Genomic DNA, 576716 nt, shown 5'->3' with positions numbered 1-576716 from the left:
CTGTATACCTTCATGCTACTTAAGGCGCTCCTCTTTAAATTTCTGTTTCTCTATTTTATTCTTGTTTCAATGTTCTTTCCTGGTATGGCAGCATTTTTCTCATTTGCAAAACAAGTTTGGCTTTCATCTCCTTTCTTATAGTATCACCATATGGGGTTTGGGTGGCTTTGTTTGCTTCTAACATATTTTAATGATGTTATTTATTCTTACCATTTTAACTGGAAGGTGTATTCTGTGAAGTGGGAGATAAGAGCTGAACAGGGCCTTTCTGGTTTCTCCACTCAAGGCTTCCCTCTTCTATTACTGCCATGAACAGATGTTACCTAGTCATAAGAGCCAGTCTGTGCCCAGGTTCACACCAGTTCTCTTTTCATGTCTTCTTCTATAAAGGCTAACTTACTAACTTCTGGCTGTTGCTTTCAAAGAACAGCTCAAATGTCCAGGCTATCTCCCTGTCTGAACCCCAGAAGTATGTCCTCCTATGATTTGCTAATGTCCTGGACTCTGAAGTCTACTTCCATAGATGCCTCAACTGAGTTCTCCAAAAAGGGCCATCTCTCAACTCCCCCAGTGACCCATGGAGAATAGCAATGTCACCTTGTGGAAGAATGCTAATGTCAAATGTCCTCTTCAACTGCCCATCTATTTCATTGGCAATTTTCTGTGCATTTTTTCAGATGCTGTGTAGTACTAGGGGTCCTCTGTTATGCCCTCACTGCATTTGAACTTGAGTAGATACTACTCTGTGTCTATTGATGGTAATGTAGAATTCACTGTGTGAGGTTTTATTTGTTCTGCTTTTACTGTATGTGGATCTTAGAAGGAGAGCTTGGGTGATTCCACTCTGGGTTCTACTCATTCATTACCTTTTGCTAAAACTTCTATATTTTTTTAGCTTAACAAATTTAAACTTTTTCACTATTCAGGAAAAACTAATGGTGGCTGTGGGAATTCAGAGTATGAAAGATTTTCTTTACCAAGATCAAATGAAATTCATGTGGGGAGAGATTAATAAATTCAGACACATATTTTAGCATGTTTATATAACATTCAACACTATAATTAAACAAAAAAAGAGAAGTTGGAAGAAAAATGTCTGTGATGTATTACTGACAAATAATTAGTATTCAAAATAAACAAATAAGATCAGTGCACTAATAATAAAAAATTAAAGATGATAGAAAATAAACATGCATTTCAATCAAAAAACAAATTTCTTGATTAATGAATATGTGAAAGAGATCCTAAACTTAATTTATTTGAGGAAATTCAGTCAACATGCTACAAAAGCAAATGAGACATCATCTCAGAAAGAGTTGGAGGTATGAGAATAGTCAGATTCTGGGGGCTGAAGCATTGTACATCACGGAAATATTAAATTACACAAAGTAGGGATAACCTATGATATTTTATTGAGGGAGAAGTCACTTATATGAGAAGTCAAGAAAGCTGAGAACCAAATGATCGCATGATGCTCTCCAAGACCCAACCGGAACCCAAAATGGAGAGCATCTCCTTCCTCCCAGCTGTTTTAACCTCCATACATTCTACATACCTGTGACCACACCCAAACGGGCATGGTCAGCACTACAGGTGCCCAAGATCTCTCCCTACAGGTGTATAAGTAACTGTAATGGGTATGCAGAGGGTTTCTGTGGATAATATTCTACTTGCTGACCAACATTCTGATAATGCCACCATAGAAATAATCTACTTGGTAAAATTTTATTAAATAGTAAAAAAAATTATGTGTTTTTCAATATGTGTTATATAGTTTAAAATGTTAAAATGTTGTATTAATCATTAGGATGGAAATAAAATAGAGACTTAGAATCTTGGGGTTGCAATTTAACAGAAGTTTATAGATCCAACTAAAATTAATGGAGATGGAAGCTTTAAATGCCAGATGAGTATAAACATACAAAATAAGCATTAAGAACTTCAAGTGATCCACTAAGTACATAACGAAAGGAGGAAATTCATTTTATTCAAAGAAAAACAATCTGAAAGAAACAGTAATGAAAACACATACTGAAAGGTAAGTACAAGCTTTTAAATAATGTCACACACAAAAAAACTGAAGCATTAAAACCCACTTGTTAAGGCTGGAGTCTGACCACTGAGAGGATCCTTTCCCCTTCGTCTGCATTCTGAGCCAATTAGGAAATGCAAGGAAAAAGAGTAAGACAGATGGAAACTAAATTAGTAAAACTGGAATTAGAGTCTGGCTTTTGCTTTCCTTGGGATACTTGGGCTAAACCACAATGAATCCTGACAGTGGATAGCTTCCTTTCACACTGCAGGTCTACCCTGCACAGGGAAGTGCCTTACCAAAAGCTCAGCTTAAACCCATGAGCAGTAGCACACAGACAACCTCTTCGGAAAAGGCAGCTAATGCAAAGAGGCAGAATCATTAAAAACTAGCAACGTCTCCCTAAATCACCAATTACTGATTACTCTAAGAGAGAAAGGAGTGAAAAGGGCAAGAGGAGTTCAGTGATGATGAGCTAATGACCAAACTCCCATCTGGCAGACTCATAATTGCAACAAATATCCAACGCAATTTAAATATAGTTTTTTAAAATAGCAACTAAATGCAGCCTCTCCCCAGTCTTAGCTGACTAATTATGTCCAGTTGAACATTCTTAATTTTCCAAACCAGTGGTTCCCAACCTGTGGGTCCTGACCCCTCTGGGGGTCAAATGACCCTTACACAAGTGTCATCTAAGACCTTCCAAAAACATGTATATTTACATGACACTTCATGACAGTACCAAAATTACAGTAATGAAGTACGAAGTAGCAACCAAAAAGAAATTGTATGGTTGGGGGTCAGTACAACATGAGAAACTATATTAAAAGATTGCAGCACATCTTTAGGAAGGAAGAGTGAGGACCACTGGTCTAAGCCTTCTCTGCAAGCTGATGAAGTCAGAACAAACTGATATATCACACACAGGAAAAGCTTTTCAATGTTTATTTATCCCACTAGTTAAGAGAAGATAAAATACTTAAAATGGATATTGTGTGTTCCAGAGAAAACAACTCCCATGGAATTAGCTTAGCACCCTTATCTTTTCAGGTGTTTTCCATTATTGCTATGTAGTTGAAAGTAGGAATAACAGGTGACAGGAGGAGATGTCAGAATGCAAGATCATTAGTGATTAGTTGGTGTTAGTGGTGGTAAGAAAATTTCACAGAAGAAACTGGATTGTGCCACAATAATTTGTCACCTTCACAAAGTTGACAGTAGTCTCCGCACACGGAACACTGTGAGCATAGCCCAGGTTCTTGCTTTGTTGTGCTAGAAACTCATTTCTTCTTTCAACCAAAAAAAAATCCTACTCAGGCTAATTGAGACAGGTGTCACCAAGGGTTGGAATAACAACAGACATAATTGGAAAAAGGGTTGAGACCTTTCTTCTGGACCTCGAATTAAGAACTTTTCTGTCAATTAAGAGCTTTCTGTCAAACAACCAGAAGCAACTCAGTATCAAAATGTGTTCCTGTAAAAGTCCAATTGTCAGAAGAGATCAAAGTAGTTAAAGCAAATAAAGGGAGAAAATGATGGGTCAGGCAAAGAAAAAAATTGATGAGGAGAGAATAGAAAGCTGTAATGATTTTTCCAGAGAGTATCCTTCAACATGAAGACTGGGCCGTCACAGAGTTACAAAGAGAAACAATGTTAATAAATGTATTTATGACTTCTGAAGACAAATGACTATTTCACCCGCCAAAATTACTCCTTAGTGTCAAGCCAAATTTGCAGGAGTCAGGTGGCAAAAATGGTTCCGGTTCCCTGGACCATTTATTATATGGCTGTAAAAGACAATGTTGTCATGCTGTTACAAAGGAGTCAGATCCATGGGCCATAATGAAGATCCATCCAGCTAGGGAGTTTTACCCAAGGAGTGATGTAACTGAAAGGAGGAATTTTCTCCAAAATCAGAGCTGGCACTCAAGGCAATTCTTTTTCAATGAGATTTCATCATGACTCTGCCTTAATGATACTCTATGCTTCCATTTCTTTTCCTCTCTCTGAAATACAGGAAAACTTTTAAGTTTCACAAGTTCCAACTTCTCATTATATGCTGGTTTAGAGAGTGATGCACATAATACACCAATCAGATCATAAACCCCAGAGCAACAGTGAGCAATACTTGAATAGTTGGGATTCTCGGTTGCCCTCCTTGGGAGGATATGACCATCTTCTAGGTAGAAAGAGAAGAATGTGCCTAGATATGTGGGAAGAAGCAAGACAGACTTCATTCCTGATAACTTGTCCACTTCTACTCACCCCATCCTTCTTTAATGGGTCATAGCTGTCCATATACCTTAGACTAAAGATCAATCTCAGAGTTTCTTAAAAGTCAAAACCATAAAGAAGGTAGGTACGGTGGTTCATGTCTATGATCCCAGTACTCTTTTGAGATGCAGGCAAGAGAGTTAGAAGTTCAAGTCTCCAATATTGGACAGTTTGGGCAGGACTACATGACACCCTGCCTAATAACAAAAAGTAAAAACAAGACAAACAAAGATGGGGTTCTTCTAGTTAAAGTCCTAGATCTCATGTCATGAATTACCATTGAGCTCCCTCTTGCTCCCAGCCTACTTCCCACAGTGCTAAGCAAGACTGGAAGGATAAGGAGGGGAACTAAATTTGTGCAAATCCCAGAGACAATGGGACCAGGAAAGGAAATTAAACACAGTACTTTACAATTTGGAAAACACAGAATGGTGACTGATACAGCAACCTTGAGCCACCAAACTGTACATAAGCTGTGGGGAAGCATCATTGCTGACTCTAAAACATTCCCAAGAGGCTTAGGAATGGTAGCTTGAAGCAACTTTAGGAGTGAGTCTATAGATGGGGTTAAGAATAAAGGAATACTTAAAATCCAATTTTAGGAACAGCTGGAAGATGACTCAATCTTCTCTCATTTCCTGCAAACAGTCAAGCATTCTTACACTCAGTGACTATCCCTCCTCATGTGTCTGCTCTTTTGATGTCCACTGAAGATTAAAGAGTTATACATTAAAGAGGTAGACCAGAAGGCCTAGAGACCAGGACACACCACACAGAGCTGAATGCCTAGTGAATGCATTGTGATCTCTAAGGATAGCTAAGGGTTCTGTATATGCAATCCTTGACCTGAAGGCACTGCTATGTCCTCTGATATTTGGATTTATTTAGTAAATATGCATGTTTAGACATAAACATTTTTATAATGCAGAAATACTTTTTCTTTCATATACTGGTTTAGTATGTTTATTTTTCATTTGCCTGGCTTTCCTTGAGTCTGATAGATCATCACCGATGATTGAACTATTTCTCTGATACTATTCTTACCGTTAGTGTCCTTGTGTACAAGGTCCTCTACATTTTGTTCTGTGTTATTATTCTACATTGTGTTTTGTTTTATTACTTTCATTCTTACATATTAACCTTAAAGATTTTGAAAGACCATATTAAACTAGAAATTTAATTAAAGTTAGAACCAGGAGCGAAAGGTTATCGTTTGTGTGCTTTTTCTCCCTTTCCTTGAAATGTCTTAAACTGTACTCAGATGGACCCATGTGCCCAAACTGTTTCCATGCCAGCTTCCTTTTGGTCCATGTGTGACTAATCTGTGTTACTAATTCAAGAAATTGTTATTTTATATTTTCTTTATGTCACACCTATTTTATTTCACAAGTAGTTTTGTCAATTTTAATCCCTTTTAATCAGATAAATAATAATTTTATTCTTGTATATTTATATACATAGCCTGCTTATTAGTCAGGGACCAAGACCAGCCAAAGAAAGAGAGAGAAGGCAGAAACACAGAGAAAGAATTCTGCATTAATAGTGCAGTTATTAATGCAGGTTAAGGGTGAGATGAAAAATATATGCAAAAGACAAGGAGATAGTTCAGAAATAAAAAATTCAAGATTGCCTTTCTCCCTCAGACTGATAGGACAAGAGGAAGAATTCACATTAACCTAGATTACCCATTGCATATGATAGTGGACCATCCAGAGAAAGATCAGGAATCACCAGGGGCCTTCAGACACTGATGAATACACAACAAGGGAAACTGTTCCCTCATTTCTTTGACCTTACACAAGGGTCTATCACTGGCTAATCCCAAGCCAGAAATCAATGGAAAAGCAGATTGACTAAGGTTTGACCTCAGTGATCAAAGACAAAGCACAGAGCATATAAGTGATGAATTTGAGGATTTCCATTGTTCTATTGCTCAGCATCTACCTACGTGTTTATAGGTCATATGAGGCACTGTCCTGAGTCAATGGACCATAGACTAGAGTCATCTTAGAAGAAAATCTTAATTGAGAAATTGCCTATGTCAGATCAGCCTGTAGGCAGGCCTATGAGGGATTTTTCTTAGTGTTAATTGGTGTGGCCTATGAGCATGTTAATTGGCCTGGTAGTCAAGCTTGTGAGAGACTTCTTGATTGTTAATTGTTAATAACCTGCAGTGGGCAGGACAATCCCTAGGCAGTGTTCCTAAACTGTACAAGCATGCTACGGAATGTTAAGCAGATAGGGTGTTAGCTACTAAACAGAATTCTCAACAGTTCTTGCTGTAGTTCTTCACTGTGAGTGAAATGAGTTTCCTGGTTGGAGGCAATGCCATGCAGGTTTTCTCTGTATGCTTCACTCACTCATGAAAACTCTGAAAGTGCAAGCTAAAGTGAGTCTTTCCTGCTTACAAAGTGATCATCTTGGCTATTTGTTATACAGATCAATAATTGGCCAACAGACAATTGGGACTAAGAACTGTAGTGGCTTTTGCCATTACTGTACTTCATGTGGAAAAGCCTTTGGGATTGGTTTATAGGAGGAATGTGTAAAAATGTACAAGAGAATTCCAGAAAAAAACCACGAGAAATATGTAAATGTATTTAACTATCAGTCCTGGTGAGAGGTAAGGACAGTGCTGATGGAGATGCCAAGAGGAAAGTGTTGATCCAGATGGGTGTCCTGATACAACTGAAGGTTCTACTGGAAACTGGACTGTTATGAGAAGCTTTTTCCTTACTAGCAGCTTTGGTTTCTCCCCCGCCAGCCACCTAGGCTCTGCCTCATTGTAGTCCCCAAATAAACACACAAGACGCTGCATTAATTATGAAGCTGTTGGCCTTGCTTGTTTCTTACTGGCTAGCTCTGACTTAAGTAATTACCCCATACTTGTTAATCTAAGTATTTCTCTTACCGGAGAATAGTTCCGGGCTTCCTACCCCATGGCGGTTACATGTCGACTCTCTTGTGTTTCTCCTTCCCAGAGTTCTCCTGGACTCCTAGTCCCTCCCATCTAGATTCCCTATAGGCCAGACAGTGCTTTATTGACATAAGACTTCCCCAACACTGGACTAGAGGCCACCTTGTTTGCACCATCCAGTTTTCATATTTTATGAGATATTGAGATTGAAGTGATGACTACTTTCTCTTCCTCAGTAAATTTCAAGGTAGCATGTTGCGAAGTTTATGGCATAGCTATTTCTGCCTTCTCTTAGCCATATTTACAGTGAGAACTGGGAGCAGAGAGAGCATAGACATATATGCGCAACTTGAAGCTTAGTCAGAAAAGTAGAGCAAGTGACAGACACTTTTATGCTAAAGTAGAACAAGTTGTAGGAATGTATTCAATAGAATAGTGCCATCCTTGGACTCCTAGCAGAGTATCATCAGCATTTATATCAACAGTGAGGGATAGAATTTGTCTTCCATTGTTAACTTATAATTAATTCCTAGACCTCAGCTATGCATGTACTCATCCAGCAGGAATATAACAATCAGAAATGTGTGGCACATAGCTTTAGCTTTTGCATTTCTCTGATGTCTAAATTTTTGGAAGAATAGTATAGAAGATATTATTAGTTATTCTATAATCCTTTCTTGAATTTTAATGAAAATTCTGAAATTTTAACAAAACTTTATTGTCTAATTTCCAGCCATTATGCATCTTGCCCTCCCTCCAGGAAATGACTCCTGCACATGAGAATCAGCCTGTTCTAATATAGCTTTGTAAACATTTCTAAGATAGCCTTTGGTTTTTCATTCAAAGAAAATAATCCCTTTTGCATAAGAGCGCTAGGATGTGTGGTAGAATAAGAGTCTTCATAGGAAAAAATGATATTTACAAGACATAATTATAGTTCTCTACACTTTTCCTGACCATGACTTTACAGAATTATAGATAAGAATAGAAAAAATGTGAAAAATGTTAGAGAACCACAGATTGCATAAATCATACACATTGGCTTATTTCAGAAATTCACTGTAAATCTTGGCATACTCAAAGAATATTGATGTCAGATGAATGGCTGCCATTTTCCACTTTCTCATAAATTCACATTGTAGTTCTCAAATACTGTATGACTTCTAAAACCTATCATTTTTAACTTCTTAGAAGTTCCATACACTTGTATTTCAAACTCCTATAAAGACTTTAAAATCTATTATATAAATGGATAGAATAAAAGTAGATTTCATGAAAAATGACATCCAATGAGTCTTAAACACAATTATTTAGAACTCTGATGATGATAAAATGTATATATAAGTAACGTACCATGATGAGCCAGAAGTAGAGCATACACACGGGGCTTTTTATTCCAGAAAGCTGAAGAAATACACCAGAGCAGAGAGAAACTAGTTCAAACAGTGGAAGATGATTTGAAATTTTCATTTCTACAAAAACAATGCAGTGTTCAACCACTGTCACAGCTTAAGCTTCTCAGTAAGACTTTAATGTAAGTTCCCATAACAGAAATAGCAATGACTACCCACCTAGACAACCATCTGGGAAGGCTCACTCCAGATGAAACAAATAAAGAATATTCCTTGAGAGTAAAACCTATTAAATGAGTCTTTATTGAAAAAAAAAACCAAGTCTAGGAATTAAACAGTAAATGCTAAACTGTGATTTTAAAAATCTGCTTCTTTCTAACCTAAGAAATCACAGCATTAAACTAAGATAGAAATACATGGCATTAATCAATACAGCATGTCCACATAAAAAATAACAGGTGCTGGAGAAATGGCTCAGTAAGTAAAGGCAATTACTGCTCTTGCAAAAGACCTGGGTTCAGATTCGCAGACAAATGGATGGAACTAGAAGAAACTATCCTGAGTGAGATAACCCAGTCACAGAAAGACAAGCATGGTATGCGCTCACTCCTATATGGATATTAGACATAGAGCAAAGGACTACTAGTCTACAATGCGCACCACCAGAGAAGCTAGGAAACATGGAGGACCCTAAGAGAGACATACATGGTCCTCCAAAGAAGGGGAAAGGGACAAGAGCCCCTGAGAAAATTGGGAGCATGGGGGAGGGGAGAAGGAGTTAGGAGAAAGAGAAGAGGAGAAGAGGAGGGGTGAGGAGAACAAGAAGGATCAGGAAGACTGAGACAGGGGAGAATAAAGGAGAGCAATAACAGAGATAACATAATAGAGGGAGCCATTATAGGTTTAAAGAGAAATCTGGCACTAGGGAAATGCTCAGAGATCCACAAGGATGACCCCAACTAAGAATCTATGCAATAATGCAGAGTCTACCTTAAATGTCCTTCCCCTTTAGTGAGATTCATGACTACCTTATATGCCATCCTAGAGCCTTCATTCAGTAGCTGATGGAAACAGAAGCAGACACCCACAGCTAACCGCTGAGCTGAACTCCTGGAATCCAGTTGCAGAGAGATAAGTGATGAGCCAGGCTTGAGAAACCCACAGAAACAGCTGACCTGAACAAGGAGGAGCTCATGGGCCCCAAACTGATAGCTGGGAAACCAGCTTAGGACTGACCCAGACCCCCTGAACGTGAGTGTCAGTTAAGAGGCCTGGGAAATCTATGGGGCCTCTGGTAGTGGATCAGTATTTATCCCTAGTATATGAATGAACTTTGGGAGCCCATTCCACATAGAGGGATACTCTCTCAGCCTAGACACATGGGGGATGGCCTACATCCTGTTCCAAATGATAGAACAGACTTTGAATTTCCCCCATGGAAAGCCTCACCCTTCCTGGGGAGCAGAAAGAGGATAGGATAGAAGGTTGGTGGGGGTCAGGGGAGGAGGGGAGGGAGAGGGAACTGGGATTGACATGTGAAACAAGCTTGTTTCTAACTTAAATTTTAAAAAGGAAAAAATAATACCATTAAAAATAAAAGTGCAGGCCGAGCGTTGGTGGTGCACACCTTTAATCCCAGAAATTGGGAGGCAGAGGCAGGTGAATCTCTGTGAGTTCCAGGCCAGCCTGGTCTACAGAGCAAGTTCCAGGACAGCCTCCAAAACAATACAGAGAAACCTTTTCTCGAAAAACCAAAATAAATAAATAAATAAATAAATAAATAAATAAATAAATAGTGCTATTGATCCATGGGGGGGAAAAAGATTTTCAAAAAGGAAACCAAGGTATTATCTGCAAAGAAATTAGGATAAAGATAGGGTCTTCTAACCTTGTACCATAGCTGCTTTACTCCCACTGGGTAAAATGGAGGGACCCTGTAATTTTTTCAACTCTTTGCAAGTCCATAATTATTTAAAAATAAAAAGAAAGATTGCACCCAACAGGGCAACAACCTCAGTTAATGCTGTAGAGCAATAAAGTTATTCAACAAGTTCCTTGCATATCGGATGGAAAAGTAACTTCTCCCAAAGAATTCTAAACCCAGTTATTTTCTAAATTGTGCACATGGGATCTGTTTGGAAGGGATAATGGGAACTTGCCCATTTCTCCATATGAGCCCTGACTTGAAGCTGTAGTCATTGAGCAATATTAAACTGATCATGAAAAAATAAAGAACACAACAGCTCAGTGTGGTAAAGCTTGAGTTCCCATCCCTGAACCTATGTAACAGTGGAAGAGAATTAACTCACAAAGCTGTTTTCTGACTTCCTTTTGTACTCCACGGTACATACTCCATGCACACACATCATATACACACAATAAAAATAAATAAAACTTTCAAATAAAAATAAAAGAAGAAACATCTACATTCTCTTAATAAGTTTCCAAATCTTCATCCATTCCCACTACTCACTTTCTATGAATCTTTTTCTAATATTTGAATTTCCTTTTGTTTCAATTTCATACAATTATTCTTACATTTTTTATTTCTCTCACTTTTGGAGGATTTTGTAAAATGTATTTTGATCATATACACACTCTCCCCCAATTCCTTCAAGATCCATTGCTCTGATTTTCCCTACCCACCCAATTTTGCATCTTCTCTTTTTATATACAAAAAATAAATAAAAGACAAATTAACAAACATCAAAAACTCATCAAGGACAGTTTGTGCTATACATGTACTTGGATGTATGGCCTTCTGAGTGTGGTTGACCTCCCAGGGGCAAAAATTAATGAAAAGGGCCTCCCTACCCAACCCCCCAGTAACTATCAATTTGGAGAGGTAAGACTTAGCTAAGGTCACCTCTCTGTGTTGAGATTTTGTCTGTCTTGAGTTTTTGAAGGTTTTGTGCAGTCTGCAACAATGGCTGTGAGTTCATATGTACATGTGTCTTGCTATGCGTCTAGAAAACATCATGTACTCTTGGGAAGGTCACTGGTAACAGACTCCATCTTCAGGGAATCAGTGGGTGATGGTGTTCGTACTTCTCGTAGTCACCCTGTGGGTGAGCATGACAGGTGGCACAGCAGGGAGACAGTCCAGTGTAGGCATAGAGTCCTTCTGCCCAGCAGAGAGGCACCTCCTGCCCTGCCTGGAACAGTTCCCAGGAGAATCCTAGCTCTGTCAACGCTCCTCATCCTTCTGCCTGCCTCTTTAATGACTTTTTTGGCACTGATTGTGGAAATAATTTCCTAGTAAAGGGCGTCTGTGCTAAAGCCACTGGCTTGGAAGTGTGACTAAGCGAGAAGAGGCGTGAATGGAGTTCTTGGGAAGTGACAGTTGGCTCATTGCATTTGAGGAATTTTGTGGGTTTTTTTTTTTGATTATCCATTTTAATTTTAATGAGGATATTTAATAAGAAACGTCTAATAAGCAAAGTCATGGAACAGACTGATGATATAAAAAGTAAAACTTATTTCTTATCAATATAAATGCAAGATATGTAACCAAGAAGGCCTTCTTCTGACTAAAATCTCCATATTAAGGAACCACAAATTAGCAGCAATCTGGCCAGGGTCCCAAGGGCTGAAAGGAAAGAGGTTTCTTCCCATGAAGCCTGCCTTGTGACCACCTGGAAACTGTAACTACTTTTCCATCTGCATTCTCTGCTCCTCATCTATTCTTCCACCTGGACCAGTTGCTGTCATCTCAGGTATTAAGCGTTTTACACATGTTTCTTATTCTCTAGAAGTAGGAGGGAAGACACCCCCCCCCCAGAATGTACATATGTCTTTGGGCTCTCACTGGCGTAGTCCAGTGAAGGGGGACAGGCATGTAGCAGGCAGTAACTGTTTGTATGTGTATGGGTTTAAAGACGCACAATATGGATGACGAAGGTGGCCAACAATAAGTGACATCCTCAGTTCACAGAGCCCTTATAGACCTCCAATAAAACAAAAGGAAGCAAAGCCAGTAAAATAGTCTATGGTCTCAAGTGATCCTCCATGTGGGCCATTAGTTGTTACTGTATTAGGGATGACACGTGTAAACATTTCCAAATTAAAACTGCCGCTGTAAGACATATGGAAATCTGCCCCCACCTGTGTCTCCACCGGGGTTCTCTTCATGTCCTCCATGGGTCCCCATGGGTAGTGGCCCTCCCTCCTCCTGCACACCTGTGCTGCCTTCAGCCTTTCTTCATGCCTGGGTGAGCAAACAGGCACACAAATTCTTTTGCTTTATTGCCATATTTTTTTTTTAGTTTGTATTTTTAAATTCTGTTCCACTCCTTACTTCATGGATTCCAACATTAGGTATGTATTAAACCCCTGCCATCCCCTGCCTGTAGATAAAATGTATATCCCTAAGATATTTCATTCTTGTTCTTTGCCACATTATATATTCTCTTCACCATTAACATTTGTGACTTCCAGTTCTCAGTTTTTGTTTCACTTTTTGAGACAGGGACTTTCCGTTGTGCAGCTCTGGCTGTCCTGAAACTTGCTTTGTAGACCAGGCTGGCCTCAAATTCAAAGATCTACTTTCTCTGCCTCCAAGTGTTGTAATTAAAGGCCTGTTCCACCACTCTTGGCTTCGTCTTCTCCTTTTTAAGATCCCGGTTGTTTAGTCTTCATTCCCCGGATGATTTTCTCATTTTCTTTCCTAAACTTTGCTAGTTCTTGCCTTGCCATCTTCTGTGTTCTGGTATTTGCCTCCCATTTCTGGGCCGTGTTTCCCACTGGATTCTTGTGTCATTGTTCTTGGTTTTGACCCATAGCTGTAATTATTTCATTACATCTCTCTTTTTGAAGTTAGAATTAGGTTGTTGCTTTTTTTTCTGCCTACAGAAAGCACTTGAAGAGTTTTTTCATACATGAAGAAATGTGATCTACAACTTATGCTCTGCCTTCATCTTGGGCAGTTTATGTTTCAATGAGTCAATTTCTGTTAAACCAACTGTTAGCAGGGGGTTCCTCCAACAACAGAATTGGCTACAATGCTGTCTGCCTGAAGATTCTTTCTTTAGTTTTTTAAAGAAAACTACAGCTGCTCTGGGTCTACAGGGCCCAAGGGACAGGTAGCTGATATTCAGTGGGTATAGCTACAGTTTTGCTGGTTAAAAGGGTTCTGGAAGTTGGTTGAACAATTGTATACTGGAAAAAGTTAAGACAGGAAATTTCAGATTACATGTATTTTGCCACAGTTAGAATGGTTTTAATTGTATATGTAGTTTAATACAATGAGGATTTTCCTGGCATTCTCTCTATTGATGCTTGGGAGGTAGGAGTTTCCCTTTTCTCTTCTAGAAGTACTCAGAGAAATCTGATATTCTTATTCTGTTCTCTAAGTCCCCATCAATTCATTGCCTATTTATTTATTTTCTTTTTTTAAAGATTTATTTGGGGTATGTGTGAATGTGTGTACATGTGCATGCAGGGATACCCTTAGAGGCCAGGGAAGCACTTCAGGTCTTCTAGTGCTGAGTTACTGAAGGTTGTGGACCTCCAAACATGTGTGCTAGGCACAAGCTGAGCTCCTCTCAAAGAACATTTTATACTTCTAATCACTGAGCCATCTTTACAGAATCCTTAGTTTCAATTCTATTTAAAGCAATTCCAACTGCACAAAGAATACTTCCATTCTTGATTAGAACACTTGATCTCAGTTTCTGAGATCTGTTTACTGTTTCTTCCCACTCCATTCTGGGTGAAGTGGGTGCTAGATAACTTCAGTAGTTGTCATAGTGGGACACCAAGAGATAACCTCCAAAAATGTGAGAATAAAGATACTCTGGCATTGAATTATAAAGGTGTGGTGGTTTGAAAGAAAATGCCTCCTATGGGCTCATAGAGATTGGTGCTAGTAGGAGGTGTGTCCTTGCTGAAGTAGGTGTGGCATTGTTAGGGCAAGTGTGTCACTGGGCGTGGCCTTTGAGATCTCGGAAACTCTAGCCAGGCCTAGTGGCTAACTGCCTCTTCCTATTGCCTTCAGATCCAGATGTAGAACTTTCAGCTTCCTGTCTAGAACCATGTGTGACTGCATGGTACAACCATGTTTCTCACCACGATGATGATGGACTCAACCTCTGAACTGTAAGCTAGTCCCAATTAAATGTTTTCCTTTATAAGGGTTGCTGTGGTGATCACATTGTCTCTTCACAGCAATAGAAACCTAACTAGAACAAAAGAAAACTATAAATTCTATTTGAAGTTGAGAAAATTCCCTTTGCCTCATGACCCTATACTTAGGAATCAGACATAGAGGGAGCATGGGTTTTCAAAGACAGGATTTGGCATCAAGCTAACAGGTCTGATCTCAGCTTCGCTGCTTGCAAACTATGCAAGCCTCCTTAATGTTTCTCAGTCTCTGTTTCCTTGTGTGCAGGAAGCAAATACCAACAGCACTTACCTCATAGCATTGTTGAGGAGGGCAAATGATTTATTGTGCATTAAGCACTTAGTGGAATGTCTAAAGTACAGTTACTGGTTTAGTAATTATGTGATGGGAAGCTTGGTCTAGAAATTGGTGGTTTTCAAATTACTTGAATTGAGGGGACATTAGTTCAAGTAAAATGCCACACAGATATCTAATAACAAAGCTGATGAAATTAGATATGATTTCATCTGCAGCTCTGAAGCAACAGAATTGGAGGCTCATCCCTCCCATCCTTCCACGCCTCCCCAGGTGATCCCTTGGACACCACCGAGAAACCACAAAACTTTGGAGCACACTTGAAGTACTAATAAGCATTTCCCAAGCTCCCACAGCTATGTGCCTTTGGGGACTTGTGGCCGGTAATAGAAATCTGAAAACAGAGACTTAAACACATGAAGATTTATCTGCTCATCCAGAGGTCAGCAGGGGGCAGCGGCAGTTATGTGGCAGTTCTCCAGCATCACAAGGAAACCACATTCTCTATCCTCCAAGCTTCTGTCTTCCTCAGGCATCATACTACTGACAACTAGAGAGGAGAAAATGGGCTTGTGGAGGTGGGCTGGGGTGGGGTTTAACAAACTTTACCCAGTACCTTCTGTCAGCATTTCAGGATTCATCCCTCCATACAAAGCAGGCTACAAAATACAATTTTTGTCTAGATGATGTCTGTAATTAAGAATTCTATTTCTCTTGAAGAAGGAAGGTGTTATCCTTGTAGAGATTCATTCTCAAGCATCATTGTGCTTAAGGGTAAAAATCTATGCTAATGTTGCATTTTAAGACAAAGAGGTGAGCAACAAGCACATCAATGAAAATTCGACTTTCTGAGTTGGCTTTGAATAACCCTTAACAGTCACAAGGCTTCTATAAAAGTACATGAGCTCCTCTGGTGACAAAAATAATCATCAATGAAAGTCTAAATGCTCTGAAAGCAGTTTCTTTCTTGGCCAGGGGAGTGAAAGGTTAAGTAGATGCTAACTAAATGTGAGTTAATTAGTACATTTACAAAGTGAGGGTAGTATGCAATTATAAAATCAAATAGAAATTGAAGACTAGATAGGCTTGCATAGACTATAGAACAAGGAGCTGTTGGGGAAGTCCTGTGTATATGTTAATAAATTACTGCTGGCCAATAGGAATCTAGATAGGTGGGGCTAGGAGTCCAGGAGGATTCTGGGAAGGAGAACACAAGAGTCGACATGTGACGCCATAGGGGTAGGAAGCCGGGAACTATTCTCCGGTAAGAAACATACTTAGATTAACAATTATGGGGTAATTACTTAAGGCAGAGCTAGCCAGTAAGAGACAAGCAAGGCCAACGGCTTCATAATTAATATAGCCTCCTGTGTGTTTATTTGGGACTCATGCGTGTGGGAACACCAGACCTTGAGCAGAGACCCACTTCCCCTTCTGCCTGGGAGTAGGCAGCTGTAAGACAATGTTTACTAAAAACATGTTTACTAAAAACAATACAATGCCTGGGGGCATTAAGTTCCTGGAAAAGGCCTGCCCGCAGAAACCACCCTGAGCTCGACCTTGAAAAGACTGCCTCTTCTGCCACACCCAGATCAGTTTCTGGGGTCAGAGCAGAACCAGCAGGAGAGAGGAGAGAGCAGAAGCTTCTCTGGCCGCTCAGCAGACACGACAATTGGAGGTCCTACCGAGATCGTGAAAGCGAGGTAAGTGGACGGGGTCGTCCCTTTTGCCTGCCAAGGACAGATGGAGGAAAATAGGAAAAGAAACAATGGGAAATAGTCCCTGGAAGTTTAAATTACAGTATCACGTAAAAAAGTTGCTTGAAGAACAGGGGACTACAACCATGGCAGGCTTTTTAAAATGGATTGAACGAGGGAGCCCATGGTTCATTACTGGGGATGGCTTAAATGTCCCAGATTGGGAGGATGTTTGCTATGATATTCAGAGAGCAGGATGTTGGTGGCATACGCCTTTAATCCCAACACTCGGGAGGCAGAGATAGGAAGGAATGAGGCCATCCTGGTCTATAGAGCAAGTTCCAGGACAGCCTCCAAAAGGAGAGAAACCCAGTCTCAAAAAAAAAAAAAAAAAAAAAGAAATGAAAAAAAAAAGGGTAAAATAAGAAATAAAATAAAAAATCTCCAGTCTTTCGCCTGATCCACTGAGGTCAGGAAAGTAAAGGGGAACTGAGAGATCTAAAAGGCTAGCCAGTAAGGCTATGTGGATGTGTTAAAAAGGGGTACCAAGCTAGGGGTACCAGATGAAATCGCCAGGCCTTCGCCTGACAAAGGTCAGGAAAGTAAGGGGACCCTGAGAGATTGCCCTCAGTTGGAGGGGGTATTGGATTAAATCTCTAGGCCTTAGCCTGACACTAAGGTCGGGGGGGGGAGGGAAGGGGAACCCAGATATTGCCCTCAATTGGAGGGTGGATTGTGTAAATCTTAAGGCTTTTTGAATGAGGGAACATCCTGGGTTGAAAGTTGGATTGAAAATGGGTGAAAAAAAATTTTAACAGTAAAGAGGTACTGGTATTAAGTAAAGAAAAAGAAAAAGACAAAGGTATATAGAATGGAAATTTTTGTTTACATTTAAGTTCTATTTTGTGAGTCATCTCTAAAAACTTTTGGCCAAAAGCTTGGCCTCTCCACCTTGCATCTACAGTTACAAGGAGTAGGTACGGCTGTACCCCATGACTGTAGCTCAAATGGAGGAATGATAAAGAACATACAGGACTTTTTAACCCTTTTAGTTCAAGGATTGGCTGGAGTTGTTCTTTTACATAGATTTCAATTAAGGAAGCTTCATTGCAACAGACTAATCATGACCTAGTGAAAAAGGATGACTGAAAGATGCATGTATGTTCTGAATGTATGGTGTGGCCACACTGGTATGTATGAAATGTGATTGTGAATGCGTAAGTGTGAACTGTTTATATGATTAAAAGGATACTTAAATCCCTTCAAAAATAGTTCAGAAGCTACCAAGATTGCTTTAAATATAGACAAAAGGAACATCCAGCCAGTCTGTTAATGTTTTAACAGAAAAATTTAAGATGCAAATGAGGCCTTGTCAGCTAGTGAGAGCTCTACAGGTTAGATTGGGAAAGACTGCTCACAGACTTCAAATAATTTTAAAAAGTTACTTGGACACAGTATAGTTTACAATCTTTGAGTGATTTTCAGAAGTTTTTGGGAAATATTTAATGGATATGTCCTTTTTAATGGTCATCTACAAATAATCTAAATTTATCTAGATAGTTAACCAAGGAGGGTAGACAAATCCTTCTACTATTATGGTCCAGCTTCAACAGTTCAAAAAAAATTTTTTTTTAGAAAATAAAAAAGGGGGAATAATGTCCCCAGTCCCCACATGACTCATCAAATAATACACTCCTCATTTAAAATTTTTATAATGTGAATGCCAGTGAGCTTCAGACAGATTCTGGCATGATGGAACTTGAACAACCATTGCTCAGGTCAAATGGAGACATCCATGCACTAAACAGTGGAGAAGACCCTAATTTGGGGTCGAGGGCATGTTTGTGTTTTCTTGTAGGAAAAGAATAAAAGCTTCGGCATGGAGCAGAGAAAAACTGGACCTGAGACCATGGGAGTCTACCTAAGCCAGTTTGAGTGAGATCTCCTAAATCAGTGTTCCTGACCCTTGCTGTCATCGAATCTAGAGCCCAAGAAAGAAAGAAAACAGTCGGTTCCAGATTTCCAGTTTCTCAACAGACCTGCTGCATCAACCTTCCGGACCCATGAGTTTTCATAGTGAAGCCAATAGAGAAAAAAGGACCCATTTAAAACACTTGGACATTGGTATGGACTGTGACGAGGGGCAAAAGCCTCTTTTAAGTAATTGAACAGGACATGGTCACTTGAAATATCAGACTTGATGGTTCCTGTTTCTGGAATCACAACTAGGCCAGTGTATTTTTCTAGAGAGATACAACTTGTCCTAATGCGACAAAAAGGAGACTTTGACTCAAGTCGCATAATCAGCTGACGTTAAATCAACAAACTGCATCACCACAGGAACAAATTGGTGCTCTGTGGATAGTGCAACAAGCCTATTGTTCATATTTTTCATAATGCTACATGTGTAACATCAATGATTGTACCTAATGTATCTGTGCAAGTGCACTTTCTAAATGCTTTCCTGAGCAGATCTTGGAACAATTGTAAACTTTATCAAATTGTAAATGTAAATCACATGCGGGTTACCCTTGTAACAGAATGTAAATCACGTGTGGGTTACCCTTGTAACAGACGAAGGCTGGTAGAATGTTATGGCCCAGATCTGGTGATGGGTACGGTGATGGAGAGGCGCTATGTCAATGGGGGTCCTGGAAATGGTGGCAGTGGCGGTAGGCATTCTGGCTTTATGCTGGGCTCAAACGTGCCTTGTTCCAGAGGCAAGAGATCCGTAACCAAGTATTGCTTAGCCTAGCCCATGGCAATCCCGATAGCCATGAAGGTTGGTTACAGATGATTTAAAGTTGGGGTGCTCTGATGACGGGCCACCTGTGGGGAAGACCCCTCCCGCCTAAGACAGGGGTTCAAGGTCCCCCAAGGACGGGAAAGGGAGGGTGACCCTACTTGACCTAAGCCAGGAGTGCCTCATTTAAAAATAAAAAGGGGTGAATTGTGGGAACACCAGACCTTGAGCAGAGACCCACTTCCCCTTCTGCCTGGGAGTAGGCAGCTGTAAGACAATGTTTACTAAAAACAATACAATGCCTGGGGGCATTAAGTTCCTGGAAAAGGCCTGCCCGCAGAAACCACCCTGAGCTCGACCTTGAAAAGACTAACCGCCTCTTCTGCCAAGCCCAGATCAGTTTCTGGGGTCAGAGCAGAACCAGCAGCAGAGAGGAGAGAGTAGAAGCTTCTCTGGCCGCGCAGCAGACGCGACACATGCGGATCTAGAACCAGGCGGGCAGGAAGGCTCCTCTCAAACAAAAAGCTTCTCTTAACAAGGAGCAACTTGTTTTGTTTATATTGAATGATATATTCCTCTTTATTAATTTGGGCCTCAATTTGTTAATTGCTATTGTGAGAAATTTAATACTAATAATAAATAAAGTTTCATAAAACTCAGATATCTTCCCAGACAACAGAAAAATTCTAGAAATTCAAGTCACATTAAGAGAGAAAAGCTTAGGATAGCTTTAAAAATAGGAATTAAGGTAATGATTTGGGGGATCTAAGCTCTTATATAGCAGGTTCTACCATGAGGTCCTCCAAGGCATGCTGAAACTGACTACTGACCCAAAAAGATAAACATGGTATGTACTCACTTATATATGCATTTTAGACATGAATCAGGGGAGTGCCAGCATACAATCCCACTGCCAGAGAGTCTGGGAAACAGAACCTTCATCCATCAACTGATGGAAGCAGAGGCAGATACCCACAGAAAACACTGAACTGAACTCCTAGAATCCAGTGACAGAAAGGGAGAACTGAAGAGCAAAGGAGTTAAGACTGGGCTGGTTTAACCCACAGAAACAGTTGACCTGAACAAGGGGAAGTTCTTGGGCCCCAGATTGTCGCCTGTGTGAAAAGCATAGGACTGAATGTAAGTGTCAGTGAGGAGGCCTAGGTAATCTAGGGGTCTTGGGTAGTATTTATCCCTGGCATACAAATAGACTTTGAGTGCCCATCCCACAATGAGGCATGTTCTCTCAGCCTGGACTCTTGCGAGAGGGCCTAGCCCTGCCTTGGATGAAATGACAGACTCTGGAGATCCACCATGAAGGGCATCACTCTCCCTGGGGATTGGAGTGGAGATTGGGTGGGGGACTGAGGTGTGGGGGGGGAAGGGAGGGAAGGGGAGGAGGGGAGGGAGAGGGAGCTGGAATTGACATGTGAAACAAGCTTGTTTCTAACGTAAATGAAAAAATAAATAAATAAATGAAAAGAAAACAAAATTAAAAACTTAAACTTAAAATAAAACAATTCGATGATGCATGCTGGAATTAAGACACTGCATGAGGAAAGAGAGTTAAAAATGCTATTCAATTAAAACATATATGACTGAACAGGACTGAAATCAACTTTGAAGCACAGATGATAGACCGACTGACAAGAAGTCTTGAAAACTTCAGATATATCAACTGAGTGTCATAATTTTGAGAGTAAAATTTTGTGTTTGATTAAATCAGTCATATAGAACAAACCATATTATATGTAAATATATGTCTCAACATAAATCGTAAAGTTGGTTAGAAAGAAGGCTAAAGTTCATTACCCTGTGGTTTGCCTCCTTTTTCTGAGACAATTCAGAATAGGTTAAGTAAAAGCTAATACACAAAGTTTAGACTCAACTATGCAAAGGACAACTACTATAAAATGAAGTAATACTTTGATAGTTATTCTTTATATTGAGAATTACAGTTTAGCATCTTATGAATTCTGAAGTAGAGGCTCATGTTAAATGAGAAATACAGAAATGTCTAGAAACTAAGAAAACGTTGTTTATGGCAATGTCATAAGGATGCAGTGTCAACAGATCAGTCAGTCCATCAGAGTTCTGTAACGAGCTGCTGGTATGTTCACAGCTACAGTGCTACCATACTTCACAACGATCTGAGGATAAGGGCTAAGGATGATAATAAAGACAAAGACAGAGACTCATTCTTACAAGGAGAATTGCATTCATTATTACAAGGGTAGAGCCTTATATACAAAAGTGTGGTGGAAAAACACCAAGGTCAGAAGCCTATGGTGGAAAAACACCAAGACCAGAAGTCAACATTCCCAGGGCCCTGCAGCAAAGGGTGGGCCAAAAACAGGAATTAGCATTTAGACAATAAACAGGAACTTGCATGCAGGCCTTACTGGGAGGAGGGGATGAGAAGTGTTTTGCTAAAAGTCCCTAGTAACAATCAACAGACCCCCATAGGGGAAGGGTGCAACAGAGTTTCACATACACCAGACTGACTGGACACTGAGCACAAGATACTGCCATGCCGTGCTTCTCTAGACAGTGCCAAAAGGAAGGCATGACTGGCATGACTGCAGCCTGTAAGCTAAAGCACTCCACAGCTGCTCGTTACCAGTTCCTTCTACTATTGTATTTCACACCAATATAATAATCCCATTGTCTTTGGAATCCCATTAAGATCAAAAGCTTGCAGAAGTATAGCTTACAGGGACCTAAAATGCTTACATTTGTGTCTAGCATCTTGTAGACACAACTTAACTTGGAGATTATTTGAGAGAATGGTTACTTGTAGTCAATAGTCTTTTTTATATGTGTGTGTGGAGCCCATGCCATGAGCAAGTCTAATATATTGGGAGAAAGCCTGGAGATTGAACTGAAAGACAAGACATCTGGTCATTTGTCATAAGAGGTCTCTTCTTTATTGTAGAGAAGGAGCAGCCTTATATACAGGCTTACAATACAGTGGGAAAACCCCAGGTAGAAGAGATGGTGTTTTCCTCTTGCTAGATGTTGATGTCAGTGGGGCAAGGCTGGGGCAGTAAGACAGGACTAGAAAACAGGATGCACTTGGACTGGAAAACAGGATGCATTTGTTGTATGACCAGAAACTCACAGAGACCCGGTGGGGGCTGGGCCCAACATATGTGCAATAATAATATAACACTTTATGTTTAGAAATAGCTATCAAGTCACACAAAGAATTTAGAAAGCTATAAAATGATTGCAAGTCATCAAATTGCATTTTGGGGGGTTTCTAAAATTTTCTATTCCTAATTAGGGAAAAGAATGCAAATCCGACAAAATACCAAAATAAAAATTAGTATTAATAATAACTGAAGATAATAATGGTAATTGAGGTTTCATTTTCATATACACACACAGACAAACACACACAAAAGGACATCTTTTTCCTTCTTCTATGCCGAGCCCACTGCACAGCCTATATCCAAGAATGTGCGGAGGGTGTCGGGATTGATGACACAGAGACCAGAAGGCTCCTCAAGAAAGCTTTCTTTTATTCCTCCCCTGGCTGGTTATTATATACCCTGACACCAGAGAAGGCAGTGGGTGGCTAGAAAGAGGAGGTTAGTCTTTGGAAAAGGTAGAGGTCAGGGCATTCCTGTGGGCAAGCCCTTTACAGGAACTTATTGCCCCAGGGAATTGTATTGTTTTTAGTAAACATTGTCTTACAGCTGCCTGGTCCCAGGCTGATGGGGAAGTGAGTCTCTGGCCAAGGTCTACTGTCCCCACACTTCTATTTATTTTTGTTGTCTCTGTGTGTGTGTGTGTGTGTGTGTGTGTGTGTGTGTGTCCATGTATGTGCCCAATTATGTGTACTTGTGTAGGGATAGAGGTTGATGCTGGTTGTCTTCCTCTGTCTTGTTCCATGTTATTTTCTTGAAAGGAGTCTCTCATTGAGCCAGTTCGGCAAGACTAGCTGGCCAATGTGGTTCAGGATTTCTCTTATGTCTATTTCCAAGCTTGCAGGAAATAGACATCTATAGGTGCTGGGAGTCCAAACTAAATTTCTCATGCTTGCACAGCAAGAAATTTATAGTGAGCCATTGCTCCAACCCCAGGCATAATCTTTTCTGGTAAAATGTCTGTGAACTATAGGAACACATTAAAGGAGTAGAAAGTTTAAGAAAACTAATAGAAAAAGTAATCCAATAATAATACCCAGGAAATTTGGAATTCCATTAAGCTTAACTCTTTTTGGTAGTATCCTGTGAATTTTAAAATCATAAAAAACAACAGGAAACCTAGAGATTAAGAAAATGGGTTAGTCATGATCTGATAAGTTATAGTATACACACACACACACACACACACACACACACTGTTTTTGTCTCATAAGTAGGTATGTTGAGCAAAAATACTTTGTCCATTGTATTGATTATGATAAAATCCTAGCTTCTGCCATAGATAATGAAGCTGTTCATAGCACATATAAGGTATGCTGAAATAAAACTACTTATAAGTTATTAAAGGTCCTAAATACAAAATTGTAAAACTAAAATTGAAAAGGATTTATAATCAGACAGTGGTAAGAAGGCCCTGATATCTCAGGGGGAAAAGAAAGTAAAAGGGAGCTTTTCAATAGAGAAAAACACAAGGAATAGACATTAGATATACTCTCTGGGAGCATATCATTTCAACATCTTTGTTTTTTGACATACTAACAAAGCCAGGGAAAAATCATATTGAAGAAACAATGGACGTAGCAAGAGGCAACAGTGGAAACCTCACATGGCCCAGACATGGACAGAATTGGAAGACTGATAGCTCTTTCTCAATTCTGTTTGGGGTGGTGTGTGTCTATTCTTAATTAGTGGAGCGTTTTGTCTGGTTAATTCTGATAACAAACAAAACCCTGGCATGCTAACTAGTTATATGACTCCTGAGTGGTTGATTCCCCAACTTCTTAGAGGGACAAGTGGCATTCAGCCACCAGAGATTGAGCAATAACAGGTCTGTGATACCCTTAGATGTCTGGGGCTACATGTGCACAACACATAAGGTAACCCGTTGAACCCCACTCGTGATGGGGATCAGGGATTGCAATTAATCCCCATGAATGAGGAATTCCCAGTACGTGCTGATCATAAGCTTGTGTTGATTACGTATGCTACTACCGACTGGATGGTTTAGTGAGGTCCTAGGATGGTCTCTGCCATTTTCCAACCAATGTCTCTCTTACACTGAACCCAGCTGAACAGCACGGGGAGACAGTTGTCCCTTGTTCTGGTCCTTAAAAACCATCCTCCAGAGCACAGTACAGAGACAGAATAGGAAAACAAGTGGAGCTCCAGCATCAACTGAACATCACGCAGATCCTTTACACATCTGAGTCCTGATCAGCATTCCTTCGGTGCTTTGCTGGAATCAAGGGGACATTTGGCCAAACAAGTTTCATTTGCTCATAATTCCTTTTGTGTATCGTTCATAATCAACACATATAATAAAGATACTGAATTGTCAGTGCACACATATAAAACGGAGCCTGCATAAAAACTGAAAGATAGACTGCTCTAGGACAAGAAGAGATGATTAGAGAGAGTGAGGGTTTCACAGCCTAGATTGATTATTTTGCTTTGCACAACCATGAGAGCAATGCTATAAAACCCAAATCTAGATGGAAGAATGAATTACACTGATGTGAACAGGCACAGAGAGAACATTAGGAAGTGGCGGCCTTGGATCTGAGGTACTAGAGAATGTTAGAACAATCTCAGTACTAACTAGAAATCAAGCAATAAAAACCTGAAATGATACTTTATAGACAATTTAGGCATATCCAGTCTTTGCAAAGTAACAAAACACTAAAAACCAGTTTTTATAAAGCAAATGTGATGACACTGGCTGAATAACATAGCGCTGTCAAAAAATTATTGGAGGTTCAATCTGAACATTAAAAGAATTGGGACAGTTGGCAGAAATGCATCCACCTCTGTGTAATTCTCTTATCTGCAAATGAATATTCTGCTGTTCAAAATGTATCTAAAAGTAAATATCTCCAGGTATGAGGCATGGGAAATAGATGCTGATACAAAGAGCAGTGCAGATTGGTGAACTCTGGGTATGGTCATAGCTTAGAGGATACAACATAGCCAGGCTCCTAGTCATCTGATTCTGGAACCAATCAGTTGATCAAGGTCTCCAATGCTCTGCCTTAGAGGTGAGTTCAGCTCATTTTGGTGAGGGTTATGGCTATTTCTTTCAAGAAGCTAGAGGCAGAAGTGAGTACTCCATGACTGACTAGAACCCTCTACTAGGCTACAGGCTAGTAGGGAAATGAGCACACAGACTGCCATGTTTATCACTGTATAGTCTAGTCAGGAGAGGATGAGATGAGACAGGAAGACGTGGAAAGTGCTAGAGATGAAGATCATGAATGCCAAGTCCAATGCCACTATAGCCACCTTTGCCAGTTCCCCGAAGGACTCTTATATTTAAGAGAACATGCCCGATGAGGAAAACCCTTACTGGGGGCTTTGACCAACCAGCCCCAGTGAAGAATCTAGAAGGAGAGCAAAATTCAGGAGACTTCTTTGCCTGGCCTGGGAAAAATCAAGAGATTTTAATACAGAGCCTCTAGTGAGAGGAAGTAGGGAGACAGAGCAGATAGTTAGCTACTCTCAAGGGGAAGAGATATCAGGGCCTTATCTAACAGACACATGCAACCAAGAGAGACAAGCCCATTCACACGGGAAGGACTGTGCTGACAGAACCCATGCACCAACTCCCCTCCACATTATTTTGACACTGTCAGTTCCTTCTACCATACTATCTTAGTTTGCATTCTGTTGCTATGCTAAACACCACAACCAAAAGCCCCTTAGGGATAAAAGTGTTTGGCTTACAACCTGACTGTAGTTAGTCACAGGGTAAGTCGGGGCAGGAACTCAAGGCAGAAACTGGAGCAAAGGCTATGGAGGAACTCTGCTTACTGGCTTCCTACTCCAGCTAGCCACATTAATCTCTTTCTTATATGTCCCAGAATGACCTGCCCAGGCTGGCTCTGCCCACAATGTACCTATCCATGTCAAGCATTAAGAAAATTCCCCCATAGATTTGCCTATAGTCCAAATGCAGGCATTTGCATTTGATGCAGGCATTTTCTCAGCTAACGTTCCCTCTTCCCAGACAACCCTGGTTGGTGGATATGTGTCAATTTGACAAAAATATGTTCCGCGCATAAACTGAACATGTATTCCTCTTCATGTAATCTATTTTTAATAGTCAAGTACCATTAACTGCAATGGCCGGAAGCACCATCCCATTTTCTCTCATAAGTCTGTAGTTTAATGATGTTCTCTTCCCCTTCATGCTGGGCTAAGGTAGAACATCCTAGGTGGCTGGCACTGGGTGCTCACTGTTGGCAGGGGCTCACTGTAGCTTTTGTCCTCAACGCATGCATGGATCATACATCCACTTCCATGCTTCAGCCAGCTTCCTGGAGAATGCTCCCCAACAGCAAACATCAGGAAGGCAGCAAAGCTCCCAGTGAGGTTTCAACAGTGTTCCTCATTCATGTTCAGTTGTCAAAGGAGCCAAGGAGAGCTCAGAGTCAAGACAAAGGGACACAAGCACAAACAGAATTTCCATTATCTTAGGTCTCGCAAATGTTTGAAAATAAAATATTCATTATGAGCACTCCCAAGAACCAAGCAGGAACGCAATGGCAAGGAGTGCTGCAGACAGCAGCCTTGAGTTCTCTCCAGAGTCCAGCTTCTTTCCTGGAGGAAGCATGAATAACAGTACCCGTAATGTGCTACTATTGTCAACCAGGAAGAGGCTGGGAGCTAGTTGGTTAGTTGCTAAGCAACTAGATTACTAATCAGAATTTGCAAGTGGAAGAATACAGGAGAAAAAAGGAAAGAGTCAAGGTATGAATAAAAAATTAGTTTTCTCTAATGCTGTCTCACTGGAATTCAAACCACTCTTAAGTGCAGGCCCCATACCCAGAAATAGAAGACCAAAACAAAGGGAATTCAGTGGAGGCACTTTGTCTCTTAATGTTTTGTCAGGGAATTTTTTTTCACCTCACAAGTCCTTTGAGTAGACATTATGGCTTCCAGGTTGGTAGGCTTTCTGTTTGTTTGTTTTTAATTGGATTCCTCTATGTACAAATGTATGAGTTTCTGTGTCCATATGTGTTTCTTGTGCCTTTCTTTGGCTCTTTTTCTTCGGCTTGTTAGTTTTGTTCTATTCTGGTTTTTGTTGCTGTTTTATCTTATTTTATTATTATTCCTTAGATGCTTGTTTTCTAATGAGAGAAAGAAAAGGTAATTCCAATTTGGGGGAAGTAGGGAAGATCTCAGGAGTGGGGAAGAAGAAACCATATTCAGAACATGTTGTATCAATAAAATCGATTTTCAGTAAAAATTAAAATAAGATAAAGAAAGAGTCAAGGAATAAGAATATCCTAAATGTAATAAGTCTGGGGTACCCTCATTCTATATCTAACCTCCCTGAAGCAGGATCTGGTTGGCACTAAACAGGAACTCTGGGGAACTGACACAACATTCAGCCTTCTTGTAGATTATGAAATTGGCAGATGCAGTATGATCATTTAAATTTTGTTCTGGTTGTACTTTGGTTTTGTCTTCCTCTGTTCAGTCACATGAACATGATTAATATTTTTGCAATTTTAATGATGAAAAGATTTCTTAAACTCTCTAGAAGCATAATCAATATAGTCAAAGGTAACTACAGCCAATTGAATAATGGGAAGAAATGGAGCTCAAAGAAGTTTAGGGAACTTAGGGGCCAATGTGGCTTCTTCTATTTGAACTAATTTATTTTACCTTTCACATTTAAGCCTCCAACAGCACAAAATTAACTTACCATTTTGCACTTGTTTGAAGGCACTGTGTATATCATTAATATGTTTTTAATTTGATGCTTTTAAATACATTTTTGTTAGAGTTTTTTCTAGAGTAGCCTCTAACTTTACAATGGAAATCAACAAGAAAACCCTAGTGAATTGCCTACATAGGCCTGTCTGTGTCACCAAGAGAGCTTTGTCTGTATTCTTGCCAGTGAATTGCTTATATAGGCCTGTCTATTTCACCAAGAGAGATTTGTCCATATTCTCACCAGTGAATTACCTACATAGGCCTGTCTATGTCACCAAGAGAGCTTTGTATTCTCAAGCAGATGGCTCATCACTAGTAGGAGCTCATCTTAATTACTTTTCTGCACATAGCTTAACATTGTGTATTTGAGATTATTCTGTTGGGTATGGAGCAGGAGAAAGACTGCGAGGCAAATAATATGTAATGGCTGAAGCAGGAATCGCCCGGCAAAGTTCCAGAGGCTATAACTGCCTAGTTCCCAGTGACATCAGTCTAAGTAATAAAAGTACATCTCTGGGGATACTTTGAAATTCTAGCTGCCATGTTATTGGAAATGTTTCACAGTGAAATTGTGTCACTAACTCCACAGACAATAGAAATGCTAACCAAGTCCTCTTCTTTCCCAGCAAGCAGTAGCATCTAAGTCGGTTATGTGCAGGGATCACTTCTGTTTTGTGAACTGCACTAAGGGACAGGTAGTCAGGCAACACTCCTACTGGCTCATTTATAACAGAGCTCCTGTAACAGCTCTTTTTCTTACCCAATGACAAATGAATTGAGCTGTGTGACATCTTCAACCCGTGCATTGAGCTACTAAAGAAGAAAGTGCAAACTGGATTCACAACAGTTAGAGGCTGCTTCTTAGGACCCAACATACTAACCTCACTCCTCCTGGTGGACAGAGGATAGAATATAAAGGGAAATAGCAGGTGGTGCTCCCCCTCTGTCTCTCTGTCTTTCTGTCTCTCTATCTCTGTCTCTGTCTCTGTCTCTCTCTTTCTCTCTCTCTCTCTCTCTCTCTCTCTCTCTCACACACACACACACACACACACACACATACACACTCGCTCCTTCTGTTTTCTGTTAGTTTTAACCTCTCCCATCAGGACCTGAAGAACATCTACAACTATCATCAGATAACGTAAGTTATGTGCTTACTAAAATTCCAAGTGCCTTTCTGTGTCTCCTCTAATGAGAATGTATTCACGGTGTGCATTGTACAGAGTGACCATAAGGATGAATGGAGTAGATATTATTGAGCACCTCTTGTCCAAGAATTGTTCTATGTCATAGGTATATGGTGTGTGTGTGTGTGTGTGTGTGTGTGTATGTGTGTGTGAGACAGAAAGAGATTATATATATGTATATATATACACACACATATATATAATGACTAAATGTAGGTATGATGTATGTTATATAATGTCTAAACTATTAGCCTTTTGATGCATTCAGTGGTTTGAGTGTTACCCTAAAGATCTGTGATAATTAAGGGCTTGCTTATCATATGGCTCTGATGGGAACTGTTGGAATGAGAAAGAGTTATAGACAGGAAGCTGGGGATTAGAGACAATGGTCAACACCCTCATTACACTACCCCCTTTTATACTACATACAGTAAAACAAATACCAAAACCTTTCACCCAGTTAGAAAGAAAATTGGCTCCCTGAGCAGTTCTCTCAGATATTTAAAAATGACTATCAAATGCAAAGTCCCAAGACATGCACAGTAACCAACATACAACCTCACGTTAATGTTGCTACAAAAGGATGGGGCAATCTAAAAGAACACTGCATCTACAGAATCTATCCCACATTTCAAAGCTATTGTATACGCACTCCTAAAGCATGTTGATGTAACTCATTATATAACTTGATTGTCATAAAGGGTGGAAGTAGTCAGAGATCCCCACTAAACAGTCCCATCTGATATGGGATGTCTGTCTATATGCTGTGAATATGTGTTGCTTTTATTGGTTGATGTGTAAAGCTGTTTTGGCCAATAGTCATGTAGAATACAGCTAGATGGGAAATCCAGACAGAATTACAGAGAAAAAGAAGGCAGAGTCAAGGAGATGACAAATACCTTCGAAGGTGATACACAGATTAGTAAAGAAAAAAAATTGTTTGTTTTGTTGTTGTTATTTGATAAAGGGTTTCTCTGTATTGTTTTGGAGTTTCTCCTGGAACTTACTCTGTAGACCAGGCTGGCCTCGAACTAGCAGAGATCTGCCTACCTCTGCCTCCCGAGTGCTGGGGTTAAAGTAGAGTGCCACCACCACCTGGCTTAAAATTGGGTTAATTTAGTAAAAGGTGAAAGATTTATACAATCTGAAGAAAGGGATGCTCTCTCAGCCTGGACTCTTGAAGGAGGGCCTAGACCCTAGCCTGGATGACATGACAGACTCTAGAGATCCACCATGGAGGGCCTCACTCTACCTGGGGATCTGAGTGGAGACTGGGTGGGGGGCTGGGAGGCCTGGTGGGGAGGGATGGGGAGAAGGGAAGGGAAAGGGAGCTGGGATTGACATGTGAAACAAACTTGTTTCTAACTTAAATTTTAAAAAAGGAAAAAAAAGTACACATCGACTTCAGAACAGTCAAACAAAAAAATGTGTTAATTTACATGTAGAGCTAGTCAGTTATGTATTGGCCAAACAATTATAATATTAAGCCTTAGAGTGGTTATTTGGGAACTGGCAGCTGGGACAAGAAACCTCGAACTACACCCATCTCTTTGACATCTCAGGAACCATAAAAACAGCAGCTTATGTACCTCCAGGGAAGCTCTCACTCTGAGGCTGCCTGTACTGCTCCCTGATGTATATGCTTTTGCTTTCTCAAAAATATACCTCCTCTAAAATCTTTGCTTTCTGGCCTTCTGCAGTCATCTATAAATTTTTTTACTGACAAGAACAAAAGAGGTCAGAACTTAACAGGCCTCGCCTCAACAGAACCTTTGGGAGGTTCCCATTCCTCTTCATCCTTCAGTATAGTGGATTTCAAATGTCTATCGAAATCATGGGGGATAAGTATATTTTATGTGACAATTCTGTATTAAATACATATTTATATTATTTGTGAGATAGTCTTTCTTTCTGTGTGTAATGATTTCTGATTTCATATCACTAAAAGTAATTCTATGATTTGCAAGTTATGACATTGAGTTCATGGTTCACATACTCTTTCTGACTTTGTCTGAACATTATGTTGATTCTAGAATGTGGTTCAATGCAGGGTCACAGCTGTCCAAATATCCTTCACGTGCTACTGTGTGGTAGTAGCAAAGCCCAAGAGACTAAATTGTAGTTCTAGTTACGCTTAGAAGAGCTCTCCAGAGAATTGTAATCAAGACCACAGTAGGCTTTTTAAATGATACAATGAATGTCAAAGGTGCATGTTACTAAAAGTTTTCAATGAAATGAAACAATGTTGGGTGGGACTATGGTTCCAAGAATCAGGAAATAGGTATTTTTTTGAATCTCAATCAAAAGTATCTAATGCTGAAAGGGTTTTAAGATTGAAGAAAAATCTTATTAATAATAATATATAATGAAAAAACATAATACCAGTATTACTTACCAATTTTATTATCCCATTGCTTCATTTTACTCCTAGTAACAATGAACACACATTTGTCCATATAGTTTCATTATTTCAGGCAACTGTTGTTCATATTTTAATTTATTTACTCAGCAGTTTGCTACTTAGCATTTTCATACACATACTATTGTGCTTGAGCACAATGGAAACTAAGGTAAGTCAGGAATGAATGCATCTCAAAAGTGTTGCATGTTATTTATTTCTTTGACAATTTAAGTATTTTAACTAATAGTAGTTATTTTTTAATCATTTGCCTCCTAAATATTCATGAATGTATGTCATCAACTTTTGAATACAAGGTCAGTGTTTTCTATTCAGTCTCTATTGTCAGTATTAAAAAGGCAAATCCAACAAGCAATCTGTGAAGTGATTTTTCTGTTTTTTTCCTTTTTTTATATATATGAATTTCAAGAAATTCATTCTGAGAAAGACTTACCTGTTGATAATATTGAGATTCAAATACCTAAGTGACAATCATATAGCAAACAATAGCCGTGTGCCAAAACCTCAGTGCAGTTTCTTTTTTTCTACTGAAATGTGTTTTCATGACTTTAGCAAAAGTTATTATCTGGACAATAATCTATATAATTTGTTGATTTCTAATCTCAAACAAACTGGGGGAGTATGTTTTATCTCCCCAGAGCCTAATGCATAATGGTATTTCTAACCTGGTAGATTTCTTTTAGATGAGGATATGATGACAAAAAGTTAATCTTTAGGATGTTAACAGTGTCAAGTTCTGTGGGCACCTCTGGATGAGCATATTGAACAGTGGTAGCTAAGACCATGGTTCAAACTGCACCGGTGTCCAATGTGACTTATCAGGCATAATTCATCACAGATGGTTTCTCTCTCAGTTTGGACTATCAGTCATGCATGGGAGCCAAGTGGTAAGAAGAGAAACAATATTCCAACACTATATTGCGATCAGAAACTTTGAGCAGTTCTGTCTATGTCAACATACTATAGAAATTTGGGTCCCCTCTAAGAGATCTTAGTCCATTAATAAGAGCATTTAAGAACAGACTAAAGAGGAAAATCAAAGACAGTTTCATTAGGGTTTACAGGAAGAACAACTGGGCAAGCAAACGTCAATTCTTGACAGCTGCCCGAAGGGGAATAGTAGGAGGAAGACAATTATGCTGTTTGTTAGTGGCCACACAGCAGAAGTGGTACTAATTCAGGAAATAGCATCAGAAAGAAAGAGTAAGAAAGTCCATAGAATCTGGAAAAGCATGTCTAGGCTTTGACAAGAATTTGAAAGAAAGAAAATGAGATTTTTTTAATAGAAAAAGCTACACTTTTCTAAAAAAGTAAACAAAATTTGGCAAAGTCGCAGCCCCGTTTAGGAGATTACAGCAAGAGGGGAGTTTCTGAGAAAGCAAAGCACATTGTCTGACTAAGGGAATAATTATTCCTTCCATCTCTTCCCATGTTCAAAGAAGCTGTCCTCTTGAGACACTCTCTGTGACCAGGGGATTGAGAGAATAGCTGGATTAACTCTTATGTTTTAGATTAGATCTCTATTCAGGGCCTGAGAAAGATTCTATTATTTTGATGAAGAGAAAATAGCTTCTGCATAATGAGTCTCAACAGGGATAAACCCAACACCATTTAGGACAGTGGTTCTCAACCTGTGGGTCATGACCCCTTTGGCAAACCTCTATCCCCAAAAATATTTATAATGTTTCATAACAGTAGCAAAATTACATTTATGAAATAGAACAAAATTAACTCTATGGTTGGGGGTTATCATAACATGAGGAACTGCACGAAAGGGTGGTAGCATTAGGAATGTTGAGAACCACTGATTCAGGATATGAGCTGAAATTGGAGAAGAGATCCATTTCCACCATGAGCCAGAGGTATAGTCCTGGAGGTGTTCACCACAGTGTCTGGACTGGGCTTCAGTTATACCCGTAGGGATTGAATCCATGCAAGGATGCTTATTGAGGAGACGATAAGAAATCAAAGTGCATTTCAGGCCTTCCTGGACTAAGAACAAAGGACATTGCTGAAACAGCTGCTTTCAGAGTTCCTGCCCTAACGATCCAGTCAATTCCTACTTCCTGTATTATAAATACTAAGGAAGCTCTAAAGATGCATGTCCACAACACCAATGCTGCAACGATAAACGGCACATTTACTGAAAGTAAAACTAAGTATTTATTGTAGAAATTACTCACAAGAGACCAAACAAGTAATCCAGATGAGCCGAGGAGTTTTCTGCCGCCAAACTGGAAGCCAAAAGCCGGAAAAAAAGACCAAGCCTTCCGTTGTTCCGTCTTTTATACCTCCCCCCCCCCCCCGTAACGCCCCTAACCATGCCCAAAAGTGGGCCTGGCTAGTGACGTAGTTCACCGCCTACATCTGTATACGTCTTTACGTCCGTCCATATACGTCTTTAGTCATGCCTAAAGTGGGTGTGGTTAGTGGTGTGGTAAACCGCTCTTTTATTACCTCATCTGTATGCGCCTCTAATAAGTCACATGGCTAATGGCAGCACACGGCTTCCTCCTACACAACACAGAAACTTCACTTTAACTTTATATATTTTCGCATGTTTCTGAAGAAAATCTGCTGCCTGTGTAAGATTATTCCCACCTTCATTTGACACAATTAAAAGCTGGACTCTGAAGACAAACCACACACCCTCACACACACACAAACAGGATGATAAAATCTAGTGTGCTAATACTAGAAAATGAGTATCTGACATCCAAGTGCCTCATTAAGCAGAAATAAGACCATCAAGGGAAGCAATTATAATTCCAAGATAGACATATAGTAGCACATGAGCAAATTATAAAAATACAGTGAAATTGGGTAATTATAAAAATGTAGGATAATTACACAGTCATTATAAGAGATGGTTCTTCTGTGGAGATAAAAATAAGGAGGTGCAAAATTTTATTTATTTAATAGTCTCTTTTAATGATTTGATGTATGTATGGCTAAGTCTCCAAATTGATGAAATCTGAATAGTGAATAGTTTGTGAATGTGAATATATTCCCTTTGAAATTTCTTACAGTGCAAGTATTAGGCATTTTCAAAATAATTTTTCAATAACACACATCATGTAAACTTTGGTCAAATGCAAGCCAGGGTGCTTACCTAGTGTGAATACACTGAAATCTGGAATCAATGATCATCCTTATCCATCATGTTAGGATGATGGCACAATTAAATCACAGGAGGTTTATTCAGTCCAAGCACACCTTCGATCCTAGTGTAAGACTGGCAAGTGGCTTTTTTCATCTCCAAATTCACTTTTATACATGGAGAAGATGGCCTATAGTCTCTCCCCAGAGAACTGTCAGAAACTAATGGCTATGCAGACAAGGTTGATCCTACTTCAGATGTTTATGTAGCCCTTTTCATGACTTTAATGAAAACAGCAGGTAAACAAATATGAAAAGAGGTCTCAGCCCAAAAGAATACCGGTCATTCTTCACAAATTTAAATTAGCATTCCACTGGGAAAGTAGGATGAAAACTGAAATAGGTTTGATATTCTAGTCTAGTAAGAAAAGGTGACTTTTTTCCACAAATGGTGCTGGCATAACTGGGTAATGGTATGCAGAAGACTGCAGATAGATCCATGTTTATCGCCTTGTACAAAACTTAAGTCCAAATGGATCAAAGATCTCAACATACATCCAGCCACAATGAAACTTTTAGAAGAGAAAGTGGGAGATACTCTTCAACGAGTTGGTACAGGAGACCACTTCCTAAACATAACACCAGTGGCACAGGCACTGAGATCAACAATTAACAAATGGGACCTTCTGAAACTAAAAAGCTTTTGTAAGGCAAAGGACACAATCAAAAAGACAAAAAGGCAGGCCACAGAATGGGAAAAGATATTCACTAACCCTACATCTGACAGAGGGCTAATCTCCAAAATTTACAAAGAACTCAAGAAACAAGTCTCCAAAACACCAAAGGATCCACTTGAAAGGTGGGGTACAGAGCTAAATAGAGAATTCTCAGTAGAGGAGGCTAAAATGGCCAAGAGACACTTAAGAAAGTGCTCAACATCCTTAGCCATCAGGGAAATGCAAATCAAAACAACTCTGAGATACCATCTTACTCCTGTCAGAATGGCTAGAATCAAAAACACCGAAGACAATTTATGCTGGAGAGGATGTGGAGAGAGAGGATCACTCCTCCATTGCTGGTGGGAATGCCGACTCATACAGCCTCTTTGGAAATCAGTATGGAGATTCCTCAGGAAAATGGGAATTAATCTACCACTAGACCCAGCAATTCCACTCTTAGGCATTTATCCAAATGAGGCAGGTTCATACAACAAGGGCATCTGCTCCACTATGTTCATAGCAGCATTGTTTGTAATAGCCAGAACCTGGAAGCAACCTAGATGCCCCTCAACTGAAGAGTGGATAGAGAAAATGTGGTACATTTACACAATGGAGTATTACTCAGCAGAAAAAAACAATGGAATCTTGAAATTCGCAGGGAAATGGATAGCACTGGAAGAAACCATCCTGAGTGAGGTAACCCAGTCGCAAAAAGACAAACATGGTATGTACTCACTCATATATGGATTTTAAATATGGATCAGGATAGTGCCAGTCTGCACTTCCACAGATAGAGAGTCTGGGAAACAGGAAAGAACCTAAAAGATATGCATATATGCATAGTACCCAAGAGAAGAGGATGGAGACAAGATCCTCTGAATGGATGGGGAACAGGGCGAGGGGGGTAGTGGGACCTGGGAAGAGTAGAGGGGGTAAAGAGGAAGGGAGTTGGTCATGGGGGAACAGGAAGTTGAGGGGGTGGGGGTAAAATAGGGGAAGAGGGAATCATAGGATCGAAGACAGATCAGGCACCAGAGTGACCTCGAGTGATCTAAAGGTATAACATCAATTGGCAAGCTAAGCAATAGTGGAAGGACCACCTCGAATGCCCATTCCTGATAATGAACTTGATGTCTATAACTATCCGGGAGCCTTCATCCTGGGACTGATGGAAGCAGAGGCAAACACACAACTAAGCACTGAACTGAACCCAAGGAACCCAGTGACAGAGAGAGAGGAGTGATGAGCAAATTGGCAAGGAATGGGCTGGCAAAACCAGCAGAGACGGCTGATCTGAACAGGGGAGTGCTCTTGGACCCCAGACCGACAGTGGGGAGGCCAGAATGGGACTGATCTGGACCCCCAAATGTGAGTGTCAGTGAGAAGGCCTGGGCAACCTATGGGGCTCTGAGCTGTGGATCAGTGTCTATCCCTGGTATACAATCTGTCTTCATGTGCCTATGGCACAAAGAGAGATGCTCTCTCAGCCTGGACTCTTAGGGGAGTGCCTTGACCCTACCAAGAGTGAAATGATAGACTCTAGACATCCCCTATGTGGAGGGATTTGGCAATAGGGTGGGAGGGAGGGTGGAAGGGGAGTGCGGGAGGAGGGGAGGGAGAGGGAACTGGGATTGACATGTGAAACAAGCTATTTAAAATTAAAATAAAAAATGATTAAAAAAAAAAAAAAAAAAAAAAAAAAAAGAAAAGGTGACTTTGACACCACATTTTTTAAACTGATTTTTTTAAGTCCCCTTTAAAAGCTTGTATGTTGTGAGAGTCTCCTGGGCTTGTGCTCCAGATGCAAAATGCAATGTGGACCCAATGTTTGCATGATTGCTGATCACGTGGGTCAATGTGTGAATGATTGTGGGTCACGTGGACTGACATGTGAATGACTACAAGTCATGTGGACCAATGTCTGCATGACCTCAGGTCACGTGAGGACATAGTTACCTGAGCAATTTCAGAGATCAGGGTGGAAAGGAGATAAGTTATTTTAACCCAAGTCCTAAATTAAACAGGGAAATCATAAATGATTTATAGTAAATTTAGGGAAAAAATTAAATAGAAAACAGCCTTAATTACAAAATCTTGCCCTCATATTCATGATTGGGTGTATTTTTGTGCTCAGTATTTCAAAGTAAAATATATTTGTATGATGACATAATGAATGACAACTATACTCCATTTTGTATACCCTTAACTCTATGTCAGGGGAGAGCCAATAGATTCCTTAAAGGCAAACGAGATTAAAATCACTGGCCGGATTAAAGGAGATGAAGGTATTTTTAATTTGGGGGCTAGAGAGATGGCTCAGTGGTTAAGATCACTTGTTGCTTTTTATAGACTTTTTATGGAAAACCAAGGTATAGTTGGATTTTTTACTCTTTATTCTTTTAGTGGCCCACCACCCAGCTCCTGAATAAATCATACAGTGACTTATTCTTTCTTACCCATGAATGCCAGGACTTAACATGGCTTGTTTCTTGACAGCTTTTCCTAGCTTAAATTATCCTGTCTTTCCTTTGCCTCTGGATTTTCCCTTTCTCTAGTTATATACCTTTCTTTTTTTTTTTTCCTACTCCATGTCTTGCTGTGTGGCTAGGTGACTGGCCTAGAGTCTTTATTCTCCTCTTGCTCCTTGATCCCTCTACCCTGATGTCTCCTCCTATTTATTTTCACTGCATGCCAACCCCTCATATCCTTTCTCCTGCCTGGCTATTGGTCATTCAGTTCTTTATTAGAACAATCCGGTGTTTTAGACAAACAAAGTAACACAGCTTCACAGAGTTGAACAAATGCAACATGGAAGAATGCAACGCATGTTTACATAATTAAACAAATATTCCACAGCATAAATGAATGTAACACATCTTTAACTAATATTCTACAACATCCAGGTTTGATTCCCAGAATGCACATGGGCATTAGCAAACATCTCTTCCTCACATTTCAGAGAACTCCATGCTCTCTTCTTGGCCTCATCACACATCACTCATCTGATGCATGGACATACATGTAAACAAAACATACATATACATACGATATAAACAAATAAATAAGTATTTTCAAAAGCAAAGTTCTGGCAGCCTTTGGGTAGAATAGCAAAGAAGCCTATGTTCTTACATGAAATCATAGACTATTATCAGTCACAAAATAGCTCCTTAATAAAGGTTTTCAATGTTTGTCCTGACAGAGAACATTTGATAAAGTTGATATATAGAGATGTAATGAATGTTACCATTTCCTAAAGGCATATTGGGCAGGATTGCAAATTCATAAAACTATTTAATTTCTTTTAGATTTTTTTTGTACAAGCACTTTACCTGCACATAGGTATGTCATTGCACCAAGTGTTCCTAGTGCCCATGGAAGTCGGAAAGAGGAAGGCGTTAGACTTCCCGAAACAAGTGTTATACGTGGTTGTGGGCCATCATGTAGGTGCTTGGCACTAAACCCAGGTCTTCTGCAAGAGCAGACAACGCTCTTAACCACTGAACCATCTCTCCAATCCAACCTTAGTTATTTTTTAATGTACATGATTCTTGAACTTATTATGTTGCAGTAATAAAGTAAGGAATGGATTGAGAAAATGCCTTGGAGTGTGGGATGACTAAACTGGATTGTTTGGCTGGCTTGATAACTGCCTAGGAGATTGGTCAAGCATGGCTCTACATGTGTTTATAATGGTGTTGCTGGAGATGTTTGGATCATAATGGCTTAGAACTATCTGATGGGTTAATCCCTGGGTGGATTAGTACTCTAAGATAATAAAATTGCTGAAAAGTGGCAGAACCTATGAGGTGAATCCATAGAAAGTAGGTCTCAAGGGATATTTCACTGGTTCATTGGGAGATATATCTTGCGGTGGTTTCTTCCAGTAAGGTCTTCCCTGTGCCTTCTGGCCACCACGATATGAACTACTGTGTTCTACCATGCCTTTTTTCTATGATGTATTGAAACACCTAAATCCATGAGCCCAACTAATCGTCCCTCCCTTAACTTCCTCCTATTGTATCTTAGCGATGAAGAACTAAACAAAGTCACAAATGGACTAAAATACAAAAGACAGAAAATGGTACCGTTTGATGGCACTTCAAATAATAGATATTCACAGGGGAAGAACAGCCTCATAGCCAATAAAATTGTTCCACAATATAAATAATCAGCTTCAAATATCCACTGGAGTCAGACAGCATAGAGAGTCGCATGCACAAGCAAAACCTTTTATTATCCAGCCAAAATAAGCATTTTCTTCCCATTTTTACCACCCATTCCCATCCTGGATGTGATTAAATATTATGACCAAAAAGAACTTGGAGAGGAGAGAGTTTGTTTCATCTTACAGGTTATAGTTCATCAATGAGGGAAGCCCAGGCAGGAATCTGGAGGCAGGAATGAAAGGGAGACAATGAAGGAGACTTGTGTATTGGCTTGATGCCACAGACTTGCCTTTCTTACACAACTCAGATTCATCTGGCCAAGGATGGCACCACGCATAGTCTTCCTACATCAGCTAGCAATTTAAAAAGAAGAAGAAAAATCTCCTCCACAGATTTTTCCTGCAGGCCAAGCTGATGGAGGCAATGTCTCACTTGAGGTTCCTTTATCCTCGGTACACTTAGGTTTATGTCCAGTTGACAAAAAGTGACTGTGACGATCCCCTTCTTGCATACTCACCCCATCTTTAAATTGAATTGAGACCAAACAAGAAGTTACTGATTGAACCTGAAAATAAAGGAAAGGAGAAGCAAGGGGGCATTCTACCAGCCTAACAGGCATGGGAAAGGAATAACAATGGGGTTGTCACACTACTACAGGAGTGCAAAGCTGGTTCTCTCTGATCGTCCTTATGACAGATGACATGATGGCAGGCTTCCATAAAGAATTCTAAACACACAAATCTATTTTAACTCTGTGAGCTCACACATGTAAAGGTGTCTTTATATGTCTATTTTATATTTCTTCTTTGTTATCTTTCTACATAATCATCATTAGCTCTGTCAATTTTTATGATGCTCTATTTGTATAGAGTAACATGTTTATAAAAGTCACTAGAAAATGGGGAGTTTTGCCTATGTAAGAACTAAAGAGAAACAAGTATAAATCCGAAGTATAAAAGTATTGCTCAGGGGGCTGGAAAGACAGCTTGGTAGAGGCTTACTGTGCACGTGTGAAGATCAAAGTTTGCATCATCAGCACATGCATAAAAATCCAAGCAGGCTTGTAGGCCTTCTAGCAATCCCAATGCTTAAGAGGTAGAGATGGGCTCCCTGGGGCGAGCTGGTTAGCTAGACTCACCAAATCATAAAACTAACAAGCTCTACATTTAAGGGTGGTAGAATCTGCCCTGATAAAGTAGAAAACAATAAGGAAAACACTTTTGTTGACCCCCAGCCTCCACATTCATGTGCACACACATGCATATAGCCAGATGCATGTACCTCCCACATATGTGTTCCCACAGACATACAAACATTCATAAACATGCACAAGTATACCACACACACACACACACACACACACACACACACAAAACAGCATGGTCACTTGCCTTCACACAGTTCCATATTTTCACACATAATGTTCACAATTCAAAGAATACAAATGTGAAGCAAAAACTTAAATTTCTTCATTATATAATATACCCTGAGTACAAAGTGGTCAAGACACTGTGCATAATATCATTACAACTCAGATACAGGATCTCTGTAGAGTAAATTTGTGACCTGTCACTGCCAGTTGCCTAATGACATTGCAACTTCAATTTATAAATTAGTTGCCATTTAACTTTCAGTGTTCTCATTTTTAAAGGATTTGTTCATTGGATTAATAGTATTTTGTCTGAGCCAATCGACTTCCCATCTCAATTTAAATGATCTCTACCTCTAAACACAATATGCCGCACTAACAAAATCATTCCATTTTTATTAGAAAATGTTATTGTTCTACAAATGCCAGTAGATTCAATTATCAGAATCTGTCTCTGAAGGGAAGTTTTCTTCTGATGCTAGTACCATGGAGTTTACTTACTTGCCAGTAAGCATTTTTGCTGCTGCTGCTGGTGCTGGTGGTTTTGGTGACAGAATGTCATGCAGCACAGGCTGGCTACACACTCACTATCCAGCTGAAGATGACTTTTAACTACTGATTCTCTTGCCTCTGGAGTGCTGGGATTATAGATAGATGACTGCCACACCCAACAACAAATTTAAGTAGCTGTTTTTGTCAAAATTCATGGAAATTTTATCTATTCTGGCATTTTAATTTTCTAGACTATATGTGAAGCAGAAACTTCAACATTTAATCATTTTCTATGAACAGGACCTTTGTTCCACACTAGAGAAATGACACCAATATTTATCCCTTGACATCATCTAATTGACCTCAGGGAAGAACTAGGCATCCCACTGGGTCTACACTGACTTACGGTAGAAAGCTGCTGGGCCTCATCTATACTAGATTAGTTACTTCCCTCAATAAGGCTGAAAAAAAAAGGTTTTGCAGTTCATTTTGGTGCTATATAAATGCAAAGATGATAATTTGCAAATGATACAAATGTTTTTCCCACTGTTCTGAAAGATGAGAAATTCAAGTCAAGGTCTGTCTAGTGACAGCCAGTCTCCTCTGAGAGGTCCTTTGGGTACTACATGCTCAGGTGGAGACCATTTATTGGGACTCTGCCTTCACAACTTAAACTCTTGCTAACCGACCTATCTTACAATTCCACCATAATAAACTGATACACCAATACATTTTTAAAGCAATTAAGTTTCAATATGTATCTTCTTGGAAGTATTCAGATGTATAAAAGCATCTACTATTTGTGAAGTGAAGGACAGTAATCAGCTTGGGTGATGAACTGAATCAATACACTGGGGTTAAGAGTTGGCCAGGGGAGATTCTAAAGGGAATTCACTCTGGTTACATCTGCTATACAATTCAGCTGAAATCGTCACTGCAATTATTGATGTGATTGCAAATACTTCCCTAAACAAGACACAATTGGAAGCTTTATCATCTAGGTTCCAAGGAGAATTGTTATGCTTGCTAATTATTGCACATGGAAATGAAAGCATACATGAGCATTCACATGCTAACAATCTAACAATAGCCAAGATGCAAACCTGCCTAGTCATTGCCTGCCTAGAAGAGTTTGAGAGTGGCAAGCCAGAACCTGTAAGGAGAGACCCACTCAAAGACTGCATTTGTGAGTAGATAATGTCTTAAACAAAATCACTCTTTATGACATTGGAGACAGATACAAGTAAGAAATGAGAAGCACATGACCAAGTTTGCATCCAATTTTATAAGAAAAGGGGACTGTAAAAAGTTAACAATACCTGAGCAAATGCCTGTCATTGGATTGTAGCTCTGACCAGCTTGCAATGTTACAGGTGGAAAGGTGGAAAATGGACCCTTGTAGTCACAGATAAGCCAAGCAGCACAAGGAATGGTTTAGTGAGAGGCCCTAAGATAAGCAGTTCCTGTGTGCAAAGTTACAGCTATAATAAAGCAACAGAGGAAGGAAGAAGAGGGAGGAAGTGGGGGAGGGAAGAAATAAGTGAAAATTACTACCTACAGAGGGAAATGTGAAGCCACACCTGGGGGTTCGCCCAAGCTCTTAGGAGCTAGAGTACACGTCCACATGCAGAAATGGCAGACATGGACACTTAGACCCAATGTCTTCTGTCCTGGATTTTGGTCTTGCTTTGTTCCCATTCCATCCTTCTGTATCCTCATTCCTCTCTTTTGTAACAGGAATGTACATTTTGTGCCATCTTGTCTTAGAACCATATGGTTTGCAGTTTGATTTTCATAGGTATTTGTGAAAATTGCCACAAATTGGAGACTTTGAACTTGGGCTTTTGAACAGCACTGGAACACTAAAAAAATATAGGGGCTCTTGAAGTTGAACTACTTTTGAGATGGGCCTTAGTATTTGGAAGTCAGAGCCTAAGTGGTGGCTATCACATGACAAGGTTTACTTGTGACTATTAAGTTTAAGTTTTAATTTGACTAGATTAAGAGAAGCCACAGAGATGAGTAAGGCACATTTCTAGGGATGCCACCGACAGTATTTCCTGAGACAGATAATAAAGGGTCTAAGCTAAAGAATGTGTTAATCCCTTGGTAGATTCATTAGATGATGACATTGTTCAGAAGCGGTACAATTGCAAAAGATCAAATGATGGGCCTTTAAGCATACTTCTCTTCAAAGATATGTAATATCAAAAATGACATTATTATCTGGCATTAGACTACAGAGGAAAATAAAGACAGAAAGTTAAAATGTACTGAAATTTCTGTACTTAGGAAACACCACTCAAACACATAAATCTTTCTAACTATAAAAACTGTACACAAAAAGTACAAAGAAGAAATCATTCTGTATAATGTACTATTAATCAAGTCAAATTCTTAAGTCATTTATAAAATAATGCTAGAGAGACAAAGCATAGCACAAAGCATAAATGTTACATCTAAAGCAAGCAATTCATGTTTCTATCATAAAAACTACGTGTGAATTCTTATTTCATATGTAAAACTAACATGAGAAGGTCTATGGAATGATAAGAGGATGAACAGTTAATAATCACAGGCAAATGATACAGGAAAATATTCCAGGTAGCAAAATACAGGTAAAACAAAAGGAAGAAAATGACTTATAATTTGAGATCTATAGAGAACTTTGCCAATTGACACCTACCCACACATTGCTAAAAATTATACAAAATTGAATAATTGGAGAAGGGATCATTTTGCAACTGAACGCATATCCACTAGGCCTCCCTTAACTGCAGTTACATTTTCCTGTTTCAGTTACCTATTGCAAACTATGGTTAAAAGATATTCAATTGAAAATTGGATAAACCAGTAGCTCTTTTTTATGTTACTTTGTTGATCCTTTTTTTAAAAACTTTTTTATTAGTTTAATTTTAAATACCTTGCTTCACATGTCATTCCCAGTTTCCTCTCCCTCCCTCCTCCTGCACCCCACCCCCACCATCCCCCCCAGCCTCCCACCCTATCCCCACTTCCTTCCACATAGGGGATATCTAGAGTCTGTCATTTCACTCAGGGCAGGGTCCAGGCACTCCCCTAAGAGTCCAGGCTGAGAGAGCATCCCTCTTTGTGTTATGGACACATGATGTCTGTTAGTATTCGAGGGATAAACACTGATCCACTGCCTAGGGCCCCATAGGTTGCCCAGGCCTCCTCACTGACTCTCACACTCAGGGAGTCTGGATCAGTCCCATGCTGGCCTCCCAGCTGTCGGTTTGGGGTCCAAGAGCACCTCTTTGTTCAGATCAGTTGTCTCTGCTGGTTTCGTCAGCCCATTCTTTGCCAATTTGCTCATCACTCCTCTCTCTCTGTCACTGGGTTCCATGGGTTCAGTTCACTGTTTAACTGTGGGTGTTTGCCTCTGCTTCCATCAGTCACTGGATGAAGGTTCTAGGATAGCATATAGGGTAGACGTCAAGTTCATTTTCAGGAATGGGCATTTAAGGTGTCTCTCCACTATTGCTTAGCTTGCCAGCTGGTGTCATCCCTTTAGATCACTAAATGTTTCACTGGTGCCAGATCTCTCTTCTAACCTATGACTCCCTCTATTATGGTATTTCTCATCCTGTTCTCCCCGTATTCTACCCCCACTCAACCTTGCTGTTCCCCCATGACCTACTCTCTCTTCCTCTTCTCCCCCTCTTTTCTTCCCAGCTCCCACTCTCCCCCCCAAACCTCTCACCATGTTCCCAATCTATTCAGAAGATCTTGCCTCATTCCTCTTCTCTGGGTTACCATGCATATCTCTCTTAGGTTCTTTCCTGTTTCCCAGACTCTCTGTCAGTGGTAGTGCAGACTGGCACTATCCTGATCCATATCTAAAATCCATATATGAGTGAGTACATACCATGTTTGTCTTTTTGTGACTGGGTTACCTCACACAGGATGCTTTCTTCTAGTGCCATCCATTTACCTGCGAATTTCAAGATTTTTTTTTTCTGCTGTGGCAAGCTTTCACTATTTGCAGATGATATGATAGTTTACATAAGTTACCCGAAAAACTCCGCAAGGGAACTCCTAGAGCTGATAAACACCTACAGCAAAGTGGCAGGATACAAGGTTAACTCAAAAAAAAAAAACCAGTGGCCCTATTATATACAGATGATGAAGTAGCTGAGAAAGAAGTCAGAGAAACATCACCCTTTACAATAGCCATAAAGAGCATCAAATATCTGGGGATAACGTTAACCAAAGAAGTGAAAGACCTGTATATCAAGGACTTTGAGTCTCTAAAGAAAGAAAACAAAGAGGATACCAGAAAATGGAAAGATCTCCCATGCTCTTGGATTGGTAAATAAAAATGGCAATCTTGCCAAAAGCAGCCTACAGATTCAATACAAGTAGTTCTTAAATGTTATACTATGTACCATTCTGTACACTCATCTTATCTACAAAGGTCATGAACCTTCCATCTGTTCATACCCATACTATATATACACTAACTCACACACATGTGACACACCCATGGTAAGAACAAATCTTCCCATAAATTGTGGACACAGGCTAGTTCCCCTTTTGCAATTCAAACTTCACAATTACAGCCACAGCATGAGAATAAATGCTTATTTAAAATGTAAGTGCATTAGATTTGTGAGTGGAGGATATGAACTGAAAACATGGTCTGATTTACTGGTAGCAACATATTACTGCAGAAAGCACTGAAGCCCACATGAGTTCTGCAGCCAGACATCCCTCAAAACCAGTGAGCCTAGCCCACTTACCACAGGAAATGACCTTTACAAGGATTCAAACCCAACTTCAGGTTACAGTGCATAAAATTATCAATGATGCCTCCTGTGCCAATAAAGAAACTGTTGCCATATTTATATTGGATCCCAGAAACAGGTTGATAATGCATTGAAACAGGCATTATATTCTTCTACCTTTCGAGCAGTAATATTGATTATTGGTTCTGTTTGTTATTAACCCCTTACTATGAGTTTTCCAAATAACCTTTTTAATTAGAGAAGTACAAAAAGTTCAGTACTACCTACATATTAGGTGGTCACTGAGGATCTTGGAATATATTACCCTCAGAGGGTGGAGAGAGACACAGTAATCCCATTACTGGGTATTTGTTGAGCCTGCAGACAGCATCCTTTGTTAAGTGACATAAAATAGTTCCTCAATATAATAGACTTTTATAAGACCAGAAGCTTACAGGGAAAATCCTTCAATGGAGTCTGGTTTCATAACCCACAGGGCATTCTTCTATTGTCATTCAAAATGGAATCCATCTGCTCACATTAAATCTTCAAGATCTTTTAAATGAGAAAGAGTATATGCCAAATACTGTACATGGAATGTGTCTTAGTAGGGGTTTCTATTGTTGTGATGAAACACCATGACCAAAACAATTTGAGGAGGAAAGGGTTTTTTCAACTGACACTTAGACTTTTCGTTGCTAGAGGAAGTCAGGATAGGAACTCAAACAGGGCAGGAACCAGGAGGCAAGAGGTGTGCTGCTTACTGTCTTGCTCCTCATAGTTTGCTCATCCTGCTTTCTTACAATACCCAGGACCACCAGCCCAGGGATGGCACCACCCGCAATCTGATGGGCACTTCCCCATCAATCACTAATTAAGGAAATGCTTTACGGGTTTGGCCATCACATCCATTTTCTCAATTGAGGTTCCCACCTCTCAAATGACTCTAGCCCGTTTCAAGTTGACATAAATCCAGCATGTGTGTTGAGATAACCATCATAACTGACCTCTTGTCTGATTAACACAGAAGCGTATCACTTTTCAATTAGAAGCTTTCCTTTCTCATTTGTCCCCAAGATAGTGTCCTGTGTGTTATTTGGGGGTTCAGACAGCGCCGCAGGGCCTGGGCGAATGGCAATCATCTACATGGGATGATCACATAATACAGAGCAGGCATGCAGGAAGCTGATAATGAACTTCAGAGATGCAGACTCCATTCACAAGGCAGCAGCAGGGACATTGCCTCAGAGAAAGTGTGGAAGGGAGCTCATTCTTCTCCTTTGTCTCCTATGCTAAGACTATGAGAGAAGTTAAGGGACAATCAAAATCCCATCCATCGCTGTATTATCATGAGACGATGACAAGTGTGTCATACTCTCATCTCACAAATGGTTGGCTCTCCTAGGTTTTCTTAACATAAAATGGAGAACACAGGCTAATAAAAACATATGTAACATAAATATGTTTTCATCTCAACAACATGGGTTATTGAACATTATACTTCCATCATTCTACCCATTCCCATGTACAGTGTATGATGTGAAGTCCCTTACATCAATACATTATTTTTCTCAGTGGGGTTGATCTAATTTTTATTTGGGTGTGGTTAGGGCTACAGGTACCGCAATCTTCCCTTACAGAATCTGGTCTTGAGTTTTTACTGGTGTTGTGTCGGCATGTGCAGACTTGGAGTACAAAGGAAGGTAGTGAGGTACCCAGAGATGCCTCCTTCCAGATATAGTCCTTAGTTTAATTACACTAACCCCTAAACTCTTCCCAGCAGCTAGGACCAAATTCTTGCATGGCCATGTCTGTATAACTATTATCATAATGGGATAGGAAATTCAAATTATCTAGAAACTTCTGGTTCCTCAAAATCATTTCCTTAAGCACATGTTACACTAGAGGCATCATGTGTAGTTTTTTAGAAATAAATAGTTGTCTTCCTAAAGGCAGTACCTTAATGTCAACTCCTAACCACTTACACAATGTGACGGATTAAGACCACAGTGCAAACTGGCAATTATTTAATCACTATTAGGAGCCATAAAACACCCCCAGTTAGCTTCCCCATCTTTTTATTAGACCAATTGTTTTCTTGAGGATGTGGTAATACCACTAAGTGTCCTAGACATAAGCCCATTGTTGCAAGATGTGATTCATAATCTGTGTGCCTTATTCAGTGGAATGTTTGTACAGGACACAATGGCATTTTGCCATTCCACAAATTGAGGTGCTGAGAGAAGACTGAAATCATGGAAGGCCAATGTAAACCTCAAAAAGATACCAGTTTCCCTGAATAAACATGCTTCTCTCACTAATGAGCAGAGAGAGGCAAGTACTATAACAATGACTACCCAGTTGTCGCACCTTGGAACTGATAACTTATTGGGAATGCAACATTGGCCTCTGTTCCTGTCCATTTGAGTTTCCCACAAGATGGCAATAAAACCATTCTTGGTAAGAAGCTCACATGACTAAACTCATACGCAGCCTCTGTGTTTGCTATCACTGTTATTTTGCTCATGATCACTGTACAATATGAGGGTTGGGGGACTTGAGAGAGGAAGTGACCAATCATTTGTAGCTTTAATTATTAATAACCTTATTAATTGAAACAGAAGATGCACAGTATCTATGATCCCATTATCAAAGGTTGGAAACACACAAACACTGGGCATCAGGTTTACAGTTTTCTTTATGTCATATCACTAACTGCTTAGGCAAACAATATCTATTGCTCATAATCAACACAGGCATGTGCTTTGAGCCCTTTCTCCTCCTAAAGAAGGTAGAAATAGATGAATATTCTGTTTACTTGAAGAGTTTTACTTCATCCCATTCTTTCAGTGTATACCATCGTTTCATTCATTCTGACATTGAGCAGCTTAGGTGCACTAAATGTGTTTTGACTGGGGATATTTTCAGTTTACACTGGTTTTATTGAAATTTAACACCACTATAAGCAAACAACGGTCTGTATATATAAATTTAAGCCTCCACAATAATTATCAGATAAATTTTTGTATTACCAACATTTTTTCAACTTTGTAAGCAAACATCGTAACTCACAATTAAAACTGCATTATTACACCAGCAATAAGCAATTAGAAAGCAGAAGTTCAAGAATGCTATTTACTATTCTAATCAGAAATGCAGTGTTGATTTTGTGCCTGTAGTTTTGACTTTAACACCCTTCAAGAGCATGCCAAGGCCACAAGGGACCATGACTAATGCCTCTCAGGAGCACAGTACTCTGGAGATATGCAGGAATTCTGTCATTGTCCCGCCTGACCCACCCAGGCTCATCCTCGATTTCATGTTGCTCCCCTCTAGAATGGCATGAAGCAGCACACACAGAGGCCAGTTGTCTTTACTCTATTTTCTAAGATGGAAAAACTGTAACAAATCCTTTGATCCTAATATGCTTATTGTTGGAGTCTGATTGCTTCTCTAAATAATGTGTTTCATTGTGTGTTAATAAAGCTAAGACATGTATAATATACAATAACAATATGGAATAGGTAATAAGATAATTGCAAACCTGAGGGAAGCAGGGGAGGTGGTTCATCAATTAAGAACCTATGGTCAAATGAATTCAGTGGGTAATTTAATGATAAAAAGAGCAGGAGTTTGGGAGGGAGTGGAATGGTTGAGTGATCAGGGAGGAACAAGGGAGAAGAATGGGGAGGCAATATCACCAAAATACATTGTGTAAATTCTCAAAGAATTAATAGAAACATATCACATAAAAGTATAAAAGAAAAGGACAACCTGAATGAAGAAATTGTACTGAATATTTAAAACATAGCACAGCACTGAGTGATTCCTTGGAATGTGTGAGATCACCAATTTGATGCCGGTGCTACAAAACTAATAAACAAAACAAAAACATAGCAAGTACGGTTAGAAAGACTTCACAGGATAAAACTTCTAAATTCTTCGGGATTGATTTTCATGGTCAATGACATCCATAAATAACTCTCAAGACCTGCTGCCAAGTGTTTACCCTCACTCTGAGAAGTAACAAGCAGAGTCTGCAGTTTACATGGAAAGGGTAAGTGACAAGAAAGACCAAAAAGGTCACAATGGAAAACAAAATGAATGTTCAGGATGACCACTGCTAGAGAGGAAAGTGCAAAAGGAGTGTTTTTCAAGGGTATTCGGGCAATTTTATGCCCAACTACAAAGCACAGTTGGGGTTTAAAAGCAATCCAAGATTTCAAGGAGAATAGTGGGAACATGGCTTTAGCAATTCCTAGAGCAAACAGCATCCCATCTAAAACTAGGAGGTCTATTGAGCACAGCAGGATAGCTGGCTTTTTAAGGTGGCTTGAGCAGGAACAGAACGACAAAATACATTTTTTTAAAGTTTTTATTTCTTGGTTTTTGTTTTGTTTGAAAAGGAGGAAAAAGAACATAAAGTTGCATGGGTAGGAAGGTGGGCAGCATCTGGAAGGAGTTGGGAGAAGGGAAAAATATCATCAAAATATATCGCATGAAAATGTCTTTAATACGTAAAATAAAAGTTAAAAGGTAAAGTGCTTGCCTCAGGAGCTTGAGGACTTGAGTCTGATTAGCAGAGCCTGTGTTTCAGAAAAGCCAAGTATGGGATTCCCTGCAGGTTATATCCCAGGTCCCTAGACTCACTGACCAACCAAGGTAGCCTAGCTGGCAAATTCCAAAATATTATGAGACCCTATCTCAGAACACAAAGTGGATTGCTCTTAAGGAATGGTCTTAAGGAATTGCCCTCTGGCCTCCATATGCTTGCACACACAATTAGATTCACAACAACAACAATAATAATAAACAATTTGGTTACTTTACAGTTTGCTACTATAAATTATTTCCATTACCTGCTCAAGATGTCAAGGCCATTTCTTACTGACAGTTGTGAATCTCTTGTTTTTAGGGAAAAATAGTCTGGGAATTTACAAACTTCCTTTAAGCTTCAGTTTGACATCACTAAGCATGACTGGCTAGAGTTTGGTTTGGCCTCTCGGGGCTTCTCACAGAACTCAGTTCAAAACAATGCCTGCAATCATTTATTTTCCTTCCCACATACAAGTGACAATTCCAGAGGCATGAAATATTTAGGTACAAGGCACATAAATAAGTAAACAAATAAAATATTAATATGGGGAATAGCTTCGTGATTCCAGTGCAGAGAGGAATTTCATGTACAAAGAACAAGAAATGTAAGAAGAAAATTTGGCAATGCAGGTTAAAATAAAGAACATTTCCCAAAAGGCGTCAAAAAATGCAGAGACAAAGAAAGTGGAGAAACATACAGGCAATAACACTAATCTGGCTAGTTGCATCCAACTGTGTTTTAAAAAAGCATGAGACCTGCAGAGAAAATAGAGAAAGTCACAAAAGGAAATCAAATGCTATAAACATAGAAATAAAGTCATTTTGCTGACAATGGAAAAATTAAGATTAAAATAACATGACGGCATTTCAGAAGGCTAGATGCTAAATATAATATCACAATATTTGTCATATTTTGAGGATATGTGTGTATGTTTATGCATAGCTATGCTTACTAATATCAAACTGAAGATTAAAAAGTTCAGGATGGCAGCTTTAAGTTTTTGAACAGCGTATGGCTGGAGAGCCACTGTTTTTTCCTGTGGATAATTGTTGTTGTTATTGTTGTTTGCCTTTTGTTTTAAATTGGCCTTCTTTATTTATAATCAAGATTTGTTTTCCCACTTTAAATCTGTTTTTTTTTTCCTTGTTGAAAAACCTTGTTCTACCTGACATAAAAGACCAGAAACCAGAATAAACCAGTAGCAACAGAAGCTAATTCATGAGGTTGTAGGTATCCCTATTGGTGTATATACAAGTAGGCTCTTGTGTATACCACAGGAGATATTTTCATTTTTACCATCTGATGGGAGGTCTAAGATTGTACATCATCAAACCCAAGCAATATCCCAAACCATTCTATTATTTCGCAGGGAAAGCACACACACCCGTGAATAAAAGCCCTCCTGCCCACCTTCTACCTTTATCTTGACAGCTGCAACTATATGTTGTCAAAACAACAGATTTCTAGAGAAGAAGAGGTGAGGCCTGGTGCCCCACAATGAAGATACCCACCAGACTACAACGTGATCATAACTCACGTGTGCCCGGGAGCAGGTGCAGAACTGGATAGTTCCTGGAAGCACCAAGAGCCATGTGTGACTACTAGCCAACAGATTCCTGTGCCCAATGCAAGATGCAATGTGTTGTACACTTTCACACATGTGCTACATTTCAGACAGTACGAACAATATGAGATATATCAAAATGATAATATTTTATGTAATTGGACTAAATAATTTTTTGGTTTTTTAGGGGTTTTGTTTGTTTGTTTGTTTTGTTGTTGTTGTTTTCGAGACAGGGTTTTTCTGTGGCTTTGGAAGCTGTCCTGGAACAAGCTCTTGTAGACCAGGCTGACCTGGAACTCACAGAGGTCCCCTTGCCTCTGCCTCCCAAGTGCTGGGATTAAAGGCATGCATGAATTTGTATTAAAATATTAATTGCATGGTTTATTTTACCTGTTAATGTTGGTACTGGAAATTTTAAAATTCATGCAACTTCTGTTGTGTTTTTTTATGGAACAGCATCACTGTGGAACTAAGGTAAGGTCTCTGTTCTAGTCTGCCTTGTCACTGTAACAAAAGCTCCCTATCCAAAGCAATGAGGGGGAGGAAACTGATAACTTTGGCTTATATTCCAGGGTCATAGACCATCATTGAGAAAAGTCAGGGCAGGAATTGAAGCAGAATCACAGAGGAGTGCTGCAAACAGCTGACCCTCCAGCTCCTGTACAGTTCCCTTTCTCACCAAGCCCAGGACCAACTGCTTAGGGATGGTACGGCCACGGTAGGATGGATTTTCCTGCATCAATCAAGAGGCTCCCTCAAAGTCATGGCCACAGGACCACAGGCCTATCTAATATGAGGAACCCTCCATTGAGGTTCCCTCTTCCCACATCACTCTAGAGTATATCAACAATAAAAACTAACTTGCCCATACCCTCAACTGGCTACTCTGTGAAATAATCAGTGTTGATGATATTTTGTGTGTGCCTTACTACTCTTTTTAGGTTTTAGACTGAGGTGCCCACTTTGAGAAATCACAAGTGTTCCCTTAAACGGGGATTTCTAAAGTTAGTTTATTTGGCTCCCCTAAGAAGTGCAAGAGATGGAGACCCTCTAGGGCTGCTTGGTGACCTGTTTCTGTTTCATGGAGCAGAAGACATAAGGACTTCTTTTTTTGTTGTTTGATTGTTTTTTGGTTTTCGGTTTCATCAGCCACAAATAAAATGCACTTCGCTATAAAAACATTAAGGAATGTTATTGAAAAGGAAAGGCCATTTGGTAGAAGTAACTACAAAAATAATTAGTTTAAAACTTTGTAAAGCTTTAATACAAGAACATCAGTACACTGTCTTTCCATAAAACTTAAAACATGATCAATACGAGGCTGTAATTGTCTACCTTTCATGTACTAAAAACGAATTGCAACAAAGTATCTCTTTAAAAATGTAAGATAAATGATCATGCAGGTGTTAATCTGCAGGCATTTGGGGATGCTAATGTCTGTGCTGAGCTGTCTTTGGCTTCACTGGCATCAGGGATGGGCAAGGAGTTATTTGGAAATGCAGATGTGGGGCAAGCAATGCCAACATTTTCATCTTCACAGGTGTCTGAATCTGTTGTAACGTCACTGTTCTGAAGTTCCAGAATCTCACAAACTGCTTGTGGCAATTCCTTGCATTGGGCCATCTCTAAGGAAATTGCTTCCGCGTTACATAGTATGTCTTCCACATCAATTTTCATGGACAGCTCATTGATATGCTAAAAAAGAATCAACAGAAGAGAACCTGATAATCAAAACAGATAGCTCTATTATGCTCTAAAACATAGACAATTTATTACCTATTATACTGCACTGTAGATATTAGCCATAATGTAAAAATATTCACATATTACAAATCCTCAGAAAATCCAATACATCTCTCATTAGACTCTTTCAGGTTTTAAAGCCAAGGAATTAGCTAAGACGCTTATAGAACATTAAACCTGCAGCCATCTCAAATCTTCTATCTCAAAGTTTTAAAAGGCAATTCATTAAAAAAACTAAAGTACATTAAAAAATTGCTAAATTTACTTTCCTTGCTAAAGAGCTACCTGACAATAACTGAGCAATATGTATTTGCTAAAGTGTCATTCTCAGAAATCCAGTCCAACACTAGGTGTTAAGGACACAGTGTGAGTGACTCATGAGATTCAACAACACCCTGTTTTGTGCATGAGGACCACCAGAGAGAAGCACCATCATCTACTGAGAGAAGAACCACAAAGTATTTCATTGAAACCATAACTCTTTTCCATCATCTGCTGCTTTTCTGATTCCGGGATAGCACAACATAGAAGAAAATTAAAGTTCTTACAAGGTGGTTCCATTCACATGACCTCCCATAACCGAAGAATATCTAGAAAACTAAATTCCCTTTTAAATCAGATTAAAAGCCATCTGAAGCAAAAATACAGATATCCAGAGTCCTGGGATTCTAGATAGCTACAAAATCCACTGTCCAATAATCTCAGTAAGGTGCTCAGCTGGAGTAACTGGGTCTTCATGCCTTGCATTTGTTTTTCAAAGTTTTGATGCGTTTGGTCCATGTAAGAAGCAAAGCACCAAAAGGCATCCACTTCATTCTCCATCACATATAAAAGAGGGGAAAGTAAGTCACTCATTCCTTGTGTATATCCTAAATCAAAATCATAATACAGTAGGTCATCAAAATGTCATGAAGCAATATCCGTCATGGGTTATCTTGGCTTTCATAAAACTTATTTGTCAATCTGTTCTTTTAACATCTGTTTTGATCAGACTTCAATAATCTCTCAACCTGGAACTCCTCTTCTCCTGCTCTTCCCTGACAGACTTCCATTACAGTTTCATCCTGAAGTACTCATCTGTTTTTTGTTTTTGTAATTGAGTTCTTCCCTCTTTAGTACTATTCCAAGGAAAATAACCCAGAAGAAATTTCCATGCTTGCTTTCTTAATGAATGACTAAGACCCCCTCTGAAGATCCTCTGCTTCATGCTCTCCACATTCAAGAGTCTTCCTTCAGAGTTAATACTCTTGATCCATTCTTCCAGGGACACCGATTCTCTCCTTTGAATGACAGGTCACTCTCCCAAATCGATTCTAGTGATGACTTCAAATCCTGGCTCTTCTTGCTGATTTATCTTCAGACATGGAATGGCATCACTAAGGAAATCTGCCATTTCTGAAGGTAGTCGTTGATGTGTAGAGGGAACACTTCCTCTCAAACTATCAAAAATATAGTTTGTAACTTTGGAAAATCCTACCATAGTTGCTGTATGAGGATCCTTTTTAATTTTTTTGTATTAAGCCATATGCTGGTTCATCAAGAAGATTTTCTAAAGACTGTGAAAGACTCTTATTCTGACAATTGACAAGAAGTGTTCTATTATCTTGTGATGACTCACAAAATACCACATGTTTTTCAAGAGACTCAATCAGTAGTTTGCTATCTCCTTGATGAAAGTGCAGAGCAGGGAGGATGACATCATCCTTTAGACAGAACACCAAATACGACCAGCCCATACCTTCTTTGCTTTGCTTGATTGATTTCAGGTCTGCCAAACTAAACAGGAGTGACCATTTGCTTTTCCCATTTCTATGGCTTGGAGCATCTCCATTGGTATGTGGTTTCTTTTTAAATGACTCTGTTTCATAACTGGTCTGATGTTCTGATACACGATAAACTCTTTCTTTTGGGGCCTAGGTCCACTCTACAACTGAGCTGGAGTCCTTTCTAGCATACAGAACATTAGAAGAATCTAATGTGTCATCCAATGGTCTCCAGCCCACTATTACTTCAGCATCCTTTTCTAAAACACGTAATATTACTGAAATTAAGTTGTCTTGGTCATTGACCTTTCCGCAAGATGAGTGAATATATACCCCTTCTTGTTCATATATAATCTTCCCGCTCACAACGCCTGCCGCCATGTTCCCCTGCACATGCCTGGTGATCAAGGACTTTTTTTAAAGCAGGCTCACACTGTCACCAGTTGCCATGGTTCTCTTTTGCCAGTTCTCAAAGATCTGTTGTGTGGGCTTGCAGTACCTGTCTAAGCAAGGCCGGCTTATGTATCTGTCAGCCTCTTCTTCAGAGCAGTACCTTACCATTCAACTTGTTAGGAAGCAACCTGGGCCTTGTCTGGGTGATTGCATTACTAATACCGCATTCCATGGACCCTTTACTACTCAGGTTATGTGAAGGAGAAATCTATAGTTGCCATCAGAGAAATCACCTTAGAAAATAGTTGGTGTCAAATTAAATAGAGTGATGGAGGAGTTAGATGAGGATTCCCAAGTCATTGAAAGAGAGGATTGTATTCCAATGTGTGAGGATCGCACATGCCGGGGTCACTAGGGATGCACGTGTGTATTAGGGAAGAAGTCAACGCAAAGTGGTTTGTTGAGTCTTCTTAAGAAGGAAGCAGATGGCAGGCATCCAAGCCTTGGACTCGAGAGTCAGGGTAAGTTACAAATCAGGACAAACAAGGAAACCTTGCCTAAGTGGCCTGAAATCAGAGGAGCCTTCCCTCCTCTTTGATGATGAGTTTACAATACGACCACCAGGAAAGACCTAGTACTTCCAAACATCAGCTTTTGGGACACCTTGTAGTTGCTCATGCTGGCCTGAGCAGAGCCTTTTACTTATGCACTCGGTCCTGCCCCCAGCATCCCAACATCCTCTTTATGACCATTCGACCACTTACAAAGCTGACCATTCAGAAAGGGCACAATTGTACATTGTTTTCCAGCTCAGTGCTGCTCTTGACAGAATTATTGAGGAAGCATTATGCAAATCTATTGTTTATGAAGGCCATAAAACCATCTGGTCCACGAAGTTCACTTTCTGTAGCTGAATTCTGGACACCAGCACGGGTTTAACTTCCTGTGTCCTTCCTATTGTGACTGCCAAGCCACTGTTGACGAAACACGGGTGAATTGTTTCTCATTTGTGACCGGGCTTTCCATTCTGACCTTGGCTTATTTAGCTTTGCTCTGGTTTCTCTAAGATCACCTTATCTGTCTCATTTGCACAGGTTTCCACTCTCTCCCTGAGGTTTCTTTTAAAGATTTCCTGTGGATTTCCAGACATAGTCAAATATTTACAAGGGCATCTCAGAGTCACAAGGCACATTTGTAGAAAGTCACTAAAAAAAAAAAAAAAACAAAAAAAAACCTTGTTGATAATCCAGACTTTGGCCATAACATACAGATGGCGCTGTCTAAGCTTTCACAATTCATGAGCTGTCCTACTTTTAGCCACATACTTTGAATTGCAGACCATAGAATATAAGATTTTGTTGCTATAGAATAACCTGAATAAGTGGATTTCATTTCAAGTACCTTGTATAAAATTATAACTGATTTTCATTTACTATGATAATATAGGATTCTTAAGTTTCTGTATCACTGTTGTATAACGTCACCATTCCCCTAAACCGTAGGAATTCCTACACATGCTTAGACATTAGAATGCATTCCAGTAGTATCAGAGCATGAAAGCTGCATGTTACCCTTTCACAGGCACCAAATTTCCTAATGGAGGGCAGCTGTCAATGTGAAAGACCCCGAGACCCCCCTTTCATCTCCTTACTCTATATGTAAACATGGACAAGAAACAAAAACTTATTTTGATCCAGTGATGTTCACAAGAGACACCTGTTTCAGTGATTTTTTTCGATCACATACAAAGCCTGAGAGTTTTTAAGACCACTGTAAACAAGGCTAGATTCAGCAAATGGTTCTGTTAGAACAGGTTAGACCTTCTGCATGCCAAATCTTTGCAAATTATAGTCAAACAAGAAACTCTAAGGGTGTTTTTGAGATAACAAAGGACAGATCATTTCCAACAGAAAAAGCAACAGTTGCTTATTATTTTTATGACTTGCTCTTACTTATCCAATGTGGCTAAGTAAACTTAGTTATTTAAAATCCCTAACACCTACTGTTGTCATAAATAGGATAACCTGTATTCTCCACTAAGCTTATTCTGAGAATTTCTCATAACAAAAAAAATGAGGATATGAGAACAATACAAGAAAAAATGTGAATTTTGGTTAGTGCCAGAATCCTAGGCACTGCCATTAGCTATAAAAAGAAGTGGTGGGAGGAGGGTGTGGCTCCTGCCAGCCACATCCTGCCTGTGGCTGGGACAACCCAAGTACCACGTCTGATGGCTTTCTTGAGTGATCAACCTTCACCTACTCTTAAAAATGGAGATCAGAAAAAAAAGGCATCATATTGAAAGCCTACTAGATATCCACACTTGCAGCGAATTTGGGGAATAGAGTCTGGCAAACACCATACAGAAATAAGAGAATGCTTGAGAGTATCTTATGAAATATGGAAACAGGTTGTCACAGAAGAAAAAATGGGAAACTATACAGGAGTAAGAAGTTACTCAAATTTAGTTCCTGATACATGGCATCTAACATTTTTCCTGCTACTGAATATGCGTGAGTGTGTGTGTGTGTGTGTGTGTGTGTGTGTGTGTGTGTGTGTGTGTGTGTTTGTGTGTACCTGAAGATTCATGTTCTAATTACTTGTTCCACAAATAGTGGAACAAAGACCTAATTGGCTTTTTTTTAAGGCCTATGGGACCTTTTGGACATGGGTCCTGTATGGCAAAATGTCATTAGGGGCACCTGGTTGGAGGTCTTTAAGCTCCCTCTGGTTTGGGGCCTGTTCTCTAATTTCTGACCTATTGACATGTAAGCAGCCAACACTACATGTTGCCTCTGCTACAGACTGAACCCTCCACTTTGCTCTCCAGCTATGATAGACTGCACACCTCTGAAACCACAAGCCAAAGTAAACCTTCCTTCGAGTTCCCTCTGTCCAGTGTTTTGTCCTAATGCTGAATGCAGCTTAGGAATTATTTGAATTTTGCAAATAAATTTACTTGTATATTTACAAAATTGAAGTCCTGTAATACACAATTCACATAGGATCATGCTACTAGATACAAAAGGCATTAATCTCCTCTAGTCACTTAGTATTAGATTGCAACTATTTTGTTATGTTAAGTGTTATTTCAAAATACTGTGTTTACCTAATATCCCATGGCATCAATCTCTCTTAAACATTAACAGGAATTAAAATGACCTTTAAAGTTTTGTGAATGTTAGGTACCATTTCAAATTTCTAAATTAATACACATCAAATAGGGAAAGGATGTGATTAATTAATATTTCACTGGATTGTTGAAGGCAAAGCTGTTCATTACTTTACGCAAACATTATCTTTTGATTGTGTATTTATATTACCATATTACTATCATAAATAACACTAGAGTTAAAATCATATGTATGATATTATCCATGGCATGTTTTTACTGGATATAAATAAGAAAATTACGAACATTTTTGGAAACTCAATAGCATGAGCAAACATTTAAATTCTTTATACCAATTTACAATACGGGTTAATATTCCTTTTCTTAACCAAATTCTTTGTGTTACATAATATATTCTGTATTTCCTAAGTTTAAGTCTAAGTAACATGCAATTTCAATCTATATTTCCTTTATCGCAGGGAAAGTGGAACATTTCATCATATTTTCCATGTCTGTCAAAACTAGAATCAAATTCTACAGCTGCTTTCTTAAATCTGTTTTCTAGGAATCTTTTGTATTTTCAAGATATAAATCCCTAGTTACTGTATCTAACATGGATATTCTCTCACCTTGTGACTTGTTGTTTATCAGTGTGCTGGTGTTGATAAATCAGTTTTTTACTTTTTTATTTAAGATTTATATAGTTCAAGGCCGGGCAGTGGTGGCGCACGCCTTTAATCCCAGCACTCGGGAGGCAGAGGCAGGCGGATCTCTGTGAGTTCGAGGCCGGGCTGGACCGATAGCCTCTGAAACAATACAGAGAAACCCTGTCATGTAAAAACCAAAAAAAAAAAAAAAAAAAAAAAAAAAAAAAAGATTTATATAGTTCTTTATTTGGGTTTGGGGAAGTTTTGCTTTGCTGTTTTCTGAATACTATCATCAAACCTAGGGACTGCAGCCATGCTAAACAAGCGCTGTAATGAACCACTTCCCCACACCAAGCCATTTTTTTCTCTGTGAGTCTTACAAAGAATATTTTACTAGGTTTCCCATGATTCCATGATGGTTTCCCAATTTTTGAGTTGTTTGCTTTTCCTCCCCCTACCTTCCTTCCTTTCTTCCTCTTCTTCTCTTGACCTTTATGTCATTTCATCAATTTTTCTTTTGTTCTTTCATTTGTTTGCATGTTCTACACAATGCAAATGAGCCCTGAACATTTATTGCATCCCACATTTATTGAATAATCATTCCTTTTCTGTTGTAGTGTACATGATCACATTAAAATTTAATTTGCAAGCTGGCAAATTAGTTTGGATGACATTTTCAGGGAAAAAGGAACTGATATAAAGATGATGTTTTTAGGAAATTGCTTGAGGAAACACATGGACTGTGATGAATGAGAAAAACAGAAATCAAGGCATGGTAAAGCCAAGTGACCTCTAATTCCAATATGTGTCTTGGATTGGGTTTCTAAAAAGGGTTTCCTCACTTTGATCATTGCCTTTAGGATAAAAGTTCTCACAAAGACAACAACAACAACAAAAGACTCATTGCTTTTGGCAAATATTAATCATTCTTGTTCCTGTAGTTTGGAACAACAGGTAAATGAAATTCCACCCAGCCTGACAATCTGTGATTAACCCCTAGGATCCACATGCTGGAAGAGGAAAACCACCTCCCAAAACTTGCCCCCCAAGCTCCATATGAATACTATTTCATATGCATTCAAACAAACAAAGAAGTGTAAAAAAAATAATAAAACTTTATTGTCTCACTGAATCACTGTGCAAAGCAGATGCTGTTGCAATCTAGCCTGACTTTTTCTGTTACCTTGACTGTGCCAAATGGTAGATTTTTCTCAAACTGTTATATCAGAGTCTTCTCACCTACCTAGGAACATAACAGAATTTGCTCATGAAATGAAACTGTAGGTAAGATAACAGCATAACACCTGCTTTGATAAAGTCAGATTTTCTTGACAAATGGGAACGCCCTCTTGTAAGCAGTTGTTCAAGTTAGATTTTCTGTTGCTTTGAAGAGATACCATGACCACAGCAACTCTTACAAAAAAAACACTTAATTGTGGTGGCTCATTTATAGTTCAGAGATTCGATCCATTATCATCACAGCATGCAGACAGACATGGTGCTGGTGAAGTAGCTGCTACATGTTGATATGTGGGCAACAGGAAGTAGACTGAGACTCACACAGAGCAAAGCTTGAGCAAAGGAGACCTCACGGCCCACCCCCACAGTGACACACTTCCTCCAACAAGGCCACACCTACTTCAATAAGGCCATACTTTCTAATAGTTCTGGGAATGGGGTGTGGCATTTTCTTTCAAACTACCATGTTCTGCTCCCTGGCTCCCAATGACTTAAAGCCATATCGTAGGGTAAAAATGCATTCAACCCAAATTCAAAAGTTCCCATAGTCTGTTACAGTCTAAAAGTCCAAAGTTCAAAGTTTCTTCTACAATTCATGCCATCTCTTAACTGCAATCCCCTACAAATAGTTACTAAACATATGAGCGTTCCAGGAACCTTTGGCCATTGCTATGACTAAGCCGAATACACTACTTATGTACAAAGATGAATCCTGAATGTGATGTTCTTTCTGTCATATTGACATGAGAAATGAAGACCTAGAAGAAAGCCATTTTATTTTGGACAAAAGTTTATTTTCCCTATTCTTCCTCAGAATATACTAAATAATAACAGCCACTGTATCTGCTTGAGTATATTTTATGAAAGCCACCCTTGTAAACAATTTCTCCAAGTAGAACATATACATCCAAAATTAAAATTTAATAAAATGACACACAATATGGAATTATAAAACATCTTTACTTGTTTTGCGAAAGTTGTAAAGTAATAAAAACATATCTGAAATGTGTACGGCCATATTTTTTCTATCACAAGAAATAGATGGCAACAGGGAGAACATGTGCAGGTTATAACTGCTCTTCTTTGTGCGCAATGTTCCCAGAACAGTCACACAGGCGTGGGGCACCCTGGAGTCTGGCTTCCTATATAGTGGCCACCATTACTATTTCCCAAGAGCTACATTTGGGTTTAAGAGACACTTAAAAATTTGCATGTAGCTACATGAAATATTGATAATATTCTCAGGTAAGTTTTTAGTGAAAAGATAAGTGATATTCTATAATTTTCTCTCTTTTTTTTTTCCTTTTCTCCCACCTACTAACTGTCATGATCCACATCACAGCTGGTCAGTATTTAGCACTACGATTCTCTGCATCCATCTGGGTCCCTCACAGCCATCATTGATGGATTGCAGACTACTGCCCTATCATTCTCTCTCAATAGAGGATCCAAAGAACCCTTTGACAATGACCCACTGGAATAAATTTAAGAGATGAAACATAATTAGCTACATGACCTACACTGAGGTCAGGGAATTAAGTAGAGCCTCCAAATACAGCTGTAGATAGAATTATTGGGGTATAAAGAAATGGTTCTAGAACTCAGCCATATCTACAAAATCAGAAGTGTTCAGCTGTGGAGTGTAGGAGGAAGCCTGTATGCTGCCATTAACCATGTGACTTACTAGCCAGGCCTTTACGTCCATCCGTATACGTCTTTAGTCATGCCTAAACTGGGTGTGGTTAGCAGTGTGGTAAACCGCCCTTTTATTACCTCATCTGTATGTGCCTCTAGTAAGTCACATGGTTAATGGCGGCATACAGGCTTCCTCCTACATTGGAGGGTTAAAATTCAAAATTCATATAATTGCAAAAGGATGACCATCAGCCAACCACATCTGTATCTGTTCACAGATTGACTTTGGGACATACACAGTACATAATCAACATACTCAAGAACTTTGATTATCATTGTGCTAGTCTACAAAGATAGTATCACAACAATTTCCTCAGGAGAGGATGCCTTAGCAGATAGAATGAAATCATGCACACTGATACAGTGAAATCTTGTCTCAGGACTAGGCCCCACACATATCAAGTCCAGCTGTGGACCTGTGCTAAAAAGACCATGAAAACGTGACTAACTCACTAAGAATGTCAGCTGCCATTCACGAACACAGCTTCCCCTTATTTTCTTATAAATGGGTCACATATTTGAATAGCTACATAGACAGACAGACAGACACACAGACATCACCAATTTTCTCAGTTGTTCACAGAATATCATTTGTTCAACCATTCACATGCATGTAGCAACAAAATTCACAACAACAAAAAAAGCATAAGAAAAGTTTAGGTTCACAGTTGAAGGGTACAGTCCAACATGGTGGGGAAGTTAGTGCGGCAGGAGCTTGAGGCAGCCCGTCCCACCACATCTACGGACAGGGAGAATAAATAGGACTGCTGGGGCTCCTCTCGCCCCTTCTTTTTACTCAGTACAGAACTCAGGATCATGGAATGGTGCTGTCCACATTCAGAGTGGGTCATCCTACTGCATCCTACTTCAACTTAGCTCATCTGGAAACTCCCTCGTAGCCATGCCCAGGTTCATCACCTATGTGGTTCTAGATCCTACAAAATGGATGATTCCTATTAGCCATCACATAGTACAGATAACAAATATTAGAATTGGGGTTGTCTATATGGCAGGCTGACTAATGGAAATAAAGTCTTTCTAGCATAATATTCCAACAGTATTTCTCCATAAATATCTGTGACTCACATTTCACATGAATGGGGCATCCCATAATATCTCTATTTAAGAGAAATTAAGGCATCATTTAATGAGTGGGGGGAGTTTCATGAAGAATTATTCCTGATATTGCTAAAAATCATACCAAATTAACATTTTCTCTTTCATTCTTTTATATAATACCAAGATTTTCCCCTGAAATATCTTAAATAAGTTAGAAATAAAGCTGTGTACTCAAGTGGAGAAGAGAGGGTATGTGAAAAACGTGGAGAAGCATTGTGTAGAAGATACTACAATCAGCTGAGTCAACATGATATGTGAGGCTTGGTGAGGGAGACTATGGGTCTATGAACATTAGCTATGGCTAGAAATACCTTAGAAACCACACAAATCCATGGATGGGTGGTCTTTACGAGGAAGAGGAACTGGGTCTACCTGAGCAACAGTCTCATAGGCTTTTGACTTCTCTGTGAGATCTGACATTGACATGTGTCTGTCCAAAGCTAGTAGAAAATGTATATAAAACACAAGCTTTGACAGCTAGTCTCCATTCTTTGTTACGTGTTTCCTAAAGATGGGTTCATTCTAGAAACCTGACCACCATCAGGAAGGAAAGAGTCTCCAAGAGTAGCTGAAAGGGTGAGGGTGTGTAGCACATCTGCTTCATACGCAAAATGCTCTGGGTTCAATCCTCAGTGCTGTTAATAACCAACAAAAAGAAACAAACAGCAACAACAAAAAAGAAAAACAACAACAAAAACAGGTTTCCTAAATGAAAGCTATTTTACAAGTTAACATAGGATAATCTCATCATTGAAAGCCTGTACCTTTTTTATTCCAAAATGCTGAAATTAGTTCCATAAAATAGTAGGTAGTATGAAATATCATCTTCACCATGAGCAACGTTATGAAGCAAATACCAATCAGAACTATAACAGTATCGCTTCACCCATAGTGCTGGCTAACATTTGAAAAGGCAGGCAAAGCAGAATACCTTACTATATTCTAAATCTTATTCTTATACACACAGGTAAGTCTAGACTCACCCCTCATCAGGAGGTTTCTCTTTACGGCAATGGAAAAGATCACAGAAAACCGCAACTGTACATAATGCAGAGATAAGCCAATCATGGGCAGTCCAGGCACAGGGGCCATATCTATATCTTAGGCCCTGTATCTAGGGCTCAGGGAACATCAGGTGAGGGGGCAGGGGTGTAAGAGCCAGAGGAGCAGGGAGTCACCAGTGAAACAGCTTCTGATAGGCTGCATAAATAATACCAGAACAATGACAATACCAATCAATTCTACATTTTAATATGAAAGTGAAAAATCTTCTCAGGGTCCTATCTCTAGGTAAAGAAATTCAGGCAAACGAATGACTGCTGAGAGAAGAATTAATTTCTCCCAGAGAGGAAAATTCTTGTTCGTTGCCTAGTGCAGAGTGGTCACAAAAGTAGACTCAGTAGGTTGCTTTTATATATTTGCGCGCACACATATGTGTACAAGAGAGAATAATGATGAAAGCACAAGAGGCTGGATATTTTTATATATTTTCTAGACTACCTTTTAATAATATCTGCAATTGAAGTAGAATTATATCATTTTCCTCATTCTTTCTCTCCCTCAAGACTTTCCCAAGATGCCCCACTCTCAAGCTAATGCACTCTATTTATTTGATTAATAATGATACATGCACACATATATATGCCTTAGAAAATTCCCTTTCATTATATTGATTACTATACATTTGTTAATGTGCTTTATAGTAGTCCAGCAATAACTGTCTCTGAACAGAAAAGCCAAAAATCTGGTAGTTGTTCAGTCCATGAGACAGTAATCAAGAGAGACAAAATAGCAGAAAATCACTATGACAAGAAAGAGACTTCATCATGTAGTGTATAAATAGTTGCTTGATACATGACAAAAGGGCAAAGGCAATAAAATGAACAAAAAACAATCTTTAAAATTAAATGAAGTAAAACATGAGCCTTATATTCTTTTACAAAAACTAATTAAAAACCTATGAGATTTTTTATTGCTATAATTTACAAGATTACAAAAGCATTAAAATCTAATGGAAACTAAAACCCAGGTGATCCTGGGTCTAATGATAGCTTTTTGATACTAATGGGAAAGGTATGATCCACACAAATGCCCCTGATGGTAGGAAATGCTGTCAAAGGCATATCTGACAACTGTTTTCCAAACTATAAAAATTTACCAAAACTCAGCATAGAAAATAAACAACCTTCACCAATGTTATACTAAATGGGGAAAACTGCAAAACAGTTCCTCTAAAATTAGGGTGTTCGTGTTCCCCATTCATACTCCATGTAGTCCTTTAAGTCTCAGGTAGATCAATAGGACAAGAGATGAAGGGTGCAAAAATGAAGGGCTGGAAGGATGGCTCGGAAGTTAAATGCACTGGTACTCTTCCAGAGAGCCTGCGTTCAATTCCCAGCACCCACACAGTGGCTCACAACTGTACATAACTCAAATCCAGGGGATCTAACCCCTCTCTGCCCTCTGCAGGCAATGTACACATACACATGGTACACAGACATTTAAAAACTTTTAAAAATAGGATTACAAATAGGAAATTAAGAAGTCAAATTATTATCCTATTTGCAGATAACATAATCCTCTATATAAGAGACCCTAGGGTCTCCCCCAGAAAACTCTGAGAATAAATACCTTCAGCAAAATAGAGATAAAAATACTATCCAATCTTCATGGGGGAAGACCTTCTGAGTATATGTTGATAAATACAGCACTGTTGGCCAATAGGATTCTGGGAAATGTAATCAAGAGGAGGGGTCGCCATGTGGTGATCTCCCAAGAGGAGAGGACACTCAGGAGAGTATCCTCAGAAAGATAAGTCCTTCTAGAAATATATACTAGTAGTCATAGGTTAATACTTAAGACAGAACTAGTCAATGAGAAGCCATGGACGTTGGCTGACAGCATCGTAACTAGTAGAATCTCTGTGGTCTCTGTGTGTTATTTTGGGGGCTAAAGTGGCGACGGGACGCAGGGAGGAATCCTGCAACACAATCTCATCTTAGTCAGAATAGCTATTAAGAAAGCAAGGATCAACAATTACTAATGAGGATAAAGAGAAAGGGAACCTTTATATATTGCTAATGGAAATCCGTATGAAGAAATAGGACTAACATATATCCTGCTGTACCACTCTTGGATATATACTCAAAGCACTGGAAGGCAGCCACAGAGACACCAGCACATTCATCTTTATTGAAACACTATTTTCAGTAACATTGTGAGTTCAGTCTAGGTGTCCATCAAGAATTTAGACACAAGCACACAGATACACAGACTCAAATATCTTTGTATATGCACATTATATAAAAACACAGAACAGGAAAGGCCCACAACCATTTAACATGTAGAGAATAAAAGATTGTGGAATGGTCAGTCTTTTTTTTTTTTTTTTTTTTTTTTTTTGGTTTTTACGAGACAGGGTTTCTCTGTATTGTTTTGGAGGCTATCGGTCCAGCCCAGCCTCGAACTCACAGAGATCTGCTTGCCTCTGCCTCCCGAGTGCTGGGATTAAAGGCGTGTGCCACCAACGCCCGGCTGGAATAGTCAGTCTTAAACGGGCCATATACTCCCACTCCTTGTAAAGCTCAGGGATCATTATAAGAGAGAGGACATTGTGTGAGCCAGAGGCAGAGGATGATTGCAGTGTTTTCCAGTTACAGAAGGCAATTGCACGAATGAATTCATGAAGGTGGCTACAGCATGTACGAGATCAGATCAAGCTGAAGAAAAATCCCAATATGTAGTAGGGAAATGGTCACCAAGTCCCATCACTACCTGGGGAGCTATTGACAATTTGATGGTTGCTGAGAGAGAGAGAGAGAGAGAGAGAGAGAGAGAGAGAGAGAGAGAGAGAGAGTCTGTTTTCTTTGAGAATGTGACCCTTGGTAGACTGCCCATGATGTAGGAGATGGCCCTACCCCATGTACATACTAGCAGCCATAAGAGGACTCAGTGGGGGAAAAAAAAACACATGGAATTTGGAGGTGACAGAGCTGGGATGTCTGGGAACGTCAGAGGAACAACATTAGAACACACTGTTTGCATGTATGAAATTCTCAAACAATACAAAAGTAGACAATATGATAGATAAGTAGATAGAAGTGTATTTCTACTACCAACTATATCACAAGCAACAGTGAAAGGATGGATGAAGTGCCAGGGGCTAAAAGGAAAAGAGAATGAGCAAGAAGAACGCCGAGGGCATTTTGAGTCATGGGACTCTTATACACGACATTGCAGTGGTGGATACAGATTATTAGAGCTTCACCAAGCTTGTGGAATGTCCAACATGCAGCATGAAACCCAGTGGAAAGCAAAGATTTGGGGTGATAATGATGCCAGTGTAAGTTCATATAACTGTTGTGTCATGATCATATGGGCTCCCCACAGTGAGGAGGCTGTGCCTGTGTGTAGACAAATGTATCATGGTCACAGGGACTGCCCACAGTGAAGAGCCTATGCTTCTGTATGAACAAACGTGTCCTGGTCCCATGGGCTGTCCACAGTGCCTGTATATGAACATATGTGTCAGTTGTTACCTGGCTGCCCACAGTGAGGGGCTGTGATTTTACGAGGGTCTCTGTGTTTTCTTGTTGGCTTCAACGGACGCTGTAACGATACGCAACACACAGTTACTGAAAGTGAAGCTAAGTATTTAATGTAGAAGATTACTCACAAGATACCAAACCCCGAGAAGCCCAGCAGATCTCAGCTAGCAACTGGACCGGAAGCCGAACTCCAGGAAAAGAGAGCGAGACTTCCTGTGCGCTGTCTTTTATGCCTTCCCCCGTAACGCCCCTAGCCATGCCCAAAAGTGGGCTTGGCTAGTGACGTAGTTCCGCCTACGTACGTATACGTCTTTATGTCCAGCCGTATACGTCTTTAGTCCTGCCTAAAGTGGGTGTGGTTAGCGGTGTGGTAAACCGCCCTTTTATTACCTCATCTGTATGCGCCTCTAGTAAGTCACATGTTTAATGGCGGCATAGACTTAGTAAGTCACATGTTTAATGGCAGCATCAGACTTCCTCCTACAATTCCCCTTTTAGTCTAAAAAAGGACAAATAACTTGTGTCCATGAACAAAATGTATCAAACATCTATTCTATCTAAACCTAAACTTATCTTAAAGAAACACCCAAATATGAACACCTCTTTCCAATCCCAACTCTAAAATAATTGAAAACTAACACTAACAGGTGTAATCTTATAATATCAATAGTAGGGAGAGGGGGCGTGGAATTCTCAAAACTACTTCCTGCTGAGATGGGACGATGATAATCTCATGGGGACCTGTGAAAAGAAAATGTTAGTATAATAAAATCTAAGTAGATCAGACAGTCTCAGTATGGCAGGAGATGCTTGATTGAAGTTCCTGACTGAGGTTCTAGTGTTGATTGAAGCTCTTATCTTGAAGCTCTGGTCAGATTGTAGAAGATGTGCTATTTCCGTTCCTTGGTCTGGAGTTGTGTCAAGTGATGTAGTTTCAAGCCAGTTTCAGGATAGTGCTTGTCAGGTGGAGTCAATGATGTGGGGCAATTCAGATGCCTCCAGTCGAATCAGGTGAAGTCAAGGAAGTGGATCCTCATTCTCTTTTGGAAGCAGTTGAAGATTGCTGTCAGGAAATCCCTTGTTCTCTGGAAAACTCAAACATTAATGTTAACAAAGAAATATTTTAACTTTCATATGTATGCATACAAAAGAGGTGACAATAGGGAAGATGGAAAACCTGGAGGAAATTAGACTGTTCAGAAAAAGAAATCCATAGATAACAGTCCCTCATTTTATTTCTTCTGTCTTATATCAATGGCTCTTTGATATAATACAGAAATTCTGAATTGTATTTAAATAATATGCTTGGGTTTAGAGTAGGAGAGCCAATCCAACTCCAAAGCCAGCTTCAGTTAGATGAATGGGAACTGAGGTATGTGAAGAAATAAAGATAAAAGGGTACTATGAAAAAACAATATAGAGAGATTTAGACTTTGATACCACACAGTGAGATACTGTTTGTTTGATGGTCCTCAGGGTAGCTATTCATTCTTCTACAGGAATCCATAAGTCCAGTATTCTTTGCTGAGTTTACCTGTGAATACAAAAACAAAGCACTTCTCTTTCCTTTTAGGAGGTCACTTTACCCATTGTGGACTATGAATTTGTAGATGGGCTGTTATCTTCCTCCTCCTGAGATGTTTTCTGTTCTGATCGAATTTTAATTAATTTTGATGGAACCCAAATCTTTTCTTCTCCTGTGGAAACAAAAGCATAACCCCTTCCCCAACGTAACACATATCCTGGTTTCCAGACTGAGGTCATAACATCCTTAAAATACACCGGTTGGTTCAGTTCAGAAGTCTTCTCTGTAGTCCAGTGTCTTTCTGCTGCAGTTTGTCCTTTTTCATCAGCATTAAGAAAATTCAACGTTAGTAAAGCATTGTGTAACCTGTGTTTAGGTGTCTTTGTTTTCCCTGGCTGTTTATGAAGCATCTCTTTTAAGGTTCGGTTAGACCTTTCAATTATTGCTTGTCCTGTGGGATTGTAAGGTATACCAGTTACATGTTTTATATTATAATATTTGAAGAATTGTTCCAATTTACTGGAGACATATGCTGGACCATTGTCAGTTTTTATTGTTTTAGGTATATCCATAACAGCCATCACCTCTAAGAGGTGTGTAATAACAGAATCAGCTTTTTCAGAGCTGAGGGCAGTAGCCCATTGGAAGCCTGAGAACGTGTCTATAGTATGGTGTACATATTTCAAACTGCCAAATTCTGGGAAGTGAAATACATCCATTTGCAAAAGTTCATTTCTGTGAACACCTTTAGGATTACAACCTGCTGGTAATGGAGTTTGATTGTACAATGAGCAACTGGGACAATTTCTTACTATTTCTTTGGCTTGTTGCCAGGTGATAGATGTTACGAGAAGCTTTTCCTTGTGAGAAACCATTCCGCCCGCCTGGTTCTAGATCCGCATCAGTCCCAAATAAACACACAGGAGGCTATATAAATTATGAAGCTGTTGGCCTTGCTTGTCTCTTACTGGCTAGCTCTGCTTTAAGTAATTACCCCATAATTGTTAATCTAAGTATGTCTCTTACCGGAGAATAGTTCTGGGCTCCTACCCCCATGGCGGTTACATGTTGACTCTCTTGTGTTTTCTCCTACCCAGAGTCCTCCTGGACTCCTAGTCCCTCCTATCTAGATTTCCTATTGGCCAGACAGTACTTTATTGACAAATGCACAGGACTTCCCCCAACATCTCCTCTTTTCTGTTTAAACAAAAAGAAAGGTCTTAACTTTAACATAGTCAAATCATATATAACAGAACAGTTATCAAGTAAGAATAGTTGCAATATTTTGTCTATCAACATTTAGCAAGATTTAAAGAAAATATCATCCATCCCATCCTTGTGAGTCCAAAGTCCTATATGTAGCTTATTTTTTATCATAACTAAGGAAAACTATAATTATAACTATCTGTCTTCAACTCCATCAAAGACCACAGAAGGATAATATATAAACACTAGGATTGACAGAGGTATCTTACTGCCTGGACAGTCACCCGAAGTTCCTTTGTAACGTTGGGGCATCCATCTTCAGCCCATAGGCCACAATGTATCCAGAAGATTTCTCAGCAAAGCAGGAAATTTCAAACTGTCCATCTGCGTTGGCAGTCTGTCAGTCATTTTTCTTTGTCCTGCAGAAAGTCTCGTAGACTCTTCATGAAGCAGGAACCCTGTAAGACTGAGTTCAGTAGTCACTTTCCTGTGGGTCCTGCATGTCCAGATTATACAACAACAGTCAAACAATCTAGGTAAGAGCAGTTTCTTGCCCAAATGGCTAATCTTGCCATGTTGAAAGCAAACTCCATAACGAGTTTCTTCGATGCCCATTTTCCTCTCAGATATAATTGGTGCTGCCAGGAGCAGACATTTCTCATTGTCAAGAAAAACCCTAAACCATTTTAAATGCCATTTTCTGAAGGTCTTTGAAAGGTTTGAAGACTATCTATCTGTCTCAAATATTATCTCTATATATCTAGAAAACCTAACTTACCTAACTATAAATTCTGTTATAAGTAACTATAGTCTGTATTCAATTATGCATTACGTTGTAAAAGATCAGTATAAGCACAATACTTAATCAAGAGGAGAAATATACACATCACAAAATTGACCTTGAATTTGTATCAATAAATGAAAAACAATACCCATACCATAATTCCCTTTTTTACCATTATCAAGAGATCGGCTGTGATCATTAGCAAATTATAAACAACCCCATTTAAATGAAAACAAAGATTTATAAACAAGATGGGAATTGGGACGTCGCTCATTCTAAACTGCTTCCTGCTGGAAGGGGGCGCCGTTCATACCATGGGGATCATGACAAAACTCAGAAACCTGTATAAGTCCGTATTTTCGGGGTCTGTAAAACTGCATCATCTTAGCTGTTTCGATTGTTGGAACATCTGGTCCACTGCTTCCGGGGGTCTTGGTTCGTCGAACCACAGAAGCCTGGAAGGAATTCTCAGCTTTTTATGTTCTGTGGAAACATAAATTAAAACTCCTTTTCCGAGTAACATATCCTTATACTTAAATTTTGAAGTCAAGGCATTTTTAAAAGATAGAAGTTGGATTAATTCAGCAGCATTTATAATCAAGTGTACTTCAGTAGCTGTTCCTTCCTTAGCAATGAAAAAACTGAAAAACATAACAGCGTACAGTATCCAGACTCTCTGTGTATTTTCCATCTTTACGTGGCTTATTTATTTATCTATTATTACTTTATTTCACTTTTATTTATTTTTCTCTGAGACAGGCTTTCTCTTTGGAAACCTGCCTGCCTCTGCCTCTGGAGCAATTCCTACCGGCGTGCGCCACCACGGCCGGCTTTTCTATTTATTTACCTCTTTGTCGTTTTATTTTCTCTCTCAGTCTCACGTATATTTTTAAACACACTGTAAACCTTTAGAGATTTTTCTTTATCCAAGTCTGACTTTACTATAAATCTTTATGTTTTTCTGGCCACGTGTCTTATCTGTAAAACTGCGGCTGTTTTAAACTGCCGTTTCAAGATGGCGGGCGTAAGCGTGACTACAGTTTACCGCCTCAGTCCATGCTGACATCCAGCAAATGTTGCCACTTCCAACTGTACGTACACACCTTTCAATCGTTAGCAGAGTCTCTTAAAACAACCTTGCTGTTTTTTTTTTGTTTTTTTTTTTTTTAAGCCGAGTCAGGAAGACTCCGGTAAGCGAGCCGCGTGAATCTCGGCTCGTCGCTAGCAAAACAGAGCACACCTGAGAAAAATGCTGCTACCAAAAATCTGTGCTTCTCTCTGTTCTTCTGTTTCTAAAATTCCTTTAAAGCTTTTGTTATTTTGCGTGGAAATTCATGATCCCACTTCCTGACACCATTCTGTTACGAGAAGCTTTTCCTTGTGAGAAACCATTCCGCCCGCCTGGTTCTAGATCCGCATCAGTCCCAAATAAACACACAGGAGGCTATATAAATTATGAAGCTGTTGGCCTTGCTTGTCTCTTACTGGCTAGCTCTGCTTTAAGTAATTACCCCATAATTGTTAATCTAAGTATGTCTCTTACCGGAGAATAGTTCTGGGCTCCTACCCCCATGGCGGTTACATGTTGACTCTCTTGTGTTTTCTCCTACCCAGAGTCCTCCTGGACTCCTAGTCCCTCCTATCTAGATTTCCTATTGGCCAGACAGTACTTTATTGACAAATGCACAGGACTTCCCCCAACAATAGAAAAATCCTTCTTTAAACCTTTGCTGTTAACATGGTGTTTCTTATGAAATTCTGAAGCTTCCAACACATTACCTACTAATAAACGATCAATTTCATCATTGCCTTGTGCCAGAGGACCTGGCAGACCTGTATGGGATCTGATGTGTGTTATATATATAGGATGAGTCCTGTTTCTGATGATTTCCTGCAATTGTAAAAACAATGAGGTTAATTCTGTATTATCAGGAACAAATTCTGCAGTCTCAATGTGCAGGACAACTCTTTCTGCATACTGAGAATCCGTGACTATATTGAGAGGCTCTGTAAAGTCTTTAAGTACCATCAGAATGGCATATAACTCTGCCTTTTGTACGGAGTTGTAAGGGCTTTGAACTACTTTACTTATTTTTCCTGATTTATACCCTGCTTTACCTGATTTGTTTGCATCCGTGTAGAAGGTAAGAACTCCAGAAATAGGTGTTTGCCTCACGATACGTGGAAGAATCCAAATTGTTTTCTTTATGAATTTGATTCTCTCTGTTTTGGGATAGTTATTACTAATACTTCCCAAAAAGTCACTGCAAGCTATTTGCCAATACTCATTATCCTTCCATAAGGAGGAAATTTCCTCATTCGTTAAAGGTACAATAATTTCAGCTGGGTCTTTCCCAGTCAGTTGACGAAGCCTTAATTTACCTTTTAATATCAAATCTGAGACCTTTTCTATATAGGTTTTCAATTTTTTATTTTGTTTATGTGGCAGAAATACCCATTCTAGAATGATGTCGTCCCTCTGCATTAATATTCCTGAGGGGTATTCTCTAGATGGTAAAATAACCAGAATACAGTCCAGATTTGGATCCACACGGTCCACATGTGCTTCTAATATTCTCTTTTCTACCCATTCTAATTCTTTTTCAGCCTCAGCTGATAGTACTCGTGGGCTGTTTAGGTCTTTATCTCCTTTTAAAGCCATTTTCAGGTGTTTTAAATCATGCCCTTCTACACCAATAATCGTCTGTAATTGAGAGATTTCTCCTAATAGTTTTTGAAGATCATTAAGAGTCCGGTAACGATCTCTTCTGATCTGTACTTTCTGTGGTCTAATTTTCTGAGCATCTATTTTATAACCTAAATAGTTAATAGAATCTCCTCTTTGTATTTTTTCTGGGGCAATTTGTAATCCCCAGCGAGGCAAAATTTCCTTTACTGCCTCAAACATCTTTTCCAAAGTATCCTTATTTGAATCAGACAATAATATGTCATCCATATAATGATATATTAACGAATGTGGAAATTTTTTACGAATTATTTCTAGAGGTTTATTCACAAAATATTGACACAAAGTTGGACTGTTTAACATACCTTGAGGTAGTACCTTCCACTGGAATCTCTGTACCGGACGGGAATTATTATAGGTAGGTACTGTGAAGGCGAACTTTTCTCTGTCGTTTTCTTGTAGCGGTATGGTGAAGAAACAATCTTTTAAGTCTATAACTATAATTGGCCAATCCTTAGGAATTAGAGAAGGTAACGGCATCCCAGGTTGTAGAGACCCCATAGGCTGAATTACCTTGTTGATGGCTCTAAGATCAGTAACCATTCTCCACTTACCAGACTTCTTCTTGACAACAAAAACAGGTGAATTCCATGCACTAGTTGATTCCTCAATATGTCCAGCATCTAGCTGTTCCTGAACTAACTTCTCCAAAGCCTCTAACTTCTCAGATGTCATAGGCCATTGACCCACCCAGACGGGTTCATCTGTCAGCCATTTTAATGGTAGAGCTTTTGGTTGCTCTGTAGGTTTGGCACTAGCATCTTGCTTCTGTACAGCCTGTACATTTGGCATCTGTTTTCTGTACTGTCTTACTATATTCTTACTACCACTAAGAGCTTGTCTATAATTCCTAGCTGATACAGGAGGAATTTTAATCTGCGTATTCCATTGCTGGAGTAGATCACGACCCCAGAGGTTTATAGCAATATCTGCAACATATGGCTTTAACCTTCCTCTCTGTCCTTCTGGCCCAATAAAGTCAATCCATCTAACGCTCTGTTTAACTTCAGATAGGGTTCCAATCCCTAAGAATTGAACATTAACCTCTTTTAAAGCCCAGTTTTGTGGCCAGGACTGCTGATTAAGGATAGTGACGTCACTTCCGGTGTCCAGTAATCCGTAAATCACCCTATTATTTACCTTAACCGGAAGTTTGGGTCTATGATATTGTATAGAAGTTTGCCAAAATATATGTTTTGTATCTCCTCCTGATGTAATTGATTCATCCTCTGGAGCTAATGTATTATCCAGTGCCGTATTATTTACAATGGGCAGTGGATCTTCTAATTGTCCTGGGAGAGGCTGTCCTCCACTGTCACTGGGAATGACCGGATAATCTTCCTTTTCTAATTGTCCTGGGAGAGGCTGTCCTCCATTGTCACTGGGAATGACCGGATAATCTTCCTTTTCGGGGCTCCATTGAGCCCCGGAAGCCCGTTTCCCTGCTGTAAAGATCTACCTTGTCTGTCTATTGTGGAATAGCATTCATCAGTCCAATGGCGCCCCTTCCCACACCTCCTGCATAGACCAGGAGGCTTAGGCCTTCTGTTTGATGCATTCCTGGTAAAAGCATTATTTCTAGGAATGCGTTGTCTACAGTTCCTACTAAGATGTCCTATTCTACCACAGTTAAAGCATGTTGGATCTTTACGCCTATTTAAATTCTTTGAGATTGCCTTCCCTACCCATGCCTCTATGTCATCACAGGTAGGGTATTTGGCATCCTGGTGCCTCCTCAAGCCTGTAGAAATAGCTTCACCTACCCAAGCTCCTGTATCCTGACTTTTACATTCCAGGTTCGCTGTATGCAGAACCCATTCCTCCAATGGCGCTGATCTTATTTTTAATGGCCAAATTACCTGCCTGCATTGAGGATTCGCGTTCTCATACGCCAAAGATTCTATAAGGAGACGCCTGGATTCTGGGTTCGCTACCTGTACCTCTACTGCTCTGGATAATCTCTCTAAAAATTCAGTGAACCTTTCCCTTGGGCCCTGTAATACCTTGGTGTAGGGTTGCATTATCTCTCCTGTTTCACAAACCTTATCCAAGGCATTTAAAGCAGCTGTACGGCACAAAGACAACATGTGCTCGTCATATGCAGATTGAACCTGCGTGTCAGCGTAAGGACCCTCCCCAAGAATCTTGTCTTGGGGTACTTCATGACCGTTCTGTAATTCCTGAATTTCTATTGCTTTTGCTTCTTGCCTCCATAAAGCTCTCCATTGAATTTGGCAAGAATTTTCGAGTACTGCAGAGGCTAATTGGGCCCAGTCTTTTGGGGTTACTTTATTTACAGTAGCCCATGAGGTTAGGAGCTCTCTGACAAAGGGAGAATGAAGACCATACATGACAATGGCCTCCTTAATATTTTTTAGATCCTTCATCTGTATAGGCTCCCAGTGATAAGCAATGGGACCATTTGATTGTTTTTTCGTTGCTGGTTTTTCTGATACAGATACTGGAAAAACCATAGGGGAACGCATAGCAACCTTAGGGAAATCATTCCGGCATTTGAGAAGCTTTGGGAAACTCCTGTCCTGACCTGTTGCCTGTATTTCTGATTCTGAAGTATCAGATTGAGCGTCTTCTAAATCCTGCAGTCTATTCATCATTGTTTCTCTGAGCTCTTGAAGTTCTTGGGACAAATGATTTTCTAAGGATGTCATGGAATCTTTCATTTTTTTACATTCATCATTTACATGTGATTCCAAATTTCTAATATTCTCATCCTTAGCAAGTACCTCAATAGCATGTAAACTGCCTTCTACAAATGATATTCTATCAGTTAGTTTACCATTGCTCTCAGACATGGAACAATTCTTTTCTGCTAGCATTTCAATTTTATGTTCCAGTCTTTGTAATTTGCTAGTGAAATCATCAAACATGGAACCGTGTTTGTCGTTAAATGTTTCCACATTATGTTCCAATTTTTCAATTCTATCTATGGAACACATTTTTCCTGAAAATAATTCAATTTTGTGTTCCGTCTCTTTAAACCTGTTCGTCAGACCTACATTATCATTTTTAATATCCTGAATATTTTCTACCAACCCTTTCTTACTCTCCTGCAATGAATTTTGCATTTCCTGAATCCTTTGTATTAAGATTTCAAAACTATCCTGCGATGACTGTATGACCTGTATAAGTTTATTCCTATTTTTGAGCCATTTCATTAACAAAATTATATTGATTATGAAGCTAATAATCACCATCATGGGTAGGAAGCACCTTTCAGGTAGGTCCTCAACCCTTTCTAAAATCCCATCCATACAAAAAACAAGAAAATTCTTAACATCCTGCATCATAGTGTTAGCTGTTGACATTGTATAAAGCAGTTACGTTTGTTACCAATGGAGTAATTCAGACCGAAATCAACAGGCTGCCAGCGAAAGAGCACGTGGCCGGAGTCAGCTGGCCGCCAGTAAAACAGCACGTGGCCGCGAGAGAAACCTTGGAATTCCGCCTAACCTTACCGGCTGGTAGAAGGTGCTGGTTCCTGGCGGCAGGAATCGTGCCTTGCCAAGCGAAGTGGTGAGGAACTTAGCGAAAGGAGAGTCCACGTGTGCCTGGTCAGGCCGAGAGAAGCGCCTGGGTCCCGATTCCAATCCCGCTCCGACACCAAATTGTTGGCTTCAACGGACGCTGTAACGATAGGCGACACACAGTTACTGAAAGTGAAGCTAAGTATTTAATGTAGAAGATTACTCACAAGATACCAAACCCCGAGAAGCCCAGCAGATCTCAGCTAGCGACTGGACCGGAAGCCGAACTCCAGGAAAAGAGAGCGAGACTTCCTGTGCGCTGTCTTTTATGCCTTCCCCCGTAACGCCCCTAGCCATGCCCAAAAGTGGGCTTGGCTAGTGACGTAGTTCCGCCTACGTACGTATACGTCTTTATGTCCAGCCGTATACGTCTTTAGTCCTGCCTAAAGTGGGTGTGGTTAGCGGTGTGGTAAACCGCCCTTTTATTACCTCATCTGTATGCGCCTCTAGTAAGTCACATGTTTAATGGCGGCATAGACTTAGTAAGTCACATGTTTAATGGCGGCATCAGACTTCCTCCTACATTTTCTGTTGCATATTTTGCTGTGAATTTACACTACTCTAAAATATAAAGCTTATTACAAATAAAGTTTCTGAGTGTGTGGGGAAAAAATGAAACTACCAATGATGCTAGTGGGAATTCAAGATGGGGCCATTTTCAAACAATTTGGCAGTCCTTCATGACAGAGAACACAGTGTTGGCATGCAATGTAGACAGAAAAGCCTTTCGGATTTACGATATCTTCTTTAATTATCATAGACACATGCACACAGTATACATGACCTACTGAGTCCATTTAGCTTTGCATATAAATATTATGCGTGTCCATGGCTGACCGTGTCTGTGGAAAAGTCACCTTACACAGCAAGTTAGACTGCAAGGGTACTCGGGTTAAGGGCCTGAGAAGATCACCCCTGGGCACTTGCTGGGTTAAGGCAGCAAGTGTTGGGCTGGGGATGAGGTGCAGTGGGTGAAGAGCTTCCTGCAAAAGCACGAGCTTCTGCATTCCCTTTTCCTGAGCTGAATGTATTTAATTCAAGCAGGAGAGGCCCGGCACAGACAGGCGGCTCCTGCAGGCTCACCAGCCAGCCGCTTTAGTCAGGATGATGAACTACAGGTCTAGTGAGAGACCCTGGGTGAAAAGAAAACCGGAGAAGTAAGAGCGAAGGAAGGAAGGCGAATCGATCAGTATCTTCAGTGGATGAGCCCTTAGGTTGCCTGGTCCCAAGTGGTGTGATGAGTCTACGGGAACACAGTTCTGGTCTCTAGAACCTTTGGTGCCTAGAAATGTAAATTTTTAAAATTTTAATAACTAAGTATGCAGTACTTTATGTGGTATATTTTTGTAAATTTTATGGGCCTGAAAGAACCATAAGTTCCAACAATCCACTCTTTGGGTACATGCATAAGATAGCTGAAAGCATGTGCACACCCAATAATAGAGGAAGCATGTTAGCAGTACGACCTTTCATTATACCCAAGGGCAAACAACTGTCCCAAATGTCTATTAATGCATGGTGGACACTCAAATGCGCTGAGTGCACATGATGGGAGGTAATATGGATGGATCCTGGAAGCCTAAGGAAAAGAATCCAAAACTAATATGCAACATATTTTATATCTCTCATGTATATGAACATTCCAGAAGAGTCAAATCCTAAAGACAGAAACTAGAGTAGTGGTTGTCAGGATAATAGGGGACAGTCAAGGGAACAAGGAATGGCAAATGATAGGTACAGGTTTTTCTGGTGTGTGTGGTCGCTGCTTGCACACCACTGTAAACTGAATTACATAATTTCTGGGGCTACATTTCGTGGAATATGAATTATGTGTCATCAAAACTATGCACACTTATGTACTTATGTATGTATGTATATACAGTTCATAAGTTCTTCATTATGTTAAACACAGGGTTACCACAAATCCGAATGCCTGCCTAATGCTGATGGAATTAATTTCTAGATATTTTGCCTAGATATTACATCTCAAACTAATTTCAAAGATGTATACTTTTACAAATTATATTACAAAAACTTCACATTGAATAATATTTTTGTAGGAGGAAGTCTGTATGCCGCCATTAAACATGTGACTTATTAGAGGCACATACAGATGAGGTAATAAAAGGGCGGTTTACCACACCGCTAACCACACCTACTTTAGGCAGGACTAAAGACGTATACGGCTGGACGTAAAGACGTATACATACGTAGGCGGAACTACGTCACTAGCCAGGCCCACTTTTGGGCATGGCTAGGGGGCATTACGGGGGAAGGTATAAAAGACAGCACACAGGAAGTCTCGGTCTCTTTTCCTGGAGTTTGGCAGCTGAAAACTGCTTGGCTCATCTGGGTTACTTGTTTGGTATCTTGTGAGTAATTTCTACAATAAATACTTAGTTTTACTTTCAGTAATTGTGTGTCGCTTATTGTTACAGCGTCTGTTGGAGCCTACATATTGTATCTGAATGAACTGTCAAAATCCATGCATTTAGATGCCCAGCAAGATATCTTGGTGGCTGAAAGTATTTGCTGTGCAAGCATGAAGCGTGCATTTGAATCCCCAGTACCCATGTGAAGCCAGGCATGGCTACTTCTGTAACCCCAGCACTACAAAGGATGGGGACAAGAGGCAGAGAGAGGCGAGCCACGGTGGCTTGCTAGCTGTCAGCCTAATTCCCTGGGAGACCCTGTCTCAAGGAAACAAGATGAAGTGTCATAGATCAAGACACTCAGCAATCTCCCTCAGGCCTCCACGTACCTGAGGGGCTTGGGGACAATCTCATATGTGCACAGATACTGCACACACAGTTAAAAAAATATGAGGTGGGGGTGGGAGGGCAGGATACAGGGAGGGAGGAGGAACTGGGGTTGGTATATAAAATTAAAACATATATGCAGCATGAATTTTAATTGTTCTTAATAATAAAAATTCAGAGGCAAGTATTGGGGTTAATGCTGAAGATCAGAGAATCAAAGCGGCCAGCGATTAGAATTCTCACCTCTACCATTGCTCAGACCAAAGGGTCGATTCTGTCCTCAGACTGCATCCTAGACTGCCTAGACTGCCTCGACTCAGACTGCTTTTAGCTCCTGACTTCTACTTGATATTCCTCTCTCTGCCCAGCCATATCCCTTCCTGTCTCCACCTCCTTAGTGCTGGGATTAAAGGCACATCATGCCAGGTACTGCAATCAAAGGTGTGAGCTCTGTTTCTCTTTTAGACTGGATCAGTTTTGTGTAGCCCAGTGTGGTCTTGAACTAACAGAGATCCATCTGCTTATGTATCCCAAGTGCTGGGATTAAAGGTGTGTGTTCCACTGCCTGGCCTCTATGGCTAACTAACTGATCTTCAGGCAAGGTTTATTTGTTAGATCATAAACAAAATATCACCACACCTACTTACCTTTTTCTCATATTTTCTGCAAAGTTTGCCTTTATGGCTTTATGATCTATATCATACTTGGGCTTTACTCATTTCATAATTATTTCATTTACCTCCCTTGTTTTCTTCCAGTGCCTCATATTTACTGACCTCATGACTACATACTGCAGTTAAAATACCCACCCTTGCAAGGACTTAAAAAACTCAAACAAATTTAGATGATAAGCCAGTTTACCCCATTATGTGGTAGACACTCGACAAGGTTCATCTTAATACTGTATTGTAGAGAAGTTTTTGAAATGGAATGTTCAGAAACAGAGGTACTACCTGAGGCACATGAAGAGGAAGACCACAGAGCCCCTTCTCTTCACTACATGTTCTCAATGCCTTCTCCCTCTTGCCAAGAAGCATTTGGGGGCGGGTGGGGGGAGATGAAGGCAAACCCTCCCATTCCTGTATTGGGTGCAGGGGAAAGTACTCTTACTAACAACATTAGGAACAGCAGTTTTAAAAAAATCACTCAGGTTAAAGCCATGAATCCTAAATCTTTGAAGGATCTGAGATTTTACCTTTCTTCTAACCTGACAGGCTAGCCCGAGCTAGGTGACTAGAAGCGAGTCCTCTGAGCACAGCAGTCCCCCAGGAACCAGGCCTGCATCACCTGCTCGGTGCCTCAGAACGAGGTCTATTGTTACTTGCTCTATCCCATGTGATGACAGAAAGCAGCCTGGAAAGGAGATTGCACGGGCAGGGGACTGAACCCCAACACAGGACCCTAGGTAGAAACATGAAGATATAAGCAAAGCGCTGCAGGCCTTGTTCTCATGGGCTCTCTCCCTCTCTAGTGGCTTCTGAAAAGTGTCACCATTCTCCCTTAGGGGAAGCCAACACCACCGTGTGCGTTCCCTGTGCTTTAGAATAACTACTGTTCTAACAAACACCTCATTTGTTTTTATGTCTCTAATCTCCCATGTCAGGACTGAGCGAAGCAGCGAATCTGTGTGCCCAGGAGAGACTACTCCTGCAGGCACGGTTTCCCCTGTATTTATTATTAAAGGAAGAGACAGGGGGCTTAACATTCTGCCTTCTCTCAAGGTGAGGAGGGATTTGAGGATGTTTATGTCTCCATGACTTGGGAGATGGTCAGGGCTATAAGCAGGGTACGGCCCCTTTTTATAGTCAGATGACACTGCTATGACATAACCTGCCCGTAGACTCTCCTGAGTCCTTTCCCTCTCATTCGACTCCTCTCAGCCCAGTTTTTTGACTTAGGATTTCACTGGCTCAGACTTCAGCTCAGACTGTAACACCAGCCTAGAAGGGAGAACCCAGCCAGCCCCTCCCAGGCAGTCACCCTAAGTTTCCCGATGCAGATTGCTGATCTCCAGGGTGAGCACCAATCTCCACATAGCTTTTGAAGGAGATAATTAATTCACAGGAAGAGCCATTACATTTGTTGCTGCTGCTGACTGTGTTAGATACCAAGGGACAATAAAATGCTTAGAGGACCTCAATTAAATATTTTGACATAAATTGTCGTCGTGGACTCCCTGTGTATAAGGAAGATCAATGAAAACGTCTGGACCTTGACAGAGAATGCTTTGTGGCTGGGGAGCTACACTGTGCTAATGAGGGATTTCTATATAATACAGGAAGAAGCTTTAGAGAGGGCTACTTGTTGCATTTGTTCATGAAGCACACATGTTAAGTATCACTGACTATTTGAGACACTGGGTGAGACAGTGTTTCTGTGCAGGAAGAAAAGATCTACAGCCATTGTCAACCTGCACTCAGAGCAGCAAGGAAGTTCCTGTGCATGGTGCATCCAACAGGCACACAGCTCAAAAACACGAAGTCCTGGAACTCATTTTAAATGTATTGTGAGAACTAAGTGAGCGCTGAAAAGACTGGATAATATATCCTCTCAAGAGCTTCGGTTTTGTTTCATTTTACTAAGATTTTAAATGTGCTGTATTTGAAAGTACCTGAAAATCTATAAAAATCAAAATTACTGTCAAAAGTTTTTAATAATACTGTATGCATACAAGTTATTTTCAACTAACTTGTCGTATCTAAATGTCAGGGTTTTGTTTTGTCATGTTTTCTGAACCGGAAAAAAAATTGAAGGGCTGGACAGATAGTTCAGCAGTTAAAACCACTTGCTTTTCCCGAGAACCTGAGTTCCCAGCACCCATGTGGTGACTCACGACTCTCTGTAATTCCAGTTCTAGATCTGGCACCCTCTTCTGCCATCCACATGGACTAGACATGTACACAATGCACTTCTATTCCCACGAAACATTCCTAATAAGGTAATTTAGAAAAGAAATTTAAATCGGTGCATAGAAGCAAGAAAAAAAACATTTATATTATGATAGCAAAACATTTTGTTCTCAGAAATGATTTCAAGTTATTCTAACATAATAAAGAGCAATAAAGACATAGTAAAGAATTAGTGAAAATTTCCAGGGGGGAGGAACAATCCTATTCTCTTTTCCTGCCTCTTAGCCCAAGACACCAAAGTCCACATTCTGGGGGTGACTTTCAAAATGATTTTACCAATCATCTGCAGAAGACTAAAAAACTGAGGAGTCTGCTTAGAAAAATGAAAAGGTGCTGGGCAAGTAGAAAGAGAGAAACCAGAGACATGCTCCTCATAGGAATGCAATAGTTTTCTTCAGTAGCCGTCCCTGTCAAATGATGGCTTGAGAGACCTCAACCAAGCTGAGAGCTCTGTGCTTAGACTGACCATGTCCCTTGTATGTCATTAACAGTTACAAACTCGACGTTTCTGAAAACAAGTCTGCTAAGAACAGTCTACGTTAAGTATTTATCCTCCAGGACTTGGCCATAATGTCAAAGAATTTCTGTTTCTTTCTACGAAAATATTCTACAGAATTACTTGCTATTACTTGTTATTCTTGGTAAAAGCTCTGCTCCTAAGGGTCCTCTCTTTATTCCATTAATTTATGCATTGCCATGTGACTTTTGGTTGTGTTGACAATGGCTTCTTCTTCCTCCTTTTTCCCACACACCATGAAAGAGGAAACCACAGATAACATAATAAGGTAACACGTGACAGAAGGCAGAGATGCCGACAAGAAGGATGTAGCAGTATTCTGAGTTTTGTTACATGCTGGGTTTCTTCTGGGTGCTTCCCAAAACTCTTCCCATCCAGGGATCACAGGAATTCTCTAAAACAAATTCTGCTGCTGTTCTCAGTTTAACTAAGAGAATAGCCTGTGAATAGGGGTATCTGATAACCTGGCCTAGAGTGTCCATAGCAGCTACCAGCAAGCACACCTTCTGAGCTGAGTACACTGGCATCACCTGGCCCTCCACCCCTTCTTCAAGGGGTTATTTTGTCTTTATCTGCTTGGTGTAGCTCCAGGAAAGCTGAGATGTTCATTACTTTCACATGTGTCTACAGAGAAATACAACACAATATTAACTGTCATGCGACCTCACACCACCCAACCTAACCTGGTGTAAGCACAAAGCTTTACACGCCCTTTTTATTTGCTGACCTTTTACAACAGATTGCCGGCCTAGAATCCTGGACTCAGGATAAGGCCTCTCTTTGTCTCAGGTATCAAAATTCTTAATAAAGCCAGGGTCGTTGATATTCCTCAGGGTTGGGCCAAATTGGGTAAGGCCAACTTTAAGTCTGTTTTTCCTGGTACCTCATAGATTCTAATCAGCTGGCTTATAATCAAATACAGTTCACAAAGCACTGACCATGCCGCAGTAGCAGCTGTGGCCAGGAGTATATTAGAAGTGTTCACTTTTCAGGTTCCCTCGAGACTGACGATTCCTATGCACAACACACATTTGGGAGCACTAATGTGGGATGTGGCTGTCCCTTAGCAAACAAAAGGATGTTACCAACCTGGTGGATTTCAAATTCTAGCAGGCACTGGAAACACGGGGGATGCGTTAAACAACTTTCTGGACCTGTAGAGTGTCTGATTTAGTTGGTCTGAGATGGTGAGCCCACAATTTGTGGATGTATCAATTTGTGCATGTATTTGCCAGATGATACCAAGGCAGCTAAAGGGAAGAAACAAGAAGGATCTCTGTTCTAGATCTTTCTGGGTTATTCTTTCTTTGTATACAGCTTGCACAGTCTTCCTTGGGGACTAAGATATGAATATGTTCTGTGAAGCTACAATCTGAAAATAGATATTGGGTTCATAACAATCTGCAAATATTGGGGTGGAGAGATAGAGATGACTAAGTCAGTCCCTGACCTGACACTGATATCTGCTAAGTATGTCCAACCTTTGATTGCGACACAACATTGTCATCTACAAAGTTCACTCTTGAAAAATACACATTAGAGATACTCAAAAAGTTACAAAGGAAAAAATCACATAATATTTTAAGAAATTTTATGGTTTTGCCATAGGTCATTTCCATGACTGCTCTTTGTTGTAGGAGGCACCTCTTGAGCCACAGGTTGAGCATGCTAGTTTCCTTTGATATGATAGTTCTGTAGGATAATTTACTTCCATACCTAACTGAAAATTACAAAATCACAGGCAAAGTGAGGCAAAATGAAGTTTGAATTGCCTATCACAAAAGCATCAAATGATGATAATAAACTAAGCACAAAAAAATCAGATAGGAAATCCATTCAATTGGTTTTTCCCCTTTTACTGAAAATAGATTCTTTTCCCATACATTGTATCCCAATTGAAGTTTCCCTTTCCTCTGCTCCTCCCAGCTCATTTCCACCTCCTCTGCCCTTCATGTCCACTCCCATTCTGTCTCTGATTAGAAAAGAACAGGCTTCTAAGAGATAACAATCAAACATACTAAAATAAAATATAAGATAAAACAAAAGGTATCATACTGAAGTTGGACATAGAATCCAAGAGAAGGAAAAGAGTCCCAAGAGCAGGCACAAGAATCAGAGACCCATTCATTCTCACACTGAGGGGTCCCATAAAAATTCTAACCTAAAAGCTATCATGTATTGACAGAGGGTCTGATCCTGACACATGTAGGCCTTGTGCTTGCTGCTTCAGTCTCTGTGAGTTCATATGCATCTTGCTTCGTTGGTTTAGAAAGCCTTGTTCTACTGGTGTCTTCCATACCTTTTAGTTCTTACATTCTTTCTGCCACCTCTTTGGTAGGATGTCCTGAGTGCTAAGGGGATGGATGATGGAGACCACTCATTTAGACTCTTCCTCCATGTAATGTCTGGCTGTGGGACTCTGCATCTGTTCCAACTGCTGCTGGAGAAAGATTCTCTGATTATGACTGAATAATGGGAGAATATCAGTAGAAGTCATTTTATTGGCACTTTATTTTTTTTATTTCATTTTAAGACCAGTAGTATTTGGTTTTACCCTAGCTCTCTGAGCTATCTAGTCTCTGGTTCTTGGTTACCCTAGCAGTGTCATGTATGGGATCCATCTCGTGGGGTGGGCCTTAAATCAAATCAGATATTTTTGGTTACTCAAACAAGTTCTGTACCACTACTGTCCTAATATATGTTGCAGGCAGGTTTTGTGGTTGGGTTGGTGTTTATGTTTTTCCTTTCTTCTTCTTCTTTTTTGTGGGGTAGTGTTTATACTTTTCTTTCAGTAGCCTTCTTGCATAAAATATGCAATAATAGGGGTGAAGGCTCCATGTAGAGACCGGTTCCACTTATTGGTGTTCAGTCAGTTGTTTGGGTGTTGTCCTTGGCAATGAGTAAATAATAACAGGGCTGTATTCCATAGATCCAGAGAGGTTAGGTATAGAGGAAGGGTCAAGCAGGACACAGGAATCTCCCAGGGAGACGGAAATAGAATGGATTTTACAAGCAGACTTGGGGCAGGTGAAAACAGAGAGAAGGATCAGGTGAAAAATGAGGGAGAAAATCTAATATAGAGACTGATAGTCTTCCTGCTGTTAAGTAACTCACTTTATTCCCTGAAAACATTTTGCTTATATTAAAATATAATCAATTTTTCATAGCTATATTATTGAATAAATTACCAAATAAAAACTTAAAACAATCATAATAATGACAGCTGTAACTCACAAAATGTTTTAAAATCCTAAAATCTTTGAACTGTGTGATCTATTCATAAATTATTCTCCATTATACTTTAATGCTATTCAGTAAAAAACAATACTTTGTTTAAAATAGCAGTTTAATTAACCTAATTTCTTAATTGAGCAATGGTTTTTATTCCTCAGCAGTGGAAAAATGTGGTTTATGGTTTTATACTGAAGAATTTTTTAAGAAAGTCAACTTTTCCTTTCAGTAATATTTTTGTGACTAACGATGAGGCATAAAAAAAACACCTGTTAAAATAAATCTGTCAAAATCCAGGATAAATGCCTTGCACATTAACGTTTGAATTTGAAACCTTCGTTATATCCAAGAGATGGAGAAACTGAAAAGCAGTGTTATAATCAGCATTGACAGGGAGCTTTGGCTAAGCTGGGTAATCAAGAGGGGTGGCCTTTAAAGGCCACCTGAAGCCTTGGGCAACTGTGAACTGAGGAGCTGGAATAAAGGTGACTCATACAACCATCAGTCTTGAAGGACATCACCCACCATGAGCACGGAGTTCATTAAAATCTGTGTCCTAAGAAATGGATATCACAAAAGAGCTTTGTGTGGGACTCATCACCAGGTGAAAACAAGCATGTTATTCTAAAACTGTATCCAAATTGAAGCCTAGAAGATGCAAACCCAAAACATTTCAATAGTGATAAGTCATGAAACCATCCTTTCCAGATTCTAACAGATAGAGACAACTGAATATGATTTTGCATTCTAAAGTTACATAATGTATAATGAGCCAGAGCCAACAGAAAAATGAGTGGCAGAAAAACAATTTTAAAACATTCTCATTAGAAATATCAGCTACAGTGTCTAACAATATAAAAATGATAGGTATGTAGAATATTCCTTTACTCTGTGTGAATATATGTCACTGTGATTGCGTTAATAAGGCAGCTGGCTGGCCAGTAGCTGAGCAGGATAAGGTTAGGTGGGAAAACCTAAAGACTAAGGACACTGGAATAAGGGCAGAGTCACAGGAGTCACCAGCAAAACACCGGGAGAAAACAGGAAGTACAAGATTAGAGGTAACACCATTTAGCACAATATAGATTAATATAAATGGTTAATTTAGGTTGTAAGAACTAGTTAGTAACAAGCCTGAGATATGGGCTGAGCATCTGTAATTATTATTAAGTCTCCGTGTCAGTTATTTCGGATCTGGCAGATGGGAAAGAAAAACTCATCTACATAAGACATTCCAACGTGGGGCCATAATTTGCACACAAGACCTGGAAAACCTTTATTTTTTTAAGCACACAAAAACTAAGCTAAGCACAGCTTCTTGGTAGCCGTGTTTTCTCGGGTAGGCTCTGTTTGTTTGCATGGCTAGTTGCTAAAGCAGAGGGATCAGGGGTTCCTTAAGAAGTAGTTTCCTTGGCTCTGTGCTAGTTGCTAGCAAGCACAGCTCTTTTAAGAGACCATGCTCTTGCCCAGCGAGTCCAGCTTCAGGTGAGAGTGGGTCTCCGGCGGGGACCGCCCGCCCTTCCCCCATCCCCCTTGATCTTCGGGGCCGCCCGGCATCCAGAAGACCCGCCCACACAGGAAAGACATCAGCCCCTCCAAGACCCCAACCCCAGCGAGTCCAGCTTCAGGAAAGACATCAGCCCCTCCAAGACCCCAACCCCAGCGAGTCCAGCTTCAGCATCCCCAGCTTCAGCTGCAGGAAGGAAGGAGACCAGTGGAGACGGAAAGACCCCACCAGCACCCACTGAAAGAAGAGATGGGAAGAAGACAGAATAAGAGATCACTCAGCAATAGAAACACCAACATGACCCCACCAGAATCCAGGGATCCAACTCCAGCAAGACCCGAAAATCACTACATAGACGAAGAAGAGGAGACAGACCTTAAAAATTATTTCATGAAGATGATGGAGACCCTCAAAGAAGAAATGAGGAAATCCCTTAAAGAAATAGAAGAAAAAACAAACAAAAAATCCATGAAATGGGGGAAAAATTCAAGAAATAAACAAATCTCTCAAAGAATCTAAAGAGCACCAAGAAAGAACAACCAAAAAAATGAAGGAAACAACTCAAACAGTAGAAGGATTGAAAGCTGAAATAGAAATGATAAAGAAAACACAGAATGAAGGGATGCTGGAAATAGAAAAGCTGGGTAAACGATCAGGAACTACAGATGCAAGTATCACCAACAGAATACAAGAGATAGAAGAGAGAATCTCAGGTGTTGAAGACTCATTAGAGGATATAGAGTCGTCAACCAAAGAAAATCTCAAAACCAATAAATCCTTAACACAAAATATCCAGGAAATATGGGACACCGTGAAGAAGCCAAACCTGAGAATAATAGGTATAGAAGAAGGTGAAGAAATTCAACTTAAAGGTACAGAAAACATATTCAACAAAATCATAGAAGAAAACTTCCCTAACCTAAAGAAAGATATGCCTATGAAAGTACAAGAATCTTACAGAACACCAAATAGGCTCGACCAGAAAAAGAAGTCACTTCGCCATATAATAATCAAAACATCAAACCTACAGAGTAAAGAGAAAATATTAAGAGCAGCTAAAGAAAAAGGCCAAGTAACATACAAAGGCAGACCTATCCGAATTACACCTGACTTCTCAATGGAAACGATGAAAGCCAGAAGATCCTGGACAGATGTCCTACAAACGCTAAGGGAACAAGGATGCCAGCCCAGACTACTATATCCAGCAAAGCTCTCAATTACCATAGATGGAGAAAACAAAATATTCCATGACAAAGCCAGATTTAAACAATATGTATCCATGAATCCAGCTCTACAGAAAATGCTACAAGGAAAACCTAGAGCCAAGGAAGATAACTACATTCACAAAGACACAGGCGATATATATTCACACTTTACAAAACACCAAAAGAAAAAGGGAGGAGAAACTACACAAAATAACTTCACTAACAATAAATCAAGCACAAGCAAGGATCACCAATCAATGGTCATTAATATCCCTCAATGTCAACGGCCTTAACTTGCCTATAAAAAGACACAGACTAGCAGAATGGATACGACGACAGAACCCTTCCTTCTGCTGCATACAAGAAACACATCTCAACATCAAAGACAGACGTTATCTCAGAGTAAAGGGTTGGGAAAAGATCTTCCAATCAAACGGTCCCAAGAAACAAGCGGGTGTAGCAATCCTAATATCTAACAAATTAGACTTCAAATTAAAAACAATCAAAAGAGATGAAGAAGGACACTTCATATTCATCAAAGGAAAAATACATCAAGACGAAGTCTCAATTTAAACATCTACGCCCCAAACACAAAGGCACCTACATTCGTGAAAGAAACATTACTAAAGCTCAAAATGCACATAAAATCTCACACACTAATAGTAGGAGACTTCAACACTCCGCTCTCACCACTAGACAGGACCTCCAGACAGAAACTTAACAAAGAAACAAAAGAACTAATAGAAGTTATGACCCAACTGGGTTTAACAGACATCTATAGAACATTCCACCCAAATACAAAGGGATATAGCTTCTTCTCGGCACCACATGGAACCTTCTCTAAAATTGACCACATAATAGGAAACATAGCAAATCTCCACAGATACAAAAAAAATTGGAATAACCCCCTGTATCTTATCAGACCACCATGCATTAACATTAGAATTCAACAGTAACACAAATCGCAGAAACCCTACAAACTCATGGAGATTGAACAATGCACAATTGCACCATCCCTGGGTAAAGGAACAAATAAACAAAGAAATTAAAGACTTCCTCGACTTCAATGAGAATGAAGACACAACATACACAAACTTATGGGACACTCTGAAAGCAGTGCTGAGAGGAAAGTTTATAGCACTAAGTGCCCACATGAAAAAACTGGAGAACAGTCATACTAGAGAATTAATAGCACAGCTGAATGTTCTAGATCAAAAGAAGCAAACTCTCCCAGGAGGAGCAGACGCCAGGAAATAATCAAATTGAGGGCTGAAATCAATCAAGTAGAAACCAGACAAACACTGAGAAGAATCAATGAAACAAAGAGTTGGTTCTTTGAGAAAATCAACAAAATAGATAAACCTCTGTCCAAACTAACCAAAAGATAGAGGGAGAGCATGCCAATTAAGAAAATCAGGGATGAAAAAGGGGACATAACAACAGACTCAGAGGAAATCCAGAGAATCATCAGGGCATACTTTGAAAATCTGTACTCCACAAAATTTGAAAATTTAAAGGAAATGGACAATTTCCTGGATAGATATCACTTGCCAAAACTAAATCAAGAACAGATAAACAATCTAAACAGACCTATAACCCCTAATGAAATAGAAGCAGTCATCAAAAGTCTCCCAAATAAAAAAAGCCCAGGCCCAGATGGCTTCAGTGCAGAATTCTACCAGAAATTCAAAGAAGAGCTAATTCCAATACTCCTCAAAGTATTCCACACAATAGAAGCAGGAGGCTCTTTCTACGAGGCTACAATTACCTTGATACCCAAGCCACACAAAGACACAACTAAGAAAGAGAACTATAGACCAATTTCCCTCATGAACATTGATGCAAAAATACTCAATAAAATACTAGCAAACCAGATTCAAGAACACATCAGAAAAATCATCCACCATGATCAAGTAGGCTTCATCCCAGGAATGCAGGGATGGTTCAACATTAGAAAATCTATCAATGTAATCCACCATATTAACAATCTGTGAAAGAAAAACCACATGATCATCTCACTAGATGCTGAAAAAGCCTTTGACAAAATCCAGCACCCCTTCATGATAAAGGTCCCAGAGAGATCAGGGATAACAGGAACGTACCTGAATATAATAAAAGCAATATACAGTAAACCAACAGCTAACATCAAACTAAATGGAGAGAAACTCAAAGCAATTCCTCTAAAATCAGGAACAAGACAAGGCTGTCCACTCTCTCCATATCTCTTCAATATTGTACTTGAAGTTCTAGCTACAGCAATAAGACAACAAAAGGAGATAAAGGGGATACAAATAGGAAAAGAAGAAGTCAAACTTTCACTATTTGCAGATGATATGATAGTTTACATAAGTGACCCAAAAAACTCCGCAAGGTTACTCCTAGAGCTGATAAACACCTTCAGCAATGTGGCAGGATACAAGGTAAACTCAAAAAAATCAGTGGCTCTATTATATACAGATGATGAAGTGACTGAGAAAGAAATCAGAGAAACATCACCCTTTACAATAGCCAAAAACAGCATCAAATATCTGGGGATAATGTTAACCAAGGAAATTAAAGACCTGTATATAAGCGATAATCGAGGCTATATAGGGAAAAACAATATATTTATTTATCAGGGAGAGAGAGAGTCGCACATACCAGGAGTTAGAAGCATGGCTGGCTTCCAGGAGAAAAAGAGAGAGGCCCCTTTTCCTTTCACTACCTTTTATCTCTACCTTGACCCCGCCCTGTTGGGCGGGTAGCTTTGTGGGGTTCACTCCTACAATTCCCCTTTTAGTCTAAATAGAAGATTTAAATTTGATACAAACTCAAACATATACAACATATATACATAGAGGGTGATAATTAAGTTATAATCTACTTATCCTAAACTAAACATATCCATTCCACCTAAATTCTAAACTTATCCGAAAGGGATGCCTAAGTCTGAACACCTCCTTCCGATTCCAACCCTAAATAATTGCAAATTACACTAACAGGGGTAAACTATCCTTTTATGTCAATAGTAGGGAGAGGGGACGTGGAATTCTCAAAGTTACTTCCTGCTGAAGTGGGACGATGACAATCATGGGGACCTGTGGGAAAAAATTGTTAGTATAACAAGAGTCTTAAATAGGTCGTTTTGCAGGAGAGGCTTGACTGAAGTTCCGGATTAGATTTCTGATTTTGATTGAAGCTCTTGTCTGAAGCTCTGATCAGATTGTAGAAGATGCACTGTATCAGTTTCTTGGCCTGACGATGTGTCGGGTGATGTAGCTCCAAGCTGGTTTCAGGATGGTGCCTGTCAGGTGGGGTCGATGATGTGGGGCAGTTTAGATGTATCCAGTCGAATCAGGCAGAGTTGGGAAAGTGAATCCACATTGTCTTTCTGAAGCAGTTGAAGATCACTGTCAAGAAATCCCTTTGTCTCTAGAAAACTGAAATATTAATGTTAGCACAGAAATTCTTAACTTCTATGTGTATGAATACTGGAAAAGGCAACCCTGAGGAAGATAATACACATGAAGGAGATTAGAGTTTTAGAAAATCAAATATACACAGATGACAGTCCCCATATATGTATGTCTTTTTTTGATGTTGTTTCTGTCTTATATCAATGGCTCTTTGATATAATACAGAAAGTCTGAATTACATTTTAACAATATGCTTGGGTTTAAAGTAGGAGAGCCAATCCAACTCCAAAGCCAGCAATAATTAAATGAATTGGGACTCAGGCATATTAAGAAGTGGAAGAAATAGAAATTATAATAACACAATACAGAGATGTAGACATTGATAACACATTACATTATTTCATGTTTGGTGGTCCTCTGAATAGCTATCCTTTCTTCTTTAGGTATCCATATACCTAGGGTTTCCTAATTGTCCTGTAAAGACACAAACAGAATACTTCTCTTTCCTTTTATGAGGTCTCCTTATGCTTAGCAGACCTTGTAGATGAGCTGTCATCCTTCCTCCTCCTGAGACGTTTTAACCAAGGAAATTAAAGACCTGTATATCAAGAACTTTGTGTCTTTAAAGAAAGAAATCAAAGAAGATACCAGAAAATGGAAAGATCTCCCATGCTCTTGGATTGGTAGGATCAACATAATAAAAATGCCAATCTTGCCAAAAGCAGTCTACAGATTCAATGCAATCCCTATCAAAATTCCATCACAATTCTTCAAGGACCTGGAAAGAACATTAATCAACTTTATATGGAAAAACAAAAGGCCCAGGATAGCTAAAACATCCCTATACAATAAAGGAACTTCAGGAGGCATCACCATACCTGACTTCAAGCTCTATTATAGAGCTATAGTCCTGAAAACAGCTTGGTATTGGCACAAAAATAGGCAGGTAGACCAATGGAACCGATAGAAAGCTCTAATTTTAACCCACACACCTATGAACACTTGATTTTTGACAAAGAAGCTAAAACTGTACAATGGAAAAAAGAAAGCATCTTCAACAAATGGTGCTGGCATAACTGGGTACTGGTATGCAGAAGACTGCAGATAGATCCATGTTTATCGCCTTGTACAAAACTTAAGTCCAAATGGATCAAAGATCTCAACATAAATCCAGCCACACTGAAACTTTTAGAAGAGAAAGTGGGAGATACTCTTCAACGAGCTGGTACAGGAGACCACTTCCTAAACATAACACCAGTGGCACAGGCACTGAGATCGACAATTAACAAATGGGACCTTCTGAAACTAAAAAGCTTCTGTAAGGCAAAGGACACAGTCAAAAAGACAAAAAGGCAGGCCACAGAATGGGAAAAGATATTCACTAACCCTACATCTGACAGAGGGCTAATCTCCAAAATTTACAAAGAACTCAAGAAACAAGTCTCCAAAACACCAAAGGATCCAATTAAAAGGTGGGGTACAGATCTAAATAGAGAATTCTCAGTAGAGGAGGCTAAAATGGCCAAGAGACACTTAAGAAAGTGCTCAACATCCTTAGCCATCAGGGAAATGCAAATCAAAACAACTCTGAGATACCATCTTACTCCTGTCAGAATGGCTAAAATCAAAAACAACTTAGACAATTTATGCTGGAGAGGATGTGGAGAGAGAGGGACACTCCTCTACTGCTGGTGGGAGTGCCGACTCACACAGCCTCTTTGGAAATCAGTATGGAGATTCCTCAGGAAAATGGGAATCAATCTACCACAAGACCCAGCAATTCCACTCTTAGGCATATATCCAAATGAGGCAAGTTCATACAACAAGGACATCTGCTCCACTATGTTCATAGCAGCATTATTTGTAATAGCCAGAACCTGGAAGCAACCTAGATGCCCCTCAACTGAAGAGTGGATAGAGAAAATGTGGTACATTTACACAATGGAGTATTACTCAGCAGAAAAAAATAATGGAATCTTGAAATTTGCAGGGAAATGGATAGCACTGGAAGAAACCATCCTGAGTGAGGTAACCCAGTCGCAAAAAGACAAACATGGTATGTACTCACTCATATATGGATTTTAGACACGGATCAGGATAGTGCCAGTTTGCACTTCCACTGATAGAGAGTCTGGGAAACAGGAAAGAACCTAAAAGATATGCATATATGCATAGTACCCAAGAGAAGAGGATGAAGACAAGATCCTCTGAATGGATGGGGAACATGGCGAGGAGTTGGGGGGAGTGGGACCTGGGAAGAAGAGAGGGGGTGAAAAGGAAGAGAGTTGGTCATGGGGGAAAAGGAAGTTGAGGGGGTGGGGGTAGAATAGGGGGAAGAGGGAATCATAGGATCGAATACAGATCAGGCACCAGAGCGACCTCGAGTGATCTAAAGGGATAACACCAATTGGCAAGCTAAGCAATAGTGGAGAGACCACCTCGAATGCCCATTCCTGATAATGAACTTGATGTCTATAACCATCCGGGAGCCTTCATCCTGTGACTGATGGAAGAAAAGGCAAACACACACAATTAAGCACAGAACTGAACCCAAGGAACCCAGTGACAGAGAGAGAGGAGTGATGAGCAAATCGGCAAAGAATGGGCTGGCAAAACCAGCAGAGACAGCTGATCTGAACAGGGGAGAGCTCTTGGATCCCAGACTGACAGTGAGGAGGCCAGTATGGGACTGATCTGGACCCCCCAAATGTGAGTGTCAGCGAGAAGGCCTGGGCAACCTATGGGGCCCTGAGCTGTGGATCAGTGTCTATCCCTGATATACAAACAGCCTTCGTGTGCCTATAGCACAAAGAGGGATGCTCTCTCAGCCTGGACTCTTAGGGGAGTGCCTGGACCCTACCCAGAGTAAAATGACAGACTCTGATATCCCCTATGTGGAAGGATTTGGCAATAGGGTGGGAGGGTGGGGGGAAAGGGGAGTGGGGGAGGAGGGGAGGGAGAGGGAACTGGGATTGACATGTAAAACAAGCTATTTAAAATAAAAAAATTAAAAAAAAGAGAGAGATCATGCTCTCATCACCACTTTGAAGCAGGACCAAGGCCCTCCTCATTGTGTCTAGGCTGAGAAAGATATCTCTCCATAGGAAATGGGCTTCAAAAAACCCAGCTTTTGAGGGAGGCCTTCCCCTCTCTGAGAAGCAGGAGAAGGGGTGGTGTGAGAAGACGGGATATCAGGAGGAGGGGAGATAGGGGCAATTGGGATTAGTATGTAAAAAATGAGAAATAAAAGCTGCAGTACAAAAACAGAAAACTCAGAGACAGATATTGGAGTTCAAACTGAAGATGAGAGAAACAAAGTAGCCAGACAGGAGCTCTTACCAAGGCTGAAATGGAGATCCTGTCTTCCCCTGACTGGAAACTGAATCTATCATGAGACCCTTTGCTTCTTCCTTACATACATCTCTAGTGCTGGGATTAAATGTGTGAGCTCTGTTACTCTTTAAGACTGATTCACTCGCATGCAGTCAAGGGTGGTCTTGGATTCACAGAAATTCATTTCCCTCTGTCTCCTGAGTCCTGGGATTAAAGGTGTGTTGCCTGGTGTCTATGACTAACTAGTTTGTCTTGCCTTGCATTCTGATCCCAGCCAAGGTTTATTAAATCATAAACAATGTATCACCACATAAAACAGTTCAAGATAGAAAAAAAAGAGTCCCTGCTACCAAACACTTTGGTTTATGAGCATCCGGTGGAGAACTAGACAGTGGCAGTGTGGACCCCAAAACTCCCCAGAGTTTGGGCAATAAACATGACTCTCTCCAGTGACTTTGCCGTGGAACTAGGCTCTCAGGAAACAATATGCAACAGAGCCAGTTGTCAAAGCAGAGGCAAAGGTCCTAGCCAGGCCGAATAAGAGTTTAAGGCTCATATGGCAAGAAAAGGATTAAAGATACGCAGTAAAAAGAGATTCAGATGGAAAAATATCTCTAAACAAATTACAGTGTGTTTAAAAATGTACAAAGGTTTGGGAGAGAAAAGAAAGGGGGTATACACACTCATAAAAAGAAATGCATAGCTTTAAAATAATAAAGTAAAGTCCTTAAAGAGGGAGTAAAGTAATATAAAAGATAAAGCCACATAAAGATGGGAAAATGCACAGAGAGTCTGGATCCTGCATGTTATTGCATTGTCTTTTAATTTTCTAGGTGCTAAGAGACACTGACTATAAATGCAATGAGATTAAAACAACCTGTATATTTTAAAAATATCTTGGCTTCGAAGTTTAAGTCAAAAGGTATGTTGCTTTATTTCCACAGGAAATGAGAAGTTGTGGATTCATTCTGGGTTAAGAAAATCAGGTTTGACCAGGGAAGACCCCCTGAAATCCCGGTTACAGACGTTGAAAAAAAAACTAGAAGAATTACAAGGCTTTTTTTTTTACCTGTTCAAACATAAAACAAAAATCACCCTTAAATAACTTCTGCACAACACATATTACATAATTCTAATGTATTTTACCTTTGAAAGTTTATGTATTTTCAGAACAAGGGGACCAAACCCAATGAAAATGGATGCAAACATGATCCAACATTACAAAATGCCTCTGCTAGAGTCCCCTCAAAATTCTGCACCAGAGTGGCTTCATGGTTACTGTCTGAGATGATTCACTATCAAAGAATGCTCCAGCCAAGACTTAACAATTATCCTGGTTTCTCTCAAGGGTCCTCCAAAGATGTGAGCACCCCCAGGCAACAGGAAGCAGTCTAGAATAAACAACACCCATATTCCCAAAAGATGGGTTATAAATGTTCGATATTATTTAAGGGGGTGTTTTGGTTACAAGTTGTTATTGGTAATGGTCAGAAAAAAATGCTCAACAAAGGAGATAAGACACAGGAATCTTGATCTGAAAAGAAAAATGGGGGTAATAGAATAGAAATAATAGGCTAAAAGTTTAGATTATTGAACTTTTAAACCAAAAATGTAACTACTAGTCTTAAATTTTTTTGTTGGTATGGATTTTTATATATTGCTACAAATTTAAGGTTATTTTTGTTAGAACATACTGTACATAATGTCTACTCTTGTTTAAGGTATTGTAGCTATACAGGTTATTTAACAATGTAATGTAAATTTCTAGTCCTTGGAACTTATTATTACAAATAATTTGGGATAATTAAGCAATGCAGGTTAGTAGTTAGTCACTTATTACATTCAGACTTATAGTCATATTATGTATGGTTTCTATGTCAAACAGAGATGTATTGTAAATAGACAGGTCATCTTCAATCACTTCAGAGATCTATAGAATAAGGCATTCAAGGCATTTTAATAATATAAGACAATGAGACATGTCTACTACTTCCAGAACCAAGCTACTTAAGAGAAGATGAAGGGTATCAAAAAAACTCCATATGGAGTTGGCTTTCTTTGTAGGAAAAGATAGCCACTCAACAAGAAACTGCCCTTGCCTCAACTGCTGATATTATGCTTTGTAAACTGGACAAGCAGGATACAAAAGAAAATGAATGCTAACCTTTGAAGTAAGACAGTCCTTCAAAATTCTGTCTGTCAAATATTCCAGGCCTATGTTACAGAAGAACCTAGAGAGACTGTCCAGGCAGGCAAATATTAGGTAATATTTCACTCTTGTGGGGTCTCTGATGGAGTTAAAGACTAAATAATTAGACTTAACATTTTTCTTAGTTATGATAAAAAGGTAAATTTTTTATTAACCTTTAGACTCCCAAAGATAAGATAGATAAGAGAATACTTTCTCTGATTTCGCCAAATACAAATATTTGGGTATTGCATTGTAATTCTTACTTGATAACTGTTTTGTTTTGTATAATTTTACTATGTTAAAGTCAAAATTTTCTGACCCACCCCAGCAGGATGGACCACACTGAGACTGGCCACACCTCAGTCTTGGTTCTGTATATCTTCCCCACTGCTCTCCACCCTCCACTTGAGTCTTGGCTCCTCTACATCCTCCACTTGAATGAGGAGAATACCAGGAGAGGTCATACCATCCAGAGTTGCCAACATTGAAGTCTTGGCCTACCTACGCCCACTGGGAGACCAGAGGAGAGGAGAGAGTGAGACCTTACCTGTACCCACATGAAGAAGGGATTGGAAGACAACAGTATACGAACACACTCAACAACAGAAAGACCAATATGACACATGCAGAATCTAGGGACTCTACACTAGCAAGACCTGAATATCCCAACACAAATGAAGCAGAAGAGAAGGACCTCAAAAACAACTTTATGAAGATGATAGACACCCTCAAAGAGGAAATAAGAAATTCTCTTAAAGAAATGTGGTGGGGAAAGTCCTTGTGTATATATGTTTGTTTTATTGGTTGATAAATAAAGCACTGTTGGCCAAGAGGGAAGCAAGATAGGTGGGATTAGGAGTCAAGGAGGATTCCGGGAAATGTAGTCAAGAGTAGGAATCGCCATGTGATCCTGGGAAGAGAAGACACATGAGGCTGGCATCCTCGGTAAGATAAGACCATATAGAAATACATACATATAAGTAGTTATAGGTTAATACTTAAGACAGAACTAGCCAATGAGAAACCCTGGACAGTATTGTAACTAATAGAGTCTCTATGTGCTATTGGGGGTTGACATGGCTCAGGGACCAGGCTGTAAGGAAGATTGCTCATTACATAATGGCATCCAGACTTGGCATACAAATTTCCACTTAACAAAAAGCTTAAAAATAGATTTTTTTTGTTTTTTTTTCAAGACAGGGTTTCTCTGTATTGTCTTGGAGGCTGTCCTGGACCTCACTTTGTAGACCAAGCTGGTCTCGAACTCACAGAGATCCACCTGCCTCTGCCTCCCGAGTGCTGGGATTAAAGGCATGAGCCACCAACACCCGGCCTTAAAAATAGATTTTTAAAAACAGAATAACAGAGAGAAGCATAGCTTCTTGGTAGAAACATTTTCTCAGGTGGTCTCTGTTTTTCCAGAGATAAGCAGAGACTCATGTGGCTCCTTTAAGGGAGTCTTCCTGACTCAATATAAGAGGCAAAAACCTGCAGGGCTCTTTTAAGAGGCCCCACTACCAAAAAAGAATGGTGTGTTTGAGCAGCTGGCAGTGGCAGTGACTACATCTCCAAGCCAGTAGCATCATAGACCACGGCAGTGAGCACAGCTCCCAGTGCTGGCAGTAACTTACGCCTGCCATGTTGGAATGTCAGTGGCTAAAACAATTGCAGCTTTAATTTTAGTAATGTTGTTTAGCCAATAAGAGACACATGGCCAGAAACCATAAAGATTTACAGTAAAGTCAGATTCACATGAAGTAAAACCTCTAAAAGACTTATAGTGTGTTTAAAAATATATGTAGACTTGGGAGAGAGAAAGAAACAGGATAGTGATTTAAAAAATAAAGAAGAAAGAAAGAGAGTACCTGGGTGTGGTGGAACACGCCTTTAATCCCAGTACTCAGGAGGCAGAGGCAAACAGATCTCTGTGATTTCAGGGCCAGCCTGGTGTACGGAGGGAGTTCAAAGGTAGCCAAAGTACACAGAGAAATCCTGTCTCAAAAAAGTAAAAAGTAAAATTAGAAGATATAGAGTAATAAAAAAAGTCATGTAAAGATGGAAAATACACAGAGAATCTGAATACTGTATGCTATTTTGTTGTCTTTCAGTTATTCAATTGCTAAGGAAGGAGCAACAACTGCTAAAATACACTTGAGTATAAATGCTGATAAATAAATCCAACTTATATATTTTAAAAATGCTTTGACTTCTAAATTTAAATATAAGGACAGGTTACTTGGGAAAAGAGATTTTTCTTTTGTTTCCACAGAAAATGAAAAGCTGTGGATTCCTTTCAGACTTCTATGGTTTGATGAAGCAAGACCCCATGAAGTAATGGACCAGGTGATCCAACATACCAAAACAGCTGAGATTATACAGCCAGGATTTCTGGGTCTTCTTAGGCTCTCCAAGACAGCACCCCCTAACAGCAGGAAGTAGTTTGGAGAGAACAACACCCACATCCCCAAATACGGTTTATAAATGTTTGTTTTCATTTATACAGGGTTGGTTATAAATGGTAATGATCACAGTCACTCTCTTTCTAAAGGAAAAAGGGGAATATGACATAGAAAAGAATACTTTGTATTGGTATGGATTTTCATTTATTGATACAAATTTAAGGTAAAATTTGTGACATGTATATTTCTCCTCTTGTTTAAGTATTATTTTTACACTGATATTTCTAAATGTAATGCATAATTAGATACAGATTGTATATAGTCACCCATAATAGTCAGAATTTATAGTTAGGTTTTATAGATAGACAGAGATGTACTTGAGATGTAGAGATAATCTTCAAACATTTCAAAGACCTACAGAATTTATGGCATTTAAATGGTTTAGGGTGTTTTGTGATAGTGAGACACAACTACTCCTGGTATACCAATTACTTCTGAGAGGAAGATGGGTATTGAAGAAACCCCTTATGGAGTTTGCTTTCAACAAGGCAAGATTAGCCATTTGGGCAGGAAACTGTTCTTGCCTTTACTGTTTGATAGACTGGACATGCAGGAACCACAGGAAAGTGACTGTTAAACTTGATGGGATAGTCCTAAAGGGTTCCTACTTCATGGAAGAATCTGTCAGACATTTTACAGCATGCAAAAAAAAACTGACAAACTGCCAATGCAGGCAGACAGTTTAAAATTTCCTGCTTTGTTGAGAAGTCTGCCAGACACACTGTGTTCTGTGGGCTGAAGATTAATGCCCCCCCATTACATAGGAACCTCGGGTGACTGTCCAGGTAGCGAGATGTCTCTGTCAAGTCTAGTGTTCATATATTATCCTCTTGTGGTCTTTAATGGAGCTGAAGACAGATAGTTATAATTATAATTTTCCTTAGTTCTGATAAAAGACAAGCTACATATAAGACTTTAGACTCACACAGATAGGATAGATGATAAAATACTTTCTGTAAATCTTACTTATGTTAATGGACTAAATGTTGTAACTATAGTTCTTACTTGATAACAGTTCTGTTACATATAATTTGTTAAAGTTAAAACCTTTCTTTTTATTTAGACAGAAAAGAGGAGATGATGGGGGAAGCCCTTCTATGTATATATTTGTCTTATTGGTTGATAAATAAAGCACTGTTAAACAATACATATCCACAAATCCATCCCTACAGAAAGTACTGGAAGGAAAACTGCAACCCAAGGAAGATAACTACACTCACAAAAACATAGGCAATAGAAAATCCCACATTACCAAACACCAAAAGAAAAAGGGGAAGAGGGAACCGAAACATAAAACCAACAACAACAACAAATACAAAATAAACAATAAAACTCATCCAGAAGGAGAAGTTGCAAAGAAATAATCAAATTGAGTCCTAAAATCAATAAAATAGAAACAAAGACAACAATACAAAGAATCAATGAAACAAAGAGTTGGTTCTTTGAGAAAATCAACATGATAGACAAACCTTTATCCAAACTACCCAAAAGGCAGAGAGAGAGCATGCTAATTAACAGAATCAGAAATGAAAAGGGGGACACAACAAAAGAAACTGAGGAAATACAGAGATTCATCAGGTCATATTTTGGAAACCTGTACTCCACAAAATTTGAAAATTTAAAGGAAATGGACAATTTTCTGAATAGATATCACTTACCAAAATTAAATAAAAAACAGATAAGCAATTTAAATAGACCTATAACCCCTAATGAAATACAAGCAGTCATCAAAAGTCTCCCAACAAATAAAAGTCCAGGGCCAGACAGTTTCAGTGCATAATTCTACCAGAAATTCGAAGAAGAGGTAATACCAGTACTCCTCAAACTTTTCCACACATTAGAAGCAGAAGGGACATTGCCAAACTCATTTTACAAGGCTACAAATACCTTGATACCCAAGCTACACAACGATGCAACTAAGAAAGAGAACTACATACCAAGATCCCTCATGAACACTGATGCAAAAATATAAAAAAAAAATACTGGCAAACTGAGCCAGGCGGTGGTGGCGCACGCCTTTAATCTCAGCACTTGGGAGGCAAAGGCAGGCGAATCTCTGTGAGTTCGAGGCCGGGCTGGACTGACAGCCTCCAAAACAATACAGAGAAATTCTGACTTGTAAAACCAAAAAAAAAAAAATACTGGCAAACTGAATCTAAGAACACATCAGAAAATCATCCACCATGATCAAGTAGGCTTCATTCCAGGGACGTAGGGATGGTTCAACATACAAAAATCCATCAAAGTAATCTACCATATAAACAAACTAAAAAGAAAAACCACATGATCACTAGATGCTAACAAAACCTTTTACAATATCCAACACCCCTTCATGATAAAGGTCCTGGAGAAATTAGGGATAACAGGAGCATACCTGACCATAATAAAAGCGATATACAGCAAACCAATAGCCAACATCAAACTAAATGGAGAGAAACTCAACACGATTCCTCTAAAATCAGTAACATTGAATATCTCTTCAATATTCTACTTGAAGTTTTAGCTAAAGCAATAAGACAACAAGAAGAGATCAAGAGAATACAAATTAGAAAAGAAGAAGTCAAACTTTCACTATTTGCAGGTGATATGATAGTTTAAATAAGTGACTCGAAAACTCTACCAGGGAACTCCTATGCCGGATAAACACCTTCAGCAAAGTGGCAGGATACAAGATTAACTCAAGAAAATCAGTAACTGTACTATATACAGAGGATAAATGTGCTGAGAAAGAAATCAGAGAAACATCACCCTTTACAGTAGCTGCAAACAACATAAAATATCTTGGGGTAACACTAACCAAACAAGTGAAAGACCTTTATCTAGCAAGAACTTTGAGTCTTTAAAGAAAGAAATTAAAGAAGGTATAGAAAATGCAAAGATCTCCCATGCTCTTGGATAGGTAGGATCAACGTAGTAAAAATGGCAATCTTACCAAAAGCAATCTACAGATTCAATGCAATCCCCATTAAAATACCAGCATAGAAATCCCAGAGTTCATTGTGAGTCAGGTTCTGACTCCAGCCCCTAACTGGTTCACAAAGGTCAGCATTTTACTGTGGGTTTGACTCTTTCTCTTAGCCCCACTGTTAGTTTGTGGCCCAGTTTGTGGTCCTGTTTTCACCTAGACTTTGGGGGTGACCTGCTGGGACACCCCTTGTGGGAGGGGTTGAGAAGATATAGCACCAATGACTCAGGCACTGGGAGTCAGTGAGTTTCAGAGCATGCTGCAGACTTCATTTATTAAGGAAATTAGACCTGGCTTCACACCCCCTCCCAAGGTTCTATTGGCTCAGGTGGCTGACTCTGCTGCATTGTCCTTTCCTCATTGGTGTCTCTGGGTCAGGTATCTCTGTCAGCAGTCTCTGGGCATAAAGAGCAGGCTTGGCTCAGGAAGGAAGCAATTGCAGTGCATGCTCATGCGGGCTGGCCTGGGCACCTGGCCAAGGCAACTGTGGCTTAGGTAGGCTGGCTGACAGTTTCTCCTACCCTAGACTAGGCTAGATCATCTCAGCTACCCAACATGAGAATCAACCCAAGCGTCACGAGTCTCCACAGCTGAACTTCCTGCAAATACACATCTGTGAAAACTCACATAGCACAAAACATCCCAAATAGAGTTGGAGGAAGTAAAGGGAGAAGAACCAAATATTACTGTTCTGATAAAGGAACACAGCAATGAAATGATTCCTCAGGACACACTGCTGTATCCAGCGATCAGTGCCTCATGCAGTCATCTTCAGAGAAGATTCCTCTTTTCAGTAGACAGGCATTAACACTGAGACTCACAGCCAGATAACATTCTAAGAGTAAGAGACTTTGGAACTCCCCGTCCTAAATGGAATGTCTTCATCAAACTCCTCCCCTGAATGCTCAGGGATCTTTGAGGAAGAGGGGTTGAAAAGATTGTTAAGAGCCAGAGGAAATGGATTACTCCAAGGAAACAGTTTTTTTCCAGATACCACAGGAATGACGTACAAATAAAGTCATAGTCTGTGTCAAAACACAAGACCTTCATAGATTCAAGGCAGAAGGGGTTCCAGCACTGGGAGGAGAAATAGACACAGGGTTTCACCCCTAACCAAGAATCTATCTGCAACTGGTAACCTCTAGGAAAGGGGAAATCAGCTTTCTCTAATGGAGAGTCTCTTGGTGTATCAACCACACTCCAGGGAAGTGCTCAGGAGAGTGGTCCGTAAGCCACACCTGGGCAACCCAGTGGAACTCCCATAGGGCCGGTGTGAGAGATCTGACCCTAGCGACATGAAAGCAGAACTGGCCCTGACCCTTTCTCATCTCTACAAGGGGCAAACTTGAGAGGACAATGCTGGAGAACAGACCCTGGTGGTGAGGACAAGGGAGAGCTAGCATGCTGACCAACCCTGCAACTACCCAGTCCCAGAACCAGGGTTATGCTTTGACTCACCCCAACATTCAGCCCATCTGTGATTTGCTGAAGCACAGGAAGGGTCTGGCCCTACAGATCCAAAGCTGCAGGATCTCCACAACAGAGAGCAACAGCAGGATAACCAAGAGGAGTTCTAGTGAGGGCCCAGCATTCAACCCTCAAACCAGTCCAGTGACTCATTGTAATGAACACTTGCCAAGGAGAGATGTATAGACAAAGGGGATTACTGTATGACTCATTGTGTCACACTGTAGCTTCCGTAACGAGATTGATTTTTTTCCTTCACTTTTCTTTTTTTCTCTTAAATTTTATTTTGATTTTATTTTTTCAGGGGAGGTTGCAAGAGAAGAGCATGGATATGAGAGGATGGGAAAATGAATGGGATGGAGATGCATGATGTAAAAGACACAAACAATAAATAAAAAGAAGGAGAAAAAGATTTACTCATGTTAATATGCTTAGCTCTAGCTCTCTCACTGAAATTTTATATAGTTTTATCTTATGAATAAGTAGATATTTATCTAGAATATCATTAATGGACTTTAATTTTCTTTTGCATTACTTATTTATATAGCTATTAACGCTCACCCTGTTTACAAACAATTCGTAAGCTCTTCTTTGGATAAATGTGTGCACAGGGCATTCTGAGAAGAGTCACTGAGTTGAAAGTAATACATATCTTCAACCTTATTTGCCATTCCAAATTACTTTTAAACCCAATTGAACCAATAGACTCTGCTAGGAATACCTGATTTTTAACGCTGCTCTTCATTTTTCCTCCATTCAGGATGTTGTTGGCTGTGGGTTTGTCATGCACAGCCTTGAGGTGTATGTTCCTCCAGGATGTTTATCATCAAGTCATGTTGAACTTTTTCAAAGGTCTTCTCTGCGTCTGTTGCGATGGGTGTGTGATTTTTGTCTCTAAGGCAATATCACCCTTGATATAATAAACCATCCCCTCAGCTCAAAGTTTAAACAACTTGGTTGAAGAGGATGGTATCTTTGAAATATGCCTGCACTAATTAGTTTTATTTCTTTGCAACTTGATGCAACCTAGGGTCACATGGGAGAGGAGAAACTCAACTAAGAAAATGCCTTCATAAGATTGGCCTATGGGAAAATTTGTGGAGCATTTTGTTGACTAATGATTGGTGGGAGGCCCTAGCCTAATGTGAGTGGTGCCACCCCTTACGCAAACTGGTCCTTGGGAATACAAGAAAGGTAGCTAAATCTGAGCCTGGGGAGCAATTTAGTAATCAGTGTTCCTCTGTTGCCTCTGCTTTAGCTTCTGCACTGCTTGAGTTCCTGACTTGGCTTCCCTCAAAGATTGACTGTAAGCAGAAGGTGTAAGCCAAACAAAGCCTTTCCTCTCCAAGTTGATTTTGATTACTATGTTCCTCACAGCAACAGAAAGCATACCAATACAGTACTTTTTGTTGAGAAGTTTTACACCTGCGTTCACCAGGGATATTGGCTAATAGTTCTCTCTTTGTTGGTGTGCCTTTAATTGACTTTGGTGTTAGAATAATATTGAGTTGTTATGACCTCAGGGCTGCAAGGCATTGATGGGTGGGGAGGGGAGAGCATCTCCCTACTGCCCGAGCCACTTTGTGATAGATGAGTATTGGAGACTACTCTCCCATGCTCACAACTATGGGACTGGCTCGCCCACACCTCCATCAAGAGGACTGGCTCTATTGTGCTGCCCAGGTGAGGTGCAGGGTCTGATTTCCTGCCCTTATGACTTCAGGGCCAAATCTCCACTGCTCATGCTGAGACATGACAGATGAGTAATAGCGACAGTTCTCCCATGCTCACAACTTCCGAGCTGCCTCACCCACACCTCTACCAACAGTATTGGTTCTGTTGTGCTGCCCATGAAAAACACAAATAAATCTTAAAGGCAATGTTCAAAATGTGAGTTACTAAAGAATATATACAATGTAATAGCGTTTGCATGATTTTTAAAACATGCAAAATATCACTGCATATATTTATATAATTCATACATATGCATTAGAAATAAAAAACATTCAGAAAAGTGATACCAAATTCAAAGGAATGCAATAGAGGAGAGTTCACAGGAAGACTCAGCAGCATCCATAATCATTTCTTTCCCATACTCAGAATAGAAGCATGGCTGCTTGTTTTATTTTTCTAATAGCTTGTTGCCTCCATGAATTCATCACTTCCAAAAAGAGTTCTTACTTTTCAAAGGGTATCTAATTAAATCTGCCTGTGAAGGCAGACACTCACTTTCTTCCATTAAACATAACACAGCATTATCTATACTTTACGTTTTTCCTCTTCATTCAAAGATTTTTTTGTTTCTTTTTGTGTGCAATTAGCTCTATTTGTTAGATACATGTAAGGTGTGATTGAGAACTGAATGCCATGCTTTCAAACTACAAAATACTTTTACTTTTCCTAAGTATTTGATATATATAAATACAATATATTTGCCTTACTTTGTTTATCCCAGTTTGAGTTTCTTTTAAATAAAACATAAATGATTTACTCCATATACAGTTATCTTTTGGAGGAAGGATATGAAAAGCTCAAGTTTCAAGATGAAATCAGAGAAGTAAAAGCAGCCAAGCCAGTGGATCTTACCTCTACCTAGGTGAAATGGCAATCCTGTCTCCATGAATCCTCATTGACAACAAGCTCTCATATCCTGTCTCCTCCACCTCCTCCTCCTCCTCCTCCTCCTCATCCACCTCCTCCCCTTCCCCCACCTCCTCCTCCACCACCTCCCCTTCCCCCACCTCCTCCTCCACCTCCTCCCCTTCCGCCACCTCCTCCTCCACCTCCTTCTCCTCCTCCTTATATTCCTTTCTCCATCCAGTCATTTCACTGTTGTCTTTACCTCACTAGTGCTAGGATTAAAGCTGTATGATCCCAGGTGCTGAGATCACCTTTGTGTGAGTTATTTCTTTTAAGACTGGATCAATTTCGTGTAGTCAGTGTGGCCTTCAACTAACAGAGATCCATCTACCTCTTGTTCCTAAGTTCTGGAATTAAGTGTATACCACCACTCCCTTTCTTCTACAGCTAACTAGTATGGTTGTTTTGCTATTTTGATTTCCAGTAGTTTTAATAAATCATAAACAATATATTACCACAGTCTGGAACTACACATAGGCCCACAATTAGAAGTCAGACTACATCTATCCAAATGTCCAAAGACAGGGAATGGTGGGAGATGTCATTCTATAAATATGTCTCTCTTATTGGTAGATGAATAAAGCACTGTTGGCCAATAGTGAAGCAGGATAGGTTGACTAGGACTCAATGAGGATTCTGGGAAATGTAATCAAGAGGAGAGAGTTGCCATGTGATCATAGGAAGAGAGGACACATGAGGCTGCATCCTGGGTAAGCTAAGATCTTACAAAAATATATACTAGTGATTATGGGTTAATCAAGTCAGAGCTAGTCATTTAGATACCATAGCAAATGACCAACAGCATTATAATTAATATAGTGTTTTGCCTGTTATTTGGGGGCTAAAGCGGCGATGGGACCCAGGCGGAAATCCCGCAACAAGGGAATATCACACTTGACATTACTATTACATTAAAATGTACTTGAAAGCAAAATGACCTTTTTGATTTCCTAGTAATACAATTTGTAATTGAAACTGAACAGTGTTTTGTGTCAAAAGAGTTTATTTAGGGCAATCAAGTACAAACAATATATTAAATTATGCATATATATTGCTTAGGCCTTTAGAGAAAGAATATGATGTTGTTTCCTCAGAGTAAAATATAGGTTAAAGGTAGATTCACAGGCAAATTTTATTTCTGCAGCAAGATATATATGGAGAGTCACCTGATGAGCAATGGCAACTAAATATGTATTTTTGTTTTTTCCTTGAGGAAAGTATACATCAGTTGTTAAGTGACTCTGAATAAGGGCTGTGATCTACAAATAAAATGTATAGTAACTGTTAGTATACAGCTGTCTGTACTGGCCTGCCCTTGGGGTTCTGATAGGATATGTCCTCAACTGTAGCCACTAAGAGCACCTCCTGTGCACATTCACTATGTTCACTGTTAAAAGTGCCCTGCCCACCTTCCCACTCTCTCTCTCTCTCTCTCTCTCTCTCTCTCTCTCTCTCTCTCTCTCTCTCTCTCTCTCTCTCTCTCTCTGTCTCTGATTCTCTGCTGGCCCCTCTGTCTCCACCCTCTGCCTTTCCTTTCTCTTCTCCTGATCCTGTCCTTAGAGACTAGCATTGCCCCTACCTTCCCCCCTTTTCCCATTCCCTTTCCCCTAACAAAAAAGTCCACCATGTGAGCTCTGTGGAATGACATCATTTTCTCTCCTGCTGCTTCTTTTTACAACAGTAGCTGTACTCTTTTTACTAAGCAGCTTTTATTCTTTATATTCATAGTTTTTCAGTACTAAGCATGTATGTCAACCATTTTCATGAGCAGCTTTCCTTCTTATAGTCCTGTGAATTAGGCAGTTAAATGATCCCCACTATAGTTACAATTTAAGTGTATTTGTCTTGGAACAATGAATACAATGGGACTACAGAATATATATATATATATATATATATGTATATAATATTGGTTTTAAGTGAAACTACACTGCACTGCAAGTATAGATGCTTGGTAGGGAGTGAGAAGGGATTAATGATGGGGAACTGGTTCAAGATGCAGAGGTAGCTGATTTACTGGCAGTATAGTTTCCATCTGTGTTTGAGCTGTGTTTTTTACTTTTTATTGTGACAAAATGCTATGAAAAAAAACCCAAGGGGGAAAGATTTAGTTAGGCTCACGGCTTCAGAGGATTCAGTCCACAATTGCCTTGTCCCATGAGCAAATCATTATGGAAAAAAAGGGGAAAATGTCTACCTTTTGGCAGACAGAATGTAGAATGTGTGACAGAATGACCAGGCCAATATAGCTTCTCAGGACATGTGCCAGCCAAGTGTCCTACTTCTTCTAAGTAGGTACCACCTTCCCAAGCTTTTAAAACCTCCCAAAATATTGTCTCCAACAGAGGGTCAAGCAAACAAGTGTACAAATAGAGGAACATTTGATATTCCTTCAAAGGCTTATGTAACAAATGCTTGATATGATTGGGAAGTGGTACAGAATTTAGGAGATGGGACCTACTAGAAAGTTTCTAGCCATTTGTGATAGAAATTACTGTAAAACCACACCCCTTTCTTTTTCTCTCTTCCACTCTCTCCAGTCACATGGCAAATGATTCTTTTCCTACCACATGCTCATGCCACAATGTGCCCTGCAGCCCCAAGCAATGGGGTCAATCAGACACAGACTTAAATCTTCCAACAGTGAGCGCAAGTAAACATTTCTCCTTTTGAAGTTATCTGGAATATTCTGTTATAGTATTAGAACGCTAATTAGCACATACTGCTTTCTTATAACCGAAATGTGACCCAACTTTAGCACAAAACAGTAAAGAATGACTAAAGTATAGTGAGGTCACATGGCCCTGAGACACACTCAGCAGGGTCTCGGGAATGTAGTGAAATCAGGAAGTGGCTTACCAGTAGTCACTCTTTTCTTGATGGTCTTTTCTGTAGGTGTGAATCACATTTCTTTCCCTCTGCGGAACCTTTTCTCCACTTTTCTAACCCATTAGATTAGTATGGTGGGTGAAGGCAGTGCACTGCAACCCTAACCTTCCAAAGGATGACTACATTCGTTCAGCTTCCCAAAGAAGATAGCTGGTGGGGGGAAAGGACATTGTAGGCTTGAACTTGAGCCATGGAACTTGAGATGGTGTCATGTAGAATCGTGTGGGTGAGTCATGTTTGAAATAATTCTTTGAACAAATAAAACACACCTAGTGCCTTCCCAGGCTGGAGAGAGGACTTAGCTTCAAACACCTGGAACAGAGTTGAGTTCCAATTTTAGTCAAAGATTTTCCTTTCTTCGTTATATTTTTCCCCTTTGGTCTAACCATAAAGAAATTAAAGGCTTCATTGTTGGACTCAAGAATCTCTAGAAAAGTAACAGTCAATTTTTGAGAGTTGAGAATGTGGGGATAGTGAGACCATTTGCCCATGGAATCACAAAATTTGACATTGTATGAGATGTGTTCCTTCGATGAGATCTGGTTATTTTCCTTGCCCCAGACCCCTTCTAAGCCCTTTTCAGTCTTGATTGGAAAATACATTCTGTGCTCTAATTTTCCATTCCTGTGGCTGCTCCCTGTGGGCCTTTACTTGTATCTATAGATGTCCCAGGATTTGTGTGTGTGTGGAGAGCACTGGAGTATGCAGGAACTTATAACCTTCTATGGCTACCTTCCCAAGCACCACTGGATATATTTCCCAGGCTAACTTGACCATATGGGGACTGGTATAAGATAATTTATAAATACTCAGGATCCCCCTAAAGATGCCCAGGCCCCCAGACAACATAAAGCAGTTTAAAGAACATGATTCCACATTCACAAGAGGTGGGGTTGCTATTGGTCAGGGTGAGTAAAAAAGATGAACACAGGAGATTGGATTCAGGGATCTCTTTCTGAAAGGGAAAAGGGAGATATAGTATTGAAATAATGGTATAAAATGTCTACTTTAAAACAAGCACTAGTCTCAAATATATTACATTGGTATTTATTTTGTATATTGACACAAATGTAAAGTTATTTTTGTTATACTGTATATATGTTTTTACTCTTATTTAAGGCATTGTAACTATAGAGTTCATTTAAAAATGTGATATATAGTATTAGTCTTTTGTGGGGACACCAGACCTTGGGCAGAGACCCACTTCCCCATCAGCCTGGGACCAGGCAGCTGTGTAAAGAGAAACCTTTCTGCCATCCTGGTTTCAGAGCCTCATCAGTCCCAAATAACACACAGGAAGCTATATTAATTATGAAGCTTTTGGCCTTGCTTGTTTCTTACTGGCTAGCTCTGACTTAAGTAATTACCCCATAATTGATAATCTAAGTATTTCTCTAACTGGAGAAATTTCCAGGCTTCCTACTCCATGGCAGTTACATCTCGACTTCCTGTGTTTCTCCTTCCCAGAGTTTTCCTGGACTCTTAGTCCCACCTATCTTGGTTCCCTATTGGCCAACAGTGCTTTATTGACAAATACACAGGACTTCCCCCATCATTTCCTCTTTTCTGTCTATACAAAAAGAAAGGTCTTAACTTTAACATAGTCAAATTATATATAACATAACAGTTATCAAGTAAGAACACAGTTACAATATTTTGTCTATCAACATTCAGCAAGATTTAAAGAAAATATCATCTATCCCATCCTTGTGAGTCCAAAGTCCTATATGTAGCCTATCTTTTATCATAACTAAGGAAAACTATAATTATAACTATCTGCCTTCAACTCTATCAAAGACCACAGAAGGATAATATATAAACACTAGGATTGACAGAGACATCTTGCTACCTCAACAGTCACCCAAGTTTCTCTGTAATGTTGGGGCATCCATCTTCAGCCCATAGGCCACAATGTGTCCAGAAGATTTCTCAGCAAAGCAGGAAATTTCAAAACTGAACATCTGCATTGGCAGTCTGTCAGCCATTTCTCTGTGTCCTGCAGAAAGTCTCGTAGACTGTTCCATGAATCAGGAACACTGTAAGACTGAGTTCAGCAGTCACTTTCCTGTGGGTCCTGCATGTTCAGTTTATACAGCAACAGTCAAGCAGTCCAGGCAAGAGCAGTTTCTTGCCCAAATGGCTAATCTTGCCATGTTGAAAGCAAAATCCATAACGAGTTTCTTCGATGCCCATCTTCTTCTCAGACATAATTGGTGATGCCAGGAGCAGACATTTCTCATTGTCAAGAAAAACCCTAAACCATTTTAAATGCCATTTTCTGAAGGTCTTTGAAAGGTTTGAAGACTATCTATCTCAAATATATTTCTGTATATCTAGAAAACCTAACTTGCCTAACTATAAGTTCTATTATAAGTAACTATCTATAGTCCGTATTTAATTATGCATTACATTTTAAAAGATCAGTATAAGCACAATACTTAATCAAGAGGAGAAATATACACATCACAAAATTGACATTGAATTTGTATCAATAAATGAAAAACCATACCCATACCATAATTCCCCTTTTTACCATTAAAAAGAGATTAGATGTGATCATTAGCCAATTATAAACAACCCCATTTAAATGAAAACAAAGATTTATAAACAAGATGGGAATTAGGACGTCACTCATTCCAAACTACTTCGTGCTGGAAAGGGGTGCTGTTCATACCATAGGGATCATGACAAAACTCAGAAACCTGTGTAAGTCCTTAGTTTCAGGGTCTGTAAGACTGCATCATCTTAGCTGTTTCAGTTGTTGGAACACCTGGCCCATTGTTTCCGGGGGTCTTGGTTCATCAAACCACAGAAGCCTGGAAGGAATCTTCAGCTTTTCATTTTCTGTAGAAACGTAAACAAATACTCTTTTCCAAAGTAACATATCCTTATACTTAAATATTGAAGTCAAGGTATTTTTAAAAGATATAAGTTGAATTAATTTAGCAGCATTTATAATCAAGTGTACTTTAGCAGTTGTTCCTTCCTGAGCAATTAAAAAACTGAAAAACACAATAGCATACATTATCCAGACTCTCTGTGTATTTTCCATCTTTACGTGGCTTATTTATTTGTCTATTATTACTCTATTTATTTTACTTTTATTTCCTTATTTCTCTGAGACAGGGTTTCTCTGGAAATCTGCCTGCCTCTGCCTCTTCAGCATATCCTGCTGGCTTGGGCCACCACAGCCGGCTTCTCTATTTATTTACCATTATGTCGTTTCTTTTTCTCTCTCAATACTATGTATATTTTAAAACACACTGTAAACCATTAGAGGTTTTTCTTCATCCAAGTCTGACTTTACTGTAAATCTTTATGTTTTTCTGGCCATGTGTCTTAAAACCGCGGCTGTTTAAACTGCAGTTTTTCCAAGATGGCGGGTGTAAGCGTGATTCCAGCTCATTGTCTCAGTCTATGCTGAGATCCAGCAAAAGATGCAGGCTTGGAGATGTGGTCACTGCCACTTCCAGCTGTATGTACACACCTTTCAATTGTTAGCAGAGCCTTTTAAAAGAATCTTGCAGTTCTTTTTTTTTTTTTTTTTTTTTTTTGCTTATGCTGAGTCAGGAAGACTCCCTTAAGCGAATCACATGAGTCTCTGCCTGTTGCTAGCAAAACAGAGCCCACCTGAGAAAATGCTGCTACCAAAAATCTGTGCTTCTCTCCGTTCTTCTGTTTCTAAAATTCCTTTAAAGCTTTTGTCATTCTACGTGGAAATTCATCATCCCACTCCTGATCACCATTATGTAAAGAGAAGCCTTCCCACAATCCTGGTTCCAGAGCCACATCAGTCCCAAATAACAAACAGGAGGCTATATTAATTATGAAGCTGTTGGCTTTGCTTGTTTCTTACTGGCTAGCTCTGACTTAAGTATTTACCCCATAATTGTTAATCTAAGTATTTCTCTTACCAGAGAATAGTTCTGGGCTTCCTACCCCATGGCGTTACATCTTGACTCTCTGTGTTTCTCCTTCCCAGAGTCCTCCTGGACTCCTAGTTCCACCTATCTTTGTTCCCTATTGGCCAACAGTACTTTACTGACAAATACACAGGACTTCCCCCATCACAACTGTAAGACAATATTTACTAAAAACATGCTTACTAACAACAATACAATGCCTGAGGCAATAAATTCCTGGAAAGGGCTTGCCCACGGGAACTGCCCTGTCCTCAACCTTTTCCAAAGACTAACCGCCTCTTTCTAGCAACCCACCTCCATGGTGTCAGGGTATATAATAACCAGCCAGAATAGGAATAAAAGAGAGCTTTCTTGAGTTCTTGAAGAGCCTTCTAGTCTCTGTGTTGTCAATCCCCAACATTCTCTGCACATTCTCGGACACAGGCTGCAAAGCAGACACGGCAATTGGAGGTCCCACCAAGATCGTGAAATCGAGGTAAGTGGACGGGGTTAAGAAACGATGGGGAATAGTTCTGGGAAGCTTGTATCATTACAGTATCAATTTAAAAAGTTACTTAAAGGACATGGGACTGCAGTCAAATCTAAAACCCTAGAAGGCTTTCTAAAATCGATCGAACGAGCGAGTCTATGGTTCATTACTGGGGGAAGCTTAAATATCCCAGATTGGGAGGAAGTTCACCGTGACCTTCATCGACTTTTACGAAAAGAGGGATCTGAATCCTTGTCCCCTACCACATTCTCCTTATGGAAATTAGGGAGGGGGCACTTTTGACAGATAAGGTTCGTCACCATCAGGTAGTTCAGGACACAAAAGAAGCTTTTTTAGAGTTACAAGAGACTGAGACTCAAGCCTCCTTGAGTTCCTGGGCAGAGAGTGAGGATGAATCATCTGAAGAGACCCTGCCCAAAACTAGAGGCTCCATTGTTAGTGAGGATGAGGAGGATTCTCTCAGCAACAATAAAAAAAATGAGTAGAGACCTCCGGGAGTGACCCAAAAAGAAGGACTCTGGTCAGAATCGGTTTTATCCTACTCTATCAGACCTAGAAAATGGAAGTAGTTCAGACTCAGACTCACCAGAGTCTGAGAAGGAATGGTTACTTGCTGAGATCGAGGCCCTTAAAAAAGAACTAAAAAAGACTCGAATTAAGGAAAGACAGGACAGGGAAAGAAACCCTTCTCCATACTCTGAAAAAAGGGACTTCTCCTATGATATAATCCAGTCCTTCTTGGACCTTGAGGGAAGACCCAAAGGAGGGGTCCAATGCTGCCCGGTGGTGGCCCTGGTAATAGAAGCTCCAGACCCGAACAATTCCAGGCAGGTCATTCGGCGTCATACCATTTAAGTTTTAAAGACATAAAACAACTTAAAGAGGCAACTCTAAATTATGGAGCACAGGCTCCATTTACACTTTCCTTAATGGAATCTTTTGCATCTCTTAACTTGACACCTAGTGATTGACAGCAGCTTTGCCAAGCGACTCTATCTTGAGGAGATTATTTGATTTGGAGGGGTGAGTTTCAGGAAAAATGCAGCCAGACAGCCCAAAATGCACAGGCTGGACAGCCCCAGAGAAATGTGGAGATGCTTACTGGGAGTGGTCAATACGCCACCATTCAGCAACAAGTGCAATATGACATCACAGTCTATGCCCAAGTGGCAGCAGTGGCCCAAGGTGCTTGGAAAGCATTGCCTTCCAAGGAAGGAGGGGATCACCTGTCCAAAGTCCTTCAAGGACCCTCCGAACCTTTTCAAGACTTCATAGACTGTCTCAGTCAGGTAGCAGAAAGAATATTTGGGGGCATTGGGCCTGTTATCAAGCAGATGGCTTTTGAAAATGCAAATAAGTACTGTAAGGAAGCCCTTCGCCCCTATCGCAATAAAAGTCTAAATGACTATATCCGGACAATCTAGGGACATTGATGGGAACTTCATCCAAGGCCAAGTGTTAGCTGCTGCTATTCGGCCCCAAGTAGGGAAAGAAAGACCTAATCAGGGAGGGAGAAAATCATGTTTTCAGCTGCAGTAGGGAGGTACACTTCCATAGAGAGTGCCCTCAAAAATAGTAGTACCGGTCTCAAAAGACCTGGTTTATGCCCCCGTTGTCAAAGGGGATATCATTTTCCACAGGAAATGAGGGGCTGTGGCTTCATTCTGGGTTAAAAAAATCAGGTTTGATCAAGGAAGAGCACCCCCCAAAAAAATCTCTGGTGGGAACCGACAGTCCAGATGATCTAGCATTTCAGAGTGCCACTGTTGTAGTTGCCTCTGAGTTCTACATCCAGAACAGCCTCAACAGAAAAATTGTTGGCTGAGATGATCCAGTCTCACAGAATACTACAGTTGAGATTTGACTCTAATTATAAATTAGAGTCAAAGGTCACCAGTGCCCATCAATAATCAGGAAGTAGTCTAGAGAACTAGGCCCAAATTCCCAAATAATTGTTTATGAATGTTTGTTTTCATTTAAGGGGGTGGTTGCAAATTGGCCATAATCAATCTCTTTCTAAAAGATGAAAGGGGGATATTAAATAGAAATTATGGGGGGGACGGTGGATTATTAAGTCTACTTTAGTCTAAAAAACACCTGTTATTCTCAAATTATTTAAATCGACGTGGATTTTAGTTTATTGATATAAAATTAAGGTCAATTTTGTTATACTTTATGTATGTTTCTACTCTTGTCCAAGGTATTGAGCATATACAGCTCAATTAAAAAATGTTATGTATAATTAAGAAATGCATATTTACAAAAATACAGTTAGTCATCTATAATAGTCAAACTCAGAGTCATGTTAGTTAAGTTTTCTAGATGTACAAAGATGTATTTCAGATAGACTGGTAGTCTTCAAACATTTAAAAGACCTATGGAATATGGTATTTGAATGGTTTTAATAACTTAGACTTTTCATAACAGTGAGACATGTACGCTCCTGGCAGCACCAGTATACTCCAAAAAAGAAAGAAAGAAAGAAAGAAAGAAAGAAAGAAAGAAAGAAAGAAAGAAAGGAAGGAAGGAAGGAAGAAAGAAAGGAAGGAAGAAAGAAAGAAAGAAAAGAAGATGGTCATCAAAAAACTCCATATGGAGTATGTTCTCTGTCTGGCAAAAGCTAGCCATATGAACAAAGAAACTTCCCTTACCTCAATTGCTGACAGTTACTGTCCAACTGTACCAACAGGACATAAGACTGACTAGGCAGGACAGTCCTCCAAAATTTTCAGCTTCTGAAAGAAGTCTGTCAGATATTCCCTGCCTGTAGGCCAAAGATGGATTTCCCAACATTACAGAGGAACCTTGGCTGAAAGTCCAGGCAGTCAGCTGTTTCTGTCATTTCACACAAATTTTGTAAGTTTACTGCTTGTACTTTCTGCTTACTCAGGTAATAATATTTACTTCTCATGTCTTTGATGAAGTTGAAGACTAGACAATTATAGTTGTAGTTTTACTTAGTTATGATGAAATGTAAATTAGATATAAAACTTCCGACTCACCAAAATAAGATAAATAATAAAATATTTTCTTTAATTTTTCCAAATAGAAATAGTCTAGATTTTGTAACTGTAATGCTTACTTGATAACTCTTTTTTTCCTATATAATTTTACTATGTTAAAATTAAAACCTTCCTGTTTAATTACATAAAAAGGGGGGAAATGCTGTGAGATAAATTTCTGTACACTGTGAAAATGTATTACTCTCATTGGTTAATAATAAAGCTGATTTGGTCTATTGCAAGGTAAAATAAGGCTAGGTGGGAAAGGCAAACTGAAAATACGGAAAGGGAGAAGGGAAAAGTCAGGAGATGCGAGCCAGCCCCCAGAGGACAAAGATGTACTAGAGGAAAGTTAAGTCACGAGCCACATGGCAAAACGTAGATGAATAAACATGGGTTCATTTAAGTTGTAAGAGCTAGTTACTAATAAGCCTGAGATATAGGCCGAACATTTTGTAGTTAATAAAGTCTTTTGGTGATTATTTGGGACAAGGCAGTTGGGAGAGAAAAGCTCTACCTCCATCTACAGAAAGTATAGGCAGGACTTGTGGGCAGAGAGAGGAAGTAGGAAGAGGGATCTAGGTGCGAGGAGATGCCAGTACGTGGAAATGACACAGGAGGTGCAAGATGGAAGAGTGGTAAAGCCACGAGACAGAATGTAAATTAACGTGAATGGGTTAATTTAAGCCGTAAGAGCTAATTGGGGACAAGCCTAAGCAATAGGCTAACCTTTCATAATCAATACGATGTCTGTGTGTTGTTGTTTGGGAGCTTGCTTGCTGGACAGAAGAAGACTCATTACATGGAGGCATATTTAGGAAAACAGAAATTCTTAGTTCAGTTGATAAACAAAGGGACAGAGTAAATGTTATTCCAAAGAGTTAAACCAGAAACTCTGCATTTTAATAAACATGTAATGTTTTATGTGTGTGTGCCCACCACTCTCTCTCTCTCTCTCCCTCTCTCTCTCTCTCTCTCTCTCTCTGTGTGTGTGTGTGTGTGTGTGTGTGTGTGTGTGTGTGTAAATGCAAGTAAAATTTTATGGCTCACATGACTATGGGGTTGTAAGGTTACCACATGTATGACAGACTACCAGACAGGGAAACAAAACATGATTTGATGCTGCAGTCTTAAATTACATCTGCTCCTAGAACCTTCAAATTTTGTTCATTAGATCTTCAGATGTTGAGATGAGGCTCATTCATGCTATCTATTTAAAGCAAATTGATGACAAGTTAATTAGTGCTTCTATAAACCACCTTCATAGCAATGTTTGGTCATTATTAATGAAATCAATCATTATTAATGAAATGCGTGGGTATTCATTCTAGTCAGGCTGACATAGAAGACTAGCCATAACAATATAAGAATAACAAAACTAGATAAGAACATATGTTTTGTTAACTAACAATACTACCCAAACAGGGCAATCAGAAAAACTGTTTGACATTAATTCAGCATAATGAAAAAATACATATAGTATTAAATTGACAATATGAACATTTTAGAAAAGACTATGACTCACAAAAGTAAATTAGTCACACATTATGTATATATGCATCCTATAAGTACACATTCATATTTATAAATAATGTTTAAAACTCTTAAGATGAGAAAAGAACTGTTTTTAATTGTATCTGTGACACATTAAGAGAACTGGGGTGTGATCCTTATTAGTTTTATCAATAGAAGTCTGGAATCAGATATCGAGGTAAATGCTGACAGATCAGAGAAGCAAAGAAGCAGCCACAGTCACTTCTTACCTCTCTGAATCCTCAGGTCAAAATGGCAAGAATCTGTCTATGCTTACCTTACCACTTCCTGTCTCTATGCTGTGTTGTCACTTCCTGTCTCCTCTCTGTCCAGACCTCCAGACCTCTAGTAGTTAGCGCCACCCTCTGTTCTCTAGGCAAACTTTATTTGTCAGAACACAAACAAAATATCTCAACAGAATTTTTTAAGTTCCTTTCTTATTAATTAGATTTTTTTCTTTGACAGTTTCATACAAATGCAATACACACCTATCACTTTTTACTCTTACTCCACAGCCTTTCTAATCTCCCTCCCATTCCCAGACAACCCTTTTCCTCTCTTCCATCCCTTTCATACATCTATATCTTTCTGTTCTGTACTATGACTCAATACTTTTAACTCTGTGACCATGGGTTTGGAACTATCAAGTGGAGGCTGGTAAGCTCATCAATGGGTACACAGCCAAAGACAATGAGTCCCCTGTCTCCATCTCCTGGAATCATTTAGTAGTTAATACATCAACAAGAAGGGATGGGGCCCCACAAGCCACTCCTTTATCCATGCCTGACTGCTGACAGCAATTCTTGTGCAGACTCAGTACAGGTATGTGGGTGTGGGTGTGTGGGTGTGTAGGTGTGTGTGTACCCCCAAATGTCTTGTCTAGGACTGAATGTTCAATTACTGCTTATTCTTAGCACTTGAAGCAGCCATGAGTTTCTGCATTCACAGTAGTTCACTAGGTACAAGAAAGATTTCTCATCAATGGGTACACAGCCAAAGACAATGAGTCCCCTGTCTCCATCTCCTGGAATCATTTAGTAGTTAATACATCAACAAGAAGGGATGGGGCCCCACAAGCCACTCCTTTATCCATGCCTGACTGCTGACAGCAATTCTTGTGCAGACTCAGTACAGGTATGTGGGTGTGGGTGTGTGGGTGTGTAGGTGTGTGTGTACCCCCAAATGTCTTGTCTAGGACTGAATGTTCAATTACTGCTTATTCTTAGCACTTGAAGCAGCCATGAGTTTCTGCATTCACAGTAGTTCACTAGGTACAAGAAAGATTTCTCTGATTGTAACTGAGAATAACATTTGTCTGTGGGGACAAGTATAAGTACAGTTTGAGACTATGTCAATTTATCTAAGCAGTAGTTAATTGACTTCTCCAGGCTTGGGTTTTTGACTAGATATACAATATCAAATGTGGATGCCTTTTTGTGAGTGAGACTCAAATCAATTAGAGAATGGTTGCTTAACCCAGTAACAGTCATGCCACTGTTGCTCCAACGGGCACGTATTTTTAGCAAGTTGATATTATAGTTTTGGGTTCGCATTTGTGTAAGACCATTGATTATGTTTTACTCCTGGCAGGTTACAAAGCACCTTTTGGTGCTGTGATAGGTAACCAGTGGGAATGAAGCTTTTAGTCAGTTCCAGCTTGAGTTCTTTGTATCTTGCAATGATGATGTGCTGTGTGCTGTTTCTCCAGATACAGGGACCTTTTATTTGTTTCTGGTCAACAGTCAATAGGAATGGCTCAAACCTGGATATTTGCATGGTGGGGTGTGAGGGCAACTCTAGTGTATTATTTGCCAACAGCTGAAAAGGAAGTAGTCCACACCCAGTATAGGAATTTGTGTAAATGTACTTTCTTATCACACAACTTAAAAATATGTAATTTCAAAAACAGATTTCGAAGGAAGAGCACTTGTTTTTTTAAATCTAATCCTATTGTACACTGTTAATTATTGTTAAGTGCTACTTTAACACTGCCTACCGACAGTGGCACTGGAATGCTGACACTAAAGTCCTAGTTTGCTAGGAGTCTGAGAAGATTATAGCGAATGATATTCACAAAAATAATCTGGCATATGGCCGTAAGGTCTCCAGGGAAGGTGAGCTAATACCAAAGCCAGTCCCAGTGATGTGGATCTAACATGCACGGTAGAGGCCACGCCTACACAAGAGAAGCAGAGCTGGAGCCTTAGTCATGCTAGGAGTATTCTGCTGTGTGAAATACAGTTGAGACACATTCCCAGTCACTAATGTCAAATAGCAGCCTGGAGGTCCCATGGGGTTGAGTGGATTATTTAGAAATTCAGATGAGCACTACTACCTTTTGTAAATATTTGGTTTCCCTCTTATTGTGGACATGTGAGAGGATTACATACCATTGCTCTCTTTGGGGTTAGGTGTGGTCCAGTGATGAGCTCATGCCAAGGAAATGTGAGTATGGTCATTTGTGAGTGCCACTTCTGGCAGATACTCTTGACGGCTGGGCCTGGACCCTGAGCCCTCTGCTATCCCGCTGGGTGGCTGTGGAAACACCTGCTGGTGTTTGTGCTCTTTGATTGTAGCCACTGGGATGACAAGCCAGCACACGGTGGATGGCTGTCTGCCCAGATCTGCAGAGGACTTCAAACTCTTGTTGTGCTATTAGAGTCTCCAAACTTTACTGTATAATGTTCTTAAATGTGGTCAAACCTTACTTGACTCTTTAGTCAAAGTCTGTCTCTGCCTTTTTGTGTTTCTACTTGTTTTACTCTTTTGATTTTTGTCACTGAGTGTGCTGCAGAGAAAACTGAAATAGGCAAGGATGGGAACAGAATAGAGTCATTTTTTGAATGGGGCAAAGGGGTTCCAGAAGCATGAAAACCAGAAAGTATAACCATATGAAACTCTATAGGGGGTATGGAGAAGACGATCTTGGTTATGAGAGGTCATACTAAATCACAAGGGTGGCCTTAGAAAGGTGCATAACACATTAAAAGTCTCCCCAAAAGTATACTGGGGGAGTCTTTGCTATCCTGAAGCAAGTTAACAGTCAGACTTAGGGAGAGGAAGTAGATTTTAGAGTTTTTCCTTTTCTGCGGTCCTCACCATCAACAGAACTCTTCCCTCCAGTATGACACCATCTGTTCACACACCTTCCAGAGAGACATGTGCCATTGGCCACCTTGGCTTCAGAGACTGAAAATACTTTTTCATTCAATCTTCCCTGTGAATTTGAGGTCAGCTCTTCACAGAGGGCATCTGATTGACCTAGGTGGCTTTCGCCAGGGAAGTGTCACCAGCCCTTCAATGTCCCTCATGCGATGTCCACCTTTCCAGGTGAACATTCTCATAGCAACAGTGGTTGAACAAGCAACTGATGATTGCCTGGCTGGCGAGGTGACTGAGTGTTTTACCCGAGACAAGGATGCTGGCACAACAGGTGGCCTTTACACAGCTGGTGACTTTCTGCTGGGCTGGACCTCAGACATTCACCTAAAGGGAGAAGGGAACTCTGTGTGGAGGTTCTAAAGACACTCTTGGGGCTAACTTCCTCCGTGCAAACTGCTGGTGTCTAGCCTAAGTTATCACCATGGAAGAGCTCAGATGCTGCAAACAATAGAACTCTCTGTGCATTTGGGGAAGAGGAAATATGAGTAATACCATGCCTTCCCTGGATCTGCACCAGTAATTATCCTGACAATGAGAGACACACCTCGTCAGAGCTGAACTTCTGAATTCCGTTTCCTAACCTGAGAGCCTGGTCAAATGGTTGTGACAAAAGTTAAGGTTTATAACTTTAAACCATCTAAGACCGAAATTTAACGGTTTCCTATACATTTGCCGAAGCGCTTGATTTTAAAAATGAAGGAAACTAGAAGAAATAGTGGCATTATAACAGATCCAAACTCTAGTTTGGATCATGGAAAAGTTTCTCTGCTGGCCCTACCCTTTTCACCTCTTCTCCCACTCAGGTCTTCAGTTAGGTCCCATCACTTTCAGTAAAGTTCTCAGTTTATCTATAAATGTTGTCCATTCCCACAATCTGTAGTGTTCCGTGTGGTCTGACCTAACATGTTCCCAACGAGTCTTTCTGATTCATTCTGTTCCCACTTTCCTGCTCTCTCTTGACAGCTGGAAAAAAAAAAAAAGATCGCATTCCTTAGGGCCTGTTCATCTGCAGTTCCTTTCACCTGGAAGTTTTGCCCATGAAGCTACATAGATTTCTCCATCGTGGCATGATTAATGTACTTGACATGTGTAATTGTTTTTAATTGTTCTCTTTCTGTCATGTATGTCTGCCCACTTGAATATAGGTGTCATGAGATCAGAGAAGATTTTACATTTTTCATGCTATATTCCAAGGGTCTAATAAATACAGGTAGTCAATAAACTCATACTAAATATGCTCTGTCCATTGTCCATTGCTGATAGGTGAGACTTTCAGGTGAGATGCCAGAATAGAGACTGGCTACATGTGAGTCCATGGAGATGAGTCAGTTTAAGAATATTGGATTCATTCCGAAGAAGGGAGGAGGAAGGGGCTGTGAATTAACAAAATGATAGGACATAGAGTAAGGAAAAAGGAGAAAACCAACCTGAACACAGCTCCAGTCACGTGGCCACCCAGAGTGGGGATGAGTAGCAGAAGCCTCATCCAAAAGCAGTGTGTTTTCTCCTTTCTGAGTGGTACTAGAGATTGATCCCTCAAGAGCAGGCTACTCAATAAAAAGATCCCTAAGTAAAACCAGAAGCAAGATCAAACCAACAAATGCTTGCACTGTAATAAGGAAACATAGTAATCCATGGCTTTATGGCAGCCAGAGTCTGGGTTGATATCCATGGCTCCTGATACCACAGAAGGCCATGCAAATACCTGGGTCTAGACCATCACCTGAGGCCAGGTGCTGATCTGAATGTCATGCTGCAGCAGGAGACATACAGATCTGTCTGGTCTGCACTGCCACAAGGTGGCATGGTAACCCCCCATCCCGGGTCATGGCCGAGGACCATGTCTGGGTCTGTGGTCACAGGGACTGTGATATCTGTGGCTTGTGGTACTATTAAAGGTCACACAGATGCCTGGGGAAAGAGCTGCAACTGTGACTCTGTTGGTGTCTGAGGGTCAGGCTAACATTAGGGCTGTGCTGATCTGGGTGACCTGCATTGCCACAAGAGACCATGGTGTCCTCTAGGCCTGGACTGTTGCTGTGGGCAATGTCTCGTTCCATAGCCCAGCAGAAGTTAGGGTCTATGTTGATGTCCACGGCTCCTGCTGCCACTGGGGGATGAGCAGACAGACATGGTGTAGACAGCTCCCTGAGGCCATGTTGCTGTTCGATCCACCTGCTGCCTCCAGGGCCATACTGATCTGGGTGGCCTGCTCTTCCACCAGATCCATGGTGAGTGACATCTGGGCCCGAGATGCTGCCAAAGGCATGTCTAGTCCAACATTTCTGCTGCAGCTGGGGCCTGTTTTGATGGCCATGGCCATGGCCTGTGTTGCCACAGGTGTAATAGAAACCATTCATGTTGAAATCTGAGGGACCTGCTGAGCCATCCCTGCCCCTCACCGGCACTGGGATAGCTGCCCCTGCCTCTTGCTGGACAATGCAGCAGGAACAGCAGGAGAGCTTCCCCCACCCCTGCCATGGGAGAGCTGCCTCTCCCCCACTTTGGGGGGATGACCCCCACCCCTCACCATGGTTGGGAGTGAAAGAGCTGGTCTCATACCATGGGACTAGGAGAGCTGGCTCTGGCCCTCACTTGAGGGGAAGTCCCAGTGGCCAGGACGAGACAGCTCAACTACCACCCACATCCACACCCACGCCCACACCCACATCCTGGGCCTTGGGTTGGCCCACCCTAACGTTTACCCCTCTATGACCTGCTGGAATGTATGAAGGGATTTGTCCTCTGGAACAATAACTGTAGTATCTCCAGGACTGTGGCAAGAGGAAGATATCTGACAGGCGTTTCAGTGAAGGTCCAGTGATGATGGTGTACCAGAGGCCTTGAGCCAGACGGATGACTCATTGCAATGAAAATTTTGTGGGTGGGGCTGATTGGACAAAAGGGTATATTTGGTAACATGCCATGGTTCCTGATGCCACTAGGATGAATGACGAGGTGTTGGAAATACAGAGGAGCCATGTGGGCCTTTTTTTGTTTGTTTGTTTTTAATTAACTGGGGGAGGCATGCTGCAGTGGTGAGGGGTAGATATGGACAGACTGAGAGATTATTGGGATTGGAGGACATGACGTAAAATTCCCAAAGAATCAATAAAGAATATGTTTAAAAACAACTGCAGGGTCTCCAGGACTAGGACAACAGCCAGATATCTGACAGCAGTTTCAGTGACTGTCCACAAACAAGAAACTATGGCCATGAAGCAGCAAGGCAACATGATTATTTTAAAAGGACCACAAATCTTCAACTACTGAATTCAAAGATACTGAATTAGGTAAAATTCCAGATGTACGTTTCAAAAGTTTATCAGGAAAAATGATCCATGACTAGAAAAAGATAAAAAAGAAGCCACTGAAACACCAGTAACATGGAAGAAAAAAAAATCTGCAGGAAATTGAACTTATGAAATAAAATGACTGTATTTTATTTTTATTTTATTAAAAATTTATAATATATACTGATCATAGTTTTTCCTCCTGCATCTCCTTCCAGATCTTTCCCACATCCCCATATATCTAACTCCAGACTTTCTCTCTCTCTCTCTTTAGAAAACAAAGCGGCATATATAAACAAACAAACAGAACAATTAAAACACAAGAAACACACAGTCACCAAAACGAAACCCATAAAAATAGAAATTTGGAAACCATAATATGAAAGCAAAAGACCAGTAAGATTAAAAAACAAGACACTATGATGTAAAAAAAAATCTACAAAAACACTATTGTGATTGGGGATATCCTTCTGTATGCTGTGAATACACGTTTCTCTTATTGATTGATGAATAAATGCTGATTGGCCAGTAGCCAGGCAGAAAGCATAGGCTACTAGACTAGGAGAATTCTGGTAAGAGGAAGGGAGAGAGGGGCAACTAGAGAGAGGCCATGTAGCCACAGGCAAGTTAGGACATTCTCTAGTAAGATAAGGCCATGAAAAGATACACAGATTAATAGTTATGGGATAATAACTAAGAAAGAGCTAGCCAATAAGAAGCTTGAGCCATCATTGATCATACTGTTTATAATTAATATAAGCCTCTGTGTGTTTATTTGGGGCTAAACAGCTATGGGACCAGACAGGACAGCAACTGCATTTACACTATTGAGTACTTTTTCTGTTGGCCATCTACTGCTTGGCATGGGGCCCATCCTTAAGTATGGCTTATATACCCTTTGAAATGCCATTGAAGAAAACTAATTTTTCTTTTACAAATGGTTGTCAATGGAAGACAGCTTCTTGGTTATGCATGAGAGCTCATGTCCATTTCTCCCTCTCAGACTGCGAACCCAACTGGTTGGAACCTGTGTAGGCTTTGTGCATTTTGCCATGGTCTCTGTGAGTTTTATCTATGTCAGTCCCATTATGTCCAGAAGACACTGTTCTCTTGGTGTGTAACTGGATTTTTTTAAAAACCCAATTACCTGTTGTTTCCAAGAAATATAACTCATTAACAAAGATACCCACAAGTGGAGAGTCAAAGAATGAAAGTCAACTGAATGAAATAATAAAAAAAATCTTCACAGCTTTGTTAGTATTCTATGAAGTAAATCTCAAGCAAAATTAAGAAGAGATAAAGAGGAGCACTGAATATTAATGAAGGGAACAATGTGCCAGGTGATAGTGGATCACATCTTTAATTTCAGCACTTGGGATGCAGAGGATCTTTGAGGCCAGAATCGTCTTCATGGTCTTCAAAGCAAGGACAGGGAGGGCTACACAGAGAAACACTGTCTCAAGAAAAAAAAAAGAAAGAAAGAAAAAAAGAGAACAATGTATCTAAATTTTAATGATTACACACACACACACACTCTCTCTCCTGTGTGTGTGTGTGTGTGTGTGAGTGTGTGTGCTTGCACTTATTGGAGTTCCCAATTTCATAAAACAAATACTAATGAAAATGAATATTCAATAGGTCATAATACCTGATACAATAATAGAATATTAGTGGATGACTTCATTAATCCATTACCATCTTTATATATCATACAAAAAAGCAACAAACAATTCAGAGTTTAATGATTAGATGGAATGACTGTAAGAGTTAAACAGAATCTTCCCATCAGCAGATGCAGTATATATATTCCTCTCAGCAGTTCAAGGAATCTTTTATAAAATAGATTGCATTCTACACCATAAACCAAGTCTTAACAACTACAAAAGAGCCAAAAATAATTTATTGATATCCTCAAATCATAGAGGAACACAGTTGGAAATCAATAGCAAGAGAAACCACAGAAACTATGTAAATACTTGGAGACTAAATAATACATTCTTAAACAACCAGTGAACCTTTGAAGAAATCAGAGAGGAAATTTAAATGTTTCTAGAGTCAAATGAAGATGAGAGCAGACCTTATTAGATGCTTTAGGACATAATCTAGGAAGTTCTAAAAGGCAAATTTAGAGCTTATATTTATAATGAGAGAAATCTTGAATAAATAACCTAATGATGCACTTTAAAGTCTTAGAAAAACAAAAACAATCCATACCCAAAAGCAACAAGTAGCGAGAGATAATAAAGATTAGGGTTGAAATTAATGAAATTAACAAACCTAATCAAATGAAAGATAGAAGAGCCGTGGTGGTACACGCCTTTAACCCCAGCACTCAGGAGGTAGAGACACGTGATTCTTTGTGAGTTTGAGGCCAGTCTGGTCTACGAGCAAGTTCCGGGACAGCCAAAGATGTTACACAGAGAAGCCCTATCTGGAAACCAAATAATAATAACAATAATAAACAAGATAAAAACCTAAAATGTTACAATAGCCTTTAATCATTAGGAAATATTTGATAATTTGTTTGTACTTCAAGTAACTGGAAAAGCTAGAAGTAATGGGTATAATCCTATGAGTCTATAACCCACTAAATTAGATCAATATGCTATTAAGAACTTAAACACATAATAAGCAATAATATTTAAAATAGGGATGGGGATGTAGCTCAGTTGATAGAATGCTTGCCTAGTATTCAGGAAGTTTGATTTCCCGTATTGCATAAAACTCAGTATGTTGATGCAATCTTGTAATCCCTGCACCCAGGATGGAAACAGGAGGATCAGAAGTTCGAGGCTATTCTCTGCTACATAGGAAGTTCCAGGCCACCCCAAGATACATTAGATACTGGAAGTTTGTGTTCATTACTTCTCTTCGTGTTATTTTGTTTTAGCTTTTAAGTATCCTATCAAAGAAAAGCCCAGAACCAGATAGATTCAGTGCCAAATTCTACCAACTGGTTAGGAAGAAGAAACATCAATATTCTTCAAACTATGCCATCAAATAGAACAGAAAAGTATACCATTAAACTCATTCTGTGAAGCCAACGTTACCCTGATACCCAAAGTAGACAATGTCACAACAATGTTCTAAGGAAACTATAATCCAATTTTCCCTTTGAATAAACAACAAAAATTTTCAACAAAATGCTAAGTAACTGGATTAGAAACACATTAAGGGCATATAAGTTGACTTCATTTCAGTGAATCAAGGAGACACCCAAAATCTGAAAAGTATGTTATTATCAAAAATAGGATACAGAATATAGTATATTTAATTCCTTTTTATCTCTCTTTTCTTTCCCTCGTCCCTCTCATATTTATCTACTATATACCTATCTACTTATTTCCTCTGAAACTAACATGACACTTTTCTTAGGATTTCTATTTCTGTGATAAAGTAACATGACCAAAAGCAACTTGCAGAGGAAAAGTTGTTTTTTTCTTCTTATACTTCCTGGTAATAGTTTATCAGGGAGGGACATTATGTCAGGGACCTGGAGGCAGGGCCTGAAAGAAAAGCCAAGGAGGAGTGCTTCTTATTGTGTCTGCTTTCCATCCCAGGACCTCCTGCAGGTGGTGTCACTACCCACAGTGGGTCCTCCTATTTCAATCACTAGTCAAGAAAATGCCATACAGATCAAATGGCAGACTAATCTTATGGAGGCAATTTCTTCTCGTATGACTCTAGTTTGTGTTAAATTGACAAAGTAACTGCACAGAATAGCACATATTAAAAATACAAATTATAGCACACAATAAAAAATATAAATTATTTTTCACTATCTGTGATTTTTTACCAGTGGGAGAAAATTGTATGGATCATATCAATATAGTGGATTTCAAACCCAAAAGTCTTCTGTAGTGATATATTTACCTGTAACAGTGGTCACACATTTTGGGCGGGCTACAGGTGCAGATATGACCAGATAAAGGGAGAGGATCAGAAATCAGAGAGCACTGGGGAGGCAGGGTTGGCATCTTTGGAGCAGGAATGCTGTGACAGTCACTCATTGTTTCTTGTGTAAGTTCTTTCCCCAATAAAACTCCACCTATCATTTATGCTGGGTCTGGTGAATCCTAATTTTCACGCCTGGTTTCAGAAGGGGGATAGACCGTGGTGGATGACCTATCATTTCTCCTCATCAAGATGTTTCTCCTGTTCAAATCAGATCTTGATCAACTTTGATGGCATCCGAAGTTTTCCCTCAAGCATGTTATTCAATATTCATTTGTGAAGAAAATAGTAAATTACTCTGTGTGGAAGCCGTACTTGCACATCAATGTCTGAAAAGATAACACGCATGTAAGATCCATACACCAAGACGAAAGAAAACAAAATGACTGAATCTCTATCTCTCACATTTACTGACCATTGAGCCGTGCTATGGAATGTTTAGCTGTGCAAAGTTGTGCTGCATGTGTTTAACTATGTAAAGATATATTGTATTTGTTCAATTATGTAAAAATGTGTTGCTATTTTATCTTGTCTGTCTAAGGCACCTGATTGGTCTACAAAAAACCCTGAATGACCAAGAGTGACGGAGGCGGAACAGGAAGGACTTCTGGGCAAGGAGAGTAAGTAGGAGGGGGAGTTTAGGTTTGGGGGAATAAAGAAAAAGCAATGCCAGGGAGACCCCAGGTGTCTGCTAGCCAGGCACTGAGAAAGCAGGAAAGCAGGTCATACAGAATGAAAGGGAGGTTAAAAAGCCCCAAGGCAACATGTAGATAAATAGAAATAGGTAAAATTAAGTTAAGAGAGCTCATGGGACAGGCTTAAGGTAAGGCAGAACATTCATAATTAATGATAAGTCCCTGTCTTTATTTGGGACCTGGTTGGTGGCCCAAAGAAAATTCTAACTACAGTTGTTTACAAAAATGAAGATTGGATGTTGATGTATTAAAACAGAGGAGAATGGTTTTAGTCTTGTGGTTGCTCTCTTATGTAACAGTGATGTAACACTTCTGTATTTTAGTAGATATCTTACTTTCAAATAAAATGAGTAACTACTATATATTAATTTCCTAATGAATGCATTTATAAACCCTAGCAGACTAACACAAAAACGGGTCTGTTTTAGTTAAAGCCTCCCGCAGTCTTTATTAGGAGGTGAGCAGCATTTCTTGGTGTGGTAATGACAGACTTGGCTCCATTCATCTGACCCACTGCCCACACCAGGGTCTTAGAAGGTTCCATATTCAGCTGAACAGAGGTTTACAGATGGAAGGATTTGGATCAGCTGCCCCATCACTCTGGCCAGTAAGCCAAAGACCACTTTAGCTCATATTATCAATGCCCCAAACTAATCACATGGACAGTCAGGCTGGGAAATGGAATTCCTGACTGGAAAGCTGCTTCCTAGAGAGAATTAAACTAAGGAAGGAAAATCATATATTTTTTTCTTAGTGGATGAAATATCTTTATTATTTATTTATTTTTTGAGACAGGGTCTCTCCATGTAAAAGCTCTGGCTGTCCTGGAACTCACGCTGTAGACCAGGCTGGTCATGAACTCCTGGAGATCTACCTGCCACTGCCTAAGGAGTGCTGGGATTAAAGTCTCATGCCACCATTGCTGTGTTGAAATGTCTTTTATCAGTGTTTTTAATCTCACTTTTTCTTTATGAGCAAAAGACTTTCCAAAATCAGCTCCTGGGAATTGAAGTCATCACCCTGAAAATGTGAATTCCAAAGGGAAGTTAATCTTTGCCAGTGGGAAGACAGTCATGAACTCTTTGGGGCGTCTGACAGGATTAAGAGGAAAGAGAAAAGGATGGTAATTGCAAGGAGCTGGTTGTCTGAAGGGACGTCGGACGAGCAGATGCTTTGGCTGTGTGGTTGAGCAGCCAGATGTCCGGTCCTAGCTAGTTCCTGGTTGATGTGCTCCTGCACAGTACTAGAGTCCAATTTCACCTAGATGTGTCTGCATTGCAAATTTTTATGGAACCGCACACAGGCGTTAAGCCTATCCGATGACAGGAAGGTGTGTGGCAATGTGATCACGACTCATTTCTTTTTCCCCACACATACCTTAGCTAGGCGCTCTTCTAGACTTGTGGAGCGCTGGAGGGCGTGTCTGAAAGGTGTGCCTTTACTTCCTATCTCTACCATAAAACTTTTCAATGTGGTTGACTTTTTCAGCCTCAGATCCTACCTAGTTCAAGGGTGCTTTTCCTGTGCCCCGGGGAAAGTCACTCTGAGTAACAGTTGCAAGGCATCTGTGTGCAGTGTGTGGGCGTCCCCAGATAAGGTTTCCTAGTCTTTCCTGAAGCAGGCCCTCTTCACCCACAGGTCTTGGCATCCCTCCCTCTCCGCCAGCCACCTGGCCAGGGACCAGCTTCCCGAATCTGCCTTGGCAACTAGCTTGGCTCTTGCCCAGGAGGCTGCTTGCAACAACCCCTAACTGAGCAGATTATACACCCCTCTTGGAGGTAATTTCATGTCACCTGAAAATTCCACTGGACTACACAGACTGACTGAAGGCAAAGACCATAATAAAGGTTGCAAACATGGTAGGACAATCTGGCCACCAGGGGCAGCCTCTCTTGCTGCTGGGATGCCCCCACCCACTTGGTCTAGCAGGCCTCCACAGGGTTGCTCTTTATAGTGTCTGCTCGAATTCCTTGAAGCCACACACTCCAGCGTCATGCTCCAGGGCTTCCAGTCCGCTATTAAAACTTACTTTTTTTTTTTTCGGATTTGAGTTTAATCTAATCCCTGTCGCCAAAACAGTTCTCCTGGCTCCATCTCCTAGCTTCCTAAAAAACGCTTATTAGGCTTTTTATTGGGCCCACAGTCCAATTCAGGAACTGGAAAACCATGGTGTTGAAGGAATTTGAAAGTAAAACAGGAAGGACGAGGGTTATAAATTTATTCAGCTTTCTTCATAATTTCCTTGCAGGTCCTTGGGTAGGCCAGGGAGAAGGCTGTGTCCAGAGGATCTGCTGCAGAGAGACACGTCCTTAAGCCAGAGCCCCTTGAAAGGAACTATCAGAGCCACCAGCACCTGGTTCTTTGTCCCCTACTTTCCTCCTTACTCGGGACTGGTGAGAATTCCCAGCAAGGCTCCAAGGCCCTGCACACACCTTGAGCTCCAAGTGACTAACTGACTTTTAGTGTCACCCATCCCCACCAGTGACTGCGTACACGTGTGAACAAGGAAAAGGCGACCTCTCTTGAGTTTTTCTGACTCCTCTTATCTCCCAGGAGACCCGAGGGCATCCTGGGTCACTGAGCATAGCCTGGGTCGCACAGTCTCCAGTCGGTCCCCCCATTAGCCACTGCGTCCCTCAGCGCCCGAAACACACTTTGGCCAGGAACCCCCTCTTCCCGTGAAGTTGTGCCCACCACACCAACAGTAACCGGCGTCCACCTAGCCCAGGCAGCGCCGCCTCCCCAAGGTAAGCTGTTTACTGGTCGCCTTCCTGGCGAGCCTCCCTGGACAGCTGCGGCGGCGGCGACAGCAGCTGCGCCGCGGCCCCGAGCTCTGGGCGCTCCTCCTTCCTCCCTCTCCGGGTCTCCGATCTCACTCCCGCGGGCCACTCACACACTGGCAGCCGTCACCACACACCCGGGAGTGTGCCCGGGGACCCAGGGGGCGGCGGGCAGGCGTGGTGGCACGCAGCAGCCCAGCTCCTCCGGAACCGTGCTTCCCGGCCCAGCCTGCCCCCCTCTGCCCACCTCATTGACACCTGAGCGGCCACTGGGGCGGTGGAGGTTGCAGGCCCCGGGGACCCAGTGGCACCCGGGAGAAAACAGAGCAGGGGGCGGGACGGCCGCGCAGACCACCGCCTTAGCGGTGAGGAACGCGCGCCGCAGCCTATGAGCGAGTGAAAGCACGGCGTGGGGGCGGGCCCGGGGGACGGGCCCGGAGGAGGAGGTGGCCCGGGCGCTGGAGGCGGGGGCGGCGAGGAGGAAGGGGAGGAGGCGGAGGCGGGCGCGGTGGTGGCGGCGGCGGCCGGCACGGCGGCGGAGGCGAGGTTGTGCCCCGGACTGTGTCCACCGAGCTCGGCGGCTGTTGCCCGTGCGCGGAGAAGCAGCGGCGCCGCGAGGCGGAGGAGGATCGCGGGCGATCGCGGCGGCGGGACGTCCACGGCGGCCGCGGCCCCGGCGGCGGCCGGCGACGATCGGCGTGGGGAAGCAGCGGCGGCCGCAGCGGCGAGCCGCCTCTTCGCCACCGGGACGCGGAGGCGCGGCTGGCGGCGCTGACATCCACGGCCCTGCCTCTCCTCCCTCGCCCCCGGCCCTCCCCATGTGATCGGTCTTAATCCCGACCGTGCGCGCGCGTGGGGGCTCCATTGCGCGGTGCCCGGTGTCGGTGCCGGGGTGGGTGCTCGCGTGCGCTTCTCCTCCCCATCCCCCGCCCCGTCCCCAAGAATAAAAGAAGAACCGGGAGGCGTGCTCAGAAAATAAATAAATAACCAGCACACACGCGCAGCCCGGAGCGAGGCGGCGGGGCTGGCGGCGGCGGAGGAGGAGTGAAGGCGGCGGCGGCGGAGGAGGGACGCGCGGAGCCGGCAGTAACTTTCGAGCCAGCCCAGAGCCCGGAGCTCCAGCCGAGCGGTTTGCAGCGCGGCGGCGGCGGCGGCGCTGAGTGTCTGGCCCGCCGGTGTGGTCGGGGTGTGCAGTCGGACGGGACGAGCAGCGCGTGGCTGTCCCCCCCTCCCGGCGGCTGGAGATGTCCGAGCCCAAGGCGATTGATCCCAAGTTGTCGACGACCGACAGGGTGGTGAAAGGTAAGCGCAGCGCCGCGGCGGCCCGGGGTGCACCGAGTGCCGCAGGCGCCGGGCCGCCCCTCCCCCGCCCCGGTTGTCCGTCTCAGGCTCGCGCCGGGGACCTTCTAGGATCTCCTGCAAGCGGCGATCCCCCTCCGCCGCCGCGCCCTGCCCCCACACCGCCCACCCGGCCCCAAGAGGGGCATTTTTTTTTTTTTTTGTGGACGGGGGGCAGCAGTTGGCAAATGGCTGAGCGCCTGGGAGGCGGTGGCGGGGGTGGCGGGGGTGGCGGTGGCGGGAGGGGGCGCCTGGGGGGGTGACTGCTGGCAGGGTGTAGCTGCTGTGACAGAAATAGGAAGTGGGTGGCTGCTCGCGGGCTTGCATGGGATCGGGTTTATGGTTTGCTCTTTGCAGAGGGAGGGGAGGTGATTTATGGCTTTTAAAAAATTAATAGGGCATTTTTATGTGGCCGTGGCTTGCCGCGGACTGGCTCGCCCGGGCACGGTGCTCCAGGCGCTCCATTGCAGCAGTTCCCCGGGCGCCCCCTCCCCCTCCGCGGGAAGGGCCTGCACAGGACTCGCGAGAGAGCGGGAGAGCGTGGGGGGAGCCCAGCTCCGGCTGCCGCGCGCCGCGGGGCCGGGGGGCCGCGGGGCGGCGTGGGGGCAGCGCCAGGCGGCGGACGACCCGAGCCCCCGCCGCCGCCCCGGGATTTCCCTGCAGGCCTGGAGCGAGGAGAGCGGTGGAGGTCCTCTGTCGACCTCCCTTGTCACCAATGGCTGGCTGCTGCCGACCTGTCATTGCTCTTAAAGGGTTCCCTGCTGGTGCATGCCTCTAGGTTGGGAAGCTTACCCTGCTCCCTTCCCCCAAGCTCCTGACACCCCCTTGGTAACGGGCTGTTTGATCCTCTGATTGCCAAGGATGACATGTATTTGTGCAACTGGCAGCGATGGCTCTGGGTTGCTGGCTAGGAGAAGCCCTAGGGATGCTTGGAGTGAGGAAGGGGGCAACGTGGTTGCCCTTTCTATACTCCTGCGGAGGAGGGATCCCACCATCCTCACTGTATTCCAACGTGGAGTGGGGGAGGAACCACAGATCCGCCAGGATTAAGTAGTGGCACTTATTCTTGGGATCAGGGTACTGAGCAAAGCCGAGATGGGCACCAGCCTGTGCAGAGACTGTGCCTCTGCACGCTAAGATGGGGGTGGAGTGTGTGTGTGTGTGTGTGTGTGTGTGATTTGAACAGAGATGGTTGGTGTCTTATGCAGCCAGAGCATTCAGCTGGAGTGCAAAGCTATCAAGTCATTTGCTCCAGGAACATTTAGGTGAAAGTAACCCGGCACCCAAAGACCATGATACATAGTCTCTGGAGTCTTCAGAAAGAATCCTTGCTCCTTTCACGTTTGCTCGGTTTTTCAAGTGTTATGTTCTCTTTTATGAGAGAATGAAAGAAACATCTTCTCTCTTTTTTGATTACATTGGGATCAATTCTACTTCAAAGTAGGAGTCATAGAGCCATCAAAAATAAAGAAGGGATAGCTCTGCAAAAAAAAAAAAAAAAAAAAAAAAAAGGTAATAGAGCTACCGAGGCACACAACTATCTTTCCTGCAGGCTTGGATCCTTATGTAAACACTCGATGCAAATCCATTCCAAAGAACTGTGCTGTACTAAAGGCTTCTGTTGGCTTAAAAATTAAGACCTTTTGTGTAAAATACCAGAGAACGACCAATATCTCTGAAATGTGTGAAATTTGGGTGTAACTCCAATAAAAATATAACTTGTTTACTAAACAGTTAAGGCAATAGTTACAATTTAGATGATACTATGTGTTGGTAGAGAAATAAAAGTAATGTGTGCATGTAATGTCACAGTCCCCATTTTAAACCTCAAAACACGGATTTTTAAGGTGTGAATTTAGATGGACATTGTCCTAAAGTAAACTGTGTAAAACTAATTGCTCGTCTATTCCCGGTGTGTCTACCAGTTAATATAGCAGAACCCGTGTTCAACCATTACAAAGCTCTTTTGCCTTTTGTTTCACTGTTATTATAAATGACTTCTCCCATTAGTACATAGGCACACCCAAAACTCCAAATTTTGATTTATGTATTTTTGCAGAAGTGCATTACAAATGTGGGCTGTAGATTCAAAATGGGAAACATTAATCTCCCACCTGTTTTGATGGGGATCCTAGTGGAAGATTTTGCTTATAGAAAAAAATTGTTGATGACTCTTGAGTTCAGTGTGGGCACTGCTTTGGTTCTCTTACGCTTTCCTGCACATTTTATGTCATTGGCTTACCAATTTTGACACCAGGTTCTGGTCAACATTTTGTTATTCGTAAGACTTTTCAGGGTTAGTATTTTGAGATGATAATCTGTTTGATCCCCCTTGAATACTATAAGCACGTTTAACAAGTAGAAAGCAACACCTTTACTGACTAGCAAAAGTCATAGAATTATTTTTTATATTAAAAATGTACATAATATGTAGTAGATAAAACATGATTTTACTCTAAATTTTCTGAGAACCTCATGCTATTTGCTCTTCTTGAAATCATTCCTCAACACAGGGAATGGTTTATCTTTGAGGAGATATCTACGCTGTTGAGGCCTTGTGTCTTTCCTTTTATAAAGTGCATCTGCAGCTGTATTTGATACGGATAGGAATGGCCAGATCAATCCTTGGGCATGCCATGGCTTTTTGACAGTCATCTTTATTGCTATGATCTGGCTTTTGCTGGATGACAAATTGCTGTTTACAAATGACTCTGTGCTTGTGGTTTTGTTTATAGTAATATGACTACGGCTTCTACAGCTCTCTTGGTTTGTGCTTACAGAATGCAACTTTAGAAAGGTAGGTTGAGTTTTAGGGTCAACTATAGCAGTATTGAGACTTGTTGAATCTGCTAAGACATGTATGTGCAGAGCCTTTAAACTTCAAGAATGAAAGAGGGATGGTGACCCGTGAGTTGAACAGCATTCACTTAAATTACTTCCAGAAAAAAAAAATTACCCCAACTATCTAATCTGCTGCTGGTTTATTTGACAGGTGTTAAATTTAAAAACAAATATAAAGTTGTTAGAATGCAGAGAAAACTGTTTGGCATGCTGTTTGTTGGGGATCAGTATAATTTGATCCATTTATTTATATTTTTAGAGCATACCCGATGTTTGTTTTGAGAAAACTGTATATAGGTTGAGGGCTCACTGGAAACTCAAGATCCTCTTGCCTCAGTCTTCAGAGTAGGGTTCCAGAAGTGTTTCACCATGCCTGGCTCACATTATGTCTTAAAGATACACAAAGAGCCGGGCGTTGGTGGCGCACGCCTTTAATCCCAGCACTCGGGAGGCAGAGACAGGCGGATCACTGTGAGTTCGAGACCAGCCTGGTCTACCGAGTGAGTTCCAGGACAGGCTCCAAAACAATACAGAGAAACCCTGTCTCGAAAAACCAAAAAAAAAAAAAAAAAAAAAAAAAAAAAGATACAAAAGAATACCGTAATCAGTAGAAGACTGAAGTAGATAGCGTAACTAGCTCTCCTAGCCACCCACCCTCCTAGTACCCTATGTCCTGGTTTCCTCTGCAGTGTACTCAAAAAGTCTCTGGCAGCCTTGGTTCATGGACACTTTCCCTGTCCCCTCTGTGATGTCCCCTTTTGGCTGTGAAGTGTTGCTCTGTGACAGAAGTACGTGGAGCAGAGTAGAATGTGACGTTGAGTTTGCGGCAGCTTTGGCTCTGCACGGTTCTTCTCTCATCTGCAGATATTTTATAATGGGCATTTTACCTTATCCCAAGCTGATTATAATAATAGACATTTCAGCGTCTGGCAGGCTGTCAAAGAGGAGATTCCTGGGAAGAGTCCTGTAGGTTGCACTCTGTTCTCCTCCGCAGATGTTTGCTTTTGGTTTTGGGGACATAGCTGCTCCTCTGCCTTCTGTCACCTTTGAACTCTTTGTCAGGTGCAAGTCGAGAAATTCTGGGAAGATGTGTAAGATCATACAAGCAAGAATGTGCAGGCGTCAAGTAGACTGTTATTCAGTAATGGGCGATGCAAGCCATTGGTATTTGTAGCTGAGAAATATTCGTGTGACCAAACAGAAAACAGGAAATGGGATAGGTCACTGATGACCATTGCATTTGCATATGGAAACAAAGTAGCAAATAACGCCATGGGGGGTTTTTTCACATTTATTTTACTTGTATTTTAACTAATTAACTAATTAACTAGTTGATTTGTTTCATTTGTCTGGTGTATATTATAATTAATTTAAATTAATTATCATTAAACATCAGTATTTGGTGGGTAGAGTTTATTTCAGCACTGGCTCTTAAGAAAGGCATTTGCTAGTATAACTATTTCCCACAAATGACATAGTTCTGACATGGATGACATACGTGAGTGACCAGCATACAAATTCATGCTGCTAATTATAAATTAGGTTGATGTATTCAGTAATATTTACTTTCAGAATTTCTTAAATGTAAATGTAGCACAAATTCACTGTGCTCACAAGTTTGTTGGAGACTGAGATTTAGGGAAATTCCACTGGCTATAAGTGTTATCACCTTTTAGTAGAGCGAAAGACAATGTTGTTTGTTGTTATTATCATTTAAATGTACAGAAATTAACCCTTGTTTAATAGACACTATAATTTAAAGATAGTCAGGGAAAGGAAACAACCTAACTGCCTTAGAAGCTAGCTAATGAGATTTATGTTGACATTGTTGTTAGGTAAAAATACGCCATTTTGAATCAGTTTCTTCTTCATGGCCTGTTTAAAATGGTAATTATAGAGATGCGAGTGTATGAGTTTGATTCTCTGCAGTCAACTTTGACAGTTGTGATCTTATGATTTTGCTTATCTTTCTGTGCCACTGTGTGAAGCAGGAACTAACTGTAAAGTCAAGTACAGAATCCATTTGGAGTGGTGTTGTGGGGAATAGCACTGTTCCCTTTCCAGCCTTCGGTGGGTCGAGGTCACCACTATGAAGGCTTTGTGGGGATGTGCTGGAACTTTAGGGATTGGGAAGTTAGGCAAAGAGTGACTCCGCAGCACATTTTATGATCATTAAAAAATAATCGCGACCGTTTTTCAGCATTTTACTGGTACAGCAATCACTTGATATTTAAGAGGGAGATGATGAGATCTTGAACTCTTCTGTAATTGTAGGTTATATGCTCTAACTTAATAGACTGCTTTCTTCCATCATGAGGGATAAAGAAGGCGGATGTTTCCTTGGCAGTGGTAATTTACTCACTGTTGACATCGAATGACAAATGACAGCATGTTATGTGTTTTCAAATCACTCTGGAATGGCCACATTGGTAATATCCAAAGCCATGTTGCTCCTGGCCTGCAGCAGCAGCTTGTAATGGCATTTCTATATAATTAAAGAAGTAGGAGCACAGCGGATGTAACAGCGCTGGTGAGGCAGGAATGCAGGCAAGCGAATGGGTTCCGGAAACATGGAGTTTCACGAGTGCTTGCGAGTAGATACCTTTGCTGTTTGATCTAGGATCGAATCACGTTTTCTTTCCCGTTTGCTCTGCGAAGTCACGAGCTATGTAGAACCATATTTGCTCTGTTTCACGATTAGCAGAAATGTACTATTCGGCTGATGTGTTTAGGAAAACGTTATACTCTTGTTTGATGGTGGCATGATGCTTACTAAGGAAATGCTAGGGAACACGGCTTTCTTTTCAAGTGGGGGACCAGAGATAGAAATGGGGCTCTCTGCTGAAAAGTACTTGGTCTCAAAGTTGCTGCTGAAAGCCTCTGCCTGGGTTTCTGATAATGACATTAGCCAACGCTGCTGTTCTTGATGAGTATGTTAATTTCCGGAGGAATTTCGGGTGAAAATATCACCAGTGCTATTACTTCTTTTAGGATGCAGTCATCCAATGAGAGGAATGGGATTTTGGCCTTGTAAGTGAAGTCTTTAGTCTGTATGGTTTCAGTACCTCAGCCTTTTGTTTTGTCTTATTTTGCAGCGCTTCCTCCACATGCATGAAATTATCAGTTGCACTTTGCGTCTATAGGAAAACACATAATCCCTCCCTGATTCTGAATGTACCACCAACTTGGGGACACGTTCCCATCGCTAGGGTCTCAAATTCACTTTCAGTGTGTAGTAAGGTAACTGAAACCACAGTCCCACTTAAGCAAGTAGCAATGGGCTATGGAAATGCTTCATTTTCGAAATTGAAGTGCATGTTTTGAAACCATCATAGAAAGGAATGGGATGCCCAATTGCATCATCATCCTCAGATGTGCTGGGTCATGTTCGCTGATAGCTAGCTACCCTGGAATGCAAGGGCCCCCGGGCTGCAGATTGAACACCACAGGAATGGGACTTTGTGTTTTCCCTTTTAGCCCCTAATCCGTGCTTTGGCCTCATAGAAAAACACACTGTAGCTTGGTTTTTAGACTTCAGGTATGGTTTTCTGTGAACTTCAGTGTCTTGCAACTGAAAATGTTGAATGTGCTTGCAGAAGATTAAGGCGGGCGAGTAGCTATCAGAAATTTGTAGACGCTGCTGTGATTCGTGACACACCGCCTCACTGTGGTTGTCAATTTCAGACGCTGGTCCACCGTTATGAAACTAGAAGAATTATTGCTGGCCTTTGGAGAGAGAGTCCTCTGCGTGTGTGTGTGTGTGTGTGTGTGTGTGTGTGTGTGTGTGTGTGTGTGCACGCGCGCGCGCGTGTCTAATTGCTGGGAGCCATGAAGTCTGAAGACACAACAGGAGTCTCTTTCCACAGCAACTGTGTTCTCTCAGCTTCTCCTCCTTTGGAAGGAATTACTAGTTCTGTTTCAAAATGTGCATTTATTTCTAAGGAATACCAAAATGGTTTGGAAATTGCAGCACATTGAGTCCTAACCTGTTTCTTGGATGGTTGTTGCATATATTTAGAAATGCATAAACGTCGTCAGTGTTTGTATTCAGAGTTTTGCAAGTTTGGTTCATCAATTGACCACAGAGCTTTGCCTGTTATATTCCCAGTAAATACTTGTTGAATGATTGAACAGGTTTCAATGTGTCATCTTAAGCTCAGATTCTTTGTGTTTTGAGTGTTTTTTTTTTTTTTTCCAAGTTCTAACTCCTTGTAAATGGTTTTACATGGTGACTGGAAAATTCCTTCTTCAGCCCACTCAGGAATTAGAGGACGAGAAGGCCATAAGAAGGTGACATAGCTGTTTTGAGGGTGGTTTTCTTGTTTGGCCATTTGAATTGTCCATGTCTGATGAATTTAAAGGCCTTTTTTAAAAAAAATCTGAACTTGAACTTTAGCTTGAACTTGAACACCTCATTTTATAATATTTGCTCTTAAAACAATCATCTTTTGATATTTGAGGAGAAAATTCATCCTCTACTGGATTTAATCAGGTGATTCAATGTTTCAATCGTTGCCCAGATTATGATTTCAAGAGAAAATGACCTGCTAAATTTTGAAAGAAAGAACAAAAAACGAAAACAAAGCCTCCGTGTACACCTCAAATTGTTACTTTCTGTAGCTTCTTGTAACTCAGAAGAGACTTTCTTGCCATTGTAGCCTCTTGCCACCATCTGGCCTTGAATGCCACTGGACACCGTCCAGCTGGACGATGTATGGGCCTTGAGAAGTTAAGAAACCATGGCACCGACTCTGCTGAGTCCTCATTTCTGCTGAGTGGGCTTTGAGCCATCTGTTGACATTTGTTTTTAAGTATCGTGCAAGCAATGCCATTTTATCAGATTAAATTAAAAGTGTAGTATACGTTCTCTTAAAACGATAGAGTCTGAGCCAGTGTTATTGCTGCTCTTTACAAAGAAATTTAAACTTTTTAAAATTTTTATAAATGATTAAGTCTAGCCTTATTGGTTTGTTTTGTGCATCAATGTTGGCTTTCGTGGGTGGGCCTGATTCTTGGGCTTGCAACAGTTCTTTTAGTTACCCATTTGCGGACATTCGGTCTTCTGTTCAGACTTCTCTCTCTCTCTTGCGCCTCTCCTGACACCTTCAGCTGTAGGCAAGGGACTCACCCTGCTCCTGCTCTGACCACCTTGCTGGGAGCAGGTTGCTGCCCTCATTTGTTGCCTGCCTCCCCTTCACCTGGAAGTAGGAAGCCCCACAGCATCGGTTCTCAAGCTGTGGGTCTCTACTCCTTTGGGCGTGAATGACCCTTTTGCAAAGGTCGCTATGAGAAAAACAGATGTTTACATTACCGTTCATACCAGTAGCAAATTAGGTTATGAAGTAGTAACTAAAATAATTTTATGGTTAGGGGGATTACCACAGCGTGAGAAACGGTATTAAAGGGTCGCAGCATTAGGAAGGTTGAGAACGAGTGATTTAGAGAAGACCCTGCTGTATTTCTCTTTGTGTCTTCAGCTCTAGCAGAGACCCTGTTACACTATAGGAATGTTATGTGTGCGCATTAGTAGACAAATTATGAGATGGATTTCCGTTTTTAAGTTGTGGCGTTCCACTTTGAATTTTTCTTCAGCGTAAGTCAGGATTGACTTTACAGACATCTGATACTTCCTCTATTTGTGAGCTTCAATTCCGTGGATCCCTGTCAGTTGAAAGGACCACAGAAGGCCTTTCACGTTGTTGAGTGACAGAGCACTAGCCTAGCCTGGACTGTGTCCCTGGCACTGGGAGTGGAGAATGTGTATACATTAATTTTCCTCAATGGTTGACGGTTGGTGGCGATTTCTTTTCAGATTAATGATGCGAGTAAGTTGCAGGAAGGCCAAGTGACAAGCAATTGTGAGGCTTCAGTCATAAGATCATACATGGATTGGTGTACAAATGCAAATTTGTAACCCTAAATTTACAAATTAAAACAGTTGTAAGACATCACACAATTGGATAAGAAGTGTCTCAGTACAAACTTGCCAATCATAAACTTTTGGGACTAGTATATGAAGAATAGAGGTTGCACACAATTCTCCTGTACCTAAATAGTGTGAGAGGAACTCAGCTATTGAATTCACACCACCCAGGAGGCCTTGTAAGTGAAGTGTCTGCCCTAAACCCTTTTCACAGATGAGCTTGGAGCCTGAGCCAGCCCACTCTGGGCAGTAGACCTTCTTCAAGCAGGTCAGCTGGTGTTCTCCATGCTCTACTTTATTTTTGTGCTAAAACATGAGCTCAACCCTGTCTCCCTCACATAGAAATATTTTCATTTCAAGACATTTAAGATGAAGGGGGGGACTACAGTATCCTGTGTCAAATACTAATAGTGTGATTTTCTGTATTCACCAATAGCAAGGGAATCTTTCTGTTGCTCTCACTTCCGGTCACATTTTTTTGTTGTTGTTTGGCTTTGTATAAAACTTAGGAGTATGTTGAAAAAGCGAGTTTCTTGATGATGAAAATATTTTCAGTTGTGCCAGGATCTGAGAGATTTTTGGATTCTGATTGAGAGAAAGCTGGGTTGTGCTTTAACCAAGGACTGGAGTCTTAGGTTTCCTCTTAGTGTGTGAGATCATACTCAGATGAGCCAGTGTTTGGAAGCATCAGGAATTTAGGTCACAAATAGAAAAAAAAAATTAAACAGGTTAGGGACATTTAGCATCAGAATAGATTATTTTGGTGTTTTAGAATAAGTAGTGATGACCTGTTTTGAGTGTAAATGTGAACACATATATTAAAGAACACTTGGAATTTAGAATGTTTTTTAAATGCTGGAGTTAATCTTAGGAATCCAGCTCACCATACGCCACAGAGCCCCACCCTTCTTTATTTTTTATCTCCTAGTCTTATTCAGGTCTGGGTGTGGCAAATTAGAGTCTTATGGTTGGACCATGCAGCTAAATTTTAGCTAAATCCATTACTAACGTGAAACCCCGGTCTGACCTTCCTGATGGATGGGCACACTGTCATCTCAGACAAGGATCAAATGAGAGGGATCTCCCGGCTTCATCAGGCCTCTTACTCACCTGCTATCCCGGACATCTCTGATGGAGTAATGCTTTCTCTTCTCTGCTGCCTCATTTCTCTGAAACTGAATTTCTGTGTTGCAAAGAATTCGCGTGCCTCTTTTCTCTGAGAGAGCTCATTCCACAGTATATCAGCACCCTTGTTCTTAGTCCCCTAGCTGGTTAGCCATGCAGGGTAGTTTCTAGGTTATCCTGTATACTACCAGGGCTTTAAATCCAAGTTAGGTTTTTGGAGTCCTTGGAAATGGAGGCATGAACGAAGGTTGATCATGGCCAACCTACCTTCGTGGCACTTTGAGTTGTGTTCTTTCTGTTCGGTTTGTGGCTCTCCTGTGCCTGTATGCTGACCTTTAAGCTGCCTAAGGCTCACTTTCACAGATAGGCTGTGTCCACCATGCCCTGTTCTCTGACTGAATAAGGATTGCCACTGTCGCGATGCTGTAAGCTTTGAAATGCCTTTTATCTTCTCCCAGTCCCTTGCAGCTTTAGGGTGTCTAACACTTAATCCCTGTGAGTAGGAACATGCCCTAACCTAGAGAGCATTTGTGTCTCACTAGTGGCTTTCTATAGCCCTTCATTCATAATGCAGGCAAGTGACAAAGATGGTCTGATAGCATAGCAGCTTGGTGGGATGAGTGGGCATGTCCCTTGATTAATTTCATAGCACTCCGCAGTGGTAGATTAGCATCCCACTTGATCAGAGCCTCTGTGCCCAACTTAAGGGCTGTGGATAAACAGCTTCAAAGACCATTCAATTTCATACCCAAATGGATTAAGTGTGATTAGATAATGTGTTTCACCGAGATTTGAAGCCGGCCATGAGCTAGCAGCTGTGGTATCAGAATGTTGCTGTGTTACTTCTGCTCCGAAGTATTAATTACTGATAAACAATGTACAAACATCTGTAGGTGTTTCACAAGTGGATTCAAGTTCCCCCATGAGAGGGTGCTCTGGCCTTTGTCCTGACCAGAAGGGATGGAGCCACAGCTGTACAGTGTGAATGGTGGCAGACGAGGTACATAGCCTGCAGCCGGCTTAATCTTGTTTTAATTTGTGATGCATTCTAGCAGAGTTGCTGGAAAATATACTTGCATTTCCCTGAAAGTGCTGGATGCTAACTCATTGGACTCCCATATTCCATCATGCTATTGCTCTGGGCAAGTGATAGTCAAGTCTGGTCATCAGAAAGGAAGTCTTGGGCCTGCAATGGGACTATAGACCTTTGAAAACCAGGCCTATATAGAGTAGAGCTTGGGACATGAGGTGGGAGCATCTGGGGACATTTCAAAGTTCCTTTCAGAGTCATGTCTTCACTCCATCTCCCAGCATCTACTTCTATGATCAGTTATGTGTTTAATAGAAAACTGATGTTTTGAAATAAAACTTTCAGTCATGGCACTGAAACATAATTTAGAGAACTGACTAAATTTTCTGTACTTTGGTAGTTACTTATGCCCAGAGAAATATCCCAAGCCTCAGGAACCCATCTTTTATAGATTTCATGTGACTCTCTAGACTGCCCTTTCCGCATTCCAGTAGGATACATTTCCTGTGGTAGATAAGGAGGCTTAACCTAGTGAGTATAAAGTGGGTATTGGTCACTTATCAAAATGTGCTTGAACTCATCCATTTTGTCTTTGTAGGCATCAGACTTTTAGTGCCCACCAAAAGTGGCTTTATACTGTTTTCTGGGGCCCAGTTTAAACTAGGCCATTTGTGATGGTTAATGTCCAGTGTAGAAGACAACAGTCAATTTTACATGACAAAGCAATTGTAATTACTCTCCTATCAGAAGGTGCCTCACTCTGTGGGAGCACAGAAAGGCTGCAATTCTATTTTTAGCAAAAAGAAAAGTAACCAGTCTCAGTTTTTCTTTGCTGTTTCAAGTGACACCAAGCTTGTTTTATTTTAAATTATATGTGCCTCTGTGTGTGTGTGTGTGTGTGTGTGTGTGTGTGTGTGCGCACGCGCGCGTGTGCACATGCGCTCGTGTATATAGGTGCCAGGAGGGCCAGAGGCTGTCTGATGTGGGTCCTGGGAACTGAATCTGGGTCTTCTGCAAGAGTAGTACTCTTAACCACTTACCATCCCTGTAGCCCTGTTATTTTAGAGTAGAGGGGATTTCAGAGGAACCGCGAGTGGTGGGAGTGTGTACCTGGACTTCTGCAGCTATTCTAAGTCGTGAGTCATGTGTGATAAAACACAATTTCGGGCTGTTGAAGACAGGGCTGATTTTAAAAGTAAACTAGTTCAGCTACGAGAGAGAGAGAGAGAGAGAGAGAGAGAGAGAGAGAGAGACAGAGACAGAGACAGAGACAGAGACAGAGAGACAGACAGAGACAGACAGAGACAGACAGAGACAGACAGAGACAGACAGAGACAGACAGAGACAGAGACAGAGACAGAGACAGAGACAGATTGATTCTTAGCCAGGGGCAGTAGTGCACATCTCCACATCTCAGTGCTTGGGAGGCAGAGGCAGGCAGATTCCTGCCTGGTCTACATAGAGAGTTCCAGGACAGCCAGAGCTAGAGAGTGAGAGTCCATCTCTAAATAAATAGAGAGATTCTTGTGAGATGTCTGAGAGACTGCCTACCTTACTATCCACTCCCAAATACTTGCAATGAAAAGGCAACATCAGGACCTGGGAAAGGCATTAGTTCACCTGTGGATAAATCTGGACTTCAACCCTGCATTCTTCGTATGTCCTAGCATGTCTGTGGCAGGAAGCCATGAACCCATGTTGAATTCATTTTTCATCTTGAAAGAAGGGTGGTGGTGCTAAGTTTGCAAGGTCGGGACAAGGGGAGGAATTACACGCAGCAAGCAAGTGCTGTTGCTTTATAGACAGCTCCTTTGAGAGCCGAGCTTTCTGCTTCTAGAAGTGTTTTGCATTAGATGTGTTTGTCCTTACTTTCTGCTCCCCATCCCTGGGGGCCTTTTTCTTCCCACAGAGACAGTCCACACTGGTCAGCAAAGGCTCTCTGGTGTCCAGGTTCTGTCCCTCTTGAATAGATGGGCTGTTGGCTCCATGCATTTATCCTCTGCCTTCCTTGCAGCTCCTCTTGACTGAGTCCTGCATGTTGATGTTCTTGTATCTCTTTCCTCATCATTCCAGGCAGTCTTGTTTCCTCCAAGTCATAGGGCCGACGACTGCCTGTAGATGGATGACTAGCACATCTATATTTACAACCAGTTTTTTTCCCCCTCTGGAACGATTTCTCAAGCCTTATGACAGTTGGGTGTGGCGCAAATAGAGTGGGGAATCTGTTCGGTGTTTCCTGGCCTGGTGATGTTGCCACCGTTCATCCGGCTAATTAAACATGTCACTCAGTTCAGACCTTCTGAATGCTTCAGTCCTGTTGCAGCAACCTTCCAATACCAGCCTTTCCTTTCACCGTGTCTCCTGTATGTTACCGTTTTCGCATTGTGTCTAGAATCTGTTTTTTTTTTAAATAGATTATACAAGGGCATGTAGCTCAGGCTAGCCTTAAACGGATCATGTCACTGAGGATGGCCTTGAAGTTTGGTCCTCCTCTCTCCACCTCCCTAGCATAGAGATTATGGGCTTGCTCTACCATGCAACCTTTATGTGATGTTGGGGACTGAACTCAAGCCTTCATGAGTGCCAGGCAAGCACTGTACCAACTGAGCTAATCGTTTATTGATCCTAGTTTTACTCATATGTAAAAATTCATATGCTCCATCCTTATGAGTAAGTGAACTCCGAAAATATTTATTATAAAGCTCATACTGCTTTGTACGGAAATCAAGTCACCACCTCATAAAAGTGTCAGTCCCTGGCTACAGAGAGAACATCTTTATTCATGAGTATGTTGAGAATGTCTGAATTCTATATGATAAGAGTTGACTGGAACATAGCAGCCTACCTTTAGTTTGAAGAAATTAGTGATGTATCACTGAGAATTGGGTTCTATCACTGAGTTGCAGCCCCAGACCTTTCGTCTCACTGAGGTACCCAGGCTGGCTTTGAAAAATCCCCCTGCCTCAGCTAGGATTACAGTCCTGAGCCACCAGTTAGTCCTGATGTTGGACTAAACTTTTCAAATCTAAATTAGACCTTCCATGGATACCTACCAGGGTTTCCCCTCTCAGAGTGGGAACCTCTTAGACACAGCTGTGTGCTCATTGCCTTTGATGCTCACAGTGCTTGCAACATTTTTTCCTCTCCTTCACTCCACCTCCCAGCTGGTGAGTGTGATGCCTGGAATATGATTTTGCCTTTTTTTTTCTTAAATCAAATTGGAGACATTCATATTTGTGCACACACATCAATGTCACAGAAATGGCGATATCGGTATTTTTCTCAGTATCATACCTATAATAAATATAGTTCAAATGGGATTATGTTATATAAAACCTTGATTTACCTTTCCATCCTAGCATCACAGAATTTTCATGTGATAAATTTATAAGCCAGCTAGGCCTCCTTTGTTGTAGACTTTGTAATTTCTCTTTAATTCTAAGCATAGCAATTAACAACTCAGTTGGATTTAATCTGGCTAAACTACTTTAATTGATTTAATATTTATTTTTTATATTATTATGAATTTAATTATTCATTTATTTTTGTTGTAATTCATGCCCAAGTAGATCTGTCTGAGAGTTTACTTAAATCTGGCTACCAAATTAATTTTCACAGAAACACATGCTTATATTCTTATTTTAGGTTCTGTACATAGAATATTGGAAAAATGGGATTGTGGTAAGTAGAAGCTAGTAGTTCTGTTTTAAAAAAGAGGGAAAAAAGGGAAATAACAATTTAAACAAGTGAGAAGAAGAAAAAAATGGAAGTCATTGCTCTAGGAGTTTCCTTTACCTAATTGGGAGCGTTTTCTTTATTACAACTTTGAGAAGATACTTTAAAAAAAAAATCTAGGGAGATGGCTCAGTTGGTAAAGTACCTGTCACACAAACATGTGACAGGCTCTCACCCAAGCCCCAGGTAAAATCTAGATATATCAAGGTATATATAACCCCTTATTCGTCAGAATATCAGAGACAATTCGCTGAGTAGATGATCTCCGGGTTTGGTGAGAGACCTCGTCTCAGAACATAAAGTGGGTAGTGATTGAGGAGTGCATCTGAACATTGACCTCTGGTTTCCACATGCTTATATACGGGCATGCACACATGTACATGTTCATCTGCTCATATGGGCATGCACACATACCCTTCCCCCACACATCAAGTCCAGTGACTTCATTCTGTACATTGTTATGGTCCTGGAGATGGGAATTGCATCTTCCAGGAACAGTGGCTGGAGAATGTTTGTAATTGGCAAGTATTGGGCAGTATATTACTAACCTTTGCTTTGGGAGAGAACACTTTATTGGTTTGTGGGCTACGTCGTTTCTTCACAGGCTCTTGCTCAAAGTAAACAAGTGATACATGAAGTGACCCTATAGTTTCTGAAGATTTCTTCTCAAATTATTAATGCTATTTGAAGTCTGCCTTTCAGGGAGGGTGGTCTTATTCCCAAGTACCTCGTATACCCACTGCAGTGATTGAGCCCTTGAATGAGTGTTTATTCAGCTATGACTCCAGCAATCTTGGCTACAAACCCTGAGCTTTCACCACAGTGACACTGATTTGAAGAGAGAATACACGATTTCCTTGTGAGTGAAAATAGACCTTATGAATGAATTTGAGACAGGTTCTCCTTTTATGCAATGATGGTTATGTATTTGTTGATATGTGTGCATGGATTCAGGTTCCTCTGGAGGCCTGAACAGGGCATTGGGTCCCTTAGTGTTAGATTTCCAAGCAGTTGTGAGCCCCCATTGTGGGTGCTAGGAACTGAACTTGAGTCCTCTGCAAAGTAGGATACCTGACTCCTCAGTCTTGAAACAGGGTCTCTTGTAGCCCAGGCATGTCTCTAATTGGCTATGTAGTTGAGAATGACCTTGATCTTCTGATTCTCCTGTTTATTTCCCTAGTGCTGGGATTTCGGGCACAAATCAATGCACCTGGTTTATACAGTTCTGGGGGTGAATCCTAGGCCTTCCTGCATGCTAAGCAAACATTCTTAACTGAATTACACCCCCAGAGCAGGCCTTGTTTTTATATAAAGTTCTGTTGGTGTTGTGATTTGTTTTTAGTGTGTGTTGGGAAGGGTATTATGGGGGGGTATGCTTGTCTCCATTTTAGAAATAACTGAAACCCATGAATAAAAGGATTGGAGTATAAATTAGGATTTACTGAGTTGAATCATTGAGGAGGTGCTTCCAGGAGATACTCTGAGGAGACATTTTTATTGGAGCTTGAGTTTTTCCTGTTGCTGCAAACTGAACAATGAATCTAGTGCTCGTTACTGCACACTGCTGGCTTTCCCTGCAGGGGCTTTGCTCTCTCAGATTCATTTCTATGTTTCTGTCACTAAAGCAAAGAAAGGAAGCCACACATAGCCAAAGTGAAAGCCACTTCAAGGAGGAGTCACATGAAACATTCAGAGGGGGGGAGTCATGTGGTTTCATTGTAGCATTTTTAGATGCAAATATGAACTGTTTTGAGATCAGACAATTTCATTTACTACTTTCAGGGTTCTGTGACCCGTTGAGGGTGATAACAGCTGCACTTTGAAACTGAATATTCAACACTTCTTGAGGAGAAGGGTGGTGGTGATGGTCCTGAATTCTAATGCTTCTGAATTCTAATGCAGGTAGTTTGAGAAATTTGTTTCCTGAGCCCCCCCCCCCCCCCAACTGATAAACATTTCTGGTTTAGCTGAAGCTGGTTTAAATGACATTGTGAAATCCCATGGTCGAAGTGGTTGCAAGCCACAGGTATAACAGAAGATGTACACACTCCCTGCTGATCCTCAGGTCGCCATGTTCAAATAGCTCCAGTTTCTTACAGGGCCTCTTACCTTTCCTGGCTTCCTGATGAGTAAGGAACTCTGCATGTGGGAACATTTGTCCCCTGCTGGGATCTGCATGGGGTCATGCTTTCATTTCCTCATTTTGCTCCCCATGGCATTTGTTTTGTGAGCTTGGACGTCATTATGATTTATTTTTTTGGTTGTTTATAAAAGTATTAGTTAACATATAGAAGACACCTTTTGAATATCTTGAGTAGTGTTGTGCCTCTCCCGCCCCCGCTTTCCTGAGACAGCGTTTCTCTGTGTAACTCTGGCTGTCCTGGAACTCTCTTTGTGGTCAGGTTGGCCTTGAACTCAGAGACACACCTGCCTCTGATTCCTGAGTGCTGGCATTAAAGGTGTGAGCCACTACAGCCTGGCAATATTTTGACTTCTTAAGGAGTACAACTGGAATGGTGTATTGACAATTCTTGTTTTGTTAATTTCGATTAACAAAATATGCATTACAGTTTTCTTTCTGTGAGCATTTAACACTGAAGTCAGGTCTTTCTTGAAATAACCCTTCCCTTGTAAGGATGCTGATAAGAGACACAGCTGTGTCCATTGTTTACCATTGTGTACATGGATACTCTTTCTGTATCAGGAATATCAGGTAAGTCTGAACCAACAAGGAGTTTCTCAAACAATCAGTGACTACATTTGCCAGGGGATATACTTATAAATACAGTGAGAAAATATGTGGGAGACACCTGGGTGCCAATTTTGCTGTATTCTGACCCAACTTGATAGGGTAGTATATTTGACTATACTACAGATTTTTCTTATGGGAGAAAAACCTGCCTGGGTCTCATTCAGTTACCATATTGGATTAGAATCCATTACACTGAGCAGAATTACCAATTCTTATACCATTCTTTATGTATGTCACTGAGAGATGGAAACTGCTTTTGGCTGATGCAGTGTGTGTGTGTGTGTGTGTGTGTGTGTGTGTGTGTATGTGGGGCACACTATGCTTGTGATTGAATCCAGGGCCATATGCGTGCTAGGCAAGTAAGTGTTCTTACCACTGAGCCCCATTCCCAGCCATTGGAAATGTGTAGCTCATAGGCAGGCCATGCATTCCCAGCTTTCCCCCTCAACCTTGTCAACACTGGATTGCTGGGGTGTACTATGCCTCAGTGTCATTTCTATGGGTATTTTCTTGTTTACTCTTCTACTCAACAGCTTATTGTAGTAGGAGGGAAAGATTCTGTCCTTCTCAAGGCTTCCGACTGTGAGGTTTGGTGGATGATGAGATTTATTTCCACAGTGATGGAATTATCAGCACTAATGTTATGTTTTTAAATGATTATGCAATTGTGCTGCAGATGATAATGATACCATCTGCTCTTATCTGAACTTCTGTCCTATGGAGATAGTTCCAGAAGTGACATTTGCTTTTGACTGTTTGGTCTATATTACTGCTGTCCTCAGCTACTCATGTGTTTTGTCAAGTGGAGAGGGGATGAGAATGTGTCACTTGTAGACACAATGTGGCTGTGTTGTCTTGTTCACCCAGCCTGTCATGTTGTCATGTGACTGTAGCCTTTTTATTTATTTGTTGAAGGGCATGGAATTCTGGGAAGTTTTCTGAGGGCTCCTTGTTGCTCTTTGGCAAAGTCTAGTTTTGAACCTTAGGAGAGAGAATTGATGTGTTGGGATTATGATTTTGCCAGTGCTCCGTCTATGGGATTTGTCTTTTCTCTTTTAGTTGGTCTTTGCTTTCACCGATGTAAATTGGAGTCATTGGATTAAAGTTTAGTTGATGACTTACTTGATGTCAAGTATTTTCTCAAGAGCTGTTCCCTTTCATTCCTGAGGAAGTTTTTTTAGGTGGGTAAGATGCAAACCCCATCTGAAGTTTGAATCAGAGAAGTTAGAGAGTTCGTTTATGGCTACAAGGCCAATGGGCAGTGAAGCTGGATTTCAAAGTCAGAACTGAACCCTACTTTGAAGAATTTCCAGTGTGTATGGGGGCTAAAGGATTAGGCAGGTGGCCTTATGTTCCTGTGCATCGGAATAATGACCATTTCCTGTATTTTCTTTGTTTCCTCTTGAGGAAGAATATTAAAGCAGAGCCCAGACATCATGCTATCAAATGCAAGCACAGACTTGGCAATGGGGCCCACCTTTCCCTCCATAGCAAAGCTGGAGAGTGATGCATGGCGTGCAGGGTAAATGGGTAAACACATGTTTTTAGAAAAGTGGTTTATATCTGTTGTCAGTCTTGATTTGATAATTGATTAATAAAATTCAGGTGAAATAATGACTAGAGAGTACCTACCAACTCGGGTCTAGGGACAATCACTCATGCTTAATGGATATTGGTTCATTAATTTACAATAGCCCTATATTCTATAATCTTGTCTTTTGGGCTTAAATTGCTTCTCAAATTGTATCTGTTTTACATAAAAATGAATTATTTTACATTGTGATGAATTGTGAAATTTTTTCTACTCTGTCTCTTTCCTATGAGGGTCTTCTGAGACCATTTCTCTCTTGAGGTATTCTGAGTTCGTCAAAGTGGCTGTAGATCCAGTGACTGGGGTCTGTTCAGGAACTGCTTTTCTCTCTGGGTTCTCCTTTGGTAGGAGAGTGAGGGGTCTGTCTGGAGCTGATCCCCGCACGTGTCCTCTCTTGTAATTCCATTACGTTGAAGGTGAGGATTCCCACATACAAGTTTCAGGTAGACATTATTCAGATTGTAGCAATAACTTTTTGCATGCATTTTGGCATCAACTGCGGTATCTTTTTTTTTTTTATGGGCATGATTAGGCATGCTTTTGCTGGCACAGAAAAATGTGCTCTGCGAAGAAAGTGACTATTATTTACTTAACATTTAATCAGAAAGCCTAAGTACATTCAACAGAGCTCATTTGACAAGGTCCTGGGGCCGAAATATTGAGGACTGTGTGAAGTCTTAATATGGGTTGAGGGGAAAGGCCAGCCCTCTGCAGGGCGTGGGACTGTAAATGGTCTTCAGAGTTGAGACATCCTCTCTTGCAACAGCTACCTCTGGCTAGCTTGTTTTTCCTCTTTCTTCAGAGCATTGCTGTCGAAACACCTTTCTTTAGTGCTGCCATTAGCCTCTGCATTTTTTACCTTGTTTCTGTGTAGATTTAATCTTTTCCCCTCTTCTGTTTGAAGCTCCCTTGGAGCATAGCTGTTTCCCTTTTATCCCCCCATGATAGAGACCAGTTCACTGGTTCTTAGTGGGCTTACTATAGATCTCTCCTTTCATGCCAAAAGACAACCAATGAAGGAATCCTGCTTCTTGATCCTAAGATGAAAATTAAAAACCAAAAGGGCATCCACCACATAGAAGGTGGAATTTATTGTCATCTGGTGGGTGTTTTGGTCTCTGTTAATATTTTGAAGCCTCAGGGCAAGAATGGCATTGCTTGTTTATTGATACAACAATGCATTCTAAGGTTAACACCCAGGACTGAATTAGCCTTGTGCTTGTTTCTTCATATAAATACATGTGGTTTCTGAAACATGTCTTTAAAAAGAATATCTTTGTGGCCAGCCTTGTCTACAGAGCCAATTCCAGGAAAGCCAGGGCTACAGAAAGAAATCCTGTCTGTGAAAAACCAGAGAAAACCCCCAAAACAAAAATAGAAGCAACAACAGCAACCCCCCCAAAACAAGACAAAAATGAAAAAAGCCACTATTACCAGTGGTATCAGCATAACCTCGTAGTTTCTGACACTATCTGATATTTTTATTTCAGAGTTAAAGAAACATTGAAAAATAAGGAAGTCTGCCCTGGTGGAGTTCATTTGCATCATCTATAAATTGTAGGTGAGAGAACTGAAGCACACTTTTGGGCCACGTAGATCGTTGGCGCATATAAAAGCACAAACCATGCCTGTTGTATTGTGATGAGTCATTTGACCAAAAATAATGCAAATCAGAAAACCTTCCTTGTCCTGTGAGTGAAGATAAACAGGCATGCACACCTGTGCTCCCTCTCTACATCTGTGGCTCCGTGTCCTCACTGGGGTCACAGCCAGCCAGGGCTTCTCCAGGCTAGAATACCCACCAATTCAGACTTAGTTTTGTGGTTATGATCATCTCTTTCAAAATACAATTTTCCTTAATCACACATTAGCGTTGACTGCAGTGAAATAAATAAGCGAACAAATTGCGTTTCGGTTGGTATTGTTTCGGGTGCCTTGCAGGGAATGCTACCTACCTTCTTTCTGCTATCTCAAATATACACTGGAGTCAGAAGTTGGGAAAGCTTGCTTCTTGAATGTAAGACATAGAACAAGGCTGGACATGAGTATTGTTTATGAATGGCTCCTATGACATGGATTTCTTATCCTAGTTGTACCTAGCATTAATGATTATTTATCTATTTATTTGGCTTGGTAACCTTCCATTCATTGGCTCCTGTGGAAACTGGACACTGGAAGAGGGTATTTAGACAATAGTGTCTTATGTATCATGAAGGTTAGAATGTTCCTAGGTGGCAAGTGCTGTTTGCATTAGAGGTGAGGAAGTTGAGGTAGAGAGGCTTACGTTACCTAATACACGTGATACTACAGACAACTTTAGTGCAGATAGCTGTACAAAGAGCTTCCCTGCGTCTGCTTTATGACTCTTTGTAGATCATTTGTTTGTATTTGAAATGTTTATCGATGAAAACTTAACCTTTTTATGCTTAAACAATTCCAGCAATTGATGTCATCTCACTTTTGTACAAAGCTCCCCACAAATATAAGTGATTGTGAACTCAAACTTTCGAAGTCATTTGGCATTTTCTTTTTCTCCTTTAACATGCCCCTTGCTTAAAGGGATGGACTGCTATTAGGAACTATTGTCAATCTCCTGTCATTATGTAACCTGCTACCTGTAGCACAAATTTCAATTTTTCTTAATATTAAAAACCCAGAGACATATATTGGGGTGAAAGCTGAAGATCAGAGAAGCAAAGTGGCCAGTCTCTAGAGAGTTCTTACCTCTACCAATGCTCAGCCTGAAAGGACGATCCTGTTCTCAGACTGCATCTCCGGACTGAGGCTGTCTCCACCAAACCTCCCAGACTGCACTGAACTCCTGTCTCTGCCCGCCTTATATTTCTCTGTAGTGCTGGGATTAAAGGCATGGGATCCCAAGTGCTGAGATTACTTTTGTGTGAGCTCTGTTATTCTTTAGACTGGATCAATTTTGTGAAGTTCAGGGTGGCCTTGAATTAACAGAGATCTGTCTTCTGTCTCCCGAGTGCTGGGACTAAAGGTGTGTACCACCACTGCCTGCCGTCCATGGCTAACTAGTGTGGCTAGTTTGCACTCTGATCTTCAGGTAAGCTTTGTTAGACCATAAACAAAATATCACCATAGCTACCTGTTTAGAATTGGCATGTTGGGTATGCATTAGGTGCTCTGCTCATTACTGTCGCATCCACATACCAGAAACATCTTAAATGAGGAAATGCTTCTTTTGACTTTCCCATTAGTCCATACTGCTGGTGAAGGCATGACAGCAGGGAGAGCCTTCAGTGATGGGAGCACTTGGTGGAGCTCCACACATTGTAGCTGTCCCAGGGAGTGAAGAGTTCTAGACTGCCATCAGTGGTAGGGAAAAGTTCAGAGACCCTTCCCCAGTGACGTTTTTTCATGATCTAGGCCCTACATTCTCACAGTTGCATAACCTTCCAAAATAAGTACCAGGAGTGGGGGACTACATAGTCAAACATAGGTACCTGTGTGGGACACTGAACATCACCATAGCAGGTTGTAAGGGAGTATGTTTTGGTTTTTGAGTTTAGTAGCCTGACATGTGATGTGAAACTTTTGGATACTCTTGTAAAAAAGAGCAGCTTGTAGGACTTGGGGTTCTAGAAACTTAGCTGGAATTCAGGGGATACTAGCATGTGCTTCTGAGTGGGTGTCATCAATAAATTGGCCATTTCCACCCAGCTGTAGCTTTCCAGCCTAAACTAAGATAAATTCCAATCCCCTTTTATCTTTATTTACTTTTTATTTTCTAAATTAGCATAAAAGGATTGAATGCCATGATGACATCTTAGAGAAAGGTTTTGTTTTAGTGTGTTTTCCTTCCTCATCTCTCCATCTCTCTGATAGCCCAAATTCTTCCTATTTTTAAATGATAGTGGGGTCTGAGTTCAATCAGCAGAACCCACATTAAGAAAAGTTTGGTGTGGTAGTGTGTGGTAGTAACCTCTGTGCTATAGAGGCAGAGGCAGGTGTATACTAAGCAAGTATAAACTAAGGTTTGCTCGACAGCCTAGCCTAACGTTCAAGATCTAGCCTAGTGAAAGATCTCTTCTAAAACATAGTACGGACAGTACCTGAGGAATTTCAAGGTTGTCTTCTGATCTACAAATGCACATACATATACATGTATCTGTACACCCTCCCATACACACATTCACACACACACACACACACACACACACACACACACACACACACACATACACACACACACCACACACACCACACACACACGGTTTCATTTGTCAGTCTGAGTTAATTCTGTGAAGAGAAAGTATTGGCTGACAAACATTAGTTTACCAGACATTCTCTCAATGAGCTTGCCTTTAAAGAAGTCCTCTCTCTTATGTTGTCATGTACTCCTGATTTAAGAGACATTAAACATTTAGTTGAGTGGTTGCTGGCTCAGCAGAAATAGGCCTCATTACCTCTCTTGGGGAGTAGAAAACTGCATAGAATTGACTGCAGAGAAGTGAGAACTGCCAGATTGGTTGTCACCTCACATTGCATACCCTTACTATCTTCAGCTTCCAGTGGGTTTTGGTTCTCTTGCTCTCTTCTGCTTTATCTTCCAAAACTGCCTGCTGGAAAAACAGCCTAACTTCTAGGATGCAAAACAGCCTAACTTCTAGGATGCAAAACAGCCTAACTTCTAGGATGCAGCAGGGTCCCAGAATGGCTGCCCATGCTCAAGCTACAGATGCCCAAATTTCCTGGTACTGCCTTCAGATGTTGACTTAACTAGGACTTGCTGGAGACCAGCTGGAAACTATGTGCATCTGAGGGCCCAGATCGCTCTAGTAGTTGAAGCGGCTTTCATATCTAATTTCTTGACAACATTTTTTTTGTGTGTGTGTGTGTGTGTGTGTGTGTGTGTGTGTGTATGTGTTCTCTGTTTTGAGATTTACTCAGGATCTTCCCATACTTTAGCTGACAAATACTCCTTTAAACTCAGGGATACCCTCACTGGTAGAAACATATCTTAGTAATCATCTGATGGAGTCCCCTGTAATTTAACTCTGGAGTAAGGCTGGTAGTTTGTCTAGTAAACATTGGTTCTTCATACTACAGATGGAAAGCGATTGTACCAAATGTGAAGCCGCATCCACTGTTTCTCCTCTTTGATTTGCCTGTAATGACAAAAATCCAATGGAGTAATACATTTTTATTATGAAATTGCCCTTGATTTACCAGTTCCAATTACCTCTAGTTTGTTTGGAAGACTGAAAATATGAATAAATTAGGAAATACATACAAATTCCTATGCATACCCATGGTATTACCTTTAAATGTCTATTCTTTTTTTTTTAGTGTATTTTCTTAAATTTCATTTTGCATTCCAACCACAGTTCTCCCTCTCATCTCTCCTCCTGTCCCTCTTTGCCTCCCCCCTCTGCCCACTCCTCATCCACTCCTCCCATAGAGTAAGGGCTCCCAAGGGGGCTTCGACAAAACCTGGCCTGTTAAGTTGAGGCAGGACCAACCCCTCCCCCCTGTATTAAGCTTAAGCATGGCATCTCACCCGAGGGAATGAAAATATCAATTCTTTAATTCTGCAAGAGTACTACTAAAACTCATTTTGAGTTTAGAAGATTGATGTCCAGCCAAAAGGCACAGCACATTTCTGAGTCTGCTGTGTAATCAGGTGAGCCCTGGAGGTAAGTTCTATCTAGTGTAAGGAAGTGCAGTTGCTGAGTGTTACTCCTGGGACATATGCTTAAAGCGATATTTCTTTTCTTGATTGCTTTTAACCTGGTTTCTTGGAACAAAGACTTGATGGCTGAAGCTCTGGCATCTTATACTAGAGAATATAAGGTAATCTACGGTGGCCAGGGGAAGGGAATCTGGTAATGAATTTGTGGTCTTGTTATAGTATTTTTACCTATTTTTTGTGTAAGATAAACTCTTGTTTTCATTTAAAATATTTTTACTCTGACAAGTACATTTCCCTTCTGTGTAAAAAATTCAGTGAACACATTCCTTGTTGTGTAATTCACTCCCCCAGGCAAAGTGCTATACCTAATGGGTGACCCTGATTCTCACAAGTAAATGTCAGTGGATAAAGGGACCTGGCAAAATACCTGAAGGACAAAGGTCATGGCCCTGACTTTGGGTTCTACTTATTGCACATTCTTAGGAAATTATTTAACCTTCTTGAGTTTCAGGTTCCTGGTCTGCAAATCCAGTTACAGTGTGCCTTAATCTGCTCTAATCGGGCAACTTAGACTGTCCTCTGGACACAACAGAAATTTTTTGCTCACAGGAAGTCCATGATCATGGTGCCAGTGTGGTGGCGTTCAGGGAAAGGGCCCCTTCTCACAGGGGTGTAGCACTGTAACTGAATGTTGGGTGGATTTTTCAGCTGAGCGTCATGATTATGCTACCCTCATGACCTGATCATCTCCCTAAGGCCATACTTCTTTGGAGCATCGTTTTGAGAATTAGATCTCAACATGTATTTTGGAGCACAAACCTGCAGTAAGTATTCCATAGGTATAGGTTTTGTGGGGGTTTTGTTTGTTTGTTTGTTTTTCATTTTGTATTGTTCTTAAACCAAGACAGCTTAACTATTCAGTGTTGGCACTGTATTACTTTTAGGTCATGTACTTAATCATCTAAGATAATTCCGAATATATGGAAGGATGTGCATGGGTTACATAGAAATAAATGTCTGCCCATTTTTTATTAAGAAGACTACCACCTGCAGAACTTGGTATCTTCAAGATCTGGGAACCAGTCCACCTTGAGTACGAAAGCACAGCTGTAAAGATTTGTAAACATTGGCACAATTATAGAAAAGAGCTCAAATTCTAATTTGTTGCTCTACCCATGTATTTATTGTTTATTTATTTGTTTGTTTGTTTTTAAAGACAGGGCCTTGTATGTAGCCAAGACTGCCCTTGAACTCTTGAGCGTCTGCTTATGCTGTTGAGTGCGGGAGTTACAGACATACCCAGTTAACTAACTTATGTATTTATTTTCCTCATTTTATTTTTCTTTGAAGCATCTGGGTTCCTGTCTAGTGATGTCCTCATTTCATAGCATAGAAGAAAGTTGCCAGGAGATGAAACGGGTTAGGGACCTAGGGGTAGTGGACCTCTCAGGCAAGCTGATCCCTCGCGGAGTAGTCACGGGAAGCAAGGGAAGACAGCAAGGTGCTTGAAGAAGTTCACAGGACTAGAAAATTGGGTTCTTTATGTTTTGAAGCTAGTCTCAGGGTCTTCCATGGAGGCGACAGCTGTTTAATGAACTCAGGTTTTCCTTCATAAGTAGGGCTGTTATACTTGAGAACAAAAGTCAATAGCTAACTGCCTCTAGCCATGCTTTGGAAAACTACAAATAAAGTACATTGTGCCATATGTAGTGGTTTTTAATGAAAGAAGGAAATAATCAGTGTTGCAAAAGAAGGTGGGGGCTTAAGGCATCTGGGGATTAGTTCAGTAGTAGGAATAGATGGGAAGTCAGTCTGTTTCCATTTCTTCTGTGTAGCTCAAGTGAAAATATAAAGGAAGTGTCTAGTGATGATTGCTTTTATTCTCATGTGTGTGTGTGTGTGTGAGTCTGTGTGTCTGTGTGTGAGTTTGTGTGTCTGTCTGTGTGTGTGTGTGTGTGTGTGTGTGTGTGTGTGTGTGTCTGCCTGCCTGTGAAGGACACAGAGCAACCTAAGATGTCATGCTTCAGGCTCCAGTCTCTCACTCCTTCAAACCCTTTGACAGAGGATTTCTTATTGGCCTGGAGCTGATGAAACAGACAAGGCTGGACTGTGAGCCCCTGGTCCACCTGTCTCTGCCACCTGCCGCCTCCCAGTCCTGTGAACAAGCACATGCCATCACACCCCTTTTCTTGTTGGGTTCTGGGGATTGAACTTGTGTACGTCTCTTCGCAGGGTAAGCACAGTACTCACTAAGCATTCTCTCCAGTCCCCTTTTGCTCTCTCAACATATATTGAGTTAGATGTGTTTCATTAAGTCATTTCCAATGATACATGGCCAGAGGTTTTGCAATTTTGCAATGGGGGGGGAGGCACCCGTATGCCCGTATGTGTTTTGAATTGTAGGACAGTCAACAACATGAATTATTGTGACAATTAAATCCTTTGGTAACTTGGCTGGCAGTATGTGCTTAATTAAAATGTGATAAATTAGAAACCTCCTTCAAGTTCTTGAAAATCAACATGTATTGAAATGGTAAAATTAGTGTTGAAGATCACAGTGAAGACAGTTGCACATTCCTTACTGACTTTATTTTCTGGATTGTGTCATAGTTTTGCATATAGAATTGAGGATGCATTTTTGGACATTAACCACATCTAAATTTGCAGATACCTTCTCTCCCAGTCAATTGCAGAGTCTGACGAATGTTCCCTATGGCTCATTGAAGACTATCATCCTAGTGACACACTCAGTTACAGTGTTCATAGAGGAGATTGGTCCGGGCCAGGTCCCTCCCTTGTTTTCACATGCTCATTTGTCAGCTGGAGTTGACATTTAGTTAGTTGGCCCTCTTTTCTCATTATGGCCACTCAAAAGTTTATTAATGTTTTAAAACATCTAAGCAACATGGACCATTTAAGATTTTGCTCCTAATAGAAGTCAGCTTAGCCATTTCCTTATAATAAATGGTTCTTCTAGGGATTTTTCTTGAGTGGCTTCTGAGAAGGAAGTGGTGCAGTTACTCACCTTACTCTGGGAACACTAGGTTCTAGGTGCCACCAGCATAGAATCCTGTACTCATTTGCTGCTGGGGAAAGTTTGGGAATGACACAGGGTGTTTTCTATCAAACTTAGCATGATGAATAAATGAAGTGACTAGAAAATTGCATTAAATCCCCTTGTCTGCCATTTTGGGATTGTCACCTCCACAAAGAAGGATATTCACTTTAGCCCTGAAGAAAATGAGGCTTTTAAAGCAACACATGCCTAGGGAGGAAATCCACCTCGTTTTTCTCATAGTCAAATGGCGTTGGCATATCTCAGAGATCAGTATTAGACCTTTGAAAACATAAGATTTCTTGGGATTGAAAGAGAGAGGTGTGCAGTAGATGCGCTCTGTCCATGGGCTCTTTGTTATAGAAGACAGCAAAGGCTGAGGAAACGGAAGAATTGCGGAGATCTAAGGTGCAGAATTGGGTTAGATTGGAAGAAGGGAGGGACCTAGAGCAACCCGATGCTTTGCCCCACAAACTCTTCTTAGTAATGAAACAGTCCTCTAATTTTGGTGTGGGTTTTAAGTGCAGTTCCAGTATTCCTTTAATCTCTTACGGTCAGAGGGTTCCTATGTCACATATTACTTCTCCTGCATCTAATTTCCGGAGTCTCTGGTACATACACAAAACTTGGCTAACAGTGCTTAAGCTCTCTTGATTCCTACATGATTTCTTCTCTCCATCCCATCCTTTGATGACTATTTGTCTCCTATAGTCCTGAAGCTAGATAGTTTGTTTTTTTAAATTAGTAATTAAGGCTCATGAAAAATTTCTTTAACATATGATGGGATAAATTTTTCTAATGACATTTTTAATAAAGGGGTGCTTAGAACCACTCCACTTTTCACACAACTCTATGCATTAAAAGATGATGGGCTAATTTCATAATGAAAACAGTTAATGAAGGTTAGTTCTGAAACACTGTAAAATAAGTTAGTAAATATCTTAATTATTCTTCATAATTTGCTTTTTTATCTTTAGGAACATCTCGTAGAAGAACTGCTTTTTATTAACTGTTTAATCACAAAACAATGTTTGAGAAGTTCTAGCTTTCTGTGTATATCATACATCATGCAATTCAAGTTCCACATTATATAGTTACAATTAAAATGAAATTGGGTTTATGGTAAAGATCCATTTTATGAATGTGTATTTCCTTTCTTATTTGTTTGCTTCAAATAAAAAAGATGTTAAATCTCAGTAAGGTGTTGTGGCTCATACCTATAATCCCAGTACTCAGAAGACTGAGGCAGGAGGATCACTAGGAGTTCCTTGTAAGCATGAGCTACACAGTACAGTCAGACCAGACCGGGTCTAGAATGAGACTCTACCTTAAAATAACCGAATAAAGAGTATATGAACTGTTTTACACCAGGGTATATGTATTATTTTACACCATCAATTCCCTAATGTTTTTCCAAGCTGCCTATATTAAATGGAATCTAAGTAGGGAAATACTAAGGGAAGGGTAGATTCACTAATGCCACTATTACTATTTCAGTGTTTGGTGATGCATTGTGTTAGAAGATAACTGGTTTAGAATTAGGTCTCAGTAGCGGTGGAGGACCTTCTGTGTGTTCTCCAGCCTATCTGGAATGGAAGGGGGCCTCTTGGAAGTGTACATTGCCTGGCTGGCCTGGGTGAGGGTTCTCAGATCTCCAGCTTCACCATCAGCACTGAAGCACTGTCCTGAGACACTTGTCATTCCTATGGTTGCTGTAGCCTCCAAATACAGAAATGCAGCATGAACTGGGACCAGACACCTAATTATTAGCTCCGTGACTACAGGTGACTGACTTCCATTCAAGAATGATGACATACTTCATTAAGTGGGACAAAAACCATAAAGTGTTCTATTGGAAGTTTACCGGAATGTGGACTAAAAAGCAGATAGGAAATCATGAAATAATAAATGATTTATTTTATTGCTGTGACTAATTAAGGTAAGTGAAAATTGTCTAGGAAGTCTTACTCTTAAAATTCATCTCCTTTCATTAAGCATGCACTTTTTAATATTTTAGTTATGCCTTATAATATTTTTCATAGTTTTAACTATTCCATTTATTGAAATTGAAGATGTTGAATTTCAAATAATCTACTTCTTTTAAAAATACATTTAATTTAAAATTTCTACAAGATCATGAGTAAATAAAGTCTACTTTCATGCCACCAAATTTTTTTATTAATTATTCTCAGGCAGATATTTTACTTTAAGTACATAAGTAAATTCTCAAATCAGACAACTTCTTGTTTTTATTGGTTTTTTTTTGTTGTTGTTTTTGTTTTTCGAGACAGGGTTTCTCTGTATTGTTTTGGAGACTATCGGTCCAGCCCAGCCTCGAACTCACAGAGATCGGCCTGCCTCTGCCTCCCGAGTGCTGGGATTAAAGGCGTGTGCCACCACCGCCCGGCAACTTCTTGTTTTTAAATGGAATTTATATAACTTATTTTGTTCTTTTCAGAAAATTATCTAATATAGAAAAATGATTATATTACAGTTCAATTGAGACAAATTAATATTGAAATAGGGTATATTAATTGCTACTGGCCACTGAGAAATAATTTTTTTAAGCTTAAACTTTGTTTTTATTTTTGTAGCATTGTGTTAATAATTAAGGATTAAAAAATCTTGGCAGTGAGAAGTAAATGTCTTTGTAGAAAAACAGGAAGTTAATCAGGGGATGCTTTTCTTCTCGTTAATGTAAACACAACAGTAAGGGTTGTTAGAGTTAACACTACATCCGTGTTTCATGTCAACTAAAGTAGGTGTTAGGTAACATGCTAAGTGGGTGACTTTTCCTAATTGTATGTAGCCTAGCAACTCCTTATATTTTGATCTTTTATGTGGAATACTGAATCATTAGGCTTAAAATGATAACAAGGGCTTTTTAAAAAATGAGCTTTATATATATTATTTCTATGTCACAATCCCCTCTGACTGTGTCTTTCTTTCTCTGTAAACACAGGATTCAGTTACATAGTAGCTTTTCACGTGGAATATTGAATCATTAGACTTAAAGTGATAACATAGGCTTTTAAAAATACCCTTTATATATATTATTTCTATGTCAAAATTCTCTCTCTCTCTCTCTCTCTCTCTCTCTCTCTCTCTCTCTCTCTCTCTCTCTCTCTCTCTCTTTCTCTGTCTGTCTGTCTGTCAATCTTTGTTTGGTAATTACTGCTTGAGTTGACCACAGTTGGGAATACTTTCCCCAATGCTAGAACAATATGGGTGTGTAGGACTGTGAGGTCCTGCCCTTACTTGGCTTTTTGAGGTTCAAGTGTTTGTATGAAATATAGATACATCATAGCACAAGTGCTTCAGAAGCCTGCTGGCCTCTGTTGTGGAAGGATTGTGTTCCTTATATTCTATTATTTATGGGTGATTGTTAAGTAGGAAGAGCTGTCATTTCATAATAGCCCCAGGAATAAAGCCCCTTTACAACTGCAGCCACAGGAAGGCCCAGGGAGGCAGCAAGAGCAACTTCTGTTTCTGCTTCTTGTGCTTGAATAAATCATGGCTAGCAAAGGCCTTAATGTCAAGCCCAGAAGAGGAGTGACAGCGAGCTAGCTGGTATTGGGTGAACTCCTTAGAGAAGACTAGGGCTTCCTTTTTCTGGCTAATTTCCCTGATGGAAATTTTATCTCAAGGTTTTATCTTTCAGAAGGTATGTTTTACTAGAATAATGAAGTTTTCTTTATGACTCCAGATTAACTTTGGCTAATTTTATAAATAAAAAGAATTCAGAATTAGTAATTGTATATTGTAGTGTTTGGATGAAACTATAGCTAAGCATGTTGTAGGTATTGCAAGCTTATAACATAAATATTAGCCTGTCATTCAATAGTTTTTTTTTTCTTAGTTCCTGATCTTAAAATCTAGGGCTGTTTTGGCACAGGTTTATTTGTCTTGGAAGAAAATAATTTTTAAGAATTCCGTTTGCATAATGTGGAGAGAATTTAATGTGAAAAATATAGATTATCTTGATAAATTACTTTTAACCTCACATCCCAGGCCAGACTTTTGGTGTATGGATCTTTATAATAGCACACACAGGACTCACTGGATCACAGAGACATGAGTCATTTGAGGGGTATTGTTTAAGTGTTTGGGGACACACCCAGCAGATGAAAAGGCTCAAAACTCTAAGATGCAATTGGGAAATTCTCCTTTGATTACTCAGTTACCATTGTACTTTCTTTATCATTAATTATTTTTAGATAACAGAATCAACAGATGCACACTGTGGAAGGATTCTTGGGAAATGGCAGCTTGTTGCAACTCTACCCATAGAGTTAGAGAGTAAATGGAATTTTTAAAAATGAGAAGTTTGTCTTTAAAAAGTCAATACTTCGGTTTCCGCCTTCTTGCGTTCTTTGGTCTGAGAAAAAGCTTAGGCAGTGTTTGCCCAGAAGGTTCTTGAAGCAGGTGGCCAGTTTCCAAGCACATCTGTGGCTAGGAATATAAGAGAAAATGGCCACCAGAGACAGTGTTCTGTAGTTGACCTTGTGTTACAGTTTGAAACCCTGGACAGGTGGCCATTCACAGCCTTTGAAAATTAAGATCACAACCTTTTATTTATTTATTTATTTCCTTGTCAAGGTAAGTGTTATGGGCAGTTTTCCAGCATTGGACGCTTGATCCGTGAATGCAAAGATTTATCTTAGCTGATGACCCTCAATTAATCATCTCCATTGCAATGCACTCTGTGTTTAAGTTTCTGTGGACCAGGGAAAGGGAAGCTGCAGTCTCCACACTTGGCAAGAGACAAATGTTTGCTGTCGCATACTTGTTTCCCACCAAGTGGGGTTGAATATACCAATCCAATGAAGTTTGCTTTTCTATTTATAATGAAAGCAGGACGACTGGTTCTTTGTACTTGCGATTCCTGTGTGTGCACCTTGATGTTCAACTAGTCTACTTTGCTAGGTTTCCTTGGGGCTACTCAAGAGCTCTGACACCTCCAATCCTGGCACTTGATTCAGTACCCAGAGTGAGAGGTGTCGCTGAGACACTCTGGATGAGTAATGGGAGAGTTTGTGCATTTCTTCCTTCTGCTCTAGCTCTGGATTTTTTGTCTTGCTTATCTTACTATAAATTCTATCAAAAGGAAATGCAAATAGCTAAACAAAGCAGAGAGTAAAGGGGAATTGAATACCCATTCTGTAATGCTGGCTAGTCAACTCCAGAAGTCCAGAAAATCTGCCAAGGGAAGGAACTGGAGCTCAGAGGGCTTGTTCTTTGGATTTGCTTCGCTGACTGCTTTTCTTTCAGGTTGGAATGAGTCTTTCGTATACTCCCTTGCTTTCTCACTCCCATTGAGCACTAGGGTGGTGGTAGGTGGACATCACACCGACGCTTTTTCTGAGGCTCACGTGTGCATGATTACTGTCAGTTTTGTAGACACAATTTTTCCTTCATCCTCGCTCGAGCCTTGCCTCCCTGCAGTTGAGCACTGTAATATGTGGCGTTCCCAAGGGTCCTTGGTGGCCAATGGAGGAGGCAGGCACATTCCAGCAGTGGAACTGTAGGTGGTCAGAACAGGGCTTCCATTTAGAAGTGAGCAGGGTGTGGGGAGAAAGTTGGCGACTGTCTCAAGCCTCACCTGAAGTTGTAGTTCTTAAATCAAAAAGAGCCTTCCCTAATTAGATGCCCCAGTGTGCAATTAAATTAATGGCAGCCAACAACCCCAGATAGCCCATCTGTATTAAGCTGAAAAAACATTCCTCCCACAGGACAAAGGGCTAATTTTCTTGCACTCCAGTATCTATAACTGCCTTTTGTACATATGATGGACACCTTACCTCTTTCTGATAGGCAAAAGACCCTTTTCCCCTCTAGTGTAATGGTTCTCAACCTGTGGGTCATGGCCCCTTGGGGGTCGCATATCAGATGTCTACATTATGATTCATAGCAGTAGCAAATTTACAGTTATGTAGTAGCAATGAAATAATTTTATGGTTGGGAGTCACCACCACACGAATTATATTAAAGGGCCATAGCATCAAGGAGGTTGAGAATCCCCTGCTCTAGTGGATTTGTGGTTTCACAAACACCCATGGGTTAAAAGTACCATTCCAGCATATCCTCTCCTCAGAGCATCTTGGAAAGCCTTGCAATGATCTGATGTAATCAGCAGTGATGCCCGCATGTGCTGAAGTCCAGTATATTGCCATCTTGTCAAGAAGGGACCATGCTTGAGAATCATGAAAAGCACCTAGGAAATGCTGAGGGTGAGCGTTTTCCGGTGTTGTGCTGGGCAAATGCTGTTAAACCATGTGACATTGTCTGTAAATTAGAAATGTCATTATTGATGTACTAGCATCCCCTCCCCCCTTTTGTGACCCCCCCCTGCTTCTCAGTTTTAAAGTAGGGACGTTGTGGACAATGTCTTCATTCTTAAATAGCCTTTGACTAGGAAGATCTGATGTTCCAAGTCTTCATCTTGTTCAAGGAACATCCTTACCTTTACTTTCTATGGGGAAAAGGGTGATTTGTAATTTTCTCTGCATGTTTATACTTCAAAAAAGAAACAGAGACTTTTTCATCAATTAGTCTAACCCCAGATGACATCATTAAAAGAACTATTTACAGCTCATTGCTTAATTACTTGTTGGTTTTCTAGAAATCTTCAGTTATGACTGAAGTGCCAGGAAGTCTCCTTTCATATCTTTCCCCGGGGTGAGAAAGAAAGTTGTTCCATTTTTCATAAAACACTAACTCCTGTCTAGTGCTTCCAGAATTCCATAGGAAAGCATTGTGGCATATGAAATTGTGGTATATAAAAACAAGGAACATTTATTAGGGATAAATAATTACTTCTTACTCTGTTCTTAGAACCAGGGCTGAAAACGTTGGAGGTGAGTCTAAGCAGGGACAATGCGTTTCGTGGCCTGGGATCCTGCCATTTTCTGTCATGACTCCTTGAACAGCAGCAGTTCCTTTGTTGAAAACCCAATAGGGTTGCTCTTAGGATGCCCAGAGATGTTTTTAAGCCAGTCTCCAGCCAAGGGGATCAGTTGCTCTGATTTCAGATAAGCAGGTAAAATAAACAGACTCTTGCCCTTGTGGGAACTGGTTTCTTCTGTCTCTGTAAGCCTCCTCAGGTCTTTGAATGGGTACCATTGTTTATTTATTGTGCTTTTCACCCTTGTTTCACTAATAGCTTTCTTCTAAAGTGGCTTGACATTTCATTTAACTGTCAATGGCCTCAATGTTTTTCCTTAAATTGGGCCAGACTAACTGGCCTGTTTAAAAGTTAGGCAGCCTCCTATAAATTGTGGCATATAAAAATAAGGAACATTTATTAGGGATTTTATAATTTGTTTTCCTAGTTACAAAATGTAAGGTCGCGATAGAAACTTTGCTTTTCTATTCCTTCTTGTGCTAGTAAAATTAAGTAATTGAATGCAGATTGTAGAGCCTGCAGAGTAATTTAGTAGTTAATAAGTTTTTAGTTAAAGCCTACAAGATATGAGGACATATTTTATTTTTGAATGTAATTCTGTTTAGGGTCATAGCTTGAAGAATTTAGATGAGTAAACCCGTACTTAATGCAGTGCTTTACTTTCAGATTTTTATTGCATTAATTTTAAAAGCCATAAATAACTAAAAGGAGTCTTCATTAGTGGAAATGAAACGAAAGCTGAAATTAAAGTGGCATGTTGACCTCTTACCAGGAATTAAAATTTGCAAACCAAGTCCAGTGTCTGTACAAAAACAGGCAGAGTTGGGGAAACAAGTCCCATTACATGTTGAAATCTTCAAAGTGGTAACCATTGGTCATTCAGTAACCAGCACTGTATATGAACAGACTCAAATGTTAGTAACAATGTAACTAAAATCAGACAGTCTAAGGAGAAAAACTAGGAAATGATATGTTTCTATCATATATAAATATCCTGAGGAAGATGTCTGCAAACCTGATGAGAAACTTTAGTCCATAAAGTGAGTTGAACAGATTTAGTCACCAGAAGTTTCTTTTTCTTACAAAAGACAGCATAGGCACAGGCAGTAAAGGTAGTTAAAGGGCTTTAAGTGACTGACAAGATGTACAGCAAACAGGGCCTGTGAGAAGGCTTGTTAGAGAAAGACGTTTGCTGCACAGCTTGGTAACACTTTGATCCCCGGAATCCCCATGGCTGAAGGAGAGAACCGCTTCCAGCAGACTGTTCTCTTACTTTACATGCGTGTGTGCCGTGATTCGTGCGATGCTTGTGTTTGTGTGAGTGCACACACAGCATATGCATGTGTCCAAGTTTATGTGTGTGTGTGCAATACAACATACACATGTGTGCATGCTTGTGTTTGTGTGTGTGCACACACATCCATGCTTGTATTTTTGTGCCTGTACATAACATAAATAAGTTTATAAATACATATTTTAAAAGTGAATGGATGGAGCTGGAGGTAGCCCAGACCCAGAAAGTCAAACATTGAACGTTCCATCTCTCTAATATGTGGTTGCAAGCTTTCAATCTTTAGATATGTGTGTTTAAATTGGAGCACCTGTAAAAGTCAGGAAATTATCAAGGAGCCATGGGGGTGGATTTCTAGGGCTGGGATGTAGAATATAGGTGATATGAAGTGTGAAAGGGGAGTAATGGTACAGGAAGGGTTAAATGGAATAGGATAGGTTTGGTAGGCAGGGTAGAGGAGGAAACTTGAGGTGGAATAACCATAAAGGCATTAGAAAAAGCCGTGTGGAAATCTACTACTGAAGATACTGCCAAATATATATGTGCATATATATACATATATATGCATATATATACATATACATACACACACTGTTTATATATACATATAAAAGGTGTTTAAATGGAGCTGCCCTATAATGGGGGTAGGTGAGAACAACAGAATAGCCCCCAAAAGAAGTTAATGATACGCGTTACCTCTCTTTGAGTTGTTGATCAATGATTGGAGTCCTTTAGACTTCTCCAACCATTGTAGCTATTGCTCTTGATTATTCTCCAGAACTTGATGGTAAGATCCTATTGCTGGAGGTAAAGATACTTGAGACGTAGAATATGGAAAACTCAAGCTGGGACTGACCTAGAAGCATCATCTCGATTGGCTAGAATTCATAGTGCTGGAAGGGTCTGTACAGGCTGTGGGGGAGAAGAGTAATGATAGCCTCTCAGCTATGAACCTTGAGAGCCATGATAACAACTGGCCTGACGACACATCCCTACTCTGTAATAGTGACGAGAGTGTTATGGACCAACCAATCACTTCCTGACTGGATGAATGCCTTTCCACAAGAAAAAACTCATCTCATGCTTGGTACTTTCCTCTGGGCTCAAAACTTGTGACTGGTTAGGTTCTGCTGAGTGGACATAGCATTAAATTGCCTCCCAGGTTCTTATCTTTATACCCATAGATACATGCATTTCTTAACCTCATCAGAGAAATTTTGAAAAAATACTTTTTTGCAGAAGATGGAACTTTATATAGGCATTCCCAACTAGCCAATGTACGTAGGATAAGCTGGTTGATGTGCAGAGAATGTGAAACGGAAGCTCCAAATCAGATATCTGTATTACATCTCTTCCCTCAAGGTTCAGGGGTCATTATGAAGAGGGAAGTAGAAAGACTGTAGGAGCTAGAGGTAGTGAGTATCTGCAGCAAAACATTACTTGCTAGGCACAGCAGGCCCACTGCTCATGTGAACTCACAGCAGCTGTGACTGAAGTCATAGCATCTGCCCATCAAACCAGCCCAGAGCCCATTGTGAGGAGGCATGGCAAATAAACTTTCACCTTTAGCTGACAAGCTATTCTCCATTGATGGCTTCTCAGGAAGGGAGAGTCCGTTTTCTTCAGTTTTCTTCAGGGTTGTGGTCCCTGACTACCCGTGCTCCAGGAGGTGTTCTGACACGCATGAGCATAGAGGCAACACTAAATAGACTGAGTTTAAAGAAAACATGAGGTTGGCAGGGGAAGCTTTGGGGAGGAGGGTATAGTGGTGAATTTGATCAAAACACGTCATATGCATGTGTGAAATTCTCAAACGGTGAAGTGCACCAAACACAAGTAACCCCATCACATACACAGTCCCATCTGATGTCAAAGGACACAACAGAAACAGGGTCAGTAAAAGGCACACTACCCCATGTGGCCAGAATAATGGCAGCAACAGCATGCCTTCTTTATCCTATCAGATTGGTAAATTTAAAAGGACTTATAGTAACAAATGCTGGCAATGATATTGAATAGTTGCCATTATTCTATAAGGTTAACAGGAATGTTAATGAGAACAGTCTTTGTCTCAGGGGTCCTGACCTATTGTTAGGAATGCCAGTATATAAAGAGAAAGAATAATGGTGTCTGTCAATCAACTGTAGGTTGACATTCTATCAAAAATGTACATTTATTGATTAAAAAACTAGTATTTTACAGTTGTATGAAACATATCTGGGTAGGTATTCACTTGAAAAATGATTTGGTATGAAGCCCATTTAGCCCTGAAATGTTCAACTTGTTTCTTGTACTTTCTAACTCTTGTTGGTCAGGAAGTTGGGGGCCTTAACTCTCAAAAGGGAGTTCCTGAGAGCCAGGGGACCCTTGGCTTGGTTTTCTGAGATGCTTGCTATTTGAACAATGGGACTCGATTTCTCTCAAGGCAATTGTTAAACTGATTGACAGAGTTGGTATTTTCTATTTGGGGTTCTGCGTGTAAGCACATTGTCACAACAGTTTCAGAGATGCGGCACTCTGTTAACTGTTTTCATATTTATATTTGAGGATGTTACAGCCATTGGTACAGCAAGAGTTTTATTTATGCTAATTAGGAAAGTTAGCACTCATTTCTTTTGCTTTATCCGATACTAAAATGTTTATAATAATATATCATTGCAGTTTAATTTTTCCTAGAGTGTTTTTTCTTATAGTGTTAATGTGAGTCAAGACCCTCAAGATGAGGATGCCTCTGAATTTAAAGATGTTCAAGCTGACTGACCTGTAAGTGGTCACACAGCTGGTTAATGACAGAAACATTACTTTATTTAAGCAAACAGATGAGAAAATCTTGCCCTACACTCCAGTGTTTCTAGACTTTACTTAACTTTTCCTTACTCTCAGGCAGATGACAGATACTCATAGATCTGGGTAGCACTTTAACCAGTGAAATTGCTCTTTCAAAGAAAAGAATGCTCTTGTAAGTTGTCATCTTTTCAAGTGAATTTGAAGATGTTGCACAAACTAAATTGAATGGAACTCTTGCTACAGCAAACATTTATAATTTGTTTCGTTTTAAGCTGATAATTGTCTGATGCTTGCTTTTGGTTTCACATATGGTTTTACAACATAAATGCCACTTTTTAAAAAACAACATGTTGTTTGGAGAAAGAACCGTATAAAATGTATACAGTGAAACCCTTAAGAACGTGGAAGCCATTCTGTAATGACCTTGACAACCTTACCTGGTCTTCACTTGATCACTTGACTTTGTATAATTGGAAATGTATGAATATGGGCATCTTAATAAGAAGTGAGCATGATGTTGTTACTAGATGTTATATCAGTGAGTTTTTGTAGTTACTGCCTTGGACATTTGAAAGCTCTAATCTAGCTTTATGTGTCATTAGAGGTTATGTGTATGTATCTAAGATACATTCTATATGAAACTGTATAAATGTACAAAAGCCCATTTAGCCCTGGCATTCCCAACTAGCCAATGTACGTAGGATACATTGCCAAACATTCATCAAGTTGGCATCTGAGATTACATTGTTTTGAATGATGGTGACTTAAGAATGCTTGAAAATTTTAAAAGTAAAATCTTATGTCTTAGATCATTTCCTTAAAATGATGTATTTTAAACTTAGTTCTTTTTCTTTTCTTTAGTAAATAGTGATGGAAACAGTGGTATAGGAAAGACTCACTTGTCCAGAGATGCATTCCTTTTGGGGAAGTCCACAGACAGTGTAATCTAGAGTAACGTTTAAGAACCCTGTGTGAAATTATCTAATGTAATTTGCAAAGTGATTTCAAAATTAAGTGAGAAAGTAATGACACTTGTTCCATCACCATGGCAATTCTTTTTAGACCATCATCACAGTTTGTTTTGAGCTCTTCTTGTCCTCCATCAGGCAGTTGCCATTCAAGATGTATAGCTTTGCCAGGTCTCTGATCCAAACATGTTTTCTGATTCATCTATTATAATGTTTCTCATCTTTTATAATGCCACCGGGATTCGCAGTTCGGGATACAGAGAATACACACTGTTCAAGTATAGTTTGACATGATAGCTTAAAAATTTTAATCTCTGGTCTTATTAGTTTGTATTGTTAAGTGGGGATAGTGTAGTTTATTTGTTTTTACGACCCAAATGATTTATGTGTGTAGAATATATTTAGTGTGTTAGTCTGTTATACTTGTTTACTTTACTTTTTCCTCCTGTTTTTGCAAGGCAGAAACCATTATCTTCATCAGATTTGCAAACTCAGTGCGAATCATAAATCTGGGCACATGTAAGTCTTTGAATGGAGGTGGCTGCAGAGATTCCTTTTAAACTGTCAGCTGTAGACTTACACCACTCTGTTCTACTGCAGACTGGACCTAGGGTCTCATGCATGCTAGGCAAGTGCTCTACCACTGAACCCCATTTCCCAGCTCTCGATGGTAATAGTGCAAATATGGCTGCTCATGATGGGAAGAAAGCAAATGAGACATTTTTTGACCACAGTTGTGGCGACATTCACTACATGTTCTATATGGTGTGGTCTTAAAAAACACAAGCGCCTATTTCACTATTTCAAAGCCATGGTTACAAGTATAAAATTCTGATGTCTAAAATTTAATCATAAATATGTGTCTGTTATCTGTCCATCCCACATCCTGCCACAAAAGGACAGTTCAGAATTCTCTGCCACCATCTGGGTCTGCATGGAACTTGCTTATTTGACCCTGTCCCTAGACTGGTCACCCATTGGGCTCACTCCTCTTCTGATTATATGGGCACTAGGCACACACATGGCACACAGACATAGCCATACATGATACACAGACATACTTGCACATAAAAATAAAGAAAAATTTAAAAGTTGTCAAAAGAACACATAATAAGAAAATATTTCATTTACTTCTGTCATTGATCCAATTATACTTCGGTTTGAAACTTTTAAGTTCCTAGAATGATATTGTACCCAGTGAACATATATTAACACATTTTAGAAGTTTGGTTTAAACTTAAGTTGCTATAACATCTTCTTATTAAAATTGAAAATATCTTTGTCATTTTTTTCTCTGCAGATATATTCTTTGAGGCCTTGGAGTGTTTACTAGGAGCTATCAGCAACCTTTTCTATAAGTCTCCTGTCTTGTTTATGGGTGATGTTTTACTCAGTCACTTGTATTCAGATGCATGCAAACAGAAGTTTTGCACAACTATAGTGATTAATTTTCAAAATCTGCCTGATTCTGATGCAAGATTTTGAAATGGAAAGAATAATTAGGTTGAAATCTCCAGGAAAATAAACAGGTCTTTGTTCAAACTCTTAAATAAAGGTACACGGCTACCAATGTTTACAGAACATCTAAGATTTTTATCTTTAAAGAGAATATGTACTTACTTGTTATGGAGGTTACTGTGTGATGTGTTCTGAAGCTGGTATCCAATAGCAAAAATAATGAATTGGTTTAGGAAATCACTTGATGCAGTGAAACTAATACTTTGATTTATCTTTAGCTTTCTCATAGACTTGTTGAGCAGTAAAATAAGCCGAAGGTAGACATTTGGAGACATGTGAACTATGTTAGACTGTAGGTGAATGAGGAACCTAAATAATTTGCAGATGGAGAGTGCCTGTATTTAATTATTTAAATGAAGATTATCCTACAGGGAGTGGCAAACTGCCACCTTCCACTGTGAATAACATATAAAGAAAAATTTAAAGTGATTTAAGAATTTCTGCAACTGAAGCCGGGCGTTGGTGGCTCACGCCTTTAATCCCAGCACTCGGGAAGCAGAGGCAGGCGGATCTCTGTGAGTTCAAGGCCAGCCTGGTCTACAGAGCTAGTTCCAGGACAGCCTCAAAGTTACACAGGGAAACCCTGTCTCGAAAAACCAAAAAAAAAAAAAAAAGAATTTCTGCAACTGATGTTAATTTGAAAAAAATTACTTTTATAATTGCTAATTCTTATAAAGTTTAGGACATATCTCTTATTCTACCATGTTTAAATGTTTATAGATGATTTTTAAAGGTTAACAGTGTGTTTCCTTTATCTTAAAAGGCAGGTATTCATTGAGAAATGTATATAAAAAAAATGCTTGCCTGTTTTCAAGTTGTAGAATCTGGTCCATTAAAACTAAAGTTCTCAGCCGGGCGGTGGTGGCGCACGCCTTTAATCCCAGCACTCGGGAGGCAGAGGCAGGCGGATCTCTGTGAGTTCAAGGCCCGGCTGGACCGATAGCCTCCAAAACAATACAGAGAAACCCTGTCTCGTAAAAACCAAAAAAAGAAAACAAACAAACTACTGTTAGACTTGGGACTTGTCTGGCCCATTGAAGCTAAAGTTCTCTCTTTCTACTCTTAAGACTTAGGATATGAGTTCCCTTTCACAGTTCTGAGATTCAAAGCCAATACCGAGGAGGGCTCACAGAAGGGGTAGAAACATCTTTAAATCATTACAGTAATAAGTGCTTACACTGAAAAAGTTATTTGTCAATTTGCTAATTATCTAGTTAAATTTATTAGCGTTGGCAGCAACATGCTGTAATTCAGATCCCAGGGAGAAAAGTTAAAAGTGAAGGAATCACACACAGCACTCTGTCTAGACTTGGTCTTAAATCATGAGCTCTGCCATGAGATGCTGAGTGAGGGTCTCTGGTAGAAAAAATCAGGAAATATTACTAGAATTCCTGATATCTTAAGACATGCATGCCCCTGCCTTAGAGTGTTCCCTCTTTGGTAAGTGTTGTGAATTATCAAAAACACAGGGAACACATAAGTGTCCTTTCAAAGTTTAAGAATTTACTGAATAAGAATAAAATCACAAGTTTTTTTTCTTTTTGTATGGCATTTGTTTGCCAAATATCACTGCTTTCTTTGAGAGCTCTTTGTTAGCTCTCTTTTCCTTGATAGACTGAGACAAACACAAGTTTTTTTATTATGATTACCATCATCATTATTCTAATACTAATTACTACTGATTCTAAGATCACACATTACACATAGCATAGTAAATATGTCTCTATCTGCATATCTACCTCCCTGCAATCTTTGTATATATCTTAGGTTCCAGCATGGTAACAAAGGGCTGAGAAGGCAGGCCTGTGTAAGCAAGTGAAACCACACAGTCTGTAGTGTTAGGTAACCAACCAACTGGAGGTCTTTGGAGAGGCATTGCTGTGGCTGCTACTGCTGTGGAGTCTCAGCTTGGCACAGAGCTGCAGAGTCAAGTCCAAGTATGAGGCAGAATATTAGGGCTGTGTCCAGATAAATGAAGGGTTGAACAAATGGTCCATATGGGTGAACAGAATGATGGGCAGATGACAGCAATTTGGGTAGGCAGGTCAACAGTGGGACAGAGCCTAGCTAAAGCCTCCAAACAGCCATTGAGTTCTTTACCTATTGGTCCTTGATGCATATACTAGGTGACCAGATGACATGTTGTTGGGGACCATCACCATTCAGTACTAAGTGTCTACTTTATGGGGTCCAGATGAGATAATTATATCATTTTCTTGATCTGTTGTGTGGGCAAAGTTGTAGTAACTCTGATTTTAATATACCCATATGCCTCTCTGATCCTAGTTCACTCCAATGAATTGATAAAGTGGTCCCCTTTCTACTCAAAGGAATAAATAATCTGTCAGTTTTTTGCAATATGGGTGGAGCTAGGCAGATGGTGCTATTCATGATTCCCCCTGGATGCAGCTAACACCTGATGGAAAATGAAGTTCCTCAATGCAAGGAACATTGTGAAAAGCTGTTGTTTCCACAACATGGAGTAACTTAGGACAGGGCATGGCCGCACCTCAATAGTAAACTTTGTGTTATAAAACTTACAAAGAAGATACTTTTCTGAGAAGCCATTAGCTTGATCCCTCACACAGATGTTCATGCCATTAACAGGAGTAGATAGTCATTCAGACAAGCAGGTCCCTTTCTTAAGTAACTGCCTGTTTGAGACAGTTGTTCATGTGTGGTAATGACCACCCTCAGGCACACTGTGTTTACGAGACCCTGTGATAAGTTTCTAATGCTATTCCCTCAGAAATTCTTAAGGTAGGAGTTAGAGTGGTTTAAGCGGAACCTGTCAGCATTTTCTGTTGCTCCCAGAGATTAATGAGTAGATACCAGACACACTGCTAAGTATCTTACAACACAGGAAAGTGATAGAACAAGGCATTCATCATCCCATGCAGTAGTGTGGGAACCGAGAAGCCCCCCACTGGGTCAAGTAGCTCCCCCCTTTCCCCTTTTCCATGTTTCATATATTTTTCAACACAAAATTCACAAAACGTACTCCAAGACTATAGTAGTATGAAAGGGTTTATATATAACCATTGATAAAATAAATGATCCAGCTAGCTAGAGGTAAGACTTAAATAAACTGAATTTATTTAGCATTTAGAGGTAAAGTTGTAATATTGACATACTCTTGGGCCAACACAAGATGTTTGGTAAAATATACTGTTCATTACGAGAGACAGTAGTGGCTTTAAGGCTCATGTAAGTCATGGCCATTTATAATTGGGATGCTGTGCTGATAGTAGCCTATATTGACCTTGGAATATGAAGTGTCCGAGGACTCCTTTCTGTAAACTCAGTCACCCTATATGGTGCTTTGTCTAAATGTTTCTCACCTCACTCTTCCTCTCCTTCACCTCCTCCTTGAGAACTTCTGCCCCTTGTCACATCATTTTATATGGGAGCTTCAAGGTATGGCTGTCCCTTAGGTCATGATAATTGTGGCTGAAGAACTAGGAAAATAGATCGTTATTCTCGTTATTCTGTTACTTTGATAGGCAAGTGTTGAAAAATGTTCTTTCATTTCCCTGACACATAAGGAATGCTTCAGGTGTCTGCTGGACCCAGTGCTTCTGTTGGAGAATGCAGGCTTTGTCCTTTCCCTGGTGGAACAGAGGAGAGATGGACCATAAATTGGCAAACACAGTAATAGCACAACTGGAGGCATACAGAAGACAAATGGGGCTGGAAGACTGCAGAACCCCTTGGTTCTGTGGAGAGGAGTGAGCTGCACGGTGGTAGAGATGGAGGGAGGCCTGCGGACGGAGTCTTGCATCCCGCTTAATGTGTGTATACGCACAGGTGCGGACAGCTGCGTTTCCCTGGTGCTGGCCATATGCAAGAATGTACTAGAGTAGGAAAAAGGCAAGCGTAAGTGACCATGTGCATGCCTTAGGAGGACACAAGCCACGCCTAGGCTTAGGATTCCTTGAGAGCTTGCAGAATGCAGCTGGAGAACTTACCTCCTTTCCTGTGCTGGGCTCTTAGAAGTCAGTAGTGGCTGTTTTACTGGAAAGGGAGGAGCAAGAAGGCTCAGGAGGTTGCACTACTGCCTCTGGTGGTGCTAGGAGGTAAGGGAGAACAAGGGTGTAGTGGATTACCGTTAGGGAACAGAAGGCTGAGCTACCCGCCTTGTCTTCTCTGAGCATCAGGGTGCACTTGTCCAGAGGCCACCTGGCCCATGGGTTTGTTTTTAGGCCCACTTCTGTGCCAGCATCACCAGCCATGCAATTTCAACAGAGCACCAGCAGTGTGATAGGACCAAAAATTTAACCCAACATTTGGAAATGGTGGATGAGATTTGGACAGTGGACTGAATTTTGTTTTGTTCCCAAACATAATCGAAGCCTATAAATCTAGATTTTGTAACAGGTTTTAAAAATTTATAGCATGTGGTATTGTGTAAGAGATTGTCTTTCACACTCCAGTACAAAGTAGAATCATTCTTCATAGGAGAAGAACATTTTTCTTTCCTTTAAGCTGGTGGGCATCAGTTTTCAAGAGGAAATCTTCCTTCTCGAACAAGCCCCTCCCCCACCTCATGGATTGCTTTTGTTTGTTAGCTTTGATGTTTGTTACTTGTTTGACCTATCCTAAAATTCAGCTGTGATTAGTTCTACTTGGTTCATTTTGTAAACTTAAATTGACAATAGTCTTATGGCATATTGTGACAATAGAAGTTCTATCCTTATTGCGTGTATATCACGCTCAAATGTGCAACTCTATGAAAACCCCCTTTAGTGAAAGCAAAGCAGGGACTCAGAGGAGAGCTGGCTCTGAGGCCATTTATCTAGGTTCTGTCAGAGATGTAGGTATTGATGGATGTCTGGATTTGTGCTTGACTGAGTTTTAAGTCGTCAGAACAGATAAGAAAAATAGGGAGTCTGTCAAAACCCAGTGAATCATAACAAGAGGCACAAATAAATAGCATTTATGATCTTTCCCCAAATTCATAAATGAATTTAGTAAACATTTATAGGACATCCAGGCTATAATTCTTGGAAGCTGTTAAAGAATTATTGAGTAAGTTCCTACCTTTACAGATCTTAGCTTTTTTTTTGTTTTTTTGAGACAGGGTTTCTCTGTATTGTTTTGGAGGCTGTCCTGGAACTCGCTCTATAGACCATGCTGACCTCGAACTTACAGAGATCCTCCAGCCTCTGCCTCCCGAGTGCTGGGATCAAAGGCATGCACCACCAACGCCCGGCAATCTTAGCATCTTCTAATGAGGAGAAAATGTACACTCTTGGAGCTATTTACTGCCATAGGACAATAGCTTGATACCATCTGGGAAGCTAGAGGAGTTAAGTTGAGTAAGGCATAGATCATTCCTGCCCATCAGATCACCACAGTCTGCACACTACTGTGTTCAGATCATTATCCTGCATTTGCTATTGAAGGTATGACTTCCAATATTTCCCTTGTCTTTTGAAATATCTTTGTGAATTACTATCTTATTGCTATGATTCTTAATGCCTTGAACATTGACTGTGCTAATGACTGCATGAATTAGTAGGTGAATGTTGTGTAAACCAGATGGAGATATGCATGTAGATGGGCAAGGGAGGGCAAAGCCCTTTCTTTCTTCATGGAAACTGTAGTAGATAGTGGGGAAAAGTCTAGAGCAGTGGTTCTCAGCTTTCCTAATGCTGTGACACTTTAGTACAGTTCCTCATGTTGTGGTAACTTCCAAAAATACAGCTATTTTTGTTGCTACTTTGTGGCTGTGATTTTGCTATATAAATATATGATGGGCAGGATATCTGATATGAGGCCCTTATGACGGGGCTGCTCAACTGCCCCCTAAGGCATCACAACCCACAGACTGAGAACCATTGGTCTAGAGTCTGCACAGTAGGATACTATTTGTGAGCATGGCATGTTAGGTTGACCATTTAGCAACTTAGAATGTATGGGAATGAAGTAGGTTTAATATACACAGTACTATCTCACCTTTCTGGAGAAGTAGCCCCCAGGAGAACTCATTAATGGAAGCAAAGCAGAAAATTGCTTCAATCTGTATGGGACTGACTTAGTTGATTTAGAGGCTCATAAGTCACCAAGTAGTTCAAAGTGCACAGGTGTTGGGTGTGGTTTGAATCAGTCCAGTGATACAGGCAGTACTTGTAATTCTGCCCTCTTGGAACTCTACCTTCTCACCATAGCTCTGCTCTCAGGGCAGAATGACTGGAACTCCATGGCCTTTCCATTCACAACTCTATAGAGCTTGCCTGCCCATATGGCACTGGGAGGACTGCTTTTGTTTATGTCCGTATTAGGGACATGGATTCTGCTGCTCTGGCCTTATCCCATGAGCCACTGTTTTCTGACTTCCTCTTCTGGGTAATGTAGATGGGACACCGATTGTCCTCATACATCTCTGCCCTCATGCTGGCACTTTTGTTGTTTGTTCTTTCTTGTTTTCTCGTGTAACACTTAAAACCTTCTACCATGCCATGTGCTCTAGTAGTGGAAACCTTTTGTTTCTGGTTGTCACTAGCAGTTAATCTAAAGTTGATGTGCTACTTAGTGACACCGCTATATGGGACTCACATGGAGACTGAAGGAAAGCTTCCCAGGAATTGTAACATGACTGCATAGTCGGTGACAGGGAAAAACTGGGTTTCATATAGAAAATGAGAAGTTTTAGAGATTCACATGTATGCACAGATGTTTGCTCAAGCGAAAGAAGAGGAACCGGTGTGCAAAGGAAAAGTGGCAACATAGAGACGGATCTAGGCGACCAGAAGAATGTTGATCTTCTGCTGTATTTTAGAAGATAAGTACTTGAAATTAATCTAAGGATACTTTATTTATTTGTGCTTTCAATGTTTAATAAAATAAAAAAATTGACTCGGCCTGGGGAAATAAATAAGCAGGTGAAGGTGCTTTCTGCCCATCCTAATGCCCTGAGTGTCATTCCTGGAACTCGCAGGGTAGAGTGAGGTAACTCCTTCCTGTAAGTGATCCTCGCTTCCACAGGGGAACCGTGGCATCTTCCCTCTTCTCTAAAAATGTGTTTTAAAAAGAACTTAAAACTTTAACTCCATCCTTGTTGTGAATCTGAAACACACTTGCTCTGCCATCTCAGTATTACAAATGCCACTGTCTAGTTTCTAAACATGCTTGCAACTTTTGAGTCATTGACCCACCTGAGAATTAATCATGAAGAAACAGTTCAATTGAGAAAAAGGAACTGTTACAGGAAGTTGTGGATTGCACATCAAGATACAAAAGGAGGGGACAAAAGGAAATATTCTCACTAGCCAAGAACAGTGTACTGAAAACCATGGCAGTGTACCTCCAGCAGGTTGGAGTCTACTGGAAGTCTGTCAGAAAACCAACTAGAAACCAGTACATGAGTGAATGAGCAGCTCTTGAAATTGGGGAATATTTATGAATTCAGTGATTGAAATAATTGTGAAATAGGGTTCAAACAGCAATGCTGATGGCGACATGTCAGATGACAGACCAAACAGAACTGGGTCAGCACACTGTGACTATAGCTGTGCAACCCTTTTGTGTTTTAAAGGAAGGGGAAGGAAGCTGCGAACTTAGGGTACATTTGTAGATTTGAAGCCTTTTTGTTGTAAGTGTCACTTAACATTTTACTGAAACCATGCCTTTGAGTAAAGTGGCTTTGGCATTGTGTAGATAGTAGAAGTCTAGATGCCTAAAGCCAGTCAGTGCCATGGCTTCCACTCAGTTGACTCTGGCAGGTAAGACCTGCAGAGTGACAGCCACTGCTGGCCACTCCTCAGGGTTTCCATCCTGCATGCACAAGGAGGAAATACCTCCTATGCAACGAGGGGGGATGAAGACTCGGGGTGCATTGCCGTGAGTGTACACCTGCAAGCGCTGTGTTTAAACACTGCCTAAACTTGGGTTATTTCTATCCTCTGAACAACGTATAAACTTGTTTTTTTTGAAAAAGCTAAAACATTTAGACAGCTGCTTCCTTTACTTTTTTAAAGCATATACAGTTAGTATTTTTTACTGCTGCTCCTGGTAGCACTATTTTTCATTTCAAGTCTCTCCCCATTCTAATTATGATTATTTACAAACATGTTTGATTCTAAAACTTTAAAACACTCCAAAGCAATGATTTCATTATTTCCCATTATACTTCTAGTGACAGCACTGGAACCGGTATTTATTTTGTCTCAGTGGAATGAATGGCCCTCTTGTATAAGCTAAAACTTATGACAAAGTAGACGAGTGCCTTCACTGTCACTCTGTAGTGCCTGAGAATGTGCTCCCTTTTCTGTCTGGCACTAGGTTGTTTTGGGGAGTTTTCAGTTTGATTCGTGAGAGCATGATAATATAGTCACCTCTGTGGTCTGTGTCCTAGCATTTCAGTTATCAGGGTGAGAGTGGGCTTTACTGTGACTAGACCATCTGCTTGGTCTTAGGCTCCTATTTTTAAAACAGGTTCACCTTGGCTGCTGGCATAATTTTAAGCTGACAGGATGGAGGACTTCTTGAAAGGTCTCCTCCACCTGCCTGTCTTCCATTCTTCAGGTTGGGGAAGCAGCAGGGTTAGGAAAGCAGCAGGAAATGGGCCAAAGCTTCCTTTTCATTTGAAGCTTTCGAAATCCCAGGGAAATGAAGATAGCAGCCTTTGAGTAGCAGTGAGCTTTTGGACAGACTTGCCGAAGATACATTAAGGTAATCCACACCACCTCCCCATCCATTTAAGAAAGGTTAACTAGTCGAAAATTACCTTCTGTTAGGTTTCTTTTTGTTTTTCACAGGACCAATAGATTTCGGAGTGCCAAAAAATAATTCCCAACATATCCTAGGTTATAATGGTGAACATCTCTCTTGCTCTGGATGTGGGATGGTGGCCCGTGTTTAATGCAGAGCTGTTGGTGCACTGGGTTCTTGCAGAGCCTAGCTCCTTGGGGCTGAACCTGCCCCAGCAGTTCATGGAGTTGGTTTTTTTTTTTTTTTTTTTTTTTTTTTTAAGATAAAGGGAAGGCTTTGCCACAGTGCTGAATTTTTAAAGCCGAAACTCCTTGAAGACTTCAATGTCACTTTCTTCCTAACACCCTTCTTAGCTCTTGTTTTCCCCTTGCGACGCAGTGCTACAGGTGTACATCAGTTGTGTCTCTAATGTTTTAAAACATGTTGACAGTAGCCAAAGACTCAAAGCTACTGACCATTTCAGTGACTTTAAACTTTGCTAGATTGGCTTGTTTGAGAAATGAAATACAGATCTGAGATCAGCCTTTTGATTTAACCTTTAAACATTAAATGCTTTGTAAATATTTTCCTGGAAAATACTGTGTTTTCCACTTGGGAGAAAAGACTAAGATGACACACAGAGAGTCACACACAAACCCTCTGTTCTGCATGTGTTTTCCCGCTAGGAGAATAGTTGTCCTTTGGAAGTCTGAAGTTTCAAGTCCCAGCTGTTGAAAACCGATTCCTCACTGCTGCTCATGCAGTCCCCTGTGTGAGGCTGAACCCTGTCACAGGTGACAGCTGACCCACTTTTCCAGGCCTTGTTATAGGACCTGACTCCTTTCAGTCCCCCACCCCAGCTGCTGAAACTCTTGGGCCTGGTGTTTTATGGCTTTGGTTTAACTAATCACTTTTGGTGTACTGATGAAGATAATCCCTGGCTAAGCTTGAACACATACAGTAGCCAGTAGTGCTGTTTAAAGTTCGGCGCTGAAGTGAGGACACAGTTAGTGGGCACAGCCTCAGAATATGATGTCACAGCCCCTTCAGTGACATGGTAAGCTTGTTTTGTGGTCTACATTTTGGTAAAACAATGGAACCCATAACTTCCATTTATTAGATCATATGATTTTCCTACCTTCTTGGTAATTTTTCAGTAGAGTGAATACATTGAGGTGCAAAGTTTTATGACCTAAATAATTGATGATTCTGTCCCTGGAGTATGCAAGTATTTTAAAGGAATCAGGTGTCAGAGTAAAGCCTCTTCCAAGATTGTGGCTGGCATCTGTATCCACTGGCCTCAAGATGTATTTATTGCTTCTAACACGTTTCTTCTAAAGAACACATGCTCTCGCAGTGCAGTATAGGCATTGGAAGTGATGCTGTTTTTCTGTTTTGCTTTTTGCTGTGGCCAGCACCTTTGTGGAATGCCTGGAGGCTCTTGGTCTGTGCTCCTTGGGCCTGTCTTGTGATGACTCAGCCTTCACTGACTGATCCTGTGAGTCACAGCAGCAGCCACAAGTGAGTTCAGCACCTCCCCTTGCTGAGCCTAGGGTCAGGTCTGACCATCTTGGGGACAATTTCCCCAAGACAGGTAGGAAAGACTGTACTGGTTTCCTCACTGCAGCTCTCCACACAACAGTGTACTTGGCACTCTCGTTCTTTAAGAGAAGGAGAAGGGAGTAGTTTTGGTCAGTTCTTTGAAGTGTGTAGCTTTGTTTCTGGAGCTGTAGAAAACTGGTTGGAGTGACATGGTAGAATGGGAAAATCTTTGCTTGTTTAGAAGCAAGAAAATAACTGCACACAAAGAGGTAGCAGTTGCATCAGGAGTGTTCTACTCTGTCAATCAGCTTTTCATATTAGAAGCCAATCTGTAAGGGGCAGGGGCAGTATGAATGATTGACCTTTAGTGGAAGGGGCTTGGAGGAGGTCATCAAATCCTCATTCTTTAACAAGTGACTTCATGTAAGGAAGTAAAATATAAGACTACCTTCAAAAGAATCCTTTGTGTCTAATTACCATTGCGTGGATCCTGAATGCTGCCTTTGACCTGAAAACACTTGTGGAGCCTGTGCCTGGTGGATGGTTACAGACTGTGTTTGAGGCATGGAGTGAGTGTGGGTAGTTTCAGGACCCTAGTGTGCTAGTACTGTTTGAGGTCTGTGCACATGGCTCCTTTTCTTTATTTCCTGTCTTTTTGTGGCAAAGAAGAACTTGCTTTATGAAGCTGCTGAAATAACATTTTTTAGCAAGGTGGAATCTATGGATGAATAGGTATGACATTTTAATCCCCAAATAGTTGGTTGCTATTTGTTTAAAAACTACTGGATAAAAACATACCTTCATACCCTACTTACTTTGAAAAACCAACCAACAAACCAACCAGCCAACCAACCCACCCACTCACCCACCAACCAGCCAAACAGCCAACCAGCTCTTCAGATCCCAGTCTCTACTGATGACTAATCATTTAGAAGGTTTGGGCATAAAAGTTCTAGGGGACAAAAAATTACAGTAAAAATGTATTCGCCAGCTCCCTGGTTGAAAAGTGCAGAATGTTCCTGTGCCTTTTAGATACGGGAGCTATGACACTGGAAACAATGGTAACCACAGCAAATGCACCTTAGAGAATCAATGTAAACAGAAAGGTGGGAGTGGAAAGGAGTCTGCAGTGACAGCTTTGTTACTCCTGTAACCAGGGTTTGCAGTCAGTGTCTACATTGCATTTTTGATGCTATCTAAGTTATCTCCTGTTAAGTAACTGTTAGAACACATTTAATTGTTACTGGACAACAACCGCTTCCTACAAGCTTTCTGACTGTTAATACATTTATGTTCTCTAAAGGGTAAAAAAGTGGAAGTTGAATTTTAGTATTTCCTAATGTCTTTTCAAACATTTGAAGCCATGATTTTGGAACCTAAGAAGAGTACAGAAAAGATGTGACTATATTTTGAAGTTTTAACTTACCTAGCAGCAAAACTTATTTCTGTGAGCTGCCCAGAAATGTCATACAGTCCAGAAAGTTGTCTTCATGCCTCCTGATTGAAGATTACTAGGACAAAAAGAGCCTCTGTTTTCCAGATCATTTTGCAGAGAGGTGGTCTGTCTTTGACCAGGTTTAGTGTCTACACTTCATTCCATCAACTGCTGATTAAATTGCAGGGTTTCTGTGTGCTTATTGGAGTACATATGACGTTTTCCAAGTGAACCAGGCAGTGGTCTCAACTGTTGTCTACTACATAAAGCAGATACCTTTTTTTCCCCCAAACATTTGATTTTTCTAGATTCCATAATTCTCTGTAAATTTCCTTGTATTATGCCCAGCTTAACTTCTTTTCCTGTTGCATGTGTAAGGTAGTTCTAGTTTTTGTGGCGCGAAGGTATACTACTAAAATCAAAAGTTTGAAAAACTGCTCTTTTGAAAGTTGGGTCTTCTAAACTTTATGTTTTGAGTAAACTGATTATGCTGAACGTTTGTGATGAGTCTGGGTGATACAGTTACCTGTGCCCATCACACACTCAAGAGTATATGCTCTAAGGAGGCAGTGGCATTGGCCATATTTGTCACTAATGTTCATTCCAGTTCCTCCAGTAGTACCTCCTTATCTCCAGTGGGAGCCCCATTAATTCACAGACCGCATGAATATTCTTCCTGGGATGGGTTTACACTTGAATTCCAGGAACTGAGAAAGGGCTTGTTCATTTTCTCCCCTAAGTTTCCCTTTCTCTTTGGTTGTGGTGGGTGTGTGTGGGGGGTGGAGGCAGCAGCCCTACCTCTTTAAGGGAGAATTTACACTCAGTGCCCTTTACTTCTTCAGCTGCCCGGGCGAATTGCTCATCCCCATTTCTCGGAGTGAGCGTCTTTCTCCTCCTCTGAGCTTCTCTTGGCTCTTCCCTCTTCTGCTTGGCTTCTGTTCACCCAGCTCAGCTCTGTTTCCTGACCTCATGGAGCTAGCCCTTTTTATAGTAAAGCGCTTGTGGTGACGTCACCGGCTCAGCTGGTTTCAATCAGTCGGCTTGGTGGGAGCTGGTGAATGACTCTGCAAGTTATCTTTTGCCTGGCCAGACGCACTCTGACCCCAAATAATGCGTAATTTACAACGTTAACTATTTAACAGCCGTTGCATTTCTTCACTCACAGGCGTGCACATGGGAAATGAAGGTGTCCTTAGCAGCAGCATCAGTGGGTGTCTGTTGCTGGCCTCCTGCCTGCCTTTCCCTGCCCTGCTGCCTCATTTCCACAGCTGCCACCTCTGCTTTCTAAAACCACACCCCAGATGCTTAGTTAAGCTACCTGCAGCTCATTTCCCTCCTGGAACTTTTTCCTTGCTCTCCCTCTCCCCACCATTCCCTCCCTCCCTCCCTCCCTCCCTCCCTCCCTCCCTCCCTCCCTCCCTCCCTCCCTCCCTCCCTCCCTCCCTCCCTCCCTCCCTCCCTCCCTCCCTCCCTCCCTCCCTGCCTTCCTTTAAAATGAAATTTAATTAAGATTTTTTTTAAATGTCCGGACATTGTTGTCTTCCCTTTTAACTTTCCCTCCTTAACTTGAATTCCGGGTCTTAATTTTGGATTCCACAACATTTTTGTTTTGATGTTAAAATGCTAAATTCGTCTTAGTGGGAATGCGATTGGTTTCTGATTCACCTCCAGGAACATGCTGCTCTCAAGTCTGCAGAACTGAGACCCGCAAGGAGTAAGATCTGTTAAGTCCAACTTTCATTTGACTTTCTATCATAAGAGCATATTTTAGATGGGCACAGGGCTTTCTTGGGAAATTTGAGTTTTCATCAGTGGACTCTTCTGTATGTGGAAACATTCCAACCTAGGGTGCAGTGTATATGAAAATTCTGTGCTATTGGATTCATGTAGATGAGGCTCTGAAACCTCTGACAGGTGTTGTTTAAAGGATGGTAGAGGTTTGTTAATGGCAGGAGATGGGTGGAAGGAAAGGGGTTGTGACCATGATGACTAACCTATCTGCAGACATAATATACCAGGCCTAAAGTGATCCTGCCCATGTACATCCAACCTGGGACATTGGGAACATTCAGTAGAGCTGGGAATAAGCCCCATTAGTTTCATAGTTTCAGTTTTGTTTTCTCTCACACACATGTTTATTTACTTATTTATTTACAGTTGATGTTGAGAACATAAGGAAGTGTTGTGGGCAATGTGCTAAGCCCCAGGGGGGTGGTATGGAGAGAGTGTTTTGGAGGGTGCCAGGTCTGCCTTGGGTAGAGGGACCCACATTCTGAGGGGTGGAGAGGGCACAATGCAGACTAAAGAGGTAACAGCAGTAGATGATGTGGCATAGAAAGTACTCTTGCTAAATGTAGTTTTTGTAGCTGTAAATATTTACATGGATCAGATGGCAATTCAGTACATGTATACAATATTCAATGATCACATTGGAATGATTGTAAAATAATCTTGAACTAGCACAAATTAAAACATTTTTAATTTCAATTTATCGCATTAAAAGCTTATGATTCTGAAAGATTGTGTAACGTTACTTGGATGCATTAAATACATTCCACAAATATTGAACTGACTTCAGTTTTCAGCAAGGATTTTACTTATTATATACTTGTTTGTTTACTACTATAATTAGGAAGTGAATTTCCCCTATATAAAGTAAAGGGATTTCTATATGTTACTAGTTCAACATTGAGGCTTAGAGATTAATATCGAGTTACACATCATTTAAGAAAAATCTAAATGACATGAGGAAGGTTGGAAGGACACCCTGCCAGGTGACCGTGTAGTCACTGTCTCAGGGTTGTGATTCATTGCTTGGTTTTCACTGGAATTTCTGTTTAAGCAGAACTCTGTGAGTCACTGATTATTATAGACAGAATTCCAGACACCCTTAAAACCCAACAAGTCGAAATGGGAGCACCTGCTTAAGAGTCAGGCAGCTGACTTTTCCGGGGCAAGTTTTGGGTGAATCTTGTTAATCTGTATTTGGTTGAGAGTTTTGACCAGAACATGATGAGACCCTGGAGTGCATATTTACCAATTCATGCCATTGCAGGTGAGCTGACTTAATTTCCCAGACTGTGTTCATATTCCCTATTAAACAATATTTATTTCCCTCATTTCCAGGTCCTTCATTTCGCTTCCCTTCCCCTCTCCTGTCTTCCTCCTCCTTCTTTCTTAGTGTGATGCTTGTGTAGGGTTCAATGCCAAAGTTCCCATGTGGAGGTTAGAGAAAAACCTCAGGTCCTACCCTTGCAATCCACCTTGTCAGAGTCAAAGTTTATTTGTTGTTTGCTACTGCATAGCTTATGCCCCTCTAGTGGGCTGCCCAGCTTCTGAGGTGTCTCAGCCTCCTCCCTCCCCACAGGAGCCCTGGGATTACAGATTGATGCCACTGTGCCCAGTTACTGTGTGGATTCTGGGAATTTAACTAAGGTTCATATCCCTAGGTAGTAAGTGTTTTACTCACTGACCCGTCTCCCAATCCCTTCTGCTATTGAACAGGAATTGAATGCATGTGTGAATTGAAATTGTACCCCAGATAATAGAAGGCCCACCAAGGAGAAAAGAACTTTGGGAAGCTCTCACATCCCAAGTTACTTAAATATCTGTAACTAAATACAAAGGAAAGAGAAAGCCACTTCAAATTAGAATATCATTAACAAATGAAGCTAGTTTTGTCACTGAAGAAAAAAAGAAACCAAAAGAAAAAACAAACGGAAAAACTCTTTGCTTAAAATTTATCAAAATGAGTTAGAAACTTAGATCTGTGTAGAACAACAACAAAAAAAACCAAAACCAAAAAAAAAAAAAAACCACCAACAGCAACAACAAGAAAAAACAAAAAACAAAACAAAACAAAAACCCAATAAAACCAAAAACCCATGCAGGAATTTCACAGCAAGAAATATCACAGCATTTTCATTTGTAATTGTCTGTATGTGGAAGTGGTCAAGACAGCGAGTGCATTTACACAACCACATATTATTCAGAGGGAAAAGAAATGTGAGCACTTAAGTTTTATAAAGAGTTTTAAAAATCCGAGTTGCCTGATACAAGGCGAGGAGAGAATCTAGTGCAAGGGCTGGCCAGCTTGTGATGCTAGCTGGGTGGCATTCTGCAGAAGGAAAACATTGATAGTAAAGAGATTAGTGGCTCCCAGGAGATGGGAACAGATTCCTCTGCTTCTAGTCTGTGGGACCCTAAGACCGGTCGTGACTCATTCTCGCTCACTTTAATTTGGCTGTGCTGTTGACATTTCAGGTTACAGAGGCCAGAGGGGACACTTTCTCAGTGTTCTCTCCTTTAAAATAGATGCTTCATTACCTTTCTACAGAAGCTGAGGAAGACTGAAGTGTAAGCTTTGGAGAAGGAGTCTTACAATTTCAACCAGGAAAGCTGACATGAAATTTAAGGCGGGAGAGAAAGGAGGATGCTGTCCCTTGCATATTGTTTCACAATACAGCATCTTTGTCTGAAGTAACTTGCTTCTTCAGACTGCACAGATTTGGAATGAAGGTAGTTTTCAGTTGTACCTTCAGTAATGTTCAGTGTGAATAGGTTGAGATAAGCTGCTGTTTTTCTCACATGAGCCTCTTGTGTAGAAGGAAGCTGTGGGCGGAATTTTCTAATGATTGGTCTTTGGCGGAAGTATATTCTCCCAGTTTCCTGATGTCTGCCTTTTTTGTTGTGTGCTACAGGAACATGGGCGGTAGAATGTTGCTGCGAGCTTTGCTTCCGGCTAGCATTCCAGAAAAGGCCCCTGTGTGGGTCCAGTGTGGCACTGTTGGGGAACTGTGGGATATCTAAGAGATGGAACTTGCTGGCAGGCTTTTCGGCCATTGGAATGTTCTCTTCAAGGAGGTAGAGAGAGTCTAGCCACTTCTTTTCTCTCTTGTTCCTGTGTCATAGATGACTACTTTTACTGTATTATCATGAGATATTTTGAGGTAGGTTCCCATGATGGGGGAGGGGTTAATTCTCCATGGATTGAAACTTCTGAAGCTGCGAGCCAACATTAAACCTTATGCCTTTGTAAACTGATTTGTCTCAACTGTTTGTTAGAGTAACGAAACGCTGGCTAACACATCAATCATAGTTCTGTGGTAATAGGCAAGGTAGAAGATGTGATGCTTACTAGCTGATCTAAAACAAGAAAATGGAACTGTGAGTAAATTGGGCAGTGAGGGGCATCAGAGGAGAAGTGATAATTGTGTACAAGCTGTGGTATTAATAACAGCAGAATGGGGGGTTGGTGGTAGGGATGCATTCAAGGAAAGGAAAGGAAGCTCAGAGCATTTAAAAAACAAAAACAAACAAACAAACCAACCAGGTAGGAGGCTGTCCTCCACAGAAAGGTGCTCTTTGCAGCTGCTGCATGTGTTAGTCAAGTGGGAGAGTTCTGAGAAACAATGAAGCTAATGAGGAAATAGCTTCAGATATAAGACATTCATATCATGCTAGATCATTGGGTTTTACAGCCCAGTCACCCAAAATGATTGCTTAATTCTGAACTGTTAAACAGTTTGTGTTTAGGAAGTAAGAATAGAGTTTTGAACTCAGTGGTGGTGCACACCTCTAATCCCAGCACTCTGGAGGCAGAGGCAGGCGAATCTCTGTGAGTTCAACCTGGTCTACATAGCTAGTTTCAGGACACCCAAGGCTACACAGAGAAACCCTGTCTCAAAAAAAAAAAAAAAAAAAAAAAAAAAAGAAGAAAGAAATTGATTTTCTTTTTAAAGACAGGAATTGAAAGCCAGGCATTGGCCCATGCCAGGTGAGGACAGATGAGCACAGGACCATTGGATAGCACTGTGTCCTTTCCTTCTTGAGTGTTAAAAGAAGGAAAAAGTTTGCAAATAATTTGGTAAAATGGACATTTATTTTATCATGCATTGAATCCCTGACTTGTGTACATTAGCGAAAGAAGAGAAGATTAAGTGAAAAATAAATGTTTGTAACTGCTAGAAACATCTCATTCATCAAGAGGACACTAGAAAGTCAGTCTGTGAAGTAAGTTAGTAGTCTTCATGCAGCATATTATTTTCTAAATTAGTAAATGATTAAGTGAATCTTTACAGTGTTAGTTGAAATAAGGAAAAGATTGGATAATTTAAAAAAACTGTAGCAAATAGGCAGGGAAGCCATCAGTACCCTTTAGCTTATTTACCTAGAAAGTAGGCTTTTTACTTGATTTGTACTCTGTACTTTGATTCTTGGGACAGTATGTTTTCTTACGTAATTTTTATTTTAGTCTGAAGTGTTGCTTGGTTTTACTATGACAATATGTCAATTGCTTTCATGTGTCCATGTATTCCACAGCACAATGCATTTTATCTCATGGGTTTGGAAGTTTTCAGTCCACCTTAGCAGGGAAGCCACAGTGATGCTCGTGGTTGTGTGGGCATGGGAAGATGCTGTTTCCTCACAACTGAAAGGCTGGCAGAGAGCATGCCGAGAACTAGAGTTAGTGAGCACCTTCAAAGTCCTGCCTCTGTTGAACTGTTTCCTCCAGCCAAGCGGTACCTCTGGAAGGTTCCTTGACCTTCCGAAATGGTGCAAACCAGCTTGGTAATTGGTGGTGTTGAATTCATGAGCCCATTGGGGAAATATCAGATTCAAACCAAAACAGACGTGTTCACTTTCAGACATTTTTCTGAAATAATTTTTTTAATTAACTCAGTCCGAGATAGATAGCTGATAGATGGTAGGTAGATAGACAGATGATAGATAACACATAGGTAATACATGATAGACGAGATAGATAGATGATAGATAGTAGATAGATGGTAAATAGATGATAGGAAGATGATAGATTGTAGACAGATGATAGGTAGATGGTAAACAGATGATACATGATAGACATAGGTAGATGGATGACAGACAATAGTAGGTAGGTGGTAGATATATGATAGATAGATGATGGATGAAGATGATGGATAGATGATAGATAGGTATGAAAATGATAGATAGGTAGGTAGGTAGGTAGATATCTTAGCTTTGAGAAGGTGGAATGAAACCTTGCATTTGGAGTTCTTTTGTGGACTGTCTTATAAGATACACTGTTTTATTTTTCCTTATTAGAATTTGGATGTATAAAGCATACTAATGTTTTAAATTAAGAGTAATGCAACCTTTACTTAGCAGCAGGGAAGTTACAAAATAATTCTTGACTTAGTACTAGAAGAAATTATTTTTTAAAACATTAATATACAGCACGCTTTGTGGAATAAGGCATCAACTGGAGAGTTCTAGTAAAGATTTGTGGCATCCCACTTAGAAGTGGGAGCAATCTTAAGATCTGATACTGCCGTAAAGCCTGGCAAATGTTACTTTGGAGTTCTCTCTGCTTTCTTCCTACAAACTTGTTCAACTGTTCATTCCTACCTTAGAACAGTTTGCTCGTGGTCTGCCTCTTTCAAACAGCTCCCTTACCCTAAGGAAATGTTTAAGAAGCATCGGGTTACTGGGTGTTTTTCTATAAATAAGCAGATGTGCTGTGAGCAGGCTGCAGTCCAGCAGCTCTGATGCTGTCTGCCCAGGGAAAGTAGTTTTGTTTAGGAAACATTTGCATAGCCTTTGCTGGTGCCTGGCACAGTGTCTAGTGCTTCACAAACATTAACTCCTGTCGTCTTATTAGATAATGTTACTGTCTACTCCATGTTATGCAAATGAAAAACACTGAGGTACAAAGAAGAGGTGGGGGTAGGGGTGGAGCAGAGCTGAGCTTGCCTGGCTCATCCCAGGTCAATGCTCCTTCTGAGCACAGGGAGTTTGGTACCAAAGAGAAACATGTCAGTGGTCAGTGATGCTCTTTGGGGTTGGCATTGAATAGACAGGTGGACTTGTGATGCTGCAACGATAAAGGGCACACTTACTGAAAGTAAAAATAAGTATTTATTGTAGAAATTACTCACAAGAGACCAAACAAGTAACCCAGATGAGCCGAGTAGTTTTCCGCCGCCGAACTGGAAGCCGAAAGCCGGAAAAAGAGAGCTAGACTTCCGCTGTTCAGTCTTTTATACCTTCCTCCATAACGCCCCTAGCCATGCCCAAAAGTGGGCCTGGCTAGTGACATAGTACACCGCCTATGTCTATATACATCTTTAGTCATGCCTAAAGTGGGTGTGGTTAGCAGTGTGGTAAACTGCCCTTTTATTACCTCATCTGTATGCGCCTCTAATAAGTCACATGGCTAATGGCGGAGTTCTGTTTTCCTCCTACAGACTTGGAATATTTACCCATGGTCCTGTTCATTGTCACTGTGCCTTGTATATTATATGACAAATCTTTACATCTCTGAGAGTCACCTAGCTTTTAATGCTTAATAGATCTGGTTTTATATCTTGTCATTTAATTGTGTTACTTGTAATTGTGTGTGATGGAACCATTAGTGAGTGGTTATGGGAGAAAGGGTAATGCATGTAACAGGCCAAGTCAAAGAGAAGGCATTCTGTCTATAGGGTGATGTGTCCATCCATTTAAGTAGAGTGGCCAGACTAGAAGTCTCACAGCAGAGGAGAAAGACCTGAACGTCTGATTTCAGTATCATTTTTTATCAAGGAGAGTAACTCCTGTCTTCACAGGGAGGTGGTGAAATCAAAGTCTTTGCCTAACTCATAGCTGGGCACAGTATGTCAGGTAGACTGAAATAAATTAGCTCCTCTAAATGATAACAGTAAATTATGTTATTACCAGTTATTTATTGTATTGGTAATCATGTTGTTCTTATGCTCTGCTTATCAAGCATGATGAAGATAATAGGAATGTCTTCCAAACTTAAGAGGTGATTTCTGTCGGGACAACCCAGATGTTTGGTGGCATACATACTCTTTGTGTGTGAATTTAAATTTTCCCACATCCTTTGTCTGTCTTTAGCCATGTTCCTGGATCAATTGGGCTGGGCCAGTTCTGAGAGGAGGCTTTTCCTCTTAAGAGTGCCCATGGTGGTGTGATCAACAAGGTTATGAAATAGCCTCCCCCCCCCCCCCGCAGAGTTCCCGGGACTCCCCTCACCTGTCCCTGCCCCAATGCCCCCCTAGGCTTTTGCACCCTTCTTCCATACACACACATACCATTTTTTATGGGTCATTACCCCACTTCTCTTATTGCACCAAGACCACATGGGCCAGGACCCGGGGCTGGACGGACAGATACCTCCCCCTACTCATACATCCTCCTGGGTGTATTTGAAAAAAATTTTTTTCTTTGAGTAAAAAAGATTCTAAGAGGCAGTAGGAATCTGTCTGCTTCTGGTATTCTGGTTCTCGTCACAACTTCTGGAATGGTGGCTCCTGTCTCATGGAAGACAACAGATACCTGAAGCTGACAAGGTGGATAGTGGGGTGGGGTAGGGTGGTGGTGGTCCTCTTCTGATCACAAACAAAGGCAAGACAAAAGCACCAAGAGGCTGTGCAATGGGAAGATGGGAAGCCCCGGGTTAGAAGTTTTTGTGTTTGTTTAAAGCAGCTTTGTTGATACGCTTCACCATGCTTATCAATGAGAAAGCAACTTTTTACTTTATACTTGCTTTCGTTAACTAGCAGGCAAAGACGTGCCTTATTTATGCAGCAAGTTTTGAATTCCTCAACTGTTTTGTGATGTGTATGTGGGAAAATGGAGAGCCAGCCCTGGCTGATCATGGCCACCTGCGAGAAATTTCTATAGGTTGAATGAAAAGAGTCTTTCAAAGAGCTTTAATTGTATTAGACACAACTTTCTAGCCACACCCAGAAGGGGCAGCACATCAAAAGCAATTGGCTGAATGAGTTCCCATAACACATTGCCATGGGAAAAAATGAATGTTCATGAAATGTTGACATGGTCCAGACACAACTATAGTGTTTGACTTGGTGGCTCAGCTTGCTACCTGTCTGTAAGGAAGGCTGAGGCAGAAGGATAAAGTTCAAGTCAGGCCTGTGCCTTTGACTCCAACTGTCTAAGAAATAGTGATTACCTTCAAAATAGAGTTTTCTTAGGTTTTAGCCTGTGACATATACAGACATAAGACACACACGGGTGCGCGCGCACACACACACACACACACACACACACACACTTGATATGCACTTATATTCTCTTCTTTGCATTATTTGTTTAGGAAGGCCATTGTATGATTACTGTTGAATAATTTTTTTCTGTCATTTGTGTGCATGACAGAAGGCAAAAGAAGAGAGAGGAGAGAGAGATGAAATAATATTTAAATACTTGAATTCTAGAGTGAAGTCAGATTCAGACTGACCTTTAAAAGCCAGTTGAGCTGCTGTTATAGAAAGCCCTGTATAACAAACAAAGTCATTTAGGTGACTTGTACATGTGGAGCTACTCAGGATAGGGACATGATTGCTGCTAAACTTCTAGAGGATTATTCTCCTCTCCAGGTTAAATTATAGTCTAAGTGGCAAGTGAACAGTTGTCAGAATTCACTGCTGGCCCCAGGAGATAGACCTGTGAAAGGTGGAAACTCCAGTATTTAGTAGACACAAAAACTGCATTCAGGAGGTGACACAACGGGGTGGCTTGAATGACTCAGATTATCTTACAGTAACAAGAGTCCTGGGTCTAGGATGGGAGGACCTGGGACATGCATTCTGCACAGCAGAGATAACTGAGCAAGTAAACCAGGAGGGGGGGTGTTGGGTGGGAGCTGAGGAGTCACAGTCTTCAGGTTAGAGAGAGGACAGCTCCTTGTATTAATTGCTGCGCTGTGGAGGAATTAGATTGGGAGAAAAGTTTTCTCTTTCTCCTCTTTTCTGTGGGGGAGTGGGTACGAGGGTAATTTGAGTGTATGAGGAAGCAACTCAGGAACTTCATATCCGAAGGCTTCCATTTCCTGGGCAGTATTTAAAGGCAGGCTTGGAGGGACTGCCCTGAAGGGTCACACGGATGTGAAAGACTAACTTTGTTGACTGCTCTTCTATAATGTTCATAGCAGTTTTCTTCTGAGCTGGGCAAATAGTTTACACATTTAGACAGCTAGTATGTAGCAAGAAATCTCAAGAGTCAGCTCAGTTAAAGGCTCTAAATGCCAAGATAAGGTTCATAAGTAGGACATAGAAATTGAATCATGATACTACTGTTCGCTTCTCTCCAAAGCTATTCAAGGTAGACAATCTTTTGAGTGCACAGAACTCTCCTACCTTTGGTTTATAAATAGTGGAATATTCAGAGCTAATATGTGAATGACTTGTGTTTCAGCAAATGTAAAAACGTGCAGTTAGTATGGGGCTCAAAACGTTGAGATTTTATTATCTTTACTGATGACTTTCAGTGTAGAGTAACTGTCTCTGTCTCACTTGCAGGACTTTGGAGTGGTATCGAAAGCTGCAGAACTCTCTTCGCAGGGAACGCTTTTGCGTGTGTTAGTTTATGACAGCTTGTGCTACCCTAGCACAAGGTCAGAATTCTCCCCCAGCTGCAGAAAACTAGTGAATCACTGTGTACCACCTTGGTGAAGTCACCATGGAGATGAGCAGAGTTTTGACTTCTGTTCTTGGGTTTCCTGCACCAATAATCCCCTAGGCAGGTATTTTCGTAGAAAAGGAAAGCAATGTCTTATTCCCTTTGCTTGAATTGAAGTAGGCTAATTTTTGTTTTTTTCTCCATATTGATTTTAGTTCAGAACAGTGAGTGTATTCCTGAAAAAGAGCAAATTATTTATTTCAGCTAAAAAGTAAAAAAAAAAATGTCTCATACAAATTAATAGTAATACAAATTACATGGATTCCTATTGGGAAATCCTAGTCAATGACCTATGAGTATATTATTTCTGTACAGTTGATAACAACTCATCTTGGCCTTAAGTTTTATAAATGATTTACTTTATTTTTAATTATGTGTATGTATTTGGTATGTGTCTCTATGTGAGTATTTATAAGTGAGTTCAGGTGCCCTTGAAGGCCAAAGGTGCTGAGTCCCTGGAGCTGGGTTAAGGCCATTGAGAGCTGTCTGATAAGAACCACACACAGGTTCTCTACAAGAATAGTGTGTGCTATTAGCTGCCTTAGATTCCATTTTTGAATATTTTAAAAAATGTTGTTAGACTGACATTCACTTTTTCTAATGTCGTAAATAAGCACCAGTTTTCAGGGGGCAGTGCATATTAATATTTAAATAAAAATCCAGACAATTTAAAAAGCCAAGAAGACTAATATTTTTATAGGCACTGTTTTCATTTAGAATCATATATTGGCCACATAAGCAATTTTATTCTGATAGGTTATAACTGTAAATTAGACCCAAATAAGTTTTCTTAGTAAATGGTAATTGCTACAAAAAATATTTACAGTCCCCTTTACTTTTCAGCTGAGATTCTAATTAGATAAAGTTAATAGAGTTTTCTGTTTTTCGGGGTAAACATATGAGTCAAAACTATGTCACTTTGGCACGTTGGTTATTTGTATGCAGCACACTACACTGTTGCTATGTGTAGGTCATTACCATGTTTATGCCTGTGGGAGACGTTACTCGGTGACCTGTAAGGTAGGCAGGTAATCTTGGCTGATGGACATGGGATGTGCATTTACAACCCCATCCTACTGACTTTGTGAGACTAGATTCTAGCTTCATGCTCAATGCCTTCCTTCCTAATAATTGACCCTCTTCGGTAAAGTTGCCTTGGAGTTTGAGTGTTGGTTCCTGCCAGGCTACTCCTGTAATGGAGCTTGACATGCCGGTAACTCTTAACACATGTACTAAATTAGAATGATAAGTTTGTTTCCTGTAAGGAGACAGTTAATGACTTATCTTAAAGTGTGGTATCAGTATATACATTCACTGTTCTGAATATTAGTGTCTACTAAAAATGTATGCATTCTTTTTTCTGGGTATTCATATCTAATAAAGTAAGATTCTTAGAATATCACTATCTGAGTGTGTCAGCCAGCAAAGGCCCCACTGTGGGCCTGTTGTTGTCACATGAGGTTGGCTGAGGCATTCTGTCCAAAAGCTTCCTACACCTTTCTCTCATAACAAATGTGTTGTTCGAATGTTGTATCACGTTTGGCCTTCCATTTTCTTCCTAGTCTTAACTTCTTCTTGAGGTTTCCTATGTAGTTTTTGGTAACAGGTTTGCGATTTTATCCTTAAACTGAAGTTGGTATAAACTGAGTTAATAAATATCATAATCTTAAATGAGAAAGGTTAGTCTCTCCATATACAAAAATCAAAGTGTAATGTGTGAGTGAGTGCCCGTCAGGCAGCCAGGGTTGCATCAGAATTTCATAACTTCCTTGAGAACATGCTTACTTGATGTCTGTTTACCTTATAATAATTTTGGTGCCACATGGAAATCATAAAGATAGAGAAAGGTGTATAACTACTTCTTTCTTGTTTTTTCTTTTTAAAAATCATTACTGACTTTATTTATTGGGACAGTTTAACAAAAAAAAAATGGAATAGCTACTAATGAACTATGAAAACATTTCGTTAAAAGTAGACTAAATGAGACAGCTAGAGGTTTCTATAAAAAACAGGGATGAGATTATTGGTCACAGTTCCACTTAAGGCATTTGGTCAGAAAATGAAGTTGGAACTTATTAGAGTGTATGAGGGTAATCCAGGAAAAGGCATGGGGTACAGGGTAAAGTTCCCATTCCTTCCCTGTGGGTTCTCTAACACCCTTATGGCAGTGTTTTCTTCATGACTGGTAAAATTCCACTAGTAGACAGCACCTCTTCTTTAACCGTCCATATTTTATACTTTGAATGATAAAATTCCATTAGTAGACAGCACCTTTTCTTTACTGCCCATATTTCATACTTTGAATGGTAAAATTCCATTAGTAGACAGCACCTTTTCTTTACCGCCCATATTTCATACTTTGAATGGCACAGGGACTTGCATTCCCCTTACTTGTCTCCCTCTGCACACTCCTGCCACGTGCCATGCTGTTAGGGCTTTCTTTGGTTTGCAGGTCAAATACTCGCACTGTACTCTTTGTCTCAGCTTTAGTCTTTAGAGATCGGCTCAGCAGGCTCCATTTGGTTGGAGGCGGTTTTCGTATCTTGTCAGTCAAGTGGCTTTCCTTTGCTGATGTCTTTTGACTGTGGAATTTACCCACACCTTTCATTCAGCTTCTCCCTCGGTGTTGACAAAAACAGAAGTGAGTGAGCAAAAGCTCCCTGTTGATAATTATTTGTGTTTCTAAGTGATTCATGTTTCCTTACCCACTCTCTGAGTCACCAACAGCTTCATTTGTTTTTTTTAAATGGGTGTCCTCTCTGTCTGGTAATTGCACTGCTCCTCTGTGTTCCATCTGGATTAATAGAAAAACTCAAGATGGGGGTATCTTTGAGTATCTTGAAAGAAGTAGACACTAATGTGTTACTGCATATGGTTAATGCTTTGTAAACTTACAAATAAATGCAGTAGAACATTTATGGAAAAGATTAATAATTTTGGTTTTTGGTTCTCCCAAACTGTCTTTTGTAACATCATCCAAATGGAGGAACCTCTAGTTCAGGAATTTTAACAGTTTGCATTAGAGTCTAGCATGACTTTTCAAAAGCTGTCATTAAAGACATATGCTGTCAGAACCCCACTGTGTCATCTCTCCTCCCCTCCCCAATAGACTTCGGACACCTTGCCTACCCCACTCCCATAGCACATTGCTGACACAGCAGAGTACTTGCTCAATGACTGAATCTCACAGATGGTCACTTGTGCACCTGTACTTTCAGAGTCTCCATCAGTATTGTGACTGGGGCTCAAAGGGCAGCATGGTCAACAGTTGTGCTTTGGGTGTTTTTCTGTGTACTGTGTGGTGCTGGCTCACTGGCTTCCAGAAGCGTGCTGTAGTTCACAAAGGAAATTCAAGAGGACCCAGAAATCATTTCAATTTTTGTGTGTGTCTTTATATGTATGTATCAGTTTTTTTTTATTTAAATGCCAGCTGGGTGGGGGTAGTATATGCCTTTAATCCCAGCACTTGGGAAGCAGTGGCAGGCCAAGCTCAGTGAGTTTGAGGCCAACCTGATTTACAAAGTAAGTTCCAGAACAGAGGACAGGCAGGACAGCCCTTTTTAAAAAGAGAGAGAGAGAGAGAGAGAGAGAGAGAGAGAGAGAGAGAGAGAGAGAGAGAGAGAGAGAGAGAGAGAATGTGTGTGGGTAGAGCTGTATATTGATGTTGTGTCATTAATTATCCAGAAATTCCTGGATGATATCATAGTAAAAATGTAAAGTTTGATGATCCAAAATTCCCTGAAGTGCTAGATAGTTTCCTTCTTTAAGAGGCCAAGGGCATCTTGTCTTTTATAAACTCCTGAGGTCTCTGTTGTATTGCTCTCCATGAATCCAATATTCAAAAGTTTTTCCTGTTCATTGAATGAGATGTAATAGGCACTTGCAATACCAAGAACTCAAGTGACTCTGAAGCCTGGAGCTCACACCCAGAAATTCTGAGTCAAGTCTGTTAGTATAAGCACTTTGGGTTATTTTGAGTGTTTAACTAGGGTCAAGGGCCATGAAACTGTTAAGTATTTGTAAGAATTTCTGAGATGGATGACATGTTACGGATTCCTAGGTATTATATATAGTAGGTGATACTGTCTAAGTGCATGCCTTTGCCCCAGGTGGTTTTTGGTAAGAGTGAGAACTAGGAAAAGAGATAAGACAAACAGAAAACACAACAAAAAAAGTTTCAACTTGTATGGGATCAGTTCATCAAGTCAGTTGTGTCTTCTCTACTGTGTATAACGCACAAACACACACATTCTGTATGTTATCTCAGTGTCTGCTAAGGATCATGGCAGGACATTCTTAGCTTTGTTTCTCTTTAGGCTCTTTAGGTACTTTCTCTCTCTCTCTCTCTCTCTCTCTCTGTCTCTGTCTCTCTGTCTCTGTCTCTGTCTCTGTCTCTGTCTCTGTCTCTCTCTCTCTCTCTCTCTCTCTCTCTCTCTCTCTCTCTCTCTCTCTCTCTCTCTCTCTCTCTCTCTCTGTGTTTGTGTGTGTGTGTGTGTGTGTCCCCGTTCCTTTGAATCTACTTCCTAACAGTAAAGACCTAAGGCCACTCAGTCAGTCTTGGGCATTGATTTCAATGCAGCTTCTTCTTAGCTAAGTCCAGATTTTATAACCATGGGAGTAAATTGGTGTTATAGCTAACTCCAGCTTGATTTACTTCTATCTCACTGTTCTTGGGGGGCTGTTTGTACAGTTACAAGTTTCGGAGCATGCTATTGTCCCAGGGAAATAAAACTGTGAGTCAGGAGACAAGCCTTCTATTCTCAGATGTGTGGAGGCCACCTGCTTTCTGCTCATTTTCTGTTCTGAAGAACAAGAGGTTTGTTTTAGGCGCTTACTGAGGTGTCTTAGTTCTAACCATGTAAAGCAAAGCCTACACCATCGTGTCTCCATCCTATTTTCCTAACCTAAGAGAAATCCAGCCAAACCCTCACTGTAATGATGTCAGTAGCTCAGACAGTCTCATATGTATGCCTAACCCTGACTGGAACGTGTCTTCATGGTATGAATCAAGGTCCTACGATTTTCCTGGGTGAGGGGGAAGGCTATGGGTATATGTGTGTACTTTGTTGATTATTTTACTTGAAATGCTTCTATAGAATGGTAGCTCATTGCTTCTTTTTGTCATATTCAGAATTATTCTGGGCAAAAGGTGCATGGAAGAGACTGGGAGATTCCTTCTTTTTCACTGATGAGTGGAATTGGATAAGTGCTGTGCTAGTCAGTCTTTTAATTTACTCTAGTTTCTTATCAATTGTTAACTTGCTGAACAATTCCTAGAGAAGAATATTTGAAGTCCCCCCCCCCCCACAATTATAAAGAAAGGTTAATCATCCTCTTAAATAACTCATCCTATACTCCTGTAGGTAGGTATAAGTAGTTAGGGTAGATTGATCTCAACAATTCTGAAGAGAATTGGAAGAAGTAGATAGTTAATAATACACATAGGATATTTGTATTTTCAGCTGATAAAAGAATGTGTGAGGTAAGTGATTTCTTAAGTAATCTGGAATTTTACACAACTGAATTTCCGAATGAATATACTAATATGTGACTCTGTGGCTCAGTATTTGCAATAGTATCGTCGATACTTTTGCAATGCTTATATCCATTTATTTATTTTGTGTATGGGCATTTGCATGACTGGGAAGCATTTGGAAATCAGCTCTCTCTTACTTGTGGGTTCTGGGGATTGAACTCAGGTCATCAAGCTTGGTGGCAAGTGCCTTTACTTCTGAGTTATTTGCCCACTGTTTCCTTGCCCCCCTAGATTCATGTACTAAAAACCCGTTACTCTGCAGTGTCTGCGGATGCTTGGGAGCATGAAGCTATTTGGGGCCAGACTTTTAAAATCTGGATTAGGTATAAACGGTGTGGAAAAACTATTAAAATTTGTAGAATATGTTCTAGTTACTAAAGAGAAAACAAATTCTTTCTGTAGCTTCAGGTTTCAACATTTGGTTCTGAAAGTGTTCAACACCAGCTATATATATATTGTTATAACCTTCAACAGACATTCTCCTAATACCCCTTCTCTGTGATTCACAAGTAAGTATAATGTTGAAGAGTTGAGTCAGTACTGTCATCCACATATTGTTAAGTGCTTGGACTGCGACTTGATCTGAGCTCTCTCTTAGGTTTCCAGAGTCAGATACTCAGTTGCACTTACCTCATCCAGTTTTATGGATGTTAGTCAAAGAGTGCATAGCATGTGCGTAGCTAGAGACTAAAGTGTAGCATATACTCAGTAAAACTTGGTGCTCCGGTACTTATTAAACATGTTTCTTCTCTGACAGTTGCCTTTAGTTGCTTCTGAGAAAGAAGGTAGTGACCATCATTGCCCACTTTTCCTGGCTCACTCCATCTCTGCTTTGTTTTCTCAAGTTCTCACTCATTCTCTAGGACACTGGAAGTTATTAAGTGGTCTGCTGCAATGAATCTGCCCTTTTAGTCACTGCAGATAGGAGAAACCAAGCAGTAGGAGTGCTGCTGAATAGAAATGGAAATGAACACCTTTTAGAGATAACCTTGATGTGCCAATTGAGATATAATTGTAAAGTTGTCAGGAGATGGATTATAGAATCAATGGCTTCACAGAAACATCTTAAAGAGGCCCTTTACTCTAGTGTCTGTTTCACAAAAGAGGGAGGTCCTTTGGACTTAACACAGTGGAGAGAGAGAGTGAAGTGTGCTGTTTGCCTGTAGCCTTCAGTTAATAACTCAGCTCAGTGGGCCCCAGGCTAAAATTGTTCTCAAGATGACAGACCATCTGAGATGAAGGTGTATTTAGATGACATAGTTACCGTGCTTAGAAGATCACCGGCAGCGATCCCAGACACATTAGAATGGTACTGGGAAAGTAAAAGATTTCCTGAGAAATCAGATAGGCTATTTTGAGGAGTGATTATTATCAGGACATTTAAATTTTCTGTAAGGCTTTAAATTTTCTCTTGTTGGATTGTGAGATAGTCTGTAAATTCGGAAGGGAAGTTGGAATGCTGAGAAAGTTTTAACTTACTTCATTTCTAATGGGAGAGAGAGAGAGAGAGAGAGAGAGAGAGAGAGAGAGAGAGAGAGAGAGAGAGAGAGAGAGAGAGAGAGAGAGAGAGACTCACCCCCTGAGAACTGTGTCAGAGGGAATTAGAATCAGAGACCTGCACTGTGACATCCCATGGTAGCTAGGTCTTTGGTAGACCCACAGCACTATCAATTGCTCTGTGCTCAGAAGCCCGTGCAGCTGTGGGTGGGGCTGAGAAAAATGGTCCTCAGTGAGCCTGCATCCTACATTCATGCTCCCTGCACAGGATGGAGGCTGAAAACAGCAGCTTCTGCCTGGAAAGACCAAGGTAATCAGAATCAGAATTCTAGGGAAGTTTCTTCCACCCTCTGTCTCCAGCACTGAGTGTTTTCTTAGGGTACACTTAGTTCAGAGGGGTCGTGGGGCGCACAGGCAGAGGTGATGGTGGGGCGCACAGGCAGAGGTGCTTATGCCTAACAGTGGCCATATATGCAGAATGTGCTGCTGAGGAGGGTAGGGATGAGAGATGTGCAAACTCCTTTTAACCTTGCACATCATTGTTCTGATCAAGATCATCATCTGTTAAAAAAGAGTTTTTTCCTACTCAAGAAATCTAAAATGTCATTCAGAATTTTTCTGTTGTTCCGAACATAATGGTTTCAGTGCAGTACCATGAATAAATCTTATGAAATAATAATCTGCATTGTAATTCTAACCAGATTACTTTTAGCCTTATCGCATACATTCCAGAATGATGTTTGTTAAGCCAGTACTAAAATTCCTCATATTTAGCTCTTATATTAGAAAATTTTTGGTATTATTGGTGGAATAGCGCTAAACCTTGACCTACAAAGAAGTGGTTTCCATTGAGTGGCCTCACCTGAGCAGGTGGGGTGTTGAAGTTGCTAAAATGTCTTGATCCTCCTGGAAATCCTGGTTACCTTGCTGTAGACAGATGTTGATTGAATGATTGTTACCCTATCAATTGGAGAGGAGGAAAGAATCCTGAAAATTGCTAGGAAGCAAGATTCAGGATCCAGTTCACTTAGCTTCATACACGACCTGTGTTTTGCCCAGTTTCCCAAGTTGAAGAAACATGAGGTCACATGAGAGGAAACTGTTGGCCTGTAGGGCGGTTGGGAGCGGGCATAGAAGGGGAGAAACATATATATGCAGTGTTGTTGTCACAGTGGAGAGCTAAGGAAGTGTTTGCAGTAATAAAAGTACTTCAGCATAAACTGAAGTTAACCTCCAGTTCCTGTTTTTGGTAAATGGGGAATCCCAGGGCAGAGATGAAGAGGGCCTACCTGTTGCCTGGATGCAGGTGAAGACTCAAAACCAGAAACCAGTGTGGCTTTGCATGCCGGGCATTGCTTTACGACTAGTGATTCTTTTGTGAGAATTTCTATTTAGGGCATATGGTTAGTTTTTGAGAACTGGCAGTTTGTCTCTTCTCTTTGCAATGAAGTTTCATTTCTCAGAGATGTACTGAGGTTCACGTAAGCTGCAGACTTCATTGCCAAGGTCGAACACAGCCATGTGGAGCCATTCTTCAGGGCTTTTGTAAAGGGATTTCTACCATGCATGGCTTTGGGGCAGAGGTTAGATCAGGGAAGGCTTGGGAACAGATAAGATGAGAAGGAAAAAATTCCTCAAAGAGGGAAATACTTAAGTTATTTTTGTTGATGTTATGTTAAATTCATCCTTTCTTGTCAGAGTCTGGCTAAGGAAACTGCTGACGCAGGTGGTATTTTCTGCTCCTACTGGGAAGTAAGTCTGAAGCATTGGGACACTAGAAGATGGTGTCCCTGGTTTCTTATCTAAGAGCCAGGGCCCAGTGGCCCTACCCAGTCTTCCTGGTTGATCTCCTTGCTTGTTTCCTTTCTTCTGACTGCTGTACTGATTTAACAGAAACTTTGTGACAGTTGACAGTGGCAGATCCCCCCACCTCTTCAGTAACGACCCACTTGCAGAATCCTCAAATGGCCTTTACAGTGATCCCCTTGATCCATTTTTTCAACAAATGAATTCATCTGTTTTTCTTTTTACATTTAGACTTTTTAGCATTTGTTCTTATTTAGAGCTGTTCCTTTATGAACACCCGAATCATGTAATCTTTTAAAAGATTTATTTATGTATTCATTTGTTTTATAGGATATTTGTATTAAATACCTACTGCTTAGGGACAAATTTGTGTTTTCCTACTTACAGAGCAGTAGGGCACAAGATTAATCAATTTGTTTTGAATATGGATTTACTCTTTAGTGTAGTTTTAGATGAAATAGGTCACTGGAAACTGGTGATATATTTTGAATTTTATAAATAGATATATATATAAAATAAAAATAAATAGATATATAGAATTAAATTAAAAATACTCTTTGTTACATCTGAACACAAATGTGCACCATAAGAACCTAATATTTATAGATTTAAAAATAAATACTTCTGTGCTCTAAACCTAAATTCCTTTACACAGCCTTTAACATGGTTGGTTACTTATTAGCCCTTATTCTCAATAATTTATAGTAATGAGTATCGTCTGTATTGTGTGAAAGGCTTTGTATGTTGCATTGATGGGGGATAGATGGATCATCCATCATAATAAAATCAACTGGTATTTTATAGAGCAGGCTGCATTTTCAGGTATGTTTTAAAGTATTTTATATATAACAATCCCTGTAATTATCATAACACCACTATCTTTTAAATAGAGATAATGCATTTAGTCAGTTGTCTCTGGTTTCCATACCCTAGGTAGTATTAATATAGTTCACAAATGATAAATACCTGTGGACCTATTTGCAAACTAGTAACATTTTCTAAGTGGTAAAATGGGATGATATGCCTTTAGGGTTCTGTTACTGAACACAGAACTTTATAAAAAAAAAATATAATACAGGCAGAAGGAGACCCAGAGAGAAGCAGCCTTTCTTTAATGCTTTTTCTTGGATACCATTTGTCCCTTAATCAACTTTTTAGTCTGTGTTCATGAAGGAATAAGCAAGACAACAAAATAAAACGAATCTTGAGTCAACAGTAGCATGAATGTGTCTTTGGAGCTCTTTCTAAGACGTGGAAATTGTGACTCTCAGATAGATACATTCTTCTCCAAGGGCTCCTGGGAGGGCAAGGGTATACTCTGTCATCCTTAGTAGATGCATTCAGATCCCAGCACGTTTCTTAGGTGATCCTGGCAACATTAGTCTTTCACAAGTTCTGTTTCTTTAATTGTGAAAAAACATAGCAGCAGGCAAACTAGCTTCATGGCATTAATGAGAACACTGAACAGAATAATACACTAAAAAATATCTAGTTTTATGCTTTGTTCCAGAGTTGACACACACAGTAAATGCCATTTCTCCTTCGTCCTTATTGTCTCTTCTGGTGACTCTGACTTTATCTGCTCTCCTAGACAAACAACCATGATTGTGCTGCTACTCCTGAGACCAGACAGTCATGCTGGCAAACACTCCCCAAACGCACAGCTGTTTCATAACAGGCCTGTTGACTCCTTCCATCATTAGCATTCTGCAGTCATCATCAGTCAGCCTAAATGCATCAGATGTCTTAATGGTCATTTAAGTGGAAATTTCTGTTGTAGATACGGTTTATTTGATGTTGGCTAGTACTAACACAAGTGAGCTGGCAGCTTGGCTCACCAAATATTTACCATCATTGTTGGCTAGTGATCTTGACTGCTGTGCTTTGAAAACATGTGTAGTCACATTTCTAGCAGGTGGGCATTTGTGGTTTCTAGTGCTGTCATATGATGGATGAGACACCTGTATGAGTCACCGATGGGACAGAAGGAACAATGGTGAAGGCTGTGCTTTGCTGACTGTAATGTAATCTGGAAGACAACATCCTTGTCTTGTTTGGTATGCATGTCTTCTGGTGTTTGATGACTTTAGACAGTCTAATTCAGAGTCTGATTCTCATTTGATAGGATGCTCATGCTGCAGTCTCTTCCTTATGGTAGTCAACTGAGAAGAATCTGCAGGTAGACCTTTGCGACATCTTATATTAGTATTTGTTTCCAGTTAGAGCTTCAGAGAAGCAAGAGTGGAGAATCAAAGATCATCATCATGTATAAGGGCAAAAAAAAAAAAAAGAGTAACAATCCTTAGATGTATTTATTTATTGCTAATCCCCCTATCATTTTAGCCGTCAATAGCATGAATGCATATCCAATGACAAGGACGTAGATAAAAGAGAGACAGCATGATTTAAAAATCACCTACCATGCTTTACATTTTTGGTTGTGAGCCTAGCCTTTAATGACTGAGCCATTTTTCCAGCCCAACCTATTTTACTTTAAAAGAGAGACAAAAGGAGAAGATACAGGACAACAATGGACTTGAGAGTTTTTTCAGTTGATTTCCTTAAGAAAACACAACATTAACCCAACACGAATGACAGTAGTAGCAAAACAAGAGAGCAATGTAAAAGAACTTCCAGTGTGCTTATGAACAGAGTGTTTCCACATAGGAATACTGTCCGGAAGACATTCATGAGAGAACAGCATTGAAATAAGCCTTATTTGCTTAAAATTGGAAACTTTACTTTCATTTCCAGAGAATTACCATCTATATTATAACACTACTATTTCCTTCCTTCCTTCCTTCCTTCCTTCCTTCCTTCCTTCCTTCCTTCCTTCCTTCCTTCCTTCCTTCCTTCCTTCCTGTTTGGGTTTTTCAAGGAAGGGTTTATTTGCAGCGCATTGGTATTCCTTTTTTTCTGACTTCAAATTATAGAACTGGAAGGTTTATGCTTCCTCAAAGGAATGGGTAAAAGCAGCTTTTTCCTGAATTACATCTTGGTCCTGAAAAAGTTCCACCTTTTCATTCACACTACTGTGGCATGGTAGTAATATTGGTCTCTGTACATGTACCTGCTCATTCCTGTAAATTATATAAATTGGATGTTGTATAAAGTGTAAAACACAGAAATGGGTTGGACAGATGTCTGCATTCAACAGTTTTTCATTTTGTAGCATCAGGCAGAAGTTGTCCCAGGATGGTTGAGTGACAGCATGGGATCCCTGGTCTGTAGCAGCATAGCTCATGGGGACAAGGTTCAAAATTCAGTATCAAGAGGAACTGAGGGGACAGCAAGCTAACATTGGTTCAACTTCCCAGATATCCCAGCTGAGGTTGATCCTCCTTAAGCACAGTGTGTCTCTTTTATCATTTCTTTATGATGTTATGAAGTACTGTTCCAGTTTTGTATGAGGACGTGCATTCCCTCTTAAATACAAAGGGCACTGTTTAATTGTTCAGAGACACTGCCAAAAACCATCAACGTTACATGTGATAAAAATGTGAATGTGGATTTAAAGGAAGGCGATGAAGTAATCATATCAACAACCCTTGATTTTCAAAACCTTGTTTTATTCAGAAGGGCAGCCCCCATCATATCCATACATATATATATACACACACACATATATTTATACACACACACATATATATGATGTTTGTGTACACACACACACACACATATACACACATTTCTTTCTGATTATAGAGCTTGTGTATTTGTTGTTCCCATGCATGGATCTAGCATATGAATGGAAACAAACTCCTGAGTAATTTACAGTTTTGTTTATGAAATGTTGAGTGTGTATGGAGTTCTCTTGCTTTATGTAGGGATGTCTGATGAACCCCTCCCCTGTCCTTGCTCTTCTGGTACCCCAGGCAGAATGTGAACCGATGCTGAGCACACTCTTCCGAATTACCTTTGGAATAACAGACCATTGGGAAGTGGTGGCCACTGACTCATTGTTTGGCCCTGTCTTGTTGTAATAGAATGAATTTGCTCGTCATTTCTCATATTGTGAATATAAAGTAACTGAAATATCTTGCTATAGAAATGAATTCTAGTGGTTAGAGCCTGAAAGTGAGGGACACAAGAGTTGCTCACAGGCAGAGTGGTGCCATGCTGTGCAGTTTCCTAGGGAGTGTTCATCGACCTGCCCTCCTAAGGGAAATAAGAATCGATTCTCCCCCCCATCCCACCACCGCATGAATCTTGAGAGAAATCTACCGCTGCTGTCCTCTCCTTCTCATGTGCCCCTTTTCATAGACTGAGTTCTTCACTCTGGTATGTAGAATGGTGTGCATCTGGTGTAGAGGTTGGAGGAAGCCCTGCTCATGTCCTAATGTAATTTTCAGGAAAACTCACACAAAACATAGTTTCGTTTGATGAGGTAGGGCAATAGTGCCCGGTGTTAGGGGTCAGAGGAGATAATGGCCAAGGAGGAGAGGTGCATGGGAAAGACATATAAAATGCTATCTGATGTGCATCCCGACCTTAAGTCCAGGAAGTTGTTTTGTTTGAGAAAACTGAGAATCTCTTTGGTTCCATGAAGAATATACTCATGTAAGCATATCATAGTGGGGTTTCAAATGCTGCTGGCTTCTTCTCTCGAATTTTCTGCCTCCTTCCTTCTCCCTGGTGTGGGTGGGACAATAGGGTTGAGGAGTCAGGTGAGCAGTTGTGGCTGAAATCAGTGCCTGGAACAGGAGAGGAACCTAGCATTGGTAAAGACTTCTATTTGATCTGCAGTTGTATAGGAGGGTCAAGAAAGGAAAAATGGAAAAAAAGAAGCAACCTTTGTCTGCACGATCTTTTTTTAGATAATCTATATTTAATTATTTGAGAAATTTCCAAACTGATTTCCACAATGGCTCTATTAATTTACACCCCTACCAACAGTGAAATGGGCTTCCTGTTTCTCTACATTCTCTCCAACATTTGTTGTTAAGATTTTGATGATGTCCATTCGTGGTAGTCTGTCAAGGTAGTTTTATTTAGTCTCTCTAATGGATAGGGATATTGAACACTTTAAAAATAGTTACTGGCTTTTGTTGTTGTTTGGTTTTTTTAGACAGGGTTTCTCTGTATAATCCTGACTGTCTTGGAAATCACTCTGTTGACCAGGCTGACCGTGAACTCACAGAGATACACCTGCTTCTGCCTCCTGAGTGCTGGGATTAAAGGTGTGTGCCACCAGGCTGGCCTGTTACTGGACTTTTTAATTTTATTTTTTGAAAAGTGCCTCTTTGGGTTTTTTTTTTTTTTGCCCACGTATTGATTGACAGCTTTATTTCCTTGGTATTTAATTTCTGTAGTTCTTTGTAAATTCTCAATGTCAGCCCCTTGTCTGAATTATAGTTGATAGGGATTTTCTCCCGTTCTGTAGAGTATTTTTTCTATCGACTGTTTTCTTTGCTGTACAAAAACACTTTGTTTTCATGACTTGTGGTTAGTTCCTGTGCTGTTGGTGTTACATTAAAAAAGTTTTTGCCTATCCCAAAGTCTTGAAGGCTATCCCTATGCTTTCTTCTCGAAATTGCAGTGCTTCTGCAAATTTAGGTCTTTGATCCACGGCAAATTGATTTTTGTACAGAGTGAAAGATAAGAATCTAACTTCATTCTTCTGTAGGTGGAAATCCAGTTTTGCCAGCACCATTTGTCCATCAGGCTTTTCTCTCAAAGCATGTTTTTGCTTCCTTTGTCAAAAACTAAGTGGGCATAACTTTGCCATTGTGTTTTCAGGCCTGGTTCTATTATAACAGCTGGCCTTCCTGTCTATGGCAGAACCAGGCTGTCTTTAGCACAATAGCTCTGTAGTTTAATTTGAGGTTCAATATTAAATACCTCTACCAGTGTTCTTACTCCTTAGGATTTTTGTGGCTATTTATGATTTCATATATATATTCTTATATCGTTTTCTAAATCTATGAAGTATGATGTTGGAATTTTTATATGCATTACATTAAACATATAAATTAATTTTTATAGTGTCACAATTTTCACATTATTAATCTGCCAGTCCAGGAACATTAACAGTCTTTCTATTCTTTAGACAACGCTATGAGTTCTTTTTCCAATATCTTGAAGTTTTCACTGTAGAGGTGTTTCACTTTTTGGTTAGACATAGTCTGAAATATTTATTTTGTTTGGAGTTACTTTGAATGGAATATTTTTCTTTCTCTGACAGTACACTGTTGGCATAACTGAAGGTTACTTTTTTGTTCTTTCTTATTTACTTCACATTGATTTTGTGTCCTGCCACTTTGTTATAAGTGTATATCAGTTCCATATGACCCTGCTATTTTACTACTGGGCATATACCCAAGGAACACCATATCTACATAGGGCTATTGTAGCTTCATGTTTATTCCTACATTATTCACTGTAGAGAAGAATTGGAATCAGCCTGGTTATCTTCAAGCAGAGGAACAGATAATGAAAATTTGGTATGCTTGGTGTGTGTGTGTGTGTGCGTGCGTGTGTGTGTGTGTGTGTGTGTGTGTGTGTGTGTATGTGTACCATTTGGCTTAGGAGAAAAATGAAATCACCAAATTTTCAGGAAGATGGATGGACTTAGAATTATAATTTCAAGCAAGGTCACACAACCTCAGACAGATGAGAAAAAAAAAAACCTGCATGTACTGCCTCATGCAGAATCTCGCTGCATATATATGTAATCAAATGTACACATGGGTATAATATAGCATATAGAAAAGATAATAAGAAAGGCTAATATCAGGGAATGAGAAAGGACTGGATGCAGTTAGTGAACATGAGTTATGAAAGAGGAGATAAATCAAATTGTTTTTAAAGTGCTAAGTCTGCCATGGATTTTTCTTTTTCTTTTTGGTGGTAGGTAAGTGTGTAAAAATACATTCAATAGTGAAAATATAAAATTCAGTGTGAAGCTTTTGAGTTGTGTAGTCTCTGAGTCTGGTTAATTTCTTGCTGTGATTTTTTTCATTTCAATTTACAGCTTTATTTCCTATTAAAGTTTAAAATAAATAAAGAGAATATATTGTTTGTAGAAGAGAATGGGCTATATTATGGATTGTTCATACATGTACCTTGTTTTGCTTTGTATCAGGCCCTGTGAGTTATGTGGTCATGTCTGGATGCTCTCAGGACCTAGGAGCATGTAACACAGCCAGAACAGTCACCAGCAACCGACAGCATCACAGAAAGTTTTGGTGCTGTTATTCTCTAGTGACTTAAATATGTAACTTATTGTCTAGTTAAGACCCATGTGCTGGCTATGTGTTACAGTATCTGTAAAAATGTCCAAGGATTTTTTTTATATAAAAAGAGGCAGTTAATAGCATTTCCTTGTACATATTCTTGTGAATGCTATTTATTTCACTCAGTTGGAATTTTTAAAATAAAACTTGCCTCTAATTGCTCATTAAAGGTGAAGTCTTGGAACTGTTGTAAAATGATTTTATTGGGTTTTCTAGTATAATGTTATGAAAAAAATGAAAGTGTTATGATGGTGTACGGTTATCAGCTAACACTTGGCCACAGTCAGGAGTGAAGCCATCCGAGGCATTCCTTAGCAAACACACCTTCTGCTTCCACGTGCTCTACTGCAGATGGGAACAAACCGAGCAAGTGTGCATGCATTGTTGTTCTTTTCCTTGTGACCCTTCAGTGACAAATGCAGGTTCTCCTCTGTGTCCTTTCAAAATGCATATTTTAAAAAATGATTTCACTTTTAAAATTTTTCTGTGAAGTAACTGTTCTATTTGACAGAGGTTAATTTTTCAATGTTTATTAAAAGTGAGGTGCCATAGGTAAATTGTTGCTATCTACATTGTAAAGACATATTTTCTTGTACATGTCATTATGAATACATGTCTGCAGCACACCGTCAAGATAAGCACTGTTGCTTGCAGCAGTATCTTTCTGTGTCTAGAATCTTTGCATAACACTTTGGATTTGACTGGCTACGCAAAGAGGAGATGGTGGACCTGGACCCCGTTGTCAGTCACCATTTGCTTTTCATTTATATATTTTGTAAGAATGTGTCTGAAAAAGAAAAAAAAACCCACAAATGTAGCAGAGACATTCTCTGTTGTAGTTGATAGGGATTCAGGACCATTTGGGAAACATATTTCAATACAAATAACTTTATTAAATCGCCATCTTTCTTTCGTGAGCACCCTCAGTGTGTGATTTTTGTCTGTTATTCACATGTAAGCAGCATTATTATTGCTGTTCTTGGTCAAAATTTGATCAGTGTCTAAGAACGTGTGTTAACAGTTAATTGAGTTTACCAAATGTAGTTATAGAGTAAGAACTATTCCTATGCTGACTGGAAGCAAGTGTATTCCTCCCAATCCAGGCTTGATTTTTAACTAGGAAGAAAGGGAAGATTAATTTTGGTCTAAAACACTTGATTTCGTTTATGCTGAATATTGGAAGTACCCATTGGATGATGTTTTGTTATCTAGTTGCTGCTTCTATGCACTTATTGCTATTTGTTCTTTTATTTTTGCTCTCTACAAACTTAATAAACCCAACTAAGAGAAAACAAATGAACAAAAAACAACAATCCATTACCACCAACTTAAAAAAAATCCCCACTTGATTTCTGAACAAAATGTGTTGGAATTGAACAGGAAGCCATCCAGGCCATCCTGTATCACCATTGTTTTTCATCCTTCAGAGGGCAGCCTAGATGGAAAGCTCCTGACTCCTTCCTCATGTTTAGGACATGTGCCTGAGATGTGGCTCACCTCTGGTCAGCAGCAGGAGAACAGCCTCTGTCATTATCATCTGTGTTCTTCACCTGATTGTGTACAGTGGACTTCTAGGTAGAGCGACAGTGGTATTAGAACAATCATTAGTCAGAAAAGAGACCTTGAAATGAGGGCAAAGGGACAAGATATGAAGCCTCTGAGCCAGGCTCCCACCAACTTAATAATAACAGTGGTTTGCTTTAGACATTCAGATATGTATAAAGCAAAACTGAACTTTAATATATGAATTTCAGAGGGTCTAGAAATTTCCAACTCCACGGAACAGTTATTATTTGTTAAATAGATGCAAGATTGTTATACCCTTGTCCTAACTACCTGTGGAGGGCAAGGGAGTTGACCATCACCCTTACCAGCTGCAGCGTTCCCTGAAAATGGACCTCGCATTTCTCCTGGGCAGCACAGTGGAGTTGACCTATTGACAGAGATGTGGGTGAACCGACCCAAGACAGTGAGCATGAGAGATATGGCCCTGTCCCTCATCTGCCGTATGATGTGAAGGGCAGAGGAGAGATGCAGCCCCCCCACGCGCTGAGGTGGGGGAACTGGTCCTGAGATCTTAAGAGTGGTAGCTCCTCACCAGCTGCAGCACTCAGGAGAGTGGCCCACTGCATGCTGGCTTAGGGTGGGAGAGCTGAACCTGAGGGCCTGCGAGCCAGAGAGCCTGTTGCATTCCTTGTCCATCACTGAAAGGGGTGAACTAGCTGTGGCAATGCCAGGAACTCACTCTGGTCCTGAGGACAGGGGAGAGCTGGTAGGATGACCAGCCCTGCAACTGCCCAGGCCCAGACCTATGGTTGTGAGTTGGCTCACCTCGATATCCCGACCATCTGTGATCGGCTGGAGCATATGAAGCGGCTGGTCCTGCAGACCCAAAGCCTCAGGATCTCCACAACACAGGGCAACAATAGTGTATCCAAAAGGAGTACCAGTGAAGACCCAGGATCGAGAGTGTTTAGTAGAAACCAGAGACCTCGAATCAAACCAATGACTGTTTGCAGTGAATGCTCTCAAGTAAAGGTGTATGGGCAAAAGGGTATACTGGGTGACAAGATTTTTCTTTTCTTTTCTGTTTTTTGTTTTGTTTTGTTTTTGTTCTTTGAAAGGGAGGTTGTAAGGGCAGAGGGCAGATATGAAGGGGTGGGGGAATGAGTGGGATCCAGATGCATGATGTGAAAGACATAAAGAGTAAATGACAGGTAATAAAAATTGCTTTTCTAGGTGGGGAAAATGGGTCAGGTCAGTCAGTGGAGTGCTTGCCTTGAAAGCATGAAGACATGAGTTCAGTGCCCGGAACACATGAGAATTTAAACCAGGTGTGGAGCTGCGGGCTTGTGGCCCTAGCACTGCGGAGGCCAACACAGGAGAATGCCGGTCACTCACTGACTTGGAACTGTCCAGGTAGATGAGAGTGCCTGGCAAGTGAGCCCCAGGGATTCCCCCTTTCCTGCCTCTGCAGTGCTGGGATTGCAACTGTGTGCTGCCATGCATGAACCATCAGATGGGGCCCTGGGGATGTAACTCGGGCCCTCATGCTTACAATGCAAGCGTTTCTCACTGGCCAGTTCGCCATCTTTTCTAATGAAGATTTTTCACAGCCCTTTAATATGATAATGAGATTTTCCATGTCCTCTTTATTCAGTCATTCACTTTTAAGCTGCAGTGCAAGAAAACAAACCAGTCTTAATTTAATGGTTATGTTTTTCAATGCCTTTAGAAGGTCTTTCCCTACTCAAGGATTACGAAAAAAAATTTGTTTTTGGGATCAAGTATAGGGTGTTTTTATTTTGATTTGTTTTATATTCATCTAAACTTTGGAGAAGACCAGATTAATTTTGAGAAAAAAAATTTTTCTATTCAGATAGCTGCCTTTAAATATGCCCTTTTCCCTATAGACTTGGATACTCCTTCATCATTTATTCCCAAACTATTCCTGAGTTTGATTCTGAGTTCTCTATTCAGTTCAGTGAGATGCTGTTATCGAAGCTACTTGGATATAAATAAACTGTATAAGGTCTTCAAATATATGCAACATTTTAAGAATTTACTATGGAGTCACAAGTATGAGTGCAGAGATTTGTCCTTAGTCCCTCTCTTTCCTCTCTTCCCTACGTTCATGTTTAACCACACGTACATTAGAAAACGTAGGAAAGAAAGTTCTTCCACTGAGTGGACATTTGGGGTTCTGTAGGAATTGTAAAGTTTCTGTGCAGTCTAGATTTAGTCATATGATAGATCAAGAAATAAATCAGGATTATGACAGATTTTGTAGGTGAGGAGCAACAGAAGATTTAAATGGCAGTACATTGTTTATGAGGTGACACTATGGAGTTTGGGGTAGCAACATAGACTAAGATTCAGACTGGAGTTTGAGACTGACTCTGAGTTTAGCGACACATTTTGAATGTTACTTGTCCTCACTTGGACAATAGGCATAATGTACTTTTTAGTTTTTTTTTTTTTTGTCTTAAAGCCTTGTTTACTGTGTTGGAAGTGGGGTCTGGGAGAATGTTCCATTTTAGCAATGAGTTGTCTGCCAGAGACAGTGGCCCTGCAGTGTAATGGCCAGGGTATGAGGTCCTGAGGACATTTGTTCAACCTTTGGTTAAGGAGGAGCTGGCCCATGGCTTGTCTGTTCCTGCTGTATCTTTCATCCTGACAGCCTCTGGTGTTTACATAAAAGCTTGCTTACAGGCAGAACTTGGGGTCCTCATTTACTTCCTGCTTTGGATTTGGTCAAGTTCTCTTCCAGACAGCTAACACCAGTATTGCTTTGCTCTCTCAGCCAAGCAAAGAAAGAGGTGTTAGAGTTACATTGATTCTAGCGGCAATATTTTATTGTGTGCCTTTGTTCATCTAAGACGTGAATATTGCTTTTATCCTCTGTAGCATTGTATTCTCCATTATTCAGAAGCACATTGGAGAATCCCCATGGTTGACCATTATAGGATACTTAAAAAAATTGTTGTTGATCCAAAAAGGTGAACTGTCTTACTGTTGTATTACAAAGAATTACTCTCTGTTTTTTTTTAATATCTTCTGTATTTTATATAGATATGTCAGTGTGCTGTTATTAGTTTTCAACAGTGTTAGCTGAATTTTGGGTTGAAATTTGCAGTTATTAAAACACAATACAACTGTTTTAAGACACTTAATTTATGGATGGAATAATACAATGGCAGAAATGTATTAGTGTGTATATGTACATATGTATTTACTGCCTCATCTGAGAAGCAGCACTTTAAAAGACCTGTTAGTTTCCTCTGTCTTTGTTCTCACTAGTTCACATTTATTTCCATGTAGATATAATCCTCCATTCTTGGAGAACTAGTGAAGACATCTCCAGTTCCTCATAAGTTAATATTAAATGTACGATGAAGACATTGAATTCAAGAAACAAAAGTATTCTTTAGGCTAAGCTGGGCATGGTAGTACATACCTTTAGTCCGAGTACTCAGGAGGCAGAAGCGGTAATGTCTGTGATTTCAAACCTTGAGTACATAGAAAGTTCTGGCCCTCCAGGGCTACATAGTGAGAGCCTGTCTCTGTGAGAAAGAAAGGGGAGAAGGAGGGAGGGAGTCGGATGGGGCAGAGGAGAGAGTGAGGAAAGAAAGGGAAGGTGAAGAATTTTCTTTGGATTAAGGATATCATAAATTCAGAAGCAATACTCACTTACAGTCCTTGAAGATATTTTATTTGATAAATAGCAATCCTCCTCTCAGCATCAGGCCCAAGTAATTGTTCAAAGGAAAGAACAGTTGGGAATCACAGATGAAACATTTCACTTGCCTTCAATATTGTTTTTTGTTTCCCCTGATTGTAAAATGTTAACAATCCATGGTATCCACAAAGGGAAATACTCTTGCTCATTAACCCTATTAGACATTTTGCAAGTCAAGGAAAAAAACTCACCTCACTTGGGGGAAAGTCTGAGGCTAATGAGCAGAGTGGAAAGATGTTTAAAAGTCACTTTGGGTTAGCTAATTACGTTAATTCAATACTGAGGTGTCAGAAAGTACAGTTAGGCACTTACAAGGTTAAATATTTAGATGGAGTTTCAGCAGTGCAACAGGAATCCGTGTTTTGAATAAAAGTTACCAACAGTCAGGCACACACAGTGTCTTCCTGCCTGGTGGCAGAGAAGGTGGTAGGAGACAGTATTCTTTCTTGCCAGATTCGAAGCCCAGGCATTCTTATGCACTTCGTTAACTTGTTACCATGGCTAAGTGACTTAACTTGTTTGAGGATAACATAGTAACATGCTGAAGGGGAGCCTTAATTTGATGTATACCAGACATCCCACCTACTTTTACCGTTTAAGAACTCAGCTTTTCTCCTTTTTTGTTTGTTTTTCCTTGAGACAGGGTTTATCTGTGCAATAGCCCTGACTCCCCTGGAACTCACTTTGTAGACCCAGCTGACCTGGAACTCAGAGATCCATTTGTCTCTGCCTTCCTAGTGCTGGGATCAAAGCTGTGGGCCACCCTTCCCCCAGCTCCTTTCTCTTTGTTTCTAAAGCACATTTAAATGTACAGAGAATACATACATATTAACCCTGGTGTTCAGTAAACTATTCTTTTGACTCCTAGTATAGCATTTCAGAAACACAGTTTCCAGTCACCAAAAATACCGCAAAGGCTGTTCAGTTGTACTTTAGCAGCAAGGAAACTAAAGAAATAACCATTTTCTGTGTGATTTATGAGAAGTTATCTCAAAGTTAATTGCTCAGATTTTGCAATATGTTATAAATTTATCTGTGGAGTGCTCTCCATAATGTGGCACAATAGAAAATACCAAATTGCTTTATGTTAGTTGAGCTTTAACATGGGAAAGCATGACATACATTACAGATCAACAGAGAAGGTCAACGGCATGATATTGTCATCCTTTGAAAACAAAACAAATACAGTGGTAAGTACTTTAAATTTCTGTCTGTATTAAGTAGAGTTGAAAGCCAAAGTCTGCTATCAATTTTGTCATATTATTTAAATAAGCTTACGTTAATAAATAAAATGATCATACAAAGAAATTGTTATATTAATATTTAGCCCTTAAAACAACTTATTTTAATTTTTAATTAATTTCTTTTATATTTAACATTGGTATTCATGAGTGAGGAATAAATAGAAAAGAAACATTAAAATCCTACCCCAATTTCCTCTTGGAGTAGGTAAAACATTTCTGGCAGTCTTGCTGCTAGGTCATTTATTGAGTTTTTGAATGAATGGTTTAATAGAATTAATAGGGTTTTACATTTCATAGCATACAACAAAGATGCAAAGCTAAGTTTAATTTGACTCACTTATTTGTCTGATCTTTTTGTTTATTTGGGATTTTTGGGGGACACAGTCTCACTATTCAACTGTGGCTGTCTTGCAACTCACTATATAAAACAGGCTGGCCTCAAACCACTTATGCTCTAAAGTTGTGGTTCATAAAATGGTTGTAATTGAAGTTAATATTGTCTAGCTTTGCAGTGGTTTCTCTCTACTTCACCTTATTCTAAAACCCCAACACAGTAATTTGCTGACTTTTGCTTTTAAGTGTTTGTTCTTTTACCTATAATAATCTCTGAAAGAAGTCTTTATGATATTCCATTAGAGGTTTGAATTACAAAAAAAAAAAAAAAAAAAAAAAAAAGGTAGCTACCGACAAAGGACAAACAGGAAACTTAGAAAGTCCTACTAGTTTAAAGTCTGAGCGAAGCTTGGCAGACAGCTTGTAGGTGTAATTCCATCACTAGAAGACCTTGGGAGGAGGGTTGTTGTGAGTTCAGGTCAAACCTGATGGACAGTGAGTTCCAGGCCATGGTGGACTACTGATTGAAGTCTTGCCTCTAACCAGAAAACGGAAGGAGAATCTGGTAATTTCTTCCTTGTATAGCTTTTGGCTTGGTGAGGATACACTTCTTGGCAGTGGGGTGGGTCACAGGTTGCACACTTATTGTTTGGTAAAAGTGATGATATACCAGTGCACTTCAGTGTTTGAAAGATGAGAGTCTTCCTACAATTGTGATGTAGCTCTCTCTGGAGATAATTGCCTCTTTCTGCTGTACCAATTAGGTTTGCATGTCTTAAATGTGTCACCTCTAATTGTAACAAGCCTACTACAAGGAAAGAATTGTCATCTAGAAATGGAATGCACACTCAGGTCTCTCTGGCTCTGAAGCTGAAGTTCCTATCGTATCACCCTGTCTTCAGAAGATGCTTCCATCTCGGAATTATAAAGGGATATAGGGAGTTAGAGTCCAAAGGGATCTCACTGGTCATATTGTAAAAGTGCTTAGTGGAGCTGTGGATGAGACAGGGGGAAGACTTCAACTATGGCCTTATTGGGTTTGTTGTCTACAAGCTTCTTTCTAGTACCACTCATGATCGATTAAACACATACTCTTATGGCATTGATTTTGATACTGAACTCTTCATGCCTTATCATCTCCAGTCTCTTCCTTATGTGTCTGTCTCTGTCACTCATTTTATGATATTGTAAGACACAGAAGAGTTTCCTTTCTATCAGCCAGTGTCCAGTTAAGAGGCACATATAGAATATGTTCACATTTTCTTTCTTCATAACTTCTATGATGCTTCATTCCTTCAGATCTCTAACAGTTACATTTCCTATTATCAAATTTCTTTTGTTGAAATCCTAAAAATGCAAAAGAAATCACAAAATACTGAACATGAAATATGAAAACTATTAAATAAGCATGGGGGAAATCTTTACAATGGGTGACTTAAATTTTGTGAGAGCTTTGTTTGGGAGAACTACAGAAATGATGTTGATAATGCCCTTTTTTAGAACATGTACAATATTGTCACATGACATGGAACTTTTTGGTGGAGAAAGACCTTCCATTATGACCCAGAGGTAGAGACAGATTGGTGCAGCCTTAAGGCTTTACTGCATATCACTATGCACTGTGACACCAAGTATTCTAAAACTGTATGATTTGGGAGTTTTCTATTCTAACTGCTAATTCATATTGCACTTGGGTTTGATTGCACTAATTTTCTTTGCTCCTAAGGAATTACTTACTCTGTGGTCCTATACATGCTTCCCTGCTAAGGCTAATGAATCTTTTGTATTCTTTTTGTCTGTTTGTTTTGGATTGGGGGTTAGGGCAGCAGTTGGGTGGCCAGGGTAAAGGCCACAGGAACCAGCTACAAATTTAAAGTTTACCGAACTGTCTCAGAAGGAAACATACTTTTCACCTTCTAGTTATTACCATGTAATTTAAAGAAATGTGTTATACATCATTGTGTATGTGCCTATTGTCTGCGAGACTGTTTTACCTTGTAACTATTTAGAACTATACCTACTGATTAAAAAGAGGTATAAATGGCACAAAGAGACAATATGAACAACTGGATTGGGAAAAAGATGGGAAACACCTTTATAGGAAGGAACAGAGAGTTGATAGCTGAAAAGAACATGATTGGAACATTTTCTAAATTGTTCCATTTATCCATGTTTGGGGGAAGGTGTGCTGTGTCTTCAGATAAGTATGGCACAGGCCAGGTACAGAAAGAGAAACAAATTTCTGCACCTGGAAACTCCATAGATTTTAAACCAATGAACTTATAAGAAGGGTCTGTATTGAGAATGAAATCTAAAAGATAGTTGGGCATTGGTGGATTAAAAAAATAGTTTGTATTGCTTTGGTTTTCATAGCAACATAAACTTTGGGAATCATTATAATACAAAATTGACTGGGCAAGTGTAGTTTCAGAGAACCTGTGAATCTAGTGTTCAGGAAGGCAAGTGTTGTGCAGCTAAACTAAATGAACAGAGAATGCTAGATACTGCTTAGGCCAGAGGGTACCAGTGATGTTGGAAGATAAAAGGTAGATTGAAGACTTTTCACCAAGTCAGACAAATAACAGATTGTGGTAATACCATCGCATTAAAGTAGATGTCAATGTATGTGATGTGTCACAGTGACTAAGGACAGTCATTACTTGTACTGTTAATGAGAAGGAGAGGAGTCAGCCCTGAGTCCTAGGAGTTCTAATTGCATTAACAGTAATGTGACTGGGCCTGTGGCGATGTGCTGAGCTGTGTGGGCTGAGTTAACCCATTGACAAATCATCACAGTTGGGTGGTGGATCTGGGAAAACTTGAAGGTTCGCCTTTGGTGATTGCCCTGTAAGGTTCTGGTAGCAGTCTCTTCTGTGAGACCACATTGCCTGTCGTTCCCTTGCTGGGAAGTCATTAAACAAACAAACAAACAACAAAATCATTCAAATGAGTTTGGAGAAGCTATACACTGATCTCATTACATTCTTGCAGAACTTTGAATACACGTGGGCTGATGGTTATGATTGCTCAGTTTCATCGGCACAATTAGCCTTTCTCTTTTCTGCCAGTGATGCCTAAAAACTATTGGCATAGCTCGGAAGTGACTTTAAACACTCTCCTTTAAGCAGTTTCCCCCCAGAGCCTGTATTTGGCATCTCTGTAAATATCTCAGAGACAGGTGTTGTAGTGGAGAACAGAGTCACAAGCACTGACTATATCAGCCCAACTTGGTATCAATACGATTTTAATCAAATTCTGCTCTTACCTGAATCATCATTTCAAGGAGAAGCTATTGGACTTTTAAAGTATTGAGTGTGTGTATCACATCAAATCCCAGGGTCTCTTCTATTCCTCCGTTTCATCTGCGGCAACTTTGGTATACTTCTCTGTGTGTGAGTCTTGTGGCTTCTGTTTGGTGGGGACTGAACCTTTATTGTCTTAGTCGGTGTGCATTAGCTCTGTGGGAGGAAATCCATGGTCCTGATGTGAGGCAGTGTTATGTGCTCTCAGTAGGATGCTTTGTGTGCTGACACTTTTGGGTGTCACTTTGAGGGTCAGCTTGCAGCCTGAAAAGGCTCATTCTATAGCTTCCTTTAAATATTCTTCACCATTTCGATATTGATGTATGTAGACTAACTTATTTTTGTGTGGTAAGGAGAAGGCTTTTCTTGCTAGGGATTAAAGATGTATCCTATTGGAAGGGGGCTTAGTGTGAGTTTTCTGTATACTCTGTCAAGAAGCAAGCTTTTTATATGGTAACTGTGTTTTGAAACAACATTTCAGAACTAAAAATGAGTTAATTTAAAGATGGAGTGATGGATACATCCTCTCGTGTGTCTCATGTTAGCAATATGTGAAAAAGTTGTGATCCCATGTTGGCACAGGAACACAAACCTGCCAGATAAACAATAAGGGACCAAGATTGCAGAGCGAACATATGTTTATCCCCCCAAAGCATACTCACCTTCATCATATAACCCAAAACTTCTGGCTCATTTTGGATTCGCTTTTGTTCTCTCATGACTTAGTAATTTTGATCTCGAAATAGATAGGCCACCTCTGTTTAGGAATTAATGTACATGCTAAGTGAGGGCAGAAATATTCACCATAATGCACACCGGGTGATTGGGATGGACTGAGAGTTGGACTTAGCACTTGTTGCCTTCTTCTCAGGAACTCTCAGCCTTCTGATTGTTATTATAGGTCACGGCATAATTCTGTGTGCTGTGTTTCAGCAAGGATCATATACATAGATGGCTATAAAATTTCTGTATCCTTAGGTGCATGAGTAAGAACAACTGTCAGAATGTGTGCTCAACTGTGGTGGGCATGTGTATGCACGTGTGTGTGTTTTCATGTGGTGCATATAGAAGTTGGGGTATTGCTTGAGACTGATTTATGAGGAAGGTGGGATTTGATGGTTTGAGGAAATTGAGATAGGGAAAATGGAAGGGCTTTCATCAGTGTGAGTTATGAGAGTGGGTACAAGGCCTTTGTTCCAAGGCTTCCTCAGAGTTGAAGCATTCTTGACTTAGGAGGATAACTATGTCCGTCATCAACCCCTGTACACACTCAACTGAACAGCATTGACTGTGGTGGCTGCTGCTTGGCATAGGTTATGGCATATAGGTTCAGTGGTATCATGGGTCCTTGTTAAAAGGGTTATAATCATAGCATAATGTAAACAGATTGGCAACTTGGAAATTCTGTAATTTTATAGTGCAGTATTTTGACTACTTTTTGACATAAAGGAGAAAAAAAAAAAAGACTTGATTTCTAGTCACTGGTACCTGTGTCTCTGGAATTTGACCCTTCCTGTTTTCTTTAGAACTTCTGTGTTTTCAAATGGAATTTCAAAAAGTAGTTTCCAGGTCATCTCATATGAGTATGTTTGTGTCTTAATTAGATTTTAAAAATAACCGTTAAAAAGAAAAGAGTAAGTGATTAAGGTCATGTCTTTAATTGCTAGTCCATCTCATTTAGTGTCTAACATAAAGCTTCAGATTGGCAACCAGAAGTAAATAATTTGTGAAAGAGACACCTCTTAATATTCAGATAATCCATGTGCTTCTATTAGTCTTTGATTAAGAATTTCAATATTGATCACTGTTGCTTTTTATAAAACAACTTAAAATATCTTATTGTGTATCTGATACACATGTAATTTTACATCTGTTTGGTGCATGCACACATGCTAGGATTCAAATCACTGGTTTCATATCCATGTAATGCTGAACTACACAGCCTTAGCCTTCATGAGTGTTTCTGAGGGTCAGAGAAGGACATGTTGCCAATAGAATGGAAAACCAGGGGAGTCGTACAAAAGATAGGATACCAGGTACCTGATGTCTGATTGCTTGCTCAGACATAGAATAGAACAATATAAGGAGTGATGGTGCCTGTCACTTGAGAGGCTGAGGCAGGAGAATCCTGAATTTGAAGACAGTGTGGGCTACATAGGTAGTCTATCTCTGTCTGTCTGACTCTTGTTTGTATACATATATAAGAATATGTGTGTATTTTTATACATTTATAGTATGTATACATTAACCATGTTATAAAGTATAGTGTGATTAGCAATGATTTTGAATTGATCTTAGTCTGAAATTTTTATTTTGATCATTTAATACATCTATCTCATGTAACATTTGCCAATGTTATTAATGAGTACGTTTTAGTTTAAAGTCTAGTCACCTTATCTAGATTTTTAGATTTAAATTGAGTCTACCATGTTCTTAATTTATCTATAAAGATCTGTTGATAGAAAAAAAGTAGATTCCCCCCCCCCCCTTTGGGATGAACTTTCATGTAGCTGGGGCTAGACTCCAACTTGCTATGTAGCTGAGGATGACTCTGAACAGTTTAAATTTTTATTATTATATTCATGTGTGTGTGCGTGCGTGTGTGTGTGTGTGTGTGTGTGTGTGTGTGTGTGTATGTGTGTGTGTGTTGCTCATGATCCACTGCTTGAATGTGGGGACAAGGACAAGTTGCTGCCGTGCCGTTACCTGCTGTGTGGTCTTGTTGGCCTGACCTTGAAATCTTGGTCGTCCTGTGTCTACCTTCCATCACACCTAGCTGTTGATGCAATAGATTCTGAATGTAGGTATTATCTCATGGAGTTGTTAGGTTAATAGGTCTATATTTTTTTTAAAAAAGCAGCATGGTTTGATTATTGGTTATTGTAAAGAACTAGAACACTCTAGAAGGTACTGCCAATCTTAACATCAATGTAAAAATGATTGAAAGCATTTTATCTTTGGTTTCACAAGCCATCTTCACACTCTTACTCTTTTGTTCAGTCTTGTGACACTTGATTGACAATGACTTTGGTACTGGCTCTTGTTGAGGGCTTGCAGATGGTGACTCCTCTCAGAAGAACACAGGTCTGTGTTACTTTATGACTTAAAGTGAGGCTTCTGGATCTGTCTGCTACTCCACAGTCTCCTCATAGGAACTGTGTGCTCTGTGTCCTAGGGATGGATTGTTACTTCTGCACATTTACTTGGTGTACTGGGAGAGGGACCCATGTTGGTTTTGATTCCTACAGACTTAGATCATAGGAATTCTAGCCCTCCCTAAGGTATTGCTTTTTAAAAGTTTTTGAAGGTTTTTGATAGGTCTTTCAATTTTTGCCATTCTATTTTTTAAAACTAAAATTATTTACTCTATTTTCAGAATACATCGATATTTTGGATGTATCTTTTGATCCTCTTTGAATCTACTTCATCTGAATCCAGGTTTCTCTTTGTCACTCTTTGCTCTCCATACATCTGACTGCCCAGCACCCCAGATTTTAAATCCATAGACCAACCTCTTTATTTTCCATGCAGGGCAACCAGAAATCTGAGTCAGGAGGGGAGAGAGAAGAGAGCTGCCTGTGAGACAGACATGGACCATACCTCCCTCTCCAATAGGCCTGGGGGACTGTTTCTTCTAGCATTTCACCCAGAGGAATAAAAAGTGTGAGGTACTCATCATTTAGCTATAAATTTATTCATTACCAAGAGCCACATCCCATTAATTTTAGGTAATTTGGTAATTCCCAGTAGCTTCTGCTGCAGCTTGAGATCCCCTCGGCTTCATGTCATGTTGGTCTCCAGAGAGACAAGAACTCTATTATGTACAAAACTCCAAAGGGCCAAACAAATTTCAGAGTGTTCTCTAGCTTAACTGCCACTTAGATTCTTCTCGAACTCAGGCTGTTTCTGTCTACTCCCTCTGAACGGAAGCTTTAGCAGAAATGTAGATTATGCAGAGGTAGAGACCAGTGGCTCCTGGGCTATAGTAGCTTCCCAAGAATCGGTTGCTGTAGCCCTCTACCACCCTAAATATCTTTAATGCAACTATTCTAAATTATATGTAATTAAGATCTACCTGTGTTTGAGTCATACATCATGGGGGAAGCTACATTTTAGTTACCATTGTGTTCAAGGACTAAGATTCTTGGCTGCTTTGACACATGTGTACAATCCTTGATGTAGCTGATTACCTGAAGATGTTATGGCTCCAGTGAGTTACTTCAGCCAGTGGTGGGCTGGCAGCTCTCACTGTTCAGCATATGGGAACCCATTCCAGATTTCCCTGAAAAAGAACCAGAAGACAGTCGGGGCAACAGAAATGGATTATTGAAGGGACGGCTTTCCCCATTTTTCTCTCTCCTCAGCAGCTTAATATTTAACCATCTCATGCATGTTTACTGCTTGCTTTTCTCTTCGCTTCTCCATAGTTGTGGAAGTGTTCCACTCCCGGAGTCAGGTGAAACTGTGTTCTTTTAGAGTTGTTCTTCTGTTTGTGAAGGTCAGAACTGCAAATTCTGCCTTGCTTAGGCTTTCATCAGTTGGGTGGTTTTGCATTAAATTAGACAACTAGATTTTGGGATTACTTGTACCAAAAGTGAGAAAGGATGTAGTCCACAGTGATGACCTAGCACTGAGGTGCTTTGAGGAACGAGTTTAAAGAAGATATTTACATTTTGTTGAGAAGCACCATGCGGGAAGAGCATAGCATTTTCGGATGAGGATTTATTGGTGAGGTCCTGGTGGAGTGCACTCCTGAAGGGTGGAGACTTAGTGTGCTATTGACCTGGAAGGCTTTTTGTTTGAAGTTCTGCTTGTGGGGCCCTGCCCCAACTCCGGCTGATTCCTATGTGATGAGATAGTGTTTGTGGATAAAGGAAGTTGATTGATTTGTCAGTGGTTGGTTGGTGAGCTCTCCTTACACTCAGGAGGACCAGCAAACAGGAAGATGGGCATGTTAGATATTTTTTGATCCTAAAAATAATTATGAGTCATAGAAGTGCCAGTGAAGCAATAACTGCAAGACATTCAAAATGTCTTAGATCAGAGCGAGAACTTAGTCCTGAGAAGGCTGGTTGGGTGATAGATGATAGGGTGTATTTGAGAACATCTTTCTAATCTCTGCTGAATTCTAGCCAGTAAAATGTAAGGGATCTCCACCATGGCAATTAAGGTTGTAGTTGTGGCCTGAGATAAATATTGATTATTGAAAAATCATGAATTTTGAATCTCAGCTCTTTAATCACTGCTTTTAGATCCTAACCTTCATCAAAGAAATTCACTACTCTGTTTAGAATAAAGTTGTATTCCCTTGCCTTTATTTTCACTATGTATTTCTCAGTGTTTGATCTTTTGAAAAAAGACCATTTTTCCTTGAATATGTATATTCACCCTTTATAATCTTTGTTTTAAAATAATTTACAAATATATTTTAAAATACAAATGGATTAATTCAGCTTTAATTTCCCCCTTTCACAAACACATTTTTTCCTCTGTGAGCATATCTAAAAGTCCATTTATATAAACATAATAGTTGAGTATAGAAGCCTAAAAGAAATTGACTGTGCCAGGATACCTAATTTTGTAACCATACATTATTTTCTCAATAAAATAAAGCAACTTTTTAAAAATTAAAATTGCCGTCGAAGCAATGCCATCAGCCCTTTGATTTGTTTGTAGTATCAGATTTAAAAACAAGACATTGGACCCATTTAGATAAAATTTAAATTGTTTTTATAACAACATTGTGTAAACTAATGAAAGTTTGAAAATATATTTTCTTAGCTGTTCCAATCATACCACCTGGTCTACATAATGAGTTCAAGGACAGCCAGAGCTATACAGAGAAACAGTCTTGAAAATCCATAACAAACAAACAAATAAAACCCAATAAAACAAAAGAAATGTATTTCCTTTTTGCAAGGTTTATGTACCTATAATAGTTATTTCATTCATATATGCTGTGTGTCATTCATAACTGCTGTGTGTAGGGTGCTGGGAGACAGGGTGTGAGCTTTGTGTTGACGTCTGAGCAATTCCAGAATCAGCCCCCATGGTGCTGACAGGAATAAGGGTTTGGAAATTACCAATTAAATGTGACACAGTTGTAGTAGAACTGTAAGTGGATTCTGTGGTCACGTGGTGAACCTTGGCACTGCTGAGGTCCTTGTTACTTGGACTGTGGCTACAGGACGTCCCACAACCTTGGGTGACAATGCTTGGAACAGTCAATAGCCAGTACTCCTGGAAGCCCAGGGGTGGAAAGCCTGGAAAGTGTGCCTTAGCACCAGGTACAGCTTCCCACTAAGGATAAGACTTGGATCCAGACCCTTATGTTCAGTTAGGTGGCCTTTTGTTTAAAAATAATCTCTGATGAGAAAGTCAGCCATACCTTTACCAAAATCTTTTTTGTTTGTTTTTGTAAGTCTGCACATTGTTGTTAGCTCCTTAATTTTAGGAAATAATGCCTAGGAAGTGGAAATGACAATTAAATAAATCAATTAAAAGTGGCAGAGAGTCATGGAGTGCAGAGGTGTCAACGCACTCATACTCTGAAGTCCTTTAAGTGAGCACTAGGGAAGTAGTCTACGCAAATCTCCTGGGTAGGTTTAATTGCCTGGAATTTTAATAAATATGGCAAATGTATGGTGGTGTTCTTTCTTTGTTACAGATGGCTTCTTTTTTCATGGATGTGACACCAGAAATCCAAACTTTTTAAAATGGCACAATGTCCCTTTGAAAATTGTCTTTCAGAATGGGATGGGTAGAAGTAACAATAGTAACACTTTTAGTTTAAGGTTGTGGGACTGAATTAAAACAAAAGAGTGACTCAAAACTTCAATGAATAAGACATCCATTTTTGAAATTAAAATTTTTGTTTTATTTAATATGTGAATGTAATGCTTGTGAAAGCAAGGGAGCATGCAGCTGTGTGTGTGTGTATGCGCGTCCATGCATGTGTGCCCGTGCATGTGTGTGTGTGTGTGCGCGTGCGCGCACACTTGAGCAGGTGTTGCTTTTTTTATGCAGGTTCTAGGGATTGAACTGTCAGGTCCTTATGACGGAATGGCAAATACTTTCCTGAGTGAACTAACTTCCTGAGATAACCCCTTCTTTATGGAGGTCATTTTGAAAGGAAATTGTGAGAGTTCTGCTGCCTCAGCATCTGGCTCCTTTGGGGTTGACACCAAGACACTGAGACCAAGATCTGACTGGAATACAAAGGAAGAGATGAACTGATCCCAACTGTAGTGACAAGGTTGCTGTGTCTGTCATAGGTACACTTACTCATGTTTTTATCAAAGAGCCATTTATTCTTTCTTTAAAGAAAAAAATAACAGCTTTTGCTCTGGGTCCGACAATTATGTCTGAAATCTTGGCAGACTACATAAGAAGTGTGTGCTGTTATTCCCAGGAGTAACCGTATGGCTTAGTCAGCCTAGTTCATCCTTACTACTGGAAAAAGTACCTCAGCATGCCTGCCTCTGGTGAGTCAGTGGCATTGTAGTCACATGCTGATAGCTCTATTTTCTTTTTAGGAATCACCCCCACCCTCCTGAACCAAAGCACATGCAGCTGTGCTCAAGTCAGGGTTTCAAAGATCTAATGTTGATACCTTTATTTGTAACTAGTAACTTTCAATTATAAGTCAAGTCAGGGTTTACCTTAGGTGCTGAGGTCAATTTGGTGGCAGTCAGGGTCCTAGGAGCTTTTGTTCTCTTAGAATATGTGAAATATAATAAACGAAAGTCTTCAGCACAGAAATTCTGTGCTCAGTGAATGGTAGGAAATAGCAGTGGGAGGGTTTAAGGGTCCAAGAGTTGCAGGGGGTGGGGTGGGGGGAGGCTTCTCATATATTAAGTCTTTTGGAGAAATAGTATATGTAAATACATATACATATATATGTCTTTTATTCTCGATCACTATCTCTCCCCGTCTAATTGTTTAAATCTGGTTTTTAATTGTCCAACCATCAGGGGAAATCAAACAACTTTTAGTAAGAAAAGGTATGCCTTTGTTTCTATTGTTTGTTTCCATAAACTACTGCTGTATTCCCAAGCATTTCAGTTCTGATTTCTAATTATAAGATAAATAGCCTGAAAACTTTTAGGTATCAGTCGCCTGGTGACTTCAAACTCTATCTCTGATATTTTATTATTTCTCTCTCCCAAGACTGGCACTCTAGGCTGGCAGCACATTTAGCTGTCTGAGTGGCTTGGTGCCCTACAGGCTTCTAATGCCTGGACCAATGTGTCATTACAAGGATGGGTACTTGGTACAAAGATGGTTGCAGATGGAGGAGAACTTCTGGGCTGTCCTTGTTCTGGTAGTTTTAGGAAGAGGGGATTCTGACATCTGCAAATTGATTCTTATAAAGTTGTCTAGTGTCCATATGCCTTTGCAATGACTGTAGGTTTTGAAGATGCTCTATAAAACTGTGACTATTTTCTAAGATGAAGAAGATGGGAAGGGACTTCAGAGAATGTGTGAAAGTCTGAAAATATTAGGGGATGTGTCAGGAAAAGTAGATTCCTTTGAGGTAGTTATGCTGGGAGTGTCAGGAAATTGAAATTAAAGAGTTTGTGGGGCTAATATGTAACAGTTTGCACACTATTAACATGTAACATAGAGTTCACCAAAAAGAAGCTCTGGCGTTTTAGCTTGGCAGGTGCCATTGCATTCAGCTAATTTGTAAGGCAATTTGAATGCAATAGGTGGAGGGAGCTTCAGTTGATAAAAAGGCCAGAAGGGAGGTAGGCAATTGGAAGACTTCACTTAAAGCAGTGGATGTTTTTACTTATTTCACACTTTGGAGCACATCTTCCAGTTGATAGCAAGTTATCAGTGAACTAACAGTATCTTTCTCTTTGGTATTGTCTTTAAAGACAATAAAAACTGTTAAGTCAAGTTGAGGTGATGTTGGTTTTAGAAAATAGGACTAGTGGGACCCACAAGTGGGGCTTGGAAGAATTTAATACACTTTCATAGAGCAGGGAAAGTGCTTGCACGCACACACATGTACACACACACACACACACACACACACACAGGGAGGTATTTTCCTCAAGAATAAAGGTTTCTGAAGATTTTGAAAACTTATTTTTTCAATTTATTTGTTTTCATTCCAATCCCAGTTCCACCTCCCTTCTCTCATCCCCTTCTCCACTCCTTCCCCCCATCCCGTCTCTGCCTGTCAGTCTGTGTGCCGGTCTGTAGTCTCAGGACCACTGGTAAATAACCTCAAATATCCCCCATCCCTTGATCCCCTTTCCCACCTTTTCCGGTTCCCTGGGCATTTTCTCCCATCCTTTCCCAATCCTTTACTCGTTCATTTTCTTTCTTTTTTTTCCCTTGTTACCTCTGTGTCTCCCTTTGCCTTTTCCACTTCTCCTTTCCCAGCTGCCCTGTGGACAACCCTGGCACCAACACACACACAGAGGGAGCAATTAACTGAAATTTGGCCCCAGGAGCTGTGGAGACCAACAAGCTTGCAGCCACTTCCCAAGGGCTCAGATTTTATTAATCCCCCCTCTTTCTAAATTCACTCCTAACTTCATTGGATATTACCAACCTCCTTGGCTGTTTTCATTTGCTTGTTTTGTTGTTGTTTATCAAGTCAAGGCTGATTTTTTTTTTTGGAACAATGACTAGATCAAAACAAACACAGTTCTTGGAAAGTGCAACTTAGAGAGAAGAGGTTATAAACAAATCCTCCTTTCTCTGTGCTTGAGGATGCTCTGGCTCTCCGACATCCGTGAACTAAACCCTAAGAACAGATTCTTCCACTAAGGAAATGCAGTTAAGCAGCAAGACTCCAGGGTATGAAGCTGCTGCCTGACCTAGACCTAGAAGCCCAGCTCTGGCCATTCCAAGGCACCAGGCACTTTCTCCCAAAGTGTATTACACAAGTACACGTCCAAACTTTTGAATTAAAGTCTTCACTTATGAAATGATGTTACTGTTTTGAAGTTCCAAGATGCCGATTCTCTCTTGTACATATTTCTGATGTGGTATTGAACCATACTTTTAGTTTGGTTCTTTAAAATGTGCATACTGTACCCCTCTGCAGCACATGTTTGAGCTAATAGAGATAGTTATTACACCTAATATTCTGATACATAACCCTCTAATCAAGCCATTTAATATTACAGCGGAAGGCACACAATGTTGGTAAATGGACTGCTGAGGCATCCCATGCTGGGCATCCATTCAGAAATTCCCTAAAGAGCCAGCCACTCACATTTTGTTAATTGGAAAATCTAGCTCATCATCAAATGGGCCCATACCAACTATGCTTTCCGGAAGTTGTCTTCCTAGAGTTTATCTTTTTCCTGAGGCTTTCTAATTAAATGTCTCTGCACAAGGTAGTGTTTATGACTGCCACTACCTGTGGCCCCTGGGGCATTTTACCTGGGACACATTTCTCTTTGTCAGGGCTGGCTAGCCCCATCTCTTTTTTCCCTGTAGAAATCTTCCACAGTTGGAATTTTGCAAATTTCAGTAAGTGCTGTACACCCACAAAGGCATCTTTGGGAGAACATAATCAAAATCAACTCTCTACCACAAGGATTATTTTTTTCAAATATGCGTAGAGAGACTGTGTTTTGATTTTTTTCATGAACTAAATGGAGTCCTAATTTAAGACAAATTGGAAAGATAAAATGCAAAATTCATTTTTGCATAGATTTTTAAAGCAGATTGCCACTTAGTTTATTTTCGAGTTTCCATATCTCAGATGTTAATGGATAAATATATATATATAATTCAATTTGATTACTATATAATAACTTTCATAAATGCTTCTGATACTGTGTGTTCATGATTTTGAGTTATATATAATTCAGTTCTCACAAGGCTCCCCTTTATTACCATTTCAATGTTTCTCATTTAGAAGTGGCCATAGTTTACAGTTCTGCCACTTTCCGTAGTTACCTCATGAAGGGATTTGCTGGTCATTGCAAAGAAAACTCCATTTGTGTGGCTGAAAAGTTCACTTCTATTTTGAGTTTCTTGAACCCCAAATGTTTGAAGTACTCTCTTCTACAATGAAAAAATTCACATTCATTTAAAATTATTTGCCCTATCCATTTTTTACCCCTGTGTTTGTCTTGACCTTATTCAAGCACAGTTTGACTGCTAAGTCACTGAAGTGAATTCCTTTGGAGAGATGCGACACAGAGAGGGAAATGACACCACTGAGCTCTAGGGACCCAGAGCGTGACTGAGAACAGAAACTTAAATGAAGTCCTTGATCTGTGCTTTAGTGTGAGTCCCTAGTTAACCCAGCCAAAACTTCTCGCGTGATTTTCTGTCTGCAAGGTGTTAAGTGATACACATAGATGTGTAGTTCAGTGTCTTCTTATAATGTTCAATGAAGAAACAAGTATAGTTGGTGTACAGTTGTGCTCTCCCCATGTTAGTATTACATAATCCCGTGTGTTCAGTAAGGCGGAAAGCTGCAGCTCCTAGTGGGGAAGCAGGCATCAGACGGAAGGAAGATTTAGTTGAACTTTAAATTAAGAATAAACCAGTGACTTAAAGATAATCAGCATTCATTTTCTAAAAGATATTTAATCATAGTGTTTTCTATGATTATTATATGCCTGTTGTCTTCATTAAATGCTGTAATCTATCCCATGTACATCTGCATTAATGAACCCACTTCAATTCCATTAGCCCCTCAGACACCTGTGATTTCAACACTGAACTTATCGATAGGACTATATTTATTTTATTGTGGAAGTACTTATTTAAATTAGACCTTGCCTGATTTTTAAAAAAGCCATAAATGTTGTACGTGAAATGCCATCCATGTCTCCTTGGGGCTGGATCACCCAGAGTTCAAGAGTACTTGCTGTTCTTGTAGAGGACCCAAGTTTGGTTCCCAGCATCTTTGTCAGTTGGCTTACAACTGCCTGTGACTGCAGCTCTTGGGGATACAGTGCATTCTGGCCTCCAAGGGTACCTTTACACACGAGGCATGTACACATAAACATACACTAGTATACATAAATAAAAATAATAAACACCTTCTCTTGAACATTGGGCAGGCTTCAGTTATAAGTGCTCCTCATCCCCCCCTCCCCATTTGAAATGATGGTTTTACCATTTACTTGAAATGATACTTTGTGTTATCAGCATTTCTCACGCTCCCATGGGAGACAGCCTGAGTGTACAGGTGACTGACTTAGTCAGGCACGAGAAATACCACATTGAGGAACTTTTCTAGGTAGGGATATGTTTTGAAGTCCTTACAAATGAAGAACAGTGCAATCTCCTCCAACATCATTTGCTTTTATCTAGGAAAAGGTTTCTTCTGATGATGTCTGAGAGTGATGCTTCAGCAGATGCCAGGTTCTCAGAAGCCGAGGACCAATGCATGCAGCTGTGGGGTTGGGACGTGAGCTCAGTGGCACTCCCAGCAGATTCCCTCACTGTTTGAACCTGGTTTGCTGTTGACAGTGGTGGCAAGAGTCTCTATGGAGACTCAGTTATTCAGTCAGTGCTTCTGTGTACCTGCAATCTGCAGCTACTCTGTTCCTTCGAATTAGAAGTGTACACTACTTACTACCTGGTCCATCGCCAAGTGTGTTCCAAGCTGTTCCTTGCATTGCATGGTTTCTTGCAGCTACAGCATCAGGGTTTCAGGAGATGCTAATTTATTTACTATTTCGTCCTTGTCTTCTGGGATGTGTTCTCACACGCTATGTGAGAATAACTAGTTCAAAGGAAAGACTGGAACATCTATATGTGTGCACCTATGCCTGTTATGTGATGGTGTGTGTGTGTGTGTGTGTGTGTGTGTGTGTGTGAGAGAGAGAGAGAGAGAGAGAGAGAGAGAGAGAGAGAGAGAGAGAGAGAGAGAGAGAGAGATATGGGGGACCAGCAAATGTTGCAAGAAGCCAGGGGTGTCAGAAAATTCACAGATGGATCCCAGACTTGGCAGAGCAGGATCAGCCCAGTTCTGTTTTATCATGTACATACAAGTCTTTCAAAGCTTAGAATGTAAAGCTATACACTTTTCATATATAGAAAGAATAACATTACTTTAATATAGTTTCAGAATTTCAGGTGTTTTACCATCAATATCATGGAAATATTATATAGCATTGTTTACTTTCCACAAATGTTTTTGGTTGAAAGCAAGCATGGATTTTCTAATTCTCATCACCATTTTTTTCCTTAGTCTCATGATTGAACTTTTAGCTTAATCAATGGAACATCAAAGTTGAGTGCTTTGCTTCCAGTGTTGAAATTTTCATATTTTATTCAGCTTGGTACAAAACAGCTTTTATTCAGTTTACATGTGTAGCAGAAAAGAGAAAGTCATTGTTTTCATATTAGCTCTTTGCTGTAATTTCGTATGATGTCGTTTTTTTTCAAACTTTTATTTCATGTGGGTATCTGTGTTCCAGTGTAAGTATATGTCAAATGGCTGTGAGGGCTCACAGAGACCAGAAAAAGGTGTCAGATATCCTGGAGCTGGAGTTACAGCTGGTTGTTGACTGGTTCCCAGATAGGGGTTTTGGGAACTGAACCTGGATCTTTTGGAATTGCAAGAATAGCTCTTAAGCACTGATCCATCTCCCCAGCTGCTCTATTGCTTTGCTGCTAAATAGCACACAGCAGGGTCTTTAGTTTTTCCATTTTAAATCCCTCTCAGCATTTCAAATGTGCATAGTTTATACTTTTTGAAATATACTTGCAGATAGCCAATGCCAAATTTACTACCTGTGCTATTAAAGACATTCTAGAGCCAGTAAATTGTGTGAGATCTCAAAGAGTTCTGCACTTAAATGATTGGCCTTTATATTGAATTGGTAATTCTTCAGGAACTATGGCTTGCAGAGGGGATATGTGATCAGTGTGCCAGATCAACAGCTGTTTTTGTGAAGTTCTGCTAAAAATTACACATTTTACAAGATCCATCTTTTTAAAAATATATGTATTTTTTGTGTGTTTATGTATGGGTATGTGCATATGAGTTGAGGTGTCTTCAGAGGCTAAAAGAGGCCCTTGGATCCCTGGAGGTGGAGTTACAAGCAGTAGTGAGTTGCCAACATGTGTGCTGGAAATTGAACTCTGGTCTTCTGTGAGACCAGTATTTGTCCTTGGCTACTGAATAATATCTCATTCCCTTTGAGAACCACAAACATTTTTATATGAACCACTAGTTATTTAGCACTAAGCATATTTAAGAAAAATATTTCTGTCCTTGAGTGTTTTGCATTCTGGTGGAGACATGACAGGAAAACATCAAACAAAATGTATGATGGATGCCTCACAGGGAGTTTTTGCAATAAACTGAGAGTGAAAGTATAATGGGCACCTTAAAAATAAGGTGGTAGGGAAGATGCCAGGAAAGCAGCATTTGTAAGAACCAGGGAGAGATTAGGGAGCAGCTGACAGCCTCCAGATGGTGGGGGCATTCCTGCTGCTGCAAGACCTCAGCCCTTAGGAGCATCAAATTCCTTATAGTACTGAGTAGGGTTGGCTGATGCAGAGGGATTAGGGTGAAGTTTCAGGAGAAGATCAAGTCAGAGGTTGTGGTGTGTATTTGCCCCAGAGGGTGACCACACCACCCTATGAATGCTTTGGTTTTGTTGTGGATGGGAAACCACTGGGAGGCTTAAACAGCCAGACTTACTGAAAGTGTCTTTACAATCTCTAGCCATAGTTGGTTTAATGGAACTTCTCATTTATAATGTGCATTGACTTCTTTTTTCCCCTCATAGTTTTTTTTTTTCTTTATCAGAATAGGCAGAAACAGCTTCCTCTGACTTGGCGCTCTGTAGTGGCATTTTCACAATGGAAATACAAGATGAGATTGTAAAAGTTATCACTTCTAAAGGAAGTTTGGAGACAAGTAAATGTCCCTGCCTTGTTTAGGAGACCAGAGAAGAAAGAGTTAAGGCGAATTACTAACATTTTCCTGGAGTGGAAAAGACAAGGGTAAGAAGGAAAGAAAGATAAGAAGGAAAAAGAAAAATAAACAATCCCTGACCTGATTCAATGATGAAAAAAGGCCATCAAACACCAAAAGCAGATGCTGGGATCCTACAAAAAAAAAATTCAGTGGCTAGGTCCTGTAATTAAGAGAGAGTAGGGATCGCAGTGTCTAGGTCACCCCCATGAGGACAGTGCTGATTGGTGTTTGTTGTCCCAGGATGAATGCCCACGGTAGAGTTTTCATCCTGGAGTGCCCTGCTTTAGACAGTACGTTTGTGGTCACCCAGCATGGGAAGCATCTAGTCTTCATATCTTTAATATTACTCTAAGTCATTTCGGATTCTGGGACCTTCCTAATTTGTGTCTGATGCGTTACTCTGTGTGTTAGTCCCTTCCACACTCAAACAGCTGTGAAGCTTTTGTCTCACCTGGATGTTTTTGTTTATTTGTTTTTGTTTTTATACTTCAACCTTTAATATGAAGAAGCTGGCGATTGTCTACTTTGTAACTGACTCCAATGACTGTACTCTTCATTTTATGGAATGTTTATATATTTTCTTTAACATTTCTGTGTGTGGAGTGAGAGGATATTTTAGATAACGCTTTGTAGAACCATGCATCACGATTCTATGTGCTTTATGCTTTTAAACTCTATTATGTAATTCATTGTAAATGCACTGAGTTATATAAGGGCATTTTCATAAGGTATATGTTATGTTGAACATAATTCCTCAAAATTAGATCTTTATGTATTGTATGAAAACATTAGTGATTTGGGACTTTGGTTCAGTGGGTAAGAATGCTTGCTGTGCAAGTGTCAGGACCTGAGTTTGGGTCCCACCACCAACATAAAAAGCTAGGAGTGACCAAACAGACTCCTTTTTGCTCAGTGTTGTGGCTAGAGAGGCAGGAGGATTCCTGGGACATACTGGCTTACCAGCCCAGCTCTAGGGTCTGTGAATGATTCAAAGGAATACAGCAGAGAGTGACAAAGTAGGACACTGACCCTCTGCTGGCCTCTGCACACCTCCCATACTTCTGTATGCCCCCCCACAAATTCATGCAACAAACATCAACATTTAGGAAATGGAGATCAAAGAGAAAGACAATAGCTTCATTTTCAAAACAGTTTCTGTAAGAGTTGCTTTCCAAGTTTGCTAATTAAGCAGCTCCACTTGAAACATAAATATACTATAGATATTGCTGGAGTGTTCTTATGGATGTGCCCTTATGGACGGGACTTCACTTGGAATCTTGTTTTCTCTGTTAAGTGACATTTACCCTGTCTGGGCTTTGAGACTCTCTGTCCTAAATTAAGTCACCAGGCTGTTGTACAGACCAAATGAACTAATGGATTTGATAGAATTTAATAAATTATAAGTTTTTGTAAATCCAAGGTAGTACTACATAAACAAAAATGAGGAAAACCCTTTTAAGTGAGTTATATTTCTTTGCTAAGGAAATTCTGAGCCAGGAAGCTAATCACCTCTTTCCTCAAGAGAATGAATTAGCTAATTATAAAGGGAGAACCAGGGTCAAGTTTAAGCCAATCTTTCCATTAGTCTAGGAGACTACTTGGTTCATCGTTTGCGTGGGGGGGAGTGCAGGAATTACAGTGAACAGTGGGATGGATTTGAAATAACACTGGAAATATAATCAGGTTTCCATCTGTGCTGCTGAAAGACAGAAAGGGTGTCTTCCCCTATCACCGTTCCTCTTCTACAGAGCTGAAAGAGAAAAAGAAGCTAACCTATCATGCGATTTTTGAGGAGTGGAGAAACAAAGTCTAAAATGTCCATTTGGCACAGTGTTGTCCCTGGGCACGTTTTTCAGTTGTGCTTGAGGGAAAGGAGGCAGTTGAAGTTCAGAAGCCGGCTTGTGTATTTGGGTCTGGAAGCTAATTCTGTCTGTCTGTGTTGATGTGTTTCTCATGTGTAGTGTGTGAAATCAGAAGGCCTCTTCTCCCATAGTAAGGAAAAGGGGGAGGGGTCAAAGTGACGTTCAGCTCCTGGGTTAGCCATGGAGTGGGATCCCAGCATGGTGGTGCAGAGGTGGCCCCAGGGGTACAGACACTGGCAGTGCTGTTCTCCTTGGCAAGTGTTTCGCAGATGTGTGACTGTCAACAGCCTCTCTTCAGATTGTGTATCACAGAGCCAAACAGAGATGATACCATGTCTGATTTCAGAAGGACAGCCTGAGGTAGTGTGCTCCTTCCCATAATTCCTGAAGTAACAGTGAAGAACACATCCACAGTTTCTCATTAAAAAAAAAATGAGTAAATGACATGGCAATTTAAAGTATTTTCAGAATTCACTTATAATCCATTGTAAATCCTCCACGGAGTATCAGGCCAAATCTCTAGAGAAAACAGAAGCAAATTAAGGACAATTTGTATTCTTCCTGCAGTTGTGTGTCCCCAAGAACAAATAGTTTGTCAGAGTGTTCGGAGCACAGTCTAGAACAGATGATAAGCTTCCACTCACCGTGGTGAACAGGACACGTTTTGGTGCTGTCCAAGAGCTGTGCTCACTCCTTAAAAGTTAAATATCTGGTGGTCTACACTGCTTTTGTAGAGCAAGCTTTGGAGCTGCAGGTGGTATTCTCACTTACACCACTGCTTGTCCCTGTAGTCATTTCCACATATCCATGTTGGATAACTCTGAAAGTACTTTAGTGATGGGCTTATGCTGATGTTGTACTTGTCTTGTTGTTTTTATGTACCTTTCTATGCAGTAGGCTTTTGGAGTGTTCTAGCAAAGCGACTGTGTGAGATCTACAGTTCCAGCCTGAACTTTCAGGGTTTTGTTTGTTTGTTCTCTTTGCTTTTAATTGGGTACATGGAAACTAATTAGAATGCCTTTTGGTTTTCAAAACTATGCTTTTTCTTTTGGCAACAACAACCCAAGTACCCACTTTGAATTCTGCAACCTGTAATAGGTCAGATGGGATGGAATTAGAAGCCTTTCATATTGATGAAAATATAGCTTTACCAATTAAGGCAAATAGGAAAGACTAATTTTATACATTTAATCATAAGCATTAGGGGACCTAGTGTTGTAGTTTTAAAAAAGCAGCTTGAGAGAGAAAGACACCATGCTCTAGTGTTATAGTTTTAAAAAAGCAGCTTGAGAGAGAAAGACACCATGCTCTCTCTGGCCTCTGGGGACAGGAGCAGTGGAGAGAGGAGAATGGGGAAAGGGAGAAAGTGAGGGGGGGCAAACAGAGGGAGGAAGAAAGAGATGAAGAGAGAGGGGGAGGGACAGGGAGAGGAAGATTGGAGCTGGTCAGGGCCCTTTTAAAAGGGAACATAGTGAATGTGCACAGTGGTGCTCTTAGTGGCAGCAGCTGAGGGCATATCCTGTCAGAACCCTGAAAGCAGGCCAGTGCAAATGCCTGAATACTAACACCTACTGCATCTTCACGTAATTTCACAACCCTCTTGCAAAAAGCTTTCTAGCAGCTGACCCCAGAGAATCCATTCCTCTCAACTCTTGACATTTTATATAATGCACAGTCTGGGTTAATGCTTCCAACCAGTTGGTCCCTCATGGACAATGTAAGGGAATGGTTTACAAAAGCAAACCATTTCCTAGAGAAGTCAGAAAGTTTTCTCTTGTATGTGGGCATGAGAATAACTGATAGTTGATGTGTAAGATAGCTCTTGGGTAACATACTCTCCTGAAAAGCTAGGGGAGAAGATAACAAAAGTGTGTCCTGTCATTCTCATGCAGATTAGTTACTTTCTTTTTCTGTTGCTTCCTTAAATAATACAGCCAAACAACAACAACAACAACAACAAAAACTTTAGGGAAGAGAGGCTTTATTTTCTCTTACAGTTCTAGAGGGATGGGGTCCCTCATGGCTGAAAAAGCAAGAGTTCATTCATGCATCAAAAGTGGTGGCAGACACCCAAAGCACAAAGGGAGATGGAGTCGGGAGGGGAGAGGAGAGAGTGAATGAATACAAGCTCAGTCAGACGAATCCCTCAAAACCTTTCCCAAGAGATATACGTCCTCCAGCAAGGCTCTGCTCCCAAAGGTTTTCTGTAACTTCAAATAGCTCTACTAATGGCAACCACGCATGCAACGAAATATATAAGACCAGGGGGCATTGCTCATTTAAGCCACCACTGCAAGTAAAAGTAAAATGAATAATTCATCTAAGAGAAGATTCTGCTTAATCCCTCAGATAAGTGAATTTTCCTTTGGGTATCAGAAAATCTAACTGATTTTTAATGAAAGGCCCTGCTTCCTGGCTGCAATGAGCCCAAGATATATATATATTTGAAGGAAATTGATAGTGAGGAAATCTATTTAATAAATAGATTATCTCTCAGTTTATGATTTAATAGATTAAAATGGAAGTAGAAATGAGCTGAATGGATTAATTTTTACCTTTTTCATTTGGCTATTATTTTCATAAGAGAAATAAACTGGAGGTGGGCAATCAAAAATTCAGACCCAAAACATGCTAATTTTGAGCATAAATCATTGTAATAGCATCTTAAGGAAGTATCCTCTGAAATGGTCTCAGAGGATTTGAAAATGGGAGTCTGTTGCAAATATTCTGGCTTCTTCCGCTAGATGTAAATATTCATATGTATTTGGAACTCATCTGCTTAGCTGGCAGGGAACACTGTTTTCTTCCCAAGTGCCATTGTCAGTTTTATACTTACAGTCTATGTCTTTCCGTTTTCTGATTGTAATGATAACATGGGGTGCCAGAACCCACAGCAAATTAATCTAACTTTAAGAGGTTTGGTTTTCTTTGTGGAAAATGGCCACTGAATGCATGGAACTTTTCCTTGACTTTCTTGCATTAAATCCAGCTCTGATCTTAATAGAGGAGGGCCATACATTGAAGCATCTTTCAGGGGGAAGAAAATTAGGAAATCCTTTATATAGTGGGGTTGAATTCCCATATTTCTTTATCAGTTTAAGCAATATATGTGTACAACCACTGTCTATTGTTAACATTATGTAATTTGTTAAGCAGCCTATCTATGAATGAGGGCTATATGGTATGTGTTGAATATTCACTTTATTCTAAGTTTTGATATTGCTTTAATCCAAAGAAAACTTTGGCTAACAAATTTTATTGGTCAGCATGGCCAATAAATATATAGTGTTTAACTTCCCCCTTGAAATCCTCTCTTGCACATGCATATGCACATGCGTGTGTGTGTGTGTGTGTGTGCACGCGCGCGCGCGCACACACACACACGCGCGCATGCACGTTTGGTTAGGATTTTGAGGATTTCTATTAGGAGCCCAGTCTTGATTGCTTTTAACATAGTGTTTGTCATTAAGGGTATAAAGTGACATTATATACTATGCAATTATTCCTTATTTTCCTCTTTGTCCTTTGACACCCTCACGTTATTAGTGGGTTTTCAAATTATGAAATAAATGTTATTCTTGTCACATATCATGGTAATACATTTAGGAAATTTTCAGTAAAATGTCATAAAATAACCCCCCATGTGTTTGTATGTGTGTGTGTGTGTGTGTGTGTGAGAGAGTGTCACATACAACAGTTTTGCAAGCCAGAAAACAATTTTGAGCATCATTCCCCAGGCACTGTCCACCTTGATATTTTTGTTGACAGTGACGGCCTAAAGCTCACAACATAGTCTAAGATGGTTGACCAACAAGCTTCAGATATCCACCTGTTTTCATGAGTTTTGGAGTTTTTAGAGCTTGCCACCAGCACTGACTTTTTTTCCTTCATGTGTTCTGGAGTCTAATTCAAGTCCTTAAGCTTGCAAAGCAAGAACTTTGCCAGCTAAACTGTCGTCCTCGTCCATTCTTGAATATTTAACCTTCACAGTGTAGCTGAGGTCCTCAGTCCCACACTCTACTGCATCCCAGACTCTTAAGCCTTACAGAAAAGTAGGGCTTTTCATATTGATTCTCTGACACATAGCTCAGTTTCTGACATACAGTAGGCCCTTACCCTTGCTTTTTGAATGAGCAAATTGAGATTGCCATCACTTCTAAGCAAAAGGAACATGAGTATATTTGTGGAATGAACTTGTAGATCTCCAGGAAAAATGATGCGAACAAGTTAGTGATAAGGAACATCCTTTATTGGCTTCACATTTCGTATATAATAGTTCTTTTTCTTTAAATCAGCCTCAGAATGTTATTTTTCCTGTTGTCTGTCTGTCTGTCTATCTATCATCTGTCATTTGTTTATCTAATCTATTTTAAATTTCTTCATCTTCCTCATTTCTTTATTCTTATTTTAGTACTTAATTTATTTTTAGACTCTTAGTAAATCTGATAGAAGGAAAAGTGTTATTATGTAGCCTTGGCTGGACTGGAACTTGTTAGCTGAAGGCTAACATCACCAAGCTCTGGCAGAAATAAACTAGGGATCAAAGGAATCAGTGCCAGGACCGTTTGAATGAGAGTCTTCCCCCATCCCATTTCTGCTTACTCCATTGGGATTACTCTCCTCCCCTCCCCAGTCCACCTCCATCTCCAAGGGAGTTTTGGAGTCTGTCCTCATCTCTGGTCTCCTGTTATTTTTGTCCCTGTCTTACTGGGATGATGTGTGAGTTGCACTTTCCACTGTTACGCATGATTTTTTTCCCTATGCTTTTTCAAAATCAATTGTTTCCAGAAAAGGATATAAACTCAGTAATTAGTATTCAGTCTTCCTGAAGTTGGTGAGACGTTGACCTTATACTATCACGCACTATGACAAAATTTGGGTGTAACAATTTTTTTTTAAATTAAGGGGGGAAATTCAACAATGACAGGGAGTTCATGCTTCAGCTTTTCCACAGTTCAATTCCAAACTTGATTTTTCCAAATGGAAAAAAGGAGTAACTCAATAATGCAGTGCAGGTTTTTCCTTAGTTAATATAAACTAAGTAGTCTTTGATAATAAAATTGAGTTACATTTTCATCTATTATTTGTGTTCATGAGATCTGTGAGGGCAAAGTCTTGTCTTTGGAGACATTATCTTTTCTCTATTCCTTAGGATAAAGTAAACACGAATATGTTTTCACAGTTCCAGTGCCCTCTCTTCCTCCTCAGCTTTTCTGTTTCCTAGATTCCTCTTTGCATTCGTTCCTTGTCATTTGTTTCTCTTTGCTCTTGTTTCCTTCTGTCAAATTTATTTAGAGTCAGTTCCACTCCATGCTGGATTTTCTAAGTCCTGTTATGCCAGAAAGCTCTGAAAAGAGAGAGGAGTGATGACCCATGGCATTTCCTCTCATATTGCCCATTGACGACGAGTCTTTGTTCCTGCTTGGCTCCCTGTGCATCACGGATGACCTCTGGATGAGAAGTCACCTGTGTAGAAAGTAGGCAAGGCAAACATTAACTTCATTTAGTCGAGTTAGGATTGTGAAGTTTTGACCTTATCCAGTTACTTTGTGCAATATCTGTTGTACAGGTGCCTGTGCCTACACTCACTGCTGATCTCACACATGTTCCCAGGGATGCCCATGAAGATGGTAAACAGAGGACGGGAAAGTCCTCTCCAAGTGAATACATGATACACCTGTGCACCTAGTACTTTGAAAATGGAAGGGCCTGCCCCTTCTTTCACCAAACCAGAGGATGAGAGGGATGTGTGATGCTAAGCAATTTGACCTGTTAAGTGGCAGATTCTGGCCACTTCCTTTGCTAACTTGACAATTTATATAAACAGTATGTCGTGCTATTCCTATCTCCATGTAAACAGAATTGTATTTGATAGTCTGAAAATAGAATATGGTTTTGAAGGCTATTTAGAACACTGATTTATTTAATAGCTTAGGTGGTTTATCATGTTATAGCAGATGGAATTGAATTGATGTAGCTGTCTGTACACTCAGATGCTGTTACTTAATATCAGTGTGAAAGTGTAAGAGGTGTTTAACGCTTCTTTCTTAGCCTGACGAATGGCTAAGTAGTTTTTCCAAATGTGAAGTCATGTGTGGGGCTCTGCAGGTAATGGAGTGAAATGCTTATCCTTTGAAGCATCTGTACTTAGACTAAGGATTCAGCTTATAAAGCTGTGTCCTTTTAGATTTTACTATTAGACACTCTTCTTTGACAGGGAGGTTCAAGACTTCAATGTGATTTTTTTTTCTGTCAGCCAGGTCAGAAAGTTGTCTTATGCAAGACGTTCTGCATCTATGCTGGGCAGTTCGTCCTCTCCTATGTAGGCTTTGTATCTCTCAGCCCCTTTACTGCTCCTGTGGAGTCCAAGTGATGGGACTGTAAGGATCGTTTTTTATTTCTAAGTTTCTGCTAGATGGCATTCATCTTTTCTTCTTACAATCTATTAAGGCATATGACACTTTGAATATAGTTTTTAAATATTTTAGAACAAATTCTGTATACAGAGTTTATATTAGTACAAATAGCATAATCTCCATCTAATTAGGAATGTAAAAAAATACTTAAATAAAAACAACGGAAGTGAGCTTGCTTTACTTAGAGGTAACATTGGGGCTGGAATGGTGACCAAACTTTAGTCCCAACCACTCATAACTTTAACCTTCATTTCCTTTCACAGAGGAAATGCCAAGGAAAATAGAAAATGCTCGAACCATAACTAATTCAGAAAACATTGTTTTTGCTTAATAGGAAGATGGAAGATTAAGAGTAGTGGAGAAAGCATTTATTGATTCATTTTCTTGAACTAACAATGAGGGACATTAGAGAAATCAATATAATACATTAAAATCAAGACATTCTGTTATTAGCACCCTGAACAATTACATATATGTGTTTCGTGTGTGTGTGTGTGTGTGTGTGTGTGTGTGTGTGTGTGTGTGTGTGTGTGTGTGTGTGTACTCAGATTCACATGTATTTGCATTGGGGAGCACAGGAGACCTGGAACCAACATATGATGGTGGATGTCAGAGGACAACTCAGGTGTTGGTCTTTCCTTCCACCTTCACATGTGTTTTCCATGTTGCTTCCTGTGTATTCTAGACTAGCTGGCTTGTGACCTTGTCACAGGGTCACTGTTGTTGCAAATACTTGTTACTAGAGCCAGATTCACAAGGGGTCTGGGGGATTCATCTCAGTTACTCGCAATTGCATCTCTGAACCCCTTCAGCACCTGAGCTACTTCCTCAGCCATTGTCTCTGAATATTTGTATTCCTTAAACAAGTCTATACTCTTTTATAGTTTGATTATTTTTTCTTGGATAGTTAAATTGTTTTTGGTTTGTGGAAATTACTGAGACCCAAATTCTCTTTCTGGTTTGAGACCCCATGTGTGTTTGATAACGGTAAGATTGCATTTCTGTGTTGCTGTTTGTGTTGTTAGCTGCATATGTTATTATCTCAGTATCACATTTGATATAATGACTTCCTAATAGTCATCCTTACATCACTGAAATTACCACTAGCAAAAACAGTCTGGGTATGTGTCCAGTCCAAGTGTCTCTGTCAGTCTGTGGGTTTCTGTGTTATCAGAGCTTATTAAATGAGACTCTTGTAGCAAAATTTGGTCCTTTGCATTCATTCTGTTCCCCCTACCACAGAGGAGACCTCTCAGCTGATTTTAGTGGATAGTCCTGCCAGTAGACCAGTAAATCTATTGTAAATGGTATCTCAGATTTCAGCTATCTGAGATTAGGAGGTGTCACACATCACCTCATGTCACCTTGCTATGGAGGAGTAGCATTCTCCAGTTTGATCTCAAGTTTTGTGTACCTAAATAAGCAGGACAAGGTAGCTCTCTCGATTCTGAGTGTCATAGTTTCTTCCTGCATACCGGGCATCTCTAGATGTTGGCACCTGATGATTCCTGATATTTTTTCCTATTGAATTACAGCACAGGAAAATGCTACGGTTTCTCTCTTTCTCTCTCGTTTCATCTCACTTTTTCAGCTCTCATAATTGTGTGTAGTAAACATTTCACCATACTTAGTATATGACAGGCATTGCTCCAAGATGTTATGTGGTCTGCATGATAGACCTTTATGCTATCATAATCCCTATTTAGCAAATACGGGAAATCTCTTGTTTCAGATGAATTATATGAGTACAAGGAGATTTGAACTCAGATGCTGGGTGTCTTGGAGTTTTAGGACAAACATACTCCTGTAGCCCAGTCTACATAATAGTGAATCTGAATCTCTTATTGGAGAGAAGTCCACTGTAATCAATGGAACACACAGATGACTGACAATCTTTGCTTACTCTAGTTAGGATTTGGAAGGTTGGCCTGGCCCCCTGAACACAGATGGAGAACACTGGAAAGACAGGAGGTAGCTGTGGCTACTGCAGCTTTATCAAGGTCAAAAGTCCAAAGGTTTTCTTCATTTTTACATAGGCTTGGAAAGATAAACACAGCTGGAATCCCAGCCATTAGTCTGGGATTCAAGAGCTCCCCTTTGTCAGATCAGCTATTTCTAGGGGTTAAACCAGCCCAGTCTTAACCCCTTTGCTCATCAGTCCTCCCTCTCTGTCACTGGATTCTTTGAGTTCTAAGCTGTTATGGTTTTAAAGATACCACATACTACTCTATATCTTCAGAGCATATCAACTTAAACCAATATTCTGTGCCTGTCACCATATATTACTAAATAGGCAGTTTATCGTGTTCACTAACTGATGTTAAGGCTTTTAGGGTGTGTAGTATGGGAATCAAACCCAGGGCTTCACATATCCCAAGGAAATGCTCTACCAATGTATCAAACCATCATTTGTTGCATGACAGTGTGTTGCTGAATACATAGACATCAGAAATAAGGAGACCTTTTCAACTACTTTTAATTTATAGACAAATGTATCACAAACTAGTATGCTTGTGATTTTCACTATACTCTGGCCATTTTATCTGATTCTATTAAGAATTCATGATAGCATGGCATCTTTGTCAGTATAATTTGTAAATTTGTGTATAGTAGTTTTTCTTAAAAGCACACTGAAGATATGTGTTATTTAGACTGAGATTTATAGGAATAAAGTTGGGAAATTTGAACATATTTATCACTCTCCCACATAATCAAAAGGTCACATCATCTGAAAAAACATGCCACTGTTAATAATCCTATTAACCATGTTTGACATGTGTTATGGAACATGTTTAATACATGTTATAGAATCTGTCCTTTTAGAACTTTTTTATTTACATCTTGGCTTTATTTTTTATGAAATGCAAGCTTGCCCAGCATTATAGTTGAGAAATATGTGTTTATATATAAAATCTGGCTTCCTTGGAACGCCCTATATTCAGCTAGTCTGTCTGTCTTTGTCTCTGTCTCTGTCTCTGTCTCTGTGTTATACCTTTAGAACCCTCCTCTGAGGTCACAATACACACAGCATAATTTTCTTATTTGCCATTGAAGATAGATAGTAATATTGATAAACCAACAATTTGGGGATCATTTTTAATGCCGGTTTTCAAGATAAATTCTTTGCCTTTAAGCTAGTTTGATGGTACAAATGTTTATACAATGCTCAGTTTTTTTTTGAGATGTAAATATGTCAAGTGTAATGAGAATTTTCAAGCACACAACAAACTGCTGGCATCCAGAACAAATGGAACCAGTTGGAATTCACTGAAGCACAAGAAAAACAAATAACACAAAGTGTATGTACTTAAAACATCGAGTTCATTCTTTATAACAAGAGCTGCACTGAGCGCTTGAGGCAAGTCTGCCTTCATGACAATCCTCTCACCATCTTTTGGGAGAAATACTCCCATTTCCCCTTTGTAGGTTGTGGCCACTGGTTTCATAAGGGTTTTTTTTTTTTTTTCCTCAAGGACAGAGCTTTGTCTAGCCCAAATGTGAGAGTAGCAATTACATAATTCAGAACTAATAGCCACTACACCTCGCTGCATTTAGAGCTTGGATTCAGCTCCATATTTCTCAAAATTGTCAACAACAGGTTGGCTAAAAACCTTTTAAGGACTAAGTCTGGGAGAAGTGCACTCATACAAAATTACAGGCCTGTCTATAAGGTAGCACCTAGCGGAGATGTAATATATTGAATCAGCAGCAGCCAAACCTTGTGGAATTATTCTGAATGACTCACTTTCCTGTGGATCAGCCCATCAGAGACCAAATGAAAGCAACATAGTATCATTTGTAAGTTGTGCAATGACACAATTATTGATCATGATATATAACGTAATACTTGTTTTTGTTTTTGTTTCTCCTGAAAGGTGTGCCAATATTTAAGAAAACAAGAGCCGAGTGAACTGTTGGGGGCATGAGCTGCACTCAGCATAGATCTTCTTGTGTTAAAGCATTACCCTGTGAGGAGGGAAACATATGCTGGTTAATCATCGCACAAATGATTTGGGAAGCACTATGCTTGCCACTGTGGGAAGGAAACCTAAACTCAGAAAAAAGAAAGGACCTTTTTCTTCAGGAAGGCTGGAAGCTACATGTGTTCTTCAGGCCACCATTAATTCCCTGTAGGCTTACATCTAAATCATGGTCTACTTAGAGACATGAGACTTACGAGCACAGCACCCGAAATTGTGATTGTGCTGGAAGCCCTAGCTTTCTCTCCTCCGGTTTATGTAAAGTTGGTAAAGTTATTTCATTTCTTATGTAAGAACATTTCTTATGTAAGAAAAATCAGAAAATGTTACCTACATCGTATTCCCATGGTGTTCCAATGAAATAGCACATATGAAATATCTAGACGATATCCCAGATATTGCTGATTGCTGCTATATTAGTTTAGCATTATTGTTCTTATTACTACCTCTCATTTTCATTGTTTCTTAATTTTTTTTTCACATGGAAACTGGGGATGAAATGGAATGATCCTTAGGAATACAGTTCAGTTTTTTTTGCATATTAAAACAGTTTAGGACTTGTCCAGTCATTGTGGAATATGACTATGGATAAAAGAAAAAAACAAAAACCTAGATCAAACACAAATGAAAGAAAACTGTTGACCAAAGGTTATTTTACTGAATATTTGGTAATTTAAGCTGGTGGAGCATTTATACGGAATGACAACTTATTTTTAGACCTGACATTTAAATAGGAGTGGTACTGAGGTCACGTGATGAAGGCGGTAAGAAAGGCATTGGTTAATCATGAGGAGAACACAGGAAGTATTACTATGCAAATTGTGGCCCAAGCATGTTGTAAATATCCATTTGTTTTATGTTCAGTTAACAGAAACTAGTCCAGAGCAGTTAGACTATTTGAAATGACGCAGTTTCCCTAAGCAGTCTGGATTCCGAGTTCATGTTCCTTGCCCTTCACCTAAGTTTGTCTGAAAGGCTTGAAGAGATGGAGGGGAATTCATGGAGTTACGCACTGGAGCACAGAATAGCGGGGCAGCCCGACCTCATAGGGTCAGCTATGAGGAGGTAGTGCTGCGATGTGGGCAATAGTCTGCCCATTATTGAGATCATCTAGACTAGAGTAGAATTGAGGAAGCCAACTAGATGGTTGCCATGGTGATGATGAAGCAAGCCTGGTGGAGTGAACTTGAAGTTCTCTAGGTCATGGACTCTTAGAAGTGTTTTCCATCTCGAAATTTGTACAGAATAAGAAATCACTGTGGAACTCAAACCCTCTAAACCCTTTACTTCATGCTTCACCCAATCGGTTTTTCTCCCCCCCCCCCAAATCTTTTGGAATACTTACACTTTTTAAAAGAAGTACTTAGTTTGGCTTTGTGCTCCATTTGTGATCCTGTAACAATAATATATTAAAATATTTCATATTTTTAGATACCTGTTCTCAGTAACTTTCACAAAGTTAATCTTAGCAGATTCTTGTTGGCTCCTGAACTTTCTATTCCAACGGTTTCAACACATAAAGAAACAATGGCTACACAGTTGTTTACATCTTTCTGCCTTTGTTGTTTGTGAACAAAAACTGGCCCAAGACTTTGTGCCTAGTTAATGGTGTCTGTAACAAACACCTCATTCCGTGTTTTCTTATGATACTTTTTAAATAGCTGTATCTTCAATGGGAAAGTTATTTACCAGAAGAGAAAGACAGCAGCTACATTTTCAAAAATGCGTCTTCATGGCCTGTGAATCATCAGCTCTCTGTCTCTGTGACTGCCTCTGGGACACACTTTTTTTCTGTCCCCTGGTCAGGAAATCTTCTGGGTAATTAGTATCTTGTGGTGTGGGAGTTCAGAAGATGTTAGGTGACTGATTATTGTTTTGTTTATCATTTGGTGAAAGAGTAATTGCGTCCCCCTTGGCTTTGTGGGGAGTCACTATAGCTAATACCTATGAGGGTTTGTTTGGTTCAGTAAAACTCTCTTGCTATGGATGATTTTCCTTTAAAACACACACACACACACACACACACACACACACACACACACACACACACAGTTTCATGCCTTACTTAGTAAACTAAACTGTGATTTGTCTTCCTCAGGTCATAGAAACCTTGGAGTTTTAAAATTCTCTTGGTGTTTTAGTGTCCTCAGAATGCTTGCTATACATTGGACAGTTGATATCTCTATAATGCAAGTGTAAATTATTTCTGTGCTATTGTGAATATCATAAAAACCATGATGTATTAGTGCATTTGGAAGAAACATTATTGATTTTTGTCTTCTCGCGGAAATTGCCTTCTAGTTTCACCCTTACACCTACTTTGTTTGGACAGATTGTGAGACCTTTCTCCTTTCAGTACTAAAAGAATGAGTGTGCCCTGCATATTTAAAATGTATACACCTGAATAGCTGCAGAGTTGTCTCAGCAGTTAAGAGCACTTGGTACTCTTGCAGAGGACACAGGCTTGATTCCTAGCCCCCCAAATAGCAGCTTACAACCATCTGTGTCCGTTCCCAGGGTTCTGATGCCCTCTTCTGCCCTCCTCAGGCTACAGGTGAAAACTTGACATAGCAAGGACATATCTCTTTGTAAACATTGATAATAATTGCTTTTGCACTTATTTGGCATGAGAATGTGTCAGCAGTGTGTGCACACACACGCCAGTGCACACATATGGAACTCAGAGGACAACTTTCAGGAGTCTGTTCTCTTCTTCCGCCATGTGGGTCCCGGGGATTGGGTCAGGTTATCAGTCTCAGTGGCAAGATCCTTTAGCCACTAAGTAATCTCACTTGTCCCTAGTTATATCTCTTTTAAGCCGCAAGTCATTCACAGTTTTGTTTAATGACAGTGTATTAAAATGGTATTACGTGCTTGCCTGTCTTTGCATCAGCATTCTCTATGTAGTAATCTGGAATAAGGAATCATTACAAAATGTGAAATGTTTACCGTCAGGGACACCGTAGGTGTGCCTCGGTGTCCCTTAGGGCCATGGTGGATACAGAACTGTGTGTTTTGTGTGTTCAGCTTATTCCAGGCCTCCATTCCTTCTGATTTCACGTCCTGAAATGTCTTCTCCCCATTTTTGTAGACTGAGAGGCATGGGTCTTGCCATGAGGACGGTTGTCCATCTCTAGGCATGGGCCAGTAATGTGGGTCAATGGGGGCGGAGAGAAGAGCAGTTCTGAAGAAAGAGCAACAGTGCTGCTTTGTGCTGGGAGGAACTCCAGTAAACTACAAGGCAGGCGCAATACACACTGTTGCGTCTGTGGTCGCTTCATCCTGGAAATACTCTGTGTCTGCAGTTCATTGATAACCGTAGTCACTTCTACACTCAATCATGGGGGCTATGCTGTTGTGTTCATCATATCATGTGTGTTAGAGTGACAGGCTTACTGTGGTTCTCTGCATCTCACAGTGAATTCTTCATTAGTCCTTGCTTGTAAGATTTGGACTCTGTCTGAATTGTCACCAGTAGCCTGTCCCGCAGGTACAAAGGAGGACAGGAGGCTTTTGTCCTTACGTTACTTCTGATATATTGGAGTGCTGAGAAAGATTTAGCTTATTAAGTTACAGATATTTAAAAGTCAGTAGTGAACCCATATTGATAAAAATCTTATTAACTAGGGAAATGTTTACCTCCTGAAATATTTGAAATACTTTTTATAGTTCTGGGTGGTGGTACTTTGTGAGCACTTTTTTTTTTTTTTTTGAAAGCACAAGGATTGCAGTTTACTGATACAATGTCATAGTCTTGACTAATGGGCTCATTTCATGCCCTATATAGTAGACACTAGATTTTCCCTGTGGCCATGCCTTTCCATATCCATTCTCTATCCATATGCCTTTTCCTGCCTCCCTTTATGATCTTTTAATCTATTGCTCACATTCTGTGTTATCAATGGTGTGACCCTTCACCCGTGGCATAGATAGTGTCTTCCTTGTAATGGGTTCTTTAAGAAACTAAAATGACAGTTTCAGTTTCTGAGATGTTTTGACTTTTGACTATTGACTATCATTTCTTACAGTTACTTTCAGATTGGAACATTTCATTTCTGTTTACTCATTTTGTGTGTAGTGCCACAGGAATGTTGTCTAAATTGTGGGTGAGGTAAGGAGAGGATCCATTCACCATTTCATTTATGAAAAACGCATTGGCTGAATATCAGACATCAAAGCTCTGCACTAGACATGCAGATTTTACTGTAAGTCCTTCCACTTAAATATTTTTATATTTTCTAAGTAGTGATGGCCTATTGACACATTGGCTAACTCCTTTGTGTTACTTATAAATTTTCACCTGACATTATAATTTCCAATAGTCTGTTTTCTTCTGCTGTCTTTTAAAGTTTTTTTTTTTAATCTACAAGATTTACCTGCCTATGACTGGTAATGTGGACAGTTACAATTTTACCAGGAAACTACTCACTTTTGGTCTTAAAGGACAAAAAAAGATGTAGATGAGTGTAATATAGGAGCACAGTTTAGCGATCTCACTCTTGGATATATCCATTAAAATATCCTAATGTTAAATCTGCATATGCATAGAAATGAGACTGTTGAGGCCTCCTGCATACTTTGTGGTTCTCATATGAGCAAGTGGTTCTTAGAAAGAGCCCAGATACAATGGATGTGAAAAGGTTTTGTCACCAGAGGAAAGCAGTGTAAGCTGTGCTAATATGGAGGTGCCCTTAAGGTCTGTGTTTTCTTGCAAGCAGCCCTAGAGCCTCCTGGGAGGAGGCTTGGCCAAGGCAGGGTAAGAGGGAATCAGGTTCACCTGGGGATTTAGCTCTGTGCTTAGCTCTCTGGAGAGTGATTTGAGGCAAACTATTTCAATCCTTTTGTCCCCGTGATACATTACAAAAAAGTTTTATGATGGTTTTATTTATGGAATTATTTTTTCCTTATGTGCAAAAGCGGTAAGTAGGTAGCATCCTTAAATTTACTTAGAATTGATGTTATCATTTGGGGACATTTTTCAAGACCCTTTTAATGTTCTCATTAAAAACTGTGATGTTTTTGGGTGTTTTAAACTGAGAGTATTGGGTCGGTAGGTGGGTATGATAGCATAGGTGTTTGAAATGAGGAATCTGAGCACCCCGTGTGGGAATAGATTTTATTTTCATATCAGGTTACACGAAATGTGTGTTTTTATTTCAAAGATTTCTAAAGTTTGTATTTATGAGATATTTTAATATTAAAATGTACTATTTTCAACTTTAATTTAGGTAAAGACTTTACTTCTATTTCATGTTTTCAGCTACAGAATTGAGGATTTCTGCCTGGTAAACCATGCTTTGGTTTACATCAAGTTTGTAATCCCTGGTGTACTTCATTCTAAGGGGTAATTACCATACTCAAAGGAACTTACTCCTTTGGGAAATAAATTCACCTTCTATTAGAGTACATTTTCTTGTTTATTTCATGGTTTTAATCTCCTATGGAGTTACTTCTGTTATTCTACCGTGCGGATCCTGGGAATTGAACTCAGGTCCTCTGGCTTGGAGGCATGTGCCTTTGCTTAACTAGCTCTCAGTCCCTAATATACAATTAATTTAAAAAGTTTCTCTCCCTACATTAATCTCAGTGCTGTGGATTTTTTTGCATTACTTTAAGTTTGATATTCCAAAAATGAATATAAATACCATTTGCTAGAATATTCTGTGATTTTTTTTCACTTAGCACTGAAATCCAATATAACAGAGCTATTTCCTGACTTAAATGAAAGCACATATTAAGCATCTTAAAACTCATTGTACCATAGGCCCATACAAGCAACTTCTTAATTATATATCTTATTTTTAAATAATCTAATTTGGCTTCAGTCTTTATTAAAATGTTTGATATTCACTCAAAACTATTAAATTAGAAAACCATACCTGGGTGGTGGTGGTACAAGCTTTTAATCCCGGCACTTGGTAGTCAAGAGTAGGCAGATCTCTGTGAGTTCAAGGTCAGCCTGGTCTATAAAGAAAGTTTTGGGACAGTCAGGGCTATTCAGTGAAACCCTGTCTGAAATAAATGAACAAACAAACAAACAAACAAACAAATAAATAAAAAGAAAACAAGTACAATATTTCAAAATCAATGACTATATTTTGCTTTCCTCATATCCATATATAAAATCATTATAACCAATTAACTAACTATATCAAAAATCTTTGGTCTTGTGTATATAAATTTTATTAACAATACAAAGTTGAAGTTTACTATTAAGTTTTTGAAATTTTTTGAAACTGCTACAGTAGGCCTTTTTGATAAAAGAATCATGTTGAGTCATTATTACATAATTTATTTTATAACCCATTTGTAATTGTAATGAAATAAACTGCCCATAATAATCAAAAGTTAAAATTGTTTTTTGATAGAACCTTTCAAGACTGCAGATAGAGTCAGTGTAGACAGTTACTTCTTATGTCCTTAAGACATGGTGTTGATCACACACATACATATGGTGAAATAGTAGTAGACACAGATAGCCATATTTGAATGAAAGTTACCTTAAAATTCAAAGTATAGAAGTATTATTTTTGTGGTGTTCTTGTGCTCATTTGCTGTAATTATTCATTTTTGGTTGAAAATATTCTTTCATTTAATATCTGTTTAAGTACATCTCTACTAAAGAATCACTTGTAAAAAGATTTTAGAGCTGGGTTCAAAATGTACTGTGTACAATATATAGTTTGTAAGCTAGAGGGAAAAGGAATATTGCTTATTTCAATAAATTATTTGAGTACCATTGTACCATTTTATGAACCCTTTTGAGATATTGTATAAAGTCCCAGTGTGTTGTATTTGTATGTTGATAACCAGGAAACCTTAAGGATGTCTTCAGTTTGCTAGAAAAGTGATCTGGGCAGCTGTACATATTTTAAGTCTCAGGACCTGTGGGTGGTCCTTCGAGGAAATGGGGGAAGAGGACCTTGTTGAGAATGAATTAGGTCAAAATAGCAGCAGGAATGAAAACACCAGAGCATCACTAAGTTGAGATTTATTCCGAGGCCTGAGAGGATACTTTTTTTTCTTAAGGCATGCATATTTTGATTGGGTGGACATGAGTTTCCCCAGTGAAAGCCTGATACATTCAAGTAAGCAAGTCCAGTGAGTGATTCAAGCAGAGCCCTATTACGTACATTCCTCTAGTTCTTTGAGTCCAGTGTTCTTCCCAGTCATGGTTTGTTTATTTTTGTGCCCATATACTCCATACACAGCCAAGGGGAGGATTGTCTAAAGCTTTATGCAAGCCAAGCCAAATCACTCAGCACGAGGACCCGAATAACCTGGAACCCTGAGCGCCTCTCTTTACTTTCCCGTCTGTCTTCACTCACATCAGAATCATATTTCATGTGTTGATGGTGTGTGGTGACCAGTAGCAAAGCTACTTTTGTGTACATTAACTGGCATTTTGTTTTTCCAAATAGCCAAACTTAACAACGCTCACTGCATTACTATCTTAAAACAGAACGCTTTAGTCTAGATTCATCTAGAATTAATAGGTCACTATTTGTTATACCTTCACGCCAATGAAGGGACCATTGCAATTCTTAGTATCTGCTCTCGCGTTGTCTCTTCATTTCTTCTTTAGTTTTGCTTTCGAGCATTTTTTTCAACAGCTTCCAACAAAAGCTGCAAAGCGCCACAGGTTCAGCCCTTGAGTCTGTAGCAGACAGTTCAGCTTCTTGTCTGTCGCTTTCCTCTCCCAGCCTCCTCACTGACTTCCGTAGTAGGTAATGCCTAATGTAGGTTCTTATGATTGATTAGATAGTTAATATAATTTTGTCATCAGAGGCAAGGGGACACAACTCAACATATATATTTACTTTGGAAGTTGCATAACGCAAAGGCTGTAATTTGTAACCAGGCTCAAAGATTAAGGGATGTTTAAAAAGCTAGTACAAATACAGTGGCTGGTTTACATGTTTCTTAAAGAATGTCCTGTTTGCAAATGACATTGTCGGGTTGTTTACTGGATGTGTGGCCCAGGTTAAAGTGAAAAAGATAATAGCTGTTTAAGGTTAGACTCAAAGGTCACAAACCTTCCGGCCCATGTGAGTGTAGATAGATCATCCGTTCTTTTATTACCGTCTGTGTCTGAGTTAGCTCTTGGAAGAGTAGCCGGCTCTGAGAGCAACTTGACTTTGTCAGTTGCTTAGATTGATGACTGAGCAAGTAGGAAATGTGAACTGCCCTTCCCATGTCCTCTCGGATAGCCCTGTCTTTCTATTCTGGCAGCCTTTGATTAGAACAGAGGTTGGTGACATACACAAATGCCCACAAGATTGGAGTGCCAATCTAAGGAGGTCAGGCCAGAATGTGTTTTAAGTTGTGTTGGACATGTGATATCCTTAAGCTGTTTTCTTAATATGCACTGACCTAAGTATCTTTGACATCCCTTTTACAGAGTCACCACATGAATTATGGGACAAGCGCTTTTCGTGTGCGTGTTTTGCTTTCAGAGAGGGATGAGACAAACGTGTCTAGACTTGCAGTGACTTGTCACCTGCTCTCTTTGATCCACTGGTGTGGTGTTTGTTGGCAGCAGGGATGGGGTGGGAACACAAAGAGAGCTGGCATTCTATATGTTTTTGCTGATGGTGGAGACCAGTGGGTCTCAATCTGGTCTTCACGCTTTTATTGCTAGGGATTTTCTTACAAAACAACTAGTGCCACTGTCTGGCTCTAAATTAGCTAAGAGCACTGCATATGATTTGTGATCCCGAAAAGGAGGCAGAGCAAGAAGAAAAGTACGTGAGAGGAATTCATACAAATGCCTGTTTAGTGTTTGTGCATGTGGTGGCCATATATGTAATTTTTAAATGTTCTAGTGGCTGCATTTTTAAAAAGTAAGAAGAAATAGGGAGGATGGATTTTGGCACTGATTATATTTGAGTTATTAAATAACCATCTTATTTTAATATTAAATAAATATAAATATTAATAAGATATCACACACACAAACACTGCTGTCTTTTCCCTGCCATGATGGACTTCATCCCTTTATATTTGTATTCCCAAATAATAAAACCTTTCTCCCTTAACTTGCTTTACTTGGGGGTATAATCACAGTGATGGGAAAGTAACTAAGACACACAGACACACACTATATCTTCTAAATGCAGGGCTTACTATAGATTTCCAAAATGTCTTGGTTCTACTTTCCAACCACCTATGACTATCAATACCATGGGTAGCAGTACCCACCCGAAAGTCAAGAGACTGATGTAGAAATCAGAATGCCTTGATGACAACACTGGTTTGACCACTGAGGAACCTTTTGACAATGGATAAACTCTTGTTTAATATTAGATTGTCAATGTTGAATGAACATTTTCTAGTTTACTTTCAAGACCCCTAAATGAAGCTTGGGGATGAAACCTGTGTTTAGCATGCAAAAAGTCCTGGGTGCAGTAGTACCTACCTACAATAAGTAAGTTCATGTATTCTATACATAAAAATGAAATATAGCAGAAGTCTCCGGGAGTTTGTTTTATGATATATGTGTATGTGTGTGAACTTGCCTATTTCTGTGCCTTGTCTTCATGCATCACCTCCAAGAAGGGGACATCCGATCCTCTGGAGCTGAAGTTGCAGACAGCTGTGCTCTGAGTCAGTCAGATCTTTCTCTCTCTCTCTCTCGTTCTCTCTTTTTTTCCTTTGTTTTTTTCCAGACAAGGTTTCTCTGTACTGTTTGGACGTTATCCTGGAACTCACTCTGTAGACCAGGCTGGCCTCGAACTCACAGAGATCCGCCTGCCTCTGCCTCCTGAGTGCTGGGATTACAGGCGTGCGCCACCAATGCCCTGCTGTCAGTCAGATCTCCAACCCATCCTCAGGACTTTAGTTGGGGTTGAAGGAGCAAGCAAACCTGCTGCATTTAGGTCCTTTCTCCTTTGGGAATTTGTAGTGTTTGGGTTTTCAGGTGTGACACACTTAAGGGTTAAAAAGCAAGTCACTGGGCCGAATATTCTCTTAGATCCATGATTTTCTCTTGTCACCATTTTATGAACTCTTCCTGATAGAAGAACCACAGCAGAAACTCATCTCTGCTTCCAATGAAGTTGTTACTATGACAGCGATTCTTAGTTGTTTCCTGTAGCATAGTGGGTGAAGTGCCTCACACATGAGAAACAGAAACTCTAGGTACCAGAATCGGGCAAGAAGCAAGAGACTGTGAATGGCTGCTGATACCCAATAGTGGTTAGTTTAGGATCTAGTTCATTCCAAACCCAGGAAGAAACTGGTGGATTCTTTTGAGGCGTGGTCCTTGTGATCAGCTGAACCCAGGGCTCTGAGCACTCTTGCTCCTGAATCTTCTGGCGTGGCATTACTTGTTGGTGAAGGTAAAACTAACAGCAGCTTCAACTGATGTCAGTGCTGAAAGCATTTCTCCATATCATACAGCTGGGGCCTGGTGGAATTAACAAAGGCAAAAAACTTTTGTATCTTTGACCATTGGAGATGGGTCTACCAGCCCCACTCCGTCTGGGACAGGAGAACATGACCCCAGTCAACAAAATTGTCCTTAAAGTAATTTTATCTTAGTAATGAAAGAATTGCATCATACCTCATCCCACAGTTTATCTATTATTTGCCATGGTATTAATTTGAAGGTACAGTGAGGTTACAGAAAGCTAAGTGTTCTCATTTTTCTGTAGGATGCTTATAAGTAGTACTATAAGATTATTCTGTGTTTAAGGCAAATCTAAGAAGATGATCTCAGAAAGATCCAGCTCAAATTGCAGCAGCTATTGATAAGTTTTAGTAGCATTCGGGAACTTCAACTTCTGGTATAACCCATATCGAAGAAAGCAAATGACTGTAATACTCAAAGTGAAGGAAGGAAGGAAGGAAGGAGAACTTCATGTTTGTTATGTTAAGCAAGTTGCTTTCACAATGAGTTAATGGGAAAAAATATTTTCCAAGCACATGGAGTTCTTTGGTCCAAATAGTTTTTGCTCAGTGTTTGGCACAGGCCTCCATGTAGGGCTCTAGGTGAAGAGAGAAAGCAAATAAATGTGACCTTTGTGAGGCTGACTTCTTTTTTTCTTCTGCGAAGCCAAAAGGTGCACAAACACTCAAATATTAGTCCACTCTTATTTTTGTTCTGGAAAACTTCTCCCTGGCCTTCAGCCTCTCTGGGCATCATTAATGGCATCATGGCAGCCCAGCTTGCCTCCTACAGGCCTGGCCATCTGTCCGACCTGCTGAGAGGCCAGGTCCCTTCGGTGTTCTCTCAGCCAATGGGAAATGGGGCCTGCTGGTGCCTGTTTTCCTCTCCCTCCTCTTCCTGTTGATACCATTTGTTTGGACAGAGCACCTAAAGCTCAGAGATGGTGGCTTTCCTTCAGCCAAGCCCAGTGGCTGATGACACTTGAGTTCAATTCCTAGATCCCTTGTTAGGAAGAAGGAGCGATCCCACTCCACAAAGCTACCCTTCGATCTCCATGTGTGCATAGTGCACACATGTGCGTGCATACACACTAGACAAAATACAAAAAAATCTGCAGTCAAGTATGGAAAATCTGTTGTTGCATTGGTCGTGGCTGTAGAGAAGCCCAGGTCTGAGCTCTGAGCGAAAGTTAAATTTCGAAGAGGAGCCTGTCCTAGGTTTTCTTCCTTTTGCCTCACCTGTAGATGTTTTGCAGTTTTGGGGTTGAATCCTTTGCTCTCCATTAGTTTAATGAGGCCATCACTTTCATCCTCCTGTCGGGCTCTCTCGTTCTCTCCTGTGTGTCTATCCGTCTTGTCTGACAGCTTCCCAGAGCCACTTAAACCTTCACAATTGCCTAACCTGCACCCTGGGAAATGATACTTATTTTAAAAACCAGCTCTTACTCCAAGGATCCTTTTGAAGTCTCCCTTTTACAGCTTTCCGTCTAACAGATGTCCCCTTGCCTTATCACTCAGTGAGTTTGAGGAATGGCCAGTAGGATATTTGTGAATTTCAAACCATACATAAAGTCTGAGGCTATGAACGGCAGTTATTGCTGTGTGTTGTGGTACATCCCTTTCACATTCAGGAGACAGAGGCAGACAGATCTCTCTGCAAGCCTGAGACATGTGTGACTACCCAGTGAGATGCTGGCTCAGGAAAGAAAAATGTGGCCCTTGAATCGTCTGTGTGTTTTTCTTTAATACTGTATGTGTGCACGCATGAGAATGCCCGTGGAGAGCAGAGTGCAGCCTCTGGTGTCATTCCTTAGGAACTGGCCACCTTGTCATCTCAGATAGGAATTCTCTGACTGGGACCTGGGGCTCACTGGAGTTCACTGCAAGGCTGGCTGGCCCCAGTGAACCTGAGGGAGCCTCCATGAAGAAGTGCCTTCCGTCGTTGGTGCCAAGGAGCAAAACGCAGGTGTTTTCCAGGCTCTGCTAGAACTATCTCCCAAGGCCTCAGCATTTCCCTAACAAACATCTAGGCGAGAAGTATTAGCAAGGGCCAAGAACCAAATGGCAACCAAACTTCTAAGCTCCATAACCTAATGTCTTCCTTTTGTCTTTTCTGTGAGGAATGACTATATGCTGACATTCTGCTTAGTCTGTTATACAACAGCCCAATAAATCCCTTTGAAAATAAAATTTAAAAAAAGACGATTTTGTCACAGGAAAACTTTATCTATGAGAAACTCTCATATCAGAATTTCAGTTCTGAAATGTGATACTACTGATTGTTTTTTAGTGAGTATATACAGTCTTGAGTGCTTTTTGGGGAGCTGTGTAGCTTAATTATTAACATGAGTATCCTGGCACGGGACTGCCTAGGTTTAAAGTCAGTGAGCTTACAGGTAAATCAGTAGGTGATTATCTTGGGCAAAGTGCTTAATACGCTTGAACCTCAGGTCTCTCCCACACGTTAATGTTCTGGGGACTCAATGAGTTTATATATAAACACGTATAGGTATGCTTTACTAGTCTACAATCTTCCCATTGTGTCTGATTCTATTACCTACGCGATGCCTGGCATGACATAACAGCACTGTAGCTGTTGGTTGCCATTCTTACTATGGATCTAATCCCACTGTACAGAAGAGGTAACTGAAGCCAGAGGAGGTTATTTAACCTTCCCCAGGTCATAGAGCTGAGAGTTCAAAGCTAAGATTTATATCCATGTTCACTGGGCTGGGCATAAAAGCCTCCTGGTCACCCATGGAGTCTGCCACTGACTCTTCATTGCCTCAAGACGGTCAGATGGGTGTGATCAAGCCATGGCTGCATCCAGGGCTGGAATTTCCAGCACATAGTACCACTTTTCATGACCTTCTGAAAATGGGTATTGGGGATTGAACTAGGGTCTTCAAGTTTGTGTGGCAAATGTGTTATGGACTGAGTTCTTGACATCATTTCAAATGCAAAATTTACCTTCTTGTTCAAGTCTCAGTGCATTGTGTGTCTTTTGCTTTGGAACTTCTTTGCTGTAATGGCAGGCAGTTAGTAGAAGGACTTGGACTCAGAGACATGACTTCAGTTGTCATTGGTCCCACCCAGCCAAGCAGAACCATGTTTGCTTGGGTGGATTACTAGTGGGTGTTTAGGATCAGTTTTCACTTACGGAATTGGTGATTGCCTAACAGGAAGTTTTCTCCTTAAAGAAACTTAACCAGGATCTTTCATATGTAAACAATAGTACTGACTGAGAAGAACCATCAGCCCCCTTTCTTTGGCCACTAATCATTTCTAGAATCAAAAGAAGAAGGCAGTCTTTAATTCTTGATAGACCCCGATTGCATATCAATTTGAAAGCGTGTTAACTGCAGCGATAGCTGGTTAGTGGTGGAGTAGTTATTCGGTGGTCGGCAGCCTGCTGTGGATGTGCTTTGGTTAAGGTAACCTTTTGGCTTTTCTTCTTTCAGCTGTTCCATTTCCGCCAAGTCACCGGCTGACAGCAAAGGAAGTGTTTGATAATGACGGGAAACCTCGTGTGGATATCTTAAAAGCACATCTCATGAAGGAGGGCAGGCTGGAAGAAAGTGTCGCGTTGAGAATAATAACAGAGGGTGCTTCGATTCTTCGACAGGAAAAGAACTTGCTGGATATCGACGCCCCAGTCACAGGTAAGGCCCAAGCATGGAGGCCACTCTATACCTACCCTGTCGACAACAGTAAGTCAAAGGCCCCTGTTGACATCCAGGCACACCGTGGCCTCTCCCCTTGGGGACCTGGTGCAGTGTGTCACTCCTGAATGCATGGCAAGCGGTACCCTGTCTCTGGATGCAGCTGCAAAAGGTCTCTTTAAGACAAGCTCCACCCACTCCCTCTGTCTCTTTGTGCTGTTTCTCTGAGGAGCTAGACAGATCTCTGTCTCTCTGTCTCTCTCTCTGTATCTGTCTGTCTGTCTGTTGTCTGTCTGTCTGTCTGTCTCTTATCTCTGTCTCTTCCCTCTCCCCCCTCTGTCTTCCCTTACCCACTCTTTTCCTTTCCCCCAGTGAAACTTCCTTCACATGTACGTTCTGACTGATGGCATGTTCTCCTCAGATCACATATCATAACAGTCCAACCCACTCATGAACCTTCAGACACCATATACATCATCTGCTACCATTGAATCTGGGCATTCTTAAGGGATGAGGGGTATTGTCTGTGCATAGAAATAGTTTTATTTTCACTGATTGCCTACAAAATTGAGTGACTGTGATCTCAAAAAACACTGTCCTATACTGTTGCTGTAGATATAACTAAATCACAGTGTTTTGTCAGCAGAGACATGGCGAGGTTAGACAAACTGTCTTTGGCCTCCCACTGAGGTGTCCCTGTGCCCAAGTGAAACAGAGTGAACGGTGCTCTGAGGATGATTCCAAAGCTGCATCCTCCCATCAGTACCTGGGAACTTGTGTAAATGTAGATTCTCAAGCTCTGCCCTGAAACGGTTAAGTCAGAGTCTCTGGGGTCAGCGCCAGCGTTCCATGTTTTCATTAAGTCCTCTGAGCTGGTCTGGTCCTCACGAAAGTGACAGAAGGGCTGACTTGACCAAGGATGCCAGTTTGGTCTCCTTCCTATGATGTGCGTGCGTGCGTGCGTGCGTGCGTGCGTGCGTGCGTGCGTGCGTGCGCGTGTGTGTGTGTGTGTGTGTGTGTGTGTGTCTGGGGTTTACTTCCTAAATGGGTTTGTTCTGTCACTGTTCTTACAAGGATATGTATTTTGTTGTAAGCATGCTACTCTTGTATCTTAAACATTAAATCTTATTATAAACATAACATCTAATACCCAGAGATTTTAATATACTGTTTATGGAGTTTGCTGAGAGTATAGGCTTTTATTTTCATCGAAGCTAAAATGTTTATTTTTTTCAAAAATATTTTTAACTTGTCAAGGGAAAACATTTCAGTGTAGACTATTTAAAAGAAAGGAGACATTGAAAGTGTCTCATACGCCCTTGTGTTTTTCATCTTCAGGGTATTCATACTTTTGCTATTGTTCTTCAAGTACATATTTGAATGTAACTATTAGTAGAATTATAATTCTTGAGTATCAGAATAGACCTCTGCAGATTGAAAAGTCCTTAAGGATAACTTAGTCTAGAGGAAGGGATACTATCCAGTTTATTTTTGGTTAGCAGTTCCAGTGTTAATCCAGGTTCCAGTTAGACAGCAGAAAGCATTTGTTCTACTGGGACTAACCGTATATCTGGCCATTGACGCTAAGTCAATCCATAAGCCTATCCTGAGCACATCACAGTAAGCTCTAGTTCCCATATAGAGCCCTATATTATTTCCTCCTAATGATGCAAGGACATGATGGTGCAAAAGAAAATTAGTAGTTAAATTCAAGTTAAGAATCCACAGCAGCAAAATTATCTTAAAACTTGACTATAATTGCCTTCTGTATATTGATGATAATGTGTAAGCATTAGATAATGTGTTTATTATTGCATTTATTTGTTACCCATAAGAATAAATGACATGATATTTTATTAGGCTTTTCCCTCCCGTCACACGATAATGTGCAGCTTCCAGTGAAAATTTCAATAATGAGTCCAGTAGGTGTTAATGGAGGTGATAATTATAGCTAGAAAGAAACGTAAAATAAATGTTTAGGGTAATGTGTTTTCTGGTGTGGCCCAGTCATCTCTGTTTGATTAGCTTGCCCTGTAAGAAAACACAGGAAGATTGTGGAAGAACCAGGCTCATGAGGATTTATCTCTGAGCCATATCTTGTGTGTAGTCTGAGGATGGTCGCTCCCTGATTCCATAAAGAACACACCTGGCTCCTCTTGAGAGCCTCCAGAGGACATTTTAGCAGTTTCTAGAATAGAGATATGAAGATGCGTGGAGATCACGAATCAATTACCTGTAACTTTACACGAGGACAAAGAAGCCTATAGTCAGTATAGAAGTAGTTATAGAGCTATGGTAGGGCAGAGATTTTTCTTAGAGGGAAGTTTGTATTTTGTAATGAAGGCAGGACCTTTTAGAAAGTCCAGCAGGTATCTTTGTAGGTGTTAAACTCCATTTTCCTGTGAATATAAAGATAAAATAATAGTGACAAAGAGAGTGGGCAAAAAAGGATTTATTGTAACATTTATGTAAAGGGGAAAATATTTTATATTTAATTCACTAGAAAGCCAATGTCTTTGTCTGCCTAGGCGGCTATACAAAACTATCAAAAGTCAACTCATTTATAATACAGTGCCTGAGAAGTTGGAGATCATGGTGTTGGCAGATTTAATGCCCCTTGGTTAGGGCCTGTTCCCTGGTTCAAACACAATGGTTTCTCCTGTGTCCATACATGGGAGAAGCTTGAGGTCAGGGGCCTCAGTCTATAGACACTGAGTCCATTTACAAGGGATGTAGAGTCCCTTTCACGAAATCTGCCTGAGCCTCTCACATTGGGTATTAGATTTCAACACAGGAATCTGGGGGAGACCTCAGTGTTCAGACCACAGCAGTTACAGTAAGGAACAAAGTCTCACACATGTCTTTCTGAACATAAGCTCAAGCATAGGCAAACTGGAAAAGAAAAGCAGGGCACACTGATCAAGAAAATCATAAATCTTCATGATTTGGAGTAAAAGTGAAATAGCCATAACTTGGAATCTAGAATCCTCCCAAATCTGAAGTCTTCTGAGCAACAGGACCATCCAAATATTCAAGAAACCAGAGCATGTCAGGTTTCAGACTTTTGAATTAGGAGCATTTTACCTGTCAAGTCCCTGAAAATACTCCAAAGTCAGGAAAGCCTCACCCACCAAACCTTCTGTAAAGAGGGGTACTGAGTCTTGACTTGAGATCTTGATAATGGTGTATGGCATCTGGTTGTTGTATTTTGAGATTTTACTTTATTTGGACAGCTGAGCTGGCCAGATATTTATATTTTAACTTAGAGTTTATTTGTTTGGATAATTGAATCAGCAAAGTACATTTAGTTTATACTTGAAAATTTCATGATAAAGTATCTTTTATACAATTCTGATGGCCCTTTTAAGACATCATGCGAAAGAATTCAGAGAGGAAAGGAGAGAATAACAAGGGACAAGGATCAGGTAGTGGGGATCTCTGAGGAATGATGAAGGGGACATAAAGGGGTTTGGGGAGGCAAAGGCCTGAAGTCTGACTTTAGGGTGTTTGGTTTTCATTTTGCTTATGTTCATATATATGTCATTGTGGGGTATGTGTATTTCGCATGCTCATGAGTACATGTGTGTACATGTATGTAGTTCCACATTAAGGACAGAAGATCAGTAGGAACTCAAAAGAAAGCAAATGGCAAGTATTGTACACAGTATTTGCTGCTCCTTCACTTTTTTGAATCTTTTTATGACTTTTTATTAATGAAAGCATTTTCTGTATAGGGCAGAGTGGTCCTGACACCTGCCACAGTTTGCTCATGGCTTGCTTATTGGAGTTGAACCACAGAACTAGTGGTATACTGGTTATTGGCAATCTGAATATTCATCCATATGTGTGTGTGTATGTGTGTGTGTGTATGTGTGATTAAATATATATCATATATATGAATATGACTAAGTATGCCAAGGTTTGTACTCATTTGGAACTTCTCCTTTTAAAATGTTGTACATTTTGTTTTGAGGAAGTCAGAAGTGACAGGAAGCATCCTGCTGTGTCTTCCTGAAGGCTTCGATTTGGACTGGGGACTTTGGGAAGCAGCAAGCCTTCTTCTGTGATTCCTAAGCTAGACAAGCCCTGCTCTTTTCCCTACGTTAAACTGTATGATTGGAATGAAATTCTAATTTTGCAGATAAATTTGGAAGAGTATATTTTCTTGTCAAAGCATTTGAGGAAGAAAATCACTTTTCTTCTGACTTTCTTGAAAGTTGGGTTGTGTTTTATTGCTGTTCCTTTGCAAATATATACATAATGCCTTTTAAGAGTGTAGAAAGTTATTAGTGTGACTACTCAGTTTGAACATTCAACATAATAGCTAACATAATAGCTATTTATGGGGCGTAAACCTCTGTTATCAGTAATTGGGAATGTGCACTTGTGAGTAAGGGTTGGTTGCTACACTCCAACTATTACAGGAAACAATGCTCAAAGATAGAAACATCAAAGCATTGATTAAACTAAAGGCTGTGGTCTATGTTTGTAAGTATATCTCACTCAACACCCAAACACTTTCTAATCTTCTAAATAGCAATAGTTTCAGAGACAGTGTCCACTGATTTTTTTTGAGCTAAAACAAAAAAAAGCCATCAAAAACCAAAGAAACAAACAAACAAAAAAAAAAACAAGAAAGAAAAAAGAAAAGAAAAAACAGTTAAGTGGGACCCACCTTGTGCTTGATATGGACTAGAACTCTTGAGAGGTCTAGGACTGTCACGATGTCACCTTTTTCCATACCACCGGTGTTACCATGTAATTTATTAAGAGCTGTAGCAGAGCTCTGATGATGCTGTGGGTACCAGAAAACAAAATGAAAGAAGATCTTAGAAAGGTTATTTGATGTTTGACTTGGTCCTTATATCATTTTGCTATATGAAAAAGCTGCAGAATAGACTTCTGGGTAGCAAAGAACAGCATAAACAGACACAGACTTTTTTTTTTTTTTTTTTTTTTTTTTGCTTTGTGACTAGGCATGTTCATGGAAACTTGAAGTGGGAGGTGGGCAGGCAAGGGACAGAGGTGTAGAATGATCTGGGTCAGCAGTCGGAAGGTAGCCAGCACGAGGTGTGTTGGAGCAGGGTTCCTAACTGGCCTAGCATCCTAAATGAGAATGAAGGTTGGGTAGGGGCGAGTTATTAGGCAAGGGGAGTCAGGAACCCTTCCTGCTCTTCCAAGGAGCCCTGAATTTGGCAGAGGAGGGAAAATGGCTCTGATTTTTATTACACAGCCTTTTAAAGAGTAATTGTTTTTGTTGACTTTGAAAATAATATTTAATTTGTCTTTTATAAACAAGTACCCATAAAAGGCATCTATCTTACTGAGATTAGATCGTTTGCGGGGAGACCCAAAGTACTGCATTTCTTCTAGAGGGCCTTATTCTCCTGTTTTTCCCCTTTGACTTAGAGTACCTTTCCTTTGTGTGTAGAGGCAGAGGCAGAACAGGAGCTTCAGCTTGGCTGAGCAGGATTTAGAAACCCATTTCTGCTCTCAGGCTGAGGGGATAGGCCAGTATCACCTGGGCAAACTGCTAATCTCTCTGGTTTGTGTGCTTCCTGCAGTGGGGGATTTGTCCCTGTGCAGGTCAGGATTCCCTCAGTGGTTAGGCCTGCCATTTAGCACTTCAGGCAGTTGCCAGGAGAACCCTCTGGCTCCCTTCCTGGATGTGAGTGGACCTGGGGCCAAGTTTAAGGTCACGGTATCCCTTCCTTTGAAGCAGCTGACGTCAATTAGAATTCCCCTCGCCTGGGACTCTGGGGAGAGCTAAGTGCAGCTTGGATTCCTAGTGGGACCTAAAAGATCAGTGTTTATTCTTTCCCTACTATCGTTTGTCACCGTGAAGCAGCACGGACTTAGTTTACATGAGGACAGAATATTACCTCTGGGGCTTTCTGCCCACTTGCAGTTTCACTGGCCAGATTTTCAGGGCTGTCTCTGCAGCCCTAAGCCTACTCTTGGTACCAGGCCCAGTTCAGGCAAGTCAGTTTAGCTCTGGCCTGGCCTGGCCTGTGGGGGCAGCATCATGTGCATGCACACGGGTGCACACGTGCACTTTCCCCTAACCCCCTCCCCACACACTTACTTGATGATAAAGTTTGTTCACCCATCTTTTCATCTCTTGGTCTTGCACAGTTGACCTTGTGTTGAACAAATGAAAAAGAGGTACTGAAAGCAACTTGGTTAGCATTTCCAAACGGGAACACGGGTCAGAGTCACCCACTGGGCTCATAAAGCAGATGGTTTCAGGGGGTCTAAATATGGAACAGAGCCTTTGAGTATGCAAGGGGCGTGACGCTGCTCTGACCAAGGATCTGCCTTGAGAAAGCTGGTTTCAATAGTGGACTGGGGCCTCGTAGCTGAAGAGCGGGCTCTGTCCAGCACTTGTCTGTATGCCTCAGCTTCACAGTTGCCCTACATTGTGAGTGTTCTTTTATTTTAGAGTAGCCTTAATGTAAATACTTGGCTGGTTTGCACGCAGTAAATTATAATAATAGCACAATGGAAACATACGGGGTTCTCAGGGTGTGTATTTCTATGTATGTCAGTCATTTCAATATTGAAACAGCTGTTAAATATCAATAATTTAAGCAGCATGTATTCTTCTATTCTGTTCCCTACTTCTGATTCCCCCACCCCAAGTTTATTAATCTTGGTCTTAATGCAGTAATTTAGACGCTTGACATACTATGTTAATTAGTCAGAAGTCATTCCTATTTTTTTGAGTGTGTATGTGTGTGAATGTGCATGTTATGTGAATGTGTGTGTTTATGTGTCTGTCTATATGAGTGTAAGTGTGTATGTGTGTGTGTGTGTGTGTGAGTGCCACAATTCTGCAAGTGCCTGCAGAGGCCAGGAAAAGATGTCAAGTGCCTTGGAGCTAGATTTACAGGGCCACCTGATATGGTGCTGGGAAAGAAACGAATGTCCTATGGATGAACAGCATGTGCTCTTCCCACTGAGTCATGTCCCCCAACACCAGAGGTCATTTCAAAAAATATTGAACCTGTAGGTTAATTAGTGGCTTAGTAGTAAAGAGATAAATATTGAAATTTGGAGCAACTGCTTTAATACTTTATGTTTATCAGATATGTTTTTAACGAATATTAACATGTACCTCTGCATGCCTCCTGAACTAAACAAATATATTGTCTGAGAGAAATCCTGCATGCAGGTATGTCCTTGGCTTTCATTGCATCTCGGGGGTTGAGGTCTTTCTGTGTCATTGAGTGACCTGTGATGCAACACAAGGGTGCAGGAAGCAGTTTGAAACCTTTGTCAGTCTGTCAAGGAAGGTGCAAGACCTTCAACGAAACCTGTATTCTTTTTCTATATGTTAAACCCAAAGGATCCTGTAAGAGTCGCTCTCTCTCCCTCTCCTTGCCTCTCCACCCTCTCTGTGTACATCTATATCTAAGAAGATACACAGAGAGAAAAAGTACTACTTTGTGCTTTGTGACTTTTAGCATATGAGAATTGACATAAAATTTAATATAAAATATTTTTGGGCAAGCAGGAGTGCGTGGTTTTTTTTTTTTTTTCCGAGACAGGGTTTCTCTGTGGCTTTGGAGGCTGTCCTGGAACTCGCTCTGTAGACCAGGCTGGCCTCGAACTCACAGAGATCCACCTGCCTCTGTCCCCTGAGTGCTGGGATTAAAGGTGTGCGCCACCAACACCCGGCTGAGTGTGTGGGTTTTAAGATGGTTGGTGAACACCCCAGGGAATAATCGTGTCCTTTTCAGAGAATTCTAACATACCCTTTAATATTCTGAATGAGGTCTCTAAGCTGCTTACATGGGAACTCTTTGACTCAGTTTTACTGTCTAATCAGTTTCTCTATGGTTCATCTCTGCCCATGTGACACCAGGACACATGCCAGTTCAGGAGACGATGGTGTGTCATTGGACTCCTTAAGATTCAGGGTTTGGTTACCGTGTCTGTGACTTAATGAAACTTGTCCTGCTGTCCTCTCTCCAGAAACTTCCTTGTTGCTGTTTTCTTAATACTCTTAGCTTCTGAAGGAACAATTTTTCTTATTTGCAATCCCAAAACTCCGTGAGAGAATAAAATGAGGATGATTGGGAAGAGAAATAATACATAAATAAGTCAAGTATAAGATGAGTTTTTCTTAGGGATCAATTCTTTTCCTACTTAAATCTTTTTTTTTAATTAACATGCAAGACATTAGATATGATTTTGGCATTTTCAGACAAGTATGTGTTCTGGGATTGCTCTTTCCCCTTCACATCCCCATGTGTCCTGATCCCTTCTTATGTCCCCCAGCCTTCTTACCTCTTTCTTGTCACGTGTGTCCTTTTGGCCATCCATCTGCCCTTCTTCAACATCTACTTTTACTCTTTTGGTTTCTTTTCAATATTTTCAAACATGACCTGAATTTATGTGTGATTATATACGCATATACACATACTCATGCCTAATCTATATCCCCCCCCCCCCCCCCGTTTCACTGTGAACTTTGGGTCTACAATAACAGCCCCTTCATTTGCTCCAGCCGATCATAGATGGGGTAGATTTTGGGGTGGGCCAACTCACAGTCCAGGTTCTAGACATGGGTGGTTGCTGGGTTAGTCTGCCCGCTCTCCCTCATCCATACCACCAGGGCAAGCTGTCTAGCACCACACTGGCTAGCTAACTCTTGGCTGTAAACATCAAGAGGTGGGAGGAGCCCCTGCTCTTACATCCTAGGGGTGGGGGCAGCTCAACTGTATTTCCCAGGTGAGGTGCAGAGCCCATTCTCTTGAGTGCTGGAGCCCCTGAGAGCCCAGGGGGCATTTTTCACTCACCCATGCCACCACATGACAGACTGGGGAGGGTGAGGCCAGCTTTTCTACTCTCTTGACCTCAGGGCCAGCTCATGAGCACCCCTGCTGACTGGGTCACCTCAGTGTGCTGCCCAGGGGAGGTGCAGGGCCCACTCTCTCCAGTGCTGCAGCCTGTGTTGGGCATGGCCAGGTCCTCACCTCTCATGTCCCAGAGTTCAGCTCTTTCAAGAGTTTCTAGAAAGCTTGGTCTGTCTTTATAATAATATCTTTGTTAGTTTTAAGATATGTCAGTAAGCCTTTGAATAAGATAGCATTATGCAAATATCAGAAGTCCAGCTGAGAAAAATAAATTGTAGGTTAAGTGACTGTGTGTCAAAACAATATATATTGATTGACCTCTAATATGCTTTTTTTTCTCTGCTATGGAGCAGTATGAATCATTTTCAGATAATCACTGATATTCCAAGTTCTAATTTAAACAACGAGTGAACCAAATATTAACTCACTAGGGTTCTGTTTTAATACATGAGAAAATTAAAACACATAATTTTACAAAGTCAAATAATATTTTAAAGGTAAACCATCTCCACCATGACTCACATGACCTGTCTTTTAAGGTTCAGTTTTATAGCATGTAAGAGATATGAGACTCATTTAAAAACAAACCCGGGAGTCTCTGAGTAACCCTTGGTGCAATTCAGCCGTCTAGTGAAAGGAGGAATCCAGACTGGATTTCCTCTTTTCTTGCCCCAACATTTCCATTAAATTGTATTTGTTGAAAAACATTAGTATGTGCCTGTCTCCTCCCTCCTCCTTAAAATCAATTAATTAAACATTTTTTTAAATGTGTAAAAACGAGGCCTGGGGATTTAATTCAGTGCGTAAACATGCAGAAGCCTGATGACTCAAGTTTGATCTTGGGAACCCGTGTAAAAACCTGGATGTTGTGGCACACATCTGCATTCCCAGCGTTCCTATGGCAGCGTGAGAGACGGAAACACAGAATTACCCAGAAGCCCACAGGCCTGTCTCTTGGAGTAGGCAGCACAAGAGCAAAGACCAGAGAAAACCCTGCCAAAAAAGATGGCAGCCTTGGTGTTCTGCCTTCACACATCACCAGACAAAAAGGACTGGCCTCCTGGAAGGGGGCGGTGCCTTGCCCATGATGGTATCGCAATGCAGGATCTCCATTTCAGTCTCTCTAGCATCCTTTTTAAGATTTCCTTTTATTTCCTGGTGTTTAGCGAGATGGCTCAGCAGGTCAGAAGGCGTCCTTCCCTGTTTGTTCAGAGGACCAGAGCTGGGTTTCCAACCACCACACTGGCGACTCACAGCTGCCTGTAACTCCTGCTTCCAGGAACCTGATACCTATTCTGGCCTTCGCAGATGCTTGCATGCATGTGTCTCAAAACAGACACACACACACGCGCACACACACACACACACACACGCACACACACACACACACACACACACACACACACACACACACACGCACACACGCACATCCAGGAAAACGAAATAGAATCTTTAGGAAAAGATATTTTTCTCTTGATTCAAAATTAATTGTGAAAACTTCTATTTATTTGGAGTATATTATTTTTAAAACCTTATATAAAGTTTTGTAGATTTTTTTTAAAGTGTCAGAATTTTTGACAGGTAATTTGCTATTTCTTCTTCTACTTAATTCTATCCATTTAGCAGCCATTGATGAATACCCCCAAATACAATTGGTCAAATTTGGAAAAGTAGATTTATTTTTTTATGTTAATTAACACGTTCTTAGTGTAATCTACGGCAGCACATAACTGGAGGGCATTTTATTCTAGTCATCATTTCTTGATAAATAGAGGGTTGGTGGGCCCCCTGTGTAGATTGTGATTATCTGTATCATATCTTCATAAAAATGATTTATAAATGTAGGTTTTCAGCAATTTTGTATAGGAGAATGGACATGAGTGATTTTTTTCCATAAGTGAACATGGGAAAACATCTAAAATTTAGCATAGGGCCGTTCAGATGTCAAGGATTTTAACAAAGCCAAAATGCTAGTCATGTATTTGTATATACCTGCAAGGAACACATAGGACAAATAAACACTGTGGACTGACTTATAAAAATGATAAAAACTTTTCTTAGTTTTTATTTTTTGATCATTCACCCTGAAATAGGCACTATGCTGTGCACACACATTCAGCAGGCTCAGTGGCTCTTTGAGACCCACGGTGGGGCAGCATGATGCCTGGCAGTGTCCTGCCCTCTAATCTTGCATGATATGGGAAAGACCTGAGGCCGAGCCTCGGTGACAGGGGAAGCAGGTGTTGCGTTCTAACTTGTGTGCCCTTCCCTCCATCTATAGCAAGGGTTCTGTGATCTGCCCAGGAAACAGGTAAATGACTTCAGCAAGACGTGACTCTGATGCTGACTGAGCTCCTTTAGTCAAGCAGTGGACTTGGTGTAGACACGGGATAGTGACCTTTTCGGTTTGGTTCTGAAACTTGTTTTTGTTTTGATTTCCCAGAGACCTTCACTGGGAAATGAATTGCCCTGTAAGAATGTGAGATGTCCTGCACTTGAGACTAACAAGAGAGCAGTTTCAGAGATAGTTTGAGGAAAGGGAAGTTGAGTAAGATGAACATTTAGGTATAGGGGGACCAATATAATGAAGCCATTTATAAGATTATTGATGGCCAGAATTCTCAGGTTTCTCAAAAGTAGCGAATGCTTAGACACTAAGCAAGGGTTAAAAAAAAAAAAAAAAAAGTTGTTCAGTGGCTAAAGGTGACCAGAGTGCCGGTTCAGAGAGTGAGGAAAGGGTTTGTGAGAGTTTCTCAGGCATGGTTATATTTGAAGATAGGACTTTAAAGAACAACGGGATCACTTCAGGTCATATGAAGGAGGATCAGGGGACCTGATTAGCAGGTTTAATGTTGGATTTAATGATGGTTAGATCAACATTATGGCAAATACTCTTTCCTAGAAAGGGGCCAATGATAAAATTACAGTGGAAATGCTAGCCTCTGTTTGGCTAGACTAGCGTAGATCTGGAGGGTGACTCATAGGTGAAGGTCCAGTTTGGAATGATGGAGAGAAAGACAGGAAGGGGTGGAGCAAAGTAAACATTTGAGTTATCAAAGGCCTGGGGAAGCCAGATTTGTCCACAGGAAATAAAATGCAGCCCGACTTGCAAAAGTCAACAGCAGATACTCTCTATAATGATGGATGGAAACAAGGCAAGTCAAGGACCAGTGTTCACCATGGTTTTCAATAGTGGTTTTAAATGGGAAGTCTGTTTGGAGCCAGTTTCGGTTTTGGGTTGCATTACTCAGTCAACCAGTGCTAATGAGTCTTCCTCACACTCCTGGCAATTCAACCCTGGGTATCTGTACCGAAAGTCAGTCTGAACCAAGCGAGCACTTAATACCAGGTTTCGGTTTCCTTTTATTGTTAGCTTAAATTTTGTATTATGCCATCTGCCTACTGTTGTAAGGGGTAGACTAGTGGCTTTGGATTTAAACAGTTTTGACCCTAGCTAGCAAGCCACGGGGCGTGCGCCCTTGTATCTTGCCCATTGGTCTGGAACTCACTGTGAACCCCAGCCTGACCTCAAACTCAAAAACTCTTCTCAAACTAAAAATCAACCTTCAGAAGGCTGCAAATATGAGAGGGAGACACCTTACCTATTAAGTAGCTTATGACAGAGAACACAGTCTTTATTTATTATGTTTGCTCTGTGAGAGCCTAAATCTTACTAACCTGAATGTTTTATGAGGTACTTGGCATTTATTTTGGTTTCTAGTTAAAGTATAGTTGTTTCCTTTAGGATTTTCTTGTCATTCTATAAGAAAGAAATAAAGGAAGAGGGGGAAGCAGGGAAATAGGGAGAGAGAGAGAGAGAGAGAGAGAGAGAGAGAGAGAGAGAGAGAGAGAGAGAGAGAGAGAGAATTTCTGAGTCTTATGGGAAAGAAAAATGAAAATAATAATGTCTGTGAAACTACCCTGTAATGGGGCTCACATGCACAGATGCCAGGCCTGTGAATCAGGGATCCTGAGAGGTGCTCTCTCTGCCATTTCCTACCTGTAGTTCACAGGTGGGTTTGAGCTGTGAGGACAAATCCTGCTTCAGCTTTGATGCTGAGTGTCTTTCTAAACATGCACCTCATGACTTTGAAGTGGCATCTTGATCTTGATGAGAAGCTCCTTACAGGCTAGTCAGGGCTTCCTCCTGCTGCCAGTTAAGCCTCCTTTGTACCAAAGAGAGAGACAACCTCAACTTCCCTTACTATGGCTCAGTCCTTCTTATATCAAGGTCTCTACCTTGCCCTGGGCTCTAGAACCTCTCAGAAGCACCCTTGTCACTTTTGTGACTTCTTCCATTCCCAGAATCTCTCCTGTCATCAACGTGATTTATATTATTTCATATTTTGTCTTTAAAAAATATAGGTCCCTTTAACCAGAATAGTTTTTTTTTAAAGAAATAAGTACAGGTTTACATTATTCTTACATAAAGAAGTGAACCAACCAATTTTTAGTTGGAATTATTTTATTATGACCATAGAATAAGACACGGTGTGAAGAAAACATATTTACTAATGTTAAGTAGAATTTGCTAATATCTCCTGCTGCTACAGATGCCATTGTTAAATGTTATCCACACTGCACTGTGGGTTGAGGTGCGGGGAGTTAAAGTAGCGACATATTATTAGCTAAACAATCATTTGGTAGACAGTCCCATTTTACTCCACTCATTACTGTTTGTGGATGTTCCTAAAGGCTAACGGTTTGCCTCTAAGCACTGGATTTTCACTCTGATTCATTTTGTGCTGTGCACAGTCCATTTACTTTACCTTTGTAAGAGACCCCTGCTTACCCATGTCAAGAAGCTTGGCAACGTATAGTAAGAGTTGCCTAGTGGTTGTAGGTAGTGCTGGGCGGGCTAAGCTGTGCCCAGAGCCCAATGTGCCTGCTCCATGCCCAGTTACACCACCCTTTTGTCAGCCGTTTCCCTCTAACAGCAATGGGACACATTGATGGCTCCCTTGGACAGCTTGCTACCTTTGCCATTTACTTCTATTGGCTGTACAATCCAATATATGTGTACACTTAATACAGCCCGTGAGGACATTATTAACTCTCTCTGTTCCAGTGTTCTTTAAGTACAATAATCCCTTAGGGGTCTCCTCATTTTGCATCTGACCTGGTTCTTCATCACAGTTGGCAGCGGGACAGAGCCTATGAGCTATGAGGCGTGATGTTTGTCCAGGCTGCGGCTATCCCTATTTCACTGCTGGGAAAGGTTCCCTCACCTTCCCCTGTAATTACCTTTAAATGGTTTCAGCCTTGAGAAAGTAAGATTATGTGCCAGACCACATAATGCTCATGGGAGTCTACCACAAATGACCATTCCCTTTTTCCTGTGGAAAATGGAAGAAAATAGAACGTTTTAGCTTCCCAAGTTTATACTTCCTTCTGTGTGGGAGATTTGGCCATGCTCACCATATTTGTGCCTTAGCAAACTCCGTTTGGCCCCACTCCTTGTTAAGCATCTTTGTGGCCTTCCCTGTCACCTTAAAAATAGGTGCGCCAAAGAGTGTTGTGTGTCTAGCAGCTAGGATCTGGCTGCTGCTTTCTTATTGGGCATTTACAACATGTTCAAATAACATTTTAAAGTGTTGTGTACAGTTTCTACAAACTGCATAAAACCATCAATCAGTGTGTGTGTGTGTGTGTGTGTGTGTGTGTGTTTGTGCGTGTATAGGTATTATGTGTGTGTGTGACAGGCCTCGCCCCCTTTGTCTCTTTACCTGTGGCTGCTTTACAAAGATAAGCTACAATTATTATTTTGGAAGACACGTTAAGGACTTTAGGAATTCTGATCCTTCCACTAGCCAGCTGGATTAACCTCAGTGCCTCTCATTTGCTTGGCTGTGGCCCAATTTTCTCAAAAAAAGAAAAAGAGTAGCATGGTACGGGGACTGATTTCTTGTCAAACCTTTTCATTACTTGCTTCTATTCATCTAAAACTGGTTACTAATGTTCCCTGATGCCTAACCCAGGTTGGGTCCTTATCCTAGTTCATGCTCTGTCTGTTTATGGTCTCTCATTTCTCAGCTGTCTTTGTCCCATCAGGTACCTGCTGCTTTGAAACACAGATGATGTCATTCTGGCTTTCAGAAGGTCTTTGTTTTATTCCTCTCAGGCACACACATCTCCTCTTCTCATGCTGTTATAGATTTACTCAGACCATCGGACCTACCCTTGGCCTCTCGTTCTCCTCTCCCCATTTCACAAAGGACATCCCATTCTGGCTTCATGGCCCAGAGCCCCACATCCTTGGTCAAATCTCAAATTTGTCACTTCCCTGTTAGGACAGTTTACAGTAGGCTCTCTGGCTTTCAGTGTCCATCTCAGAACATGTGGTCAGGGTTCGGTGAGTTGCAGTAGTGGAAGTAGCTTTTGAAACAGAATGTCTTCTTTGTGACTATGGACTTCAGCACCGTTACTTTAAGCTCTGTTCCCTTCCCTTCTCACTAGTCTCTTTGAACTGTGAGTTTCCTCTTACCCATACTTGGAATTCATATCCTTTTGCATTCTTGTAGATCAAGGAGTATATGTGTACTAGTACCTGTATGCACACATATACACACGCACATGCACATATGCCATACTAAGGTTTTCATGCATATACTATATTCTTCTAGTATTATAGAACTCATAATACTGAAAAGGCTTTAATAGATTGTTGGCGAGAAATGTGCCCAAACTAAATATGATTTAGGAAAGATTTGTCAGGTTAAATGAACACATAAGCACAAAATGGCATAAATTCCCCTTTAAAACATAAAGCATAAACCAGTCCTCCAGTTTTTCCTTGGTAAAATGTTCCCTAATGGCAATTAGTTTTGTGAAATGTCAGTGGAGAAGTTTATCCCACTGGATTGTTTGATTGCTTCATTCCATTGAAAATGCAGCTTTTAGGCCCATGTTTTAAAACAGCTAGCACAAACATTATTAACGAAGCCAACCTTATTGATAAACTCATGTATACAGCAACCATTGATCAGCAGACTTGAAAAGATAAAGGTCATTGATTAAATAATTTCTAAGCTAGGTTTTAAAAGCCTAAGTCCCTTTTGTAAAAATCAAAATATTGTTCAAGGTTTCAAATATAAAGTAGAGGAGTGCTGGGTAGCAGAAGACCCCTCTTCTTGTAAGCAAAGACCACCCAGAGACAGACATGGGACGTACTCTCACCCACGAGAGAAAGGGAGTTGCATGGTGTGGCAAGGCCATTGAACAATTTAGTGTGTGATCTGGGTTAGAAAACCATGAATTCCTACACGAGCATGACAGAGCTCATGCTTCATTTCACTCTTGCTCTTTAAAAGTATTGTTCTAGTCATCTCTATTTATGAGATGCCTTGTGGGTAGGCTGGTCTAGGTTCAAGTTCTGAATCTTCTGTGTTGTTATTCAAGTACTTTACTGTCTCTACACCCTATTTACCTGATAAGAGAGGAGAGAGGCAGAGGCAAGTGGATCTCTGTGAGTTCATGGCCAGCCTGGTCTTCAGAATGAGTGCCAGGGCAGGCTCCAAAACTACAAAGAGAAATCCTGTCTCATAAAACAAAAAACAAACAAACAACAAAAAGTTTTCCTCTAAAACAAGAATGACACTAACAGAATATATTCCAGTAGGCTTTTGTCATCCAATCTTGTCAATAAATGTTTTTATTGGCATTGATGTTCTCATTGTTCATAGTCATTTAACTAGTTACTAACATAGAAGTTTTGATTGACAAATTTAAATTCATTTATATGGAAAGCCACCCACCTATTATTTATAACAGACTGGTAGAAGGCCTTCTGACCCCAATGCTTGCATCTGTAGCTGTCTCTGTCTAAGCATATCCTGACACCACTGACTTATCTAGAACAGTATATGGGTTGGGTGTGGTATGATGATAGTGCTGGACCAGGAGTATATATTTACCACTTGGTAAAGTGCTTCCTTTGTACTCACCAGGACGGAGTTGAATCCTCAAACCTGTGTAAATGAGGCTGGGAAGGGTGGTGTATATTTGTAATTCCAGCCTGGAGAGGCAAAGACAACAGAGTCTGTGGTGTTCCTTGGCCAGCCACCCTAATATTCTAGATGGATTCCAGGCCATTGAGAGACCCATCTGTGATGATACATTATCATTTATTAAAGCTTCCCTGAGGATTCAGAAAGCAAAGCCAGTCTCAAGCTGTGAAGATCAGGCAGTTGTGGTGTACACCTTTAATCCCAGGACTCAGGGTTAAGAGGTAGACAGATCTTTGAGTCCAACCTGGGCTACCTGAGAGTGAATCAGAGTTCACGTCTTTAATCCAAGGTTTTGAGAGGCATTTAGTCTGAGAGTTAGTCTGTAGCCACGATTGAGGAGAGCATAGCAGTCTGAGTGAATCTGAGGAGCAGTGAAGTCGGGAGCAGTCTGAAGATTGCCCATGTGGTCTGAGCATAGGTAGAGGCAAAAGCTAGTGGATGGCTGCTTTGCCTTTCTGATCTTCAGCTTAAAGCTTGAACCCCAATATCAGTCTCTGGGTCCTTTCCTTCCCTTCTACATCCATCTCAACAAAGACATGGAGGACACCAAGGTTACCCTCAGATTTACACACACACACACACACACACACACACACTTGAACATGCATGCCAACTTGCACATACATTACATGCATGGGCACACACACACACACACACACACACACACACACTGAGAGCCAGACACACATAGAGACATACCCACCGCACTGGTGCACTGACTGAATGACCACTCCTACCTAAGAAGCAAAGGTGTTAGAGAGGCACGTGAGGGAACAAGTGGGTTTCTGGAGCTTAATGTGTTTGTAGATTGTCATAAATCTGAGAATTATGGGTTTAAAAAGTCCAGCCAACTATCCTTGAGAGTAACAAAATCTACTCTGTGAGTGTGGTGAATCGATCTCCTTGGTGTGAACAGTAGAAATGAAGCAGTATTGAAATTGCATGAGCTTTGTTTTATAGCATCATTATAAAATGTATTAAGTACTGCTATGGTTGTTAGAAAGGAGGACTTAACAGAATTCTCTTGAAATTGTCTCCGGAGGATGAGAAGGCAAATGAACTTGTAGTGTGATTTACTGGCCTGGTTTAAAGATTGGATTTGCACATGCGCACCATCCCCTTCCATGAGTGAACTAGGTGATTTCACAGAAATAGGTCTGATTCCCTAAGACTCACAAAAGGGCCGTGTGCTCAGAAAGCACCAGGAGTGGGGGAGTGTAGCATAGAACCCCTTTCAGGATGTTAAAAGCAACAGGAATGGGAAATGTCTTTTGAGGACATTCAGTCACAGAGAGCTGTGACTAAGAACATGTGCTGGTCATATTTAAGGCACCATTATCCCTGCAGTTTGGTAATTAATTTGCCACCAGCTGTATGCCAGACGCTTCCCTCTGGTGCTCAGACATGTCAGGGAAGAAGAAACAAGATAAAGTCACACCTTACTTCATTGCCCAGGAAGCTGAGATTGATGAGGTTCAGAGCTTGCTGGAGGTATGGGTGCAAGAGAAATGGGATTTGAACTCAGATTCCTTCAGTATGGCAGGCAGGCTTGTTGACAGATCATCAGTCAGTAGGTGCACTGCTGTGGAGGGGTTTACCTATAAGATGTGACTAATTATGAAAGCTTGGCCTTAACTTAGGCTCGTTTTTAACTAGGTTGTATAATTTGAATTAACCCATTTCTGTGAATCTATGTTCTGTCGTATGCTGCCCATCCTTCTTTCTCTTTGTCTCCTAGTATCTCTCTCGCATGCCCAGATTCCTTCTCCTACTTCCTCTCTCTGGACAGAAGTCCCACCTAAATGCCCTACCTAGCTATTGGCCATTCAGCTTATTACTACACCAATCACAGCAATCACAGCACATAGTATACACATATCCTACAACAGGTGGTTCCATGCTCCTGTTCACATTTCAGCCAGCCAACCACAAGTACTCCTCAGATACTCTCAGTGTTAGGCACCTGCCAAAGAGGGGGCAGCCGTAGTAAACAAGAGAGACAGGCCTGTGTTATCAAGCCTGACAAGATTTTGCTCTGTGTACCTGCTGTTGACTAGACGTGATGGGTAACCTTTGGTTCCTAAAATGAATAAAAACATATCCAGCTTAGTATCTCAGCTTCTTAGCTCTGTGACAAGTCACCTCATGTCCCCATACATTTCCCACCATGATGGGTAATATGTCTTCTTAAACAGGAGACCAACATAAGTCTTTCCTTTATATTGCTTCTTGTCAGGTACGTGGCTATAGCAATCAGTAAGATAACAGAGTGATGTTGATAGCTGTGTTTAAGCAGGTGATAGGAAGCAATGCAAACTCATATTTCAGAGTACCTGTAAGTATTAGCTAAAGTGTTCCTCCCCTTTCCATATACACAGGGTTTAATTTTTAATTTTCAGGTCACTGAAATGATTCGCTATTTTCTTTTCTGTTTTTTGGTCTGGCTCAAGAACTCTGTAATGGGCTGTCACTGGGACTCCTCTTGGATATCCTGGTGTTGTCCTGTATCATGGAGATCCTGTTTTGGATCTGTAGGTTTGTCCCCTTCACCTGCTCCAATAGTTGATGAGGTGGTTGCTGAGATGGGCTAACTCATAGCCCTGGTTCTGAGTCTGGGTGGTAGAGGGGTTGCTTAGCCCACCCAAGTTTCCCTCATCATCACTATCCAGGCAAGCTCTCAAGCACTGCCTTGGATAACTCACCCATCACAGCCTACAGCAAGGAGTAGGGCCAGTTTTCCTGATCTCAGGTCCTCAGATCTGGGTCACACAAATTGACACCACCAGAGCCAGCTCAACTGTTTTGTCCAGGCAAGTTGCAAGGCCCTCTCTCTTGATCACTGTAGAGGGCCTGTAATGGGGTATGTTAGCTCTCCCGCTCTCATGCCCTCAGGGCTGGCTCACCAGGGCACCTGACAACAGGATCAGCTCTACTGTGCTGTCCTGGCAGGGAACAAGGTGGGTTCCCCTGTGTACTACAGCTAATGGGGGGGGGCAGCTAGTTCTCTCACTCCTGTGTCCCCCAGGCCAGCTCTTTTGCGTGCCACAGGTAGCAAGGGGGTGATTGTTTTTCTAAGTTAGTTTCTAGCCTGGAGCTTAATGAGGATAGGGGGCTTTATCTGGGAGCATCACTGGCAGATCAATCATAGGTGCTCCCCAAATAAGAGTTTTAATGGAACAAGTGGATTTTGAGAGTTTTCATGCATTTTGGAAAGGGTAGAAAGCTTGGGGGGGAGGATTTCTATCAGGGTTAGGTGAAACAGGGAGAGGTTATTCTGTAGCTTGAGTAGAATTCTAGTAACAGATACATCTTAAGAAAGGTGTGAGGTCGCCGGGCAGTGGTGGTGCATGCCTTTAATCCCAGCACTCGGGAGGCAGAGGCAGGCGGATCTCTGTGAGTTCCAGGCCTGGCTGGACCGATAGCCTCCAAAACAATACAGAGAAACCCTGTCTCGTAAAAACCAAAAAAAAAAAAAAAAAAAAAAAAAAAAGGTGTGAGGTCAACTCAGATACATTTTACTTTCAATTTTTTTTCTACTGTTGACTCTACCCATTCTTTCTCAGCCCTCTGCTCCTTTCCTATGACTCAAGCTGTATGTAATTACTTAAGTAACTTAAGAGTGCTCATTGCTTCCGGTTTTCAGTTCTGTCCAGTGTTTGTGTTTACACTGTCTTTAGCCGGAGCAGTCATAAGGTCTGTGGCATGGAGGATGTGGGGGTTAAATTCAAACATATCGGGTACTTGGTAGCTTTGGCTGTCTATGGGTTACTTACAGAAACAAACAGGAAACTAGTCCTTCCACTGTTGTGTGTAATTTATGAAATCACAGAGAAAATAATTTCCTGATCTTTAAATGACAGGTTTAGTGTGACTTGTCCTGTTGTCCACACAGCGGGCAATGCAGAATTGTTATCTGAGGGTTATTCAAAGTCATTTCTGTGTCTTTTATTATGGTTCTTAAGGGAACAGTCTTGAAGATTGCTCTGATTAGAAAAGGTTAGCAAATTTAGTAAATGCTGACTTTCAAATGGAAAAATCATACAAATTGGGGAATTTTGTAATTGTTGGTGATCCAAACAGTCACTTTACAAATTCAAATATACTGTATGGAGACAAGTTGGGGGGGGGGCAGGAGCACTAACCCCAGCACATAGGAATACTCAGAAAGATGCTGCATTCCAGGCCAGCCTGGCTACCCAGCAAGACACTCTGTCAAAACACACATGCACACGTGCGCGCGGGCGCACACACACACACACACACACACACACACACACACACACACACACACACACACACAGAGTTTCTATTACCTACTATCTATCTGTAATCTGTCTGTCTTCTATCATTTGACTTTTATTTATCATCTATTATCTACTACCTACCACCTAGCTATCCATTACATAGCATTAACTGTAAAATGGGGTAAAATTTTTATGTTCAACAGACTTCCCAAACTGAAGAGTATAAAATTCACTCACCAACATGTCTTTCATCATGGCTTAAAAATGATTTCTATGTCAGTCTTTGGCTCTTGTTGTGGATGGCTATGAGGTTGCAGCCTCATCACAGAGGAGAGGCAGCACTGTAAAAGGTGCTGGCCTCTGAGGCAAAGCTGAATCCCGAGCATGTTAGTAGTTAATAATCTAACACCCAAAACATACATGTAGCAGAATAACTACACAGGCACTTGTTGATCCTATCTACTCTCATCCTGGTTTATACTGATTTAAAAGGATATTAAACATGTGAGTGTCATTATTGTGATTGGCTTCCAGTATGAGGATCAAAGTTAGGGGCCGATGAATATTCCCAGAGCTAGCTCGTTTATTTGTTTGGGCAAGTTTGTACAACAGGTCTCTTGACTTGGTGATCCAGTTTATAGCAATCTCTGCAGTGGTAAAGTGCACAGATACTCTGGGCATACTCACCCTTTATCCCCTAACTCTATTGAGCACTAATACTTTGGCTTGGTACTGTGTTAAATACATGATGTAGATAAGGGAGGGTCTCTGTGACAAATGTGCCTATCAGAGTAATGATCCAGGGAAGGGAAGAAGGTAGTTAAATTCAACACCACTAACTAACCAGTGTTGGTTCAAACTTCCAGAGTCTGACCCCTAGTAGTTTATATGAGGCATATGTAACTACAGCACAATTGGGTGAAAACTTTCCTGATGACAATTAGCTTTATCACATTTGTATTATAAAGCGTAAAACATGGCTACATCTAAACTCTTTTTTTGTTTTTTTGTTTTTTGTTGTTTTTTGAGACAGGGTTTCTCTGTATTGTTTTGGAGGCTGCTCTGTAGACCAGGCTGGCCTCTGCCTCCAGAGTACTGGAATTAAAGGCGCGCACCGCCAATGCCCAGCTTCATCTAAACTCTTTGTAAAGTGTATGTGACATCTTCTATAACGTGGATTCTGTAGATTGACAAGCTCCTCTGGAGGAGGAGCGAGTCTGGTCCTGGCTATAGCAACAATTAAGGAGGTCAGTGATGATGGGCATACCCTTCTGTATGCTGTTAATTTACGTTTCTCTTATTGGTTGATGAATAAAACACTGATTGGCCAGGAGCCATGCAGAAAATATATGTGGGGCTACCAGACTAAGAGAATTCTGGGGAGAGGATACAGAGAGGAGCTGCTAGAGAGACTCCATGTAGCTGCCAAAGGAGTAACATATTGGAGCATTCTCCGGTAAGTCAAAACAACAAGGAGATACACAGATTAATAGAAATGGGTTAATAATTAAGAGAGAGCTAGAAAATAAGAAGCCTGAGCCACTGGGGTTGGTGGGGAACACGGGAGAATGGGAGGGAGACGGAACTGGAATTGATGTGTAAAACAAAATTGTTAATACTTTAAATAAAAATGTATGTATAAAAAAAGAACACCTGAAAAAATATACCAAGCCAAAATAAAACAAAAAACAACAGCTGGAACTTGGTAAATTCTCATTAAGTTAATAATGATGTAAAATTTGAAAATCTTGAAGCTATGTGCTAAAGTACTACAGCTAAAAATATTGCTGGTCAACCATGGTGGTATGATGTACATAAAAAAGACATGCCTCAAGAGATGATTTGTTCTTAAGGCATCTCAACCAAGAACCTTTGCAGAAACAATGGAATCAATGTTACTCTGAGGACTGTTGACTCCTCACTCTGCCTCAATAACGACCAACTCTTTCTTGCCACAATCTCTTTCTTTCTCTGTCTCTCTGTTTCACTCACTCACTCACTCACTCTCTCTCTCTCTCTCTCTCTCTCTCTCTCTCTCACACACACACACACACCTACACACACACACACTCACACACACTCACACTCACACACACACACACACACACACACACAATCTGTCCCACTTCCTTCAATCAGTGACATAAATATTTGCTTGACTTAAGGCAAATCAGTGCTCCCCTACTTTTCTCCTGAATTGAGGTCAAAATGTTCAGTTGCGAGTAGAATTTAAAAGAGAGGGCAAGACGACTAAGAGTCTGGCTGTGTGCTATTTATTTCCATGTTTAAAATTGCCTCAGTGTTTTTCAGTGTTATAGCTCTTGTTAACATCACAGTATAAGGTAAAGCTATCACTGTTTTCGCCTGGAGGCAATATAGACATCTTTCACATGTCTTACTTTGAGAAAATGTACTGTGTGAAAAGTACCTAACAGGTGTGTTCATGTTGTTGTCGAATCTAAGAGGTCAAATATTTTGTCACATTTTTAAATGATGGATTATATTTTGATAATAGGATCCATAGATTGTAGTGATGCTTATGAGACATAAAATAGTAATAAAGGATGTCTTTCCAGAATTAATTGATACAAGGACAAGCAACATGACAGGGACATCTTCTTGCATACATTTCCTAGGCAATAGGAACTAAATTCAAAATATTTGCCTTCCTTCCCATTCTCTCTGTTCTTCCTTCTTTATAACTTCTTTCTGGGCAGGGGAGATTTCAGGGAAAATGTACTGTAGGAAGCCAAAAGTAATCCTTTAGATAAATAAACATGGAATGTCTGTGCTGACATTAAATGTTGCAATGATAAAAGTCCACTGTGTTAGGTTGAGTGAGCTTCCCTGTGTCCCAGCAGGACAATCATATATGACTTCAGCACCAAGAAGAATCACAGAACAAGAAGGCACTGTACACTTAAGAAAAAAGCTAACATCTGGTTGAAGTGAAAGGAAAACTTTTGGCTGATAACCCCCCGAGGCACAAAAAGGGTATATTGATTCAGTTTACCATAGCAGAGAGAATTCCTTTCCTGCCAGTATTTGGTTAAGACGTTTAAATCCTTGTCGTAGATGACTAACGCTAAAATTCTTTCAATTTACATGGGGATGTGCACATAAATTCAAGCTCGGCCTTTTGAAACCTGCTGAGTGTATGTATTCCATCTTCTGTATGCAATTTGTTCTTGCTCCACTATGAACAGAAATTTACTGCACGGTTTTGGAAAGTCGACTATCTTTAACATTTGTTCATTGAATCTCTGTGTCATGCTTCTGCCTTTCTTTAATTAACCCAATAAAATGTCTGTTTAAAAGATAACTAATTTTTTGTTCGTTTGGATTTTAAATATATATCTCTGCCTGAGTCTCATTTCTATCAAAGCTGATGTAAATTTGAGTATAGTTAAGTAATGCTATTGGATACATTTCTTTACATAGGAATGTCCACTGACTTACGGTAGAATTTTGCTGTGCTCAGACAGGCATTTAGTCCATGGTTTATTGACTTGTATTTGAAACTTTCATAAAATTTGGACAATTTATATATTAACAAAAGAAACAAGTTTAGATAATCACATTCAATTTTTTAAGATCTTTAGTGAAACAACAAAAGAAAATGTTTTATAACATTACACTTGATTAGAGAAAAATAGAAGGAGCTACATTAACACCAAAAGTCTGACTTACAACCCATGTTTTATTTGGCTGGAAGACTATCTTGGGAATGGATTAACAAAGCAAATGTTTTATTGTTTACATTCAGATTCATTGTCCTACATTTTAAAATGGCATTACTTTATTCTGTAATGTCTGTAAGACTTTGCATGCAAAGGAAAGTGTTGGTTGTCTGTCTTCTACCTGTTATTCTTCTTTTTCTGTCATGTGCATGTCTTCTTCATGTGACTGGAGATGACAAAGTGTTTCCTGTTCTTAAGAGTCATGCAGCACAAGCTGCCTTGCTCTTGTTAACTTTATAGTTGTTTTAGTTTAATTGTTGGTTCCACAGAACAGGGAACTGTGCTGCAGGAAACATTTTTTGGAAATCTTGTACTAGATGGATTATTAAACAAAGTCTTCAAGTGACCGTCCAGTCACTACCAACCATTAGATCATTAGACTGTAGCAACTTTAAAGCGAATAATTTATATATTCATCATTTTTAGTTAAACAATGGAACTTGTGTACTTACTAAACCCAAATTAGATAAAGTTATAAATATTTTTATCCATATTTTCTTTCACTTGTATCAAATATTTTACGGTGCATATGAGTAGAAGGGATGAAATGCTAGGCATGAAATTATAAATGCTAAAATCCTTTGTTTACCACTTTCACCTGACATCATAAGAGACGTCTATTTATTTAAGTGAAGTAGCTCCTGGCTGAGCCTCTGTCCATAAGGGTGAGTAGTGGGGCTGCAACAAATGGAAATCTATGTCTGATTCCATGAAGTAGATTTACTAACAATATAATACATGCTGTTCCTATATTTATACCTAAGTTTACCCAGAATCTTTAAACTGTGATATACTGAACCAGAGACACGTCAGAAGCGGGAAGAAAATGATGACCAAATAAGAAGCTCTGTTCCTGGAGCTGTACCTTGTAGCCCAGCCAATCTCTTTGGAAGTGCAGGGAAACAGGAGAGGGACAGGAATGAGGGAACAAACACATTGTGTATGAATAGTCATCATTTATACCACTACAAAAGGCATGACCAAAGAGGATGGCATACTATTGATACTATCTTCTTCATTTTGTCCCTGCCTAACAATCCAGGCGACCACACATGGTTTTGCCTTATGTCTTTGTGTGGTCTCACTAAAAACATTAATCTTGACTTGGTGGCTAGTACACCTCTTGGAATTTGGGAGATTCATTGGTCCTTTGGGGAATAAAAGTTCCAGGGCATACCATAGAAGTTCTAGTAATTTAAAATGTAGAAACAAACAGTGCATGGAATCCCTTCAAAGCATGGTAGGAAGCAGGAAGGGGTACCATTGAGAGCTTTGGTTCCTGTGAATTCTGCTGACTACAGTGACAGGGACTGAGTCCAATGAACTAAGATCCCCAAGGCTCCTTTCTAAAGATGACGGAAACGCCTACCCTAGTTGGTACAGGAACTTCTACCCACATGCTTGCCAGGCTAAAGCCCCTAAACCAGGAACTTATATTGGCACGTGGCATTGCCACTCACTAAAAATGAGTTATTGTAGCCACAGACAGCAGCCATACAGTCTTGAGAAAGGATGATTCCTGTTCCCTTTACTTTCAAACATCCATGAGTAGTTCTCTTTGGAAGAGAAGCCAAGACTTAGCCAGACCTCTGAAATCCGACATCTAAGAAACACAGCTCTTGGACTTCAAGCTCCTGCATTGTAGGGAGAGTTTGGCAGTGAAGGCTGACTGGCAAAAATGAACCGTCAAAACAGTCTTTCCCTAAAGGAACCTATGGAAGATGAATGAATGTTCTCAAAGGGAAAGGGTAAATACATCTACTACTGAGAAATGTTAATGCCAGGGACTGTCAGTTGTATATAATCTATATCTATCCATGGAGGTTTGGGAACTCCTCTGAGTTCATGAGATGAAGAACTTCAATTTTAAGGGTCATGCAGTTATCTAAAACAATGATAAATCAGGTCTCTAGCTAACTAGCATATTTTCTTTTTTTTTAAAGAAAGGAATGTGAATATCAAGAGAGGATCTTTGCACAAAGCAAAGGTATAGACAAATTGTTTATAATATTTGCCTTCGGAAGAAAGTATAAGCACACCTGTTTCAGGAAAAAAAAAAAACTGTGGCGTGCTGGTGAAGGCCCTAGCCTTCTCTGTCCTCTAGGGAACAAGTCAGTGTTCTGTCACATACTGTCTCCATCTGTTCTTTTCTTGTGTGCTGTAGAAAATTACACTTCCAGTTGTGCAGGATCGTTTATCAGTAGCACAGGAACTGCATGGTTTACCTTTGTGTTTCACAAAGGTGCGTGAATTTCTTATTGCCAACTGAACATTTTTTTCTTACTGTCTGAATATAAATGGTTCTTGGGACTGCCTGTCTTCCAGAACTAATGAATCTGTTCCCATTTGGCAGCAGATAGTCGTTCACAGTGCTTGCTATCTGACGAACGTTCCCATAGCAACACTAAGGCAATCTGTTTAGTTCCTTTAAATATTGAAATTAGAGCCTAAGAAAACATATATGGTATTATGTCATTTTATAGCACCTACCAAGACTGGTTGAATTCAATGTGGGGGAAGGAAACTTGTTCAAATTAATGAAAATGTTACCATTTTTTAAATAAGGAAGTCTAAATGAGCCTTCGAATTCAAAATTCTTAAGTTTGAACAGCGATTCGGGTTTTTGTTTGATGTTGACAGATCTGATTTCCCACACTCATTTCCCAAACCTGCTTGCTCATTACCTATTTGGACGCCTCATTCACACATATACCCTAGGAAATATCTACATTTGTCAGAAATTAAAATTCTGTAAAAGAATAGATATACCCTGAATATACAAAACTCAGAAATGGTTTACTGACTTCCAAAAACTAAAATATACCTCCATCTTTAAAAAAGCAAAATAGTTGAAAAGTGTCTGTTGCTGATGTGTCTCCCTCATACAACCCCATTGACAAACTTGTTTTCCCAGAAGCCAGCGGGGGATCATTAATCGCAGGGCCACAGCAGTCATCCTGTGGGAGCCCTTAGCACACTAGATGTGGTTGGACCCCCACATCTTTTCTTTATACATAAATTTCAGATGATCACATTTTGACTGGATTGGTGAGTTAAAATAAGCATGGAAGTACCACAGGGATCACATTAGCCCATTCCCTCCTTGGGGTGGGAAGATTCAGACAGAAAAGAATGAGTTATTGGTATGAGCCTGAGCTTGTGGAAAAGGATTAGAATTACTGCCTATCAGTGGTCTTTGTTAATGGATTTTCCATGGCGAAATTAACATGGGTTCTTCGTGATTGTGTTAGCCACTTCAGCATGATAGGCACTGCTGAAGTTTGTACTTGCCACACTATTAAACTATATGTCACAGTGTGGTTTTAATTAGTGTGTGAGCGGAGCGGGCACGTAGCGACCTACGTTTTGACTTTTTCTTTCATTATGACAGTTTCCTTCTCTTTTCCCAGAATGCCTGTCGGTCACCTTAGCCTATCTTCCAGCAATGCACATGTTAGTATTTTGTATGGAATCACACAGAATCGTTTATGGATAGCTCTAATTTTTGTCATCTAAGAATAATACCGCTCCTAGCCGTGGCCCCATTTCTGTGTAGAGATGGTTTTGATGTATATATTTCAGGTATCTGGGGCAAGCAGAAAGAAGCTGTCCTGGCGCATCCCTATTTTAGAATTAGCCCTACATCCATAAATGTGTGTTGTTTTCTTTCAGGAGTTACACGGTGCTGTCATAAGACAGTATTCTGTGAACTTTTAAAATAGTGACAGTACAGCACATTGTGCAAAAAAATGATTTGAAAACTAGGGCCATTATGAGTGTGTCTGTGGCAGTTTTACTTCTTAAATAATACCGCCGTTCATTAGGTCATTATTAAATATTAATCAACAGATCAGTCTTCTTGTTGGCCTCACAGGACCAGGCCAGTTTACTCGATCAGAAAACCTAAGGTTAAAAAAAAAGTTTTATGTTTAAACTTGTTCTTTTTGGGAGGAGTGGATGGATTGGTATAAAATCCTCACTGGCTTTCTGTGGCATAATGTAGATCCTGGTGAAATCAGGAGCTGGCCACTGTTGTCAATCTATCCTAGGGTGGCATTAGGGGGCTGTTGTGGTGACTCAGAGGGTAAGGACTAGCAACTGTTGTTCATATCCTTGGTACCATTGCAGGGTTGTTGCGGTAGGTCAGGAGGTGAGGGGACGGACACACACACACACACACACACACACACACACACACACACACACACACTCATGGCAACCTGCTTGGTTAGATCAGTCTTGTTCTCCGAGAAGTGCTGGCATCTGAATGGCCTATCCAGTGCCACATTTCCCCAGTTAAGGCATTCCCCACTCTGGGACCATAAGCCCAACCTGCCAGGATCAAATTGGCTCACATCTTGGCTGAATGCTTCAACTTAAGGATTTGGGCCATTTTCCTAAAAGTCTCTGGGACTCAGTTTCTTATCTGTAGGAGGGAGATAACAATAACACCTGCCTTGGGGAACCAGGAGGCTTAAAGCCGCTGAAGCTCAATGTCAGCTAAGCCAACTGCTTTAATCACGGCTTAGGTGGCTTACACTTTGGGGAGCCTCAGTTCTTGCCATTCACAAAATGGACTATCTCAGTAAAGATTCAATAAAATGACACAATTTCCAAGTCCTTTATGTTGCCGAGGAATGAATTAACCCCACTCATCAACACGCTTTAGCTGAGTTGCTTTCAGCATTGTGTTAACAAGGTCAACCAGGCTTTTCCTATGTTTGACAAGCAGGGATCTAGTCATAGGCCATACCTGTTTCAGAATTTGATCCTAGACGGAATTATCAGATTCCTACAGGTGTTGTTTAGCAAACACCCATATAATAAAAGCCACTCCCAGCCGAGGTCACCAGGGTCAGGAAAACCTTGAAGACCCTCCAGGTTTTAGCCACTCTCAATATGTGTCTTCCGATATGGAAGTGATACCCAGGCCCAAGCCTTAACCTTGAACCTGGAGAAAAAGTCTCCTTAACATGTATTTTCTCACCTGAGCCTTAGGGACACTGTAGGGGTCTTTTTCCCCCCAGGGCTGCTTTGCCTCCTGCAGGGGGCAGCAGCAGCAGCTTTCTCCCCCATATCAGGCTCCCACTGGGGATGCCTCTGGAAACTATTTCCCTATAGCCCATTCTACTGCTTCCTGCTGCTCCTCCCTGGGGTTGCTGCTGCTGCTGCTGCTGGGGGAGAATACAGAGGAGCATGGTGAACCACCATGCTGGCCAGGGACCAGCAGATAATCACTCTTTGCCATGGAGACTTTCTGGGTTAGAGGCAGTTTCTGGGGGCTTGTTTTTCTCTCTCAACTTTCAGTGATTACAGAGCTGTAATCACTTCCCTGCACCTTTGTCACTCTGACACTTTTCCGGCAAAACAAAGACAAAAAATTAACAGTAAAGCCTTTTCACCAGTGGCATTTTTTCTCTCAGTGACCATGCACAGCAGCCGGACATTGTTATGCCGATACAGTTGTAGCTCTTAGATACTAACTGAAATCAGATCTTTCTAGAAACTGAATACCCTGGAGTTTGTGTGCTTCTTGGGGGAACTATTCAGGATTGGTGGAGCATTTTCTAGAATAAGGAGGAATGACAAAACTTGATTTAGAAACTGAGTAATCAGGTGCCCAAACCTGCAGAGTAAGAAAGACCAGTGAGAAGAGTATCGAGGGGAACTCCCGCCCCCAGCTTTTGAGAAGGAAGTTTCAAAAGATACAGCCTAGATACAGCCTAGCTCAGGTAGTGGCCTAACTCCTCTGCCTTTGTTTTGGGCCCTCTGAGATTTCTTACTCCTGTTTAAGGCAGAGGCATGCTTCTTCTGTTGGAACCCCCCCCCTTTTTTTTGTTTCTACATGGCTCCTGATTCCTTCATAGTTTCTGAGCCACCATGTGGTTGTTGGGAATTGAACTCAGGACCTCTGGAAGAGCAGTCAGTGCTCCCAACCTCTGAGCCATCTCTCCAGCCCCCTTTCATAGTTTCTGAAATCCGTTTGTGTCTATTATCTGCTCACTGTCTCCGTTTCCTTCTTCCTACCAGATCCCTGAAATGCAGTCACACAGAGGCCTGACACCCCCACAGATCTCCTGTGGGGAACCTGAGTGTTCAGTTCGCCAACTCCCAGCTTCCCCATCATTTGTCATTTGTTTGTGCGTCCACACTTGCAGTTTTCTCGAGTGTACTTTGCATAAAGAGATCTATTTCATCACTTAGTGTGCAAGGCTTTGGCCGGGACCTTTGTCTAGGAGAAAATAAACGACTCTGGAAACAGAAGCGTGGAACTAGCAGCTTGCTTTCCCAGCCTGACCTCGTAACTCTGTGCCCCAGAAAATTTCAAAATGAGAACATTTGGAGATCGCTTGGGAGAAGCTGAAACTGTGAACGTTAAATCTGGGATCGCTAAGGGGCTGTGGCATTTCCTGCCTCCTGTGCATATCATTTTCTCTTCTCTAATTCTTAGCTTTAAAAAATCTGCGAGATTAATTTTGCTAAAATGCCATTTTTGCACTCCTCATCCCTTGTTTAAAACTCTACTCTGACTCACCCTTGGTTTTAGACATCAGCTGAGGGACTTAATGAAGCTGGTTTGTGGCCTCCCACAGCCTGGCCCATACCCACCAGGCTCCTATTCTTTCCTCCAAGAATATTCCAGATATGGCCACATTGGTTTGTTCTGTGTCCCTGGACTATGTGTTTCCCATATCTATGTATTTTTCCTGAGTTTTTCCAAATAGATTTCAATCAAGATCCTCTGCAGTTTGTCTCTAAGCTTGACCTGTGGCAATGTGGGGTTGCTCTGTGAGTTGAGGAGTATGCCAGAGACTTACATAAGGGAATGCCATGCTTCTGTTATTGATGTTTTTTGACACAAAAAGGCAATTGAGTTAGGACCCTGCGAACACTGTAAGGCCATTCAAGTATTCCAGAATTGCTTGTCTTTGATACCTTTTTGCTTTAGGGAAAGTTTCCTGTTTTGCTATGAAAACTGTGATGGAATCGTAGCAGTGCTAGATTCTGATTGGCTCTGAAACCTCACTCTCACTCTCAGGAGCCCTGTGACCTGAACATAGTTTTCATATCTAAATGCGTTTAGCCATGGGGGCTGCAGCTGCAGACCTACTCTAGGGTGGTGGTGAGAGCAAGAAGGGTAGGCAACCAAAGCAAGAGCTCCTGAAGTAACATCTGCCATTCATCGTTGTGCGTGCTCGTTCTGGTGATGTTATAGCTACTTTGCGGTGAATTTGAATGTGTTTAGCATCTTCTGCATTTACACGATATTTCCTGCTTCACACATGAAGTCTTCCTCAAGTTGGAATAAAAATCCATCTCTGATGCCCTTGAGTGATGAGAAGCCATTTAGTGCAGGAGGTGGTTCTCTGTGCTTCTCAGAGTGGGAACTTACCACAAAGGAATCATTTGTGCTGAACAATTCCTATGTTACTTATGCAATTATCCCTTCTCACAGAAGCCTGTGGCCAAATGGACCTACTTCCAAGAGAAAGGCACCGTCTCTCCTGGCTGAACAAACATAAAGGCTAGCAGCTCTCAGAGACATTTCTTCCCTCATCCTAAAGTGCTTGCTTCCCTCCCAGGAGAAAGAATCATATACATCATATACCAGGCAGTAAAAGTGGGAAGGCCTTCCCCCTCCCTCTCTGTTTCTCTCTCTCTGTCTCTCCCTTGCTCCCTCCCTCCCTCCCTCCCTCCCTCCCTCCCTCCCTCCCTCCCTCCCTCCCTCCCTCCCTCCCTCCCTCCCTCCCTCCCTCCCTCCCTCCCTTCCTCCAGTATGTAGCCTGGAAAAACCTCCTGAAGTTGGGGGTGGGATTGAGATGGGGGGCTCTGCATCTTGCAGTATATGAGTACTTGAACTGACTTTTGTTGGTATCTTCATCCATCCTTTTAAAAATTCTTCATTCTATCCAATAACTGTTTATTGAATATATACCTAGGAAAACACAAGCTAGATACTAGACACATTAAAAATGACATTTTTTCTTCCTAAGATGAGGTGTTCTCCCTTTAGCATAGCAAAGCCTTTCCATACTATCTCAGACATGAGATGGTAGAATTTATGTCACTACTGGAAGGTAGTGCTTTTTTAGATGTGTTGAAAACATTCTCATTGACCCTAAGCATATAGTGTTGGTACCCACCCATTTTTCAAGATTAGGAGTGAAAACATTAGGAACGTTGTGTACAGAGAGTTAGATAAATTATTCATGCAGAAAATAAGTTCAGAACAGCAAATGCCATTTCGTGTGTGTGTGTGTGTGTGTGTGTGATATATCTATGTATGTGCATACATGTGTTATATATGTTTCTTATATATGTGTGCACTTGTGTGGTGTGTGTGTGTGTTTGTGTGTGTTGGGAGAATCAGAGTTCAACTTTGGATGGTCAACTTTGCTCTTCAGTTTCATTACTTTGTTTTTTATACAGGATCTCTCCATGAATCTGGACCTCACTGATTCTGCTAGGCAGGTTGGCCAGAAAGCCCCTGGGATTCTCCTGTGCCTTCTCAGTGCTGGGATTGTAGACAAGTGTCCCCTTATATAGCATTTACATAGGTTCTAGGGATTCTACCTCAAATTTTCATGCTCGTTCTTGTGGACACTTTATTTACGGAACCATCTCCAAAGTCTAGCATATACTGTTTCTATAGACTAATCTTTTTATTTCAGGAAGTAGGCTAAGAAATAATTTATAGAGGAGAAAAGAAAGATACTCTCATTCAAAGCGGGAAGGAGAGTCAATAGTGTTTATGATAGACATAATGCAAGTACATGTGATATGTTTGAAAACCAAGTTTGTTGTAACAACAGATAGATAATTTATCCCTTGTGAGTTGGTGGGTTGGCCGCCACCACCTCCTCCTCCTCCTCCTCCTCCTCCTCCTCCTCCTCCTCCTCCTCCTCCTCCTCCTCCTCCTCCTCCTCCTCCTCCTCCTCCCCCTCGTTGTTGTATGTGACCATGACTGTTAGCCACTAATTTTTTCAAAGAATAACAGACAAAGTCGTACATGTTTTCAGGTCTGTTCTTGCATTAGAAATGACCTGTGTTGGTCACCTGGCCATGGTACCTTACAGGAAGTGAACTTCAGCCTGGTGTTTCCCAAGAGCATGTTTCTGAGGGTTGATTTTCTTGAGTCTTGTTTGACTGAAGCCTACCAGGCCATCTAAAACTTCATTTTCCTAGCAAGATAAGCCACAGTGCTTCTAATGAAGCAGAATACCTGGGTGAGTGTTAATAGGAACCTTCATTGAGTTCTCTAATTGGAAGCCCTAATTAAGTTCTGCCGAGATCTCTATCTGTTGGTACTTTGACATCCTCTCTGTTGACCTGGTTCTTTGTTCGGAGATTTTTCACAGGGAAACAAGCACATGCCAGGAATTGCCTGCAACTTTGTATTCCTTGTGCCAGAGAAACAATGCTGCTTTAAAAATCTGCGCATGTGCTGTTGAAGTGAGTGTTGTGAAAGAAGTAACCCCAGGGCTTAGTTATTGCTGGTAGCTGAACGGCACAGAGGCTGCCCCTCTGTTTGGTACAGTATCGTGCTTTGTTTAGGTTCCATGTGGAAAAAAATGCAAATTCTTTGCAGAATGTCTGCCTCGTGCAGACCCTCGTGCAAAGATCTGCACGTACAGCTCTGGCCAGTGGCCCAGCTTCAGATCCTCTCACAGGTTTTCCTTCCCCTTCTAGATTGGCATTTAACCCAGTGTGGCTTGGTAGGTAGAGAGGGCAGCTCTCCTCTCCGTGTCCCTCTTGTTCTGCCTCTCTTCCTTCTCTGCTTCCTCTCTGGTGACCATCTACCTGCTTAAGCTCCTCTCTAAGGATAGATTCATCTCATTCACCCTTTGAGGCCCAATTTAAATATCACTCCTATGGGTGATTCTTTCCTTATCCGTAGAAATACTCAATCTGCTGCCTCCATGATTTTCCTTTCCTTAAGATTAGTGCATTTAAATCCATTCCTAATCAAGCATTCCTTGGGCTGTATTATCTATGTTCCTTTGTAGACTTTTTTTAAATTACTTTTTATTTTTATGCTTGCCTGGCCATATCTCCCTCTACATTGTGTAATACTGTTCCTGCCTCATGGGTGGTTATCTTAAATATTTGCTGATTGGTGGATTCACTGATAAAAAAAAAAAGTTGAGCAAGGCCTGAATGAACTTCCTGATGAAGAAACCTGTTTCTAGGCAAGTTAACCCGTGAGCTCCCTTAATGCACTTTGCTTTACATTTAGATTTGACAGGGAATTAACAATGGCCTTCTTCCTTACTTTAAAGTCAAAATCACCATTTAGCATTCTGCAGTGCTAGAGAGGAAACAGTTCTTCAGCAGAAGGTGATCACTTGGGTTGAATCTAAACTGCCAGTTTTTAAAGGTAGTTCATAAAAAAAAGATGGATTCTTTGAGTACCCAGTAAACTCTAGATTAATTACTTACAAAATTCTCAGTTGCTGTGACTGGACAGATGGCTCAGGACTTAATAGCCCTGGCTGCTCTTCCAAAGGACCAGGGTTTGATTCCCAGCTGTCACCTAGTGGCTCTTAACTATCTGTAACTCCAGTTTAGGGGAGCCAATTCCCTCTTCTGGCCTCTGTAGTCACTGCAGGCATGTGGTACAGAGATACACATAAATAAGAATAAATAGTCTTTTAAAAGGTCTCATTTGTGATTTTCTTATCTACTGGCAGGAAATCTTCCACTCACTGCCTTGTGCTGGGTCAGTGCAACACCTGTATTTTCCACATGTATTTAAAAATACATTTTAAAAATTTACCTCGGTTCCCAGTTTTTAAGATAGGGTATTTTGATATGTGTATGTGTATCTACACGTGTGTGGGGGGGTACCCTAGTTACAGGAGGTTGTGAGCTGTCCAACATTAGTGCTGGGAACTGAACTCTAGTCCTCTATAAGCAGAGTATCCTTTCTTAAGCCTTGAGGCCTTACTCCAGCCCCCAAAGATGCGTTTACTGATCTACTAAGGCAAATATTTGGCAAGCATTTTCAAGTTCTGTATCTTCGGCGATTCCTATGGCATTATCATTCTTCATGTACTGACATGAGTTCTTTCTGGATTTGATTTTCAGAGTATATGCAACGAAAGAGGATATATTAGCTTAGATAAAATTTGAGAATAATCCACATTTCTTTTTTACATGAAAATGAGTGAATATTTCTTTGTGGAAATGTAACTTTATGAGTTTCATCGTGATACAATTTTGAATAGATGACCATTGGTCATAGCAAACATTATATTCAAATCCTGTATGGTTCACGATCATGGTCCCTGGAGCAGATGTACTAAAGCACTGTCAAGAGAGTTAGTAGCAGTAAAAGCAACATCTAGCCAGGCAAGTAATCACGTTTAATCCCATGTCCGAGGACTGGGGCTGTATTTGTTTCCTGGGAACGATATGTGTGCCTCATTGGAATCTGGAGTTAGAAGGGGCAGTGGAGTACTGTGTGAATGCCATAGGGGCAGTGATTAGTTTATTCTCTGCAGTGTGCTACTCACAAAGCCTTCTTTATCAGTGTCTTTTCTTCAGTTGGTGCCTGCTGTGCTTCTAGTGAGTTAAATGGGAAATGATGATAGATTATCACCTCCCTGACACCTCTGTGCCTCTGACACCGCTGTATCTCTGTGATAGCTACATAAAGTATTTTGGGTGCAAAGAAATGCAGTACATGTTCTCTATGTAATTATGCCATGCAAGCAGGACAAGAGTTAACTTGGTTTGGGAACTGCGGAGCGTGGGAGGTTCTTGTTAGGAGAGTCTGTAGCCCTTGCTCTGGTCCTCCATCTCCTTGTGGCTCTCTCCTGCTGTGCCGCACTAGCCAGCACTCTCAGAATTTCAGAGCTCAAGAGCTAACAGGGGAACAGTCCAGAATCTTCAGGCAGCCAGATGCAGGATGCCAGGTGCACTGTGGAATAAGCTGATGAGCTCAGTGAGCTCTCTATACCTCTTGGGTTCTGAGTTTATGGATTCTGTCAAACACAAATCAGAAATACTCAGGAATAACACTGAGCTCTTGTTGTATCGAACACACAAGGTGTAAAGAGATAGTGTAATAACAATATATCACATTTTTATGTTGTTTTTGTGTTTTTGAGACTGAGTCTCCTTTGTAGTCCTGGCTGGCCTAGAATTCATATGTAGATCAAGCTGGACTGTAACTTGTAGCAGCCCTCTTGTCTCTGACTGCTATTCTGTAATGTAGAGAGGACTCAAAGTTTATTAGAGCATTCCTACTTGTTATTTCCAAATTTGATAAGGAAAGTAAGCATCTGTGAGTTTGTTGTTGGTTTTGTTGTTGAGGATGTCAGGGAGCCTCTTGGTCATGGATGCGAAGGCATGAATGTAAAATATTTTGGCTTTTATCTGTTTTTTAAGATTTATTCATTTATTATGTTATGGTGTTCTGCCTGAATGATAGAAGAGGGCACCAGATCTCATGATAGATGACTGTGAGTCATCATGTGGTTGCTGGGAATTGAACTGGGGACCTCTGGAAGAGCAACCAGTACTCCTAACATCTGGGCCATCTCTCCAGCCTAAGGCTTTATCTTTTTAACAACAACAGACCTATTCTGAATCTTCTAACTTTTCCTACATCCTAGGGAAGTTTTTCTTTCCATCCCAGTCCTTATAAAGAGGAGATGGTAAAGGTGTGCACATCAGAACTCAGTCCAAACCTTTGGCAATCTAGTTTAGAGATGGAGCTCCCAGGCTCTGGATTTACATTGCTGTCTTTCAGATCGAGAGTAACCACCCATGTGACCTTGTATCATTACATTGTTAATCCATAAAATAGAAAAAGTGGTATGTGGACAATAGAATTATTGTATTTAGCTTTTCATTTTATTCCACGTATTTATTTTATTTATTCTGTATGTACATAACGTACCTTTTTTGTTTATTGTGCTTTGACACAATAGTAGAAATGGTTCATTTAGAGCAATGTCTTACTTTCCCCTTTCCCTGTGTAGTTGAATTAAGATAGGAACTCATAAGTAATCCTTTAGTTCTGTAAGCTGGAGAGTGAAATCAAGTTCTTCTCTTCTCATTAATACCCATTGGTTTTAAACATAGGCAATGAATCTGTGGCAGTGAGGCCAAAGTGGCCTTGTTTAATATGATGTGTCCCACACTTCTTCTGCTGTCAGTGTTGACGTGGGGTCAGCGACACCAGAAGGAAGAGCCGCCTCGTGAATGCCGAGGGCTTACAGGGTTCATCAAGACTCCTAACTCTCTTTTATCTGGTTTATTCTTAAGTAACTGCTTTAGAGTATAATGCTATATTTTATATTTGGTCCTAGTTTCAAAGATATGAATGTAGCAGTTTCCATAGAGGCAGTTCTAAATGTTTCAATTTCTGAAAGTTGTTAGTTCTTACAATAAAATAGGAAACCTCACCAAGAAATCAAATCTCAAGCTGTGTCTTTAATCTTAATGTGATAGACCAGTAAACATGGTAAGAACCAGGGTAAATGTTTGCCAGCCTTCCCTCTCCGCTTCTCCAACTTTGCTTCTTTGTTTCTTTCTTTCCTTTTCTCTTATTGGAGACAAGGTCTGACTGTGTAACCCAGAGTGACCCAAGATCCTTTTGCACCAGGCACCCAGGCGCCTGTGCCACAGTGCCAACCGAAATACGTGAACACACAGTATTTTCATAATGTGGTTTTCTGGTTTGGAATCTGGCGCTGGGATATCCTGAGACAGCTGTAAGCCCTGGTGATGGCATCTTGGAGAGGTCTTTCCTCATTGCGTCTTGCCCTGCTGTTTCCTCTGTGTGATGGTGCAGTCGCGTTCTGTGAGGCCATGCTTGCCCAGGCCCCAGGTGCCTTTCTGGAAGTGCTTTCCAGCCTTCCAGCTGTCCCCTTGTTACCTGTGGCATTCTGTGTACTCATTAGCCCAGAAAGCCAGTTAACAAAGCCATTCTACCTGTGAGATGGGACAGCAAGATACTACTATCTCTAAAGAATCTTGTATTAGTAATTATCAAAAGTAGATTATGCCAGGTGGTGGCAGCGCCTTTAGTCCCAGCACTTGGGAGGCAGAGGCAGATGGATATCTGTGAGTTCAAGGTCATCCTGGTCTACAGAGTGAATTCCAGGACAGCCAGAGCCACACAGAGAAACCCCATATCGAAAAACCCAGAAAGAAAAAAAAATTATGATCCCATAACATCTGAATTTCTGTATTTTAAAAAAGATTTTTCTTCATCATCAAGACCTTTAATATACGAATAGACAGACTAACTAGAGTAGATTGACTAGATATATTTCTATGGAAACCTGTATTAGAGAGCTATAAAATTTCACAAATTGCAATAAAAATACATGTATAATTTTAAAAGTTGGTGAAGTCACAACTACCCACTTAGCTCATTTTTATTTCATATCTATATCAAAAAGGAAGACATTTGTCTAATATTTAAAACGTCTTTGTAATTTTGGGGAGCTTAGGTATTGTAACAGAAATTAACTTCAATTTATTTTCAGATAATGCTGGTTTGGTTAGATCCTACAGGAAAGTATTATTTTGTTTTAGTCATATTTTGGTTGAAAGAATTTAGGTAAACACTTTGTTAGCTGGGCGTTGGTGGCGCACGCCTTTAATCCCAGCACTCGGGAGGCAGAGGCAGGCAGATCTCTGTGAGTTCGAGGCCAGGCTGGACCAATAGCCTCCAAAACAATAAAGAGAAACCCTGTCTTGTAATAACCAAAAAAAAAAAAAAAGAGGTAAACACTTTGTTATACTCTTTATTATCATTTCCTGGCAAATGCTGGAAACCATTGGAACTATTTGATTCTATCTATTTAAGCAAGAAAAGTGGGCCTTAGGGGAAGCAGTCAATCTGCTTAATTGACTAGATTGTAGAAATACCTGAGTATCCTAATGACTTGATTCAACCTGGAAAGATAACTCAGCTTCTTGGATGGTTTTATAGTTTCTAAATGATAAATTCCAGCTATTTTAGTGCATGGACTATTAGCTGTAGGAGGCATAAATGTGTATTTTAATCTATAAATGTGTGTGCGCGCGCGCGCGCGTGTGTGTGTGTGTGTGTGTGTGTGTGTGTGTGTATGGTCTCATGTGCCTATTTGTGTGTGGTGGTTACCTATTGGAGAATACAAAGTGGGGGAAATGGCACTTGTATCAAATCCACTAAGTAGATTTACCATTTGAAAGAATGACTCTTGGAGAGAATACAGATGGTTGAGTTTCAAATAACAGAGGTAATCATTTCTGAATTACCTGTGTGCCAACATTCCTGTATTATGTTTCAATGGACTCAGCTTTTCCTTTTTACTGCACTAGGAACTCTGTATCCTTTTTTAGTTAGTGGCCTTTGATATTGTCACATAAAAGCCATCTTCTTAATCTTTGATCCTACACTCCTGCAAACTAACAACCTCTTACTTAGGGTGTTTGAGCAATCCTGTCTTCAGAATGTCTTGAATTATTTAAGAATGCAGTGACTTTTAATGAAATATAAAAAGAATTAAGAGAGCATTTAAATGCATGCTCTAAAGAATAATTTTTAAAAAGAGTGGAAAATTATCTGTCAATATAAAATGATTAAGCTCTAAATCTTTCACTGTATCTGTTGTTGAAAATTCACTATATTTATTGGCAGAAGAGCCCTGAGTTGGGCAGGGGAGATGACTCAGTGAGCAAAAGTGCCTGATGTTAAAGCAAGAGCATCTGAATTCTCCACACCCATAAGAGATCTGGGCATGACCACGCTTGTCTGAGACTGCTACACTAGACTGCAGAGACCGGCAGACCCCACAACCTAGCTGGGCAGACCCCAAGAGGTAGATGGCCAGCCAGCCTGAACAAGACAGAGCTTTGGGTTTCATTAGAATCCCTGTCTTAAAAAAATAAGTCGGAGAGCAATAGAACAATACCCCCAATGCCTTTCTCTGAGATCTGCATGTGTATGTAAGGGCATGCTCACCCCATCTCCACACACTCATCTGCCCCCCACCAACTCCAGTGAGAAATGCCTATATTATGGGGCAAATCTGTGTTCGGTCCCTAGCTGAACTACATAGTAGCCATGTGTTATGCTTTCATCTCCTTTCTTTGCTTTATTCCCCCAATCTGAGAAATGGATAGAAAAACAGTGACTGTGTCTGAGGTTGTACAAACCAAATGAGACAGTGTATGTAAGCCTCGCGGTCCAGCAGTAAGTATATAGTAAAAAAAAAAAAAATGTGACTACTTTTGATAATGATCCCATGAAATCTTAACTCTGTTTCCAAGTCTTATTACTTAATGTAGCCATTGTCAGTAGATGCCACCTTGGGATGTCAAGAGAATTATGAATGATAAAGGAGTTACTCAGTGATGCTCATTACTGAGCATCGTGTAACATATACCTACACTTGGTAAATGGTAACTGGATTGCAATTCTCCCATCTTAATCATGCTGTTGTTTGAGGTGCCTCTGGATATATCGGCAAATATGGATGCTATGCTCTTAAGAACATTAGACAATCTACATCACTTTAAACACAATAGTGTTGTAGTTGACACCTGCAATTTTAAGCATGACTGGAGAAAGGCATGAATGAACTCTTTTAAATTCAGTTTCCTTATAGCATTGTCCAAAGAAGACTGGGATTCACTTTGTAATCATTTGTGAATAAGTTGTTTTTTAAAACTAAATGAAATGTAAAGCCGAGTTCACAGGAAAATGGTTAGCATTTGACATGTGTTCATGATGATTATAAGATGAAAGTTTGTAAACATAACGTTTTTATATATAATCATTAAAGCCAAGACCATCACATTTCCATAGTTAAATCAATGTGTGAACTTCAAAGAAGTAGCTGTTACTTCTCTTAAGATAGTGTATAACTTTCCCCCCTTAATTAAGACTGATGTAGTGTTTCAGCAACACAGAGTTTAGGTAAGCATGAAGAAGTAGAGTCCCTGAGGATACTGTTTTCAGGTAACACATACAAGATTCCTTGCAACCCTTCAGCCAGTTGAGCAATTGACTGTGTCAATGTAGAATTTTTATCTCACCTTACAGAACTCGGTTAAGAAAGAAAATACCAGTTAATCATGTAAATTATTACCAAACATTCATAAATTTTTTATTTGTATATATTTCTGAATGACTTGTGATGTTTATATATTAGTGATAAAATTCCCTATCACCCAAGCTGGCCCTGAAATCACTCACTGTGTCCCAATGATGACCTTGTAATCCCAAGCCTTCTGCCTCCATTTCCCAAGTCCTGGGATTCCAGGAGTCTACCACCTTGCCTAACCTGGAGTGTAATTGGTTATGTATTTCAAACCTTAGTTTCTGAAATAATTCTGCAAAGCACTGCCTATAGGCACACAGAGCCTTGCATGAAATTTCTGTCATTCGGAGTTATATCTAAGCTTGACAGCAAGTTCCTTGGTGTCATTGACCAAGCCCAGAGCGCATCTGAAACATTATTGGAGAAACCCAATAGGACATTCATTCTTTTACTTGGGCTAAAACTGTGTTATTTAGATTTCTAAGATCTACAGGCTTACACACTTGTTGACGACATAGTAAGCATCCGTTTTTGAAATGCTTCAAAATCTGAAACTTTTTGAGTGATTATGTGACACCATAAGTGGCAAATTTGGTATGTGACATTATATGATAAACTGCAGTCAGTATGCTTACAAGTACAGAAACCAGCATTATGTCACTCATTTATAATCCTGGTATTCAGGAAGCTGAGACAGGAGGGTGCTGACCAACCTGGCCTACAGGGAGAGACCCAGCTCAAAAACAATGACAAGAGCAAAAACAGACATACTGAAAATAAATACTAAATTACCCACAGGCTTGACTATAAAGCAGGCATGAAATATAAATGAATTTAGTGTTTAGACTTACCCGCCAATGTCTCACTGGGCAAGTTGCATGTTTCTTAAAATTGAAACACTTCTGATCCCAAGCTTTTGGATAAGGAATAAAGTCTATACATAATTCCCTTCAGTGCCTCCATAGTGTTAGCAGAGGAGAGAATTTTAAACATGTATAATATAAAACATGCAGAACTCTGAAGAACTATTTGCAGAGATAGGGGGCTCAAAGGGAGAGCTTTGTGAGACCCCATCAAGGGTGCTGACCTCGAGTCTGATCCAAGTTTTAAGTGGTGAATAGGTGCTTACCAAGATCACCAGCCTAATGAAAAAGCAATCTAGAGTACTGTGGCCAAGGACTAGAGGTGTTAGAATTGCTGTGTTTGGAAAACTATTAGGCTGAGGGTAGTCACGGGGCAGGGTGCTTTTAACAGGGGAAAGTCTCATTTGCCCCTTTGTAAACTGTTTGAAATTCATTACATACAGACACTCCAGAAGATTGAAAGGGAAAGACGTGCATTTATGATGTGCTCTACTACTGCACTCCATTCGTGGGGCCTCTGAAAGGGACAGTGTGGGGTACAAGACAGGAGGCAGAGCAAGTGGAAAATGTCATGCAGGGTCCAGACAAGCCTTGACAGAAGATATAAGCAGTGACAGCACAGTTTGTAAAGCAAATCAAATTTAATAAACATTAAGATGTCTGGGGAAGGTGATGATGGCTAGAAAGAGAAATCTAGGATGATTTTCAACTTTCTGGTTTATATGACTGTATAGATAATTATGTCACCACCCAAGACACTATGTATACAAGGGCAGGTCTGACTAAAGACGAAATATTTGTCTTAGACAGCAGGAATATGAGTGCTTTGGGTGACATTCAGAGTTACCCAGTTATAGCAACTGCCTGAATTTTCTAGAGCACCCCCCTCCAAAGAAGTATCTGGTTTTAGAGTCCACTGTGAGCTCTGGCTTATTGTATTCAGTGGCACTGGCTATCAGTTTGTCACCAGTAGGAATCCACAGAAATGCATGGGATAATTAAGAAGGAAGCTGGGTGGAGACCCAGCTGGGGCTAATACTACGTTTGATGAAAATAGAAGGGAGAGAGGCTAGGCAGGTGTGAGGACCACTGAGGATGCTGTTAGTGGACAGTGAGGGGAAAGAACTGCAAAGTACCTGTTGGACCTCCCAGTGTGGGGCACTCAATAGAAATTCCTGACTGGTAGGCATTACACTACGGTTCACAAAGTCCACCCTGTGTGCTCTCCAGGATGCGTGGCTCTCCCTTTCTCACAGGCTCCACTGATCTCCCTGCCTTTGGGTCAGTGCAGACTCACTCACCATTCTGCCTCAGCTCCAACTGTGTCTCCAGGCTCCTGGTGGGAAATTACACCAAGTGCAATTCAGTAGCTATCAAATCTCTGCTTCTTCACAGCTATCTGTACATATCCAGGGGGCAAGAAGTCTCCCAGTCTAGTGTAATTTCCTCCTGTGCTAAGTTTTCGATCAAGACCTTAAATGTGTTGCCTGCTTTCTTTATACAGTCAGATAAGTTGCAGTCAACCACTACTCTTTTTTTGTTTCTGTGTTGTTCTTCCTCTAGTTGATCTCAAATGCTTGACCATTGTTCTCTTTCTTTCTCTTGTCATTTTCATGCTTATGTCAAGCAGCGTTGTTCTGCAGCCATTCATTCAGTCTAGAATCTTTCTAACATGGTCAGTGATTATACCCTGGGATTGGGGGGAAAAATAAAGAAGGTTCTGATCTCTGGAATTGTGCCCGTAGGGAGAGAGAAGCAAACATATTAGACGTTAATGGTTAATGGGGGAAATGGAGATAGCTCAGTAGGGAAAGTGCTAACTGGGCCAACAGGATCTGAGCTGGGATACCTAGCACCCGTGGAAAAGCTGGATGCACCAAGCACTGTGGGGGCAGACAGTTTCCAGGGTTCACTGGCCCACTGGCAAACTCCAGGTTAGGTGGAAGACCCTGTCTCCATCAAATAAAATAGAGAGCAACCGGGGAAGACAGCCCAAGTCCACCTCTGGTCTCCACACATCTGCTCCTGGAGATCATCCCTCCCCCACCACCAGGATGGCACAGACTCGGGCTTCTACTTAATATACAAGAGTGTAACAGATGCTCTGGGGACGGAAAAAGGATGAGCATGGGTATGTAAGGAGCAAATGTAAGACCGGGAATCAGGAAAGATGAAGCCACACTGGAATAAAAGAGGGACAGCAAACGTGTGACTGAGACAGGGACATAGGGAGAGAAAGCACAAAGCTCTGAGATAGGCACTGTGGCCGTGTAGCCTAGTAAGGAGCGAGGCGAAAGACCTGGGGTTGAGGTGAGCTGGGGACAGACAGTGAGGCCCTTGCCTTTTATTTGATTCAGATAGGAGGCCCCTGAAGAGTTTTTGAGTAGACCTAAGAAACATTGGTGTTGTCATCCTGAGATTGTGTTATCTGTTTCCATTGTGTCCTGGCCTCTCCTTTTGAATCATGAGTGACTAAGTCAAACCATTCAGTATTGTTTAACAACAAACTGCTACTAAAAGACATCTCCCAGATAACCAAGTTGACACCTTTAAATTCACCTACTTTGATTTGCTAGAGGCAGATAATAGTGTTTGTGTTTACTTCTAACTTGTGCCTAGAAGAAGCATGCCTCTGTAGATTGAGAGGCAGACAGTCCTCTAATTCTGCACTTGTATCCATTGAATATTTTTGGAACTATCAGCTCTACACAGGAGGGCTGGTATCATTTCTCTTTGATGATAACATAGTATTTATGATCTGAACACAGATGTATTTTTACCAGAATGAATTCAAAAGAAAAGGATGAAAAAAAATTTAAACAGGAGTTAGGGAATAGGTTTCCTTCTTTTTTCTTTTCTCTTTTCTCCTTTGCTTGCTTGCTTGCTTCTTTCCTTCCCTCTCTCCCTTCCTCCCTCCCTCCTTCCTTCCTTCCTTCCTTCCTTCCTTCCTTCCTTCTGTCCTCCCTCCCTCCCTCCCTCCCTCCCTCCCTCCCTCCTTCCTTCCTCCCTTCCTTCCTTCTGTCCTCCCTCCCTCCCTCCCTCCCTCCTTCCTTCCTTCCTTCCTCCCTTCCTTCCTCCTGTCCTCCCTCCCTCCCTCCCTCCCTCCTTCCTTCCTTCCTTCCTCCCTTCCTTCCTTCTGTCCTCCCTCCCTCCTTCCTTCCTCCCTCCCTGCCTCCCTCCCTCCCTCCCTCCTTCCTTCCTTCCTTCCTTCCTTCCTTCCTTCCTTCCTTCCTTCCTTCCTTCCTGCCATTCTAAAGCACAGAGTTAATGTGCTCTTTCCATAGAAGAAAGATAACATATGAAAAGAAAGTGTCCTCAGGACCTGACAGGCCATGGCCAGACCTTTGAGTGCCATTATGAGCTGTGCAAGTCACCTGGCACACCCCTGTCATAAATTTGACAATGTGTGCATAGGATGCACTGTATGTCTTCTGAATTCGAGGTCTTGAAGAGCAGTACAGTGTGTGTGTGTGTGTGTGTGTGTGTGTGTGTGTGTGTTGGAGAGGAGTGGGAGTTCCTGATGCATCTGTGCTGCATTCTGCACTCAGAACTCAACATGGATGCACATTAATGTGAATCAGGTAGAGAAACAGGTGTTCCTCTGTCCTGAAGCCAGGAACAGGTTTGTGGGAATTCCCCTTCAGCAAACAGAAATCAAATGATTGCAAATTGTCATTATTTCTGGAGGAAAAAATCTGCCGTTAACTAATAGCTTGTAAAGGGGAAAGGTTTGCTATCATCTTAGTGAAATATGTGTGTACTCTGCAGAATTCATTAGAAAATCAATGCAAAAGACATAGTGTTTGACCCAAAGCGACAATACCACATTAATGTCATATTTCTAGAGAACTGAAAAACTCTGTAAGAAAAATTACTGCAAAGGCATGGCAGGGGTGGAGATATAATACAGATGTATATGAGTTGCCTAGCATGTGTAAGGCCTGCCTGTATAGGTAACACTCTTACAGAACAAAGAAATAAACGGGGAGGAAGCAGATGGAGGGGGAGAGAAAGACTTCAAATAAGTAACTGTCCAGTTTAGTTTGGTATACATTTTCAAATAGAAATAGTTACAAATTTATACTCAAAGCCAGTAGAAAACAAACAACGGTTCTCAAAGTCTTTGTGCTTCTTGTCCAGTAGGTATGAGACAAAACACACAAACGGGCAAGTGCAAAACTAAGTCCTTTCTAGGTAAAGATACTTCCATTGTAACAGTGTATCAAAATTTTATTGAGTTTCATTGGGTGACCACTAAAAGTCCTGTAGTCCTTTCACAAAATAAAACATTTTCTGTGTTTGAGCCATGTGCATGAAATAGTAAAAGGTCACACACAGAATGCAATGAGAACAGTTATCCTTCACATTATCTCCTCAGCTTTGGGAGAATGAAAGTACTGTTCAAAGAATTAAGAGTCCTGGTTCTCTGACACCATTCACCAAGATCACGTGAAACGTAGTAACCCTGAGAAGATGCACTTTCCACTTTCATTAGGATGCTTTAACTGTTTGGCTCAACCAAATAATTTAAGTTTCTCCTTCCCTTTATTTCTTTTAGAAGGTTTTTATAAGCATTTTCTTTAAATCAGATTGTATGTAAGTTTTCTATAGCATTGTCCTATCACTTCAGTTTCAGGAGATCATATTCATTATAATTTAAATATTATTAACCATAATAAAGATACGTATATATGCATAGTTACACATGTAATTTCCTGTATAACCATGTATGTACATACAATATTTGATGTAGGTATAGGATGACTTGTAACTGCAAAATAAGATTTGAGATTAGAGTGTGGAGTGGCATTCCCTTGTTATCACAAGTAGTCACCCTTTATATACATCTTATGTCAGAAAATGTGCTTGCTGATTAAATACAATATCAGATAACAATCCATTGGGTAGGTGTATTGTCCCCATGAAGACAACTCAGAACCCATTTAGATTTTATTGCTTGTCCCCAAATTGGATGCTTAGTGTCAGGGAGGCAAAGAGTGGAATCTGTTCAGTTAACAGATCAGTTGTAGAGTTATCCAGCGCATCAAGTGCTTCTTCGCCGGGACTGGCAGGAGTCCAGACTGAAGAGCTGTGTGAGTGGAAGAGATGGGCAGTACCAGGATGGGGAATTGGGATTTTGTCATTTGGCCAATGGGTAAAACCATTCATTGTTTCTTCCCAGAGAAGGGTCAGGTCATGGAAAAGCAGGGCTCCAAGATCAGTGAGATTTCAGCTTTACATGTGGGAAATGCAGCGACCCATTTATGAATCAACTGTTTTATATAATACAAACCTTGTGGGTGTTTCTTGTTTTGTGAAAGGTTATCTTCTTCCATTTTGAAGATTGACAGCTGAATTATATGCATGTGCTGTCTTCAGACCACGGGAGGGTGGTAACTTGCTCTCTTTCTCCTGATATATTTAGCTTAGGAGTTCCTGTTGCAGGGAAGAACATCTAATGAATTGGTATAGGACGATGAGCCTCTAGAAAGAAAAAGGTCAGCCACACAGACAATTAAAAATTGTTCACTGGCAGGTGCCTGGAGCCACCAAGTAGTGGGAGCTATTCTGATGGAGGGCAGCCCACCCTGCTTGGGGCAAGCTGGCTGCATTTGAGTGGGTGTGGAGAGCAGAGTTGTGTCACGATAGGCCTGAGAGCAGCTGTGGAAGTGGCTGGACTGCCAGCAGCACACCTGGGAAGGTTTGGGCATGTTTCTAAGTCTTCTCACACCAGCTGGGCACAGTGCCCAGGAACTGCACAATGTTCTCTGCCAACTCTGTGGTTCCTAATTGAATATGGTCTTTTTCACTGCGTTTCAGGGAGTGAGCTCACTCAAGTCTGGAGCTCCCTTGCCTGTCTTACCTTTCTAGGCATGGGTTAAGAGAATCATAGGTTCGGAAAGAAATGGAGCAGCCTGCCCATACTAGACTATCTCAGAAAATCGCCTTTGTAATATGCCTGCCAACCTCTGTTCCATTAAGCAAATATTCATTAAGTTCCTCTTATGTAAATATAGAGGAACCTATTAAGATCGACACTTCTACAATTGAAGGGAATTGTAATAATGAAATGGTAGCATATGTAAGCAATATACAACATACTTATTCTGTATTTTAGCTCCTGGAAGTTGCATAAAGTTGAGTTCTCTCTGCTTCTGATAGGGGTAGCATTGCTTGTTTACGTGCAAATATGCATGTAGCTGATTACATTCTTGTTCCTGAATTGTGAGTACTGGAACTGTCTATGGTGGTGTTGATCACTATCTTCAGTGCCTTCAAGTAACTACGTGACGTTTTTTCAGAAAGGCTCAGGATTAGAGCAACGGAGTCCCATTGAAGGAGAAAATTCATTACCAATGGCCTGTCTCTTTTTCTACTAAGAACATGGACATGAAGGATAACGGAACTCTTGAAGCCATTGCATTTAACCCATTGCCAAGCACAGGACACTTATTTAAGCCTCAGACCCACAGTCTAGCTGTGAGACCTGGTTATCACACTGGAGAGTCAGGAGTACTGGAAGTATCAAGCATGGTGCTATTCGCTGAAAAACATCAATGATCAGGGTGCAGAAAGCCATTGTGAGAAATCAGACTCAATGGGAAGAAGACTTAGAACTGTGATAATGTTTTTCATAGTATGTAGGTTGATATTTAGATAACCAAACAAGACCCTGTTTTGAAAATGCTTAGAGCTTACACTAATCACACATCATCTAATCCCTGATGTCTTGGGGTCACTGGAATAGAAGAGCAATGAAAACACGCTAATACAATGTGATCAGGTGAGTTTGTATTCTTCCTTTAGCACCTGTAATGGGCTGGTTTCTCAGATAAGGATATTTGATGAGGAGCTCAGACCCCCATATCTATTAGTTGTGTTAGTGCTCTCTGAACCACAATTGCAGTTTTTTTTGACTGCAGATGAAGCACACCACCAGTCAGAAAGGAGAAAGCGCAGAGATGATATAGGGCCTGATGACATAGCAACAGCAGCTTACTGCTTCCCACATGGTTTATATGCCTCTGCTTCAGGGTAAGCTCACTATCTCACCGTGCTGGGTACTCCATTGGATGGTGTTCTTGCTAGAAATGTTTCTCCCATTGATTGAATCAGTGGGGCTTTCTTTTGGCTCCCATTCATTCTGCTGTTGAAAAACAAACCAGAACAACAAAAGGAAGCCACCTGGAGGGTCATCCATATTCCATCAGGACACATAGTGAATTTTCCATCAGTAGAACTCTCCCGCATCTTTGCAAGGTGATGGTTCTAACTCAGTCTTCCTACATGTTTTTCTTTTAACTTTTCATGTTAGCTGTCCTTGTAAATTCTTTTTTTTTTTCTTTAAATTAGAAACAAGCTTGCTTCACATGTCAATCCCAGCTCCCTCACCCTCCCCTCCTCCGCCACCCTCCCAACCCCCCCCAATCCCCTATTCCATCCCCCTTCCACTCCCAAGGGAGGGTGAGGCCCTCCATGGGAATCTTCAAAGTCTGTCATATGATCCTAGCTAGGGCCTAGGCCCTCCTCCATGTGTCCAGGCTGAGACAGCATCCCTCCATGTGGAATGAGCTCCCAAAGTCCATTTATACACAGGGCTAAATACTGATCTACTATCCAAGGCCCCACAGATTGCTGAGGCCTCCTCACTGACACCAACATTCAGGGAGGTATGGATCAGTCCCATGCTGGACTCTCAGTCATCAGTCTGGGATCCATGAGCTCCCCCTTGTTCAGGTCAGTTGCCTCTGTGGGTTTCACCAGCCAGGTCTTGACTCCTTTGCTCATCACTCCTCCCTCTCTGCAGCTGGGGTCCAGGAGTTCAGTTCATTGTTTAGCTGTGGGTGTCTGCCTCTGTTTCCATCAGCCACTGGATGAAGGCTCTAGGATGGCATATAAGGTAGTCATCAATTTCATTATCTGGGAAGGGCATTTAAGGTAGCCTCTCCACTATTGCTTATATTGTCTGATGGTGTCATCCTTATACATCTCTGAAAATGTCCCTCGTGCCAGATCTCTTCTCAAACCTATAGTGGTTCCCTCTATTATAGTATCTCTCATCTTGTTCTCCTCTATTCTTCCCCTGACTCAACCTTCCTGTTCCCCCATGCCCTCCTCTCTCCTCATCTCCCCCCCTTTCTTTCTCCCAGCTTCCTCTCACCTCCCCTTCTTTCATGTTCCCAATCTCCTCAGGAGATACCATCCCATACCCCTTCTCCAGGATACCAGGGATGTCTCTCTTAGAGTCCTCCCTGTTTCTCAGACTCTCTGCTGGTGGGATTGTAGGATGGCAATCCCCTGCTCCATGTCCAAAGTCCATATACGAGTGAGTACATACCATGCTTGTCTTTTTGTGACTAGGTTACCTCACTCAGAATGGTTTCTTCTAGAGCTATCCATTTGCCTGAGAATTTCAAGATTCCATTGGTTTTTTTTCCACTGAGTTGTATTCCATTATGTTCTTCAGTTGACGGGCATCTAGGTTGCTTCCAGGTTCTTGCTATTACAAATAATGCTGCTATGAACATAGTTGAACAGATGTCCTTATTGTATGAATGTGTACCTTTTGTGTATATGCTGAATCTTGTGGTAGACTGATTTCCATTTTCCTGAGGATCTCCATACTGATCTCGAAAGTGGCTGGACAAGTTGGCATTCCCACCAGCAGTGGAAGAGTGTTCCCCTCTCTCCACATCCTCTCCAGCATAAACTGTCATTGGTGTTTTTGATTTTAGCCATTTTGACAGGAGTGAGATGATATCTCAAAGTTGTTTTGATTTGCATTTCCCTGATGGCTATGGATGTTGAGCACTTTCTTAAGTATCTTTCAGCCATTTTAGATTCCTTTATTGAGAATTCTCTAATTAGTTCTGTACTCCTCTTTTTAATTGGATTATTTGGTGTTTTGGTGACTAACTTCTTGAGTTCTTTGTATATTTTGGAAACCTGCCCTCTGTCACATGTGGAGGTTGGTGAAGATATTTTTCCCATTCTGTGGGCTGCCTAAATTCTTACTGGGGAAAACAGATAGTTAATTAGAGTCTGTGCCCTACCATTTTCCTACCCAGGAAGTTTCACTACAGAGACCAGATGCTGTGATGATTGAGAGTCCTGTCTGTGTGGAAGGTTGATCTCATCTCAGAGAGAGCCTGCCTAGGTCCCCATCCCAGCAGAGCCCTTTACCAGGTGGGCAGTTCCTTCATTGTTCCCAATTCTCCATCTGGAAGGTAGGATAATCAACAGTTTTCACCCTGTGTGGTTGGTTTAGGATTCATTGAACTAGTGCATCTAAAATATTTATAAGTATTTTAAATGCCCAAAGTGTTGACAGATTGTAATGCCCAAAAATGTGGCTGTGGTATCTATGGTAGTATGACTTGAATAACTGCAAAGAATTTTTAGCTACGTCTCTTCACCCAGCCACTGGGGTTTTCTTTAACTTTGACTCATTTGCCCTTGTTCACTTGACACTAGAAAAGCTAAAGAAATGCGTTGTCACACAATTCTGAAGGCTAGAATTTGAAATGAAAAGTCTGACAAGGTCATCCTACCCGGTAAAACTTAGAGGAAAGATCTTTCTTGAAATCATGAAGCTTTGGGTGGTCTCAGATCTTCCATCATTTAATTCTAATCTCAGATTCTATCCCCGTGTTGCCGTGGTGTCTTCATCTATATTCAGATGTAAGTCTTCTTGTATGTTCTATTGAACCAGGGCTTATACCAGAGGATGGCCTCATGTTAACCTAACTACAGCTGCAGAGATCTTATTTCTAAGTTAGTCCCAGTTTGTTTTCCAAAGGTTATGAAGGACACACATTTCACCCCAAATTTCTAGAGCACAAATACTCAAATGGAATAACTTGGATGCTCTCAAATAGGGAGAGGACTTGAATGTGTTAAAGAAAGACATTAGAGATCTACTGACAGGTGATACTCAGAGATGTTACTAAAATTAGGCTTTAGGACTTTCTCAGGAGAAGTGTAGTCCAGACCATGGCCAGAGGGATAGCAAGAGTTTAGTCCCCTTACTGAATGCATTGTGGGCAGCAAGTACAGCAGTGGCAATAATGAGCACCTTTGCAGGATATAAGATGTGTACCTGCAGTTGGCATTGAGCAGCCTGCTCTCCCTAACAAGTGCTTTTCCTGAAATATGGAATAAGTAACAGTTTGGCGGCCGCAAAGTAAAAGATGCTTTTAGCAGACTTCATGAAAGTCTTGTAGATTTTAGTTGTCTGGCCAATTTCCAACACAGATAGTTAGATTGTGCTTATGTAAGGTGCTTTTGAAGTCTCCTAGGGATGAGAATGTGTTTACTTTCTAGATGAAACACTTAACTGTTTGCTCCTGTAGCCAACAGAGCTTTGCAGGTGGATAAGTCTGAGTTGGTCAGGCTTTTAAAGTGCTTAAAGGTCCAATGGATAAAATGTTCATCATAAATAGAAGTTTACTGGGATAACCTTTGTGTCCATTTCACCCATGCTTCCTGAGTTGATTTCCGAAAAGGGGCCATTGTGACTGCGAATAACAGAGGGATATTAAAATGGCCGATATTAAAAAAAAAAAGAAATCTGTTTTGTATCTTAGTCAAGAAATCTTTTGTAAATACCAAATTAATGACAATTTTGGAAAGAGAAATATGAAAAGTGCACTCGATGTAGAATTTTCTAATCCTTACAGGAATTTGAATCAACGAAGATTAGATCATCCTTAAGTAGGTTTTTATACAGTTGTTTCATTTCCAGTTTTCCATGCCTTCCTAACACTTGATCTTTGTATGAACACTGCTGCCACATTCAGACATGAGTCATGGTCCTTAAAATGTTTTCCCCGCATTTGAGACATCATAGGATATGTAGAAGAGCAATCTCTCAACATTGGCAGGTTTTACTAGTTCATTGCTTGTACTAATTTATCTTGTGAAGTAGGCTGACAGACCCCTGAGCATTTAAAGTTCTTTAGTTCATTTTCCACTAGTTACATACTTTTTTAAAGTGTGTACCTTTTACTTTGTATCTCTCTCCCTTTTCCCTGGGCAGTATGCCTGCATCTTTTCTGTGAAGAAAAATGCTAGGAACAGAATGCCAATTTCAGGGCAGGGGAAAAGAGGCTGAGGAGGGGCTTGACTTACATCAGAAGGACTGGCTTTCAGGTGAGCTATGAAATAGAATGCCATGGTCTTTCAGGATTGGGTCTGTGATATGAATAAGCCAGAATTAATTCTACTCTATGGTTAAATACAAGATACATATTAAGCTGTCTTCATAGTTTCCACAGTATTGAAATGAAAGCTCAGGAACTCTAGTCCAGGTACTAATATGGCACCCGAAATGACCATTAAAATAAAGAGAAGTATAAGAAATACGAGTGTGTGTGTGTGTGTGTGTGTGTGTGTGTGTGTATACAAACTCCTATTTGTGGTTGCCACCTCACGCTTTTATTTTAACATTTCTCCTCCTGCTACCCGACTGTGGTTACTAGAGAAATTAAGGCTATCATTCTCCACACAGCAGTGAGCAGGGAACCTCCAGGGCTCAAGGGCCACTGAGTGTTTCAGAATGTATATGCCCACTTCTTAAGACAGAAAGCTAGCAAGCCATGTGTGCAGAAGGAAGCTAATAGGAATGTGAAAGTTGGGGAGCACCCTTTGCCCTGGAAACCTGTCATCATTGTCATTATTATCTTGCAGAATTCCATAGAACAAGAAAATTAGTCTTGCCGGGCGTTGGTGGCGCACGCCTTTAATCCCAGCACTCGGGAGGCAGAGGCAGGCGGATCTCTGTGAGTTCGAGACCAGCCTGGACTACCAAGTGAGTTCCAGGACAGCCTCCAAAGCCACAGAGAAACCCTGTCTCGAAAAACCAAAAAAAAAAAAAAAAAAAAAAAAAAAAGAAAATTAGTCTTACTAATAATATCGATGACTTGCAAGATGCACAAAAGTCTTGGGACTAAAGCCTTCCTTTGCTCTAAGTGACTGTGGAGTCTTAGGTTCCCACCTTTGCAGTGATGGCCATTTGGATGTGCGTGGTGTCTTTGAGGCTTTGATGAATTGTATTTTAGACATTATCCCCACCTCCTTTCTTTTTCTCTCTCAACCATGTTGTATAGGGAGAGGTAATCAAGGAGGCATTGCAGTGTTGCTGTGTTCTGTGTCTGCAGTTGAAAACTCACGCTATGAACTTCTCGTTAACTAGCATCAAAGAAGACAGAATGTCAAACAACACAGACATTGCTGAAAGCATAGTGTCACTGCCTCATAGTGCCAGTGATACTATAAGGCAGGAGCAGTCAACAGGAGCTGAAGGGCAGTGTCCTACGGCTGAGAACAGAATTGCCTTGTGTGGAATTGCTAACCGGTGCCAGCAGCTTCGACCGATTTAATGTTCATATGCACTCCGTGTGTTTATTGTCCTCATTCTACAAATTAGAAACTCGAGGCTTAAAGAGGTGGAGTCGCTTGCCAGAATCAAGATAGTCTTTCTCTTGCCCGGATTCCTTCCCTGGCTCCTCTTTGGATGTAGTTCAAGCTTCCTGCATTGGATGACTGACGAGGCCCTGTTATCTGTCCCTTGTTAATCTTCACGGCTTCATCTCCATTCATTCCTCTAACTGGACTCCCTCATTTGAAGATCTTCTTTCACTTCCTAATATCCACAGGTTGTTTCTTCCACTAGGAGCAGTATTCTCTAGTCAGAGCAAGAGTCCTACCCCCCCCACCCCCCACTCCCTCCACCCCTGTACCAATTCCTCTTCATTGCAAAGGCTTCAGCTTGCTACATCCTCCAAGAAATGCTACATTTTCATCATTTTCTTGCGCTCCCCCCAGCAAACATTTACTGAGGCTGCCATACTGTTCTGAGCCCTGGGAGGACGACAGTAAACAGAACAGAGAAAGCATGCGCTTAAAGTTTAGACTCCACTGTACTGTTGCTAGTCTAAAGCATGGGTCACTTCAGCGCACCTGCTTGCCTCTAATGCTCTAGTAAATTCTTAGAGTTTAAAACATGAGCTATTTTATGAATGCCATCGGCACTTAGTATTTATTGAATCAGAACACAAATGGCTTGGTTTAATACTTTTATCATATAGCAATTTAAGATCATTCTGTTTATCCCTTTTTACCTTTTCAGGTTCTATCAGCCCAGACACCATTGTCTGGTGAACATGTTAATTCCATGTATTATATCTAATTCTGAGCATCACTGTCTGATGAACATGTCAGTTCAGCAAACCTCGAACTGAAAGCAGAGTGGCTTTCAATTATTCATTGCTACCGGACTTTCTGCCAGGTTTATCTTTCTAAGCCTCACGACGACTCTCTTCTTGAAGCACCTCACCCCGCTTCACGTTTAAAGGCAGCTTCCTACTAATTTATCTCCATCGTCTCGCATGTGCCCTCTAATCAATCCAGCTTTTATAACAACCCACTGATTTGTTCCTTCTTTCTGGCAAGACTTTCCTTTTACTCTCAGATTATTACAAAATTTTATCAGCACTGCAAGTCTGTTCCTTTAGCTAACTCATCTTGACGTTGCCAGTTCACCCTCGTCTCTCTAATTTCTGGTGTTCTGTAAGTTTTACTGTATATTAGAATTCTAAATCGAGTTCTAAGCAGCAGAGTCCATGCAGACCATACGCCTTCTGCCCATGTGTGTGTAAAATGCAGTAAGTGGAAGGAACTCCAAAGCATGAATTAGAGTGAGAATCTGGTGCTGATGGTTCCTAACCCTCCCCCTGTAGGCTTTGGGTCTGCAGAGCACATTTGAAGCCATGTGGGATCTGTGCTTCATGTTAATGTTTGCAAAGGAAAGGTCAAAACGAGTCAAGATGACTCAGCGGGAGGAAAATTACTTTTCAGAAACGGGAGGAAAGAGTCGCTTTCGCTGGCGCACATTTTAAGCCTCGTGTTCTTACTTCAATCACTACTCTGCCAACATGTATGTGGCATTAGCAACAGAATCTTATTTTTTGCCCCTTATCTCTGATTCAGACACTTGGGTGGCTAGGTTACCCCTGGACTAGACTTCAGGTGTGTACATCTTATGTTATCTATCAGCCACCAAGAAAAGTACGTGAGCAAAATTCTGCTCTTCTTAATGGAACGTCAGATGAGATACAGTTAAACTGTGGAAGCCCCAGTCAGGGCCTGCTGACATATGTAAGTCCCGAAGCCTCCAGCACACTCTATATCTCTGCTGTTTGCATTCTTTTACTGTACTATCACACATATTTAAAAATCACTTTTGTATTTGTGTGTGTTCTTGGTTTGAATAAAAGAGCAACTATTTTCAATTCTGTATAATCTCTATAACGTTACATATATAATCACCACATACTCATTAAAACTTAATGAATGGCTAGGGAGGTAGTTTGAGTGTTAAACTGCTTGCCTTGCACTCATGAAGGTCTGAGCTCCATCCAGGTAGGAACTGGCCAGTAGGGGATGTTCTTGCTATCCCAGTGCTGAGACCGGTGAATGGTTGGGGCTCATGGGCCAGCCACGCCAGTGTAGTGAACATAGTTCAGTACAGAGAGAGGCACTGCCTCAAAGACCTGGATGAGTGGCACCCGAGAGACAAGAACTGAATTTGACTTTTAGACTCTACACACATATGTGCAAACATATACACACACCCCCAATATGTGAGCATACATACATATACACATGACACAAAAAATAGAAAAACATATTCTAATTTATATGGTTTGCTGTTGTTTAAGGCTATGAAAAAAATTTTGTCTCTGGAATGAACTATGTAGAATAGTCTTTCATTGAAGAAATTAAGTCTTCTGTTTAAAAAGAAAGTGATTTCAGATTGATAAGATGATTGGTGATATAATACTTAAGATTTTTGTGCACTTTTAAAATTTCGTTTCTGTGACTGTAAGTATATGGATGGTTGCAGACATGCCATATCAGGTAGATAGAGGTCAGAGGACAATCGGCAAGAATCGCTTCTCTGTTTCTACCATGCCATGGGGGGTCTGAGAATCAAACATAGGTCATCAAAATTGGCAGCACATTTATATATACATATACATATGTATACACACACAAACATAAAGAACAATGAATACGGAAGGTGCAAGGCATCATGGAAGTTCAAGGAAGTAGGTCAGTGAAGAAATTTAACTTGAAATTATGGTGTTTTATGCAATAAACTTTTCCCTCATAAAGAGCCATTTAATCGTTTATCTAACATGTATCATGAACATGTTTTCAATCTTCTGTATTTTGTCAAGGGGAAGAAGAGTTGACTAATAATCATGATCACTCTTTTTAGCAATTCAAATATGTAACAAACATTCATCACTCTTAATTAACAAAAATTAAACTAGATCTGGAATTATGATTGCTAATGAATCACAAGTTATGACAGGTTATCAGCAGCTATTCTGTGTTTTCTAAACACCTGCATTAATTTACCATGATCACTCAGTGCCAGATAGAACATGTTAGGCAAACATTGTTAGCATAATTTAATTAGATATTTGCCATACATTACAGAAGCGGGGAACATAAGCCTGGCTCATGTTAAGATCATAGACAAATACATGTATACGTGTATAAAATACACAAAGACGTTATGCTGAAATGAGCAAGTCCCTTTTTTTTGAAGATTGAGACTTTGTTTTTGTTTGTTTGTTTTGTTTTTTTTTATATAGGCTCCAAATGACATTACTGTGTCATTTAAAAACTGGGTATTCTTCATGTGAATAAGTATTAGTCCTGTTGTGGAAATCTGGGAGAATCTATAATACATTTTTGAAGTTTGTTTTTGTTTGTCTCTGGATAAGCAAAATGATCTCATTCTTCTTGTTTTGGAATTTTAAAATTAAAACTTTACTATATATACCTACATTTATAATTCAACATTTTGTTGGAAAGGAAGTCACTGTATAGCCCAGGCTGTCCGGGAACTCACTCTGTAGGCTAGACTTATCTCCAACTCAACAGATAACCATGCCTCTGCCTCCTGAGTGCTAAGACTAATCATTCTTTTCATAGTAATATTTTATTGTCCTCTTAAATATTTATTTCCATTTTATTTTTATTTTTTTTATATTTTATTTTCCAGTTTAAATTTAGATAAGAAACGAGGTTGCTTCACAAGTCAGTTCCAGGTCCCTCTCCCATTCCCTCCCTTCCTCCCGTGCCCTCCCCCAACCCCCCTTTAAATTAACACTCAAAGTATTAGTTATCACAATGACATTTTAAAGCAATGTGCATTATACTTCCTTCTCTTAGTACCCTCTCCTCCTGTTGCCTACTCTCCTATCTCCTTTCAGCCTTCAGGTCTCCTTTATGTCCTTTGCCTTCTCCCTCATTTCCTCTACCTCTTTTTAACTCTGGTGTAGTATTTCTTATTCTTTTGGCTTTGTCCACAGTACACCTAGTATACATTATAACTAGGACCACCCTATGAGAGAGAGCATGTGCTGTTTGTCTTTCTGAGTTTGGGTCACCTTGTAATCCACTACTTTTCCCACTCCATCCAATTTCTTGCAGATTTTCTAATTACCCCTTTCTTCTGTGCTTTATAAAATCCCACTGCATGCCACATTTTGATTATCTGTCCATCTGTTGATGGGCATCTAGGCTGGTTCCATTGACTCTGTTAAAAAAATTGATGGGAAGAAGGCGATGAAATGAGTTGCCCAGTTATACATGAATGGAAGACATGAATTTCAAATGTATGGTTCTCCACCATAATCTAGAGCCCAGAAATTTCTAGATAAAGAAGGAATTAGGTTGATAACAGGAAAATGAGTACTTTCTACTATTACTTTTTCAGACACAGATCCTCTCCATTTTGTTGTTCTTGGGGTATTAATTTTATTTCTTTATTGATCTAATGCAAGTTACATGTTTATACATGTTTACTGTAGCATTCTTGGTAAACTTTTTATTCATTCATCAGATACATAAACGAATTCCAGAAAATATCTACTTAGTGAAAGATAAAATATTGATCAAGCAAAATTAGTTGGAGTTAAGACATAGGCATTTCCTTTATTAGACATAATTTTCAGATACTAGTTTCTTAATTAACTTGCAGATTAATGCATTGTAACATGTATTAGCTTTTTACATATTTTAGTGCTTTTTAAATCTATGCAGGACACTTGTACGTATTCTGAGGTGGAATGTCATATAGCTTAAATGACTGGTCAGTTCAGAATTAAAAATTAAGTTTCCAGGTTTTCTTGCATAGCAAGTAAGCTAGTCTGTCTTTTCTGAGAAAGCCACAGTCTGTAGCAGTTCTATAGTACGTTTTCTGTCTGCCTATAGGCAGGCTCTGCCTATCAGAGGCCCTGACCAGCTCCTCTCCCTTGTGCAAGGCGGAGATGGAGCTGTCTACCTAGTCTACTTGAAAGTCACTTTTAGCTAAATTCTAATGTCCTTCTGTGTATAATTGCATGATTAATAGCGAAGATGTGGAATTTAATGGTGCTATTTGTTTTCTTTCCTTTGGTTTTAAAAAAACACATAAATATTAATTCCTTACACTGGCACATTTAAGGAATACCAAGACAAGAAAAAGAGATGACTGACTTTTTTCCCCCAGTCAAAAGATTTTTAACTGAGTTTTCCAGAGAGCTAAGAAGAAATATTTCTTTCTTTTTTGGAAAATCCATTTGGTAAAATGTCATCCATTTCTTTTCTGTACTATGTCACTTCCAGCTTTTAAAACATTACCACTATTACCCAGCCAGGGAACAGAGTGGTCTTGTAAATGAGGTTTGCTGCAAAACAAAATGAGAGTAACTGGAAACTGTCATGGGCCACCCGTTGAAGGGCTGGCAGAAATCACTGAGGCCATTTGGAGATATTTCCACCCTTAGAGGAGAAAAAGGGAAAGTGAGCATCAGGAGATCTCATCTATTTGATATTAGCCCTGGCAACTTTCAATGCGTGGTAGCATGCATTTTTATTGAAAGGAGAAAAGCACAAAATGAGTTTTTATGTTTCTTATGGTTGTAAGGAATAGAGAAGATCCATGTATCTGTCTTAGTCTTGCAGACTATTGCAAATCATTCTTACACAGAAGATCCCCTACCTCGGTTTTACCTTCCTAGCATATATAACACACACTAAGAGGTCTCCCCGCCGCTTATTTTGCCGTTTCAAAGTCCGTAAAGTAAACTGGTGGCATCCTTATAAATTAGGTAACTGATGCCTTTACAAAGAGTAACTGTCCTGCCTCAGCTACACAGATGGGAATTTACAGAGCAAGATGGCCCAAGCCTTGAAACGTGGACCAAGGAAGGAGACGTATGAACATGCAGAGGAGGGAATTGGGAAAGACAGACTGGAAGTGCTTGTGTATTCTGTAGATAATGAAAGGTGCTTTGTGGGGAATGAACAGGAAAGCAATTAAGAGCGGTGCAATTGTTCACTGTCCAGGGGAAAGCATGAGGAACTCATATTAAGAAACAACAAGAAACCTAAACATCGGTTATGAAGCTAATGATAGGTTCTCACTATCTGGTCAGTTTTAAGTACTTACCTGCTATTAAGTGGTTTCCTTAGTCCTCTAAGGATAGTGCTCTTCGGGAGTTGTGTTTGATGGGACAGACACAGTGAAGATGAGCTGATTTCTCCAGGGTCAGCAGGCTAGATGCTGGATTTTGGCTTGAGAGCCAAGTAGTCTATGGTCAGAGTCTGTGTTCTCTTAGCCATTTCTCTATGCTCTTCTCCCCAAGAATGAAATAGAAAGTCAGGAAAACACAAAAAGGAAGCAGTTGCCAAATTTGTCTTTTATTTTATTTTTTTAATATAAAAGAATAGACTGAGAAAGCCCAAAGTGGAACACTAAGACAGTGCTGCCTGCCTTATTTCTGGTTGGAGTAAGGAGAACTAGCATTTCAGGGTGTTCCTGGAACCCTAAAACCCAAGATGAATGTATTGTTTTTCAATTAAGAGTATTAACATTAATTTATTAATAAAAATTGAGTATCTGTATATATTTAATAGGCTCAAATATTTGGATCAAATTGTATCAATCCAGTATCAAATGATACTCTTGATTGGTGAACTATCAAGGACTCAGTGAGCTACTTCAGATAAATAAATCTCCATATCAAATAACCAATGACTCTTAAGATAAATAAACATTGATGACATCATTTTAAGCATGCCAGAAGCATTATACATACCTGCTTATTCTTATATGTGTTATCAACAAAACCATAACTGTGATTTATATGACTCTATAATGTCTAAATGAGCCCTTAATTTCGTTCGATGTATGATGAGACAGAAAACTAATAATAATGCATAGAGCAAATACTTTCTTAATACATTTTCTCTGAGAGAAAAATTATTTTATAAAATTCAATCCACTAAAACAATTTTTAAAAATCTCAACAATAGAAAGCAAGATCGATTATGTTGTGGGGGGAAAATGGATGAGGATAGCTTTCAATTCTTCTCTTCCTATTGACTGGAATACACCTCACCTAGAATGTGTTCTTTCAGTAAATAGCATTAAGATGCAGACCGAGTATCTCTGTCTACTGTCCCTTACCAATGAAGATCCCTGAGGTTAATGGAGGATTTTGCGATAGATTGTAACTTTTGGACCAATGGTATATTGTGCCCCTTTTCATTCAATGGCCCTTTTCAGCTTCCCTTTAGTAGCAGGGGACAGATTGTTTATCTTACTAAAATAGCTTCAGGAAGCAGTGAGAGTTGAGATTAATGTTACTGGTCTTCACTGAATCTGTTGCTTTGTATCTGATTTTCTAGATTTTTTTTTTCAATTCCTAAACTTTCTGGTTTTAGCCAATTTTAACTGAACTCAAATTTTTCATTGTTTTTCAAACCAGAATGACCTGGTTAAGAATTTGCTTTCTATGGAAATATATTCATGATTTGAAATGTGCCATTTTGGGGGATTAGAACCTTGTGAGGTTTTGGCTTTGTTGTATTTTGTTTAGTTTTTGCTTATTTTGCAGTTGATAATCTTTTCTGAGTACTAGCAATCTGCAATGCAATCAGAAAGGTCCCAGCATCTCTATGACTTTTGATGTCTCAAATTTACACGTTGTAGTTAATGAGCCATGCCTAGGGTGGGCTGACTGGTTTGTACTTTAACTTCTCATCTACTAAAAATTACTTAAACCTGTTTTATCAGTAGGAAGAAGTTTAGTACCCCTTTTGGTAAACCTTTTACATAGCCTCTACAGGCTAAATCTTCCTTTGGAAATGGCAGATTTTAGAAACGAAAACATTTTGATAGCAAAATGTATTCAGAGGACCAATAAGGTCAGTAGGTTAACCCCTGTTGCTTAGACACTGTTAGTTCCCTAATATCAGGGCCTTTGTTGTCCTGAGAAGATATGGCCATTAGGAGAAAACACGGGCCAATGTCCTGGAGCTGAGGAGAGTGAGAGTTGTGCAGAGATTTGGCCATGCCTTTGCTGAAGGACAAGTTGTCATGTGGTGATTTAGTGTAAATTGGAAAAGCTTGCAGAAGAAATCTGTACATCATACCAATCCTCCAGGATGATGAAAGTCAGTATTTTGGAGGAACTGGGAGATCTTTTTAGAAAAATAACAAGTCACAAATTAAAACCACTTTACTGGTAAATCATAGTACCGGTCCAATCAAGTTAAGAAAATTTGAAGTATTTGTCCCTAAAATTTTAGTTTTTGTGTGTTATTTATCTTCTAGTTTTTGGCAGTTTAGAAAAAAACATAACAGTGCAATACTGTGTCTCTTGACATCCTAATTTGTATAATCTTTCTTCATCCTGGAACTATGTGACATTATAAAAATTTTGCTCAGTGCCAGAGTGAAGTTGACTCAGTGATATTCTTTGATAGGTCTCCTTTTAAATGGGTGAATAAATGCAACCCATTGTGTGAGTCTACACTCAGTGAACACCATTGTACATCATCTTATCTGAAAGTGTACATTCTATATGTCATTTATCATGTGCCTTTGACCAGGAGGGACAGTTTTATCAGAGCTTTTGAGCTATTATTTACATGGCAATTGTACTGGACTTTTATCCTAATCCTAGCATGGTCAGTACTAGCAACTTGGGTTTACATTTCCTAATGCCATAATTTAATTGCCAATAAGAAACAATGGGATTCTTTTAAAAATAATTAAGCTATGCTATTTGCTAAATTAATGTAGATTTGCAGACCTAGTACACATGTGATATAAGTGTGGTTCTTGTTCTGAACACCAGTGTCTTTGGCCAGAAGATACAAGGTGAACTTCATCTGTGCCCTGGTAGTGTCCAAGTCTCTGGCTTTGCCTGAGAGTTTGTTCTTGGGGTCTTGTCAGACCCAGTACATCTCTCATTAACTTCTCCACATAGATAAGTCCTATTTAGGGGCTCATAGACTTGCCTTGTGATCAACCCATCACCCTGTTTTTATATCAAAGTTTACTCAACTAATTACCAAACCCTCCTCTCTTCAGGACTCCTTTGCCACTTTTGGTAGTGAGTATACTCCTGAACCTGTACTTCATGGCCCCTGACAGTTTTACTGCCCCCCAATGCCTGCATGCCTGCTTTGTGGTCAGTAGCATTGTACACACATACATTCATGCACGTGTATATTTATATTTATATTTATTTTAACATATACCCAAATCTTTTATACCTATGATATCAGCGCTAACCAGTTTTCTAGCAAGGATGTTATATGCGGGGAAAACTATTGCCTTTCATAAAAAAACGTAAAAGAAAGCATTTCATAGTATTCCCTACCCCACTCTCCCCACTGCAATCTTGGGTCAAAGTCATTGGTCCCAATCATGTGTGAAATTGTTCCAATATAATTTTAATAAAGTGTGCCAGGAATCATGGGTGGAGGGGATCAGTATCAAAAGGCAATTATGAAAGAGCAGCGTTTACTTGGATCTGTTTTTAGTAGCTGTTAATCTTGACAGGATGCGTGTGATAGAAATAGTGTATAAGCGGTGCCGTTGGTCTCTGATGCACCATCAGCCTTCACCCTGGATGTTGTGAGTAGCAGTGCTCTGTACCCTGTCACTCAAGCCAGGAACAGCACCACAGCAGCAGTGATGGCTTCCCCTCTTTCTCAACTGTTTCCAGTACTTCCTGGTCCCTACTGCTCACATCTAAAAACAGATGGAGGACTAGTCTCTCAGAAAATAACCATCACCTTGTAATGTATCAGATAACTAATGGATGTAATAAGCAGTGGCTCACCCTAAAATATTATATTTTATTTCATTATATTTTCGTGTTAAATCTTACTAGCATCCCCATGATTCTTTAAATTTCTGACATCCAATTTTATTAAGTGCCATGACTCTCCAAAGGTCTGACAGTTAGCTTACTGTCTGTTGAAGATATAATTGGGGGGTATTCAGCCTAATATATAGCTATTATCTAAAAGTACCAAGAGCTATTTTCATCATTTACATTATGTTTCTGTATGCATGATGATTTTTTCTTCATCTCTAGGAGGTCCAGTGTGAAATTTAGGATCATTTGTACATTATGTAATGGTTAAGCCAGGAAATTAGCATTCATGTTAAAGACTGTGGTCAGAATCCTCTCTTCTGGCTGCTCTGAAGGGTACTGTACATTATTGTTAACACTTTTTCCCACTGTGCAGGAGAATGCATAATTTATTGCTCTTCTGTTAAGTGACTTTGTACCTGTGAGCCAGCCTCTCTTACCTCCTCGTTTTATCAGTGCTGGCCTCCAGTTGAGTACTCCTCCCCACCCCACCCCACCCCACCCCCCACACAATAGGCCTTGGGAATGTGAAACAAATAAGAGCAGTCCAAGAGGATAGAACAAATAGAAGTGTGCTTGTGAAATAAGCTTGCCCCGATAGTGTGACTGGATTTTCAGAGCCTGTTTGATCAACAGTGCTGTGAAAGCCAAGAGCCCTGGAATGTGACAGGACCTAGCCTCCTAAGGAGATATGGGTGATGACAAAACGCTGAATTTTCTTAGGGCATTTGATGGGAGTAGCTATTCCTTGGGCTTTGTGTATATTGCCTAAATGTTACAAGATTCATCCTAGCAGTCTGGTGTCTAGGAACAAACAGTGTTTTAATATCCAACTTTAGCAAGAATATGACCATTATATAGCTTCAAAGAAGATGAAAGCCAGGGCCATCTTGTCCCACAATGGGAGTTCACTGGCTACACTTTGCACTTAGCAAACATTGTGTCTGTCCTAGTATGCGTGGGGAAGCACAATGTATCAAATGCCCACTGAAGAGGCAGGTTAGCTGCTAGGTTGCTCGTATCACAGCTCCCGCCTATTCAGGAGGCTATTTTGTCATTCCATGTGTAGTTTGAGCCCTTCTTCTGACTCAATTCATTGTGGTTCTTTCAGATAATAATAAGGTGTGAATCCTGTACCAAACTGCAAGGAACCCAGAAGAGTTTCTTTCCTCTGTTTACTTGCACGTAAATGTGTAACTGCTATGAGGCAAATCACACCAGCATGTAGAATGACAGCTAGAACTGATGTTCAGAGGTATAAATCTATGTGGGTTAGATAAGAATCATCCAAGAGCTTGTTAATTAGGGCGCATCTTCAGAGAGTCCGATGGAGTGCCAGGTGAGGTAGCTGTAGCACTAGTTCTAATAGTTCTTAATAATAAAAACCCAGAGTCAGATATAGGGGTGAATGCTGAGAGGTCAGAGTAGTAAAGGAGCCAGCTACTACAGAGACCTCTTATCTCTAAAGCATCCTCAGACCAAAGGGGTGATCCTGCCCCCTAAGAATCCTCAGACTGAGTGCAATGAGCTACTGTCACATCCTGCCTTACAGCCACATAACTCCTGTCTCCACCTCCCTAATGCTGGTATTAAAGGCATGTGACTCCCGAGTACTGGGATTAAAGGTGTGACCACCACTGCCTGACTCTGTTTCTCTTTTAGACTGGTCAGTCTGATGTAACTCAGGGTGGCCTTAAACTCACAGAGATCCATATGCCTCTGTCTCCTGAGTGCTGGGATTAAAGGTGTGAGCTACCACTGCCAGGCCTCTATGGCTAACTAGTGTAGCTAGCTCTACACTCTGGTATTCAGGCAAGCTTTACTTGTTAGATCACAAACAAAATATAACTACAGGTAGCCACTCTAAGAAGCTTGCAGATCCTGTATTTAACTCCAGTCTTGATAGAGTCTGTTTAGAATCTAGTGGTTGATTTAAAGGCTGAAAACAACTAGTAGTTGAAGGATTCTCATTTCCAACCGAGACACAGTCCACAGAATTATCATCGTGTCTATCAATCCCAAGGGCACCTCAAAATTTTTCTCTGATTTCCTAATAGATTTACAAATGAAGCTTGGCCTAGGTTCAGTGGCAGAATCCCAGGGTAGTGAGTTGCTGTGTGACTTTCTGGTATAGACACTACTGTAGGTCTTCGCCATACACTCAACAAGGTTGCCTGCTACCTTTCATGGCAGAGGTTTTAGTCCACTGGGGAGAGGCTGGAAAGAAACAAGAAACACACCAGTCAGGTAGGTTAATTGCTGAAAATGATAAACACTGTGAAGAAAATAGCTTGCAGTGAAAGGTTGAAGAGTGGGAATGGAGAGAAGCTGCTTCATGTAAGAAAGTCTGGAAAGACTAAGCGTATGACATGCAAAGGAGGCAGTCTGTGAAATCTGAGGAATGAAAAAAAATGGCTTAAAAATAACTTAAGTGGTCTTAAAATCCTTGAATGTCCTTATTAAAGATTTCTGTTTCTCAGCCATGCTTTATTTAAGTTTCTGTTTTCTTTCGTTGGGCTTCAACGTTTTAGATGTAATTATGTATGTAAGTTGTCTTCATTTCCTGACAGTCACTATAAGTGGTTGTATCTATAACAGCATGGTGTGGTGTCATGAGGTAAAATTGGTGACAGTGTGAAAAATCTGAGTGTATGTCTGGGTACTAGATTTAAATACTTGGTTTTAATTATTACTTTCTCCTTTTTTATGTCATCAAACCCATGATCTAATACTTGAAGTGGCCTTTTGAGTCAAGATTATAGAACAGAATAAAAGATTAATTTTCTATCATATAAATTTACATCATGATGATAGTGCTTGTAGATTCCAAAAAAGAAGTCTCTATAACTTTTTAGTTATCTAGAATTTTTCATCACCTGTTATACTTTCCATTGTTTAGTCATGTACCTTTGTGTATGCGTGTGTGTATCTATCATTCTGTGTCAGTGCAAGCATGCACAAAGCCACAATATGCATGTGCAGATCAAATGGCAACCTCAGTTGTCTGTCCTCACCTTCCACCTTGAGATACTGTCTCTTATTTTGTCATTGCATCTATGCCATTGCATTCTCCTATCTCAAGTAGAAGCACTGGGATTAGAGACGCCAGCTGCCACGACCAGCTTTTGTTACGTGGTGTCTAGGGATCCAAACTCGGGATCTCGTGCTTATACAGCAAGCTCTACTCACCCAGCCATCTCCGCAAGCCTGTTCATTGTGGTTTGTCATGCTAGTTCCCCACTATCCTCCAGTTGTGTCAGTTTCTAACAAGCTCTTCATTTTGAACCTGTGTTCCCCAGTCCTTGTGAATATCCTGGCATCTCTGTCTCTGACATAGCGAAGTAAAACCAATAGCACTGGAATTTTCAGACATGGTCGTGAATTGAAATGGAAAGATACAATCCCGAGAGATGATAGGAAGGGTGTGAGTGAAGAGAAGGCATTTGCTTTGCGATGTATCCATAAGGCCTGCCTCCCAGCCCTGGCCAGGGAATCCCTTCATCCCTGTATATTGGCATTCCAGATGCAGTCATGTGGAAATGGCGCTTGGTGTAACATCTTGTATGTAAGCATGCTGTGGCTCAGAGAACTTAAGTAACCTGCCCAAGGTCAGTCAGACAGTGAGGAGCACAGCAGCGGCGGGCACTGCATAGTCAGGGGTTCACGCCAGCACTTGTGGCTCCTCATTTCCTTTTGTGGTTCTCGTGGGACCGTTTGGACTTGGGGATCGTTTAATAACAGCCTATAATGTGATCATTAAATTTGCCGCTACCATAGAATAATGTTTGGAACCCATCTTACCCGGTCACACAACGTCATGTTTTCACTGAGTCTTTTCCAGTAACCAACTCTCATGCCCTAATAGGGACCATACAAAGAGAGGCAGTGGCCAGGCAGACCATAGTTATTAGGATCACAAACATTGGCTTATGTTAGAGTTCCTTCCTCCCCTTTGCAGGTGTAGTAAAGAACATGTGAGCACATGTTTTCTAGGCAAACACTTTTTTTTCCTTTATGAATTTTGGGTTGAAACATATATAACAGGTATAAAAATCTCTACAACTCCTGGGGAGTTGGTATTTGTGTAAGTAACCATTCCAGATACACTGTAATGCAAGTCATTGGAATGCTTATTCTTTGTTAGCTAATAAGTTTCAGCCTTGCCTTTTAAAAATTGTAAAATTGTAATAGAATATAAACCAATTAAGTTTTTAAGATGAATGCCTTATTTTGATTTTTTTTTTAACTATAGCCCTCTGCTGTCCTTTTCCTGTTTTGTTTTGTTACCAGGCAGAATGTCACTAAGTTGCCCAGGCAGGAAGAGTTTGCAAACCTTTAGGTTTCCAGAGCTGTTTATGTAGCTTCCCATGCATATGTGGAAGTCTATGTCCCCCAGAGCCAGCTTCCTTTGCCTGGCAACATGTGAGCCAAAATACTCACTGCTCTTTCTTTCTTTCTTTGCTCTTGGTTGAGATACTCATGTTATCCCAAGAAGAACATGCTGTGCTCAGTCTCAGCCCACATTCCTAAGTCCTTCAGAATAAAGACCCAATTGAGAAACACTCAGCCATAAGAATCAAAGTGCCCTTACTCATAAATAGATGAGATGTTACTTCGAGAAGTGAAGAATATGTTTCTGATCACTTTACAGTGACTCTTGCTCAAAGGAGGGGAGAAGCTCCGACTGGACCTGGGAAAGGTGTGTCCACACGCTCTAGGTTCCCCATCCTTTACATCATTTTAGTACACTAAGATTTTGAAGCCCAGACATCCAAAACGGTACCTGTTACATAGCCATTATCTATTCTGTGGTGTGAAACTGTATTTGACAAATCATTTAAACTTCATTCCCTGGTGCCCAGTTGTTTCATCAGTGGATTACGTAGTGTGCTGCCAGGCTATGCCAGATGAATAGTGAACGTCAGCGTGTCTCTCAGTAACTTCCCTCATCCGCAGCATCCAGTGTGTTAAGATACTGCCATTCAATGGAAAAACATCTGCAAGGTGTCCATCGCTTAAGCATAATATGTTTCAAAGTGGTTAATAATTTATGCATTAAACAAAAGCTTATGATGGTCAAAAAGAAAAATTTTAATCAAACATGAATTTAAGCTCCAATTGTTCATTTTTTGGCAGTGGCCTTGTCAAACTACATAACCTATGCACACTGTATCCTCCATATAGCAGAGACTATAGTGTTAATTTTTGGGGATCTCATCAGTTATAGAAGTAATAAATACTGAGAGAAAAGACAATCAAATTCTTCCTGAATTTTTAGCTTACAAAAGTGAAAAATTTAAAATACCAGTTCCTAGTGATTTTATTCAATTACAGTTCTTCAGATATACTTTACAAAAATGTTTTGACAATTGATAATACGTCTTACAAAAACATTCTTTTAGAATTTAAATTTGTCAAATGCTTATTAGACCTAGGAAAGCATAGTATTTCCTATACACATCAGCATTCTCTTTCTTTACAAAACAGTTATGCATAGTGGGTTTGAATTCACACCTCTGGTATACATAGATTATGCCAGATCCCTGACCTTGTCTTTCCTGCATTTCTTATGTGTACAATGAATTCCTGTCCCATGACAGTGTTAGAAGGAACTTGGGAATATTCAATTTCTGAATAGGATCTCATGCAGCATTGATAAATGCATGACAACACCAGCCACTGCTGTTCTTATGAGCACCATTTTCCCAGTTAATTTGTGAAATAGGAAACCTGAATGCTAAAGCATGATGGCCCCTAGGGAATTTTGGCATTTCCAGCAAGGGACTTGACTTTTCTGTCTCATTTCTCCTGCTCTGCAAATTTTATTATATGATCCGTGCACATAAGCTAATATTGCAATAAATTTTATCTTTCAGTTTGTGGGGACATCCATGGACAGTTCTTTGACTTGATGAAGCTCTTTGAAGTGGGAGGATCTCCTGCCAACACTCGCTACCTCTTCTTAGGGGACTATGTTGACAGAGGGTACTTCAGTATCGAAGTAAGTACACATGGTTTTCTCTCAGGCTGTTAGGGATCACTGATGCTGCAGTATGGTCGAGAAATAAACACCATGCAAAAATACAGAATGTGTTATAATCAACCCTAGTACACTTAATGAGATAAATGCCCCCGTATTTATTATGCAAAGGAATGTCAAAGAAATGGTAAGATTTTTGTCTTTGTGTGTTTTGTTTTTGAAAATTGATGAAAGCAGTGAATGATTTTATCTCATGTTGAAAGAACTAATTAAAGTTGATAGCATAAGTGGACTTGAGTTGGTATATCTATGGCGCATAATTGTGAGACGATAAGTCACTTTCATAATTGGGTACAGAGTGCTCTTGTGTTTGTGTAAGAACACTGGCAACTGATAGATCATGGCACCTGTCCTCTAACTAGGTAATTTCTCAAAGTCATTAGTCAAAGCAAAAGAGATAACCATTGAGTAGAGCCTTTTCCCCAGCATTCCATCTTCATCTGCTTTAAGCCGGTAGACATTACATTCCAAATAAAAATATGTTGTTCTCATGTTTGTTCTTTCTGTCTCAGGAAGGGCCCAACAGTTATACTGGAAAAGTGTGATTTCCATAAGAGAAAGTTTTGAAGATACTAGTCAATATGTACTCCTAGGGGAAAAAAAAGAATGTAAAATGAGCACTTATTTTATGCATTAAGTCAACATTACTGATGTCTCACACCATTTACTCACAATCATCATATGAAAAAGTGTTTTAAAATACTTTAAAATTAGATTTATTAAAAAGATATCTAGTATTAACCAATGTGTCAACTCAAACATACCAATTGAATATTTGGACTATTTAGTTACCTACAATTGAAGCTCTCTGTTTCTCTCTGTGTCTCTCTCTCTCTCTCTCTCTCTCTCTCTCTCTCTCTCTCTCTCTCTCTCTCTCTCTCTCTCTCTCTCTTTCTCTCTATCTATCTATATATGTATATATATTGTTATGTATGTGTGTATACATATGTGTGTATGTACATTCATATGTATATAAACCACTTGTAAATTGACAGAAACATGTTTTAGTATTTCTTCACAGATAAACAGATACACATGCGTTGTGGTTCTGACTATGCAGAAATGTCAAGTATCTCCTTGCTCCCTAGAAACCTAATTCTAGAGAAGGAAATAAGATTATAAAAAATCTAAAGAGATCCAAACCCTGAATACATGACTGTCCTGGTTTAGTTTTTAAGTTTTTCTTGTCACTCTGATTTGTGTGTGTGTGTGTGTGTGTGTGTGTGTGTGTGTGTGTGTGTGTGTGTGTGCTGGGGATTGAAGCAGGACTTTATGCCTTATGTACACTAGACAACCATTATAACACAGAGACACACCCCCAGTTCTATTTGTTTTTCCTTCAGAAAGTACAGCATCAGCCATTTGAAATATTCTAAATATCTCTAAATTAGAGGTTTTATAGCTCCACTTTTAAAAGACTTGAAAAGTAGAGATCACTGGTTTGGTCCTAGGGAGATGTCTTTCTTTAAGAAGATCTATAGTCATTCCTATTTGAAGTAAAAGAGTTGCAATATTTTGTCTATTCTGTTCATTTTACAAGTCAAAATTCATGTGAAGATCAGGGTATCCAACTAAATTATATGTCATGTTGAATGTAGCTCTCACAGTACATTAAAGCATTCTGAGATGCATTTGTCAAAAACTCCATCTTCAAAACTGGCTCTCAGTTAAAATGAAACTACAGACCCATGAGCTTTCTACACACACACACACACACACACACACACACACACACACACACACACATGACAAAATGTCCATGTGTAGTATGATGCATTCTTATCTAATTGTGACATGTGCATAGCTGTGCAGTGGCTGTGACATGATCAAGCATGTATATCAGTGGTTCCCAACCTCTGGGTCACAACCCTTTGTGGGCGGGGATGTCAAATGATCCTTTCCCAAGACCAACTCCATATCACATATTCATATTATAATTCATAATAATAGCAAAGTTTCAGTTATGATGAAACAATGAAAATAATTCTATGGTCAGAGGTCACAGCATTAGGAAGGTTGAGAACCACTGATGTATATGAATTAATCTTACTAAGATTATTTCAAGACATCTGTTGTGGAATAAGGAGGCTGACATTGTTGGCCTGCCGAAAGAATTGTCAGCTAGTAAGGGGTCTCATTCATTCCTCTCAGTTTTGGAAGGAATCTGTAAGCACCTTCCTTTCATAGGGTGTTGACACAAGGGCCGAGAGAGGGCTCAGGATTTCTTTCCACTATCCAAGTACTGGTCACAGAGTCTTCATTGAGTGTACCTGAAGAAATATACTCACTATAATACAGAAGCTCGCACACAGTCCCATGCATTCACGTGTGTGCACGCATGAATACACATGCTCCTGTCTTGTGAGGTTTAAGTTATCAGATATAAAATATTCTCTGTGTGTATGAGATTGTGGACTCTTCAGCTCCTGGAATAAGAGCTTAGTTTTGTGGTGGGTTTTATCTAGCCAGGTTTCACGACGTTTTGGATTTATGTCTATGATTTGGGGTTATACTATGAGTGTTCTTCTAAGCTTGTCTTCTCAATGAGGAGGGATGCCTGCCTGTATTTGCTTCACTAACAAATCAGCTTTGAAGACCTGATCCTATTTCTAAGGAACTCTACTGACTCCACTTGTAGGCTCTGGGTAATGTGCTATGGACACCACAGACTGCTCATTTATGCACTTCCCCTCCTCACCCTCCAGTAACCCAACTTTCTCTTTTTTGCCATGATTAGAAATGATTCCCCACAAAATGAGCCCCCAAACAAGCCATCTTTTAAGGAGTGATGAAAGAAGCAATTTTGTTCTTAACTGTAATTTGTCTTACAACAATCCTTCCTCCTTCTAATGATTGCATTACCCTACCTAAACTCTTTGATCAAGAGTATGTGTATATTTAGGCCCACAGCTGGTGTGTTTCTCTACAGACCCTAGGCAGAGTCCAGAATCTGCAAACAGAGTCATGCTAGCTGTTTCCTTGTGTTCACTTCACTGGGCTCTTTGCGGGCATTCTGCACTGTAGCACCTTGGGTTCGCAGTGAGCTGGCCTCGCCTGTCCTGCTTGCATCCAGACCTCAGCCCAGGCCTCCAGCACATTGAAGTGTGAAATGTTGTTGTGTTTATTAGCTGTGAACTCGTGGAGCAGAATGAACCACAGCAAGCCAGGCAACATTCCATGTGGCTGCCTGAAAATAACAAGCAAGCAGTAGAACACGTACGTACGTGACAGAGGTGGCAAGACAGGGCCGCTGGTCTTGGTAGCTAGCGGTCCTGACAGTGCATTGAGATTTGACTGCCACTTCGTGGTGTGCTTGTCAGATCAGAGAAATGATGTCTTTGAGATGGCATGTTCCATATTGCAGGAGTGTGGAGCTTCTCCAAGGTCATGTGACATCCTGCACGTAGCCATCCAGGACAGAGACTCATTAGTTTTCATTTGAGAATTTTGAGACATGGGTAGGTTAGATACTGGTTCAGAGAGCTGATTGGTATGTAGCTGAAACAGTATTGCCCTTTTGACTTTCTTCCCTCATTCTGTTTTGGCAGTGCCTAAGAATTCTATACAATTTTGAAAGAAGGCTGTCCATCTAAATGCTTAAATTGCTAAGTGAATTATTGCACATTTATTATCAGTGAGCTAAGAGAGTCATGTTTTTAGTGCTGTGTTATTAGGAACGAGTCATAAATTAGCAAAGCGCTATGCGTACCACAGAAATCGGTGCAGTCTTTCACTGAATGACTTAAAGTTGTACCAGTAGCATTGGTAACATGCTTTAAAGTGATTGGTACAGCTCATTTTCGTCTTACCATGCAGAAAGGTCCAGGTAACTTGTGCTCTTTCTGCCTTAACAAACTCACAGTGAAATGCTGACTCACGCCAATCACCAGGTAACATAGACATTAACACCTGAGTGACATCAGCTTCTCCTGCTTCGTTTGGTTGTGATCATTTATATGAGTCTGCACTTTAAAACAAATCTGAAGTCATAAGTCTTTGTTAAAGATCTTCAACTTTTCAGAACAGTGCAACTTTATATGACAAAACAGTGCCAGTAAGACCTTGCTGTGCTTGGCAGCCGTCTCCCAGCAGATGCTGAGGGTGAAGCTGGCAGGCCTCCTCTCTCCAATGCATCCTTGCCCTTTCATTTACCATGCCATTTCTTCCATGCTGGCTGTGTTTGCGGTTTTATTTAGTGTTTGGAAGATATTTTATGCTTACCACAGGAGAAAAGGAAATAATACGTGGAAAAAAATGACTCGCACTTTAGAATACTTTGAGCCAAGAATTTGGAAAATCGAGTTATTTTTCTTCCTTTTTTTTCTTTTTCCTTCCCCTTCTCTCTCCGTGTTTTCTCTTCCTCATTTTTTTATTTATTGCCACCCTCTCCTTTCCCTCGTTTTTCCCCACCTTCTTTTCTGCAAGGTGGGGTTAATATACCTCAAATGTCTATCACATGCTCAGTAATTTACACCCATAAAGGAATTGTATATTGCATTATTTTAAATGTGTACATATAAATGCTAGGAATATTTAGCATAGAACATTTCTGAATATGTTTAAGGTTTCAGGTAAGGAATAATTATAGTAATTAAGACTGGAGGGATAAAGTTAAAGGCTGTATGCCAGTACCAGAATAAGGTCTTTAACTTCTGTCAAAAAGAAAATGTGGGTCTTCAGATATTATTCCTCTAGACTGCTAGGTAGTCGAGTGGGCTTACAAAATGCAGTTTAGATTTTAGATAATTGTTTTATTTTAAAGTAAATTATTACAGGAAAAATTAATCTAAAGAGGTCAGAATGCTTGCTAAAGTTTTCAGAAAGTTATTGATGAGGAGGTACCATGTATAGATTCTAGATCCATGAGCAGTTTCATGTAAATTTTCTTGAAATTGTATGTGACATGTGTGTCTAGTATTTGTTGTGTGAGTTATAGTCAAAAACTTAAAAAAATGTCTGTACTAGCTAGATCTTATGCATTCTCACTGAACTGTAAATAAAACATACCCAGATAGGAATTTCAGTAGTGCATGTGTTCTAGACTCTAAGGCAAGAGCCCAGGAGTCCCAACAGACACCTGCCCTGATTGTCCAATTACTGAGAGCAGGGTTGAAATCATAAATCAGAATTTTAGTTGACACAGCTCACTGAGGAGAGGAAGAGAAGAGGGATTCAGTGACCCCGTGTCAGTCTTCAGGGTATTGACAGGAGTTTCAAGTTTAAGTAGAGAGGGTATTGGCTTAGGGGCAGGTGGTATGAAGTGGCAAGCAGTTCCTGGTATGCATGAGGTCTGACCATATCAAATCTGGCTCTGCAAGTGTTCTTGTTGCTTGTTCTACAAGTCTCCTTGCTCTGTTGCTTGAGAGAACAATCCAGCTTCCCTGTGGTGATTGCCTCTGCTTGAGGGTGAGCTCATCAAAGGGAATGTGTTGCAAACCCTGGTGTTCCTAGAAGCCAGTGTAACTGCAGGTTTAGGACAATGTCTGAACCCAAAGACTTGATAAAACCTGACAGTAAGATGCCTCAGTCACTATCACAATTTTACCTTTCTCCATCAAGGCAATTGGGATAGGGTAGGTAGTACTAGCTGTATACAGACAGGGGTGATTAACATGCCAATCAATGTGCAGTTAAGCAGGATTCTGACTGGCCTAGAGTCAAGACAAAGCCAACAATGCAAGATGCAGACAGGAAGCCAGGCTTGTGTTCTGCTTCCAGCAAACTGATGAGTCCAAGTAAAGCTATAGTGCTTTTTAGTGAACACTGTTTCTAAGCACCTGTTAGTATATATTCAAAGGGTCTTTATACAGCCATTCCAATGCCAAATTAGGCATTTGAACTTTCCTGCCAGCTTGCAGGTACGTGTGTATACACACACATCACCTGCATCAAGGGGCAATCCTCACAATTGTGAATTGGTAGCAATCATCTCCTTGACATTCATGGCACATAATAAAAGCCTTCTGAAATATTGGTCAAATTTGAATAATACAAGCAGCTTTTATTTAAACACGTACGTTTAGTTCTAAAGTAGGAATGGTAGCAAGGACTCATTAGGCCACCTCACGCATTACTAAGCTGGCAGAAGGATTTGCATGCATAGAGAGACATGCTGCTTCAAGGGCCACTTATGGAGGACAGTTGATCAGCTCTTCAGATATTCCAATATCTTACTCACATGAACTTTAGTTAGAAAAATAATCAAAGCTGTGTACGTATGCATACACACACATATGTAAATGAATGCCGAATTAGTGTTTTGTTTACTTCAATCACTATCTCATATTTGGAGATGACATGTTGTTGGAACATTATAGTAATCTACACTTGTCTCCTTAGTATTTTCTCAAAAGCCCTGGGTGGTTGTTCAAGTACAACTATTTCCATGTTTTGATAGATTAGCACCAAAGCTTACAGGTGAATATCCTTCATAGGTAGCCAGTAGGTATGCTTCCTATATGTTTTATCTTTAGGAATACCCCATATACCTAGACTGCTGAATGAAGTGTAAGTATGATGTGTGTTTTAGTAATCAGAGTCTGGTCTGTCCATATTTCTATGGGGTCCCTGCCTTGGCTACAGTTTGGGAAACACAAGCTTCTTGAAGAGGAGACAGCATGCTTGTTTTCCAAAGACTCGTTTTCTGCTCTGTGTGGTTGCTGAAGGAATGCCACTTGAGGGTTTAATTGGTATTAATATTTGATTGTGCCCCTTACACCTTATCTCTCTAAGGTTTGTGTCAATGAAGACTTATTCCAAACCTGATCTATGTGTAGCTAGCCATCACCATCATCACGTACTCTTCAATGTCCATTCAACTAATTTGAGAGTTTTAAGGTGCAAGCAATGCATTCCCTGTTTTTAGTAGTGTGTGTATTGAGATTCCCTGCCCTTCAATTTAATTATATTTTTATATAAGAAAGTAGGACTATGCTCTGGATCACAAAGGCAATGAAATAAGGGCCAGCAACATGGTTCATTGGATAAAGGCACCTACTGCTGTACCTGATAACCTAAGTCCAGCAGAGAACTAACTCCAGTATGTTGTTCACTGACCTCTACACATGTGCTCTCTCTCTCTCTCTCTCTCTCTCTCTCTCTCTCTCTCTCTCTCTCTCTCTCTCTCTCTCTCTCTCTCTCTCTCTCTCTCATAAATGTAACTTTTAAAAAATTAAAATTAGTCAAATGCCAAGAGGGTTGTGAGTTTGGTACCTTAGATTGTCTTCTGTTTGCTTCTCAGTATCCTTTGAGGTTAAGAATGTTGGCCATAATACACTGTGTTCTTGTTAATTAATGAAAAGTACAAATATAATGTAAGATCCTTATTTTATGTTTATTTTTTCCTTAGTGTGTGCTGTATTTGTGGGCCTTGAAAATTCTTTACCCCAAAACACTGTTTTTACTTCGTGGAAATCATGAATGTAGACATCTAACAGAGTATTTCACATTTAAACAAGAATGTAAGTACACTGAACCTTTTTCATTTAATGTCATATATACAAATTTTAACTGATAAATGAAATCATATTGTATTATTATTCTCTGCATAAAGATTAGAAGGTTATGTGACATTATTTCATGCCATTTTTCTACACATGGGCAGTTTTAAGAGTACACACTTTAATTTTAGATTATGTTTATAATAACAGCATCCAGTGTATTTTGATTATATTTACTTTCCCACCCCCCCAACGGCTCCCTAGTTTACCTACACCCAGAACTTGGTGTTTTCTCCCACTTACCATTTCCAATTAGTATTGCTTCTATACTTCTAGATGTGGGGCCATCCAGTAGAATGTAGTCAATCCACCCTGGGCCATACTCTTAAAACTAGCTCTTCCTCCTCCTGTAGAAGCCATCAGCTGTCCATAGAGCCTGAGTCAGTACAGAGCTCATGAATACATTCTGCTCCCACGCTAGAAGAGGAGCAGAAAGATTGTAAACGGCAGACGTTGGGGAAGTAGACAGCAAAACAGTATCTTCTGAACATGACAAGTCTACTGTACTCATGAACGTACAGTGGCTATGGTAGCCTACCCTAGGCCTACATGAGATCAAGACAGTATGTATTTTTTCATTACAAGTTTTATCAAGTGACGTATTCTGAGCTAAAGTTTCATGTATGTCATAGTATACAACTAGTGTTTAAGAAAGCGATTCTACTTTTTAGTTTTACTTGAGTCAAGAAAAGAAAATGGGGCCAGATAGGATCTGTGTTTTGCAGCCTCATAGATGCTTCTAGAACATTAAATGCCAGGACAGCTGAGGCTTTCCTTTAGAGACAGGTACTTGGGGCAGGAAATGCTTTCTGTAAATTCTGTTTTCCTCCTGTCTGTTTCCCCCAATTGTTTACTGAAACTTTAATTCTTGTTCTCCCTGTAATTTGTTTTTCTATTCAGTGAAGCATACAAACTTTCCTAAAAACATTAGCTGTGAGTCAATATGGGGAAATCAGAACGCTGTGAGGCAGAAAAGACTTCAGAAGTTTCCTTGATTGTGGCTTTTCTCCAAAATCTTATGGGAATATCAACCAGCTTCATGGGCCTCTTTCTCTTACCTTCAAATGTATGTGTATACTTAGACAGAAGATAGATACAGACATAGGAGATATATATATATATATATGTATATATATATATAGGTAGACTTGCAAGTATGTACAAGGTTTTGTATTACTAGACAAAAATAATAAAAAGTAAACAATATGGATAAATAACAGAAATAGAAAATACTATATATGAAGTTGATCTATGAATCTTGGAAATAGCATATTGATTCTCTTTTGAACGGTCACATTCATATTATCCTGGCAAGAACACCTTAAAAAGAGACAAAGCAATTGCAATGAAATGGTTCTAGTCATAAAGGCATGAGAATAAATTTTTTGCTTTACTTTAAAGGTAAAATAAAGTATTCAGAACGCGTTTATGATGCCTGTATGGATGCCTTCGACTGCCTTCCCCTGGCCGCACTGATGAACCAACAGTTCCTGTGTGTACATGGCGGTTTGTCTCCAGAGATTAACACTCTAGATGACATCAGAAAAGTAAGCTCTATTATTGTCCACATCTCCTCATTCTCTGTCCTTCATCAGTTGCTCGAAGATAGTAATTGTCCTGCCTCTGTCACTACTAGCATCCTTTTCATTTAAAATCACTGGACACACTGATGTCCCCCTGATTTGCATCAGATTTTTAGCTTGAAGGAAAGTTACATCTCTAGACCCTGGGTGTTTGGCTTATCATGTCATTAAAAATATCTTACTTGACCTCTACAGTATGTATGCAGTTTAATTTTCTTTTTTTTCCAAATAGCCCATCATATGTTCATGATACATTATATTGGAAAAGTTGCTAGGCCTTTGGGGAATATAGCACAACTTGATGTTTATAATGTCTTTATCATGATGGTCTTTGCTATTGTTGCTGTTGTGCCAGTATAAAATATTTAAGTCAGCATTTAGCAAAAGCAAAGGTTATATTATATTGACTGTATTATATTATATTGACTGCATGAAAAGCACTGACATTTTTCAGAAACATACTTTTACTTGTTTGCTGTCACTACTGTTTCCCAGCAGAAGAATAACTGAGCTGGAATGGGGAAGTGTATTATATACTTCTCATAAAACAATGCAATAATACATGACAGTGCTGTGCAACAGAAATTATGTTTTATTTCTCTATGTTTATATTCTGATAATTGCAGCTATGTAAGAAAAGACCTGAGAGAGTATCAAACAAAAGGCATCACAACAGAAAACATTTTCTTGTAGTTGTCTAACACGTAACATTTGTGTGTGTTAGCATGTGGAACATGCTGCATCGTAATTTGGATGTAATTTTCACACTTGAGCTTTTGAGATAAGAAATGAAAGCCACATTTTCCCTGAAAGAATTAGTGATGTGTAACAACTATCTCTGACCTCTCCCTTCATTTTAGAGGCCTATGAAAATGCCTATACTTTTCCAAGCCCAAAAGGGAATGTGGAAATGATTCTGATCCCTTTTTACTGTTCTTGCCAGTCATTTTAGAAAGAATAAGTTGTTTAAATTATTCTGAATTGCTGTGTTTCAACTATTAAGATTGGAATTTGGCTGAGTTTTGCTAGAAATATACATGGTGTCTGATATTTACTTGAGCCTGGTGTGTTATAAGTAAACTCTGGCTTCAGACAAGTCATACAGTGACCTCAATGCCAGTGAAGGTACAGATCTTGCTCAATTAAAATCTCACTTAAGATTTCCTCATGTACATAACTCAAATGCTACCTATGAGGACACAAGACTCTATGATGTCATTTGAGTAATTGATACTTTTTTTTCTAGTTTCGTAAGTTTGAATGTTTCCATTGATGCCTCACAAATTTGTATTCTCAACAGCAGTTACAGGTTAATCATTTGAGCTGTCTTTGATTGATATTAATTTAGTAAATAGTCTTGTCCACTCTGTTTAGTGATGAGATAAAATAATCACTCATCCTTGTATACTAGTGACTTTCTAGCTTATCATAGCAGGGGCAGTAGGACTTGTAGCAGTACAAACAACCAAACTTGCTCCACTAGCAAATGCCGGGAACCACAGACATCGATCCGTGTGTGTTGTACTTGATGACATCAACAAGTTCATGGGCTTAAATGAAAGCTACAAAGTGTGTCAAGCTAACAGGGAGAAGTGGTGAAATGCAGTCTATACCCCTTTTATTGTTTTAGAGGGGAAAAAAACAGAAAGGATTTAGCTATTGAGCTATTGTATTAAAGATGTAGTCATTGACACACACACACAAAGATAAACAAGAACTTTAAAATTAATAATCATTTTCATAGGACATACTGTTCCTCTAAAAACTTTTATTGGAATTTACAACATTGAAAAAATTACTTATCAAATAGCAAGCATATTTTTATGTCGTAAGTATCTCTATTGTCATGAAGTTAGTATTTATTTTCAACCTCAGGAAGCCACATATTCAAGTCCTTCCTTGTAAACTCTGTCATTAAGATGCAACTGACTTATTTTCTCAGGATTATAGGGAATAATATGTTCTTTCTTTACTATTGGAAAATAATTCTGTTATTATGTTTTTCTTTTAAAATCAAAGAAGGGGCAAAAGAGATATCCATGGCAGAGAACTGGAATTCAGTTCCTAGCAGCCATGTCAGGTGATTCACAACCACTTGTAACTCTGACCCCAGATGATTTGATGCCCTCTTCTGGCCTCTGCGGGCACCTGCACTTACATGTTCATACCAATGCATGGATACACATACAACACCATTATTTTTTTTTAAGTAAATCTTTAAAAAAAATTAAATGAAAGCACATTAAATAAGCCTCGGATTGTTCTCTGTGTGTTGATGTCCTCTTGAGTGAGGCACTATTGCTGTATCTTCTGGGGGTTGTCATGCCCAGACTGCCATGGTAGTTGCTCAGTGTTTAAAGCCCTGTGGGGAGATGATGACCAAGCAGTTTATAACTGGAAAAAATAATTGCATTTGAAGTCGCCAAAGAAGACACTAAAGCATAAAAGTGCGAGTGTGCAAGTGGTTAGAGAAACCTGGGGTTATTTCACTAGCATGCCCTTGTTGGCAGCAAGACCAGCTACATACTGGCGTGTGCTTCATCTGGAAGCAGAGGTGGCTTCGAGTGTCAATAGGGCACAAAGCAAGTGGCTTCTCTTAAAGCAAGAGCCATGTACTTTCAAGATCATGTCTTCAGATTAAAACAAATCACAGGGGATCCTCATTCAGATTTTAATGGACAGCTCTCTGCAGGCTGTAGGCAGAACAAAACCAAGCTGCTCCTTTATAAATAAGCCATGAGTAGATAGAAATCACAATGGTGACTGTTTCATTTGGATGGAAGAAAAAAAAATAAGGGAAGAATTAAAAGGAAATGGGTGAAAGAAAAACAGGGGAAAGTGTAACGATTGAAGGGATAGGGGAGAGGCAAAGGGAGAGATGAGGGGAGATACTAAGTTCGTTTATTTCATCGCCGTGAGGAAGAAGAAAGGAAAACCTGAGAAATAAGAGGAATTGGGATGAGGTGGGGATTGGAAGAGGGTAGATGCCATTTTTCCCATCTGAGGCTGGGGCATGGCAGGTGATCATCACTCAGAGCTGGTTTCCTGTGTTTTCTGAGTTCTAAGTGTCCAAAGATAACTATTTTGTTCTCTGTCTTATATTTTTCTTAGTTAGACCGATTCAAAGAACCACCTGCTTACGGGCCCATGTGTGACATCCTGTGGTCAGACCCCCTGGAGGACTTTGGAAATGAGAAGACACAGGAACATTTCACTCACAACACAGTCAGGGGGTGTTCGTACTTCTACAGGTGAGAACCTGGCCCTGACAGACTGGAACATGTCTTGCAGTATTGGCATTTATCAAGGTTAAGTGAATATAGATGATAAGAATGCATGCCTGCATATAAATGCATGTGAAGAATAAGAAAGGAATGAAAGAGCGTTGGTAAAAGAGGGGATAGCTACTAATGATAAAATGTACTTAAAGAATTGTCTCTATTGCGTCATCTGTGGGAGAGTTCCATTACTAGCTTTGCTTTCCTTCATCCATAGATGCACTCATGTTTCACTAGTTCTTATAACTTAAATCAGAAAACCAACTTCTCGTTGGCTGACTAAATCATACTCAATTCATTCTTATATTAGTTTAAAGTGTTTCTAGCTTCCTAGATGGCTTGGAATCAGCAATTATAGAATGTCTAGGTAACCCAGCAGGTGCACATTTAGCCCTTCACAAGCCATGTTGAAAATGTCTTAATAGTGCATTTTACATTTGCAAATGAGACTTGGATGTCCAATCACTTCAGAAAGGAATCTACAGCACATTTGGGGTTCTGTATGCCTGAACCACTTTACTGACGGGACACCTTACTTTTTGCTGCTGCAAATGATACTCCTAAAGGCAATGTGGTGCCTTCCTATGTGATGTAATTGTGTGAAGTAGCAACTGCTTCCCACGTCTCTAGATGCAAGTGAGAACTGTGTTCTGCAGAAGGATTGGCAGGAAGTTGAAGTCTAAGTTCTGTAGGACCCTGGGGCAAAGGAGAGGCCAGAAAGTCCTAGGGAAAGAAGGCTGGCTGAAGCGCCGGGGTACCCCAGGGGTGAGTAACCATTACTAGGCCCCAGCAGCAGAGGCATGGAGCACCTGGGCTGGCTGGAATTGGTAAGAGCATCAGGAGGAGGAAGCTTCCTGCCCGTACCGTACTCTGCAGGGCTGGAGCAGCCAGGAAAACCAGCACCCTCTGCATCTCCCCCCTGGGTGACTGCCCTTGTCTAGGGTATTTCAGTGACTGTGCATGAGCTCCAGGAGGTAACAGGCTGTTGCTAAGCACTCCAAAGAGTGGAGAAAGCAGTGCATTCCCTCTGCTGGAATTTTCTGTTGCTTAAGGGCAGATCTGTAACCATACTTTACATAACCCTGTGATAAGTATCAGGTAGACCCTGGGGTACAAACTGGAGAGGTAGCAAATTTGTAGGCTTGGGAGTGAAAGTGGGCTCTATAGGAAGGCTTCTTACAGGTTCACTTAACTCCTAATGGAAGAACTGCTCTTTTCAAGAGGAAAAAACACACAGGGAAAGTATCCGCAAGGCTTATGCCTTGTAGTGATACCTGCAGGCAAAATCTTGATTAAAAGGTCTAAGATATGGCAGGGTGGTGGTGGTGCACGCCTTTAATCCCAGCACTCGGGAGGCAGAGGCAGTGGGATCTCTGTGAGTTCGAGGCCGGGCTGGACTGACAGCCTCTGAAACAATACAGAGAAACCCTGTCTCGTAAAAACCAAAAAAAAAAAAAAAAAAAAAAAAAGTCTAAGATATTTAATTCAGAATCTAAAATGTGTTTCCTGTGTTAGAGAAACATGAATAAGAAAACAAAGAGCTCAGTGCAAAGTTTCTACTCTTGTTCAGATGTTCTTTTTAGCCTTCTTTGTTTACATTCAGTTTCCGAGCCCCCTCAAAACAGAGTTTTCTATCCCTCTCCTGTCTAAAGACCCACACCCACCACTTGAAGGCCTTATGCAAGATGAAGTTCTCAGTGTTCTTTCATGACCAACAGTTGATGAGGGAGGGTTGCTGACTTGCTTTATAATGTCTGTATAGCATATAAGATATTTTATCTCTTATACTATTTTATTCCTCTATAGATTTTTTTTAAAAAATTTATCACAGCAATGTTTCTATCTAGTTTATAAAACCCCACTCAGCCTGCCCTGCCTTCTATCAAAAGAAACCATCTATCACCTGGTCTAATAGGTCACCGCATCCCCCCCCCCATGGAGCCAGTGAATCCAGAGCTCCGCTATAGCATACACCCAAGCATGTGTGCACAGACGAACAGAAACTCTTCACAGTGTGTAACAAAACTGTTGTTGCCAAAGAACTAAATCCTTCTTACAGTCTTAACAGTCGTGCATCGGTTCCTTTTCTCCTGCTGTGACAGAGTACAGGACAGAGCAGTTTGAGGAAGGAAGCAGGGCACAGCCTGGCACGGTGTGGCCGAGGCACAATCAGCTGCTCACTTCTTATCTGCTCTGCCGTCAGAAAGCAGAGAGAGATAAATGCTGGTGCTTAGCTCCAGTTCTCCATTTTACTCAGGCCAGGATCCTCTCCCAAGGAATGTGTTGTCATGTAGGGTAGATTGCCCATCTTGATGAGCCTAATATTGAAATCTTCTGAACAGATGGCATGCCCAAAGGTTTGTCTCCCAGATGTTTCTAGTGCCTGTCAAGTTGACCACCACTACTGTCATAAAGCTGGTATCCCTAGGCATGTAACGTCTTAGAAGTATCCTTTTCCTGATTGGAGAATTCATTCAAATATATAGCATAGAAACTATATTTGTCTACTCTAGGACTTTTGTCCCATATGCTAAGTACTAAGTTGTTTCTCCAAAGTAGTTTTCTTTTAATTTATGAATATATTCACATGTGTGTATTTTATATTATAGTGAATATTGCCAGCTTATTTATAAAATACTAGTTTTTCTGACCTTAATTTCAATTGTTAATTTAAATTCAAAAGTTTATTGATTTTGAATTTATTTCAAGATGTCTCAGAACGATGTGTAGTAGTGGTAAATGGTGTTTTTTTTTTAGTTTCTAGACAGTATTTTAAGTTTCAATTTGTAATTTGGGATACAATTGTAAAGGCATTTTAAGATCAAAGTTTTCTCTTAAATCTAACTTTATTTATTACTCTGGGTGTGTGATGATGGGAGTTGAGCACGCTGTTCACACCAAGGCACGCATGAGGAACTCAGAAGATGCCGCTCCGAAGTAACTCCTCTTCCACATGTGTTTGCCTTATCTGGCCAGGGACAAACCTGTCCCTAGAGCCCAAGAGACTTGTCTCCTGAGTGCTGTGGGATTGTGCCGGATCTCAGTGTCATATGGCTGTCCCCATATTGTGTAGCAACTGCTGAAGACTTCCTAATCACTGCTTCTCTTTTCTTTCTGTGTCTGGCAGTTATCCAGCTGTATGTGACTTCCTGCAACACAATAACTTATTGTCCATACTCCGAGCCCATGAAGCCCAGGACGCAGGGTGAGTGTTGCTGAGTGTTGGTCAATGATTGCCATATTTGTCAGGTGTTCCTCACCCAGCTAGGCTCTGCAGACTCCCTTTGGCCAGGCTCATTGCCAGAAGGAACTAGTTTCAAAATGTGCTTCTAGAAACTCAGATGTGGCAGAGTGCATGACTGCTGATGTCTGGCGAATTCCTCTTTATTAACATTCCTCTATCTTTAGAGGGAAGAAATCCATTTTTCATTTGTTTTCGTGGGGACTTGTTTTCTTAAAAGCAACTTCCATTATTTCTTTCAATTCTTGCAATCACTATACCAAGGAGGAAAACCACCAGCCACTTTTCAATTTTCGTTCACATTGCTGATGAAAGTCACAAATATTTAAAAGTTATTATTAAATAACTGTAATAATTATTGAACATTTGAAAGTTGTAGACTGGTTTTAAATCATACCAGTTCTACTCTTTGTAGACTTTTATAGGGGATGAACTTAGGACATTTACTGAATAAAAGAAGAAAAAATAATGTGCTCTATCAAATAATTCCTCTGAATTAATTTTGTAATCCTAAATTCCTAAAACCTAGTTTTAAGATTTCAGAAAACCAAGAAATGTCAAATGTTTACTTTAATATTTTCATCCTGAGAGAGAGAAAGAAGAGGGGAGATTCATCTTAGGAATTGGGGTCTGGCCTCCTTTCCCATCAGGCTCCATTGACAAGCCTTTGCTTACCTTTAAAGAAATAAACTCATCCCTTTGAATTTTTCATTTTCTGAAAAGTAAAAGTTCTCCCTTTTAAAACCTGTGTGCTGAAGCAGAGCATTTATGCCTTGCTGTGGTGACCTATATGGCACATGTCCCTTTCACAGGGCAGAAGCTGAGGCCCTTTAAAAACTTTAACTTATGCTTGGCATTGTAAGGTCAGTGTAATGTTGCTGACCATCGAAGTGTCCTGTTCATGTCCACAGCACTTAGACCCTCGGAGCTGTGTGAGTGTTTCAGGGTTGCAGTGCCCTGTGTTATTCTGGGTGTTTTCTTCCGGCAGGCTAGACATTAGAGCAGATGTTTCTTAATCACATGACATACCTGAGATTGTTTGCTTACTTGAGCATGGTTGGTTTGACCTAATGTCAATTAACATCAAATATTTTTGTTTCAAATGAGCAGTTAGTTAACTGTTTGGGTAAGTTGAGGACATGCCATGTACTTTTGCAGTTTATCTATCTGTTAATTAATTTATTTATTTATCTACTTATCTACTAATCTGGAAGTAGGCCTAGCCATTCTCATTTTATAAAGCCCAGGTAGCAGGTAGGAATATGTCTTGATCCATTACATTGAGAAACCCTTGCTCGCCTGCTGCATGTCTGATCTATCAGATCGGTAGTCACTTTGCCTTTACATAAAGTTTTCTTGTTGCTTTGGGGGATTAGGCGGGTGGGTGCATTACTGTCACCCACTATGACAACTCCAGCTCCCTACCCCAACCAAAGCATAACTCCATAAACAAAATGTATCTGAAATATTTTAAAAGGTTTTTTAATGGGGTGTTTCTTTTGGGAAAAGCCAATGTCTGAGTATTTCCAGAAAGAAAAGGAAATCAAAAAAATCTGTTTAAAATTAAACTCTTAGAGTGAAGGTCTGTGTAAAGGTGCAGTTCGGGCAACTCTTAGAAGTCAGCTGCATTAAAATAAGTGGGGAAAAACAAAGAATTACAAAAAATATCCAAAGAAACAATAAGACTATCTTGTATAAGAATGCTTCTAAGTTGGTATTCCAAAATTTGTATGACAGAAGTCATAAGACACCTTTTTGTAGTGATGGAAAAGGAACCCCCTCCTCCTGTTCTTTTCAATAGATAATTGAAGTGTTATATTACAGATTATTTTTGTCCCAATGGAGGAGAAATAATAGGGTGGTTTCTTTCCAAAAGTTCTCATGGATGCTCTGTTCATCACCGATTGATTAAATTTCACCCTGCTGAGACAACAATCTTCGCTGTACAGACACCAGCAGAGCCTGGTAATAAATAAAATTCTAAAATAGAACGTTTCAATTAGTAAAATTCATACATTTAATGAGACATTCTTGAAGGAAAAAATATCAGTCTGTCTTAGGAAATCACTTAAGCAAATGGTAACCTTGTGGAGAATGGTTTGCAGGATGACTGGCCTGGGTCTCAGCTTACTCTCTGGAAACCACTGTGATCACGGGGTATCCCCTTGCAATCCCTAGCCTGCATCTTTTGTGTTGAGTACCTGAAAATGAATTAGAACTCTACTGAATTCCACCCATCCCAGAGGTCTACGAAGTTTCAAAGATACCCATTTGGAAACCACACATGCGATGGGAGATATGCATTCTTATCTCTCCTGACATAGACAGATACCTGTGTTCAGAAGGCTTAGGGAGATTTTACTGAGCATATGTCATTGCATCCTCTTTGAAAGATAGAACTTAGCTAATTGCCTGTTTGCAGGTGTATAATTTCATGTCCCTGCTCGTCTTGCTTACCCCGTATTTGTTGTCCCTAGGTACCGCATGTACAGGAAAAGTCAAACAACAGGCTTCCCTTCTCTGATTACCATTTTCTCAGCACCAAATTACTTAGATGTGTACAATAACAAAGGTGAGTGTGAATCCTTGATGAAATCTTAAGTAGTGTGTGTGTTCATGCTTAAGCTAATTTTGACTTTACTGTTAACATTTTAAACCATTCTTTTTGCTGATCCCTTACATACTTAAAGAAAGAAAGGGGTTTAGAGGTAGAATCTATGTGCAGATACTTTTTAACTATGTGTACTAGAGATGCGATCTGCTCTCTAGTAGATGGGGACTTGAAAAACAAAACAACAATAATTGGCGGTAACCCAAACTCATGCTCTTTAAAAAGGCTACATGTATATTCTTACCCTGTAATTATGTTTGTTCAGCAAAGATACGTCTAGCAAAAGAGAATTCACAGCTTAAAATTCCAATAGTGTTTATTGAGCCCTTGCCGTAAGTCACTTTCTGAGCTGAGCAAGTACAGGTTCAATTCTTTAAAAAGAATATTATGCTTCAACGTAAATCTTAGCTGGCCCTCTCTATTTCTTTTTGTTTGTTTGTTTAGTTTGTTTGTTTGTTTGTTTTACGAGACAGGGTTCCTCTGTATTGTTTTGGAGGCTGTCAGACCAGCGCGGCCTCGAACTCACAGAGATCCGCCTGCCTCTGCCTCCAGAGTGCTGGGATTAAAGGCTTGTGCCACCACTGCACAGCTGGCCTTCTCTATTTCTATATGCAAAGCGAGTGCCTCTCACAGTCACTCAACCAGGAAGTCATGAATTGGGACGGAACCCACAGTTCTGAGCTTTCTTTCTGAAACTCCCTACCTGCTACCTGAAGCAAACACAAAGCCAGAGGGGATTACATGTTTGCCTGTGAGGGAAGGAGAGATGAAGGGACCAGGCCTACCTTCCTCCAGAAAGTAGTGTTCTTATTTAAAAAAAAATGACTTGGTGTCCTAGGTATGTCAGAGAAGGTGATAAAATATGGAGGAAGGATTAGTTAGTAGCCCTTGGTTAGAGTACTCTGGAGGGAGTGTCTCTTTAGGAAAAGAGACACCATTCAAACAATGCATGAGGTGATGTGTAGCCCAGGCAGGTGGGGAAGTGACAGTCCTGTTTCTGAGCATGCGTGAAACTGGAATTAGAGTAGTACCTGTCTTCAGTCTGTGTGATAGCTGTCTTTTTACAGAAGGTGGCTCCAGGGCTGGACCCTGATGGCCCCCAGAAGCCAGGCTAGGCCACCTTTCTTCAGTGAGACAACGGAACAAAGAATACTGAAAAGTGGAGAAAGGAGATTTATTTCAGTGTGCCCGTACTGGGAACAGGGACAGAGAAGTGTAATAAATCTTTAAGATCCTGACACGAAACTTAGGTTTATACAGAGAGCAAGAGGCATACATAGTGGAGCCATCCGGGTCAAGTGTGGAACAGGCCATCCTTGCCATCTGGCTGTGGTGTCTCTCACACAGTGGTATGACAGTTGTCAGTACTAAGTGTATTCCCTTTCCGGGGTGCAAGTTCCCCTTCTGGGTGGCACCAAGCTTCTACATTTCTTCTTCTCCCATCATGGAGATGCCTGGGGAAATTCCAATTTCCTGAGGTCTGTTGTTTCTACATTGTACTAGCCCAAGTGTGGAGCATAAGTATGTCTCTGGAATATTTGTCTTCCTTCCAGGATAGTTAAACTTCTGCCCTGAGCCTGGTGTCCAGTATACCTGATAGAGGCCTTGACCTCTGTTAGTCCCAAGTCCCCTTAATAACTTGATAGCTTGTTGGGTTTGTTGGCCTTGTGTGTTCCACTTTCGCTGCATGGTACTTCCTCTTGCTCAGAGCAAGATTCCCGATCTCCAAACTTTCTAATGCTAGCAGGAATCCTGCTGCAAAAGGCAAAGTGACCTGTCTTCCTACTGACCCACCCCTCATCCTGCCCCTTCCTCCTCTCTCTTCACGCCTGCAGTGAGTAGATACCCCCAGACATTTCTCTAAGCCCAGAGAGCAGGAAAAGCTAACTGGGGTGTGCTATAGCTGTGTAACCTTCTCAAAGGACACGCTGATGATGACAGGCCTTCCTTGAAGCTCAGGAGTGCAGGTATCCATGGACATAGTACAGCCGTGGTTCCCAGAAAGATGTGCTGTCCTTAGACAGGCAAGAGTTCCAAATCTTATAGGGCATGTTCTCTGCGTGCTATAAGCTCTGAGGCAGTCTACAAAGCAGGATGTTGGGGATTCACTAACAGCTTCAACTTACGGGATCCACAGGAAATGCATTTGGCAAGGAGGAATTTTCTGAATGGTTAGGGAAAGTCTCATTTAAAATTTTGATCCAGATGTAAAAGAATGCTCAGTTTTTACAGGAAAGATATAAAAAGTCAAGGTCAGTTATTTTTTTAAAGCAACAAGCTTCTTTTGAATTAAACTTTTAAAGCTAATTATTTGGATTAGTTATATGAAGGTTTTCAATGTTTCTCTGAGTATAGATATTGGCCAGAGCATGTTCCACCATACTCCTGTAATCCACCTTAACTATATAAAGTATAAATGTTGTGCTAGAGCGTTTCAAAGGCTTTTCTATTAAACCTAAGAAACAGTGTGATAGTACATGCTTATGAGTAATATCTGCACTTAGGAAGTGGCAGCATTATGATCAAGAGTGTAAGGGAATCATGAGCTAGCAATTTCTACACTACCCTGGACTAAATGATGTCTCCTATCACAACAAAACAAGCAAACAGAAAGCAACAAGGAAAAGATTGCCTTCCAAAAACATGTTTGTGACAGGTATTGGTTGTCAAATAGCACAGACTATTCTTAAGCACTTTGTGACAGTTAAATAAAACCCAAATCATTAAAAATGAAGACAATTGGACTATGATTCTATAATGCCCTTAGACACTTCTCATTCTTCTGTGTAGCACTATATCTTGGGGGCAGAAAGCTCCTTCACCTATCCTGGGTGTGTTGTTTCTTTATGCATGGTTCCCACATGACATGCTAGGGACTTGATCCCAGGGGAGGGCGGGGTTTCGCTGTCTTTGAGATTTGTGTGCAACTTTAGCTCTTATCTCTTGCTTGGAGTTAGTCACAGTCCTTCAGGAAAAGGATAAAACTGTTTGCATTTGGGGAACCTTTTCATAAAAGGTTCTCTCAAGAGAAAAGAGAGACGGAAAGAAAAAGAAAGGTGTATTCTTCAGTTGGAACAAAGTGTCAAAAGACTTTTGTGTCAAATTTCTGCAGCACTTTAAAGCTATTATGCTAACAGCTTGTACAGTATATGGGAGTGGGAGTCAATTATTCACTGCTAACAGCGAGGATTGCCTGATTTGAATAAAATCAATGTTAGCTAGAATTTTTTAAAAAGCCATGCAACAAAATGGAGTTGCAAGACTCTCTACAACATAGTCGATGGAAGAATAACAATGAGGGTTCTATGAGTTAACCCTTGATGGCAAGAGATGATGACCACACAGAGCATTAGTCACATGATAGTTAGTGATGCTCCTGCACAGTAAGCCGGAAGTGAACCTCTCACACCAAGTATGAGAATGATGGGCTTATTGTACGACTTCAAAACCAGTGCTGTGCTAGCTGTGATCGGGCATGCATGTAACATGCAGTCATTCCCCTTGGTAGCTTGTTCTTGCCTGTGGTTCCAGTCGGCGAGGCTGAACACTTCACCCTCTGTTGTCCCCTCATTAACTCAGCCAGTGCCTGTCCTTTCCTGTCGGCCATAGAAGTTGCTTTCTCATCCACGCGCCTGCCTCTCTTCTCCCCCCACTCTGTCAGCTCTTGAGAGATGGATGCCCTGTCAAACGATGGAAGTTTAGATCACAGTTATCCCTTCGCACAACACGCTCATTTGCATGTACTGGATATGCAGTGACAGCTCTGTAAAGTGAAGGAAAAAATGATCTTTTGTAATGAATGAATGGAATTGCTTTGGGATTACTTGCTGTGTAACACGAAAAGTCCATCATCTTTGCATGCTTTCTGCTGTTAGTGGCCATGCGTTAGTACATGGCTTCTCAGATGCTGCCAAGAAAATAGTCCTCTTCCGCTGTTCGTTTGCAGTTTCACCACACTTTTTGGCCTATGTGAATTATCTCCCTCCTTCTAAATTACCTGCAAAAGCAAAGTTTATCAGTTTTTCAACTTACTGTCCTGAACAAAAGTCAGCTTTGCATCTAACCTCATATCTCTTCCCACCTAAAATAATTGCTTACACTCCTATCTATTTAAATAGACTGGATGCACCCTTAAGAGCACAATGTGTATTTCACGAAGATTTCTCTTTTAATATGTGTAATTTCAATCATAATCTCTTATGTATAGCACTTACATGTTTTCCTTATTAGCTCTCATGTATTTCAATTACATGCCAGTCAGATAAACATTGTGAATCACAGAGTTGGTAATATACATTGCACAACCACATTTTATACCTTAGTTTTAGTTATGTTTCCTATGACTGTTATTTAAAAAAAAAAAACCTGACAAAAATGCGTAGGCCAGAGAAATAACTCAGCCATTCAAGGCTAAGCTCATAAAAAATATATAAAAAAATAAGCGGCCACCAGTGAAAATGACCAACTACATCTAGTTACCAAAAACACTGAACAAGCTTATATTAGCAATTTACTAGTGCATTTTCCTACTGCAGTATTTGACCACGCATAATGTACCATGGGCTATGTGTTAAACATGATCTGTACCCTCAAGTGTCTTATTCTCTGCTAGCATGTTAGACACAATTAAGTACTCCCTTCAGTAAAGATCTAATATGTTTGAGTATTACTGTAAGCAGAGGAAAGCAAGCTGGAAGAGTGAACATTACTCCATGAAGACAGGAATAGCTTAACTCAGGAAGAGGCAGTGAACAGCAAAAGTCACTTGTGACTAACAAATGGACCAGATAAAAATGGTGCTTGGAACAATTCATTTGACCAAATATTGGAAAAACCTCTGGGAAAAAAACAAAAATCAAACACTGTTTTTTATACCTTGATAGAAGCAGGCAGGTCCTTTTGACTCTTAAGATGTGTCCATCTTTATAAACTCTCCCCGTCAATTTGGACAGGAAAACGTCCATCTTTAAATGTGCCTGAAAAAGAAGCTCAGGTGAGTTCCAAAGGTGTCCCCACAGGCCAGTTCTGCTGTTCAGATGAGCTCTTGAATATGTGGGTGAGTGGATATATGGAATGCAGGGAGAGAGGTTGGTGTACATAACAGGGATCCATGACTGAGCTCCAGAGACAGCTACTGACAGGTAGTAATGGTAAGGACATTTATTAAACATATTTTGTGTGGAAAATGTAAATGGCTACAAAACTCAGCAGTCAGGATCCAACATGAAAGTGACAATCAGAAGTATCAGTGGAAGAGAGTGGGAAAAAAATGGTCAAGAATGTGAAGAAGACCATCATTTGTCATACTGTTGAGATTCAAAACTACACAGACTGTGATGTATGGGGTCTTTAAATTAGATGATCTGATTTGCTCACAAGATGATTTCCTTTACCAAAACTCAATTTTTTCAAGTAGCCTACACTCAAAAAGTAGTTATGGACTTGAGGAAAAGTACAAAGAAAACATTTATAAATAAAAATAGAATGGTATTTCATCAAGAAGAGACTGTGGTAACAGAACACTGGCTAGTGTCATTTAAGAGTTCAAGATGTGAATCATCTTAACAGTCATGATGTGAATGCTTGGCAGATACATTTTAGAAGCTCTTAGCTTTTAGCAAGAGCCCTCCATGACACTCTTTATGTAGTATGGTATCATCACACCAAGAAGCTTGATTCATCTTGTCCATGACCCCCCAGCCCTGTCACTAAGATACTGATATTACATCCCTCTGGCTTATGAGGGAAGTTCAAAGTCAAGTAGATGATAGCCTAGTCATGGGCAGGAGAGCAGTTGAGGGTCTCTGGAAGGAGAACAGGGCGCCCATACCCAGGCATCCCTGAGTAACATATTTATCTCTTGTTATACAGCTTATCAAAATACTTATTTCCCTACAAAATTGAGTAGTAGTTGAGTTTTTGCTTTGTTTTCCTTTTGTTATTACTGTTTTAGTTTTTAAGAAAAACTGAAGTTCTTCAGAAGCTGGTGCCTGATGTAAATTACATGAGCAGAACTGTCGACACAAACATTCTAAAGGCAGTGTTGTCTCCGGCAACTGTAGGCTTAGGTGGGATCATGAGGGGCTTTACAATTTGGCGAAGATTCAACCACAGACTTTTCCCCATGGCAGGACTTGTTACCACTTGATTTTTCCTCGTCTCATCGAAAGCTTGAGGTCTTGTTAATTGGGCCTGAGCAACTTTTTGCCTCAAATCACATATGAATGTAGAAGGTGTATACAGACATCCTTAGTAATATGTTGTAATTTGATATGTGTTGATGAGCTGTAGGTCATTTTTATTGTTGGTATTAACACTTTTATTTGGGGGATGAAACAAAAACAATTTAAGGTACTCAATTTCTTTTTCCATTTGTTAAATAAGCATTCTTAAAAACGAGGCTTCAGGAAACAAGGGGTGGCATATTTGTCCCATGGTTCCCTGAAGCGCTCAGGATTGTGCAGAAATTGAATCTCAGTGGGTTGATTTTGAAGACCACACTGACCTTCCTTCATGCTGTCCCACTAATGCTTCTTTACTTCAGTGTCCTCAGGACGGTGTATACAGGGTCTGCTTCCTCACCCCAGCTCTCCCCTGGGTCCGTGACCATAAGAAAGGAGTGCTTTGGGGATGCAGATCATATCTTGTCACTTTAAAGACTGCATGAGCATTATGCATCTGGATATTGCACTACTGCAAGATGGGTGTGGGAATACTTTTTACATTGTGTTCTAAGACAAGTAATCCATCTCTCAATTTAAGTGTGTCCCTTGGAGCATTTACATGTCTCCTTGTATTTATTCAGCTTTGCTGTGTACATGTCTTTGCTGGAAGCCAGTTGTTAAATAGGGTCATTTAGGACAAGTTTCCGCTGGCATCTGTATGAACATTTCACATGTGGGAAGGAAGTCAAATAGAAACTCACCCATTAAAATTTAGTAATTTTGAATTTTCCCACTGCATGTTTTAATTAATTGTGTATGAATGTGTATGTGAACACAGGTGTGTCCTTGAGGCAGGGTGCCAGTGGAGGTCAGAGGAAAGCTCTCAGGAGGACTCGTCTCCTGCCACCTCGTGGGACCTGAGCATTGATCTCAGATCACCAGCCTATCCTCCACATTTTAACTGAGTTCACCCATGTGGACCCCAGGTGTCTATGCTCTAACGGCTTTCCCCCTTTTGTAAAAACTGCCAATGCAGTGCGGTCATTAGAAACCTTCAGCAAAGGAGCAGTGCAAGGATATAATGGCTTTTCCTTGTTCACTGCTTATAAGCTCCCTGAAATTCTCTTCTCAAAATTGTGTAAATCTAAGTGTGTAAGAAAATCGAGTAAAGAGACACACTAGGTTGTAAGCTAATTTAACAATTTCTTAAAGTTTTTAAACCTTCATTTTTATTTTATGTATGTGGGTATACTGCCTAAGTACTTATCTGTACACCATGTGAAAGATTTTAACTTTCACGAGGGATAAAAATTCACAAATAAAAGTTATATGGAGGTTAGAAATGCATTCCTATCTAGAAATTAAGGAGACTAAGGCATACAAATGGGCTATATATTGGTGATATGCCTGTGTGTCTCTGATACTGTAGAACTTAGATCTCTGACCACACTAAATTAATAATAATAAATGACTCAGTAAGTTGGTGATTAATTTGCTTCATCACAGCAAACCTTCTGCTATGTGTATATTCTGAAAATAAGCTACATTCCCTTTAAATAGCTAGCAAAGCTTACAGTTTACAAAACCGTGATCACATTTGAAGTAATACATACTGTTTATATCCAATAATAGTAAAGAGTCTTTGGCTTACTCACTACATGAAACTGACTAATCATTTGCCTATGAAGAACTCTGTATTAGGTACAGAATCACATAGCGAACCAGTTAAATTTCTCATGCTAAAGATTTTCACTGTGATTAAATTAGCTGGAAATTAAAAGGCTTGACATCCATCTGGACAAATGACTTGAGCTCGTGAGGTGAGGTGAGGAGTGGCTTGTAGAGACATTCTGTCACCACATACAGCAGCTACCGTGGCTTACTAAGTTGCTCCTTGTCCAAGCCGTTGATGGTATTACAAACTATCACGAAAACCATGAAGCAGGGCATAGAGGGGAGGCCAGAAGTAAATTAGAGTCACATTTGGAATGCAAGGGACATAGGATCTGTTCATGTAAGGCATAGCATATTATGGAGAAGTGCACATGCATTGAACATACACGCATATGTTTACATGATAATATATGGAAATCGTGTCTCCCAAAGGTAATCTTTAGGAGAAAATACAGATTGAGAATGCACACCGTTTCTTCCGGAATCAGAAACCCCTGGTCTGTGGCGTCCTGCACAGGTCATAAACTGCTGCTAGAAAATATCCCGAGCACATGGTTCCACCTCAAGCCTTTTTGCCTCCTGTGAAGGTGGGACCTTTGCAAAAGGAACACGTTGATGCTAAATTTTCCACCGGAGCATCTATCAGAAGAAAAATTGGAAGGAAATCACCTCAGGATCTATTATGCACTTTTTGCTGTTACTAGATAGATTATGATGATTGTGCTTCTAGAATGCCCCCATTTGCTGTCTTTCACACTTCTATTGCTGTTCTTGCCCTCTTCTCCATATCTTCAAGATGGAAATAGATTATCAGTTACAGATAAGGAATGAAAGATGTTAACGAGGGTGAGAAAAAGAATAAAACTGAAGTTGTTTCCATCTTTTGGTTTCCATTTTTCCCTACCTTACAACAAGATGAGTGTAGAGAGTCTGGGCAAGTTAGGAGCAGTATATCGCCTGATGTATATAGTTGAGGGAGATGTTTGTTTTCTCAGAAAAAGGACTGTGTATTCTTCTTGAGATCTGCCTAGAATGTGCTAAGCCTGTGTTTTGATGAACTAGTCACTTCTTGGTATAATGCTTTGAAAATATCTTCTGAACAGCAGTCTCCCTTTTAGTTTTGCTATCCTTACCATTTATTTTTTCTTTGGTACCTGTTTCTCTGTCTCTCAATATTGATAGGGAAAGACGTTGACAACTTTTACAAAGATCTTATTAAATGAAAGTGTGTGTGTGTGTGTGTGTGTGTGTGTGTGTGTGTGTGTGTGTGTGTGTGTGTACCCTGACAATTTTAAATCACAGGAACCCCTTAGTTCTAAGGATCTGACTATAGTCCCGTTCACAGTGTCACAGCATGACGTGTGGACTGTATTCCTTGGGCTTTACGGGATGCAACAGCCAGTCATGCTGCTGAAAGCCCTGAGGGATTGAAGATAGAGATTAATATTAGAGGCCTTTCTTTGTATGCCAGCATTGTGATAAGTAACTGAAGCCCAGTATCCTTCTCACAAACAGCACTAGGCCCTTGGTTGCTGGTTTTAAATATACAGACACATGCCTTTGAAGATGGAGTCCTGCAGGTACAATAAAAACGACTGGACCAGATAATTGCATAATTCTGCAGTGATTTATTCTGACATCACAAGAAGAATGAGCAGTGCAGTCTCCAAATGTGTAGGATTAGTATTCTTGCCATGGCATCTCAGTGTCTTCTGGCAGATTTGCGCACCTGCAGCTTCAAGAGAGAACCATTTGTTTCTGTGCTGTCTGGTCTGCTGTAAGTCACGGTGAATAACTTAAGGCCCACAAATGTGTCACAGTGTCTCTGCATCCCTCTGGGATGAGTGTAAGTGATGTGATGTCTTGGGAAATTGACAGTCATTGGTAGACAGGACACTTGTTTTTCATTTTGTTTTGTTTTCTTTGTTGCTCCTCAAATTCTTAGTAGGTATCTCCAGCATTTGTGCAAATAAAACTGTCTGTGTTTTGTTCACGGCACTGGGGGTGCTTGTCTCTCAGATACTTCAGAGGAAAGCACACCGTTAGGGCTCCAGTTGCATTTTGTAATCGGTGACGGGTGGGGGCAGGTATCAGGGAAGGAAGGTGTGGGAGGTGGAAGATGAAATGTTAACTGAATGTTGTGAATGTAGACGCTTCAGACTAATTTAGCTTATTTTTCTGTATATTGTGATAATATATAATTATTGTACAAAAATACCAAAATGTATGAGTAACTTATGGATGTGAGGTTGCTGAAAGGCTTTTTTCACAAGTATGTCATGTCACTGGAGAAAAGAATACCTACTGAGGTTCTGCATTTTAAGGTAAACGTCATTATTTTTATGCAGAAAATAAGAAAAAGTGTAACAGCAATAGACTATAGAACACTGAGAACACTGATCAGTCATTGTATTAATCGTGAGGTTTTCTTCTGAGAGTTTGTTAATTCCACTTAAATGGGAAAGAGGTCATGGAAATCTTCTACATAAACCCATATATGTCCAGGTAAGGAAACTGAAACCTAACCTAGAGACATTAAGTCACCCTGGATGTCCTACGTAGTAACAGAATACACTAGTTGTCTAGGTGATTGGCCTTCGAGACTTCTGCTCATCTTTACAGAGAGTAATGTCAAAGAAAAACGAGTCTGTCCAAACTCTGGCAGACCCTGAATACTTTGTGTTGTTATGGTAACTCTGTGTATATGCTAGATGGATGATTTGTATTTGGGCCACAGGTAACATTTACTTCTTTGACAACATGGGCAAGTGACTTACTCACCTCCCTGCTTATTCTCAAAGAGAAATGGTGAGAACACTTCGGTAAAATACTGTGATTTGTGATTATACGTCTGAAGGTCCAAACTGAGTGCCCCACTCTGCCTAGACGCTGCATGCACCTCCTCTTGAAGTGTACCACCCCCATCATCAATAAACAAAATAAGCAGTGTTAGCTCCCTCAGGAAGTACTGAGATAAGCTTGCTGAGCAGACGTTGAAACAAATAGGCTGCTTTTACCTCTCTGCTCTACACAACACAACTTCTCTTTAATTCACTGACAGGGCAGCCTTCGATTGGGAATTTGCATCCCGCTTCACTTGAGCATGTACTTTGGCAAAAGTTGAGACATCTTTAAATATGAATACCACATCCAAAGCTAAATTAGTATCACAGCTAGGACTAGCATCCGTGCATGTATAATTTATGAAGGACAGCAGGGAATAACGGAAAAGAAATAGGTTTAGTGTCAGGAAAAACTGGGTAGAAAGGGGGCGGGATGTGTCAGTTGCTGTTGTATAATCTGAGCAAGTTTCTCCATTTCCCTGCTGCAGTTGCTCTGCCTGCAGATAAGGGCATGCGTGTTCACCGCCCCCCCCACACACACACATGCACACACACACACACTGGTTCTCAGATCCCTTTTGAGGATCGAGAGAAATAGTTCTTATAGCTTCTCCAAGTTCACTATCCAAGGTCATGTTAATCACCATATAGTTATGCCCAGGTGGCACCTAGGAATTGACCTCAAGACCTTCCGTGAATACCACCATCCACAGACGTTCATTGCTGCTACATAAAGCCCGGTGTGTACTTAACCTATAGGCAGCACCCGATGTGTGTCACATCATCTGCACCACTCACAATATAGAATAGAGTGGCAGAGCTCTGACGTTGCTGTGCTGAGTTGTTTCGGGACTGATGGCAAGAAGGAAGTCTGTGCGTGTTCGCTGTGGACACAGTTTTCCTGTCTATGAGTGCTTTGATACGGGATTGGTGGAATCCATGTATACGGATCCATGGCTAACGAGAGCCAGCCACCTTTTCTGTCTTTTCTCCTGTTGAACCACCACCTTGTGTTAATAAAAAGTTGGGGAAAGCAATGAGGAACAATTACTCTGATAAGACACCTGTGGGCCTAAAAGAATGGTGATGAGGATATAAAAACAAATGCAGTGATACCAAGTTGTAAAAACTGTAACATGAATCTGTGCTCACATAATAATCTCAAAGACTAGAAATACTTTGTTGTGAAGATCAGAAGTGCTGATATGATAATTTGTCAAGATGTTTTTATGTTTGTTTTATTTTGTTTTGTTTTTGCCAAATGGTGCATTACATAAATAATAGGACAATGCAAAAGGCCATTTCCAGAAATATATGTAGGATTCAGTATTCTCTCAGAAGAAGAGAATTCCAGCTCCTTCCTATCTGTGCTACCTGTGCCATCTGTGTTCCCAAAGTACCTGATTCTGTGTGTTCTAGAGCCATATTAGTCAACTAGGTCTATAATTCACAGCCAAAGCCTCCCTGCACACTAATACAAGTTGCTAAACACATCAGCGCTCTTAGAATGCATCTCAACGTTTACAGGAGGCAAATAATAAGATGAAAAGATGAGCCTTTCCTGGTTTCTGACACTAATGTACACTAATCATGGCTACAGAAAAGATTATGGTCTTCCTGAGTCACACTCCCAGAGACACTGGCCTTCTGGCATGCATCCAGATCCGTGACAGAGTGAAAAGTGACAATAAGTCTTGTGTGAAGGAGACCAGAGGGATGAGGGAATACTGTAGAAGGAATGGCAGGATTTGTTCCAGCCCCTCAGATCAATTCTGAGTAAAATGCTACAGGAGATACAAAAACCTAAAGCCTATAGGGTACCTGTCCTTTAAAATGGGGGTTGGGGGAAGTCAAGCAGACACATATATGTAGACTTCCCTGATCGAAGTTCCCTGACCACTGTGCTTTCTGTATATAAGTCCAAGCTTTTAGAAATCAAGGAAGAGACATTTGTTTATCAAAGGGAATCAAGTGGGCCTCCACAGAGAAGAGAGTGTTTGAGCTTTGCAGACCCATTGGAAGGGCTTGAATATCATAGAAATCCAAGATAGAAAACATTCCAGATCAGGTATCAGTTTTGAAAACATTGTCATGTTACAGACAGAGCTGTACAACAGGTTCTGCATTGGTGTGGAAGTTCAAACCCAATAAAGGCATTTAATAGATGGGTAAAGACTTTTGTTCTATTTTCTATAATCACAAGCTAGAATGTTTTCCTTGTATAAAGTTCAGCTTTAAATGCAAAGTAGCAAACAACGCTCTGTGTACTCAACCAGTCAGTGTAAGTAACCAATTTTACATTACTCGGGATCTAGTCATTATGCACTATCAATACAACCCTAGCCACGGTGGAGAAGGTTAATAAAAATGAAATCTCATATAGTTCAGGAAGGCTGGAAATGAGAGGGCAGCGTCATTAAAGGACTTTTATTTAGGGGAAAATATATTTGTTCTGTGTCTTTTCAGGTAGCAACAGTAAGGACAGTGAGTAGAAAAAGCAGGTGTAAACTTAACCTGAGTATGCCTCATAGGTTGCTATTGTCAAGTCATAAGCTAGGGGTCTCCCCTGAAACATGTGGCTCCATCTTCGCTGAAAGTGCCCGCAGAGCCCTGCTCGCCCTGTATGTATGTGGGGATCGATAAGGGTAGGCAGGGTTGGAATTTCCATATCCAGTTAGAAGTAAGAGTAGCCATGCTCGTGTGACAGTGTATCCAGCCCACAGATACCATGCTGATTAATGTAACTATTGAGATTGCTGCTGGGGAAAAAGTATGCTTTTGCTTGAGGGGGTGTGGGGGAGACAGGGAGAGATATTTAGTTCCAGTATCTGGGGAGATTACTAAATTATGTCAGCCCCACTTAGCATCACCACCTTTTTCTTACCATCAGGTAGTAAGACTAGAATGTTCCTGACCACAGGAGGCTCTTGATCTGATTCCTGATAATTGCCTGACTACATTACAGAAATATTTTCCAAATGATAATGTTATTTCAAATTTCCACTCACACATTGTACACACAGTAGCATCCTCTAAGGGAGTGTAAGGCCATGAATCAGGAGTCAGGGCTAATGAGGCTATTTGTCCTCATAACTTGGGACTTAATTCAAGTAGTCGAGTTTTCTTGATGGACCAAAAGCATGTGTACAAACAGAGATGTGTGCTGACTCCGATGTTCTCTTATGTTGTTTTTGGCTTTAGCTGCAGTGTTGAAGTACGAGAACAATGTGATGAACATCAGGCAGTTCAACTGTTCCCCCCATCCATACTGGCTCCCAAATTTCATGGACGTTTTCACCTGGTCGCTGCCGTTTGTGGGGGAGAAAGGTATGCTGTAAGGTCCTGAGATGTTCTTAATACTGGGAAGAAACGAGAGCTGTGCTCAGGGCTGCCAGGGACATTCAGAGAAAGATGCTGTGTTCTAGCCAATAGCATTCACACTCTGAACCATGAGAGGAAGGGTGTGATGTGTGCCCTGGCCTGGTGCCCTGATGCAGTGAGGAAATTCAGGGGAAACAAGGAATATGGAGCATGTACACAGTCCCAGTTGAACAATAACACTCTCTAAAACAGTAGAAATAAACTGTTATCCGGTCTCAACTTTTTCCTTCTCTTTGGTACTGTAGTCCCAGAGTCATGTTTTATTATCACAAATTAGGAGAGTCTTGCTTTCCTTGCTCTCCTCTCATGAGTATTCATGATTGTATGGCACCGATTAGTACCTGCAACATACTGAGGGACAATATATAAAGCAGCACACCCATAGGTCATTAAAAGCAGAGCATACCCTAGTGTGTCACACCAACAACAGACATTTGCATTTTAAGAGTTACCTATTGGCTGACTTGCACCAATATTTCAGAACTGGGCTTTTCTGTCCCTTCCTCCAATCCTCTCTCCCTACCATCTTCCTTTTCTTCCCCTTTTATTTTGGTTTCATATTTTAACCCAAACGTAAGAAAAAAATTATTGATTGATGGTTGTAGATACAGCTTTTTACATATAGATAACTATGCAAAAGCCAGGAGCCCCTGAGCTGTAGCCAGGAGACCTAACTAACACCCTGGCTCCTTCCTCATGCATTTTCCCGTGTGGTCTAAGAGAAGGCCTTAGCACTGTATGAAGATAAGTTTCCATGTGCTTCAGATGCAGTTTTAGAGAAAAACTGCATGTTTGGAGGGACACTACAAGACTTACAGAGGATTTTTTTTTATTTAAATACCTGATGATTATTTCACAAGACAAGTAATGAGTTGTCAGTGGAGAAGTCTTCCTTTACAACCAAATAAATCGCAGGTGCCTTATAACAGGCCCCCCACCCCCCACCCCTACCCTCGTGGAACCCCGTGCTCTGGGTTCCTGCACTGATCAGTCCCAGCTTGCAGATAGGTTCCTGCTTTTTCCTGCTGTGGATACTGAAGCAGCACAGAACCTAACAGCTACCAGGCATGAGGAAACGCCCTTTAGGTGGGCGGGGTCTGTTCATTGTTCAGGTTTTGAACATTTTTTTTAAAGAAAAGAAATTGGTGATCTATTGGAAAACGTGACTCAACTTTGATAATTCAACTCCAGATTAATGTCGGCCCCACTGGGGTTGGTTTACTTGCCATGCACCTTCAGTTCATAAAGAGTTTTTGTTGAAATGGTGTGTAAGCTTAAAACCAGTCTCTGATGAAAGCTTGATAAAAGCTGCTTAAAAAAGCCAAGCAAGTTTCAAGAAGCATTCAGTGTGATAGAATGTGCATTGCTAGGAGAGAGCCCAGCACACTGTTCTATAAACCTATTAGCATCTATTTACTCTGCTCCAATCTGCTTCAGCCCAAAGTATCTTAGAGCCTTTTTGGAAATCAAATGTAATGATATTTCTGTCAACATATTTATTTCTCAAGATCAGTATCCCCAAATCTACTTGAAATGTATTAGTTCATCTATCAGCAGTTTTTATTAAATGCAAAGCTCCTCACCTATCACGGAACTGAATTCTATGGAGGATTAGGCACATTAACAAAAGGGAATCTGGCGTTTGCTCAGTCCCTGCTAAACAGAAGTCTGTAATCTAATCTAGGTCGGGCAGCATCAATGTGGAAATAAATACAGAATTCCAACACAGTGCTTTTCTCCCTTGTAGATTTACAGGATACTCACATCCAGTATTTGTCCCCCCACCCCCCCCACACTTTCTTTTGACCTATATTTAATAAGTGTTAGTAGGTGGTTTCAAAAGTTGCAATAGCAATTTAATTTTAAATAGCCTACATGGAATCAGACAGCGAATTTCCTTCTATGATGGATAATAGTAGACATGAACCCAGATGCTGTGGATCAGGACAGAAGCATAGAAATGCCTTATCTGAGGCATGCTGTTGCGTGATTTGCTAGTGAGCAATGACAGAGCTGCAGAGCTGTAACTGAACCACCTTCCCTTTCTTCCCTGTCTGCCTGCAGTGACTGAGATGCTGGTCAATGTCCTCAACATCTGCTCAGATGATGAGCTGGGGTCAGAGGAAGATGGATTTGATGGTAAGAAGTTAAGCCTTTGGGCTGATACCATTTGCCATGCGATTACTTAGGATCACCATGCTAACCCCAGTCATAAATTTTTAAGATTTCGGTTTATGTTTAAATCATAATGTTGAAAATGAAAGCATTTTGTCTGAGGTAAGAAAATGTCAGAAATGAAACCATGAGAGAGTTTCCCCATTCCTTTGAAATTGTTGTTGAAATGTAAACTATTTTAATAACTATTTGATAGTCTTTCACCTCCTTAAAAAGAGACAACCCTCTATTGCTGATTTTTTATTTCTCCTGTCATTTGTCTTGATGTAAAGAGAGGCATTTACACATGGGTAAGCTTGTGCTTAGGTCTGGTATCTTTAATGATATCATCTGCTTTAATGCCTCATTTCCACTAGCTGCATCCTACCCTTAACATTTTCATTTTTTAAGCAATGTTGATAACATCAAGTATGTATTAGTACTTTCTGTATCTGAATTAATATATAATGGTGATCCCATGAGAGTTTTTCAGTTATTTTGAGATGCTATATGATACTGCTTTTCTCTAGATGCAGAGGGGGTCTGTGTGGTTAAAATGAAGGAAAGATCACCGTGAGACCTAGGGTAGTGGCTGAAATGTGTGGAAGGAACAGAGATGTGAAAAGAGCAGGAACACAATAGCAAACTTTCTTCATGCATATTTAATAAGCCCTGCCCTGTGTGGGGCACTCGGGATTCCTCGGTGCCTCGAAGAAGCTGAAGTCATCTTAGTGGAGCAGATTATGTCAACAGAATAAGACATTATGAAATAAAGAGCAAAGACCAAGAGAAAAGTAGATCTTTGATTAATTTAAATGAGTAGTCATTGGATGGCTCGTTAGTTATACAGAAGGCAAACATGGCCCTTTCTATAAGTTAGTATTTAGATGGCATGATTTAATACTTCATTGTTTTAACTCTGATAAACAACTCAAAGTACAAGATACTTAGATTCAGGTGAAAAGAAAGTGGATAAATAGCATAAATGTGATATATAACAATATATAATACAGAATTCACATAAGTAAATATCTATTAAGCACACAGCTTGTTGTTAGTGTCCAGTATTTCTCTTTTCCATAGCTTCTCTCATCTTCTTCACCTATCCTCATAAACTGTCGTCAGATACTCAGTGCAGAGGAGTAGGATGGAGAGGAAAGAGGATGTAGAAAGAAAAATAATAATAATTTTAAAACATCCATGGGAATTATTTAAGCAAATAAGGGTAACTTCACAGTTTCCCACATCATAGCCATAACTACTACTATTAGCTTCTCTATGATAGGGTTATCTCTTAAAAGGGAACATTTTCATTAATGGCCAGACTTTTCTAACTATAGGAAGAATAGTAAGCAAATGGATTCTGAATCTTAAAAACAACAATAAATATCCCATAGGTTCTTTTTCCTATAACCCTTTTACTCATTGTAAAGGCAGCCACATATGATGCCTCTCCACCCATCTTAAAGCTTGTGGCTGCTGGTCTATAATAAAAGAAAGGTCCACAAAAGAAAAGTGTAAGAATTTTATGCAGTGTTAGGTGACACTGACGCCATCGGGGAAAAAAAAATACTACCTGGAAAATTAAGAACAAGTATATAATATTTTTTGCTTAAGTTTGGTAAATCATGGACAGATTTGCAACAGTGCCAGACAGAGAGTGTGTTGGGAGGCAGGCAGCTGATGTGGGGAGGCAGGGAACCTGTCTGTCCAGATGCTCCTTTATCTCTCTTCTCATTTTGGGTGCCTTCTAAGGAGATTGAGAACTTCTTAGAGTTTTGAGGCTTGCTTTGTGGGAGAGGCATTGCTGCTTCTCTGGCTTGCCTTTGGGAGAGGGGACACTGGTCTGATTGCCTCAAGAGAGAAGGAGCAGGGAAGGATTAGAGAAAAAAAAAAGCATTGATTTTTGAGGCTCATCTACTTTGTTTTCAGTTCAAAGTAATTATAATGACAAGTTCCATAATCTGGGGTATTTTCTTCTAAATGCAAACATTCTTAAAATGACTATTAATTAGCGTTAATACAGTCAATCCCCCCATAGACAAATCTACATGTTAACCAGTGTTATCAGCCAACATTTATAAAGCATTTTTGGTGTAGACAAAGAACACATGTTTGCAATTGCATTCTAATGCATTCCAACAGTAAATGATCTGTTGCGTGCCTGCAGCAGCTCTGTAGGACATCACTGATGGCTGTGATTCATAGGCGGTCCCAGCAGGCTTCAAGACCTCCTGGCTGCTGAACTGGTTACCTCTCCATCTCAGTCACTTATATGAAAAGTTACTTTGTGACCACTCTGCTTTAAAATAATTCATTTCAATACAAGTCTTCAAAGTTTTTTTTTCTTTCTAAACACATCTGACCACTCTACAATTTAACATGAGGCTTTTCCTTCAGAACAATACAATGTTGTCCAAATCAAGTGCAGAAAGGTGGTTTGGGGGAAACCAACCTTGCCTAGCCAGCTAGAATTGATACTTAAGTCCCTACCTTTCATATTCCTTCACTGCTCCATTCCTGCCAACTCTCCATCAATAAATGCTTTTTCCTTTTTGAACGGCATCCTCTGGTTTAACTCAAGTCACTTCTGCTAACTGCACGTACACAATTAGTGCTTTCAAATTTTCAAGCAGCATTAAGTAAGACTTTTAGAAAACGTATGGTTCCTATTAAAAGTACTTGGTCCCTACATATAATTCCTACAAGTTTAGAGATGAGCAGAAAGAAGTCAAAGCATGCCATTTACTTCTTAGAGAAGGTAGACGCCATTGTCTTTGGTGCATTGGAAACATCGTACCTTGCTTAGCCAGGAGTGTGTAGTTTTCTCCTTTTACAACATGGTCTGTTTCTTTCCCTTAGTGAGACTAAAGAGAAGGACTCTCTTAGTTCAGGGTTTCTTTTGTGGATGTGTATATGGTGAGAGAAAGAAGCGTTGGAAGCAGCAATTAGGAAAGATTCGCCCTGGCTGATGGACCTCCAGAGCACATAGTGGCAGTGCAGGACCTAGTTTCCCTCACATACGGTATTTAAATTTCTCAGAAACCTCTTGGGGCTGGAGAAGATACCTCAGCTGATCCCCAGCACCCACTTAAAAGCCAGGCATGGTGATCCATAGCTGCAGTGCCAGCAGTGTGGGAGCAGAAGGAAATGGAGAAAGGCAGATCGCTGAAGCACGTTGGCCATCCAATCTAGACTCACCGATGACCTTCACGGCCAGTGAGAGACTCACAAGATAAAGGTGGAGTGAGATGAAGGGAAGACACCTGATGTTGAGCGTTGGCTTTCCTGTGATCAATTTTATACGTGGGCACACACACTTCCACACCCTCACAGACATACTTTTCTTTCGAAGGAGGAGTTTGGGAGAACTGAAGGGGGAAATTAAATTCCATAAGGGAAGGTGCCCTTTCCCCTCGTGATCAATTTGGATTGGTAAGAAGCTAATTGCTTCAGGAGAATGTTTAGTTAGCTGTTCCTCTCTCTGTTGTGCCTTGTTTTCTCTGTGTATTGTGTAAGAACAGAAGGTCATATGTGGAAATTTGGGCATGAACTGTGTAAGAAATGTCCAGCATTGCCTGGCACCAGTCCAAGCCTGGCAGCTCTTACCTAAGTACATGGCAGTTTCAGGGTCTGTCTGTCTTGCTTCAGACTGAAGGGTGTTAGGATTCTGAGTCTGAAACAAATACTAATGGATGTAGCTCCCTTGTTTTATGTCTATAAGTATGACTGAATTGTAGCCCAGTTCTCAGAAATGTCCCCGCTAAGGGTAGACTTACACAGAGATAAATGTTTTAATGGCCTGTATGTTCAACTATGAGTACTGTCCATTTTGGACTGGCCAAACATGGTGAATCATAGCAAGTTATTTTATCATGACTCTGAAATGAATGGATTTCTTTAATTGCTCAAAGAACAGTTTATGAGATACCCCAGAGCTTTTTGAATCCCTTTGGGATATAATATAGAAGCATATATTTGATTGATTTTTGTTTTATTTATGGCATCCCCAGCTGTAGGGGGAGATTGCAGTTCTGTTGCCCAATCCTTGCCACATTTGAAACCTGTTGGTCATCGAGAGGTGGCCCTGGGCTCCTTCCAGGCTCCTTGTCTGTTTGCTGCAGACATCAAAGGGCTCTATTAAAGTGCTTCCTTCAATTGCTTTTTATTTTAGGTGGGGGCCACCTCTTGATGAGTGATTTATCTATCCCTTCTCAATATTCTGCCCCATATCCAGTGGCAACTAAAAAGTCAGAGGTAATAATAGGAGCTTACAGCTCATATTTCTGTCATATCAGGTTGACTTCCAAGTGTCCGCCAGGCCTTCAGCAAGTAGGGATTCCCCGTATTGCCTTCCAGGTCTGTCACCTCCCCTTTAACATTTAGTGATGATGACACTGAGTGACAGCCACTGACACTTAAAAGTGTCATCCTGTCGATCTAAGTTGCTGGTGCATAATAAACACTTTGATTAATTTTATCATTTTGGACAGTGAGAAAAAATAAGCATGATTTGTTTTAAGGTTATTTGACAATTTATTGGACTGTTTTTCTTGTCTTTAGTCTTGAAGACAGTCTTTGGCTAGAGGTACTATTACTGTGTCTCCATTTTAATATAGGAAGTAAAGAAAACTCTGTTGATGTAATGTCTTGCAAGCAAGAACCTGAATGCAAACTAGCTGATGCACTGCCTTGCTCTCAGGTACCTGAGGTGTTCAAGACCTGAGAGTACCATACTTTAAAGTTCTCCATCAGAAGCAGTGTTAGAAAGAAAGGGGGGAGAGGGAAAAAGGAAGAGAGAGAATGAAGGAAAATGAGTAAAAACATGCACACGCTTATTGTTGCTAAACACAACAGAGTATTTTATAAATTTTGCCCATCAACATTAGTGAATCCCTTGAGAAACTAAAGTAGGAGGACTGTGAGTTCGTTCCTAGCCAACAAAAGGTAATACAGGAGATGGTTCCCATCTGCCTGTTTGAACATCTTGTTGTTCTCTAAGGAGTTACAAGCATTTCATCATGTGAAAACTTTAGGTGTGTGTGAGCACAAAGAAAGTTGTCTGCTCACAGCATCTTTCCCTCCTGTTAGCTGCTGCCTTGTAAGGAGCCTGTCTTAAAAAGGGCTTCTGTTCACACTGGCCTGTCAGGGGTTTTGTTTGTTTTTTTACTTTTTTATTCATTTGTTTGTTTCAGTGTTGAAAACCAAATACAAACTGCCTGCCGTTATCGTGAAAAGTCTGGAAAGTTCATGGTCCATGAGCATCTTCTGAGACCCTAATTTACATATGTTGTGGTCCCTGTTTCTTTCCCACTTCTGATTTTGGTTGATAAAATGAGAGTCTGCTTTCAATTTAGGTTTGTTTTTCACCCGAACATTTTTGAGAAGAAAGTCACCCAAGTTGATGACTCTCTTTTGGTAGTTAATCCTCATTTATGAAGAGGACTCATTTTAAACAAGGAGTTGTAAGTGATCCTGAGGAGTTGGGAAGGCTCCCAGAAATGAGGGGTTTTCAGCCCCAAGGTCTCTGTTTTGTTCATTACCACAGTGAAGAAAGCTAGCGACAGATTTGTGAGTGAGGCACATTTGTTCGTTTGGGATTTGCTTTTAGGTCTTGAAGTCACAGACTCTGAGATCACTTTTTTTTCCCCCTTACATACAAATTATGTTTGAGACTGTGATATTTGATAAGCCTCACTAACAAGAAAAATGTTGTAGAGGTGAAACTGAAAACCTGTAGCATAAGAAAAGAAAGAGAAGAATAATAAGAGGAACAAATTAGAAGCCAAGTGTAGTTCCAGGCTGCCCATGAAAGACAATATTAAATTAGAATTTCTGTGTCTGCCTTCAACTAAGGAGAAAGCCACATGGTAGACACCTGTCTTTATCCACATTTCCCTATCCTAACTTTAGCCACAGCAAGTAGTCAACCATGTGAGCTGGCCAGCTTTCCCCATGCTTCTGTGAAACCGTTTAGCTGTCTGCAAAGAAAGGTTCTGGCTTTGGATTACTGGGCAATTCTCTATATGTAATATCACAGATCCCACAGTGACTCCCTGCTAATGTCATCTCATTTTAAAATGTCATACACGGAACTTTATAAAGTATAAAGCAAGGAACTGTGAAGCCTAGTGTGGCATCTTGGTGACCCCTGAGGTAGCCCTGAAGGGGTTTAAAGGGTTTAGCTATATAAATTTCTACCAGAATTGTACTTAATATTCCATGGCGAATACTTGACTGATGACACATGACATTTTTTGACACAAGTTACTCTTGTGGAAAAAGACATGGGGACCCTAAGTATTCAGATTTTTACCACCACAGTCAAGGGATTGTTTTCAGCAAATATTGACACTATCTTAATGTGATTTTTTTTTACTTTAAAAATCTGAAGAGGTGAATCATTTAAGCCTGAGAATTTTATTCTTGATGTTGCCTCTGCTTCATGCTGAGGAACTGCCCACTCAGAACTGTTCTCCTGTCTCGGATTATTATTTCCAAGTGCCTTGTTTTTGCATACAGCATTTTGGTTTGCAGTACAGGGAGGAAAATTGTATGCCCTGTAATAATTGATGGTTTAGATTGGAACAGGAAACGTTTGTTAATTCTTTATTGTATTTCTTTCACAATGCTGACGTGAAGCACATGGCTTTGTGTGTGTGTAGGCACCAGGCATCTGCCCCCAGAATATATCAAATCTTTATGTAGAAATTTAAAGCAGAGATAGAAGCACAGTGAGCTCTCTGGGGTGGCTGTGTGGTTCTCCTTCTGGCTACACTGAAGCATAACCTGAAAACAAGTTAACACAATAACAGCACAGTTCTCAGGCCTGAAATCATGCATGAATATAAATAAAGGATGGACAAGGGTATAATTTAGGAACATGGGAAATTATCTCAGTTGAAGTGGTTAGATCCGAACAAAGGTTAAAGTACAATTTAAAGAAAACTGTTCAAAAGAGTTTCTGAGCATTTCAGACTGTTCTCAGCTGTGTTGGATTCACAGAACTGAGGCTAAGTAGCAGTGGGAATGAAAGCTGATTGCCGTTGTGCAAGCTGATGTGCTGAGGGGCTATCCAGTCAGTTTGACGAGGATGACCGCTCTCACGTGAGTGTTTGAGTTAAACTGGCACACCTAGCTCAGAGTGCCCACCAGGGCTTGGAAAAATGAGCCTTTGAAGGAAAATATCTGAGCTGATGACACTCTTTTTCTTCTTTAAAACAATAGTTTTCCTTTTATATACCAACACCAGTTCTCCCTCCCTCCCCTTCTTCCGCCCCTCTCCCCTTCCCAACCCCATCCACTCCTTAGAGAGGGTAAGACCTCCCTTGGGGAGTCCACAAAGAACACAACAAGTTGAGGTAGGACCAAGCTCCTCCCTTCTGTATCAAGGCTGAGCAACATATCCCACCATAGGAAATAGGCTTTCTTAATGGTGAATCCATTGTGAGTTCTCTGGAATAAAGGAGAAATATAGAAGGAAGAAAGGAAGAATGCACACACACACTCACACGCACACACACACACACACACACACACACAGGCTGGTGCTTAGAGCTGATACTTCTAGACAGAGCTAGACAGGAGGCACCCTCAGACATGACCTGGAGAGCCAGGGTGAAGGAACAGGTTGGATACAGATGCTGCAAGGTGTTCTCATGCAGTGCTGCAGAGGTAAGGGAAGTCATAATTCTGGCCAGAAAATGAAATCTCAAGACAATAACTTTGGCAATCAGAAACCAGACTGTTGAGCAAGGAGAACTCTGTGGAAGAGTTTGAAGAGAGGAATAGGAAAGAAGACATGTTAAAAATAAAAATGAAGCAAGTAGGTTGCTGTTATTATGGCAAAACCATAAACAGAAAAATCAGAGGTTTGGGGAGAAAAATAAAGTATGGAATATATCAACTTTAATATTGCATTATGTATTTGTTATTATATATTCTATAGCTAGATGACTAACTGCACAGATTTTAATGAGTTCAGAGTATATGAAGCATTCCTCTCAGAGAATGTATTTGATCTCTAATACATACCTAATGGTTATACTTTAAAAGTTGTATGAATACTCTGAATTACATAGGTTTAAGGTTATTTTTCTATGAGATGACCTGTGTTCCCTTATGAAAACTCTATTTTATTCCTTCATGTTTAGCTCATGAGAAGCTGGCCTCCCTTTTTTTTTCCAAACTCTCTAGAAATGGAAGCCTTGCTGTGTTTAGTCGGTGCCTCGTTTGGTGTGGTCCACCTTGTTCTGGGGATTTGCAGGGATACTGTCATTCTCTGGTTGCCACAGTCTGGGATCATCCTTGAGCCTGGATGTCTTCAAACACAGATCAAGCCCCATCTCAGGGGGCTGATAGTCACCAGGATGGCATGCCTTACTGCATGTCCTCTTTACTAACCAAATACCTTGCCTGGGTTATGAATCATCGGAAGGTTTTTAAATAGGCTTGTTTCAGATAAGCTCAGTACATGCCACTGTGCCTGGATCCTTCTCTGTCCAGTGGGGAAACTGCATTTCTTTCCTCACCTTTACATATAACATGTATGTTATCATGTGACACTCAACTTTGTATCGACACTATAACACATGAGACAAACCTAGCACCTCACTGTATTTGCCCACTTTCCCCAATTAGTGAGCATTCAGAAAAACATTTAAATGTCATCTTAATATAAATGTATATTCATAAATCGATAGGATATTGAAATATGTTCTAATATGCTTTCTCACATACTTAGCATGGGTTCTAATTTGGATCCTCTACCATGACCAGTAGCAACTGGGAGAGGAAATAGGTTATTGGCTCACACTTCCTGCTTCCTGGTCACAGCCACCTCTGAAGGAGGGCAGGGCCAGAACTCAAGGTAAAGACCTGGAGGGAGGACCCATGAGAAAAGCTGCTTACTGGCCTGATCTCTCTCTCTCTCTCTCTCTCTCTCTCTCTCTCTCTCTCTCTCTCTCTCTCTCTCTCTCTAGCTTTCCTACTTAACTCAAGACATTTTACCTAGGAATAGCACTGCCCACCATATTGGACTGGGCCTTCCCATGCCAATCAATAAATCGAGGCAGTTCCTCAAAGACATGTTCACAGGACAATTTGACCTGAAGTGTCCCTCAGTTTGTGTCATGATAACACAGACTCAACATGGGGGCACGCATGCCTAATTAGGTCCACAGTAGAGGCCTGTTGTAGCCATTACATCTTGACCTGTGGCCGCAGTTCTTGAGAGATACGTAGCCATGCCAATCATTTCATTCTCAGAAAATAAGCCTACTTATTAACGTGACAATTTTTAGCTGTCTGTTTTCACTTTAATAAATTGATATTGTTTTGTTTTTATTTGTTTGTACTCACAAAAGGGCTGCCCCAGCTAGAACTTTTTAGACTCTCCATTTCTCCATTTATAAACAGAGAAAATGAAATGTCCTTGGTCAGGCACACATGGGTTATGTGACCATTCCTTGAAAATTTTACAGAAGGATTTCTAAAATCTTTAATTTTCACTCCAATGAAAATTATAACTGTGGTCCATTTCTGTAATCACTATGCTGATTGACAACACCGTCTTAGAAAATAACAGTGCATAGAATCAAATTAGAGTTTGGAAGTGAAGTTCTTCAAACTAAGTAGAAAATGACCTGCTAGTGACGACAATCAGGCACTTATGTCCATGCCTTTTTAAGGCTTCCCATGCAAAGAATTCACTTATGCTTTCTGACTAGACAGGTGGACATGAAGGGTCGGTCCCCTGTCCTTTCTTAAAATCTATCGTGTAATGTAGGGTTTTGTATTTTTTTTAATTTATATTTTAAAAGTTATTCTGGGGCTTTCTAAAAGGGATATTAGAGTAGCTTTAGACCAAATATCACACCATTGTTTCCTGTTACCTCACAAGATTTTCATTAAGTCATAAAACTCATGGAGAAAGAACAGAACTTGTGCCTGAGAGTCAGTAGGCATTAGGCTCCAGATGTGGGTGGTTACACAGCAGTTTAAATACAAAGGAAAAGTGTCATCTATGCTTGGAAGAGGCTAGTTGTCTTTTTAAAATTGGTTTAACAAGCACTGGCTTTGGCTGGGTGGTGGCAATACAGACCTTGAAGTAGGACTTGTCAAGGAGAAAGAATCCATAGCAGTCACTTCAGAAATGGAGAGTTACCTCATTGTATTACAACAGTCCACAGACTGTAGTTTGAGTTCGGCCTGCATCACCAAAGACATTTCGAGGAGACTTTAAAGGAATCCCATCATCACATCCTCTGTCCAAAAGGCAATCAACATCAGAACATGCCTACCCTGGAGCTAGAGGCCTCAAGGCAGCTTTCTGCCTCTTTCTCAATGACCTTTCCCATTCTAATGGCTGTTGGCTCCCTGGACCCTGTCACTGGGAATATCATTCAGAGGTCAATTCCTGTAAAATTTATTTCTACACATATTTACCATCCATCAACATCATGTGTCTGTGCTGTTCAACTGAATTCTGAGGTAATTATAGTTGTGACAGATATTCTGAAAGAATTTTTGAACATTTAGGACCTGCTGTCTCAGAAAATGTAAAACACACACACATACACATTAAAGTTTTAAGCCTATAATTCACTAAAATTAAGTAAGTTGAAAAGGAAATGTAGTTTCAAAGATGGAAAGGAATAAGGTGTGTTAATATCAAGGAAGATCTTGTTCATGGATTTTTCTTTAAATGGGTGACAGTGGTACTTACATTCCAAACATAAAATATGCCACTGGAACCAGTGATATAGCCATGTCATTTTAAAATGATTATGTTTATAGTAGAATGGTTTTCATAACTATTTAACCCTGGAGGGGAGAATAGTGGCCAGTTGGAGATACTGTTCCGGGCCTGCAGTTTGGACGCACTTCTAACAGAATAAGGACAGTTGCGCAGCCCTGTGGTTCCCTCCCTAAACCCAGGATTCTCGATCACAGTGGTCTAGGAAACTGTGATGAAACAAGATGTTCTGGAAAGCATGGCAGTTCTTTCCAGTGCAGAAGGTAGGTCAAGAGTGACCAGACAAGGAAGATAGCGTTTAGGGAAGGCTTACCACAAATTTAGAACGTGTATAAGTGAGGCAACCTACATATTCATAAATGTCATCATCATCTGTAAGTAACTGTAAAGAACAATGTATGTCAGGCTTTTACATGCTTCTGGTGTCATGTTCTCTTTCGCATTTAGCATGTATTTCAGAAGTATCCATTGTAGGTAAAAGCTAGCTATTTCTGTTTTAATGTAGCAGCTGAGATGATTCATATTTTAACTCTGTATGTTTCATCTCATAAGTAGCCTTGTTCAGATTCAGTTATCAGCTATCTCTGTTTGGCAAAAGTAAAATGTAAGGGGATTCCTAAATTCTGATTATGAATAGACTGACAGTGATCCATGATAGAAGACTATTTTCAGATAGTATAGTTTCCCAACATTGATGAATTTGTTGAACTTAGCAAACCTGGAAAAGTGATAAGGAGGAAATATGTTTGTTGTCTTTAAATGTAAATTAAAGATTTAAAGAAATGTGACTTCTACCAGTAAATAATAAGCATTAATACATGCTCACCCTTTAAAGAAATTTTTAGTGTTCCTGTGAGTGTATGTTCTATGTGACTCTTTTCAAATATATATATTGTGGACATATTTGAATTAATTCAAGATTATTTTAAGGATGAAAACCTAAATAACAGAAAGATTTTAGGCCAGTAGAAGGAAGCAGTGGAGATGTTCTCATAGCTTTTCTATTAAAATTTAAATTAAAACTAACTAACCGTGCGTGTGTGTGTGTGTGTGTGTGTGTGTGTGTGTGTGTGTGTACCATGAGAGACCAGAAGAGGGCATTGATTATGCTGCAGCTAGAGTTACAGGAAGATATGAACTGCACAATATGGGTGTTGGAACTGAACCCAGGTCCTGTATGAGTGCATTATGTCCTCTTAAACACTAAGCTATCTCTCCAGCCCTATAATAATAATGTTTAAATGCTGATTTCTCCCCACCCCACAAAGGCTAATATGAAAGTATTCCTCTTTACAAAGATGACTATAAAGTTTCCACATAGCTGGTGAACTTCATTTCATAAAGTTGTAAAATTATAGTTAACCTACTTAGGGTCTGTTTGATTTCACTTTTAAGACAATGTCTTCTCAATTCAGTTTTCTGATGTGTGTACTAAGAGTAGAGGGTAGAGAATGCTATGCCAGGGAAAACCATTCTTCACTGCTTTTTTTTTTTTCAGCTAGCACATGCATCCCCATGTCATATGAAGAATGTAGGTGCAATGCCCCCAAACCTGTTCTCTCACTTTTCTCTCAAAGCCAGCTTTCTTGCAAGCATAATTTCATGTTTTCACCTTCTATTGCAAAACATTTTAAAGCTATGGGAAAGTTGAAAGACCTGTGTGGCCCATAGCCATGTGCCCATCACTTGTTTTCTACAGCTAACCTTTTCTACAGGTAGCGCTCCAACAGTCACAATTGCTTTTTCTTCCTTGGTACCTGGCAAAGCAGCTCACATTCCCCTCTGTTCCTTCTGTGATGGTCCCTAATGTTGCTGCCTACATGTACTCCACGGTTGGAGCCTTCTCAGTTTAGTATCAGGCCTTGCCTCCTTTTCTTCTTACCCTACTTGATGATCACCCAGTGTATCTACTCTCCATTCATGCCGGATGTCTAGGCACAGCCACTATCTGAGCATGTGTAAGTAGCAGTCGTACACACGCTTGCAAACTCTCTATGGGGAATGTTCCCTACCTCTTTCCTCCTGTTCTCCCTGCTTATTTATCCTTCACTAAGACGCCTCAAGAGCTTCCAACAGTTGCTTCCAACTATGAAATATTGCCACTGTGTGACTTCAAACAGGCCTCCGTTTGTACGGTTTGCAGGTTGCCACAGTGTACATTGTCCCTCCTGGCTGCTTTCAATGTGCTATTTTGAAGTCTGGAGACAGGGTTAAGAACTGTATTCAGTGTTCTCATGCCAGCCAGCCTCTGTGGGCTCCAGCACACTGTTTCCACTTCCACTGTGTGTGTGACCGTCTGTGTTAGTGCTTCCCAGGATCTCCCACAAGAGAGGATGCCTTATCCATCCTTCTGTTTGTAAGCACAGCACGCTATTAATACAGGGATGCGTGAGGAGTGAGTGAGTGAGTGAGTGAGTGAGTGAGTGAGTGAGTGAGTGAGTGAGTGAATGAGTGAGTGATCTGGAGAGAAAACTGTCTTCCAAACAGCCAGGTCTATATACCTTTAACTCAGTTTACTTGAACTTACAGAGGTAGCAGAAGCTCCTCCATGCTAACCGAGTGAGAAGGTCAACACCTCCTACATGGCAGGTATTCAGTGAGGTTAGAACCTCTTCATTCTAGCACTCCCTCCACCCCTGTAGCGCTGTTTGCAGCATCATTCCAGGCTGAAATTCACTCTGTGAGAGGTGGTGGCACTTATTTAGCAAGTCATTTGGCACAGATTCTTTTCCTGGGAAGTCAAGGGGACAGGAGGGGGTGAGGAGGGGCTTCCCTGGGAAGGGCAGGAAGAACACAGTATGGGGAAATCTTTAGAGTCCTTTGATCTGTGTTTTGGCCCCCCCCACCTTTGAGGAAACTAGAGTTTGGGACTGCTTGATTCCAGAAATGATAGAATGATGCCCCAGGCATAGGAGACTATCAGAACTTCAAAGATGAAAAAATAAGCAATAAAAAAGTGATAATTATTAGACTGGAAACTTTGACATTACTATTTTCTTAGCATATGAAGTAATAATAGCTTTCAGTTTGAGATTTCTGAATTAAAACAAGGATTTACATTCTCTTCAATGAAAAAATACCACAGTTTTTAAATATAAAATGTATTTTATTTATCTCCATTACCTAATATAACCATGGCACATTACCATAATTGAGGTAGTACCAAGAAGTTTTAATATGATATTATATCTCAATGTAGCAAATATTAAAAAGTCTGGAACAGACACACACATTTTGCTGACCTGTCTGCCACATTATGAATTGAGACAACTTGCAATGGAATGTGCATTTTCAAAACAGATTAGTGATCTCTGAAAAATAAAACAAACTAGAAGTGCAATAATAAGTATAAGGGCATGAACATGGTAACTGTCCTGCCATTGTTTACTTCTATCCAGTTTAATGGGAGAATCCATTTCATTCATGTCCACAAATCTGTTTTGGTATTTTATATTTTCTGAATTTATGATTGCATGCTATGAGTTTGAGACTTTGAATAATTAAAAGTGTTGAAGGTTGTCCCAGTTAAAGTTCTTCAAAGATGAGTCTTGAGAGATATGATGACTTGCAGTCACAGAACCTTTGAAGCTAAGACAGGAGGATTTTCATGAGCTTTAGGCCAGCCTGGTCTACAGCTTATGGCCAGCTGAGCTGCAAAATAATACCATGTATGGGGGCAGAGGGGATAAATGTAGTCTTATTGTCTCTTCTTGGAGTTTATGGTAGATGTCCTTCAGTTCTTGAGTAAATATTCTAGTTTTATGAAGAGGGCGATAAAACTTCTAACTGCATTATGAAGAATTTCTAAAGAGAATTTTTCATTAAGAAAATTCTAAAGTCACCGTTTGTTGGGAGATACGACTGTGTATGTGGTACAGTGTGTGTTACATACTGTACAGCAATTCATTAGATCTGAAAATGAAGGAGTAGCATATTGATTGTGATTGCCAGAATGCTCAGTTCACATATGAAGCTTAGTGATGAGCATTCGTCTGCCGGGCAGCCATCGGTGAGTTGAGAGGCATGGTTCTGCATAATTTATTTCCCTCCTTTTCCTACTTAGAGTTTTGCATTCTGTGGCTCTAGTATTGGTTTTTCCAAGTCCTTTGTTGGAGATTTTCTGTGAGATCATTCTTCTGTATTTCTTGTTTGACCCTTCTCATTTCTCTTACGTATGTGCAGTTTTAGTTCTAGAATCTTAACCTCTCCTCCTTGCTTTTTTTGTTTGCATTTCTAAATATAGTCACCTGTGTTGGCGTGTTCTCACACTTTCCATTCTGTGTGTCAGTGGATTGGTTTCATGATCTGGACGGATCGTATGCTGGAAAGGGCCACTCTTTTCCCTTGCCAGGCACACCATGACCTCTGGGATGACTGGCCAGTAGTGGGTAGGAAATACTAAAACAAAGAAGGAATAGCTAGTAGACTGAAATCAGAGCTAAGAAAAGAATTGATAAAGCAAATAGAGAGCTTATCCATAGAGACCAATTCCATCCCACTTAGGACTTTAAAAAGAAGGAAGAAGGAGGAGAGAGAGACAGAGAGAGACAGAGAGAGAGAGAGAGACAGAGAGAGATGTCCTTCAGTAGTCTCAGTCATTCATCAACCGTGCTCTAAACAGTGAGTCCTATCTCTTACTTGATGTCTAGAGCAAAATTTAATGTGCAGAAAAGTCTGAATTACTAATACTATTAGAATCTCAGAAAAAGGTTTGAGGCAGGAGTGAAGGAATGATGCCTGTGTTTTCTTCTCTGGTGTTCAGGCAGTTAGATACAAACTCAAGGAATTCTTAGTGCATGGAATCACATGGCTCTTGATTACCAGATGCTGCGATGGAGAATACTATTCTTCCACTTGCATCTGAACTCACTCCATTCAGTCAGTCACAGGCAGATAGCTGGAAATAGCAAGCCCGCCAATTAATGTAAGGGAGTGACTACCAGGGTCGCTGCAAGAAAAGAAGAAATAGACAAAAATGTGGGTACTTTCAAGTCAGAGGTATGGTGGAATGATACCACTGGCCAGTACCATGTATCTGTGGTGTGAATGTTCATAAGCATCACCTCTGATAATTAATCACATAGAAGTAGGTTCATTCTGTTTTCACTTAAAAATGTATTTTAAGCCGGGCGTTGGTGGCACACGCCTTTAATCCCAGCACTCGGGAGGCAGAGGCAGGCGGATCTCTGTGAGTTCAAGGCCAGGCTGGACCGACAGCCTCCAAAACAAAGAAACCCTGTCTCGTAAAACCAAAAAAAAAAATGTATTTTAAAATGGCTTTTCTCTAGCCATTTCAAAATTGTCTATGCTGTCACAATTTTTTTCTTCTTGCAGAAATGTTAGGGTGGTGGGCAATTGCTTGGCTCTTAAAAAACAATGAAAACAATTCCCAATTATGTTCAAAAACAAAAGTGTTTCCTTCAAAAAGTTTGTTCTTATCATGGATTAAGAGAGAAATTTTTTATTTCACATATCACCTATATATTCTGGTCTCAAGAAAATCTTAGGGGCTTAAACTGTTCTTTTAAGTTAAGAGGACTTCTGATCTTACAAAGGGTTATGGAACTTTAATATTTTGTGTGTATGTGTGTGTGTGTATAAAATTTTTATATACACATGTATATGACACCGTAGAAATTTTAAAAATTGCTATGTTAGAGTTCCTGTAAACTCATGTGAAAAAATTTCTGAGGAAACAACTTAGGGACAGTTTGGGCTCACTGTTTCAGGTGTTTCAGTTGGTTGTGGCAGAGGAGCATGGTAGGAAGAACAACCCACAGAGAGGTGGAATGGCAACATTGGCTGGCTTTCTCACCTCCCTTCCCATTCCTCCATGCTCCAAGCTTATAGGATGATGTCACCCACATTATCCTGGACGTTCCCTCACAGATAATGTCAAAGGATATGCTTTGCACATCTCCTAGGTATCTCAGTGCATAGCATCCACTGGAGCCTACATTCAATCCCCAATAACACACACACACACACACACACACACACACACACACACACACCTTAGCAAGAAAAGAAAATTCTAGAAGCTGTATAAATACACTTGGATAGACCCATGTGTCACTTACAATGATTATATTATTTTATGTATGAGTGTTTGCCTGCATATATGTATGCACACCCTATGTGTCTGGTACCTACAGAGACCAGAAGAGGGCATCGGATCCCCTGAATCCGGAGTTGCAGGTGTTTGTGAATCAACATATGGGTGCTGGGAACCAAACCCAGGCCCTCTGCAAACAAGTGTTCTTAACCAGTCAGCCATCTCTCCAGCGCTAAGTCCATCCATACATTTTTGTTACCATTTGTACCTTTGTCTCTTGACAAATTCAACTCAGTTTTCCAGATTTTCCTTCATAACTTGTGGGGAAAAAATGTCTAGTGCTGAAAGATGTGTTTATGACCAGTAAATAACACAAATATTCCATTAGAGATCTTAGAATTGGCAGAGGTCCTGGTTTGTTCAGTGTTAGGGAAAGTTTTTGAGAGCCCTGTAGTTTCCTAAACTAATCTTCCAGCTTAGAGATAAAGAATAGAAACACGAACTTGCCATCTTCTACCTCAGAAGAGACAAGAAACTCAAAAACCAGAGGATGCTCTACCCCAGGAATTTGCTACAGTTCTGTCTTGAAGATAACATCTTGGTGTCAGTGATCTAAAGTTCAGATGTCCAAATCCAAAGATAGCAAAAGGAAAACAAGAAACCAGACAAGCAAAACTGATCATGCATATTCTGTTACCCTGGTACAGTTGAAAGTAATTGTGGGCAATATAAAAAAGTCACTGACTGCTAAATTCTCTTTTACAATACAGGAGCCACAGCCGCAGCCCGGAAGGAGGTCATCAGGAACAAGATCCGAGCAATAGGCAAAATGGCCAGAGTGTTCTCAGTTCTCAGGTGGGCTCCGCGTTCCTCCCTTTCTGTTTGGAATTTCATTGTGTATCACACAGTAGCTATCTTAACGCTTTGACAGCTGAAATGTTTCGCTGGGAAAGGTTTGCTTTCCTTGAATGGTTTCTCTCTTTTTAAATGGAAATTGTCGATTCATCTGTTTCTTACTTACATTGCCATCCACTAAATCATTTCCATGAAGAAAGGGTGTGTAAGTGGATTACAGTGTGTTTTATCCCTCCATTTGCTGTGGTTTAAAGCATTTCACAGGGGATGTGATTAGGATCTAGTTCTGGGTAATAGTGTGGATTTTTGGGAAAAGATGAATTTATAGAGTACATTTCACTGGATTTTGAGGAAATGAACATTAAGCATAAAGCTGTTGTTGTAAACCCTAATGAATCATTTATGATGAACAAAAGCCGTCTCCTGTTTTGCTTCCCTATAGGAGTTGTTTAGTTTTCAGTGGGTCATGAATCATCCTATTGATCTTATTAAGTGTGTGTTTTGAAAACAGCATATTGAGGAGACTTCCCTGTGCTGTACTTTAATAATCTATTCCTAGATAATGTACAGTGACTCTGTTTCTCTTCAAGGACCTCTTTTAAATGTGGTGTAGTTTTTCCATGAGAAATGCTGCCCATTCAGGGTTATACACTGGAATGTGGATATACAGAAATGCGTTAGAAGTTATACACTGTGCATATTTTGATAAATGACTACTGTAATTCACAGCTGTCCCTCTTTCCTTCCTCTCCCCTTCCCCCATTCCCTCTTCTTTCTTTCCTGCTCTCTCTCCTTACCTCCCTCTCCCTGCTATTGGAAGCTTAAAGTTGACCTCAAGCTTCTTACTCAGTCACTTCCTACTTTATTTGTTGAAGCCTCTTACTGAAGTTGGGGTTCACTCATTCCAGCTAGTCTAGCTAGACAACTTGTCCCATCTCTGCCTTGCAAGTGCTGTCACACCTACCTGGGTTCTGAACGGATTTTGGGCATATGAACTCTGTTCTTCTTACTTGCATAGCAAGTGTTGTATCCCCTGAGCTATCTCCCAGCCTTCAGTTGTTTCATTCACGGGGTTCTGCCTGCTCATAATATCTCTCCCTGCTATTTCTGCTACTCCTGGTAAAGTCACTGAAGAGTCACTAAGTGACTTGATGCTCAAAGTAGGGCCCGTGAGAAGAATGAGAAGCATACCCATTATTTCACAAGGACACTCCCAAGTCAGCAGCAACTCTTGTGAAAAGTCATATTGATGATGGAAATGAGCCCCATCCCTCCTGCACCTTAGTGAGTGAAGCTCTGAGTCTTAGCACCCTTCATTCCTCTTGGGAATTACTCATTCCTGCAATGAGTACATAGCATCAAACTGTAAAAACTAAGCGTGCACCAAAAAGAAGACTAAAGCAATATATGAGGCTACTGCATTATGAATATGGCATTTAATGAGGGCAGCAGGGCATTATGAGTGAAATCATCTGAGAAGATATACACAACTTGCATGAAGAAATGGAGTAAGAATTCAAAGCAAAGAAGACATCAGGTGCTAAGGTCCTTAAGACAGAAACAGGTTGAGCAGTTCTGAGGACCGCTAAGAAGTCCTGTGTGGCTACAGAAATGACGCACGGGAGTCAACAACTTTCTGAAAAACCCTGTGTTGAGAGGGCACCTCAGTCATGAACATTTGCCCATGGCTTCTCCTTAGAAGTACCACACCGTGGTCTTCTTTTTCTAACGCAAATCGCTAGGAGTAGATATAGAAACACCAAGAATTTCTATATAAAAGTTCATGGAGAAAAAAATGCATTTACAAGGTCTGGAAGGTTCTTCCAGGCCCATGGCTGTTGCTATCTATGATGATGTCTAGGTGAGATGTGAATTGCTTAAATCTCATTATGACCAGTGTCTTAAGATTTGCATGTCAGGAGGAAACAAAAGCAAGGTGCATTTTTTTTTTTAGTCCATTCTAAAAACATCTGTGGGTCTTGTGTAGGTTACAGGAGTCGTAGCCACAGAAACTAAGTTTAGTTTGGGAAGCCATGCTGAAGGTTGAATTTGAAGTAGAATGTGATTTGGACAGTTCACACAGCCACAATGGAATGACAGACATACAAACTAGTGTAAAACCACAAAGCATGTGCTGCATATATGGACAGATGCTGTGACGTGGCTCAGGACAGAAGAGAATCTTCCTATCTCCTAGGTTGGTTGACCTTAAAGAGGCTATCAGTGGAGGAGGGCTGGAATGATAGGGTGGAATCCAGCAGTGAAGGTATTTTTGCAAGAGAAGACAATGTCAAAAGGAGCTGTCACGTGGTCCTAAGACAGTGCCTATGGAATCATTGAGGTGCAGGCTAAATGCTGGATGTTGCTCCCATATACATTTAACAATAGCTGATAGAATGGGGTGGGCTTGCTAACAGGAGATATATACATCTGCTGCATATATCCCCATCCATACCCCAAAGAAAGGCAGCACTAATGTGAGCCCTACTCAAAACTCAGCAATCAGAAGTGTAGGCTAGAATGATTGTAAATAATGACCCCAATCTGGTAATGAATTGTAGATACATGAAAGCACTAAGTATCAAAAGGGATGTGAAGCTGAGTGATTTAGTAAAACCTGAAGCTGAAAATAAACAAACAAATAAACCTTGAATCTATATCCTCAGTGTACATCAATACCATGATAAGAAGTTTAATCTTTCTGTGTGTGGCAATGCAGAGTCTTGGGATGATTTTCATGGAATGAGAAGCATGCTGTAACCCACGCCTTAGATATATATGCTTATGACTGGATTGGCCAGTGAGCTAGCCTGTTAGTACAGGGAGGAACACTTGGGAAGCTACTGAAGTACTGCAAGCTAAAGGCTGGAACATTCTGGGATGGGGAATGCAAACGAAGGGACAAAACCAGGGACTTGAGGAATCTACAGTTTGCAAGGCAGGAATCAGCAGAATTGACACTGGATGGAGACACAGATTTCTCAGGTACAGATGCTGGATGCACACCCTGTGTGAGAGATACATGCACCACAGTAGGGGAACCAGAAAACTGTCATTTAATAGCACTTGTTAGCCAGGCATGGTGACATATGCCTTTAGTCCCAGAACTTGGCCAGCAAGTTCAATGGCTGCCAGGGCCACATAGATAGATAGATAGATAGATAGATAGATAGATAGATAGATAGATAGATAGATAGATAGATAGATAGATAGATATAGATAGATATCCACTGTCTTGAACATATATGTATGTGTATACATACATACATACATGCATATATCCATTGCAGTAGATATGCAGGCAAGTTGCCTGAGATTTGCCAATCACAAATAGGACATATGACTTGCTTCAAGACGAGCAGCGTGCAGAGGCAACATAAATGGAAGCACTGAGATGCCAGCAGTGGTGGTGATTTGGCTTCCGGGGAGTAACTGTTAATATGAGCTTGGAGTTGTCCTAGAACATGGATAGCAGCACTTATAAGCCAAAGCCAGCTGGTGGAGTGAGCGAACATACAAGACCCATCCTGGTGGAAGTGTTTTAGCACACTTCTCTGGAACACTGTGCTCTCTAATACTCTTAGACAGCTCTCCACTGCTAAAATCATCTGGCCTCGATTCTGTTCTTCTGCAAGAACTTTTATCTGAAATGAGTGATAAAGAATAAAACATATTTTGAGACATTTCTACAAAGCCGTAGCCTATGTGATGGACAGGACACTGTTATTTATTGGGATGACTGCAGTGATTGTACCTGGCAGAACCTTTATATTGAGGCAGTTAGGAATCCCACCCTGGAGCTTCTGAAGAAGAGGAGTGAACAATGATGTAAACTCGTGTTCTTGCTGAAGGAGAGTGTGGAATATCTGATAAAGAATCTAAAAGAACCTCTGAGTAATGCCTCATACTAGAAATAGAAAATGAGCCACATCTGTCTTCTTAAATATGCTAGAAAACACCATAAAGCAAAGACACAAAGACCCAGACTTTCCTAATTCAACATATGATCAGTATAATATTTATGAGGCAAGCCGAGCCTTATCTTTCATACTACAACTTTGAAAAGTGGCACACTGTCTGGAAGCACCCCCTTTGACTTACTGTCACCATGTTTCCAATCGTTGACAGCTGTTTGTCGCTAGGGCTAGACATGGGGGACTGAGAAGGACGTCTCTACAAGAACATGATGAACGTGATCAAAGGAGACTTTGGAGGAGGTCACACTCCTCAGTGGAGCTACGGAGGAAAGCAGTTTTCCTGAGAACCCAGCAGAGATGGCTGGAGCTCAGAATGAAGACCCTTGTGTGTAGCAGGAATGCGAATCAGAACTGCAGGGAGCAAGAAATGTGCTGAATGGAAGACAAGAGGCAACCGGAAGGACGCAGGCAGGCAGATGGGTGCGGACTTCTGCAGAGTTTACGATTAAATCCCTGTTGCTATAAATGTGATTTTATAGAGGAGAAAGCTGAAGCCCAGGACAGTGAAAGGCATTGTGACCTCCCTTGTGTGGCTGGAATTTAGCATGGGAGCAGCTCGTTTCAAGGGGGTGATTTCCAAAACAAACAAAAATTCTCAGTATCTTTGGTAGAAAAATACAATTTTGAAAATTGAAAATTACTTTAGACCACCAGAAAACTGTCATTAAAATGCTAACAACCAAATGATCACTGATCATCATTGGCTTCTAATGTTCACTTTGTTTGCATAACCCTGATTTTGAGATGGGATTTGATGCCAGGATTAATTTGATATATAGAAATGTTTGCTGGTCATGAGGCTAAAAGCTGACTTTGAATATGAATATAAAGGTAAGTTGTGTTCATTTTTATAGATGTACTCCTGAGTTTTCAAATCTGCATCTTAGTATTCAAGATGTTTCCTTTTTACATAACCTCATGGTTTGACATCTGAAGCGTAAAAAGGTTGAAATTTCCAAATGAATGTAAACAGTGATTAATTGGCTGGGTCAATCTTAATATTCATGAGTGAACTCTCCAGTTAAGAAGATGGAAATCTAGACTGTGGGTCAGAACTGTCATTATCCTTTCAATTTTTAAAAGACTCCTTCTTCCAGTGAATACTTGCTGAGTACGGACTGTATACATGGTGTTGAGCCAATGTGTGCTTTGTGACACAAGCATAGTCAAAGCAGAAAGAAACTCCTTTTCCCCAGAAGCTTGACAAGTGGAGAAGTGGTCATTAGGGACCAGAAATAAACAACAGGACAGGCAATGAGGCAGGGGGCATGAAAGTACTATTTGGAATAACGTTAGAAAGAGACTGGAAGGCAGAGGGATGAGACCCACTGTCCTGGGAGGAGGGTGACTAATGCAGTACCCTAGGATACGGTGTGCCTACTGTGTGAAGAACACCGCTGGGGAATGTGCCGGGTGAGCGTGGAGGAGAGGAGGCTGGAGAGCTGTTCTTCTGTGGTCGCAGTGAGGTCTGCTGAAGGAAGGTTTTACCTTCAGCCTCCATGAGAGAGGGCATCGGGGAAGTTTGCATCGGGGAGCAAAAGAACTGGCGTTGCTGTTCAGCGTCTCAGTCGGTCTGCTTTTTCATCTGAAAAGAGCTATGAGCAGAGAGGGCCAACCTGTGAAAGATGGAGCAGAGAGGCCTCTGCAAGGCTGTTGTAATCAAAACAAGAGATGTTAGTGGTTCATAAGAGACCGCCACAAAGGACCATGTGTTGCCTGGTTCTGTTCCTGTGGAATACCCATAAAAACAGCCTTTGGAGTATAATGGAGGCGTTGCCCAGGGCTGAAGGAGGTAGAGAGTTCGTGGGTAGAGTAATGCCTTTGGGGGCGATATAAAGTGTTATAAAGTTGATTGGGTTGAACATTGTACAATAATCACATCATTGAGAATAGGTAGGTGCGTTTAGTGTGCAGACAGTCAATACAGCTGTTTTTGATAAATGAGTTGAGGGGGTCATGAGAAGCACTGAGATAAAAGAAATGCTTGGAGGTGGTGGCATCAAGGGTTTCCAGTTGAGTGGCTGTGGAATTGGAGGGTGAAAGTAGCTACAAGGTGATGTTGTAATCTGGGGCAACTGTTCAATGGGATTCCATTTTCTGAGCTGAAGAAAGATGCAGATCTATGAGAAATTCCTTTTTAAGTATGTTAGAAACCATCATAAAAAATGATTGGTACTGGGACCTACTCAGTATTGTGTGTATATGTGTGTGTGCTTTACACATGTATTATAAACTTTTCCCTGTGCATGTAGGATTTCAGGGTCTGTTGTATAGGAAGATAATAGGCTATTTCTATTTCATAGTTTGTTTTGGGTTTTTGGGGGTTTTTTTGTTTTTTGTTTCTGCTTTTTGGCTATTGAGTCTGTTAGTGAGTCAAAGAGATTGTTAGGTGATAAACTTAAATGAAACAGTAATTTTAAAGCAGAGTCATATGAATAATTAAAGAGTTTCCTGTAAACAACGCTAAAAAGAAAGAAGCTGAAAAATAAAATCTCAGAGATGTTACCTGCTCCTTGTGGACCAGTTGCCTTCACTCTGAGTGTTTGTCATATGACACAAAGGCCTTTAATGGCCCCCTGCAATGTCCCCAGGTTTCTGACCCTTAGATATAAGAGTCACCGCTCAGATAGGTGAGGTTTGTAGATTGTCCCTTCTCAGCAAAGCAGCCTGCGCATGCGCTGCTGCTTCCTGGGTACACAGATCCCTGTCACTGAAGATGCATAGCTACAGCTTTGCCTTGTGAGGCATGGTTGCAAAGCCTGAAGCACCTTCAGGATCTTCCATATGCAGGAGGCCATAACTCCACAATTGCGTAATGTCACTTTACCATTGAAGTTGATTCCAGAACATTCCCTCTGTATGGATAGATAAAAATGGGTTATATTTTGAATAAAACAAAAACTCCACAGAGCCAATGTGAGGTAAATATGGGTTCTTGCATATCTCTTTTTTCCTCCGTAAAGAGAGCAAACGTTAACTTCTGCAACCCTTCTGTGTCTTCCAGAGAAGAGAGTGAGAGTGTTCTGACCCTGAAGGGCCTGACCCCGACAGGCATGCTCCCCAGTGGCGTGCTTTCTGGAGGGAAGCAAACCCTGCAAAGCGGTAAGCAAGCTCAGTCCTGCGAGTGGGAACTCAGCCGTGCCAGTAGATCCTCCAGCGTGTCATTCAGCTCAGTCTCCTTTTCAGTTCCTCTTGGCTGGAAGAAGGGCTAAAACCCACACGTCAGTTCGATCAGTCACGTCCCACAGGAAGCACCCTCATTCAGTGCCGACCGCCATTCGTCCCTCATTAGCATGTGCAGTGTATCTTCAGGCTTCCATACACCATCTCATTAAGGGTACATGTGCACACAACAGTAGGTTTGAGTCCTTGGAGCATTCCTCCCTCAGCCAGGCGATTAGTGTAAGTTTTCTGTTATATGCTAATCGTCTGCGTATCTACATGATTGATGAAGTGTGCACACAGATATTTACATGCATAGCTATAGATTTTATTGGAAAGAATATAAAAAGGGTAATTTAATTATCCACTTAAGGAGAAATGAGACTTATACTAGCCTTTTCTCTGATGCATCAGAAATATACAAAAATAACAACTGCATGTTGTTTTCCTGTTTTAGTGATAGTATCTTTTTTTTATATAGACATCTTACTTTATAGTCATAACTGGCTGAGCAAGTATCATCCAACATAACTTTTTGTGATGATGGGAATTTTTTATGTCTGTAAAGGCCAGGCTGCTGGTGACACAGAACCATGGAACAATTGACATATAACTAATGGCCCTTAATTTTCAGTAAATTTAACTTAAATATTCACATATAGCTAGTGTCACCCATGTCAGACAACACCATTATGCATGTTATTTCTTTCTTTTACCAATTGAATTAATACCATCACTAATTAGAATATAACTTATACAATAGATAAACTTTGCTGTTAGGATAGACTTCAACAAAAGTAAAGTACAGCAAAAGTATAATATAGTATTTTAATACAGTCTCAGCCGCTAGTTCATTCTCCCCTGGACCTTTCTGATATTTTCTTTCCTATCCCTGTCCTTCATTCTAAAAGTCTCATGGATTTTACCACTACATTATTAAGACAATTCTTCCACACATCACATAATAATCAACTCCTGAGCACAAAATTGCCATAGCATCATACTTTAGGAAGAACAGTCATTACCTTTTTGTTTGGATGAATTTCCTCAAAAATCACTGTCTTTGAGTTACCACAAAAATTCAAAAATGGTTTAGTGAAAGCAGGTAAAAAAATCCCTCTTTAAATCTATAGTTATAGAAATTAATTATTTAATAAAAACCACAAGAAAACTTTTCCACCAAAATGAACATTCTAAGTGATTATCATAAGGAGATCATCTGTTTGCCCTGAATACAACTGTGTCCGGCGAATGGAAAGCTACTGTTCCTAATAAGCTCAGCATATATCAGAGGCACACACACACAGTCAGGGACTGACTCCAGGCACCCAGTGCTGAGGACACACCAGGCTGTGTGTATTTATACACTGGTGTGGTTCTAGGGTTTTGGCTTTGCTTCTAAACCTAAGATCTTTATGTTTTTACAGTGCATAGTGTCACCTTCAGATGGTCACCTGTATTTGTAGCTTCACTTACTCAAGTTTCTTTTATTTTAAACCCATCTGTTTGTGTTATTCTATGTTGAATTCACACACACACACACACACACACACAAAATCACAAATACTCTGGGTTGAGACTTCATTTGTCCTGAGAATTTGATGACTCCGTATATATTTAAAGCCAATGCTTTACAATTCATCTGACCCCCTTCCATTGGCATAAAAGGAGAAGCTGCTTTAAACTTTGACATTCAGCTCAGGTCTGTGGTTATGAGGAATCAGAAATGCATTGTTCACTGCAATGCATATGTGGCCATTGCTGTAGTTTTTAATTTAAATTACAAGAAATTGCAAATTAAAGTCCAGGGATAGAATATTATCAATCTCAAGCATTTTGAAGGAGAACAGTTTAATATTTTAGCGTTTCATTAAGGGAACATCATCTAGCCATCACAGCACCGAAAAGCTTATACACCTGCACAGGAAAACTGTAGAGCCAGAGTAAACACTGGGCTTGCAGGACCTCTGAAGTTACTGCTTCAGTCTGTCATCATACTTCAAAGACCTACTCAGGGACTTCAGCCTTGCAACACCCCATTCCTGAAGATACTGATGGAATTAATGTTGTTCCTGCCATGTCCCCACTTAACATTCAACACTCCATTTCCAAAAATGGTATTGCAACAAGGAAAACAAAACAACCCAGACCCAACTTGCCTTGCAAAAAACGTCCAGGCCTTATCATCCCTCTGTGGTTCCCTTCCTCTCCCGTCTTTAAAGACTCCTATGTGTTTGCATCTGGACAACTTGATTTTATGTCCCTTTAACTTTTCCCCCACCCCATGCATTTCTACTTCTGGAGAAAGCACTGCCATTTACTACTCAGTGACATGAAGTATCTCACTCACATCACAGCCTAGCTCCAAGCTTGTCGTATTCCTCTGTCATTCAACCACAAATCATCAAGCATGAATTTTAAAGTGCTCTTAGAATCAGAAACACATTGTAGATTTCTATAACCCAATTGTCAATTCAACCCAAATAGCAGAAAACTTTTCTGCATGTTTCCCTATAGGACTTTGTCACTGATTAGTGAGCCAGGACTTCAAGCCCCTCTTGCAATCCCTCAGGTGTATCAAGTCATGACTGACACTCCTCACTTCTGTTGTGTTTTTTTTTTCCTTTCTTTGTAGCTTTTCTGTCTAGTTGTCTGTGCCAGAAGCCAGCACTTAGAGGAACATTAGGTCCCCAAGTTCCTTTGATCGTCACTGACTTGTTCTTAGCCTTAAAAAAAATCCTCTGCTCATTTTCTCATTCATTTTACACCCCCTTTCTTCTCTTCAGCTACTGTTGAGGCTATTGAGGCTGATGAAGGTAAATTGGCCAGTCCCCTTTCTGTTGTGCCTGCAACAGATAAGGGCTCTGCTGGGTGTATTCATTTTTTTATTTTTTTATTTTTTTTTATTTTTGCTGTAGCTTGTACAGAGTGTGTGGGTGTTGGGCTAACACTTGTGGCTCAGTATTAACCGGAACGTTCTTGCTTTAAAGGGGAAAATGTCCTTCCATGGTTTGTTTGTTTGTTTTTTCCCTTAAAGCTATGTTTGACTTTTGTATACAATGAACCTAGTCTAATCACAGAAAACTAAAGGATTATATATATATATATATATATATTATCATGAATGATGGGGGTGGGGGTTATAGTAGCTGTTTTGACATATGACATGTAAAACAATATGCTTTGAGCTGAACCATCCCTCCCTCAAATCACTTCCAGGTAGGACAGAGACAACAGAGGATAAAGTTAAGTTGATTCTAGACTTCACAAGCTTGCAACAATGGAAATGCTTGGTAGTGCTTTGTTATGGTTCAGCATCACTCATGTCTCTAAAGTGTCCCAACATGAGACAGATGTGTAGAGGTAAACCTTTATTCTTGGAAATTTTAATGAATTGATATTCGTAAGACATTTAGCACTCAAAATATTATGAAGAGCCCAAAAGTATCTGTAGTGGTAAAGTGGCCAACAAGACTATCAAGCAGACAGGTAATTAATGATTCCGAGTGTCTGCTCTATACTAGGCCTCTAGTTACGAGCTTCAGAGGAAATTCAGAATGGTACATCTCCACCTGCCTTCTAGCACTACTCAAGAGCAGCATTGTTGACACTGTAGTGGCTAATTTCTAATTGAATTCTTTTTTACTATAAGGTTATGTAAGAACTGCACATGAAAATCATTTTTAAGAGATTGCATACCACATCCTCTGGAATTTTTTAAAGCATAATTTGAAGTTCCCCTTTAAAACAAAATTCTTCAGTTGTATTTTGTTCTTGCAAAATAACTTATTTTTCACAAATTATGTGCATATATAGTCCTTTGGTGTGATGGAAAAACGTGTCACTTTAGCTTTACAATTTGCTCATGATTTGGATATGGTAGGGGAAATGACGGTGACGTAAGAGAAAAATACAACTGTTTCCTAAATAGCAGTGAGCAAACTGCTATTTATGTGGGAATTCTCCATTCCTCTTGGCAAAATCTAATCTGCAGTGTGCATTCCTGTTGATAGTTTGGCTGTTTTCTGTGACTCTGTGGCTCTGTGTTGTGTTAAGTATACTCCCAATGTAAATTGCTAACCCCCACTGTCTGACCAGCAACTGGAGCAGAGCACTTTCTTCCATGCAGGGTAGACAGATTCAGTCAGCAAAGGAGCCGCGTCCTGCGCTAGCCACAGTTCCACTAGACTTGGCATTCCTATGCTCCCACCCTATCATATGCAAAACCTAGAGAGCTCAACCTTTTCTATTAAATGAAGCGGTTTCCTGATCTATCAGGACCAACTTTTGACTGTGAGTTGATGCCATTTAGAAAAAGACTAGGGTGTCTGTTATTTTTGCCCCGTAAAATAATTGAATTCATTTTCAAGGTGGGTGCTCATTAGACAACTCCATTATTTTTCGATTTATCTCCAAATTCTAGAATCCAGAAGCTTTGCTTTGGGCCTTGGTCTTTCCCCGTCTCCCCATGTTCTTCCTCTCACACTTGACTAATCGCCATTATGCTACCCTGGAAATGTAGACGGGGAACGACCTGTTTTTCTTTCTAATGAGCTTTTAAACACCTGTGTAAATCTTTTAGGACTGTCATCTGCACTAGTGAGGCTGCACACTTGTGTCTGAGTGGCTGGTAATGTCTCTACTATGAACCGAAAAAATAAAATGGGGAGGATACATGTCCCTCGAAATTATCCTTAATAAGCCACGGAGATAGCCACGGAGATGCAGCCCGATCCGGCATTGGTGGCTGGCCACCTGTACCTACCTAGCTCGCCCTTCACAGGGAGTAAAGCAAGCTGATATCATTGGTTCCCCATCTGCATGTTTTATTTTCAACGCACTGTTGGTACACCCACTGAGGAAGTTATTAAGTTTTTCAGAAATACCTCTCGTATCTCTGTAGCACACTTGGGGTCATTATGAGACATGCATGAGAAGTCAAGATTTTAATTAAAAGAACCCAAACCGATTCAAGTCATTCTTGCTAACAATTGTGGAACCTCTGGTTCTTGCTCTGCTGAGAGTGGATCTTCCTTGGTTTAGGCAGTCATGGGTACCAGCTGAGCATCAGTTTGACCTGTTTGCTGCTGGAGGGCAGAAAATGCTTCTCTACTTAGTCATCGATCTTTATTTTTGAGTTTCTCTAACCTCCTGGCCCACTATACATAGACTAAGTGTGAAAACAGCTTATAATTTTGTTTTTTCCCATACCACTGAGTTGAGATCTTTATGGGATTTGGAGATAGCAAAAAAAAAAAAAAAAAAAAAGAAAGAAAGAAAAGAAAAGAAAAAAGTCCCTGTCAATTCCCTTTCTAGTTCGTTGGAGCTTCTGCTCTAAGCCGTGGCTGGAGTCCCATGCAGAGCTGAAGTTGCAGTCACTAGCACAGTGGCAGAGTAGGAATGGGGGAAGTGCAGTCTATTGAGCTCAGTGTATTAATGGATCACCACGCCAGTGATGTGGCCCATGTTGCTGGATCCAGAAGCCCGCCCCTGAAACAGCTTTTCCCTTTACATATCCACTGTGAATTTCTGTGGTCTAAACTTTGAGGAAGACAAGAGAAATGCTTACATCTTAATCACTACAAGAGGACATTTTGGTTGGCAAGAGACATTGGCTGTTTCCAAACCCTTGGTCCCCTCCGGTATGGTAAGGAGTCTGTTGTGTTGTCTTCAGGTCCCGTCCCGTTGTTCTCCACTAAAGGATTCCCACCCACCACGAAGTCTCTAACCTCACCTGACGCAACCGCGGTGCGCTTTGGGATGCTCCACCTAACCTAACCCCTTTCTCTCTTTTCTTAATGATTTTCTGTTTAGCTATCAAAGGATTTTCACCACAACATAAGATCACTAGCTTCGAGGAGGCGAAGGGCTTAGACCGAATTAACGAGAGGATGCCACCTCGCCGAGATGCCATGCCCTCCGACGCCAACCTTAACTCCATCAACAAGGCTCTCGCCTCAGAGACTAACGGCACGGACAGCAACGGCAGTAATAGCAGCAATATTCAGTGACCACTTCCTGTTCACCTTTTTTTTTTTTTTTTTTTGAGCTGCAGGTCATGATGGGATTGCTGCATCTCAGCAGTTGGATTTTCTTGCCTCTGACGGTAGCTTTGCTCTGGGGGCCAGGAATTGGATTCAGTTTACACTATCATGAAAAAAAAAAGAGGGAGAGATATTAAACTATATTTTGGTGAGGGTGGTGATTAAACACCTCTTTTGGGTATGCCTTTTAAAAAATGCTTCTAGGAAAAAATGTTTTAAAAAGAAAGCTAATGCTAGTCTGTACTGCAATGTTAGGGGAATGAACGTGTTTTCCTACTGCACTGGGGATTTCTAGATAGGTTAATGAAAGGCCTTTTATTCTGTTACTGGACACGAAAACTTTGTCTAATTTCTTATACTCTATTGTACGTTTACAGTGCAGCACTAAAAATGGATGACATCAAACATTTTTAACAACAACAACAAAAATGATGTACAAACTAAATAAGGACTATTTATTGATAAGGTTTTGCTACTCTTGTCAGACAATGGCTATAAACTGAATTAGGCAGTCTTTAAAAAAAAACTTGGAAAAAAAAGAATGTTGCAAATTTGTTAAAATGCCAAAAAAAAAAAAAGGACAGTTTAATTTTGTATAGCTCGAGCTTACCTCAGGTTCCTTTAGTTTGCTTGAATGCCCTTCTTTCCATAGAACACTTATTAATTTGGCAGTGAATACATTTTCTTTAAGTTTAAAAAAACTGGAATAATTACACCCATCTTTTTTGCTGTTTATATTTAGGGGTTTTGTTGATAAATCAAGTCTTGGTTGTGGCTTGCTGAATTCAATATTTATGAGTGGTGCATTTTAAGTATAGTGAACACGACACCTTAGTGCAGTGACGAAGCATCTATATTCTGTAAAAAACAAAAACAAAAAAAAATCTGCCTATGCATGTTTTTTAAGAAAAAAATAAAATGGCTGTATCGGCCTGTATGGGACTGTAATGCGCTTAGTGGTCTGACATATACTGGAAATGTATGTATACTGGCGTACTTTATATTCTCTAAAATGCTTAATGCCTTTGAAATTTTGTAATCAAAAAAGCTTTGAAAAAATCTAAAGGGGAGAGTATTCTTAAAAGTTTTTAACATAAGCTTGTCAGTGCACACATAGATGGTTGGCATGTTTAGCAAACTTTGTGAAATTTAAATAAGTTTGTAGTTACATGTGAAACTCTAAATGCATGATAACCGTTAATGTCATAACAGTTTAGTTATTTCGTTCTGTTCTGTCATGTGCCACAAAATATGTACTTTTTTCACTTTTTTTCCCTTTGTATATTAGTTACGGGTTACAACTGGTTCATCCTGAAAACAACAACAAACAGCAAAAGTCCATTCATATTTTTTAACAATTGTATAAGTGCCCAAGTCATTCACTACAGCCTAAAGCCTTGCCTTTGTAATTTGACTTCTGAACTGTTGGCAATCAAAGCATGCACCTGTAACAATGACAAAGAAAAAGCATTTTATATTACTACTCAATAAAATGTGCATGAACTTAAAGGATGCTCATCCTTTCACTGAGTCTGCTGAAGGGAATCTTGTGCACAACCAAACCCTCTGGGTGCTGGCTCTTCACCACCCTGCACACTTATGACAGGCTGCTTCCCAAGGGCTTCATGATCTGAGGAGTGCCACCCACTTCTGCTGTATAAGTCTTGGTGGATTTGTGTCTCAAAAAAATCAGGTGAGAGAAGTCTACTTAAAGAGCAGATGCCATCCTCAGGCTCCCTTGAATGCAGGACCTATTTAAGACAGTAGAGCATTCCTTTTAATTGGAGAACAAGGAGTAATCATCAGCTTGTTATCGGGTTGTTTCAGTTGTGTGGGATGCCCTCCCTGCTGTAGCAAAAAGGACTAGTCTCCTAAACACATTTCCATCCGAGAAGAGCTGTGTTTGTATTGACAAGAAGTTTGTATTCCCATGCTTTAGTTATTACCACACGGAGATTTGGGAGACACCACAACTCTGTTTCTTACGTTGCTCATTTTTCAGTGCACTTTGTTTATGTAATAAATTATGCCTATTATATTAAGTAATAAGAATATGACAATTAGTAATAGAGTGTACCAAAACAAAAATACATTTGCTACCAAAAATTTCCCCCATGGTTATTTGAATAAACACTTTTCCTGTGGATGTTTCTCCATCTTTAAACAAAAGTGGCATCCAAGGAAAACAGATGCAACTTGCTAGAATGATGTGAGAGAAATAATGATTCTGGTTCCAATGTGTGTATTTTCTTTCTTCTAACTGCAGAGAAAATATCCCCAAAAATATTAATAATAATAATAATGATCAGGTTTTTTGGATTCCTTTCTTTTGCAAATTGTGCTAAGGAAACTATGGCATAGAAATAAACATTTGACATTGAAATAAGCAGTTTCTGTGAGTATTGCTTGTCTTTTTGCTCAGTTTAGGAAAGAGACACTCAATTTTTTTCACATAATATTTTTGATCTGTCAAATTAATATAGAATCAACAACACTTACAAATACTTGTGATTGATCCTGTCTCTTTAAGATGTGGACAGACTGTTGCATCCAAGCGTTCTTTTTCTGGGTGCCTGGGTACCAACAAACACACATATGCATGGGCACTCACACAGCCACACTCTGATCCCCAGCTGCCTTTGCCTGGGCCAGGGTGACTCACTTATCACAGGGCATCGTTGCTGCTGAATTTTTATGTAGTGTTTGGAGTTCTAAGAACTATATCTGCTAGTCCCACCATGGCAAGCTTTCTTGTCTGAAATATATTCATCTTACAAGTATTTAGAGATGGCTCAGAGGTTAAGAGCACTGACTGCTCTTCCAGAGGTCCTGAGTTCAATTCCCAGCAACCACATGGTGGCTCACAACCATCTACAATTTAATCTGGTGCCCTCTCCTGGCAGAACACTGTATGTGTAATAAATAAATAAATCTTTAAAAAAAAAAAAAACAAGTATTTTCAAAACATAGAAAAAGAACTTGAGAAGCTCACCTGAGTTGAAACTCAACTGTGATGTCTTAGTCTATCTATAACCCATTACATGTGTTCACTGTGAACACTGGAGTAGCCCATGCTGTGAAATCCCTTTGAATCATTTTGTCCTGAAGAATTTGCTTTCTGCCCACCCTTAATGTACCCATGTGAGACAACTTTAATATGCATCCATTTTCCTATTCTTAAATTAAACCATTAAGGTTAAGCCAGCTCCATGGATGGAATAGCCTGTACAGCCTTACTTAAGTGTGTCATACTTAGACTTGAGTACTACATGTCTATCAGTCACTGGGCTCCATGCATTGGAAAAACCTGAGATCTCCAAACCTGAAGATACTTTCTTTACCCTGGCGATGCAGGCATCTACTTCATTCATTCTATAAGCAGTATGTTTATGCTCTATCCCTCTCACTGTGCTATGTCTCATTTACATTCACACTTATGTACATGCATGCATGCATGTTTTCACATGTACACACACGCACTATGGCAGGCAGTCCTCAAGGCATATATATGAGTTCTTATTATAATGTTAAATGTCAGCATTCTGTAGGACAGTGAGTCAATGCTGAGCTTAACATGGACTGATTTTCACTGTGTTTCATGGGCACTCCCCATGTTTTTCTTTTAAATACTATAAACCCTCAACACCCCTGACTAAGTCTTTATGATATGGTCATTTTTTAAAGCATACATAGTACTAAGAGGCACAAAATAAAGAAAAAAAGTAGCTATTTCTGGTGACCATTTGTCAAGAGGCAACTTTGACAATATTTGTGATGCATTTGTGTTTAAGATGGAGAGCAAGCAGGAGAGTCTGTTTTAAGAAAAGACTGGGGAAACTTAACAGGTAAACAACAAAGTCTAGTTAGCAGTGGTATTTCAGAAGACAGGGCTGACACTGGGAAAACATCTTACTATAAAGGAGAAGTGGCTCTGAAATGAGTTTGGCATCATATATACCTGCCTTCTAAGAGAAACTGCATGAAATGGATTAGACGCCATGCCCGGTAAAAGGAGGGGACCTCGAGGATGGCACATAACCTGCACCGTAGCACAAAATTGAATGTCCCCTCAACAAGAGGATTCTGGATATTCTGACCATTATTCAGTCTAAACTAGTCCTTCAGAACATGATGCTTGCAGTCACACTGTCTCGGGGATGAATTCTGCATCAGCCAGAAAAGCCCTCTGGGTTTTACACATTGGGTATCCTTTATACATAGATTAAAGATACCAGCTGAAAAGAGTTTTCACTAGACTGGCAGGGAGAAAAAAACAGTTGAGTTAATAAACAGATCTCAGAACAAAGTAGAGTTACACTCCAATCTGAAGGCATTCTTTCTAAGTTACACAGATTGAGCTTCCCTTGTCCAAAATGATTATAACCAGGAATGTTTTCAATTTGAGGGTCTTCGAGATTTTGTAGTATGGGTGTATATACCATTGAGATCCCCAATCTGAAACCTGGCATACTCCAAAATCCAAAATGCTTGGAGTTATTACACAAAGTTTCAGCATACAGTCTTTCGTCTTAGATATGCCCAATTTATATTTTCATTTTTTTAAGACCCAAAATGCTAGGGATAGCTAGGTTTGTTGTCAACAATGCCACAATGTCTATAGGAATTAGTCTTGCTTTTTCAAGGTGACACACATGCAAAGTTACCTTGTGACTCTCGTTAGCCCTCTGACTTTCCAATCTCCTCCCTCCTTGACCTCAGCTGTGTTGGACTGCACACAGTGCTTGGGAGACCCTAGCTTTTCAGCCCTCTAGATACTCCTTCATGCATTCTCTCTGTGGAATGACTTGCCCTTGAAGATGCCGTGTTTGTCTTCAGTACTGGGGTGAGGCATGCCCTCCTTCCTGGGAAGAATGAGGTATCCTACACTACCTGTGTTTCAACATTTACTCAACTCACATACAACATTATTGTGAGATTGGTTGCTTCTATGAAGTTTTTGCATGAAATATGGCAGACTTGGTATCTCTTGGAGCAAGAAAAAAGGCAAGCAAGAATGCAGATTTTCTCTACATGTCCTCACAGTGTGGGATACTCTAAGGCGCCATGCAGCAAATATTTAATATTTTTCCATCGAAGCATCCAAGTCCTCCTATAAGAATTCCCTAGAGCCAAAAATCAAGGTGGAGCCTTATTTTATCCTACTCCTCCAATCATAACTGCTATATACACCATTACAACTTGTTTTTGCAGAATTTATTTTTAAAAATGCAGTTGAGGGTCAGCAGGATGGCTTAGCAAGAAAAAAAAAAAAACACGACCAAGCAAGAGACTCTTCATTTAATATTCAGTCCCTAGAATCCACACAGTGGAAGGAGAGAATTGATGAAATGACAGCTGCATGTGTGCATGCGCGCGCGCGCACACACACACACACACACACACACACAATAAAAATGCTTTTTGGGTGTGTATTCAGTACAACCTACCTTAAAGAACTGTATAAAGACATTGAATTACTCCTTGGGATTCAAAGCAGTGATTTTTCTGAAGCCTTTGGTTAAAAGATAACCCATTAGCACAGGAAAACATAAGCCATTTGCTGGCTGCTAACATCCTAGTGAGAAATAGTTAATCACAAAGCTGACAGGTTCTTTCAAAGACTAATAGATATAGGTCTATATAGAGAAGAGACTACTGGAGCATGGGAAAGTGCTTCAGAAGAATTGGATGGGTTCTGGAGCTCAGAGAAAGGCCTGAAGGGCATATAGGTGCCAGCTGTCTGTGCTGTGTGGAAACCCAGAAGAACAATGCAACTCAGTGCCCAATCTGCGGTCACAATATTGAATGGTGGTATGAGTCAGCATCTGTGCGTACAGGCTGACATGTGTGAGACATACCCACTGGTTCTGGTCAGAGTCAGTCCTGACCCGTTGCTTGCCACATGGCTAGGGAACCTTTGTTGAGCTTCATAACATCTTATTTCAGTCTCGGCCAAATGAGTAATGAATTCTTAAGCTCTCTGTGGGGATTAGAGAGTAGAATGTAAATGAAGTACTTGGCAGAACACAAAACAAGCCCTCAAGATATGTTCATTGTATTCAGCAGCCTGCTGAAGTGCATGAAGGTTTACATATCCCATAACTGAACTGTGTGTGCGTGCGTGCATGCGTGTGTGTGTGTGTGTGTGTGTGTGTGTGTGTGTGTGTGTGTGGTGCTGTCCACTGAGAACACTTGTGTGTTCAGAAAAATCTAGCAGGAGAAATGGTGTCTAGCTGGAGCTTTCCCAAGAGGCTGGCTTGGGGAGCAGGGGACTTAGGCAAGCTGGGGAGCAGCGGTTCTGCCCTGGGAGAAGATGTAAGAGCAGGGAAGACAGGCCATGCCCTTTGGTTAAAGCAAGGGAAGAATGAGAATGAAGCCTGCAACGTGGCCAGATACAGCCAAATGAATTGTTTGCATCCAGAAATCTTCAGTGCACAAAAATCATGTAACTGGTAGACTATAGACAACCCACAGAGACATTGCTATTATTTGACAGGGTAATCTGGGACTGTGTGGCTTCCAGATTAATTTGGAGCATGGACACTATATATCATGAAGAACCTTAGGCTGTCCCCATCTTTCCTGGGATGTTGGCATCTGTCTTTGGCTGTAGAAAACTATTCATAAGTACCTGGCATTCCTTCCTTACACAACACTGCTTGACTAGTGGAAAATAACAGCAAAATAACCTATAAATACAACAAAGCTGAATTTATTGCTTATCACAGCAATGGAACCACTACCTCAGCAGGGTCACAGTAAATCCAGATGGATGGAAGGCAAAAGCAAAATATTTATGATGTTTTGTTTGGTTGAGGTTGTCTTTCTATGTAGGAGTGTAATAAAAATCAGAAGTTTGGGCATCTGTGAGTTAAAATTGGCACACGCAGCAAGGGGGCACTTACTAAGAGAGCTTTGAAGAGATAATTGTAAATATCTAGGCAAGGATGAGATTTTATTTCCTCCTCAAGTTCATTAAGACATTTATGACAACTGAAGCCGAGTGTGGGGTTTGGGGTGTGTGTGTGTGTGTGTGTGTGTGTGTGTGTGTGTGTGTGTGTGTGTGCTAAAGACATGAAATGTATGCTGGGCGTTATTAAATGCATGGGTTGGGAGACTCAATGCGGCTAAACTGTCAGCTCTCGAGTGATTTGATAGACTGAATGTACTTCCAACAGAACTCATAGCAGTTACTTATAAATAGACACAAGCTGATTCTAAAATCTATAACAAGAGGATCTAAATTGTGGGCTGTCACTGTGGCCTGGTGATGGCATGCAGAAGGAAGGCTGTGTTCACTCCGCAGCACCACCAAAGACAAACACAATTCACTCTGTCTGTCTATGCTACTGTCTACCTACAGGGCCCCAGCAAAGCTCTGGCAACAGCAGAGAGACCAGACACACACCCACAAGTGGTCAACTAGGAAGCACGAAAAGACAGTTCAATGGAGCAAGAGAAAACCTCCAGAGAATTCACTAAAACAATTGGAGATCCACCAACAAAAGAAAAGGCAGATTTGTCTTCTGATGACTGTCTTCAAAACAAAAAATAAAACGGATTGTAGATTTCATTTTAAAACATGAAATTAAAAAATCGATACATAGAAGCATTTAAAATATGTCTGTGGCATTTGCTAAGTACAGACTTCATATATATGGCATTAAAATCCTAAGCCAGAGTCCTGGAGCCCAGTGGCAGGGAGGGAGGAGTGATGAGCAAAGGGGTCAAGACCGGGCTGGTGAAACCCAGAGAAATAGCTGACCTGAACAATGAGGAGCTCTTGAACTCCAGACTAATAACTGAGAGGCCAGCATGGGACTGATCCAGACTTCCTGAATGTGGGTGCCAGTGAGGAAGCCTCAGCAATCTATGGGCCGTGGGTAGTAAATCAGTATTTACCCCTGGCATACAAATGAACTTTGGGAGCCCATTCCATGTGGAGGGATGCTCTCTCAGCCTGGACACATGGGGGAGGGCCTAGGTCCTGCCCTGTATGAAATGATAGATTCTAGAGATCCCCCATGGAGGGTCTCACCCTCCTTGGGGAGCAGAATGGGGAATGGGTGTGGGTCTGGGAGGGTCGGTGGGGGGTTGAGGGGAAGCAGAGGGAGAGGGAGGTAGGATTGGTATGTGAAGCAAGCTTGTTTCTAATTTAAATTAAAAAGAGTTGAATAAAATCATAAGCCAGAAGTGAAATCTACAAATTAATTGGATTTTATTAAAATTATATTTTCTTCATGCTTCATAGAGTGTCTAGTGTGGAAGAAAATATTACCAAATTGTATCTCTATCCAAGAGCTTGGATATGCGCAAGTCTTGGTGAATGCGATAGCCAACAAATTTGAAAATGAGGATATTTGGAAAAAAAAACAAATAAAATATGCAGGAAAATAAATGTGCACATTAAAAGATGCTCAACATAATGGAGACTAGGAAAACAGAAATCAAAGCCACAGAGACTGTTGTGGTCTGAATATAAATTATCTCACACAAGCTCTTGTGTTTGGACATTTAGTCTCCAGTGGGTAGCAAGGATATGGAGCATACTCAAAATGGAGCCTGGCTGGAGGAAGTACATCACTGTAGGGAGGGACTTAGAGGGTTTATAGCTGGCCCTACTTCCTGTTCTCCCCAGCTCTGCTTCTCCTATGCAGATGGAATGTGACCTCTCTATTTCCTGATTGAGAAACTGACTGGATGCTCCTGTTAATATACCTTCCCTGCTGTGACAGACAGCTTGACCTCTGGAATTGTAAGCCAAGCATCCTCCCTCATCTAAGTTTCTTTGTGTCAGAGTGTCCTATCACAGAAAGTGACTGATACAATGATGCGCCAGCAGTCATGTTTGAATAGAAGGGAAAAAGCATGCATAACACACAAACACACATAAAACCACTAGGTAGCATGAGATGCTTTTAAAGACACAGACAATGGGATCTGGTGGAAACATGAGTGATATAAACTTTCTAGAATACTAGAATACAGGTTTTTTTTTTCAGATAAAAATTACCATACAAACAAGAGCTTCCATCCCTACATATTTACCCTAGAGAAATGAACACTTGTATTCATGCAGAAACTTATATCCATGTATTTATCGCTTAATGGGGAATGATGCAAATGTCCTTTTAGCACATGGAGAAACAAACTAAGGTTCATCCATCCAATTGAATAGTGACGTGCAACAAGCAGAAAGAGAGTAAACTGTTTGTTCACCTTGAATTGTATACCTGTACAAGATACCTCACTGTATCCACCCCTACAACACTGAAATGTGCTCTTCTTGAAAGCGGGGTGATTGCCTTGTGGGTACTAGGAATCAGTCAAACCCAGGTCCTCTGGAAGAGCAGCCATTGCTCTTAATGGCTAAGCCATCTCTCCAACCCCTAAGACATTTTTAAGCCATCAAATTTGTGGTATGTTTTTATCACAACCCTCGAAAACCAGTATGCTATTGATGAGTACAAACACATGATGAATCACATTGGAGCAGGAGACGTTAAAAAAAAAAAAAAACTGTTGACGGTCTGAGGGATTGCCTGCATATAAACTAATAGTTTAGTCTTTTATGGTTTTATCCATGCTGACAGAAGACAGGAGGAATCCTGGATATGGCACAAAGGACTTTGGAACTCACAGTACCTCAGCCAAGCATGTTCTAATCTGTTTCTCCAGGCCGCAATCCCAGGACTCTGTAGCATACCCAGATAAGCGTTGTGTACACAGCAGCCCTTTGTTATAAGGGCAGCTCCACCTTAAAATTGGGCTCAGAGCAATGTTGTTAGGGCCAAACCTGAGGAGGAGATTGGTCTCATGGTATCTGCCAGGAAATAAATCTGTCCTCAGTCTCAGAGTGAGACGACACCTCTAGCTCAGCAAACAGCCTTGAAACTATCAAAGCAGGTAAATAGCCTTGACAGGAGTCCGCAGCGACAGCTGTCACAAGGTATACACAGAAACGCAATAGGTACCCATCACAGATGTTTCCATGCTAAAATGAGCCCATTTATTCCATTTTATGACCTTCTGCGAAAAACTAAGCTAGTGTGACAGGCAGCAGAGATGGGTGTATCGATGGGGTTAGAACAGGGTGAAGATGACAGTCAGTAGGGTCATGATAGAGCCATTTTCCTGAGTGTGGGGGAAGGAAAATGGCCATTGAGATAGGACATCATTGCTACAGAGGTCTGAGTATTCTGGAACTCGATGTAGACACTAGACACCAGGCTTCATTTACACTCACCATCCACGAGCCTCAGAAGGCTGGAACTAGAAGTGGGGGACTGTTTAAGAAAATTGTTCTTTTAAGTGAATCTACCAGTATTCTAAGATTCATAACCAAAAGACTGAGGATGTTGCTCAAGTGACAGGGAACTTGTCTAGCATGCTTGAAGCATTGGGTATGATTATCAGTAGCACATATACCCTAGGTTGATGGCACACACCTGTTATCTCAGTACTCAGGAGGTACAGGCAGGAGAATCAGGAATTCAGAGTTATGGTTAGCTGTATACCAGCCTCGGATAGAGAACCTGCCTCAAAACAAAAGGGGTGGGGAGAGACAAAGTCAGACAGAACTCTGCCTTTTTAAAGAAAGACTTAATTTGCTTAATTTAAAACATTAAAAATCAGACAGTAATTAACAAAAACTGCTGAAGTAAGAGTGCACTGAATTTGGCAGACTTGAAATCACTACTTATTCTTCTATGTGGATGGAGTCCACTCATGTTCTCAGTAATGCTCTTTATATTTAAGGGATGGGTGACTGGGAGCTGCTTGGTCTGAGAAGTTTACACAAGCCTAGGAAAGTTCATGTACACAAGTCTACAGGAAACACACACAATAAAGTCTTTGAGAATTAGAAGACAAACATTAGGTTTTGAATGTCTGGTCCTGACATTTGCTCAGTTTAAGAGGCGTATGTCTCTGGGGGAAATGGTTCTCCAATTGTGCCAACTTTCAATTACTTTCAAGAAACCAATTACATGATCTATTTCTTTAAAAGATAAAGTTTTGACCTGACCTCCTTGGCTGAACCAGAAGAGCAGACTTTGCTGCCAATGTGTCGGCATTTTTCATTTTAGAAACGAAATGAAATGCAATATTACACCTGACCTCTTTCCTCATACAAACCAGACTGTCTGCCCTGAGTTTTAATTTCTTTTCCTGATATTCTTTTTCTCCCTCCTAAGTAACATTGCCACATTAAACTCTAAGCCTGTGTCCTAAGGCAAAGCTGATGCATTGGGGAGCAAGCTCAGAAGGTGCCTAATTAGTCCCATAACAAATGCGTTTGACCTCCTATTAGCAAGATGTTCTGCAATGAATAGATATCATGTGAAAATTGCAGACTTTGGTCAATAAATATAACAGACAAGTAAGAGTCATTGCAACTGGATTCAATCTAATGCAGAAGGTCTAACTTTTCATCTATGGCTTGTTTTGCACCAAATCAGTTAATTTCCTGAAGTTTTCAGTTCTTGAGAAAAGAGAAGAAAATTAGGTATCACACTACAATTCTATAGACCAGGCTGCTATAGACCAGGCTGGCCTCGAACTCACAGAGATCCTCCTGCCTCTGCCTCCTGAGTGCTGGGATTAAAGGCATGTGCCACCAACACCCCCACACTACACTTAAAGAATCTATCTGGCCTTGTTATCTCAAGGCTCCTAATATTCCTGTTTTCCTTCATATTCTTTACTGAAATCGGTTTCTTTAATTAGCTGGCATCCATCCTTCTATGAACCTGCCATGCCCAGTCCTTAAGGGGGATAAACACGCATGAATCACACTCTCTACCTGCCGCTTGCAGCCTTGAGCTATTTCACAAAGTCACATTATTTTATTTGTCTCTTCAGACTTCCTCTTATTGAACATCACAACTTTTTAGGGCTAAAGCAATTGGGGGCACAATTATAAACACCCTTTATATGGCAGAATCGCTTAGCTGACTAGCATTTTAGTGGGGAGAAAAGTTAATATGCTAAGCAGGGAAGCTATGAAAATAGGACTCCCCATCTGAGATTTGACATTCCAGTGTCACTGCTAGGAGTCAGAGACAAGAGAGAGCAAGTGCTTCTGTGGCTATTGGAAGAGGGGTATGTTTCTCACAAAAAGTCTAGCAAATTCTAGTCAGAAGGCCCAGCTTTCTCCATGGCAGATCTTGTTCATTCTGAACCTTGGAGGAAGGGACATTGCAGTTCTGAATGTGAGTCATGGAGAACCTTTGCCTGATTCCCATTTCTTCATTTAGCAATGCAGTCACAGCTCCATCTAATTCCATTACAGCCCTCTGTGGCCTTCTACCTACGCCTGTCCTCACTGGTAGCCTGAATCACAGATTTCATAGGGCCCCAATGTCCTCCCACCCGTATGTAGTGCCTTGCTTCAGTTTGCCTATGGTATTTATAAGGAGTTTTTTGTGACCCAGACCTTACTCAGTGAACCACAGAACAACTATTTTGCAGTGATGTTTTTATTGCATTAATGATAAAAGAGCCTTTGTTATTTAGACACTAAGAATCTCAAGTTCAATCTCTGTACTTCTATCAATTTTTTCCATGTCATTAGAAAAAAGGTTCCTTATGTGCCTTAGTTATTTAAAGAATATTTGGAGTGTTTCAATCTATGTGCCCGATATTTAGTGAGTGAATACATAAGACACAAGAACTTCTAGGAAGCACAGGTACTTAGGAGAAAGGCTCTGGTGGTGCCTGGGATCCTGTTTGTTAAAGATTAAAAGAAAAATGAAGTGAAAGGGACATACTGGACAAGATTAATGGCATTCTAGGAATTAGGGAAGAAAACAAGAAATACAATTTCAAAAAGGCTCCAAAATAAACAATCTAAATGACAGAAAATTTACACTATGTTGATTAGATTTTGTCACCTGACACAAACTGGGGTCACCTGGGAAGAGGAACCGTGGATGAGGAATTGCTTTTATAACATTGGCCAGTAAGCATGTCTACGGGGCCTTTTCTAACTTCAATATTAATATGATGGGACCTAGCCTAACCTACTATAAGCAGTGCTGTTCCTGGGCATATGGTCCTAGGTTGTATAAAAAATCAAGTTGGGTAAGTAATAAAAAGTGAACCAATAAACAGTGTTTATTTCTGCCTCTGCTCCTGCTTAAGTCAGTGCCCTGACCTCCCTCGGGACTATGATCAGGCAGGACTTGTAATCTAAATACTTTTTTTTTTGGTTTCTCAAAACAGGGTTTCTTTGTGTAACCCTGGCTGTCCTAGAACTCACTCTGTAGACCATGCTGTCCTCAAACTCACAGAGATCTACCTGCCTCTGCCTCCCTAGTGCTGGGATTAAAGGTATATAACATCATCACCCATCCAAGATGCCTTTTAGACACAGCATTTTATCACAGCAACAGAAACCAAAGTAATGTATGTTCTATGATCAGAATGACCACTAGTAGACTGTGAGCAGCTGTAAATCCAGAGCAAGGTGAATGTTAGTGGCGAGGTGAATATCTAACTGACGGACTCTGTCTCAACTGATGCACATCATCAATGACCAGCAGCAGCCAGGTGGGCAGGGTAGGAGGGACACAAACCAATAGTTTGGACTCTGACCCTCTTTCCCTTAACCTATTGCCTCACACTCCCATCTAAATACACACACTGTTGTAGTCTAATATTTTTGGTACATAAAGCAACACAGAGAAGGAAAGAGATTTCCTGGCTAACACTTACAGGCCATGGTCCATGATGGAGGGAAGTTGGTGCAGAATCTCAAGAATGAACTGAAGGAAAAATCATGGAAGAACATGCATACTGGCTTGCTCATTGGCTTGTGCTCAACCATATATAACTCAGGACCACCTACCTAGGGATGGTACTGCCCACAGTGGGCCAGAAGTTCATACTACATCAATTAACAATCAAGATGATCTTCTCACAGACTTGCCCACAGGCTGATAGGATGCAGGCAATTCTTCAGCCGAGGTTCTCTCTTCTTAGTTGACTCCAAATTTTTTCCAGGTGACAATAAAAACTAACCAACTAATCAACAGAGACAGACAGACAGACAGATGGACAGAGACAGACACAGAGATAGACAGACAGACAGACAGAGATACAGAGAGAGATTCAAGAAGAAAAAGGAAGAGCTGCAATGTTTTCTCTATATAGAAGAAAACTGTATATGATATTTATATTCTTATTAGGAAAAGAGTAATAATTATACTCTAAGTCGACTGATAAGATGGGAAAATGAGAAGCTGAGAGAGATTATTTGAATCTAAGAGGCTAAACATAAATTACTTGTTGATCTTTGATCCGGTTATCAAACTCTCAATAGAGTGTTTGTGTCTCTTTAGCTCAATTTAAAATAGGTGGACCTGAATCCTTAGCCTACTGAAACTTGAGGAAAGAAACTATGGTTTCTCTTAGTCTAAGAAAGAGACTAGCAGCAGGAATGCTAAACCTACTTTAAATAGAATGAAATGGGGAGGGTAGAGAAGTGAGGGTTCATTAGAATTGAGTAAAGACTGGGAAAGGACATCAAAGATGCTGTGGTCTGGCATCTGGTGGATTAGTTACAGACAAGTGTTATGTGTGAGAATTTCTTCATGAGCCAGTCAACTAATTCATCTAGAAAAATTTTGTCCTCAGGACTATAGTGAAAATACATGGTTTTATATTTTTTAAAGTATGAAATGGGGAAAGAAAAAATCAACATCTCTTTGTGTATACTTAAAAATATAAGAGAGACAGCTGCAAAATACACAAACTGTACTTACTAAGTATTCAAACTGTGGGAATACTAAGGAGACAATTGACGGTGTGTTAAGATTTCTTTCAAAACATAATCGAACTATGCTCTAAACTGTATTTCTCTCAGTTTAGATAATAATTTCCTCAATTCAGCAAATCTATTTTACTCTTATGCCCAACGGCAATTAGTAGAAGTTGCTTACTGAGAAACATCCTCACTCAGACCTCTCTCCTTCTTCATTCTTTCTTCCTCTCCTATTATTTTTCTTTCCTCCTCTTATCAGCTCTCTGCTTTCTCCTTCAACATTCCTCCTCCTGTTCTCTGTTGTTCCAAACTGTCCAAGTGAAGAAAAAGTTGCTTTTATTCATTGACTGAACAACTACTGAGATCCACAAGGTTATACAGTTGTTTCTGGCTGCTGTTGCCTACAGAGATGGCCATGGTTCCTCCCCCGCCCCAGTCTACATGAAGGAGGTAGTCAGGAGCAACCGCACAGTGGGTATTACATGTCATTGAAGATGTTCTGTCAGAACAAGCTACTGGCAGATCCCAAAGTAAGAGAAGTTTTCACATTGATACAAACATACCACATTCTTCAAAATATTCTAAGTATGCAAAGAAAGTGTTTAACTTATTAGGCAGTCAGATAATTTGATACACTTTCCCCTGGATGTTGGGATTTTTGAACTTTAGCTACTCATTGTGAAATTAAGGAGAATAAAAATGGGCTTATGTGATATTCATTTAATTGGGAGAACAGTGTGTGTTGTGAGGGCATTTTTTTGCATCATTTTCACTTGTTGCTTTGGTACTTTTTAAGTGGAGATTTCTTTACACAGGACAGGGTCTGGAAATAAAAGTGTTTATAAAAGCAGTACAGGACTTTCTTTCAGCATTCATTAAAGAGTGAGCCCAATTATGCTCAGCAGAGCAGATGCTTGTGTGTAAAAGGGTGGGAGAAGTTTCAGTTTCCCCAAAGCAGTTTCTAAGTTGAGGATCTCAAAGCTGGTAATTTATCTCAGAAAATAAGGAGGGGAGGGCAGGGGAGAGGAGGGAAGGCAATGTCAGATGTCCTTCTGTATACTGTGAATATGTGTTGCTTTTATTGGTTAATGAATAAAACTGTTTTGGCCAATGGCTAAGCAGAGTAAAGCCAGGCCAGAAATCCAAACAAAGATTGAAAGAGAAAGAAGGCAGAGCCAGAGAGGCGTTGTAGCCACCGGGGAGGCAAGATGCCAGGGCATCACCGTAAACTATAGCTACAGGGTGATACACAGATTGGTAGAAATGGATTAATTTATAAGAGAGGGAGAGAGAGAGAGCGAGAGAGAGAGAACGAGAGAGAGAGAGAGAGAGAGAGCGCTAATCAGTAATATTGCTAAGCCATTGGCCAAACAAATATAAATATACATCGTCTTTGAAAGCCACTTTGGGAACCTAGTGGGTGGAAACAGGTCAAGTGGGACTGGGCCAGATGGAGAAAAGTTTCTGACTACAGGAAGGGGAGGGGGAGGCAGGGGGAAAGAGGAGGGCAGGCGAAGGAAGTCCCTAATAGAGTAAGGAGGTGAGGACTTGAAGACCAACAGGTAGGAAGACTCTTCAGCCTGGCTGATGAGGACTCACTTAAGGGCATGGACTCTCCCAGCTGCTCACCCTGAGCTTGCATGATGACCACTGGAGCTCCTGGTGTGTCCATGTAAAGGCGTACAATACTAAACGACGTATTTGTTTGCTAATTGACACTAAAATGACTCTACAAGCAAAGGAACTGCTCCTGGAACTTTACACAAACATAAAAGCTGGGGTTGAGAACACCTGGCAGACACCCAGAGGTCCCACTACAAAGTCGCACAAGGACTGCCTTTTGCAGTGTTGAGAAGAAAGAGGATTCAAATCTCCAAGCAAGAAACAAAGAGACAGAATGCAAATTCTTCTGTTCAATTGATCCTGTAAGATTGAGCTGGGGATAAGGTGTAGCTCCCTCCCCAATATGTCTCCATTTGTTAGTTTTTTTCAATGTGGGAAACACCATCCAGGTCTCTAAATCAAACATATGGATTACTTTACTTGCTGCCGTAACCTTCAAGTCCCATAGGCTTGCGTGTTTGGAGAGGAATTGACACTAGGATAGAGAAAACAGACAGGAAGTTATAGGCAGAACAGGTGGATCATGTAGGCTTCACTAGAGGAGCATGCAGGAACTTTTTCAAAAGACTTTGAATTGTGCTCTTATTTGTGTTTGAGTAATGCGTTCTACCCACCACCAGTACAGGATAATGCTGCATTCCTCTGTGTAATAGTGCCGGATTTTCATCCCATTCTTGTAAGCATTGATCATTAAATGTCTAAATAAGGGTAGATGTCTATGCTTCAGGGACTAAGTCCACAGATATTTAGTATAGTATTTGTAAGTGCTTATGTGATTAAAATATTTCACAATAATGTTTACTTCTTAAGAAGATTTGGGAATGTATGCTGGTAATCCCCGATCCATGACTAAAATCCATATGTGAGTCCATACCATGGTTGTCTTTTTGTGACCGGGTTACCTCACTCAGGATGGTTTCTTCCAGTGCCGTCCATTTGCCTGAAAATTTCAAGATTCCATTTTCTTTTTCACTGAGTAGTAACACATTGTGTAGATGTACCACAATTTCTCTATCTACTCTTCAGTTGAGGGGCATCTAGGTTGCTTCCAGGTTCTGGCTATGAACATAATTGAGTAGATGTCCTTATTGTATGAATGCACATCTTTTTGGTATATGCCTAAGAGTTGAATTTCTGGATCTTTTGGTAGCCTGATTTCCATTTCCCTGAGGAGTCTCCATACCAATCTCCAAAGTGGCTGTATAAGTTTGCACTCCCACCAGCAGTGGAGAGTACTTGCTAAGCTATTGTTGCCCTCAGTGCCTTCGGGGAGAATATAGGTCACATACCCCACATGGAGCCTGCAGGTAACTGGAACTACCAAACCAGAATTTAGTCTTCAGAATGCCAATGTGCTCCACATTTGTAAGACAGGGTGACACAGGACAGACAACTTCAGTGTCCCACACAAGGGGACATTTAAACCTTGTCCTTATGCACATGTAAGGAAACTACTGGAGGCTGGGAAAGATTTCAGAAGGATGAGGGAATCAATACCAACTGCTCACACAGTAAGGACATAGGGCCTGCTCCCAAAGAGCAGACTAGAAGCTCCAGAGATGCACATACACTGGGTAAGCATGAAAAAGGATCAGACTTCAAAGCTTGCTCAGTGTGATATAACATATGTCAAGTGCCACACTGTATAGGACAATACTGTTTCAAAGTGAATTAATTGCAATCCTAAACAAAGACAAGGTATTCTATGATATTAGCAGTGTGGTATAAACCTGTAGTTCCAGATACTCAGAAGACTGACACAGAAGGATTGCTTGAGCCTGAGCATTCCAACCCACACTGAACAATACAGCAAAACTATATCCCCAAAGGAAAAATTAAAGAGTATTTATAATTATTATTTATTATAATATACAAAATAAACACTAACCAGATAAATAAAAGACACAGTATCTGGTGTCTAATAACAGATTTCCAAGCATAAAATAAGTAGAAAATACAACCCACAAACAGGAAATCAGACACTCAACTAATAAAAACTTGATCAGAACTCAAATAGATGTTATAACCAACAGTTAGATAAGGTTTGTACAGGCTGTTACAACAATTTTCCATGTAGAGCAAGGTCAGCACACAGCATCACTCTGAGAGTGATAGCCTTTTGAATTTTGTGTGCTAATCATGTCTCCTGCCACGTCCTCCTAATAGACCTGACTGCAGATAGTCAAACATTAAGCAGACATATTAGAAATCTATACCTAGACAAATGATATATAGACATCTGGAGATAACATGGCTACAGACACTGATGAGGTAGATGTAATTTTGTTGGATTTTTAAAAGACTGAACCAGAACTCTAGAGCTAGAAAAAACAAAACAAACAAATAAAAAAACACTGCATTGCATTAATGGCTGATTGAATTGTATTGTGGAAAAATATCTTAAATTGATAACAAAAACTATCCGAACTGAAGTATCTTGTAAAGGCAACTAGAAAAGCTATGAGTCCTCTGTTAGTTGGAGAAGATGTAGGTATTTGAATCCAGAAATGGGGAACAGAAGTAGTGGGTTGGACAATAAAGATATGTAAAATAGGTGAAAGTTTACTAAACTTGATGAAGATGGTAAACTTTATATGGAAAAACTTTAACTAATAAAACTTTCTTCAAACCTTTAGCAAAATGTTGTTACAATTCTTTGGAATTTGACTAATACACTGGATTTGGTTATTTGATTTTCAGGTAGAGTAATTTCCTCAATGAGCTTGGATTCTTTTTACTAGAAAACGGTATGTATGTTTGCCTGATGAACTGGGACAATGTATACTTGCAACAAGTTGCATTGATTTTATTTTTGAACTGTAGTGGCAATGCATTTTGTGTATTAATTTGTGAACAATGCACATCAATGACCTATCTCTCTCCCTTGGTTGAACTTGTGACCCTCACTAATAAACGTTTTTATTTGGACAGCAAAAAAAATTACTGCACTCATGTGACCTTATTTATCTCTCCTTGGCTATTTTCTTCCTGCTTTTACATTGTATTAAAGTAAATCACTGAAAATGGTCTTTGCAACAAGTACAACTGGACCATAGCTTGAAGGTGGCCAGAAAATGTTATTTCCTGATGAATTGTGTACACCATTCCTCACAGAAGACATCACAGTCACTGGCAGACTAAATCTCCTGGAAAGCCACAACTGTGGCTTACAGAGAAGTTGCTGAGGACTCAAGTTGGAGGCATTCTCAATTTACAATATCTACTTGCAGATAGTACATTAGGATTGGTTCGGAAAGGAGAATGCTTTCAGTGTCAGAAAATTGGAGCAACCTACTTGATGACTGATCACTTGGTAAGTTAGTGACAGCACTATTGTTTTAGGAGTTGGCCAAGAGGCTGAGATAAGAAAGTGAAGTAAAAACTAAGGGGAGAAAAGGTCTATTTGGGAGTGTTACTGGTGGAGCTCTCCTTTCTAATCTTGATTTTAAGGATGAAACATTTAAGAGAGAAACAAAAAGAGAAACAGTGGTATCTTAGTGTTTGTATGCCTCAGCTTAAACATGGTAATTTAGCCCATCTCAAACTGCATGAGTCAAGCTGAATGTTAAAATGTAGCTTTTTATGGTTTAAGCTGGAGTCTGAGTCTCTCCATTTCTCAAAAACTCCTGGATGATGATGTTACATGGTGCTTAGTGTTTGTAGTTTCCCATAGACCTTGCCTCACTGGCTACTTCAAATCAAATTTCAGGTACCATGTCATTTTAGCTGTAAATATTTCAGCACACATGCCTAAAACGTGAATTCATTTTAATAATGTCACCATAATTCCATTTTTCTTTTGGAAATTAATAGTTGCCTGGTGACATTAACTGTCCTGTCATTATTCAGACACCACTGATTGCTTTATAATTACTTAATTGATTTCTTTCTTTTTGGAGTTGAGATTGAAATAAGTTCCATATGTTGCAGTTGGTTGATGTAGAGACTGATTGCTTCAGTCAGCTCATATTTCTTTTCATCTGTAGACTCGATCATATGCTCTTCTACCTAACCCTACACAGTTTTGCAACTCATTTTCAAGAAATTGAATAATTTGTCCTATAGAGTCTCCAGTAGTCTAAGTTTTCCTGATGACAGGATCTTCATTCATCTTTCTTGATGACATGGTCTTCATCAAGTTTTTTGACGACATGTTTTTCATTAAATTTTCCTTATGACATGTCTTTCAAGTGAGATTCCAAAGCCTGCGAATCATGGTTACTCATTGGGATACATCCATGTCTGAGTACACACAGAGACTGGAAAACACACATACTTCATCTCTGCTTCCTGGAAAAGAGCTTCCAAAACTCTTGCCACTTCTTGGAGTCAGTTACTACAAGTATCTTTTGCTCTGACATTTGCCTTTTCTTCTTGTTCCATCAGAGTCCTCAGTCCCTTGGAACTTTCTAAGAAATGAGAGCAGCTTCTCTTCTGAGGAGGTGAAACCTGCTAGTCATTAACTACTGTGAGAATGGAGAAGAGTCACCAAATGCATGCTAGGGTTAGAAACCATGAGCAAAGCCCCAACCTCACATCCCCCAGTGAGAGGAGAAAGTTTGGAGATGAAGTGAATAATGGCACCTGCCTTTTATTTATAGAGGATATAAAGCCAATTATTTTTCTAGTTCTATCTCTGTCATGGATTTTTTTTGTTTTGATGGTGGATGAGAACATAAAATATACTCTATACTAAAAGTGTAAAAGTTACTGTGAAGTTTCACAGCTTCTATCTCAAATGCCAATTCTAACTGGATATAAATCCATTATGTTGTACAGACTTTGGGTCTGTTTAATTGGAGTGTGTATATGTTTTAATTTGTTTGCAAGGTTCTGTCACAAAGTTTATTTAAAAAATAATTGAATGTGTCTACTTAATGATGTTTTGATAGAAATTTATGAACAACGGCTTTCATATATGGCAGGCCAATATTTCTCATTTCCCCAGGACAGAAACTCATGCTCAGGACTGTCTTATGTAGTTATATCTCTGATCATATCCTTTATCATGAACTGGTAAATGTAAGTATCTCCCTTGCTTTTCTGAGTCATCATGGCATATTTTCATCTGTCAGAAGCAGGCACAGGAACCATTGTCTTAGACAGATCAGAGAGAGCTCCATGTAATACAGTCTATTAGTGTTAGAAGTAAGGTGGACAACATATTGTGATGTCTATTCTAGCTTCAGGCACTTAGTGAAATAACTGAACCAAAAGACCCTTAGCTGCTGATTGGACACTTGGAAAATTGGTTGGTATGGAGTTTTCCCTAACCTCAGGTTTAGAAAATGAAGTTGGAGTGGGCACTTGGGAGCTACAGAAGCAAGGTCATTTCATGAATGTTCCATTGTAGCAAATCAAATGTCTGATATTTTCCCCCTTTGTCCCATTGCATGTTATTGCTCATTGCCTCAACTCATTAAGTAATTAGGATGGCAAATGATGATATCCATAATATTTAATTTAGTTGTCATACATTCATAAAAACAACATTTTCCTGTTAATCTTGTGTTTACCTTATATATTGTTTTTCAAGACAGAGTTTCTCTGTGTAACAGTCCTGGCTGTTCTGGAACACACTATGTAGACCAGGCTGACCTCGAACTCACAGAGATCCTGCCTCTGCCTCCTATGTATATTTTCAAAGAGAAAAAAAACATTGACTCATATACTAACTAATTTTCAAAACAAATTTACCAAAGATACTTCACGGTGAGCTATGATTTTTGTTGTGAGCAGATGCTACTGTGATAGGAACATTTGCTGTATCAGTCCTGTAGTCCTTTTTCTGGTAATCAAGTGTTTGTTCATCATGCTCTTGAGCTACTTCTGTATTCTTGTTAGGAACAGTCTCTCTCTCTTTCGTAGGTATTTTAGTGGCAGTACTATGGTATTCTGAGTGCTCAGTTACCAGCTCTTATGAGCCTGAGTATCCTGGCTCTGGTGACTCTGCTTCTGAAACCTGCTGGTGCCACCATTAAAGTTGCCAAATGGCCTAGGTTCAAAACCAGGAATCTTTTGTCCATCTTCTCATCCAGGTCTGGAATCAGTCACTTCTCCAAGCAACTATCTTCTTTCAGTGGAAAACTGTGGTGGTTTGAAAGAAAATGACCCCCAAGGGGAATAGCACTACTAGGTGTGGCCTTGTTAGAGGAGGTTTGATCTTGTTGGAGGAACAGTGTCACTGTGGAGATGGGTTTTGAGGTTTCACATATGCTCAAGTCACACCTAGTGAGATAATTTTCTCTTGCTTTCAAGATGTAGAATTCTCAGCTACTTATGTAGCACCATATTGGCCTGCACACCACGATGTCCCAAGATGCTATTAATGGACTGAACCTCTGAACAATGAGCAAGTCAGCCAAATTGAATGTTTCCCTTTATAAGAGTTGCTGTAGTCATGGTGTATCTTCATACCAATAGAAATCCTAACTAAGACAGATGTGAACTACCATGGACATAATATGTGTCACCACATGGCAAATCCTAGCTTCAAGATTCATCAAGTGACCACGTTTGAAAAATTTATCTCTTTTCAAACATAACCTACATTTCGTACTTGACTTAGATTCAGGACTTAAATGGTTTTACTTAGTTTATCTTTTATTTTTTTCTTGCCCCCATATGCCAATACATGAAATATAAAATCATGGTTTCCAATGAGTCAATATAATTACTCATTTGATTTATGCCACAGGAATGTGCTACCCATCTTAGAATAGGAATATGAAGTTTCCACTTACAATGTGCTTACGGAAAATGCCCCAAGTTTTCTTGTTGGTACAATTCTTTTGTCTTTACTATAAATCACCATAAATATGTAATCCATTTACTGTACTGTAGAATTCCTTGTAACAATCCCTTCCTTGTCTGTGTGCTCCCAACTTGCTAAATGTGTGATTTTTTTCTTCACTGCCAATGTTGCATCTGCTTTTAAGGCACTTTTCAAAAAAATACTTACTTTTCAAATACAAATACTATTATGTACGTTTCCACAGTCCATTTTACAAAGCAAATTTATTCAAACAGTTCCGTGCCTTTTCTTCCCCTACTCCACTTCCTCCCTCTTCAGTAACAGTTGTAATAAACAGTTTTTTCCTTCTATTTTTATTTTGTGTTGCTTTTGAAAGAGGGAAGATCACACAATACTACAGGTTGATCATGAACTAAACTCTAGTTGAGAATGCCCCTGAACTTCTGATCTCTCTGCCTTTTCCCCTGGGTGCTAGGATTACAGACTTAAGATGTTCTTTCCAACATTTTGAAAAACAGGTGTATCCTCTCTTTGGCCCTTGCTCCCTATGGCAGGTGGGAAAGTCGTCTCTGCACATCGCCTGGGCAGGACAGTGGAGCTGACCCTATTGACAGGGGTGTGGGCGAGCCAGACCATGAGCACAAGAGATCTGGCCCTGCCCCTCGTCTGCCATAGGATGGCATGAACTTGAGCAAGGGAGAAATGCCCCCCCACCCAGCCTGTGTCAGTCAGGAGAGAGGGTCATGATGGTGGAAGCGCCAACCCTGTCCCCGACCTGACTCTCACAGTGCAGCTGACAGTGTTGGCAGAGGAATGGCTGAGCCTGCCCTGAGGGCATAAGAGTAAGAGAACTTTCCCTGCACCCCTGTCTGCGTTGTGGTGACAAGGTTGAAGGAAAGGCGCCCTCTCCACCTCACCCCTCACCACCCGTACACAGTGAGAGAGCTGACGCTGCCCTTCGCCAGCTTAAGCACTCTGAAAAGTGGGCTCTGCGCCTGGGCTGGGCAGCACACTACAGCTGACCCTGTTGCCTGGGGTGGGAGCACCGGTGAGAACAAGAATGTGAGAGATCTGACCAGTCCTTCATCTGCCATAAGGAGGCATGGCAGAGGACAAGAAGCCCCTCCCCTGCTTCCCGCTGCCTGTGGCAGGTGGAAGACCTGGACCTGCCCCTCACCAGTTAATGTACTCCAGAGAGTGGCCCCTGCACCTCACCTGAACAGCACAGTAGAGCCTGCCCTGGTGGTGTAGGTGTGACTCAGTCCTGAGGGCTTAGAAGCAGGAGGACCAGCCCCTCCCCTTGCTGCTTACTGCATAGGGTGAGTTAGCCTGGACAGCGCTGGAGAGCTCACCCTGCCGGTGATGATAATGGAGAGCTGGTACCTGACCAATCCAGCAATCATTCAGGCCCATCCCAACATCCACCCCATCTATGATCTGCTGGAGCACAAGAAGGGGATACAGAGTTGGTCCAGGTACATGGGTGAGGAAGAAAAAGGAAATGAGGAAGCTGACCTAGACCTTGACCTAGAGATAATTTGCCTGAGAGGATGCCTTTTCTAGCTTCCTATACAATGCTGTGTCTTGCAAATACACATGAAGGAAGTCCTGAAGGTTCTCTCTGCATCCTACCTCATAAAGACAACACAAAGGGGAGCTAGAAGCTGTCACAGACAAGGTTTACTGTACCTCAAGGAATTTATAATATTGAGGACAGTGAAATAGACATCTGGAGGTAGAATATGACATTGCAAAGAAAGAGCAAGTAGGAGAAAATCACTTAAGACCTCTTGCTGTACTGCAATGTCATCCTCTGAGAATCCAGTATCTCACATCTTCTGAGAAACCATGAGTCTCAATCTCATGAATTAAGGCAGAGTGTGAAATAAAAGTATAAAAACAACTGACTTCCTCACATTAGTCCCCAGAGTCTGCAATGCTCTGTGTATGTTCTCAGTCCTATGTAAAACGACTTCTTTGCAAACAGAAATGTGAATGGAAAAGCTGCATGCAGATGCCTGAACAGTCAAACCATTCTGTTCCCAAGTTAACTATTAAATCCGTTGCAGTTAATGATAAATGAAGAAAAAGCTCCTGAGTTCTCTTTATACATTGTTTATATTGTTCTAACTCAACTTTTCAGTCTTAACTATCAAGGCTCATATTCAAGAGATTAAAAGACATAAATAGAAGCTAGTCCTAACAGGCAGTCTTTTCTGATTCATTGATGGTTACGTGTTTTGATGGTTATATTTATTAATGTTGTAGGCATCAGATGAGATACTGAAATGGAAGTTTGCTGTGTATAGTAAGTGTACATTTAGATAATTGGAAATGGAGTTTATCTTGTGTAGTATGGTTTTCCACAGACTAATTATATTTACTTAGCCTAGTCATCATCCTGGGATACTATGACTTAAACTATATACCAACAGAGGAAAACATGATTAGGTCAAATTAATTGAACGGGATCTTTCAATAAGCCCTGGAAGCATGGCTTAACTAATTAAGATAAAATGTTCTAGCGCTGTCCTTAGGGGCTGATTTTAGAGATGAGCCAGGTTTCCCTTTGCATGCAACCTCCTGTTAAACCCAGAATGTGTGTGCTCTGGGAAGCAGGAGCAGCTGTTGGTTGGAAAGTTGCTTAAACCCTTACCCAGTTGAGAAGCAGAGCTGGTGGCTTAAAAGCAGTGACAAAGTAAGATTGGCTGGGAAAGTGTGGGGACATTTTTTAAAAATGATTTTGGATCCTTTACCTCAATGTACTTTCAGTTATTTCTTCACCAAAATGTGCCCTTTTCCCCTTAAGAAGAGGGTTTGCCTGAGTGTCTGTCTGACCACCCAACTCTGGAGAGTTTGTGGGATGAAAACACAACTCAGTTAACTATCCAGGGGGGCAAGAGAAAGGCTTAATGTTGATTAAAACCTTTGGTGTATTGCAGAATTAAAGGATAAACTTGGGAGAACTTGTGAAAGTATGACATTGGAGAACAGTCATCTGATGTAACACTTGTTTCACACCCTGTGAGCTCGTTAATCCCAGAGTGATCTGCTATCATGGACTGTACAGTGAGCTACAGTACCTCTTACTACGTGAGGGCACACATCTTCTGGGGACTGTGCCCCTCACCTCCACCCATCTTTCAGACCCCATAGCCTCAGAGTATGTTTCCCAGGCAACACACAAGTGCTCGAGGTGTGGCTCAGCATAGAACTCTACTACAATTGCTTTCTAACATCCCCATGATGTCTTAGTGACCCTCCAAAATCAGCCCTTAGAAACAATCCATTATCATCATGAAGTAGGATCTGGCTGTCACATTAGAATCCAGATTGAAGTTCACCTCCTCTATGTCAAGTTCTGTGGCCTTGGATACATTATTTGGTTTTCATAAGTCTCGGTTTTCTATATGTAAAATAGTAGTTACTGTGTGAGGGTCATAAAGAAAAGGTTGACATGTAAGGATGGAATTCAAAGACGCCCCGTTTGGCTCCTGAGCCCATTGTTTCTGCTACTTTAAAACTAGCTTCTTCTCAGAGTAAGTATATACAGTTGCTGATAGTTGTTTACCTATACAATGATATGTTTAGATGGTTTAATCCTATGTTATTATATGTGATTTGTAAATGGACGCAATGGATTAAGGAGACGATTAAAAATTAGATGAGACACCCATTCTGTCCAAGTGCTCAATGTGCATGCTACACTGTGTTTCCCAATAACACATGCACTGTACAGAAACCTAGGAAATTATTCAAAACTCTCTCTGCATAAAAATAGTTTGGAGGTGATGACTTCATGTATCATTCTATTAAGTCCCCAAAACAGGACTTCCTGATCAAAAAGTGTGGATTTTTTTGCAAAGAAGAATTCTTAACATTCCCAAGTGTGTGAAGGGAAAGAAAAACATGGTTCTTTGCTTCTAGTTTCTGCCTCATTCTTGGCCTTTTTCTGTCCCTGTGATACTTCCAAAGCAGGAACCAGCAGGTCACCTCCTGTGTTGGAGAATAAGCTGCTCATCCAACACATCCTTCAAAGCAGTTGAATGTCCCTCCCCACCAGGAGGAAGGGTAAGCGTGTGTTGTGTCTTCCATCCTTGCCTTAGAATGCAGAGACTTTGGGGAACACTCAGCTTGTGAGTCAGAGACTCTGGGCAGGAATCACAGAGCAATCACACGGTGGGAGGAGCCAAAATGAAAGTGAGTTGTTTCTTCTTCCTTTGCCAAGTCGATGGCAGACTCCGGCCTGCAGATCTCAGAAGTGTAAAATGTGATTCCACAAAGGAATGGCTTTCATGTTTGCCTCCTCGCTCAATCTGCATCACTTCTCACAGTGTCCTTCTCGCCCTGGGCCCAGGAATCATCTCTGCTTTGGAAGAGTTCTCAGTGTTCTCTTAATGGAAAGCAAGCCTCGAGTTTGCACGTACCCATGTCTCTCCCTGCAGTCATGAACCCTGCCTTCCCGAAATACTCAAAAGACAAGACAAAAGCTGCTGCTGAGCTTTCATGTCCTTGATGGAGTGTTTCAGAGATCCCTTGTGAAAATTTCTATACAGGGGTTGAGAAGAGGCTGTCATCTTCGTGCACGGCAGGAAGAGAGGTGACAAAATCTACCTGTGCCCTTCTTGAGGAAGGTGAGAGGATCTTATCTCCCAGATATCTCTCCTTTTCTGTTTCTCTATATCTGACAATTAGGAATCCTGTGAGGCCTTTTCATACAAAGAGTATTGGCTCTCTGGAAGCTGGGAGAAAAACTTGGAGCAGGAAGCTGACAACATTGGTGCCCATATGTTCTTCCTCAGAGGGCACTGGGGATGCAGAGACAAATGAAATAGTGCTCAATATGGTGGCTTTCTCTTATTCCTTCAGAGAGGACTCGAAAAAAAGAAACATGAATTTGGATGCAGTTATTGTTGGGTTGCTACGAAAAAGTCAAGGGCAGTCAACAGCGGGCAAAGGAAACAGATACTTTGCCCATTTTCCACAAGAAGAATCAGGGACATGATATAGGTGTCAGGTAATGCATTGCTGTCCTGGAAACAATCGTGTACAACACAGAGGAGCAGGCATAATGAACCATCGCCATCATATCTCCTTGGAAATGGTTCTAAGACATGCATGCTGATGCTTCCGTTGCATCCCTAGGAATTCTGATATAATTGATTTTCTCTGGTTTTTGATGCTGTAAAAACTCCAGCAGTTACTAGGATGTGTTGTGATGATTGAGAAACACTTCATCAGCCAGGGTTCTCTTGATGCACAGAACAAAAATCCCATAAGAAGAGACTGAATAGACTAGTTTGGTGGATGATGGGTGAGCATTGGAGAGGCTGAGTACATGGTAGCTGCTCTGTCCTCAAGGCTGGGTGCCTGAGCAATCCTGATAAGATATTGAAGGCCTTCAGGATACCTAAAGAGCATCTGGTCTTTGTTCACATTAGAAGGGGGAAGAGAGTGGGCTCTGATGTCAGCAAAGAATGGCAATAAGAGGATAGATAACAAAGGAACATTGCTTTTCCCTCCATGTTTATGTATCTGGGTGACTAAGAGAAGGTTCTTCCCGTTATGGGAAAGGAATTCCATAATCAGTTCCTAGTTAATCATGCCTGGTCTGGCACTCATATGCTCAGAAGCATGTCTCTTAGTTGATTCCAAATCCAAGGACACTAACAATCAATATTAACCACCCAATATCCACAAACTCTCTTCTATCTGGAAGGCAGGACTTGTAGGGCTGAGTAGAGGTGAGGAATGTAGAGTCATTGGTGTTTTCACTGTCAGGTTGAATACCAAAGGCAGTGGATGTCACCTCTAGGTGCTGAATACAGGTGAGGGGCAGGATCAAAGGCGACTGTTGACAGGTGTCCAGTGAGCTGGACAGACTGAAGGTGATGTTGGGGGCATGTGAGGGAAAGGCACGGTATTGGAAAGCATAAATAAGGAGATGCTATTCAAGAAGTCTATGACTGGAAGCAGTATGGCGTGGATCACTAAATATTTCACCCTGGGGATCAAGAGGAATGAGAGTGTAGCTACAGCATTACATACCGGTTCTCCTTCCTGCCAGAGAAAAACCTATTCTGGACTACAAAACTAGCTGTCCACTGGGCTTTCCTTCCCTGTGCTACTGGAGAGAGGCTGCTGAGGTCAATGGCTATCTGAGTAGTAAGCAGTTTTCAGTAAAGAAAACGAGGCAGCTCAATGGGCTTCCCTTCCCCTCCTTCCTTTGTGCAGATCATGGCACATTTCTTTGCTTTTGTTCCCATTGCTTCCTCAATTGCAGCTGCAATTTAGACACAAGATTGAGTTCTCTGAGATTCTCCACTTTTCCAAATGAAACCATCAGCCAGTTGGGTAGAATCACCACCGCACAGAGAGGTAAGGCCACGGATAGCCTTGCCATGAACGGTGGCATGGAATTACCACCTCACAGGGGAGCTAAACCCACCGATGGCCTTGCCATTAAAAAGAATATTTGTCTGTGCCTCAGAAGAACCAGTTTCTTCAGGTTCAAGTTTTAAACTACTAGACAGCTTGAGAGTTACCTATCAGGGAAACTGTGGCCAGCGGAGAAGGAGCAATGGTTTCTGGATAATTGACAAGGTGAGCTCTGGCTTATGTAACAGTTACCTCTGGCAATTTGTCCCAACACCCCTTTTGGCAGCCACACTGTGGTATTTTTAATGACAGGAACGTGGCCAGTTTTCAGCCAATCTGCTTTTCCCTTTGGCTGGCTGAAACTACAGCTACTTTCTTTCACCTGCTTTCTAGCTTGACCTGGTTCTGTAAATATGTCACCCAGAGTATACAAGGAGCTATGTTCTGTTCTGACTCAGTGCCTCCAATCCATGATTTCAGCTGTCATTTTTACCTTTACACAAAGACATCCCATAATCCTAGGTGGCAGTTGAACCTGTTGAAGAGTGAGAATGGCTCCAGATTTTAAAGCGTTTTACAATTTGGAAAGGGGATTTTAGCATCATGAACAAAGAGGAAAGCAATGTGGCCCCTTTGGAGCGGTAAATCCGAGAACAACCATTTTATGTATCTCGGCACCATCACCCGGGGTGCTTGCCTGATTTGAGTTTATCCCTAAAGGAGCACATGCCAAGAAAATTAGTTCTGTTTCCCGGAATTCATGTGTCCTTTACCCTTATCTACCCTGCCAGGATCTGCACTGGAGATGCCAGTATCAGCTGTGGATAAACAGAGCTTCCTTAGCAACCTTCACCAGACCTGGGAGGGTCCCTTAAAATGATCGTTAGAGACAAGCTAGAAACACAGCTTTTGAAAACCACAAACAGCATTCTGTCCTGACAGAAAGTAGATTCCTTTGTCATAATCCCTCTTATGAAAGGATCACTGAGTTTCATAAAAAGACAAATACCCGTGAGAGATATAGGCATGTCTCTCACCTTTCTCCTAATGGGAGTCCACTTCTAAATTCTCCATTAGCAGTAAATATTCCCCAAAGTATCTGTATTGAAAAGGAGTCGTCTGGCACAAAGTAGTAGTAGTAATAATAGGGACAGCAATAATAATAATAATAATAATAATAATAATAATGAGGAGGAGGAAGAGAGGAAGAATGTTGCCTATGATTTTGATGTAGTTGGTCCATGAAGAATCTCATTTTGAAACTTGGTCCTCTGTGAAATGATATAGATGGCTCTAGAACTTTAAGAAGTCAAGACAGTCAGCATTCCAGCATGAAGGGCATAAGGGAATACTCCCTAAGACATAGGCCCTACCCAAACCAAGTAGCTACAATAGTTGCTGGGTTCTGGGGAAAGAAAGTTAGTTTTCTTTTACAGTGTGGCCCCAAAAACAGAACATGAAGTTGGAGGAGGAGTTGAAGGAGTAGATTCACGTGGAATTAGTGTTATGGGGGGAGGAATATGATCAAAATAAATTGTACAGATATTTGAAATTCTCCAAGAATTAGTAAGAAGTATTATTCTTTTTTCTTCCATATTTTTACTTAACTTTTTACACATGCCACTCTCAGTTCCATTTCCCTCCCCTCCCCCCACCCCTAATCCTCCCAACCCCTCACCTCCACCTTATCCCCCCTTGGCTCCCCAAGGAGGGAAAGGGCTTCCTTGAGGGATTTTCAGAGTCTGACACATCATCATGGGAAGGGCCTAGGTTCTTCCCCATGTGTCCAGGCTGAGAGAGCATTCCTCCACATGGTATGGGTTCCCAGAGTCCATCTGTATGCCAGGAATAAATATTGCTCTACTCTGCAAGGTCCAATAGATTGCCAAGGCCTCCTCTCTGTCACCCATGTTCGGGGGAGGGATATCTGGGTCACTCCCATGCTGGCCTCTCAGTCATCAGTCTGGGGTCCATGTGTTCCCCCTTGTTTATGTCAGCTGCCTCTGTGGGTTTCACCAGCCTGATCTTGATTCCTTTGGTCATCACTCCTCTTTGCAACTGAGTTCCAGGAGTCCAATTCAGTTCCCAGCTGTGGGTGTCTGCCTCTGCCTCCATCAGCCACTGGATGAGAGTTCTAGTATGGCATATAAGGTAGTCATTCTCCTTAATGCCAGTTGGTATCTTTCTTGTAGATCTGTGAAGATCTCACTAATGCCAGATCTCTCCTCCAACTTATACTGGCTCCCTCTTTTATGGTATCTCCCATCCTTCTCTCCTCTATTCTTACCCTGGCTCAACCATCCTGCTCTCCCATGTCCTCTTCTCCCCTCCTCTTTTCTCCCTGTCTTTCTCCCATCTCTTTCTGCCTTCCCCTTCCCTGCCCAATCCAATTAGGAGATCTCATCCCATAACCCTTCTCCGGGTTACCATGAATATATCTCTTAGGGTTCTTCCTGCATTCCAGACTCTATGGCGGTGGGATTGTGGGCTGGCTATGCCCTGCTCCATGTCTAAAATCCATATATGAGTGAGTATATATCATTTTTGTCTTTTTGTGACTGGGTTATCGCACTCAGAATAGTTTCTTCTAGTGCCATCCATTTGCCTGCAAATTTCAAGATTCCATTTTTTTCTGCTGAGTAGTACTCAATTGTGTAAATGTACTACATTTTCTCTATCTACTCTTCAGTTGAGGGGCATCTAGGTTGTTTCCAGGTTCTGGATATTACAAATAATTCTTCTATGAACATAGTTGAGCAGATGTCTTTATTGTATGAGAGTACATCTTTTGGGTATATGCCTAAGAGTGGAATTGCTGGATCTTGTGGTAGACTGATTTCCATTTTCCTGAGGAATCTCCATACTGATCTCCAAAGTTGGCCTTCCCACCAGCAGTGGAGGAGTGTTCCCCTTTTTCCACATCCTCTCCAGCATAAACTGTCATTAGTGTTTTTGATTTTAGTCATTCTGATGGGAGTGAGATGGTATCTCAGAGTTGTTTTGATTTGTATTTCCCTGATGGCTAAGGATGTTGAGTACTTTCTCAAGTGTCTCTTAGCCATTTTGGACTCCTCTATTGAGAATTCTCTATTTAGTTCTGTACTCCACTGTTTAATTGGATCCTTTGGTGTTCTGGAGACTTGCAATGAGTTCTTTGTAAATTTTGGAGATCAGCTCTCTGTCAGATGCGGGGTTTGTGAATATCTTTTCCCATTCTGTAGGCTGTCGCTTTGTCTTGTTGACTGTGGCCTTTGCTCTGCCGAAACTTCTCAGTTTCAAGAGGTCCCACTTATACTAATTGTTGATCTCAGTGTCTGTGCTACTGGTGTTATGTTCAGGAAGCGGTCTCCTGTACCAATTCATTCAAGGGTACTTGCCACTTTCTCCTCAGAAGTATTATTCTTTTTTAAAAGAGAAGCATTAGGTCATTGTGAGTGCTGCCTTCATAAGGGATTAAGGTAGTTCTAATGGGACCCTGGCTAATTCTCAAAGGGCGATGCCATTAAATAAAAAAATCAAGTTCTTGCCACAAATTACCCACTATTGGACTTCACTAGTAGCCACATTAGCAGTGTTTCTCAGTCTTTCTTTGTACATTATTGAGTATCCTGTGTTCTGATGTAACAGCAGAGCCTGGACTAGTTCATGCTGCTATAGGTAGTCTGGAACCTAGGGGGAGAATGGCCTTCACAGTGCCAAAGAAGCCTTATGAATACATGCGTCTAGGAAGGCTTCCTGTGCCCCCAACACAGAACATCTGTCTGTCTCCAGACTGTCTCTTGTTTGAATGCATGCCTTTTCCATGTTCTGATGGAAACATTGCAGTGTCTGTTTCGGTTAGATAGGGATGAACTGCTAATCTCCATTTTAAATGGATGAATCCATTGCTCTCTCCTGTGTCAGTAGCAGCAACTATGGTGGTTGAGAGGACAAAACTGGAAAAGCCTGGGACATAGCAACAGGAAATCTTTCCATTGTCTGTCCTCTTCTCTGGCTTTAATCTTTACCTACATAAGACTAAGTGACTGGTCAGAAGGACCACTTAAGTTTCCTAAAACTATTTAGTCCAAATCCTGAATTATTTGATCCAATTCAGCAGTCTGAAGTGGGAATTAAAATAAAAATCTGTTTGGCATCAAACTGAATGGGTGTATTTTCTGGCACACATATGTAGGCAAAATTATACAATTCATAATTCATGAGCATGCCTAATGCTTTATCTGGAACCAGCAGTTATTTTATTATCCAAGCTTTAACTCTTATGTTGCAAGCAGATGGGCCAGGGAATCTCATAGGAAAATGAAATAGAGGTTAAAATCAGGGAACAGTGGAAATGTTAGCTTCCTCTTTTCCATACCTAAAGATTTTTTCTAGTTATCAAAAATGATCAGTGAATTTTTGAAGGAGGGTGCTTGGTAAATTCACACAAAATGAAAATTCTTGCATCTTTCACCAAGACAAAGAAAGAGAATGCTCTGAGGACTCCAGAGACATTCCAAAGCCGTTTCTCAGTCCGCACTTGATCCTTCCTCTAATGATCATGGATTAGCTTTGCTTTTGTCTACCTATAACTTTTAGGTAAGTGCAATACTACAATGCTTGTGTGTGAATTTTTTTTCCCTTGATGTTTGAGAATGGTCCTTGTTGTGTAGATAGTAATACATCAGCCATTTTCCTTGCTGTATAGTATTTGGCTAAAACTGCTGCAGTTTCTTCTCTTCTTGCTGGAGTTTCTAGTGACTTCTCTCTTGCACTATTGTGAACAGTGCCATAATGGCTATGCAAGGGCTAGGTTGTAAGGCTCTTGGGTATGAGCATCCTAGCATTAGGGATCACTGTCTGGCAACTTCCCAAAGTTACTTAAACTTCCACCAGAAACATGGAGGGATTCCAGTTATTCAATCTTCTGTGCCAAGACATTGTTGGTCCTTTCTTTTCTAAACAATGGTGTGTTTAATTTTAGCCTGCATTGAGAGTTTTCATGGTTGTGCCATTAGGTTCTTAACTGGTATTTTCTGGATAATACTTGGTCACTTTTCCTGTGTTTACAGGACATCTCAATATCCATTTAGTGAAGTTTCCATTAAGCCCTTTGTTCTTTCTTATTGCTGGTTTTTCTGTTTTGGCTCATACTTGTGTCTTACTAAACTGTTCTGACTTTTGTCTTCATCATTTTTGGGGGGAGTTTTAAAGGATCATATGTGGCAACTAGGTTAACCTTGGTAATTATATTATCTGTAATAAAGAAGAAAGATGAATATTCCTCTCCCCCATTCCCTCCTTCCCCCTCTCCCCTCTCTTCTCACCCAGTTAACGGAAAGTGCATGTACAGAAATTCCATGGTATTATGAATATGTATATTTCTTCATTGACTTTTGGGTTTGTTGTTGTTTTAGGGTCTGAGTTGTCTCTCACTATGTAAACCACTCTGGTTTGGAACTCAAAGAGATCTGTGTGCCTCTGCTTCCAAAGTAATGGGATCAAAGGTGTGCACTACCATTACCAGTTCTATTCTCTTCTGATAATCTTCACTTTTTAAATTTATTTCAGAATTGCTTTGTCTCCTTAGTGAGATGCACTAGTCATGAAATTCCATAGTCATGAAAATTTCTTCACTTAGGTGCAGACTCTTCCCTAACATAGCACCTCATGTGGCGTTAGAACTTTGACCCCTGGCTACATTGTTTTATTGTTAACAGGATATTTTTTTCTTATCCCTTTTTTGGTCATTATTTCTTTGTCTCAATGTATAAATGTTTCTTTCACAAAGAATTTATATTACTATCTTAATTTTTGCATCAGTGTGCTAAATTTATGGTGTATACCTTTTATCCCAGCACTGACAAAGCTGGTCTCTGTGAGTTTTAGGCCATCCTAGTCTACATAGTGAGCTCTAGGCTAGCCAGCTAGTAAGAACTTAAAAGAGACAAGCAAACTAATAAAAGGAAAACTTACCAAACTTGCAAGTATAGACAATGTTCTCTATTCCAAACTAAAAAACTGTTTTTGGAAAGCATTTTGGTATCAGTTATATTTAAACAATTAATGGTTGCCCAATTCATTCAAACTGTTTCAAAGACATAATCTAGAGCCATGCATTGGTGGTTCATGTCTTTAATCCCAGCACTCAGGAGGCAGAGGTAGGTGGATCTCTGTAAGTTTGACAACAGTCTGGTCTACAGAGCGAGTGCTAGGATAGGCTCTAAAGCTACACTGAGAAACCCAGTCTTGAAAAACAAAAACAAAAAACAAAAAAGACATAATCTAGTAAAATATATACTTCTAATAAAAATAATACATAAAATACAATTTGTCACACTAAAACAGATTTAAAAGAATGCTAATATTAACTTATAGTTTCATTAAATAAATACTGTTTTTCTCTTTCAATTCTCTCATGGATTTTTTTGTTTGTTTGGTGGTGGATAAAATACATTCAATACTGAAAGTATAAGTGCTTTGATTAAAATTTAATTCTTCCATATATAAGTTCCTTATATTTGCATAGGCTTTGGGTCTGGTTAATGTTTTGTGTTTCTTATTATTTTGCAAACTTTTTTATAATAAAGTTTACAAAATATTAAAAGTAAATATTTAATGTTGAATAAATTAAAATTGTCTAGAATAGTGTTTAAAATGGCAAAAGAAATAGAAAACTTTATGGGAGCATGCTAAAGGCCTTATATTTGAGAGTAACTTTTTTCACTGTCTAATTTTATACTGATTTCTACTTTTGATAGAGCACTATCTTTTCTTCTTGTTTACCGGTCAGGGTTGGATCAAATTGCTTAATTAATGATAAATGAAATATCAGAAAGAAGCAAAGTGGAATTGCATAACAGCCAGAATTGAAGTATGTGAACCAGAAAGACATTGGCAAAGGGTTAATGAAAGACAGGTTGTTTATCATGGTCCAAATTAGGCTCTCTTATAGAAAAACAAAATCAGGAAATTGAGTAGCTTTCCAACATTCACTCCAGCTGACCTTCCCAATGTAAGGCAAGTAAGTCCCAATGTGGCTGTGTGTGGGGGGTATATCCACAGCATAGGAAAGGGTGGACAGAGTCAGTCTCCAACTGTGGGTGTGGCTACATATAGCTCCAGTGCAAGAGACAGCAAAGGACAGGACAATATTATGAGGAGGGAGTGAAAAATAGGTTAGTGTCTTGAGATAAGGTTTTTGTCGGGTATTTCTGTCCCTGAGCACGTGGTGTCTCTCTGTCAGACTCACCTACCATTTCTTCTTGTCCTCCAGACCTCTTTTCCAGATTTGCCTCTGCTTCTTCTTGACTAGAATTGTCTTTCTGTCTACTGTGTAGGCAGCATGAGGAAAGGGCATTGGCTCTAGCCTTGACTCCTATTTTCCTTGTAGGAGACTATGAGAGGGTATTGCACAGAATCCCATTTCCCTGCCCCTGCCGTGGCTTTGTTGTATTGCCTGTGTGAACCAGTACTGAGTGATGCCACTGCCTCAAAGAACCTTGATGTGTAGAGCACAGATACTCTCCCATGTCATTTGAACCAAATGTGGTAATGATAGACACACCCAAAATCTCAGATGAAAACATTAACCTGGAAGCATTTCAAGATGAAATTTTAAAAAATGGAACCATCAGATTATTTGGAATGTTCCTCAGTGACTCCCTGTCTCAGGGTAAGCAGCAGTCTACGAATGCATGTGTTATATACATGACTATTTCTGTGCTCTTTCTTCCCTGGTGCTGGCAGAAATTCTCAAAATATTGCTTTGGAGTTGTTCTTTTGATTTTTATCCCCAGAGCATTTATTCAAGAGAATAAGTTTAGTCATTTTTCAAGCTGTGAGAATATGGAATGCATAACTTTTTCTGCTATAAGATACTTTTTTTGGACGTATTTATGTAATTCAAAGCAGATGCATCTACAGAATTTACACATGGAAACACAGATTACTGAAGGAGGGAGGCAGGTCTGGCTTGAGGACGTTTTGATATTTTTACCCTGCAAACGATTGCAATGTGTAATTCTCTTGCAGATTGGGTGCAATGATGGGGCTCTGGGAAGTCATATACTGTGTCTGAAAACATACATCTGCCCACAGCTCATTTCAGCTTTAGGTCTCCAGCTTGAGACATGGTCCACGTTCGATGGGAATGGTAGCCAGTGAAGGGAGACTTCTACAACATTCTCCTTAGCAGGGTAGCATGATCTAGCCTGACATTTCACCAACTGAAAAGCAGAAACTTCCTGGCGTGTGATCAAAGCGGCAATGTGGCTCTCTGAATTGGCTGCTGATGGGGACATGGGCCTTTGAAAGAGGTTTCTGAGGTCCAAAACTTAATGTGCAGGCACCCTGGAGAGCAATCCTTCTCTAAGACACAGTTTCAGAAGTGAACTCTCAGTGCAGGCCCTGGGCTGAGGTGGACAGATGGATGAACACCTTTCCCAGAGCAAACTCTGCTGCCATAGAGTTCCATTCTGTTTGCCTTTGAAGTGGGAAGCCTGAAAACACGGAAACAGGAGGAAAATGGGCTTCGGGTTGTGTTGCATCTAACAGTATCAAGAGCAATTCAGAAAAGAGTACTGTTGCTGTTAAGGTTAGAGGCACCTATCAGATTTTCGATACTGACTCTCCTCACACTCTCTTTGTATTGTCACTAAATTGTCCTGTCAAGTGCTTATGTTTCCAGTGGATTTTTACTATTTTCTATTCATGACATACTTGTTTGAAAATGATTTCATGAATGATTACCCTGGCTAGGGAAGTCAAAAGGCCTAAGAGGGAGCTGACTACTGTGTTCAGTTAAGTTGACACGGTGCCAAGCTGCCTTCTCACCATGCATGTTTACAGGCACGATACTGCCATAAGCATTAATCAGAGAAGTCTTTCTTTGCAGAGAACAACAATGATTGTAGAGACTCTAGCAGATCAAGGGGCTGCATAAAAGGAACTGTTGATTTCTCAGGCCTAAACAGGACATTTATACCACTCTCTTTTGGGCTCAGGTAGTATTTAGGAAGAGGGAAGAAGTGTAGAATTCTATCTTGAGTGAGTGACACAGTATTGCAATTATGAACTCACATGCACAGTGACTGCTGCACTCAACCTATACAAGATTAGAACTTTCAACAAGACACCAGAGATAGGGGAGGTGCTCAGAGGACCCAGTCCCTCCCTACAGAAATGGAGCTTTTTGAGGATTCTCAGAGAAAGAGAGTCAGTATTTTCAGATGTATACCCACTGGTGAAAGCCCTGTGCTCTGTTGAATAGTTCCGTACTTGCTGACACACAGACAGCTAAGCGAGTGAGTCATAGGGCAAAACAAAAAGACGTGAATGGAGAAAGAGACCTAAAGGGATTTGGGAAGGCTGACAGAGGTCGTGGGAGCTAAGAGGTATGTGAGGGGATAATAACCAGGATGTATTGTATCCATCTAGAACTTGTCAAAAAGAAACTACATTTAATTAATAAAGCCTGACTGTGCCAGGAGCCTCACCATGCTTCTTGACAGGAGTCTTGCTGTCCCTTCTTCCCTTTCAGTCAGTACAGCACCTGTTCCCTTATTAAAGTTTCATTTTTTCTGCTTAAAAACCTGGAAATGGAAACAACCCCTTTTATTTATTTTTAATTTATTGTTCTTTCATGACTTCATGCATATGTATTTACATATTTTGGTCATTTTTACCCCTTATTACTCTCTCTTCTATCTCTTCCTCACCTCCTCTGAAACTTCTGTTCCAAAAAAATCTCCCTTCTACCTTCGTGTGTGTGTGTGTGTGTGTGTGTGTGTGTGTTCCACTGAATTTAATTAGGATTTCTTGCATAAGCATAGATTGAATATTATTTATTGGCATATAAGGAATTTATCAGTGGCAACATCACTGATGAGAATGACTCCACCTACCACAGCAGCAATTAACTAACTGCCAATAGCCCCCTCAGGGAGAGGTAAGGCCTCATGAATCCCTCCCTGACCCGTGATGTGATGTCGATATACCATATTTTGTGCAGATAACCATAACTGCTGTGAATTTATGAACACAGCATGTATATCATGAGTAGGAGGCAACATTGCACAGCATTCCTTCTCATCCTGCAGCTCTTAGATTATTTCTCCCACCTTTTCCAAAGATGCTCCCAAACCTTGAAGAGGGTAACCTAGATGCTCCATTAAGCCTAAGCACCCAACTATAACACATTCTTAGCACTTTGATAATTACAAGTCTCTGCACTAAGCATTATAAAATGAAACGAGAAAGTTCTCTGAACCAAGTTGACAGCAACAATAGTCTATATTGATAAACAAGCATTTGGAGGACAATTTGATATCAGGTATATTTAACAAAAGATAGTCATGGACTTTGGGCCAGGTTTATCAGAGCAGGGATGCGTTTGGTTACAAGATATTAATCAAGTTGGAATTTAGAAGGAGGCTTCCTCACTGCTCAGTGAGAAAGGTCATCAGTGGTTTTAACCCACTGTTAACTGTGTGAACTGTAATAAAAACTTGCCCCAAAAGATGTGTCAACTAATATAATAGTGGTATGACTGTCAGACTGTCATCAAGGTAACCAACTGCTTTCTGGGTGGATTTTTTCTTTCTTTCTTTTTTTTGTTTTGTTTTGTTTTGTTTTTTGAGACAGGGTTTCTTTGTGGCTTTGGAGCCTGGCCTGGAACTAGCTCTTGTAGATCTGCCTGCCTCTGCCTCCCAAGTACTGGGATTAAAGATATGCGTCACCACCGCCTGGCTTTCCGGGTGGATTTTTAAAAAATAGTCAATTTTGATTTAATATTAAATTTCATTTATACATTTAATGTACCTAGTTCTTTGAAATATGTCAATGATAAGTAAACAAAAATCACTTGAGAAATTCCTTATTACAATTCTAATAAGGTAGATAGGAACAATACATCTTTTTAGAATAATTTTTTATTTATATTAAAAACAATCTTACTTTACATATTAATCCCAGTTCCCTCTCCTTCCTCCTTCCATACCCCCATCCCATCCCATCCACTCCCCAGGGAGAGTGAGTCCTCCATGAGGAATCATGCATCTAGGCTGAAAGAGTATCCCTCTATGGGCAATGGACTCCAAAAGCCCGTTTGTGCACTAGGGATACTTCCTGGTTCCACTGTCAGCGGCCCTATAGACTGCACAGGCCTCCCAACTGACACCCACATTCGGGGGGCCTGGTTCAGTCAGAATAGAGAACAAGAGCAAGAAAAGAGATGCCTTAAATAGAAAGGAGCCATTATGGGCCTAACGAGAAATCTGGTACTAGAGAAATGTCCAGGCATCCACAAGGATGACCCCAACTAGGAATCTAAGCAATAGTGGAGAGGCTATATTAAATGTTCTTCCCCTATAATGAGATTGATGACTACCTGAAATGCCATTATAGAGCCTTCATCCAGTAGCTGATGGAAGCAGAAACAGAGATTCACAGCCAAGCACTCAGTTGATCTCCTGGAATCCAGTTGTAGAGAGGGAGGAGTGATGAGCAAATGGGTCAAGACCATGCTGAGGAAACCCACAGCTGACCTGAGCAAGTGGAACTTCACAGACTCCAGTCTGACAGCCAAGGAAACAATATATCTTAATTATTTAAGAAGATATTCCTATACTTCCAAATCTCACAGGTATGGAAGAATAATTACACACTTTAAGTTGCTTCTACAACTAAACATGCCATATTTTAAAATGTAGACACAGATGAAATAAAATATGTAGTAATATTTTCATTTGTTCTGTGTTGTATTGGCTATGGAGTTCAGAGCCTCCTATGTGCTAAAAAGATGCTTTATCCCGGAACTACACTACAGGACCTATTTCTCTTTCTAAGCAAGAGTATTCATAATTTGTTTTAATTTATTTTATCATTTCTAACGTTAGTTCTAAGTTTATCCAGGATGAGGCATTTTGCCTTCTACTTACATGTAGTTTGTTATTCATCCCAAGTCAGTGAATGTCACATTTTCAGGGACAGAGCATCCATAGTCCCTAGCATATGACATTAGTGTGTCTTTTTGGAATAGAAGCTCTTCATACTGGACTTGGAATGGACACTGATAATGAATACTGTTCTATGTATGAATAACTGTTGGGAAAGTGGTAAAATTTACAGAATAAAGAAAAGGCAAAAGTGTATGTAAGAGAAATCATTGAGAGTTCCACTTAAAAAGCTCTGTTTGTGAGGGCAGCACATGATGAAATGAATTTGCTATGTGTTTTCAACAAATGCCAAGGCCAGGAATGTAAGTCATGGGAGGACAGATCTGCCAAAAGAACATAAAGAATTATACACAAAGAAAATGAGAGTCTACCTGACTGAGTTCTGAAATGATCTACAATTTGGAGTTTGGAGAGAAGAGAAAGCTACAATGGGATAAAAAGGAGAAAACTGCACAAGAAACCTCCAAGAGCATGAGATGGCATGCAACACACCAGCAAGGAAGTGGAAAAATGCAAAGTAGAGATGAAAACCACAAGGAAATGATATGAATGTAAACAAATGCAAACAGGTGATGACTTTTTTTTTTACATTGCAAATTGAAGGGGAGAAACCCCTACAAAGGCAACCTCGTTTCAGGAAAAGAGACATGAATGACAAATAGGGATAAAAATACTGAGGGCAAAGAATAGACAAGCAAAAGATATTTCTAATATATAAATAGTGAAAATATTTCCTAAAGTAGAGGAAAATCTTGAATTTTCCAAAGTCTGGGCAAAATCAATGCAAAGCTGACAGTAGAATTTGATGTTTAGCCAAGTTAATAAAAGCCAAGGGTCATAAAAAGCACTCTGGTGGCATTGTAATGACTCATTAGTATATGTAAGGCATGGCGATTGGTGCCCAAGCATAATGAGTGTTTGATAAATGCCTTGCTTTTCCCCTTTGCTTTGTTCTCTAATTGTAGTCATTGCCATGATCATTTTTCTCCCTCATGTTATGTTGCTAACCTCAGGATCCTTGGCTCCTTCTCTTCTTTCAGAAGTCTGGTCAGTATCCACAGTTTCAATTGTCCCCTGTTAACTGATCACTCTACACCCCATCTTGCTTGTCCACAAAGCACGCCACATTTCATCTTCTTTCTCTTTTCTTTGGTCCTTCTGTGCATTTTTCCCAACATGAGACAAGCTAGAGTTATCTGGGAAGAGGAACCCCAGATGAGAAAATGCCTCCCTCAAGAAAATGTCTATAGAATATTTTATTGATTAATGATTGATGTGGTTGGATACCTTTCCTGGGCAGATGGTCCAGTTGTGTAAGGACGGAGGCTGCAAAAGCTTGAGGAGCAAGCCAGTAAGCAATGTCCCTCCATTGTCTGCTTCCAATACTGTCTCCAGGTTTTACTGGTGTTCCTGACCTGACTTTCCGTCAGGACAGACTACAACTTTAAGATGACATAAACACTTTTCTCCCAACGTCACCTTTGTCCATAATGTTTGACCACAGCCATAGACACTAAGATGCTCTGTCTTCTGTCTGGAAAACCTTGGACCCTAATCTGTAGAGATTGTGAGACTCATATTTAGGATGAGGTTTTCCTCCTTAGATAAACCTTTCTGAAAAAAACTGTCATACATAAACACAGAGGTGAATATAAATCTAGTTAAGTTGGCAATGAAAATTAACTATCACATAAAATTTTGGAGCATAACAGTCAAGACTTGCTGGAAGATATACATCATTGAGGCAGATTCTTGATGTGGTCTTGTCTCTGGCCTCTGCGGTCCCATTCTTGCATCTGATTCATTGTGAGACCGTATTTTCCTCTAGGTGCTTCCCCTGTATAATGTGTCCAAGTTTATTGGTTTATTCAGCCTTGGGAAAACGCCCCTGAGACCAGGAACAAAATGAGAGTTTGATAAATAACATTAAACACTCCCTTCTTTAGGTTGCTTTTCTCAAGTATTTGTCCTCCATGATATAAAACTCATAATTATGCTTTTGCTTAGAGCCTTTACACATATTTGTTCCATCTGGAATATTTTTACCACTTCCTTAGTACTCACCTTCTGCCTTTTTTTTTACTTAGTTAAAAGCAAATAGTTCTTTTCTCCTTTTAGAGTAAATGACACTTCATTGAGGATATCTCAAGTTCCCCAAAATCCTTGTCAATGTTGTTTATTTATACATCTATAAAAACATTTCCCCCATGAGTTAGTGAGATAGCTCAATAGGCAAGGGAGCTTGCCACCAAGGCTGATGACTTGAGTTCAATCCCTAGGTCCCAAAGGGTGGAAGCAGAAAACCAGCTTTCCAAAGTTGTTTTCTGACTTCTACAAACATACCATGACATCCCCCAAACCCTACTCTCTCTCACACACACATGTACACACATACACCTGCTGTAACCTGTATGGTATTGGGACTAACATGACTGGAGTGATCAGAGAGACAGACATACATTAAAAAAAGGTAGGATATGGTGGGTGATGCACTCTGATAGAAATGCTGCAGCAGCAGCCAAGAAACTCTGTGCTTTTATTCTATTTAGTATGAAGGAGGAGAAGGTGTGCTAGTTAGTCTCAGTAGGTGGTCTTTGTGGAGGAAGAGTTTCTGGTAGCAGTTATTTGGTTGCAAGAAGCTGTGGTTGATAGTTTCAGCATACATTGATTTTAGCTAAAGGTCAATCATTTGTAAGCATCAGTACTTTGACCAGGGGGCATGTTTGTCCATTCCTTTGAACCCATTTGCCATTTCCATAGGTCTGGATTTTTTGACAGAGCTATGTTCATGTCAATAATACACAGTCACTCTGGATTTCATACAATCATACCACACTAGGTAGGTAGGTAGGTAGGTAGGTAGGTAGGTAGGTAAATAGAAAGATAAATAAATGTTTAGTTTACAGCTAGCAAAGTCAATAACTCAAAATACTTGACAGATGAGTAATGAGTCATAGGGACACATAGCAGTGGCTTTCCAATAGAGCAACAGTTTTCTTTGAAATAACCTAATAGCTACCTCAAATTTATCTTCCTTAAACCTCCCTTACACAGCTTCCAAATCAACCTCCTAAAGCAAACTGCAAGCCACTTTTTATGAATGGGCGTGACTCCTTGGAAAAGGAAGTAGGACGTTTCGCAGTTCAGGTGCCTGCCTCCCTTCTTCATCCTCAGCTTTATCCCTTGCAAATGGACCCTTTGAGACAAGGAGTAAATGTTACTGCTAAGTGATTTGTGTCTTATTTTGAAAGAAAATAATGCTACTACAAGGTGGGGGGACAGTTCTCGAGTAAAGATGCTTATTATATGTTCTGGGATAATGCAGTGCATATAGCCCCTCCCTACCATATTCCTCCAGCTCTTCCTCCTTCCTTTCCTTTCTTCCCCTCCTTTGTTTCCTTCCTTCTTCCCTTCCTTCCTTCAGTTCCTACCATCCTCCATTTCTTTATCTCTCCTCTTCCTTCCATTTCTCTCTCCCTTCCTCCCTTCCTTCTTTGTCCCTCCCTTCCTGCGTTCCATCCTTCCTCTCTTCCTCACTCTCCCCCTTCCTTCCCTCATTCTGCTAATCAGCATAGGTAAGATCTACAATATTAAACAATGTACAATATAGATTACTAAGACCGCCTACTGGAGACTCCATGTTGTGTCAGACTGTGACTTCTTGGCATTTTACCCTGTGTCTGTGTTTTCTTTTATTATACCTTAAAACTGGAGGTAAAACTCTTCCCTTGTTCTTTAATTGAATGTTTTCCTTTGTTTTTCAGTATATGTCCGTTTCTCTAGATTTTAAATAAAATGAGCCTCAGTTTGTCATGGCAATGTTTTAGACCAAAGAAACCAAAGGCAATCTAGTCCTTTGGAGTTTGTTTAGTTTCATTCTGTACTTATGTAGCGTAACAAGACAATGCCTTAGTCTATGATATCAGCCTAATGATCAGCACATTGAAACCAGTTTCCCCTATTCAAAATCTGTCACCTTTCTTATCTGAAATAAAAGAAACTGTGAAGGTTAAATGAGAATGGCTCCCATAGGCTCATATGTTTGAGTGATTAGTCCCCAGCTGGTAGATTGAGAAAGGCTAGGGGATGTGACCTTGCTGAAGGAAGTGTGTCACTGGGGAAATAATTGGGGATTAAAACCCCCACACCATCCCCTGTTACCTTTTTTTCCAGACTTGTGTTTGTGGATCAAGATGTAATCTCTCAGCTACTGTTTCAGTACTATGCCTGCCTGTGTTGCTGCCATGCTCTCCATCACAATCATAATGAACTCACCCTCTGAAATGGTAAATCCCAACAAACTCTCTCTTCTATAAGTTGCCATAGTCAGAGTGTACTATCACAGCAATAAAAAAGTAACTGAGTTAAAAAATGTTTAGAAATTATATTTTTTAAATTTAGATTTATTAATGTGTATGAGATTTTGTTTGCATGTATGTATGTGCCATGTACATTTCTGGTGACCATGGAGATCAGAAGAGTACATCAGATTCCCTGAAACTGGAATTACACACAATTATGTGCCTCCATGTATGTTTGGGAAACCAAAGCTGGGTCTTCTGCAAGAGCAACAAGTACTCTTAACCACTGAGTCACCTTTCAAGACCCATTTATAAATTTTAGTATACCACAAACATACATATTTAGATGTATATCATAAGATTCCTTTATATTGCCAAATGTTAAATGATAAAGGCTAACTATACATATCTCTCCAAGTCATGGAAAACTCTACTTGATTTTTTCATGAATGAAGACAGTGGGGTCAGAGGTTCTGAGTGGCATATAGTGTAGGACCTTGCATTGGGTCTCATGTGCTTGCTACCTGTTTTTCATTACACTACAGCAAGTCTCAGTGAATCAGAGTCCTCCAAAGAGTGCTTTTAATGCTGTTACTTTTTGTGGCTTTTAAGCTCTCTATTATAAACACAAGAGATGGAAAAATGTAGAAATAGCAGAGATTTTCAAATGCGTGGACCTAACCTTAATCCCCTGTGATTTCCAAATTGGAGAAGCAATTTTGTTTGAAAGCTGTGTTTTTTTTAATCACACCAAGGGTTCTACTTAAAGGATATTTATATTCCCAGAGGATATGCCAAACCTGTGACTTAACTGAGGCTATTATTCTTTTTGTTTTGCTTTTATAGGCAGGGTCTCTGTGTACCTCTGGATGTCCTGGAACTCACTCTGTAGAACAGATTGTCCTTGAACTCAGAGCTCTGACTGCCTCTTCCTCATGAGTGCTAAGATTGAAGGTCCATGCCACCATACCCAGCTAAATACCGTTTTTCTCTGGAGTGATGAAGATGAGTTGAGTTGAAGACTTGATAAATGATATCAAGATGAAGATCACTCTACACTCACCCCTCCTCTCCTGCCACTGTGTAAAGCAACTTCAAGACAGTTACACATGTTGGATCAGTTCAGGAGATGTTTAAGGGAGAAAGGATGATTCACAGTGCTTCTAGAAACCAGTCCTTTACAAATAGACAAATATTCTATTCATCACACATACACACTGTCTTATCTACAGAGTGATATGAGCTGAAAACCTCTCAGGTTTGTTTCTAGGAGTCTAAAAGCATTAAAACAATTGCTTAGATGTTTCTAGACTAATGTAATATTACTGTTGTTTATGTCATGCCTAAAGCAATCCTAGATAACTAACCAATAACACAGTTTGAGCTTCTTGGGGAAATTCATTTGTAGAGATGAAAAATTCATACATAACTTTGAATCCTTGTATAACAAGGAAAAATTTTGACAGCAACAGAGACATTCTGAATTTGGTGGGCTATAAATTGATTCAATCTATGGCAAAGTTCACAAAAAATATGTCTGAGTTCTAGGCAGAAATGGAGACATAATTAAAATAAAGAATATTCCATTAATTCTTTGTAACTTTGTGGCAGTACTTCAAGTGACAAAGATATTCTTCATAAAATAGTGTGGTGAGGGAAAGGGTATTGTGTCTACATGTTTCTGGGTATCATATTTCTAATCTGAGTGCATACAAATGCTGTATTTACTGCACTTATTCTGAGCAAGCACAAACACAATATGTGTATGGCCAGTTTTCTTAAGATGTTCAAGATACTGTAATAAAACTCCATAAATGTACTGCTTTATACACAACAGAAATTTATTTTTCACTCTTTTGAGATTGTGAAATCCATGATGAATGGACCAGCAGGTGGTGAAGACTCACATTCCAGTTCATAAATAGCACTATCATTTCATATCTTCAATGACAGAAGTGAAAGTCTCCATTGGACTTCTATGAATTCTAAACTCATTAATTTCATCTCCAAATCCAACTTATTCATCTTGACAATGTCTCACTTCCCATTCCTATCATCCTGGGGCTTTTGGTCCCAACTTAGGAGTTTTGGAGTATTGGTAGAGCACATAAGTTTAGAAACATGGCACAGGTCCACAGGAGCCAATGGTCAGGCTCACGTGAAAGGCAGCTTAGTAAGTGCCACAGCCACATTACTTGAGGTAGAAGTGCAGTAGCCTTTTCCAGCTACAAACACTGCTTTCTTGCCCTAGGAATTACCTAGGAAGGTAATTTCCTGTCTGGTCTTCTGGTTGCTTTATGCTCCTAATGCAGTCATATCAAGCATAGGGCATGCATACACTTCTCTTTAAGCAAATACCCAAGGGAAACCTTCCATGGCTGGAATGTTAATTGAGAAGACTCCTTAAAGCAGTGCTCCAGCAAGTGACTAAAAATTATTTTGTACAATATCTGTTCTATACATTTGGAACAGAATGTGTCATTTGAGAACATGAAGCTCTTAATTGGAAAGGAGAGTTAAATTATGTTTTTTTATGGAAATGACTGGTTTAAGGCACTTATATTTGATAAATGGGAGAACCTTATAGAAGGAAGAGTATTTGTTCCTGAGTTCAAGATACATAGGAGTATCTAAAAGTTAATAAGACATGGTGGTTCATGCCTCAGATTAATCTCTGTGAGTTCAAAGTCATTCTGTTCTACATAGTGAGTAACAGACCAACTAGGGACACATAGTGAGACCCTGTCTCAAAATAAATAAATAAATCTTAAAGTTGAAAGTTTCTATTTTGAGTGTTACTATTACTTTCCCAAAGCACTAGAGATACTACCGTTTCCTCTAGTTTGCAGTTAGCAGCTGGAAATGTTTGCAATAACACAAGTCATGGCACCTTTGGTTTTCAGCATCAAACAAAACAATTTGATATCATATAAAGCAGGTGATTGCAGTAGGGGTGCAAGTAAGGGACTTCTCCACTCTGTTTTTCTGAGATTCTGGCTAGAGGGTGTTACATTCCCAAGATGGCCAGCACATGTATGTGCATATTTAGAAGGGTGTCTCAAAATACACAACAGGGCATACCAAAAGTTCTCTGTAACATTATGGTTAAGATAGAAAGTGGGTTATTTTCATGTTTTCTTTATCATGGAGTGTAGGTTCCATTGACTCTTTCTCACAGGCACATCTAGAGTTGGGAATGTAACTCAGTGTTAGCATGCACAAGTCCTGTGTTTGATCCCCAGCACATCCCCTTCATGTGCAAAATCGTCTCAGTCAATAACTGCCTACAACAGCTACTGGACTCATATGGATAGCATTTATAAAAAATATGGGGTAATAAGTTTGTTACCAGCAGCTACCCTTCCTTGGGCCAAAGGGTAGCAGTAGCCTGGTTCCATGCAAAGAAGATGTGAGCACTTATTGTCAAAGAAGTTGTCCAGCCAGCTAGGTAACACAGGAAGCATATGAATTAAGTGCTTTAGGTAAATAGGAATATTGGTTCAAGAGGTAAGGGAGAAAAGGTCCTTAATAACCGCACTGTTTTTAAACATCAAAACCTTATCAAGGTTTCCAAGGTATTCTAGTTTCCCTGGTAATAAGAGTCTGCCTCACTTAATTGTGAAATCTATAGCAAAGATGATTGATAGATGATAGATACAGGTTAGTGGTGTATGATAGATAATAGACTTTAATTGATAAATAGATACCAGACAATAGGCACCTTCTAGGTTTATATTTTATCTTCTGTGGAAACAAAAGCAGAACCTCTTTTTCAAAGAAACATGTCCTTAAACTTAAATTTTGAAGTCAAGATACCTGTAATATGTATTTGATGGTTTAGCTTAGCAACCAGCACAATCAAATGTCTCTCTGCAGTTAGCTCATTAACAGTCAAAAAAATTTAAAGAAAATACAAAAATATACATAATGAAGAGTCTCTGTGTATTTCAGTCTTTACACGGCCCATTATGATTTTTTTACTCTGTTTCTCCTTTAAGGACCTCAGTTTATTATCCTTAAATTATTCTTTTTATCTATGACTTTATCTTTTGTCCCCTCTCTCAAGCCCATGTGCATTTATCAGACACACTGGAACCCGTTTAGAGGCCTTCTTTGTCTGAATCTGACCTTGTGTACCTATAATGCTTTTCTGACCAGGAACATGTTTTAAAATGCTAAGCAGACAAGGCTAGGACCAAGGTAGCAGAACTGTTGGTTCTGCCCTGTTTGGCTTTCCAACATGGCGGGATATGTTTACCGCCAGCTCTGGGAGCTTTGCTCACTGTCCCAGCTCTAGGGGTGAGGCGAGTCCATGCCACCATTAAGCAACTTGCAGCATGCTACTCACAAACCCTATTCAAGTGCTCCATAGCAGGACTTCCTGAAAGAGCCAGAGCTGTTTATGTCACCAGCAATAACCGCTCCTCTTCTTGCCTCTACCATACAGAGCCCATCTGAGAAAAAGTTGTTGCCAAGAAGCTGTGCCTGACTCTGTTCTTTTGTGTTTAGAATCCCTTTTTTAAGATTATTCAGGTTTTGTGTGGAAATTCTTGCTTCATGTTGGGTGCTGCATGGAGTTTAATGTTTTTCACTGTCCTGCTGGTCCCCCTGGACCAGTTTCTCTCCAGCTCTGGGTTCCTACAGACACTTATGAAATCGTAACTCAGAGGCTAATATTAAATATAGTTGGCCAATGGCTCGGGTTTATTACTGGCTAGTTCGCTCTTATAAATTAACTCATTTATAATAATCTGTGTATCAGCATGTGGCCATGGCTTACAGGTAATGTTCTGGCATCTTATCCTGACTGGTGGAACATGGCGTCTCTCTGACTCCACCTTCTTTCTTTCTCTCTATCTGTTTGGATTTCCTGCCTAACTATATCTTCTTGGCCATCAGTCAAATCAGCTTTATTTATCAACCAATAAAAGCAACACATATTCACAGCATACAGTAGGATATACTGCATCAATAGACAACATATGCATATAAAAAGATGATAGATGACATGCTAAAACACATTATAGATAGCTAAAACAGGTTACAGATAATGAATGGATAGATGAGTGAATGGATATGTGATATATCATAGATAGATGAGATGATAAATGGCAAATGGGTAAATTGATAGATATTCGGCAGATACTTAATAGGCAGACTTATTACTTTTGGTTTGACATGCCAGTGTTTTATCATGCTCAGCTGAAAATAAATGTATTTAAATACTGTGCAATACTTCTCATTTTGACACCATGATGAGCTCTATACAGCAGTATTGTGATATGTATAGCATAGGAGACAGATGAAGGAAAAAACAGATTTGAGAATATAAGACTGAAATTGGAGTGCTCTTGGAATCTAGTAAAGTGCTACTATCAGTTTTCAAACCTTGCTGAGGTTCAGTTTGCTCTGCAACAAATGATATTATTATTAACTATTACTTTACACAAGGGCTTGAGGATGAAATAACAATTTATGTGCAATAAATTGCAATCAAAATAGGGTTGCCTGGTAAAAATAATGTCCATTTAAATCTGCATTTAATGTAACTCATGCAATATTGAGACATGCATGAAACACAATTAGTTGCTTCTCAGTTTTCTTGTTACAGATGACAACCCGAGCTTCAGAAAACAACTGGCTAAATAGTTTTAATTCCCAATTTTTCTGGTATTCACTGTAATAGAGAAAAGCCACAGACAGTGGCCATGCCATTGAGAGTAACAGAAATTCTTTAAGAGTAGCACTGTGAAGTCTAAAATTACCTTAGAAGCAAATATAAACAGATTAGAATCCAAAAGGCAAGAGGAAGAACGGATAACAGCAGAAAATCTGTCCACAAAGGTAAGAGAGAGTCTGCTGTTAACCCAAGGGCCATGGTAAAGTAAAATAACATATGTAAATTTAAAAAATAAAATTAATATCTCTAGCGAATGGCACTTACTAAGGACATGGGATCACATCGGTCACATCTCCCTGTGTTGCTTCATGGATGCATATGTCCTGTAAAGAGCATAGATGAATGATCATTACAGGGTAAATGTTTGCAGCAGACTACAAACCCCAGTGTGGTTTGAGTGGCTAGTTCACTGCTCCTCTCTAATGGCGAGGAAAGGTGTATAAAGGGGACTGTAGGATGCTTTTGTCCAAGGCATCTCCCTTCTGGACAATGTTTGAACTTAATTATACACAGAATACACAAATTTATTAAAACCCTACTTCCCTCAAGATATTAAACTGTTGTGTCTATTCAGATAGAGTGGTTTTATGCCCTCATTCTGTGCTATTTACCTACAAAAGAAAAATGTCACGTTCAGTCAGTATACTCAAAAAGGATCACAACTTAGCCACAAGGTTCAACATCAGCCAAAATGATGTTATAGCTAACCTGTCCTGGAAGAATCCAGAAACAGGATAGCATATGTGGTTGTGTTGCCAGCCCCACTCAGTCAGAATCATTGGATTAAAGTTTTAAAACTGGAATTTTTATCCACGAGAGATGAGTGATCAGACTGACAAATTTCTAATGTAGGGATATTATTTTTCAAAAATATAATGACCTCTTGATCTCATTTCTTCTTCAACTCCATTGATTTTTAAGTATGATCTCTGGAGCATTTCCTAGAGTCTTGTAACTTCTGTTCATGTTCTTTAATTGTTTTCTTTATAAAAATCTAATGTACTATTGTTTCTACTTTCTCCTCTATATTTGGAATTTGCTCTTTTTCTTGGTCTTGCCTGCTGATGATGCTTTCTGATGTCTTTTTACTTGGTTGATTAATTACTTCATTTCCACATTTATAGATAAGCTATTCAATGAAATTATAGAAGAAACTTTCCAACCCCACCTAGAAAAGGCAGCGGTCATCCAAACACCAGGAACACTCAGAACCCAAGAGACAGGACTAAAGAAGAATATCATTGTCCAAACTTGCGAGCTGTTGTATAACTAACTACCTGGAGCAATCTGTTGAGTTTTAGTTCATCATTCATCTTTTTAACACCTTGTTATGGCATGTGGTGATACACACCTGTAATGTCAGCACTTGAGAGCCTGAGGCAGTAGGGTTCACAGTTCAGGCCACCATGGCCTATATAGGGAAACTTTGTCTCAAAACGACAAAAAATGAATCATTTAAAAAATATAATGACATCAATAGAAAAACCTGCACCCATGTCAGTTATTGTATTTCTATATTTATATATATATTTTTTTCTAGAGAAAAGTCAGAGTGCATACAGTTTCAAATCCAATATTTTCAGGACCATAATTACTCTAAGTATACTTTCCCTAAGTATTCACTTTCCCACTCTTTTTCAATAAAAGTGTCTCTTGCCCAGCCACAATTCAGCATCTGATACCTAGTAGCATAGATCTTGGTTCCTCTGAACCATCTGTCCCTAGAATTCTAGGGTTTCTTTGAGAAAATGGGTTTGGTGACAATGAAAAAGAGAATCAATGCAGAGTTAAAAGTGACACCTGGTCATTTGCTCAGCTCACCACATTCTCTCTCTCTCTCTCTCTCTCTCTCTCTCTCTCTCTCTCTCTCTCTCTCTCTCTCTCTCTCTCTCTCTCTCATTCTTCCTTGTACCCAATGGCTTATGTAAATCATGAGGACCAAGAGACTAAACAGTTTTGTCAAGGGCACATAACTAGGTTTGGTTATCTCTGAGTTTATACTTATGATTGTCTGAATCCAAAGTCAGTGTCTTGTCCATTGCCTCAAACTAACACTAACTTTTTTGTAGGCAAAATTTATACAATAATTCTCAAACGAATGATTTGGACTTTAGTATCTTTCCTAGGATGTCTGAAAGCTTATTGCTTCCAACTGGTCATATAAACACTTTCTTTCTTTGACATATGAATTGGTTTCCTTAGCTTTGTTCCATTTAGAGGGAGTGCCAGGCAGCTCTGCCATTCAAATATTTTTCTTGGAAAAGAGACTGACTGGCAGTTTTCAACCTAAAGGGAAAATAAAGGCAGATTCTGTGATGGCTATATCTCAAAATACAGAGTGGCAAAATTTTGATAGAATTGAAATCTAGACTCATGCCACAGTGTAGCTTGATTTCCTCAGTTCTCAGTCCTCTTAGCAGGCATCTAAAAATGGGTTTTGACTTTGAAAAATTCATATGCATAATAACAATTTGTACTATCAAAGGTATACATTAGAACACATTATATTTGCTCATTACCGAAGAAAGATACCGAATGCTAAGTAAGGTTTCATTTTTTCATTTATAAAATGACAGTATTTCTTAACATCTTAAAGCTATAAGTCATTTCATTTTCCACAAAGTAAAATTCATACAGAAACTATCAAATATAAAAGTGATGAGTATGGAAGCCACTGACTGGAAATTAGGCATATCACAACCCCAAGCCTCCCCAGGAGACTCCCTAGCACTCTTTCAGTTGGCTTGTGGCACTATAAGACATTTTCTAAGACACACTGTGGTCAGCACTGCTCCAGATGTTCTAGAAGATCATCTCCAATCAGGCTTTCAAGGACCTGCAGATTTCCCCATATTCTGTATACTAGCCACATCAATGTCACAGAATGCTGCTCTCACGCTTCCACAGGACACAGATTTGAGGCCTTCATCTTTCTCCTTCTTTTAGCATGGAGTTACTGACATTTTTGGATGAGGAGGCTTTAGCTTTCTTCTTACTTCCACGAATGCTGAAACTCAGAGTAGGGTCAGTCCCTTGGCCACTAAATCTACTACCTTGGGCATTGCCATTAAAACACTTGAGATAGTCTGCTGAGGTCCTCCCCATCTTCTTCTCACTCTATGCAGAGGTCAGGATATCCACATCTTCAAACAAATTTCTAGATGTGCTTCTATAGAATGGAGTATTATGGTCTGGAGAAGGAAAATATTTCTATGGTGTTCGTTTCTGGACGAGGTGGAGATCATAGCTCAGAGCAAATCAATGACAAGGACATGGAGTTCTACTGTTTGGTTCATACTGCTACTGCCTCCCAGTGGTCCTTCTAGTCACTCACAACAATGATCATCTAATGGAGGGATGTGAGTTTGAATGAAAAAGCACCCCCACCTCAGTGTAGTGATCCAATCCTACCTTACCTGCTGACAGCAGTCATACTACACCACTAGAACTTGACTGAGCCTCTTGTGAACGAACATACTGCGAAATACACATTTCATCTCAGCTTTCCAATGTTAGATCTGTAAGGGAAGAAAAACAACCACTGTGAACAGTGGAGATGACCCCTAATTATCAAGGTTTTTTGTGAATTAAAACATGGTGTACTAAATTTTCCAATTAATTCCTAGCAGATAATTGAGGATTTTTGCATGGTAACAATTTTCCTTCTGATGGTAGGGTTTGGGTAGAGACACTGAATAAACATTGCACTCTCTAACCCAAAACAGACAGACAACTCACCTACGTTCAGAAGTGAAAAATATCAAGATTTGCTGCCTTGTTTTTGTTAAGTATTCACTGCTGTTAAGGGCATTGTGCCATTTAGGGACCAAACCCAAAGAAGGTCCTAATAGTTATAAAAGAGTAAACGATATAAATCTCCCCCAAATGTATCACAATTAATCATCTCCTCAGAAAATTAAAGCCAGGAAGAAAAAAGTTCTGAAAAACTCAAAGAACCACATATTTTCCCCAGTGTCATGTAATGGAATTCTCAGCATGGACTATTTGCTTTTCCTGTGAGGTAATTCTTTTTTTTTTTTTTTTTTTTTTTTTTTTTCTTTCATATTTCTTTTTTTTTTTTTTTTTTTTTTTATTAATATTTTTTTATTTTCCATTTTAAATTTAGATAAGAAACAAGGTTGCTTCACAAGTCAGTACGAGGTCCCTCTCCCTTTCCCTCCCCTCCTCCCGTGCCCTCCCCCCATCCCCCCCGTTATCCCCTCATTCCCCCAGGGAGGGTGAGGCCCTCCATGGGGGTGTCCATAGTCTGTCATTTCATATAGGGCAGGGCCTAGACCCTTCCCCAAGAGTTCAGGGTGAGAGTGCACCTCACATTGTTCTATGGGAGTCCAGAGACCGTGTGTATACTTGGGATGGGTACTGATCTGCTGTCCAAGGCTCAATAGATTACCTAGGCCTCCTCACTGACACCCAGATTCAGGGGGTCTTGATCAGTCCCATGCTGGATTCCCAGGCTGATGCCTGGGATTCAAGAGTTAACCTTTGTCTGGTCAGCTGTTTCTGGGGGTTCAACCAGCCCAGTCTTAATCCCTTTGATCATCAGTCCTCCCTCTCTGATACTGGCTTTCTTGAGTTCAGCTCAGTACTTAACCAGCCAGTAAATGAAGTTTCTGTTTCCCAGACTCTCTGGCAATAGGATTGTAGGCTGGCACTCCCCAGATCTATGTCTAAAATCCATATATGAGAGAGTACATGCCATGTTTCTCTTTTTGTGACTGGGTTACCTCACTCAGGATGGTTTCTTCTAGTGTCATCCATTTGCCTGCGAATCTCATGATTCCATTATTTTTTTCTGCTGAATAGTACTCCATTGTGTAGATGTACCACATTTTCTCTATCCATTCTTCGGGTGAGGGACATCTAGGTTGCTTCCAAGTTCTGGCTATTACAAATAAAGCTGCTATGAACATAGTGGAACAGACATCTTTGTTATATGAATGGGCATCTTTTGGATATATGCCTAAGAGTGCAGTTGCTGGGTCTTGTGGTAGGTTTATTCCCATTTTTCTGAGGAATCTCCATACTGCTTTCCAAAGTGGCTGAACCAGTTGGCACTCCCACCAGCAATGGAGGAGTGTCCCCCTTTCACCACATCCTCTCCAGCATAAATTGTCATTGGTGTTTTTGATTTTAGCCATTCTGACAGGAGTGAGATGGTATCTCAGAGTTGCTTTGATTTGCATTTCCCGGATGGCTAAGGATGTTGAGCACTTTCTCAAGTGCCTCTCAGCCATTTTAGACTCCTCTATTGAAAACTCTCTATTTAGTTCTGCAGCCCACTTCTTAATTGGGTCCTTTGCTGTTTTGGAGACTTGCTTCTTGAGTTCTTTGTAAATTTTGGAGATCAACCCTCTGTCAGATGTGGGATTAGTGAATATTTTTTCCCATTCTGTGGGCTGCCTTTTTGTCTTGCTGACTGTGTCCTTTGCCTTACAGAAGCTTCTCAGTTTCAGTAGGTCCCATTTATTAATTGTTGAGCTCACTGTCTGTGCTACTGGTGTTATGTTCAGGAAGCTGTCTCCTGTACCAATTCTTTCAAGGGTACCACCCACTTTCTCTTCTAAGAGGTTCAGTGTGGCTGGATTTATGTTGAGGTCTTTGATCCATTTGGACTTAAGTTTTGTGCATGGCGATAAACATGGATCAATCCGCATTTTTCTACATGCCAGTCTCCAATTATGCCAGCACCATTTGTTGAAGATGCTTTCTTTATTCCATTGTATATTTTTAGCTTCTTTGTCGAAGATCAGATGTTCGTACGTGTGTGGGTTAATACCCGGATTTTCAATTCGATTCCATTGGTCTGCCTGTCTATTTTTGTGCCAATACCAAGCTGTTTTCAGGACTATAGCTCTATAATAGAGCTTGAGGTCAGGGATATTGATGCCTCCGGACGTTGCCTTGTTGAACAGGGTTGTTTTGGCTATCCTGGGTCTTTTGTTTTTCCATACAAAATTGATTATTGTTCTTTCAAGGTCTGTGAAGAACTGTGCTGGGATTTTAATGGGGATAGCATTGAATCTGTAGATTGCTTTTGGCAGGATTGCCATTTTTACTACATTGATCCTACCTATCCATGAGCATGGGAGATCTTTCCATTTTCTGAGGGCTTCTTTAATTTCTTTCTTTAAAGATTCAAAGTTCTTACGATACAGGTCTTTCACTTGTTTGGTTAGCGTTACCCCAAGGTATTTTATGTTGTTTGTGGCAATTGTAAAGGGTGATGTTTCTCTGATTTCTCTTTCAGCCCTTTTATCATCTGTATATAGTAGGGCTACTGACTTTCTTGAGTTGATCTTGTAACCTGCCACTTTGCTGAAGGTGTTAATCAGCTGTAAGAGTTCCCTGGTAGAGTTCTTTGGGTCACTGATATAAACTATCATATCGTCTGCAAACAGTGAAAGTTTGACTTCTTCCTTCCCAATTTGTATCCCCTTGATCCCCCTTTGTTGTCGTATGGCTATAGCTAGAACTTCAAGTACCATGTTGAAAAGGTATGGAGAGAGTGGACAGCCTTGTTTTGTTCCTGATTTTAGAGGAATTGCGTTGAGTTTCTGTCCATTTAGTTTGATGTTGGCTGTTGGTTTACTGTATATGGCTTTTATTATGTTTAAGTATGTCCCTGTTATCCCAGATCTCTCCAAGACCTTTATCATGAAGGGATGTTGGATTTTGTCAAAGGCTTTTTCAGCATCTAGTGAGATGATCATGTGATTTTTGTTTTTCAGCTTGTTTATATGGTGGATTACGTTGATGGATTTTCGTATGTTGAACCATCCCTGCATCCCTGGGATGAAACCTACTTGATCGTGGTGAATGATTGTTTTGATGTGTTCTTGGATCCGATTTGCCAGTATTTTATTGAGTATTTTTGCATCAATGTTCATGAGGGATATTGGTCTGAAGTTCTCTTTCTTGGTTGTATCTTTGTGTGGCTTGGGGATCAAGGTTATTGAAGCCTCATAGAAAGAGTTTGGCAAAGACCCTTCTGCTTCTATTGTGTGGAACACTTTGAGAAGAATTGGTATAAGCTGTTCTTTGAATTTGTGGTAGAATTCTGCACTGAGGCCATCTGGACCTGGACTTTTTTGGTTGGGAGACTTTTGATGACAGCTTCTATTTCCATAGGGGTTATAGGTCTATTTAAATTGCTTATCTGTTCTTGATTTAGTTTTGGCAAATGATAGCTGTCCAGGAAGTCATCCATTTCCTTTAAATTTTCGAATTTTGTGGAGTACAGGTTTTCAAAGTATGACCTAATGATTCTCTGGATTTCCTCAGAGTCTGTTGTTATGTCCCCCTTTTCATTTCTGATTTTGTTAATTTGCGTGTTCACTCTCTGCTGTTTGGTAAGTTTGGACAAAGGTTTGTCTATCTTGTTGATTTTCTCAAAGAACCAACTCTTCGTTGCATTGATTCTTTGTATTGTTTTCCTGGTTTCTACTTTGTTGATTTCAGCCCTCAATTTGATTATTTCTTGGCGTCTACTCCTCCTGGGGGAGTTTGCTTCTTTGTGTTCTAGAGCTTTTAGCTGTGATGTTAATTCTCTGGTATAACTGTTTTCCTGTTTCTTCATGTGAGCACTTAGTGCTATGAACTTCCCCGTAGCACTGCTTTCAAAGTGTCCCATAGGTTTGGGTATGTTGTGTCTTCATTCTCATTGAGTTCGAGGAAGTCTTTAATTTCTTTTTTTATTTCCTCTTTGACCCAGGGATGGTGCAGTTGAGCATTATTCAATTTCCATGAGTTTGTAGGTTTTCTGCACTTTGTGTTGTTGTTGAATTCTAATTTTAAGGCATGGTGGTCTGATAAGATGCATGGAGTTATTCCAATTTTTTTGTAGCTGCTGAGGTTTGATATGTTGCCAAGTATGTGGTCGATTTTTGAGAAGGTTCCATGTGGTGGTGAGAAGAAGGTATATTCTTTTTTATGTGGATGAAATGTTCTATAGATATCTGTTAATCCCAGTTGGGTCATTACTTCTATTAGACCCTTTGCTTCTTTGTTGAGTTCCTGTCTGGTATTCTTGTCTAGTGGTGAGAGTGGTGTGTTGAAATCTCCCACTATAACTGTGTGGGGCTTTAGATGAGATTTAAGTTCTAATAATGTTTCTTTAACGAATGTGGATGCCTTTGTATTGGGGGCATAGATGTTCAGGATAGACACTTCCTCTTGGTGGGTTTCACCTGTGATGAGTATGTAATGACCTCCTTCATCTCTTTTGATTGATTTTATTTTAAAGTCTAGTTTGTTAGATATTAGGATTGCTACCCCTGCTTGTTTCTTGGGTCCATTTGATTGAAAAATTTTTTCCCAACCTTTAACTCTCAAGTAATGTCTGTCTTTGAGGGTGAGGTGTGTTTCTTGTATGCAGCAGAAGGAAGGGTTCTGTCTTCGAATCCATTCTGCTAGTCTGTGTCTTTTTATGGGTGAGTTAAGGCCATTAATATTGAGGGATATTAATGACCATTGATTGCTCATCCTTCTTCGATTTGCGATGGTTGTTGTTGGTGGAATTATGGGTGGAATTTCGCCCCTTTGTTCTTTTGGCTGTTGGTAGAGAGGGATTCTCTAATGCTTATGTTTTTCTGGTTGTAGTTAGCTTCCTTGGGTTGGAGTTTTCCTTCCAAAATTTTCTGTAGGGCTGGGTTAGTGGACACATATTGGTTGAATCTAGTTTTGTCATGGAATATCTTGTTTTCTCCGTCTATAGTGATTGAGAGCTTTGCCGGGTATAGTAGTCTGGGCTGGCATCCATGGTCTCTTAGTGTAGGTAGAATATCTATCCAGGACCTTCTGGCTTTCAGAGTTTCCATGGAGAAATCAGGTGTAATTCTGATAGGTCTGCCTTTATATGTTACTTGACCTTTTTCCTTAGCTGCTCTTAATATTCTTTCTTTATTCTGTATGTTTGGGGTCTTGATTATTATGTGGCGAGGGGATTTTTTTTGTGGTCCACTCTATTTGGTGTTCTGTAGGCTTCTTGTACCTTCATTGGCATGTCTTTCTTAAGGTTGGGAAAGTTTTCTTCTATGATTTTGTTGAATATGCCTTCTGCCCCTTTGAGGTGGATTTCTTCTCCTTCTTCTATACCTGTTATTCTTAGGTTTGGTCTTTTCATGGTGTCCCATAATTCCTGGATGTTTTGTGTTAAGGATTTGTTGGATTTAAGGTTTTCTTTGGTTGATAAATCCATTTCTCCTAATGTATCTTCAACACTTGAGATTCTCTCTTCCATCTCTTCTATTCTGTTGGTAATGCTTGTATTGGTAGTGCCTGACTGTTTGTCCAGCTTTTCTATTTTCTGCCTTTCTTCAGATTGTGTTTTTTTTAGTGTCTCTATTTCAGTTTTCAACCCTTGCAGCATTTGCATTGCTTCTTGCAATTTTCTGTTTATCTGTTCGTCCGTTTGTTGCCTTTTATGAATTTTTTGGTTTGTTCTTTCTTCCATTTCTTGCATTTTTTGGTTTGCTTTTTGTTCCATTTCTTGGATTTTGTGCTTTGTTTCTTCTTCCCTTTCCTGCCTTTTTTGGTTTGTTTCTTCCTCCATTTTTTTCATTTTTTGCTTTGTTTTTTCTACCATTTCTTGCATTTTTTGCTTTGTTGCTTCTTCCATTTCCTGCCTTATTTGGTATGTTTCTTCTTCTAATTCTTGCATTTTTTGCTTTGCTTTTTCTTCCATTTCTTGCATTTTTTGCTTCATTTCTTCTTCCATTTCGTGCCGTTTTTGGTTTGTTTTTTCTTCCAATTCTTGCATTTTTTGGTTTGTTTTTTCTTCCATTTCTTGCATTTTTTGGTTTGTTTTTTCTTCCATTTCTTTGAGGGATTTTCCAATATCCTCTTTTAGGGCCTCTATCATTTTCATGAAAGTGCTTTTAAGATCGTTCTCTTCTGCTTCCTTCGCGTTTGAATATTGGGGTCTTGCTGGTGTGGAGTCTCTAGAATCTGGCGGTGTCATATTTGTTTTTCTGTTGCTGACTGTGTTTTTGTATTGTCTCTTTCCCATCTCTTCTTTTAGTGGGTGCAGAAAGAGCCCCTTCCTGGTCTGGGGACCAGAGTTCCCTTTGGTGGGTGCTAGTAAGTCCAGTAATCTGGTGGTTCTTCTATGCCTTGTCCAAATGCTGGTCCGTGGGTAGAGAAGAAGAACAGGAATCTGGGGCGCTTAGCCTCCTACCTGGTCCCCTGGACCCTATGCTGGGTCCTGTTGTACCTGATCCGGAACAGCTACTCCCCTGGTCTCCCTGGTTCCTGTAGTTTCCTGGTCTCTTTGGTGGGAGAGAAGATCTGGAGTCTGGGGTGCTTGGCTCCCGCCGGGATTGGGAGCTCTGTGCAGTTCCCAGGCGATCTGCAGGCTCTGGAACTCAGGCTGGGAAGCTGGCCTGTTTACCTGATGATGCCAGAGGGACAGCTACTTCCCTGTACTCCCAGCCTCCTCTCCTTTCCTGGAATCGTTGGTGGGAGAGAAGATCTGGAGTCTGGGGTGCTTTGCTCCCGCCGGGATTGGGAGCTCTGTGCAGTTCCCAGGCGATCTGCAGGGTCTGGAACACAGGCCAGGAAGCTGGCCTGTTTACCTGATGCTCCCGCCGGGATTGGGAGCTCTGTGCAGTTCCCAGGCGATCTGCAGGCTCTGGAACACAGGCCGGGAAGCTGGCCTGTTTACCTGATGCTCCCGCCGGGATTGGGAGCTCTGTGCAGTTCCCAGGTGATCTGCAGGCTCTGGAACACAGGCCGGGAAGCTGGCCTGTTTACCTGATGCTCCCGCCGGGATTGGGAGCTCTGTGCAGTTCCCAGGCGATCTGCAGGCTCTGGAACTCAGGCCGGGAAGCTGGCCTGTTTACCTGATGATGCCAGAGGGACAGCTACTTCCCTGTACTCCCAGCCTCCTCTCCTTTCCTGGAATCGTTGGTGGGAGAGAAGATCTGGAGTCTGGGGTGCTTTGCTCCCGCCGGGATTGGGAGCTCTGTGCAGTTCCCAGGCGATCTGCAGGGTCTGGAACACAGGCCGGGAAGCTGGCCTGTTTACCTGATGCTCCCGCCGGGATTGGGAGCTCTGTGCAGTTCCCAGGCGATCTGCAGGCTCTGGAACACAGGCCGGGAAGCTGGCCTGTTTACCTGATGCTCCCGCCGGGATTGGGAGCTCTGTGCAGTTCCCAGGCGATCTGCAGGCTCTGGAACTCAGGCCAGGAAGCTGGCCTGTTTACCTGATGATGCCAGAGGGACAGCTACTTCCCTGTACTCCCAGCCTCCTCTCCTTTCCTGGAATCGTTGGTGGGAGAGAAGATCTGGAGTCTGGGGTGCTTTGCTCCCGCCGGGATTGGGAGCTCTGTGCAGTTCCCAGGCGATCTGCAGGCTCTGGAACACAGGCCGGGAAGCTGGCCTGTTTACCTGATGCTCCCGCCGGGATTGGGAGCTCTGTGCAGTTCCCAGGCGATCTGCAGGCTCTGGAACTCAGGCCGGGAAGCTGGCCTGTTTACCTGATGATGCCAGAGGGACAGCTACTTCCCTGTACTCCCAGCCTCCTCTCCTTTCCTGGAATCGTTGGTGGGAGAGAAGATCTGGAGTCTGGGGTGCTTTGCTCCCGCCGGGATTGGGAGCTCTGTGCAGTTCCCAGGCGATCTGCAGGCTCTGGAACACAGGCCGGGAAGCTGGCCTGTTTACCTGATGCTCCCGCCGGGATTGGGAGCTCTGTGCAGTTCCCAGGCGATCTGCAGGCTCTGGAACTCAGGCCGGGAAGCTGGCCTGTTTACCTGATGATGCCAGAGGGACAGCTACTTCCCTGTACTCCCAGCCTCCTCTCCTTTCCTGGAATCGTTGGTGGGAGAGAAGATCTGGAGTCTGGGGTGCTTTGCTCCCGCCGGGATTGGGAGCTCTGTGCAGTTCCCAGGCGATCTGCAGGCTCTGGAACACAGGCCGGGAAGCTGGCCTGTTTACCTGATGCTCCCGCCGGGATTGGGAGCTCTGTGCAGTTCCCAGGCGATCTGCAGGCTCTGGAACTCAGGCCGGGAAGCTGGCCTGTTTACCTGATGATGCCAGAGGGACAGCTACTTCCCTGTACTCCCAGCCTCCTCTCCTTTCCTGGAATCGTTGGTGGGAGAGAAGATCTGGAGTCTGGGGTGCTTTGCTCCCGCCGGGATTGGGAGCTCTGTGCAGTTCCCAGGCGATCTGCAGGGTCTGGAACACAGGCCGGGAAGCTGGCCTGTTTACCTGATGCTCCCGCCGGGATTGGGAGCTCTGTGCAGTTCCCAGGCGATCTGCAGGCTCTGGAACACAGGCCGGGAAGCTGGCCTGTTTACCTGATGCTCCCGCCGGGATTGGGAGCTCTGTGCAGTTCCCAGGCGATCTGCAGGCTCTGGAACTCAGGCCAGGAAGCTGGCCTGTTTACCTGATGATCGTGAGGTAATTCTTTAACCAAAATCCATTAGAAGAATGCTAGGGATATTTCTTGGCTGGATACTAGATTGTGGCAATATCCCTCACTTTCAAAGTTTTTCTTTTGTCTTTTTTAAATCTGCATGAAGCTTTTTTCTTACCAACATTATCTTCAGGAGGAGTTGGTGGGGGGTGGACATGCTATTTGGGGATTAGTTTTTCCAAGGAAGATGATCCAAAATACTCCAAAAGATTAACCAAATAAAACAGCGTTTGAAAGGCAAGACACTAAAAGCTAGATCATTCCATTCATGGCCACATATAAATTGATCAAGCCCAAAGTGTAAACAAACAATTATTTTCATGTGATCATTTCACATTTAACCTATGATACTGTTTCCCTGCCTATAATGACTCGGTTCCAGAGACAGGCACAGAGGAAGGGAAAACCCGAGTGAGTGCCTCCACAAACATAAACTCAAACATCTCACTTGAGAGAAATTTAACAAGCTAGTCTTTCAGGACTGTCGTGTGGGTTTCTCCTCTGTAGCTAAATTGGATTCCACATACATTCCAAGCTATGTTTAAGCAAACTCAGTTACTATGGTGACATGATACCCCTTTTAAATTCAGCATGCACTATCTAATTTTGTGTGTAACTATTTGGCTGCAAGTCACAGAAAACTAATAAAAATATCACCTGTTTTGAAAAAGTTTACCATACTTCTGTCCTGGTCAATCTTTTCCCTATTTAGACAGAATCTAACTTTTTTCTTACATGATTAAGTAGATGATTTCTTTTTTCTGAAACTGGTTGCAGGTTTTTAAAAATAACACAGGGAAGCAAGAAATTTCTCCTGATTAGGATAGAAGAAACCTTAACATATGAAAACAAGCAAATTCATTTTTAAAGAATTTCCTTGCTAGCTCTCATTAGAAATGACATTTTCAAAATAAATCCCCAATATTAGAGCTTGTTGGCCTCTCTAATTTTAGTCTTTTCCCTCCCACACCCAGTCACGAGTTTTACATTTTAGAGTCGCACTCTCTGGCTGAAGAATGAGGGAGCTGTTTCACATGGAAAACTGCACAGAAGTCCATGTTGAAGCAGACAGGATTGTGTGTGTGTGTTTGTGTGTGTGATAGGGGTGTGAAATAAGTTCTTTACTACTGGAACAAAATCTTAATCCAAAATTATTTCTTCAATATTTCATCTCACATCACCCATCCATTCCACTCTGAGAGATCCCTCTAATCATTTTCTGCTCATCATTTTGGCACCCTCTTTCTCTCTCTTGCTGATTTCTATCACTCTACCCTTTTAACAAAAACTTGTTAATCTCAAATACTTGGATATCATCAAGCAGAGGACAGGACCGGGTCTTCTCCTTACCTACTGGACACAGTCAGTGTGGAGCTGGGGACATTGGAGGGCTTTGCAGTCCTCGTATGGAAATATCCCAAACCAAACCAACATCCTCTATGACTAGCATAGGTGAGATCTGAGCAAGGGTTTATGCATTGTGTTTTGAAAGTATCAGAGGTATATTAATCTTGGGAAGATGCATGACTGTAAATGAATAAATGATAAGTAAAATACTGGATTATTAGCTATGATTTAGTTGATTATTTTTCAAAAATTCTCTTTTGATCTTGATGTCATGTGATATTAGTAATATGTCTTTCATAGTTATAAACCAGCTCACCCATCCATTTGTCCATACATCCTTCCATTTCTGCCTTTGACAAACAAATGTAGCTGTTTTGTAATAGGATACATTTTGCCACAGCATTCAGTGAGTTTGGTATCTGGACGGACATAAATAAGAAAAGATAAATTACAGTTTAAAGGAAAACAGGATACAATCCTCTCAAATAATACTGAAAATTTAACTAGGGAACTCCTTCTTTTCATGAGTAAATTAGTGAGTCCACATTTCCAGTCTGAATAACTTGAGCCCCTGGCTCCTGCTCTCATTACCCTGCAGGACTCCATCAACAGCCTCTTCCCTAGGTCATTTTCTTGACCTTTATTCTCCTCTACTGCATCTTCGTTCATTTTTGTGATTTACTTCAACAAATTCATCTTAGAATTCCAAACTAGCGTGGTATTACTACCGCGGTCTCGATGTGTGCTATTCCTTTTGTGTGGCAACCCTATTTTCTTGTTTCCATTGAATATGCTTTTTGATCCTCCATGGAATTTCATGATTTAACTGCCATTTACAATGTAATATTTTATATGAATTTATCTCATGTAACATTCCATGAATCCTCTTTAAAAAGTCAGTATTTTTATTACATCTTTAATTAATGATAATGAAATATTCCTAGTATAGATTTGTGGAATGCCATGTAAATTAGTTGAAGGACAAGAATCAGTTCTATTTGACACTAAATCTCTTAGCTCATACGCTGCTGTGGACCCAAAACTTCCAGACTTAGCTATGGAAAAATAAGTTGCCAGTGAGGAAAGGGTGATATGGAAGATGATAATTCAAAAGTAAATGCAGGTGCCGCTGAGACCTAACTAAAGCTTTGACAAAGTCAGAGGCACTCACGACCCTCTTCCTACATCTGTGAGGGGACAGGGAGGTAAGAATAACTACGGGCTGTGGGATAACAGAGACAAGGTATCAAATGGGACACCCTCAAGTGCTCCATCAAGCATGGTGGAGGGAAAGCAAGGCACACAGACAGTACAATTAGAGTTTCCCATTTCTGTGAGCAAGATACTTGCCCAATACTTTTGCCAAGTATCACAGATCACAGTTTCTTTTTTTGCCATTTTTTATTGATCTATCCATTTTTTCTCTCACTCCCCTTCCCTCCTCACTGCTCCCATTTCACCCTTTCTCCTACCCCCCATGCTTCAAATTTACTCAGGAGATCTTGTCTTTTGCCTCTTCCTAGATGGATCCATGTGTGTCTCTCTTAGGGTCCTCTTTGTGACTTAGGTCTATGGGGTTGTGGCCTATAGTTTGGTTGTCCTTTGCTTTAAATCTAATTTCCACATATTATATTTGTACATGCTATATTTGTCTTTTTGGGTAAGGGTTACTTCACTCAGGATGGCTTTTTCTAGTTCTATCCATTTTTCTGAAAATTTCAAGATGTCATTTTTTTTAACCACTGAGTAGTACTCCATTGTGTAAATGTACTATAGTTTCCTTATCCATTCTTCAGTTGAGGGGCATCCAGGTTGATTCTAGGTTCTGGCTCTTATGGATAATGCTGCTATGAACATAGTTGAGCATATGTCCTTGTGGTGTGAGTGTGCATCCTTTGGGTTTTTACTCAAAAGTGGTATTGCTGGGTCTTGAGGTGTACTGATTCCCAGTTTTCTGAGAAACTGTGATAATGATTTCCAAAGTGGCTGTACGAGTTTGCTCTCCCATTAGCAATGGAGGAGTGTTCCCCTTACTCCACCTCCTCTCCAGTATAAGCTGTCATCAGTGTTTTTGATCCTGGCCATTCTGACAGGTATAAGATGGTATCTCAGAATTGTTTTGGTTTGCATTTCCATGATGACTAAGAATGTTGAGCATTTCCTTAAGTGTCTTTCAGCCATTTGAGATTCTTTTATTGAGAGTTCTCTTTTTAAATTGTACCCCACTTTTAAAATTAGATTATTTGGTTTTTTGATGCCTAGTTTCATGAGTTCTTTGTAAATTTTGGAGATAAGCCCTCTTTCAGATGTGGTGTTAGTGAATATCTTTTCCCATTCTGTGGGCTGCCGTTTTGTCTGTTGACTGTGTCCTTTGGTTGCAGAAGCTTCTCAGTTTCAAGAGGTCCCATTTATTCATTGTTGCTCTCAGTGTCTCTGCTACTGGTGTTATGTTCAGGAAGTGGTCTCCTGTACCAATTTGTTCAAGGCTACTTGACACTTTCTCTTCTATGAGGTTCAGTGTAGTTTATTTTATGTTGAGGTCTTGATCCTTTTGGACTTGATTTTTGTGCATGGCAATAGATGTGGATCTATTTGTAATCTTCTACATGTTGACATCTCGTTATGCCAGCACCATTTGTCGAAGATGCTTTTCTTTTTCCCCTTTATAATTTTAGCTTCTTTGCCAAAAATCAGTTGTTAATAGGTGAGTGGGTTGATACCAGGCTCCTTGATTCTAATCTGTTGGTCCAGCTGTCTGTTTTTACACCAATACTAAGATGTTTTTATTACTATAGCTCTATAGCAGAGTTTTAAGCCATTTATGGTGATGCCTCCAGGATTTCTTTTATTGTACAGGATTTTTTTGGCTATCCTGTATTTTTTGTTTTTCCATATGAAGCTGAGTATTGTCCTCTTGAGGACTATGAAGAATTTTGATGGGTGTTTCATTGAATCTGTAGATTGCTTTTGGTAAGATTTCCATTTTTACTATGTTAACCCTACTTATCTAAGAGCACGGGAGAACTTTCATAAACATTTCCATTCATGATCCCATTTTGCCCAGGAAAATTTCATGAGTCCAAGTACACAGGTTCATAAAAATAGGTATACAAATTAAATGCTTGCTCATAATAAAACATGTAAAAGTGTATTTTAAAACAAATCTTTGTTACATGTATAATTTGACCATTATATGAAAGCAAACTTACACTAATGAGATGGCGTGCTTGCTACTTTTGCAGAAAGAATTAAATGTTAGTATTTAATTGCATCAGGCAGATAGCACCTTCAATGTTTTTCAAAGTTCATTGTGTTTCAATTTTGTGGTCATCAGGACTGTGAATGACACTCTGCAAAAGTACATAGTACAAAGAGAGACTCAGGGTCACTTCAGAAATTGTTGGAATTCTGTCCTAATCTCAATTCAACATCAGGTCAGCAATTCAAACCTCAATTTAGAAAATCAAACACTCAGGTACAACCCAATCCAGAAGCATATTTTATCTGATACATGCTGAGGAATAATTGTGGAACGTACTAAAGAACTAAGTCTTCAGTGAAGACACAGGATGCTCCATGAGCCAGCACCTCTAGGAATGCCTCAAATTCACTGTATTCTGATTTTCAGTGCAATTTGGCCCGCCAGCACTCAGACACCTTTTAATTGTTGCAGATTGTTTAGTCATCTGCCACATTACATCATATGTGGTCCCCGCACACAGTTTAAGTTACTGAGAAATAGTGGCACTCTCCTTAAATTTTCAGAGTGAAGTCACTGCTCTCTGTTATTTGTTTTCATTAGTTTCCATTACACTTGGTTGCATTTAAAAATATTTGCTTGTTTCTGTTGATTTCCCCCCTTGGGATGTAAACATTAAGAATAGAGAACTTGGCTCTCTGTACCGTTTTATTACCCACCATTGGATCAGTGCCTGCAGAAAGATAAAAAGAAAAGTTTGCTTAATGCATGTATGAGACAGACCTAATGCAGCAGTCAAAAGGAAAAAATATGTTTTTGAAGATGCATCTATTTGTCTTTTTTCCACTCTTGACTTTTGTGATTGTTCATTCTACCTTATTGTTTTCAATCCTGTGCCATCCGTTGTGTTAACAGGCACAAAGAAAGTGATGATAACTGTGTGCCAATGTTCCTGCTATACCGTAAGAAGACAATGACCAATGGAAAGAAATCTTAATGGGACAAGGAAGTTACTCATTATCTTGTGAAATTCTTGGACAGTTAAAAAAATCTATAGCAAAACAATTGAAAGTTGGAAATTGGTTATTTTTCATCTAAGATTGAAAAGAAATAATGTCTTTAGTTTTATTATCCTTAATATTTCATAATAGTGATTAATGAACACATATTTTTGTATGTGTTTCCAAATATGTAAAATACTCTATTCCAGTAATTAACTCAAAGAAGCAAACAACACCAAAAAGCAGCCTCTGACAATTGAGCGAGTCATCTCAAAATCATCCAAAATATATTGGAGTTACAACTTGCTCCTGTGTGGATTGAGTTTGGTTGCATTTGGTTAGCAAGTAGTTCTCCCCACAGTCACTCAGAGGAACAGTGTGCGACAGAGGTTCAAGACAGTGGTTTTCCGGGATGAGTACCTGTCAGTAGCTTAAACAGTATTTGGGTCTTTACTGCAAATCAAATCCTGAGGCTACCCAAGGTCTCCTGAATTAGAAGATGCTGCTTTAAGTCTTCAGTAGTTCAGGAATTGAGGGGGAGCCACAGAGTAAGCAGACTAATTACACAACTGACTTTCCTATCTGAGGGAGTAAAACTTAATTCTTTGGGGCTGTCAAAGAAAGGACACACACACACACACACACACACACATACACACACACACACACACATACACACACACACACACACACACCTGCCTTTAGGGTCTGCCTATTATCTCTCTCTATCTTTGTTTTTCCTTTACAGCTTATATCCCAGGATAATCTTTCAAGCAATATAAAAATTACAATGTGGTTATGTTCTATTTTTCAAGTAAGTGGTTATAGTGAATACAGGTGAAAAGTAGTGTGCTTCTCATTTCCCTTATGTGATTAAATATTTTACATATTACAAATAAAAAAACAAATTATTCTCAAGAACCCACACAAAATTATATCCAAGCAACTTGTTATGGATTAACAGAGTGTAAGCAAGCAAGTTATTTTTCTCAGACAGTTCTTCTACTGGCAGGCTGCATTTAGTGGTTATAAAGGAAGGATAAATTACTTTATTATCAAAAGGCAATCTTACAAGAAATGTTTAAAAAACCACAAATCTAAACTTTTACATATGAAAAACAACCAGTCATGTTTACTTTAAACCCTTGGGGTACATACCCACTCATCAATAGTTTTGTCTTGTTCCATAACAGGAAACTGAGGGCAGAAATGGATACAAGGAATTGATCATCACCTTTGATCACAACCCATCTTAGTAGAAACATGTCAGCCACAAATAGCTGGTCACCATTGTTTTTGTTCCCTAACCTCAATGAGTCCTTAGCTCAACTATTGAAAGTGTGTCTTTCTAAACTTTAAAATGTTCCCCAAGGTTTCCTGCCTCAGAGTTATTAACAAAAGCATCTAAACCTAACCTTAACTCATTATTTAAAGCTTTGTTTTAGATATGATACACACTGAAACCTGTGAACACATCTTCCATAATTAAGATTAAGACAACTTGAGCTAGCCAAAATTCTAGGACTAAATTGTTTTCCTCAATCGTTAACCTCAATCACAGTCAATATGACTCCTCAAGAGAAACTCCTAAATCCTAGATGTGTGACACTTCCTTGTTCTTATTTTCTATCCTCTGCAGCCCCTGCTTCATCAGGGTAGGGGCAACACGATATCCTACCTTTGCCTATATTAACTTTCCCACTAAACTAACCTCTATCTAATCCCTTAATATAGTTATTTAAAAACCCTTAGTCTTCAAAATTCTATTTAAACCGACAATAAGATCATTGCTTCAATTAAACAGTATGGCTTAAAAGGAATCATCTTCATAATGATCCATAGGTAAAGAAAAATATGCCCAGTAGAGTAGGATATTTCCATGAGATAATCAAACTACATTAGAGGCAATGGGGATCTCCCTACATACACTCACACCATGCCAGGTGCCAGAGAAAAATGTCAGTGGCAGCATGTGAAGGCACAGCAACGGCAAGTGACATTTGGGAACCGCAGTCCTTGGAGCTTTGCCATGCATTCTGGTGGGCTGATCTCCTGAAGTCGATTGCCACCTGCTGCTCCTCTGACAGGGCCACAGGCAAGAAGAGTGTTTGGCAGGCCACATTTTGGACAGCCTTCAGGATTCCTAAGCATGATGCATTTGGAATCCCGCAGCCCCAGAAGCACTTGCACTCAGAGAACCTAGGGGAAAGAATGATGCCTGCTTTCTAGATTACTTATTACAGGTATATAATCCAGTAATTATTTTATGTTTTCATCTGAAACTGAGCATGATGGAGTATTCTGCTCCACAGAAACCTTACATGTGATTTACACTACACTATCAGAACACTGCATGCTGGAGACAGATGTTAGTGGATGAATTTGCATTGAGTTATAGCAGTCATGATACAATTTACCAGAGCCTGGTCATCTCTTGGTGTAAATTTTTTCTTGTCACGCACTGTGGTACCTGTGTGGGTTAGGCTATAGGATTGCTATGAGTTCCAGGCCAGCTTGGCCTATAGAATAAATCTTATGTCAAAATCCACCCATATCAGTAAACAAAAAGCCCATAGAAAATGCTTTCTTTTGTACTTTAATGTGTTTGAAAGATGTAGAATGTAGTGCCAGTAAAGACAATGGCTCCATCAAGTGAACCTAAGGAATAACAGGGCAGGAAAAAATTACAGAGGCTTCTTAGCAGTGCTGAACTTTGGTTTTATCTAATTTTGTTTGTTTATTTGGGACAGGATGAGGTTTAATGAGTAGAGTTGATGAGAAAAACAAAACAAAACAAAACAAAACAAAACAAAACAAAAAATCCCAAAACCAAAACGTCAACCCACCTGCCCCAGAGTCCTTCAATATGCCCACCTTCTCTGTGTTTCTGATTCAGTATGTCTTGGGGAGACAGACTTTCTACCTCTCAGGTAAGACTGTTGCTTTTCAAGAGAACAAACTGTCCCACCACTTGTGCAATTAAGGAGTCTTCATCCATTCTCATTACAGCAGGAATTCCTCCTGTGTAGAACTAGGGATCTGAAGGTGAAATTGCCTTCATTAATTACACAAATAATCTTCTCAGACACAGAGTATCTTCTTATTCTACTTATTAACACTTTCATTTGCTCACATAGTTATAAACACACACACACACACTTATATTTTCAAATTATTTCACCTTCAGGCTTTATGTAGCTGCTGAGCAATCAGTCTTCACTATGTAAAAACACTGGGAACCTTACATTATCCTATTTAATTTAGTTATAGCCTAGAAGAGAGCTTGTGTAATAAGAATTGCTTTTCCCCTCAGGATAGGGTGAGTGGAAATGCACTGCATCTCATCACTCTTGATTCCTCTGCTGTGTCAACACTGTTGATACTGGATTAAAATTCTATTGTGGTTGAAGCTCAATGTTCTTGTAAAATGCAAGAACTGACTTTATTATGTGTTATTGTTATTATGTTATTATTTATAATATACACAATTAACGGAGTGTCACCAGTGTCCCAGAAACTGTACTGAGCAAAGGCTTTGACAAGGTCCCTGTTTAGGGATTATTTAAAAGCCACCCAAGTAGAATTGAATTAGCATATGAGTATGTTTAGAGCATATGTACCTGAATATTGAATGATTCTCTGAATATGAAGTGCCTTATGGTATAGAAGAAGAAATGACTTCAAAAAACACAAGGCACCTATTAGCCAAAAAAATCTTCCAATTTAATCTGAAATCTCAATTATCTCTGCAAAAAATAATCTGTATATAATGTTTTATTTTTTTCAATTTGATGGAATGGAGTTAATGGTATAAAACGGTACATGATGGCTAGGGTTTTAATCACTTCTCTGGCCAGTCCAGCTGTGTTATTATGCATAATCTATGAGGTCTGAATTCTCCATACTTCTTTGTGTTATTAGTGCATGAGATTTAGTTCTTTGTTTTATATTGAAAGGTTTATTTTTGCATGTTTCCTGGGACACTCTCCTCTCCCTTTCTATTTAATATTTCCCTGCAAAGTTAATAAAACTCTCATGTACAAAGATAAGTTTGCAGCCTAACAACATCAAGTAAATGGATTCATATAATATACAATGCGTTTTCTTTTGTACCTAACTTCTGGGATGATTTTTGGGAGAATAAGATAAGTAATGTGTTCTTTCAGTCTGTTAGTAATTACTACTTGATTTGTTTCTCATTGGACATAAAGATGTTTAGTAGTTGGTACTCTAATGATTAAAGCTACTGTTAATAGTTTTATACAGTTTTGGTGGCCCTGTGAAGTAAGTACTATCAGTTGGTGAGTATGTGATTAATTCTAATTTATTATACTGGCACATCGAATGATTACTCTGATTTAAACAATGTATTGGAGTTCCAATATCTTTTTATCCTCATTAGTATTTAGCATTATTAATTTTAAAATGTTAAATGTTCTTGCGGAGTTCCAATATCTCTTCATCCATCTAGTTTTCTATAGTTGTTGAAACTTCTAGATTAAATGAAAAATATCACTCCCTAAGAGTACTCAGAAAAGAACAGTTTAATCAACTGTCAATAGATTAAGCCCATAAAAAGAAACTGCATAGTTTTGACTAAACTGTTACCACTCATGAGCTATAATTTACTCAAACTAATTAATAATAATTATTAAGTCTTCCCGAAGTCACAAATAATTTACTAAATCTTTTGTTTTTGGTGACTTCTGAAGGTAGAAAATTTGGATCTGAGATTCATGCAGTTTTATTTAGATTGCATTCTGAATTTTAGACTGTTTTTAGTCAATAAAATAATCCAGGTTTTCTTCTCTGTTGTAATGACATTTCCCTGGATCTATAGACTATTCCTAGTTGTTTGTTTTGCAATAATTTTTGTTATTGTTAGAGTATCAGTAAAGGCTGATTAAGGGAGAAGTCCTGGTCAATAGAATATCTGACCTGATGAAAATCTATATTGCAGTTGGGTAGATCACCTGGCCAAGAGATCACTCTTAGGAAGGCAGGTTTTCCTTTAATCCTGCTAAACAGATAGGCGGAATAATTATCCCTTTAAAGAGATACTTTACTCTTTCTTCCTAGAATTCCTACCTCTAGGGCAGTCTCACAGAGCCACAGTTACGCAGCTTCCTCTGCCCATCTTTGCCAGATTACTCAGGGAAGCCTAACTTTCCCTTTTCTTCTTTCTAGCTCTGCCCTAAGTATGTCCCTCTCACTCCTTTTCTGAAGTGCCCTCCTTTCTGTGTGGCTATCTGTGTCCATGCGACAGATCTTCATTCTGATATACTCAAGTGGCAAGATTTTTTCGCCTGTTCCATTTTCCTCCTCTGGGCAGCTGCTGAAATTTATAACTTGCCTACCCTGGGGTGTTTTCCTTCTAAACTCTAATAAAATTGTCCTTGAGCTTCTGTTGTGTCCATTGTTAAATTCTTTTATTAATGAGACTATGAATGGCAAGAAGGTATTGTACCCATTCCTCCTTCCTCCCTCCCTCCCTCCCTCCCTTCTGTTCATGTCTCTATGTATGTATGTATGTATGTATGTATCTATCTATCTATCTATCTATCTTTTTATCCATCCTTTAAAAAAATTGTTGTTCAGTGGGTCCTTGGCACTGTCTCTGTACCTCTCTTCTGGATGCCATAATGTAAGATGACCTTGTCCGAGAAAACACACCATCACTGTTGAAGATGCTAATCCATGCTGGATTAGAGAAAACACAAATCTTGAAGGTAAGGTAAACTCATCTCAGTTTAACACTGGGAATTCTGATGTGGGATGCCCCTAGGTATGCTGTGAATATGTTTTATTACCGTTGGTTAATAAAGAAGCTGGTTAGGCCAAAAGCCAGGCAGAATATAGCTAGGCAGAAAATCCAGACAGAGATACAGAGAGAAAGAAGCTGGAGTCATGGAGACTCCAGCAGCCACCAGGGAATGGCCAAGAAGTTTGTAATTAATGTTAAACCTCTGAGTGGTTATTCTGTAAGTGGCAGTTGGGAGACAAACTTCAAGTTACAGGGTTCCTTGTTCAAGTGTCCTGAGGCTGTCTTGATAATAAATGGTTAATAGATGAGGAAAACTGTAAAGTAACTCTTTAGACATCTCTATCATTATCAAGATGATTTCCATTTGCAGTTCTACTCAACTGCTGAGATAAAAAAAAAACCCTAGCAAGAAGAGGGTGCTGCCTCAGTGCTGTGATAGTGGAGAGAAGAAACCCCAAAGAACAGTGGAATAAAGGGAATGATTCCTGACATAACTCAATGGAAGAGATGATCCCTTCAACAAATATATACAATTCAGTGTCAACAAATAAAAAGACGGAGGTGAACTTCAGCTTCATATTGTGTAAAAATATCACCTGGAATTGAAGAAGTAAATAAGTGTGACAGTTAAAACTATAAAAAGTATTAGAGAAATATACATGTATAAGTCTTTGTGGCCTTTACTGAGGCATTTATAAAAAATAAGTAAGTTGAATTTAATCAGTATTAAAAGACCATATTTCAAAGGATCTTATCAAAAACATGAAAAAACCAAAAGAACCTACAAAATGTGGGACAGAAGGCTTGCATGACGTACACTAGGAGCATGTTTTCAGTTAGAATGAAACTTGACAATATGTTTCAATAACAGGTTTGTTATTGTGCAACTCTGCTCAGTGACACACTGCTGTGCATATACATGTAATTTATTTGTATATTATGCAAGAAACATAACCTCAGATGCCTAAGGCAAAATGCAATTTTCTTTTAACCTTATTTCCAGGCATACACTTAGATGAAACTGAAATGTAAATGAAATAAGATTTGAGGGACTGAAAATACTTTCAATTCCTGGCTCTTAGATTGAGGAAGCTCTCTGTGGTTGTTAATCTTAATTGACTGGATTCACAGTAGCCATGTAAACCCACTGCTAAGTGTGTCTGTTGAGGATGTTTCTGAAAAGTTTGATGGAAGAGTGAATACCCACCCCGAATGTAGGAAATTACATTCCTTTTGTCTTTGACTGAATAAGAGAGAAAAGGTTATTGATCACCAGTATTCTTTTTTCTGCTCCTTGCCTCTGGATGTACTATGACTAATCAACTCATATTCCTACTACCATGCTTCCCTGCTGAGTAGGTCTGTTCCCTTAAACTGTGAGGCAAAATAAACCTTTCTGTCCTTGAGTTGCAAAGCGTATCTATTGATCTATCTATCTATCTATCTATCTATCTATCTATCTATCTATCTATCTATCTACCTATCTATCTATCTTCTATCACCTATCATCTGTTTTACTGCAGAAATAAGAACACTAACTAGCATGCTTGTGGAGGCCAAACTTGAAACTTCCCTTTTCCTTCCAGGAGGCTCTGGTCACCATGGGCTCCATGCAGCCAGGTTTCTGGAGAAATAGAAACATAGTAGATAGACTAATTTTCATTTTTAAGTTTTTGATCAGGAGGCAGGTGAGTATTGACAGATAAAAAATTTCATCTGTCTATATTAATGAACTCCTCAATAGAAAATCTGAATTGGCCTTGTGAATGATCATTGCCGTTGAGAAGTACCAATATTTTTTGAGGAAAACTGTAATTCTACCACTATTTAGCAGAGTGATCACCCTTATTGAACAGTGAGAGACTGGAGTTGAAAGCCTAGAACTTTGCTCCTTGCTTCATAGATGCCTGCATATTAGTCATGTTTTTCTGACAAAGGGAATGGCCAAGGTGTGCTGATTTCCTATTTCTTTGCTGGCATAAGGTCACATCTTTGTGATTATAAAAAATTAAGTGTGTCCTGTGCCTTTCCAATGATTTAGCTTTGTTAGCATGGACATGCTGCAGAGACAGAAATTGGCATTCAAGCTGAAGATCAGAGAAGCAAAGCAGCCAGCCACTAGATCGATCTTACCTCTACAAAGGCTGAAATGGCAATCCTGCCTTCCCTGTGACTAGAAATTGAATCTCAAATGAGACTCTTAGCTTTTTCCTTATGTACCTCTCTAGTGCTGGGATTAAACGTGTGAGCTCTGTTACTCTTTAGACAGATTAACTCTCATGTAGCCCTGGGTGGCCTTGAATTCACAGAGATCCATCTGCCTCTGTCTCTCGAGTCCTGGGATTAAAGGAGTGTGCTACCACTGCCCAGCTTCTAAGGCTATGGCTAGCTTTGCATTTGGATTTTCAGTGGCTTTTTTAGATTATAAACAATATATCACCACTTGCACATACCATTGAGGATCCCCCAATTCCTGGAATCCACTTTCCTCAGGGACACAAAGATGTTGTTAATACTATTCATCCATGATTACACAATCCTAACTTCTTCCTCTGTAATTATAAAATGTTGAATGCATTTCTAAGGCTTGAAATTATACAAGCCGTCTTCTTGCTGATAAAGCAGGATACCATGGGAGCTGGGTGACCTGTGAAGAGACAGAGAAAGGGCTTTAGCGGAGTTGGAAATCTACCTGCAGGGCTTGGGCCAGAAGCCTCAGGAAACAACAGCAGAGCCCAACCATGGCATCACGAATGAGGAAATGTAAAAACTACCCAAGAACCTGTAATTTCTTATCACCTGATATGGTACTGGGAGCATGGATGACACCAAAATGCTGACACGCTCAAGTGGCATGTATGAAACGGTAGGATTTGATGTAGCAATGCAGCTTCAGGTTTCAGAGCATTTCATATTGTTTACACAAGGTGTCAGGATAGCAGCTGTGCTGTGTTGTTTAGTGGGTGAAGACATGAAAAACTTTGTGTACATGCTTACTATAGACATTTTTTTTTCTGAGAGATGTTCCAGTCTCTACTAAATCCATAGATGTCCAAACTATGGCTACAAAGGGACGGATGTGTCTCATGTCTTTCATGCAGTTTCTATCTTCCAACAAATACATATCCCTAGAGAATGTTGTCTTCAAAAAGAAAATGTATGCACATATATAAGATGTATGTGTATGTATACCTATGTATATATAGTCAAATATCAAAAACACAATCAATATAAGGCAGAATAATAGAGGTGGGAACCAAAATGATTAAAAGTAAATTTTGGACATCAGCAGTGACAAGAACAAACGCAAAAGAGGCTCTGTGAAGACTGTTTTTCTCTTGCATTTGTTCTCATATAACTATGAGCAATTTTGACACTGCCTTTTATATAAACAAGGATCTCCCATACATGCAGAAAAACACTGTAGACACAGAGATGCAGGTTTCTTCTATTTGGAGAAATATTTATTGGTAAGAAGGCTGGAATGATCACTCTGGTGGGGCTGATGCTGCCACAGTTGTGTGAATTCATGCTGTTAGTGCATTCATTTCAATGCAAATAAAAGTAGATGTGTGTGCATATGTGGGTTGCTGTACACACACACATGTGTCCTGACCCTCTTCACTATGAAGACTGAGAGGCAATGAGAGTCCAGTATCACTGAATATACTTGACTCTGCCTTTGTTTTGATGATATTGACATTAGTTAGGCATTTGGTGAGTAAGATTACATGAAAATAACATGATAAAGTCCAAACATATTTGTGTCCTTTTTGAGAACTGGAAAACAACTGGAAATCAAAGACGAATCAGTGGACTGAAGCTCACTGCTGTCCACAGCCCTGATGCCAGAATCTGAAATCCACTCCATCTGGGATTCCCTTGCTTAGATACAATATGCTAAGTGAGCCAGTTACCCACAAGCAGCATTTCTAATAGACTGGATGAACTTGAAGAAACTTAGTGAACACAGAGCCAATGCTTAGACCTCTATCTAGTTACCTTTTCCAAACCTTCAGATTAATAGCAGTGCATAAAAGAAGGGAAAACAAGGTCAAGTCACCATCTCAGTGGGCAGATGCATATTCCAGCCTGTTAGTTAAGATGGATGGAAACAAGAGACCCACACATGTAAGCACCAAAAAGACTAAAACTGCAAGCACACCATATTGTTGGCATTTTCCCTCGCCTCGCATCCCATCTGTATTGTTTAGGCTAAATCAGTATTGAGCAGATGGACTGTGTCCTGGAGGTCAGAGGAAAACATAACGACTGAGCTGACAGCCAGATTGGTAGAGAAACACCCAGTTCTGAGTGCTCCTTACTCCAAGAAAGCCTGTCTCTCAAACCCATTGGTATTTTAGGAATACTGCTGATTTTACCCAATCAGCCCCTCAAGGAAATGTAGATGGAGATTCTGAGGCTGTAAAAACAAACAGGTCCTATTCCTAATTAGCAAAAGACAATGCCATTTTGTCTCAGTAATCTGCCTTTTATCACATTTTCTTTCCTTGGACTTCTATACATTCTCAAGCAACCTCAATATCAAGCAAAGTGCTGCATTAGCTTTAAGTGGTAGCATCATGATATGTAAAGCTACCCTGGCTACCATTCTTCCTAGCTCTGAGGTATTTATTTTCTTATACTATTTCTCCTTCACCAACTTCTTTCCCTCCCCTCTGCACTAAGGGGATGCTCCGTGACAATCTGATTCCCTTCTCTTTGATGCTAGAGTAAGTTGTTTCCTCAGATCACAAGTTGTCATCTTCCACAGTTAAAATCCAAGCTTCTTCAAATGACCCACAAGTATTTTCCTAATTGAGCTTCAATCTTCACTCTCACCGAACAACACTTTTTTTTTGTTGCGACACTATATGACGCAGACTCACATGGGACACTGAACCTTGACTCTTGTTCCTCTACATGAATGACCTTCTTACTTTCTGCTACAAAGGTAGCTTGCCGATGTCCTAGTAGTCACTAGCTCTAAAATGCTTTCTTTTGATTGACTCCACTCTATCTCACATGGTGTGAATTAATCACCTCTGTGTTGTTGCATTATTCCATTACTAAAGAATGGATCATAAAACCTCTCTATAGATTAAGATTTCTTCGAAGGGAAGTTTTATTCTTTTAATTAAAAATAAAATTGTGTGTGTGCCGTGTGTGTGTGTGTGTGTGTGTGTGTGTGTGTGTGTGTAGGGTATGTGCATATGAGGCATCAGATCCTTCTAGACCTAAATTTTCAGGAGACTGTGAGCTAGTCCCATGTCAGTGCAGTGAACAGAATTTGGATCCTCTGGCTCCTCTGCAAGAACGTTAATATTCATTGTTATTGCAGAGGCATGTCTCCAGCCCTTGCTTCCATTTCTTACTCATATGGTTCATTACTGTTTTTATACACTTAGTAGAGTTTTAATAAATGTCAAGGGTATTGTTAGGAAAATAGATAAATGAATGGCAAAATACTGCAACCATGATGCTTTATTCTTCCACAGACACCTTCGACAAATGCTGCGTAAATACACAGACATGTGATTGAAAGTTTTCTTCCATTTACAGCCTGTGCCTTGTGTGGTGGATCAAGCATGCTAAAGTTGCCCAGACCTTGTAGAACATTCCCACCCATTCTCAAAGGCCCCCTTTCCTGTGATTGTGGACAGTGTTCATGTTGCCCCAATTCCCATACAGAATTCTTTACTTCTAGTAAAGAATTGTAGGTGACAATGATGGTGCTAAAAGAGTAATCAACATTGAATGAGTTCATAAACATGAGCCCTTTATCTGACAGAATTAATAACTTTCTACAAAAGGGAACCAGTAGGTTGACCTATCCTCTGTCTTTTAGCACCATGGAAGGTGAGGTGAGGGACTAGGGAATGACAGCTGTCTTAAAAATAAAAGAACAATCATTGGAATGAAGTTTATTATAATTTTACCTTGACATTTGATTTTCTGACCTCCAGGGGTGAGAAAGTAGCCTCTTGTGAATTAAGCTTCAGTCATGCTATGTTTTTGTGGCAGCTGAAGCAACCTATCCTAGAAACAAATGGTGGTTTCTTCCTCAGCTCAGGCTTGGGACATCGAGATGAGAAACTCTAGAATCAATTCTTGTGTGTTAGAGGTGTTAGAGGTGCTCTGGTATCATGGCAAGCCTCAGTTACCTTTCAGTCTGCCCCCTGTCCTGCCACTTTGGAGTCACCTCCTGGTTCCTAGTTTACTGTCAAGAAAAACTCCTTACACCTTCCCACACTGACAGTTCAAAGATCATCCGCACCCAGTCACAGGTAAGGGCCTCGATAATAGTTCTGTGCCAAGAGACCTATGCCAAAGCCCTGTTCTTACATCTCTCACCCACCTTGCCTCCATTTCTGTCGTCATAAATGAGCACATGATGATCACTGACATCATGTGACTGTTGCAGTCAACTGCTGGGGATGTTTCCCAGGACCTCATTTGCTGCCTGCTAACCAAGAGAATGCTCAGAATACCGACGAACAAACTCATGCACCATTGAGGCAATGTCCCTCAATCTCTTGAAGTGACTCATGAAGACACATGCTGAATAAGATTCCTTTGTCTTGTGGAAAAAACAAAAATAAAAACTGTTTACAGCCTGAAACCTATGAGGTGAGAAGGAGTATATGGGGAAGAGAAAGCTGAGGTCAAGCTGTTCTTCGTAGGACAAAATGTAACCCAATGACTACATGATCCCATTGCCTAGAAGAACAGAATATGACTGTAAACAAGGAAGCCACATACCTATGGGTGCAGACTTAGAAAGACCAAGGGACTTTAATAAAAACTGCTTGTCAAGCAAAAAAACAAAACAAAACAAAACAACAACAACAAAAAAAACCCATAAACCCTCTGTCCATGGTTCTGAAAGCAGTGGAGGATCATCAAAGACCCTTGTTGATTACCCACAGAGCCCCAGTCTTTGCAGAAAGGCCTCCATGAGAAAGCAGGAAGGACTGGCAATGACCCTCAGAGGGACACCTACTGAGTTCTTAAGTGAGTGCCTGCTTGCCTCCATGTTTTTGCTTCCCCCAGGAAGAGGTGAACTACTATAATGGAGACCTGGGTGGGGAGTGGGGGTGGGGTAGGGGGTGGGGGTGGAGTGTTGCATATACAGTGTTACAGCAGGTGAGACACTCACCTCTTGCCACCTAATCAGTACTTACGCCTGAATTTTTCTCTTCCATGTGCCTTCTTCTGGAACTCTCCAACTGCTTGCTAGATCTTTTGTTTGCAGAGGGGAAAGGCTGTGTTGTGCTCTAAAATGGAAAACAGACTTACATCTGTGGTTGGTATTAGTTCTGTTCTAATTCCCACAGTGTGCCTAGCTGTGAAGCCGCACCTTCTCCACCCTCAGAGTTCTGTTCCTCTGGCTTTGTCACCATGCATCTGTCCCAGGTAGACTCCACACTGCTTGACACATGTCAGTTGCCTCACAGTTCCCCAGCACTCATCTATAAATAGAGCCTGCTTCTGTTCTGAATGGTGCTTTTGTTTTTATTTCCTGCTGCTGGGCCCTTAGTCACTGTGTGGATACTTGCTTTTCCTTGGTTGACAACAGCAACAAGGTGAGAACGGCCACAGCATGGGTTATTTATTGATGTCTAACTGTGGGATTCTCTCATGTCACAAAGTTAGAAACAAGTATTTTTGTTGACCTCATGATAATCCTCTGAATTAGGTAGTTTAAATTTTGTTTTCTTTGAAAACCAATATGTTAATGCATTCACCTCGTAAAAATATTATTTGGGGAGAAAGGCTTGTTTGTATGAAAACTGAACATCTTCCTTCACTTCCTCATGGTTATCTCTGACAACAGTGGGGGTGTGTTCTTTTCTAGATTCATGGGACTGTGTATGTGGGAGGATTCACAAATGATTTACCTCTTCATTTTATAATATGTTTTAGAACTGACATGAGAAAGGAGGACTTGTCTCTCCATCACAGGGCATAGAAACAGAGGCATGGCAGGATTAACAAATGTTATCCTAGAAGAAAGTAGTTTCCATTGTGCAATTACATTCACTTATTTTTTGCACATGTGTTTGTATGCATGCCCGACATATGTATGTACATCAGAGAATAAGTTGTAGGAGTTTGGACTCTCCTTTCATGATGTAGGTCCTGGGGATGAAACTCTGTCAATATTAGTGGCAGGATCCTTTACCCTTTATTCTAGTTTGCTTTTTTGTTGCATGGATAAAACACTGAAAAAAACAACTTTTGGAGGGAAGGATTTGTTCCAATTTACAGGTTTTATCCAACATCAAGTGACACTAGGGCAGAAACTCAAGCAGAAACCTGAGGCAGGAATTAAAGCAGAGACCATGGAGGAATAGTATTTACTAACTTGCCCTCTTCCTGGTGAACATACAAATATCATTTTTCTCACTGTAGAAACGAATTTTTATGTTTTTCGTTGCCAGCCTAGCCTTTAATGGCTGAGCCATCCCTCCAGCCCAAAAACAATTCTTAAGATCTTTGGGGAGGGTAATGTGTTTCCATAACAAAATGAATGTTTCAGGAAACATGGGCATGTTTACTTTCTTCTTCTTATTTCCTTTTATTGATTTTCTTGTAGATTTCACATCAATCCCACTCATCTCCCCTTCCCCTTGCATTTGTCCTCTGACCCCAAATCAAAAGCAAATTAAAAAAAGAAAATGAAACAAAGAAGAAACAAAACAGAACAAAACCAGAAGTAAAAAACAAAAACGGAAAAAATCTTTATTGTGGAAGCTGAGTGTGTCCCGTGGAGTCACAGTTTACCCTTTAGTCCATTCTTTACGTGCCTCTACTCATTGCCATGAAAACACTGGTCTGACTGAAAGCCCCTGGTATCTGCCACACCACAAATAACAGCTCTCATTGGGGTTCTCTTGGATATTCTGTTGTTGTCCTTTGTCATGGAAATCCTGCTGTTTTAGATCTGTAGGTTTGTCCCCTTCACCTGTTCCAGCAGTTCAGAGATGAGGCAGATGTTGGGGTGGACCAACTCATGGTCCTGATTCTGGGCCTGAGTGGTAGGTGGGTTGGTTAGCTTGTTAGCTTTCCCTCATCATTACCACCCAGGTGAGCTCTGCAAGACTTCCTTGGCTAGCTCACCCAATTCAGCCTACAGCAAGGAGCAGGGTCAGTTCTCCTGCTCTCAGGCCCTCAGATTCAGTTCTCCCCCACTCATATTGCTAGGGTCCGCTTTATTGTTTTCCCAGGCAAGGTGCAGAGCCCTCTCTCTTGATTGCAATAGGGAGAGTGTGAGGAGTTTCAGATATCATTCTTAAAGAGGTAAAGTTCACTTGCCTAGAGATGGCACCACCCACAGTGGTCTGGGTCTTCCTGCACCTATTGACAAGTAAGAAAATGCTCCAGAGAACGTGATTATGGGCCTGTCTTATCTAGGCAATTCTTCAAATGAAAGTCATATGTCCCAGCTGATTCAAATTGTGTCAAGTTGAGAGCTTAAGCTAACTATGATACCCACTGAGCTGTCTCCCTGGGCCTATATTTATAGCTCCCTCACCAAGAAAAATCAGTGCTGCCCGTGAATTCTCATCCTCAAAGTTTAGTCCAATCTCTGTAACTTGGGTCACATTTTAATTTTACTTTGCTTTATTTAGGTCATGCAACCCCATCCAAAGGAACTCCACACCCTTCTGTTTGCTAAAAGCTGTCCTGATGTGGCTGAATTGTGGTATTTTTACCATCTCTCAAGTTTTCTAATGAAGTGGGTCTTAGGGTTTCTATAGCTGTGAAGCGACACCTTGACCACACCAACTCATATAAAAGAAAATAATTAATGGTGCTGGCTTCAGTTTCAGGTTTAGTCCAGTATTTTCTTGGTGTGACGTGGCAGTGTCCAGGCAGACATGGTAATGGTGTTGAGAGTTCTCCATCTTGATTGGAAGGCACAGGAAGTGAACTAAGATACTGGGCATGGCTTGAGCATATCTGAGACCTCAAAGCCCATCTCCACAGTGGTATATTTCCTTCAGAAAGGCCATACCTACTTCAACAAAGCCATACCTCCTAATAGTGCCATTCCCTTTGGGGACCATCAGACTTAATCTTTAAGGTGACTACCTTCTATCATTCACCACGCAGTGCTAGCTGACAAGAACAGTCTCTTTGTAACTGCAGCTGAGTATTCTTTTCTCATTCCTTGCCATCCACTCCTTTGTAACAGTACTAAATCCCAGGGTGAACCCTGTCCTAGGTCTCTTGAAGAAAGTTTGATCACACTATAGTCCTTCCTACTTTGCCCAGAGGAGCAATGTACCTTGTCAATGACCTAAGGAGAACATGCGAACCCGGGAGGAGAGGACATAAGTCTAGCATTTTTTGGTAAGATTAGACCTTATAAAATATATACTAATAGTTATGGGTTAATAATTAAGTCAGAGCTAGCCAATAAGAAACCATAACAAACAGCCAACAGCATCATAATATAGCATCCTGTGTGTTCATTTTTGACTGATGCGGCTTTGGGACCAGGCTGGAGGGGAGAATCTTGTTACAGTCTATGATCATGAGGCTTTTCTAGGAAGTAGAATCTCTCTTCATTTCTCTAGTGCCATTTATTGCTACTGCTTCTCTGGATTCCTCCTCTCCTCAGGGATTCTCTGATTTCTTAGTTAGCTAGAATTGAAGTATTGTGTCATCATTGAGGTATGCTTTTTTACTCTGTCACACTGTGTCAGATAGTCATGAGTACAACCTAGTGACCTTGTAGACTCCAATTGACTCTTCCTTCAACATCTCTTTGCCCTGATACCATGATGCACTTTTCTCCTGACCATTCATTGTTTTTCTCATACCAGTCTCAAAAGCAAAATCTAGAACCATTGTTTCTTATCTACCCAAGTCAAGCTCAGATGGGTGAGAACTATTTAATTTTTCCTCCTGTGGTATCTGTCTATGCTAACACAACCATTAGATTTATGAGACAAATTCAAATTTCTGGGATTCATTTAGAATTCTAAAAAAAGTCATCCCTAGTTACAAGAAGAGTCCCCAATTTCAGTCTTCAATCTCGTATCCTCTGGGGTTTGGTTTTGAAGAGTTACCATAATCTAATTCTATTTTGCTGTTTATTTCTGGTTTCCACGGGTCTCAGTAAGAACCTTTGCCTCTTCTGTGAATATGCAATCCATCTTTCTGCTGCCAGTCTTCAATCATGCTCTGCTCACCTCAGCAGCACTCTGTGTTTTCCTTCTGATGAAGTGGAAAGTGACTGACTGTGATATCTGTCATCCTTGGCTGCTACTAGTACATCTAGTACCTTTGCAGGACTTACAAGAGAGTGACTCTGATGAAAGGACAAATGATGTAATAGTACAGCTTTCCTCACATTGTCATATCTCTCTGCTGGGATATGTGGCTTGGTGTACTTCAAAGACCTGGATTTTAGTCCCTACTTCCACTTTCCTTCAGTGCCTCTGTGCAGAGCAAAACACACACAAACACACACACACACACACTCACACACACACACTCACACTCACACACACAGTACATGGTATATAACAATTGTAGTGTAGTGAAGCCATCACTTGAGAACAATTTGGTTGACCAGGCTGGTGAGGATAATTTATTTGTCTTTCAATCATCCTTTAGTCTATTCCCATTCCATTCAGAGTGGATCATTACAAGGAGATCGGGCCTCTTGGCCTCTCACCTTAATGGTATGTATGTGTTCCAAGGATCAAATTGAATTTTTGAATATGGTCTGCCTTTTTGCAGACTTCTGGAGTAGGATTTGGCTCTACTGATAAGGAAATTTCCTAAATATTGTGAATATATTTTAATGCATTTAAAATAAAAATAGGCATTTATTGTATGCCATTTAATCCAAATTACCATAAATTTTAAGACCTATAATTTCTTAACATATCTTTATCAAGGGAAAAACCTGCCAAATTATTTGTTATTTGGTACATATATAAAGCAGGATAGTCAAGCTACGCAAATTGGCTAAGATTCCTAAGCTTAACAGATTATACTTTTATTCATTTTTCAATTTAGTTGTTTTAAGTTTTTAACTATAGCTTGTTTATTTGGTGTGTGTGTGTGTGTGTGTGTGTGTGTGTGTGAGAGAGAGAGAGAGAGAGAGAGAGAGAGAGAGAGAGAGAGAGAGAGAGAGAGAGAGTCATGTCATGCTGCACATGGAAGTCGGAGGATAACTTGGGTGAGTCAGTTGGTGGGTTGCAGGGATGGAACTCAGATCCTTCACAGGTTCAGCCACATCACCAGCCACTGACTTGGTTGTTGATGCTTGTGACTTGCAAACAGCTGCACAGTAAAGCTCCACTCTTATTTGGTAGGTTTTCCTTCAGTCGCCACCTGCACACTTGGTGAGTTTTGAAACTAGATCCTTCTTAGTCTTATAAGCAAGGCAAACTCAATAGTCAGGGCATGAGGTGATTCTTCCAAAGATCTTCATGGGTGGGGTTCTGTAGCTAGGGATGAAAGTTTGTAGCCATTCAGTTTTATTTCTACACTATTGAAGATCACATATGAGTAGGTAATCTCATTTAGGCCATTTCTGACATCTACCTAGCATCAACAAAAGACCCCGTGGTTTCCTGGACTTGTTCTTACTTTAGAAGTGTGAATAGGTAGAAGAAATACAAAAGTGTTTGTTAAATGGGTGTATTACAGTAGATTAAAATTGTTTTTAATTTTTTAATGACATTAATCGCATGTATCAAGCAGCATTGGTACATTAAAAAAAAAGATTGGAGATTTGTCTCAGGAGTTCTGGTGCAGGTTTTACAGTGAAATCATGTTCATTTCATCAGTCTGCCTTCCACAGTCACGATGTGAAGGATGCGGAACTTCAATACCAATTGCCAAGGCATTCAAAGGCAACAAGACTGAAATCATTAGTCCAGACTCTCATCCAAGAGAAAAAGCCCTTGGACCACAACTCTTCCTAGAGATTTGGATTTATCTGATGAAATCTGGCGTAAATCCTGTGTGATAGAAGCAGAGCACATGGGGAGATGATAATGTGAGATCCTCATCCATTTGAGAAGAAATTGTCCGTATGCAAAGTCTCTGAGGCCTGGCGAGAAAGTAATCACAGAGATTAACCCAAGAGTTCATTTGTATAGAAAGAGCTAGACCCTTGGAGATTTCAAGTATTTTTTTTTTCCTCCTGAATATTGACAAAGAACCAGAGACATTGTGCTGGAAGGAAATTAGATTGCAAAATGGTTAATCCTCCCCAAATGGAAATCTGTTAGAGAATTTATGCCTGGAGCCTGAAATATACAGAGCAGAGCCAAGTGACTCAGTCCATTTAGAAAAAAAACACATTTTAATTAAATGCAATGGTAGAGAGAAAAGAGGAGAGACGCTATCTTGCTTTCAATGATATAGAATCACTGTAAATATATTATATTATTTTCTTTATTGTTGTGCAGTCAAACCATTGCAATATAAACCTAACTTATTGTTTTATTATTATGGCCTTTTACTCCCTGTCTTATGAGGCTAGTTAAAAAAATAGTAAGAAAGGAAAAAAAAGCACAAGATTTTTGTTTTTTTTCCCCAAAGGAAATTAAATGCTAAGAAAGTTGCAGAAATATAAAGAATGACTGCTAGGAAATTTTCAAGTTTCACTGTTTATTTTATTTTTTACTATAAACAAATAAACAATTATAATAATTTAGAGACACTGGTCTTAGGGGGAGAACAGGGTCACAATATCTGAGGTTCAATAGCCCGAAGAACTGTATGTGTCACTCAAAAATGAAGACATGAAGACTTCTGAGCTTAGTTTAGCACCTGTAAGTCAATCAGCAATAAGAGCTATTATGATAAGCAGTGATACTGAGAATGTAAGGATCTAGGATCTCGACGGGGAGGGGAAGAACAGGAAACTGGACAAACAGGCTTTATGTGAGAAGTTATGTGTGATGCTAGATCTTTCCAATGCTAAAAGGAATGCCAAACTGTACACAAAACATTATGGGCATAGTTGTATCCTTATCTATCACCATGCACAAAACTTAAACCCAAATGGATTAAGACAGCATAAATCCAGTGAACCTCTTAGAAGAGAAAGTGGGATGTGGTGGGACTATGAAGCCAGACATGGTCCTCAGCAGCAGCCTCGGTCCATTATGTCACCATGTCCCACAGCGGTGGTACAGGCCAGAATGGCTTTGTTGGGAGTACACCCCTCAGACATCAACAGGGCCCCAGAGGCAGACCCCAGGAATCCACATGGCCCTCCCAGCTTCAGTAAATTAAATAACATAGAGGAGCTAGATGAATAACTAGAAACATAGAAACTATTAAAACAAATTCAAGAAGTAATTGAAAATCTGAATAGACTTATAAACAGTAGTCATATACCTTCACACAATGAAAACCCCAGGAAAAATAAATTCTTGAGAAATTCTATCAAATATTTAAAGATTAATTAATATCTACCTAAATTTTGTTCAATGTCTTGGCAGGGTGTAGAGTTGCCATGGAAACATGCCTCTGGGTACCTATAAGGATGTTCCCAAAAAGGTTTGACTGAGGTGGAAAGATGCATAATGGATGTGAGCAGTGGGTTGAGTATAAGCATCTATCTCTCTTTCTGCTCCCTTGCCATGGGCACTGAAGTTTCTGCCATTATGCCTGCCTCACCGTGATGGATTTGTGTCCCTCAAACTGTAAGTCAAATTAAATCTTATTTTATTAGCTTGCTTTTGTCAGGTAATTTTTCAAAACAACAAGAATAATGTATTCAAAAATAAAAAAAGAAGAGAAAGTGGGAGGTACCGTTGAATGAATTGGTTAGGAGATGACTTCATGAACATAACTCCAGTAACACAGACACTGAAATTGACAATTAATAAATGGGATCTCCTGAAACTGAGAAGCTTCTGTAAGGCAAAGGATATAGTCAACAAGATGAAACAGCAGCCCACAGATATTCACTAACCCCACATCTGACAAAGGGTTGATTTCCAAAATTTACAAAGAACTCAAGAAGCTAGTCACCAAAACACAAAACAATCCAATTACAAAGTGGGGTACAGATCTAAATAGAAAATTCTCAATGGAGAAATCTCAAAATGGCTGAAAGACACTTAAGAAATTGCTCCACATTCTTAGTCATGAGAGAAATGCATATCAAAACAACTCTGATGTACTTGAATTTAGTCAGAATGGCTAAAGTAAAAAACACTGACAGTTTATGCTGGAAAGGATGTAGAGAAAGGGGAACATTCCTCTGTTGCTGGTAGGAATGCAAATTTTTACAACCACTTTGGAAATCAGAATGGTAGTTTCTCAGGAAAACAGGAATCAATCTACCTCAAGACTCAGCAATTCCACTCTTAAGCATATACCTAAAGGATGCACATTCATACCACAAAGGCATCTATCTGTTCAGCTATGGTCATAGCAGCATTATTTGTAATGGCCAGAACCTGGAAGCAACCTAGATGCCCCTCAACCAAAGAATGGATAAATTAAATGTGGTACTTACTCAGTGGAGAAAGAAAAAAAAAACAATGACATCTTGAAATTCGCAAGTAAATGAATTAGAAGTCGGAAAAAAAAAGGATTCAGATGTTGTGGTCTAGATGCACTATAGAACCAGAGCTTAGTGGTGGCTTCTTTAGTGGTATGAGAAAACTGTGAATGCAGGACAATGTCTTCCACCCCATCTTTGTATCTCACATGAATTTTAAGTCTTTCCTTTAAGGCTATTGAGGATTTGGAGGTCACACATATTCTGTTTACTGAATGCTTCTGAAAAAGGTGTCATTAACCAGCTACTTCAATATGGTTCTCTTAATCAAAGATTTATTGGGACAGTTTAGAAACAATCAGATAATTGTTATCCCTACCTATGAGACGGGTACAGTAAGCAACTCTCTGTGGCAGATTTATGCTGAATTGCTCCGTGTTGTCTTAGCTTTGATTAATATTTGTCAACCAGAACAAAATCTCCTTCCCAATGCATTATTATACTAACTCATACATGAGTCATCTCTCTGCTGTTGTCCTACCTTGCCACTATCCAGATGTTTTAAAAATATTCAAAGGGTAAGCAATTAGTATAAGAAATTTCCTTATGTGTGATTTCTGTAACACTTTTATGTAGAAAACCCCCAGTGCAATCAGAAACTGTCCAAGATTGACATCAGCTTCCAGCCTTCCTGAGACCAGGTAAGAATAGCAACTATTACCACTGTCTTGTGCCACAGAGGGTTTTTGAACAGAATAAACAAAATCATAGTTTGAAAATGACATTTCACATAGACAGAAAACTAAAGAGCGGTCCCACAGTATCCAAATGACAACAACAGAGACCCACTCTCCTGGGCATACGTCTGAGATTTCCATACAAATATGAATAAATGTGACATTTTCATGTTTGAATGGCAAAACCCAGTTGAACCCTGTGGAGTGAAAAAAATCAAGACACAAAGGACTGATTTTTAATCCATAAAGAAAGAGATGCTTTAATAAACTACAAGGGTCTTCAAAGAGAGTAAGAAAAAAATGTTCACTCTCAGAGGTACAAGTAAATATCAAACCTTTTTCATGTCACTTTTCAATTTCTGACATTGACATGAGAGAAAGAAGGAGGGAGGGAGGGGGAGAGAGAGAGAGAGAGAGAGAGAGAGAGAGAGAGAGAGAGAGAGAGAGAGAGAGGTCTTGTTAAAACAGAGGAATGTTAGTCTCCAGTTGACAGGTAGTTTCAATCTCTGACATTTTTGCGGCCAGGAATTGTTTTTCTATGTCCATGGGGAGGAAAATTGGCACCCTGCTTCCTCTATTGTCTCACTCTTTTCCTTCTAGTGCAGCTTCTGCTTCTTAAAATATTGCATGTGTGGATGTCTTTGCCTCTGCTTCTTCTGGGCCACAACTGATGTACCTGATACTCCCCAGGTTCAAAAGCAGCTCCTGGGTGTATAACAAGGACCCTCAACTAGAAAGTTCACCGTATTTCACGGCAGAACCAGAGCTCTTTCTAAACCCTTCAGTGACTACATGTGACACCTTGGAAAGGTCACTAAGCTTTTTTTAGTCCATTTTCCTTGTTTATAAAACAAAGGTTTAGGCTGTATTAATGCTCATCTTTCACTTACCTGAACTTGTATATTGGTAAAAATACTTCAGATCAATCAAGAAATAAAATAATTGTTCAACCCTTTCTTTAGAAATTTGTAGAAATTGTGTATTTGATATTTATCTGTGAGCTTTCACTGCCTAGACACTAAATACTTATTTGGAAGCTTTTGTCTTAAATATTTGTATTTTAACACATTGACTAGAGGATGCTTGGATATTTCCATGTAAAATTCAGAACATAGAAAGAGGTAGACCCGTATTTTTTCACCAGTTTAGTTCTTCTTGATGGGTCTACATAGTGTTTAAAGGGACCATAATCAACGGATAATTTTTCATCACTGAAGCCTTAACTTCCCAATAACTTCCCAATAACCAGGCTCTGCTCCACATCTGATAGGACTAGAAACTAAATGACTCTAAAAGCTGATGTTAATATACTGGGCATCACCAAGCAAAGAACAGTGATTTCCAAGTGACAATAAGTAGCAGAAGGAGCCCACTGATCACACTTTTTAATAAGAGTAGGCTTCCAGGTGATAGCCCAGTTAGGGGACCTCAGGACGAGCAAGCAATCTCCCTGCACTGGGCAGGTGGGAAGGAACATCACAGAGCCAAAACCTAGACCAAATTTTTCAAGTAAAGTGTCAAAAGAAAGAGATTTACACAGAAAGACGATAGCCCAGGAGATCTGCATTGGGAGCCAGACAAAATCTATGAAACTCTCAGTATTTCGGAGATACGTTCAAGCTTCAGAGACGTATCAGCTGTTTTGATCCTTGAGAGCCTTGTTCTGAAACACTGCCTCATGCAGCTTAAGTAAGCTTAAAAGCAAGACTAGGAAGGATCACATTATTTCCAAGTGACTTAACTACATCTTAGAACAAAGTTTGAGTATATTGTTGGGAATACAAAGGTATCAATTACCCCCAAAGCAAAAGTCTCAGTGTGCAATTTCTACTAACAGTTCATAGATGTGGAAAGTAACAGGAAAATATAGTCTCCATTAAAGAGAAGACCAATGAATTGTTACTGCCCCAAGAATGACACAGATAGCAGAATTCTCGTGAAAAAAATACTGGAACTATTACTATAAAAGTTCAACAAAAATGTGGAAACACTGAGCATGTGCAGTAAAGAGCTGGGTATTCTAAAAACTCCCAAATAAATTTGCAGGGAAAGAACTACTCAGGTAAAAACAGACAGAATTCTTATAATTCACAATAATTGTGGACACTGAATTCTTGAACATTTTACAGATGAAAAGTGGAGGGTGCCTTGTGCATCTGCTCTGTGCTCAGACCCTTCTGTTCTTTCTCAGTGTTGGACCCCAGACCCTGGAATGATGCTGTTTACCTACAGGGAACCTAAATGGAGACTCATTTCATTTAACTGTCTAGAATCTCCCTCATAGGCATGTTCAGAGGTGTGTCCCTTAGTGCTTCTAGACCCTGTCAAGTAGTTATATCTGGACCATAAAGTAAAATTTTATATAATTTATTCAAGTTATTCAAAGTATCTTCCTTTTTCACAGTGAAACTAATGGAAAATTAATGCGACAAGGCACACCTGCAAAATCCTCAAATCATAGAAATTATGTAAAGTGATCTAAATAATGTTGATCAAGATAAATTTTATAACATTTTGAGTAGCATGAATTTTAAAACCAAATATGAGAATGTACCAGCAACACAGTGTGACAGGAGACAATTTATAGAACAAAATGTTTATTTTAAAATTTATGAAATAAGTAACCTTGCTTCTATTTTTAAAAGCAGGAAGGAGGGTTGGGCTGTAGGTCAGTGTGAGATCACCTGGCCAGCATGCGGAAAGCCCTCTCCAGATGCCAGATTTCATCCCCAGCATTGGGCAGAAGAAAGAAAGCAGTGGGGGAAAGGTCTGCTAGAATGCAACGTTGGCAGAAGGTAACTACAACTAAAATAGAAAGCAATGGAACAGAAAACAGAGCAACACCAGAGGAAATTAACCAAATTCTGGCTCTGCAGAGCTGTTAAATCCCAGAAGTTCTGGTCAAACTAATCAGGCAAAAAGGCACCACATAAACTGTGATGTGATGTCAATGTCAGAGGGAATATCAGGGCCACATACTCATTTAGTAATAGGAAACCAAGTGAATGACTGTCTACTGTATTCTAGAACTGAATGGAATGGAAAAATTCCTGGAAATAAGCCCACTGTCAAGGCTCACTAAAGAGGGAAGGTTTAACAGAAATGCCCCTTGTTCATTCAGTAATTTGAAGTTTAAGTGAGACATCTGTGCTTAAGGAGAGCTCCAGGCCAAGATGTTCCAGTGATGAATTCTGTTAAACAGTGAAGGAAACACTGACAGGAACTATAAACATCTCCTTTCAGAAGATTGAAAGGGAAACAATGTTTCCTATTGCATTCTATGAGCCTGGGATTACCTACCACCCTACAAAGACCACAAACGAAAGATGCAAAACTTCTTACCTAAATCCCAGAAAATGAAGGACAGCAATGTATAAAAGGACAATGTATTGCCGTCAGTTGGAATTCATCTCATTAGCACAAAGCCTAATAACCCGAGTTTGATCCCTGGCATTCACTCCCATGCTGCAAGGAAAGAACTGACCTCCCGAGTTGTCCATGTTATCCCTTTACACAATTAAAAAATGTAATAAAAATGAGTTCAACAGTTGAAAGCTTATATGATTAACCTTAATACATGTGGACACACACACACACACTATGTACATGCATATAACACCTCATTATGTGTGCTTTTGATCTATGGCACTTAAGAAAACTGATATCTAAGATTAATGGAGTCAAAAGTTTTGTTTTTGTAAGATTGTCTGCTCATCATTGCATTTAATATTTACAATGGAGGCTCTAGCTAAGAAGGTAAGTAAAAGAAGTGCATATTAATTAGATATGAGGAAACAAAAGAGTCTTGATTCATAAGCATTACTGGCAGTGTGGAAATGCACTATAATTCAGAGGAGAACTAATAACCAAAGCAGGAGGTCAGCAACATACTGTCATTTAAAGAAATAATCCAGTCATTTGTGTTTCTGTCTACAAGCAATTAACAATTGGCAACTCAAAATTTAAAACGTATCATTTGTAATATGTAAACTATGTGCCAACCTGATCTATTTAGCACAAACTATAAAGTATTGCTGAGAGAAGTGAATGCAGTCTCAAGTCAATGCAGAGAGCCTTGTGCTCCTCAGTCACAAGACTCAGTATTGTCAAGTTATTGCTTCTCATACCATCTCCATATTCAGTGCAGCAGGAATTCAAATCCCAGTACAACTGCTGAATGATGTCCTTGCACGTTGATTCTAAAATTCATATAGATATACAAAGGGCTAGATGTGGGGATCACAGACCCTGGCCGGAAACCCACTCCCCAGTCCCCACATGAATCATTGAATAATCCACTCCTCATTTAAAAAATTTTAAAATGTACATGCCAGTGAGCAATCTGCTTCAGACAGATTCTGACATAATGGAAGTTGAGCAACTATTACTCAGGTCAAATGGAGACATCCATACACTAGACAGTGGAGAAGACCCTAATTTGGGGTCGAGGGCATGTTTGTGTTTTCTTGCAGGAAAAGAATAAAGCTTCAGCAGCTGTCACAACATTTGGTGAGATGCATGGAGCAGAGAAAAACTGGACCTGAGACCGTGGGAGCCTTCCCAAGCCAGTTTGAGATCTCCTAAATCGGTGTTCCTAACCCTTGATATCATAAAATCTACAGCCCGAGAAAGAAATAAAATAGTCGGTCCGAGATTTCCAGTTTCTCAACAGGCCTGCTACATCAACCTCCTGGACCCGTGAGTTTTCATCCCGAAGCCAGCAAAAAACTGGAAGATTAGCAGTTTGCCCTTGACACACCTTAAAACAACAGAATTCATTTTGCCAGTTTTTCCCTTTTGGGGGGAAAAAGGACCCATTTAAAACATTTGGACATTGGTATGGACTGTGATGAGTGGCAAAAGCCTCTTTTCAGTATTTGAACAGGACATGGTCACTTGAAATATCAGACTTGGTGGTTCCTGTTTCTGGAATCGCACCTATGCCAGTGTACTTTTCTGGAGAAATGCAATTTGTCCTAAGTCGACAAAAAGGAGACTTTGACTCAAGTTACATATTCAGCTGAGGCTACTGACGTTAAATCAACAAACTGCATCACCACAGGAACAAATTGGTACTCTGTAAATAGTGCAACAAGCCTCTTGTTCATATTTTTTATAATGCTACATGTGTAACATCAATGATTGTACCTAATGTATCTGTGCAAGTGCACTTTCTAAATGCTTTCCTAAGTAGATCTTGGAATGATTTTAAACTTTATCACTGTTTTGACTGTCAAATTGTAACTGTAAATCACCCTTGTAGCAAAGAAAGGCTGGTGGTAGAATGTTATGGCCCAGATCGGGGGATGGGCAGATGACAGAGAGGGGCTATGTCAGTGGGGGTCCTAGGAATGGTGACAGTGGCAGTAGGCATTCTGGCTTCATGCTGAGTTCAAACGTGCCTTAGCCCATGGTAATCCCTATAGCCATAAAGCCTGATTACAGATGATTCTAAGATGAGGTTTCTCTGGTGACGGGCAACCTATGGGGTAGAGTCCCCCCAACCCCCCACCCCGCCGAAGGCAGGGGTTGCCGAGTACCCCGAAGATGGAATAGGGGGGCCACCCCATTTGACCTAAGACAGGAGTGCCTCATAAGAAAATAAAAAAGGAGGAATTGTGGGGATCACAGACCCTGGCTGGAAACCCACTCCTCCATCAGCCTGGGAGCAGGCAGCTGAGACAATGTTTACTGAAAACATGTTTACTGAAAACAATTCAGTGCCATAAGCTCCTGATAAGGGCTCTGATAAGGGCTCACTCACTGAAACACCATGACTTTGATCTTCCCGATGGCTAGCTACTTTTTTCTGCTCCCTGCTGTTTTCCGATTCTGGTGCCAGAGATTTAACCACCAGCCAGGAGGAAAAAGGAGAGGTCTGTTGGAGATTTGTGCTTGTATGTATGGCAGAAGTTTTTCTGAAGGGAAGCATTTTTTCTTGGGAAGTTCTCCTAAGCCGATTTGGGGAGCATAAAGTTTTCTTAACTCAACCGACTGGTCTCTGTGTCATCTATCCCAACGCCCTTGCCACATTCTCGGATACAGGCTGCGCAGCAGGCACAGCAATTGGAGGTCCCACTGAGATCATGAAAGCGAGGTAAGTGGGCGGGTTCGTCTCTTTTTCTGGCCAGGGTCTGTGATCCCCACAGCTAGAGGAGACAAGCAAATGACTGTGCTTATGAAGCACTGTGGGTATGAAGACAGGAGACCATTTGTGTGGGGGCTGACAGTAGTCACTAGAAGGGAAAAAAACCCATACACATATTAATTACTTTTATACAGAGGAACAAAAGAGTGTCTATAGAAGACGGTTACTATTTAAAATATGGGAAAGCTGAATCCTAATGTGCCCCTTCCTCTATAAGTCAGCACACATTTATAAAAATTAATGCAATGTGGGTCACGGTCTGAATGCAAACCACAAAACTATTAGAAATCTATTAGAATATTAGAAAACATAAGATAAAAATCTTTGTAAACTTGATTTTGCTAAGAGATAGGATCTGAAATGTTCCCACTAAATATACACATACATGGGCCCACACAGAAAGGGCCTGAGATTTGGTTCCCATTGTTGATTGGAATGTACATGGTGCAATTACTTTGGAAAGCAGGTCTCTATTTCTTAAAATATAAGACATGTACACAGTTTCTGATCCAGTTATTAATAATTTATTGTTATCCTTTTCACTCCAACTAAAATAGATATACACATCCACACAAAGATTTGTGTCAGTGTTGTTCATAACAGCTCTATGGGCACCATCCTACATCCTGCACCAATCTCTGTGAACTCTGGTGACTGTTGAACAAATCATGGCATATTCATAACAATTATTAGTATTTAGTGATGAAAAGGAATGAATAAAGGCATGCATGGATCACAAAATAAGTATGAGGAAACAATCCAGAAAAATTTAAAAGTTTATAGTATATATTCTCTTCATATAAAATCTAGAAGTAGCTGTAGATGGATATTTCATCAGGACCATCCACTCCCCAGTAATGTCATGGAGACTAATCAATTATGAAAGCTTTACTGGTAGCTTATTCTTGTTCCTAAGTAGCTCTTATAACTTGAATTAACCCATTTCTATCAATTTGCTTTTTGCTTCGTGGCTTTATTGCCTCATCTCTGTAGTTTCCATCCTGCTTGCTCTGTGTCTCCTGGTGTCTTCACCTTTCTTCCCAGTGTCCTTTTTGCTCAGAAATCCTGCTTAGCTATTGGCCATTCAGCTTTTTATTAAACCAACCAGAGTGACACATCTTCACACAGTGTAAAGGAATATTCCACAACATTTTTCCCTTTTTGTCTAAGTAAAAAGAAAGGTTTTAAACCCTAACACAGAAAAACTATACACAATAAGGATGGTTATCAGGTAAGAATTACATTTCCAATGTCTAGTCCATTTGTATTTGTCAAATTTAGAGAAATACTCCATTATGTATCATAGTCCAAACTTTTATACCCGAAACATTTCACACTACCTCTTGAAAATGTGGACCTTATGTTCTATAGGCTGCTTCCTGTTGTTTGGGGGTCCTGTTATCTGAATGGGGCCCTGAGAAAATTGGAGCTAGGCATAGTATCTGTAATCTGATCTCTGTGCAATGGAAAAGCACAAAGCTTATCTGCAGTACTGGCTAGAATAGTTTATGAAGCTGGACCATCACAGCCAGCAGCTGTCGGGATACAGAACTTGGAAGAACATGCAACAGAGAGAGATACTCGGAGAGGCTCCTGGGCCACCTATTTTCCTCAATGTTTGTTCCTTTGCTCTGAAAACACATAAACTTCAAAGGTAGCATACATAGCTGCATTAACAGAGGTATGAAAGTTATGTTGTACATAACTAGCCAAAGATGACCTTTTGATTTATGTTTGAGTTGGTAGAATACATGTCACCTGTCTTGTAGTTTTTCGAGGTTTATTTATTTGTCTGTTGCCAGGATTTTCAGGGATTCTCCCCCGATCAGATCTTATTCACTTTAACCTTGAATGAATCCATAGCCTTTCATTTTTGGTAGAAACAAAAGCATAACCTCTTTCCTAGAGTAATACATCTTTTGATTTCCATTTTAAAGTTAAGGCATTCCTAAATTATCTTGGCTTGTTTAATTTATCAGTCTCTTCCACAATCCAATGTCTCTCAGAAGCTGTCATTTTATGCTCATTAACATTCAAAAAATTCATAATTGAAACAACATCATAGAGGATCCAGACTCTGTGTATTTCCATCTTTATGTGGCTTATTTTTTATATTACTTTACTCTTTCTTTAAAGACTTTATTATTTTTAAACTAGTTTTTCTATGACTGTCTATACTTTTTCTCTTTTCCAGTCTGGACCTTGCTTTAATGGGAGCCTGAAGCATTCTCTGACCTTATGAGTCAAACCTTGATCCCATTTTACAGCTTAGCTCATGGTGTGTACAAGCCCATAGGTAGCAGAAGGGAGATCCAACTCTATAAATTACAGCCTGCCTGAGAGACTCCAGAATTAGGGAGACACAGCTGGCTCCACGTTTGTGTTTTTGAAACTTTTCTTTTTAAGCTTCGTCAGGTCCTATGTGCAAATATGTGCGCCCACAGTGGATGCCATATGTAGATGATATCAGGCTTTTTGGACCACCAGTCCCCAAATCATGACACAGAGACTTACACCAATTACAAAACCCAGCCAATAGCTTAGGCTTGTTTCCACCTAGCCATTATAACTTAAATTAGCCCATTTTTATTAATTTACTTTCTGCCTCATGGCTTTATTACCTAATCTCCGTATGCATCTCTTGGAGTCTCCATCCTTCTCCTTTTCAGTATCCTCTGTGCCTGTAAATGCTGTTTAACTATTGGCCATTTGGCTTTTCATTAAAGCAATCAGAATGATATATCTTTCATACGGTGTAAAAGAATATTCCATGACAAATACCAGATAATCTGCGGTGACAAAAAAAGCAAACTAGTGATTGCCTGGAGAGGGAAATGGTTGGCAGAAGCAGAAATGAGGTATTACAAATGTGTGTGGGCAAGCATTGTGAATGTAGTGCTGTATATTTTCATTAACTTTTGTTTGATTGTTTCATAAATGAATGTTAGTTCAGAAATCATCAGGTTACATTTTTAGGTGTTTGCCACTTATTACCAATTATATTTCAGAAACTCTGAATGTTGATATATACAGAAATGAGGGAGAGGAGGAAAGGGAGGAAGATAGACACACAAACACAGAGAGAGACAGAAGAAGGGAGGGAGGCAGGGAGGAAGGGGTTTATGGAGAGAGAGATTCTTAGATATTGAAACACACCATTATTTATCTCAGGGATTAATTTGCATTCATTCAGTGTCCACGATTCAAGGCAGAAAACATCAAGTGCTAAAGTCAGTGTGAATCCAAGAATCTTTGTAATATCTAAACGTGGTATCTAAGTCTCGGAATGATGGGTCCTTTCTTTCTGATACTTTCTGCAGTCCAGGTAACACTCTTGTAATGTGAGTGTCATTATGTACACTTTTTTTGATTCCGTTGTAGTGATAAGTTATTAATCAATTGGGACAAGTCATTACTAATGTGATTGGAAGGCAAATATCTTCAGCTCCATGGTAGACACTCCTCCCACTGACTCAGCCCACTTTGGGTCTCCCTTGGCCTTGGAATAAGGTGTTGCTGTGCCACAGGCATCTCCTACAGTCCAATAGGAGACACCTGGTCATGCGAAAAGCCATTTAATAAACCGAAATACAAAAGTGCTCATTTAGATCAGTTGCTTAATGAAAACTGGTTAATACACCTGCCAAAAACTGGGATTTTCCTTCTTGTATGGAAGCTGTCCAGATCCATTTCCTTTTCTTTGAATTGAGGGGAGGCTGGAACACTCTTCCTCTTCTGTCTCTGCCAGCAGAAATGATGAAGCTGTCCTTCCAGTTGTCGAAACCTATGGCTAAAAGTGTGAATGCCCCTAACAGAGCACAAAAGAAGGACCCCAGCAGAAAGAGGAGCCAGGAGTCATCTTTCGGGCCTAGGAGATGGCTAGGCGAGCAAAGCTCTTGCTGGGCGAGTGTGATGACCTTAACTTGAATTGTGAACCCATGTAAAGCTTGGCTAGTATTTCATACATACAGCCGGGTACGGCATTGCACATGTAAAGCTGGGCATGGTATTACACAAGAGTGCTATGCAATAACAAGAGGTGTGGGAAGTAGAATCCCTGGGAACTCCTCCAGTATTCTGCTGTAGCCAGAAGCAAACAGGTAGAAAGCGAGGACCATCACTCTAGGTTGACTTCTCACTACCACACATGTACTGTACTCACAAACACAAGCATGCACATAAATCATACACACCCAAAGGAGAAAGAAATAATCAGATTGCATCATCTAGAACTCTGAAACTTCCACTCACAATATGTGTATATACTCAATATAGTATGTATAAGTTGTATTATACAGTACAATATATAATAATTTTAAATATGCAATATATATAAAGTGAGCATTGATGTAAAATTAATATTTCAGGAATTCTACCTTTAACAATAGTTCAGACATCTTATAACTGTATATCTTACTTTATTTTAAAAAGTCAAAATACGTACTATATTATATATATCACATAGAATTTGGTTACGCTATACAAGCTTTATTTTAGTAAGCATGTTGCTATGGGGAAAACTGATGGTGAGTGTGTGTCTGGTAATCAGCGGCCTGTGTTCACTGCTTCTGTGCTCATGTGTTGACATTAGGTTCTTGCAAGCTAATTGGATGAGGTGTTGCATTGCTAGCACTTCTCCAAAATGGAGTTTAAAAGCTCCCAAAACTTCATATGCAAGGCTATTAGCACATTCTTAAAAGTGCGTATATGGATTTGAATATGAGGCTCATTATTCTCATAATAAGGAATAATGAGGGAATCATTTTAAATATCCATTTACTAACATGCTTTATGAAGATTATATACATATATGCATTTCTCATGCATTATAAAAATCTCACCTTCAATTATTAATGACATTTTAATGTGATTTTTATTTTTGAATATGTGCATTATTGCAACATCTTCTTGATATCAGTGAAAGGAAGCAAATGGACTTGATAATATAGAACACTAACAAGTGCTTTACTACCTGATAATAAGTACATAATTCTATGGACTGGAGAGTTAATGTAACTATTCTGTATTTCACTGTATCCATTACATGTATATCTTTTGTCCCTGAGTTTCATTCTCTTTGAAACTAATAAGCTTAGCTTGACCAATGGTAGATCTTAGCAGCTTCTGTACATTCCACCTCAGCTGGTTCTTTCTGTGGCTTGTCTTGTCTCAGAAAACTGTCACGTCTGCTGCGCGGCCTGTGTCCGAGAGCGTGCAGAGGGTGTCGGGGATTGACAACACAGAGACTCATTCAATGATATAAAGAAAACTTTAAACAGGCTCCAAAAAGATTCAAGAAAACCTCCTAAGAAAAGCTCCCACCAGAGAAGCTTCTGCTCTCTCCTCTACCCTGGCTGGTTCTGCTCTCACCAGAGGTGGATGTGTGTGGGTTTTGAAGGTGCGGTTAGTCTTTGGACAAGGTCGAGGTCAGGGCGGTTTCCGTGGGAAGGCCTTTTCCAGGAACTTATTGTATCATTTTTAGTAAACATGTTTTTACTAAACATTGTCTACAGCTGCCTACTCCCAGGCAGAAGGGGAAGTGGGTCTCTGCTCAAGGTCTGGTGTTCCCACAGAAAACATCACAGAATCTGAAACCCAACCCTATATCAGGGGTTAATTTATATAATATCTTTCAAAATTAGAGATTTATGAGAATTAAAAACAAGTATTTTATCTTGAGAATGTATTTTCTGCCATGCATATTTCATTGACTCACAAGTTATAGTTTCATGTGTAGTTTAGCACTATAAGAGAATTTTGAAATTACCATAAACTGAGCATAGCAGACACATTTGTGTTCTGACAAAATAGTCAACAAACTTACCACTCCACTTAATTAGTTCCAAAATCTGTTGATTTAAACCCTTATTAACATTTCTCCATCCTAAAAATGTACTTGCAGAAAGAAAAACAGATGTAGATATTTCACCATAACAAATTATTGATATTGATTTGGCTGTTTTTGCCACAGTGAAGATGTTGGGGTGCTTTGGTAATACGTAAAAAGAATTCTCACAAAATATATGTTTAAATGTAGTACTGCTATTAGTAGAGGTTTTTATATTACTGAACTAAGATGTTGTATGTGGTGCTGGGAGATGGATCAGTATGTAAAGTATTTGTCATGCAAACACGAATTCAATCTCCAGCAACCATAATAAAGCATGCATGGTGATGTGTACTTCTAATCCCAGCACTGTAATGCCAAGATAGAAGAGTCCCTGGGGTTCAATGGCCAAGCATCCTAGACTAATCAGAGATCTCCACATCTCAGTGAGAGTTTCTGGGGTTCAATGGCCAAGGATCCTAGACTAATCAGAGCTCTCCATATCTCAGTGAGAGGTTCTGCCTCACAAAATGAAGAAATGAAGTGAAGATTCCTGAGAAACGATTCCTGAAAGAGATGAGGTTCTCTCTCTCTCTCTCTCTCTCTCTCTCTCTCTCTGTATCTTTGTCTCCCTTCCTCTCTGTCTCCTTCTACCCACTCTATCTCAGGTACTCATGTACACACACATACACACACACACCACACACACACACACACACACACACACACACACACACAAATTGGAGGGGAGGTTTCCATGATTTTAAATACTTATTATTAAAGCTTGTTAGAATGTGTTTTCTATTAGGAATATTGCCAATATTAGAATCCTATTCAATCAACAAATTTTCAAGAATCATTTTAAAAACACTCTTTTACATAATGAATTTTAGATTAATTTGAACTGGTCATGATTCATACATATACCTTTCTGATGATTTGCTACTGAACTCATGAGGGTACCTCCTCAGCCCTACATCCATATACCTTCATATCCCACCTCAGGCTACATGTTAGTTCCAAAGTTTTAAAAAGAAAACAACATATAAATGAGTATCTTAGTATTTGCTTCCAACATCACTTAATGTTCAACATTGGCTGTGTGTTCATCATATTGGAGAATGCTCTTTTTAAAAATTATTTTTTAATTTATTGGCTTAACCCTTTTAAAATTGACATGTACAATGTTAGGTTTAATTACAGTATTCTGAGACAAACATTTCCCTTTTGTATTCTCTTCTCTCCTTTCACCAATCTCTAAGACCCCCACCCTCTTAACCTCTTTTCTGTAGCTAGAGTTTCTGTTCTGCCTGGTCCCTCAGGCGATTAACCCCAAATAAGCACACAGAGACTTATTAATTATTAAACTGTTGGCTAATGGCTCAGGCTTCTTACTGGCTAGCTCTCTCTTTATCATTAACCCATTTCTATTCAACTATTTATTTCCACATGGTCTTATCTTACCAGAGAAGGGTCCAGATCTGTTATTCCTTCCTTCTTGGTGTCTTCTCATGGTGTAGCCTCTCTCTGCATTCTTTCCCCAGCCTTCTCTGCATCCTCTTCCCAGCCTTCTACTCATCTGGTAGCTCCGTCTATACTTCCTGCTACTGGCAAATCAGTGTTTTATTCATCAGCCCATATGAAAAATGTATATACAGAAGGACATCACCATTGATTTTCCACCTTCGTTCCTCATGTATCCTATTCTCCATTCCCCTCCTCAACGTCCCCTTTTCCCACCCATGGTCTACAATTTAGTTACATAGCCTATGCACCTACTTATGCACTTACATTTACACTTTATATATATGAATAGAGCATATACACACACATGAACATTGTAAGCAAGGACTCACATGTAAGAAAAAATAAGCAATTTCTATATTTCTGAGTACGGGTCACCTCACTGAATTGTTTTCCACTTCCATTTATTTTTTTCTGAAAATTTCACATTATAATTTTTCTGGGTAATTGAAATAATTATGTTTTGTATATATATATCACATTTTCATTACCCTCTAATCTGTGGAAGGACATTTCCTTACTAGTGATTAGAGTAGCAGTGAACATTTCTAGGTATCTTTGGAGAAGGTGTCCTTTGGGTATTAGCCTAGGAGTGGTATAGATGATTGCAAGGCAGACTTACTGGTAATTTTGAGAAACCTTCATGCTGATTTCAGTATTGGTTATAGCATTTTTCAACCCTATCAGCAATGAATACATCTCTACACGTGCTTCCCCCCCACCATTGGTTGTGATTATCTTAGCCATCCTAAGTGGAGTCAGATTGAATCTTACAGTAGTACTTCATTTCAAGTTCTCTGATGGCTGGGAATATTAAAGGTGTTAATAATACTTACTGGAATTTCTTCCCTGGAAGTTTCATAACCAGAGAACATTGACTCATATTGTCAGAGACAGGTTGGTAGAATTGGAAATTCCTAAACATACCCCGCCACAAAACTTTCATTATCTCTCACCTGTTCTTGAAGGGCCCATACACCTTTACCAAATCTTGATTGTTTTTCCCAAAAATGCCTATTCTTGTCTCAAGCCACCTCCACGAATCACGTCTTATGAAGTTCCACACATATACACAAATAAAAATCTTCTGTATCTCCTAAGAAAAAGACTTATTTATTGGCCATATACATTTCTTCTTTTGAGAATTATCATTAGCCCATTTGCTAACTAGTAGTTTTGTGTTTTGGGTGTTTCATTTTTGCAGCTCTTTATATATTATAGATATTCCTGTGTGAAAGACAGCTAGAAACCACTATGTAAATCATCATGGGAGATTATAAAAAAATAAAATAAAACTTCCATATGACCCACTTATACCACCCCTGGCATATACCTAAAGGATGCTACATCTTACCCATCCATATTCGTTGCTGCTCTATTCATTATAAGGAGGAAATGGAATCAGTCTAGATATCCATCAACAGACGAATGGGCAATGAAAATGTGGCATATAGACATAACAGAATTTAATTCAGCTATTAAAAAAAGAAAATATGAAATTTTCAGTAAAGTGTATGGAAATGGAAAGGATTATATTCTATTAGGTGACACAGTTTCAGAGAGACAAGAATTTACTTGTTATCTCTCCTATTTGTCTCTTAGTTCTTTCTCTTATATTCTCAGGTCTGTATGCAAGTGGGATTGGGTAATGGCATAGGTTATGAGCACAGATTATAGACCATGAGAGGGGAGCAGGAGGTGAAGCAGGGCAAAAGTCATGTGTACATGAAAATAGAAAGGATGGCGTTAAGGTGTGGGAAGATAAAAGGAAGGAAGGGATATGGGAGAGATGGGGGAGAGAAGAAACAGCAAAACACATTTTGCCAGAAAAATGCCGTAATTCAGCCTAATTCTTTGTAAGATAATAATGTTTCAATGAAAAAGAAAATATTGCATGAGCATGAACTGTGAGGATGTTCACAATAAGATACACCTAATTTGCTTTGACTGTCACAGAATTCTGATTTAATGCTGTGTATTTGGAACTGTTGGTGAAATTTGAATGGTGATACTTTAACAATGTTTATTTGCTGTATTGATGATTAATAACATGTTATATAGTATGATATTCCTTTTTGAAGAAGTATACACGTCTCTAAAAGTGTGTGTGTATGTGTGTGTGTGTGTGTGTGTGTGTGTGTGTGTGTATGTGTGTGATGTATAGGAAAAATGTTTGTACAGACAAATATCCAAAGGCTAATTGGAGAAAGTCTAGAGTGATTACTGGATTTTAACATCTGCACATTTAATTTTATAGAGGGAAGAGGGTTTCAGATATTAAATGCATAGGTAAAATATAGTTCAAAAAAGGAAAGTGTTGGTTTTCATTAATACTCATATGATAAACATCTGCCACATAACCCAAGGCAGTCTCCAATGCTCCAGTAATAGGCGAGCTGTGGATTGGGAAGCTAGGATGAATCCCACTTACTTAGGGCTGAGCATGAAAATTTCACATTCCAATATCATTGCTTTCCCTAGGATGTGATTAAGCACACTTTAAAGGGGATGTTTTAAAAGTAGAGACAGTTGCTTGCATCTCCTGTGTAGACTAGTTCATTTTCTTCCGCTAGATCCTTGCCATGGCATGCTGGCATCCCTGCTCGTGACACCATTTCCCCATCTCTAGAGAAACCCTTTTCTTTTTCTTTGAAAAATTTTACCCAGTACTCTAGAAATATTTCTAGTATTCGTATTTAAATGTTATCTTCCTGCATGTTTCTTGTTTCCTTCTCTCTGTCAACTTCTTCATGGAAGTTCAAGTAGAAAAATCTTGGAACATCTTTTTTTCTACTCCACATATTCATAACCTTTATTATTTTCTGTCTCTGTCATATTGTGCTTCACTTAATATAATTTCTGCAAACCTTTCTTCCATTTCTCAAATTCTTTCTTTTGTATTAGCAAACTATGGAACTTCAGTTAAAACATTTTTCTTTTTCTTTTCTTTTCTTTTTTTTGGGGGGGCATGTTAAGACAGGGTTTCTTTGAATTGTTTTGGAGCCTGACCTGGAATTCGTTCAGTAGACCAGGCTGGCCTCGAACTCACAGAGATCCTCCTGCCTCTACCTCCCAAGTGCTGGGATTAAAGGCATGTGCCACCAATGCCCAGCAAAACATTTTTTTCAGAGTTTACTTTTAGTTACTAATTTTTTTGTATTGTCTTAGTCTTGGGTAGGCATCTATTCCTATTGTTCTCAATTTAACCACTTCCAATATGTTCGCTGGCTTTAAGATCTCGTATTCTACGTTTTATTCTGTGATGTGAATGTATCAGATCATTACATCCATGACTGCTGGTGTCAGCTTGCTGCTTTCCTCCTGGGTGAGGTTAACCTGGTTTATCCTTTGGAGAAATTGTTTCCACGTAAGCTCTGTCTGACTCGCGCAGACAACTTTGGAGATACCTATGGCTGAGCACTCACAGTTTCACTGGTACTTGCATTGAGTTCACAAACGGAAGTTTCAGAGGTTTAAACTTCCTCCATTCTCTGTGTCAACCCACTGTCTAAGATGTCTCCATCGCACTCCTACACTATCTTCAAATCTCTCTAGACTCAACTTCAAGGACTGCCTGCCGTTTCTTGGTTTGTGACTATAGGGAACAAGAAGCAGATATAACATTCTCATCATTTGAGAATGGAGCTGTAATTCCCTTTCACAAAGCATGATGTCCATCCATCCAGTCAGTTGCACCTCAGTGTCATTGCTTCTAAAGTTCACAAAGCAAGAAATTAAAATTACTGTTTTGAGTTTCTCACTCTATTTGTCTATATACTAAAAAGGTGATTCAACAAGAGTTATGCTAAAATTGACAAATTTATAGGCAAACTAATTGCATTCATCAGATTGACCTCTTAATAATTTATTTAAATTCCACAGAACATGATGATTTTGAGCCAGTGGGTATTTGTAGGAGAAGTTGGTTTTCTAGAGAAGTAACTTTAGTTATTATGCAAACGATGAAGCTGGTTTTTGTGGAAATTTTTGTGTAGTGTTCAGTTTTGCATTTATTTTTATTGGTTTATCTTCATCACTACTTGAAATTATGCTAATTCTCATCCCCAAAGCTCTTGAATCTGTATTGTAATTTATTACCTGCTCAATGGGTTGATGTGCTCCCTTCTCATTTCAATATTTTAATCAAGTGATGAGTATTTCTAAACAGAAAACACAGAGAGAGAGATTGAATAGAGTAAAATAAAAGTTAATAGACATGACTACTATTTATTTATAATGTGTGTGCTACTCCAATATTTTCAAATATTTTGCAGGTCATGTATTTGTCTTATTTTATTGATAAATCTGTGATTTACTGACTTTGATTTACAAGCAAAAAGATACACACTGTGTTTATATTCAAGCCAAGTTTCCACTGATCAGGTTGGTCTCTCTCTTCTCTTTATGATCACCTTGCCTGTGATGGTAACTGTGATACTGAATATTATTTTACCTTGGTAGCCTTAGTTTTAAATGGATAAATATGATAATTCCTCTATTTTTACAAACTATGGAGAATGTTAATGTAAGTAAAACATTCTTTATAGTAAATAAGGTAGATATCCTCAAACCTAAAGTCTAATGATGCAAATGGAAGAGAAAATTGAGATTGAATGCTAATTTTTAATTCATTCACAACACTGCCTATAGTAGGGAATAGATCAGAAAAGGGCTGTTTAACTCTTCTGATCATAATTACCATCTCATTTTAATACTTTGATGGAGCAAGGCATGCTAATAACTGCAGTCCAATTTGTGAGCTATTATAACAGGTAGCTGCATAATACATTTATGTGGTCTCAGAATGAGGCCAGTCCCTTGTCAAAAACAGTAGGCCCATTTTCCTTCATGTAATAATGGAACTGAATGTGCTCAGTTAAATTGATATCAAGCACAGAAAAGCCTAGCGATTTTCTTTGTTTGGGAAAAGTGAGACTTTGAACAGAAGCATAAAACAAATGCAGTGTAATATGAGACCAGGGTATAACCATCTCAATTGCTGCTTATGTATTCTGTGGTTCCTGGAGTCAAATAAACTCTCAATTTCAAGTTTCTTAGATTTTACTGAAAATCATTACACACAATTTTCATTGCTTTTTCTTGAGTGGTGTAAGACTCTGATTTACCTGTATGTAACACAAAGAACAGAAGGAGCAGAGAAGTATTAAAAATAATTATGGTTTCTAAAGGAGACACAGTTTTATGTTACAGTCCCAGGGCCATTTTTGGTTGAGCTAGCAGCCAAGTTATGAGTGGTGAGGACTAACATGGTCTTGACCATCTTGAGATAATTGGTCCAGAAGGGAGTCTGTCCTATTTAAGGTTAGTATTGCTGTGATGAAACGCTATGACAAAAGTAACTTGGGGAAGAAAAGGTTTATCTGGCTGATGCTTCCCAATCACTGTTTATCACTGAAGAAAGTCAGGACAGGAAGTCAAACAGGGCAGGAACCTGGGTGCAGGAACTGATGGAGAGGCTATCAAGGGGTGCTACTTCCTAGACTGCTTATTGTAACTTGCTTAATCTGCTTTCTTGTAGAACCCAGGACCATAAACTCCACCCACAGTCGGTGGGACCCTCCTCCATCAATAACTAATTAAGAAAATGTCCTATGTTTTGCTTACAGCCCAATTTTATGGGGACATCTTCTCAACTGAGGCTCCCTCGTCTATGATGAATCTAGTATGTGTCAAGTTAACATAAAACTAGCCAGTGCAAAGTCATTAATTTATACTAAATCTTTTAGACTGAGAATTTAACCCCACCACGGTGTTGTTGACTATAAACAGAGGAATTAGCACACTCCTAAGATTATAAACCATATGCAATAGTCTGTATTATGAAGATATTGTACTAAAAGAGGAGAAACTTCTTAACTACAAATAACTGGTTTCTAACAGTAGGTTTCTGGGGATACTACATAAGAATGCAGAAAGCTCAGAAATCTCCACACTGTGCACAATGCCCTAAGGATGGGAAGCATGGGAGTTTGTCTTCAGGACCAAGAGAAACTCTTTCTGTCAACCCCCACCACACCCACATCCATATTTACTCTATCCAAACACTTTGGCAAAGGTGACCACTGAAGTAGAAAGCACCTCTGGACAGAAAACTATTAGAAAGGTAAACCATCAGTGCAAACAAAATCAAGTGTATTGTGTCCTAAGTGTTTCATTGGTGAGTGGAAGGTAAACATAAGCCTTTTAGTTTCCAGAGGAAAACAAACAGGATGAAAATTAGTTCCTGAGCTTGGCAGTGCCCTGAAGCTGTAAGGAATGGTTAGTGGCTGCAATTTATTTTATTTCACATAGTTGGTCATCATTCAGAAAGACTGCTTCACTGATAATTGGAATTCTACTTTTATCCCTTTCAATTTATATGTAAACGTTGGTGTGTCCCACACTAGGCTACAGAAGCTAAGTAGGTCAACATGTTGACAACCTAACTAACTTGTAGGCTATATATGCTTGTGAAAGACCCCGGCCCAGCGCAAGCAGCTGAGGCTTATGGAAAACTCCTTTCCCCCACAGCTCAGCCATTTTTTATCAGGAGGGAGCTCAGCTCAAGGTCTTCGCAGCTGAATAGTCACTACTATCTCTGTCCAGATAGGGGCACAGGTGTCTATGGTCTGCATAGCCAGCCCAGAAAGATTGGGCAGGCACAGAAACCCTTTGTTCTTCAGATAGGGCCAAGGCCGAGAATTGAGTTCTGAGAGAAACCTTAATTGCCTCTCTGTCCAGATGAGAGAAACCTCGTTCTGAGCCCCAGCCTCATTTAAATTACCCAATCAGGGTCCCGTAACTAGGCTTCTCGCTTCTGTACTGCGCTTTTTGCTATAAAAGGACCCCTGAGTCCCCAGCTCGGGGCTCTCAGTTCCCGAGACTGAGATGCCCCGGGTACCCGTGTATTATCAATAAAGCCTCTTGCTGTTGCATCCAAGCTCGTGGCCTCGGTGTTCCTTGGGTTCGGGTCTCCCTCCCGTGAAAGTCCCCCGCCTGGGGTCTTTCATTTGGTGCGTTGGCCGGGAAGTGAGACCCCGCCCAGGGACCACCGACCCACTTCTGGGAGGTAAGAATTGTCCGGACTAAATTTCTGTTGTTCTGTTGTCTGCTGTCTGTCTATGCCTGTTATTTTCTTGCGCCTGCGTTTGTAGTATACAGCTGTATGCATTTGTAAGCTCCAGGAGACGTCCTGGTAGCGTTTGGAGTACTCATTTGTTTGGGGGCCCCGTTTGTATTTGGAGTACTCATTTGTTGGGGTGGATGTCAATCTGCCCCGTTTGTATTTGGAGTACTCATTTGTAGGGGTGGATGTCAATCTGCCCCGTTTGTATTTGGAGTACTCATTTGTTTGGGGTAGATGCCTAGGAATCTGCCCCGTTTGTATCTGGGAGCCCTTAGGGACTCAGTTGTTTGGGGTAGATGCCTAGGAATCTGCCCCGTCTGTTTGGGGAAGTCCCGCTGGCCGAGGGAGTTTCCATCCTGATAGGGGACAAGGACGGGAGCACAAGGCCCCCGTCCCCGATCTGAATTTGCTTTTGACTTTCGTCAAAGCCGCGCAGCGAAAATCTGTTTGTTTTTGTTTCTTATCTGTTCGTCCGTCTGAATGTCGTTTGTCATTGCTCTCGAGATGCTCGTAACCGGACTGTCGCGCGCAAGAAGCAATGGATCATCCTTTGCTCTTCTGAATGGCCAACTTTTGATGTTGGCTGGCCACGAGATGGCACCTTTAACCCTCAAATTATTTTCCAGGTGAAAGAGAAAGTCATGGATCCTGGACCCCAGGGCCACCCGGACCAAGTACCCTATATAGTTACCTGGGAAGTGCCGGTCTATGACCCTCCCTCCCCCTCCTCTTCCCTAACCCCCCGCCGCCGCCGCTGCGGCACCGCTCGGGCTGCGGCCCATTTCCGGTTCGCGTTCAGCGTCCCAGCCGCTGCGCGAAGGGCGCCCTGAATGTGACGGCGCGACCGGCGACAATGCGAGGGGAGCTGTGTCTGCCTCCCTGCGGCCCGCGATGGACCGGGTCAGAGAGCGGCCGCCACGCCCTCGGCCCCGCTCCCGGCAGACGCTCCGGCCCTTCCGGGCGGCGCCGTAGCCTCAGCCCGCTCCGGATTAAACCGCCCTGCCTCCGGACGGGCCATGATGGCCAGTTGCAGTACTGGTCGTTCTCTGCCTCAGATCTTTATAACTGGAAAAATAATAACCCCTCCTTTTCAGCAGACCCCGTGAGACTGACTGATCTATTAGAATTGGTTCTCACTGCCCAACAGCTTTTTGCAAGTCCTCCTAACTTCGGAGGAGAGACAGCGGGTCCTTCTTGAAGCCCGGAAAATTTGTTCCTGGGGCAAATGGACAACCTACGCAGCTTCCAAATGAAATTGATGCTGCCCAGACTGGGACTTCACCACTGAGGCAGGTAGGACCCATCTAATGTCTTTAATGCCAGTTGCTTGTAGCGAGTCTCCGAGAGACGGATAAGCAATCTATAAATTTGGCCCAGGTAAGACAGATAGTTCAGAAGGCAGAGGAATCGCCAGCCGCATTTTTGAAAGACTTAAGGAAGCTTACAGAATGTATAACCCATATGACAGGGGTATACACTACCAGATGTATTGAGGGAGACAGAACGCATTTTTTAATAAAAAGAAGCTCAGAGAGAGAGAGAGAAAAGATGGAAACAGAATGTCAGAGACAGGATAGCAAGGGACAAGAAGCGTAACAGAGAAATGACTAAACTGTTGGCCACAGTAGTCGCAGAGACAGGATAGGTAGAGAGAGGGACAAAGGGGGCCTCACTTAGAAAGAAGGACCTTTCAGAGACCCAAACCCCCTGCCGGTCCCCCTGGAACACTCCCCTGTTGCCAGTCAAGAAGCCAGGAACCAATGACTATAGGCCGGTCCAGGACCTCCGGGAAGTCAATAAGCGGGTTGAGGACATACACCCCATGGTCCCCAATCCCTATAACCTCCTGGGTGGACTGCCACCTGACTATGTTTGATACTCAGTCCTGGATTTAAAGGATGCCTTCTTCTGCCTGCGGTTACACAAAGACAGTCAGCCACTGTTTGCCTTTGAATGGCAGGATGCAGACCTGGGAATCTTGGGACAACTTTGACTGGGGGGAGAGCCAGGAGAAAGCCTTCATGGACATCAAGAAGGCTCTGCTCAGCTCCCCAGCTCTGGGGTTACCTGATCTGACTGAACCCTTTGACAAATTGACGTTGGGGCAGCCTTTGACTATCTATGCTCAGGCAGCCACCGGGCCGCTGGCTCACCAATGCCAGGATGACCCATTACCAGACTCTGTTGCTGGACAAGGACCGAACTCACTCCGGGGCTCCGGTGACCCTGAACCCCGCCTCGTTACTCCCCCTCCCGGGGAAGCAGAGACTCATGACTGCTAGCAGGTCCTGGCTGAGGTCCATGGGACGAGAGCTGACCTCACGGATCAACCCCTTCCCAACCCTGACCTTGTCTGGTTCACGGACGGAAGCAGCTTTGTACATCAAGGAGAGTGGAAAGCCGGTGCTGCATTGACAACTGAATCAGAAACAATTTGGGCCGAGGCCTTGCCGCCAGGAACATCAGCCCAACGAGCAGAACTGATTGCCTTGACACAGGCCCTGAGACTGGCAGAAGGTAAGAAACTCACTGTCTACACAGACAGCCGCTATGCTTTTGCCACCGCTCACATCCATGGTGAAATTTATAGGCGAAGGGGGCTATTGACCTCAGAGGGCAAAGACATTAAAAACAAAAAGGAAATCCTGGCCCTCTTAGAGGCTCTGCACTTGCCAACCGCCCTCAGTATTATACATTGCCCAGGGCATCAGAAAGGTGACAGTCCAGTCGCCCGGGGAAACCGGAGGGCAGACCTGGCCGTCCGGGAGGCTGCCCTGGCCATGAAAAGCAGCAGTCACCTCCTCCAGGCAGCTGTAGTCCCTGTAACTAATGAGGCTTCCGAGAAGACCTCCCCGTCATGGGACTATAAGATAAAAGACATCAAGGCCATGAAAAGACTGGGGGCGACCCGAGTACATGATGGTCTCTGGACCTATCAAGGAAAAACTGTCCTTCCCCGCCTAATGACTAGATATCTGGTTAACAGCCTACACAAACTCACTCATTTGAGCTCCAGGAAAATGAGAGAACTGTTAGCCCGGGAAGAAAATACTTGCCACCTGTTGGGAATAGAAGAAATAATAAGACAAGTGACTGAGCGATGTGACGCCTGCGCCCACGTCAATATGACCAGGCTAAAGCTACCCATGGGGACCTGAGCTCGGGGGCACTGGCCTGGGGTGCACTGGGAAATAGATTTCACAGATCTCCTGGTTTTTGTTAACACCTTCTCGGGATGGACTGAAGCCTACCCCACCAAGCACGAGACAACAAAGGTGGTCACCAAGAAACTTCTTGAAGAAATCTTCCCCGTTACGGAATGCCACAGGTATTGGGGACAGACAACGGGCCTGCCTTTGTTTCTCAGGTAAGTCAGTCTGTGGCCACCTTGTTGGGGATTAATTGGAGATTACATTGTGCTTACTGACCCCAAAGCTCAGGACAGGTAGAACAAATAAATAGAACCATTAAGGAGACTATAACTAAATTATCGCTTGTAGCTGGCACTAAAGACTGGGTCCTCTTGCTCCCCCTTGCCCTCTATCGTGCCCGGAATACACCGAGCCCCCATGGCTTCACCCCTTTTGAGATTTTACATGGAACCACCATTCCCTTTGTTCAGTTCTTTGACCAAGATATTTCTGACTATGCCAATTCCTCCTCTCTTCAAGCTCACCTGCAGGCACTCCAGCTGGTCCAGCAGGAAGTCTGGAAGCCTCTGGCCCAAGCCTACCGAGAACAGCGTTTGGGTCCGGCGCCACCAGGCTAAGAACCTTGAACCCCGCTGGAAGGGACCATACACGGTCCTGTTAACCACCCCTACTGCTCTCAAGGTGGACGAGATTGCTGCTTGGATACATGCCTGGCACGTAAAAGCTGCCTTCCCTGAGGATCCGGACCCAGGATGAAAGGCTCAGCGCACTCAAAATCCTCTAAAAATAAAACTTACCCGCTCCTCTCCCTCCTGCTAATAGCCCTCCTCATAAAATCAGACACTGGGGTGGCCTCCAGTCCCCATACCGTTTATAAATTAACCTGGGAGGTTCTCTCCCAAGTGGGGGAGGTCATTTATGCTGTCACGGAACCACATGCACTTGGGACATGGTGGCCTACTCTATGGCCTGAATTTTGTGATTTGGTAGCAGGGTTGGACACTTGGGACATTCCCCATTGCCACCCAAAGGCATGCGCCAGTGGTTCCCACTTTTACAGATGTCGACGTGCACTCATGGACTCCAGAAAAACCACCCCCGGGTGTGTTGATCAAAGAGCCAGAGAGCAGCTAAGTTCAAAGGACTTCTATGTCTGCCCCCGAGATGGGCATGCCTGGCAACAGGCCCAGAAATGTGGGGGATATGACTACTTTTTCTGTGCAGCTTGGGGTGCGAGACTACAGGGGACGCATATTGGAGGCCATCCTCATCCTGGGATAAAATACAGGTACGCAGAGGCTGGGACAAAGGACAATCTGGAATGATAGGTAGGCCTCTTGCCATTTCCTTCACTGCGCAGGGAAAGCAAGCCCCGGACTGGCAGACTGGGTATACTTGGGGTTTGCATTGGTATCTGTACGGGCCAGACAAGGGGGTAATCTTTACAATCAGATGTAAGGTGGCTCCGGTTAATCCACAGGCCATAGGCCCTAACCAGGTCCTTGCTGATCAAAAGCAGCCTAGCCTACTCATGCCTAAGGCTGATACCAGGCCCCTGACCCTGCCTAAAACCACAGCCGCTCCCGCGCCTACAGAAAGCACTCCCAAACCCCCCTCCTCGGGTCTCCCCCCTTGAAGGCATGGGAGATAGAATATTAGCCCTAATTAAAGGGACATATGCCACTCTGAATTTAACTCGCCCAGATAAGGCTAAGAAATGCTGGCTTTGTCTGACTCCGCAACCTCCCTATTATGAAGGCTTAGCGGTTATGGGCGAATATACAAATCAGGCCACAGCCGAGGCTCTTTGTGGGACAGCCATGCAACATAAATTAACCATCTCAGAAGTGTCTGGAAAGGGACTATATATAGGTAAAGTCCCGCTACGCATCAAGGACTATGCAATGCCACTGAGCCTTTGCTCCAAAGTAGCCGCTACTTGATAGCCCCCAATGGGACATATTGGGCATGCAACACTGGATTAACCCCTTGTGTCTCCACCACGGTACTTAATACCACCACTGACTATTGTGTTCTGATCGAATTATGGCCTAAGGTAATTTACCACCCCTCTGATTATGACTGACCTGATAAAGAACTGGCCGCAGTAAGAGGGAACCTATCTCCATCACCACTGCCATCCTACTAGGGGGATTAACCATGGGAGGCATAGCGGCAGGAATAGGAACCGGTACTGTCGCACTGCAGGAAACTAAACAGTTCCAACTCCTACAACAAGTAATGTGTGCAGATGTTCGGTCTTTAGAGGAATCTGTCGCTGCCATGGCAGAAGTAGCCCTCCAAAATAGAAGGGGACTAGACCTCTTATTTTTACAGCAGGGGGGAATTTGTGCGGCCCTTAAAGAAGAATGCTGCTTTACGCAGACCATAACGGAGTGGTAAGAGACAACCTGGCCAAGATAAAAAAAGGCTATCGGTTGTACAATCACTGGTCTTGACTCAGCAATACCAGCAGCTAAAGCAAAGGGATTTCGAGATGGCAGAAACCTCTGAATGAAAGATTCCATTCAGTTACAAGAGCAATGGGGGAATGAAAGACCCCGGCCCAGCGCAAGCAGCTGAGGCTTATGGAAAACTCCTTTCCCCCACAGCTCAGCCATTTTTTATCAGGAGGGAGCTCAGCTCAAGGTCTTCGCAGCTGAATAGTCACTACTATCTCTGTCCAGATAGGGGCACAGGTGTCTATGGTCTGCATAGCCAGCCCAGAAAGATTGGGCAGGCACAGAAACCCTTTGTTCTTCAGATAGGGCCAAGGCCGAGAATTGAGTTCTGAGAGAAACCTTAATTGCCTCTCTGTCCAGATGAGAGAAACCTCGTTCTGAGCCCCAGCCTCATTTAAATTACCCAATCAGGGTCCCGTAACTAGGCTTCTCGCTTCTGTACTGCGCTTTTTGCTATAAAAGGACCCCTGAGTCCCCAGCTCGGGGCTCTCAGTTCCCGAGACTGAGATGCCCCGGGTACCCGTGTATTATCAATAAAGCCTCTTGCTGTTGCATCCAAGCTCGTGGCCTCGGTGTTCCTTGGGTTCGGGTCTCCCTCCCGTGAAAGTCCCCCGCCTGGGGTCTTTCACTTGAAATGGCCTAGATTTCCTTTTTAGGAATAATTGAATCTCCCCAACTCCTTTCAACAAGTAAATCACTATTACAATGAAAATAAAACGAAATCATCTAAATATAACGATTTTCAGAATTAGTGACATTTCATTTTTTCTATGCTTCTTTTCCCATAGGTATATTTTCCTGCAGCATCCCTCTTCAAGAAAAGACTAAGACAGAGAACATCCCTACATATTAAAAATGCATGAAGATCAGTAGACACCAAAATCAGTACAGCCAGACAGAACTTGCTGGCAATAAAATACACCCTGACAGGTATTTGTATAGGTCAGCTTCTGGTACAATTCCAAAGGAATGAAAAGGATATCTCCCTCTTCAGTTTGTGTTGTATACACATAAACATGGGAGCTGTGTATACAATATCTGTCTAGAAAGCCTGTCCCTGGAGTGATAGTGCCTTGGTTTGATTTCCGACCAATTATGTAACCTTAAATTTCAGCTTTTCTTACTCATAGGATGGAAAAATAATAATTATTTCTTTATAGGATTAAAGGAAATGAGGCATGTAAAATATTTGCAATAATGCATCTGTTATTGTTGTTGTTAAATGAAGACATATGCCAATAAGATATGGTGATATGGTAATGAGTAAATGGTTGACCACCAGGTTTGCTTAGAACAAGGGCACAGAAGGAGATAACTAACTTTCTGCATTTATGTTTAAAATTACCCTCTTCTCACTTGGTGCATCTTCAACATGTTCTCCTTTTTCTGTTAGTGAGATAGACATTTGGATTAATGGTGCTTCACATTTCTTTCTTTTCACTATGTTAATGTAAGATTGTAATCCTCCTTTAAGTTATTGTTTTAGGTATATGACAAAATGTTGCTATGCATTCTTTTCCCTTTTATTACATTTATCTATTTATTTTGTATGTATGTGACTGCGTATGAAAGGGTACTTGCCACTCCTGTATGTGGAAGTTTAGGAGAACTTGAGGTGGGAGTATCTCTCCTTCCAGCATGTGGGTTCTGGGATCAAACTTGGGTTGTCAGGCTTGGCAGCAAATGCCTGTACAGAAAGAGCCTTCTGGATGACCCTGTATGGATTTTAGATTTTTGTAATTTCAGCTGTGATTTCCTCTTTGGCTTATACATTATTGTATTTGACATTTTGTTGTCTTAAAGCATGCTTTATTTAATATTCAGAGTAAAAGGAATATAACTCATCATAATAAAATATTTAGCTAGGAGAACAACAATTTGAAATTTCTTTCCCATATCAAACATGGAACAAAATTTAAAGCAATAAAGCAAAGATTAACAGAATTAGCAAACCTAAGGTGATTTGAGATTTTAGAGCTGTCTTTTACATTTGTTCTGTTACAACAGAAAAAGGCAATAAAGAGACAGAGAACATTAAAAAACATACCCAACAATATTGAATTAATTAAACCACAACTGTAAAGTATGCATTCCTTCCATATGTACATAGAATGTTAACCAAACTTTGCATAGTGAACCATTAGTCAAAGCTTATGACTAAGGTCACTTCATCCTACTTCAAGACTGAGAAGTTTTGTGTCACTTCAGAGAGAACACTTAGGCTGTACAGTTTCTAAATGTTAGTTCGGATTCATCAGGGCCCAGGGATGCTAAGACTGGGTAGCTGGAGAGAGTTAGTGATATTAACACTGCACCACAGGCTGTGAAATTAATTTGAAAAGAGACACAGGTATCAGTAGGGAGACAGAGCTTGACAGCATTCGACAGCTACAGGATCAGGGTGAGGGCCATTGTCTCACTGCTCTGGAAAATTATTCTTTTCCATAGCCATGCTACTGGGAGAAGACATGCTTTCAGAAAAATTACAAGTTGCAACATAAGAGATTCTCTCCAGCTTCAGAGCTGACAGGTAAAATGCAAAGCCCAATAGAGTCAGAATTTCAGAGAATAGCCCATGTTTTTGGTGCATGCCACAGTAAAAAGCTTCCTCCTCCTCCTTTTTCTTCTTCTTCTTCTTCTTCTTCTTCTTCTTCTTCTTCTTCTTCTTCTTCTTCTTCTTCTTCTTCTTCTTCTTCTTCTTCTTCTTCTTCTTCCTCTTCTTTCTCCCGCTCTTCTTCTTCCTCTACCTCTTCCCTATTCTTTTTGCTGAGTTTAGTGCATTTACCTCAAGGGAGAAATTTTCTGGGACAAAACTCATCAATGTGTTGGATTCATGGTGTGAACACTCGAGACACACTTTCTTAGGTTAGGGAGATCATGACTTGTCCAGAGAATAGAGGAATTTCTGTTTTACTGGTGATTAGTTTGAAAAGGATGGAAAGTAGGTTTGGAGGGAAAGGGACAAAGTTGTCATCTGCTCCAGACTAAAGGTTTGGATGCTGCAATTGCTCAAAAAATCATATTGGATAAATGGTGAATTAAGTATAAAGGGAAGCAAGCAGTACTCAGGTATGAATAGAAATGACTGAATAAGGATTGATTACATAGCAATATAATCTTTGTTACATAGGTGTGATTTAAAATTATGGATCTATGGGTGTTTAAACAGAAATATTCCAGTTGCCATAACAACATTATAATACCTTATTATGTCACTTTTCATCACATTGTTTATAATATGATTACATTATTTTAAACTATGGTTGCCAGGAGAACCAAAATGCTTCTCATATTGAGATAACCCAGTGCTCAGACAAAACACTAAATTATGACTTGAGGCTGTACATAAATGTGTATGAAATGGATACAAACATCATAACCATAAATGGGTATTATTGAGTTCAAACTCTGTGGGACTATTATCTGAAATTTAATACATGAGACAAAGTTCTGATATATGAGAAAGTTTCCAAACATTCTGCATTTCTGTTAGTTGCTCCTGTGGCTGGTGCTTGCCATTATTTAGTCATCCTTCCATCAAAGTTTATAATATGCTAAGTCTTTTACAGTTATTTCTCACACACTCTAATAAGAAACTCAGTGTGCATGTGAGTGTGTGTATGCATGCGTGTGTGTTGCTATGCATGTGAATATTCTGGTGTATGTGCTGATGTGTGTTCATGTGGAGTGGTGCATGTGTGTACACGAGATCAGAGGAGGATGCTAGGTGTCTTCCTCTGAGGATGGATCTCCACCAATGCCCTTGAGACAGGGTATCTCACTGAACTGCTAAATCAAATAGGATGGTAGCAAGCCTTTGTGATTTGCCTGTCTCTGTCCCACAAATACAGATTTACAGGAGTGCACAGCAATACCTGTTTATATTTTTTATATGGGTCCTTGGTTTGAACTCTACAACTCATTCTTATTTTTGCAGCAGTCATACTCACTAAGCTATCTCCCCAGGCCCCAATTTTAAAGCCAACATTCTTTCCATTTTAACCAGAATTATTTTAATGAAAGCATTACTTAAACATAGTGAGACATGAATCAATATCTTAGGAACAATGTAAGTTAGTAAGCTATAAACCATAGCACTAATTTAACATGGCTGATTGCACTTTTTGAGGAAAGTGCTATGTCTTTACTTGAACGATAAATGTCACAATGGCTGCTAAGCCTTGAACTTTTTAAATTGCAGGCTGCTCTGTGAGTGGATGTGCAGCATGATGCTGTCGCTGGGGACTGGTAAGAAGTCAGAGGTGAAGATTCTGGAGGAAGCCTGTGTCCTTAGGATTACAGTCTCCTCCCTGTGTTCTCAATTCTGTTTCCTGACCACCAGGATATGTACTTTTGCACATGATCTCCCTGCCACATTAGACAGATACTGAAACTGTTAGGGAAATCATTCTGTCACAGTCCCAAGAAAGCTAACATACCTGGGTAAAGTACTTGTACATTCAAACCAAAAAGACTTTTAAGTAAATCCACTATTCTCTTTAAATCTTCCAAGCCTACTGGCTTGTCATACATTTTTGTCCTACTGGGAATCCAGCTCAGGGCCTGATAGATAGCAGACAAGTGTTCCACTACAAAGCTACATCCTGCTGTGGAATATTTCTTTACACTGTGCGAATATGTGTGCTGTGATTGGTTTAATAAACAAGTTGATTGGCCAGGATACAGTTAGATGGGACAGTCAAACTGAGGATGATGGGATGAGGGAGGACAGAGTCAGAGGAGACACTAGCCAGACAGAGAGGGAGCAGGAGATGAATGTGCCATGCTAATAATGGTACTGTCATATGGCAGAACATAAATAAGGAATGTGGGTTAGCTTAAAATGTAAGAGGTAGTTAGTAATAAGACTGAGCTATTGCCCAAACTTCTATAAACAGTATTAATCCAGGACCAGGCAGACCAGACAGGAAAGGTACATTTACAACACCCTTTTCCTTCATAGTTATTTTCAGTCTTCATTAATGATATAAAAACAAACAAAATATCATTTTCATTCCTTTACTGTTTTAAGTGTATGAGTATCAGTACATATGTATGCATGTTCCTGTGTGTGTGTGTGTGTGTGTGTGTGTGTGTGTGTTCTTGTTCATATAAATGCAGTGCTTCATAGGCCAGAAGAGAGTGCTGGATTCCCCCAAAACTGTTGTTAAAGGGTGGTTATGAGGTGCTCAGTCTGGGTGCTGAGAATTCCATCCCTCTGCAAAACTGATATGGGCTTTTAACCTCTGAGTCATGTCTTCAGCTCCAATCTTTGCAGTCCTCATTTTAAATTATGTTTCCCTCACTTCTGTGCTGTCTTTGTAGGGTATATGATATGGACACCCAAAGGGTTTGTGATCCTCATGTTGAGAACCACAGCTAGGCTTTCTCTTACACCGCGATTCAAACTCCTCTTACCAAGTTAACTGAAGCCTCTTTAATGCTCAGTGCTGATTTTATGGTGGCATTCATCTCTGCCATTCTCTGTACATACAGTACTCTATATTTTAATCCTGTCATAATCTATTCTCTTGAGTAAGGAAGGATGTAGAGACTCTGAGTTGCTTTTTCTTACTGTGGTGGGATTCATAGTACAGGCTTCTGAACCAGTATATATTAGCCTCTTTGGAGGCAATAGCCAAAAAATCCAACCAACCAAATAAATAAATAAATGAAAAAATAAGGAAAATTTATACTTTACATGCTTACTTTGTTGTTACTGTGGTGCCCTTTATCTTGGGAATTGAGGGCATAGCTTGCCTTTCATCAGTGAGTCAAATACTAGGCCATATCTAAAACCTGAACAAGGGACCTCGTCTTTTCCTAAGTAATTTCCTTTGCCCTCATGTTTGCCAAGCCTGAGTTTCTTTCAAATATATAAAGAAAGCAACTCTGCATTTCTTTGTATACCATATCAGAGGTTCCTGGTATATCAGGGCCATGGGTTCCCACTCATCTTTGCTATGCATTATGGCAACTCGATTCAGTTTCTTCTGCCATCCTACACTTTGCATATCACTCTTGCTATCACTCTGTTATTGTTGAATTGCCCAGTGCTGGAACAACAGCTCCCATCTATTCAATAGAGTTACCCTGCTGTCCCATGAGGCTGATGTCTGTCTCATTAGCATGTTTTTCATTTGCTTTGGTACATGGAGTACTCTTTAGGAACAAGTTGAGTCCAGCCTTTGGAGTTATGACACAATCTTGTGATGTACCAAATTCTTGTCAGAGAGGTAAAAAAAACTCAGACAATACATTCACTTTATGATTTTGTGTTAAGCTGCATTCATAGCTACCATGGAGCACATGTGGCTGTCAACTGCAAGTTGGACATGTGTTCATCTTTAGGACCTTCCAATGGCTCTAGGCTTTTGGGGTTTCCAACCTAGGATACCCATTTCATGGGGCCTCTGATGGATGTCCTTCTGTATGCTATGAATATGTTTCTCTTATTGGTTGATGAATAAAGATGTTTGGGCCAATGGACATGCAGGATTTTATAAGATGACAATTACCATACATGGGATAGGGATGTCATAGGATATTTTTATTGGTGAGAAATCACTTACATGAGAAACCAATAACCATCCAGTCTCTGCCACTCTCTGAGATTCAACCAGAACCCAGAGAGAGCTACCTCTCTCTCCTCAGGCCATGGTCAACCAGCGCCACAGTTACCTAGTAAGATTTCTCCCTACAGGATGTAGCCAGGCAGGAAGTACAGGTGGGGCTACCAGACTAGGAGAATTCAGGGAAGAAGAAAGCAGATAGTGAGTTGCAGGAGACCCGCCATGTAGCTGCCAAGAGGGCAAGAGGTCTGGGCATCACCAGGTAAGCCAAGACCATGTGGAAATGCATAAATTGGTAAATACATAGAAGTTGGTTAATAACTGAGAGATGGTTAGCCAATAAGAAGCCTGAGCCATTGGCCAAGCAATTGTAATTAATATAGCCTCTGTGTGTGTATTTGGGACTAAAGGACTGTGGGACTGGGCAGAACAGAAGTGCCCGCCAACAAGCCTCTGATTCTCCTGTTCCAGGAACTGTTCCTGTGGATTTGGCATTTCTGCTTCATTTAGTTATATCCATCACTTCTTCAAGCTTCTAATATCATTTTTGCGAATTCTCCTGGAATTATCATCACAGTGTGAATTTCTTTATAGTAAAAGAGTACTCCCTCAGACTACTTTCATCTGATACTGTCTGATGGTGCTTGCAGAGTCCAGCTGATGGACACTATAGAACAGCACATGCTACCATGTTATTGCATTGTGTCTAGAATGCTCAAAGTCTACTTCTACACACAGTGCCTGGTGTACTCACAGTTTAGCTTGACATACCACATGTGGCTTCTGTAGGCACCATTTTTGTATGGTATCTGTTAGAAGAGTCAGTGACTTCTTCAATGACTCTATGACACTTGGGATATATCTGCATTATGAGAGGTTATACTAATTGGTCACTCTCTTTGTCTTCTCTTCCACTGGAATCCTATCCACCCCAATTCTCTCTAGATCCCTTTCTTCTCTCTATGTCTATAAAGGCTAGATGGACGCTAAATGGATGACTAATGCAATGACTACTGTTTTGGGATTAATTTGGTGCTCCACTGAGAAAGGGTTTTGTAAGAAATAATAAATAAAAAGCATGGGCCTACCTTCACGGAACATGTATTTTTGTTATGGGTGTTATCATGAATTGAGAAAATTAAAACAGACTGTCTTCAGTGACTGGGGAACTGACTCATAGACTCATGTTTGGATGAGCTAATTACAGCTTGTCAAAGAAAGTTTCTCTATGGATTAGCTTGTTATTTTTGTGAAATAAGGCTGGAAGGCTCATCATTGAACCATCATATTTTCATCCTTCCCATTTTTGCTTTCATCTATGTTCTGATGCAGCTTATACTTAACCCGTTTAGAACAGAATATTGTATTCTCACATGACCAAAGTGGTTATTCTCTCAGTTGTCTCAGGGATTACAATGGTGAATGGAGCAGATATTGTGGCAAATATGCTTATGCATATTTTCCACTGATGGTTTCCTTAAAAGAAGACACAGACAAGTCTTAATGATGACAGAGATGACCATTCACTTTTAAATTCAGTGGTTCATGCTTTACCTACCCTAGTGAATTATGTAATGCATAGCGAGGTATCCTCCCTCCTTTTGACATTACAGGGTTAATCTGAACAAGTATGATGCCAGCTAGCTAATTCCAAGACAAGTTTCAGGGATAATTAGATTTTGGAAGGAGAGTGTTAGCTTGGTGGCCATATTTTTTCATGAGCTCAGATACTGGTGTGAAGTCTAGATCATTGTACTGAGTGTGTGGAAGACAGGAAGGCTTAATACAGAATAACAGGAAATACTGTTGTAAGCTAAGAGTGGACAATGGCCAGTGATGCCACTGTGCCAACTTCCTTGTGTGAGTAGGTTATCTACTGCTTTCTCCAGTCTCTGGGAAGACAGAGTTCACGAGGGCCCTTTTCCTGAGGTTTCTCATGAACGAAAACAAAAGGAAGAATAATAAATTTAAAAAAATAGAGAGAGAGGAATGGAAGAACTCGAGTCTCAGATTTTCAACTACAGTTTTCAGAAGAGAAAGCTTGCCTTACATTTGTACATAGTTGTGGATCATCTGAGCTCAACAGCAAAATGTGTAGGAGAGTATGTGTATGAAATCATATGGCCAATTGTGCTCTGTGTATTGTACAAGTGAAAGACAAGGCATGGTCAGTTTGTAATTAGAGGAAATGAAAAACAGAATGATAAAATGATTAACGTTAGTATTGTCATTTTTTTGTTATTGTTGCTGTTTTTGAAAAAGCAATTCCAAAGGAACTAGTTGGAATTACCTTCTGAAATAATGCATGTTTCACATCTTCTTACCCAGGTTCCCTCATCTTCTCTCTAAATTTGAAAAGTTAGCACTACTCCCAAAAAATGAGATCAGTTTACTGCCAATAAATCCATGGGAATTTCTGTAAAAAATGAAGACAATTCACCAGACAGGAAGGATACCAGGAAATAAAATACTTCAGTAGAAACAGACGGCAAGTCATGTGTACTTTGCCTTGTTCACCTTGTAGTCTAGGGCTTAGAAAACATGGATATTCATGATAAAAATCTGTCATCTCTTGTGATGGATTTCCTTCAGGGATTTCATATATTTCACATATCATTTGATTCATTCTTATTTCTTCCTGTTCACCCTTTTGAGCCTCTTTTGCTACTTTCATTGGTTCACCGCAACATTCTTCTCCCTCTTTTTTTCTATCGTCTTTCTCATCCTTCTCCCTTAATTTCTATTTTTTCAATCCCAAGAGGCCTCTGTTTCCTTGATTTATACATACTCCCACCTGCATACACACATTTAAGAAGATGAGGCCAGAATCTATCTGCACATGAGGGTGAAGCTATGTATTTGCCTTCCTGATCCTGGGTTACCATTCTTAATATGATGGTGTCTTTCTATTTCCATCTATTTTCCTAAAATTTTCATAATATCTGTACAGCATTTTGTTTATGTACCACATTTCCATTATTGATTTGTCAGTTAGTGCACATCTAGATTGAGTCCATTTTCTGGCTATTGAGAATATAGTACCAATGAACATGAATGCACAGATATTTCTGTATTAGGATGCACAGTTCAGGGAATGATGGACCTGGGCCACATGGTGGTTATACATTTACTTTATGATGAACTTCCATACTGATTTCCATAGTGGTCACACTATGTTACACTTCCCTCTTTCCCACATCTTCATCAGCTTTTGCTTACATTGGCTTTCTTTGTGACAGCCATTCTGACTGGTGTGAATTAGAATCTCAAAGTAGTTTTAGTTTGCATTTGTCAGATAGCTAGATAATTTGACCACATTTAAAAATATTTATTAGCCATTTGTATTTGTTATTTTGAGAATTGTCTGATCACATAGTTGTCTCCCTTGTTAGTTTTTACATTAAATTTTTGAAGCTTTATTTTATGTATGTGTTCTAGATTTTAGGTAGTGAGAATAGAAGAATTCTTTAAACTTTGTTATAGTGTCTCACTATGTATTCCATGCTGCCTTCAAAATTTTGATGTTCCCATGCTATCCTTAAATTCATAAATTTCTGCCTTTGCCTACCCAAGTGCTGGGATTAGTGTCTACTGCTGTGCACATCCTGGAAGACTTTTAGCATGGGAAAATGAATTAGATGAGTACTTGGTAAGGACTTCCGGGTTAGCAGAAGTATAAGCTGCGTGTCTTCCACTCTCATTCCCTTTCTCAGTTTCATACGGGTCAAATATACATGGGCGTGGGGCCAGCCACTGGAGCGTGGGAATACTACCACTGATCACATTCTCAAAAATGGATGACTCTCCAGCACCAATTTATGGCAAAGACTCCTCTGTCAGTGGTGAGGCCTGATGATTGCCAACGGCATCTGTGCTGGTGTGGTCTTATGCAGGTAACCACAGGTTCTGGGAGTTCATGAATACACCAGCCATGTCTTGTCCAGAAGACATTTCACTACTCCTTGATATCCTCTGACTCTTTTGATCTTTCCACCACCTCTTCAGGAATGTTCCCTGTGCCTTGGTGGAAAGAGGGGCGTTGATATAGATGCCCCATTTAGGGCTGATCCTCCAGTTTCTTATTCTCAGCATTTTGCCCAGTCATGCACCTCCCTGTTGACCATTGCCAACTGTACAAAGGAGCTTCTCTGATGAAGAAAGAAGCTCAGGTCTATGAATATAAAATAAATATTTATTAGGCAATTCAGCAATATGAGCTTTTAGCAAAATAACAAGAGTGGGTTCTACTATAAGGACTATGACCTCCAAGCATGGGCTTTTGACCAGATTTATAATACCAGGCATGAAGTTCCATGCTTTGGAGCAGAAACTGACTACAACAATAGAACTGATGGTTACCTCATAAGAAACACAAAACCATTGTATCAGTGAACACGTCTTGCCTGACAGGCCAATGTTGCAGTATGCAGGGTTCACTGTTGTATAGGATCATGATGTATTTTCTCCTGTATCAGCCAATGCAGCTTGTTTAAGCACTCTGACTTGCAGACTTTAGGGAGGAAGATTTCTAGATGGCTTGCGATAGCTTTTTCTGCTTATTGCAGTAAGCATGTGTCTTCAACAATAGGGCCTTACCATGTAGCATGGCAGAGGAATGGCAATAGACTGTGTTGTTTTGGAGACCCTGGGATACCCCTGATCCCATGCTTTGAACTGTGATTTTCACTTAATAACCCCTTCCTTCTAGGAATGACCATGTCCACCGATGCAGATTAAATGTGTTCTAGGTTTCTTTTTCCCTTTAAGTTGTATTTTGAATTTGCATACTACAAGTGTGTTTCCATATAGCTTTTTCATGAATCCTTCGTTTGGCTAACCCATGTACTACCCCATTCTTTTCCTACCCTCAACCACCACCCCTGTTTAACCCATTGTTTCCTCTTCTTTCATTTCACATGCACTCTATTATTCATTCTTTCTTTTATTTTTTAAGATTGCTGTGAGACAGTAGATTGCCATATTTCCTTCAGGTTATTTCTCCCTTCCATCATTTGATTTCCCTCCTTCTCCAGCAGCCTTCCCTGCTTAGGCCTTTTCTCACACAGTATTCTACCTCTCAACTTTCATCTTACCAATAATCTACTATTCCTATTCTCCAAATGCTGCCATAAAAGCCCCTTTTCTAGTTTCCTGGGTTTTATTTGTGCCTCATGTTAAACAAACCAAAGACCTGAAGACAGAATCTACACATGAAAGAGAATATGAAGCTTTTCCTTTCTGTGTCTGAGTTACCTCACTCAGTATAATTTTTTCAGTTCCACCTATTTCCCTAAAGATTCCTTTTCCTTGATAGTTGATTAATATTCCATTGTAAATGTGTACCACATTTTAAATGCATTTCTGTTGATGGCCATCTGGGTTAATTCCCTTTGATAGCTATTGCAAATAGAGTAACAATGAAGGTGCCTCTGTAGTAGGGTATAAAGCCCCGTGGGTACATACCTAGGAGTGGGATAGCTGGGTCATAGGGTAGTTCTCTTTTTAGTTCCTTGAGAACCCTCCAAACTCATTTACAAAGTGGCCACACTAGTTTACACTTCCACCAATGCATAATAAGCTTCTCCTTCCCCAATATCCAGCCAGCATTTGTTGTCATTCCTTTTCCTGAACTTAGTGGGAATACTTTGAGGTTTTCTCCATTTAGTATGATGTTGGCTCTAGGTTTGTTGTAGAGTCTTTACTATATTGCATTGACATGTGCATCCTTCATCCCAAGTTGCTCCATAATTTTATCATGAAAGTATGTTGAATTTTGTTAAATGCTTGCTCTCTTGAGATGATCATGTGATTTCTATCTCTTTGTCAATGAATATGAGGGATTGCATTTTTGATTTTTGTATGTTAAGCATCCATGCTTTGTTAGGTTGGCTCTGATCCACGATGAATGGTGTTTGGATGGTTTGCCCTCATAGATCTCACTGAGTATATACCTTATCATAAAATGAAATAGGATGGACATTTTCAGAGTCCTGCAAATCATTTTAAAATAATTTATCTTGAGTGAATATTGGAAATACCTGAATTTATAGTGATTTAGTCAGGCATACACATGACCTGAGAACCACTGAATTATGACTTGCATTTGAAGCAGAAAACAGACTTGAGAAAGACCCTTTAGCTGAGCATTTAAAATACTTTCATTTAATCAAAATTATACTGCAGTACAGCTATTGATACAACATGACAAAGGAACATTCATGCTTCCTTCTAAATCCATTTGAGTTGGTTCTGGCATCTCCCCCCTACCCCCGTGTGTGTGTGTGTGTGTGTGTGTGTGTGTGTGTGTGTGTGTGTGTGTGTGTGTGGTGTGTGGTGTGTTTTACCTGGCAGATTTCACCTTAACTGTGGAAGACTTCTCTGCACAGTGACAGCCTCACCATGTGGCCCCACCCCTTGGGTGGCTGGGAATGTTTGAAACATTTGTTTCAAGGGTTTTCAAATCAATTTATCATGAGTAGTAGCTGTTTTGACAATGTATCTACTGCCTTTTCTCTCTTGTGCATTTTCTCTATTCTTTCCATGCTTTTTATACATTTCCAATAAACTGCATTCCCTAGAGTCTTTTTATTCTAGAGCATGTTTCTGAAAGAACCAAAACTGGAGAATCGTCTTTAGTAAGAATGAGTGAGAAGATCAGACACATACACACACACACACACACACACACACACACACACACACACACACACACACACTGAGGAGATGGGGAGGCAGGAGAGAGAGAAACAGAAAAAGAAGAAGGGAGGGATAAATATTACATTACAATGTAATAGCATCCTAAGCCAGAAATGAATGAGCATAATTATGAAAAATATTTTAATATAGAACCCCAAAAGATTTTGAAAACTGCCTGAAATCAACAATAAAATGAAAGCTATGTAATGTGAATAAGAGGACCAAATCATGCAGGGTAAACACACACACACACACACACACACACACACACACACACGGAGGGTTTCTATATTACATTACATTGAATTAGAAATCTCCTAAGCAAGGAATGACTGAGCATAATTATGAAAAATGTTTTAATATTGAAACCCAAAGAGAATTTTTAAACCGCCTAAAAGCAACAACACAATCAAAGCTCTGCAGTGTGAATTGTCAACTCTAAGGAGGTAGCAGATTATGAGGGCATGGAGAAAATGAAAAGGGAATTCAGTGAAATAAAGATAGATTGTACAGCTAATAAAAACATTTAGCAGAAAACAAAATCAATTATGTGGTGTTCAAACTTAAACAATCATCTAGATGACAGAAAAATAAAGAAGAGACTAATTCAGTCTCTTCGTCCCATACATTTTTCTCTATGCATGTTCTATACCAATTAACCAAAGTTCAGTCAGATTCAGGAAAGGTTACAATCTCAAAAATATAAGAAATTTAAAAATATTCAGAAAAGTATGTCTTCTCTGCAGAACATTTATGGATATTACAGGACATTATTTCCTAAACAATATGATATAGCACTTATTTATAGAGAATTCATGCTGCATTAGATATTCTACATTACATGAGATCAGACCTTTTTTAAAATTTAAATTAGAAACAAGCTTGCTTCACATGTCAGTTCCAGCTCCCTTTCCATCCCCTCCTCACCCACCCCTCACTAACCCCCAATTTCCCACCCAATCCCCACTCTGCTCCCCTGGGAGGGTGAGGCCTTCCATGATTCATCTCTAAAGTCTGTTATATCATGTGTCCAGGCTGAGAGAGCATCCCCCGATGTGGGATGGTGTTGGGGAAGCGCTGTGTATTTGTCAATAAAGTACTGCTGGCCAATAGCGAAGTAAGATAGCTGGGACTAGGAATCGAGGAGGACTCTGGGTAGGAGAAACACAGGGAGTCAAAATGTAATGCCATGGAGTAGGAAGCCTGGAAACCTCTCCGGTAAGAGAAATACTTAGATTAGCAATTATGGGGTAAATACTTAATTCAGAGCTAGCCAGTAAGAAACAAGCAAGGCCAACAGCTTTATAATTAATACAGCATCTTGTGTGTTATTTGGGGACTACAACGCGGCAGAGCCCAGGCAATTGGCAGGTGATAAACTAAAGTGGCTAACAAGGCAAGGCTTCTCTTTACATAACGGTACCAGGAGTGGGGTTAACAGCAAAGGCTTAAAGAAAGATTTTTCTATCACCTGGCAACAAGCCAAAGAAATAGTAAGAAATTGCCCCAGTTGCTCATTCTACAATCAAACTCCATTACCAGCAGGTTGTAATCCTAAAGGTATTCACAGAAATGAACTTTTGTAAATGGATGTATTTCACTTCCCAGAATTTGGCAGTTTGAAATATGTACACCATACCATAGACCTGTTCTCAGGATTCCAATGGGCTACTGCCCTCAGCTCTGAAAAAGCTGATTCTGTTATTACACACCTCTTAGAGGTGATGGCTGTTATGGGTATACCTAAAACAATAAAAACTGACAATGCTCCAGCATATGTCTCCAGTAAATTGGAACAATTTTTCAAATATTATAATATAAAATATGTAACTGGTATACCTTACAATCCTACAGGACAAGCAGTGATTGAAAGATCTAACCGAACCTTAAAAGAGATGCTTCATAAACAGCCAGGGAGAACAAAGACCCCTAAACACAGGTTACATAATGCTTTACTAACATTGAATTTTCTTAATGCTGATGAAAAAGGACAAACTGCAGCAGAAAGATACTGGACTACAGAGAAGACTTGTGAACTGAACCAACCAGTGTATTTTAAGGATGTTATGACCTCAGTCTGGAAACCTGGATATGTGTTATGTTGGGGAAGGGGTTATGCTTTTGTTTCCACAGGAGAAGAGAAGCTTTGGGTTCCATCAAAATTAATTAAGATTCGATCAGAACAGAAGACATCTCAGGAGGAGGAAGATAACAGCTCATCTACAAATTCATATTCCACCATGGGTAAAGTGACCTCCTAAAAGGAAAGAGAAGTGTTTTGTTTTTTGTCTTCACAGGTAAACTCAGCAAAGAATACTGGACATATGGATTCCTGAAGAAGAATGAATAGCTACCCTGAGGACCATCAAACAAAAAAATAACTCACTGTGTGGTATCAAAGTCTAAATCTCTCTATATTGTTTTTCGTAGTACCCTTTTATCTTTGTTTCTTCATATACTTCAGCCCCCATTCATTTAACTGAAGCTGGCTTTGGAATTGGATTAGCTCTCCTACTCTAAATTCAAGCATATTATTTAAATAAAATTCAGAATTTCTGTATTATATCAAAGAGCCATTGATATAAGACAGAAGAAAATAAAATTAGGGAATGTTATCTGTGGATTTCTATTTCTGAAAAGTCTAATTTCCTTCATGTTTACCATCTTCCCTATTGTCACCTCTTCCAGTATGCATACATATACAAGTTAAAATATTTCTTTGTTAACATTAATGTTTGAGTTTTCCAGAGAACAAGGGATTTCCTGACAGCAATCTTCAACTGCTTCAGAAAGAGAATGAGGATCCACTTCCTTGACTTCACCTGATTCAATTGGAGGCATCTGAACTGCCCCACATCATTGACTCCATCTGACAAGCACTATCCTGAAACTGGCTTGAAACTACATCACTCTACACTACTCCGGACCAAGGAACTGAAACAGCAAATCTTCTACAATCTGGCCAGAGAGCTTCAGACGAGAGCTTCAATCAACACTAGAACCCCAGTCAGTAACTTCAGTCAAGCATCTCCTGCCATACAGAGACTGTCTGATCTACTGAAATTTTGTTACACTAACATTTATCTTGTCACAGGTCCCCATGAGATTATCATCGTCCCATCTCAGCAGGAAGTAGTTTTGAGAATTCCACACCCCCTCTCCCTACTATTGATATTATAGGATAGTTTACACCTGTTAGTGTTAGTTTTCAATTATTTTAGAGTTGGGATTGGAAGGAGGTGTTCAGATTTGGGTGTTTCTTTCAGATAAGTTTAGGTTTAGATGGGATAGATGTTTGATACATTTTGTTCATTGACACAAGTTAGTTGTTTTAAGTTTAAATATCCTTTTTATACTAAAAGGGGAATTGTAGGAGGAAAACAATGCCGCCATTAACCATATGACTTACTGGAGGAGCATACAGATGAGGTAATAAAAGAGCGGTTTACCACACTGCTAACCACACCCACTTTAGGCATGACTAAAGACATATACGGACGGACGTAAAGACGTATACGTATGTAGGCGGTGAACTACGTCACTAGCCAGGCCCACTTTTGGGCATGGCTAAGGGTGCGGCGTTACGGGGGAAGGTATAAAAGACGGAACAACGGAAGTCTTGGTCTCTTTTTCCGGCTTTCGGCTTTCAGTTCAGCAGCAGAAAACTACTCGGCTCATCTGGGTTACTTGTTTGGTATCTTGTGAGTAATTTATTTCTACAATAAATACTTAGTTTTACTTTCAGTAAGTGTGCCGTTTATTGTTACAGCATCAGGATGGGCTCCCAAAGCCAGGGATAAATACTGATCTACTACCCAAGGCCCCATAGATTGATGAGGTCATCTCACTGATATCCACATTCACCAGGTCTGGATCAGTCCCATTCTGGCCTCTCAGCCATCAGTCTGGGGTCAATGAGCTCCCCTTGTTCAGGTCAGTTGTTTCTGTGGATTTCAGCAGTCTGGTCTTGACCCTTATCGTCATCACTCCTCCCTCTCTGCAACTGGATTCCAGAAGTTCAGTTCAGTGTTTAGCTGTGGGTGTCTGCCTCTGCTTCCATTGGCTACTGGATGAAGTCTCTAGGATGGCATACAGGATAGTTATCAATCTCATTATCGGGGGAAGGGCATTTAAGGTAGCCTCTCCACTATTGTTAGAATGCCAGTTGGTGTAATCCTTGTAGATCTCTGGAAATCTCACTAGTGCCAGATCTCTCCTCAAACCTATAGTGACTCCCTCTATTATGGCATCTCTCATCCTGCTCTCCTTTGTTCTTGCCCCAACTCAATCTTGCTGCTCTCCCATGTCCTCCTCTCCCCTCCTCTTCTCCCTCTCTCCTTCTCCCTGCTCCCTATCCCTCCCCATGCTACCAATCCACTCAGGAGATCCTGTCTCATTTCCCTTTTCCAGGGTACCATGCATATCTCTCTTAGGGTCCTCCCTGTTTCCCAGACTCTGGAGATTAGACCCTTTAGATGGAAGTTTATATGCAAGCACTCCACTCTTTTGTAGGAAGGACTTGAATGATTGCAGACTTTGTTAACAGCAGCAGTTTCCAGAATCAATGCAAAGTGAATGCAAAAAAGGCTATCATTTGCTTTTTATTGCTTCATAACAAAAGATCCCCAGATGCCAGACATGGAGGTGCAGGACTAAACACTACTAGTGTTTAGTCTTGCTTTGGCTGGGTCTTTCTTGGCTCCCTTCCCATTCCTCCATTTTGGAATGAGAATGTTTATTCTGGGCCATTGCATATTGCAATACTTTTTCAATTTTTTTTATTTTATAGGGGTCCACAGTTATCATGAGTCTCAGAAGATACTTTTTGCTTTTCAATAGTGATGAAACTGCTCAATATTATGATTTTAGAGACTAAATAAATGTGTTTTTTTATGATATGAATATAGAACTTTGAGATAGATAGTGGGAAGTTCATGATTTACATAATGTGCTTGAGTAGCAAATTGACAAGTAGTGGTGTTGTGTTTGTTATTTTTCAACTTTACTGGTGGAAACATGTATCTGAATGTGTTTATAAGGGTAGTTCCAAAAAGGTCTAACTGAGCAGAGAAGAGTCACCTTAAATGAGATGAACAGTGGAGTATCAGCATTCATTCCCATCTACTTTCTGATTGTGAATGCATAGTGGGTAGCCGCTATATATTTTCGCCACTATGAGTTCTCAGCCACAATGGAACTGTGGCTCCTCAACCAGCAAGCCAAATCAACTTTTAAACTTGCTTCCTATCAAGTATGTGGTCACATCAATGAGAATAGTAGCTGGAGTACTATCATATTCTGGTTTATATTCCTTCAGGTATATACTCAGGAATGGAATGGCTGGATCATATGGTAATTCTATTTTTTTTTTGAAATGGAGAACCCCTATAGTGATTTCCATATTATTCACAAAGGTTTACATTTCAGCCAGAAGGACTGAAGGTTCCTCTCTTCCTACATCTTAACTAGCATTTACTGTCACTTGTTTTCTTGATGATAGCCATGGTGATGGCAGTGAGATAGATTCTCAGTGTAGTTTTATGTGACAAGTGCCCTTACATACTGAAGTACCTTGCTAGCCATCTTGCTAGTTGGATTTTAATTTGCATTTCTCTGATTAATAAAGGTGACAAATATTTTTCATATATTTTTGTTTGTATTTGCATTTCTTTTTTAAAAACCCTCTGTTAATTGAGTAATTTTGATTTGAAGTGTTTCATTTCTTGAGTTTGTATAAATTCTAGATATTATTCTATCAAACACACATGGCAAAACTTTTCTCTCATTTTGTATGATCTCTTTTCAGTTTTCTATGAATCCTTCATGCCATTTACTAATTCTCTGAATTATTTCTTGAGCTATTGAAGTATTTTTCAAGAAGTCCTTGCTAACAAACCAGTAATTTTAGATTTTTTAACCTATGTTTTCCTTTGGTAGATTCACATTTTCATGTCTTATATTAAGATTGACTAGTTTTGAACTGACTTTTGTTCAGGGTGAAAAGTGAGGATCTAGTTTCATTCTTCTCCATGTGGATATCAGTTTTCCCAAAAATCGATTGCTGAAGAGGCTATTTTTTCTCCAATACACGTTTTTATAATTCTTATAAAATATTAGTGGTCTAGGTATCCCATGAACTGGCTCAGTCAGACAGGTATATATTTCACCCCATATCTAGGAAGCTGCTTATATGCTGCAGATGATGGAGAGCCTTACAAAAAAAGTACAATTGGTCAAAATGCTGAGATTAACAATGTGGTGCTGAACAATGTGGTATAATTGTATCTTAAATTTTAAAAATAGGTATATCTGGGTAGTTTTACTTTTAAATATTTTCCCCTGGTATCTTGCATGGTGTGAATGGGTATGGGGGTATCCCAGATGCTTTTATTGTAGTGGGATTATCTCATGGAAAATGGCAATGGTAAACATGTAAAGGCAAAGCAGTAAGGAGAGCCATCCTTGAGCTTTGGTCCTTGGGGCCTTACCTATCTGAGACTCACCCAACATTGCTTTGCTTCCTAATGAACTGACTTCTTGAACTTCAATTACCTCCTGCTGCTCCTCTGACATAACATTATAAAATTCATGTAGAATTTGGCAGTAAATCTATCAGGTTCTATAGTTTACTTTATTGAGAGATAATTGCTGATGCAATATTGTTACTTATTAACATATTTTATATATGTATATAAGCTAATATTGGTAGTTTATATGTGTCTGGAAGCATCCTTTAAATTTCTGTGTTTCTCACATATGACTGATTTTCTCATTTATGTTTAACTTTCTTACCCAGGTCACTACTACTGGTTTGTATCTTCTTTGAAGTCTTTGATTATTTATGCTACTAATTCTTGAATTCATTGTATGGAATTTTACACATTTCAGTATCTTTGTATTCAGTAATTAAAGAGTTAAGAGTTCTTAGAGGAATAATTTCAATGTTCTTTTTCATGCTTCTTGTTCTTCTTTGTCATACTTGCACATATGTTGGGATATATATCTTTTCTGTGGAAGCTGTCTTAGTGAGTCACGTTGGATTAAAGAGCCAATTATCGTTACCACTGTATAAACCACTGAAACAACAATAACACTGAACCAAAACAGATAGAGAAATATACTTTAAACTGATTTAAGCCAACTACTGGACCACCAATGACTTCAGAAAAAGGATTACCAAACTTGCCAAGTGAGGAGAAAACTGTATAGGGACAAAAAGTAGGTCAATTGAAAGTGGCTTTTCCTTCAGATTTGCTGTTATCAGCTTCTGCTTTCATTTTGCTCGTTGTTCCGGAAAACTTCTTGGCTAGGAGTTAACCACAGAGTTTTTGCAGTCCGCTGACCTGTGGCTTGGTGCTGTTATTATCAATAAGAATAAGCTCATCTTTCCAAGAGGGTGGGACCCTGACTGTGGAGCCCTTTACTGTCCTTCCCATATGAGCATCTTAACAAGTGTGTGCAGGCAGAAGTAGCTGTCCTGCCCGGTCCTGCAATGGTGTAGTCCCAAATAAACACACAGGGACTTTCATTAAGTATAAACTGTTTGGCTGATGACTCAGGCTTCTATTTGGCTAGCTCTCTCTTACTTAGTAACCCATTTTTATTAATCTGTGTATGTCCATATGGTCTTGGCTTACCAGTGATGCCTGTAGCTATGTATGATGTGTCTACCTTTCTCTATTCCTGTTTGGATTTGCAGCCTGGCTAAATCCAGCTTGTCTATTGACCAAAACAGCTTTATTCATCAACCAATAAGGGAAACACATGTTCATAGCATACATAAGGACATCCTTCATCATCTTTCTCCATGTCCATCTCACCAGAGGCTGACTATAATCTGTAGCTGGGTTTCCTCGAGATGCCTGAATTTTGGTTATTCTTTGTTCTCAGGCTTCCAGTATATCTCATTATCAAGAGATATAATCTTTTTTAAGATAGTGTGTAGAGTGTATCAAGATGCACACCTTTTCCAAAGCTGAATTTTTACACAGGAATCACTCACACTAAGTTTTTTAATTGAATTTAGGGCTTATGAGAACTATGAGTTTTGTTGTGACTAGGACTTACTGACAGTTTCTTTTAAACCAAGATCACCTGGCTTAGTTGCAGATGACTCTGTCTCAATTTCTTCTGTCTGGAAGACTGACACATTGGCTTTATGTTTTACTGCTTAGATTTTCTGTATCTCCAGGACTTTTAGCTGCCCTAGGCTCTCGTATATGTGTGTGTGTGTGTGTGTGTGTGTGTGTGTGTGTGTGTGTGAGAGAGAGAGAGAGAGAGAGAGAGAGAGAGAGAGAGAGAGATGCTCTTCCTCTCTCTTTTTTGGTATGTAATCTATTTTTTTCCTTGAATTTTCTCAATACTGGTATTATAGGATGACTTTTTCTAATCTGCTGTCTTGGCACACCATTGAGGTTAACAAAATTGGAAAATGTCATAAAGCAGTCTTAGAATCTCTAGAGCATGCTGTTATAAAGGGACTGATGATGAGTTAAAAAAAATATAGTTGAAGCCGGTATTACTGGCACACACCTTTAATCCCAGCACTCGGGAGGCAGAGGTAGGCAGATCTCTGTGAGTTCGAGGCCAGTCTGGTCTACAGAGCCAATTCCAGGACAGCCTCCAAAACAATACAGAGAAACCCTGTCTCTAAAAACCAAAAAAAAAAAAAAAAGAAGACCCAAAAAACCCCACAAAAACCAAACCAAACAAACAAATACAAGTTGAATACAAGGCTAAATTTTAGCTGTTGTGATAAATATATTTATCTTTAAAATATTTGCAAAAAATATATCTGTGCATTGCATCCAAAATAAACCAGTGTTTGGGGATCATTTTCTACAACAAAGTAGTGTCATGCGATGCTGTGTAATCTTCAGTGGTTACATGGTTTGCAGATAACATGTTTGTCCATTATTCCTACTTATTCATACTATATTTTCAAGTTATTTGAAGCATCAGAACAACCGTTGTACCTGTGTGAGGACTTTTTTCCATACTAGTTTAACCTTAGAAAACTGTTCTGAGTAAACTTGTTGAAATGTTGTGAAAAACCTCTCTGCAATAAAATATTTCACAGAGACCAGAAATATATTATTAAAAATAGCAGTGCTTAATTATTTATTCTCTTTGAACCATCCTATTATTTATTTCTTGTAGCAGCAGTTAAGATTAATGTGTGATAATGCAAATATTTACATACTGTATTTCAATGGTGGGCAAAAATTGCTTTTGTTTTTTATAGTTAGTGTACGAGTCCTGTAAATGAGAATTTCATGATTTCTCTCATGGGTTTATACAATTGGAATTTGTCATTAGTCAATTCCTGTGGCTTATTCTACAAATATAAGTGAGTGAGTGAGAAAGTATTTAACTCACTTTCACAAACAGAACAGAAATAGGGAATTGTCATATGTCAATTCTTTTGTGGCCATTACGTATAGGTGTGTCCTGCACACACAGATGAAATGTATAGCTGTGTCCTGCATACACAGATGAAATATATAGGTATGTCCTGCACACACAGATGAAACTATTTGTCTTCTGGTTCTTGCATGGACTGGTTTGTCACATCCTTTCACATCAGTGCCAGAATTTTCAGACTTCTTGTACACTGAGCACTCTTTCAGGAGCTGAACCTAGCCTGTCTCTGGTGGGGTAACTTGATTGCTGGTGGTTATGGCTTCCTGATTGCAAATTGTCAGTTATTTTGAACTATAGGAAACAAGAAATAGGGGCTTTACTCTTCTTTCAAAAGCCCTTAAACTTTGTGTACAAATTGGCGACTCACTCACTAGAGCTGCTGGCCCCAATATCTTTCTTCAGTGAAGAATTTAGTCATGCAGAAGATCTTCATGTCTGTACTCCATCTCAGAGACTCTTAATGGTGTTTCTACAACTAAAGAAGGTTAGTCATATTATTCTTTATGAAGTGTCTGAGTTTTTTTTTGTCCTGAACTTTTGTCACAAAGCAACAAGAATCTTTCCTTGTAAAAGCTTAGTTTGTTAAACTTAACATTTTGTATTTCAAAAGAATTATACCCATGTTTGCCATGCATGTGCACATAGGTGCCAACACATACTAAGCATTATTATTTTGCTGAAAAAGTGTAAATTTGGACAGGCCAAAGGTTGCTGTGGTTCCACAGGATGATAGAAAGGGTCTGGTGTCCTTTAAACTTCATTGACCAGAGACACTTCACTTCAAGTCATCTCTCTTGTCAAGAGACCTATGTGTCCTGTGACAATCCCAGAGAAGTTTTATGAAGCCATTCAGTTCTGTATTATATTGATGTTCCAGATCTGTGCTCCATGAGAACCAGAGATCTTTTTGTGTTAAATTGCCACCTAAGTGGTAGTTCCGAGTGCTGCTTCTGGGCAGTGTCACACAGCCACATGCAGCTCTGTCCCTGTGAACTTTACCATGTCATTGCATTAATGTTTTAAAACTCTGTCACAACTGTATGACAATTTCTTCTCTTGATTTTGTCCCAAGGCGAACCACAGTTCAGTCTAACAGCATTGTCTCTAGAAACAAGAAACCTGTGAATACTGAGAGCTGCGATGGCTAATGGTTAACTTGATAAGAGAATCACCAGGAAACTAGCTTCTGGGCAAGACTATGAGGGATTATCTTGATTAGGTTAACTGAGATAAGCAGCCCTATTATTTGGGTTTTGATGCTAGACTCCATAAAAGGAGAAATCTAACTGAGCTCCAGCATTGATGTGCTGCAGTTCCTTGACTGTGGATGTAATGTGACCACCTGCATCATTCTGACGCCACCTTGATTTTCCCACCATTATCGATACTATCCTACAACTGTGGGCCCAAATAAACCCTTTCTCCCTTAAGTTGCTTTTGTCAGAGTACCTCATCCTATGAAAAGAAAAATAACTAACACAGACATTAGCTTATTGAGGGAAAAAATCTACTAGCAAAAAAGAAAGGGAGACAATGGCCAAGTATTGAGTACGTACCTAAGCCAGCATTATCTATTATTGTATATGCAGGCATGTGCCTATGAGTGATTCTATGTGTAAGGTTAAAAGTCAGATCTGCATAGGGAAGAGAAATACCTAAATCTTTAGGGGACTGATTCTGTCATGGCAGATTTGTGGGATGCCCAGCTGCTAAATCACCATTAAGAGAAGAATTGATTTGCTAAAAGAAAGAGGCATTTACTAGTGTTTAGCAAAAACCAGGTGTCTATGAGTCGTTTTCTATGTTCTAACATCTCAGATGGACTTCAAATGCTATCAGAAAAACATCTTGTGAGCTGTTCAAACTCAATGGAGTACTCCAAGAGGTGATTCAACTGTCTAGGCTTCATTCCTTCTAAGATGGCAACAGTAAGATTCCCTCATCTTCTTGGCAGAGACCAGAGCAAATGGGATACGTGAATGGTCACACAGTTCTCTAGGAGTGCTCAGTGACACAACAAATTCCTCTTACTTTTAAATTGTCTTGTTGTTGTTGAGGGTTGGGATATTAGCACAGAAATCATGAAGGGTTATCCATATAAAGTGTCATGATGTCAGTGGCAGAGAGTGGGAAAAAATAGTTTGTTACCAGAGCAACATCTCAGTGCAGTAATAGCTGAAGGCAACACTCAGAACAGTGTCTGCTTGAATGGGTTGAAGCTGGTAAATTACACTGTCCTTAACCTTGTTTTTAAAACCCAGTTAATTGAAGTGACTAGCCATGTGCATTTCTTGTGATGCTTCCTAATTAATTGACCTATCTGGAATTCTGACTTAATTAAAATTTGTTTCTTAAATGCTTCAATTCATTTATCTTTTAGCTGAGTTTTAGTATTTACACAAAACCTTGGGAGAATCATTTGCTACGGATTGTGGATAAGATGAGACAATACACACACACACACACACATACACATACATGCACACAAACACACACACACACACACACACATGGGCACACGCCCACGCACACACACACACACACACGAGCACACGCGCACACACACATGCACGCATGCACATGCACACACACACACACACACATCCCATCCCAAGGACTATGAAGAGGGCATTGCAGATGTTTATTGGCCAGGTTAAGTAACTAAGGATACCTTTGAAAGGCTGCAAACGTCTAGTGCTGAAGGCAGGGGACAGTGCTGACAGAGTGTAGAGGCTACGGTGATGCCTGCAGCTTCCCACCAACCAGTGCTTTTGCAAGGCAGCTGAGAAGAATCTGAGCAAATTACAAAGCAATGTTCTGCAAGGAGCAGGGACCAGCCTCCCTCCCACTGCCTAATGCCAGGCTGCAGCGCCCACCGTGCTCCCCTTCATTTGTCTTCAATGACAGCCCGACTCTCAAAAGTGTCACTAATAAGCCAGTTCCCAATTAGCTGTGGAGGTTTTTCAGGGCTCTTGGCAACATTCCCACAGCTTCTGGGGGCTGTTACTGCCTACAAATGGAAGATCATTTCTGCTTTGCACGACTTAAAGGCAAGAGCTGCTCTGACTGCAATGCTGTGGTTTCATTATTTCTTGCTAGCAGGAGAACAGAACACATTGCTTTTAGTGCTCAAATATGTCATTTGAAGAGGGAAAAAAGTAAGTCTTCCTGCCTGAACCTGAACCATTCCTTTTTTTTTTACAACTGTGTGCACACATCCACAGCCCACAGTGTTCTTACAGATGAGTCCTCAGAAAATCCTACATAGCAATTTGGGGACAGCAGGGTGTAATAAAGTTAAGGGTTTGGAATGAGACTGAAAGAAAGGTAGAATGAGGGCCTGCCACTTAACTGCCTTTGAAACTGTTGACAGTAGGTCCACTCTTGAGGTGCCTTCGTGTTTGACTTGAGCTCCGAGGAGAAGGGCAGTTTCATTTGGGTCTTTTTGTAGGGGTCGTAGCAGGCAGCCACTGTCCTCTTTCCTAAGCCACGTTGCTGCTAGACAGTTAATCACTGGTTTGTGCCTGTGTTTAGAATGTGCGTAGGACAAAGAAAATCCCTTTATCCAGTTGAAGGTGTTAGTACATTGCGTGTTTGGCATTCATGGCCTCTAAATATAGGATAGAGTCTTGTTTTCAGAGAACAGCTCCCTGCCAGTGAATTTCACAGGGTACTTAGTATTCATACAGAAGACATATAGTAGGCACTGCTGTTTGTGTTTCACAGATGATGTGGTTCCAGTCATCTCCACATCTCAAACCCTTGATATTGTATTGTGCATCATACATTTTTGCCCTACATCACCATTTGGGGATGGTATACCAAGATGGTAGAAGTGGAAAGATTTTATAATCTTCCTTAGTCTACTTAAGGTGATGGGAGATGTTCCTATGTCCCTTGTCTCTTACTCAACTTATGGTGCAATCCGTATGTTAAGGGTCGTTAGTATTTATTCCCTAGGAAGAACTGAAGAATTATTGCTCAGTGTTGTTGTTACTGCTCATGTTTGAGTGCATACAAATGGAAAAGATGGCAATAACTCCTTGTGATGCTTGAGTACCACTATGTCTCTCAAGGCATTTAACTACTCACTGTACAGTCCACTTGTAGTACTAGCATCCACTGTTTGTTTCACTCTCAATCATGAAGGTCTTACAGTCTTCCTAAGGGCTGATGACTTCCAGAAGGACTGCTGTCCAATTTGATAGGTGTTAACTCAAATACAACTTATTGAGATCTCATCTTTGCCTACTTGGGTTGACTGACACTGTATTTCCATCGTCTCATCCTGGGAATAAAGCAAAGAATTCTGATTGCCTTTTTTTAAACAATAGATAGTTTTGCCTTATTCTAATGTTTTCTGTAGAAAAGAAAGCCTAAAATGTATCTTGTAACAAGAAATATGAAAAATGGCTGTTTTCACTTCTTTCAATCTTATGTACTAAATATCAATTTTTTCTCTTTATAAAGTATTACCTCAAAAGAAGTTTACTTCTTTTCACAAAACAGATGATCATTAGAAAAAATCAGCAAGGAATTGTGGCCCACAGAGGTTTATCATTGAACAGAGGCTGTTAGATACATGTAGGTATAGGTATGGTGACAGCCTAAATTCAGATATTCCCTAAGTGATGACAGACATTCCCATTGTTATGAGAAAGAGTAAGGCTGCTGTTGATCATGAAGATGAGTGAACAGAAAAGTGAGAAGAGAGATAAGGAGACAAAAGGGGTGTGTGGGCACATAGAGAGTATTTACATACAGAGGTCAGGACATACTCCATAAAGAAAACAAGTGATATTTGAACCAAGCTTTGCAAAATTGCTTTTGTGTGGGGATAGACCTACCATATAAGGAAGAAATCTTGTGATTTTTGAGTACATGAAAGGAATTGATGCTCTTGCAAGGCAATGCATACAATGTAATAGAGTAAAGGAAGTCTCAGTTGGGGTCATGAAGGTCACAAGAATCCAGCATGATGTATTTATTGTAGGCAGTATTGGGGTTCTGAGTACAGCAGCCCAGGGAAGGAAGAGAAAAAGAATGAGTAGCTAGGGTCTCTGATTCTCCTTTTAATAAGCATCACTAGGAACAAGAGTGTATGAGGTAATAGAAGCTAGTGTGAGAAAAGCTTTTAAAGATTTGGAAACATTTAAAGCATGTGCAGTTTTATAAATCACAGAGAACAGTCCTTTTCTCTTGACTGTTGATTCACAATGGCTTTCTTGTTGTGGGTATAAGAAGAGAATATATCTGTTAGATTCACAGCAGCCATAGAGAGGGGGAAGGAGGAAGAAAGAGAAAGAGGGAGTGGACTGGTTACAGTCCTCTCCAAGCAACACAGAGAATGCCATTGTTCAAATAAAATTTAAGTACAAAAAAACAGCAACAAAAACTAGACATGGCTCTAGGGTAATGTTATTGATACAGGAGCGAAATTACTTTTGTTCTTATATATTTAGCTGCTCATCTTAGCCATGCGGCTGCCTTTCTTCACAATTTACAAGAGCCTACATTATACTCAAGTTGTTTACCAATTGTTTCCTTCTCCTGAGTTTTCCACAAGGAAATGTATGTCAGGTGAATAATTATATGCCTTCATGCTTGATAGAAATTTCTAGATCTCCTTCATACAAGTAAATTCAAGACTGTAATTTGATTTAGAGTACAAGTGATATTGTATATGGTCACAATATTTTCATATGTATTTATCAGGAAGCCAGAATTTCATTAATAGTTTAGAGGAAATACCGTATTTATTTGGTTGTTCCCTGAAGTAGTACTTTCTGGATGTGAGGAATCACAGTATCATCCTTATGAGGACTGGGTAGGCGAAGATGTTGCTCACAGATGGGGCAGTTAAAGCACTGCACAATCAAGGGGAGCCTTTTACAAAATAAAATCATCTTCTCCTTATGAATTGAGATGAATAGTCAAACTCCTTGCAGTGTCACATCCTATTGCCTTAGGAACTACTACAGCTGTGAAGAAAGTTCCCATTGAATTGGCTCCAGGATTCACTAGGGGAAATGGATTTTTCAGCTTCAGAGGGACTTGCAGCACAGAGTGGGAGGTTGGCATGGGTTTGTGGTTGAGCATCTTGCTCTCACTCCTCTCTGCCACCTGCCCACCATGACACCACCCATGCGGTATTTCTTTCACAGCCAGAAGACTCCCCTTGCCTTGTTTGACTCTCCTATATCCCATCTGTAAATTGAAACAAGTTTAGAAGAAGTTTCATTTGCTAAAGACAATTATCTTTTTTAAAAATTTTACTGTAACTCTTCATTCCTTACTTATTTTTTAAAAGGAAAATTCTGGACAGCTGTAAGTTGTTACCCAAACCTATTCAATCCAAACATTGTTAAGGTTATTGTCCTAGACTCATACTGACATAAAGAAGGTCCCTATGAAATTTGTTCAGCTTGTGCCAGTCAGAACATTGTGCTTCTTGTCCATTCAATAAAGGTGGATTAGGTGTTGCTGAGCAGCTTATCAGTTACCCCAACACCCCTGGTTGTTTCCATTTGATTTATAGCCTGCCAGCCATCTTTCAAGCCATCTCACATAGATTAACTAGAGTCTTAAAGTGTTATTTCATGGAAGCATCATTTACACTCCACATTAGAATGTATTTTGTAGTTCTTCTCCTTAACTAAAGAAATGAAATTAATCACAAATCTTTCTCCTTTAATCTCTAAGACTGATTCTATTCTTAGAATACACTGTGATAGTTCCATTTTGTCTGTTTAAGGACTGATTGAAGATTAATGCTATTCAGTAAATAATATTTCATAAATTATTTTATGGTTTATAAAAATTCCCTTGCAAGATAATTCCTCTCAACATTATAATAAGACAGAGAGAGAGAGAGAGAGAGAGAGAGAGAGAGGAGATACAACATGTTGTTTTTATATATACATTGTCCTAGTTTGCAGCTTGTTGCTGCCATGAAACACTGGGTAAAATTAACTTAATGAGGGAAGAGTTAACTTAGCTTTCGAAGTTCTGATTACAATGCATCACTGGGGGAAGTCAAGGCAGGAACTCAAGAATTGCCATCTTATAAGAGATGAGTTCAACTGAGAAAAATATCTCCACCAGTACAAACCAGAAGGAAATCAGTAGTGGGCATTTTCCTTATTAATGATTGATGTGGGAGTGTCCATCCCACTGTGGGTAGCATCAAACTGGGCAGACATTCCTGGATTGTATTTAAAAACAAAGACTGAACAAGACATGGGGAACAAGCCAGTAAGAATCATTTCTCCTTGATCTCTGCTTCAGTTTTTGCCTTCAGGTTCCTGTCTTGAGTTCCTGCCCTGATTGCTCTAAGGATGGACAGAGACATTGAAGTATACATGAACTATCTCCTTCCCAAATTGCTTTTGGACAGTTTTCTGTGACAGTAATAGAAAGTAGTCCAAGACCATGTCCACTTTGAACTTACTTAGGGAAGTATACTTGTAATCTCACATTCAGTCTTTATGTGTTGTTTTTAGGTGATACTTCTGAATATAAAAATCAGTAGCAGGGGGCAAGAGTCACTGGAGGGCTTTGAGGGAGACAAGAGGCACAGATTTTTGTTGGCCAATCTCAGGGTAGATTTCCATAGGCCCTGGAAGGACATTGACAAGGTTGTTTTTCCATCTCTTGTAAAGTCTTAGATCATACTAGCAGATGTTCTCAGGTCATGTGAGATCATGGGTCAAGTCTCTGGGTCATTGATTTACAGGTTGGTAATGGTCAGATGAATACATGAGGGATGGAGTTGATTGGCAAAGTCAGTATGCTCCCTTTTAGTGATTTTACTGAGTTAAAAATAGTAGGTTAGTGTCACTTTAACGATAAATGGCACACTTGTTGAGGGTATAGGTAACTGTTTATTGTAGAAATTTCAAGAGAAAACAGGCAACCCAGATGAGTCAAGTAGTTTTCTGCTCTGCTGAGGCTCTGCTGCTCGTCTTTTATTCCTACCTCCAAACATGCCTCTAGCCACATCCAAAAGTGGGCCTGGCTAGCGGGATAGTTCACTGCCCTATCATGCCCACATCCATATACCTCTAGTCACACAAAATAGGTGTGGTTATTGGTGTGGTGAATCACCCTATCATTACTACATCCATATGCACCTCTAGAGTGCCACGTGGCTAATGGTACAGTCCTAAGTTTCTCCCTACAGGTCAAGAATGTGATGAACAAGTTACTAACAAACTCTACAAGAACCTGCCTGAACAAGTAGAAACAAAAAAGTGCCCTTCCCCTTTTTGTTACCGTAAAGAAGCTACAGGTTTTCAAATAAAATTTGATTTCTATGTTACATATTTTCACATTTAATCTGGAGTAAACAGTTTTTTGACAAATGTCTACTAGATTATTCTCATGCTCATTTTACAATGTTGTAAAATTTTAAATCAGTCTTTATTAAAACAATGTATTCAACAACTTTTTAAGAAGAACACCTGTCACTTTGTGACTCATTCCTTTTAAATGTTAGATCTGTTGCTTTGTACAAACAAACTTCTATCATTTTTAACTCATTATCACTCTTCTGGATCTTATCTTTGAATTTTAAAATTTACTTACACCACTGTTTTTTGGTTGGCCACTTGAGATTTGTTTTGACAAACAAAGATTTGCCTCATTTTACTATGATTTCTTCCCTATTTCCTGTATTTTCTTTAAAATAGAGTTCTACAGCTAGATTTGGGTTTTTTAATGGATTCCTTTGGACTTGAGAATAATGAATAACGGGATTTTTCTCTCAATCCACTGGGTACCACTATGCAAGCTGATGATCTTAGTGAACCTGGCCTTCTCAGCTCTTCCCCCTTGGTCACATTTCATATATTTGTGCATTATACCTTTTGTTTGAATATTCCCAAGTTAGGGAATATTCACATTATATAATTCACACTGATATCTTCTCACTATCTGTTACAGATGATTTATAACAGAATTCATTAAGTGTTTACAATAACTATTTTGAAGGAAAATTGGTTAACATACTATAATATGATTTGTATAGTATTTCATTTTTCTTTTCCTTATATTTGAACTTAGGGTAATTTCTATACTTTAAATTCTGCATTGCAGTTGACTAATTTACTGACTTACTTTCACCCATTTAAAATATAGTAAATTTTTTTGCCCATTTCTGGACTGCCTGCCTGGACCTGGGCTCTGCCACTGAGGCTTCCATCCCAGCGGAGGTGGCCGGAGCCATAGTTTTCTGCTCCACCCACAGAACTAGGACTAGAACGACTGCCTGTGCTCGGGGTCTATCGCTGTACTTTCCATCCCAGCAGCAGGAACCAATGCACCATAGTCTCTTGCTCCATGGGTCCAGGTAAACCAGGGCCCATTTCCAGGCTGCCTGCTGGTGCTTGGGGGCTGCCGTTGAGGCTTCCATCCTGGAGGTGGTGGTAGGAGCCAAGGTACCTTAGTTTCCTGATCCACCCATGGACCTAGGACTAGACAAGCTGCAGGTGCTTGGGGACTGCCACTGCAGCTTCCATCCTAGAGGCAAGAGCAAACTCACCCCAGCATCCTAGTCTCCTGCTCCACCCACATGACTATCAGGGCCTGTCTCCAGGCCAAACTCCTGTGCCTGGGGTATGCAACTGGGGCTCCAATCTACCCTAGTGGGATCCAAAGCATCCCAGCATCCTAGTCCATTTCTCCACCCATGAGACCAGAAAGTGGAGAGCTACCACAGCAGTGAACTTGCCTACACCCACCAGAAGGGAACCCTGATCCCACACCCACTAGGAGAGGAAGAGGCACCCTCTGGAACTCACTGCAAGAATGGATGGGAAGGAGACAATATAAAAACACAAGGAGCAATAGAAAAACAAATATGATACCACCAGAGTCCAGAGACTCTACACCAACAAGACTGGAATACCCCAACACAAATGAACCAGAAGAGAATGACATAAAAAACAACTTCATGGAAATGATAGAGGCCCTCAAAGAGGATATGAGAAAATCCCTTAAAGAGATGAAAGAAAAAACAATCCAAAAATTCAAGAAATGGGGCAAAAGACAAAGCAAAAATTGCAAACAGTGCAAGGGTTGAAATCCAAAATAGAAACAATAAAAAAACACAGTCTGAAAGAATTCTGGAAATAGAAAAACTGGGAAAACGGTCAGGAACTACAGATGCAAGCATAACCAACAGAATACAAGAGATGGAAGAGAGAATCTCAGGTGTTGAAGATATACTCGGAGAATTAGATTCATCGACCAAAGAAAACTTTAAATCCAACAAATCCCTAACACAAAATATCTAGGAAATATGGGACACCATGAAAAGACCAAACCTAAGAATAACAGGTATAGAAGAAGGTGAAGAAACCCACCTCAAAGGGCCAGAAAACATATTCAACAAAATCATAGAAGAAAACTTTCCCAACTTAAAGACAGACATGCCAATGAAGGTACAAGAAGCTTACAGAACACCAAATAGAGTGGACCCCCCAAAAATACCCTCACCACATAATAATCAAGACCCCAAACATACAGAATAAAGAAATAGTATTAAGTGCAGCTAAGTAAAAAGGCCAAGTAACATATAAAGGCAAACCTATCAGAATTACACCTGACTTCTCCATGGAAACTATGAAGGCCAGAAGGTCCTGGACAGATATTCTACCAACATTAAGAGACCACGGATGCCAGCCAAGACTGCTATACCCAGCAAAGATTTCAATCAATATAGATGGAGAAAACAAGATATTTCATGACAAAACGAGATTTAAACAATACATATCCACTAACCCAGCCCTACAGAAAATTCTGGAAGAAAATTCCAACCCAAGGAAGTTAACTACAACCAGAAAAACATAGGCAATGGATAATCCCACTTTACCAACAGGCAAAAGAAAAAGTGGTGGAAATCCACATACAGTTGCACCAACAACAAACATTCCAAAACAAACAAGTATGAACAATCAATGGTCATTAATTTCCCTCAATATTAATGGTTTAACTCACTCATAAAAAGACACAGGTTAACAGAATGGATTCGAAGACAGAATCCATCCTTCTGCTGCATACAGGAAACACACCTCAGCTTCAAAGACAGATGTTATTTCAGAGTTAAGAGCTGGGAAAAGATTTTCCAATCAAATGGACCCAAGAAACAAGAGTAGCAATCCTAATATCTAACAAATTAAACTTTAAACTAAAATCGATCAAAAGGGATGAAGGAGGCCACTTCATACTCATCACAGGAGAAATCAACCAAGATGAAGTCTCAATTCTGAACACCTATGCACCAAACACAAGGCCAACCATGTTCGTAAAAGAAACATTACTAAAACTCAAAGCACATATAAAACCTCACACACTTGTAGTGGGAGAATTCAACAACCCACTCTCACCACTATACAGGACCACAAAACAGAAATTTAACAGGGATACAAAGTACCTAATAGATGTTATGATCCAGTTGTGTTTAACAGACATCTATAGAACACTCCATCTAAACACAAAAGAATATAATATACCTTCTTCTCAGTTTCACATGGAACCTTCTCAAAAATCAACCACATACTTGGCAACATAGCAAACCTCAACAGGCAAAAAAAAATTGGAATACCTCCATGTATCTTATCAGACCATCATGCCTTCAAGTTGGAATTCAAAAATAACACAAATCGCAGAAACCCTGCAAACTCATGGAAATTGAATAATACACAATTGTACCACCCCGGGTCAAAGAAGAAATAAAAAAAGAAATTAAAGACTTCCTAGAATTCAATGAGAATGAAGATAAAACATAACCAAAGCTATGGGACATTTTGAAAGCAGTGCTACAAGGGAAGTTCATAGCACTAAGTGCCCACATGAAGAAACTGGAGAATAGTCACACTAGAGAATTAACAGCACAACTGAAAGCTCTAGAACAAAAGGAAGCAAACTTACCCCAGAGGAGCAGACGCCAAGAAATAATTAAATTGAGAGCTGAAATCAATAAAGTAGAAGCAAGGAAATCCATACAAAGAATCAATGTAACAAAGAGTTGGTTCTTTGAGATAATCATAAAGACAGACAAACCTTTATCCAAACTTACCAAACAGCAGAGTATTAACATGCAAATTAACAAAATCAGAAATGAAAAGGGAGGCATAACAATGGACAGGGAGGAAATACAGAGAATCATCAGGTCATATTTTGAAAAGCTGTACTCCACAAAATTTGAAAATTTAAAGGAAATGGACAATTTTCTGGATAAATATCATTTACCAAAATATAATCAAGAACAGATAATCAATCTAAATAGTCCTATAACACCTAAGGAAATAGAAACAGTCATCAAAAGTCTCCCAACCAAAACAACCCAGGCCCAGATGACTTCAGTGCAGATTTTTACCAGAAATTCAAAGAACAGATTGTACCAATTCTCCTCAAAGTATTCCATGCAATAGAAGCAGAAGGGTCTTTGCCAAATTCTTTTTATGAGGCTTCAATAATATTGATACCCAAGCTACACAAAGACACAACTATGAAAGAGAACTTCAGACCAATATCCCTCATGAACATTAATACAAAAATAATCAATAAAATATTGGCAAATAGGATCCAAGAACACAACAGAAAACTCATCCACCACGATCAAGTAGGCATCATTTCAGGGATGCAGGGGTGGTTCAACATATGAAAATCCATCAATGTAATCCACAATACAAACAAACTGAGAAACAAAAGTCACATGATCATCTCACTAGATGCTGAAAAAGCCTTTGACAAAATCCAACACCCCTTCATGATAAAGGTCTTGGAGAGATCCGGGATAACTGGAACATACCTAAACATCATAAAAGCTATATAGAGCAAGCAAACAGCCAACATCAAACTTAATGAAGAGAAACTCAAGGCAATTCCTGTAAGATCAGGAACAAGGCAAGGCTGTCCTCTCTCCCCATACCTTTTCAATAGTGTACTGGAAGTTCTAGCTAGGGCAATAAGACAACAAAAGGAGATCGAGGGGATACAAATTGGAAAGGAAGAGGTCAAACTTTCACTATTACCTAATGATATAAGTGACCCAGAAAACTCTACCAGGGAATTCCTACAGCTGATAAACTCCTTCAGCAAAGTGGCAGGATACAAGATCAACTCAAGAAAATCAGTAGACCTACTGTATACAAACGATAAAAGGGTTGAGAAAGAAATCAGAGAAACATCACCCTTTACAATTGCCACAAACAACATAAAATACCTGGTGGTAGCACTAACCAAACAAGTGAAAGACCTGTATCGAAAGAACTTTGAGTCTTTAAAGAAGGAAATTAAAGAAGACACCAGGAAATGGAAAAATCTCTCATGTTCTTGAATAGGTAGGATCAATGTAGTAAAAATGGCAATCCTACCAACAGCAATCTACAGACTCAATGCAATCCCCATCAAAATCCCAGCACAATTCTTCACAGACCTTGAAAGAGCAATTCTTAACTTTATATGGAAAAACAAAAAACCCAGAATAGCCAAGACAACCCTGCTCAACAAAACAACGTCAGGAGGCATCACCATCTCTGACTTCACGCTCTATTATAGAGCTATAGTCCTGAAAACAGCTTGGTATTGGCACAAAAATAGACAGGTAGATCAATGGAATCAAATTGAAAGTCCTGATATTAATCTACAAATCTAAGAACACCTGGTTTTTGACAAAGAAGCTAAAATTATACAATGGAAAAAAGATACCATCTTCAACAAATGGTGCTGGCATAACTGGGTATTGGCATGTAGAAGATTGCAGATAGATACATGTCTATCGCCATGCACAAAACTTAAGTCTAAATGGATCAAATACCTCAACATAAATCCAGCCACACTGAAACTCTTAGAAGAGAAAGTGGGAGGTACCCTTGAACGAATTGGTACAGGAGACCACTTCCTGAACATAACACCAGTAGCACAAACACTGATATCGACAATTAATAAATGGGACCTCCTGAAACTGAGAAGTGTCTGTAAAGCAAAGGATACAGTCAGAAAGACAAAAAGACACCTGACAAATTGGGAAAAGATATTCACTAACCCCACATCTGACAGAGGGCTGATCTCCAAAATTTACAAAGAACTCAATAAACAAGTTTCCAAAACACCAAACAATCCAATTAAAAAGTGGGGGACTGAACTAAATAGAGAATTCTCAAAAGAGGAGTATAAAATGGCAGAGAGACACTTGAGAAAGTGTTCAACATCATTATCCATTAGGGAAATGTAAATCAAAGCAACTCTGAGATATCATCTTACCCCTGTCAGAATGGCTAAAATAAAAAACACCAATGGCAGTTTGTGTGAGAGAGGATGTGGAGAAAGGGGACACTCCTCCACTGCTGGTGGGAGTGCCAACTCGTACAGCCACTTTGGAAATCAGTATGGAGTTTCCTCAGAAAAATGGCAATCAGTCTACCACAAGACAAAGCAATTCCACTCTTAGGCATATATTCTATCCAAAATATGCACATTCATGCAACAAGAACATCTGTTCTACTATGTTCATAGCAGCTTTATTTGTAATAGCCAGAACTTGGAAGCAACCTAGATGCCCCTCAACTGAAGAGTGGATAGAGAAAATGTGGTACATTTACACAATGGATTACTACTCAGCAGAAAAAAACAATGGAATCTTGAAATTTGCAGGCAAATGGATGGCACTAGAGGAAACCATCCTGAGTGAGGTAACCCAGACACAAAAAGACAAACATGGTATGTACTCACTCGTATATGGATTTTAGATATGGATCAGGGGAGTCTCAGCCTATAATCCCAATGCCAGTTAGTCTGGAAAACAGGGAGGTTCCCAAGAGAGATGCATGTTACCCCAGCGAAGTGGAATGAGGCAAGATCTCCTGAGAAGATTGGGAACATTGGAGGAGGGAAGAGGGAGCCAGTAAAAAGAGAGGAGGATAAGAGGAGGGGAGAACAAGGTATGGGGGAGCAGGAAGTTTGGGTTGAGGTAAGAATAGAGGAGAGCAGGATGAGAGAAACCATAATAGATTGAGTCATTATAGGCTTGAGGAGAGAGCTGATACTAGTGAGATCTCCAGATATGTACAAGGATAACACCAACTGACAAACTAAGCAATAGTGGAGAGACTACATTAATAGCCTCTCCTTGATGGTAAGGTTGATGACTACCTTATATGCCATCCTAGAACCTTCATCCAGTGACTGATGGTAACAGAGCCAGATACCCACAGCTAAACACTGAACTGAACTCCTGGAACCTAGTGAGAGATGGAGGAGTGTTGAGCAAAGGGGTCAAGACCATGATGGTGAAACCAACAAAGACAGCTGACTGGATAAGGGGGAGCTCTTGAATCCCAGACTGATGGCTGAGAGGCCAACATGGGACTGATCCAGACTCCATGAATGTAGTGTAAGTGAGGAGGCCTCAGAAATCTCTGGGTAGTAGATCAGTGTTTACCATGGTTTATGAATGGTATTTGGAGCCCATTCCAAATAGAGGAATGCTCTCTCAGCCTGGACACATGGGGATGGGCCTAGGTCCTGCCCTGAATGAAATGACAGACTTTAAAGATCCCCCCAAGGAGGGCCTCACCCTCCCTGGAAAATGATGTGGGGATTGGGTGGGGGCTGAGAGGGCTGTTGGAGGGACAAGGGAGGAGGGGTGGGAGAGGGAGCTGGGATTGACATGTGAAGCACTCATGTTTCTAATTTAAATAAAAAATTACAAAAGCATATAGTATTTTTTTATTTAGAAACAATCAATTTCCATATCAATCCCCTCCCATTCTTCCATGTCCCCTACCAATCCCCCCAACCCACCCTCCCCACTCTCCAAGAACGGTGAGGCCTTCTATAGGGGATCATGAAAGTCTATTACATCATTTGGGATAGAGCCTAGGCCCTCTTCTGTGTATCTGGGTTGAAATAGTACCTTTATATTCTTTGAGAATATCATACATGTACACTATGTATTTGCATCATATTCGTTCCAGTTTCCCTCCCTAATTCCTTCCAGATCTATACCCACAATACTTAAAACCATCCTAACTTCATTTCCCATTATTTTCATAGCCCAATGAGTTCAATTTGTACTATCCATATATTCCCTGGATAACAGTCAACTTACCAGCCACCACACCTCTTGAAAATGGACATCCCTCCCCTCGTTCTCAACACTTGTCAATAGGCTCTGGGCAAGGGGTAGGAGTTTGTGAACTCCTCCCCACTCCATGTTGATATGTTTACTGGTTAGATCATATACAAGACTTATTCAGGCAACCCCAATTGCTCCAATGAATGAGTACATTGGTTCTGTCATGTCCAGAAGATATTATTTCACAGTGGCTCTTCCTAATCTTTGTTTTTCATGGTATTTCTGGTCTTTCTTCCATTTTTCCTGAGTCTTGTGGAGAGGGGATGTGATAGAGATGTTGAATCTACAGTTGAGCACTCCGTGAACACTTATTTTCCTTGCTTTGACTTGTTGTGAGTTTTTATACTAATCATTATTCACTGCACATGAAACAATCTCTGGTAAGTTCAGAGATTGGCAATGAACTATGGGACAGGCAAGTAGAAGAAAGTTTATTCCTATGTCTATTTAGCAAAAATAATAGTAATAATCAGGCCCTTGAGAACTTTGAGCTCCCTAGCCATGGACTCTTGACCATATTTACAGTACTAGACATAAATTTCCTTCTATGGAGAGGGTATTAAATAAAAAGCAGTTGGTTACTACCATTCATTTGTGCCACTATTATACCCAAGGGCATATCTTACCATGCAAGTCATTATTATAGCTCACAGTTTTCATAGCAAGGTAAAGGTAAAAAACTGATGAATTTCCTCTTCCAGTAGCCTACATAGTACCTTTCTTTTTTATGAAAGTTAGCCAGCAGCTACTTGGACAATAACAACCTGAGTTTTCTGCGCTCTGTGAACGAAGTCTGTTATATCTTCATCAATAGGATACTACTATTAATCTTTTGTGGGCAACCACACGCAATGGCTTGTATTCTATCTGGAACATCTGGAATAGTCCTCGGACTAACAACTTGACGGGAGGTATGGCATACTTAGCACTGTACATTTATTCAGTAACATACATCTTCTGGAAGGAGCACTATCCCTTGTGTAGGGTAACTCTAAATTATTTAATATCTGTATATGTAATATTTATATACTTACAGTTTACAAGATAGTAGGCTTCCCTGTGGCTTTTCAAAACATCCTTTGTATCCATTATCTATTCCCCTCAGCATTGCCACTTTGCTACCCACATATCCTATAGTGCACTTAGACATTTCTATAGCTTAGACTGGCTTCCTTGGATTGGTGCCAATATCCCTTTATCTTGATGCATCCCACTCTTTTGTTCTGCATGTCTTCAAGAAACTTCTAATGAAAAAGTACATATAACATAAGAGTTGGAGCGTGTTTGAAATTGTCCTTATTCTTTCTTCCCATGCAAAAAGGAATAGGTACTATCATTGGTCATTGTTTCAGTAACAGTGATAAAAATTATTAAATACAAATAATCTTACAAAACAATGTGACAAAGTAATCGCAGTAACTTTGTAACCACAATAAAGCAAATTGAAATAGGATCTCTCCAAAATAATGCCAGAGCACAAATAATATTGGATCTCTGAGCCAACTATGAGAACATCTAATACCCCTTCTCTAAGCTTCTATCTGTAGATTTTGCATTCATACCAACTATATCTCTATGCTTCATTTCTCCTTATTCCTAAATAAAAGTATACAAAAATCACGAATCAACCCCACTTTCTGACAACACCCAAAATTCCATTCCCTCCAACTCTTCAAAAACCATTCAACACAAGTGTAAATACTGTTGTGTGAATTCTTTTAATACAATTCTTTTTCAGAACTGCCCATGCTCTCTGTGTACTGAAATCTTACTGAAGTAAGAAACACTATCTCAACTTATCCATCTCTATATGTACTCCTGAAGTCATTGCTTAGTGAGCATTAATATGGTTCATTTGTCATCTGGCTGGATATGGAACTGTAAGTTAAAAATTTCACCATCTCAGAGTGTAAGAGGCTAAGTCTTCATTCTGCTAGGCTCAGAATTTCTGTTGAGAAATCTGATGCCAGTCTTGCTTTTGTTTAAAGCCTCATGTTCCATTTCTTTAAAGCTTGAGGAAAGAAGGATGACATAAAGTAATATTTATTAAGTGCTCATCATGTTCCAAGCATTAAATCATTCTTTCTTCATGTCTGAGCATACTTAATCCTTGAAGAAGCCAGATGAGTGAGCACTACCTGAACTTCATATAAATGAAGTAGCTATCTCAAGGTCACAGCTAGCTAGTGGCAGGACTGGATTGGAGCCCAGACCTGTCCCATGCTTAATCCCTTGAGTTGCACAATTATGCTAATGATACTTCAAGATTGTCTCAAGAGCATTCTGGCACAAAGATTTACTTAGTGAAAAAACATGAAACTAATGATTAAAATCAGAATTTGAGATTACATATGGGTTTCATTGGCAGGCAATTCTCAACTTAAAATTCCCTCATGTTCATCTGAATGTAATTCAACCTTGGGAAAAGAAAGCATCAGCCAGTCCAGAGAGAATAAAACATGATGAGCCTCTCTCCACAAAGACACTTGGAGTCATATCATAAACACTGACTTGGAGAACACTGGCTAGCATGGTGGACCACAAAAAAAATAAACACATAAGTAAATAAACACAAATAGCTGAATTTGAAAAACCCATAAATTTAATTTGAATTAGCTAAGATTCTATTTCTTTTTGTATTTGAAATTCGAACAGAACAGTTACAACAAGAGTTTGAAAAATGATTAAATACATGAATCATGATAGCTTACAAAGAAAACACAGAGGTCCATATAAGTATAGGTGGAAATGGAAATGAATGTTTTGTCAAAACGTGATCTTTGAAAGGGACGTTTGCTGCATCTGAAGTTCTCATCAGGTATCCCAGCTATATGTCAGCTGTGGCTGGAGCTCCTTGAGTTTGTGCACTGGCCCCAAAACTGCAAAACAAACAATCTCCAGAGGATCACAAAGATCTTTAAAACAATGCAACTTTCAAGAGTTAGCCACCTGGATTCATCGTAGTTTTCACTTGATGCCCCTTGTGTGAACTGTGATTTCTGTGCATTTAGTGATTGGGAAGACCATATGAGTACAAGAGCATTGATAAAATCATGCTTCTGTAGATTTAAGCCAGAAGTCTCTTGTAGCACCAAATTTAGTAGGTGTAATGACTTTTTGGGAATGGTGAGCCATATTATACCTGTATTTACTGTGACCGCACACACAAAAAAGATACAGGGTTTGATTTAAATCCTGGAACAAAGAATATGCAATCACTTAGAGTACAATTCATCTCTTAGACTCTAATTGACTTCTTCAAAAATTGTAGAACAATTTCTACCATCCCATGTCTTTTGTCCTTTCTAGAACTGTATGAAATGGCTAGTGATGATATCTCTTTTTGGTCTCCAGAGTTGGGTGCACATGTAGGAAGACTTGTATTACATTTATAATGTATTTGTGTGCACATGTATGAAAAAGGAGGCTAGAGGTAGGTGAATAGAAGAGGGAAAGGGGGAGAAATGGAGAGAGAGAGAGATATTTAGAGCAAAGGTCTTAATTTTGCATCTTAGTTTGTGTTTGCTTGGCCTAATGCACTTATATAGGACACCATGATGGATTCAAGTAGCAGAGACACTTCTGGTCTTACTGCTACTCAATTAGTAAACACAGACAAGAAGGGGCCTGCATAAGGTATTCCCAAAGGACATCTAGATGAGAACTGATTCACTCCATCCCTAGTGGCCCCTAGTAGGTACATCGTCAGTGTTAATCAAGGTAGTATTTTCCGCTAATCCTTAACCAAGTGCCCATGCTGATTACCAATGCAAAAATGTACAGTGCTGTAACCTCAGGCAAGTCAATTCACTACATTTTATATAACACACACTGTAGTGGAGTTGCTAAGTTCCCGATCTGTAGTAGGAAAAACTCACAAGAATTTTTTTCTTCCCAGGAGCAGGAAAAGCAAAACCAAACAAACACCAAAAACCAACCAACCAACCAAACAAACAAACAAAAAAAAACAAGCAACAACCAACAGAAAAACCACCGTTGTTACCACTTCTGTGGGGTCGTACACGTTGATGCAGTACATAATTTTCTTTTGCTTTTCATCAGGAATCTTGGAATTTTAAACATGATTTCCTTGCATACAGCAACTCTAGGTGTTTCTCATAAGTTAGGGCTCAATTTTACTAGCAATTCCTAATGTCATATGATGGAGCCGAGTGTACTTGGCTGCAGTGGGCCAGTCTGTCCTTTGAATAATGTGGTGGTGTAGAGCTGGGAGGTAGGGGAAGGAAGTGAAGCAGATTCCATGCCTAGGAAATTTTGCTTATCTTCTCCTGACAGAAAAAGCTGATAAACCAGAGAAGAAAAAGAGTATCACACCCAGGGGTGCACTTCCTGCTATTGGTTAAGCTTTGAGCTGTTGCTAATTTTCTCTGACATTATCAACATGGTTTCTCTCAACCAAAATCAAGAAAAAGGGACCAACAAACATAACCGGAAAAATGACAAATGATCTATTCCCTCAAACAACGTAAAATTATTTCCCAGAGTTAGTGAGTAGTTGCTACTGCTCTGAGTATTTATTGTAGGTTAACAGGTCTCCCACATGGCCATAGTCGATCAGGATGGAGCCAGGCTGAGGGGATGGGCCATGCCCCAGAATCATTTTAGTGAAAGATGGTTACATTGGCCTTTTGTGGTTTTATTTATCTTTTCAATGTTGAGAATGGAGCTGAAGCTCTCAAGAATGCTAGATGTATACTTTGCCTTTGAGTCTTAATTGAACAAGATTTATTCTTTAGGCCAACAGAGATGCAGGGGGCTTTGCTTCCCCTCACAAAATGCCACTGGTAATAACCACCTTCAATGTGTTTAATGCAGACCATTTGTCTAGTAACAAATACAGCTATGGTAACAAGATATCTGGTGTCATGTGCAGGAAAATCAACTTCTAACATATCATTTTCACTTTAAATCTCAGCTTATCATGAACTAGCTGTCCAGCCATACTTTGACTGTTCAAATCAATAAACGAGGGGCAAGCAACTGTATGAACCCACGCAGAGATTGTGAGACTTTTATGAGGATCAGTAGCCTGGTCCTCTTGTGTCTGAGAAAGATTGGAGACACACTAAGTGATTGGCTCATACATTTGAATACTTGGTTTCCAATTGGTAGAACTGTTTGAATCGGTTATGAAATGTTGCCTTGAGGGAGGAGGTGTGTCACTGAGGATTGACTTAGAAGTTTCAAATGAACCATTCCCATGGATAAAAATGTGAGCTCTCAGCTGTGCCTTCCTTCTGCCATCATGGACCTCGATCCGCTAAATGCACAGGTCAGATTATGCATTTTATTTCATAAATTGCCTTGGTCATAGTGCTTTATCACAGCAATGGAAAAGTACATAAACTGCACCCTCCCATCATAGCCACTTATTCCCTTCAGTTTGAACAGTTGTGCATCTCTGTGATGGCCTCCATATGTTGCAAAAAGTTAAATCATTCTCTGATAGTGGTGAAAGCTAGTCCATGAACTGTGAGACCCAAGATAGACCATGGAGTACAGCGATCACCTCTTTCTTAAATAGGCTCCGTGGGATCCATAATCTCCTCCTCTGCAACACGGACTATTTTTAAATTCTTTTTATTTTACATGTATGACTGTTTTGCTTGTATATATATTCATGTACCACTTGTGTGCCTCAGAGACTAGAGAGGCCAACAGTGGGCTTCAGAACCCATGGGACTAGAGTGACAGATGATTGTGAGTCACCAAATGGGTGCTGAGAATCATAACCATCTCCTCTGGAAGAGTAGCTTCCTCTCCAGCTTTAGAATTACTCTTTATGAACGAGCTGCTTTGGCTGTCAGGAGTGTTGAGGTTCTTTGAAATCCTTCACATGTTTAAATGTGCAAAGCCCCTTGACTATTTCTAAACCAAATGTCACACATGTTGAGATGGTATGTGAGCTGGCTTTCAGATCTGGAAAGCTCTACCAAAGGTTCTGGATAACAGCAGCCAGGTTTTTAATAGAACACCGAGATGTCTTCATGACTCTAAACAGACTCCTTCACGTTTGATTTTCTTTCCAGAATCAAACAACATAACCAAAACGTACATTCTTTTCAAGATTTCATTATAACAGATACCTTAAGCCTTAAGGCAAGCTCATGAAGGTGTGACATGCAATAGGCTCCCAGAGTATATTCTGAATACAGTTAATGTTTCCCCACTAGAAAATGTTCCTGTTGTCAATCTTGCATGCCACATCATCTTATTAGAATCCCCCCTCCTCATGGCCATCTACACATCTGCTGGAAAATATTACCCATCCTGCCAGAAACTGCTAGGATGCTTCTACAAAACCCAGAGATCTCAGACAGGATGGATATGTGAGACCGTTGGTAACATAATTCTCTCCAAAACATCAGAAGTATGAAGTCTTGTCTCACTGGTTAAATTTCGCTGGCCACAGACAAGATGAAAGTCTATTTGCAAGCAACAGAAAATGTAAACATCACTGTAGAGTTTCTCTTGTCTTCCATACATTGTTAATCTCTAAGCACTGCAGCATGTTCTACTTCTTGCTACTGAGTGAAACCTGTAAGAGAAAATTGGATTCCACTGAAGGATGAGGTGTTCCAAATTCTCATTGCTTCTGTCTCACTTGAGAAACAGCTCCCTTGCTACTCAGAGATATATTAATATCCCTCCCCTGTCAGTTCGTTGCATTTGCTGGAAGTTGTAAGTAACAGAAGATCTTTGTCATAAATGCCAGAAAATTATTATGGGGGAACAGTTACATTTCATCAGCATTTTTCAAAGGTTATTTCTTTTCATATTTTTCCCTTGAAGTGAAAAGAATTTCATTTCCAGACTGCAGTGAGGTCTATACTTGCTTAGACTCAACTGAAACATGAAATCCGGCCCAAAATGTATAAAACTCTTGGAACTTTGTGTATGGGAATGTAACACTCACATGATATCAGGTTCAGGGATTCTAAATAATCATAAATGGTGACTTTACAATTTGGGGGTTCACATGATTCTTGAAGTCTACATTTCTGTGAGCAAATGTTTGCCAGGTATGAAGTCGGCTCCCTTTTCTCAAAATCCTCAGCTGCCTCTGACATTTGTGTAGCATTTTCTTGTTCTCCTTGCTTGAAGTCCTCTAATTTTCTCTGTTTGATTAGAACTGAGTCCAAGAGGAGACAGTGGGGAAATGATTATCGAGTCCTGAAATCCTCAGTGGGGCAGGGTGGGGGGGTTACAATGCAAATGTGAGGCTAACAATCTCCCCATGGTAGTCCTGGCCCTGTTGCTTGGACAATTCTCTAAAAAACAGCCCAGCTACTATTGATTCTCGTTCTATAGTGAAAACAGAGGTAAATGACTATTATTTTATAATTCAACATGTATTAAGCTTCAAGATACCTGAAGAACACTAAAAAGGAAGCCATATAAAAACCAGTCTGTGAAGCAGTGTGTGTGTGCGTGCGTGCATGTATGCATGCATGTGTGCATGCGTTCGTGCATGTGTGCACACATGCACAAAAGGACTCACATAGCGAATAATGTGGATTCATGACCTCTTTTCCCACTAGTTGTTGCTATATACATGTATGTATAAACTTATCTGTTCCTAAAATACATAAATACAACCTGATTGGTCTGTATAATGTTACTTCTATGTATGTTTTCAGGACTGACCATTTGCTATTGAATAACCAAGTCTTTATAAAGCTAAAAAGCTTCTGTACAGATCAAGAAACAATCAACCAGGTGAAAAGGTAGTCCACAGAATGACAGCAGCTATACATCTGAAGAGTATCTCTCTAGGAGAAAGCATGGCAAGTCTCTTATGAATCTGCAAGAGGAGAAACTCACACTGTCCCCAGCGGAAGGGCAGCTGTAGGTGTCTAGGTAGCAGGCATATGGCTGTTCTTTGGGGAATTGTTACACTGGATGCCATCCTGTGGAGTATTTGGAAAACCTTCCTGAGAGGGTCTTTGAGAGTCGCTTCTTTGAGGTCTGCTCAGGTGATGTGTCCCTGCTCTCTTCCACAGGCAGAATTACTCCTTTACTGTCTCTCCACAGTGATGACAGCACGACAGTGGAGACTGGACCTTTGAGACTCTTATTTCATTGAGATACCTTGGTGTCACTGCCAATGCAGACATCAGGGGCTTCTACTATCCTTAGGAGCTGGCTCAATATACCTCTGTTCTGGTCCCATTACTTTTCGGTTCATATACCCACTCACTGCTGGGCTGACTTTTCTTTTGTCTATTTTTCTTTAATTCTACATATTTCTGGATTCTATCCATGCAGTACAGAGTGAACTAACGTTTATTAAAGTCCTAGAATATAACCACAGGTTTCTCTCCCCCCCCCCCCCCCTCTCTCTTCTTCAGCATCCCCCTCCTTCACCTACGTGTGGAAACAGGAATTACTCTTGACTTGATAAGAGTAACTCCTTACCTTCCATTCAGGTAAGGGAGCTGAAACCATTTACACATATAGCCGTCACTATGCACACTATTTGAGGCAGGAAGATTTAAAGTCTTCTTGACTCATAAAATCCCTGTTCTTTCCACTAGTGCATGCGGAGAAGGAAAGACACAGAACCCTGCTAAATTGCCCCTTTTTTTTTCTTTTAAAATTGGTAAAACATGATTTTATTTATCTTTATTCATGAGTCATTGTCATCTGCAAAATCCGAGAGGGTTTTGCTTAAAAGTTACCTTTGCACACACAAGTTTTTAGATGATGTTAAGTTTCTATTAACCATTTTATTTTACATGTGAAAAAGCAAAACCTCATGAGTTAATGTTCCCTTTTCCTCCACTGCACTTAATGCTCAATTAAGGCAATTAACTTATCAGAACGTGACACTGTGTATACCGTTGGCACTGTCTTTACCATGGATGTCTTGAGTGTGCTCAGCCTTCTCTCAGAAGCACTGAAGCAGGATCAGGTATTTTTAGGTCATCTTGGGATCTTTTTTTAAACTGTAGACTGTGGTAAGATGGGAAGGCAGATTCACCGTTCAGCTCTGGAGAGGCAGAAGTGGTACTAATGAGTCTTTTGAAAAACAACAGGGCTGGATACTCCCCTTTGCATGAATAAACATCCCTGGGTTATACTTTGGGAGAGATGCCAAAGCAAAAGCCAAAACCAATGCGTACAGATCTGGGTTTTCTTATTGGCTTTGGCTGGACTGAGGACCTGGAATTCTCCATGCCTGGGAGAGAGCTGCTTCCTGACATTGAAGCCTGAGAATGAATTACACAGGCCTTCTTGACTGCTGCATGAGGCGAAGAAAGAAGACAGTAGGGACAAGGCAGAGGTACCTGGCACATCTGAAGGTCTTAAAGCAGATAGGGAACTGAGTTCCTGTAGGGCTGAATGGGGGTCAAAGCCGATGCCTGAACAGCCCTTCATGCACAGGCAGTAACTGTTTCATGGAGAACCCAGATTCCGTCATGAGAAAGAAGCTGAAGCTTTGTTGACTGACACAGCAGTGAACTGATCAAGTTCTCTGCCAGTTTCAACACAGAAAGAGTTGGAATAGTTTTAAATGGACTCTGGAGTTCATAACTTGTTTTATTCTGCTCCTGCCAAGTCACCTAACTTTATCAAATCCCAGGAATCCTATGGATAAAGTGATGTTGCCTCAGCGCCGATATCTCAGGCATGCTGAGTCCACACATTAGAAAACACTCTGTTATCTAGAACATACCACAAAAGTATTTGCAGTTGTCAGTTGTCAGTGCTATTATATTTCTGCTGGAATGCAGTTCCTGCTCAGCTGAGTTAGATCTGCCCTAATTCTTTGAGCTATGGAAGGATGATAGCCTTGTGAGTCTTCTGAGCAAACACTTGCCACTATGAACATAGTCTTGGAGAATATTTCCCACTCCCAGCCCATCTTCAAGCTTTATTTGCAATTAGAGCTATGAGAGCTGCCCACAGAGCTTATAAGATCATCTCCAACCTCATTAGTGGTTCTAAACGAACAAGAAGCTGGATCAGTACCCCTTGGAGAGAAAAGTAAAACCGACAATAGATTTTTGAAAATCAATGACAGGTTCTGGAGGCAAAATTGTTTTCCTAATAAATTGCCACTGTCTGGGAGTGTTTGATGATAGCTGTGGGGTCCTCCCAGGGCTATGAAATTCCTGATCCATGCTGTTACTTTCTTAAGCAGTCTAGATCTAGGGCGTGTGTATTTCATGTTTGCCTAAAATTGAGTTAACTATTTTGCACAATTTGTTAGATAGAAAAAACCAAGACATTTTTTTTAACAGAAAAACTATGCTAGTATAGATTAATGAATAACAGAGCAGAGTTTGCGAACCTATAGTACATACATGGTAGCTAATTACAGGATGTGTAACCTTTTGGTAAACTCTGTAATTTCTCAAGTGAATTGGATAATGGTGAGTGAACTAATGTAGCAGTCACATGCCAGAAAACTGACATAGGAGGGATCTGTCTCCTCTAAAGGAGACTCAAGATGGTTGGTCCTGCTCTATTGGTGGCTTTCCTCTGGGAGGGGATGAAAAGCTTAGGCTTGTTCCATCTGGAGGCATCACTGTCTTTACAAAACAAGGGAGGGAAGTGGGGAAGGCACATGGTAAGTATGAGTGAAGCAACCCAGGAACTCTTTTCCACAGTCATCTCATTCTACTAACGTGGCCACACAGAGGTGCCAAGTGCACTCCCACTTCATCTCCATATGTGCTCCCCTGGGAACGGAACTAGGTTTGGGGAACAGAGAAAGGAAGAAAGAAAAGGAGAGAGGAACAAATGAAGGAAGGAAAAGGAAGAAGAAAGAAGAAAGAAAAAGAGAATGTATTGAGGGGAATGTGCATGACAGTAGATGAGAAAGTTATATGTGGTTAACCCATAGACATCACTAAACATCAGGATGGTAACAATGCTTCCAGCTACAGTTTTCATATTTCATATAATAATCTCCAATGCTAGGGGTTTAGATTCAAATCTTTCATAGTTTTCCAGTTACTTCAGTGAGCATCGACCCACACAGTTACCATTATTAAGCATACCTTTTGGTAGATACTACACAAATGCTTACAAGGATTCTCCAATTCAATCCTCATAAAAACTATGAGCTAGGTGTCATTCTGGACTCATTCAGAGGAACTCTAGAGAGGTAAAGGAGGTTGCCTAGAGTCATGCAACCAGAAAAATAAAAGTGGAGTCAGCTGCCCACCCTAGAGCACTCATTGTTTGACTGGTGTGCCCCTCCAGGGCTCTGAGTGTGACAAATTGCATTCATCTTCCTATTGAAGATTCTCAAAACCAAATATTGAACACAATTACCTAGAAATGTTTCTATGGACCCAAGAAAGAAGCTAGATACAGGAGTTGATTCATAGGATCTCTATGGTAGATAATATGCCCTGAAAATATTATTGAGCTTATGCTTCAAACATTAGCATTATATATAAGTAGTGGAGTACTTTGTTTTGACAAACTAGTCAGTGTGCTTCTCCCAACCCTGGATCGACACTGATATCTACTTTACTTTCTTAAAAATTCAAGTGGAGTGGTCTTTGCGTATAATTTTTTCCAGCTCAATATTGAGACAAAGTAGAGACTAAAGGGTGGTTCTTAATATTCCTGACTCCATTTTTCCAGAAATACTTAGTAGATCTAATGACATAGAAAGTGTTTGGAACAAACAGTAGTAGTAGAAAGAATTTGGTATCTATTCAGACTGGAAGAAAACAAAAGAGAACAAAACTCCCATGGGTTGAATAGAAAAGGTTATGGGGGTGGATATGAGAACAGAAGTCAAAGTAGTTCTGTTCCCAGGTATAGCAATGTGGGTTCTGTTTGGAGACAGATACCCAGGCAGTCAGTAAGACAGAACTTGCTGGAAGGCTCATACAGTGGAGGTCATAGACGGCCTCACAAAGACTTCTTTCATTTCAAGAAGGGGTAGAAAAACTACTCTGAAGAACTTCTTTAACTTTAACATTCTTACTGATCACTGGGAGATCTGATTAAAATGCAAATACTATTTCAAGATATATCTGGAACTGAATATAAGATTGGCCTGTGCATACAACTCCCAGGCAGTAACAAAGCATGAATGAACAGTAATGGCACAGGGTCCCTCTACAGGAAGGGGTCACAGGGAAGGAATGAGCACCCACATGGTGATTCTGAGATTTTCCATCCTCTGAAGATTGTCCAGGTATCATCTGAGTCAATAGTTCCCACTGTCCTAACTAATATCCCAGCACAGTTAAACTTCTCTCTTCTACTTTCTTCTCTTTGTTAATAGCCACAATTTTGCCCAGTGACACTGAACAGAAGTTGGGTCTCCTAGACTCTAGAGTCTTTATGATCCCTCCCTGAGTGTTTCATGCTGTATAGACATGAGTGAGACATCCTCCATACCACTCTGGATCTCAAGCAACAAAGTACAGAGACTTGGGCACACAGCAAGGTAATGATGATGTGGAAATTCTCCACACTCCTACTTGTGAATGAGTCCCCAGATCACAGGCACTGACATATTCATAATGAGTGACAATAGAACATTTACTGTTAACTCTGGAGCTCAATATGCCAGTGTTTGCTTCTTGGCCTTGGCAATATCACAGCTAGGTACTTACAAGGATATCTCCACTTTGAGCTATTTGTGATGAGTAAATTTGAAAATGTATTAAGACTTTTCTTGATGATGTGAGTGAAAGCTGAGCCAAGTGAGTCAAAGAGCAAATCAATCTGGCAAGATCTTTTTAAAACAATTTAAAAGAAATTTTAAAGGAAACTCAAGTGTTTACTCTCATGAGCATATTTATGTAGTTTAGGTCCTCAGAAAAAGAGTTCTCCTTGTGCCTGATGAAGCTCAGGAGTATTTGACACAGAGGGATTCAACAGCAACAAGCTTGCCTTCTCTACCAGTGGCCCCTTAGTCTCTGATCCTACCTCTGCTTCCAGACCACTTATATGTTTTAAAAGTTCTCTTCCATCTCTACCATTTGGGTAAAAGTCAAGGTCCTCTTGGCAACACTGGCATCACTTGGTATCAAGATTCTCTTATTCAGCTTTAAACATGCCAGATTGTGACAGAATCTTCTTCAATAAATAGCATCTTGGGTTCTCTGGAACACATTTCCTTGTTCCTGTTTTTTTTTTTTTGTATTTAGGCATGTAACACTTGGTTCAGGATATTCTGCCTCATTCAATTTGGGGAAGACAGATTTTGTCAAAGATGTATAATTTCTGACATTCTAAAGAAAATATTTCCAATTTTCCCATTAAGCAGACAAGTTTAGAGAGTAGCTGTGGGGATAGAAGCAGTACCATATATGCCTACAGGGAAAAGCCAGTGACTACCTATTTCTGGTGAGTGACAAACTCTCTACTTCTAAGGGAACAGAAGACATATGCAGCTGGGAAACTAGACACTGACAAATCATGCTTGATCATGCCATAGGAAGCAATACTCTTGACACTTACATTTATTAAATTAGCAGCAGCTCTACCAGAAAAGGCCATTTACTAAGGGCTGATCATGGCCCAAGCATTGTGATGACTTAAAAGTGAAATACCTAGTTCAGTTCCCTCGAAATTCTCATAGAGGTGTCTCCACCACCATGTTTCACTTTATCCACAAAACATTCATTAATTCACTCAAATTACTATACCATTTTAGTTTGAAAATATTATTAGCTAATATCTACTTCCTTCTGTATAGTATATGAGAGACTAAACACTGACATATTTGGTCACTTATTCTAATCAAAAACTGCTGAGTTTTGTGCAGTTTGGGTCCTGGAACCCTGGCAAGGGAAGACAAAGGATGTTGAAAGGACAGACATATGGGTGTATGGACAGTGAAGCTGGGATGGGTGGGGTCTGCTAACTACTACCATCTAGAATCTCAGCTTATGTGGTAGACACAGCATAAGAGGAAGAGCTAACTAGTCTTAGTAGGGGAATCTTTACAGCTGAGCAGACTCCAGTTATGAACAGTGTCTTAGTTTAGTTTCTATTGCCATGAAGAGACACCATGACCATAAGAACTCTTATAAAGGGAAACATTTAATTGGGGCTTGTTTATAGTTCAGAGGTTCAATCAGTTATCATGATGGTGAGACATGGCAACATACATACAGACATAGTGATGGAGAAGTAGCTGAGAGTCCCACATCTTACAGGCAGCAGGAAGTGATTTGACTCACTAGAAGTGGCTTGAGCATATATGAGTCCTCAAAGTCCATCTTCACAGTGACACACTTCCTCCAAGAAGGTCACATCTACTACAACAAGGCCATACCTTCTAATAGTGCCACTCTCTTTGGGGGAATTTTCTTTCAAACCACCACATTCCACTCCCTGGCTCTCAAGGGCTTGTACTCATATCATAATGCAAAAATACATCCAATTCAACTTCAGAAGTCCCCAGTGGTGTCATATAAAAGTCTCAAACCTACTTGAGAGTCTAAAGTTCAATGTCTCCTCTGAGATGCATGCAATCTTTTTAACTATATCTGCCTGTGAAATCAAAATCAAAAAGCAGGTCACATACTTCCAACATATAATAGCACAGGGTATATATTACTGTTCCAAAACATAAGGAAGGAGCATAGTGAGGAAATACTGGACCAAAGTAAGACCAAAAACCAATTGGGTAAACTCCAAACTCTGAATCTTCATGTCTGACTTTGGTCAAAGCACAATTCAAATCCTAAACTCCTCATTTTTTGTTGACTGTAGCACTCCTTCCTCTTGAACTGGTTCTAATTATAATTAATAGCTTCTTGGTAGCCATGATGTGGCATCTATAATATCTTGAGGTCCCCAAGGAAATTCAGGCTTCTTCATAGCTTAATACAATGGCCTATCTGGGATTCCATTCAAGGACATCCCTGACACAAGCTTGGCCTTAGTTGCAGAGGAAGGTTCCAAAATGCCCTTTCTCTATCCTTGACACTACATCCAGAACCACATGGCCAAAGCTGCCAAGTTCTGCTGCTTACTGAGGCTGTAACATGCCCTGCAACCCCATTCAGTTATAATTTCACTAACTTTCTGTTTTTGATGGTTACCTTCACTGCCTAAGCTCAGCTGTGTTAGAATTGGATCAGTAGACCAGGCTAGCCTCAAATTCAGAGATCTGCCAGACTCTGCTTCTGGTGTGCTGGGATTAAAGGTATGTGCCACCACACACAACTCTAAACTTTTTTTTAAATTTCTTTACAGAAGTTGGAAACTTATCAGGATAGGCTCATGCCCTGATGCCACCACTCCCTTTATTCCATTTCCTAATCTGTTTATGTCCTGGAACAAAGGATTTAGCTCCAGTCCACTTTCTGCTGTTCCCTTTCTCCTCATTTTTTTTTTTTGCTCACCTTGCTCCTTTTTATTATCTTCATTGGACTTAATACTAGTAACCATATAATAGAGTCCATACTGGGATATTTTGGGATTTCCTCTGTCAAGGGGATTAATCAAAAATCTTCACTTTACCCTCAGGCAAACTTTTTGGATAGAGCAAACAGCAACCACATTTTTTACCAAAATATCACAAGAATGATTTCTAGGCAGGATACTAAAGTTCTTATCTTCTGAAGCCTCTTGATCCAGCCCCCCACTGTTAGCACCACTGTCTTCCATTCTTTACTGGTACAGCCCATTAAGTGGTGCTTAAAGAATTCCATGGCTTTCTTAATACAAAGTACCAAAGTCCAAATTCCTCCAAAGAAAAATCATGGTCAGCAGATTAGTATAGCCAATTGTCATGGAAAGCCTCCACTAAGCAACTGATGGAAACAGATACAGATCCACATCCAAACATTGGGTAGAGTTTAGAGATTCCTTTAGAAGAG

General features: G+C 40.3%; 2 protein-coding genes and 1 pseudogene across 3 annotated transcripts; 1 reads left to right on the top strand and 2 right to left on the bottom strand.

The window, feature by feature from the left end:
- Nucleotides 1-54023: 54023 nt before the first annotated feature.
- Nucleotides 54024-56547, bottom strand: LOC101823846 (annotated as a pseudogene).
- A 77897-nt stretch (nt 56548-134444) lies between these two features.
- Nucleotides 134445-135888, bottom strand: LOC110343062 (atherin-like). Its single transcript, XM_040751527.1, has 3 exons — nt 135865-135888; nt 135271-135794; nt 134445-134534 (listed from the first exon to the last, which is right to left on the bottom strand). The coding sequence occupies exons 1-3, from the start codon at nt 135886-135888 to the stop codon at nt 134465-134467; spliced, it is 618 nt and encodes a 205-aa protein (XP_040607461.1). The 3' UTR covers nt 134445-134464.
- Nucleotides 135729-405912, top strand: Ppp3ca (protein phosphatase 3 catalytic subunit alpha). 2 transcript variants are annotated; one of them, XM_005081968.4, is made up of 14 exons: nt 135729-136325; nt 267889-268089; nt 338963-339087; nt 346475-346586; nt 348027-348172; nt 351320-351459; nt 354614-354691; nt 357205-357299; nt 371221-371346; nt 373465-373539; nt 391136-391220; nt 398202-398299; nt 401146-401175; nt 404174-405912. In XM_005081968.4, the coding sequence occupies exons 1-14, from the start codon at nt 136268-136270 to the stop codon at nt 404368-404370; spliced, it is 1566 nt and encodes a 521-aa protein (XP_005082025.1). In that variant the 5' UTR covers nt 135729-136267; the 3' UTR covers nt 404371-405912. The 2 variants fall into 2 exon arrangements, with proteins under 2 accessions (XP_005082025.1, XP_005082026.1); XM_005081969.4 differs by lacking the exon at nt 401146-401175.
- The last annotated feature ends 170804 nt before the right edge of the window (nt 405913-576716 follow it).

This window comes from Mesocricetus auratus, unplaced genomic scaffold, assembly GCF_017639785.1.
Source record: "Mesocricetus auratus isolate SY011 unplaced genomic scaffold, BCM_Maur_2.0 Super-Scaffold_100009, whole genome shotgun sequence".
NCBI classification, from domain to species: domain Eukaryota; kingdom Metazoa; phylum Chordata; class Mammalia; order Rodentia; family Cricetidae; genus Mesocricetus; species Mesocricetus auratus.
This window is presented reverse-complemented; position numbering and strand designations above follow the sequence as displayed.

What these genes read in the sequence shown, in the direction of transcription:
- Ppp3ca (XM_005081968.4), top strand. Translation starts at nt 136,268, where the DNA reads ATGTCCGAGCCCAAGGCGATTGATCCCAAGTTGTCGACGACCGACAGG. An exon ending in GGGTGTTCGTACTTCTACAG is followed by an intron (nt 351,460 to 354,613) that starts GTGAGAACCTGG and finishes TGTGTCTGGCAG; the next exon opens with TTATCCAGCTGTATGTGACT. An exon ending in AGAGTGTTCTCAGTTCTCAG is followed by an intron (nt 391,221 to 398,201) that starts GTGGGCTCCGCG and finishes TGTGTCTTCCAG; the next exon opens with AGAAGAGAGTGAGAGTGTTC.
- LOC110343062 (XM_040751527.1), bottom strand. Translation starts at nt 135,888, where the DNA reads ATGGAGCCCCCACGCGCGCGCACG. An exon ending in AGCCCCCACGCGCGCGCACG is followed by an intron (nt 135,795 to 135,864) that starts GTCGGGATTAAG and finishes CGTGGATGTCAG; the next exon opens with CGCCGCCAGCCGCGCCTCCG. An exon ending in GCCGCTCAGGTGTCAATGAG is followed by an intron (nt 134,535 to 135,270) that starts GTGGGCAGAGGG and finishes GTCTCTCTGCAG; the next exon opens with CAGATCCTCTGGACACAGCC.